The 458,999-nt window shown below is 39.5% G+C and overlaps 6 protein-coding genes and 1 long non-coding RNA gene across 15 annotated transcripts; 4 read left to right on the forward strand and 3 right to left on the reverse strand.

The window, feature by feature from the left end:
- The first annotated feature begins 31,406 nt into the window (after nt 1-31,406).
- Nucleotides 31,407-44,137, forward strand: azi2 (5-azacytidine induced 2). The gene is made up of 8 exons (XM_038711945.1): nt 31,407-31,562; nt 33,607-33,860; nt 34,816-34,932; nt 35,218-35,317; nt 36,141-36,274; nt 36,702-36,766; nt 38,532-38,656; nt 41,837-44,137. The coding sequence occupies exons 2-8, from the start codon at nt 33,642-33,644 to the stop codon at nt 42,280-42,282; spliced, it is 1,206 nt and encodes a 401-aa protein (XP_038567873.1). The 5' UTR covers nt 31,407-31,562; nt 33,607-33,641; the 3' UTR covers nt 42,283-44,137.
- A 584-nt stretch (nt 44,138-44,721) lies between these two features.
- Nucleotides 44,722-55,455, reverse strand: cmc1 (C-x(9)-C motif containing 1). Its single transcript, XM_038711947.1, has 4 exons — nt 55,347-55,455; nt 54,749-54,841; nt 45,603-45,693; nt 44,722-45,420 (listed from the first exon to the last, which is right to left on the reverse strand). Exons 1-4 carry the CDS (start codon nt 55,363-55,365, stop codon nt 45,300-45,302), a joined length of 324 nt encoding a protein of 107 aa, XP_038567875.1. The 5' UTR covers nt 55,366-55,455; the 3' UTR covers nt 44,722-45,299.
- A 464-nt stretch (nt 55,456-55,919) lies between these two features.
- LOC119896870 lies at nt 55,920-57,589 on the forward strand. The gene is made up of 2 exons (XR_005443301.1): nt 55,920-56,452; nt 56,888-57,589. It is a non-coding gene; the product is annotated as an uncharacterized LOC119896870 (long non-coding RNA).
- An 11,346-nt stretch (nt 57,590-68,935) lies between these two features.
- Nucleotides 68,936-74,554, forward strand: eomesb (eomesodermin homolog b). The gene is made up of 7 exons (XM_038711948.1): nt 68,936-69,125; nt 70,445-71,118; nt 71,284-71,438; nt 71,751-71,872; nt 72,473-72,631; nt 72,966-73,027; nt 73,266-74,554. The coding sequence occupies exons 2-7, from the start codon at nt 70,595-70,597 to the stop codon at nt 74,050-74,052; spliced, it is 1,809 nt and encodes a 602-aa protein (XP_038567876.1). The 5' UTR covers nt 68,936-69,125; nt 70,445-70,594; the 3' UTR covers nt 74,053-74,554.
- Nucleotides 74,555-75,508: 954 nt separating this feature from the next.
- Nucleotides 75,509-117,664, forward strand: LOC119897912 (ankyrin repeat and IBR domain-containing protein 1-like). Its single transcript, XM_038711949.1, has 20 exons — nt 75,509-75,690; nt 78,199-78,483; nt 79,541-79,841; nt 80,919-81,101; nt 81,891-82,008; nt 89,044-89,252; nt 93,332-93,420; nt 93,546-93,690; nt 94,244-94,410; nt 97,075-97,163; nt 97,944-98,074; nt 103,125-103,259; nt 104,800-104,886; nt 105,211-105,277; nt 107,536-107,681; nt 108,302-108,480; nt 108,646-108,697; nt 113,180-113,291; nt 113,813-113,856; nt 114,341-117,664. Exons 2-20 carry the CDS (start codon nt 78,296-78,298, stop codon nt 115,253-115,255), a joined length of 3,357 nt encoding a protein of 1,118 aa, XP_038567877.1. The 5' UTR covers nt 75,509-75,690; nt 78,199-78,295; the 3' UTR covers nt 115,256-117,664.
- An 87-nt stretch (nt 117,665-117,751) lies between these two features.
- On the reverse strand, nt 117,752-125,540 carry zgc:110410 (uncharacterized protein LOC553618 homolog). Of its 5 annotated transcripts, none has more exons than XM_038711954.1 (11): nt 125,441-125,540; nt 124,571-124,695; nt 124,157-124,316; nt 123,711-123,789; nt 123,198-123,251; nt 122,827-122,917; nt 122,646-122,683; nt 121,906-121,993; nt 119,647-119,736; nt 118,938-118,985; nt 117,752-118,382 (listed from the first exon to the last, which is right to left on the reverse strand). In XM_038711954.1, the coding sequence occupies exons 2-11, from the start codon at nt 124,673-124,675 to the stop codon at nt 118,230-118,232; spliced, it is 906 nt and encodes a 301-aa protein (XP_038567882.1). In that variant the 5' UTR covers nt 124,676-124,695; nt 125,441-125,540; the 3' UTR covers nt 117,752-118,229. The 5 variants fall into 5 exon arrangements, with proteins under 5 accessions (XP_038567882.1, XP_038567879.1, XP_038567880.1 ...); XM_038711951.1 differs by having other exon boundaries at nt 124,571-124,736; nt 125,441-125,521; XM_038711952.1 differs by having other exon boundaries at nt 124,571-124,733; nt 125,441-125,511.
- Nucleotides 125,541-138,603: 13,063 nt separating this feature from the next.
- Nucleotides 138,604-391,619, reverse strand: LOC119897915 (CUB and sushi domain-containing protein 3-like). 5 transcript variants are annotated; one of them, XM_038711956.1, is made up of 70 exons: nt 391,103-391,619; nt 374,935-375,157; nt 352,751-352,863; nt 335,732-335,926; nt 322,957-323,197; nt 315,808-315,920; nt 314,512-314,589; nt 312,876-312,963; nt 307,574-307,698; nt 306,987-307,108; nt 303,763-303,866; nt 303,324-303,436; nt 302,818-303,000; nt 301,800-302,126; nt 300,142-300,336; nt 299,182-299,320; nt 297,960-298,147; nt 294,585-294,773; nt 292,688-292,804; nt 289,435-289,650; nt 287,807-287,995; nt 286,831-287,000; nt 285,515-285,671; nt 283,338-283,529; nt 281,714-281,840; nt 280,411-280,613; nt 279,339-279,530; nt 276,748-276,886; nt 275,168-275,355; nt 274,689-274,883; nt 264,698-264,814; nt 239,266-239,379; nt 238,512-238,607; nt 237,924-238,127; nt 230,798-230,922; nt 230,518-230,614; nt 228,597-228,701; nt 223,890-224,002; nt 222,651-222,720; nt 220,872-220,988; nt 220,396-220,605; nt 219,516-219,704; nt 218,260-218,437; nt 214,383-214,528; nt 213,750-213,830; nt 212,701-212,814; nt 206,270-206,458; nt 205,688-205,846; nt 203,440-203,628; nt 198,864-199,049; nt 197,793-197,987; nt 196,867-197,040; nt 194,860-195,033; nt 194,031-194,204; nt 189,542-189,727; nt 186,950-187,123; nt 180,711-180,893; nt 177,357-177,533; nt 171,801-171,983; nt 165,471-165,644; nt 160,979-161,152; nt 160,068-160,141; nt 157,375-157,486; nt 146,768-146,947; nt 146,264-146,329; nt 144,381-144,539; nt 143,838-143,950; nt 142,947-143,034; nt 141,681-141,822; nt 138,604-141,021 (listed from the first exon to the last, which is right to left on the reverse strand). In XM_038711956.1, exons 1-70 carry the CDS (start codon nt 391,278-391,280, stop codon nt 140,862-140,864), a joined length of 10,860 nt encoding a protein of 3,619 aa, XP_038567884.1. In that variant the 5' UTR covers nt 391,281-391,619; the 3' UTR covers nt 138,604-140,861. The 5 variants fall into 5 exon arrangements, with proteins under 5 accessions (XP_038567884.1, XP_038567885.1, XP_038567883.1 ...); XM_038711957.1 differs by having other exon boundaries at nt 205,700-205,846; nt 223,890-224,008; XM_038711955.1 differs by having other exon boundaries at nt 223,890-224,008.
- Between the last annotated feature and the right edge of the window lie 67,380 nt (nt 391,620-458,999).

A 458,999-nucleotide genomic window follows, 5' to 3' on the forward strand; every position in this document is an offset into this window, starting at 1 on the left:
ACCTTAGCACTTAGCTAGACCAGTTTTCAGGCAACCAGAGGCAACTCATTTCTGTCTCAGTTATTAAGTTACTGGTCCTGACCAAGATATAGCCCGCAACGCCTACAAAAAAAGATATAAGTAAAGATATAATCTTAGTGAGCGTTAATGGTGCTGGTAGGCGGATACTGTAACCTTTCGATAGAGCCAGGCAAGCTGTTTGCCCCTGTTTCCAGTCCCTAAGCATGAAAGTGAATTCCCAAAATGTCAAACGATTCCTTTAAACTTTTGTTTTTCTTCTGTACCGATAACTGATTTTTAAATTTTACCGATTTTCAACTAAAAATGCTGTTGATTGGGCTGCTAACCTGTCCCCAAACACTCATTATGACTCAATAAAATACTCTTGTATGTCCAAGGTTAAATTTGCTGGAAATATTTCCTAAAGTATTCTCCATCCTAGATGTAATGTGTTAAGAAAACTGGCACCCAAAGACAATAGATACTCTTTGTTGGAGCATTAAATCCAGTTTTCCACTGAAGTGCTGAGAACTACGGTATGTCCAGGCTGGAGCACTTACAAAATACTTTCACCGTGAGAGGGAGGAAGAGAAAACCCTGCAAATGACGAGCCTTTGAGTAATTAGGTAGAAGCCTTATGTACTGGATCTACAGGTGTCCACCCTCAAGACAATCATGTCCTCGTCACTCATGTCAGCGTCTAACATTAAACCTGACCATTACAAGCCTCAATTTGAATGCTCACACTGGCCTGAGTAGAAGTCTCTTCTAAGATGACCACTTTAATGGCTTTTCTGTTATTGCACTTCAACCTACAATGTTTTAAACCCACAAACTTTAATAACAACATGCTTAGACAATCCAAACCAACAGCCCGTTTGCTCTCTTCAACCAGCCCCCTTTTTTCTGTAAAACTTAATTTAAGCCCCCTCTGCCCCCTCTCTGCTCTTCTCAATGCAACAGTCAATACTTCGTTGATACTGCAGCTCAAGCATTGTGTCGCCAGAACATCCATGGGGGCCTGTTGCGAATAAAATGTGTCTGTTTAGTGTTTCTCCAGCTGGGATGATCTGAAGCGACCGAAATTCAACCAACAGCCAGAGTGTCTCTCAAGAGACAAGAGGCTTCAGATGTCGGCAGCACTACCATCGCTGCAGCTGTTAAAATGATCTGGATGAGAATGGCGCTAATCTACTACCCTTCATGGGGACTTCACACAGAATTGGAGACATAAAAGGAAATAACATGCATTCTCCTTCTCACAGAGGGAGGAATGATGGAAGAGGACGACACAGAGAGGGAGGTGAAAAGGGTAAAAATTGAGGGAGTCAGACAAGGAAAGGGGACAAACATAATAGCATGATCTTGCCTGTCGTTCCCACAAAGCCAAGCTGATTTCCCCAATCACTGTATTGTTAGCGTTCCATGTGACGTGTGCATGCACAGGCTGGCAAATACAGTTATACAGACACACAGACACACCTCTCAGCGGTAAGTACAAGATGCAGAAGTTTTCAAACACTCTCTCCTGGGCAACCATGTCAACTAAATCATGTTTTCTCATCACCTAAAACTGATTTCTCAGGCTTGTGTGCAGGTTGACATGGCAGAATCTCCACTGGAACTAGGACACAAAGCTGAAGCCTGAACTCGATTCTTGTTGGTCTGTAACCTTGAAAATTACAGGGGTGTGCTCACATACACACAGTCGATCATATTTCATAATTATGCAGGAGATGCCTTATAAATCTTGTCATATTATTCACTGTGCGTCTTTACATTCCTTGGGCTAAACAGTATGGTTGTATAGCTGATAATAACAGCTCACTGTCATGGTTCATTGCTTTTGTCAAGGTTTCCTTACAAATAAAACACAAACTCAAACCGAGAATGATTTGGCAAATCTAGCAACAAACATCAATAAATGCCAGACATGACATATTTATGAATAATGTTTCATCTCACTAAACTCTGGAGCTATATGGTGTATTATTGCAAAATGTCATCTTGCTTTTCAATAGCTCATCAGACTGAATGGGGGAAGTGTGTCCTCGTTTATGCTTTCAATGGCTTTCTCCCGGCAGACTGTAGATCTCCCTCTCTCTGTCTCCCTCTCTCTCTCCCTCTCAGGCTGGCTGACATTTAGACTAGAGTGAAGGCAGAAGGAAGAGAGGAAGTCAAAGCAAGGATTCTCCCCTGAAAAGGGACAGAAAGAGTGTCCTCTACCCTCCACAGGCATGACCCGATCAACCCCATTTCAATTCAAAATGGCTGGAGCTGCTCTGTCATCCACATAACGGGGGCGGGAGTGAAAAATATATAAAAAAAGTGGTAGGTTTCAAAATGGCCTCCATAGCCATTGTATATCGCTGTGATTTATGCAAATGGTAAAAACAATAATGCTATCACCATTAAGTGCAGATCTATTGACTATTATTTGAAAACAGAAATGTTAAATAGACATCCTTTTCTCTCCTTTCAATAATCTCAGGAAGAGGCAGGAAGCTTGGAAGCTTTTCAAGGTTACATTTCATTTGCCATGATTTTCTGCCATTGTGTTCCTTTATTTGAGACCATGCTACAAGAAGTTTATGGGCCCAGGTTATGTAAAAACAGGCGGGAGGGACACCTGTGTGCTGACACTCAATCCATATTTACGCACTCAATTATATGATTTCTCTTCAGCAAAAGGAGACGCATAATACTTTGATTAACATACGCTCCACGTAAGGATACAAAACAACAATAAAGTTTTATGTGCTGAAGCCAAACAGACCAAACAGGTTCAGATGATGTCGAGTAAGAACAAAGTGAGCATTAGTAAAGCTGGGAGAAACACAGAGAAAGTCATGTTAGCTAATCCAACGAAGGTTGAGGTCAAAGGCAACTGGACTTTGTAAAAATTCCAGTTCCAAAACTGTTACTGTAACGTTGCAGTAGGGGTTTACCTGAGTTTCCAGTATATTGTGTGAAGCTGGCTCCCTGCCTGTCTATTAGTGATGGCAAGTTCGACTCTTTTGACAGACTCGAATCTTCAAATCTTGTTCATTGAAATGAACTAATCTTTTTTTGAATCATTTCGTTCATTTCGTTCATTTGATCTAGGCTGGTTATTGTGGCGCTGCAGCCCTCTAGTGGGCGATTAAAAAACAGCGCCATTCTCAAACACGGAAGGCTGCCTGGCTTGCTTTAATTGACGAAAGTATAATGCACAAATTCACCTCTTGATTACTCTCTATCATCATTATATGCACCCCCTTTGGCCCACAATCAAATTCAAACCATGTAATAACCACAGAAATATGTTGTCTTTTTGCAATCCACTACTCCGGCTACTCCGTATACAACCAGACCAGCCATATAAAGCTTATGTATATAATTACTATCACTATCTCTAAAGTGCTCATTCATACAGTAGCCTAACGTCCCTATCCATGAGTAAAATATTAATATCAGATTTGTGTATATAGAAGTAATAAGCTTGATACACTATATGAATAAACACACTCTTATTAAAATTCACCCAATTTAATAATAATCTGGATCAAGCCACCAAGTTCTTAAAAGAACTCCAACACAGAGAGAGGAACAAAGAAATCTTAACACATTATCTAAATGCAGCAGTTTGGCAGGTCTGGACGGAAAATTAGGTTATTCACTGTGAAACAACAGCACGGCTCTGTTGATAAATAAAAAGTAAAAGTTAAGTTGCGTTCTCTGGCGGACCTGGATCAGCTGTTAGCTGTAACACACCACAGGGCTAACATTAACGTTGCTATGTGGCTGTGTTTTATGTTTTAATGACCAGGTCGGTTTGTTTTGGAGAGGAGACGACCTCGGAGGTAATTCGGTAGAACCCTGCCAGTGCAATGAAGTGGAGCGGACCCAGAACAACTCTCATCAGCTTTTAGCTGTAAACACTAGCAGGACTAAAGTTACGGTATGGCTGTGTTAAAACTGTAACTTAGCACAACATCACTGCGCTGTAATAATGTTATGCTTTATTAAATGTCACATAATTAACAAAAGAGATATTTAATGTCAGTCCAGTGACTGTTACCTGACAGCTGACCTGCCTCTCAATCTCCGCCTGCCGAATGAACAAAAGACTGAGGAGGACCCATGTGAGCGGTGAACGAGTAGTTCATTCCTGCTCCACAGTAGGAGCTGTCACGTGAAAAATGAACGACTCAAACCTAGAGACCCACAGATGCTATGAGTCGTGAACTAATCAGTTCTGTTTCCTGTGCTGCCTGCTTACCACAGCCCTGTAGCTGAGCTGTCACATGACAAATGAACGACTCAAACAGACCCACAGTTGAGAGTCGTGAACGAATCAATTCTGTCTCCTGTGCTGACGGAGCCCATGCAGCTGCCGTGTGACAAGTGAACGTAAGAGTCCAAGACTTTTCACGCATTCGTAAAAATTAACGAATTACTCACTGAGACAACCCGTTCCTCCAGAGTCATACACACAATTAGGTCTTATGAACGAAACATTGAACGACACAACACTACTGTCTATAGCCACTGTCACTCTGCCTTTTTTCCAGGAGGATTGTGCCGATATGCGGCTGGCGGCGCTGAATGAAGTAACGTTACGGAGCCGGTGTTGATCTGCCTCATGACAAACTCCATAATGCCCCTTTAAATAAATCCTGAGATTTGCTTTTTAAATCTTTCTGATGTTTTTCAGAAAACCCACAATGGGTCAGAGTAAAAACAAGATACTTGCCTCCCACAGACATAAACAGGGAAAAGGCAGGAAAGACTAAGCAAGAAAAAGAGAGCCAGGGAGAAAGCTTAGGGGTCTGAACATACACAAATGTAATCACTATACAAGCAGATATTTATCAGATTGAGTAAGGGAATAAAAATACAGGCGCATGTATGCAGGCAGGCCTTGAGGGAGAGGCGACATAAACACCCGACTTGTACAACCGGAAGATAATTCATGTTAGCACTCCCTGAGGACAGTAAAACTGTAATGGTGGCCAGCAGGCATATACTGCAGTTCTGTTCTAGTTACACAACACCAGCCATCTCCCCTGATGATGATAAAAAAGTTTAGACTTCAGTAAGGTAATATTTTAATTTTCATTCAATTCACTTTTATGTTATTTAAATAACGCCAAATCACAACAGAGGTTATCTCAGGGTATTTTTCATATAGAGCAGATCTAGACCATACTCTTTGTAATATTACTTACCCAACAATTCCCACTATGAGCAAACACTTGGCGACAGTGGCAAGGAAAAACTCCCTTTAAACCTCAGAAACCTCGACTCAGGTTGGATGGCTGACTTCATCGACTGCTTAGGTTGCGCGCGTGAGAGAGAGAAAGAAAGCAGGGGGGAAAACAGCATACAGTAGCATAGTGTTTCTCAACGCGGGCTGTATCGCCCCCCACGGGGCGTTCCGAGGATGATGGGGGGTGCTGGAAGCAATATTTTGGAAGGGGTGGCACTGAGCTGCTTTTGGGGGGCGTTTGTTGGTTGGAAATTCTAAGGCAAGTTTACACTTAAGATTCACAACAATAAAGTTTAAACTTTAAACTACTTGCAAAAAACTGTGGTCTGCAACATTAAAACCTGCCAGTTTAGTCCATTGCGACTGGACGAGACTGTGTATTTTTTGTCCGTCAGCTACTTGTGGTGCAGCTTCGTGCTGCCTTCACGGGAACGGGAAGTCAGAGTATCATCTCAAAAATTTTACCCACATGGCGTTTACAGTTTAAACTCTGACGTTCTCTTTCTTGGTTGCAAAGTGTTTATTTCTCTGAGGAATACACCGTGAACGAGTTGTTATCGCAGTGGTTACACATATACAAGAGGGATATCAGCTGTCGGACTCACCCTGAAAGCCACTTCGCTGCGACGCCAGCGAGTGACGTGGACCCACCTCGCGCTGTGAGTGGCAGACAGTTTGTGCCAAAGCGGACATATACTGTAGTTTCAGTAGGCTATAAAAATGTCACATTAAAAACTGAACTGACTTGCTCTGTTGGGGATTGTAAGCGGCACTTTATCAGAGGTGCTTAAGTTAAAGTTTTCCCCCGGCATGAGCACCTCCTCGTCTCATTCAGTTTTGTCTGTTAGACGGCGAGGGGATACTTCCAGCAAATCAGTAACATAATGCAATATAGGCCATGTAGTAAAATATTATGAATTCTCTTTAAATAGGCCAATGACGTTAGTCTCCCATTACGACTTTTTTTCTTTACACGTCAGAGAACTCAGATATGTGGGAGAGATTGTGAATGTGCAAAAAGTTTTGAACATGAGCAGATAAGTTACAGTGTTTCCCATACCTCCATTTATTTGTGGCGGCCTGCCTCAATATTAATGCTGTCAATGTCGGAGACCCAGCTATTAAAAGTTATTAGCAAGCATGTAAGGAGCCTAGCTAATAAAGAGAGTACAGCTGGGTTTTCGAGGCTAGCATGCTGTATCTGTGCCACAGTTACACTATCATTCTGTGGGAAACACCCAGAAAGCAATAGCTGTCATTTCAACGTCTAGGTTTACTATAGACCTGATTTAGTCCAGCTATGCGTAACCCACTTCTAATAACTTGCAAGGTGTATGATATTCCATCATGTAAGCAATGATTACAAGGTTTTTTTGTTTCATTTCTTTCACATGTTTTATGTGCAGTCTGTGCATAGCCACGATTTAGCTCGTAGACAGACCGGCTATTTGTAGCCCACGTTTAGTCAAAATGGTCAAAAATGATTAATAGTGGTTTTTGCCCTGGCAGCACGTGAGATGGTTGATATCCCATTATTATCAAAATACAAGTAAACGTTTGAAACATTTAAATTGTCTTTATTTTCGCTGTAACGTTCCCTGCATTAAATTTCATTTTAATTTAAAACAAAATGCAATTTCTATTTTCAACCACTAGATAGCAGCTGTAGCTCTACTGAGACATGACTACTGGCAACACGAGACGTGAAAGTTAGTAGTCATCAGAGTTGCCAGATCTCATGATAACCATGTCCATGTACATTACGACTTCGGCCTTTCAGCGAGCAACGGGCAAGAGTTTACTGCAAACACTGGAAGCGAAAAGACATTAACTTTTGTCTTGTAAGTATCTGTATCTTTGTTTGACATGTCTTCATTATTTATCTACATTATTAACATGTGTAGGAACCCTGACATTTCAGCGGGTAACAGTATAGAATAAGGCACGTTGCGGTTAGCTTAACATGCTGCATGCAAGTGTAACTTAACGTTACTTCATGATACCCACGGGTTTCCTCGTGCCCTTAAAAAGTCTTACATTATATTATACATTATCTGAATTCAGAGGGGGTGAACATGAAACATGTGCAACCTTACCTATTATAATTTGTTATGAAAGCCACACATATATTTCTCACTAGATCATTATGATATATACTTTTGACACTAAATATTTATTGCAAATTATCCAGCATACAGTCGGCAAAGCACAATAAATATTCAGAACAGAACACTTACTTTCACAGCACATAGCTCTCTCTCTTATGTTTGAGTAAAAAAAATCCTTTAGCCACTATCCTGTTGTCTATTACAGGTAGATATATAGTCATTCAAATGCTGTGTATTTGGTCTATTCTTGGGCTATGGTTAGACATCTGTTCACTGACAGCCCAAATTCAACCTTGATTTAGTCTAGACCCATTTTCACCATCTAATACACGTCTATATGTAGCCGTTCAATGGTGGTCTAATTGATGACTAGACTATTTGTGGGCTATGGTTAGACGTCTACCAAACTTTCACTGACAGCCCAAATTCAGCCCTGTTTTAGCCTAGGTATCTGGGCTATGTTTGACGTCTATTAGACGTCTTTTAACCGTGAAATTGCTTGCTGGGCACTGAGTTATGACAAGTTATTAACAGATGAGCTAATAAAGTCCAGTTAATATCTGAATTAAAACAGATTAATTTATTACTGAGATGAAAAGGGGCCATAAACACATTTAAATAGGTTACTTCCCCACAAAAGAGGTGATAAGACTTAATCATGTGTGTTGACTCAGCAGGGATGATATTAAATAAGTTGATCTACAGGAGAAAAATATTTAAAAGCAATAAGAATGCCTGAGAGCCTCACTAGATTATATTCTCTTATAATTATATATTTTGAATTTGAACCAGCCACCTGAATTTTTAGACATTTCCACCATAAATTGGTGCAGAAAAGGCAGAAATTGGAGTAGAAATTTTCACCAGAATGCAGGAAATTAAGTGTTTAATGCTCAAAATCTTCTGGGGGAGGACCCCCATACCCCCCACTTGTTAAATGCCCCATCCAAGAAAACAGTATCTAGCTTCACACATAGTTTCTGGGAGGAAAATTTACTTATTAGTTAAATATAATTACTTTTCACATGGTTTTTTTATTACCTTTTCCATGTTTTTAATAACAATAGTAACAAATAAAAAAAAAATCAACTATATTCAGGGCAAATAGCAAACATCTTTTTTGATGGGGGGGGCGGTGAGGGATCTGGATAATGGATAGGGGGGCGCTCGTCTTATGTGCATGTGTTCACTCACACAGACTTCACTCAGTTAAAAACTTGGTAGCCTATGATGTTACATGTGACGGTGGATATTTTACAAGCACAGACCAGGTAAAGGTAAAGCAACATTGAACACACAGGGTGCGGATGTTGGTTTCGATTGTTTGATAGGCTGCATCATTAACAAGCCTACAAGAGGCTCACCTGCTGCCGTTGATAGGATCGTGGGTGGAGAAATACAGAAAAAAGACAAGCTCTGTTTCTTTTAGGCGACTTTATAAAACGTACTGCTGCCCCGAGCCAAATTACCCTTACCACAACCATCACTGAGTGTGTGCCTAAACCTAAGTTATTGATTATGTGCATGTCAAATCGACTGGTTAACACTGTCTACTAGCACGTCAGCACGTCACCACTCCACTAGATGGAGCTGTCACAAAAGAGCTAGGGTCCTAGAACTCCGGTCCCAGGATTGCGGGGGTCATGATACTGCAGCCAGATAATATTGGATGGATTTAAATTTTAATGAAAATGTTTGTGGTGATTAAAACCTGCTTTCACATGGTAGTATAATGTGAAACATTTTTAATTTTCTTGCCGGGGGGCAGGGTTTCACAATCTCGATGCCTGCTCAACGTGGTGATAGACGATGCCATCACCAAAGGACGATGGAATCGTCTATCGGCCCAACCCTAATTCCACATTGAGGCATCAAATCTCCTCCTATTGACAAGGCACATCACACTGTGTGTAGTGTACATGTTACAAGGCATTAATGGCGGCTGAGCAGGGTTCTGCAGTAACACGCTTTTGGCCTGCAGGGGCTTGAGGGTGTTGGGTCTCTCTTCCCATAACCTTTGTGCTTTCTTTTCTTCCATCCATCTTTCTGCCTCACTGCATGCCGTCTCCCCCTCCTTTCCTCTCCCCCATCTTCCTCTCATGCTTCACTTTTCACCCATCTCTGCTTCACTCCCATATTCTATCTCTCCATCTCCTCCCTCCATCTCTCTGTCGACAGCCAACAGCCATCCAGCTTCTCATAACTCTTCATTAGAGCCTTCCCAGGGACCCGCAGCTGCATCATGTAACAGAGCAAAGTCCGACTGCAACCAGAGAGAGAAAACTGAGCCCCTGAGACAATTAGCTCAGCCTGGAAAACAACATCATCCTCCAGTCCACAGTCTCCATGTGTGGGTGCCGGCAGGACGGCTGAAGCTGGCTTTGATTAAGACCCCGTATAGAAAATGTACTGAAACAGTGAGGCGCCTGTGGCCATTTAATGACATAAGAATATATGCACATAGTTCTGTGTTCACAATAGGAATGTTCAATTCAATTCATTTATATTGTTCTTAACACAATGTGCTGGAAAGCACATATGTAAACGAAAGGAGGGCTGAGGCTTCACCAAGACGTGGTATATAGGGGCATAGCCCAGTTTTGCGTTTTGCTTGTGTCTTGTCACTACTGGTAGCATGAGGTGGTAGGTGCAGCCCATTCAGGATGCACAGGTAGTTCAGCTACTCCAAGACGGGACATGATTATGTGCCATGGCAAGGTTTGCTGTGTCTCCCACCACAGTCTCAACAGCATGTAGGAGATGCCAGGAAATGGGCCGTTAAACTAGGAGAGCTGGACAGGGCTGTAGAAGTGTATAAACCCAGCAGCAGGACCGGTATCTGCCCCTTTATGCGAGGAAGAGGAAGGTCACTGCCAGAGCCCTACAAAATGACCTTCAGTGGGCGACTGTTGTGCATGTTTCTGTCCAAATAATAATAATAATAATAATAATCTTTATTTGAAGAGCACTTTTCATAAACAAGTTACAAAGTGCTTTAACAAGTGTAAAGAATAATACAAAAAAAAACAAGATAAGAGCATGAAAAATGAATATAAAATTAGTAAAATACAATAAAATAAAAGGGATAAAATAAAGTCAAATAAGATCGGGAAAGGCTCTCCTATAAAAGTATGTTTTAAGAAGAGACTTAAAAGAGACTGACTCAGCCGACCTGATTTCCTCAGGCAGGCTGTTCCAGAGCCTCGGGGCCCTGACAGCAAACGCTCTGTCCCCTTTAGTTTTCAGTCGAGACTCTGGAACAGACAACAGACCTCTGCCCGAGGATCTCAAGGTACGTGCTGGTGTGTATGGGACTAAAAGGTCAGAAATATAACAAGGCGAGAGGCCATGAAGAGCTTTAAAAGTGATCAATAGAATTTTAAAGTCAATTCTTAAACATACTGGGAGCCAGTGTAATGAAGCTAAAATAGGAGTAATGTGGTCATATTTCTTTGTTCTGGTTAAAAGCCTGGCAGCTGAGTTCTGGACAGTCTGGAGTCGATCAATAGATTTTGGGGTTAAACAGGTGAAAAGGCTGTTGCAATAATCCAGGCGTGATGAGATGAAGGCGTGTAAAGTGGTCTCGGTGTCCTTAAAAGTTAACATAGATCGAATTTTTGCTATATTTCTAAGTTGATAAAAACATGATTGAACAAGCTTTGTGGTGTGCTGCTCGAAATTTAAATTACTATCAAACCAAACGCCAAGGTTCTTTGCCACAGGCTTAATGTGATTTACTAGGGAACCAGCAGATGGCAGTATTTGATTTGCCATCTGCTGAGACCCGATGACCAGGATTTCTGTTTTGTCTGAGTTCAGCTGGAGGAAATTATTTGACATCCATTTTTTAACTTCACAAAGGCAGTTGTTAAGTGAACTCAGCATTCCAGGGTCTGTGGATCTGACGGGCAAGTATATTTGTGTGTCATCAGCATAAATATGAAAAGAAATGCCATGTTTATGGATAATATGTCCAAGGGGAAGCAGATACAAGGAAAACAAAATGGGTCCTAAGACCGACCCCTGAGGCACACCATATTTCACTGGACAGAATGAGGAGACATAGTTGTTTACAGACACACAAAACTTCCTATTTGACAGGTAGGATGAAAACCATTCTAGGGCAGTACCAGAGATCCCCACCCAGTGCCTCAGTCTGTCTAACATGATGTTGTGATCAATGGTGTCAAAAGCAGCGCTAAGGTCCAGGAGTACAAGGACTGAGCACATACCTTCATCAGCAGACATTAAAAGGTCATTGGTGACTTTAAGCAGGGCAGTCTCAGTGCTGTGGTACTTCCTAAAACCAGACTGAAACTTTTCAAATAATTTGTTATTTTCCAGTACAGTGAGCAGCTGTTTAGACACAATTCTTTCTAGAATCTTTGCAATAAAAGGCAGTTTTGAAATTGGTCTAAAATTATGTGGGAGGGAGGGATCTAAACCAGGTTTCTTTAAAAGTGGGTTCACGCAAGCCGTTTTAAAATAATCAAGGACACAACCAGTAGATAGGGAGCTGTTGAAAACAGATCAAATGGGGCCCAACAGAATCTATTACTTTCAGTAAAAATTTTGTAGGTATTACATCAAGTGGGCTGGAGGACACTCTCATTTGTGATACTGTTTTCAAAAGCTCAGACAAGTCGATGGGATAGAACTGGTTAAAACTCTCTTGTTGCTGGTGAGGGACCTCTGAGTAAGAGGCCGGGGGGGTAATAGAGGCTCTGATTGACACCACCTTATTGGTAAAATAAGATAAAAACAATTCACAGTCATCATTACTTCCAGCTGAGGCACAAGGAGGGGTTGGGTTTACCAGCTGATCCATAGTCTTAAACAGAAACCTGGGATTGTGTTTATGTGTAGTAATGAGTTCAGAAAAATAGTGTGTTCTCGCATCCTTAACCATGTTATTGTAGTTAATTAATAAATCCTTCAGACTGAGGTAATGGACTTGGAGACTGGATTTTTTCCATCTGCGCTCTGCTTTCCTGCATTCCCTTTTGAGGCTGCGAATGCTGTCATTTATCCAGGGTTGCTTACTAGCTTTAGACGTAGGCCTAACCTTTAGAGGAGTAGTAATATTTAGTGACGACAAGCAGATACGATTGAAGTGATCGACCAGATTGTTGGTGTTGGAATCAGACAGGTGTTGGCTTTGGCTCTGAAAGAATGCGCAAAACTTTGAAACACTTTGTTCATTAAAGATGCGAGAACACACGGAGCTTGGTGAGGCGGCATGAGTAACAGGCGAATCCCAGCTAAAAACAATACATCTGTGGTCAGATATGGTCATGTCCACCAATTCCACAGAGGAAATGCTGACACCCAGGGTAAAAACCAAGTCCAGTGTATGACCACGGTTATGTGTTTGCCCTGACATGTTGTTTGAAGTTAAAAGAAGTGGCCATATTTAAAAAGTTAGTTGCATTAACATTGTTGGGGTCATCAACATGAATATTAAAATCGCCACAAAGAACAATTCTGTCATAATTTAAAACCAGAGTAGATAAAAATTCAGGAAGTTCTGATAAAAATCCTCTAGGCGGTTTTGGGGGGCGATAAATTATAACAAATATGACAGGTTGCAGCCCTCCAACTTTAAGAGTGAGAACTTCAAAGTAGTTAAATTCATCACAGCGTACTTGATGACATTTAAAATTTTTCCTATACACGCTCACTAGCCCACCACCACGACCACTGACACTCGGTTGACTAAAACAATCATATTGAGGCGGACACAGTTCAGCTAGCTGGCTATAGTCATTCATCTGCAACCAGGATTCAGTTAAAAACATAAAATCTAGATTTGCAGACAAGATAAAATCATTTAAGATAAAAGTCTTACTTGAAAGTGATCTCACATTGAAGAGAGACATTTTAAATGAGTTTGTTCTGGGTGCTGGAGTTGGTGCAGTTGTCCTAATCCTTAAGAGATTACTATTATTTCTGTGTGGGATGTGCACATTTCGGTTTACTGGTCTATGCGTCATCTATGATGACAGGAATAGAAGTCTGTGGAACAGTGCTGGTAGCAGACGGCTTTACATGCCAGCAGGTGGAGACAGTTGTTTGTGGCAGTGAGCCAGAGATCTGTTCGGTGAGCGGTGGTGCGTCCAGGTGTGCTGCATGAATGATTAGTCATTCACGTAAATCATGTGTGGACCGCACCACATGCTGTATGTGAGCAGCTAACATTTCTGAGCCCCGTTTGTTTGGGTGAAGTCCGTCTGTCTTAAAAAGAGACATTCTTTGCCAGAAAATATTAAAATTATCCACATAACACACACGATGAGCCCTGCAGGCGGACTGGAGCCAGTCGTGGAGGCCAAGGAGTCTACTGAAGCGGCCAGCACCGCGACCAACTGTGGGAATGGGACCAGAGATAAAAACAGACTTTCCACACTGCTTTAAAAAGTTAAGAAGATGGTTAAAATCTAATTTTGTCAGCTCAGACTGCCGAAGAGCTGTGTCATTTGTTCCGACATGGACTATCACTCTTGTGATTAAGGACGGGAGCGACGGCATCAGGTCCTGGAGTTTTTTTAAAATGTCAGCCGTGGTGGCACCGCGGAAGCAGTGAGTGGTAGCGTTAAAGAAACGTAGGTTTCTGGTTATGGAGTCACCAATTATTAGTGTGGTTGGGGAGAAAAGGGGATGAGGAGATACCGGTTGTGGGGTTCCAGAGCAGGACTGAGCAGAATCTGCTTCAACACTGTGTGCGGATTGAGGATGGAGTGTGTGAGCTGCCGAGTGTTGTGTTGGAGTAGCAGTAACAGACCTGAGAGAAGGGCTACCCGACGGTGCAGGGTAGAGACAGCCTCCGGAGCGTCTGAGCACAGCCTCCTTCAGGATCCTACGTCGGGAAGCGGAGGTTTTTGACCGGGATGACGGCCGCCGATCATGCCCGGCGACAGACCGGTGGCCCAGTGCAGGAGATGTAGCCGGTGGAGGAGATGCAACAGTGTCGGCAGGCACTGTGCGCCGAAAGAGATCCGAATCAGGGAGACCCGAAGCCGCAGGTGCATCAGCTGGATGGACCGGAGTGTCGTTAGACAAGGCTGCATAGCGGTTGGAGAGGCCGATGTGCGGAGGAGAGGCAGCCCCATCCGAGCCTCTCTTGCAGCCACGGACCACCACTTCAGCCCAGGTTGACTGATGCTTCGGAGTCGAGCAGGATGAAAGCCTCGGAAGGGTGAAAACACGGTGTCCTGGACGTTAGTGGTTGCGATAAGAGAAACAATCTGTTTGGCTTATACTGAAGCCACATCTATAAAGCCAGTCAGCAGGGAATCTTTCTCTTTGAGTTCCTCTGAAAGTCGTCGGATGTCTTCCGTAAGGTCATCAATCTTCTTGTTCGCTTTCTTAAGGAGTGTGCAGTCCTCATGGGGCAGAGTTATTTCGGATAGTATAGTCACCAGAGCTTTGTTGTGATCAGTAGCGTTGATCGCGTTTTTACGGTCATCTAGCTTAAAATCCATGTCGAATGGCTAAAATCCTTAACCCACGTAAAACTTAAGTTAAAAACTTAAGTTAAATAAAAAGGATATAAAAAATGTAACGAAAAAAAGTGGATTAAAACTGGATAAGAGTTAGGTTTAAGACGGAGCTTCCGACAGGTGGCTACAGACGCCAACGCATGCGCAGAGTGCCACATGACCAAAGTGTCAGAAAGACTCCAGACTCCATGAGGGTGGCACAAGAGCCCAGTGGGATCTGTGCTCACAGCCCAGCACCATGCAGCTTGATTGGCATTCACCAGAGAACACCAGAATTGGCAAGTACGCCATTGGCACCCCACTCTCTTCACAGATAAGAGCAGGTTACCACTGAGCACATGTGACAGACGTAAAAGAGTCTGGAGATGCCATGGTGAATGGTACGTGCCTACAACATCATCCAGTATGACCGGTTTGGCAGTGGGTCAGTGATGGTCTGGGGAGGCATATCCTTGGAGGGTTGCACTGCAACCTATGTGTTGGCCATGTGTTAACAGTACCCTGACTGCTGTTACGTACCAGAAGAAATCCTCAGAGCCATTGTCAGACCTTACGCTGGTGCAGTGGGCTCTGGGTTTCTTTCTGGTGCAGGACAATGCCCGGCCATAGGTGTAGACAGTTCCTAGATTATGAAGTCGTTGATGCTATTGACTGCCCCTCCCCAGATCTGAATCCAATTGAGAACCTCTGGGACGTTATGCATCTAACACTGCCAAGTAGCACCACAGACTGTCCAGGAGCTCACTGATGCCCTGATCCAGGTCTGGGAGGAGATGCCCCAGGACACCAACCACCGTCTCATCAGAATCATGCCCAGAAGTTGTCAGGAGTGCATATAGGCTGTGATTTCGAATTCTTTTACTTCGATTTTCGTTGTGATTTTAAATCAAGCCCTCAATTGGTTGGTGATTTGGGTTTACATTGACCATCATTTTGTTCTCCAAAAATTATACAATATACAGTAAAGATTTTAAACTTTATTTCGTTCATCAAGATCTGATGTGTGATCAAGTGTTTCCTTAATTTTTTTGAGCAGTGTACAAAAGATGAAAGGTTTTTTTCTGCTCCTGCAGCATTTCCTAAACATGCACAAGGGGTACTCCAGAAGAGCTGTGGGAAACACTGATCGAAAACAAGAGACAAGAGTTGAAAGCATTTAGACTGACAGCAGTGTCCTCTTTTTATATTGCTTCATATTAGTGTTATATGTTATATGTGACAATTATCTTTGACAATACTTGGTGTGTGTGTGTGTGTGTGTGTGTGTGTGTGTGTGTGTGTGTGTGTTGTGTGAGACGTGCTATGAAGCATCAGGTGTCCGGAGGGGTAATTCCACTGAAAGAAATACAAGGATCAGGGAAATTCCACTGCACTTGAAAACACCTTCACACACAACCACACTCACATACAATCTGATTAGTGATTGCACATATCACCCTCATAGGGTTTTCCCTCCCTGTGGTAATAAGGGCCACTTTTGTCATCAAAGGTTATAAGTGATCAAGTCTGTCTGCCATTAATACTATTCCAAGGTCATGGTTTCACTCTCATTCTTATTTGTGTCCACACATCCTCTCATTCCACTGGTTTCATGTGCCCCAGCATGTCTCTCTGCCAGCAGCAGTTATTGTATAGGCACCACATGAACTGGTCTACCAAACCTGTCCAGGCGACATCTGAATTAAGAAGGCTATTATGTAGGAGAACAAAGTACAGCACTGTAGAAATATATCCAGAGTTCTGCACTGAAATTTTGTCATTTCTTTGCAAATATGTTCACTTAATAGCATTGCATTTACTCTGGCTTCACACTCTGGTTTCTGACTGGAGACTTTCTCCTGAAGACATTCCTCATGAAAGCTATATAAATGCCCGCCATTATTAGCAAAATTAATTTAGAAAGATATGACACAAACAGTGTTGCTTTGTTGCACTTTCTTACTGTTAAGCACTGCAGCCAATGGGCTAATTAAATAAAATAATATTAAATAATTTTTAAACCCATCTCCACTGTAGCCAGTAGTGGAATAGCTGAGCATAAACTATGTGTATTTAAGGTGCACTACTACTGCTACTACTCATAATAATAATAACCTTAATAAAAATCTGTCCAAGAAAAAGGGGAGGAAATGAACACTATTACTATGCTATTAGATTAAAACAGAACTCTACAAGCTCCTCTGCTTCTACAAAGATTCTCCTGTCACATCCTTCTTAAACAAACAGCTAAGACTGCGGCTGCTTTTGCTGCATCTTAATGGCAAGTCAGTCTGCTGTTGTGAATCCAGAAGCTGTAGGCTACTATGAAGGTCATAAGCCACATATTTGTGGTATACCTGTATATGGGAGCCAGTTGCATTGTTGAGAGGACATTTGCTGAGAGGTGAAATCTGGTGCCTCTAACTACAACAAAGCCAATTTAAAAAGGTAGCAGGGAAACCTTTCAAAAGGTCTGATGTCCTAAAGATCCAGGCTATGTCACTGAATCCACATGGGGCACAGACATATATAAGAAACAGAACAAGAAAAAAGAAAAATACTTATAATCTGTCTGACAGCTGAGAGGAGAACAAAACTGGAATTGCTTCTGTAAGCAGTAAAAAGTGATACTTTTACATCGGTATCAACAGACAAGACTGTAGTGTAGTTTATTTTGTCTTTTTACTATGCCTCTAGCCAGAGAAATACAATACAATACAATCCACAGCAATGTGATTTGAAAAAAACTGTCCAACCACACTACTTCACTTACGTCACTTAGTTCTACCAATGAATTCATATCAGTAATTTATATCTCCAAAGGTGAAAAGAAGGGTAAAAGCATTAAAGGAGGCAACTGAAAGAGTTAGCAGCTAGTATTATACAGTATTAAGGAATAAAAACCTGTGTTGAAATGCTCTCAAGTCAGGCATTTAGCTTAAATTGTTGTCCTTCTATACGCTTTTCTGTTCAGTGTTCAGCAAGCTAGTAAAATCCATAGACAATTTATATCAGATATGCATTATAAAGTATTTATGTATCTGGTGTTTACATATTCAACATATTCAATATCCATGTACAAAGAATCACATTCACACAAGCATGGACACACACCCACACACCGAACAATCAGTGGTGCCAAGACAGACATCTCACTGCTGCTGACATCCTCCTGCAAGACTGAAGACGTCTCTCTGTCACGCTGTCAAACCGTCAAGAAGAGACAGAGGAAGAAGGACAGGCAGGATTAGAGAAAATCAAGTGTGTTACAAAGAGTGGGAGAGAAATGCAAAGACTTCTTCCTGAGATAAAAATGACAGGCAACAACAGTCTGTGATGATGTTCTGATGCTTAACAGGGACACACTAAAACAACAGCTGGCCTCAGAAACCCAACACTAGCCGCACCAAATGGAAGAGTCCTGCTGCTTTAGGGTGAATCACCAACTTAGTATCTGTAGAAGAAGCCAAGTAGAATGCGAGACCACACTGATCAAGACCAGTAAGTTACAGCTCTGGCATTGTATGTTCAAATCTGTGTGAGCTGTCAAATTAGAAATCTGACATCTAGTTTAATAAGCTTACTGAAAGTTCCATCAGGAAGATTATCTCCCATGCTTACTAGCTGTGTCTGAAATCACTCCCTTGTTCAGCCATTCACAGTCATTAGTGAAATTTCAGAAATGTATGCATCGTTGAAATGTTGCATCGTAACAGACAGGTGTAGAGGTATCTCTATAAAAGATATCTTCATATAAATGCAGAATATGTAGGCAAGGGACAAGATTTTGGTATCTGAAGCGTTCTGGTTTCCATTTGTGGTCCATTAACCTACTGGCTATCATCTGACAACAACTTAGTTTATTATCAGTCTTGGAACCCTAGAGTTTAGCTTTTTATTAATTCATTTATCTGCATTAAAATCGTCATCAGAAAATAGGCAATGGGTTCTGAGATTAGACTTTAAACAATGACCAACTCACAGAAGAGGAAGTCTTGGCCCGGATATCTGTGGATATCCGCTGGCTATACCAGAAGTTCCGAAACATTGGTCGTTGCCCCCAGATAAATCAGCGTTAGACAATAGCCAGTGGGTTCTGAGGTTTGGAATAGAGCTGGAGTTTTCAAAGTGTGGGACAGTGGGACTCACCTCAGACAAAGCTTGGAAAATGGCGCCCCCTCACACCTTCTTAGTTTATATGCTTAGTTTCGCTCAGTTGCTGAAAAGCTACGGAATCATGATCATGTTATTTGATCCCATAGACAATTGAGCCAAGATACCTAATATTGCTGTTTCAGACTACACCAAATACATTAAAAAGGTCTGTCCTAAAGCATTTATTAGTTTCTGACTCTGGGAATGTGGGAAAAACAGTAAACCTCCCCCAAATTACTGTCTCTCTGAACAGTACCACATCATACACATTTAGGCTATTTAATATGATCTCCTTTTGATAACTAATTAATCTAATATTTTTTCACTTCCATCCACTAAGCCTCCCTTGAAACAGTTTGGAGGCCCCCCTAGGGAGGCCCACCTCCCACACTGAAAACCTCTGGTGTAGTGTAACAGGACTTGATTATGGCATTTATAACATCAGACATATTTCACTGTGGGACTGTTCGCAGAAAGTAGCATACGTGCCATAAAACAACTTATTTTTGTTCCATTGTGGGATTTTTTTAAGAGGACTATATAATCCACAAAATTCTAATTTGGACACTTACATAAAATGGCGGACGGTAAATATAGTGCACTCTAGAATAAATAAGGAGTGATTTTGTACACAATCTCTACAGTTCTGCCACTACCACCATGAGCCAATCATCTTGTTGCATTCAAAACACGAATCCATTTTTTGCTGCTTTCAGCTGTCAGATTGATACAACCCACCTCCAACCCTCCACCTCCTGTTTTCATTAGAACCAGCTGTCCAACGCTTCCATCCGATGAGCTCATCACAAGTACAGCTCCAGATCACATCCATCTATATCTTCAACTAGCCTTATGTTCTTCAATGCTTCACCAACAGCAATGTCTAGATTTCTTTGAGGTAGATATTCCTGCACGGCTCATGGCGTGATTATCCATAAAAATGATGATGTCATGATGGGGTCAAGTCACCAGATTGCTCACATATCTCTTCAATTTCTCCTATTGTGTGAAGTCTCTTGTGTTTGAAATGCTACATCCCAGAATCGTATCATGTGAAACAAGAATAGAAATTGCAGAAACAATTGTTCTACCTTCCACCAATGACAATAGTTTCTGCCACTCTAAATTCTTTGACTGGACAGTTTTAAATAGTTACCAGTAAGGAGGATGTCAGCAGATGGACGCTCAACAAGTAAACATTAGATCAATGCTGGATTTGAGCTCCCCACCTGTTTTGTCTGGTACATATTCATGAAGAAACACAAATGTACACTGTCAAAATTATGATAACTAACAAAGCAAGGAGACTGAAAGAAATTACTGTGCACTGCTCAAACAGTGCTACTAATTCCACTGCAGACTCCATACTACACACCACTGACCAAGGATTTCTGTTCTCTGGTTCAACTGGTAAAGACTTTGGGCTATCACTGCCTGTCCTATTTTACTTCTCTGTCTTTAAACAGGAGGCATATAATTACAATTTCTAACAAAATATACACACAGAGCATATTTGTAGTTGATGCAGGAAACCATCCAATGTCTAAAAAAGTACATTTTCTATTTATGTAACAAGAAAGGTTATGTTTTAGAAAAGCGTTTGATGTGTTCCTCTCAAAGGGAAAGTGGAAGCCATACCATTACAGACCAAAATATGTCTGTCATTCCATGTTTAGTAATCATTGTTAATCATTTATCTTCTTTTACTCTTGATACTTGATTCTTCCTGTTCAATTGCTTGTTAGCACAAATAGCTAATCAGCCAATTACATGGCAGCAACTCAATGCATTTAGGCATGTAGACGTGGTCAAGACAACTTTCTGAAGTTTAAACCGAGCATCAGAATGTGGAAGAAAGGGTGTTTAAGTGACTTTGAATGTGGCATGGTTGTGGGTGCGAGAGGGGCTGGTCTGAGTATTTCAGAAACTGCTGATCTACTGGGATTTTCATGCAGAACCATCTCTAGGGTTTACAGACAATGGTCCAAAAAAGAGAAAAAATGAGCAGCAGTTGTGTAGCCAAAAATGCCTTGTTCATGAAAATGAATTCGCACAGGATCACCAAAACTGGACAATAGATGATTGTAAAAACGTTGCCTGGTCTGATGAGTCTCGATTTCAACTGCGACATTCAGATGGTAGGATCAGAATTTGGTGTACACAATATTAAAACATGGCCTTGTATCAACGGTTCAGGCTGGTGATGGTGTAATGGTGTGGGGGATATTTTCTTGGCACATTTGTGGACCCAAATTTAACATTGTTTAAATGTGACAGCATACCTGATTATTGTTGCTGACCATGCCCATCCCTTTGACACAGTGTACCCATCTTCTGATGGCTACTTCCAGCAGGATAATGCACCATGTCACAAAGTTCAAATCATCTTAAACAGGTTTCTTGGACATGACAATGAGTTCACTGTACTCCAGTGCCTCCACAGTCACCAGATCTCAATCCAATAGAGCACCTTTGGGACGTGCTGGAACAGGAGATTCGCATCATGGATGTGCAGCTGACAAATCTGCAGCAACTGCGTGATGCTATCCTGTTAATATGGATCAAAGTCTCTGAGGAATGTTTCCAACACCTTGTTGAGAGTATGCCACAAAAAAATTTCAAGGGGGTTACTAGGAGGAGTACTAGCAAGTTGTACCTAATAAAGTGATTTATATATGTATGTATAAAACATGCCGGTGCCAAAGACTTTTGTTAATTAAAACATCGCCAAGCAAGATAAGAAGATGAGCTGAGATGTAATATTAAGTCTAATATGTGTAAATACATAGGCACATCTCCTTGTAAAAATGATGAACTCAAATTTTCTCCAAACAACTGCATTCAGTGAGGGCAGTCAAGTAATTGGTCAGATAATACTGATAAGCCGTTTGTTTAGTTACAAAAACATGTCACACAGTATGGGAGAATAGCACACTGTTTGAGACTGTCCACAGGCAATTGATCTTGGCACATTAAACTATTATATTTTTATTATGTATAATTGAATTTAAAATGCATTTTAATCAATGCTTTCCTCTGATACAAAATGGGGCCTCATACAGAGCAAAATAATATTTGGTTCATGGTGTTGTGCCACATATCATTTTGCAGCATTCACACCCAAAATTACAGTGGACTGCAGTCAGTCGTCCACAGCGTTTCTGAGGTGAGGTAGAGGCCCCCAGCAGTGCTTCTGCAGCCAGCAAGGGCAGTCTTAATGAATAGCGAGATAGATGATAAATGTGGCCATATGGTGGAGCCGGCTGGCCAAGCCAGGGGTGCTAGCTAGCTCTGCTAAACACCCACACACACATCCTCATACCTGTCTCTTTTCACTCCTTAGCTAGAAAAGAAGAGTCATCAAACTCTGCACAGCTCAAGACAGCAGCAGGTAGGGGTTAATGACCTCCAGGTCCTTTGGAGAGATGGAGTGTTATGGCCTACTGTGAAATCATCACCACACTTGTAAAAAAAAAAGTTTCACAGAAGTTGGAACGAGGACATAAACTAACTGTGCATGAGCCAGACTGTCACTCAATAGCAGTGACTTTTTTAATTACAAGCATTGTATGTGCCTCAGCGCATAAATGCAGGAAGTCTTTCTAATGTATATTTGCCTCTCTGGTGATTTGCTGTGTGTGTGTGTGTGTGTTTGTGTGGGGCTTAACTGATTCACAGCAGATGAAGCCATATGCTGTCTCTCATACTTTGTAGGCAGTCGTTTTCTTGTTTTCCCTCCTCTGCTGTATACAATACTCCTCTCTCTCTTATTACTATTCAACACACATACTCCACATGCTCATATACTGTAGCTACAGAAACACGCACACATGCATAACCACTAACTAGCCTACAGACATACACACACATACACTCAAACGCGCCGTGAACAAGCCATTGTTCCCCTTTCATAGCAGATGCTATCTCTCTCTAATTGGCTCAGCAAAAACAAAGGGAAGGGCCTTGGATGCCCTGCTGCAGCTATGCTTATTCAGTCTACAGGGATGCCCTCTGCTGTACCAACACATATACAGGGGCCTTGGATATGGCTGACCTCTGTGCTGTCTAAAGAATGCCAGTTCTTGATTACATGGCTCAGTTTCAGGGTCTGTACTGAATCAGTAAGCAGGCGAGAGCACTTCAGAATAGTTTTGATGCACAATGTGAAAATACTCTGTGGGTTGCCAAGAACGCTCAAACCAATGGAGGTCTCATAGAACTCTACATGCAAATAGTGCTCTGAGGCTCAGCATCTCGCGCAAGGCACAAAGTATGTGATACAGTGTGTTGGTCAAAATTCAGACTGAGCAACATCACTCCTCCATTCACAACGCCATTTCTCCTAGTGCAGTGTGATACACTAAATGATGGAGGATAAGTCTTCACGGCAAATCCACGGCTGTCAAACTTCCCTGGTGTTTTGAAACTGGGAGAGAGAGAGAGAGAGAGAGAGAGAGAGAGAGAGAGAGAGAGAGAGAGAGAGAGAGAGAGAGAGAGATACTGGAGTTATGGCTACTGTAGGTGTAACTTGTGTTGGTGCAGTTTAGTTCAACAGTGAGAAACAGCTCTGAGACAGCCGTGTGATATATGACCGTACTGCTGGCCTCACTGATCTTAACTTTAACTGCAGTAGTGCAGATGTAGTGGTTGAGGTGTTATGTTGCAGAGAAAGGTATCATCAAGGGTATACTGTGACCCCACCATCCATACATACGTCTCACTGGTGATTAATAAGAGGTGAATACGTTGTACTTTGCTAAGAGACAAAAGGTGAGTATATTCTATATGTCTGTGCTCTCTACTAATTCCATAATGTTCTAACTCAAGGATTTACAAGGTAGCAAAACACAACACAGTATAGGTCCAACCATCAGCCACTCTACTTCTTTAGGATGAGTTTCATGTTCCTTTGAATGTCTCATTGAGATCCATTATAATCACTTGAGTGCCTAATGCATGGGTGAAAGGATGGGTAAAATAACAAAGAAACAGCATCCTCTTCTGGTAAGAAATGATCATAACATGCATGTGCTGACGTTTCAAGTGTCTCGCTTCCATCAATGTAGATTTATGGGCAACAGATGTTTAAATCAAAAACGGGCACAAGATGATCACCCAAACAAACCACAACTGCAATCAGCATACACCAAAAGATACCACCCAATAGAGCACCATCAAGCTGCTGTGGACGCCGTAGCCGTCTCAGTTTGATGAGGTTCAAAGTCCTAAAATTGTCAAAAATGATTAAGAGACCAAGCGACTGATTAATCATTTTCAAAGAACAGCGAGCGCTTGTGTTTTCCTGGTCCAGTCTTTCTCCATCAGCATCTAATTACATGGGCTGTAACATAAATAATTCATGCAGCACTTTAGGACAAAAACATGACAATCAACACAACAAATTCACAACTTCTGTCATTACTAATTCAGCATCTGCTGAATGCTTTTCTACCACTTGGCCTGATTGCAGGATGCATGTGTTTGTGTGCAAAGTGTGCTTGTGTTTCTGCATATTATATGTCCAAACAATTTATTATTATACCCATCCTCCCATTTCTATAAATATAAAGGGATTTTTTTTCCATAGCTTTGAATGGTTACTAAATCTGATTCAAGCTGTCTCTGCGTTCAAGTGACTACTATAGCTTACAGCCAAATGTGAAACGAATTAGATTTTTCAAGTGACCATTATTTCTGTAATATGTTGTCATAGAGCTCATGCTTCCAAACACATCCGGAGTGCTCCAAACAAGCACTTAATTTGGGCATTGAACTAGTACATGCATAATAATGACCTTATTTGCATATATTATGTCAGTCTGTTTAGAATGTTAATGCTTGGTAAACTTCGGGGTTTTAATCATTCAGCAGACATCCTAATTGGGAGTTTGTTAATTGGTTACATTGATGCTCTGACACTTCCACTTCACAATCTACTGGCAGGTCGTGTTTGTTCATTTCAGACCCAAATAGCCTAATTTCCCTCTTTACACAGGGCGAGACAATACAGGAATGATTCATTTTTATGTCTTGGTTTCACCATCTAGGGAATTTATTTTACTAATTTGTTTACAGAAGGGGAGATTTTTACATTCAATTCTATATCAACAAACTAATGGTGTTAAAAATCAACACTACTTAAGTATGAGGTTAACAAAATGAAGCTGACTTGGTGATTACTTTACTGTCAAAAAGGTTACAGCAGCACAGACTTTCCCCATAACATACACTGTGGAGGCATTTAAAAGGTAACAAAGGGCTGACAAGTATATTGTTCTCACTGATACTGCATTTGGCTTCCCCTGACACAATCAACTCAAAGTTTATAAGTTGACTGATTTCTACAACTTAATTTCTTCTGCAGACTGCACTAGAAGTGAAATTTGAAAGAATATGTAGATAAAATTATGGTGAAAACACAGAAAGATGCCGTTAGTAATAAATTAGAAGACAAATCTAATAATTTATCTTTTATTCACCTTTAGAGGGGATACAACAGTATCACAAATATTTAGAACATGACATGTATCATCATGCTGTGAATGGGTGCTATGGTGAGATGCAAGTGGTATCACAAGTCATGTAAGATGTTTTCATTCCAGTTTCACAACCATGAGCAGAAGAGTAAAGACACAGTAAATAATGTATCTGCCCTCCCAGGAAAAATTCCTACATACTGGAATGAGGAAGAGCAACATATTTCAGATTAAGATACTGTACTGTCATAATGCAGTGAACTGTATTTATGAACTTTAAAGGTCTTGACTTCAGGGTTTATTTAAATAAGATTTGTGACAGATCTTCAGATACCCAAGTATTGCACCATAGCATCTTCATTCATTTTACTTTTTTTCCTTCAGGCTGACAGCACTACTAAGTATGGCGGGCTGTGAAACTTTCCTATAATCAGACCAGTGGAGGTGCTTTTAGGGAGCAAGATGATCACAATATCTCCAAGGAGATATTGGGAAGGACACTGTGTAATCAAAGAGAAAGCCCATCTAACCTATGCAGTTTGTTGTTATTCAGAAGGACACTGAAGGTTTGCCTGACCTGTCCATTTAAAGGCAACGACTCTAATAAAACAAGGCAGAACTGTATGGAGTGTCAGTGAGATACGGTTCCATTTAGATTATGCTACTGCAACTGCAAAATGTACTACATGGACAAGACTAAGTAACCGAAGTAAAATAAATTATGCAAATACGTCACCATCAGCCTAAACAAAGTCATTCCAACTTTACCTTAGAAAACCCCTTCCTTGAATATATTGTAGCACTATCATAAATACAGCAATCAAAGTCAACTTCATGTCCATATTCTGAAATGTTAAACTCAAACGCTGTACCAAATATGGCAAGTCAAAAATGTCAAAGTATGTTCTCAATAATCAAATATCTTACAACAACCAACAATGAACGACTAACTCTTTTCTTACATAAACATTTAGGAACAATTTGAACTTTTATCTAAAAACAATCTATATCCTCTGCGTAACATGGTGTCACACTGCTTTTTCTCTCTGTTGTAAGAAGCTACACATGTCAGTTCTTCTCCTTTCTGCAATCATTTTAAATCATGTCATTCGTCGGCTCGCTGTCTGCCATTGTTACCTCTGCCAGTCGTTTGACCTTGTTGACCTTGTGTGATGAATCCACTAAGGTACCAATCAGTCATGTGTCACGCTGGCGTCCCGTGAAGCACCAGCCTGTGAACTGAGCCTCCTCAGGTCCTCTCTGCTGGCCGCACTCTCAAACCTGAAGCCCTCTATGACCAAGGTCTCTCCATCCTCCTCGATGCTGGCCTGACACCACTCCTGCTGTATCTGTCACAACAACAACATGTATACTACACCACACTGTGCACTGTGTGCCTGAGCACATAAAATAATTACAAGGTCATTCAAGCTGCCCTGTACAGTATTTGCAATAGAGAGAAGGGTGTACACGAGGGTTTATGTGTCTACTAGTGAGTGTGTGTGTTTTGCTAGCCTGGTTCCAGACCTCTCTAATCTCTCAAATTGTGCTGAGAGATTCAAAGGTCTTAATGATAATAATAACAATAATAATAATAATCTTTATTTGTACAGCACTTTTCAAAATCAAGTTACAAAGTGCTTTAACAAGTGTAAAGACAATAATACCCAAAAGACAATAATTCAAAAACAATACAAGATAAAAGCAAAAAAACATTGAAAAGACTAAAATACGCATTTAAGATAAATATAAAATAAGTAAAATAGAATAAAATAATGATGAATAATGAACAGCTTTTTCTCCAGTTGGAGAAGCAACTGAGCCAACCACTCCCATTATACACTGAACAAAATTATAAACGCAACACTTGTTTTTGCCCCCATTCATCATGAGCTGAACTCAAATATCTAATACTTTCTCTATGTACACGAAAGGCCTATATCTCTCAAATATTGTTCCCAAATCTGTCAAAATCTGTTAGTGAGCACTTCTCCTTTGCCGAGATAATCCATCCACCTCACAGGTGTGGCATATCAAGATGCTGATCAGTAAAGCATGGGTACTGCACAGGTGTGCCTTAGGCTGGCCACAATAAAAGGCCACTCGAAAATGTGCAGTTCCATCACACAGCACAATGCCACAGATGTTGCAAGTTTTGAGGGAGCGTGCAATTGGCATGCTGACTGCAGGAATGTCCACCAGAGCTGTTGCCCGTGAATTGAATGTTCACAGGCAACAGCTACAGCAACAGCAAATGCTCACATTCGATGGCGTCTGGTACTTTGAAGAGGTGTTCTCCTCTTGGATGAATCTCAGTTCTCACTGTACAAGGCAGATGGAAGATAGCATGTATGGCATCACGTAGGTGAGCGGTTTGCTGAGGTCATCGTTGTCGATCAAGTGGCCCATGTTGGCGGTGGGGTTATAGTATGGGCAGGCATATGTTATGGACAACGAACACAGGTGCATTTTATTAATGGCATTTTGACTGCACAGAGATACCGTGACAAGATCCTGAGGCCCATTGTTGTGCCATTCATCCACGACCATCACCTCATGTTGCAGCATGACAACGCACGTCCCCATGTTGCAAGGATCTGTACACAATTCCTGGAAGCTGAAAACATCCCAGTTCTTGCATGGCCAGCATACTCACCGGACATGTCACCCATTGAACATGTTTGGGATGCTCTGGATCTGCGTATACGACAGCGTGTTCCAAGTCCTGCCAATATCCAGCAACTTCACACAGCCAAGAGGAGTGGACCAACATTCCACAGGTCACAATCAACAACCTGATCAACTATATGCAAAGGAGATGTGTTGCACTGCGTAAGGCAAATGGTGGTCACACCAGATACTGGCTGGTTTCCGGAACCCTGCCGGACCTCCCCCCAGTACAGTGAAACTGCACATTTTCGACTAGCCTTTTATTGTGGCCAGCCTAAGACACACCTGTGCAATACCCATGCTGTCTGACCAGCATCTTGATATGCCACACCTGTGAGATGGATGGATTATCTCAGCAAAGGAGAAGTTTGTGTTGTGCAGACGTATTGCAACAGAAGACAATATTTTGAACATAAATAAACTGACAATATAAAAATATAGAACAACAACAATTAACAATTGTGCTCTTTCTAAAATCCACGACCATCTCCACTGTCTTCTGAGCGTTCAGCTCCTTGAGTTCAGCTCATGATGAATGGGAGCAAAAACAAAAGTGTTGCGTTTGTAATTTTGTTCAGTGTAGGTGGGACTTAAGTTGGGAATGTCACCTAACTGGGTCACAGCCAGAATCCAAAGAAATATGGCACCAAGCGTGGATGAAATTGACGCAGATATTTAGGCTGTTGTAAATGAACAGACTGAAATAGAATCTCCTAAATCATAACATCATGCATTGACGGCATTAATTTAAAGAAAAGAGGTGTTCTCTTTTCTCAGCACAGTTTTATTTATTTGTTGACCCCATCTAATAGGTCAGAAGGATTTAAATCTCAAAGCCGTTTGTCCGTTTATCGCTTTCGTGCACAATTAAATTGAAAAAATGTAAACAGCCTGTGTCAACTGAAAACTACACCGACGGCAAATGAGTTTACATCCCGGGCTAGTATCGTGCAGCTGACAGTACAAATTAAGTGTGTAGCTATGCAACTGTAGGGACCTGACCACTCCTGACCTCAGTATTGAGTGAATGTAATCTGCTTCATTAAGTGCTTTAAAGACAGGATGAAATTAATTTTAAAAAATACAGCTCGCAGATTGATCTATAACAATAGAGTTGCAGTGTCAGTAGGTGAAAGAATGAAGAAAGAAGAAGAAAGAGGCAAACCTCATGGAATCACGTTACCAAATAAGCTCCCCGAAGGCAGTTTTGTTGACATTAGACAAATAAAAACTACTTGGTTAATTGTTAGGAAAATATTGTAGTCATGGTCACATGGATCCATGAGGTTTGTTTAGAGATTCCCACCAGTGCCTCTAAGCATACCGGTCTGCACCGTCTCTGGTTGGAGGCGCATTTTAATGTACACAACCCCAGCAGCTCCTCTATGTCTTTCATCAGCACCTGAGCCTTTGACAACACTGCAATGACAATAACACAAAAAATCCAGTAGTAATCCCCACCACTACCATCCACAATACATTTGTTATTTTTCCAAGCAAATCCTCATCTGAAAGTGTTGCAGCACCTCTGTGGGCATATGCACATCTCTCAGTTCCAGGGCGAGATGGAGGATTTGTTTTAAAAACTATTGCTAATCTAAAAGCAAAACTACAAACATTAAACAGCTGATGAAATGCCACTTGTATCACATGTTGCTTTATACTGCAAAGTTTAAAGTGAATACAATATATGTAGGCATCATCAAGAGTGGCAAATAAGGAAAGTATCTCTTACGGACAGAAAAACTTCTTCACAAAACAGGGGGAGGGCATACAGGACTCGAAAATTATGGTTTGGAATTTTTATGTATGCAGCCTGAAGACACCACTTCATTAAACTGGGCTCAAGAAAAGAAATTAAGATTTGTTATTAAAATGATACCAAGACTGACGTAACACGTAAAGAAAACATTACATATTCCTTTGGACTGTGCAGAATAAGGTGCATGCAAACGAAAATATGACTAGAAAAGAAAAACTTTATACTGTAATTAAAACACATTTTTCCTCTCTGAAAGACTAAGAACAAAAGTATGCAAGTGTTGTGCTTACACTCGCGAGTCTTAAAGATGCAGATCTCTGGATCTTCTTCAAGTGTCATGTCACTGATTTTTGCAGTTTCTTCCAAAGGCATAGCACACATTTTCACTCTGTGGCCTTTAAAGTGATTAATAGAGCACAATTAGGAAATGATTGGCAACATTTTTAGATAGCTGTGGATATAAGGGACCAACAGAAAGTAAGACCAACATTACAACTCACTTTGAAGCATGTCCTGTAGGAACTTGCAGTGACATTGGGGTTGATTATCATTTTTTTTAAACATGTGAAAGAATTTACATTTTAATAAACCTATTAACGTTACCCCAACATTATGTCCATGTCACATTTCATTGGGTTCAGAATATTGCACCATTTTACATTTACAATTTTTTTCCCTTTGCGTAGATTTAGCTAACGTTAGATAGTGTTAGCTAACGTTAACTACGTCAATATATCTCCCAGCAATAACTGTGACAGAATTATGACACAACACTACAGGTTTTAAATTAAGCTATTTTAAAATAATAATATTTTGTCAATGAGAAAGAAATGAACGGTTATATTTTGGCCGTGTAAGTGAAAGGAAACCTTAACGGTATCTTACCTTAGCAAGTGAGCAAACATTCACCATGTAACGTTTTGCTAGGTAAGTTAGAAGTCTTGTGCCACTAAAGTGAAAATATGGGCAGCTCCACTATAAACGTTAGCCAATCCTACATGAATTTGTTCAGGACAATGTATTAATTTAATTATTCGCTTAACGGTCGCTTCCTAGTTAGCTAGCCGTGGTTAATGTTTGAATGCAGTTGGTCTGCCCGGTCCCGGCGAAGATAACGTTAGATCTCACCAACTAATATGACATGTGGGGCCTAACAATCTATTTAATGATCCCTTGACGTTTACTCTGGCACCACCATCCAGAAAAATATTCCCATATTGCGGTATGGTTATAACTGTGGGTTATACACAGAAACATCAAACTTTAATAGACAAACTGCTTTAAAAAATGTAGTTAGGGCTTAAGCCGCCAACAAATACTAAAGAAGAAGGCACATCAACTCTGGAGGCAAATATCTCTGACCGAAATCTTTTTCTAAAAGACTTTTCAGTCAGAGTCAGTGTATAATTTGTTCTGAATAGTTTTTTTAATCGCGTACACTGCGATAAGTCAATGCTGTTCGGCCTGCGTTTATTTTGAAAGGATTTCAGCAGTCGAGTGACTCCCGGAAGTTTTTGTTTCCTCACCTGTCAGTTCTGACACGGTGCGAGTGTCCAGCCTCGTCTCTTTGTTTTTCTCTGTGAAACAGGCCTTCGTTTGTCAAGAATAGATGATAATCCTGTTTGGCCAACTGACACCTAATTGAGGACAGCATCTAACACGGTTAGTGAAAGTCGAGAGTGAAAAATAATCGACTGCTTTTGCTTCACCTAGCTAACTTACAAGTAGCCAGAAGACGTTAGCTAAGCGCTAGCTAACTGTTACCATCATAACAGATCGATCATTTTAATCTCCGTAGCTATTGACACATTTTTCAGGTTCCTCTAGGTCAATGTTTAGTAATTGTGTTATTTATTGTGAAACAGATTTTTCAGCGGCCAGTCAGTGTGTTTTGTCGGCTGTCAACAGAGCTCACGGAAGCTAACACCATAACCTTAGCATTGTATGCAAACGAGATTCATTGATTGTTTACATGCCTTTTTGGACAAAACAAGGTCTATTCGTTGCTGTCATTACCCTGTTAGCCGTAAACACTCTTGTTTTATCGCGGATAACTTAGTCTAACGAAATGACTTTGCTCTTCGTGCCTTGTTTTGGATTCACGTTGACTTTCGTTTTGAGTTCTCGCTGGGGTCACAATCGATTTCCTACCATTTTCTGAAGTCGTCCTTAAAGTCAGCGGTTGTGTTTTTCTTGCTTTGTATCCAAATCATGGATCTAGTAGCCTTCCCAGTTATTCTCCTGAAATTTTATTTATTTTTCTAAAAGCTTCGGCCTTCAGTGTTAAAAACTTGGCTCCTCAGTGTTTGCTGCATCATTGCATGCTGACATCATCATCTAACAGTAGCTGCACTGCTGCTCCTCTAAACAGAAAAGATCAAAAAAGGTGGAGTGTAGATTATTTTTAAGTAGTTTTGCTGGACTGCTTAAATTCTTGCTGAGAGTCAACTGGACTGTATCACATCCCTATAACCACAGGCCTGTACTCAGGTCAGTGTGAGACTCTTTAATCATCTGTATCTTATTGTATTTAACACTTGAGGGGGAAAAGGGGGCAATTGCTTAAATGGTGTTTTTATTTATGTACATAATTTCATGTACATAATTATGGGCAAGCAGCCATGGAAACCCTGCAAACCATCAGTGCACACAAATACGACAAATTGTAAAACCTGCCAGTTTCGCTCTACAGCAGCTAGAAATCACATAGACTATTATATATCGGACACATGTTTAGATTTTGAGGATTAGACTGCTGAAATAAGCCACACGACTAAAGTTTGGTGGAGTCAACTTTGCACTAGGAAGGTATCTGTTATTGTAAGTTTATCCTGATGATGGCGGCACTGAGCTCATCCATATGTGGCCTGATGCTGTTTGAGGTGTGTCTCTATCTTGTAGTTGCACCTAGAATCAACTCTAGACCTTTAGCTAAACCCTTATAGGAGGTAATGATGAAACAAAACAACACACTTGCCCAACAAATATTTGAGCAGCCAATAATACAATTACAATAGATCCTTTAAGATTAGGGAACAATGCTAAAAATGTTCCATTATTTGTAAACACCATACAATTTAAGCTGAAATGCAGCCTCACAGTCACTTTTCTTTCAAATTCAGACTAAGCAACATACATGAAGGGCTGTTGCTTTATGTATTGTGCTCGTCTTCATGTTTACATACCTTTACATTTAATTTAATGTGCGTGTCCCTGCCAAACAGGTTTAGTTTTTAAAATGCTGCTACAATAAACCACTTCCTTGCAACGGGTCATTAATTCACTTCACCTCTGGTTGCTCGGTCCTCGTGAAAATATCTCTTGCACACAGGAAGTGATGCATTGTACATTTCCTGCAGCAGTGGTTTGTATTGAGGAAATAGAAGACCGTCCCTTAGTAGGCAGACACTGAGTGCCACCTACAGAAATGACAAGTTTTATCAACCGAACAAAGTTAAAACCCTGGGACACTGGTTTATTGCAGAATGATCTTTGTGATATGTAGTACAAAGCAATAGCCAACTAGGTACAAAACTACTTAGCAAGACAGTGTATTGTAAACACAGGGCCATACAAATGCTTTATGATAGTAGGTGCTAACTTACATTGTCAAGCCAAACATTTTTCATTTTGTTGTCTTGGCATTTACAAAAAACCCACAACAGATCTATAACATTTAAAACGAAACTTTTCATGTAATCCTCAGGTCTTCCATCTGCTACAGAGAAGGCCTGTGCAGGCATGGAGCCCTTGGCAGTGGATGATGACATTTGCATCCTTAAACATGAGACTGCCTACACCACATCTGGCGAGAGTCCTGTATCGGTGTGTGCCGGCGATGAATCCGTTGCTTCCCACTTCGCCTTGGTCACAGCCTATGAGGACATCAAGAAGAGGCTGAGGGATACTGAGCGAGAGAACACCATGCTGAGGAAGAGGGTTAAGCAGCTGGAGGATAAGGTATAGAAGTAAACGAAGGGGTAATAGTGGGAGAGAGGCAAGGAGAAGATAGAAGAATGAGACAATGGCTTGAGGAGAATGAAGTAAAAGAACATACTGCTGATCCAGATGGCTGAACAGCCAGAGAGCAAAGTTTAGAAAGTGTGTGCATGAATTTAAACAGATTGTTTTCCATTTTCCATGGACATCCGAATAATGGAAAAACACAAAATGCTCAGAGGAAGTTTGGAAAAAATCAGCAAATTCAACATCATACTGCAAAATATTTGCCTCTGTGAGAGTCTGCATGTCAGCATCATTAATATTGTTGGCCTATAGCCAAAGCTATAAGACAATGAGAAATAAATCTACCCTGTCTGAAAACAGAGAACCGGTCTGGAAAAGTATGGCCTTGCCAAACAATGTGTTGGAGAACTACACTACTACACGGCTCCTGCAGTTGGATTGAAAAAAACCAAAGGATCGAATACAATACAGAGAGAACTATTTAAACTGGAAATACAGATAGTAATCTAAAGTGAGAATGTCACACAAAATGTGGGCAGGTTTGCTTCTCTTCAGCATTTGGCCCCTCAAGAATCAGAATCAGAAGGAGCTTTATTGCCAAGTAGTATTTTACACATACAAGGAATTTGCATTGGTGTTAAGGTGCTACACGCAGACAGACATACAGCTGAAATAAAAAGATGTAAAAATATATAAATATCTAATAAACAAATAGAGAAAAGTACAACTGACAATATAAAAAAATAAAAATAACAATGGAACAACAACAATTTACAATTAACAACAAATATGTGCAATGTGCCAGGTTCATGCATGATATGACATGATAGGATGTGGTGGGAGGAAAGTAACTTCCTACCACAAATATTTAAATGAAATGAAATTGATCTCTCTTCTCCTGTTTTCTCTCTCGTCTCTACTCTGTGTATTTTATCTATCACCACTGTAGCTCTTCCGGCCAGAGGCTCCTCCATCAGAGGGACCCCAGTATGTGAACAAGGCCTTCAGTGCTTACCGAGGTATCTATATAGAGAAGGAGGACCTTCAGATGGAGCTTAACAAACTGGTGCGTTCACTGAACTTTCCTCATACTGACTAGAGCCTGGGACAGAGAAGACTATGTTGCAAACCTGAAAACACTGCTTATTTTTTTCATTCTTCTGCTGTAATTTTGATTCAAAACTTAAGTAGAAACACAAAGCTTATGATGTTGTTGCACAAATACAGCACAGGTGTGCCAATCTTACCTTTGTCCGAGAGAGAGAGACAGCGCTTTATGCATTGGTACGAATGCTGACTTTCCCTTCGTCTTCCTCCCCCTCTACCTCACTCTCTCTTTTATCTCTGTCAGAAAAGGGATAAGAGTGAGAGTGAGAGGTTGCTGACGGAGCAGCTCCAGGCCAAAGAGTTGGAGCTGCTTCAGCTGAGGACAGAGATGGAGACCAGCCAAGGTACAGGGTATAGCACACAGGGTTTCCTTCTACTCTGTGTAACAGCTGAGAAGTACTTACAACACTGTATGAACAATGGGATTTCTTTTAATGCTGGGAAATTGTCTTACTAAAGTAAGATGATAATACATTTATATACAATATGTGTAAAATTTGGAGTATGACGCGTAAAATCAGGGGTACAAAGTAACAAATTACAGCTATAGTGTAATTACTAGTGGCAAGATTTTCAGAGTTTTCAACAACTTTGTGGAGTTGTCTGTTGTTTGTGTTGTGCTTTATACTTGTAAAAGTGAAAAAAAAAATTAGCTCCACCTCAACCAGCTGCAACACTAAAGTACTGTTTAAACATTTATGCATCCATAGAATCAATGCTGAAATATAATGTATGTAATGTTATAATGCCATGAAAGGGGCCGTTTCATAAGTAGCGCTTTTATTTCTGATACCTTTAATGCATTTCTTCTATAATGTTACTCAAGTAAAATTTGAATGCAGAACTTTTACTTAATGTCATGGACGTAATAGAATAGCTTTACACTGTATTTCTGCTTTTAATCACAGAGGATCTGTACACTTCTTCCGCCACTATTTAAAACCATTAATTTGCTTTACATATCAACATAACTAATTCATTGTAATTAATAAATATACAGCTAACGTCACTATCGTTGAAATGATAATCATAATGATCTGTCTTTTAAACTGAATGGGAAAACATCAACACTTAACGTTTTCACAAGTTCAGTAGTTCCACAAATTTAAATTGAACATTTATTGACAATAATAATGAAACATTTTTATTTTTATTTTTTGCGTGCAGTGATGAAGAGCCTGAACAGCCCTCAGGACTACTGGCAGGTGGACAGGCTCGGCACTGAGCTAAAGATCCACAAACTGCAGGAGGAGCTGGAGAGAGTGACACTGGAAAACAGTAGACTGCTGGAGAGAAGTGGGGTAAGTGAAGGTGGGAAGAAAGAGTTGAACAGCAATGAGAGGATCATGGAAAAAAATGGAGGACAGAGAAAAGAAGGGGGAGATAAGAGGGACTGCAGAGAGCCACGGAGACACAGCAGACTCTTAGCAGGATGTGGCCTAATTAGAAGAGAGGGAAACCATGGAGGAGAGGTGTCAGGGCAGCGCGAGACAGGGTGGCACTGAGAGTAATGGAGAGAAGTGGGACTGAGAAAGAAGAGCAGAGGTGGATATGCTCCAACCTAAATGGTAGAGAATGAATTGCTGATGGACGAGAGAGAAAGGGGGGTAAGGGTTGAAGGAGAGCGGAGGAGTCCAGGGTTATGTTATCATAAAATAACATGAACATATTTAAAAACAACTTCAGACACCTCCACTCTATATTTTACATAACTTGACTCTGTTTTAGGAGGAACCCCATGGCCTTAATGGACCAGACTTGGACCAGACCTGTGACACAAAGTATAATGTAAGGTAAAGTGTTTTATTTATATCATTGAAGGGTAGCTGCCAATTCAGTGCTCGACCCTCATTTCAGTGACCAAAAATGGACAAAGAAGTTGCAGTGGTAAATAATAACATCATGATCTTCAGTTGGTGATAGTCGTCATAAGCAACAATCAGTATAAACAATAAAGACATAAAGTGTTCGTTCTTGTTTTTCTTACTTAAAACACCTTTTCTTCTCACTCAGTTTTAATTTATTTACCCCAATTTAGACTCCAGAGACCTTTTTTAGAGCTTTTCTAATGCAAGAAGCTACAGAATTCACATATTTTTAATTTTTTTTAATTTAATTGTTTGATTATTATTACGTTTTCTGTGTTTTAAATTTTCTGTTAATGCTTTCCATGCGCACCTAAATGCAACACATGTAAGACATTAACCAATCTATGTGGAAAAAGGCAACAAATATCACGACTTTGACACATCTCAAGCACATTTTAAATCTTTGCCGTTTTTTTTAAACTCTAACATTTATTTAACCAGAGGAAAAGACCCATTGAGATAACATCTCTTTTTCAAAGGCGACCTGTCCAAGAAAGGGAGCAGGACAGCAAGTTCAACAGTTTTTACATATGCAACAGTAACAACCCACTATCAAAACCAGTACATTAAACTTCATTAAGCAATTAAAATACACTAATATAATGCCTGCTCATTTAATCATTTTTAAAAACATCTGAAATCAAGGATTTCAATCAAGGAAAGTCAGTGACTGGTCAGACAGGTGTATCGTCACCCTTGTTAAGTGAGTGACGTTACATTCTGTATGGCATCTGGTGGTGTTGTAATTGTCCCCTTTAGCCACTAGAGGAGGGTGCAGCCTTACACATTTAACTGCATAACAGCCTATAATATGCAGATCTGAAGAACCTGAACTATATACATGCTCAACACCAGCTAAACCTCCAACACTTGTGTATCCTTAAAAAAATAGTTTAAATTTGCACTCCAGTGTTTTACAAGGTCTGTAGCATATGGAATCACCCTCCACTTACTTTTTCAGTGAGGATAATCTCCTGTAAATTAGCATCTCCTCCCATTTCACGAAAGTAAATTCTATTTGTGGTGCATTATAATTGTTTCACGTGTCAGCAGTTTTCAGATGGTGTTAGTTTTTAGCAAAGCAAAAGACCTTTTTTTCTCAGTTTTTTTTTTTTTTTTTGTTTGTCTGTTTCAGGCAGGTGTTTTAAGGCAAAGTGTTGATGAGATTTAGCATCTTTACATAAGGTGTGGATAGGACAGTTTGTAGGTGTTGCCTCAAATACCACTTCTTTTTATTACCTTGTTTGTTTGGAATGCAGCTGATGCTACTGGTTTGCATTTAATACATCAATACAGTTTGTCCTTTTTGTGTCAATAATGGCATCATCATTAGTGTAGAGAATTGTTTTTCCTTTGCAAGGTGTCACAAACAAATCACTGTATTTACAAGCCTCTTCAGGAATTTCTGTATTTTGCTATATAGATTTGGTTTGTATGATTATATATCCTGCACATTTTGACCAAATTCATGTCTTAAACATTGCTTAAAATTAATAAAAAGATAATTGCCTGTTTAAGTAAGTACAATAACATTAAGGATATTTGAATGCTATTCCAGTAAAAGTATGATCAACACTGTGCCACACAGCTTATGGCAGTTGTTGATGTGTCAAGCAAACACAGGCTGTCTAGAAAAAGCAGAAATGCCTTTAAACATAATGTTTAAATGAAATGTTCTGTTGTTCTGTAGGGAGAGGAGCATGCAGCACACGTACGAGGCTTTGTGCTGCGAAGTCACTCGTCTCCATTCAGAGTTGAAGCACCAAACAGGCCTGATTAGGAAACTCAGGCCACTAATCAGTGAGACAAGACAAGGTGAGGCAAACACACACAACATTTATGCACGCTCAGTGTTGTGCCATCGTTGGTGTATATTATAATACAAATGATACAATTCCAATTTTACTTTAGGTTAGTGTCGGTATATGTGATAAACTACCAGCACTGCTCCCCTCCTGCTTTATCACACCTCCCCACCACCGGTATATACATCATGGGGAGTATCCTGTCTCACCTATATTCCCTTACACAGTTGCAATTTCTGACCACTTAGATGCAGTGAGTGCAAACTTGAAATCTTTTTTCAGACTTTGTATGTCTTCCAGACTAGTATAAAAACAAAACCTTTAACCCAGGTAGTTATTTTGTTTTAAACATTTTCATTTAGAATTTTTGTTTGTCCCATTTTATCCTTTTTTTTCAACCATGATATATTGTTTTTTATTTTTATATTTTTCTGGTGTAAAAATATGTTTAAACGTTGCACATATATGCGGGTCATATTCAGGTTTTCAGTTAGAAAGATAGTGACAAAAAGATTATAGGCGATACCTGTAGACTGCGAACTGAGTGAGGGGAAACACTAAAATGTGAAGTTGAAAACTAAAAGTGACACAAGACAAGTGTTAGCATGTTTAACCAATCTGACATTTGAAAATGTGTCTTTAACCTGAGTGTCAGGTAGTGTCAGATTTATGGTTTATGTGCTCTTCGCATAGAGTGGCTGGAATTCAAACCTTGTTAGGAACTAATGTGGTTAAAATCAAACAGAAAAGAGGGTTTCTACTGCCTCTCTTCAGTTAAAGGAAGGCTTTTTCTGAAGAATTACTACTTTCTGAGAAGATTTCTCCCGCTGCCCCTTGTTGCAATTTGTATAAGGGCGTGACAAGACTGTGGATATTATCAAAGCACTCAAACACTTTGATAAAGAACATCATGAAAAGGTCTGTCCCCGTCTCCCCTCCCTCTGTGATGATGTATTGTACCCTAGAAGAGATTACCTCTGTTGTCGATTCCCTCAGAGTGTCGGAAGAGGAGACTAGAAGGTGAAAATTAGAACGAAATATGGCAAGAAAATAAATCTTGCCCTATTTATTCCACTGAATAAGAGGGTAATCCTGTAACCAAAATGAGACAGATAAAGAGAAATGAGGGAGGCGGGAGTGGCAAAGAAGGGGGGGGCGGGGGGCTATGTATTTATTCAGTCATATTGTGCATCTGTATTCTTCTAATGTTCCGTCTTTGGAATCACTTTTATTCAAATCCTAGACTCAGGAGACCCTCTGATGGAAGAGTAGCAGGGATGGATGGATGGATAGATGATGTGTGGATGGAGAGAGGTAGGGAAAAAAGCAGGAGGAGATACTCATTTAAACTTTCTTATTTGCTCAAGATGATGATTTCATAGCAAAGTGTGTGTGTGTGTGTGTATGGGTGTGTGTGTGTGTGAGAGAGAGAGAGATTATGACATCTGATTTGTGTATGGATATGCTTTGTGTAGAAAGATAGCATGGGTTAGTTTACACTTTTATTCCATACAAAATGCAAACCTCTATGCTTGATTTATGCATAAATATTTGTTTAAATATTTAAAATAATATTATTATTTTGGATATTTACTGAGCTGATATTTAAATGGTACAGAGGTTTTATTGTGCAATATGTAGCCTGCTGCACGGTGTGAGACTTTACCTCACTTCTCTGTTTTGACACTATCAGGCATATTATCTAGTCAAGGATCAAAAGGCTTTGTTGAACACACCTTGGCATTTTTAAATCACTTTTGAAAGTTTAATCCATACAGAGGCGCAATCATGGTGCCAGATACAACAAGAGACCTCTATCGGTGGAAAGAGAAGATGGCTTAATTTTTGCTGCCAGCTGGATTTTACAGACAGCCGTGATGTAGTTAAAAGAATAAATCATTTTTCACACACACGTGTCGCTGAGAAGAAAATGTCAAGTGATACCCATTTCTGACATATAGCTGTTAATAATGCAGATATGTCTACTAAATTCAACAGTTAATTCCAATTATCAGCTTTTCAGACCTATTGAATAAATTGCATTAATTGCTTTGAATTATCCTTAATTATATCCTCACCCATAATATGTTGTGCTCTGTTAATGTGTCTACAATTGCAATGTAAATGCACTCAAATGGAACTGGATGCCAACTATAAATCTTACTTCACTGAGTACGGTATTGAAAAGCTTTTTTTGTCATTTTCTGAACTAGCTTCTCAGCCATACAAGAACTTTGTAAAATATAGTATAAAAGTAATTTTAAAATATATTTGAATTATGCAGTAGGTGATCAAAGAAGTAGTAAAAAGCATCCAAGAATCTGACTGAGCAACCGGTGTCAACTTTTAGCAATAGACAGATTTTGATAATCCACCTGGTGGATTGTGTGGTTTCTCCTTGCCCTCAGTTAAAGCTATGTCAAGTAGTGTCACTATGTCCCCATATCAGAACAAAGAAATTAGTGACTGAAATATTATCATTACCAATAGGAAGGATATAAACAAATAAATTTAATTTACGGAGCCGCGGGAGGAGGTTAATATTCCAAGATTCAAGTACATTGTACATTTACGAGAAAAAAACTCAAAAATTTACAAGAGGAAAACTTTTTTCTCTGAGATTATAAAGTCACAAATTGATGAGAAATAAAAAAACTTGGAAAATACTGTTTTTCAGATGTGCTTGTGTTATTAAAGGCTCTGTACTCTATTGAAAGCAGGGCGTGCAGATGTTAATAACAGGTGTCACATATAAGCTACTTCCACCAACCGGTTTTGAGATATTTCCTTCTGTTCAAAGACCAAAATTATAAAAAACTGCAGACATTTATAAATGACTTACATGTGACACATGCTTTCAAGTGGCTTTGTTGCAGTCCCCTATATCTGCCTAACTGTCTGAAAGCTCCACCTCTTCTCTTTTGTCTGCACTGTTGCTTGTCTTGTGTTATTGACTGAAAAAAACTTGAAAACACAATTTTTCCAAGATAGGTTTCCCCCGTAATTTACAACCTAAGTTTTTTTTTTCTGAATTTTAATCTTCAATGGCCCTAATATGCTGTCATACTCACCAGATAGAACAATTTTTGCAGCATTTTATTTAACTACATTGAACATTTTTTTGCCTTTTGCTTATCTTTCCTCCTTTTATCTTTCACTTTGTCCCTCCCGCTCCTCTCTCTTTCTTCAGCTGCCTCAACACTTCCAATCCAGTGTCTTGACGACGTGGAAAAGAACAACCACCACGCAGTTCTTCGGGCATCAGTGCCTCGCCCCCCTAGCGCCCCCCCACTCCCCTCGTGTTCCGGCCGCCCCTGTCCCCCTATCGGCGGGCCGTCAGGCACCTTGCTGCCAGACAGTCTGAGGGAGGACTGCTGGTACAACGGGCCCTGGCCCTCCCCGAGCTGCTCAGGAGAGGGCCTGGTTGGAAGTGACACCTGCTCCGTTGTCCTGCCCCCGCCTCCCCTGAACCAAGCCTCCCTAGATGACAGCTCGCGGTCCTTCCCCAGCCCCCCAAAACCCAGTGATGCCATGTTCTGGGAAGGACACTCCAACGTTGCATCCAACTCCTCATCCTCAATTGGAAACTGCAGTCCCAGGAGTCCTCCCAATGCCGAGTGGGCCAAACCCTACTGAGAGGAACTTCAATGGGAAAATAGATGATAGTTTATGTAGTTTATGATTGGATGAAAAATGGACGAATGAATGGACTCTCCAACCCTGCCACATAGCTACCACCTAACCTGCCTTAAGTTGATAAGACCACTCCTCTGGGCTGGACTGGACCTGCTACTTGTGGGAACTAATTGAGGCCAGAGGAGGCCTTTCGAGGTAAAGACTCTGTAAACTCTGCACACCGCATCGGTGAACATATGTGACTGCAGAGGAATAATTGATGAGAGACCCTCAGCAGAATAAATAGTTTGTCCATGTGTATGTGTCCTTGTATGCACATGCATAAGTGTGCGCAAGCATGCATACAAGCAGTTTTATTTCTGTGTGCATATACACACATAAAACAGTGTGCCTGTGTATGCAGATCAGTGTGTGGGCATCTTTCGCCTGCCTGTATCTGTATCTCATCATAATAAACATAATTGTGCTCAAAAGCCCTCTTTCTCTCTTCAGTGTGGCCCATGATCACTGGGGCCACAGTATAATACTAGTTTGTAAAACTGTACTCCCTCCAATGCAAGTCTCTTTACATTTGATCGCTGTAAAGTACACAAGGTATGTAGTCCCATGTATGTTTCATGATTGTGTGAAGGAGGTGTCTTGGTATGAGGACTTGATGCGATTGTTTTTGTACTGTGGTGGAGACAGACATACAGTAACTGTAGGGTAACCGCAGATTTATGTTCCAAAAAAACAGCTACCAAATCAAATCTTTGACATCTTTTCCTTCTTTGACAAGTTTTTATTTAAGTCCTCGTGGATCAATATCAGAGTAGGCTTTCAATCTACCTATGCTTACCAAATCATTTTTGTGCAGTTAGTGTATTTTTGAGGATATTACATAATAAGTAGAAAATAATGATTTTAATCTTAAAAATGTATCGCTTTCTGAAATAAAACACTGCATCCTCACTGGCACCACAAAAAAATTCAACTGTTTCAAAGAAACTTTAGCAAGCCTCCTTAAAGCTGCCTGTTAGCACATACTCAGTTCTCTCAGAACTACTGTCACAGTATCAGCTGTGTTCTTCTCTTTCCTCACTCAGAGAAATGTAGATGTAAGGCTGTTTGTTGTTGATGTTTTTCTATAGGACTTAAAATTTGAAGGACTCATGAAATAGGCATCACACTCTCCCCTGTATTTGAAACCCTGATTAAGTTGGAAAACTGATGAGGTTTGTGGAGATTTTGAATTACAGAAAATGTATCTAAACTGTTCTGTGCTGATGTTAATCTATGAAACATTTGTTTTGCAGTATGACATAAGTTGTTGTGTGAAGAGGGAAGTTTCTATTTGGTTTCTCTTATTAAGAGTCAGATAAGTATAAACAACTGACAGGTGTATAAAAGAAAACACACTGAAAAGAAAGAGATATATATATATATATATGAGGGAGGAATGTGCATATCTGTATAAATGTATATGGTGGGCTTCATCACTCTGCCAAACGCGGTTTTGCACTCCAAACCATAGGTTTTGTTTTTTTTCTCCCCCACAACAAGACTTCTGATGTGTATATGTGCGGTGTGGCAAGACAAGAAGTCTATTAACCTCAAGAAATGTGAGCTGTGACTTGAAATATAGGTGCAGAAAGCACAAAGTCCCATGGTTGTTAAATATGTTGTTTTTTCCATTTGTTTCATAACCGTGGTCTTATTGTTGATTTTTAAGAAATGTTATTTTACAGCAGTAGTTTCATACTTCTGTAAACGATTTGCAAACCAAAATGCAATGTACAGTAGATATGGATTATATTTTAGATTTACTGCACTTCAGACTGTTTGTAAATATGACCAATTAAACGAAGGAAAGGAAGTGACTGTGTAATGTTGTTGTTTGGCATATGGGCTAAATTTATTTTACATTTAATAGCTCTGCAACATCACAATGCTCGTCTCCATACTACTGCTGACACAATCAATTCATCAACGAGCTGCTAAAAAAACATTTTAACAATTAACTCATGGTCTGAGTCATGTATCTTTTCCAGTTTCCCAATGAGATGATTTGCTGCTTTTCTAAATTTTAATTTTGCTAAATTGTTAGAAATTGAATACCTTAGGGTTAAAAAATGTTACAGACAAGCGATGTAAAAACATTATTTAAAGCTCTAGAAACTCAAACTGGTGATTATAACTGACTGAAACTCAACTTACTTAAATTACTGACTTAAAAAAAAAAAACTTACATTAAGGGTACTGTACTTCCTTGTTCACAATTTAACAAGTGTCCCATACATGACATGTTTTCAATTATCTTAAATTCAAGGCAACCAACCTCAGTCACCTGCTTTGTCACAGATATTCATGGATTACAACCATCATCAATTGTGCTGAAAAGGAGAGAAAAACATATTCAAAGAACCAGAACTTTATATTACGTATGATAATGATACCCCATTACAGTATTTCAGAAGCTTTTAATCTGAACTGTAAATGAAAAATGCAATCATGAACATTTCAAGTCATGTCTAATTTACCACTGCTAAGCACTTTACTGCTACTGATATTTCTTTTATTTACATTGCAATTGTCATATTTAATTGCATCCTGTAGGGACTCTTCAATTTATGCACGCCTCCAAAGCTGAAGTGTTGTGCTCTAATGAAGATCTTCCAGGTTTAGGTACAGACGGTGATATGATCAGGGCTTTCTGTATATTCTATCAATACATAAGCTCATTCGTAAATGTTAAGTAAATGCTGCTGATTCAATCAAGTGAGGAAAATAATTCTGGCCATCTAATAGGGAACACTTTGCAAATATACAGAACATAAAAAATAGGTATTATTTTGATTATATACCACTCTTGCACACCACAGGAGTTTCAGTCATTAATTCCACACATTTAAATAAAACACACAGGCTTCAGATGAACATGTATCCTTAGTGTGCAGTGCTTGGTGCTGGTTCTAGCCAGAGCCTCACACTTCGCACCATTGCCTTTAAAGGAGGGAATCTGGGTGTCATGTTGTTCATTACATGCTAGTTGGGAGTTTTTGTTTCCTGTTCTTTGTTGGGATCCCTGTCCTCTCAAACTCCAGTTTCTCTTGGATGTACTCCTGCTTACACTGCTCGAAAAACGCAGGGTCCTTGTAGCTGGTGGAAGACAGAAGATATTTATTTCACAGAATGAATGAAGACTCGATAGGCAAAAGTTAAGGGTGCCAGCGAGGGTGGCTGAAAGATGTTGGTGGAATAACACGTGGTGCAATAACACATGAGGACACACCTTACTGTGTGAGTGCTGAGTGTTGCAGAACAAACTGCAAAATACTCACTGTATTGTCAGACATTCCTTCAGTGCTGCATTCTCCTCTCGACACTTAAACACCATGAAGAAACCGGATTCTTTACAGCAGTGGTTGAAGGCTGGAGAAAGAAGGTGGCAGAGAGAACGAGATTAGGAAGAAAAAGATTACCAGAAAAAGAGAAACAGGCTCAACATGTGCAATAGCTGCAAACATAAATTAAATTAAATAATTTAGAACTTGCTGAAATTCTATTAACATTCTACCTTTCACCTTATATTATTTGATCCTAGAAAACAAGCAGTCATGAAAAAACAAGCACCCACAGGCAAACCAAGATGGGCCTCATTCTCTGCACTCCACCACAAGAAGGAACCTAGTCATAGGGTCATGTTGCCAAGCCTTTCATCTAACAGCCCACACTTGAGCATCCTCCACCTTGTCGTCCCCAGCGGGTGCATAACGGCAGCCCTAACATCACTATGTCTAAGGAGAGTAAAGATTCCCCTTTACTTCGACAACTGGCTAATTTGTGTCTCCTCATTTTGGGAGGTAGACCAAAGAACATCCAGGGTCCTCATATCGAGGCACTTGGCGTGTCTTTCAGAAGAGCTTGTTTCATCCAACATAGCAGACTACCTCAATCAGCTTGTCTCTGGATTCATTCTCAATGCGGGTATGCCCAACTCTAGAAAGGTTTTAGTGCCTACTACAGTCTTTCCATCTTGGGGCAAGTTTGACTGTCCAGGCATGGCTCAGGCTGCGCAACAATCACACCCCTGAGGCTGCTGCATCTATGCCCCCTGCAGAGGTGGTATAACAGCCTCCACATAAACCCTTGTTTACACAGGTGTGTCAAGGTCAGAGTGATTCACAAGTGCCTTGTTCGTCTCTGCCAGTGAAGGGACAGCATGGTTTTGCTGCATGGTGTTCATCACATTTCAGTTCCAATGAAGCGAGAGGTGGAGACAACAGATGCAGTCCGGGGGGTATGGAGTATCAATGAACATTTCAAGCTGAAATACTATTCGATATTCACTGGGAACCAGTCTTTACTATTCGAACATATTTGTTTTTGTTGGTTTTCTACCAGTCCATGAGATCCATGTTGACGGGTGTGCACTTGTCCTGGCAGTACTGGTTAAGTTCAGTCATTGTCTGTTGTTTCCATGTTCCTCGCCAACAGCACAGTTTCATCTGATTCAACTGCAACTATCTCTTCCAAGCCCTCAGAACTGCTCAAGAGTAGATCACACACCTTTGCCTGCACAGCACGTTTACCTTCATCAGTTGTGAACCTCAGGCGTTTATGCCTTGGATCCACTAAGGATGAGATGTATGCAGCCTTGAGAGTGCTGCTGACATCTGCAGGTGCAAGCCACCAGTAAAAAAGACTGTGCTTGAATTGAGACAGTTTAGGTACCTCCCCATTATTGTTTTGACATTAGAATTGCTGTAATCAGGTAAACCATGCCATTAACCATTTAACTCCTCAATAACACCCCAATTATCAGTCAATTTGAGGGTTCGTGCATCTGATAGTTCAGTGAACATTCTGTCTGGCAAGACTGAAGATATTGCCGATCTTTGCTCAAGTAGTTGCTAGAACAAGCCACAAACTTGCTTTTGTTCAACACGTGTTCAACACTTGTGTTGCGACCCTTGCGTTGCAGTTATATTGTGATGGAAATGAGAAGCCAGACGACTGGCAGATGCAACCACATAGTTTATGTGTTGAAGCATGAATCTGTCATTTTAGCAAGTTGGAGTGAATGTGCAAAACAATGCTCAGAGTGCCATTCCGGGTGTTCAGTGTTGGCTAGCACCATGTTGCTAGCACTTACATGTACACGTGCTGTGACTTTTCTGTTTAGTCCCAGGTGTTCAGTAGCGGTGGAAAGCACAATTGCCAGGTATTCAGCAGTATGCCGCTCTGGCATTGCTTATTCTGCAGAACAGCACTCTGTATTTCCCAGTTGAGTGGGTAATGACAGGTGACATAGATACGATTCAGTTCTAAGTGCTGTCCGTGAATCTGTGGTCAGAGACAGTTTTTCCAATACTTGTCAACCCAGTGCGCAGCTCACTTGGATTATTGTATAGTTTCTCCAGTTTTTCAGTAATGAAAAATGCCACCAAACTTGGGTTATGTGGCTGTACATTGAGGCAACGTAGACCTTTAGGCACTCTCAGTTTTTTCCCTGCTATAGCAGAAAGAGTGGAACAGTATAAACAAAGGCTCCCTCACAGGGTTGTGAGACGCAGCAGGTAAACCTGACCCCTCAGATGTCATGTCATTCTACCAGGGGTGTGGCCAGATCCTGGGCAGCAATGAGGGTGTCACTATTGGACATCTGTACAGAGGCATCCTGGAGCCTGTACTAAGAAGCAGGATTTGAGGTTAGCAAGGTAACTTCAAGATTAACTGCGGGTTTTCAGTCCTACAACGGTGGTTCACTTCTTACCGGGCTGAACGGCTAAACTGCTCCGGAGCAAAATTACCATTTATAGAAGATCCAGCAGTGTTTTATAGGATACTTTTATCCTGTGGGTAATGTGAAGATGCTCTTGTATATCAATATCATCCTACAACAGACTAATTGAAGCAATAAAGTACCTAATGTACTTTTAAGATGAGCATTAGTAAAATAAGAAATTGCTAATTAATTGCTCAAAAGTCCACTTCATAGATCCTGTTGCAGCCTTTAAAAGAAATGGTTTACATTTTTTTTTATGTTGGACTAAATGTTATAAGTATATTTTGGTATTCAAATTAAATCTGACCCCAGTTACTGTCTCCTAAACCAGCTGCAATCTAATGCAAAAAATAAAAAATATATAACTGGAACATAAGTTGTAAAATGGGTTGAGCAGTAAATATGGTGATTGTTAATTGAAATACAAATTAAAAGCCCTTTCACAAGGTTGCATTAGTGACACTGTACCCTGGCTTGTGGTGTATTACAGATTAAAACGTGCAAGGTCCCCATAAACAGTCTTCACCTTGTTAGCAAGCTCTTTCTCAAGGATTTTATAAAAAACACTGCCCTCCAATGTCCCTTTTCAAACAACTGACATCATAATTACCTTTATCAGTGGCATCAGTATGGTTATCACACAGACACTTTCATGAGGATGCAGATGTGAAAAAACCAATGGCAAAACCAATTTAGAGAAGCAGAACAGTGCGACTAATCTAATCAGCAAATGCCTCATCCCTGTCCCATGGTACTAATAGAGGCTGCAGACGGTTGCCTTTCTGATCACAGCAACAGCAAAGGCAAATCTTTGAGACTAGCTTTATGACAGAAGAGGCACTCATAAAGAAAGGTATGCCGCCACCTTCACTTTAAGCTGTTTTGTTTACGTAAAAGATGCATAAAGATGCAGTGTGTAGTTTGACAGTTAGTAGAAAGCAGAAGCTAGGGGGTTGAATGTTTAGTGATACACATAACTGGGTCTAGTTATAACAGAAAATAAATGTCTGGATTTTGAGCAAGATTTATTTATTTCTGAATAATGAAATGAATGAATAATGAAACAGCAACTTAAAATATGTAATAGTCATTGGAAAAATTACTATTTCAATTGAGTTTTTTTCTTTCCGTGTTTTGGATGTGGTGACACAGACATAGACCTAATGATTTCAATTTACAAGTAGATTTCTGCAAATCAAAGTCTTGCAAAAGCTTAACAGCAGTCAATGTCAATGTGAAAGTGGTTGCTAATTGAGTATGTGGGTTGTTCAAATGGTGTGGTTCAGAAAGACATGTGAGTACAGACATGAATCATCAACGCAATAGGAAAAATCACGTCAGGTAAAATAAACCTGCAAAGATGTTGTTTACAGGTCAGTAGGAGTCGTATGCTTCAACAATAAAGCCTACAATATACGACAGGCATATATTATGAGACAGAAAACACAGGAAAAAACAAAGACCGTTTTTTGTTTTTTACTTTTCTTTGTAAAACACAATCATACACACACACACACACACACACATATGCGGGAGCCCAGTGCAGACACACAGAATGAAATGACAGAGGGCGGACGTGGAGGTGTGAAAAAGAGGAGGACGAGAAGCTAGTAATGTGAGGGGGGTTTCCACTACCCACACAGCCACTGTCTGCCCCATCACCTCTGGCTGCATGTGCAATGTCTCCCCACGTGAGCAATACACACTGGCTCATACAGGCTGTCATCATATTTCTAGAAACCACATTATCTGGCTGATGTGTTGCTGGAGTAGACAGGGCATACACGAGCAAAGCTGCAGCCACGGTTTCTGTGCCATGCCAATTGGCCTGCTCCTCAATTCAGAGAAATTACAAGGACTCAGGATGTGGGTTGTTACAGTGGCGGGACAGAGTTTAGCCATGAACAGTCAAAAGATTATGGGACAGGGAAAAACAAGGTTAGAAGAAAGTCCATAGAAAGAAGATATCAAATAAGCCTCCATGCCAAAGAATGCAGTGCTGCAGAGCTTGATCTACATTTACATTTATTCATTTAGCTGACGCTTTTATCCAAAGCGACTTACAATTGCTATACATGTCAGAGGTCGCACGCCTCTGGAGCAACTAGGGGTTAAGTGTCTTGCTCAAGGACACAATGGTGGATGGGTCACAGTGGGGGATTGAACCCGGGTCTCTCACAGTATAGTCTTATCCATTGCGCCATTGCCACCCCATCTACATGAGTCAAAATTAATTTCTAGGTATTTCTATGTTTTACGCTTTCTAAAGTCTACATAATTTCTCTGGAGGTAAAATGCAAACCATAAAACAAAATTAAACTGGTGGATGGCAATATCCTATTGTGAATCTTAACTGTAATCAGGACTAAATATTATTAGTTAAAATATCTAAAATAACCAGAATGGGGAAGAAAATAATCATCTTGTCATACTTCAGTGACCTGCAAATACACTGCTCACTCAAGCAGAGTATAATAAACACTTCAAGTTCCTAACCTTAAAATGAACAAACAGTATTTTATTTTAACTTTCATTTTCTAAAAAAAAACTCAAGGATTTATTTTCTAGAATATAGCAAATAAACCCCTTAAATTAAAAAGGATTTACATAGTCACTTCATAGTCTTGGATTTAAAAATGTAGAATGAATTTCCTGACCAATATGCATCCAATCCAATCCAATCCACCTTTATTTATACAGCACCTTTAAAAACAACACTGTTGACCAAAGTGCTGAACACAGTCTACAAATAAATAACAACATACAATAAAGGCACAAAGAAAATTAATAAACAATAAATCACAAAAATGAAATACAATAATACATAACTGAAAGGACAACCCTCAAACTGTATTAAAAACCAAAGAAAATAAATGAGTTTTAAGACATGATTTAAAAACAGAAAATGACTCAGTAAGTCTAATATGTAGAGGCAGCTCATTCCAAAATCTTAGAGGTGCTACAGCAAACGCACAGTCACCTCTAGATTTACGTTTAGATTTAGGGACTACCAGCAGTGCCTGATCAGCCGATAGGAGCGTACGAGATGGACTGTAGGGCACAAGCAGATCAGACAAATACTGGGGAGCCAAGCCATGCACACAATTAAAAACAAATAAAAGAATTTTAAAATCGGTACGAAAGTGCACTGGAAGCCAGTGTAAGGATTGGAGAATGGGTGAAATATGGGCAAATTTTCGAGTTCCAGTTAAAAGACAAGCAGCTGCATTTTGAACTAGTTGTAATTGTGCCATAAGTGATTTGCTATGACCACTACAGAGTGCATTACAATAATCTAAACGAGCGGTGATAAAAGCATGGATTAAAATCTCAAAATCATGTCGAGATAAAAACGGTTTTACTTTGGCAAGTTGCCTCAGCTGGAAAAAACTGGTTTTCACCACTGCACCAATTTGGGCATCAAGTTTTAAACGACAGTCCAACTTGACTCCCAGATTTGTGACCACAGAGCTAATATCTCGGGTTAGCCAACCCAGATCAACAGGACCCGCAGCAGCTGAGTCATTCAGAGTAAGTAACGTGAGCTCAGTTTTACTCTCATTTAAATACAAAAAAATTCATAGCCATCCATGCTTTCACTTCATTCAGACACTCTAAAAGGGTTTTTGACTGACTTAGCGGCACATAAATTTGTCATCAGCATAAAATCCTGCATTTATGAGGTGAACTGAGCTAAACAAGGGAAAGACAATGAAGAAGAATAGTGCTTTGTGAAATTTAATACTGCATTATACTGAGATGTGTTTCTAATATTCTGTCTACCCTAATTGATACAGTTGGCCTTTCCCACAGTAGATATTTTGTCATAGTAAAGCACAGATGTCACTAATAACATTAATGATGGCTCTGTTCTATTCCAGTGTCTCAGTATGGAATGACAGTGTGAGCCAGCATGCACAATACTAAGACCCTGAGAGTGAAGCAGCTAAAAGGAATTCAGCCATCCTTAAGTTTTATCATTTATATCCAGCTTTCCTACTGTAACAGGTCAAAATATCTTCCTTTAAAAAAGGCCTATAAAACATTATAAACCCCATTCGATACATTATGTCCATACAATCAATTTATTAGTTGACTAATAGTCGTAGGATTTTATTGATGATTAGGTGATGTAGTTCTAATCTAGTAAAAATCTAATTTTTTCTTTAGTTTTATGGCAGAGCCACAGATGAATTAAAGCATGTTGAAGGATCTCTGGGTCTTTAAAGACCAAATATATTTGTGAATGTAACTGATTCCAGTGGTGTGACCCTCATTGTTCAGTAAACATTAATAACTATTGACCTTTTTTTCACAGCAGAGATTTTAAATTGTCATCGCAGGAACAGGTGTTACTGATTTTGTTATTGATGGCTGACTTTTAATAAGCCGTTCCAGTGAACCAGTATGCACAATACCAAGGACCTGGAACTGGTTCTCCTAAATTGAATGCAGTTAGTATTCAGTATAGTATTAAATGCACCTGACATGTTACTAAAAAAGAAAAAAGGTCTAGCTCCGCATAAATTTAGACGAGACAAGTTTCAGTACAAATAAGTTATGAAACTGTCTTGTGGGCATGAATTTAACCAGGATATGTGAATCTAAGTTATTAACTTAATTTATAATTAATCAAAAAAGCATCATGTTTGTGATCTTATTTGTGGATGGAAAACAAACCAAATAAAGGCAAAACAATTTCAATCCAACTACAATATGTGTAAAGGAAATGCATGCTAATTTATTGAGTGTAAATGTTACCAGCAAAACCATAAGGAAACACAAGACAAGCACGGCTGTGGTCATAGGTGTCGCTAGACCCTTTTTAGTGGGGCAAATGTCCCTGTATCCATGTGCTGTACCCCGGTAAAATTGTCAAGACCCTTGGCGTCGTTTTTGGACGTGTAGAGCTCCGCAGTCAAGTTAGCAATAATATACATGCAACGTCCGGTTACACTTTCAAAATAAACTACTGGTTAATGTGAAAAGACACGTAGTTAATGATATGAAACGTCACAAAAAATTAGCCAATGTTGAAAGCGGGTGTGTATAACGGTGATGAGAGGAGAAACAGGGACTATCCTTCTGTGTACAAGAAGAGAATATAAGAGAAATAACTCAATGAGAGTTACTTTCAGGAACAGCAGTCACCTGACAATCCTCTTTTCTGAAAGTCTGATGTGAGCAGGTTCATGTGCCGCTGCAGTGAATCTCTCTCTGTTTTGCTAACCCAGCTGAGTAGCACAACTAGGTCTGTCTATGTCTTGGTAGCTTGCTAGACTGTGACTGATAAATGTGACATAAATGATAACCACATCGCGCGTGAACATGCGCTCATAAGCGCGTGCACAAAATGAAACTGGCTGAGCGGTGCTACAGTCTGCAGCTGGACTTTATTGCATTCCAGCAGCAACATTAGTGCGACCAGTCCAGATAGCACACACATGTGATGGCACTCTTCATAGGCACACATCATTTTAAAACGAGACAGTGATTATCTGTCTCTCAGTGAAGGTTTAGTTACAACTCTGAACTAATGCAAAATGGAAAGCATGGAATTTACATTGAATATTAAAATGTTGATTAGCAGCACAGACTGAGCAATATGGATGCACATCTCTCAGTAAATAATAAACATGACTTATTCAGTCAAGTTATAGTATAAATAAAACAATAACAATAATTATCACAGTATAATTTTCCTCAATAACAATATAACAAATGTTCAATAAATATTCAATAAATGTTTGATCTTATTCATTTGAATCTTGAACAAATTACCACTTACATTTTCTATTAAGATATTTATTTTATTGAGGAAAAAGGGACTAAAAAAGATTGAACTTAATTTTAATTTTTCATATTTGTTGAAAACAGATTTTATCATAATAGTTCTGAATGTTCTGCCTCTTTTGATTTGTGAAGTGATCCACTGTTTGGCATCAAGTGTTTTCACCCAGCCCTAGTATAAATAGTATTTTAGCTTTAAGAATGTTAAAGGAAACTGGGGGAGCCAGTTTGTATGGGCCTGATGCAGCTGATAAAAATTATATCTAGCAAGTATTGATACCTATTATTTACAGGGGCAATGCTTAAATTTGTCAGTAGATGCTGAGGCATAAGTCAGAACGAGCACAGTTGATCCAAATCCTGTAACAGCACAGACCCAAGTGAAACACAGGCAGCCTCAGCCAGTACAAGCACAGCCAGAGGTGTACAGCCAGCATCAGTCTTAACAGACTTTGAGGATTTTTCTAGAAGAGGTTTCCATTGAGGCATATTACATAGACAGACTGGAGAAGTGGTAGTGAGAGCAATGCAGTGTCAGGTGTGACTGTGCAGCAATGGCAAACTGTTTACATGGTTCACAAGTCAAGTACGAGGGCCATGACAGAATACTTCTTAGGTGGTGACATAGTGCTTATGCTCCAGTCAAAGCCCTTTCTGACCTGACAGAGCCAATATTAAAGAACTAAGCAAAGGAAGCTGGCGAGGTACATACTAACATTTCATTCACTTCAATCAAAAATAAATCAAAAATGTACATGGGGGGTGAGATGGCCTGTGCCCCAGTAGAGTTTTATGTATAGCAACGTCCCTGGCTTTGGTCCTACATTTCTAAGCTATAGATGTATTTGACTGTTGAGTTGAACTTTTGGGTAGGGAAAAAGAGGTCATCTGTTAGACGCACACACACACCTTCAACTTTCTCAGCACAGTGCTCCTTGGCTCTCTCCCTCATCAGCTTGGGGATTAGGACATCTTTCTCCACATGCCTCAGTTGGATCTCCTCTGAGGAAGCAGGGCAAAACGAAAGACAGAGAAGTTACACCGGTAAACCAACAGAACCACGGCCAGCATAAGTTAATCACTAGCCCCCGTTTGTTCCACTTATATGTTTAGAGAGACTTTTGCTTCAGCACTCACACTTGACAGACACATTGCGGGGCTACATCCTCACTGTTTTCATTAACTACATTCATGCCCACGACCAAAAAGTGTTCAATGCATGTAAAGTCAACTTATATAGATCACTGACGAAGGTGGTGGACATATAACTGAGTGGACACAGCAAGAGCCATTTACTGCATCATTGGCCTTTACGCAGAGATAGCCACTTGAGGTTACTTAAGGCTAGCTAACGTTAGCCACACGAGTCCGCATAACATTGAGTAGTTTTTTCGTGAAAGCACGGGGCTGAATAAAGCCGAATGAGGAGCGGTGTGTGAAGTAGGTTAGATACTTTACGTCATTGAAAGTTACGTCAAGCGTTTCAGACAGCAGAAATATTTAATACCTGCGTTGGCTGTCTCCATTGTGGTGATGTTTCTCAAAACATTGCAAAACTGAACCAATGTGACCTAGCTTACGTACGCTCAGAATACTTCCGCTGACGTACTTACGTGGCGTAAGAAACTACAAATCCCAGAGTCACATACATACACAGACAAAGTCCAACAGCCCTGAAATGAAACTTGTGGTGGTGAGTCGGTGATTTACCTCTATGGTAATAACCATAGTGGACTGTTAAAGATGCGCTTGTCCTTCCTATGTAATAATAATAAATAATAATAATCATAATAATACTTTAGAGGTCTTCACTGCAAATGCACTACAAATTATTTGTAAAGTACCTACGACACATATAAATCCCTTCTGGTTAAGTTACACACGTTACGGTACAGGCGGTAGACATAATTGCAGTATTTATTTTTATTTAAGCAGGTGAGTCTTGCAAAATCGCTTTTGCAAGAGAGAGACCGGCCAAGACGCAGCATAAAAATTACTCAAGAGTACTCAAAGAGTACTGCCTTTTGTAAAACCTCAAATTTAAGTCAAAGAGCTGTAAGAGCTGTTGATTCGGGAGATATTTTTTATTTGTTTTATTAATTTTATTTTTTTGGTGTGACATTATGTATTAGTGAGAGTCAAGAGTGAATTTAGTGAAGACCTTCTTCTATTAATATTATATGACTTTTTAATTTTAATGAACATTTTAATTGATTGTTATACATAATTGTACAAATCTATCTATGATATCTCTAGCATCCCTAACAAATTCAACAATATTCCAATTTACAGCTAAATTATTATAGCTTTAATATTGCAATATTAAATGAATGAATACTTTGGTTATATGTTCTTTCTTTTTTCTTTCACATGCAAAAAGTACACAAAACCCAAAATCTGTTGTTTGGTCCAACTGGCATGAGTGGAATAGAGCCATAAGAACGGTGAAAGAATACTCCGCTGAAAGTACATCGACATCCAGCCACAATGTATCTGAGCCTGCACTACAGACTGCATGTTGAGCGCATTGTGCCTAACCACAGTCAGTTGTGTGGCGGACTGGCTGTCTAGATCCCATGCAAAGAGGCCCCACCTGTTCAGTCAAAGCGACAGGTACACACTGACAGACACACATACACACACACACCTTGAAGAAAAAGACAAGCTTCACACATATAGTTAGACTATAGACTACAGTAAGAAGCAGGCGTAGGCTACCCACCTCCACATCCAAACCACACATACACACCCTGAGCGCCTTCACAACTCACACTCACCCACACACACCACCAGCAGAGGGGATATGAATCGCTTGCCTTTCCGCCTGAAGTTCTCACGGCTCTCTGACCTTACAACGTTAAAGCTGCCACTCTCCTCGGTGAAGGAGCACATTCTTTTCATCTACAAATCAAAGGACAGGAAGAAAAAAAAAAAACAATGATTTTTACAAGTAGAAAAAAGACACATTTAACAAACAGAGACCACAGGCCATCACCTGTATGCATTGCACATGTTTTTTAATGTCTTTGTTTTGTTTGTTTACCCTAGACATAAAGACAGATGGACACACACATCTCCAAGCCCAACCAAACACCTCCCAGACATCACACTCTCCTGACACCAGGTGGGCATCTGCAGATTTTAATATCAGCAGATCTTTCCAAATTAGCACTAGCCAAATTTCTACAACAGGGCCAAGTGGAGCTCATGCGAATGATCCACTGAACCAAATCTCATAAAACATTTTAAATCTCTTGAATACTTGACAACACATTGTGTAGCTTTGTTGTGTATATTTTCATTCTGAAAGTGTCCCAAAAATCCACAATAAATATCATACTGTATATTAACAGGTTTAAATCCGTATATAAGTTATTTTTTCTTAATAAAATAAAATTCACAAATTAAGAGCAGAGGCAAATTGTGATGCCTATGAAGAGAAGACAATGGAAGACCCTTATTATGGAAATAATAATGCATCATCTACCTTTTTGGGTTACAAAGAAAATCTGATTCTTTGATGATGACAAATATGTATTTTTTAAATTTCTCCACAAATATAAATCAAAATGCATACTAAATGGAAAATAGACTAATTTACTAATACACTAATTTGGACCTAGTAGCATGAGCAAAACGATTAGATTGGCGAAAGGGTTATAATGATTCTCATGCACAATGTATGTTTAACGTCCATGTTCAAACTGTTTGTATTTTTCAGAAACAAAAAAACTAAATCTTTGCTGGAAACAACTAAATCTTTGCAGTTGATCATTCTCAACTGGAAAACACAATATTATGTGTGTCTTTTTTATTGTATATGGTAATAATATTCAATGCTCCAGCCTGCATGCTTCTCTCACTGAGTCCTTATGAATTTCTCTGTCAGTGTTGCCTACTGAACTGCCATCATGTTCACCCTAAAAACAAAGCTTTCTCTTCTCTTAAATTCTTGTTTGTCAACAGTTTTCACAAAAACATTGGTGAATGGAGACAATAGAAACACCACATGCGCATTAATTGCAAGTGTGAACCCTCTACAGGTTTTATGATTATCATTTTGTGTCAAGAATAAATATATTACGTGAGGTGTCTTTAAAACAATACCATAATCTGTAAAATCATATACAAGATGAAAAAGGAACCACATCAGTTCTATGTCTGAGGAAGAGAGAAAGTGAGCAAGTCTCAAGCCCAGTTGGCTCCATAGTGGAAACTGCTCAGTATACCCCAGGTATCGTGCTGGCTGATATGGCAGGGGCACGGGCTCCCAACACTGATCCAATATTACCCAAGCAGCAGGGCCCCGTGAACCTGGCAGAAGGAGGTTAGCAAAGTTAAACCCTCTTACTACATGCCTCACTGCTCAGGGCCAACCACCAGCTCCTCCAACTGTCCACTGACAGTCACAAAACAAGGCCCCTGTTAGAGAATGTTAAAGGGTCATTGCCACTGACACATCTTGCACTCTCCATAAAACCAATTATTGATGTATGATTTATGTATGTTCATTACTTTAATCATGTAGAATCCACTAACAGCACTGTTAAAAGTAGAGGATGAAAAAGCCTTTAATGCAACAAGCACTAGGACAGATTATAAATTGTACCACAGCAGAAGGCATAAACATTTAGTAGTTAAAACTGATCCTTAAAGTTAAGTTTGATGACTATAATGCCTAAGCCGGACTGGGTGTTTTACTAAAGGCTCCTCTCTCTGTGCCGATCCCCTCGTCTGCTCCGCTGCCTCAGTCCCCACTCCTCCGTGTCTGTGATTTCCAAGACGTCGTACGGCCCGCAGATGGGGTGTGGAGATGAGATATTTGAGAGTGTTTAAGCCTGTGCCGCGGGGAGCCTCTTCAGGGTCGATGGAGAGCAGATAATCCAACGGCTCGGGTGAGGGGATTACAAACCTACAGGCAGACCTCTGCTGTCGAGTCCTGCTGTGGGGCACCTTCCGCAGGTCACCCCGGTGAAATTTGGCAGTGGTAATTATTGTCAAGGTCAGCTAAGTGTATCTTGATATTAGAACAGCTTGGTGGCTTCACCTTTTCTCCTTGCTAGCTTTTGGTAGTGATTCATTTCACGCAAGATTATAAATTCTTCTAAAATGACTCTGCCTTCTTGGTTTGCTCATATAGCTCAGCTCTTTAACCAGACCTGTCACAGTAGAAGGACATTTCCATCCATCCATCGTCAACCGCTTATCCTGCATACAGGGTCGCGGGGGGCTGGAGCCAATCCCAGCTGACATCGGGCGAAAGGCGGGGTACACCCTGGAGAGGTCGCCAGTTCTTCGCAGTAGAAGGACATTTAGATATTTTTATTTATTATTCTGATAACAATTTCGCTCATAGGTTAGTTAGTAAGTTTGAAGCATGTCACTGGTGTGTACCAAATGAAATCACCAGACACCTATAGATAAAAAGCGTGCAACTCAAATGTAACAATATAAGAAATAACACAAATATTTTTGGGCAGATCCCCCGCTTTCCTAGAATACCACTCTACCATGAGATTCAAATGGGCCAGAAAGCCTTTTTGCTTAACCTGGCTCTGGACATGTTGGCACCACCCAAGCAATGTCAGGATGAATTTCCTCTCAAGCAAGTGAAGGGGTCTGCCACTGTGCCACAATCTGCACCCGCTTCTCAGGCAGGGTAAACCCTTTGACACCACAGTTTTTAATTAAAATTACATTAGGAGTAATCAGCCAGAAGAGTTGGGGATGGAGGTCAGAGGGATCGAGGGAGGGGTGGGTGAGAGGAGGTACGGTGTGGATAGATGATAGAGGGGGAGAGTTTGATCCTAAACCAGTGATCTCTGCTGCCAGGTCAGAAAAGATGTTGCTATTGCCATGCTTGGTCAGTCTTGTTGTTGTTTTTCTGTTGCTGAGGATTTTCTCTGGCTCTATAAATTGTTTTAAAGGACTGTCACTGGCACATTCCACTCAGTCTTTAGTTTTGCATGACAGTGCCTCACATCTCACATACAAATATGATTAAACAATATAGCTGGCCAATTCACTAATAAATATAGAGTCAACAGTATACATGAGATGACAGTTTAATAACTTCCTCTACTTACTGCATTTTCCTCACGTCCTGGTCTGACACATTCAGCTATGATTCAGAAAATACGTTTATGAAATTAAGTTGTTAAAAGGGGTTTTTTTGAAAGAGGGGACACATCTGGCTTTCTCTCTGCATCTGTAAAAGGGGAAGACCAAATGTTAAAATGACTCCCTTCTTCCCAGAAACAGGAGAGGGCTGAAGAGAGACAGGTACAAAGACACCATTCGTTCTCACTTGAGGGGCTCTCGCCAAGATAATTATGAGCTTTATGAAAGTACAGTGCAAAAACTGGAAGAAACCCACCAAAAGAATGGATGGACAGGAGAAGAAAATTACTTTTCCCCTCTGCCTATGCTTTATGCCCCCTTTAACAAGAGAGGAGACGGCAATGGATGGAGGAGGTCTTCTTCAGGAGGCATCCCGGGGCTTTTGCGGCAAGGCATACAGGAACGAGGAAGAGCATTCTGCCCTTCGTCTGTTTCTCCCATTCATTAAGGCAGCAAACCTTTGACCATTCTACAATGACCAGAGTTTTGCCTCATTACATGGTCCATATTGATGAAAAGATGAAGAGGACAGGGACGAGGACAACAAGGAGAGCAGAAATGAAGACCACACCATTTGAATAGGAGTTAGACTCCACTAGCACTAAACAACACCAAAGAGTACATCTTGTCTTTTGATCAAGTTTTTTCTCCATCTCTCTTCCCTTTCTCTGTCCTTTTTTTCTAGAATATGATCCTCTCTAGGCTTCAGTACCTACATTGCCTACACTGTGCTGAGTGTCTGAATGCGGTTAATTATCTAAAAGGAAAAGTTTGTACCTGTTGAAAAGCTATCCTTGGTTGCTTGGCTTGTTAATGCCAACAAAAAGCAGCCATTGCGGATGGTCAGAGGACACCACATGCTGTGGGAGCCTTTCAGACATGTCCCTAATAAGAATGCAGTGGTGAGAGCTCCTCTGAATGCACGCAGGGGGAGAGGAAGATAGGTAGGAAGGAGAAAAGAAAAGAAAGGGGAAAAAACATCTTTTACCTCTCCATCTATAATTACTCCAAATGAAGAATAGGCTGAAGAAATGGCTTTCCATTATGACAGAAAAAAACCCATCAAGTAGAGAAGGCAAAGCACAAGATCGATAGTTTTTTAATGGATAAAAGAGAAGTTTTTATAACATCTCAGAAGTAACGATGTATGTGCATCAGCGTGTGTATGTGCGTGTGAGAGTGTGCTTATGTGTGTGCTCAAGTAAAATCACACATTTGTGACTTTTAAATGTACAAAAGCACTGTCCCGACACCATTACGACTTCATCAGTCCTTCAGTATAGTCATGCTACAGTTATCTGAATTTTTGCTTTTTTGCATGAAACGCTTGGAGATCTTCATCAATTGCTTTCACAGTATGCAGGCCCATTCTTCTCTCTTTTCTCCTCTTCACTTCATTTAATAAAATGAATCCAAAGCAAGAGGGCTGCATCCTCTTTCCTCTCTGTCAGCATTAGACAAAGATGTTGCTGTCTGTTGGGTTGTCTGTGTGTGTGTGTGGTGTGTGTGTGTGTGTGTGTGTGTGTGTGTGTGTGTGTGTGTGTGTGTGTGTGTGTGTGTGTGTGAGACCCGCTGACCTGGGAGTAGGTGTCATCTCATGTTACAAATGGCTGGTAAATGTTTTCAAACGATCACAGGGGCGCTCACATGAAATGTCCAAGGTGTTGCATAAACCAGAAATATGTATGTTTCTCATTACCAACAAATGTAAGGTCGTTGTACAAAACATTTTCAAATATTCGGCAAAACTTGCAAATTTATTTCCTTGACTGTCAAAAGTTATTAAGTTAAGCTGACTTATTTTTCTTACTCAAAATTGTTAAAAACTAAATGAATTCAATAAGGGATAAGATTCATTAAGCAAATTCAATTCTAAATTCCCACCGGATACAATACCATCCTACCCCAGTCTTTGCAGAAGACACATTAAATATACCTCCTCTCTAGTATCCCAATTTGCTGAGCTTCTATGCCACCAGCAGAATATGAATGGGCTATTGTCTGAATTTTATAAGGTGACTAGCACTGAATGTTTGTGAGCAATTGACAGTGCTTTTATAGGATCAGTAGGTGTTTGTATGTTTATAATAAATTACACTAAAAATGGTGAAAAATACACCTTGGAAAGGATGATGCAAATCAGGACCCTATCTAAAGGCAGAATGTTTATTCAGTATAGACTCCTTGATTCAAAGCTGTGTGCAACTGTGTGTGTGTGTGTGCGTGTGTTTGTGAGAGACAGCAACAAGAGTGGGGGTACGGAAGAACACAGGCTTCGCACAGGGGATAGGTGCTAAAATATACAGTGAGAAAAACTCAGTGAGAATGTGACAGCTGAGCAATAGGGAGGAATGGGGCGGGTACGGAGGAGTTGTGTATTGTAGACAATAATCTATTTTTTACTATGACTAGAGGTATATATATTTATATGTTGTTGTTTTTTTTCACCACAATAAAAATGTAGGGTCTGAAATAAAGAACATTGTTTTTTGAAATGTTTTCTTTGATGATTTTTTGGTTTGCTCTGAAAGTACTGTAGAGGGCACATTATTCATCTTCCAAATCAGTTTTTTCATGTTCATTTTTGTTCTACCAAGTGCAGACCTCCTATATAGTATAATCATAGGAAAAATGCAAAAAGCAAATGTTTCTTATGTACTGCATAAAATGTCACTGGTATTGCCAACTTTTAGGAAGATTTTCCTACTTTGTCTTGTCTTGCCAGTTTCTCCTGCGTATCTCCTAGCACTCCTAAAGTGTGCATACACATACACATTAGCCTACACTCCTACACACACATACACACACACACACACACACACACACACACACACACACACACACACACACACGAGGAACAAGGAGGCAGCCTCTCAATTATCAACCTCTCTCCACTCCTCTCAACACCTCATGTTTCTCTGTTAATGATTGGATTAAAGCTCTGATTAAGACTCACTTAACCCATAAACAGCGGCCCCCATTCACATACCATGGAAAAGCCAATTAAAACAAGCCGAGACCTCAATTAAGACTGACAGAGACCAGACAATATCAGAGGTTTTGTGGGTGGAGTGGAGCAGAGATGATTGTGTCATTTTAGCTTGGATTTAGGTCAGAACATAAAAGTAGCTTTGTCATATTCTGGGGTGTTAAAACTTCAGTTGAGTTTTTCGATTTTTAAATTTTTTTATTTAAAGGGCTAACACAAGAAAAAAAAAGCACAAAACGTGTAGGAGTGAGAGTACACTGTAGAAAAAGATTTTTGGTTGTAATTATTTGAAAATATTACAGAAGTTTAAATTCCCTTACAATCTTCACTGTATTTTCATTCATAATTAACACTGAGTTGGTATTAAAGTGTCTGTGTAGGGCTGGATTCTTTATTGTTTGGTGAACATTGGCTGTTTTTTTTAAATTGAATGATAACTTTTAATGCCGGATTTGTAGTTTTTACCAATATCCTGAAGACTGTGTCTTCTGAAACATGACAAAATCCTACAATTGCATTTGACAAGAAGGAAATTAACAAGGTAAAGATGAATGAAGGTAAATACAAAAAAGATCTAGAAATCATCCAGACATAATTATCTCTGTTTACCTGCTTAGTTCTATTTACGTGGTAAACAAGGGATAAGTCACTGTGACTGTTGCCTTTCTATTGGTTACCGATTCAGACGGGCATTTCTACTTCCAAACTTCTAAACAAAGCCGATTAATTAACTCTCAGGCTTATACCTCTGAACCATAAAGAGCTTACAAATTACCTTGGGGGAAGTGATTACAACCATGGAAAACAATAAATCAATCAATGGATCTAATGAAGCCTGCGTGCCGTCGCTGGCATTTCTCTCTTACTCTCAATCATCTGTGGAATAACAATGGGAAAGAAGGGGATCATAGTTAAATTGTTAATCATAATGTGATACCACAGTCAGCAGATTCCCCATATGAGAAAAACATGCTCAGGGTCCTGCCTATCGGCTCAAAGAGAGGACATAATGCAGAAAATATTCTTTCCACTCCACTGGAGAGAGGTACACTCTTCTAAACAATACAGAGAATGTTATTATACTGGTGCTTTGTTACTCCTGGGTCAACATATAGATCTATTAAATTTCTATGTATGCTCTGTGTGAGAGAAGGCATATTTAGAAGAAGAAAGTGTAATAAGAGATTTAGTACATTACAGTGATTGAGGCACAAACAATTTATTCTTATTAACTTTTGTCTTTAAATATATTTATTAAGATTATATTTATTATGACAAGGATGGGAGAGGGAGAAGAGTTGACCTTCTATACAATATTGTCTTTATAATATAATGTGATACTCAGTTGAAGTCTGTATGGATTTCTCCAAGTTATTACCCTCTTTCACATGGAGGTCAGAGGTCAGCAAGAGAAAATATAGCCCAGTAGTAGTAAGTCTGGACATTTGCCACTTTGATTTGTCTGGTTGAAATCTGGTCAATTTAACCAATTCTTCAATTTGTTTTGTATCTTAAACCCAGCACATGTTGAAAGCTTTGTAAGGGTGTGTTCACATCACTTGTAACTTGTTGTTTCATGTATCACTGTCTCTGAAGATCAGATTGGTTTCATCAAGGCAACAGCTCATTACTGTGACCTGAAATGGAATTGTTATTGTATTGGGGGTCTGCTGACACCGGCAGATTGGTGGGCAGGAATTCTTAACAGTACAGATTGGGTGATAACGAGGAGGAAGTGCTCTAATCTGGCCCTAATTGGCACTGGCCTGAGACTTCTAAAACTTCCCTTCAGATAAGTGATTTTGGGACTCATGAGTCTTGGCTGAGGATGCTAGGAGGATGAATCTCTTGTGTGAAGTTGTGATCAGGGTGAACTGGTGATGGCATGCTCAGACACTTGATCATCCATGAAATGGTAATGCTCCCTTGTAACAAAGACAGACAGTAAAAAGAAAAAAAGGGTTGTTGAAGCGTTTTGGTTTGAACAAATTTGTGGCAGAGACTGGACTAGATTAGGACCTTTTGATGGCATAAACATGCTCTTTGCCTTGGTTGAATGCCAGCATAAGAGTTTTTATAGTATCACTGTGAAGTTGTTGCTCCACCAGTGATGCACAATGGAGATGATACCTCAGAGTGGCAGTGTGGCATCTGTGTTACGTCAAATTATTCACTCACAAATACCTTCAGTTTTACTGTAACTAACATAAATTTTTGAATGTGTCACTATATTTGTGTACAACATTAAATTACCACAATGCTGCTCTCTTGGCCAGATCTCTCTTGAAAAAGATATCCATGATCTCAATGGGACAAATTGGTAAATAAAGGTTAAGTAAATAGGACATCACCCCCCCTACTATATTTGTAAAGAGATATTCAGAGAGATAGACCTCCTGTATAAAGTCATGCAAACAGGATCTCATTAGTAAATGCAAATGAGAAAACACTAAATCTTCACGGAGAGGCAGAAGTGTATCTCCATGGGATAGCTGGAACATGACAGCTCACCAACCGCCCCCACGCTGAGCACCAAATGTGATGGTCCGCTCCTGCTGCTACTCTTTACAGGATGTAGGACCAAACCATAAATGTAAGCATAGGGGGGGAGACAAGGAAGTGGGTCCCTAGAGGCCTTTGCCTTCTGCCATTTGAAGCCCTGCCCTACTGTAAAATAGTTTGTGGAATTTGTAATATCAGTTATTTATCAAGGTGGTATGATAGATAGATAGATAGATAGATAGATAGATAGATAGATAGATAGATAGATAGATAGATAGATAGATAGATAGATAGATAGATAGATAGATAGATAGATAGATAGATAGATACACGCTATCAATCAAGCTGATGTTTGTTGTTCATACCATTATTACCATATAGAGTGAGTTTTATAGTCTTCAAATGTTGAATTTTTTTTATGGGATCATGAAAATTTAGTTTTGATCTGACAAGAAAAACTTTCTTGTCTGTTCATTATGCACTGGAAACTAATTAACAAGGGAGCAAAAGATGAGCTGTAAAAATTGCAATTACAAATGTTCAAATTACATCACAACATATTTCTGGTTTCCTGCATGATCTGTGAAGGCGGCTGATCAGCTAGGAGGGCAGAGAGCTGAGCTCACATTCAATTAAAGTGATAATTAATTAGGTTTGTATGTCTATAAGTTGCTTAGAGCGCATTTCCCAGGAAGTGAGAAAGGCAAACCCTCCGGTCCAATCAGAACTCTCGTATAAGAGCGTGTCTGTCGTGACATCACAAGCTGCGGCGGGCAGAGTTCCTGGCATGGCTTCAGACCAACAGACCTTCTGCTGCCAGCAGGGTGGCAGTGGCCTAGGGCAGAGTAGCGATGGCCAGGTCACCAGCTTTTTCCTCCTGCCTGGCATGATCACTGCGGGAGCAGTGGCCGGCAGGATGGCAAGATGTCAGAAACAGCCCTTTAGACGTGTCAAAAAGCAGCCACAGCTAGGGGAAGCTGCTCATCGAGCGTGACAGAGAGAGGAGTGAAGCCATTACACAGACAGGCTGCCCAATAAACACATGATATTCCATTATGTGGTGTAGAGTATGCTTTTGGTAATGAGATAAGCTGATTTAAGACAGACATTGATAAAAATATGTATTTTTTTAAAAGTAATAAAACACAATTCGTTCATTTTCATGTCTGTTTCGCTACCTGTCGTGCTTGAAACTCATTACCACTGTCTTTGTTGTAGTGGTTGAAGACCATTGCAGATATACGATCAATATCAAAACCTTCCCCCCATTTCAGTGCTAATGGGGCTGAAGAGTGAAGAGGCCCAACTAGAGGAGTGGCCAAGGCATGGGAAGGGCTTGTCATGCAAGAACCCTCTCATGACAAGCCCTTCTATATTGCTACTTTGTGAATTTGACATAATTGCACTGATAAAAGCAAACCCAAGAAACAGATGTGTGTTCCTGTATTTATTGTCACCGACACTGACATACGGAAACAAAGTAGCCTACACTTTATTTTAAATACTGTATTAGTACATCAGCAAGTTAACACTGGTGGTTAACCCCAATAAAAGATCAGGCAATTCGCATGATTCAAGTTGCCCAGTTGTTCTCCACATATACATGTAAGATGGTCAGAAATTCACAGATCATTTTGGCTCTTAAAGGGACTCATAGCAGACTGTTTCTTCTTGATTCGTCCTACTTTTTCAGTTCAAAGGAAACCAAATTTCAATCATGCTGCATCATTGTGTTAATGGGGCACCTTTTAACAGCTTAAAGACGGCCTCTTCTCTCGAGACCAGACGATGCTCAGCTGCTGCTGCTTGCTCAAGAGAAACTTTACATGATAAAGACAGTGAGAAGATTAGGTCGCCACCTCTGAAATAAACACACTGCACATCAAACAAGACAAATCAACAATTTGGTTAAACTATTTGAACAGCAAACAATCTAAAGCAAATACACCTATGCTGATAAACTGATTGCATCGTTTGATTATTTCAGGAAGCCGTGAATATAGAGTACGAATTCACAGATCTCAGTGTGCACATTCAGTTTCAGTGGTCCTACAGTCACTTTCAACTAGAAGTATTTCCCCCGACTTACCAATTTCCCCTTTGAAGACAGAGATGGCAGACCTTTTTATATGTATCAGTAAGTCTGTTAATTATTATATGTATTTACATTGGTGAACTTAATAAAATTCTCTCAAGTATCAATTTGGGATTTGGGTTGGATTGAAATACAAACACTTTAAACTCTTTCTCTCTCTCCTTCTAGCATTCTCTTTCTTTATTTAGCAAACTACCCAACATCTGACACATAAACACATATGGTCACATGCTTTGATGATAAAACCAATGAGCAGAAGTGAGAATGTGTGGAGTCTCAAAAAGTTTATATTGCAGTGTAGGTGCTGGCACACTCCTTGACACATTAAGTGCTGTAAATAAAACACACTCAAAAAAGTCAAAAAGTTTTCACATTCATCTGCTGAACAGTGTTCAGTTTCTCTTTGCTCGCCTTAAATCTGAGTTTAACAATATACATGTATAGCCTACAAACAGGATATTGTGACATCATAAGCTCAGAGCCAAAGGTAGTCCAAAATACAACTTTACAGAATTGTGATGGTGAAACTTGAAGCTTCCAGTGAATTTTAAGAATGGATTTTTTTGTTGTCCACTTAACTTTTGTAAATTAACTGATTAAGATTTTGTCAATAAGGAAGACTGAGTATTATATAATTCAATTAGATTTTGTAACAAAGTAATTAAATTTTTTTGTGGGGACAAAACATATCAAACATATGTTATTATTCAAAGCATAGCATTTATGTGTCTTAAAAGTCTCTGGAGGGGGGCATTCTACCCCCGCTCTTCAGTTTAAACACAGGCATAGACCCTTCCTCATTTACTATAGCTCTCTGTGATGGCAAATACATACTTATTGTCAGTGAGGTAGAATACATGGCTCTTATTGCACACACTTTGCCACACTTTGAACAACATGTTATTGTAGGTAAAGCATCACAGTTATCTCTATTTGGTAAAAAATGAAATGTTAATCTTGTTGATTTTTTTTCCTTTGTATTTTTGAGGCTCATTTTGTCAGTGTGCTAAAAGTTTTAAAAAGGAGGACATCAGTTTTCTACAAAGTCTTTAAACAGGAATGACCTGGGTTATATACCAGTGTAAAGCACAGTATAAGGTCACCATAAACTCTGCACTATTGATCCCCTCAGACACACTCCAAGTCCTGGTGGGAATGTTATTCTGATGTCTTTGTGAGGATGATGAGATGGAAGCAATTCAGGGATGGATTGGGAAGCAGCCTCGCACTTATACACCTTCCCTGTGATGCTGAGGATCCCCTGCCACTCCCCTGGAGATCAGAGGAGAACCTGATAATAGGCTGCTATCGGTGCGTCATGGCCGCAAGGAGAGAGCTGCGGTGAAAGCGGGAGTGCGCCTCTACACTCTGATCAGTCCGCCTCCACATGCCTCAGGCTTTATTTCGTGCTCCCCCCTCCACCCCGAACACAACATGATGCCATGCACTGGTACGGGCTCAGCCTTGCAGTTTATATCGCGCGTTGATGTTGTCTAAGAAAGTTTTTTTTATTTGGTTCAAATGATTTTCTCGTGTGCTGAACTTGATTTGCAAACGGTAACAGGAGGGAGAATCGCTTGGTAAGTTTAGATTTTGTTAAATATATTTGTATGGGATATATTTCAATGTCTGCGTTGTTATTACACTGTCTGATGGGACATCTGTTTAATTTCACTTTAATAGATTAAATTAAAACATTAATCGCTCCAAAACAGGATACAACTAAGAATTTATTTCGCCTCTGGAATTATTTGCAGGGAATTGAGCAACGTGAAATTATTTTATTTGTAAAGCCTATACACACATTGGCCTATTTATTTGTCTAGACTATCTTAAATTTATTTTTTATTCACGCATAGGATCGTTTAGATTTGTTTGTCGTTCCTCACATCGGGCTGTCTAATCGAAGAAACATCACAGGTTTCTTCAAATGGAAAAAATAATTTCCCTTTTTACGTTGGGTATCCCGTTGGGACACAGCCGCAACAGAATTGAAAGAATGCAAATTCATTAACTCTGAATAATAATATAGGATTAACAACACCCCATCTATTAGAAAGTAAGCACATTTGGGATTTTTATTTCTCACAAAGAAATGGTTTTAAATCTAATTGCTCACCTTATTGCATTTTTGTAAAGACGCCGGGTGAAATTATTATAAAATATGAAAAGCAAGCACTATTTGTTTTTACCGAAAAATCTGCGGTTTAGCATACATTAGACTGAAAATATGCCATGAATTTCAAGAATCGTGGGCGAGCTTTCACTTTAGTTTTCTCCGACACAAAACTACCCCCCCAAAATATCTGTGTTTACTTAAAGTTTGTCATATGATTTACAAGAAACTGGTTCTTACCTCGAGGCCGTTCCCCTCCAAGTAAACCAAAGGTCACCAGTTCACCTGATTTTGATCGCTGACCGGCTACTGACCGATTCAGATCAGTTTCATTAGACACAAATTGGTCATGGTTATATCTGAAGTGCATCGCGTTTTTAGCCTCTCTTTGTGAATTTGTAATTCTAAATAAAACAAGCCATTATTGTAGCCCTATTGGGCTACACTTGAATTGAATAGAATAGCCCATTTCCCCTATACATGATTTTAAAACAGTAACAAGAATCATAAAAGAAAGAGTGGAACTCCTAGGCCTATGCCGAAGATGACTTGTTTCTAAGTTACTGTAAAGCCAGAGTAAAAAAGTTTAATAGACTTCTCAGCCACACCCTGTTACGTTGTCGGCTTTGATATGACCGCCACTTTCCACTACCATCTCACCGGATTTTCTTTGCCTGCTTAGCACTTGTTTTAGGCCTTTTAGGTGTTGGTGACTCAGGCAGTCCAATGACTGTATAGCCTATTCAAAGTCTGCTCTTAACCGCAATCTGTTCCTGTCCCAAGAATTCAGACTTCAGTGGATGCTGGCAGAAGAAGTTTTTATCAGAAGACATCTGCCATTAAACGGCTAGTGATTCCTGTGGGGGAGGAAGACTCCAGGAAAAGAACAGCCTCAAAGGAAGCAATCTGAGTATAAAGTCGAGAAACGCAGTAATGCTCGGGGGTGAAGGAGAGAGCAGCGCCTTCTCTTCAACGAAGGAAGCAGCGAATGAGAGGTGCAGGTCTCCAGCTGTGGATGGAGATGACCCGGCTGCTGGCAGCAGATACACAGAGCATGGGATGGCTGCTGACCGTTACTATATCCCTCCCGTAGTTTCTAAACAGAACCCAGAGACAGCGAGTCCCTGCTCTTTTATCCCATACACTCCCAGTGGGACGGTTTACACCCCGTCCAGCGCTACCAGGTACCCCTCCTCTCTCCACTTGAGCTCCGTGTTGCCTCCCGCGGGATTTCCCCCCTCCACCGCCAGCCGCAGTCACTTCAGCTCGGCTTACCAGCTCGGGCAGAGCCCCGGCTGCATCTACCCGCCCTACACTGGCTCAGGGTCCGCTCTCAGCAACATAAGTCTGCCCCCCGCCAGCCCGGGGATGAGGGCCCAGGTCTACCTCTGCAACCGGCCGCTGTGGCTCAAGTTCCACCGGCACCAGACCGAGATGATCATCACTAAGCAGGGCAGGTGAGATGTCTAACTTAACTTTCACACAAAAAACCTGGACCTATTGTTATTTTCATGGGGAATACGTGAATGTTTTTTTCATTTGATCTAGCCTATAATAAAACACTGTTTGCTTTCCAAAACGCCTATGAGGCTAATTATTGGATTTTGTTTTTGTGTTTGCAGACGGATGTTCCCGTTCCTCAGCTTTAACATAGCTGGTCTCAGTCTGACAGCGCACTACAACGTGTTTGTGGAGGTGGTGCTGGCAGATCCAAACCACTGGAGATTCCAAGGTGGCAAGTGGGTTACCTGTGGGAAGGCAGACAACAGTAGCCAAGGTACTGAAACAGGTCTATATTTAACTTTTTTTGGTCGATGTTTTAAATTGAATTAGCCTATTTACCCGTCAATCAAAGAAACTGTGGAACTGAAATGGGAAAATAGTAATAGCCTATTATCTAATTGGCAGTTTCTTTTTGCAAGAATTAAATTATTCGATAAACAATGTGTTTTAATTCTATGCGTTTACCTTTTGAACAGCTTTTACAGCTGTGCAATTTTAAACCCCTTTGTTTGATTAATAGCCCAAATGGCCTACATGGGGTTGGCTGCTGGAGTTTGATGTTGGAAAATGTATTTCTTTATTTCAGGGAACAAAGTCTACATCCATCCAGAGTCTCCAAACACCGGGGCCCACTGGATGAGACAAGAAATCTCCTTCAGCAAACTGAAACTCACCAACAACAAAGGAACCAGTCACAGTACTTCACAGGTATGCCAAACTTATAGCTTAAATAATAGGCTACTCCCTCTTAAAAAAAACTAAGGCATTAAACCCTCAGCGAAGATTTAAAGAAATTGTTTTGATCTCTCAACATCACGTTTGTTGCATTGAACTGATGAATTGGTTGTTTTCAATAGCCTACTACTATTTGTATTGTAGACTACAGTAAAATAGCTGACATTTTTGCTAATGGTTCACCCTGATAAATACTCTGTAACATCAGGCCTAATAGTTTTACATAAATCACCAGAACAATTGGGGGTAATTTTCTTTTTAAATTCATGAATGAAATTCATTTAATTGGATGGGTGTTACATGCAGCGCTCACATTTAGGCTTTTGCTGTCAACAGAAGTTGCGCAAACGAATACTTTAATCAAATAAAATTAAGTACACCATCCTAAATTCAAGACAGGATTGTGGAAGGCAAATGCGCAAATTTTTAGACCAAACCACTTCTACAAAAAATAAATAAAAAAATGTTATTGCATACATTCCGCATGTTTAGAAAAATCATAAAGTATGTTTTAATGGATAACGGATGATTTAATGGATTTTTTTTTTTGAAATGTCATATGTTCATATGCAGATGATTGTGCTGCAGTCGCTGCATAAGTACCAGCCTAGGCTGCACATCGTGGAGGTGACGGAGGATGGGGTGGAAGACATTAGCAGTGATGTAAAGGCTCAGAGCTTCACCTTTCCAGAGACCCAATATATAGCTGTCACTGCCTATCAGAACACTGATGTAAGCTACTTCCCTTCTATGCCATGATATGGGTTTTGTTCTATAGGCTGCTTTTATTACATACTCAGAGCAACACCCTACTTTATAAGTATAAATTGCATGTTACATCTTGTGTTGATCCATCATTACTATTTATTGAAACTCATTCAATGGACATGCATGCATAACATTTTTTAAGATTAATCAGTTATTTCCTATTGTACTAAACTATATTTCCTTGTATAGTTTCACATGCATGTTTTTAATAGACAAGTAACTGCATGATGGTTCTTTACATTTGTTCCCTCATCACATAACAATAATATTCTTATTCTTCTGTTTTGCTTTGTTTTAGATTACACAGCTGAAAATTGATCACAACCCTTTTGCCAAAGGATTCAGAGATAATTATGATTCGTGAGTATTTTACTTCATTGTCATGCATTGTTCACCAGTTATAAAATGACTACCTATAAATATCATATTGCATCAGCAGTCTAACTGTGTTGTCATTCTCTTTTTAAATGTACCAACACAAGATCTTTTCATATGGTGTGCCAACTCATTTTGAAATAAACGTTCACACCGTGATGTTTTTCACCCACACAATGCCTTTCCTTGACCTCGAGTTCATAAGTACATGTATTTTTTTTAGCATGTACACAGCTCCAGAGAATGACCGCCTCACGCCATCCCCAACCGACTCTTCTCGTGCCCACCAGATTGTCCCCGGCGCCCGCTACACCATGCAGCCTCTCTTCCAAGACCAGTTTGTCAACAACCTTCCCCAGAATCGCTTCTACAACAGCGAGAGAGCAGTGCCGCAGACTAACAGCCTCCTCTCACCTCAGACAGAAGACGTTGCTTCACAGAGGTGGTTTGTCGCCTCAATGCAGCAAGGGGGAAACGGCACAAGCACCAGCAACAAGCTAGATCTAACACCCTATGAGGGGGACTACACAAGTTCCCTGCTGCCTTATGGTATCAAATCTCTGTCCATGCAAACATCCCACGCTCTCAGCTACTACCCAGACTCTCCTTTCACCACCATGTCCGCAGGGTGGGGGTCCAGAGCTGCATACCAGAGAAAGGTAACTACCAGTCTGCCTTGGTCTCCTAGGCCCAGTCCCACTGCTGGTTTCCCAGAAGACTCAAACAAGGTGAAACCACAGATAGATGAGGAGGTGAACAGCAGTGGGGGCCTGATCTCCTCCTGGACAGAGACACAGCCATCAGCACTGTCCCTAGACAAGGCTGATTCTTATTCCATGGCCTGCAAACGAAGGCGCTTGTCTCTTAATGGTCCTAGCACAGAAGACTCACCCTCTGACATCAAGTGTGAGGACTTGGCCTCTGCTGCCACCAACAGTAGCTCCTATAGCAAAGAAGCCCCCTCATCCAAAGGCATGGCAGCTTACTATTCCTTTTACACAAACCCTTGAATGTTTTGGGTATTGTTTTGTCATTTTGACTGTTCTTCATCTGCCACCATGACTAAGAAATATTAATTTTCTTTTTTGTTATTTGCACACCCAGAATTTGTCTTGGTGGTGATATATGTTTTGTTTTTTCCTTTTGTGGTGACACAGGAAATATTAAGGACACATTAACCTGATGTGTAAAGGGGTGTGTGTGTGGCACAGCAAGCCTCAAATATGTTTGCTTATTCCATCTATTCTCCTGGATGATATACTTTTTGAGCACCCTATTTATGTAACTCTGTATATCAAATTTTGATAGTGCCAAAGCATTTGTTTTAGTTACCCCAATTTTTTTAACAGTGGTAAGTGTGTTTCATTGTGCACACTGAGGTTATATGTTTATAGATTATTTATTGAAGGCCTGTTAATATGAAATTTGTGCACTCATAAATGTGAGGATTATATGCTGTATATACCTTCTTTGCAATGTTCAGATATTTGATAATAAAAGGCATATGTGTTCTATTGAGAGTGGTTATTTCAAGTTAAGACACCATTATACCTGACTAAAGTCAGCGTATTTTACATATGATGGGCTAGTGTGGACATTTATTATACATATAAAGCCGACATATTTGACATATGAATGCACTAGTTGAGAGTGTGTGTTATTACTCACAATGTTATGTTTGATATAAATGTTATACTTTTACATTTTGATTGGTTAATTGCACATGTGAACCACAGCACACACAGGAGTGGGTCAGCTGTAAATTCAGCTGACCCACCATTTAAAATCACATTTTTCTTTATTGTACAAACAAATGCAATGTCAAAACCAATTCAAGTCATAGTAAGACTTCACTGTTCAAGGGATTAAAAAGCACAACTTCATGTACAGCCACAAGCATTATTTGTTTCTGTGGACTCTGTCGCACTCTAGTGGCATTTTGTTGTACCCACAGGGGGCAAAAACCAATCACTACAGTAGCCCGTTCAGAGATTGACACTAAGTGCATCTGATGAAATTGACTTTAATCTACATTTTATTCCATGGTTAGACCATACCAGCGTACAACTGAAATGTGGAGGGTTTGAAGTTTAAATAGTTTTATATCGATTTTGTAATGTATTTTCTGTCCGCAGGAAACTGAATAGCATAGGCTTAGAATGCACCACAATATACACAACGACGATGCTGAGCTTTTGTAATAACTAGTAGCCTAAAAACTCAGGATACACTGGGCCTCCAAAAAACACGTGCACTTAGTAGTTGACCATTGCATGTCATCAGTCCAAAATGTTGCAACGTTGTCATGTTAGGATGTAAAACTTAATCAAAGTAATTAGTGTGCATTTTAGCACTTGGTTAAATCTGTGTGGACACGCAAAATGTCATCATTTAGCCTTTGAAGCAACTAAGCCTTATCAGTCTCTGGCTGTTTTGGGGGATGTGTGCTGAAACCTGGCAACCCGTCCAGTAGCCAGCCAGCAGAGTCAACGGAGAGTTGACAGGAACAACACCGTCGCTCTGAGCGCACATTATTCATGGATTGTGTGAAGAAACGCCTCACTTAACAAGAAATTCCTCTTTGTTGCGCTAACAAGTGGCAGTTAATTCGCAAGATCAGGTGTACAATCACGAGGTGTGCCATCTGTGTAAGTCGGGATACTTGTTACTCATTGTTTACTGTGAGTTTATCAACTGTGCGAGCTAAGTTGGCTAGCAGCGCGGTTAGCTTGCTAGCTGACCCGCTAACGTATGCACTGACGTTAGCCAACGCAGTTGCTAGCGTCATGTTGTTTTTATGTTTTTGATTAACACATAAAGCTAGCAAGAAATATTGTGTTTTGTGGCTAACACTAGCCCTGCTATCTAACGCAATGGTTTGCAGCTAACGTTATCTAAGGTCAGTTGGCTGGTTTTCGTTAGCCAGAAATGTTACAAAGCGTCTTATCACGGACTGTTAATAAAACAACACACAGCCGTCGGTTTGGGCTAGCGAAAATGGTAAAAACCACACAACATGGGGAAAGGCCCGCATGAAGGAGTTTAGTGACAAGTGGCAAGTTGCGCGGACAAAATGTTAACGTTGCATTTTTGTGTCCGTAAGTTAGATGTTAAAGATAGCCATAGTATTAAGATGTTGGTTGGCGCTGTCAGGGAGGAGTGTCTCTGACGTTACCTATTGTCACATAGGTTATGTTAGGTTAATTAGTTATATATTTCGAGAATAACCTTATCGAGTGGTCTGTGTTAGCATCTATGAGGTTATATAACTCGGTTTAAAGATTAGGTGTTTAACAGTTAAATTGTTCACCAAGGTGGGACATTGTTTGGGTTGCCCTCGGACTTTGTGAGGTTTGTTTTGGTGTTTGCTATGGCGAATACGGTATACACATTTAAATACGTATACGGTATTTGATTGTTTAGGTTGGCTGAATAAAGAACAAACGATAAACCATGCATGTAAATGGACTTATTACAAGTCTGTTACAGAGACTGAGTCGAAGTCCTTTACAACTCCCGTCTAGGCTTTGTTCCACTTACCTCCACTCTGCATAAATACATTCATAGAGGATTTCTCTTAAAAAGTATTTTAAACTCAATGGATAGGTGCATCTGTACTTGATTAAGACATATACCCAGTTGCCAGTTTATTTGGTACACCTTGGACTGTTATATTAGACAATAATAATCATAATAGATTATGATTTTGCAAGTTGTAGTTTGTGGTGAAGTTGAATTGTATTGGGTTATTCTGCCAGGTGTTTCTATTGTTTTGTCAACCCCATTTATATCAATGAGGGTAGGCTAAATAACAGAAACACCTCTCTGCATAATGTCAAATCATAAATTAATCTACATTCTCCAGAATTATTAAAGTTGAAGCAACACCTCTGCTATACAGTTTGAACAAAAACTGAACATAATAACCTTCATGAAGGTAAGATTTATTTCAGTACTGTTGTATTGGACTGCATTAGTTTTAGCTGGGTGCACCTAATAAACTGGCAACTAATTGAATACCTGTTGCTTTGGTAGCGTTAAATAACTACGGGAGTCCCATTGTCCACACGGATGTATGCATGTTTATGTTTGTTTATGTTCTCTTTAACTTCTTACTCTATTTATGTTCCAAATTACAGTGAGTAGTACTTTTTCTTGGAAAAAGGTTACAAACATTACCTGGAATTCCCTCCTTTTCCTATCTGTGACTCACGTACAGTCCCTTGAATAGTTTTAGATGATATTGTGTTATTATATTAGACCAGTTAGTCAAATCCATCCACAGTCTTGAGTCTGTTTACATAAACAGTGGAAAATAGTAGATTTACCTGCAAATGGAATGTCGAAACTCACTTATCATTTTCATTGTCATACTTGCTAACCTATGGAGAGGTGGGCATTTGTGCACTTGAAAGGTTTTCAGGGAGCATTCATTCCTTCTATTGTATACACAACGTCTCTGGTACATAACGTTATTGTGCAGAAGGATCTGCATGTGGGTGAAAAATCTGTGAATGAATTGTAGTATCATAAAGAAGAATATAGTACTGAAGGAGATGATGATGTGTTCTGTTCATTTGAGCTGTAGCACACCAAAAATACATAAAAGCATCACATTCCCCCAACAGTCATGACCATATGGTGCTCTGGTGGAAGCGAAACGCTGACTCGCTGCATGTTGTTCTTGAGTTGAGGATCTATTGCTTCTCAATGAGTCCTGGCCTCAGTTGGATGGGCAGCATTGGCACGGAGAGGCGGAAGCTCCTGGTGATGCCAGAGGAAGTCTTGTCCTTCTCTCGGTGTGAGCTTTGTTGGCACTATGTTTAGTTATTTAAAACAAAAAATAAAAAGAGAAACACATGGGAGGTGGTTTACAGTGCAGTGGTGATGCTGACACAAGGGCTTGTGGCAGAGCAGCTTTAGCAGCCTTGGAGATGCAACTCTTGTCTTTGTGATTCATATGGAGTGGAAGTAATTTATAGTCTTAAGACGCAGGACCTGCTTTTCTCAGATGAGTGATGAAAATATGTTTGGCTTATTTGGAGAGTCGGCTTGAGACAAGCTTAGTCACCATTTCTTTTAGTTAGCAAGACCTTGTTGGACTTGGACACAGCAGCCATAAAGAAATGTAACTCCCGTTCTTCTTCTTTTCTTAGGACGTCCACTATGCTGGCCTATTGGACTTGAACAGGTTGAAGACGACTTAAGAGGCTGCTGTGTCAGTCAGAGCTTGAACCTACAGTAGGGGAAGAGATGGGGAATACAGCAACCAAGTTCCGTAAGGCTCTCATCAATGGGGACGAGGTACTGGCCTGCCAACTGTATGAAAGCAACCCGCAGTTCAAGGACGCTCTGGATCCCAATTCTACATATGGAGAGTCCTACCAGCACAACACTCCGCTGCACTATGCTGCCCGGCATGCCATGACACGCCTACTCAGGTCAGGATATGACCCAGATAAAATCTAACAAGCAATTAAGCAGACATAATGTACACATTCAGAGTCACATATTTTTGGAGTGGCTTCTGTCAGTGGGGTGTTAATGGATATCTGAGGGTTGATAGTTGACTAATTTGTTGTGCTCCAGTTTTTGGATATACTGCATTTATTAATTAATTTGATTATTATTGTGTTTATATATCAAGCAGCATATCCTTTGAGCATTTCTCTTATATTTTAGCACTCTGCTGCTGATCAGCTGGTCCCATCTAGCAGTGTAAGAGAAATGTTTTCATGTTTTGTCTCTATATGTCTCTGTCCCATCTGTCTCTCCATGTAGCCATCTGTTAGCAACTCTCAGGAATGCAACATGCTGGGATGGAATAGGATGGGGCTCCAAAAGCGTCCTCTCCCACAAAATACCAACCTTGTGTTTGTTTTGACTTTACTCCTCTCAGGCCCTATCGTTTCACCGCTAATAGGATGCTTGCTCAAGTTTACATTTCTACCTGGCTTTAAAAAATGCTAGGGGACCGGTGTCAGAAGGTAGCGGCAAGGTCAAGTGGAAGCAAAATATATGACTGGATAGGTGGGTGGATGGATGGATAGATATCATTCTGATGATTCCATATTCCACATGAAGCACTGAAATTCTGAGACTCAGACTGATTCATTTGGATAATGATTTACCTAAGATGCAGTGTGTATCTCTACTGTGTAAACATTTAATTTCAAACATTATGAATTACACTACTTAAAATGCTTCACAACATACAGTTCTTCAATCACTTGCATAACAGAATTAAGTGATATAGATTTTTTCCACCTTTTTTTGGTTTGTCAGAAGATACTGGTTTTCATGTTGTTACTGTGTGCTTTGGGCCCTGAAATAGAAAATCTTAAAAAAACAAAACAATACAGACTAACAACTGTAAACCCTGGTACGTTACTTTGTTGACCAAAGCTGAAATAATTCTAACTTAATGTGTTGGCTTCTGGGCCAATGAGCAAATGCTGGGAATCAACTGTTATCCCTGTCCTTTTCTTTTTCTTTTAGGTCTTTTCTCCTAAGCAAAGATGGGAATCCTAACAAGCGTAATGTGCACAATGAGACATCTCTGCACCTTCTCTGCATGGGGCCCCAGATCCTGACCTCAGAGGGGGCACTGCAACCCCGGATCTCACGGCCATATGAAGACAGACATCGTCGGGCGGAATGTCTCCAAGTCATCCTGACATGGACTGGAGCCAAGCTGGACCATGGAGAATATGAGAGTGCTGATGTCAATGCTGTGGACAACAAGAAAAACACATGTCTGCACTATGCTGCCGCCTCAGGCATGAAGACCTGTGTAGAGGTGAGATTCTAAAATCCTGTGCATATTTTTCAGTCCGGGCTGATGTGACTTTGTAGATGGAAACTGAAAAGAGTCACTAAAACAGGAAGCAGCTTGAGTGGATGCCTGATGTTAACACAAGTTATTACATATCTGCCAATTTGTACAATGAATATTTGTAGAATAGTGGCTTGTGTGTGGTGTTGCTTTAGATCCAGACTCGATCCTGAGTCGGGAACAGTAATTTCTGTGCTCACATCCATTATATTTAGTTTGATCAAACCCCCTCTGTTGTGAGTTTTGAGAAGATACCGTGCAACAAAGAACGTCTTTTATTATTCCCTGGGGCAGGATGCATCGCATACCAAAGTCACATCATAAGCCATCACTTTGTGTGTCAATATCTGCCAATGTAAAGACCTGAGTTTAGGTTTGAAACCGGTTTTTAGTATAACCTAGCTGTGTTAGTCATGTGATTTAGTGTGCTGTGATTTTTTTATTTTTTACTGTTTTGTATTTTTTTTTATTTAATTTCCCCCGAAAGCAATACAGTGGCATATATAGCACAATATTAGTTATACCAAGTGCGAAAACCAAATCTCAAAGTAAGGGTACAGGCAGGTCTGTTTTGATAGAAAGAGAGAAATCATACATACAACTTTGGAAAGTGGAAATTACATTTCCATATTTGAGAAAACAATTTATTAAATTTTCTTAAAGTGGCACAGCCATTGTAGAAAAACACTTATTTAAATTTTTCGTAGAAGCACCACAATAACAATCAACTGAGACTTTCTCTCTGCTGCTAATTTTAAGAAATCCTGCACTTTCTAAAAGTAAATATTCATGTTAAGATGCACAAGTGCAATCCACTTATGGGTCAGAAAAAAGAAAGTAATAATCATGTTCACAGTATATATCAAAATAATTAGGAATGGCATTTCTGCCATAATTTTGTAGCCTTTCATTTAACTACTACCAGAGTACCGTTACTGTACTGTTTTTGTGTTTCAAACTACATATGTCCCTGGATATACGTCCCTGTGTGTGTGTACCGTTATTCAAAGCCAAATGTTCCTCTTGTTTTCACTTGCTCAGTATTTGGTGCAAAGTGATGCCGACCTGTTTGCGGAGAATGAAAACCGCGAGACTCCGTGTGACTGTGCAGAGAAGCAGCACCACAAGGAGTTGGCCCTGTGCCTGGAGTCGCAGATGGTCTTCTCTCTTGCCCCCGAGGCAGAGGGTATAGAGGCAGAGTACGCAGCCCTCGACCGAAGAGAGGTACAGAACAACATACCGAGAGCCAGAGCGTATAAAGCTTTCAGTTTGTTACCCTCAACTGGTGTCATTTATATTACCAATACCAAACTTGTAAATACTCCCTACCAAACTGTGAAACAATTTAAGGAAGCCTGTATTTGTATTTCTCATTGTTGTTTGTGTTTCAGATAAAATTCTTTTGAGTAAGCTGCTCTAGATACCATAACCTAGCCAGAGGATGTATTGTAACACTTTGTCAGTGTTGTAATATTGGTATTGAATAAGACCTCCACTTATTCCTTGAGAGCAACATTTCAATGATAAACACTATGCTTTAGGGTACATAAATAATGAACAGAAGTTAGTTAGTTTCCTCTTTAACCAGGTAGTATTTGTAGTCCAGTGTTTACATTTTTGTTAGAATTCTGCTGGCCAGCCCCCCCGCTTCAAATTGCAGATGCTTTTGTTAGGCACAAACAAACACAAATGAGTCACACAGAATTGTTTGCCATAAGGCATGTGACATGTATCATCAGTCTGTCAGCTCATTGGGCCTGACTTATTCATGGGTCAGCAATAGTCTGTATTTGACTTGCTGTTAATACTTCTATTCTCTTCCTCCCCTTTGCCCCACCTTTCTTTTTACTCCCACACACATCCTATCCCTTCCGTTTGTCCTCTTCCTCTGGTCTCATCCTCTTTAATTACTTTTCTCTGCCAAACTGCCCAATTATTTTTTTTGCCCTCATTACCTTCCCTCCTTTCCTCGTCTCTTGTCTGTCCTTTCCTCTCCTCTGCCTTCCTCCCCAGCTGTACGAGGGCCTGCGGCTTCAGGACCTACGGAGACTAAAGGACATGCTGATAGTGGAGACAGCCGACATGCTGCAGGCCCCTCTCTTCACTGCAGAGGCACTGCTACGCGCCCATGGTACTATTAAACTCTTGCTCACACAGTCACACGCATGCAAAGTATCTCCTTGTCTTTAAAATGGCTGGCACTGGTAGTGTCCTGGTTAAAACTACTGCCATATATCTGCTACATACTAGGTTTGCTTCTGGCAAGCGACAAAGTCTTTTCTCTGTCTCGCCATTATTCCTGTGTGTATCTACACTGTCACTATCTAATTAAGGCAAAAATGCAAAAAATAAATAGGCACCTAATATTAAAATTCAAGGCTATACACAAATGTTGCTTTTTAAACAGAGAAATGCTTTCAGAAATGTTTTTTTTTCTTACTTTGTACCCCTTGTTTCCACAAAGAGCTTACCCTCATTAGGCAGACCATATTTTGCTGTTTACTTGTAAAGAAAACATTTGTTGTTAAAATTTGTCTTCTATTTTATTTTTATTGGGATTTGAGAGGCTGGCTCTCCATATAAAACTTCAGTGCTACACTCCAGTGATTTCCTTGCAATCAAAGAGGGAAGATGTGAACAGCCTTTGTTATCTAAAAGAATTGTATTGTATTGCTCTCAGTGGAGAGCAACATTGTCACATGCTCTAAATGCTACTTTAGTGGTCTTGTCCTTTCCATCAAGCATGTGAGGAAAAACATCCACAAAATAGGGTACTCATTTACACATTTGGTATTTACTGTAAACAACATAGTCCACACCACAGACTCTGCCTTTTCATACAAGTCCACAAACAAGCTCAACCAGGAATTAATGTTTGTATAGTAACACAAAGATTTTTTGCCAGTATTGTTTCTGCTAGGAACTAGAAACAATGGCGTGCAGTGGAATGCTGCTCCCTTGAGCTAAGTCGTACATCATTACTAAAAGTAAAAACATTAACATTACTTGTTAACTATTACTTGGTAACTTATGATTTTAAATAGACGCTAGTTGGCTTAATTTAGATCCATCACAAATAAGTAATGGCATTGAGGTTTTTAAAATTTTAACAAAGCATCATGTCTGAAATGTAAATCATTTGCTTTCATTGAATGCCAGAAGGAATATAAAGTATGAGATAAGAGTCTAGAGTGAGTAACATTTTAGTTGCCTTATTACATCTATTGGTGTGTGAAATAATGATAGCTATGAATTAAAAGCCAATTTACAAGACTTGTCCACAAACAAACATGTACACGTTCATAAGAAATGCAGTGCATACGATTCTGTCCAGTCAATTTCAAGTCATCGAAATGACCTTGTATACCTAATAACGCAAGCATCCAAGTGACGTTACCAAACGGTCTAAAGCAGTGAAAGCCTTTGAACCTGATGAGAGTGAAGGAATTACATTTTGCCACATTCCAGATGCCCACATACATCAGTCACAGTCCTCTGAATTACTCCACTGATGTTGGCCAAGTACTGAGTAACAGTCTGTTTTGATTAAAAAAGGTGTAAGGTTTGAAGCCTTACCCCTCTTTATTTAACTTGTCTTAGATTATGTTAGTAGAGGACTACAAAAATATGTGACAGTTTGGGGTTGATTTTCAGTCTTTAAAACCTCATTCTCTAATTCAGTGAGCTCGGTGGCTTGCTGGCTGGTGAGCTGTGTGTGCTACATATTAGACATACTTTTGGGAGCTTAGAGAGGAGAGAGTGACCCCAGATTCTTGCTATATTTATTCACCTCTATCATGGGAATGCTGTTTGTGTGTTTAATAGGGATGGAACATTTCAGGATTATTGTTAGTCTCCTGGAGAAGAGTTTTGGGATTTATTTTGAATGAATTTCTTGGGAAAACTTTAACAAATGTGCACACTTATACTAACTTTTATATTTCCATATAGCCTTTTCTCTTTTCTTATCACAATTCTTGGTGCTTTCCTGCTGAGCTGCACAGTCAATCTGCCCGAGCTTCTAACAGTTTGCATTTCCCAGCTAATTTTTGATATTTAAGTCTAAATGTTAAGACTTTTAATTTCAGACTCCTTTTTAGTGGCCAACAGCATGAAGATAGGGTCATATTCATTGATGAGTTTTAATTGAATGGAGATGGGGGAAATTGTTGCAATATTCATTATCTAAACGAGGCCATTTAGAGTCTGAGGCATTTGATTGGTGGTGAAACGTGTCTCGAGGCTGATAATGGCCTAATTGCACAGTTGACTGGGTCATGTTCCTTATTTTAGGAGGGGACTTTTTTGTCAGAGAAAATTTGGACTCAGGCTCAATCCACAAGTCATTTAATATTTATACTGAAAGGCTCTCAAACCTGTTCTTGTGCTAATGTGAGATTGAACCGCTATTCTAAAAAAGAAAACCAGATGGCAGCAGGTCTATGTTGTTGACTGTTTGAAATGTTGCCACTGGAGTGGGATTTTTAGTGGGCTTTGATGGATTCAGCATTGTGCTTACCAATTCTTTTTTGTGTGTGTGTGTGTGTGTGTGTGTTTGTGAGAATACATATTGTGTAGATAATATGAGAATTTAGTATTATCAGGCTGAATGGGAATTCTGTCAAATGTTGTCTTTGATGTTTATCCATGCCCGTTTAAGGCCTGCATTCATGAAGATTTCTAAAATGTTATCACAAAATACAGTAGGTTGTTTTTGTTTTTATGCTTTTTATGATCAATTTAGTAATATGAGATCAGAGCTACATTTTTAAGAAGCTTTGTGTGACTGGGCCTGCACTGTTTGCTTGTCACAAGGATTAAAAAAGTCTGGGTTGTGGTAAAAAAAAAAAAAAAGAAGTTTGTGAGGAGCGTTTGTTTTTTTGAAAGACCAACTAGGGCTGGGCGGGATATCGGTAATGTATACTGATATAATTTCAAAAGAGATATGAAATTAGACAATACAGTTTACACCGATATAGTTTGATGTTGAGTTAATTAATATGTTTCTGTAAAGTCCTGCCAGCGTTTGCTCCTCTCTTTCTCCCTCAGCGCACAGCTCCGCCCCTCCCTCTGCGTCTGCACGCAGCCGTCTGCTCACAAACTCTTAACAACATGGAGGGAGATACAGTGCTGGTCGACACTGTTAAAGACCTCAAGACTGTATGGCTCCAGCCTGGAGCCTCCCGTGTCATGCCCTCCTGCGTGGTGCCTTCCGCTAGCTACTAAAACTAACGTCTGGTTCGTTGTGTCTCCTCGTACTTTGGTGTTTTTGAACTAAATAGTTACGGCAATCATGCGAATGAATAAAATACTTTATAAAATATCTGCTGCTTCACTGGCGCAATGGATAAGACGCCTGCCTTTGGTGTGAGAAACCTGGATTCAATCCCCCACTGTGACCCATCCACCATTGTGTCCCTGAGCAAGACATTTAACCCCTAGATGCTCCAGAGGCGTGCGACCTCTGACATGTATAGCAATTGTAAGTCGCTTTGGATAAAAGCGTCAGCTAAATGAATAAATGTAATGTATATAAAACAATGCATGTTGGGTCTGGCGTATCGCATCTTCCTCTTCACAATACTCCATAGATTTTCTATAGGGTTACGGTCAGGCGAGTTTGCTGGCCAGTTAAGAATAGGGATACCATGGTCCTTAAACCAGGTACTGGTAGCTATGGAACTGTGTGCAGGTGCCAAGTCCTGTTGGAAAATGAAATCTGCATCTCCATAAAGTTGGTCAGCAGCAGGAAGCATGAAGTGCTCTAAAACTTCCTGGTAGACGGCTGCGTTGACCTTGGACCTCAGAAAACACCAACACCAGCAGATGACATGGCACCCCAAACCATCGCTGACTGTGTAAACTTTACACTGGAGTTCAAGCAACATGGATTCTGTGCCTCTCCTCTCTTCCTCCAGACTCTGGGACCTTGATTTCCAAAGAAAATGCAAAATTTACTTTCATCAGAGAACATAACTTTGGACCACTCCGCAGCAGTCCAGTCCTTTTTGTCTTTAGGCCAGGCGAGACGCTTCTGACACTGTGTCTGTGTCTTATTCAAGAGTGGCTTGACACAAGGAATGTGACAGCTGAAACCCATGTCTTGCATACGTCTGTGCGTGGTGGTTCTTGAAGCACTGACTCCAGCTGCAGTCCACTCTTTGTGAATCTCCCCCACATTTTAGAATGGGTTTTGTTTCACAATCCTCTCCAGGGTGCGGTTATCCCTATTGCTTGTACACTTTTTTTCTACCACATCTTTTCCTTCCCTTCGCCTCTCTATTAATGTGCTTGGACACAGAGCTCTGTGAACAGCCAGACTCTTTAGCAATGACCTTTTGTGTCTTGCCCTCCTTGTGCAAGGTGTCAATGGTCGTCTTTTGGACAGCTGTCAAGTCAGCAGTCTTCCCCATGATTGTGTAGCCTACAAAACTAGACTGAGAGACCATTTAAAGGCCTTTGCAGGTGTTCTGAGTTAATTAGCTGAGTAGAGTGTGGCACCAGGTGTCATATATTGAACCTTTTCACAATATTCTTCTTTTCTGAGATACTGATTTTGGGGTTTTCATTAGTTGTCAGTTATCATCAAAATTAAAAGGAATGAACACTTGAAATATATCTATCTGTGTGGAATGTATGTATACATTATACAAGTTTCACCTTTGGAATGGAATTACTGAAATAAATTGATAAATTTTTGATGATATTCTAATTATTTGACCAGCACCTGTATAGCAATTGTAAGTTGCTTTGGATAAAAGCGTCAGCTAAATGAGTAAATGTAAAATGTAATGTTATCCTGTATATGTGCCAACCCAAAGACACACTAGAATAAGCAATTATATTTGCAGCGATTTCCCAATTAAGTGTGGAAACAATATAGAATATATAAATAAAAATGAGACTTGGAGAGAGTATAACATGTTTATTATTTTGTTCTTCATTATCACTGTCATCCTGAGTTCGGTAAAGTTAGAAATATATTCACAGATTCGAACTTCTGGGATCAATAACTCGTAAGCAAAACGTGTATAAAACACAAACAACACCTCTTTACTATTGTAGTTAAGTAGACAACAAGCTACAAGTACATTTTCACCTAAATGAGTCGTCCAACAAGCGGCACAAATAACATTGGTCTTTACGTGCAGCCGGCTGTGGAGTGCGCAGGGACCATCTACAAATTGCAACGCCGAAAACACATACTGCAGAAATATTCAATAACTTCACACTTATACAATGTAGTGCCCCTAAAATCACCTTACACATTCATGGTATACTACTGGTTATACTACAACACTTAGTTTGGGGAAAAAATACTACTACCTAGTATTAGGTAAGCCTATTTTTAATATTCAATAACTACACTGTTATGAGCTGTAGCGTCTCCAAATCACCTCACACATAACTGATATCCTGCTGGTGATACTACAATACTTAGTTCATAGAAATATTGGTTTGCATATTTTTGGCGAATTTTAATCTTCAATAACTTCACTATTAGAGGCTGTAGTACCGTCAAATCAAAGTTCAACCACTAGGGGTCACCTTTGTTTTATAACACAACACTTACTGAGAGAGAAAAGCTTCTGCATAGTTTGGGAAAATTTGTCCTCAATAAAATTCAATAACTTTACGGTTAGAAGCTCTAGTGTCTCCAAAATCACCACAGGCATCAGTGATCTCCTGCTTGTGATACTACAATACTTAGTTCATAAAAATATAGTTTTGCATAATTTTGGGGAATTGAAATATAAACAATATTTCAGAACTGTAGCTTTATTGTTGGTATTTGTTGGTTCTTTTTGTTTTCACAGTGAAGTTATTGAGTGTTAAAATTCCCCATTTCCAAATTCCGCTTATCGGAAAATACCGATATATATTTTATACCGGAATTCTGCTTACAGTACCGGGATATGACTTTTTGGCCATATCGCCCAGCCCTAAGACCAACCGAAGCGGCCATTCAAACTTTATGTCCCAACTTTTATGCCTCCATGCTGGCGAGAATTGTGGCTGGAGGCATTATTTTTTTGAGTTTTCTGTTCATCCCATTCTCCTGAACATGATATCTCAGGAAAGCCTTGATGTGGAGGAGGTGCCATTCAGTTATGGCGAAAACTTCCGCTTGGACTCAAGTATGAACTGATTAGAATTTGGATGTTAATTAATATGTATAATAACAGAACATTTTTGTCCATAACTCAAGAATTGATTCAGTTATTATGAACTCATTTCATACGGATGTTTAATGGGACACAACGATGATGTGGTGACATTTTTTACCCAAAACATCAAAGGTCAACTTCACTGTGACGTCAAAATTTCCTGGAAAAACCTCAGGAACACAAAGGGAGAATGTGAGCACATTCCATTGTTGGTCAGACACTGAATAGCTGACACTACTACTACTGACACAGTAGGGACTTTCCTCCATCTCGTCCCTTCTGCCTTTCTCTTCCTGCCTCATTTTGAATTTTGAGCGTCACTGGGATCACAGATGGACTGCAATCAATGTATTGGAGCGCGCCTAGCCAATCGTGATCCACTGAGTGAGTGAGTTTGACCTACAGCTCATAGAGAGGTTTCAATTCTAAAAATGGAAGAATAGAAAACAAAAGCACCACATTTTGTGTAGCTATATCCTATAAAAATCCATCTTATCATAGTAATGAAGTACACGCGTACCGCCCAATACATCTATGATAATGCTTCATAAATCAGTTCGGTATAGTTGGAACAATTCGCCTTACACAAAAACAGCAAGGGAAAAGTACAATACGCAAAATATAAAAGTCAGATCTGATTCCTGCTGAGGCGACTACAGCCAGCGGCATAAAGGATAGTCCATATAACAGTCTGTAATTACACCACAGGCCTATGATGTAACAGTTTCTTTTTACATGTGACAAAAAAATAATACACACAAAGCATGTTCACCATCACGTTAAAAGCTGTAAATGAAGGTTGTATAGGTGACTATTACATAGTGATAACTTCCATTTAGCCAAAAATCAGCACTGGCCTTTAACTAAATTGTATAGCTCATAACAAAACTACTAGGTTTCTCATTCACTTCTTTATTATTCATCTCTGTTTGGTTTTATGTGGTAGCATTTCTTTCTCTCAATGTCTTTACTTATATCTTTACTTTTTTTTGCATCAGATTGGGACAGAGAGAAGCTCTTAGAGGCCTGGATGACCAATGCGGAGGAATGCTGCCAACGCTCAGGAGTACAAATGCACAACCCGCCTCCAAGTGGCTACAATGCCTGGGACACTTTGCCCTCCCCCCGGACGCCACGCACCACCCGTTCCTCCATCACCTCCCCAGATCAAATCAGCCTCATGCCTGCTGATGAGGAGTCTTCTCTGGTGAGAGATGTCTTCAGGTTCCCTTTTGCCAGTGTTTGCTAAATTAATGTGATGAAGAAGAGAATGAGCGAAAAACTGAGATGGCCACTGTTTACCAGCCAAATTGGCGCTAATCCCCCCAAGTTACACAGTTGTCGCCAGACTCTTTCTTTTAGTTTTTATAAATTGAATGTTAAGAAGTTCTACTTTAAATGGCAGTTGCAGTAGATGAGAACATCACATTCAATTCAAGTCTATCGTTTAACTGTACTTACCAGTGAAGAGCCATCAGAGGATGAGTAGCCCCAGGGAGCAGCGTGTTTTCCTGGCCAAGAAGCTGCTAGCAGAGGCAGAGGATAAAGCCAGTGTGGAAGCGCACAGACTAATAGTAACTGGCAGTGTACCCATAAAACTGTACACCAATGTTTATTTAAATCAAGTCCCTATGGTGCCACAGATATCCTGAAGTGTTTCTGCTTCTTTAAATTTTCACTGCCACACCTGTTTTTCTGCATTATGTGGCATTATTTCTCTGCATAATGTTGCTAGCATTCATTGTTATTCATTCCAGTGGTCTCCCCCACAAACATAAACACAACAACAGGACATCCTCCACTCCTGGGAAAATAAGTGTGCATTAATCTACACCGACAGTAATGGTGGAGTAGGCAAGCTCTGAACTTGAGAAAATATTTAAATACTTTTATTTAAAAAATCTAATATATAAAATTCAACTGTCCATAGGTCAATGAGTAGGACCAATCAAAATAAGTTGAAAGAACATTTCATTGCCACCTTTTGCCTCTGTGCCGAACATGAAGGAATTAGTAATAAAACCACAGAGACCTCCAGATTTGTTTGTTCAGTGTGGAATTGTCATGCTTATCATGCTGCTCCCTTAATGGGATGCTGAATTCACAGAGCATAGGGAAATACTGAACTGGCTAACTCACGTTCATGTTTATGCAAGGTTGCATACACAAGTGTCACCGTAGCTGTCTGCTAATTGTTTCCTCTCTACAGCTAAAGTCAAGTACTGTCTGCTAAGTAACATTTTAGCACCTTGTAATTTCAACAAATATTTCATTAGCTTCCAACAACTACAGCTCTCATGAATCATAGACATGCAAGTGTGCTGTCCAAACCTCATAGAAGGTGTATTTTCCACAGCTGTGCTTACTGAATATGCACGTCTACAATATCATTATGGGGCCCTGTTGACCTGCTGCTGAAAGAGGTTTGGCATAACCCCCCTGTTTAATTGCCCTCCCATTATCTTGACCATGTCTGGGGTTTCCCGCTAATTATCAAACATGCTTCACATTTTCAGCAGTCTTCTTTGTGAGTAGTTGTCAAGATGGAAATTAGTCCAGGTAACGTGAGATGTCCTTTTATACTGTTGTACAATTTGTCTTATTCGACCACTCACTATAGAAGACTGCCAATAAAGGTATCAAGTGTGTTTGATAACAATCAGGGTGTCCCAGAAGAGGTCAGGAGCAAAGTCTGCTGTCCTGTCTTCTAATTGGTGCATGGCCTAAGCAAATGTGCTTTTAAACATGCTAAATGTGACTCTTCTACACACTGCAGTGTTTGCAGTGAATACTGCAAATTGTACATACACATTGGAAAGTCACTAGAAGCATAAAAGTAGCATTTCCTCAGTCATTATGTGTATTTGAGAATGTATTTACACAGTAATGATTGAAAGCTTATCCTTTAAGTAAATTCATGATATGAAAAAAGTTATGCATTAGCAGTTTGTTTAATATTTTTGTCACTTGACATTGATGACCAGGGACCTGAAAGGTTTTGAAATTACATTGTTACCTTTGGGGAAAATCAGACCGTTTCAGTTTCTAAAAGGAGTAGTGTTAGAAGACAGAATCTTTTTGGATGAATGATGATTTTTCCTTCGGTGGATGTTTCAGTCCGGAGTATTTCGGTGTGTGAACTGTTGATAGATGATAGCTGAAGGTGACAAACTTGATTTATCAATTACTTTATGAGAAATGATAGGCCTCGTTTTTCTGACAGTATCTTTTGTCGTGGTTCTGAAAAGGCATGCCTTGAACTGTACTGTGCCAATCGACTGGGTCTAGTCAAGGGCCCGTTTAAAGGTTACAGTTGATTATATCACATTCAGGTCTTTGACAAATCAATACTTATATTGTTGAAGTACACTGCCTCCTTTATGTCTTTTGTTAGGGTCTGTCCTTCACTGTAACAAGGCCTGTGTGTGTGAGTGTGTATGTATATGTTTATCCGTGTTTGTATTAGAGTTGGGGTTTGGTCGATTAATCAGTGCCGACAGAACTTGACTCTGATAATGGCCGGTGGCTGTGCGGCGGACATACTGTAGAGATCAGTGCCTTTTAAGTACATACGCCTCTGCTTCACACACACACACACACACACACACACACACACACACAAATATGACATCAGATCATACACATGCCTGCCAAAAGTAAACAATTATATCAAACATGGAAGCAGAGAGAATAACTTTGTGGGATACTGTATCTGCCTCTCAGTCGCTTCAGCTGTCAGTGGTGACTTCTTTTACTTTTTGACCCTAAGCAGTTGTTAGAGTGGGGCTGCATTACCTAAATGATCCCCTGTGTTTTAGTCAATCAGGGGGTGGCAGACGACTTATAAATCTTACACCTCTTCCCTATCCATTGGGGTCAGACACATATTGCATATTCAGAACCTGCATGAAGACACCCACTCTTTTCTCCCATTCCCTGTTCCTTTTCAACTCAGGGAATCTATGATGGTGTTTTAAACCAAAAAAGGTGCATCTGCTCACAAGTGGAAGAGGCCTAGTCTATCGTGAGAGTGATAGTCGATTAGTTTGCCAACCCCTGAACCCTCAATTCATAGTTCACCGTTCTACAGAATCTAATTCTCCAACTCCATCCTCTACTCTGTCAACCCTCCATCAAACTGCCTGGCTCCCAGGCTGGCCGTTCCCTGGAGCCACAGCTGGCTGGACTACGGGCTGTTGTCTGAGAATCACTAGGCTTGTCTGTTAGATGCAAGAGGCGCCACTTGGGTTTATTTTTGTTAAACAACTGTTGTATTGAGTCTCAAACTGAGCATTTTTGTTTGTTATCCCGGGAGTTTTTTGTTGAGATAAGGACTCATTCAATGGTGGTTGAATTGTGGTTTTGTATTGAGCACTGACTATATAATACAGTGTGATGGACTTCACATGCTTGTATATTTTGTGTTTCTTGTCGACTGCAGGTGCCTTTTGAAATACCTGGTTGTAAGTGATTGTTAAGGGGCTATGTACTGAAGCAGGGTCTAAAGGCGGCCACTTAAGAAATGTATATGCCACTTTTGTGAATCAGTAAATGCTCAGTTTATTTACACAAAACATTACATGAATGTTTGCATGCTCTAAGGACCCTTGTCTTGTATTACATGACAATCATTAACAACCAGGTATTTAAAAGGTACCGGCAGACGACAAGAAACACAAAATACACAAGAACTTGAAATTACTTCTTATCTATACCATCTTCTTATCTATATATCAAAGTAAAAAATAATCATTATGAGTTTCAGTACAGAAGTTGGCCAACGAAAATAAAACCAAATGAGGTCTCTTATAATGGACAAGCTCAGTGATACTCCAACAACACCATAGCCCAGTCAGTGCTGCTGGCAAGCTAACTGGCTGTCAGTCAGGACAGACTATGCCTCTTCCACTGGGTGGGGGTGGGTGGATAATAGTAATTGGAGCAATTGCTCCAACTTCAGTGTTTTATATTTACTTTGATGTTCAGTTCCACACTGACATATCAACTCTTTTAGGCATTTTCCTGGCCTAGTCATCCCATTGAATATTAAAATTAGGCCACCCATCGCCACATTATGACTGAGATTGACTGATTGCTCAGTCAGCCTATTCTCAAGACTGTTTTATTTCAGGCAGAAAGGTGTCAGTTATTGTCTCTAAGGCCATGTGCGAAGGGTTATTACATTATCCTTTGATTGAAAAGGATGGTGTAATAATGCATGAATTGTACTGAAGGGTTTTTAGAATTGAAACTCAAAATAATGATCTCTCTTATTTTTCGTCACAGTGTGGTATCTGCATGTCTTCAATCTCCGTCTTTGAAGAACCTGTTGATATGTCCTGTGGCCACGAGTTCTGCCGAGCATGCTGGGAAGGGTAAGTCATATTTTGGTTTAGCCTGTGAATTCTGTGTATCTACACTAATTTCCTTACACTTATCTTCTTCAGCATTTTTCTGTGTATACCTTATTGCTGTCTACAATGTATGCATGCTTCCTCAGGTTTCTAAATCTAAAGATCCAAGAGGGTGAAGCCCACAACATCTTCTGCCCTGCCTTCGACTGCTACCAGCTAGTGCCTGTGGAAGTGATTGAGAGTGTGGTTTCTAGAGAGATGGACAGGCGCTACCTCCAGTTTGACATCAAGGTAATGAGATGAAGAAACAGATGTGCACAGATTTCGTTTAACTGTGTTAATATACACATACTATTGAAATGATATCTTCACCATCAGAGATTAACACATGTCCCCTGCAGTTCAGTTTCAACGAATATAGAGGTCAGTTGACTGACATGGAAGGGCACAAACATAAGGACCAATTTTTTACCTTTATTTCGCCTTAATTAATAAGTCTAAGAAGCATTAATCTTAAATAAATTACCAGCCTCTTTGTTTCAGTTGTCATGCGAACAAGACCATTTTCTCAGTTAAGTCATCATATTCAGGTTATGACTATTATACATTTTTTCATATTTAGGTCAAGATTGAATTGCTTACAAAATAGGGCAGCACTTAGGACCTGTTATAGTTGGCTGACTGATGGTCTGTTTTGACAAGCTTTATTCTTATTAAAGTCACCTGTATATGGACATTTGTAACCTCTAAAAAGTAAATTAAGACCAAGGGGGAAAGGATTAAGTAGCTGATCTCTTATGGTAGAGACTTTTGTATTTTCTTTGTTCCTCTCTTCTGTTGACAGGCATTTGTGGAGAACAATCCAGCAATCCGTTGGTGTCCTGTGGCAGGGTGTGAAAGGGCAGTGAGACTGAACACCCAGGGCCCTGGGACCTCCACCTCAGATGCTCTTAGTTTTCCCCTGCTTCGGTCCCCCGCTGTTGATTGCGGCAAAGGACACCTCTTCTGCTGGTGGGTATTCAGTGTTACACCTCATATTTGAAAATTCTAACATTTCTGTTGTTCAATTAGGACAACTTGCATCAAAGAAACTGATATTTCCTCGCGCTAAGTTATGTTTGGCACTATGGCTCTGTTCTGGGACCTCCCTGCCTTCCACGCGACTACGTGGAAAGCCCTGAGATGGAGAGAGCACACCTCCCTGCCCATCCATGTGCATACATGGAAAGCCTGAGGCAGAACAGCAAGTATCAATAACAACAGAATTGACATGAATTCAGACACCGCCTGAAAGGAGGAGCTAGGGTGGTGGCGGGTTAGAGGTGGCTTGCAGAGGAAGCAGCAAGAGTAGGCAGTTAAAGCAGCTTAAAAGGCACCTTGCATGGAATTTGCCAATGGATGCCAAGAGGGGAATCAGCTGGCATTGAGGTGGCTGCTATCAACTGATGTGCTAGGATTGTGTGCTGAGCTTGACTTTGTTGCCTGCCTTAACTAATCCTATGCTCAGTTTAAGTGTATTATAGTTTAAATTTGGAGTTTTGCTTTGCAAAATATTCTAATGTAGTAATAATAAATATTAATATAAATACATATATAAATAATAATAGATATTACTGAAAGCGAAACATTGTAAAGCAAAGATGGTCAATTTGATTAGAAGTTAGATAGGCTGGTTGTTACAATAGACATTTGTAATGTCATACAGAAAAGCATCTGTAACATAGTGTTAATAATATTTGTATATGTTTATGTGGATACAGCCACATTTTTGCTGCTAGTTTACATACACTACCCCAATGACAACTTCTGTAGAAATTTTAAAGAGGTCATTTTGGACTTTTCTCTTTCCTTTAGTGTTAAATATCTTTTTGTGCATGTAATAGCTTTACAAAGTGAAAGTCCACCCCAAAGGGAGTTACCATCTCACACAAAAAACACTGCTCCTGAACTGTTTGAAAACAGCTTGGTTGTAGTCCAGCCTTGACTTCTGTAAACTATCTGCATCACTTTGTAACACGTGTCCTAATGCTTGTCTAGCAGCTAGTGTGGCATGCCCTCAAAAACACTTGTGGAGAAACACACTGAGCTGCTGCACACACAGTGACAAGACATTCACCCGCTGCTTTCCCTCGCCCTCACCCTCCCAACCAAATGTTAGATACCAGTGCACAGTTAAAACTTAACCTATGAAAGATATTTGTTACAAATTGATAACTTACAACTCTAAAACGTCTTTCTCCTGTCTAGGTTGCGAAGCTGGCTTGGGAACATTGAACCAAAGCCTTGGTTACCGACTGAAGCGGCTTTGTTTCGGATCACACTAACTTGCTTGTCAGGAATCACCCTACTCTGCTTCTGATTGTCTAGTGCACCTTAACTAGGCACTACACATGTGCAACTTTCAACAAAGGATCAAATAGAAGTGAGGTGTCTGACTTGGTAGCTAAAATGGAGCTTTCAACACGTGGGGTGAAAAAGAGTTGCTGCAGCAATGTGCAGTATGAAAAATATATGGTGTTTTTTTTTAATTAAACCATTTTAACCTATTCTGGTACAACCCCTAAATAAATTTATGAACCTAAAAATGAGCATTAAATGACCTCTTTTAATGTTTAAATTATAGGAAGTTCTCAGGTGCTCTATTACTGTGAAATGGAAAAAGTTATTCAATGGAGAGTTGCTAGTAACTAGGAAAGAGGGGCTGTATTCAGGGAGCCAGCCAAGAATCAAATGGCCTCTCAACAGAGCTCTTAAGCTCTTTTGGGAGCCATCACTCCAAAACAGCACTCCATCGACCATTTCTTAATGACCGAGTGGCTAGATGGAAGCCACTTCAAAATAAAAAGTATATGACAGCCCGCCTGGTTTGCCAAACAGCATTTTAAGAAATTTGAGAGTATGAGGGAAAATACTTCCTGGTGAAAACCAGGTACCACTCATGATCTCGCCAATACCAATCTTTATGCTAAGCTATGGCTTAAGTCGTCCTAACCCATTGATTGATTGATTGATATTGATATTGTGCGTATAAAGTGCATTTTCCAGAATGTTGAAGGATTCATTTAACTTGTACATATATTTTTGTTAAAATGTTTAACCATTTTGTCATTATGGAAAATGTGTGCAGATTGGTGGACAAAAGAAAATCTGTTTAAAGTCTTTCACAACAAAATGGAAACTAGTAATGAATCGTTTTTATTACTGTAAATGCAGGATACTCAAGGGCAGAAGTGACCAGATGTTGTGTAGTCCTCCACCTTCTGTCCTCAGTATTCATATTTCCATAATGCCCTTACAGCTTCGCCACCATCATATCATGACACCCACCACACCCCAACTAATACTACATACCTCACCCCACCCCACCACACCACACTGTATGATTCCTGAAAGTGGCAGTTAGGGTCACTTGTCAGGTTTACTTAAGAGTTCAGTTGACATGAATGGAAAAAGATGTAACACGTGTCTGACTTTTATAGTTCCCTTTACATGAGTAAGGCATTTGGTGAAAGGCAGATATAGCCAATAGATGGTGGTTGACAGATTTGTCTGCATCTCTGACAGCACTGTGGGATTCAGCATTCATCTGTCATCATTTGTCCTAATTTTATTTATAGCCAAGGGACAAAATGGGAGCTTTGAATAGGTCATTCCAATTGTCTGCGTATATTCCAGGGAATGTCAAGGCGAGGCCCATGAACCCTGTGACTGCGAGACCTGGAAGTCGTGGCTACAGAAAGTCACTGAGATGAGACCTGAGGAACGTGAGTACTGACATTCATTTCCTTGTTTTAGTTTTTGGGTGGATTTAAGGGAATGATGTTACAGCTGAATTTATAAACTGTACAGTCTATGCATTTTTATTGATCTATTCGAACTTCACCTTACTTAGTCTTTATACCTGTAGAATTGTGTTAAGGTACTGCGTGGTAAATTGTTACAACGAAGTTTAGTTCATTAGCTAAACCCTTTACTTGCACAGATGATTTTTTGGGTTGGAGTCAAGTTATTTATTTGGAGCTAAATTGCATGGACCTCAAACACAGTAATTACAAACAGTTTAGTGCTAAGACAATTAAAATCCGCCATGTTGATGATAAATAATTAATTAAAATGAACAACCCACTTTAAAAGTACGCAATGTTTAGAAGCAGTAATTGGGCTGTGGGAAATCTAATAGATGGTTTAAGATGGCGCAAGTCACTCCAAAGTGCCACTCAGTTGATGTGACAGTCGAAGATAAAAGCAATTATTTTGTTTTGGAACTATCTTCCTCTTCGATTACCCCAGATTCTGTTTTATCTTGGTATTTCAAACGGCACATCAGAGGTGCTTTGATAAAAGCCAATTATTCTGTTTGTGTGTGTGTTGGGTAGGTGCATGAGCATCTTGAGAGATGTTAGAAAAATGTATAAGCAATACACATTAGTCAGGCAGGACAATTTCCCACTTGGTGCAGTGGTCTGTTTAGACACTGTGGTAATAGCCATTCTCATTCTGTCTCATTATGCCTTTATTTGTTCTTCCCCCACCCGCTATTGAAGTGGCTGGTGTGAGCGAAGCTTACGAGGATGCAGCCAACTGCTTATGGTTGCTATCTAACTCCAAACCTTGCGCCAATTGCAAGTCCCCAATACAGAAAAATGAGGGCTGCAACCACATGCAATGTGCTAAGGTAAGTTAGGCTGGGAGGGTTCACATGCCTGTCTTACTAATGCAGTGTGTAATGAGGTGACTCTTTTATCACAGAGGCTATTCTGGCCAGTATGTTTTCAGTTTGAGTAGTTTGTTTTTTGATTAGGAAAACTAAATAAATGAACACATATGTATTTGACAGTCTAATGTTTACATTTTAACTAAACATTTTAAAAAAAACAGCCATAGTCTCAGTTGAAAACATTGGGGCAGATTTCCGGGCACATTTCAGCCTTGGTGATTGGTTCATAGTTAGCTTAGAGCTCAGCAAAGGGATTTTGTTCAGTTAAATGTGGTAAATGATATTTGAGTGGACAAGCTCTGTAAGCAGCTTAAGAATAATGCGCATTTGTTGTTTTATTAAAACTGCAAAATGAAGTTTTTATTGTATGTCATATAAAAATAAATAGGCTGCGTTATTTGCAATTATATCATTTGCCAGATACTGTTTTCAGTAATGTGGGGATGTTTTGACACCTTTACAATTTTCTTTGGGTGCAACAGTGGCAGACTTGTGAATTGTTTTGTTAAATTTTGCTACTATATTTGTAGATGACATGGCTACATTTTATGTAGGAGTCTCTTAAAAAACATGCCCCCATTTTTAATGATTGCTTTATTATCCCAATTATTTGTTAGCTGTAGGGTGGGAATTGGTGTTTGCGTGTGTGTCTAAGAATAGTTTTTGTGTGTCAAATACTGTACATCCACTGTACACCCAGCACTTTCATATAGTGAGGTATAATAAATCAAATTTATGTTATTGTATTTACCTGTGATTCAGAATTTACACTGTTTTATTTTACAGCCAATATGACTGTTAATATTCCAGAATTCTGGCCGCACTGAACAACTACTAGACCTGTTTTTTAAATAGCCTACATTTAAACAGCAACAAAAAACAGAACACAAACACTATGATCCAACATGTATCTTACAGGTATTTTATTGAAAGTAGTCAGCAGAGTTAACTCTTATACCCTTACTATTGTTAAAGACGTGGTATTATGCTCATTTTCAGGTTCAAAATCTTAATTAGGGGTGGTACCAGAATAGGTTTATATGGTTTAATTTAAAAAAACACCATATTTTTCTCATACTGCATATTGCTGCAGCTCCTCTTTTCCCCCCCAATGTGTTATACGCTACTGCTAGCCAATCAGAAGCAGAAAAGGGCGGGTCGTAAGAAACAAGGTAGTGTGATCCAAATCAAAGCCGCTTCAGACTGCGACCATAACCTAGCAGATGGTACAAGTCCACAACCACACAACATAATTGTTCCACATCTTACCATAAACCACTACAAAAATCACCATTTTTCAACTAAAATTGGCCAAACAATTTGAACGTTTGCTCAGTAGCTTTCACATCGGGCGTAATGTTAGCATTATAGCTATAACTTTAGCTGTGTTAGCCAACGTTTACAACAACTCCGCACTTGAACAGTCTGTGTTACATTACATTGCCGTGTTTATTTTAAACATAATTCACAGCCAATAAAGCATACTTACAGGTTGTGATTGTGAATTTCCAGGCCCAAACAGAGTCGGAGTTGCATCGTCTTTTAGGACTTAACGTTGAACTGTTGCCGGTGTTCTGACGATCTATGCTGCCTTGCCGAAAAATGATATCATAGCGCAAATTGATAGACTGGACTCTACTCGGCCCAGCTCCGTTTTCCATTGCAGATAGTACCCAGAGATAGTACGTAACTTGTCGTCATAGCGACTCCGCACACAACTGCCGCGATGTAATGTTCGATGCGACACACACACAAGCGATCCACACAGCTTTCTCTTTTTTAAGGTAAAACGTTTCAACATTACTCAGAATGTAAAGACAGATAAGCGGTATGAAAACCTTACAGCTGTGTTTTCCTCTGCCGTTGTTGCTGCAGCGGTCTGTGTGACGGCGGGAGCAGAGGGCTCTGTGAGCAGGCGGCTGGCCGGCCTCACATGCTCTTCCCGCGGGTTGGCACAGGCTTCCCCCACAGCCACTTGCGGAGCTCCTCAACTCCGAAAATATTCAAGCACATTTTTGTTCTGCCATCACTTCTCGTAGATCTACACAGCTGATTTCTCACCTCAAAATTTCTCAGAAGTGGATTTAGTGATGAAATTCCATACAAAAACTGTAAAATATAAAACTTTCTGTTGCTGGCCCCTGTCTGGCGCACGCAATGATGATGTAGTGAATAGTGAATATTCTCTCAGACCAATCAGCAGTCTGTCCTGTTTTCACGTTACATTTTAGTATCCCTCAGCTCGCTTGGAACCTCAATGGAGGTGAGGTGATACGAAAAAAAGTACCTGGAAGCAGGTACAGGTACAACATTTCTACAATGGAAAACCAAACAAAGGCGAGTTGAGCCAAGTCAAGCTGGTAATGTGCAGTGGAAAAGGGGCTTAACTAAAATCAAAGGGCCTCCGCTCAGACTAGCTTGGTTAGAGGGCGTGCCTGACCCCCACTAGCCGCTTGGCAAGCTTTATGACGCCTTTTCCTTGAGACGTCACAGGGAAGGAAGGGAAACGGCTGGACTACAGACGAGCTGTTTTCAAGCGGTTCAGAGCAGAGCTTTCTGTGGGGGATGGGAACTCCCTTTGGGCTGGACTTTGGGCTTTTTCACTTTGCAAACCTATTACATGCACAAAAATGAGATATAACTCAATAAAGGAGAGGGGGATGGCCGAAAAGCATAATACCACCTCTTTAATTAAAAAAAGGCATTAGCCTACATACATCCAAGTCCATCAAAATAAAAAATTAAATAAATAAGTAACTTAAAAATAAGCTTCATTAAAGAGCAATTAGGTCTAAAATATTAAATAAGACTGGTTAGTCCAAATTATGCATTTTTCAAACCAGTGCCCTTTCAAAACGTGCGAAACAGAGGGATGATGGAAGAGATGGACAGCGAGAGAGGCTTTGTTTCTGACCCTGGCACCGGTGTTGCATTAAATGTACATGTGACCTACTGACGGAGGAGTGTGGGACTCACAACATTACTCCTGGGTCAGGACAAAAAGTTGCACAATTTGGAGCAAAGGTGGCTCAGTCGGTTGAATGCCCGCCCGTTGTGCACGGCTTAGTCCTTAAAGCTGTATCCTCGGGTTCGATTCCAGCCTGTGGGCATTTGCAGCATGTCTTCCCCTCGCTCTCATTTCCAAAAAATCTAAAAAGCCCCCCCCCCTTCTAAAACAAACAAAAAGTTGCACAATTTTACATTTTTAGGTATGACTTCACCATACTGGTTTAAAGTCCATGCCTTGCCATTATAATGTCCTCAGTGTAAACCTTCTTAAGGTTTCCCCAGGCTGAGAAAGCTGCTACCCTGAAACTTCAGAAGCTTTGTGGAAACAAAACAGCAAAAACAGTGGCTAATTAAATATTTTCCTGTAGGGTATGTTTTGTTATGTTGTAGCACTACTTTGGATTCTTGTGATGATCCTCCCTATTTAACTTTCAAATATTTACAACACTCTAGATGAAATTGCTCTTGGTTATTCACTTTTGGGCAATTCTTCCTCGCTCAATACTCAAGACTTTCCAGGGGAGGTGTGTTATTTTACAATAGTCTGTCGGGTTCTAATATACACCTTGAACTTACCTGATATTTAGGATTAAATAATTGATTATGAAACAGTTGTTAAATTGCTGATAACATTTGTCTCTAGATTTGAGCAAGATGCTCTCTTGTTCTGTTGAAGGTCTGGTGTAGTGATGTAGTGAGGTGGTGAAATGTAACTGTGGAGGTGAACATTCAGGCTGTTATCAGCCAAGCTTTACGATCATAAAATATGTTCACAAAACATTTTAAGAAGTTCCTTTTAATGCATGCTCATAAACAATCCACCAAACAGCTGGAAAACCAGAAAGTCCTGTAGGAAGCAGCTTCTGTCTACTGAGATGGACAAGAGAGTAATACAGAGAAAAAGACAGTCAGTAGTGGAGGAAGAGTGCAAGACTGATAATCACACAGAGTCATGTTGCCTGAATGTGTGTTACTACCACTGTCGCTGGATGGCAGGCCGTGAAAGGAGAACACAGTGCAGTCACACAACCAGGCTCTTTTTGTCACTGTGACAGCCTTCTTACTGTCTCCATCCTGGTTAAAGAGGCTGACTAGAGATGGAGATTAGTTTAGGAGGGATGGAGCAGCTTTCACAAGCTGAAAGGCCACGGAGAGCTAAGCCTCTTGACCTGTTATTACCTGCTAAGAAATGGCTTTACGCTTGTCGCTTGGATACACAGGATTTGGTGTTGCCAAGGAACATTTCTTTGTCTTTTCACTGCCATTTCCTTCCCTCTGGTCTGGCTTCACACTTTTTTCATCTTAAGTCCCTCCATTTCACATGCTGTCTTTTTGCATCTCTTCCATTCATCCCCGCTCCCTCTCTTTCATTTTGTATTGATTTTTCAGAAGTGTCATGTAGGAATGGTGTTTCCAGGACAACTGAGGTGTCAGCCTTTAGGGTTTTGTGTTGCTCTGGCTAACTTGTCAGCCACAGAAGTACTTACGGCATGGGGAGTGAAATCACTTGCACCCAAATAGGCTGCCGATTGGAGTGACTGAAGTGTTTTGTTGTTCTACAGTACCCAATGGGACTGATCTCAAATGTGGTCTGAGGCCTTCTGGTGGAAACAGAGTACGAGGATTCACCGCTAGGTTCAAACAACTGCCTGTTTCCTCTTTTAAACTCTTATTTGTAAACAAAAAACAATAAAATAGACGGAAACGAGACTAAGATAGAAAAGACACAGATAAAGTAGATCTTGAGTCCCAAGTTCAGGGACTCAGGACTTCTGTGGTTTGATTTTGAGAACAGAAAAGAGGATATACAAACAGATTTTCTAAAAACTTGCTGAAAAAAACATGACTTGTTTTCTCTGATGGTAATTCTAAAAGGTATGCAGTGATTCATTTTTTTAGCCCAATATAGCTGGACTTGCAATCATATTGGGTTATCTTTTTGATGTGAAGGCTGACCAGTGCAGATTTGATTCTTAACATTTCCATTCTCTCCCTCTAGTGTAAGTATGACTTCTGCTGGATCTGTCTGGAGGAGTGGAAAAAGCACAGCTCATCAACAGGAGGCTACTATCGTTGCACCCGCTACGAGGTCATCCAGCAGGTAGAGGAGCAGTCAAAGGAGATGACTGAAGAGGTATGCAGTGGGGCTGAACGATTTTGGAAAATAATCTACTTGCAAATTTTTTTATTATCAATATTCCGATTGCAATTTAATATGAAATTAATTTTTAAGCTCTTTACCTTCTGTATTATTCAAAATGGACAAGCAGTAAATCAGTGTGTATTATGTATGACCAACACAATATTAGATAGATATAACATACACTGTTCAAGCCTGTGTTATGATGACTTAGGTAGAATTATTATTATGAGCAATGGTGGAGAAGATATATCAAATATAAGATCATCAGGTTGGCCTACCTACAGACCACAAGAAAAACTGAGTTCACCACCATGTGTTATACAGTAAGCGTTCAATACAAAACCCACAATTCAACCACCTTATCTCCGTTCAAATCTCCTAGGAGTCCATCTTTCTGTATACCAGTAAGCAGTAAGCAAACAAAAAATACTCAGTTTGAGGTTCAATTCAAAAGTTGACCAACGAAAATAAAACAGAGTGACGCCTCTCATGTTTAATAGACAAGCTTTTGGAATCTCTTTTTGGAATTCTCCGACAACACCAGACTTCCCCCGCAGCCTGCGATGCTGGTAAGCAGCGCACTGACTGTAACCAGGCTGTAATTCGGGACAGACTGGACCTCTTTCGGACTTGTGAGTTTGGTTTGAAATGCCGTTTCACAGATATTTCCTGAGCTGACTGGTGGCTGTGTGTGTGTGACGCTGACCTCAGTAGAGATGAGGGTCACACTACCAAGGTCTGGTATGCCCACTTCTTTCTAACTCCACACCCCCAAACGTTTTCCATTTTCAAACCTGTAGTTTTTTAACCGCAGCCAACACTAACTCAAGTGACTTTTCAGCCACAAAAGGATTTATAAACTTTTTTCACAATGCAGTAATAATATCCAAGACCTGTAGACTGTTAGGTGTAAAATTGTGTGAAGTTCCCCTTTAAAGGCTTTTATTTCCACTTCAGGATTTTTATAAATTGTTTATACAATTGATAAATACATTCTGCCCCATCACTCAATAAATTAAATCTGGCAGGTGCATCAGCGGTAATCTCCCCAGCCGTCGATAATCACTTTCCTTGTCAATCAGCCCAACCCACAAACTCTCTCATTATCTTTCACATTTAAAGGTGCAAAAGTATGTTGATCCAAACTTAGACACAGACATTATGCAAACAGTCAAGACCTGTACTGTTTGTGTGCGTACACACTCTTTACAGGAAAGCACTTGAGTCTATAGAGCTTACATAAGTAAGATATAAAGCGCACAAATGTGCACACACAAATAAACTATATCTAGAGTAGACTCTTGACCATGGAGCCATCCATAATCAGTTCCGCCTACCTTTATCAAAGGTGAAAATAAGTTTTTTTTTTTCTGTCTTCACTTGCATTCGTCCCAATCACAAGTTCACCTGTGGCCCCTGCTCACTTACTTTGACTGCTCTCAACCAGAGTTCCTACACGTTGCTCTGTGAGGGGTAGCAACATGCTTAGGAGGTTCTTGACTGCGACTGGTGTTTCCTCACTGTTTTGCAGGCCGAGAAGAAGCACAAGAGCTTTCAGGAACTCGACCGTTTTATGCACTACTACACGCGCTTCAAGAACCATGAGCACAGCTATCAGGTAAACAGGCCGGGCTTCGCATGATTGCTTTGCGCAGTGTATATAGCCATCTAATGCTACATACTATACAATGATGAAAGTATGGAATTTCTGTATTCTGTACAGCTAAAATATTACTGGATACTATCCTGCTATTTTGGAGATTGGGGATTGTGGCGGCAGCAATAATCAGACATCACAATGCCTTCATTAAAGAAGTCAGCTTTCACCTTTTGTGAATTTATTTACCCTCATTCATACATAGATTCCTGTTGTTTGGTCGGGCAGTGTTCTCAAGATGTTTTTAACAATAAAACCTAACAGCGTCTGTCTTCTTCACAATAGCTTGAGCAGCGCCTGTTAAAAACAGCCAAAGAGAAGATGGAGCAGCTCAGCCGAGCCCTGAGTGGAAGTGAGTGTGCAGTCACAACACTGTCAATCTTTATTACACATTGAGACACATCTTAATGTAGTCCTCTGATGCGGAGCTTTTGGAAGTAGCCAGCAGGGATTTAAAAAAGCACAAAGGTGTTTTAATAATGTATTAACATTGGGTATAGTTATTCAGCAGGCATGTCTAAGTCATGCGAAAGCTGTGCTTTGTGAAAAAGCTTTGTCTAGAGCACTTCGGCTGCTTCTGCACAGGCAATTACAACCTGTTTGGCATAGCAAGTTTTGTTCTGATAGACAACACTGTGGTTGTGGATTTATTAGGGTTCCAAGCCCGAGTGGGCTGGGAACCCGCAAATGCAAGGCATCGCGGTTCCCAGTACCAGCGGAGCTGGGAACCCTATTGTAATCGTTAGGATTTTTATTTTTTTCTTCCGTACATAAAACTGATACTGCAGCCTAGACGGTAACTGCGAGGGACGTGAAACTCACAGGGTAGGTTCACAGCCCCAAGAGTACCTCAGCGGCAAAAAATCGCATACTTCTACCTCTAGGGGGCGCTATAAGCAAGGTGAACGCGTTTTCGCTTGGATCTCCCGCTCACGAAGGCGCATATCAAAAACCATACATCCACACGTTCGGGGGATCGAGCTGAATCTCGTGCCCATTTCCGCCTAAACTTTTTTTCGCTACATTGCGAAAACTGAAAAACCTATTTTAATTAACTCCTCCGAAGCCGCAAGTCCGATCGACATCAAACTTGGCACGGATAATCTCTGGACCAAGCTGATGAAAGTTTGTAGAGGAAATTTTGATCCGACAAAAAATGTCCCAATTATAGGCTAACAAATGTTTGCGAAAAACGCTAAAAACAGGAAATGATGTCATATCTTCAATAGACACCAAATTTGGAGCATTAATGTGGGACGCCCCCGTGAGAGCCTGTGCAAAATTTGGTGGAACTCGCCCCTAGGTGGCGCTATTTAATTCGAAAACAATTGTTCCTATATAACCACAAGTCACATTGACATGAAACCAGAGCCGAATTGTTCAGCATGGTCCCCTTACTACTGGCACCAAAGTTCACCCAAATATGCCCAGAGGTGGCGCTGTTATTGCAGATTAAAGACGTCAAATAAAGCCCATTGACTTCCATGTATTTTATATCCCCATAACCACAAGTCCGATTGACATCACATTTGGGGAAATTCTTCCACATGGACCCCTGATGACACCTGAAAATTTGGTGCAATTCGGCCAAAAGGTGGCGCTATAATCGAAGCTCAAATACCGTCGGACAATCCTGTTAATTTCAGTGGGATTTTCAACCAAATGACATTTTGCCTCATAACTACGGCCCACTACATCACACATTCATAAAGCAGATGTCTACATGTTTGGGGGATGCTGCCGATTCCTATGGTAAAGGACACGCCTCTGTGCGATGACATTTCATTTCGCTAAATCTGGAAAACTGGAAAACATATTTTAATTAACTCCTCCGAAGCCGCAAGTCTGATCGCCACGAAACTTGGCACAGACGATCTCTGGACCGAGCCAGTAAAAGTTTGTAGAGGGAATCTTGATCCGCCAAAAAATGTCCCAATTACAAGCTAACAAATGTTTATGCAAACGCTAAAACAGGATGTCATGGTAGATTTTACGTTTTCAACGGCCGATCTACACCAAACTCTGGGTCTTTATCTGGCACGAACTCCCGAATAGCTGTGTGAAATTTGGTGTCAATCGGCCTCTAGGTGGCGCCATTAATTGGAACTCAAATAACACTCCCATAGACATACATTAATTTCAGATCTCCATAAACGCAAGCCCCTTTCATTTATAACTATGGTTGTTTATTTTCCACGGGCCCGCCCGGCCCGACTTTCACGCCCTCCGTGGGGCCAGGCTTTGCGGCTTGCGCCGGGAGGCTTGGATCCTGCTTACAACTGCTGGCAGTTCTAGTTTATATTGTATTCAAAAGAGTGGATCACAATTTGAACATGATGCTCAACTTGGACCCAAATGTTAAAAGGAGATTTTAAGTTGAGAATTTACCAAAAGCCAGCCAAATCCCTTGCCGTCCCCCTACCTTTAAGCCATTAATTTAGAAGAACAGCATGTACAGTGCATTTAGTACAATCGAGCTGTTCTTTCTCATAATTTTGTGCTGATCCGCTTAGCTGTTTCAGTAATTTAAGCCGGAATAAGGGATGTATTCTACTAAAGTAAAGCAGATCCTCATTTTGTTATCTGACTCTCTCTCCTTCTCTTTCCCAGGGGAAGGAGGACCACCTGACACTACATTCATTGAAGATGCGGTCCTGGAACTACTAAAGACTCGCCGCATCCTCAAGTGCTCTTATCCTTATGGGTTTTTTTTGGAGCCCAAAAGCACAAAGAAAGAGATCTACGAGCTTATGCAGGTTTCAGTCATACTTATTGAGTAAAAAGAAAAATGTTCACAGGAGCTAGTCTTATATGGGCCATTATAGATGTGGGACTAAAGCTTTCTATCTCACAATCTTCATAATTTGCCCCTGTTGTACCTGCACATCTCAGCTTTTAGTCAAAGATCCATAGTTATATAATTAATGATTTAGCTGGTAAAGATAAGGAATGTTCTTACCTGCTTTCTTTTATGTTGTGGCCTTTTAAATAGTGTAAAATGAAGTTGCAAGGCTCCCATGAGTCTGACAATTTATTAAAGGCTTGAAAAATGTATATATTTTTCAAGTGAGGAAGAGACGGAGAGATTCTGTCAGTATAAGTTGTAGAGTATAATTGCTGAAATCTTTATATTCATCTCAAAATTTCTATATTTTTCAAGTAGATACGTACACAGTACCCCTACAAAAGGTTCGCTTGTCGGACTACTTCTAAAGTCACTTTGTCCTTGAACATCCCAGTTTGTGAACAGATTCTTTTAGGAGACAAAGTTAAAGCTGAAATTGTGTATTCATGCTTTAAATATCGCTCATAGTTTCCAAAAAAACAAAAAAAACAAAAAAACAACAACCTCCCAGCCAGTTTTTTCTGTCCTCAGACTGACTTGGAGATGGTGACTGAGGACCTAGCACAAAAGGTTAACCGGCCTTATCTGCGGACGCCACGCCACAAGATCATCCGTGCGGCGTGTCTGGTACAGCAGAAGAGGCAGGAGTTCCTGGCCTCTGTAGCCAGGGGAGTGGCCCCAAATGACTCTCCAGATGCCCCCCGGCGCAGGTAACATATAGACATGCAGCTCACTAAATGTGTCAATGTAATCTTTACAATGAAAAACGGTCCTTTTAATATAATAGAACTATAGTTTGAGATGAATATAAAAATTTCAGCAATTATACTCTCTACTATACTGACAGAATCTCTCCGTCTCTTCCTCACTTGCAGTTTTGCTGGCGGAACCTGGGACTGGGAATATTTAGGCTTTGCATCACCTGAGGTAACACCACAAGTTATTTTTCTGTGAAGGCTTGTTAGTTAAAATGTCAGCCGTGCTTTTGGAACTGCACATTTTTGACACTTTGTATTATTAGCCTGGCACACACAGATTTAGACTCAAATGCATATTTTTATATTTGGGATCTTACATTTCTGATCACTGAAAAGATTAGAGGTGCCCTGTTGTGCCTAAAATAATCACATTTGTATTACTAGATATTTAGATACATTCATTAATCATCATTCCATATGATTTTTCAGAAAACGAAAATGTTTCTGATTGTGATTTAATTGCACTTTGAATTGATGTTAAAGTGACAGAAAACCAATAGTATACTGTAAATAAACACCAATTGTAAAAATCTAATCAGTTTAAATCAAATGAAGACTTTCTCTGTAGAGATTTGTGCCTACATTAGATGCACTTTGATTACACTCTCACCAGCAGTCACCCACATTTGAGGCTGAAAGTGGTTAATCAGTGTGCTCGACACAGATACCTTTATCTGTAAGTAGGGAGCGCTTGATTTGATGCAGTAATGCACTTCCGTTAATATCACAGCTAATCAGGTTTAATTTATTGCAGAAACATAAATCATGATTATTGTATAATTAAATTATGCAGCCCTACATGATACCCTTTTTCTTTGTAAAGTTGGTATGTATCTAAATCTTTTTAATATTGCTGTAATTTGACTTAGATGTGTAACAGCACTGACAAACCATGATGACCCAGAGATCACCGTGTTATTCAACACGCTGGAGCAAGCCAGATGGTTCAGTGTTCCCCTGTGCACCCAGTTGGAATGATTAAAAGCACAGTACTCTGGCAAACACCTAAGCAGGTTGCTCCCGATCATTGCGCATTAGCAACAGGCGTTTGTAGTTAACTTCTGCACTCATAAAACTGTCGGCCACATAATCGTTTGATTATTGACCTGCCTCCTTTTTTTCTGCAGAGCTTGATGCATGCGCACAGTAGGTGCGGTGGTGAGCAAGTCGATATACTGTTGTATACTGTGCTGTCTATTATTGTTTAGTTTTTGTTTAGTTTCTAGACTGCGACAGATTTTAAACAAAGGCTTTTCCTCTGGAAACACATTCAATCAGCTCAACAACTCCCTCACTTTTTAGGCTCCTTTTGAAGTGTTAAAAACACAACAAAAAATGCAAGTCTTATAACAGACCTAAGCCTCAGATTATTGTGCACAGAACACACATAAACAAAGTGGGTACTTCCTATTGGCAGGAAAACAAATGACAGGATCAATCTTGTCTGCCAGTTTGATAAGTTAATTTTGCAAATCCTTATCCTCTGCCTGCTCAGCACCATGCAGTGAGGCATGGGCAAAGCTTTGTAAATCTTTTCTTTAGGTCTACCAAATATATTACATGTATACATATTTATTTTATCCAAACCTGGGCCCAGTGTGTTAATTTAGCTTTCTTTTTTTGCTTCCAGACTAAAAGCAGCATGCTACCAAGTTAGCAAACATAACTCATGCCAAGGATGTCAAAACGTAGTACATAAATTGTTGTTTTAAAACGCAGACCTTTTGCAATGTTTGCACATCTCATCCAGACTAAGGCGTAAAACGGAGAAATTTGAAAACGCGCACACATCTTGCCAAATCTTCTGCAGCTGCAGAGTGGACATTCTGCTTCCTTTTTACATCGGCATGCACATGCCCAGTGTACATGAATGGCAACTTGATGTGCATTTTTGTTTCGTTTCATTGTTTTAATTAAGATGGAGATCAATTTGGAGATGCAGCTAAAACGCAGGTGTGGACGGCGTTCGTTTTAAAACTTTTGTTTTGTGGATGTAGCCTGAGGATGAGTTCCTGTGTTTTTTTTTAATTTAGCATTCTGCTTATCATAAAATGTGAAATTATCTTGTATGAAGTACATGGTAAATCAGTTTTTTATATGATCCAGGCAGATTTGCTGTTTGTAGCCTCATGACATGATTATTAAAGATTATCTGCCTTTTTAAACAGGATTTTGACAGCACCCCTCTCTGCTGTTCCACATGAGAAATAAGTGGAAGTTTATTTTTGCCATACTGTTAATTAGAAGGAAGCCTTTGCTGACTATCATCTGTCAGACTTTAATGTGTATTTATTTGTTTACTGCACTGTGCTATAACGCTGTTGATCCTTCAAACAAATGTAGTATACAAGCCACAAGAAAAGATTTAATTAAGCTATGTGCATGCTACAAAGATGTGGCTTACCTTCAAAAGAACAAATTATCAATGTAAAACTCAGGCGAGACACTCGCCTCCACCTCCTTTTCTCCAACAGGATTTAAATAACAAACAAGCAAGCCTGTCGTTTTCAACCACGCATATCTGTGAGGAAGTTTACAGTAAAAGTTGCTACCAGATACTGAACACCAAGCCATTCTTATAAAAAAGGCTAATTAAGAGCCTCTTTCTCTCAGCGGCAGTAGGTAATGGGAACACCATAGTGATAATCAAAGCCTGATGACACTGCCCCACAGGCACAGCTACAGATGGTCCGTTCCATGGTTCTTACAATGCCTGCAGATTCCTTCATAGTGGGCTATTTTTAGAGCGCTTGAAACATGAAAGACAGAGTTTGGGTGACAGGATTTTTGATTATATGAATCAATGAATTATATGAATGACTTTTGCAAATATATGAAATTACTGAATGGAGAATGCAGTTGATTATTTCCCGAGGTCTTGATATGCAGAAATGCAAATTTGGTATGGGCGATGTCTCTGAAATTGCATGGGGGAGGGGAGTTCAGTATGTGTAACCTTTTCATGCTGGTCTACAACCAAATTATAGAGAAGCCATGCTAGCTTATGTACTGTAGGTTGGCAGTGGCATTGAAATTTACATTCAGTTTGCAATTGACCACTACAAGTACCATCTGATTGAAGCAGAACCCCAAGTTTAACAAAGATGACACAAGACTATATATGAAGCATATACTGGGTACAGTATATACCTCATTCAAAATTTAGTTTAATTGTAAACATTGGATGTCCGTAACTTGACATATCAGTCATTGTTATCAGCATCGTTGAATTTTTACAAGTAACCATCACACACACATGGGTCCTGTCATTAAAAACAACACTACACTGTGTAAATTAAATTTTTGTGAAAATAGTCTGTGTTAATTGATTTTACGTAATTTAAACTCCTGAGCAACAACGTGCCCAACGTGGGATGGGATAGGAATGAAAATACATTCCTTTGTCACCCTCTAGTCTCTCTAACTCCAATGCAGAGAACATACAGTATAGTATATATAGTATATATAATATATAGTAAGACTGCTTTCAGGCTAGTTAATTATTGGGTGTTACATTATTTTGTGCCCTTTTTCATAAACCTGGACCAAATATTGATTTTGACTAGTGTTTGTAAAACTTGTGAAGTAGTAAATACATATTTTATTTACATTACTTTTAATTATAATTATTAATTTCATGTTTGATACAGTATTCTGATTGCTTTTTTAGATTAGTCCACACGTGTAGTATTTTCAAACATCTAGGGCTCATATATAAAAATGTTCTTTGTCTTAAGATAATTTCTGACAGTGTGCTTATGTTCTATTCATAACCATCCTTGCATACGCAGGTTCTAAGAAGCCCATTCTTAACTTCTACAGATCTATAAATCTCAAATTATCATAAAATTGACAGCATCTGCGTTATAATCAGTGATTTACTCTTTTATAATGCTAGCACAAATGAGGGTTTTGTTAGAAATAGCCATAGGCCAAAAGAGAAAAGCTAACTTTTTGGAAGACAAGCTCACACCAGGCAACGCATATTATTCAGCGGATTAAATAGAGGGTCGACGCCTTTATATTATAATATTATTATATGATATTTCCTATCACATTGTTCATAAAGTTAATGCTTAAAGTTCACAACATCTTTGGACGCATACATGTCCCAAACTGTAACACCTGTCCATAAGCAGCAGGATCACTTACGTCAAGTCTAGACTTTGCTTAGAGATGAGATCATTTCCACGTGAAAGCAAGATTTTATTAATAACTACTTATACATGGTTTTCTGCGTAAGTCATGCTTAAGATCAAAATTGGTATTAACTCTGTTTTGTACATGAGGCTGAATTTCAAACTAATGATTGAAGGCTTGGTCTTGAGATGAAAGGGTTTGAATCAAGCGCTGATCTATCCAGGAACAGAAGACCCGGACCACATTGAAAGTCCACAAATTAAACAATTAAATGTTTCCTACAAAAAACTATTACATGAATCAAGGAAACTGAAAAACTGTACCTCCAGATCAGCCCTACATAGTAACTTTTTTTTTTCTGGCGAGAAAGCGATATGATGAAGTTGAGGACATTATGACTGGATACACTGCAGGATTTGAGCATTTGTTGAAATTAGGCAATAGAAAGGAATTTAAACTTGGTATTTATTGTTGATGTGGGTTTTTTGTGTGTGTGTGTGGTTGTTTTAAGGAGTACGCAGAGTTCCAGTACAGAAGGAGACATAGGCAGCGGAGGCGAGGCGACATGTCCAGCCTTCGTAGCAACACACCCGACCCTGATGACCTCAGCGACAGTATTTTAGGTACAGCAGTGGACGCACTGTATTCTCCCTCAACTGCATCAGTCAAGCTGTATACTATCTACAACAATGCATATACATTATACATTAATTTAAACTACATTGATCCAGTCATCCTCCCTAACTTTTTGACCCACTGATTTGTCATAAGGGTACTGGGCCAAACTTTGGAATATTGCAACTGCTCAAATTAAACATGCCAATATTTCTAATTCATCAGTCTTGTACATCACAGTGCTGCTTTGTTTTTGGCTGTGTGGATGAAAGATGGACAGATTCTGCAGGTTTGAAGCCAGCTAAAAGGTTCCCATGTGCCAAGAAGGAATAATTGATTTCAGAAGATACTGAATTAGTGAATATCCTGGGAAAACGCTGAAGGCATACACTGTCGTGCTATTACTTGATCATCATTTTGCAGTTTTCACTAAAATGAAGATGACTTTCCTAAAAGTAGTAATTATCAGCGTTTAATTGCAATCCAAGTGCTGCTCTAAAGATTCAGTCTAATGTCTTTTTCTCCAAAGACACACAGGACGGTGGAGGTGGACGTAGACAAGGTCATCTGATGGTGAGTAACCATTTTCAGCCTGTGAGACTTAATCTAAAAAGTACAACATTAATCTTGCTGAATTGATTTCTGTAGTTTTTTATTCTCTTATAGTCATTGTGGCTTGATAATGCTGCGATAAAAAGCTGGTTTTCTTAAAAGGTCTAATGCACTTCTACTTACTGTAAGTTTGTACACTGTTAAATTATACAAAAGATAAAAGATTGAACCCAGAGGGAAAATTTCGGGGGAATAAGACTAAACAATCCAACTGACTGATGTTTTCTAGTTGTAGTCTAAGTGTAAAAAAGGACTACAGGAAAAGATTTTGATGATTCTTACGGTCTTACCTTTGGTGTCATCTGCAGCTCGAACCTGCTACTTCTTTTACTTGTCTTGCCAATAGGTGGTGCAGGTTGGACTTGGAAACTGCTGGTGGTCTATCACTGGATGACACTTGTTTGGCCGTCATCACTAACACTGTATATCCTGTATTTTCTTGCAGGGTCTAGGTTCTTTGGATGACGATGACCCTAACATTCTACTGGCCATTCAGCTGTCACTCCAGGACTCAGGGATGTTAGGGAGCGGGTCCAATCATGACGTCCTTGCCAATGAAGCCTCACTAGGCGCAATCGGCACATCCCTGCCTTCTAGGCTTGAACAGAGTGCTCCTGGTGTAGGGGTCCTCCCCAGAGCTTCCCTAAGCAGCTCAGAACTGCTGGAGCTGGGCGATAACTTGGCCAGACTTGGCAACATCAACAGCCAGTACTCTGCCACTGCTGTTCCTGCCTCTGCACAGCATGGTGACAGTCTCCACCGGGCATACGGCTCTTCTGTGCCAATACCAGTGGCTCCAGGTGGCAGCAACTCTTCAACAGGCATCTTCTCTTCTTCCAGTGACACGATAGATTCAACCACTTGCGGCAGCCACGATCCATCCTCTTCCTCTACTTTAGCAGCAAATGCTAACCTGCTGGGCAACATCATGGCTTGGTTCCACGATATGAATCCTCAAGGTATCACCCTCGTCCCCTCAACCTCCTCCAACAACGACTCAAGCCTTGGTGCACTGCATGCAGGCGGAGGAGGGTGCCTGCATGATGATGAGAAAGGCGAGGCCGTCCTGCCTGAAACCAGGAAGCCTCAGGAGGGGATGGCAGATGTGGGTTTCACTCAGAGACTGAGTGAGAAGGAGGAGAAGGAGTGTGCTGTCGCAGAGAGGCCGACTGAGTTAGATCTAGTAGGGCTGGACACCATGCCGCTATCTTACGTGGCCACCCTTGACACAAGTGGAGACCGCGCCGAACGGGGAGGCTCAAAGGTCTGCCACGTCGACACGCCACAATGTGACTCTATATCCGACCAGCTGCCCAGCACCAGCTCCTCTGAATGGGAGGAGCAAGTGCACTTGGTATAAAGTGATTGGCTGAGATGGGAGGTGTTTTTTTTTTTTTTTTTTTTTTTTGGAAAGGCCAAAAACCATTATAGTGTGAAAATTACATAGAGTTAAGGAATATGTGTAGTGGCTATTAGGTGGAATGTATACAGAATGAAGAATGTGTCAGTTTGTACTGGGTTGGAAAGTGGGGGAAGAAGTTTTAGATTCTTAGCCTCAGTCTGGCATTGCAGTCAGATCAGTTTCCTGCGTTTACTGTATTGTCAGACCCCCCAAAAACAGCCCTCCTGAAAAGAAAGCACTAACTGAAGGAGATATTACATTTGTTAAAAAACTTTGAAAGATTTACTTCCTAAAATGATTCTGTGCTGATAGAAATATGAATATGTTGCCTTTTCTGAAATCATTTTTAGAGGATATAAGAGACTTTAGCCTAGTGCAAGTATTATCTTTTTTCCACTGGAGTAAAAGCCTACTGTATGTGTCTGAATCAGGTCTGAGGGGGGTTTTCAACTGTACATATGCACAGATCAATATTTTGTTCCAATATTCAATCTGTGGGATACAGGCTGGGAGGTATTTCTTGCTCTTGTCCAGATCAGCCTACTTTAAAGGTGCCAAACACTGACTAGCAAAAGCACAGTTTGCAGTCACCAAGTGGATTCTTCAAAGCAAATTGTGCCTACTTATTACAATCTCAACAATTCAGCTAAACTTAAAACGTGCAAGTCTCTCTAGCCATATATTTAGATTGCGGCTGAGTGATATTTTCAAAATCTCTCTTATCTCAAAGCTTTAGTGTGCTGTGTAAATCTGTAGTGTAAGACCATAATGGTTGTGTACTTTATTAAGTGAAACATTCACACAAAACTGTTTAGATTCATTATTCAAATGAAAAGTTGGTGGCCTGCTAGAAAACATTTCAAAATTGACTTGGTGATGGTTATTCTCTAAGCCTCAATCCTTACACATTTTCAATGTGAAATGTCTGCTGATCTTCAAAAACAACAAAACAGACGGGCCCAGAGGGGCTGCTCAGTTTCATTTCCAGCTGCATTGTAGCTTGTTTAAATGAATGTTTGAGTACTGCAGCTAAATGTGGCGCGTGACAGACTAAGTAGACAGCGAGTAGTCTTGTTTATACGCTGCGGGAAAGACCAGTGAAAGAGGTAATCAGGCAATCGCATTCAGACTTTGGTGAATTAATTAATCAAGCCCGAGTCACTGTAATTTATCTCTGGGTCCTATTTAAGTGTAATATAAGCAAAGCCTTCTCAGAGCTCTGCAGATGTCCCGGGCTGCAGGGTAATGCTTGGAGAATTCATGAATGTGTGTTGCATCTCAAAACACATGGGATATCCATGTCTTTGAAACGATTCTCTACGCCGTTAGAGGGACAGTGCCTTTATGTCAATCACCATTATTTAAATCTTTTTCACACGTTTTCCTGAGTGCTAATTACACAGTATATACAGTGTAAACAAAACAGACACCTGTGTCTAATGTGCAAACATGAGATCTTGATTTTTTTTTCAAAATATTTGTAGCATGAGGCTTTTTGTTGGTTCTAGTAGTTTTATGTTGATGGTTAACCCTGAATTTATATGATTTGGTATAATGGGCAACGGTTAATGTCATACTTGTTCCCAAATATTTTGAAAAAAAAAAAAGGTTTTATTTTTCATCTTTTTGTGTGGAAGGGCTTCCTGTCCCTTCATTTTGAAACAGTTGGGTTTTCTGTGGTTTAAAAACAAAAATCACTGTACTGACTTCGGAATGAGTTGACCTACTGTATGTGTATCATGTATCTTACCTGAAGACACTAAGATGGAGGAAAGTTGCAATATAAAAGTAGGTATTTATTTGAAAAACATTGGTCCATTAAAGAAAATGGATTGTGAATAACCAATATGAAATGAAACAAAACAAAACGATCAGTGATTTACCATTAAGACTTAATTATGTTGTTGTACAAACTAATGTCTGAAGTAAAGTACCTTCTTTTTCCAGCAGACCTGTATAGGCCACATTAAATCTAAAGATAGTGATTGCTTTGACAAGTGTCTTGAAGTTGTAAAACTGTGAGTGCCATATGGTAAGTGGAGCTAACTTTGTTGGACTTGCTTAATATAAGTGGGTTAAACAGAGAAGATAAGATACTGTATGTTGCCCTTTCTTTGTAACAGTATGCTGTGCATGAAATGGGTAGAAGTCTAAATGGAATTTGTACTTCCTCCATATTTCACCTCTAATGTCCAGGTGATTTATTTTAAAATGGCATATAACATTTTGTAACTCATTGAGATTTTCTATTGTAAAGCAACTAATCCTTGAAATGCTGTTTGCACTTTCATAGTCTATACTTGATACATTCCCTCTTTATATGAAAAATGTTTGTGTGATGCCAATAAACTATGTGTTGAGTTTTAATGTGTGTTTTCAGTGGTCGCTGAGATGCCTACATTCTGAGCAAACAACATATTTTGGAGAGAAAAAAACAACAGATCACCCGCCTGGTTTCATGGGAGTGTGAAGGCCGACAGGTTCTGTCTTTTAATGGAGTTAGTTTGGTTTCAGGAATCAGTTTTTTCAAAAGCATCTTTAAGCTTCAGGACAAATTGATCTTCTCAACAAGAGTATCATACTACTGTAAATTACTAGTTCAATGGCTGATTTTTTATGCCTCTTTCTGATTGCTTTAAAGTTTCCAAACAAATGCACATGAATTAAAAGTTCTAGGTAGAAATACTTGATAGGACAACTCCAGTAGCACACATTTTGCCCACAGCATAATAACATTAATCCTGACATTTAACAATAAAAACTATCTAAGACACATCACAGACCTCTATGTCTATATATAGACATGATAGAGAGTCTTTATAACTAACAGCGTGAATCTTCATTCCATATGAATCTAGATACATGATGCGCTTCAAAATTAGATGTATGTCAAAAGAGTTTCTTAAGGGAGGCCATTCATGGAGGTTCAGTTTTAGCGGCAGAGGCCGATGAGCTGCAGGAGGAAGAGGAACAGGGAGACAATGTCCAAATAGAGGTTGAGAGCAGCAAACACGTACTCCTCGGGAGAGACTTCATACCTCCTGTGTTTCCCACCCAGGATAAGCTGGGTATCAAACACCAAGTACTGCAGAGACACAGACAGAGATGAGATGCGTCAACACCATTGACGCGTGGATGCCGCGTGTTTGTGTGATGAAAGAGACAGAGAGCTGGTTACAAGAAACAGTCTGAAAGGAAACATGGACAGTACTTCTTATCTTTGAGAGAGGGGACTGTGCAGATAAATAGCCCATGTAAATAATCGTGTAGTCAGAGTTGAGCAGCTGAAAGTGAGTTGCGACTTGCTGCCTGTTCAGATCTGTGTGCAGTGGCAGTTTGTTCCACCAGCTGACGGAATGGGTCACAACATTTGCTGTTAATGCCAGAGGCACGCAGAGAGGTGGCTGTGAAAATGAAGCCTACTGCTGTTAAGCGGTGCATAATTGAAATTAAAGGGCACGAGGACATCACAGTCTCTCTTTACACTAACCACTGTGACACACAATGGAGGCAGACTACTCGGCCTCGAGATCAAATCTTAGATTCACTTGACATTAAGACTTTTTTGATGATGGTTTCTTTCATTTTAAAAGGTCATTTTCAGTCTGATTTCGAGTCGTTAAAGTTTGAATGTACTTACTAAGGAAAAGAGCAAGGTTCCAAGGCAGGCGTATACGATGTAAACATACTGTTGAAAGAATCAGAGACACAGGCATTCAGCAACATAATTGACTTCATTCTGATTTGTGATTATTTCCTCCATAAATGGGGGTAACATGTAGTTAAATAAACCTCCATCTTCAAATGAAATGAAATGAAATGCTTATTTTCGATCTTTGAAAATTGATACTGGGCACTTTCTGCAGACATAATAATTCAGTCTCGTCCTTTAAATCAGCTAAAAAAGTGAGCCTACTTTTATTCCTTTTTCCATTCTAGTTGTTCTGTACGGTAAATATGATGGTAAAGGCTGATAATGGGTGCACATGGGTTTGTTTTCCGTTCTAGTTCATTTGTCGTGTAAAAATGGCAGTTTAAAATCAATGAAAAGCTCATTTCTGTAAATTCCCTCCCTAAGGCTAAAACACTAATGGTACTAGCCGTCACAGTAAACAGCAGTGTACATTTAAATGCATCAGTCTGAGATCAGTGCAACTCCTGAGAGGATTGAGAGTGCACCGTCTCTTCTTTACAGTCAGCTCAGCACACAGGTCAGTGCCAGAACATCCTGGGGATAAAAGCTATGAGGCTGTATGCACTGTCTGCCTCTAACTGCGCACCGCTGTAATTCATTTTAAACCTGTTCTCAGTGCAAACACAGGTGTAAACACAGCAGCTCCTTGATCTACCTGTGATCGCAGGATTGCACAAAGCAATGCAAATGAAAAGAGGGTCCAGGCAAACACCCACAGGCTCCCATTTGCTGCGGTGAAGTCCCACTGGTGCCAGAAAGAGGGGGGAGAAGAGAGAGACACTGAATGTGATGAGCCTCTCAAACAGAAAACTGTAGACAGAACATCTCTCATTTACACTTATCATTGCAATGAAAGGCAGGGCGTTCAAGGTCATCTGCACTGCAGCTGTGCTGTGAAGCGCCGCAGATTACTAAATGATGAAGACATATTGCAGTAAAGCACACATGAAAATCCTAATGATTCTGGATATAATGATGCTGGATCATTAATCAACAAGGTGCAATGCAGGCACAGAGGAGGGGAGGAGAGGTGGCCTTTTGGCCTGTATGCCCTTTTCAGATAGGCAAAAGAAAGATGAGTTACTACAGGAGAATCACTAACATTGATCACCTGAGGAGCTATGAGCTAAACATGCAAGGCAGTCTATATGACTTTAATATCACAGTGAGAGAGACCAAAAAGCTCTGCGCACAGCGTGAGCTGCAGAGCAAGAGGTGCTGGAATCTACAAGATGAATGTGAAGTCATAAAAAAAATAAACCAAAAGTGTTTGTGGCAGTGACCGCTCACTCAGCCCATAAAACTACATCTTTTATAGGCTGAGGGTGCAGCCACTTTTTCTATTCATATAGTATTCCCCCTTTATATGCAGGCTTTTTAAACCCGATGCACATGCCTTCTTTCTACAGTTCAATAACGAGCAGAAAGCATTCATTTTCTCAGTATGATCAAGTCATATATTTCCAACAATGAATACCAAACGTTAAAAAGGTAGACAAAGTTCACTAATCTCAATTCCACCAGTTTATTCAGGCCATGTCAACAAACAAACATGCAAATGTTTCGGCCCAGTGGCCTTCATCAAAGCATGGAGGAAAATGGAAGTCATGTCATTTACATAAAGGAGTATATAAATGACACGACACAACACATGACCTGCTAGACTAAATGATGATTTCAGTTTTCAAATGCTTCCTCTGAACAGATTTCATAATGTGGAAACATAAGATTTATATCACAGACCCTGTAACCTCAGTTAGAACTGTTCAGTTGTATGGGAGTTACCTGTTTTAAGTCATTGTCATATTGTCAAGAAAAGATGTACATGGGACCATAGGAAGTTAATTACCGTGTGACCCTTCAAGCCAATCACTTGCTAGCTGCAGTAGAAATAGATGTCTGCAGCTCCTTCAGATGCAATAAGTGGCAAAAATGTGTGAAATGCCAAACAGGATTTAGAAGCAATTAAGAATGACTCCAGATGAAATTTGAACTTGGCCTACATACATACAGCATTTCACTTGTCTAATTTTTTGCCCCACTGACTGTATGATTACTTTTCCCCCGAAAATGAGCCATTTATTGAAGTTGCATATCAAATTATCAATGAAGGGATTCTCAAAAGGTCTCCTCACTTGTGCATATTGACAATGCAACTTTTAAATGTCACTTACACAAGAATAAGCTGTTTTATATGAACCAAGTGACATCAGGAAGAAATATTAACACTTTTGAAGCACTAAAGTAGCGCTATCTTGGTGGAGAAACTTCTTCATGGACCACTTTGACGTCTCATGGTGAGAGATCAAGAATGCAAATCTTTGCGTTTTCTTTTATTTAAGCATGTGTGCAAGCCATTGCACAAAAGGCACCAGTAATTACCTTTTAAATTTTAAAATGCTGGAGGAGAATCATGTCTCCCATTGCGCCCCCAAAAGGGCCCTTTTAAAGATTAATCTCAGAGTGTGTTAGCTTTGTTAGACAGTTCATGGTGAAAGGAGACAAACAAAAAAGGAAGACAAGGGATTTGACAAATAACCAAACTGAACTCAAGATTTATGGCAGTAGCCTCAGTCGGCTTGATGACAGCCCAGAGATTTAACTCTGTCCCACCACTGAACATAAGGAATTAACTTGATTGACAAATACACTGATCTTAGCAGTAATCATAGTTTTGCCTGGACAGCAAACCCATCAGCGTTTTAAGCCTTCACTGGTGACTGCACGTAGCAAACACTGCATGAGAAAAAACCTATCCAACAGCTCAGCTTATCACGTTCCCTCTGACTGCACAGGAAACACAGCTCAGTATATGGACATTTACCACTGAGGGTATAGAAAATGCTGTGCAGTTTATGAAATTTCACCTTTGGCTGCACTGCAAATTGAGTTCAGAGTGTGTGACAGATCTTACCTTTGACTGCATAGCAAACAGAGTCAAGGCGAAGGACACCAGCGCTGTTGCCCCCACAGCCCACAGAACTGCTTCGGCATCAAAGAACCTACAGACACAAATATCACACAGATATGCAGCGGGAAAGGCACCCCATGTTATCATGTCTAACTAGTCAGCAAGCAGAGCACATACACAAACAGCAGGGTTGTGTTCTATTCTAAAAGGGAAACATTACTTTTTTGAAAAAAAAAAAAAGTGCTATTTTTTCATTTAATAGTCTGTATTATGTGTCTCAACTAGCGTGGTGGCAGGGACCCCCTCTGGACTCGCATTGCATAATGCACCACCTATGTTCATTTCATATCAGTTACAGCTTCAGTTATGGCAATGCCCTATAAATATGATAATTTGAATGTTTTATTGATAGTCAGGCTTCAACTGATGCCTTTTCTGTAACAAGCTGTTGAAAAATAAATGTCTCACAGATGGAAAAGGTAACTTGTGTTTACACAGGCGCTGGTACAGAAAAAAAATGGTTTTGAACTATTTGTGATGCTTTGGTGTTTATCTCCAGCCATAAAAAAAAACAGATTCCATATGCTTTTTAATTTGGAAAACCAGCAGTGATAACATCTTATCAGGTGTGATGGCTTCATTGCTGGCATCCAACACGGTATCAGATGTGAATCAAATAGGGTTATTATTGTGTAAATGAGTCAGCATCAGGTGGGGATCCATCCTTGGAAACAAACACTCACACTGCCACAGATCCAAGCATCAGGCCCTCTGCCACAGTCTGAGACAGAGACAGAGAGAAGCAGAGAGGGAGAGAGAGAGAGAGAGACAAATGGAAAGTAAATACATGACAAAAAAACTGTGAAACAGAGCAGGTGTGGTGGGGGTTTAATTTGATGCCTGGCTGGTACTGCATCTACTCACAAACAGGCCCAGGGCAATGAAATTGAGGGGGACTTGACGACGGAGGTTGCCACAGCAGGACAAGGCCACGATGAGCACCATCACCGCCGCCCTATTTCACAGAGAATATAGTGTGTATCGTAAAACAGCAAATAAACAGGCTATAAACAAACAAAAAAAAAGCACTGTGTGTGTCAATATGTGAATTCACTGGGTGCGTGATTTATGCAAAGTGTAGCTGGCAGTTTCTTGGATTGGGATTCAGTTTGTGATTTACTTTTATCGATTACCATGAGCAACATTTTCATTTAGGTAACTCACCCACAGGAAATCTGTAGGTGCACAAACGTCTAGTGTCTAGACCACCTAACTGAACGTTTTTCATAGCTTACATCATGGTGTAGGAGAACCAGTAGTTGGCCCATGTCCATTTCCTGAGAGCGTCGCTGTTATTCGATAAGAAAAAAAAGGGAGAGAGGGAGGGGAGTGTTTAATAGAGAAGTCATTTATTTGGTAGAGGCAGTAGAATGATTTTATTAAATATTAACAGAGGACAGAGCATTGTGCACTGAATAGACTTTATGAAAATAAATTACAGTAGCAGTGTTCTACCACATCCATTATACAAAATATATAAAGCTTTCAGACTATTGCAAGCAAAAATATTATGTGGCAGGAATACCCTTTTACTCTCTACCATCTTGTGTCACCTCACACATTTGCCATGATTTCGGCAGTGCTGGGTTGCATGCTAGAGTTTATGTGGGGATAACTAGTAGTGTTTGTGCTCCTGTGTGATGTTGGGTGCGCCTACACAGTGACACTAAATGTGGATAGATGGATAGGTGCCCGACATGGTTTCATCTCTTTTTTGGAAGAAATTCCCTTGTGTAAAGGTGCCTCACCAATAAAGAAAAGCACAGATGATCCCGACTGTCACAAGCAGCTGAATCATCAGGGTCAAGTAGACTTTCCTTATGAAACCTGCAGAGAAAGAAAGACACAGACACATAGTGAGTGAAGAAAGATGGAAAGGTAGATGGGCAGGAGAAAGAAACAACAACTAAAATCTGCCAGAGTGAAGCAGACAGGCAGGTAGGGTGGTTTGTGTCAAAATTGTTCCGTTTTCACCAAACCCACATTTCATCCTCTAATTTAAAATTTGTTTTGTGTGGGAGGTGAAGAGCTGCAGAGATCAGGGAACAATTTTCCATTTCAAATCAATTTCAAGAAAACACTGCAAAGCAAATGAGGGAGTAAATATTGTTGCAGCTCTGACCATGCAAACAAAAACACATTTAGTTTCTCTCACTTTCTGTTCTGCCCATTTCTCCCTTCTTCTAGCCCTTACCTCTTCGCACAGCAGCATCACTGAAGCTGCTATCCTCTAAGCCATAAGAGTAGTCAGGTGGAGCTTCACCATCATGCAGGATGCCTCCAGCTCCGTCAGGTTGGACCATGTTGTCATAGGTGCCAGGAGGCGAGACCACTGCAACGTTGCCCTTCCCTACCTGGTTCATCCAAAGCAAAAGCAACAGGGGTAGTTCCAAACAACACTTCTACAAAATCCTACTTTTGAACAACATAAAAACCATGGGTAATCAAACGAAGGTTTAATGATGATTGCATGATCAATGGCAGGTAGTGTGTGATTTTTGCTCATGCTGTAGTAATAGTTAGACATTAAATCCAAAAAAGCTCACTATCTCAGACATCCCTTTTCTCCTATGAGGCTATTAAACATGTTTCTAATATTGCTACTAACCTGATAGCTCATCCCTGTGTAAGAACTCTGTCCATAATCCTGATGATTGTACGGAGGGGGACGGGGTCCATAACCACCACTGCTGCTGCCATTAGACTGGTCCATTCCACCAAAAGTTTGCTGATCTTTTCATCAATTAAGGCACAAAGCGGGCAGAGAAAAACTACTAGACATACAGATAAGGTGATCATGGCAGGGACACAAAAGGATCCGTTTGAACAGCAACAGCGCTTTCGTCAGTGATGGTAAATTGGCAAATAAGGCAATATCAGTGTAAATGGGCAATTACAAAATGACGCATCACACAAACCCATGACTAAGATCTGTGATTATGGCCTTAACCCTCCATTTTAAAAGAGCTGTGGCCAAATAGGTTGTGGTTAATTGATCTCACAGGAAATACAGTTCCCATCAAGAAGGACAGACAGACAGTTAATTCAGGGATTGTATTTTATATATAGTGAGGACATGAGAGTAATGGATTCCCTTTAAGGTCCCTGGTGCTGCAATAATCATTAGAGAAATTAAGTTATAATTAGCTACAATCAGCAGTTTCAAATAAACATCAGCACTGAATACAAACTATCTATGATGTGATCAACAATGTACACTTCCTGTAATATCATTAAATAGTAAAGCCTTTAAACTCAGTGATATACCATCTAAAGCCACATTGACTTCTGACTTCAGCTTCAAGTCAAGTCCCCAAACTAAAACCAGCGACAGACAGGATACAGTGGTGAATGAAACCCTTTCAAAAGTACCCCTCGTGTTTTTCAAGTCCTCAACAAGTGATCAATTGCTGTTTCACTTAGGTATGTTCACATAAATCAATTCATTGCAGCTCTAATCTATTACAAAGTGTCTTACCTGTGCTGTGACGGCCAGGAATCTGCCCTGCTGCATTTCCTGTAGTGTTGCTTTCCCTTCAGGGCAAAGTCTACCTGCTATCAGTTGGTGCCCACAGAGACAGGACTTTAGCTCCGGGGGGGAAAAGATGTATCCGTCATTAGGCTCAACGGGATATTCAGATGAAGTTCTTAAAATGTCATTAAACCAACCAGGCCAGCACTGTGTCAGAGCAAATCGTGTCTTTACCTTTTTTTCCCACCAATACGGATCCACACAGGACAAGTTAATACTGGTGCTTTTACACATTTCAAGAAAGTCATGTTTTAAATTTCAATTTCCAGTAATGATAGAGTATTAGAAAGCTTGGTGTGAAATGCCTGTAAAATTATACAAAAAAGGCAAATGTAGCACAATGGCAGCCTGTGAAATCCTGTGAGTCATGTGACTTCCCCGGCTCACCTTGTTTACACACTAATAGCATTCTGCCTACGGAAATCATCCAGCGACGGAGAGATGAATGAATGAAGCACGTCATCAATTCAACCTACAAAAAGGGATTATGGATGTTGAGTCACAGCAAATAAGAATAGTTAAAGACATACTTCATACTGAAAATACATGAAGTAATGTAGGTCAATATGGTCTTAGTGCTTCTCCATGGAGAATCGCCACTGAAAGGGACCCTGTGAAGACATCATTCATGAACGAGGAACTAGTGCAGGATGAATTAATTTTCTATGAAAAAAAACACAGCTCAAGGAAATTGTAATTTCCACATCTTAGCCTTGATTAAATGTGATTTCACTTAACATGACATGCCATATTATGCCTCAGATACATAATTAGATACAGACCTCTAGATGGCATTCTAGCCTATTTTCATGTCATGGATGAACAACAAAAAAGTCCAATAGACATCCTGCCTCATGTCAAAAAACTCTCAGCAGATCCTCCTGGGTTTTGATTTGTAAGACAATGAAGCTGCAGAAGACACATACAAATAATTTATGGATGACTATATCTGCAGTTAAACGTGAGGTTTCATGATAAAAGCCAATTCACTGGATCTGCGTACATTACAAAAAAAAGAGAATTTCTCCACAGTGAGAGTTTTTAATGTGCTCAGTTCACAGCAGCATACAGAAACTAATCACACTGTATTTCAAGCAAACACTGGGGGGCACTATTCTCCTGTGCTTCTAATTGCAGTGATTTGGTTGTGTCTCTCCTCCTTTCATTGCTGCCACCTCCCCACACAACCAGCAGCACCAAATCCTCCAGAGAGCTCCCTTAAACCGACTGCCTCTCCATTTTCTCTGCTGGATTAAATCCTTCATTTCTCTCACCTACGTGTGATCTTTTTGTTTCTTTCAAAAGGAAACCCTGTTTTTCCTGTTTTAGACGGCAATAAATAAAACAGAAGAACAAAATAAAGACGTGCCACATAGTAGCATGAGCATGATATTTGAAGGGACTGACAGCTTTTCTGGGAAAAATACACATTCTCACTCTGTTCTCTGCTGATGGTGCGTCAGTCAACACGGGCTGGATTTACACTGCCTGCTCAAATCTGATGAGCTGGCCCTCACCTATTCATGAGATCTCAGTCAGATTTGAATGGATGGCACAACAAACAAAGTCACATTTGAGCAGGCAGTTGAAATCCGGCCTGTGTTGACACACCAATCAGTGTGGGGCCCAGTGTGAGGCTGCGTTTAACACAGATCTGATTGTCTCTGCACTGTCTAAATAGGAGGAACACATGAGGCTGAAGCTACACTGAGCAGAATGTGTGCAGAGCAGAGATCTGTATCCAGACCATGATGCACAAGGTGGATGGAGGAATGGAAATAAGGCAGGAAGGTGGGAAAGATGGAAGAAAGGATTGAATGAAGGTTGATAGATGGATAGCTAGATAGACTGACAGTGAGACAGACAAAAAAAGAAGGAGGGATGAAAGAAAGAACGGAAGGACAGAAAATAAAAGGTAGGAAGGAAGGAAGGATTGAAGGAAGAAAGGAAAAGAGGACAGGGGAAAGGTAGACCAACAGATAGATAGAAAGGAAGGATGGAAGAACAGAGGGAAGGAAGGATGATGTGACTAAAGGAAAGACAGAAGGAAGAAACAAAGGATGAAAGAAAGGAAAGGATTAAAGGAAAGACGAACGACAGACAGTTAGATAGATCGATATATTGATTGAAATAATGAAGAAAGGAGGGATAAAGGAAGAAGAAATGTGGGGATAATGAAAAGATTGAAGGAAAAAGACCAAAGGGTGTAGAAAAGGAACACAGACATAAAATGGAAGGATGGAACAAAAGAGGGAAGGAAAGACAGTAGGGAAGAAACAAAGGAAGAAAGGAAAGATGTGAACAAAGATTGAACAGACAGACATACAAAAATAATGAAGGAAGGAGGGATAAAGGAAGAAAAAATGGAAGATACAAAGTAAGGATAGAATGAAGAAAGGAAAGAAGGACAGCCAGTCTGTTTTCTGTCTCCATGCAGACAGAGCGTGACAGCTCTGTTTTGTCAGACTGCTACGATGCTCTTTTGGGAATGAGGATCACAGAGGAGAGTGTTCCGGTGTCACAGGAGAAGGAGAGATGTAGCCATCATGCAAGTTTCTTTCTCCACTGCGCGCGGTTGTGAAATACGGCTTCCCGGCTGCAGCTCTGGCCGCAGAAGGATTTATTTGGAGAATTGAAATGGTGGTTTGTGTGGGGCCTCAGAGAGCCCCAGTGCAGGTCTGAAGGTCTGTGTCACAAGATGCCTTTTCATTTCTAATTTACAACCCTCCTGCCACTGCTAATGTAGAAATTCAGCAGGATGTATAGCTGATGGGAGAATTCTACAATGGCACGCACTACACAGCGGGACTGCATGTGTTACTGTAAATAATGAGACAGGCTGCACTGTGTTTCATTAAATAATATCAGCTATTCCAACTGTGTCAAGAAAGGAATATTATTTTGAGAAAATGAACAACCCTGACACAACATTTTGACTTACTGTGAGGGCAGAATCAGAGTTGCATTGGTTGCTTGCATTATCTTGTTTAGCAAATGAGTGCAATAAAAAAGCCACAGCTGCAGTCAGTCTAACTCAATGGACATAATTAAGTGAATAAATTATGTTACCCATAGTTGATTTAGTATATTAAACTACTGTAGCAGAGGACACACAACTGCAGATGAATTTATCCTTATTAGAGTCAGAGTTTACATTAGCTGTGTCTACAATGAGCACTCTATTACTGAATCATAAATAATCTCAAAGAAACTTTTGTCTAAATATATATTCAATGAGAACCTTGAATGAATAGATGCACACATATTGAAACAATATTTATTGAAATGGTCCAGGATAATATAGTTATTTTCATCTGTGTCGCTCTGTAACAGTTTGTCTTAAAAATAAGCATATTAAAGGGGAATTAAATAGCCAACTCTGACAATTCAATGAGTATAAAAAATAAACTCAGATCAGTTTTAAATAATGCCATTACAGTGTCTAACAGTACGTCTAAATACACAGATGTAAAGCGAAGAGACTCAAATAATCTTAAAATGTCACTATACACACACATATATATACATACACACACACACACACATATATATACATACACACACACACACACACACACACATATATATAATCTTCACCGGATCTCTCAAGTTAGCTAAATTGTCTTGAGAAAAGAGGGAATGCTTTTGCCAACAGGCGTTAGTTGCTAGGGATTCCAGTCTGACTGGGTGTTTTTTGTCCTGCTCTAGCCTGTCTACAAACAGTGGCGTATTTCGGCTTCCCTACTGGCCAGCATATGTTGGTTAAGCTACATCTAGCAAGCTAATGACACCGTTAGCCTGTGGCCATCTTACAGCCTACAATTATCACTCCAGGTCATTTGTCTGTTTTCTTTAGCACAGTAACAGACACAGCTGCAAAGCTAACTCCCACCCGGGATAAATAAGGTCCTAGGTCGTTCCAAAATGTCCAATAGTGATAGTTAGACACCAAGACAAGTGCAATGAAAGAGGACTTCAGTTAAGTAGAAAGTTGTTTGTGGGAGATCCTGAGGTTAAATACTATATAGTGTTTTTACCCAGTTGCTTTATAATCAATTAGGAACCTATTCTAGGACAGGTTAAAGGTGGTCAGGAGAAGACAATCCACACAACATAAGAATAGGCTACAATCTCTCCTACAGTGTACATATGATGTTGGCTTTTGGCAATCTTTTCTTTGTAACTCATCTCTGACTCATTTTTACTTTTAAAAGACTCCATTAAATGATTTTTTCTTGTGCTTGGAATTAATCTGTCACACCACTGTGGTAATTTTACCAAGAAAAACTGGAATATATAACATCAGCACAGATAATGAAAGGCATTACTGCATTATTCATCCACATTGCAAGCTTCTAAACTAGCGCTCCGCTAGTTTTTACACGTTTCAACAAATGAGTAAGAAATTTAATTTTCAAGTTGTTTCAAGTTCAGCCCAACACATACTGCTGACCAAGACTCAAACCTGTGCGACAGTTAAAGCGACGTCTAGTCTATAATAACTCTCTAATTATTTAAACTTAATCTGTTACTTGGATAGATTTGTAAATGCTTTGAGATCTTTTTCCCGATGATCAAACAGTTTTGCTTAAATAAGTGAAAGCAACATCAAAACAGCTGAATTGACTGACTGAATTTATATAAGACATCCTATTACGGTAATAACTTATGCTGTGCTGATTCAATTTAAATAGCATCTGATTTTATTACCCCTGTTTTGAGTTTCGATGTCCAAACATGAAAAAAGCCTGTTTTTTCACTGCAAAAGCTATGCCAGTTAATTAGAGCCTGCAGACTTTTGATCTGACCATCCCAGATGGATCTGAATGCATTCTGAGTGCTCACTTTACTGACGATGTTAGGATACTGGATGCTGGAGCAGATTCAGAGTGGAGTGCCATGGTCAAATATAGGCTGGCGCTCTATGAAATCCCTCAGGGTTGAAGACAAGTGTCATCATAGGAAAGTCTCCTCCTTCTTCCTAATGCAGAAATACCTCATAAAGCTGAAATTTTATACGGACTCCTAATTAACTTAACTTTGCCCAACATATGATAGTTGTTAATGTAGTTTCAGGATAGAAACCAAATTGCAAAATAACAAAACAAACAAACAGATCTCTCACTCATCAGGCCAAGCAAATATGCACTACTTATGTACTACTTCTGTCTGTGTGAGCAGAAATCTAACAAGCAAATAGACGATGCTTGCACTGTTAAAAGTGCATGGATGCCTGAGATCACACTGTGACGGTCTCCAGTCCAACCTGCCAGATGATCAAGGCAATGGGAGTAAAGCAATTGTAAACTAGTGTAAAGAAAAAGAAACCATAGTGAAAGACACTAGGCAGTCCGAGGACAGATGGATGTATCATCTGTGAGGAGGCCACGCAGCCATTTGCTGTCAGATGCTCCCTGTCAAAAACTGTGCAGAAAAGATTTGAGTTTAGGTCCTTTTTTCCCTGACAGAACGTATTCAAACAGAGAAAATGGATTTCACATAAGCCGTGACAACCACAGAACAATAACTGACATTTCACTTCTAGTATGGCTCCGACAGGAGGAACCACTGCTACCACAATCCTGTGGTCAAATGTCAGCCTGTTCCCTCTCTTGGCTTTATGACACCGTCTGCTTGGTTAACAGCCTCAATTATGGAAGTTTGAGCATTTCTTTGACCGGAAGAACATGGTTAGCTGAAGACTACAGAAAACCTTGCAATACAGATCCTCAATTAGTCAAAACTCACGCAAGAATTACATAAATGATATTACATGAATAAATTACTCTATGATTAAATTATAGATGATGTCATTATAGATTGTATTGTACATTATACATGCGTGGATGCAGGAATAGATCTTGGGGACACCAACAATTAGACCTTCCACACATTACCACCGGTAAACTGGTAACTGCTTTGCTCTGTTTGAACTATTGCTTTCTGATGGACAAAGTCATGACAGCAAACCTTGTAGCAGTTGATTTTAAACACCTGCAAATCTATTTTCTCAATCTGCTTCCTATTACAAGCAAAGTAGCCCAAGATAATAAAAGAAAATCAGTTAAAGTTAGATCAGTTTTGGTCAGATATTTTTCTATTTGCATTGATATCCTCAGTTTTCTCATTGGTTTGACAATGAGGGTTTCTTATTGTCATCCCACGATCAACTGAATGTGATCGAGCAACACCCAGTTTTATCATCTTGGAAATAATATATAATGCTTGTGCAACAATAAATATCCACAGTAAACCATGTTGTTGTAATATCTTGACTGCACTAAAGTGTTGGACACACGGACTAATGGACAGGTAGACAGACCAACATTAACCAAAGTGCCAGCACTATAATGGCAGAAGTAATTGCTCCTTCTTATTCTCCTTCTGATCCAAAATTTATATTATGACCTATTACTCCCTGAGGAAAATTATTGTTCACACTAAGCATTATGTTTTTGCTGCCTTAGATATTTTCCATACGATTGACAGACTACCCTACATTTCTTGTCAACCAGCTAGTGTGCTTTTCTTTGGACTGATTAGAAGGGCAGCATCAAGACAGCAAAGACAGTAAGGATAAATAAACTGATGACAAAGGACAGATGAGGATGAAAGGCACATGCAGTTACGGAGCAACTTCTGTCTGTACATATTCTTTTGCAACAACTACATGCCAACTGTGAGGGAAAAAAGCAGGACACCTGCAGTGCCCGAGTGAAAAATCCTGGACTGTATTTTAGGTTTCCACTCTTTGAATTGTCTTTTATTTCTGTATGTAAAATACACTACGTTCAGGGTGAGAATAAAACACGTGTTCGCCTACATGGTATCTTCTATTAGTCATAGTATAAGGACAGCCACAAAATACAACTTTTTAAATCAACACATTCTTGTCTGCATCTAAAAATGTTGAGAGTGTACAGTTTTCATAGCAAAGGCTAATGTTGCACATTCAGTACATACACCTATTTTTTTTATATTCACAAAGCCAATAACAATGGATCATTTTGTTTTTCATTTCTTTGTGATATGTAGTTGAAGGAAATTGTGTTTAGTACATAATCAATTTATGACCTGGATTATTTTTATCAAAGCAACTATATTACTTGCGTAACCTATGGATGTTAAGTTTAATCATAGGAAAATATAAAGCACAGATGATGAAAGCTGGTAGAGTTGAGTAATTAAATAGAGAGTTTCATCCTATTGTATTTCAGTGTTCGGTTCCTATGAACCTGATGGTGGTTATTTAAAGTTATTGAAGGAAGATCAAGGAAAGAAAAATCAACCATAACAATATCATAATTTTCAAACATCCTGCATTATGCAACTCTCATATAGTACAGTCCTTTTTTACAGTTATTTTGCAAATGATACTGGGAATATTTCACTAGAACAATGTGTTTCTTTGTGCTGGTTTTCATCCTGCAGAAAATCATTTAGAAACAGCTGTTTAAAGGTGTACAACAGTACAATTTAGGAGCAGAAAGAAACTGTGTGGATTCTGATTATGACACTGACTTGAAAATCATTTCCAAGTGACCTTTATTATATGGCTTCAATTGTGCAATTCAATAGTAAATTATGCAAAACCAGACAATGGCACACAGCTCAGGAATGACCACTCTTGGAAATTTTGTGGCCAGATGCCACATGCATCAGGAACGGGGAATGGAAAAAAAACAAGTACTAACGTTAGTCATAGCCAACCAAATCATTCTGTCCTTTATAAACCAGTGAGCACTGGTGAGGTGACTAAGTCTGGAGCAGAAGGTGACAAATTATAAGCCAAAATAAATCCACTGTCCTTGTGTTTGATTTAAAGGACTGCCATAAGACAATAGATGGCACCCTCATTTAAATTAGATGGGAGGAGATAACACGTGTTCTTACAATGTTGCTCTAGATCAAGAGATGGTCCAAAAAAATTTAGTAAAGGGACAAACAGAAGAGGCAGCAGACTGCAGGGACAGTGTGGGTCATCCATCAAACGGTCTCTGACATCTGAAGAGAACGTACCCGCCTCCACACTCCCCACTACATGCCTTATGTTGCATACGAGCACCATCATACACAGCCATTATGTACTGTAAACAGCTTGAAAGGAAAACGCTCAAAGTATGTTTTACCGCATGAGTGATTTCGATTTATTTATCTACTTTTAGATATAAATCTGCCAAATTATCCACAAAAAGATTGTAAGCGGATGTGTTCCTGAATCCCAGATGCGCCTTTGTGTTTGTGACCGGGTCTGAACATGAGGGCGTCCAAAACACACACATCACACACATCCAGCGATCCTTGACACCAAAATTGCCAGTCACCCCTTAATAGCTACTGACACACCATGTCTAGTGCCTCTCCTCCCACTTCTGAGGCATAGTTAGTCACCAAAACACAGAATGGTACTAAAGAACGAAAAAAACTTTTTTAATTTAACTAAATATGTAAATAATAAACCTGTGCCTAGACTTGCCAATTAGTCGACACATATCCCTGCCATGCACAACCACAAGTTTTCTCTGTGTGCTGTTAAACGGACAACTCAAGCCGCCCTCTTTCAGAAGGCGCTGCAGGCAGCACTGTGGTAAATTAACATCAGCAGAATACCATGTGATCATTCCTCGCAGGACAAATGTGCTCAATCATATACTTAGATTGCAACATATGTGGCACATGTTCTCCTCCCCTTCAGTTTTAAGCTGAAATGAGGTCCACTTCCAGCAGAGCACGCATGATAACAAATCCAAAATGTCAGTGTCCTATGATTTATAACAGTCTGTAACTGTGAGGTTGTATATCATGTCCAAACGTTTCATTGACAAGACGAAATGTCACATATTAATTATGTGACATTTCCCTGTCTCTCAAAATGTTTGGTGTGTTATTATTTGGTTGTTTTTTCCCCACAGGAGATTGAACCACTAGTTGAGTCTATCTGGTGAAAGTTTTTAAATAAATCTAAATCAAGTTTTTTTGTAAATGTAATTTGCTGTGGTGTTCTTGGTACATACTGTACAAATGTTGCACTTAACACGACAATGAAGAAGCCCCATTATATTTTACGTGGAATAATATTTTCAAAGTGCTTCTTGGTATGCCATTTGAACTGCCTTTCAACATTACTGTTGCACATAAAGCCAGTGAGATCTGTTCTTGGTTTGTTACTGTATTAACAAAAAACAAAAAGGGAGAGCAGAAATACTGTTCAGTTATCCTGGCCCCCTGAATAAAATATTTCACGTGCTATTTCAATTATGAAGCCCAATTACTCACTCACAAGCCAGAGTGATCAAAAGCATGCTCCTCTGTTCTATTGTGGGTTTCTTTTCTCTGGATTTTCCTGCGGGGGATTTTGGGGGAGCGTAGGAGTTTTTTATGACTGCTGTGATTGAGGCTTTGAGACCTGATGAAATTACAATAATGCGTTGTGCGTTTCTAAAACTGCACTCATGTCCTTCGTAGAGGCTCATCCTCCATACAGCGGAGTGCATTACCAGGCTCAATTTGACGTCTTAAGATTAAGGATTTACCTTGTGGGAGAAGTGATTTTCTGCGGTGAAGAATGTCGTAAGTGACAGATTTGATTGGCTGCATCTTTTTCTAAGAAAAAGAAAAAGGAAAAAATCGGTTGTGTGCAGCTGTGTATTTCACATCAAACTGAATCTGGTTCCTTCAGGAGCGTGTCACAAGGCATTAAAAGCTAATTTAGAAAATTTCCACAATTAATTGCCGAGGACAGGGGGGCTATTAAGTTGGACACCCTGTGAGCAATTAGATCAAAAGTTGTCATGTGTCAAGAAGCGCTTTAGTGTTCACACTGGGTTTGTACAGTATATCAAGGTCATGTGGATCAGGATGGGTTTTATAATTTACCTTCCAGGCATTCTCTGATGTGCATGTACAGGAAAGAAGGTGACATTTATAAATTTTTCTCCCAGTGTTTTTACATTGTATTCTACTACATAACTAAGCCATCATTTGAAAGCATTTACCCTAGAGCTGTCAACCTTCTAAATGTTGTGACATTATTTGTAGGATTTAATTATCTTTTTTTAAATATAACATACCGATTTAAGTTAAATCGATCTTCTCTAACTCTCAGCAAGAAAGCCAAGAAGGATATTTCCCAAAATGCCCTTTGCTTTTTGGTAAGGTTAGAAAGAAATCTGGTGACACATATGCATCTAAAATTTATTATTATTCTAATTAAATGTATGATATCCCAGTAATAGGGACATCGTGTTACATTAAGGATCATGTAGAAGCACAAAGTATTTTATGGCACAACTTCACCTACTTCCTAGGAGCATGAGAAGGTTAAAAAGTGTGAAGCAGTCAAAAATCCATCGACATTTGTAGCATACAAGTATTATCAGACCAAGCTCATGATTTATGAGAACTGCCTGATAAACACTCTGTGAGAATTATTCCTGTGCTCAGGATCACCAACAGTGCTTCTGACCCCCCACTCCAGAAAAAAATAACTTCTGCTCCCTCTGTTGCTTTCATGAGAGGTTGTGTTGATTGTACTCATTGACCTCAACTTAACATGCTTACAATTCATATCAACCAGGGACTTCTCGCTCTACTTTAGGCTATTTCACAATGCCCATGTGATTTAACTGTGGGTTAAACATTTATTTCGTTTTAATGGTTATGGAGGAATTTACATTATTCATCCACTTTAAGATTAAAAAGGGTATATTAAACTATATAAACCGTCTAGGTCCTGCTCCCGGAAACTGTTCCACAGAATATTAAATCCCACTCTATTTTCCAAGACATAACCTCTACATGAATTTCATTGTTATGAGCAGTGAAAATGCTGCTACTTTGTGCATGAATCATTAAGAATTTGTGCTCTTAAAAATCAGCCGGATGAAAATAGATTAAGCTCGGATTTCTTCAGTCTAAAATGTGTAGATGAAAATGCTGCGCAAATGTACAAATATGGATTCCGACATTCAGATAGCTTTACTTGCAAAGAAGTGTGACAGTAACTCATATTTCCTTGGAATTTTCCTTTCTCAACAGCTTTCCATCTGTATCAAGAACGGTCCACCACCCCAAGGACATCTGGCCAATGAGAGCAGTGTGGTTGAAAATGGCTCATTAGTGAGAAACTGAAATATGCAGCATGAGTGAAGCACATTAGCGCCAAAGCATCCACGAAAGCACACACAACTCATTATGCTTTGTCACGTGTGAGGGAAGAAAACCAACAACTTCACCGACTTCTGCTTCTCTCTTTAATCACAAGACATTCAAAGAAAACCTCTGCCTGTTAGAGGATTCTATCAACAATGAACCTTCAGATCAATAAGACTTCCTCTGGGTTTATGCTGGTGAGAACGAGCGTTAAGTACAAAACCGTGAGTGCTTCCATCTTTCATGCAATGTGTCAATATGACTGGCTGTCAAAGTTGATTTCACGGTACACATTCAGGCCCTTGATGAAAGTGGAGGAACGCTACGGGGTACCTGAACATCAGAGGCAGAGCCAGGAACAACCCTTCATTGTACCCGCGCATGCACCTCTGCAAATTGATTTTCTACAGCAGCCACATGCCCACGCCACAAGACCACAGCTGTCTTCATGAACAGGACAGTGAAATCAGCTTACTGCACTCACCAGAACTCAAGTGAGCATTTGTAGGATGACATGGTACAAACTGCAGCAGAAGCCCACTGCTGAACATCGGATACGTTCCTTGAGAGATTCTTCAAGACAGGAGACAGAGCTCTAATGAAGCCATATGCTGTTCTAAGAACAAAACAGGGGGTCGAATCAGTGTTTGGAAGGTGTTGCTATTAGTGTATTACACTGAGCATACATCCTTAGCCTGTGCACCAGCTTATGTTACATCATCACCCTTTGGGTAAAATCAGCTTGATGAAGCTTCGGAGTAACTTCAATGGAAAATCCTTCTGGCAAATATTTCTAATCCATACACAAATCCCAGGCTTAGACTTTAAAGTATATGCTTAACTGGAGTCTGAAATCAAACCAGTTCCTGCCAGTCAAATGCAAATGGTTTGATTTTTATGGGGCATCCTATCTTTGACTGTTCTGTGACACTCCCTTCCATTTTCTCTTCAGTGATTGCTGCAAAGCTCAATCTTATTACATAATGTCCTGACAAGGCGTCACCTCCTCATGTTGACATGTCTGTGACAGGAATCCACCTATTTCAATCCAGTCAGCCACGAAGTGATGTCAAGAGACCAAGGACATCATTTCGGGTACTTTCCTTTGTTGTAATTTGTTTGAACATTCAAATTTAATCAACAAACTCTCCTCAAACACACCAATTACAAAGAATTGCACAGATTTGGTTACAAATGCACATATTACAGATACTATGTCATGTTAATTCTGTTCTTTACACAACACCTCCCCTCCCCCCAAACAAATGTCATTTGATTTTGTGCCAAAGTTCTTCCTTTTTTACAGTACATGTCAGCCATTTGTAACCCCGGATAGCGAGTGGCGGCTAAATGAGACTCAGATGACAGCAGAGACGAGGAAAGCTCAAAGAAGCTAATGCTGCAGCGTGACTGCTCTCATATGTGTGGAAATGCGAATGATGGGAAGTCAAATGATACTACCATTTCACTTCTTCCAAACTGTGTTTCAAAGGTTGAGACTAAATTTCTGCTCACACCAGGTGTCCATGTTAACAAGGATTATTGGCCACAAAGCATTGCTACAGGCTGTCGTCAGATCTACAGTGTCCCTTGGACAGAGATTATATCAGTGCTAAGCTTATTTTGGCCAAACTAAGCATGGTCAGCAAGTGGAAAACTCATTAAAAACCTGTGAAGGGGCAACGGAAAAACGGAGAGCAGCAGCAGAGAATGATAACAGCTCTCTGCTTAGTACACAGCGACAACCTTTCTTACATTGCAAATACTGAAGCAGAGGGTTTAATAGCCAGGGCTAAACAAAGCCATGGCACCTCTATAAATAAAACAATAGGAACATGGATGTTCATTATTTTATATTTTATATATAAATTAAGGATTTATACATTGCTGATAAAGAAAAAATACAAAACATTTTTTGATCTTGCATGACATTTACATGTGAAATTTTACACAACATATTCAATAACTTACAAATGCTTTATTTGCATAAAAAATATATCTCTTTACAAAAGTTTTGTAATATGTACATATTCATATACACAGGTTTTTGAACAGGATAACAATTGTGTGGTACATTTAAAAGCATTCTATTCTACTCTGGAGTCGGGACGTCGTGGGACTGACTTGCCGTATGCTGTTTTTATCAGATGCATTTCTTTTCTCATCGATAAGAAATATTAACCTGCAAAATATATTACATATCAATAACACAAGACATCTTGCCAAAGAATGCCATCAAGTATCAAAACTGTATAAATGTACAAAATGTAACAGCAATGACAGGAATCAACATAGTGGTACAAAGTACTATAGCAGCAATTGCTATACTGGATCACTTTTTGCCAACATGCACAGGTATGAAACTATGAGCTGCACATCTCTCCATCACAGCTGACATCAGCCAGCTAAATCATTGCAAACTGTGCAGATAAATTACACTGATGTACAGCCTTACTAATGCAATATACGTTATGTCGTCCTTAAAAACATATGCCCATACAGTATTCAAGGCACTGCAATGCTGTAGAAATGTGATGACAGTGTCACAAATGCATTTTTCATTTCTGAAACATGGATGGACTTGGATGACAGTACAATACGGATGGTGGCTCATGTTTAAGTGTGCAAATTCTTTCATGTATACTGTACATTTGTTGGCAGAAGCTGATGGTTCAGTAAGACATTGAAATCACTATTTGTATCAGTGGTTGTCAATAAAAGAGGCCAAGGCCGTGTATTCATTAAGTGTCTCAGAGTAGGAGTTTGGATCAGGAATTTACTGACTCAGGTGCAGTTTCCCCAAAGAATTATACAACAACACTGTTCAGTTTATGAAAAACCAGCGACGAAGCTGCACTTGTTCCGTCTTGGAATGACTCGCACATCAAAACTTTTAACATGGAACACAATGTTTCATCTGACCTCCGACTGCCCACTGAGATTTTTTACCAACATCCAGGCTTTAATAAATTTCTGGGACACCTGGCCAGCTGTACGTACTGTGCCCTGAAGGTATTCTCAACTTTGTCAATCAATAAAACCTGATATAATTAAATAAAGAACTCCTACTTTGAAATTCTTCAAATATACATGCTCAAGGCTGGGGTTAATTCACTCTAATTTTGGTTTATTTGGGACACAAAAAGAAATTATAATAAAATCCATAAAAATAAATGGGTTTTCAGAACAGTTTCAATAACTTAAGAACAAGGTTAAATAGATGGATGAGATTTGAGTACAGCCCCACGTGACCAGTATACTGAAAGGGACAGTGTGTCCTGACTAGACTCTCAGACTAGTCAGCAATTTAAACTCTCATACTTAAAGAACATTTTTGTCATAAACCAATTCATTGCACACAACTTGATAATAAACCCTAATGTTGACTACATCTCTTGCGAAGAAAATGTACTCTATTGTTGTCAGAGAACCTGCACTGTAACAATAAAAGCCCTAGCATTCCCAGTGGCACTCAAAAAAATTGAATAATTTTACTGCACTTCAGTAATTACATCCCTGGCCATATATATTTTGTCAGTACGAGTTACCATCCAATTATTAAGAGGTATAAATTGACCATATAACTTTGAACAGTTTACAGCACTGACACTATTGAAAGAGAGGCAGTTTCTACTTTCTCCTACTTTCTCCTCTCATCTCACACACCCCACTGCTTGCGAAATAGCCTCTAAAAATTACATTGACCAACCCACAGTTGAGAGGCTCCTCTTCTCCGTAACAGAAAATAACTCATCAGGGTGAACGCAAAACTGAGACAAACAAAAAACAAAATTAAAAAAGGTTCTAGATTTGGGTTGTTTTCTAAAAAAGGAAAAGAAAAATCATTTGGCATTGTGAAGTTACCCCTCCATTTATACTACAGAGCATACAATACTCTATTTTATCTATAGGTCAGAGGCTCTTTAATTCATAAAGATAACACTCACAGAGTGTAAAGAACCACTTCTCTTCACCGAACTACGGGAAGATCTAGAAACATGTGTTACACCCCCACCCCACTCATTAATCTTTGAGATTCTGTATACGATCAGCAGTTAAGTGTTTCTGAAAGTGTGCTTTATGTTTCTGAGCAATTCTGTGTCTCTGTTGTATTTTATCAGAAACTGGGAAAATATAAATGTCTATATATATTCATGTTAAGCAAACAAGGCGAAGTTGTATTCTCCCTCTATGTTTCTCTCATATTCAGCAGACATCAAACCATGGTGCAGATGGTGTTGAGATTGGGGTCAAAGCGGACAACTTTCCCCTCAGCAGCTTTTGTGTTTGTGTTGTACATGGGATTCTCAAAAGTGGCCTGTCCATTGTTGTTCTCGTGGACGGAGCATCCTGTGTACTGCGCTTTATCCGTTTTCCTGGGGGGAAAAAATGAGGTTGCATATTAGTTGCGAGACAGAATCTCCCCTCCTTTAAAACCAATAAACACGATTCCATTATCTTGTTGTGGGCAGCTGTTGTATGTAAATAAGGCTGAATGGTAATTTCTGTTGAAAAGATCAGTCAGAGGAGCCCTATGCCAGTTCACTGGTAACTAACATAATCAGAGGCTCTCTGTGTATGTTCTATTCTGAGAGGTAAGCTGTTTAAATTAATACAAAATCTACACACAATACACAAACATTCATACATAGAACATTAGATATTTTAGTAAAGTTCTCATTAGAAATGACTGACGTGTGCTGGTGTGTAATGTGGTTTGGTAACACGTTGACTAATATTGCATTATGCTTTGAAGCCTCTCACATGTAAGCTACTGTATCCATTGATTAACCTTCCTGCAATATGGCAGGCTGTGGAAGTGGGCCACAGTGTACTATCTACCTTACATTGATGTGCATTTCCTTTGGCTGCAACTGTACAAACATCTCCATAAATCTGGGTTTCTAAAATTTTCTCAACATCAGATCTGTGGTAAATAACTTTAAAACTCAACATGGGACACAGACTCGTGAAAACAGACCACTTTCTTTCTGGGAACCAAACAGACTATAGCACACCAGGAAACACTACATACCGCTGTTTGTAAAGATAAAAACCCAGGCCTGCAAAGATGAGGGCAAAGAAAGGCACGAGGATAGCGACAGCAACAGAACTGCTGTTGGTGGAGCCGTTGGTTTCAGGGTCAGTGAGTGTAACGTTCTCTCTCACACTCAAACCTGGAAGAAAAACATTATATTTAGCAAATGAATATGGGAAAACAGTCAACATACAGAAATAGTCAATACACTGAATATGTGAATGAAGAGCATTTAAAATATTCAAATGAACAAAATCACAAACACTGGAGAAACAAAATGGAAAAATAGAAAGATACGTATCATCTGCTGTTGACGACGACTATGATGATAATGAAGAGGAAGATGATCACAATGATGACAAGTTGGAGACGAGGCAGCCAGTTGATAAAGACGACAGCCATAATGATCATACTGATAATGATCACTGTGACTGTGATAATCTTGTTGAAGACAATCATGAGATAATGACAACAGGAAGGTTGAGCACAGTGAAACGAAGGACAATGATGTGGAAGGGCATAATCTACTCTGTGTTATATGACTGTGGCTATAGGTGGTTGATAGCAGGGAGTCCACACTATAAATATATCTATGCTGTCAATACAGAGCAAATAGGCATTACTAGAAAGAAACATAAGAACCAATTTGGGTCTAAGATTGTATTTTAAAACATTTTCTGTGTTCTTATAAAATGCACCATGTCTTCATGTGGAGGGAGTGTATTGGATCTTACGACGACAAATCTATTTACACTGAAAGAGAAAATGGTATTTAAGTTTTCAACAAAATCTGATCATATTTCCACATTTGCAGCATTTTGTAAAATAATCTGAATATAATCTGGATTTGCTATGATGGCAGACACATGCAAGTTCTATTCTTTCCACAAAACAAAATGTCATCACCCTCACTGTTGACCACTTAAGGACACAAGTTGTCTACTGAAAAGTCTATTCTCACAGTATGTGTGCTTGATGTTTCAAGTTTCATCATCACTCTGCACACTGTACCACATTTGGCTTCCAGGCTAGCTGTGATGTCACAAATCATGACTACTATTTGAGGTGAACGCAGAGAAACTTTCCTCCTTCAGCAGATGAATGTGAAAATAGCCTTCTAATGTCAAACTCTGCTCATGCATCATTCATTCCCAATAAGCATTACACATTTTTGATTGGTGAGAGAGGTTTGAATAGCATCTCTTTCTTTACTTTTATGAAAATCAAAGATTGTGTGAGTGACCAATTGAAATAGACACATACCAACTCTCTGTAGTCCAAACTGTCCGTAGTCTTTACCCTGTATGAAGCCTTGGAACACGTAGCTGCCACCCTCAGGCTCAGCTGAAACCTGGTAGAAAAAACAGTAACACAAAGCTCGAGAAACCGTGCTATTGTTTCAACGAATGAATAAAATCAGACTTTTCTTGGTACCTAAGAGAGTGGCGCACCCATTACACACCACATCAAAAACGAGATATTGTATACTGCATTTAGTACGACAGTCAACGAATTCTGTCATGCTACATAAAAAAACTACATCTTTGTTTTTTTGCAACCCTGCTCTAAAAGCTGTGCAGTATGCTATCAATAGCTCAGCGGTGTGCAGTCACCTGTCACACATTGTTATTAAGTGGACCTTGAAGTTTATTTTAGATGAGGAACTTCAATTCCACCAACGAAAATTGTTCTGCAGTCGTTCCAGGTCCCTTAGATCTCAGATGTGTGTCTGAGCTTATTCAGTAAATTGTCAATATGGGAATGCTGAAATGATTCATATAGAGCACCTGGTGCATTTGATGTTCAGCCAATGTAAATATATGTAAACAAAAACAGACAGTAAGCCAGGAAATGACTATTCTGCTTGTTGTCACAGTTTCTTCTCATGTATTGTGATTTTTTCCCCTTTTGTTGGCGAGGCAAGTAGGATGAGGAAAAACAAATAATGAGCAAAAATTGGCTTGATGCGGTCCAAGGAAGGCTTATATTTGGCTTCCAAGTAGTTACAGCCCCATTGCCTATATTACTCTACTTGTCTGTCAGACTGAACAAAAATAAATAAATAACAAAATAAAAAATTAAAAGACAGTCACAGCTCTTGGTTATTTTCAAAAGATCACTGGCCAGCTGCTTCAAATTCCTGTGTATACTCACAAATCCGTCCATTGCCCAAGTCTCATCAGTAATCCTGCTCAAGGAGCTGTGGGCCAGTGCTCTCATCTGGTACAGCAAGAGCATTAACCGGGCCTCCTGGCGCTTGTACACTCCTACAAGGTAGAAGACAAGAGGCAATACGAGAAATTATGTCAATAAAGAGATGAGGCAATATGTGTGTGGGGAGATGATAAAAGAAGAAAACTAAAAAAAGAAGAGGAGAGAAGTAAGGAGAGAGAATAAAGAAAAGACCAGAAGAAGAGTAGAGACGCAGTAAGAAAAGATGAGAACGGATGCAAAAAACAGCTGAGGGAGGAGACGAGTGACTTTTGAGTGGGCAGTTAGTCAGTCAGGGCAGACTAATACATCCGTCTTTACAGCCAATAGTTAATTTCCACTCTCATGCATGAGATCATTTGGTGATTGACTGATTGACATGAGGCCCCCTCAAAATAAATGGAAGTGACACGCAGAAATAGTGAGAGGAGGAGAGGGGAGGCGTAGGGGAGGAAGTAGACGACAGATGATTTATAGATGACTCACCAGAGAGCAGAAACTCCATGCTACTGTCGGTTAAAGTTACATTGACTTTTCCCGTTGTGGCATTAAAGCTTGTGACTGTCAAAGTCATTGGCTGTTTCTGGCCTCTGTAATCATATGAACCCTTCCAGATGAAATCGGAGGCAAAGACGTTGTCAGGGACTTCAGGAAAAAAAAAGAAAGACAACTGGTTAAAAAATGCCATTAAAATTTCATAAAGGAACTGAAGAAATGCATAGTTATAACAATATGAAAGTTATCATTCCTATTAATCAGCAGTGCCTAAAATGTATATTTTTAAAGACACATCAGATCAATATGATGTTGTTAATGCAAGCTGAATACTTGCACCCACACAGCAAAATGGTAATTAGATATGCAGTGGAATCAACATATCAAACAGCTGATAACAGTCTTTTCATTCAATTTGAATAATATCATGTTCCTTATATCCTTGGACAATCTCAATTAATGATAATTAAACCCATTCTGAGAGATAACTAACTCACTCTGTCAACTCAGCAGATTTTACACTGATAAAACTTTTCATTATGTACTGGTAATTATTTACTAGGAAATTATGAGTCAATTATCCTAAAAAGGTGACTGCATGTAGTTAGCACCAGGAAGTCAGTCTAATAGTCAGGATAATTACCTAGTATTTACTCGATCATTTTCAGTAATCGTTGACAACAACAACAAGTGAAGGTTTAAGAGGTGGAAATGGGACTTAGATGTCATGTAACATTATTTTGCAATTGACTGACATTGCTAATAGCCTAATACTCAGTATTAAGCAAAATTAAGTCTACAGCCATGCTAGCGGCTCTGTGAGGCTGTTCTTTGGAGCTAAATACTAATGTCAGCATGCTAACCACAACAACAATGCTAAAATGTTGACGTTCAGGATGTGATGTTTAGTATTTTTCTCATCTTAGTAAACATTCTAACATTTGCTAATTAGAACCAAACACAAAGTATAGCTGAGGATGATGGGAATGTAATTAATTTTGCAGTTATTTAAAGTGAAAGATAATGGTATTGGAAAATTTTAAAATTTGACCTGATAGGATGTTATGAAAAGTCAGAGGATCACCAAAATGATAACAATTCATCCTGAAGGGGACTGACCAACTGACAGACCAACACTGTTGTCAATCGTGTGGCTAAAAACGGTACATGTCGGTATTAATGGCAAGATGAAATCCGCCCCTACAGATTTGTAGACAGTCATACACAAGCCATACAATTCTAACAAATTATTTGTTACTTTTTATTCTATAATCTTAATCTAATAATAATCATCTTAATTTGACATGTTTTCAGTATTTCTTTATTGCATTGCAATACTCACTGACAGTCAGGGCAGATGATTAAGAGCCTTGGACCATGCCATGAACCAGTTACATGCATGCATTATGGTATAACCTGCACATAATTACATTGGTGCACCATTATTTTCTAATTACAGACTAATAAATATTGCACCTATTATGACCGGTTAATGTTCCCTTTTGTACCAATTATTCACTCTTAATTATTTAGAAAGTACCTCATGCATAACTGCAAAAGGGGGTAACAGAAGATATGAGCATAATACAATCCTCAGAAATGCTGACTTTGAGGTATAGTACTAAGACTAAAGTGTGTATGAAGACAGTGATATTATGATTTTTACAAAGATATACACAGATTTAACCAATGTATAACAAAATACACTAAACCTACTGTACAGGTACAGAGCAGAGCAGAGTGTGTGCAATGACAGAATTTGTACTATTCAAAGAAAATTTCCCATAGCTGATGCTAATTCTGTCACAAGACAGATGCACGATTGTTGACTTCTGTGGCTACCAGTTGAACAGCATGTGCAATTCAAAACTCACCATTTATTTTAGGGCTTGGTGTCCCTGGCACAGGTTTGACAGTTTTCTCATGTGATTTGGAGCCGACTGCAAAAGAACATAAATATGTATGTCACAAAGACGTAGTGAAACACAGCAAGGCTTAACAGCTGGAGGATGGTCGACAAATAAACACTGCTCAACTGCCTGCATTTCACTTCTCCTCACTTTGGTAAGATCTCTGACGGCTGAGTTCTAACAAACATTTACAAACCAACACGCTGCTAAAACAAGTTTAAAAAAAGAATCTTACAAGGGATATTGCAATTAGTTGACAGAAAACATCAGAGAAACCACAATGTCTCATTAGATTTGCTTAGCATTTTATTTGACACAACTATCAGTGAGGAGTAGTGCAAATGTCTCATAGGACAGATTCTGAAATACTAAGCATTGACACTTCTAAACCCCCCTACGCTATCTATATGCACAATCCTCCCTTCTTCTCCAATATGTGCCCTTGTAGACCGCCGCCAACCCACATACCTCTGCAGACAGGCACCTTCCCAGTCCAGCTGCTGTCAGAGCGGCAGACACGGTGCTCTGAACCCCCGGAGAGGAAATAACCTGGCTGACAGGTGTACACCAGGGTGTAACCGTAGGAGGGCAGGTCTAGACCCACAACGTCAGCGTTGGCCGGGCTCCGCGGCTGCTTGCAGGAGTGAGCTGGAGATCAAGGAGAGGGCAGGCATTAGTACACACAGATGTACATCCACACGCAAATGGAGCAAGATGTACATCCGCGCACGCACGCACACACACACACGAAGATAATTAAGCACTCACTGGGGGGAGAGAGAGAGAGAGATAGTGGAGGATCAGAAAAGAAGAACAAAAAAGGAAGTGCACACATTTAAGAATTTAACTGAGTCCAGGGAGCTATTAGGGAGCATACTGATGCTTTAATATGTTGACTTTCTTTTCTGATATAAACATGGACATGGGAGATTGAAGTAGCCAGCAGAATGAATAGAGCCTAAATTAAGTCCAAAACAATTACTGTGTGAACCGTTACAAGTCATTTACCCATAGATTTGCATTGCAAAACCTGAGGTGGGTCATGTTAAAATGCTTTGCCAGTGCAACAGAAACGTCTAAACTCATTACCATTCAGCAATATTTGGAAAAAGCATTCAGAGTTTTTGTATTTCTTGAACTATTCAAAAACTTCAAGGGCAGGACCAAAAGACTAAGCTCACCAGTGTCCTTGCTGCTGAATTGAATCTTTTTTTATTACTTTTTTAAGTATGGAAGCATATAGGGGACTAAATTAAAATTATCATGCAAACTTGAAAATGAAAGTGTAATCCCACAATAACATTATCATTTTCCACATATGTATGTGTTTAGGTAAAAATTTAAATGAAAATGCAATCATTTTCACATACTTGTGTGAGCTTTCTAGGACCATATTAAAAAGAAAATGGAAACAGTATTTGATATTTCATTTTCGAAGACTTAGTCCGCTCTATAGCGGACTATATTCAAATGCAGTGAGTGAACCAGTGCCCCCAGTCTATTGCATTTACATGTCCATGTGCTCAGGGTCCATTTAAGTCAAAATTAAAATGCCATTTCCAAACTATGTGACAATGAAAATGAGAACAGCATTTGAAATTGCATTTTCATAGATTGACTCTGCTCTATATGCATTTACAAGCAGCTTTCCAAGGGACACAATGAAAATGAAATCTGTCAGTCCTCTCATCAAGGCAGATCCTCAGTTAAGACTTCACTTCCTCTTCAGTTGGAAGGCCACTTCAGGTTCTCATGGTTCAGTTCTGTATCTACCATTACACAACACTAGGCTGTAACTTCACAACCAAATGAAATCAATCGAACAGCTCAAGGATGGATCTATACCGACTTCAAACTTGGAACCTGTAAGTGCTGCCATTTCTATGTAGCTTTTCAGTTTTTTTGAACACTTGTCTGTTGAATTTGGCGTTAGCATATTCAGCAGCTAATGTAGCTAACTGTAACATCAAGCTGTTTCTGTTGTGTATTGTGACATTAAGCCCACACGCCGTCGCCTGTATGTGTGTCTGTTGCTGCAGTAGCCTATGTAAGTTTACCTGGTCGATGCATGGCACGTGTAAAAAACATTAACTCGAGAGTATCTGTGTCCTGCTGGGCAGTGTCAAGCCCAGGCTAATACAAACCCATTCTCATTCACAGATATACTTCACATTACTGCAGTACTAGTATTAGTGACAATACCGCAGCTCAGTCAAAGTTAATGTTATAGGAACTGTCTGTCTGTCTGTCTGATCAACTACATAGCTGTAATAGTTACAACTATGAACAGTGCAAAACCATTATAACTACACACTTGAGATAATATTGGACTAAGGTTAAACTGCAAGTGTTTCCTGCGGACAGGCCAGCAGAGGCGTTTCCTGCCAGGCTGACAGAAGACAACAGAGGACTCCTCCCTCCTCCTCAAGTACAGGTTTGTACTTAGCAGTATTAACATGAGTTCTACAGCTATTAACAATGTTTGTTTCCTTGTGTATTTTTCTGTAACATAAAGTAGACATTATTTCCCACTTTTACCACAAGAGGGAGTATACTGTTTAGCGAGTCATTTTAGGAGTAGTCGCAACACTGTAAGGTTAGTACTTTGCTGTAATGTGAGTCTGAACAAACCATGTGCTGGTAACAATCTACCGATCTGCTTGCGTATGTTGCAGGTAGTCCATTTCTTAACTAAAACATCCTCTTCTGAATTCCAGCAAGCAAACGAGAAATACTAAGTTTGAGTTTAAATAGAAACAATAGAAATAGCACTCCGGTTGGTGCTGCTGCAGCGCACTGGCTGTCATTCAGGATTGCCTGGGCCTCTTCCACTCAGGAGGTTGGTTTGAAAGTAACAGTGACTCTTTCATGTTTTACAGATCATCTGAGTGACCTGAAGAAACTCATGTCTGAGATGTTTCCGGACCCACCAGACTCACCTGCTGGACTCTGGACTCTGTCATGCTTCAGTCAAGCAAAGTCCTGAAGACAACACAGCGGCCAGCAGCATCAGAACAGGCTAAGCATCCCCAGGAAGACGCGTCATGACGACCACTGTGTCCCGGATGGGACATGATAATTTTCATTTCATTGGCCACGAATAAAGTCCTTTATTTTAGAGGTTTTGGTCTTTTTTAAATGTACTATTACGGGACCTGTGGTATTACAAGATATCGTGTTATCAAAAAGTGTTTATGAAAAACTTTTACTAATAGTAGTGAATGAGTCTGTAAGCAAGACAAGACATTTTCTTATTTCAAAAACGTTATAGTTTTGACAGCTCACAATATAAATTATATCAAATTATCTCAAACTGAATCTGCATTTGAACATTTTTAAAGAGGTGGTATTATGCTTTTTGGCTTTTCCCCTCTCCTTTATTGAGTTATATCTTTTTTGTGCATGTGACAGGTTTGCAAAGTGAAAAAGCCAAAGGGAGTTCCCATCTCCCACAGAAAGCTCTGCTCTGAACTGCTTGAAAACAGCTCGTTTGTAGTCCAGCCCTTCACTTCCTTTACTTATGACTTGTGAGCAGCTAGCGGGGTCAGGCACACCCTCAAACCAAGCTAGTCTGAGCGGAGGCCCTTTGGCTCCACTCGCCTTTGTTTGGTTTTCCATTGTAGAAATGTTGTACCTGTACCTGCTTCCAGGTACTTTTTTTTGTATCACCTCACCTCTGTCGAGGTTCCAAGCGAGCTGAGGGATACTAAAACGTAATGTGAAAACATGACAGACTGCTGATTAGTCAGAGAGAATCGTCACTATTCACTGCATCATCATTGCGTGCGCCAGACAGAGGCCAGCAACAGAAAGTTTTATATTTTACAGTTTTCATATGGAATTTCATCACGAAATCCACTTCTGAGGTGAGAAATCAGCTGTGTAGATTTCGAATATTGACAGTTTTATGAGAAGTGATGGCAGAACAAAAACGTGCTTGAAAATTTTCGGAGTTGAGGAGCTCCGCGAGTGGCTGCGGGGGAAGCCTGTGCCAACCCGCAGGAGGAGTGTGTGAGGCCGGCCAGCCGCCCGCTCACAGAGCCCTCTGCTCCCGCCGTCACACAGACCTCTGCAGCAACGACGACAGAGGCATTGCAGACACCATTTCTTACATGTATCATGTCTGCTTACCTGCAACATACGCAAGCAGATCAGCAGATTGTTACCAGCACATGGTCTGTTCTGACTCACATTACAGCAAAGTACTAACCTTACAGTGTTGCGACTGCTCCTAAAATGACTCACTAAACAGTATACTCTCGTGGTAAAAGTGGGCACTGTTTCACTCATTGCATTTGAATATATTCCACTATAGAGAAGACTAAGTCTTTGAAAATGAAATGTCAAATGCTGTTTCCATTTTCATTTTAATATGGTCCTAGAATGCTCACACAAGTATGTGAAAATGAATCCATTTTCATTTAAATTTTTACCTAAATAACACATAAATATGTGGAAAATGATAATGTTATTGTGGGATTACATGTTCAAGTTTGCATGATAATTTCAATTTAGTCCCCTTTATGCTTCCTTATTTAAGTGTGAAACATACAAAAAAAAACCTTTAGATCACTACCACCCCACCCCCGTCAAAATAAAATAAAGATACAATCAGTAAATACAATAAAATAAAAATTGCTGGTAACAACGGGATCAATAACACTGAAATAATAGAATTGGAGATCAAAACATAAAATACAGAGAGGAAAAAAAGGAGATTAACTTCAGAAGAGACTATCCTAATTCTCAGGGTCTATCAGAGCAGGATATTGAACCAATACTGTTATCCTATAATCACATTTGCACTAAGGATTCACATGTAGCTCCTCTTCTACATCTCTCAGAAAGGGTCCCCAAATCCTAAAGAATTTGCCAGATGAACTTCACACTGTGTGCTTAATTCTTTCTAACCCCATATAATAGGAGATATCCACGCAGTGGATCCTGATCCACTGCGTATGAGATGGAGGAACTGCATCTTTCCATTTCAGTATGGATTAGATGACTAGCAAGCAGCAATGCAGTACAGAATGCCAAGAAGTCACACTGCAACTTCAAGTTCAAAGAGTAGACATCAGAGGGTACTCAGAAAGGGCTGTAATAGGCCAACGTCCAATAAATTGCTAGCTTGGAGCAGTTCCAAAATGTATGTAGATGTGAAGATGGGATCATCGTACAACAGTTACAAGCTGAATCCATGTTTGGGAATCTCTCTTTAGCCCAATGTGCCTGATTTAGTATTTTACATTGTAGTAGCTCATGTTTTGCACAAATACAGGAAGTGTAGACTCCTTTTAATACAGCATCCCAAGTTCTGTCTGTAGGGAGGAGTTTTAGTATCATACAGCATTAGCATTATACAGGTTAGATATTATGATTTTAAATGATTGAACAGGTGCTAATCGTGAGTCAAGATCCGTAAATTCCTGGAAACTGAGCGTACTGTTTCCCAGCAAAATCAAGCACCTGCTGTATCAGAAAAAGTGTGCGAGTGGAGTGAGAAATTTAGTACACAATTTTTGAATAGAAGCAAAAAGTCAGTCTATAAAGAGGTCCTGCATTCCTGCAGAGAGGGATTGCCCCCTCTCTGTGGGATAGTGGTTTTGACCAGGATGTTATTACCTATGCCAAGGAGGCACGCTGTTTGTTTGTCTGTCAGCAGGATTATGGAAAAACTACAGGCCCAATTTTCACAAAACTCAGTGGCGTAGCACGGGCCTTGGCAGGGGTCTGCGTTCCCCAAGTGCCCTTCTAGTTGGTGTATGGGGCAGTGTCTGAGGACGTAGATGGAAGACTAATGCAGAGTGCTGAAGTGAATATTGTTGCGAATATTGCGGGTGTTTTCCATCATTAGGATGCACATATAGGTTGCAAGGTCACAAGCATTTATGGACACTGGAAGGAAGCAGGATGCCGACTGAAATAATTGGCCAACAGGAGGCTTATAAGTGCAGCCCATGTTCTGGAAGCCAGACCATGGTAACCTGAAAAGAGCGTGAACTCACTGGAAATACAAGTATAGATTTTTTTTAAGACTGATTCAGTTTTGACTTTCTTGACTTCGACTTTCTTAGCTTATTAAATTATTCTGCCTCAAAAAACAGGAAGCTAGTCACATGCTGATTGAGGATAGCGCTGAAAAGCTTACTTTACAAGCTTTTGCTGAATCAGAAACTAGGGACAGAAGCTTTTATTGCTGTGTTGCCAAAACACAGGCCTCTTTATAGACCATATTAAACATTTTCATTCTCTCATGAGTGGGTTGAGTATACTTAGTTTAATTTTTCACATCAACAAACTCTACAAAACAAAAATTTATGCAAATCACCCTGTACCACCAAAACACTGAGGGGTTGAACATTCAGGCTCTGAGGCGTCAACAATAATGTGAAAATAGCGAAATAATTTTGCAGCTTGTGAGCGAAATAATACGTTGCCAGCTGTCAAATGGGAGACAGCTGCAAGTGAGTCACAGTACCAAATCGGTCCTTCATGGCGTCTTAATGACATTAGTGGCAATTGGGTGTGGAAGGGATGCCAGGATGAAACCTAGTTTCTGGGCTTTATGAAAGACGAGGAGATTGTAGGAAATTCCTCTTGTTGGATATTACTTTTGCTCGTGTTTGATACGGTAATATTCTATGTGTGTATCCATGTCTGAAGGCATACATTTCTTAATGCTCTAGAAAGTAAAACGGTGCATCAAGGTAAATGTTGTGTGCTGAAATCCTGCAGGATGCTACTAATATTCATCGTATACTCACACAGTGGCTATAACAATTTGCTATACATAAAGGCAAGGACAACTGTATTGTCCTGTATGTGCCACCCAGAGATTTTTCAAGGAGTTGAGTTGCCTTGAGAAATTCTGGTGGTGTCTATTTACACTGTAAGAAACAAAATAAACTACCTCCTCATGTAAGTTGTAACTATAAAAGAAAGGGGGGGGAGGGAGAGAGAGAGAGAGAGAGAGAGAGAGAGAGAGAGAGAGAGAGAGAGAGAGAGAGAGAGAGATAATTGAATAAATAAACTCCCTTCTCGCTTCCTGAGCACAAGTCTGTTGCATTTAAATGTAACCCATTTAAATGACAAAATGTCAGCACATGTCCAGAGTGGTTGTAGAGTTAGAAGACCATGAATACTGAAGACACTTACAAGACAGGTGAATTGTTGTATCAAAGACATATAGTCATGTCCCACATCAACTTCTGTTGGAAAGACCATGCGGGCATTACTCCAGAGATTACAGGATGCCTCAAAGGACACTTTCAAGTTTTCTGTTGTTTTTTTTTAATAACACAACAGCATGTAATGTTCTTAGTTCAAAGTTGCAATTTCTGGTAGAGACAGAGTGCATTAGTTAGGGACACACACAGACTGAGACAGACTTAATTACAAATTCTTAAACATTCACAGTCGCTGGTCAGAGGCTGGAATGCATCTTGTTTGTCTGCTAAGTAAATTATTTCTGGTTTGCATTAATGGTATACTTCCTGTATGTGTAATGACGCTCATTGGTACCCTCAAATCTCAATGTGTCACTGTTGATGCTTTGGAGTTCAATACTACACATTGTTGAGTTTCAAAACATCAAAGTGAGCTGGAAAGATATTTGGGCTGTGCAACTATAAGCAAACATATTAATCTGATAGAAAAGTAAAGTCATTAAGATCAAGTGATATTAAAATCTGACGTGTCCATTGCATCAGTTTCATCTATTGTGTTGCTAATCCCTCAAAGTTTTAACTTTCGCTGGCAGATACATACAAGATTGATTGGCTTCACTTTTAAATCCATTTAAGTGGCTTCACAGTAACAGAAGACCATTTAATCATAGAGAAAGGTATTTTAGAGGATTTATGACTGCTTTGACCGAGGGTCAACACAGAGTGTCGGACCCATGCAAAAGCACTCATACTCAAAATACATAATCACAGTTTTTCCCCAATGTATCATGGACCAGACAGCCATCTGGCTCTGTATGTCCACCTTCAGGGCTGTGCAAGTGAAAAGTGAATAAAAATAATATTATCCATCAACAGACTGAAAATGAATTCATTGTCTTGTTTTAAAGCAGAAATGCACAGTGTTTTGGTTCATGTTTGATGTAATAACTATACTCAAATGTACCATTCTCTCTACTTAATTCATAGTAACCAAAGAAAGTTATATTGTTATGGTGAAACTTCACAAATGTAACAGTTATGCTGCCAATGCCTAATGCCAGAGTAACATAATGTTGCATAATTTATGTGCAGACCTGTAAAATACGAATGGTTTCTTCTTTGCACAAATAATGATATAATCATACAGTTTAAAGTGAGCATGGTCTTTTAATGACAAAATTCTGAACACAGAGCCTACACTACAATATGAATATAGAACATCTATTAGATGTTTCGACCACTTGTCTGTTTAAGAGCTTAGGTGCTGCAAAGTTACAAGGCAAGTTAACTTAATTTAAAGGATATCTGTATTATGAAAAATGAAATGTTAGTTTAACTATGCCAATGTTATGTAACTTTAAGGTATATGTTTACCTCATTCACTCATTTGATACATTTGAGAAGCTATTCATAAAAGTATAGGTTGGTAGAATCTGGTGACTGTCAGATACATTTTTCAATTTTAACTCCAGCTACAGTTACAATGACAGCATGGAGGAGAGGAAAATAAATAAATTTTTTAAAGCCACCACAAGCAATGGACCAGTGCCACAGAGCACTTCCTGAAATGCTGCAACCTCAGCAGAGACAGACAAACCTGGCTAAGAAACTGCACCTGCTGAACACAACGAGTCAGGAAAGTTACAAGCCTCAAAACGTAATGCCTCTGAAGGAAATACGGACTGGTTGTCAGGCTCCTGGGATGTTTTGTACACAAATCCAACAAGGCTGAAGAGAAAAACCTACCAGAGGCCATTCACCGGTTTTCAATATACTGCTTACAGTATAAGGAGGACACCAACAGTAACCAAAAGAAATCAAATGTAAAGTATGTACTGGCATCTCAAATGTTAGCCCTAAACATAGGTTGCAGTTTGATTTAGTGCACTTCTTCAGTTATAAATGTAAAAAGGTGGTTGACATAGTTTGTTCTGAAAAATAATCAACTAGATGTTGGGGTGTTATGTGTAGATTAATCCAATACGGTTTTCCCAAAGTTGCTTGATGTTTGTGTTCATGTTAATTTTATGTTAACATGCATCCTTTTTTATCAGTTCATGGACAATGTGGCATCAATTAACCCCAACTCTAATTACCATATTTAACCATGTAGCAAGTTTAATATCAACCATTGTCAATCAGGAGTACAGAATGAAATTGCCAAGCAACTGACTCCTGACCTCAGCTTGTGTCTGTGCATTGCTCAGCAGTAGCATACTAAAATGCTGCTGACAAAGTATTAAGAGCTTCCAGACAGCAATGGTAAAATATTCACATGTATTTCCATAATAATGAAAGTTACATTATAATTCAGAGGAGAATCTAATCAACTGGTTGTAGACAACTAGAAAGTGACTATAAGAAAATTTAATTTTAAAGCCCAGGAGTTTATCGACTAGTTTAGTGGTTATTTTTTTATTTCTGTTAAATTATGATGTGTATTTGTATTTTCCTGTTTCCTTAGAAGCTATAAGACAAAGTGTATCTCTCACAGGACCATGCCATCTCAGTGATTTTGACAGTGCATGCAGTTCTTGTGAGGGGGAGACTGCGTATGATCCACTTTGTGTCAGTCATTTGTCTGCATACAGATATTCCTCCTCATCTGACACAGCTGTCTAAACTTTTCCAGAGAGACAATGTCAATTCTCTGATTAGTGCAAGATTGAGGAGTTTGCTGAAGCTCTAAACTATAAATTTTGTTTATTTAAACTTACTCTGACTGTTCTTTTATTTTAAGGGACCTGTCACTGTGCTGGCAATAAATGCCATTAAGGAGCAAGGTGATTGCACAACCTCCTGAATCATTCCTTAGTGAATGGGATGATGGGGGTCAATCCTTTTAAAAGATAGAGGTGGAGCAAGAACGGCTGAGGAGCTGTCGGGTGACAGAAGTCTAGGCAGGAGTACTTGTTGGATTAACAAGATTTTTTTAACAAGATTTTGGAATAAATGTGTTTATTAAAAATGGGCTTGCACCCCATTTCTTTCAATGAAGAGAGACTAAACACTAAAAAACACCTCTCTATTTAGCAGTGCCACCAACAACAGCCTCCAAAATGGCCATCAAGTCAAATCAACACATTTCTAAAACTGTAATAATACAAATCTAACAACATTTTAAGCTAGGTGTACCTAGCAATTGAGCGTATTGCACAATAAAAAGACAGCATGCATATATTCAAGTATTCACAATCCCTTTAAAACATCTCCTACCACTAAAACATGCACACAGAGTAGATCAGGTATTGAATAAAATGTAGGTATGTTTCTGCTCCCTCAGCACAAATTTCTGGGAAATGGGAAATTCAAGTGGGTGTTACATCTTGTGGTACTTATGAAATCAAGATTACAAAACAGAATTTAAATCCCCTTATCACACAGCTCAAGTGTTGACACTGTAACTGCATAGTAAAATACAGACTATAGTAAGTTTAAAATTTGGAATATTTCCATGAAAAATGCTGTAGCTGAAAGGGATTCTGCTGAAATACTGGATTACATCACAACATTGAAAAGCACTTGGTGTGGCAAAGCGGCTGGGCTAAATTGCACAGCCCTAGTTTGGTACTGGTGGAAAGTTCATGTAGTTCAAACACAATGACAGTAATCACAGTCAACACCTCACTCTCAGAATGACTGGGATGGCAAGTTGATTGAGGTGCAAGCTGCAGTTCTCTGGGAGGTCAAAGGTTATGGTTGGACTGAACAAATGAGAGAAGTTGTACTGAAAGAAGGCATTGAAAGAAGGGGGGAGAAAGGGGGGGGTGAAGGAAAAGAAAAGTGTGTGTCTGAGTAACCAGCAATCGAGATTAACAGTGACAAAAATGCCAGAAGGGGAAGTGAAACACAAAAATAGGGAGAGTGATATAAAAATATAGCGAGGGAGCATGAGGAACAAGCACTCACGGATACAGATAGGCTGGATGCCGGTCCAGGTGAGATCTGGCAAACAGAGCCGTGTGGTGGAGCCCTGCAGTAGGTGTCCCTGTTGGCACTGGAAGTCTACTCTGCTGCCCACCTGGCCACAAACAGACAGCACACAAAGTGGAGAAAGTCAATACACTGATGCAAATGCCAATAGGCTCCCAGCATCAAATCTAAAGAGCTTGGAAAAAATGCTGCACACTTTAAGTTTTTTTCCTTTTTTAATGATTATCTGTAGTGTGTGGAGGCAGATGGTGACTATTCCTAGAGGCGATGGCCCATGTTTGTGTTCTCAACTGATGCACAGACATTAGAAAGTGAGTGAGGCTGACTTTCTCATAAAAATATAGAGCCAAACCATTTTCTGTTATCTAAATAAATTACTCTTATTTTCAGCCACCATCCCCGTCAAGTGTTTAAAAATGGCATTGACAGAAGTTTCTCATTTGGTGGTGTCAAGATATTGGTAAAGTTGTTCAGTAATGCAGAAAAACACAAGACTACAGTCATTACAAGCAGTGATCCAAATAATAAGCCGCTTCTGCTTTCATTTGGGACAAATTTCATATCAGATATTCTGCAGAATGTTAGAGAAATTGTTTGCACTTAACTTGTAAGTGACACTGCAAAAGCAACAGGGAGGAAATAAAATGAAATACACTAGTTGAAAGCATCTCAAGGGAGCTACTGAGAACACACCAATGGTCTTGATATCAATTTTTTTGACTATGATGCATTTTAGCACTGCTCATTTTGCACACAAGCTTAAACTGCATAGAGTGCACATTATTATACATCTAGACATGCACCATGTCTTTACAAATTCACAGTGGTAGAGAAATCCAGTTGGTTTTTGTCTGTGCAACCACCTGGGATGGATACATATATGCATCAGTGCTTCATCCTTGCACATAAAATCATCTAAGCTTATAAATAATGATTCTACCTGGAACATCCATTGGAAATTGCCGATTTGAAAGAGGACTAAGTACAGTTTACACAGACGAGCTGCAAGCTTTGAATGGTACTTTGTGAACCCTTTGGAATTACATGATCTGATCATCTAATTCACAACAATAGACAAACACAGTCTGCTTAAACTAATACCACATAAACAATTATATATTTTTGTTGTTTTTATTCAACACACAGAGTAAAAAGTCACAGGGCAGGGTGGAAAAGGTATGTGAACCCCTAGGCTAATGACTTCTCCAAAAGCTAATTGTAGTCAAGAGTCAGCCAACCTGGAGTCCAATCAATGAGATGAGATTGGAGGTGTTGGTTAGAGCTGCACTGCCTTATAAAATTTTTTAATTTTGCTATTCTCATGAAGCATTGCCTGATGTGAACCATGCCTAAAACATAAGAGCTCTCAGACGACCTAAGATTAGAATTGTTGACATGTATGGCGCTAGAAAGGGTTACAAAAGTATCTTTAAAAGCCTTGATGTTCATCAGTCTGTGGTATGACATATTGTTTTTAAATGGGGAAAGTTCAGCACTGTTGCTACTCTCCCTAGGAATGGCCGTTCTAGAAAGATGACTGCACGAGCACAGCAAAGAATGCTCAATGAGGTTATAAAGCATCCTAGACTGTCAGCTGAAGACTTACAGATATATCTGGAACCTGCTAACATCTCTTGACAACTCTACGATATGTAAAACACTAAACAAGAATGAATTCATGGGAGGACACCACGGAGGAAGCCAATGTTTTCCATAAAAAAAACTTTGCTGCACATCTGAAGTTTGTAAATAAGCACCTGGATGTTCCACAGCACTACTGGCAAAATATTCTGTGGACAGATGAAACCAAAGTTGAGTTGTTTGGAAGGAACACACAATCCTATGTGTGGAGACAAAAAGGCACAGCACACCAACATCAAAACCTTATCCCAGCTGTGAAGTATGGTGGAGGGGGAACCATGGTTTGGCTGCTTCACTGCCTCAGGGCCTGGAAGGATTGCCAGCATCAACGGAAAAATTAATTTCAGTTTATCAAGACATTTTGCAGGAGAATGTAAGGCCATTTGTCCGCCAATTGAAGCTCAACAGAAGAGGATGCAACAGGGCAATGACCCAAAACACAGAAGTAAATCAACAACAGAATGGCTTCAGCAGAAGAAAATACGCCTTCTGGAGTGGCCCAGTTAGAGTCGTGACCTCAGCCTGATTGAGATGATGAGGCATGACCTCAAGATAGCAAGTCATAGAAGACATCTTAAGAATATTGCTCAACTGAAACAGTTTTGTGAAGAGGAATGGTCAAAATTCCTCCTGACTGTTGTATAGGTCTGATCTGCAACTACAGGAAATGTTTGGTTGAGGTTATTGCTACCAAAGGAGGGTCATCCAGTAATTAAATCCAAGGGTTCACACACTTTTCCCACCCTGTACTGTGAATCTTTACGCGGTGTTCAATAAAACATATAATTGTTTGTGTAGTATTAGTTTAAGCAGACTGTGTGTGACTATTTTGTGACTTAGATGAAGATAATATCACATTTTGACCAATTTATGCAGAAATCCAGGTAATTCCAAAGGGTTCGCATACTTTTTCCTGCAACCGTTTATAACGTTTCTGGATCTGTTTCAAATACATTTGAATACATTTGAGTTAAAGAACATAACATCTGCATATAAAATGTATCCATTGCAGGTTCTGCTGATTTTACCTTAAAGCCTGTTGTGTAATTCATGAAGCCATGCTCAGGCATCCCTGGATTTTCACACGTGGTTCTCGTGGGCTCTGGAATAAGAAATCATTGTCATGATGAGTAGGGAAATTGCAGGAGAGTAAAAATGAAAATATGACAGGGGCAATCATTGATAATGATGAAGCAATTTCTCTCTGGTGTTCCATGTACCAAAAGACAATTACTGAAGTGGCATGGTAACATGAGCAGAATAGCCCTGCCATCTTTAAACTCTAAACTTTGACTATGAATTCCTTGGCTTTTAAAAGTCTCATGAATAGGTACGATTGAGACTTAGGTAAAACGTTTCTTCAGCACTTTTCCAGCAACATCAGGCTGCAAATATAAAACATTGCAGCTGAGGTAACAATATTAATAATCCATCCATCCATCCAACGTCAACCGCTTATCCTGTGTACAGGGCCGCGGGGCAATATTAATAATCTAATAAAAATATATATAAAATAAAAATGTCATTATTGTGATTTAGTTTAATATCAGTGCCAGATGGCAACACAATGATTCAAGTTCACCTTCAACTATGTTGTGTTACTTATGTTAGCCGCTTCAAGAGAATCAGTGGAGAATCAATAGATAATGATTATTTGGAAGACTAATAAAATCAAGTGCTCTGTATTTTTGTTTAATTTGTTATGGTACCTGGCAGACATCATGTATATTTAATTTCACTACCTTTGTTATTTTACTCTACAAATTAAAACGCTCATCTCTTGCATGTAGAAAAGTTAAATCCTGGGATAGGATACTAGTATTTAGTTATCAAGTGTGGCAAATCACATAATAATTGAACACAAGAATTACACTCTGGTCTAAAAGCCAATTATTTTTTTTGGATAAGCAGAATTAACATACAGACTTATATTCAGTACCTATACATCGAGGCTGAGAGCCACTCCAGGTGCCGTCCTCCTGGCACATGCGTGTTGTTGATCCCACCAGCACATAGGGGGCATTACAGCTAAATGTCACCTCAGACTTGAAGATGAAACTGCGTCCTTCCCTCCGTCCTTTGGCAGGCGTACTGGGGTCTCCACAGAACTTGGCTGCAGAGGCAGAAATGTGGAATATTGCTGATGAGATACGCTGAGGGCCAACAAATCCAACACAGATGTTATGCATTTTACAGCAAGTATTTATGCAACAGTGTACCACAGTTCACTCTTAAACCGTTCCTCCAGTTCATATCAATGTTTATGCCCTATTCTCCGCACTATTTTTGCAATTCAAACATTCATCTCTTTTTAACCCCATTAAAAAAATAGGGAATAATGCAGCAACTGGTTAATTGAATGTAGCAGTGAGTAGAGTATCCTGCATTTGATTCAGAAATAATAAGCTGTGTGGGCTGCTGCTGTACACATGCAAGATCAGCCCATGATGATGACTGTCCACAGTGGTTTCAACTGCTTCTGTGAGCTGCTGTTTTCAATGGGCTTTTTATATCAAATTTATTTGAGTACTTAACTGTAAAAATGATTGTCTTTCTATATGATTTGGAAAGTCTTCATGGACTAAATTACTGAAATTGCACTGACATTATGCTTGTGGCACAAATTCCTTTGGCCATTTTTTATTGTATGTGGGCAGATGCATTGACATCCTTGTCTCACGATGAATAGCTCTGTCTAAAGATTCTTTCTATATCCAACAATCAACCTTTGCTGGTGAGTGGTAAGGGTAGATATGTGAGTATTCATCTTGGCAGCAAAGAGGGAGTGACGGAGGTCATGGCACTCAATTTTAGATCAAAATAATTAGTAAGTGACATATGAATTTCTCTGACAGGGCTTGAGGTTAACACAACTGGAGCCATCTGCTACCGCTGTTGCTCTTCAAACCTCTTGTATGATATCGGCTTTTTAATGGGACTCCAGCTACAGTCTCAGCAGATGAAGCCTGTTGGATTATCACTGCGTCTCCTTCAATTTATCGCTTATAGTCGTCTAATGAAATTGCCTGGAATAATTTAGTCTGAGTGGGTTTGATGGGGAGAGAAGTGAGCCATTTTACATATTGCCCAAATATCTTTCTATCCATCTTTACTGTATATACACACACATCCATCAATCCAATATACCTACAATGATCAGTAAAAGTTACTTGCTAGCTGTGGGAGGTTCAGAAATGCGCAGTGTGTGTGAGAGTAGAGTACGAGAGTCACAGCAGTCAGTTGTGCAGCTCGAGCACTGTGGGATCAAGCCAACAATAAGGCAGGCTTCTCCAGACCTCCAGATGTGCTGCTGCGTGGAGGTCTGGAGACAGAGATAAGTTCTCGCCTGCTCTCTTCCTAGAAGTCAGGAACCAACAGGGGCTTCCAACAGCCAATTCCTGACATAACCGATATCTAGTAAGAGAGGAGATTAGAATCCAGTCCATGCAGGTATGGCTAAATAAAGCAATTACTGCAAAAACTTATCTCAGAAACAAATCTTTGTATTCAGAAACATATGTTCTCCTAGAAAATATGTTTGCCTATACTGTAGGTCCCGTCTGAAAGCGCATTGCATTGTGAGTTTCAACCCCCTAGCACAAACAGTTTGACAGTTTTTGATATGACAACAAATAAAGATGCAAATGTCTTGCTGGATCTGTAAACGATACTTGTCACTTTTCAAATGAAGACATAGTATTCAGGCATTTTTTGGAGGGTTTACAATACAGGCCAAGCAGGTGACGTGCACATCAGTCGTAAGTTTTAACCCGCAGGGAAATAATGTACTGTTTTATGGACATATAAGAGAAATGGCCCTGGGCCATAAGTATATATGTAGGTGGATGAGTGAGGCTCAGAGTGACAGAGAGCAGTCAAACTTTCTCTCTCACTCTCTTTGCCTCTCTCCTTCCTTGATGAATTATCAATGCTTTGAAGTAATCAGTATGCAGAGGCCAGATTAAAAATTGGGATCACAGTATCAATGCTGCAGATGCATGAACTAGCATTTTCAGAAACTGAATTTTGTTGCTTGCTCTCTGTTGGCCATGTGTTGTGATGGGGAACATGACTAGACACCTTAACCCTGTTTGGCTACAAAATGCTTACAAAAGTGCAGATTTTAAGAAATACACATATGGATTTGTAGGTGCATGGCATTCCTGAAATATTGCTAAGCTGTATTTCAACTAAAACTGCTGAGTATGTACTGCAATCATACTGTATTTCTAAAGTGCACAGCAGTACAAGCCTAATATATGTCTAAGACACAGCGAGACTCTGGCTTGAATGATCATGCACCAAACTAAAATTAATAAACTCATCAGGTTAAATTTGCAGCAGATGTGTACGATAGAGCCTCCTACTCAGCTCATAATGATGTTGGTAAATCTCAGCTCAGTCTACAAGGTGATGTAATGTTTTGACCAATGCTTAGACTATTTTTACAGTTGCATCATGTACATAGATTTACCTCTTAATGGTTTCACGATTTATAGGAACCAGCACCTAAGACTGCTGTAGATAGTGCTGTGCTGACATTTTAATGCATAGATAATAGCCTTTTCTACACCAAATATGATCAGCACTTTCTTTCCTGTTGTTCCCATTTTCTAGACTCATTTATTTGCCTTAGTAAACCTTGGTGATTTATCACAGACTTGCTTCCACTTCGAGTACTTTAGCAAGAGGCTAGCTATAACAACATTTCCAGGAGAGCCAGATTCTTTCTAGAAGTTGGTTATTGATCACAATGATTGATATTTATAGTGTATATTTTGCACTTTCATTGGATCCCGCATTCTAAGTTGCAAGTAACTGTGCTATTAAATGTAATTACTACATCAAAAACAATTCTCTGAGACATGCTGAGACACATTAAACACTAACTTTACATCATGGAACAAAAAGGTTACAGGCTCACATATCTGCAGAAACTTGTTTTGGGGGTGCTGCTGATGTGTAAAAATGATTCTAGTGTGTTGAGGGATGACACTGCTCATCATAATTGCAGTAGACCGAGAGTAGACATGGTACATTCACCAAGTGGAACCTTATCCATTATATGTCTAGATGAACAACCATCATAACAACTCAGGATCTGGACACAGATATACCAGTGTATTCATACGAGTATGAATTGGAGAGAAATTAAGATTGTAGTGTAGATTACAGTGTAGTTACTAAATGCATAATGAATGCATACAGCCTCTGATAACAGATTGCCTGCAAAAGAAGGCTGCAATAATGAATCAATAAGATGAAAACTGCTGCAGTTCAACAATTAAACGAAAGAACTGCCTTCATTCACCAGTTTAAGTGGAGATGCTTTTAGTGCATGCTTTTTAGAACAAAAACAACACATCTTACAGCACTTGAGTGATTTGCATGAATATTTTTAGTGGCATTTGATCTCATTCAACTTAGTGCTGACTAGCATTCGGGGAGAAACAAACACATGTAAGTAATTTACCCATATTGATATTTCATTTCAATCTGACTGATTGATTGCAAGAATGAGTCTGATGACAGTGTGACACTCTTGAGCTGTCATGCATCACAAAGGTTGTTATTATGCCTCCACAGATGATTTTGAGAAGGTCTTAATGTAGTAAAGAGCATCAGACACCCCACTTGTGGCTCCACTCAAATCATCCTATTCATTGTCAAGACTGTAGCTTTGACTGTAGTGCTAGAGGTCAGTTCCATTTCATGTACAAATGATTGGCAATGGCTTGGCATTTTTCAGTATATGATTTTTGGGGGGAAAATCCCTTTGTGGCCACAGGAGGTGGAACCTTGACGTTGAAACTATGTACGCCACTAATAATCCCTTTTCTGCATCTCTGCAAAACTTTCTTACTCTATTTGTATTGTAATTCAGCTTTAACACCAAGGCCCCGATTTTAAATTTGATGACTTATTCATGACTAATTATATTTCATTAACTTGAGGTAAGCTCTAAAGTGGCAAGCATAGATGGGTCTTGCCTTGGAGAAAAACTTTCAACTTGTGTGAGACAAGTTCTAAAATAACATACAGATTAATCTCTGTTAAGAGACCTATTTGAGAAAGTATCTGTTATTTCATGACTTCCCCAAATAGATTTGAACAATGTTATAACAAATTTCATGCACAGTGGGTACCGCAGTAATTCCACAGTCAAATACATGAGGCAAGGTAGATTATTTTATTATATACTTCCAAATAATTTAATATGAATTCTTGATTAATAGACGAGTAAGAAGAAAAGTCCATAACATTTCGCATGCTGATAATGTTTAAAAAGGGGCATCAAGAGAAATAACCCAATTTAGCTCACTGTGCAAATAACTATGTTTCAGAAAGAATGTTACCAACACCTACACATAAGGATACTTCCTCTATAATTATCATTAAAATTACTATAAAAGTACAAAATGGGGACTCACGCAAGCACTGAGGCAGGTCTCCGCTCCATGTCCCATTCCCTGTGCAGGTGAGCACAGCAGGGAAGGACAGCTCATAGCCAGGTAGACAGCTGTAGCTAACGCTGGTACCCCACTCCAGGACCGAGCCCTCCAGGAGGCCGTTGGGTATGGGTGGGGGTGTACGGCATGTCACCACTGCAGGAAGAGTGAGGACACAGTCACGGCCAAGACAAGCTTATAGAAGTACGATTAATACACAAAACAGGTCCGGTCAAGTTTGAATGAAGAAACAGAACAGAAATTCTTGATAGTTTTGGGGTATTTTAAAGCAAAAGCAAGAACACTTCATGAGATCAGTTCAGTGGTTTTTGGTTGTACAGCCCTGGACACAAGCATGAAGGATCATAAAAGATCCTTACGAAAACACCGTTGCTTTGTTTCATCTTGAAACAACTGTACCAAAACAGCTACTGGATGTAACTCAAGGTAACAGACAGTGTGAAAGCTAGGAGATAATTGCTATGATCTATGTGGATTTAAAGGGATATGACTATATCCTGGATCTTTTCTAATCAAATTTTTGATAAATGGAGGTGGTGGTGATTGAAGGAGGGATTAGTGGTATTAAAATGTATTAAACATAGTAATAAACCCACTTTTTCCTGGTTTTATCTTCCCATTTATATCCAGAATGATTAAAACTTCAATGTCCCAGAGTGCCTAAGCACTACAGACACAACAGGATTGAAGTTAGTTTTTTCATTTTAAACATGAACATGTTTTGTCAAATCTATTATTACAATGCAAAATATAGTGTTATTTTATCATTATCAAGAGACAATAGAGGTGACACCCTTTTACATGAGGAGGATTATAACTGACTGAAAACTAGGTCTTTAGCCCAGAGAAATAGTCTGTGTTTAGACTAAGACTGTGTTGGATTATTCTGCTGTTTCTGTTCAGAGTATACTGAATAATTTCTGTGAGAAATAAGGGGACATCTTGTGCCACAAACTTTCTGCTCAACAAATGTATTAAATGAATGCATAATAAAGCTAGGAGTTTGTTCTGACACACTTGGAGATGAACCCGTGGGGACGCAGATGGGATATGGGTTTTAGGGATGTGAATAAATTATGGCAGTTGTTTTATACCATTACTATCCTCCCTCAACACCCATCATTTCCCCAAGTCTCTCTTTCTTTTAGACATACTCAGGCATGCCAAAACACTTGAAGACAGGCTACATCTAAGGCTTGCAACTGTCTGCCAAGATCAGATGTTTAGTTTACAAATCCAGTTACTTAAACTGGCATGTTAACACCATGGCTCTCAAGTTAAGGTTTAGTGTTTTGGCAGTACAACAACATAGTCATTTTCGCTTTCCAAATACATGACAAAAATATACTGATGCAGTCATGTGAAGGCAGACTACGGACATCTTTGCTCTGGGCAGACCTAAGAATAGAGACACATGCACACACTGGTGTGATGCCCTACATTTGTGGGCATCACTAGAAAGACAAAGACTTAGCTAAGGCAGGTAGAGCTGGCTGATACCTGGGGCACATATTTGATATTACCTGACCAATGGACACCTTCAGGGCTGCCTTCTTCCCACCTGCCTCAGTCTGCTTCAGGCCTATTACCTTTTCATTTCCAGAGCGCCACTCCCCACCCACAAACCAGCAGTGTTCTTCCTGTACATACTAGGAGCACAGTAACTCACTACATCTAGTCAGTGCTACTTGGCATACTGTGTGCCAGACTGATTTTAATGCTGAACAAAGACTACAGTCGGCGATATCATTTATTAGTACCTGTAGGAGAAGTCAATTAAATCACCTGCTGTTGTCTTTGGTTGGATAGAACATTAGTGTATAATAAAACACTGAATAGCACTGTGTAGTTTTAAGTGACCATATGTTTTACTGTATCTTTAGTCAGTCTCTGGGGTGGAATGTTATTTGATTCATACAGCATGTCATTTAGTGGTAAAATGTCAAAGCTTGTATAATCCAAAAATTCAATCCAAACCAAATAGCTTTGTTGCATTTGAATATATAATTATACAAAGTTACTAAACTAAAACACCATTACATAACACTGATACATTGCTGCATAGTAGCTTCCTTTCTTACAAAGCAGATTAAAATTATATTTATTTAATTTATACAATTCAGAAAGCCTTCTGTCCGGCTGTTGAGAACTATTTTTTACACTACATCAGGGTTAAAATTTGAGTAGCTTTCAATTATGATTACAATACTGTTGTTATAAGGTAGGCACAGGATGACTAATATTCAAAAACAAGCCCTTAGTCTCTGGAATTATATTAAAACAACCGACCCACTCTCCTTTTCCCACAAAGCCCTATGCTGCCAGGAGCTGAACCCACAGGTGCGCCCTCTGCCCACTTGTCCTCAGGCTGGGCGAACCATCTATCACTTAGGTCATAACACCACGACCACCTCAGTTTCAGGTCACAAGCACTAATTAGACCCAACCAAATTATGATGAAAGAAAAAGCTTAACACAGACATTGCTAGACAGACAAACAAAATCCCAGAACAAAATGGAAACATATGTAGCACTTTAACAGAAAGTACACTGTGGCAATATACTTGACTACAGTGTCTGAGCAAAACCTGGCAGCATAGGTAGGCTAGCACAGAGGAGAGGTTGTGTTCTTACTGTGAAAATAAAAAAAAATCAACAGAGTTCCATTATCTAAGTGACTCGGAGGGACTTTGGGTTCTAAAGGGAGAGAGGGAGAACTGCTGTAGACTGGCAGCAAGATATGTAGCAGCCTGCCATGAGCTCCACGGCTCTGTGAGCCCCCTGTCACATTTGGCTAACAATGCATGTTTATTAATAAATAACTCATTTGTTTTATGTTTATATCTTAAATTACTCTTACCTACCTTCCATTGCCCCTCTTGTTCTCCATGCTTTTTTGTATTGTTTGTTTATGTATGCTTATTACGATTGTATACCGTTTGTGGTAGTATGCTTTGGCAACGTTGTATTCTATGCAGCATGCCAATAAAGCCACTTAAATTCAACTGAATTGATGGACAACTTTCATGCCTCGTAAAGTTTAGCTTTGTTAGAATGTCTGACTTCTCTACACAATGAGTTACAGTAAATGTGGAGCAAGCCACTGAGGAATATTCACACAGTCTCTCCAAGGTGGAACCATCTTTTGTTCTTGGTTGGCAGCAGATGCAAAAAGATTTCCATATGGACATGTTGCAGCAGTATATAGTATATATGCTTTAGACGTATGCTATATTTGGAAAGCTATTTAGGCCATGATGAACAGTGTTTAAAAAGTTAAAAGGAAAAACCATACTGATGCTGCAATCTGTTTCTTAATGTTTTGTTTGTTAATGTAATTTAGTTTCTCAAGTTCTCAAGGAGAAACAAGTTCACTTGAAATTGTTTCTCTTTGATGTTAATGAAATGGTAAAAAGTGCCTTCAATTGGGATTTCCATGTTGTTGCTCTAGAGCCCAAGAAAAAAAAAAAAGGCACTTCATTCAGAAATACCCCACTAAAATGCCCAGCTGGATGCTGTAAAGTAGAAAGTAAGTTTGGGTGTGTATGTGTGTCTCTCTAAAGTATGTCTGTGTGAGAGAAAGAAAGAGGGAGAAAAAAATACGGATGGATGGAGAGTGTACTTGTAGGCAAATTATGCTGATTAGAGGAGTAGGCCTACTAATCCCATAAGCACTGCATCAGAAATTACTTTAAATAAATGAAAAAAAAGGCACGGGTGGCAGGCAGAACTGAATGGGAAGCGGAGAGTGTCCCCATTTTCCTAAGTAGTTCTAAGCAGCATTAGTGCCTCTTAGCTGAACACACCAAACCTGGGATTCAGACTGAATCCTTGCCGGGCGAGGCTTAAGATGTGTCATCTGCAGTGTGTGTATACACACCCCACACAAACGGCAAGGCTAGCACTGACACGCACACATTAAGTGCAAAATTATGCTTAACCTCTTTGTCTCTTTTAGTCTCAAATTCTATCCCCCCGCCCCCTCTCTCTCCCCTTCTCTTGCTTTCTACTCTCTCTTTATCCCTCCCTCCCTAGCTCATATCCCTGTGGCACATCATCCAAATCTATGACAAGATGACAGATGCCCTGCATCATGACAAGCTCACCCCGCCTGAACCGCTGTACCTTCAACTTGAACCCAATCATGCGGAAGAAAAAGGCAACCAATCTTATTGGAATAGGCATTGTTTTCAATTTCAGAAGCAAGAAAATAGATATTTCTCGGCCCTTTTCTAAGACCGATTGCTGCGTCAGTGAGAGAGATGATAAAAAAGCGGTGCTTACCAGCAAGCTTTTCTATTGCTTGTCTTAGATAGTCTTAGAAAGAGACCAAAGAAGAGGGGAAAATAAAGCATGAAACATCTGTATTCCTTCCACACTGAGGAATTACAAAATTAATATAGAGCACCCACTTAATAATCAAACTCCTCTCTCTTGCCTTTCTTTTATTCATTATGCCCACGGGAGAAGCATTGGAAAAGTGAGAGCAGCAGCGAGTGAGGAGGCAGGAGGGACCCTGTCGCTTACTGAATAACGCATACAGGTCAGTACGAGCTGACAGCACTCAGGCGGCAGACGTGAAGGTGTTCAAGCATCTGTGTCTATGTATGCATGAGAGAGACAGTAGTGTAATTAAATGCCCCATGTGATTGTATGCATGCATGGTGGTGTGTGAGTGTGTGATGAGGAACGCTAAGCTCTAGGGTTGACTCCTCTCCACACCACCCCCCTCCTAGCATAGCTAGCAGAGTGTATGAGCTGTTGCAGTAGCTGTCAAGGATTACCTGCCTCGAGGTTAGGAGCTTCACACACATGCATGCACACATACACCCCGCGCTCTCTGTCTCTCTCCATTTAAACTGCCTTTGGTAATAGTGCGACCATCGATTCATCAGTCATCAACACCTTCAACAAGCCATAGGACGCAGTGCGTTAATAATGAAACACACCCATGAAATATTACAAATGAGCTGTCAGTTTGGATGTAAACTTCTTGCCAAGGTCCTACAGGGAACCTGAGGAAGGTAAGAGGTGTGTGGCTTAAAACCAGTTTCCTACGAGCTGAGCTAAAGAAAAGCGATGGCATGGCACAGACTACTTCTGAGTCAATAACAGCATTTCTAGAAACAAAAACAACTGTTAGATAAGAAAACAATCAACAGGTTTCATGTTTTTTCATTCCCTGATACACAACCCCTTTCAAAGAATTTGTCTGTGATTGATTTTCTATAACTCTTTGCATTTCTCTAACTTATAGGTGTCTATTTCTCCTACCTGATGTTTATCTGTGTGCATGGCTGTCAGTCTCTCACACTAATTTTTCTCTAACATTTCATTTGTCCTTTCCCATTTCTCAAGAGGCAAATGGCAGCTTGCTTCTCTGTAACTGAGACAGCAGCCTGAGAACAGTTCCTTAGCAACAATGAGCCACCATTTGCCTAGTGGGCTCTTTCCTTTCCTGGTGTACTTTTGAACTGTAAGCTGCACAAGTTAATCTTCCCTGCAATACTTAGTTTTGGGTGTTGATGGCAGACATGCTAATCTGTGCCTCCACTCAAGCGTCATAAATCACAGAGTGATGTAGTGCTGATGGGCGTACAACAACTAAGTCGTCTTGCTGGATTTTTTAACTTTGATGGTAATCAAGCCCACAGAGTGCGCACAAAGTTTTAGAGACAGGAAGGCAATGATTAACTGTTAGAGTACAATCCTTGTTGTGATGAAGAGGACTTGTTCTTCATCCATCATCAAGTGTCAGAGGAACTTTTAGCCTTGGCTCTGTGCCACCACAGGTGCAACTGTAGATGCAGGTGTGGGTGAAATCACTGTGTCCTAGATCAAGGGCTCTAAAATTGTATTCTATATTTGTTTCTTTTTTTCCCTCTGAAAGCCAGCTGAGCGATGCTGTCTCTTATCTGAGGATGTATTTAATATATTACTAATTTTACAATGTAGAAATGCATTAGACCTCATTTAGGGAAAAAAATGCAAATGTATGCGCCTGCATATTCATATGTGGGTGTGTTGGTGTCTGTGCAGTATCGTTGGCACTCCCGTTATCAGCACACTGAAGTGAACAATGTCACATTATCTGACCACATATAAGGTTCTGTGTCACCTTGCTTACTAATCTCATTAGATCTAAGGGTGTAAGCATGTACTTTATATTGTACGTGACAGCGTGCTCGCTTGCCAAGGTTGTTACAGCATGGTCTGAAGTTTATCAAGGTGGACTGTCTACTGCAGTACATGTACCATACAGTGTATGAGAGTGTGTCAATTTGTGCTTACCTTGGCATGCTGGCATGGTGCCACTCCAGGTGCCATTGTTGGTACAGGTCCTTGTGACAGTGTCGTCCCCTCCCGTCATCACATACCCAGGCTGGCACATGAACGTCACATTCTGGCCCACAGCAATGTCGTCACCGAATCTAAGTCCATTCGCTGGAATACCAGGGTCGCCACAGGTGATCACTGTCACAGGTGGTCAAACACAAGGAAGTGGTATCAGAAATCACCCCAGGGCGCCCCGATTTTCTATTTTTAGCTATCTCTTGTTGGGTTTTTAGTGGTTTCCTAATCTTGCTTTGTTCACTTGCTCCATTGGGCCATAAATGTGCACTTCTTATTTTTCACATGCTATAGGCCAAACGGGTGGGTGATGATTAATAATTATCCTCTAAGCCACATATTTTGTTCAAAAGTTCTAAACAGCTCTGCCAAATACAGTGCATGATGAAAATGGCTTATAAAATAGAGCATTAAAGAAACAGTGGGTGGTTCCCACAATCCTTCACTGGGAGTTCATACTTATTACAGTGATGAATTGCTGATCAGATGCACATTGTACAGCAGCGTGAAGTTAAAGCTACAAGAAAGTAAAAATGACTAAACAATGATTTTCAAGGCTTCTATCATGATGTTGAGTTTTGCGAAGATAAGAAATAGACAGAAGTTGATGGTATCGCCATATTAGACAGAGCACTCAAAGCCTCATCACATAGCATCTGTTGTGCTGTGCTACTGACTGAAGTGTGAGGGACGCCTGTATTGTTACAGTAATCCCAATAATAATAATAATAATAATAATAACAACAACAACTGCTATCTGCACTGTGGTATATCATTGAGATATGGTTCATTTTTTTCTAAATGAAGGGGAGAACACTGTGAAAATAATGATAATGTTTAGATTCTTCCACCCAGTAATTTTTGTTCAGTTGCTTTTTTCCTAGCTTATTCCTGGCTTCTTCTCATGGCACAATCTCTCCAAAGTAAACAGATGGCTGTGTGCTGGCCCACTACATTGTCAGGTCTTAACCTAGTGCTATCGCTGATGAAATTGTAAGTTGCCAGCCTCTACTTGATTGCTTTTTCATAGCCCTTGTTTCATCTTAAGCCCTAATTTGTGCCTCCTTATTACAGAAATCTTTCCTGACTTGTTCACCTTAATGTAAGCAGCCAGTTTGATGCATATGGCTGTCCCTGCTAACGCCTCCTCCCTTCAATTAATTTCTGTTTGTTTATTTTCAGTTGCTGCCAAGGACTTCAACACTTGGACATAGTTCATATATCATAGCAGGGTGAGTTTAACTTTGTATCCTAACAGGACACATCTGAGAGCACCTATTGTCAGCAAAGAGAAGTAGTGAGGTCTTCACTTTGCAGCCAGCTGAGGTTTTGAGGTGATGGCAGCATGATAGCTTTTCCCTAAGGAATCTAATCCAAGATGTATATTTTCAAAATGTGCACAAAACTACAACACAAGACATTACCATACAGAACATTCGGCGAAATGAAAGGCTTGGTGTTTGTCTGGTGGATGACACAGGTTATATGCCTATTTGCTCTATGTGTTTTCTGTAGATTCCATACTACATCCTCCTCCTCAGAAGTTCCTGCACCCGGTATTCCGTAATCTAAGTCAGATGATTGAAATGCACTGCAGTTGGGACTGTCACGTAGGACCCTATGATTTTTGTTTTCACCTTCCTATATGCACTGCTGCTTGCCTTTTATGGAAATTGTTTGTTTGATAAATGAACTAATCTGTCAGACTCATCCAATTCATTCGACTTTACAGACACTGTGGGTAGTGAAATCCTTTTTTGGGTCAGTTCAGTTTAGTTTGGGCCAGTTCATCCAAATCATACAAGAACTTATCTTCCCACTCTCACCTAAAGGGATATCTATCCATACAGATAGTGATTTGCTGAAAATCCCAACAGCACTCTCTGTATTAAGAAACAATGTCCTTTTTACTTGGTATAGTCCCGGACGACTTGCAAACCATCATTCGATGCTTAGCTCTCACCTAAGACTATAAGTAGCTATATGAAAACATAAGATGATTTCCTTCTTTGCTAATGAATGTTAATATAGAACATGTTAACTGTATAAACACATGACCAGTAATGTTGTGTTTGCATACAGCTGTTCAGCACGTCAACTGGTCAAATCTATTCACCAAAATTGGTTTTGAATATATTTCCAAAGACAAACAGGTGGTAAAGTAGAAGAATAATCCTTCCTTTTATTTCTAAACAATTTCACAAGACCAAGAGTCTCCAGCCATGCTAGTAGCTCTGTTAGGCTATACTTAGGCACAGCAATGCTTAGAGCTAGATGATAAGGTCAGCATGCCAACATGCTGATTTTCAGCAGGTTTAACTATCATGTTCACCTTTAGAGGGTTAGTTAAAAAAGTAGTAAGTACAACTGAGGTTGATTGAATGTCATTAGTTTTGCAAGTACTCGCTCATAAAACAAAGTATTGGACACATTTAAATTTTGACCTGACGATGGCGCTAGATGAAAAGTTAACGAGTCAATAAAGTGATTACAGTTAATCTTGAAGGAAACATGAAAGTGTGAACCGAATTTCATGGCAATCAATCAAACAGTTGTTGATACATTACAAAGTCAACCTCAAGATGGTGTTGAATCAGGGGATCACCAAAGTTATCATCTGGGAACTACAAATGTCAGTACAAAGTTTTGGCAATTGTACAAGCAGATATACATTTTGAGATATTTTACACAATATATTATGAGGAAAAGTCAGGTGATCACCAAAGTCAGTAAGATTGATGCTCTGGGCACCATGAATGGGTATAGTGGGTATAGTCTGCTGCTGTGGACTAAAATACTGCAAATGAAAATTAAAAATTGGGAAAGATCTCTGAAGTATTCAAAGAAAGAAAAAACATTCCCTTATTCAAATACAATCCTGAGTTAAACTGATTTTGAACACTGTATTGGGCATATACATATTTTACCAATGCCTCATGAAGGTGTTATCAAAAAGGGAATGGCAAAATCTGCATTAACAACAAACTAATAATTCATGGCGAGCCCAGGAACCAAAACCCAGGAGTTCGGTAGAACCACTGATATGTTTTTTGGTATTAGAAATAGGGTATCTTTAATTTGAGTGCTGATGGTAAACAGCAGCAGACCCTAATGCTGTAATATATATGTAAGAGTAGTTTTGGGTGAGTGTACATGAGATTTTGTGTTTGCTGCTTCAGTTCATTTTGAGCCACTAAAAAGAATGTCAAACACATTATCCTGAATTAAGCATGATATGTCTCTCTAAACATAAGTCGGAAGCAGCTGGCATAAATAAAAGACAGCTGATAAAAATTTCAATTGGTATAAACTAGAAACATCTTGTGAGAAAGTGGAAACGTGGTCTTACTAGGAGAAAGAAAGACAGAAAAACTGTGTGGGTACATAAATGTAAATATTTACATGTGCCTGTCTATCTGTAGGAGTTAAAAAACCCAGCTGGTCAGCGCAATGCAGAAAAGCTGCAGGCTGTTGACTTCAACAAACTCAACTTATCTTTTTTATTCAGTACATTCAGATGCTCCAAAGAAATCAGGTTAACGCAGGACATCAGAGGAATTGCATCTATACGGCAATAACCTGCTCCCAGTAAAGCTCACATTTACATGCTGTTGGTCAGTAATCACATCTATTTTTATCCCTTACTGTATCATATTTTTGAACCATGCCGACATATCTAAGATGTGTTAGTGACATAATGCTGCATCATGGAGAGTTTTTTGTTTTTTTCATAGCACTAGCACACTTACAGCTCAGCCAGAGGACATGATCTGTAGTGTGGAAACACACTTTGACTGATTTCAGTTTCCCTCAGACTTTGAATTTGGTTATTTTGTATGCAGATACTTACTGCAGAAATCTGACTGCAACCTGGTTGCTTTTAAGCGTTATGCTCTGATGTCTTCATTTAACCCTATCCAACCCCACATGCCCATAACCCCACATCTACAGGAGAATCCCACACCACTTTGTTACAGGGGAAATAGTCTTCCTGAATAATCAGTGTTTACTGTTGATTTTATAAAGTGCTTTATGGTTTTACTTCACAGTTCACTGAGCAAGTCTCTTTCCTAATGCACTTCTGCTAATTTGTTAATTCCTCAGCATGCTCTATAAATTTCATTTATCAACCATCAAAAGCGTTACGAAAAAAATAAAAGAAGATCTTTTCTCTCTCCCCTTGAGAATGTTTTGTGACTTTGATCTGGTAACTTACATGATCGATTAGCCATGAACCGTGAAAATGATTGCCACCTTAATGAAGGCACAGTGAGCCAATCTTGGTATCTTAAGTGTTGATGTCCCTGAACTGACCACTAAAATTTAAAGTGATAGTAAACAGGAGGATAACAATAATACGCTTGGTGATGAGCAGGCTTGAAATTGGGGGAAAGAGGCAAGAAAGCTTCTCTGACTTTCTGCATGTTTGATCATTATTATTCAATCCAATTTTCCATCTGTGTCTCCAACTCCCTCCCTTCCTGTATATCTCTCTCCAGAGACTCATTTCATTCCAAAATTGAAAATTATGCCCATACCATTTATCTTTTCTTGCGATTCAATAACACGCAAAAAGAATGAGGAAGAGAGAATACGGTGATTTTCAGAAAGAAGAACAATGTGTAATTTTGTTTGATAGTCATCCTGGTGCAAATTGAATATAGATTGGCATACTTCTTAATTACTGCAAGGCTCATTTGCAAAGATCCAGACAATAAAAAAAAAACACCTGACAGTTTTGACACTGCAGACAGAGAAGGCACAAAGAGATTTATGTGCTATTTGAAATCTTATAACCTATTTTAGCACCACTAATGATCAATCAGAGCACCTCCTTTTGACAGAGATTGGGAAAGAAATCATCTTCACTCCTGTCCGTTTTAATTCTTACCAGAGGGGTTTATCTGCTTTACAATATAAATCATGTGTTTAATTTGTTCATACAGCATCACACAGAACACAACAGAACAGTGGCTGATTCAGTCTACAGTACTAACAGTACAACATTTATTATGATATTGTGTGCCTTGCCATGTGTAATCGGTCAGCAGTGGCTCACTCTAGGATAACACTAGGTTCATTTTGGCTCTATCCATGACACCCACAGGAGTGCTCAATCTCCCTCGTCGTGTTTCTACTTATTTTTCTGTACTATTTCTCAAAGCAACGATAAATTCTGTAAATGACAATGAAGGTGTAAGTGTGACTGAGCTAAATGTGATCATCTAAGAAACATTGAATGGGGCTCTGTTGCTTTTCTTGTCTTTTCTTTTCTGTTCAAAGTACTGGTATAATTGGGACTATGCCTGACCATATATCATTAGTCAGACACTGATATTTCACACTTTTCTTAGACAATGAGTAGACAATTAATTACTCTTTTTCCATTTCACAACATGAAAGCTGTGCAGCAGAGTGGCCTCTTAAGTGTACTCCACAAGACCATACAACATGACTCCAATATCCCTTCATGTTTCTGTTTCATATAAAACTCACTTGTGCAATTTGGAGCCGTGCCGGACCACGTGCCATTTGCCAGACACTGGCGTGTTGGTGAGCCAGTGAGGAAATAGCCTTCAATACAAGAATACACAATGGAGTGGGAGAATGATGTGCCATCCACACGGGAAATACGGCCATGAACAGGTGTAGCTGGGTTCCCACACTGTACCGCTGCAATAGAGGGAGAGAAGAGAGGAGGTGAAGGTCAGAGGTGTAAAATAGTAATGGATTTTCTATTTTCCATATCAGTGATTCACAATCTGAGGGTTGGGAGCCCCCAAGGTGGCTGCATGATGACTTCTGAAGGTCTCAAGAGGATTAAAGGGCTTATACTCCTTCCATATTTTGTTAAGTTTAATTGAAAATTTATTTGTGAAATAATGGCAGTTTTGCTTTTGCCCTGACAAATAATTGTAGTTTCTTGACTCAGTCTGATTAGCACTCAGGTGGAACAGTCTTAAAAGGGTGGATAGAAATCGTTGGCTTGTGTCAGAGTTCCCCATTATGCCTGTGTGGCTCACATCAGGGGAAGCAAGGAAGCATTGTTTTATTTTAAACTTTATTAAGAGAGGCTAATGAGCAAAGCTGATGCAGTGGTACACAAATCCCCATCACACTATTGACGAGTCATCAGTAAATAAAGTGCAGGTTGTGTATTGTCAAGTCCCATAGTACATCCATTGTACTAACATTTAGTGCTGTCTAAAACAGAACTGTGGGAGTAATGTGCAGCTGTGGTCAAAGGACTCAGGGTTTTAAAGAACAACAACAGAACTTTGAGTTAATACATTATATTAAATAATGAATAGATGTAGAGCTATTTTACAATTTGGAATGACTTTCCAGGCCATATGATGAAATATCACTACTTAAGCAAAACCTGAACTCAGACAGGAGGGTCAACTCAAGTGTTACTTTAGATGTACAATCCCGGGGAGGAAAAAACATACTATCTGTAGTGGACTGAAGGGCTGGGCTTTTTACACCAAGGCATCCTTTATAGCACTTCAACAATACGCCAACCAAAATGCATCCCTGAAGAGGGGAAATGACAATGTTTGTTTCATGTGTTTTTTCTTCTGGTCCAAATCATGTCTAATTACGAAACTGATTTGCTCTCTCAATCACCTAATTGCCTGGAAAATCCGAAATAGTGATTCTTGTAGGAGACAGACAGTAGGTGCGGTGGTGATTTCTCAATTACCACATGTTCACACACACACACACACACACACACACTGAGCGAGGTGCAAATGCAAAACTCGGGCACATATCCAAACACACCAGGTGCCAGCATGCTCACATAACTGTACTGTAAATGCACACACGAGCATGTGCGCACGCATGCCAAAAATAAAGAATGGTTGCCTCTTTGGCTTTCTCTCTTACTAATTCAAGAGAGACATAATGACAGGCGTATAAAACAGACCTTGATGGTATTGTGAGATGGATATTAAGCTGAATATCCACAGTGGTGACCATTTTCCAGAGACTGTAAAATGTTGTGGATAACGGATGGATGGGCTTTAACAGTAGACGGGGCTTTAGATCACAGACAGACAGCACTGAAACTCATTCTGGCTCCAGTGAATTCCTGCCCCCTCCCTCCTGAGGTGGAGGGATGGCTAAAACAATCTTTAAATCAGGAGTTCAGCGGGGAGATGGAGAGATAAAGAAGTAGTGGAAGAGAGATGTGGGGTAAAATGAGTGGAAGGAGGGCAAGGCTGAGCGAGAGAGAGAAAGAGTGAGAGAGAGGGGGAAGGGACAGATGGAGCACTGGACATAGATGGAGAGACAGCCAGACAACAAGATTAAGACAGAGAAATCAGGGGAGAAGCGAGAGAAAAGGGCTGACATCAGGGGGAAGGAAGGATAGAGAGAGAGACAAAGAAAAAAGAAACGAGAGATGGAATGAAAGGCAGATATACAGAGAGTAGTTCAGAGGGCCTATGCACTGGCCTATCATATTAAAAATGAAACTGGCATTGTGCCAAGCTTGCGGACAGTACGTAGAGGAGAGCAGAAGGAGTCAAACATTTGCCTCAATATCCGGTTGACCCCTCGGGGTAATTTATGCAAGATGTAGAACTGGCGTTCTGTGAACTAATATCTTCAAAATCCACAATGATTCATTTATCCCAATCCAAAAAGAACTTGGCTTTAGGTGTCTAGAATTAATGAATTTTTTGGTTTGGCAATCTGGAAGCTAGTCACAGCACCATGTGCTCGCAGAAAATACCAGACTGCAGCAGAGAGATACTTATCCATCTGGTGCAGTACTGTATTTGTGAGCTTTTGCAACCATTTGTGTGTGTAGGTGTGGATGCACATGAGCACCTATCTGGACACTTTATGCACCTACATGCTTTCCTGCAGCCCATGTGGCGCATACAATGTTTGTGTGTTCACTAGGGCTGGTTACTGTTTTAATTCTTCGGATATCGTCCCAAAACAGTCCTTTTGTTGTCAATGTATTTTGGAGAATATACAAAACAAATGTAACATAACTATATTTAGCTAACTTATCAAATTCATAATTTTTCCATCAGAAATTTGGTATAGTACTTGATAAGCTTTTGTCCCAGAATCACCGATCTGATAGGATTTTAGCTTTTAGACATTCTTTTTACAGAAAGTGTATGAATCCCATGACCAGAATAGTCAAACTACATTCTGTCATTGTGTTACTTATGAACCCCCTCAAGGAACCCTGGGGGTCCCCAGACCCCCCTTTGAGAACCACTGAATCACAGGAGAGAGATTTTAAAAAGAAACCTAAAAACTGGATGAGATGCCTGGTCTTTAAGTCTCAAGTTTAGGTTAAGCCCCTGAAATAGTGGATATTAAACTTCCCATAATGCAACTCGATAGCATCCTTTGTTCCTTGTTTCCTGCCTGATAAATGTCAATGTCTTACATGCCTTCAGTTTGTAATACAGGCTTTCTCCTAAAATTGTGTAGTCTCCAAGCCCAAGCCAGACTTTAGAAAGCTAAGTCCAGAGCCACAAAGGAGATTATATAACTTTGTATTTCATAGGCTGGTTAGTGCACTCTGTGATGAGTAAACTGAACCCAATTTGTAATTTGATGTGATTTAATACATGAACTGTTTCTTTAATGCCAGCTTTTGTATTTAATATTTGGGTGTTATGGGCACTTTTGAGTCAGTACAAAAAAGTACTGAGGTCCAATACCCTGCCCTAGAGAAAACATTATTACTTTGGTTAACTGAATGCATTTTGTTTGTGAAGAAGTATGAGTCAGTTACCTCTCTGTATGCCTCCTATGCACCATTCTCTTCTTGTTTCACACAATTCATTACAGAGACATTTTAAAAAATTCCCTTACGTTTGCAGAATGGCTGTCTGCCTGACCAGGTCCCATTAGGGAAGCAGATCCTCTCCGCCGAGCCATACAGTGTATGTCCAACTGCACAGGTGAAGCGCACCTTGCTGCGCACCTTGAAGTTTCCTGCCTCCCTGTTGGCATGAGCTGGTGTGCCAGGATCCCCACACGTGTCTGCAGAGTCGCCTGCAATGGGTGATAACCAAACAAGGAACAATGAAAACAAGCAACTGAAGATGCCTTCCACTTTAACTGTTTGTGTGTGTTCACAGATGGGCCCTTTTAAGATGGTATGGCAGTGAATTACAAGACAGTACTCCTGTCTGTCAAGCAGAGGTACAATCCAGAAAGGACATAAACTGAAACAGTACATCTTTCGAGTCATACAGGAAGCAGCTATAAAATACAAAATGCACCAATGAGCAGTTGTCACCATGCCAAAATCCTGGAGGACCAATACCGTTCCCTGCTTTGACACCAGGAGTTTTCTGTCCATAAAAACAGCAAGGCCACTATTAAAAGGCAACCAGCTGTGGTTATGAGAAATCATGAATACAGTTTGACCTCTGAAGCTATATGCGTTTTCATCATCCTGAATTATCTCTCCTGTCTTTTGTTCTGTGGAGGAACACACAGTTCCTCTAGTGTCTTGAATCGCCTGTTACACCTATGAAGCACTTCAAATAAAAAGATGCTGTGTCTCTCTTTATTTCTCTTTTCATGTCCCCAACGGGGCTTTCTCTGTTGGGTAAAAAAAAAAAAAGAAAAAAAAAAGAAAAAAAGGGGACATGTTCTCTGTCTAAGCCATAAGAAATGAAAGAGAGATGAGGTATGGAGTCAGGGCGCTGACATGACCACTGAACATTTCATGTCATGATGAACATCAAGCAAAGCTGAGTGGTGGGGTGTGGGAGTCAGGATGGAGTCTAGATGGCGGGGTGCCTTTTGGTTTTGTATTACTAGGGACATCAGAGCAAAGGAAAAAACACCAACCACCACTTCCACTGCTGCTGCTTCCATTCTCTGACTGAAATGAAACCACTGGAGGATAGAAAAGAGCCAAACGTTTGGCATCCGAAGACATGATGCAGACAGAAAGAGAGATATAGATAAGCAAACAAAGCAGAAACACAGATATGCGGACTGATTGATAGTACCCTATCCATCCATCAGTCAGTCAGTCTATGTGTGCATTATCTGGCACTGTGGTTGTCTGTACAGTTCAGTACATGTTGTCTCTTTGTGAGACAACATTTCTGTGCTTTATTGGCTTTGAGAACCTGTTCCTTGAGCTGTGCACACACCCTCTGCATCATTCTCTGTGTGCTGTCTGCTGCTCTCTGAGAAGCAAACAGCTGCAGTAATACTGGACTTGTTGACAAAGCCTTACAGCACAAATACCAAGCTCATACCTTCTACACACATCCTACTGCCGACATGTGCACAAATGGATTTGTCAGGTCAAAGGCTCACAGCTGGAGATGATTAGTTTGTGTGTGTGGCTATGGATAGCAATGAGTGTGTGTGCATATATGTGTGTACTGTTGCATGCCTTTGCATGCGTATTTGTGTGACTCCAAGAGAGTGCTCTTGATGCATGCGTTTGTGTCTCCATGCCATAGGACCAAGGGAACTCCACAGATGAATTTGTTCATTTGTGTGATTGAAACTATGTGATATTAACTGAACATTTGTTATGAAACTGAGCCATTGAACTCTATTTCCCACAATCTTCAGGGAATTCACACCCAGGTGTGAATCCAGCTTTCAGTAACTATTAGTCAGTGACACATGCTGTCACCTGATCAATAAAACCCCCAGCGCAACTTCTGCACTCTCTTTCTCTGGACCACTGAAGTTGCAGACAGCCAAAGTTATCTCCCAGCATGGCCGGAGCATATGGCATCATATGGCAGCAACGCAAGTGCCCCTGCAAACCAGCTCAGTTAGCCAGCGGCTACGATACAAAGTCTTCACATACTAACAGAAGCAACAAAGTAGCTTAGCGCCGAATGGCTTGAGGTTTGAGACATACAGTCCGGCAAGGACCCATCAGGACAAAATATCCCAATGAACGCTCTGTCTAGTGGATGATAAAACTGCGAGTGGGGCAGTGCTTAGCAGTGGACTGTCCGTTTTCAAAATGGCAGTTGGGTGAGAAACGTTCTTATATAAGAGCTAAACAGTAAACTAAAATATGTTTCTAAAAACATTTGAGGCGAGAAACAGGCAATCCAGAAACATAAACTTGATTCATCTTTGATCAGGACTGCCTACTTTTACAGTTTGCTGAGAGTTTGTTGATGCTGGTGCATTGTGTTGGACAGGCTCATTTGCATAAAGTTGACAACGAGTCGTGCTATGCAAATTCAGATACGACGAATGGTCAGTCAACTCGCCGCGGCGAATCCATCATGCACCTCGTGGCCGGATATCCTGCTCTCCATAGAAAATTAATAGGATTGCAGATTTGACATCTATCAAGGGATCCAGTGTGTCTCCAGCTTGAGATGAACAGCATTGGATGCGATTGGAACACAGCATAGTAAAAGTCTGCAACAGGACCACAAATCTTCATCTCCTGTCTAAATCTACAATGAACCTGCCATCTAACAACTAGCATGCCAAAGAAACTTTCCTTTCCATTACCTTCCTGGTAATGTAACTGGGCATAACATAGTTTGACATTGTACTTGGCTAAGCACAGGACTGTTAGTTTTAGTAAATGTACTGATGTGTTTTGAGGTACTGTTGTGATCGTTCATGGTTAAGGTGACATTACAGTTTAACCTTAGTGGTAAGACAGAGTCTTTGCATACTAACTAACTCCTTTTAACTTGACACTGTTATCCAACACAGATCACACACACATGCACCTCTGATTTGGCCTCAACACAACCACACACACAGAGAAAACTTAAAGCTCCCGCTCCATTGTGCTATCTTTGTTCTGCAACACACACACACGCTCCCCTTATCACACACGTCTCAGTTTAGTACATCTTAGTTAGGATTCATCTGGAGTGTTTGTATTTATCATACACACACACACACACACACACACACACACATATAGTTCCATTAATGTTGCATAAGAGTGAATATATCACCAACCTCTTGTAGAACTCCAAATCCTTTGATTAATAATTAAATGAATAATTATAACCAAAATTACCAGAGTTCCAAATTGATAGTTTAGTGCATCTTATGAGACAAAATTAGGTAATTGGCTATCAGTTTTATCTTCTTCAAGAGTGTGACCCAAGATGAATTTAACTTGTTAAAATTCTATTATCATTAAATAATAGTAATAATAATAATAATAATAATTACTACAATATTTAATATAAATATAGATGCCATTTAAACCCTTATTACAACATTACATACACTTGTATTTCCAAGTGCATGTTCAGTGTGCATAATTATTTGTTGCCAGTCTGTGTGCATGTCCACTTGTGTGTGTATGTGTCTGTGTGCATGTCTCACAGCAGCTGTCGGTACTTCATTAGACTCCTTCGGTTAGGTGAGGCAGCCCGGCTGGCATGCACTGTGACAGCTATAATCTCACTAATTGGGATGGTGGTGGATTTGGTTTGAATCTGAGTTAATGTCCGTTCACTGTGCCCCCTTTGTGAAGAAATAATAAGGCCTTCAACTCAGCCATGCAACGCACAAGGACAAAAGGGGAATGGCTTTGCAAGCAGTTTTAAGCCCCCTCTTACTAATTAAGAAAGAGGGACAGATAGATGAGAGGAAGGATAGATGCATGGACGGATGCATTGATGAGAACTGTGGCTAACGGTCTCAAAATCTAAGGAATTATTTTGTTGCTATTGGTGATAAACACAATAATTCAAATGTGCCATTTTAATAACTTCTAGTCCTGCAGATAAAGCTGCCTACAGACTATGCAGCAATTTCTGCAAATAAACATTTAAATCATTGCAGCAGCATCAAAGAGAAGCTTAGACTAAGTGATGGTTACATGATATAGGGACAAAAACATTTAAACACCATTAACACTTTTCAGATAGCTCATTTATCTTGCTAACATTGCAGTGCTAATTTCATCACTTAAGTTTTTGCTAATGTGCCTGTGAAAACTAGGCGCTAAAATGTGCACTCACCAATTTAAAACTCTCCAGGCATTTGCTACATCCAAACTTTAGATCCTTTAAGCAGTTCCAGCTGTGTTGTAGTTCTAATTTCTGCTACAGCCGTGACATATGTTTAGTGCCACAGGTCTGTATTCATCAAGCCCATTAGTGATACAAAAAAAAAGTCTCTTCTTTCCATTATACGTTGCCGATTTCATAGTTAATTAGAAGTACTGGTGCAGAACAATCATATGTGACAACATGAGGACAATGCATTCACACTCTACCATAATCTATCACCAAAATCAACATCATCTCATCAAAATGAGATCTCTCCCTAATCACCTTTTAGTGTTTAAAAAAAATCCAATGCCAGATATATTTCTCGCAGCATCTGTTATATAAAAGGGTGCTGTTGTATCTCAACAAACTCAAGTTGCATTTTTTTGTAATCTGATTATGTGTAATCACAATTTATAATATCTGTTTTAGCTCACCTCAGCAAATCCTTTTTCTTTAGCTTGGTAAGTCACAGAGTCATTCATTATTTTTAAATCCTCTGGTCACTGACCCAGGACTCTTATTCTGCTGCACAAATTTCACCACAGGGGTTTACTCTCTAAACAGCAATTGCTCTTTGGCAATTTAAATACTTGGGAATAGATTCATGTTGGCTTTACTTATCTCACTTTTCAAGTGATGAGTTGATGCTGATTAGGTTTTGGACAAGGTAAATTAAATGCACTGAATCTGGCAGGGTATTAAATGTTTTAAAACAGAGTTTATTAGCTGGGTTTCTTCAGACAAACAAGAGGCAGTAGAGCTCATGTTGGTGATACACAGCTCAGAGTGAGTAATGAAATGAAATATAATACAAAATTGCTAATCATCACTTTCTAAGAGGCTTGTTTGTCATAACAGCAGGGTGCTGATCAAATCATCTCAATAATGGTTGCCAAATTGATTTTAAAGACTATGTGCTAAAGAAGGATAAAATACCTTGCAATACTCATTTTTCTGACCATACGTATTAAAATTACACACTTTATTAGGATCTAAAGCTATAATTTCAGGCCTAAAAACAGCTATTAGGCTGTACACTGCAGATAATTATGCAGGCGCAAACAAAGAGAAATACTCCACCACATATCCTTACTATCCTATGAGTCTAACTTCACTATTGCCTCGCTGCTTTCCAACTGACCGAGTAAATAGAAAATACTGAAGGTGAGTAGAGAGTTCGTACTCCCATTTAAAGAAGAAAAAAAAAATACTGTCATACAAGTCTGCTTACAAACATTACTTCTGGGTCAGTGAGTTGAACAAACCAAGTGAACATTCAGTAAAGAGAATCCACTTAAATGGTCAGGAATGCTTAAGTGTGATGGGAGGTAAGAGCACAGAGGGGATTAAGGGGGAAGTTTGTAGTTGGGCAGACACACACTATAAGAGAGACAATTTTTTACAGGTTTTCAGAAAAAGAGAAGAGTCTGCAACAAAATGTACTGAACACCGTACACAAAAAGTGCTGTTAAAAAAAAAATGAAATGATTAGCAACTTGACCACAATAATGGTCAAATATTTTGGCACTTAGGTACCGTTTGAAAAATCCTGTAAGAGTTCCACATGGCTGTAATTTGCTAAGTGGCTCAGTTAGCTGAACTATCCTGTGCAGTGTTTTCTTTGAACTTCACACAGGCTCTAATCAAATATTCCATTACTGCCAGTATTCCCAAGTACCACACTACTGTGGTGTGTATCTAGCCATGTAGATTGTTTTGGTTTAATTTGCCCAGGTTTTGAGATATACAGTATTCTTTTGTATTTTTGGCACTCTAAAACAATGGAGTGGAAATTAGTTTTGTTTGTGGTGCTTACTAGCAGTAATCTAAGACACATATTTTTCTAAGCTTGGACAAATAAAACTAAAACAATCTGTGTAGCTTGATACCCCCAGAGGTAAAGAAAATATGTTTTGTATGGGTAAACCGAACCTTTAAACAACTCTTTCCATTCATTCAGCAAACATCTGTGTAGGAAGCACAGGCTGAGTTAAAATGAGAAGACAAAATCAAACAACTACCAGTGATACTGATATCAGTGTCATTAATGCGTGACTATATCTGCATGTGTTGGTGTACCTGAACAGTGGGGCAGTGGAGCACTCCAATGTCCATTCAGTTGACAGGTGAGTGATGACTCTCCTATGAGCTGGTGGTCTCCAGAGCAGGAATAGCGCACAGTGGAGCCAAATGTAAACTTCTCCCCGCTCATCACTCCGTGAGGAGGAGTACCTGGGTGGCCACAGTCCACCTCTGCATGACATAGAGTGAGGATAGATGAGTGAATGGATAGATGGATTACTGTTGTATGCCTCAACACACTTGATAAAATTACCACTCACTGTTAATAAATGGCTTGATGAAAGAGTATCATTTCATTTATCTTGATTATAAGTAAGCAGTCATTTAACTTTTGCATCTTTTCTCTTCATATAATGTTCAGTTGGTTATGGCACACAGATTGTATTGGTGTTAAATACTTAGCTGGAATCTGCCCTGTGGCAACTGTCACATCATACCCCACCACTCTTTTCTGCCCCTCTACTCAAAACTATGAAATGAAATATTGCCTAACCAATATTTAGAATGCTTTGTGTTTAATCCACCCAGTCAAAACCAACAACCAGTCTAGTCGCATGTTGATCTAAGTAGTTCAAAGAAGTTTGTGTTGTAAAGAAAGAGCCTGAGATTACTTTGGCTTTATACATTTAACAGAAAATCAGTTTGCTTGCCCAGAACTATTTCATTGTAATAATCGTTTTTCCCTTAAAAAGGCAATTATATGTAATTATATTTACTGTATATTCACTTACTAAAATACTCACTGGATTGATTTCAGAACTAAAATCTAAATTGGTACATCACTTTCTTTGCTGCTTTAATATTCATTTGAGCTCTACGTATTTTTGTGGGAGCTGTCATTTAATCAGTTTAGTCTCATAATGCAAGCAAGTTTCTGTAATTTCACAAAGCTAATTTCTTAACAGAGTTGGTGACGCCTGAAGCTGTGAATAAACATTTGAGACAGACACTCCTATGTATCTCTTTAATTACTCTTCAGTTTGATAAAATAAATGCTATGCGTCACCTCTCTACCATGAAATGAAGTGCTTCCTGAACTGGTGTGCAAAATGTAGAGGTTTACTTTGGATAATTTCACTAGAAATAGGGCATTACTGTTAGTGGCCTCATACAAAAATAGAGTGTACGATGAGGCAGGTGTTTGAGACCAACCGCAGATAACCTCTAGAATTCATAGATGGTTGTTATAATTTGTGTTTGGTTTTAAGAGAATAGCTATAGCCTGAACAACTGGTCCTATGACAGTTTCCCCATTTCTCAATTAGGCACATTGCAACATAACCATAAGTCACTGCGGCACTGAACATTACACAGATGCTCTCAGTCAGCAGCATTTAGCAACTTGTACCATTTCAACTCTAGAAGCAAATTAAGTCAAAAAAAAGGTAGGGCTGCACGATTTGGAGAAAAAGTCATATTGCGATTATTGTGGACAATATTACAATTTTGATTTGATTATAATGGAACAAATGGTGTTATGAATCTACTTGCTTAATTATCCAGACAAAACAAAATACAGACATTTTGAAATGTATACTTCAACTTGAACAAAGTTAAACGATAAATATTTACAACAATAACTAGTAAAACAGATGTAAAACAGAACAAGGGGAGTGTGTTTCTCTATGGAGGAGGTGGTTAGCAGCAGCAAATACTGGCACACTGCCACCCTGGCTCTGGCTCAATGTACATCTGTCTAATGCAGAGTCTCTATCCACAACCTGGAGGAAGAACTGTACATTATTGTTATATATTATATTGTTATACTGTTAGTATAACAATATTAAATGCTACATGCATTATAATTTCATATAATAGTATACTTTTTTGCCACTAGTTGAATATTATATCCAGGCTCAACATCGGTCTCTAATTTATTAATGCCAAGTACTAACTTGTCAATAATCATATTGTTCAACATTTAATCATTTGCTGTACTAGCACGTCATTTTTCATGTCCCACCCAGGCTGTGATTTGTCAGTTGACAAAAAGTTACTGACAAGCATGTTGGCTTTATGAAAAGTTGAACATGTTGAATAACAAAAGGCACCGATACAGCTAATGTTAAATGACCAGCGAGCCAAACCCAAACCGTCTTTATATTCTCCCAGTTTTCTACTGTCTCACCGCTTTAGCGGTCGACGACGTCTCTCTGTCTGTCACAGAGCGACCGGCCCCACAGGCATTGCTCCGGTGAGGAGTCCAACTATGTTTTGAACAATTAGCGTGTAGGTTGTTGTCTTAAAAGTTACTCGCACAATGCTCATTTTTCACATCGCATGTAGGCTCGTCTGTTTTAGGGGCACATGCGAGATAATGAGCAGACACTCACAAAGAGAGTGTCACGCCCTAAAACAAGGTTGTGAACACTCGGTCGAGAGTGAAACTTTTCTCTCAGTTCTTTACTTGCATCTCTTGTTAAGTGTATTAATTCATTAACTTTTGCATAAAATGCACTAATTACATTTAAAGGTGGATATGCTAATACACTGAACAGGAGACAGAGATAAACACCTTTAATAATAACATGAATAATTGAATGATTTGCCAATTGATCGCCAAGGTAATATTAAAAGTGACCACTGTACCGATGCATTCTGGTAGAGGTTTGTCCCAGTGACCCACAGGCTGGCAGGTGAGCACTGATGAGCCGAACAGGTAATATCCTGGGTTACAGTCATAGAAGACCACGCTGCCGAATGTGAAGTTACCGTGCTCAATCTTACTCTCCCGGATAGAATTGGCAGGGATACCGGGATCTGTGCAGTTTACGACTGGATGAAAAAAAGAAAGAAAGAAAATACAGTTTAGGACAACTTTCATCAAAGAAACTGATTTGCTCCCCACCTAGTTGTGTTTGGCGGTATGGCTCTGTTCTGGGACCTCCCTGGGTGAGCACACCTCTCAGCCATTCCACGTGCCTGCATGGGAAGCCCTAGGCAGAGAGAGCAGTAGCGAAGATCCCCGAAATGACCACACCCGTCAAACCTCCCTGGCCTTTCATGCACTTACATGGCAGTGCCAGCAGGAGGAACTAGCTGAGCACTCAGAAAGCCGATTAGACTAAATAACATGCAGTGAGGCCACTTTAATTTATAATTTTTTTCTCTCCATTTAACACCAGATAGATGCCATTACGAAGATTGAAAAGGCATAGCTTTGAAAGAGTCTGTGATGTCTGCTTTGGCAAGCCACACACCTCTACATGCTTCCTTAATAAACTTAATGGCATCGTCGACAGAAGCATAAAACAGGGAGAATTGAGCCAAAGGAATGAGACTATTCATACTTTGAGCTTTGTCATTATGAGGAGCAGATAAATCAATGATTAGCGCTTCTTTCCAGAATATTTACGAGTTGTTATACCTATAGGATTATTGCAAGTCGTCGGAAAGGCGATTTATCAAATGGACCAATCACAAATCCGTCTTTATGCATCGACTACCTCAGGCTCCTTCAATGCAGACTGCAAATTATTGCAAACAAATGACACTTTTGGCAAACAAGTCAAACCAGCTATGAACCCCTGATCAGGTCCTGCAATCAAATATTAATGGCAAATGATTGACAAAACGGCAGTTAGGATGCTTTTCCAGGGGAGATTGCAGCAGCAGGAGGAAAAAAAAAAAAAAAAAAAGGAACCCCCGGTGGAGTCTGGGAGTGAACTTCCCAGTGATGGTGACGCCATTGATGCCCGCCGGAGTTACGTCATTGTTCAATGTCGCAAATGCAGGCCATCTATGCACTGACCCTACGGTCCAGGAGGAAAGTGGTCCAGTTGTGCCAGGAAAAACTTCACTCGTTGAGGGTGCCGAACCGGACTCCAGGACTTGGATTCCGGATGCTGGTGAGTGGTGACTGGATGCTGGACAAAGCTGTCAAGATGGGTTATCCTGCAGGTCTGCGGAGTTGGCTGCTGGGGCTGGGCCTCAAGCTCTTTTGGGCGACGGAGCAGAGACCAGACCTGGGACTGCAGCGGAGTTGCAGGAGCAGTTTTTAATTTTCCTCGAACAGCGCAAATTCTCTTCGTGAGAAGCTCTGAATGATGCCGTAATACAGTTTTGGAATAAGGCTTCCTGGAGGCTGGGTACTGGCCATTGGAACTCGACATGACAAGCAGCAGGGTAAGTTGAAGTGTGTACACAGACAGTCCAGTCGTTCTCATGTGGGGTGCTTGCAAAACACAAGCAAGGGAAGGCAGCTAAAGCAGCTCAATTAAGGCACCTTGTACGGAATTTGCCAATGGGCGCTAAGAAGAGAATCATCTGAGCCATCAGCAGATGTGTGCTGGCTCTGATATCGGCTGCTGTCAGCTGATGTGTTGAGCTTGACTTTGTTGCCTACCTGAACAAACGCTATGCTCGATTTAGGCCATCATGAATTATTCAGTTAGTTTAATTGTAATGGAAGAATTCTGAAAGCAGAATACTGACAGCAGGGAGTAGTAATTTTTATTGTTGTGTGGATAGTTCAGGCAAGACAGATGTTTTCAATCTAATTTCAGGCATTATTATAATTATTATTACTACTACTACTACTGCATAGTCACATGATTACTAGCTGAACTAAAGGTTAAAAAAGGCCTTTTACCCTGTCCCAGAATTTCTATTCCAATGAGTGCAAGATTCACTATCTATATTATCTTTATCATAGGCATGCTGTGATGTTGTTTTAATTAGCAGAATTGTTCCTGGTAACTTTTCATACACATCAATTTATTGTAGTTTGCTTGAACCAGAGTGAATACTCCCTTCTTGACAGCGTTTCCAAACCCATCTTATGAATACTGCATGTATTCATAAGATGGCATAAGGTCCCACCATCTCTGTCCATAAGGTTGCTATGGCACTAGATGTTCATAGTGCATGTCACACCACTGCATAGCAGGAGATGAAATACCAAGTGATTCTTAACTAAACTATGATACCAAGTATACTGTATAATTACTGCACTGTAAAGGTTTTGTTATAATATTTATTTAATTTTTTTTTAATGTTTGATGGGTATATCTGATGTCTATAATTACCTTTGCCTCAGTTATATCTACTGCATATATCAAGTTGACAGTATCCGGCCAAATTATATTCTGTCATGAATAATTACCTCAACAGGCATGTGACAATCTGCTGAATTAACTCCCCCCAGTATCATCGCTGGGGATATGATTTTTCTTTCCTGAAAGCTGTGTAGTTTCATCATTGGTCGGAGCATCATTTGCTTAAATGTCAGCATGTTCACTTGTGAGTTAATAATAGAACTGTTGATATGACCTGATCAGTGGCCTTTTCTGTTTATTCTACAAACAGGGAGACAAGTGAAACTAGGCTATATTTAAGCTTTGTTGATAATAATAACATCTAATGCTTGAAGGCACATCTATTTTCACAAATTTACAAGCATACATTTTAGAAGCAGTTAAAGTGTCCAAGAACACACCACTGACAAGGTGGTTTAGACAGCTGAAAGTAAATGAGAGTGAAATTAAGTTCAGAGCAACATCAAATGAAATCAATAATGCAAATGTCTGAAAATGCTAGCTTAAAGGGAACAAAGACATATTGTGACAAAAGGAGTAATGACAGTTTAATATGACTTACTCTTTTGATATTTCACCAGGTCTGTCTCTGTCTGTTCACAGTAGTGAAAACGGTGTTTCTTCCTATCTGACTGCCAATAAAAACTCAAAACTAAATGGGCAAAGTCTGGAAAATCTAGCTTGGGCCAACTGTATCCAGAGGTAGCAGACCAATTAAACCCTCGCTGGATATCGCTCAAACTCATGTCTTTAATTGAATGTTTTAATGGTTGCTTCCTGATCTGTTACCTTGTTTTATAGCATTTTAAAGCTAGTTAAGATCATATTTACCAACATTTACCACACCTTCACACTGCAATAAATATCTGTCTAAAGCTAGAAGCATTTCCAGAAGCAAATATGAAAACATTATTAAAATAAAGAGCTTCCATCACACTGCACAATACAGCCATTGTCCGTTTCCATTTTATTTGGGTATATGTAAATAAAGGAAATTATTTCCAGAAAGAATTGTCATACTGTCAACATTATTTTGGGAAAACAAGTAAACGTGTCTCTGGTGTGGTAACACACTAACATGTCTGGATTGCTGCTGATTGTTAACGCACCACTAATGAGCCTAACCTAGGCAAACTAAAATTGGACACAACTATAACACAGCCACCATCTGACACTCTCAATAAGATGGGTTCCACTAAATGTACTCTGCACTATCTTGCCTTCAAAGTAATCTCTCCCTGCAGCAAGCTTCTTGGTAAAATTGTAGAAACAATTCCCCATTTAGTCTCCCCTTTCCATACATTCTGCTGCAAGCTCGTTATTGCCATTTCCCTGCTTTTGCTCTGAGGCCAGGGCTCCAGATGTTGTTGCCTAATGCTCTACTCAGAGAAGTAGAACAGATAGTGACTCGTCTCATTCAAACCAATAGATGTGTGAGCACGACCTCTATCCACCCTGCCTGTGTGTCTATGGCTGTGCATGCTGGCGGTCACTGGCTGCTGATTCCTGAATGATCATGATACATCTGCTGGCTACTTGATTCTTGTGGTCACCCTAGCTTCTGATTCTTGAACCATCACAAAGCACCTGCAAAACTCATTTAATTCTGTTCCAACATTTTGGCTGGACCCTACTTCTGCTCGCTGGCAGCTACCTGCTCCACTGTTGGCTAGCCTGATTCACAGGAGCAGAATTAGATAGAAGTGGCTTCTTTAGTAGAAATGATACACTAAGAGGTATCACTTCTATTAAATACATCTGTAATGATTCATTTCTGAATCACTGCAGATGTTTGATGAGATTCATGTGAATAAGATTTATCTGCTGGTTCCAAATTCTTGTAGAAATTCTTGCCTTTCATCCCTGTCTGTCTTGCCTCCTGAGGCAATGTCTGTGGTCTGAAGCTTAGTTAAACATTCTGGCAGAGACAAGCAGCTTTTTAGTTCAACTGTCAAGATGCATCTGCATCCTTCTGATACTTTAAGTCAGTCCAGCTGCCAATCATTTATCCATTTTGCAGGAGCTCTGTAGCTGGACTATACCTCTGCATGTCGGTGGCTGCTGGCTCCACTGGCGGTTTGCCTGGCACTGAGCTGTGGAGGGTCCTTCCAGGGTGTAGCCTTTGTTGCAGGAGAAGCGCACCACGTCATTGTAGTTGAAGCCATCGCCTGTGGTGCGGCCATAGATAGGGCTACCGGGGTGGCCACATGTGACAGCTGAAGTTGACACACATCACCATGGGATGTGACAGAACGGCAGAGGAGGATGGAAGATGAATGGAAGAAGAAGGGATACAAAAAAAAAGGTAAAGGGGAGGAAGGCGAGAAAGATAGTGTGTGGGAAGAGAGAGAATAAGGGAGAGAGAGAAAATTCAATAACAATGATCAATAGGTGACATACAGTGACACATATCAATGGAATACCATTATCATATGATTAACCTCAGAAGATAAAAGAGGATAACAGAGGAATTAGGAATTATGACATGACCTCGGTGGGGAAAGGGTAAACAGCACATTGCAGTGCATCAATAGGTGAATAGGAGATTGAGAATCATATTATGAGGATATGTATTGACTACTGACTTCAGCACTTGTCAAACTAAAGAAGCAGGAAGTTTTAGGAAGTGCAGGAAGATTATCAGTGATAAATATAAAGTATTGATAAAAAAATGTTTTAGCAAATCATCAAATTTCAATCCAAAACTGTCTCCATCAGCTCTGTGCCATCTGAACAGTGTGTGGATGGCGAGAAATTCTAAAATAACCAAGTGGGTCTTCTTTGTCACATAAATGCACCTTCAAACTTAAACACACATGTATTGCGCATGTGTGTTTTGCAGTCAACCAGATAATGGGAATTGGTACTTACAGATACAAACTGGAAGCTGTCCAGACCAGTTGTGGTCCTGCTGGCAGATCCGTACAGAGGAGCCAATGAGCCTGAATCCGGGGTTGCACTGGTAAACCACTGTGTCTCTATAACCAAAGTTTTCCCCGATCACCTGCCCATTTACAATCTGCTCTGGAACGCCACAGTGACCGGCTGTAGAATGGTCGGGGGAAAAAAATCATGCAAACATATTTTACTATTTCCTTTTGCTTAATATTTCTCTTTCTCAACAAGATGTGAGTTAATAACAGAAACCTGACCATGACAAAGACAGCATCCTGTAATGCTTGAAGTGCATGATATTTATAACACACAGACTACTGTCAGACATAATATTCATTTGTAGCCAATGTGGAGGTCAAATTTCTGAGCTAGATGAAATGCACTTTGCATTGCAAATCACAATTAATTATCTCAGGGAGTCATTTATGTGGTAAAATACTTTAGTTCAACTTTCTACTGTTTGAGAAGAAAAGCCTGCAGTGGCGCCCACTGAACTAATGGACAGTAGTTGCAGGGTAGAAACACAATTTTGATTGTGTTATCACGTTTGAATAACTTTGCATTCTGACAACTGTATTATAAAATGAAATGAGGAAACTGGTGATTTAAAAGGTCTTGGAATTATAATGCTGGCAAACAAATTTAGTGTATTCATGAAACATATTGGATTTGGAAAGCATTTTTCAGCTCATTATCTCTGAATTATTATTTTTAAATTCATATTGGCTTCAGCTTCACTTGTGGTGATAACTCAGCTTCTCTCATCTACAGTAGACAGAGACACGCGTGTGAAACGCCTCAAAATACGTTCATGCACGTAATCGTATTACTTTCAGCTACAATAAATCCCTTTCAGAGAGGAGGAATCTAGCTGAGATTTCCACTGCCACTTAAAACCTGGGAAATTGCCACCGACTGTGAGTCTGATTTCCCTAATTCACTCCTGCACCCAGAAACTCAGCCGAGCATTTTATTATCACACTCCAGTTGAGAGCAGCCAGATTCTATGAAGATGGTGCTGAAGTACGAGACTACACCGAGAGGTCCCTGGCTATGTTAACCCTGACAGTCATTTTACTAAACAAGAGAGGTGCCCTTCTTTTAATGAACTGAAACAATCATGAGTGGAGCTTGGAGTGCTGGTGCCACAGGATTGATGAACGGACTAATGCAGCTGCCAAAGAAACCGTCAAATTCTGCTGCTGTGTGGGTTTAAATGCGGCTCAAGTCATTACGTATGTCTCATTTTCTTCCATAGTACAGAGCTGTAGTAAGCTAAGCTGTAGCATATTTTCTTGCTTATATATCTTAACAACAGCTCAAAATGTGCTGGTACAGCTTGGCAAGGCCAGCTTCGGCTCTACAGCTGCTCGCTCGCGAGAAACGCCAAATCACACTGAAGGAGGCTTTACTGTACAGCAACAACAGTAAAGCCTAAAGGTAGCGGCCAAGAGTGATAGCACATTTGCATTACATTTATTCATTTTGCTGACGCTTTTATCCAAAGCGACTTACAATTGCTTTTTATGTCAGAGGTCGTACGCCTCTGGAGCAACTAGGGGTTAAGTGTCTTGCTCAGTGAGACATTGGTGGATATGTCACAGTGGGGAGTTGAACCCGGGTCTCTACCACCAAAAGCATGCGTTGTTCAGCACAGAACAATTTTAACCTGATGATCTCTATGATGTCAGAAACCGTCTGATGTGCGCCAGCCCAAAGGAAAATATAACATGGCAGCGCTGAATACCAGCATGTCGTCAGAACCAGACGAAAAAAATAAAAAATAAACCGACACACACCCCTCCCTTTCTAAATGTTTACACACTTGGCAATAGTGCCAATTGAACCTTCTCCCTTCTATTCTGGGCATGTTGAATCCAACCAAAAAAGCTCATATGCTGTCTGAGCAGATCGCCAGCAGTGTTTGACCCAGGTCAAGGCTGTCCTTTATAAAGCTAAAGAGAACATGTAGACGCTGCTTACCCAGGCAGTGAGTCTCCGTCCCACTCCAAAGGCCGGACAGGAGACACTCTCTAACTGTAGATCCAGTTAAAACATAGCCAAGGTTACAGCTGAAAATGGCTGATGCTCCAAAGGTAGTTTGGGTCCCAATTTTCTTCCCATTTGGAGGAGTTGGCAGATCACTACAGGAAATGACTGCAAGAAAATGAAGAGGATAGTGAAAAGAAGAGGAAGGAGATGGAGGAGGCAGAGGGAAAGAACAAGACACCAGCAGAGTGAGAGAGAAAGAAAGAGGAGGCGGAAGTTGGCTTACATCTTCAGAGTTGATGGAGAGCACAGTCACTTACACCCATCTTACCGACCTTAATGCAATAAAAGGAGTGACCTGTACTATTTCATGGGGATGATAATGATGGTGTTTTCCTTTGTCCCAACATCTTTCATCATGCTGGCTGGCATCTCCTTTTGCCATTATAAAGGCTATTCAGCTCCTTTGCTTCTTAAAAGTAGTTCCCATGGCAGCATAGAAAAGCTTTTATTTCCAATTCCTACAATAAACAATATCTAACCTAGGCTGATACAGGAATAGTTGAATAGTAGAAATGTGAATGTGCTGCTGACTAAATGAGCTGTGAATAAGCTATTCATCAAGTCTTGTAATGGTACAATCTATGAATCTAGTGTTCCTGAGGCGAGGCACAGTATAGATTTGTCAGCTATTATCTTTTCTATGATACTAACATAAACAGCGTGTTTGTGAGATGGGGCTACATGTGTCCATCCAGATATTTTATTTTTCATGATAATGCAATTACAAAATGGAGTTAAAGAAGATTTAATTTCTTGGAACACTTTTTGTTAAGTAAAATTTTTCATAGATCTGCTTTATTAATTTTTGTGATCTACAAGTGTTGATTTTATGTGCTGCTGCAGAAAGAGGCACTCACTTCTACACCGAGGTCTCTCGTTTCTCCAGCTCCACACTCCATTGGCCAGGCACTGGATGTGGGCTGGGCCAACGCGGTAGTATCCAGGGTTACAGGTGAAGATTATTTTAGTTCCATACTCATAGTGCGAACCGTTGACGATCCTCCATTTCCCATGGTCCAGAGAGAAGGAGCTGAGACTAGGGCACATAATGACTGTGTCCCAAAAAAGAGGTGGGGAGTGGGCATTGTTAGTTTTAGATTATTCAAATGGATTTACTTCTGTTTCAATTTCTTGTCTTATCTCTTGTACACACACTGCTAAGTAAAAACCCATAAACATGTGTAACAACCCACCAGTGTAGAGGAAATACAAATAGTTGCAATGGGAATCGCCAGAATAAAACAACCCATGTAAAATGTAAATAGCAACTTTTCTGCAGTTACTGTATACAAATGTTCTTTCACAACAAAGTTGTTTATGAATTGTCATTCTCTGAAAACCAAATTAGTTTCAAAACAAACTGTTTCCCTTTTTGCTGTGAGACACATATACAGCAGGGAATAAACATTGGTCTCAATAGCAAACATTGTTGTCAATCACTCATTACACTGGCTTTCAAACTTGGACGAGTAGCACTGGTGTGTAAAACACTCACCCAGCGCCAGCTACAGAATTCCTCTCAACCATTATTCTCCCTTTCATCCACCCGTCTTATCATCACTACCCAACAAGTAAGTGTTTTTGTAATGAAACCACAGCTCGTGGTTCTGTTGGGACTGCAGTCCATATTTCATGACACTTTCCATTACAGTAGTATAGTGTTTTGTTAAAAAAACAAAACCCTATACTACTGATGTTGTTTTATATTCCACAACTTCTCCAGAGGGTCTTTCAAACTATAACAAGACACAGCGGTCAAAATTCCAAAATCAGTGTCTTCTCCATAACTCATCCCTATCCTCATCTCTCAACTTCTCCTTCCCACAGCTAAATCGTGCTACGGGTTCTTGCGGTTACCCTGTGTTTCTAAATCACTCTCCCTCCACCTCTACATCCCCCTGCCTCCTCCCCCAACATTCTCTACTCACCGATGCATCGGGGTATCTTGTTGTGGTTGCTCCAGGTGCCGTCTGGCTGGCAGACTGTGGTCGTCAGTTCTTTGGAGGAGAGCCGGTAGCCGCTGTTGCAGAAGTAGGTCACCCGTGTGCTGACAGAGTAATCAGCAGCGAGCACACCTCCGTTCACTGGTGCACTGGGCACACCACATGACACAGCTGCAGGCAGCAAGAGGACAATTGTAGGCATACATGTTTATGCATTCTAGAGATTCGTTGAGAAACGCCTGATAAACACAGGCATGGCAGCGACATACTCACTTATAGTCATGTTTTTGTTAGAGCCAAATACACATGTATGTACTTCCACCAGTGTTGCGAGTACAACCCCTTTATGCAAGCAATGTCAATTTACACAAGCAGCTATTTCTTATTTATTAGTTTCCTTTCAAATAGTTATGGTTAATGATTAAAACCCCAAAAAGAGATAATTGCTCAACATTGACAATGAACGAACCTTTAGCATTCTGACAACAGACCTTATACATAGCAGAAGCTCTGACATGTCACAACAGGCAAAGCACAGGTGAAATTAACATTAGTGACAACTGCATCCAATTTTCTTAAGCCACTGCCAGAGCCCAGGTATTCTCTTAGCTGACTGGAATAGCTTATTGGAGCACTTAATGCAACTGAACCATGATTAACGAAATGAGTTGCACCTGTGCATTTCCCACTGTGACAGGTCAAAAGGTCTGATACAGGGGCACTGCAAAGGTGCAACATTTCCTAAATTACCACCACAGTCAACATTTTAGCAGTATTTACACCCAGCTGATATATTTATAATAATGATGTGGGAATGCATTGTATCGTGTCCACACTTAACCAAGTCATTTACTTATATACATTTTAGGCCACTGACTCCAGAGAACTCCATTAACGTATTATATACAGGACTGGTCCCTCCGGGGGAAACGTATCCAGCCACCTCAGAGTGTAAATAGTCTAACACACCGCACAGAGGTTTGTTATCTAAATGGAAGTCCTTAAATATTACAAAAGGTTTTAGTATGTTTTCATGTAAAGAAAGTTACCCGGCTGACTGTATAAGTAGCAATTCAGCCAAGTCAATGAAACCTATACATTGTAGGGATTGTGTTTTATTATTTCTTTTAATGAAGACTACTCATTATAGTGACTAGTACAACAGGAACCTTTCCTAACATATAGAGGTCTGAAGCACTAACACATACAAAAACTCTCAAACCATGCTGTGTCCTTGCCCCTACACAGAGGGAATCTGGGTTACTATGGCCTCAGAGCTTAAACCAGACAAAGAGCTTAAGCTAGGAGGTTTCAAGGTGTTTATCATCAGAGGGAGTGAATAGAACGGGGAAACCAACATCTGCAGGGCCACACAAAATGGGAACAGTTACGCAAACACACACATCATAAAATGGAGCAGCAATGGTAGCTGCATACTGTGAAACATCAAAGGTAGCGATCTGCCAACATGGCCTAGAGCCACTGCATTGCCCCTCAGCACCCCATGAGAGAATCAATCAACATTCATTTGTGAGTATTGCTAAGTCACAATCTAACAGACACTAATCACAAGCACTCAACACTTCTATACTGCAGATGGACAGTTTCAGTGGAAGAGGGAAATTGTTTTTTCTCTGCATGAGCATGCATAAGCACCACTGATGGATTGATATACTGTACATTCTCAGCATATCATGCAACATGGATGGGAAAGAATGAAGGATCGAACATGTAATGTAATTTCCACCATCTAGCAGATCGTATGGACAGCATCTGTATGAATATATTAGTTAATTTGCAGCCACGCTTGAGTATATGTGTTTTGGAAAAGCTGTGCGCAATTACTAAACTGACAGAATTAATCACAGGTGTGAAGTGTTTTTAAATCATTTTCAAGTACATGAAATACATATTTTGATTTCGCTGCATCATGATAAAATGCAATTGAGCACCCCATCTGTTGCTGTTTGCTGCTATGTGAGTATGTCTATGCTTGTGCATGCTATCATGCACACACATTTCACATGTGCTCATCAAAGAACCCAATTAGTTGAGTGAGGCACAATAGCAGCAGACACTGCATGCTAATGGCGAGTTAGCCAAAGTAATTTGAAGGAGTGGAAATTGACAGAAGGGAGGATTGATTTCTGTTTCCTTTCCACCTGACAGGGTGCTGGCTCTCAATCAGGCTGGATTCAGTTCAGCTGTTAACAATACAAGAGAAGAGCTCGGGCTGAGACACTCAGGTGCCCTAAGAACCTGCCTGTTTGCCTGCTGGGTTCAGAGGCAGTGACCAGGGGCCTCGTGTTTAAAAGACTGCGCAGCTCTCACACTGAAAGATGGCGTACTCACAGAATTTGAGAAGTATGTACGCACAGAAATAACCAGTGTACACCAGGTACTGTGTCACCTTTCCGTTATACATCCCAATCAACGTGAAATTTAGTGCACATGCACGAGCCACATACCACGCCTTCGCTCCTCCCATAAATGACTACGCAAAATTACCACCTAAGTTCCAAATAATAACTACCAATCCTGCTGTACAACATGTGAAAAAGAGAAACTTAACTAAGTGCAAGATCGAGGTGCTTATCAGTGGAGGAGAGAAGAAATATTTAATTTGATGATTTGAACTCTTGAATCAGCAGCATGTGCAAAACAACGGAGTGGCAGAGTGGCACAATGGCACTCAATGCAGCTGGCTCAGAGACTCATAATAGCTGAAATAAAGAAAGCATGGTCTGACATGTCAAAAAAAGATAAGGAAAGAGTTTTTCTGATGGAAGTTAGAAAGCATATTGCTTGATGCAGCTTGTTCACAAACAAAAGAAAACTCAGAGAGTTTAATATAATTATATTATTCTAAACAAAGGCTTTAGGTAGAAAGGTAAACACTATATATTGTTGATCACATAAGACACACACCTTTCTGCTCCCGCTGCCAACTAGGGGTGCAACAACTAATTGACGTAGTCGACAAAAATCGACTATTAAATTCGTTGACAACAAATTTAATAATCGATTCGTTCATGACGTCATTGGGCCGTAGCAACACAGTCAGCTTAACAGGGTAAAGTGATGTGAACAGTAAAGTTACTAAAACAACATCAGAGCTGCAGTAACACCTTCACAACCTAAAACCTCCAGAGTATGGCAGCATTTCACTCTTCACTCAGCCAGAAAGGTCGTGAACTGCAGCAAAGCTGAGCTCTCCTGGAAACACTGGAGCATCTGGATGATGACGACTCATCTCGGTAAGCTAGTTAGTGAGCTAGCTTCACGTAAAACCCGTTACTTCACGTTATGAGCTGAAACGTTTTCTATACAGTTGGTCAATTTGATTGATTGTTACAGTAATGGTGATGTGAGTAGCACATAATTATGATACACAACAGCCGCGTTAACATTCCAGATGTGCCCTGACTTTACAATCATAAACGATGCATCGCTCATGGTGACGTTCCCAGCTGGGGAACGTGCTGCTGCCAAGTGTGCAAGATTAGACAACACTGGACAATTTCATACTTTCTAAAGAAGAGTGCTGTCTGTGCTGAGGTGGCGCCCCAAACTCCCTTAAAAACATCACGTGGTTTTGTGAGTTGTTGAGTTAGGGGACTATATAAATGTTGTGAAACGCTGTCTACTACAAAATCGTTATTATTGATCCCCTCATGCAAATTCGGCAAATGTAGTGCATGACGTTATTGTCCCGGGGTTTTGCAGTACTGGCGTGACAGCTGCTCCGTCACTAAACAGCAGAGCTGCTTATCAGGACGTGATTTCAGTGTAACTTTCTGTTGCTACAGCAGAAATATGTTCATTAAAAGATGCACTTTTGAAAGCAGTATTTATTTTATTGTCTTGACTGTTAATTAGCACAGGCCTAAAACAACCTCAGGTTTAATTTAATGGCTAATAGCTAAATGAGAGACATTGTGTCATAATCCGAATATTCGATTATTCGTTTCAATAATAGATAGATTAATCGACTATCAAAATAGTTGTTAGTTGCAGCCCGACTGCCAACAGCCGACTGCCATAAACGGCGGTTATAGCCTACTTGTATTTGTACCGGGATGGCACGGTTACACCAGGTTGGTCTGTCTCATGCTGGACCCAGTTCAGCACACAGATCCAAGAGTACGACTCTAAGGAATCTAAATCGATGTATTAGCTAGTCATAATTATGGGCCAGGAAATCTTCATGGACAGTCTCTAATTCTTCCACTCGCTCTGCTGCATGGCTGCAGTGCCATTGCGCAGCCATGCAGAATTACGCACGAGTGTCATGCAGTATTTATATGTTTACATCTGTCATACAGATTAGGCTTCAGACCTTGCCAAAATGATCGCTTCAGTGGTATCCCCCACCCTGGGAGATCGTCACGGCCCTCACATTCTCACGTCACATTCATTTTTATACATCACACGTGCGCGTGAAAACTAGCGTACGTAACTTTTTGTGCATAGGCAGTGTTTATACATGAGGCCCCAGAAGAGCAGGAAAAGAAACAGGCTGAGGTTGGAAATAACAGGCTGCCAGGGCAAATTTGCTCACCTTGACATGCGGGAACTGGCACGTCCCAGGCGTGGTAGCCGTAGGTGTTCTTCTTGCACACAGCTGTGCCCTTTCCGATCAGCTTGTACCCCCTGTCGCAGGCCCAGCGCACCATGCTGTTAAGATGACCCCCGGTCTGGCTCACTACAAAGCCATGTTGTGGGGAGTCTGGGGTACTGCAGTACATTGCTACAATAGATTGAGGTACAGAGATGAGGAGGAGAGATGAATGGCAATGCGAGGGAAAGGAGACAGAAATAGGAGAGGAGGTGAGAATAAAGTCAAGGAAAGGGAATAGAGAACAGCAGATATCAACAGGGAAAAAGAGAAATAAAGCAGAGAAAAGGACGAGAGGCATTAACAAAGCTCCTTTAGAGAAAGACTCAGGTGAACATTTAGTAGGGCTCAATTTTAAATGCAGAAAGATAATGAGGGAAAATGCCTGAGGAGTGTCACATCTCTTTAGCACTTGGGCTGTGTGCCACACAGCAAAGGAAGTCCTCAAAATCACATCACTGCTATTCCTTTCTGGCCTATAGGCATGCACATATTCAATTTGCTTTAACACATGCAATACTGGTGTGCATCCCCCAGTTAGCTGTTCCATAGCCTTCCCTTCTCTCATCTTACAGCCCATCGAACACTAAAAAGGTAAATTTGATTTCCAGTATGAGCACTGAATAGCCGATGGGACAGAAAATAAGAGGGAGGGGCGTCTGCTTTACCAACGCTGTCAACTATTACTTTAAATCAGCATGACTGGGAGATGGCAAGGATTTAAAGCTGGAGTGCGGGACTTTTCATATAAATGAACGTCCATTACATTCAAGCTCTTATTACATGAGTTCACACAATGCTGATTAGGCCCATCACCGCCAGGTAGATCTCCGTCTGTCTTTCGGAGGTTTTAACGACATGGTGACATTCCCGTGCTGGAGCACAAGTAGTGATTCATTTAACGCCAACCAGCAATAATTGGTTTTCCAGGGATTAGGGCAACCCAGAGCTATGTACAGTGCTCCACGAACCACCAGAATGTTTATTATTGGGAATTGTTTGCTTTCTTAGTTTATTTATGTTTATTATGATTGTATAGTGTGTTGTATAGTCTGTTAATATGCTTTGACAACATTGTATTGTATGCAGTCATGCCGATACAGCCATTTGTAATTGTAATTGAAACTCAACTTTCTACTCAGTGAGGAAGGATTACAGTAAATAAAGTAAAAAATAAAGCGACTGACGGCGAGGACAAACACAGATAACTTTTTCCTCAATCGGAAGCGCTAAGAGATGAAAAATATCTTAGAGCAGACATGAATGTTGGAACACAGAACCTGCTCTTGGTATTTGTAAACTATTTGAAGGAAGGTTTGTAGCTATTCCATTTACTCTACCTAAATAATGGATTATTCTATTATCTTGAAACTGTGGAAATTTTGTAACTATTTCAGAGCATGAGCTTGGATCAAACTCCCCTGTAGACATACATCATGAGCATGCATCAGTGTTTGTGCAATTAATCTCACTGCCAGAAGAGGAGACAAAAGTTCCGCACTGCAGGTTTAAGACGAACAGACACGCACTAGAGTTTAAGTCAGTTCCTGTTCAAGTCAATCAAGTCAAGGACGAGTTTTTTTTTTTACAAAATTCATCACACCGACTTGCTTTCACAGTAACACTCGTGTATTAAATATAATGGAGAGCCACAACATGAAAAATTAATGTCTATTGTGCTTTATTCATTTTTATTATGCATTTCAAATGTAGGAATATTCCCTACGCTGCTCTTGCTTAGTACCACTTGCTTTATTAAAGAGCCAATTAAGAATTTAAAACCCTTTTAAATTAAGGAGTGCAAAACAGCATGGAAGCCTTTCAGTGACTTTCCTCCTGCCCCTGTTTTTGTGTGTGAAAACATCTCCTGTTGTGAGCCATTATCATTTCTGTTGGAAGTATTTTTTTGTAAATTAACTGATATTAAAACCTCCCAGCACACTGTGATAAAAATCATGGGGTCACATTGTGTCCACAGTAACATACAGTAACTGCAGCACAGAAGGTTTAATGATGCCCTTATGATGTGTTATCACTTGTAGAAATTGAAGTGTCTCTACACGGTGCCTAAAATATAAATGTCTGAATTGTAAACCCATGACTTTTATCACTTTTCTCTAGTTTAGAGACAAAATATGTTCAAATAGCACTATTATTATAAAGAGAATATGATTTTAAGCTGGATACATACTTTGATACTCACCCACGTATCTAATGTGGAAACCACGTCGGTTGGTGCCGTGGTCAGAGGACCAGCGCAGCAGGAGCTGGTGGCCCGTGGTGGTCAGGCTGAAGGGTGTTTCAATGTCACCACTGAGTGATGCTAGGCTCTGGCTGTAGATGTTGGGACCTGAACACAGAGAAACACACAAACAGTTTCCCAGAAAAAAAAAAAGATCAAATAGACAGATATGGACATGCATCTTTGGAATAAATAGCATTTATTTCAGATATGCTAGTGAGAACAACAGACTACATGTCAGTAACATTTCTAGATGACATCAAGTCATGGCATCAAACATACAGTAAGATTTATTTTACTGAACACATGACTGGAATCCAAAATCAGACTTTGAGCTCTAAGAGACCACATTCAGAACATGAACATAGTGGTGTTCAACAAAAGAGTAAGAAAGCATGAATGTTTTACTGAGAAGCACTAACATTCTACATACACTACACAAGATGATCACATCAGTAATTACAAGTATTTTTTTGGTATCTTGCTTACTACATTTTTTCACAAACATCACAAAATTCCAGCAGAACCCACCATCAAATATTTCCAAGATGTCAAACTCCTTTTCTGTCTGGAAGATTTCAAAGTGCAAAGTGATGTTGTAACCCTTCTCCACATTGATCAGCCAGGAGCACATCTGCAGGTTGGGGTAGTTGTCAGGGTACCCTGGACTCAAGATCACCCCCATGGAGTCAAAACGCACCTCATGGGCAGGACATTGGACTGGGAGTAGAGAAACAGGGCAAGAGACAGAGGAGAAACAACAGAAACAGAGAAAGAGAGAAGGAGAGAGGAGGCAAGATAAGGTGAGGGAAGGGAAGACAGGAATGCTCCATTGTGACAGTAGAAATTACATTGCAAAAATAACTAGTCCTGAAACAATTACATTTCACCTAGACTGATATTGCAGCTAAGGGCTGAGCTGGTGAGTCTGCTGCTGTCACCAGGCTCCTCTCATATCAATCTATCAAATAATAATACTCAGTAGGTGAGACAGTAACTTTATATGGAAAAATCATGTGTGCGCACGTGTTTGTGTGTGTTTGAGAGACTGAGTTCATGTGTGTCTGCTCAGAGCAATCCCGACATTTTCTGCAGGCTGACTGGTCTGAAATAATGACGGCCCTGTTTCTTTCTTTTCCTTTTCTGCTGGTAAAACAGGTTTCTCTTCTCGGCCACTAGTGAAGAAACATGACGCATAAAAAAAAAAGTTAATGCAAACTGTTTCAGATAAAAAGGTCACTTGAAACAATTGGACATATATCAAAAAAAAAGGCTAGAAGAAAGATTTTTAACACAATGCAGCATGAATATTCCTACTGGCAAGTCACTGCAGAGGTTTCAACAAGAGCAGCCTTTGGCTCAAAGACAACAGGCCGAAATCAGTGATGTTCTAAATAACAATGCATTTCCTAAATCACAATATGCTGAATGCCCTCTGTAGGCAACAATGTCAAGAGGTCTCATTATGTTATCTCAACAACAAAGAAAATACTTAAATCAAATACAAATACATAAATGATACAACAATAGCATGACAGGATTTGTACATGGCAGAATCAATGTTTATAGAAACACTGCAAGGTAGTCATTAGAGAGGTAACAAATTTCAACTTGATCTATTCAGAAAATAAATTAGCATTAGCATTGCATGACAGTTTGTGAGAAACATGATCAATAGTTGTCTACGCATACTTGTATAAAGAAATTCCTGATATGATTTTTTTATTTTATTTATTTCACTGGGCTCTCTTATTATGTGCTCTGTAACGGGCATTATCTATAAAAAATGTTTTAAGAGCTGACCTGCTAACTACTGTAAATGACTCAGTGCTCAAGTTAACGAGCAATGAGCAGGCTGAATTTACACTTTCCATGGAAATGATAACAATACATATTTATATGTTTACAGGCCACACAAAGGAACACACACACACACACACACGGAAAAAGTAGGAGATTTGAGCCATGCCGTCTACAAACAGTTTTTTTTCCCATGGCGAACACTGATGTCAGAAGGGCATACTGCACAGTAGTGAGTCAGGTCAGTAGCCAATCAGATTTATTTTATTTTTTTTTTACAGATTTACAAATGGTTAGTTATTGTAAAACTTTGCTTTGAAGTCCCCACTTCCCCAAAAGAAATAGGGAGTCTGAGTACTTTGACGCTGTCGAAAGACTTGATTTTGCATTTGAGATGAAAAACTAGTTCTATAGTGCTCAATTTTAACAAGAGAGTTATGACCCTCACTGGCAATACGATGGAGTTCAGGACTGGGGTTTTCAGATGGTGGGCTTACATTAATTCCTCAGGTCCATCGTCAGCAAGAGCGTCTGCCTCTATTGATGCCGGTGGGAATACATGTCATAGAGCCAGTACAAATTCAACTTAAAGGAAATGTGTGGACTTTGTAATTACTAACAAGTTAATTTAAATTCTACATCATTTTCTTAATCATTACACTGCGACTATCAACCCAATATACATTTCTACACTGTACAGATTCCGATTCCCTTCAGCACTTAAGATATACATGAATTAACTCACTTGACAAGATCTAATGCACTGTACATACAGTGGTAAGAGTTTGTTATTGAAGAAATTTAGCCTCCAATACTATATAATAGCTAACGTTGCCAGGCAACAAACACAAGTCAGTCACAGTCAACATGTGTGGCTTAAACTGCTTTGCCACAAACTTAAAAAAAAGAATCATAAGAGGCTTAAAACTGTTTCAGACACCTTAATAGTGCTACTTTTTATGATAGTTTTTTAGAGGACCATGTTGAGCATAGGAAACTACTCAGCAGACTAAAGCTTACAATGTAATAATATTGTATTTCGGCTATAGAACAAATGTAGACCTCTGTAACCTTAACATATATACACCTTAATATAACAAAAATGAAAGGTAGCCAAAGTACAGTTATTACCATAATTATAATATTATAGTCAAAGTTAACAGCAGATAAATATAGATCATCAATAAAAAAAAACCATTTCAAATACAATTGTTTAAAAACTAATTCCAGTAAACATAACAAAATATAGTCTTCAGTATTTCTAATTTCATTTTAGCTTGTACATTGAATAAGCATCTCATCCCAAGGGAATCAAAATTAAATATTGTTATTTTATCCATCTTTAGCCAGTGAGATACATCCAGGTAACTATTTGAACTACACAATATAATATATTACATGATATTATACACAGATCCGTACATATAATATTAGCTGTTGCTGTGTCTTGTCAACCACGTGTCAACCACCAACTGAAGACAATCAGTTATATATAAATATATCATAACAACAACTCTTACGTATTGTAAAGGGCGTCACTTTGTGATGAAAAGTGGTGGGGACATAGGGGCTCAGATTAGGGGTGGGAAGAGACTCTTCGCTCAAGAGACATCACAATATGCGATATTAGCGTCACAAGAACGAGATGAGTGTTTTAAAGATATCCTCAATGCCGAGATATATAAGTGGGTGGTCTGGGGGGAATTCCCCCAGGAAATTTTGGCAAAAGTTTATGCACCAATTTATGCAGGAAATGTTTTTTATGTATGTAAAAGGAAACACAACATTCAGGTAGCATATGACATTTCAAAATATATAGATCTAACAGAAGATAAGTCAATGCAGGTCTCAGGTATTCTGTGTTGCTTTCAGATCTGTTTCTCCTGTAGATCAACTTTTCTCATGTTATATTGTCCCTGCTGAGGTGACACATATGTAGGCATGATTTAGACTTCCCTCCTCTTTTGTCATATTCACAGTTAAAGAATGGAAAACTTGGCCAAAACTAAACTGTGTCAAGAAGTTGTTAAAGTTAATGACTGGTGCTGCAAGTTTTTGGGTCATTTTAAAATCAGTAGCTTGTTTTTTGTTTGTTTTTTAGCTTAAGTTACTTTTTTTGGACAGTGCACATTTGCTTAGTCTATATTTTAATTGCATTGCATGTTTTCTTAATATGCAAAAAAACCTTTCTAAAGGCGTTTTCATTTATTATTTAACTGAAAGCTATATTTCAGAATGTTTCTTTAACAATTTATGCTTTAAAAAAGTGGTGGGGACAAAGTCAGCCATTTCAAAAAGTGGTGGGGACATGTCCCCAGCATCCCCAGTGTAAATGACACCTATGCGTATTGTTGGCTCCAGAGACTTCATACAATGAAGCTTACGTAAGTATAGTAAAGATGAAGTAAGAGTAGAAATTGTTTTTCATTAGATTTTCTGACACATGAAAATCATTGTGAATGTGAAGATCAATATGACAACATTTAATGGGTAAGACTCAACCTCACTATGGCAGATGGTTTATGAAGCACACACAGCAGTCAACTCAATTGTGATTCTATCCTTGATCAAACCTACTGCAAAACCTCCCTCATAGGCTTTCATAAAGACAGAGCCTGGGAAAATATCTTAAAAACCAGGGGTATTTGAGGGTAAAATTGCACTGCTATGCAAGGACATTTTTGTGTTATCTTATAAGCGTAAAATGACAATTAACAGAGGGGTTGACCGCAAACAAAAGCGGAAGTGTGGGAACACAGGAGAACTCCTTTTCCTGCCCTATCAGCAAGCTGCTGATAGGAAATGGCCCCTTTTACAAGCTTACTGTAGCAGTCTCTTGGATGTGAATAGCAGGTCAACTCAAATTAAGTTCAACTTTACATGTCCCAAGGAGAGCAATTAGTTTCATGCTAGAGGTGGCACAAGAACATTACATACCCAACAAGAGAAAATGTAATGAATTCCTAACTACAATAATGAGGTGATCCATGAAAATGTCAAACAACGAAATACTAACCCAGACATCCTAAAATAGTCCTAACAATGCCAATTTAATGCTCAAAGCAGGTTTTAAGGAGCAGTTTGATCAAGATATCCATGATGCCTAATCAAGTGACACATTTTGTTGCACACTTTATATATGCATTACATACAGTACTCATTTCACTATGCATTATACTGTATTTGCCTCAGAATGTGCTCACTTTTGGCATGGATTTTAAAAAAGTGCAACCTCTATTAGACTGATTATGTCTTTTGTTATAAGACCCATGTGTTTTTCATATACAATAATATACAGCAACACAATTTACTATGAGCTGTCTAAGCTGTCTAAATAGTTTAAAACATCTCAAATGCACATAATTGATTCCCTTGCACAAGAAATCCACAATGTTGTGTTCTACCAGAATAGTCCCAACCTGATTTGGCAGGTCAGTTTAGTCACTTTATGCCTGTGAAAACATGTTTGAAGTACAGTATGTGAGTTTTAGCTGATAGGCGCCATTTGGCAGCTCTGTGTCGTCAGTAACACATGAAAAGGTGAGCTGGCAACACCAACATAACAAGAGAGCTTCCAGTATCAGTATCTTCCATTGCTCTAATGTGAATGACTGCCCTCGATTGGCACAAAAGAAATTGATACAATTATTTCTAACTATTCCTATTATTGCAGATCTGCTAATTTGGTCACTTTCAAACAAACAATGACATAAAGCATTGGAAAGCATATTACTATAATTCCATTAATGGCAGGCTTGACATGATTGTACATCTGTATGCCAGACAGGTATGATGCAGTATGCAATTAAACTATTAGCACCCATTTCATCATACCACTTGTGCTTTTATAAATGATTAATTTAAAAAAAAATGTTGGTAGGCCAAATGCAGCATAAGAAAAAGGTAGGCCCTGTTGTTTTCAGGACTCCCACACATGGCACCTTTATCAATTTTATTTTCACAAAATTGTCACGCTTTTGGTCTCTTTCACCTTTGTGCATACACTAATAAAGCTATTCACTGGTGCTGGATTTAGCCTTTATGAATAAAGAATAAGAATATGAGTTCACGTGGTCAGGTCACTTGACTAACGCTTTGCTATTTGCTATTTGTGGCACTTTCCATATACTAAAATTAAATCAGCCAAATTCTCACTTCTAAGAGCAAAACGATATCAGCTGCAAAAGTCCTACAGGGGAAGAACCAAGATATCAAATAATAACAGCCAGGGATAAGCAAATAGGTTCCAAATCACTGGTCCTATTCTATATGCTTTATGAATGCAGGCTCTGGCTTTGTTGAGTATCTGTCATGCCTTGATTACATGTCCAATGCAATTACTCATAGTTTCTAGAAATAAAAAGACAGAAATGCTCATCAACTCAAGACTTTTAGACACAGGACTTCAGGGCACTTCAAAAGATGCCTATCCAAAGGGAATAGAAGGTTTCAGAGCGCTCTGTTGTCTTCGGCAGAGATGTATTGGCACGACAGGCAGGCTGATGGCATTTGTTTTTTGGTCTAAACTAAAATCTCTGATGAAAACAACACAGACATTTCTTTTCCTTTGGTTCTTGTTTAAAAAATCCATCTTCTGAAAAAACATGGATACAAACATCTATCAAACCCATGAGCAGGGATTAAGGGGTAAATATAAGCTCCAATCTCTTTCTATGGAAAACAACATCTATGACTGGCCTCCATCTACCTTGTTACATTGCAAAAAAAACACTTGTCGATGTAACCTGCTGATCTGTAATGTGTTTCACACTGATCCTTCAAAGTCAAGTGTTGGTTCCAGGTGAGCGCAGGTCTATGATCTTGGGTCAGTAGTATTCTGACTTTGTGAGTCTTGATAAATTACAATAGAGATGCTATTTGTCAGCAGGAGCCTGCTAGAAGGGGCCCTGCTGGCAGTCTGTCAAATGACGTATCAGAAGTCGCTGCTACTGACTACAACCACCTTGGCAGAGTGGCGTCAAGCACACACACACACAAAATCGCAAATGAATATACATATACATAAATGTGGGTGCATGTTCACACAGAAATATTTGCACACACATTGAGAGAAATACTTACACATGCAAACACAAGAACATTCATAAAGCTACATAAAAACATACCCATAAACTCAAAATCACACACTGAATAAAACCAACCTTGACAGACTGGTGGGGGCCCATCCATCTGCAGCCTCTCTCCAAGTCGACAGGTCAGAATCTCACTGCCCACCAAGGTGAAGCCTGGCAGGCACGAGTACCGAATAATGTCCCCTGTGAGGTCATTTATACCCACAATCAAACAGACACACACACAGGCCGGGAGTGGACATGAAAAACATATCCATCCATTAATCCACCCACCCAACCGCAAACAAACAAACACACACAGACACACACGCAATCATCCCCAAGAGCTATGTTAGTATGGCACTTGAAACAGTAATCAACAACACATTTTCTAATGAAGATTGACATCCCCTTAGCTAGCTGGAGAACTGAAGGCATTTCATTACATTACAGAGCTGCAAACTTGCGCACACACACACACACAAACACACACACAATCATCAAATAAAAATTACACTCAATTTCAAAGACACAAAGTTAGGCAGCCAGTAGCCACATGATTTCCACGTCTGAATGACTTCTGAACACTGAAAATACAAATAGCTTATATGGAGAGGTAATTAGCCCTGCCCTCGAACTAACATTCTATTGCACAAAGTACAGACAGATGGAAAAACTCAAAAGGGAGGAAAGAAATAAGAAGGAAGGAAACCAAGAAAATAAAAAGAGAGAGACAAAGAGTATATGGCAAGTGGAATGAGATGGTGAAGGTTGCAAAAAAATATCTGTCCAGCAGCAGCATTATAGAAAAATGCATATATTTAAATTAATATGTACTACAGAAAAAGCTGTTTCAAATTGTGAAATGGACAGAAAGATTAAAACATTCACAATAATTTAAGAAAATAAAGACTAACAGCAAATATATAACCATATGAACAACAGTTTCAGTGAACAAAAGGATTCAGCACACAGGAGAATGACTGAATTAATTAATGGCTAAAACCATTTGATGTCTATTCCATTTTTTTCCCCCTCTGTCCAGTGCTGTCCAAGCAAATTACCTTATGTCTGGCGCAAATTTATTTTATTACGCATTGTCCCTGGCCAGTAAACAAGCAAAATAAAATAAGACAAACCTATTTCAAACTCGTCATCATCGGTTAGGATAGTGGCGTTGGCAACAGGAGGGGGTGGCTGACATGTTCTCAGCTGGTATGCTGTTGGGAAGAGGACAAACGCTGAAATCTGCAACAGTGCATGTGTGCACTCAAGTAAGAGAAGGAGAGGGAGAGAGAGCGTGTGTATTTATCTTCTATTCAACTGCAGCACATTCTTTACTTTCCCATCACACTGAAACTTGATTAGACCGTAAATTGCCACCTATCACTGTTCATGATCATCAAAAACCAATCACTAATTTAGTTGAGATGGGGGACGTTTTATTATTAATCGGCTTCTTTTCAAAGGGGCGTTTTAATAGCGCATACAAAAAATAGGCATAGGGAGGCATTCATCATTTATCCTTACACAGAACAGGAAGCAATACCATGCGGCAAAATGAGAAAGGCCAAATGACGAGTCAAAAAAAAAAGGAAAATTAAAGGTGTTCCAATATAAAAATACAAGGACAATCTCCCTCTGTTCTATTGTGATCGTTATTACTATGGCAGGTTCCCAGCCATGTGGAGAGCTTTAGATCAAATGAAGAAGGGTCATTACAGCAGTGCGGAACAAGGTCTTTACTTAGCTGGCATCAAAGGGGAGGTTACCGTAATAATGCAGCACAAAGAAGCCGCTGGTGCTGAAGTCGCTGTGGAATTTGATGAGGATCTGATTGGCGGTGGTGGACACCCCCTCCTGAAAGGAATTGCCGCTGAACTGACCGATTTGAGGTGAGGCCTGGTCTGGTCCATCCCTGGTACAGTGGTACAGAGAGGTGGAGAGAGAGTGGGGGTTGTTGGGGGGTGGTAAATGATTTATGAATAAACACCAGTAATAACTTGCTGGGATCAAAGAGCAGGTCTAGATATCCTAGAACATTCTTGTGGACCCCGCAGTCATTCTAACGATCTGAGAAAAGTTTCACATTATCAACATATTATCAACATCAACAGTGTCAAAGTAGAAGCTAAGTATATGTTAACCGATGAGGCAGTATAGTACTGAAACTTTAGCCCCCTCCTGCCATGGTACATATTCATTCAAATTGGCCTCTAGCAAAACATTCCTTTAAATTTAGTTGGGACTGTTAATATTTTTGTATGTACGTAATTGAAATTGTATGGTAGGTTATCACAAAATCCCTTAACTGAATAACATGATGCATAAGGAACTGTGGCCTTGGGAATCAGTATTTAATTGAATCGTAATGACAGTTTTGATCCTCACATTTAATGGAGAGTAGGCTGTTATCTGTGAAGGGTGGATATGACCATGGGAGTGTGTACCCACATCTACATTACTTTAGCTAGAAGTACATGGTAGCTTATCTCCAGTTCAATGGCATGTCTACTCAAAAATCAAACTTGATATACCCAAAATGTCATAGCACAATAAAATGTGGCAAAGATGTGACAATAGTGATATGTTTCGAGTGATGGAAACAAATCTACCAACTCTTTCAGGTACCTATAACTTAGAAAAAGGATTTTTAGATAAGAGGCTAGGGCAGTAAAAGTCAGTGAAATAGTTACTGGCATGATGCCAATGGTGGATGAGATTCACCCTGAGAAGCTGACGGCCCAGAATGTTGTCAGCTTGTCGTGTCTGATGCATCTTTTGGACAGTATCCACATTTAGCAGTTGGGGCTACTCTGAAAGAGTTTAAGTATCTATAGGCCTTGTTCCTGAATGAGGGTACAATATAGAGTGAAACTGACGAGTGGCATAGTACTGAACTGCTGAAAATGGAGCTAAGCCTGAAGGTGACGTTCTCAATTTACAGATACAAAGAGCTGAAATGAGCTGCCTGTGCAGGTTGGGGTCATAGAGGGAGAAGGTGAATATTCGGAAGGAGCTCAGAGTAGACCTGCTGCTCTACTGCTCCTCCTGAAAAAAGCCAGTTGCGGCATTTCAGACATCTATTTAGAATTCCTGTGGAGCTACACAATATAAATTGTGTGAGATGATTTGGCAACCTGTAGATATTTTCTCTCCCGATCCTACTAGCTATGCCCATTAGTATATTGTTGTGTGATTGAGAACAATGTTGCAATTTAATGACCAGAACTAATTTAAGGCAGTATTTTATTTGTAGAATTTTTGTATCTAAAGTGCAGCTAGAATGTTTGTTAACCCTTCAGAATTTCTGTATTTCTTCATAAATGTGACCTGAAATTTGATCAGATCTTCGTGCACCAGTTAAACAAATAAATACAATACGTTTGTTTTCACATTTGTTCTTATTCATTTAGAAAAATGATCCAACATTGAATGTTTTTGCCTCTCCTGTATTGGCTAATGTCAATGTTCATGAAGCCACCATCAGACAAACCCTGTACAAGAATGCTTTGCATTGGGCTGCTGTCCTGCCTCAGGACCAGGATGGCTTGCAATCACTACGAACTATGGATTCTGGATTGTATTAGCAAATTCAGCAATGTCAGGGTATCCATTTGTAAACTGAAGCTGAACAAAGGGTGGGTCATGCAGCCAGACAATGACCTTAAACACACAAGTCAGTCTACCAAAGAATGGTTAAAGCAAGATAAAGTCCAGAAATAATTAATTTCTATAGAAATGTTGTAGAAAAACCTGAGGAGAGCAGTTCTTGCAATGAAGCTTGCCAACATCACTGAGCTGAAGCGGTTTTGTGGGGAGGAACGGGCCATAATTCCTCCAAGCCGAAGTAGGGGACTGATCAACAGTTACAGAAAACATTTGGTTGAAGTTATTGCTGCTTAAAAAAATGTTAAAAATGTTACTGAAAGCAACGGTTCACATTCTTTTTCCTACAAAGATAATTAATGTTGGATAATTCTGCGTAATGTTTGTCTGCGTTAACTGGGTCCTTCACATGTATTTTCAAATTCATAAATAAAGATCTGATGATATTTGATATCACAATTATGCAGAAATACAAAATATTTGAAAGGGTTTATGTGATGCAGCACTATATGTGATGATGTACCTTGATTTGTCAGGGATGTAATTCACTTGACTAGCCAAAAACGGGCATTCCTAGCTGGTAATCATATTGTATATATAAATTGTTTCTAAATTGACTTTCTGTGGAAATTATTACTATTTTGACATTTATTTGCAACATAAAACTACATTTACCATGAACATTTCTTCGTATCTCCCATCCCCAAGTTCAATACATGGATAGGTAGATGGCTGTGGTGTGATAATAGAACTTGACATTTGCAGTGAAGCCATTTACTATACATAACACAGCACCTCTGCTAATGACAGCATTAGCAGCAAACGTCTAAGAATATTGCCATGTCTGTATATGAAATAAGTATCCTAAATAAGTTGGATAACAATTTTTGGGTTTAGGACAAACCGCATGGTACTTTTTCTCAGTGGATAAAAAGAAAGATTAATGCGAGAAGACAGTACTTTTCTATTATATATAAATGCTATTTCTGTACAAGAGAAAAGTATTTCATTACTGGCACTTTCAGGTAGCTCCAGGCCTATTCACCTGTATGATGTACACTAAATACTTTTTTGTATGTGTATGTACATTTAATATCTTATATATTAAAAAAAGCCTTATTGCAGTTTCATTTCAGAATGATCAGCAAAATGGGAGATGGCAGTCAGGCAGGGAAATGAAATGTTACCATCAGGGGACTGATTGTTTATGCACCATTTCATTTGAAAACTGTAGTGCCAGTAGCTCCTTCCTCCTACAGTATGGATGGTAGCCCCAGATGCTGGAAGGCATTTCCCTCCTCTATAACCCATGAGGACAGCTCCATGACTGCCTGAGGCTTATTATACTACAAAGAGGCTATAGAAAGGTAGAGGGAGAAGGAAAGGCAGACGGCTGCTGAAGTGATAACAGGCACAAAGTAGTTTACTGTTGTACAATCATCTGTCAAGAGTTTCTACATACTAACAAACAACAAAGTTAACCCAGAGCATAACACATTTCTTTTCATGTAACATCACTGGAGAGCTAGAGTTAAACATCCACCATAAGTTTAGTGATTAGGGGAAGTGTTACACACAGTGACTCAGTTGCTTTTACACCGTCACATACCACAATCTGTTTTGTTTCAGCATGGGACTGTAAGAAAATGCGTTCTCAGGGAAAGGAAAATTAATCCACAAATGTCCAGACAAAGGTCAACATGTTTGGATGGCTGTTGGCACATCTAACACAGGTGTCAAAAACTTCTCCAATTGTCTTTTTGCCTTAACATTCTGTAAGCTGTTAAATCCATTGTGTGCAGCTTTTGAGTTTGAAATGCTCATCCCAATACAGAAGTGGCTCACTGCTTAGTATTATTTGGTAGAGTGATTTATACAGCTTCAAGAAACATTACTATTAACTGAGAAAGACTGCCCGCCAATAATTGTCATTAGAACTCTTAATCCAGGTCTGCATACAGAGAACCATGTGTGCTTGATATGTGCCATAAACCCATGACTGATCAATAATGTCATGCTGAGAGTAAAATAAGAACTTACCACACAGTGATGTAGTCATAGATTGGCTCTGTATTGATGACAGAGAAATTGATGTAAATGCCATACCCAGGAGGTACTCTGACAGTCCACATGCAGTCCTGGAAGTGTGGATACTCTGCTGGGTGTCCAGGAGAGTAAATTGTGCCATTCATGGATGTTATATTCCCACCACAGAGAGCTGGAGGCAGGGAAGAAAGTCAGAGAGGCTGGGTAAAAATAGAAAGCCAGTGTTTGGTTTACCTCAAGTCATAAAACTTGCTTTTATAGCTGCATCACCACTAACTGTTGATAAAACAAACCATAACTGTGTGTTATTGGGTTATCACTGAGATACGGGGGGTGGGAGGATGCACCTGTTAGACACAACTGCAGGGGATGGTTACTGGTTGCCGTGAACTTGATGACACCGAGTAGTTCAGACGCTACAACTCCCCCGTCATACTCCTTCAGAGGGAATGTGTTAAAATCTGACTTTGAACTGGGAGTCAAAGCCAAAGCACTGCCCTCAGGATAAAAAAAAGGAATATCAAAAAAGGACTGAACATGGACTACAGTGTCTATGGAGCAAAACAACACTATTTACTACTTTCTCAGAAAAATACCAAACTCTGTTGTGGACTTGAAACATATGTTATTGCTTCACTTAACTGACGAGAATTCTTCATACCTGCATGTCTGAGGAGTGTCCTTTAAATTTACAACAAAGACAGGCGTAATCAGCTTTGTAATAAAGACTTGCAAATGCTCCATATATCATTATAATGGGGTATATCAGTTTATAGTTCAGGAAAGTGGTGCTACATTAGTGGTAAAAGTGAGTCAGAGGCTTTAAAAAAAGGGCATGTTAGAGAAAAGCAAGCAGACTGAAGAACCTATATCCCTCTATTCAAAACAACTTCAAAGACTTTATTTTTAGTGGATAATAGCGAAGGAAAAGCATCTCCGTCTTCACTTTAGTCAGCTTCTCAGAAAATAGCATGCATGACTTTCTCAAGGATTTCTTGCCACATATTTATTTAAATACTTTCCCACTATGTTTGAGGAAACAGCGACAGAAAAATATCAAAGAAAAGGCATCTCGTGACTGATAAATATATTTTGTTGATGTTATAAATGCAAACTATTTGGAAGAAATATTTAGGTCTTGATAGTGTAATAGTAAGAGTGGTTCAGTAATGTTTTTTCAAATGTTTTCAGCATGAACAACACTGGCAGGAAAACACCTGTTGTTTTTATAGGAGGCACTAGCAAGTCACCTTCGCAGCGAGGTACAGGGTGATTCCAGTTCCTGCTGACTCCATGCAGACATGTGAGAGATGGCTCTCCAAGCAGAGTGTAACCCGGAAGGCACTCGAAAGAAATGGTCATCCCCACGCTGTAGTCCTGACCGATCACTATGCCGTTACGAAACGGCCGTGGGTCTGGACACCTCTGTAGCTCATATGCTGGGGGAAAACAAATCCATACACAGCAGAGGAGGTTTATGACACTGACTCCAAGAAGCAAATAATAAAATACTCCTCTATAGTCCCGCTATAATATCTATGATGACCTCAAATAATTAAAGCCTGTTTGTGAGCTGCTATACTTGCATCAGTGGTAAAATCTAATCATCAGATTGCCTATATTATTATATGCTATGTTATTGGTTGGAAATGTCCTTACTTTCTATGGTGGCTGAAACCCTTTCTAAACCTTGATAAACTGAAAAATGTAAGTCTACTTATTTTCTTTCTTCATGAAACATTAACATTTTAAAATACAAGATTTTGTTCATATTATTCTGATTCTCTTACTAAACCTTTTAACCACTTTGGCTTTAGCACATACAATACCCCACTGACATAACCAACCCTATTATTATTCAAGGAAATGTGCTATTGGATATCTCAGCGGAGGTCAGCATTAATTATTTTTCATTTTTTATTCTTTAACCCTCTGTGATCGTACAACCTCAGTGAAAGCGTCTGCCTTGCTAAAATAATCTTTGTCCCTGGTCTGTATCTAACTTGACTGGTGGTATTTTAAGTGTTCTTTTATTATTATTATTCTTATTCCACCTTCCACCTTTTCAGCTTCTGCTATGACAACACCCCATTTAAACTTTACCATAAGGACCAATCGTTTGAACCTCACCCTGGTAGACAATGTGGAAGCCAGGCTTGTTCTGGGAGTAGTCACTGTGGAAGAAGAGAGTGGTCTCGTGGGTGGTGCTAAAGAGAGAATTCGGCACCATGGGGCCACTGAACCGATCAATCACTGTTCCTGTGTCCAGGCTCCCGCTGCGCACCTCTAGGTAGTCATGAACAGGCTCTGTGGAGAAGTTGAGAAACTGCAGGTGGATCCCTAAAAAGAAGAAAGGGTTTTATTTTGGAGACAAACTCAAGACTATATGAAAAAAGTCAAAGTGAGTGAATATGTATGCTCCTTTTAAGTACTGTAGCAAGAAGTGACTTCAAATATAATGTTAAAAGCATGCATTAAACTAGCACAAACTCTTTTTAACACAATAAGATTAGCATAGGGGAGGGGGAGCAGCAGAGAAGACATCACAGCTAGCCAAAAAAAAAAAAGAAAAAAAAAGAGAGAGAAGACAGAGGGGGGTGACAGACCGAAGCCAATAGGGAGTTGAACTCTCCAGCTGCAGTCCAGGCTGCTCTGGTAATTCCCTGGGAAGCCTGGGCTGAGGATGACGCCGCTGAAGTCTGTCATAGAGCCGCCACACTGAGCTGAGGGAGACCAACCAAGGAGAAAGAACATGTCACTTCACCACACAACGGCTCAATGGGAAAACAAAGAAAAACAATGACTAAGGGTGTGAATATGGATAGAGGGCAACGAGCATTGTGTCTTTTTGTATGTGTGGGTTTCAGTACATGTGTAATTGTTGTGTACGTGTACATAAAGGACGGACAGTAGCGGTGCAGTTTGTGTGCGTTTGCTGTGTCTGCTCATACGCATGTGCTTTATATGCTCATGTGTTTGTATGCAGAATGTAAATGAGTAACAGTTTTGTAGGCGAGAGAGAAAATAAAGTGCTATGAGTGTGCTTTATAAGTTTAGGATTGAGGTAGGAGGAGGGGTGCTTATGTCTGTGTTTGAGCATGTCTGTGACTCGTGCATGCACATCTCTGCTTGACTGTTGGATTACGCTCCACAAAAGCATCTATGGAAAGATAAAAGACTCAGGCACATTCCTTGTTTGGTGGTGCTTTAAATTAAAATAAATGAAGCAGTCAATATTCAATACAGCACAGCACCAGTTTTGCTCAGCAGTGGCAGTGATTACTTCACCCTCCCCCTACTACACCCCACCTCTCTTCTTTGACTGTGTATTAGAGAACACTTCAGCTTGCTGTGAAGGTTACACTCATCCCCCTCACCTGTGACACAAACACCCAGGTGCAATTACAGCCACCAAAGGCATCAATGTAAACTTGTAGTTAAATCATCGCTCTTTTTTTCCCCCATCCCAACCTCAGCGGGCTTATGTTTGTGGCAAATGGTTGGAATCACAAGGGTTATTGCTGCCATTTCTTTAGGGACTAACAGTCAAGGCCAAAATGAGACAAAAGCTATCTCGGGTTTAATTGTACTGCTGGTGGTGGAAACCTACTTGACCTGTTTGTGTATGAAATGAAATACAAGAGGGTAGGAGAAGCACTTATGAGGATGTTATACTGTTGGAGCAGGCAGCTACTTTGATGTGAGTTTATCAGAAACAAAGTGAATACAGATCCTGGATATTGCTGTAAACGAGTGAGGAGTTGAGCTAACAAGCAACCACGCGCGTCCAGGAACAGGCCTGTCAACAGTAAAGCCGGGATTTATGTCTGCAGTGAACTGTGAAGACCACAGGGACAGAACATTTACATGAAGAGCGCACAGCAAGCGGGCTTGTGCATTTATATGCGAGGTAAGGGTGTGTTCACACTAACGCGTGTGTGTTTGTGTATATGTGTAATTGGGAGCAACAGCACAGTGAGGTGTCAAAAGAGAAAGTGGAGTGCTTCCTTGGTAATCTCTGGAATCTATCACTGTGGCAATGAACATCAGAGGAAGTGTTGAGGGACACTAGAGACTCATCAGGGGTATCAGAAATCAAACAACACACAGAGATGGTGCTAAGCCTTATTGATTTTCAACTGAAGGCGAAAGCAGAAAATTCATAACCCCCACCTCAAGCCCCCCACACCTAACCATCCTCCAGTCTTACAATGAAATTGTTGCTTTTCCTAATACAATAAAAGTAATCTGCGAGGCCATTGATCTATTGTGTGGCTGTGTATGAGTAAAGTATTGGTATGGGGAAAAAGGAAAAAAAAACAGTGAGAACCTCATTTGAAACACTGTATGCTGGCAATGTCAAACTGTATAAAATAATACATTACCTAAACACAGAGGTACAGGGTAATTCCACCTTCTGACGGGACCAGGCATGCAGGTAATATATGCATTACCCTGTTGAGGAAAACAGACAAAAACAATATATACACCCCCTCCAAAATACTGTGCAATAAAAAAACAAAGAGAAGGAACACCAAGAGATCCAACTGACAGGTGCTTGCAACAGATTTTATCTCTGCCCTGTGGATCTTTGGAATTAGTTAACAGTTAGATTTTTGGATTTCTCAAAATCCTTTTCTCAAGGTCTTGGTGTGTAAATATTTGATGGTATCAAGAGTAAGGGAGGGGCGCTCTTGCTGCTAGTTGGGCAGCAAGAGTATCACCTGGGGTCTGACTACATAGGGATGTGTTACAACCCGAGAGAACAAGAAAAGACAAACATCCTGCTTTCAGTTTCTGTAGGATACAAATATAATCTTAATGCAATGGATACTACAGGTTAATCCTCTGTCAAATATTTATGGCACTGTTGTTGTTTTATTTCATTCAAAACCCAATGTTTCCTGCAGCCAAAATGCTTGTAAAATGCATACATTACATGTACATACTGCAGCCAGCACTTACATCTACCAAAGCATGGGCATGATGCACAGTTTTACTAGACACATACACCTGAACTCAAGACTCAGCCATACTTGTACTTTTGTTTTTACAATGGCCTCAAGTCTATTTCTGGTGTTCAGACACTCAGCCTGAAGATGTGTGTAAGAAGTTGCTGGTTGGTCCGGAGAGAATGTGAAAAGAAGTGAATGCCAAAGCCAGAAAGAAATATCGGTGTGGGATTAGTGAGGCAACTGTTAACACAATCCACCGCCCATGGCGTTGGAGGGTTCTGCAGCTCAAAACGCCACAGTTACACAATATACTTGAGGAGGATTGGAGAAGTTAAAGCTGCTTTGTAACAGACATACACAAACACACACGAACCTCCAAGCAGAGGAGCACACAAATACACACACACGCGCAAATAAACATGCAGGCATAAATACTGGCACAGTTATTCACACTTGTACATTCACACATTTCTTTCCTGCATTCACTCTTCCGCTCTCTTGAACACACACACACAAAAAATGTCATATAAAAGTACTTAGTAACGCTGCCTTGACAGACTCTCATCCTCTGGGGTATTCCCTTGAAATTGTCACTCCAGGCAGGTAGATATGATTCACTTATCACAACCATAAGAGAGCTGGATACCAGCACTGTATGCTTTCACCTACCTGTAATGAGAAGCCTTGATCACACTGGAAGGACACCATATCACCCACAGTGTAGCGATCGCCCAACTTTTGGCCGTTACTGGGAGGCAGCGGCTCTGGGCACGAATCCAAACCTATTGCTTAGGACAGAGTCACAACACACAAGTGTGGACAGCGATCATTCTTCTGCACAACATGGGTAGAATCAAAACCCACAACTGGTCAACACATTTAATATTGTTTCATTGTTGATCATCCATTGTATATTCAATGGCAACATTTACATTAATCGCTCAATATAGAAAAAATGGGAATAATTAAATTAAAACCAAACGTTTTAACACATAATTACAGAGTGCCTCATTTTAATGTGCTTGTAATTGCATAATAGAGTATGTCTGGGTTTTTTTCCCCATTTTTCTCCCTCATCATAACATTTCCAAACTGGGACAAGTCACAGAGCTATTCTACCAGTGGCTGTAATCGCAAAATCCTTCTGACTTTGATCTGAAGCAATCACTGTGAAATTACAAAGCAATCCCTGAAGTATTACTTGACAGAAGCATTGAGCTCCATTGGAACAAAGTGATTACAGTACCACTTGCCAGGTACTGAGAGGCCTGATAGTGTGTTTTAATGGCTTAAAAGTAATGGTGATACTAGCTATGGACTATATTAATGTAGGGTATTTGAGGTAAATTCAAGCTACATTCACTTTTACAGAAAAGAAAGGACAGAAATGTAGTCAAGTTTCAGTTTCATTCGTTTTAAAGGCGACTAATTAAATACATAAAAATTCAGATCTGCAGGCAGAGAAGAACACATATTACTTTTATTTCATCATTGAAACACCCACTGTTAGTGAAAAGTAGCAATGGGAAAAATGTTCATTTTGTGTATGACCTGAAAGAAAGGAGACCATGTTTTTGAAAACCACATATACATTCATACAGGAGTTTTCAACATGACGCATAATTAGTAAGCAGGCCATCGGGTGAGTGGAAGAGGTAAGGAGGATATATAAAAAGGCCAGTATATCCCCAGCTATGTGTAGATACAGGTAACACACACACCACTCAAAAAAGAATAATACACACAAATGCACATTCACACACAAGCCCACTCAAAGAGTGTTACCAGGTCCACATAAGTAGGGTGGGTGGATGAATGTAAACATGGCAGCAGAAATGGCCACAAAAGATTCAAAACAATTTATAGGCAACTTTTAAGAGCGCTGAATGGCAGGAGTGGCCTTTCCCCTCAGATTCTACCATCTAGTGAAAGTTAGAGAGAATATTCAAGTGGGAGGAGACAGTATCCTCAGAGGTGCAGAGCAGGAAGCAAAATGTGAGCAGCCACAGATACAGCAACTAAAGAAGAGCTATGGTACAGGGGGAGTGGGTGGCGTCTTTGAAGCTGTGAAGTGTTGTCATATGTGGGTTTCAATAAAAGTATTACTTTGACAAATTCAAATGAGTTTGACATTTTAATTGATTTCAAGGAGATTTGATGATGCAATTCAGGAGAGCAGTGTTTGTTGCTATGGTGAAAGGCTGCCACGATGTAAGTTTGACAACAAAGCTCAATGCAGCTATAAATCATGTTTCCTAACTGCAGGGAACAATCAGCCTTCTCCTTGCAGTAGTCATCAGAATAATGAAAATGAATTAATATATGATTGGTGACAACTTCTTACACTATATACAGGAACAAAACTAAAAGTGTAAATTTGAAGTTATACATTGAAGGGCCACACAGCATACCAAATATACGCAGTCACAGGCAGTGTGTCTGACCTTAACTGGGGACAAATAGGCCCATAGTGCTCTGGTCAGGTTAAGAGTGGGTGCCCACTAACAGACGGCACTGATTCCTGTTACGCTCCAGATGGGTTCCACTCAAACTGTCAGAATACACATTTTGCCAAGGACTGTTATCGCCCTGCTGTGAGGATGCCTTGCCAATTGTTTCTAACCAATAAAATTGGAGCAGTGTGTGCGTCACCAATTACCATGTTAGAGTAGCTGAAAGTTTTATCCAGTCCTGTTTTCAATGCAATATGTGAATTTTCATAAATGTAATTATTAAATAATTCATTCATAAATAAAATAAAACAACAAGCCTAATTGGTTAGACAACCAGTTCATCTGCATCATTAACAGACAGTATCAAAAACAGGATCATAGTCATTTGCAAACATAATCAATATTCACGACTTTACCATCATGACTTTTATATATCAGGCATAAAAAAACTGAGACGGGCCTCAAATATCCTGAAACTGGACGGTAATGTTGCTAGGAAATCATTATAATGATCAGAGGTGTAAAGAAACATCTTGTTAGGGTGCAGCACAACATGACAAAAGATGCTAGAGCAGGATGAATACACTAATTGTAGGAATTACCATATCTGCAGGTGTAATCAGTGTGGTTTCAAAGTGTGGATTTAATAATCATCAATCACATCAGCTCCTTTCATCCTTTTAAAAGTAGTGGGTCAGGAAGAGATCTTTCTGGACGAAGTACGTATTGTGATGATGACTGCTGTGCGCCTAACTTACAGTCTGGTGCCTAATATGTTCAAAAACACAGGAGCTGCACATACTATTGAACCCATTCATAATTACATGCAACATATTCCATGAAACAGACACTGCACTTGAAGTACTTGAAGTATTTAATCAACTGAGTGGGAAGGACCTGATACATTAACAATCAGCTGTGGGTGACATTATTACTAGGAATGACTTATTAACCCAGTACAGACTGTCTTTAATACATTAAAATTATACTTTGGTTTGCATTTCCATCTGTACATCTGTCTACAACCGATTCATTTTGCTGTGATAGCCGCTCCATGTAGCACATGTGGAAATACTAAAGTCCTCTGTAGACGGTGGGAACTGAAGCACAGTGTGGGTCTTTATTTGAGATGCAAACCACCATATAGCCTGTGAGAACACGCCAATTTTGTTTTCAACTATAGCATAAGTCTGCCTTAGGAAAGCTGGTTAAAAGCTTGGCTCTTAAGAAGCTGTAATGGTTGGTGGTATACAGGATTTCTATAACTGGTCTCAATGGACTGCAACAATCACCCAAAGGAAACATTTTAAAACAGATGGTTGACTAGCTGGGTCTGTGCCAATCCCTCTTGCCCTTTTCTTCCCACTGTATTGAGTATTCAGATCATTAATTTGCAGCAGAAAACTGGAGCGTGTAAATAAATAAATGGATGGTTCAAGCCTACCACAGGCTGAAGATACAACCAACTATGGGACACAACAGAGGGTTGTGGTAATCTGACCAAATACATCTGAACTCTGCAATAAGCAGTAGATTAGAACTTCACAAATAGACCACACAAACAGAAATACATAATGAGTAGTTCCATAGAGAAGCAGCATGGCTTGATCACACATCTACAAATGTTTGCCAATAGGCAGACAGTAGAACCATATGGCAGGCAAGCTAACAAATATGAAAAGCAACAGGAAAAGTAGCAAGGAAGCCTGGTTTACACAAATCATCAGGGAATGCACTTTACCAGGGAAGCAGTGGCAAAGTGTAAGACAGACAAAGAGGAAAGACCTGACTGTGAGACATGGCACTAAAGTGATTCTCAGCAGTAGGTAGCAGTGGTGGTTGTGGTGGTGGGGTACTGCAGAAAGGAAAGCCCACAGAGAGACACGGTTACGGAGTGGTTTTAAGCAAGAGGAGGGTGGGAGCACTGACTGCGAGAGACATGACTGTGAAATCAGTCTCAACAGTGATATGATGCTCACAAACTGACACGACTGACAGCGAAGACAGATTCAGTGACAGCAATGTTTTTTATGCTTCTTTTGTTTTGCAACTCATACTGACTGTTAGATTGTGTGGGAACTGATTTCACCCAACATGTTACTCTGTAGCTGTGTTGTGTATGGGTTACTTGTCTTAAAATTATGGAGTTCATGTCGTCTCCACTTTACTTTCACAGTGGTCGCGCTTTTTCACTGCCCTTGATGCACTTCACTTAAAATGGATCTCCCGTAGCCATACATTAGTAAGGAAATTGCTTTAGTGTGTGGGTGAGTGGTAAGTAACAAACCAGCAGACAGACAAATGTAAAGAGGAGATAGAGAAAGTACCAACTTAAAATCCATCTAACATTAAGAGAGTCAAAAAAAAGAAAGATATTACCCTGACATTAAAAGAGACAGAAATGCCTGAAATGTAAGCAACAGTGGGGAAACTGGTCACAAAGGATTGTATTATTTAATATCCGAAGGAGAGCTCCATGCATCACCTGCAGATCAGCACCCCTATTTTCATTTTTTTTTTTTTATTTGAACAGGAGGATTTTGTAAATCAGTCGTTCCACTGGGTCCAACTACAATCCTTAAATTTTAGTGCAAGGAAAATGTTTAGTATGCTCCTTTGCAAATATGCTCCTAAGTGAATGGCCCACTGAGAGATGAGCAAATTTAGTCCCTAAATAAAAGAGGATGCGAGTCCAGTATCTTGAGGCAATCTGAGGACAAAAAAACGACACCATTGGGGAATACCATGCCAGAAAAGCAGATACAAAGAAGAGATACAGAAAAAGAACCCCCCCCCCCCCCCCCCCCTCTTATTTCTTATACCCCTGTGCAGCAGCTGGAAGCTGATGGCAGATGGACACATAGAAAACAAAGTGACAACAGGCAAAGTGACAGTCGGGCAGACGAGTCGTCTCTCCTCATACCTGTGTACTCCAAGTGGAAGCCAGCGGCAGATACACTGATGTCAGATTGGAAGGTCAAGTACAGGTTGTTGGATGTGCTGTTCAGCAGTTGGGGAATTGTTGTACCTGTATAAAACAATATACAGAAGATAGTTAAAACCCATGTCTAATCCGTATTCCAGATTTAAGCTCACCATAACGAATGTACATTAGATGAACATATATTGCACCTCGGTTTTATGCAGTATATATAATAATGTAGATACAGTAATTATTCTTATTTATTTTTGTTAAATCATTCTCCTGATTCCACATCTTTATTTCAACCAGAACCTAATTCTGATAAGAGCATGGAAACTGTGGCTTTCCGCAGTGGCCATTTCCCCTTCATAGCTTTGCTAAATGAGAGTCGCTGAGTATATAAGCAGGTACAAATGAAATTATGGTGCAAAAAGACCAACCAGTCAACCATTTGCAGTTTACATTCATGTCTGTCCAGAGTATGTAGTGAATACTTGGAAGGAATTCAATAAAAAATATAACAGATGTATTGTCTAAAGAGGTCCACATATACTTGATAATTATGATTATATAGAGTGTGACATACAGCTACCTGACCTTTGAGTCAAAAGTGTCACGTATTCAGTAGGACATTATGATGTCATGGTAAAGTTGACCATAATTACTGCATCAATTCTTGAGAAAACGTTTTTTGTCCAGGTTGTTTTGACATCACATTGATCAAAAATGTCACCAATTCAGACAGACGGACGGACAACCTGACACATAATGGTCTCACATAATACAATAAATCACAGACAATCGTAAGCATTAAACAGGAAATCAAGAGCAGAGTCTATTAAAAAATCAAAAAAGGCAATGGGTGTATTTCGTGCGGTCCTTGGTCAGAAAACATTTTGGGTAATCTAAAATTTATGTAAAGCTCTTTGGGTTGATATGCATTGATATAAAGATTATAATTTCAAGGCAGCATCCAGCATCCAAATTCTCAACAAAACTAACTACTGCTCATTTCAGTTTGCGGTAGATGATGTATACAAATTCAAAATGTTTTATTTTGTATGGCCTCATATGTGGATAGTTGTGTTTCAAATGTTAAAAGCACAATAAAAAAATGTTTACATAATGTTTAACACACTTCCTTTGGACCTTCAGTCAGAGAAGTCAGACCCAGAAAATCAAACCAATGAACATGAACATGGTCTATCATTCTAACTCTGAATTTGCACTGCAGAATATTCTGTCTGTGTGGCAACACTGAGGTCTGGGATCATTTTCTCTATTCCAGGCATATGCCTTCTGCAATTTGTATGAAGACTTTTATATATATTCATAATCACGTTCATCAGTTTAGCCCAAGATAAAATTGATTGCTAGCCATTTAAAATGCCTTAGCCTTTTAACACTGCACGCTGCCCTGCATGGTGACAGCTGTACTGTGGAGCTATTACAATATGTAAAGAGTTTTGTTCCAAAATGAGATATCCTCCACTTGAGAAATTTGAAACCTAGTCTCATAAAATCGATAGGCGATGTAGAGACAGAAGTCATTATGCTATACCAGGCCCTTTAATTTTAGGATTCAGCATCTAAAATAATGTGATGGCCTTTTCCTAGTAGGTTACCATGTGGCAAGAGCACCATTTTCATTAGCATAACCACCCGAGGAAACACTACATTTGTAAAATTCCAGACTGAAACAGGAGCTACATTATTAAGATCTCTAATGCAGAGACAGGAATATTGTGTAAAGGAGGAGGGATATTTTTTCGTCTTTGACTTATTTTTAGACAGCAATCTCAAAGGACATGCCAAATGTCATCAGCTCCATCACCGCATCTGTCTGCTGCTGCGGCCCTGTGATGTCTGATTGAAATTCAAGGGGGAGCTGACAACCAAAATTCAGTTGTATCAGTTTTACCTGAGTAGCTACCAAGCCTTGGAGCATTGCCATCAACCCCGTCAAAAAAATCCAGCGAGTCCCAGTTGTGTTCTGTGGCGAAGGTCACAACTTGAATCTGAAAAAGAAAGATACCTTAATACAAACGTAAAATAAAGCATGAAAGATATGCAAATACAAAAAATAGACAACAATTGTACTTAAGTAGAAAGATTGCTACCTGGATAATGTATAAAAAATAGAAGAGAAGAAAATCTTTTAATCTCTCAAACATTTTACTAGTAATATCTGCATCTCTCACTTGGATGCCGGCTCCCTCAGGAACAGAGATTTTCCAGGCACAGTTTAGGTAGTTGGCATATGGTTCTGGATATCCAGGAGAGAGGATAGTGCCTCTGCGGTCAGTTAACACCCCACCGCAGGGAACTAGACAAAAGATAAAAGATTGAGAAAGAAAGAGAAATAGAAAGAGAGAGAGAGAGTCAGTCACGACAAAGTTCAGGTTGAAAGATGTGAAGTCTGCACACACCTGCAGAGCCAGGAGTGAGCAGTGGCAATGGGGAAGTACCAAAAGTTTTTAAAAGCATCATTCCACCTACTATAAATGACCACTAATAAATGCATCTGTAAAACCACTTGATGGCATGTAATTAAAAAGGACCAAGGAATGATTAGAGTTCCATGATAAAGCCAGTCATGATAATGACCGGTTCTACTACTACAGTATATAATGTAAATGCTTTATTTTACAGTTTTGCAGTTTACATCACAGTTTACACCACTGTCAATTAAATGGAACTTTGCATGGCAGCACAAACTCGCCTCTTGCTCTACGCATATGTAAACAGACCGGATGTGAAATTTTATCTTTTGCAGACTATACAAATCACATCTTTGCTATTCCTCTCTAAGCTCGCCTTGATTCTACCAGTGCCACAAGTAACATATTTACCAAGCATCTCAACTCTCAGATGAATGTTGAATTGGAGTCACTGGCCAGGTTGTGCTGACATTGTCAGGCACTGTGATATATTTGAGCAAGAGTAAAAAGTGAAATGAAAAAGGGGCAATAACAGCTACAATTTCTTTATTGCTTTTCAGACGGGAGCCAATTGGCCTTGTATCCGGCCAGCAACGTTCTTCACAGTGTTTGGCTCCACTTTTTGTCCATTAAGGATTGTGGTAACCCAGCCTTGCAGAGCAGAATCCATTGGATTATTACGCACAACAAAACATGGAACAAAATGCATTTGCTTCCTACTGAAATGCAGTTCTGCTTGCAAATACAGAAACAAGCAATGACCTATTTTCAAGTAATGACCAATTTTGCTTTTCTTTTAAACTATAACAAGAAGAGAAGTCTAAAGTGCGTTTACTTTTTCATTGCTTTGTTCTGTTCAGATCCAGTGTTCTGCTGTCACCGGCACATCACATGTATTTCAATATCAATGACAGTTGCTGTATTTTAAAAAAAGAAGCGGTATAAAAGTGTGTCCAAGCCCAGTGACAAAAAAACACCATTTCCTTTTCTCCCTTCGCTCCTGATGCAGAAACAATGCTTAAATTGAACTGCAGGTTAGAGAAACAATGGACCTTACTGGAAGCAAGTAATTGGTTTATCAGTCATCTGATATTCAAGGTTAGCTAATATTTGTATGTAACAGTTTTCCTATACGACCACGAGGGGCGGACACATTTTCAGCGATCGGCTTGCCACAATTTCAAACCCATCAATATTTTACACTACTGACTACTCTGTTCCTTTCTCTCCAAGTGACACATTAGAGAAAATGATTTCTATTTAGATCGATTACACAGAAGTGCAATTGCACTTTCATATAATCGCGCAACAGTCATCTTCAGCTAAGGCACGTCACATGTCAAATATTACATATTGAAATCTTCTGAATCAAAACCTAGTTTTGAACAGTTTGTGTAATTCTGCACTGCAAATGAAAAATGAAGGTCATTGCCTATGGAATCTATAGTAGTAATTTCACTTTATTCAGAAGTTGTATCCTGCGGACACTGCTTAAAAACTCTAAGAAGGTATGTGCCCATTTATACTAAATAACATGCTGATTGACCAGACTATCATTGTCATATCATTGTCTTGTTTTAATCAGTTCCTGCTGGGTCTCCAAAATCTCAATTATACAAAATTAAGTGCAGAACATAGAAGTACACAGTATAAAATAATTAGAATTAGCAACCTTCAATGCTGAAACAAAGGTTGGAGAAATAATTAAAACCATTTAAAAAATAACAACAAAATATAAAACTGCTCTGTTTTGTTCCAGTTCTTCACAACAAGCAACAGACCCATTCCACGGAAAGACCCAGTATTTCAGTATAATTTAACAGCTCCTTCCAGTCCCCTGAGCTGTCAGCTAATGTAATTGGTTGAGCAGTATTAGAAATCATGACACTCATAAAAGCATGAATGCTTCACACCCATCTCAATCAGCGGCAGGCTCATATGTCAGAGTTACTGCAGGTAGACAAGCGTGCAGACTACACACATTATGAGACACCATTTAGCACCATCTGATAGAGGGAATTCATACCAACTTTTAATTAGAAGTGGTTTAATCAAGATATCAAAATGCACATAATGTGTGTAACACATTGGTGTTTCACATCATGTGCACTACTTAAATGTAACAGTTCTACTATAAATCCCTAATTGTTTTTAATACTTGTTTGTTTTTGTATACATACAACTTACAAATCCTTTATTTATACTACATTACATTCATATGTTAATTAGGCAGGTGTAGGGATCACAATACATTTCTCCCACGTTCACAGGGATACTGGAGCGTTGACGACTCTGTGAAATTCCATGAAATATAGCAAAGGAATATAGGTTTACTTTGTACTTAAGACATATTCTTTAAGTTTCTTTTGTGCTTTGTTTAAAGTCAGCACACAAGAGTTGTTTTTTACCACATAGTCTTGCGAGTTATAGCACGCTATTTCTGCTTTTTAGTTTATGTAGCCAATGGTATTAGAAGCCTAGCTGAAGAAATTAGTGTAGTCTGAGATATTTTATTCGACAAAGCCAAGTTGTCACCAAGGAGAATAGCTCGTAAACTGCAGCTGTCCTAGATGGCCTAGCATTATATTAGCATCTTACTGATGTGTATGAGATCACGTATTTCACTTCACTATTGCCAGTAAGATCAGCTTTATTTCATCACAATATCTGCTATTCATCTATTGTGTTTGTTAGATTTTGTCATAAATCTTTCATCAAATAATTTCTTTAAAATTTGAGCTTAATAAACTAGTGCACGCCCTGGGGAAATAAAAATAAGTGTTCATATGTTGATGGATGTGGATCAATATTGGGAGCATGTGAAACAGTCTCTTCACAGTTAATTTGCTGAAGATAAAAAATATATATACATTTGCGAAAGGGAGCCATGAACACGCAACCCTCCGATTGTAAAGGCCTGTACACTACTGACTGAGCTAACCGGTCTCTCAAACTAATCGACCCCTGACCTGCAGCATTGATAACACAGCATTAATAACACTGAAACAACATGACAGTGGTGGAGATGCTGCTAGATATTCAGCGCTTCGTTAACATAAAAAATTCAACTATTACAACTCAATTTCAACACATTTGTTTGTAACATATGTAAAAACCTGCGTAATGATGATAACTCCTCAACAATTCACTACCACATCGCAGCCTACTAGCCCTGTCCCCACAAGCATTACCTGCTCTCGCTGTTGCAGAGCTGAGCAGCAAGCTCGCCCACGCGAGCAAATATGCTGTGGCCCCACGATCGCTCCCCATTGACCCTACTGCAGAGCTCTGCTCAGCGCTGTTCCCTTGGGTGTCAAGCAACACATCCGCCATGTTTGAAGTCGATTACATGAACGGTTACTGACATAATCAAAATACACACACACACACACACCCGAGAAAATGTTGCAGCAAAATTGTATTTTTTGGGAGGCTAAAAGAAATTAGCCAGTTGGTCAAAGTCATAATGGATAATACTTTATAGTTAGCAAAACAGATTTGCCATTGCCACGGTATAATGACAAAAAACTATTTACAAAATATAAATTGCTTTTTGTATGTGGTCTTAATGTTTTGAAAGGGGTGGGTGGTGGGATTTTTCTTTTTTAATTTAAGTTCAATAGGTTGCTCTAGAATTTGTAATGCTTGAGTAGCTGCTTTAATACACTTTTTTTTAAAATTGGCAGTAATTTCCACTTTCATTACAGAAACCTAAGTAAACTAGCAGGACTTCAAGAGCAGCTCATCTTGCACCAGAGAGGAACTCTGGCCTGGCCTTACCACACATGCCCAGACTGAGACACTTTAATTGGTCTTGGGAGGCTATTTCAAAAGAAGAATCCACACAAAAACAAGCTCAGTGCGACACAGTTTACTTGTTGACACATTCGAAGAAGTGTTTAGGCCGACAGTGCATTCCATGGCGTGAGCACACTGAGTATGAATCAGGGCAATCTGTGAGCTTATGTAATATTGGGTTGGCTTGCAGTCATCTGTGCGAGGAACAAACCAAGAAAAAATGGCGCTCTTCTATCAATATTTGCCTTTACTTTAATTGTAACAGGTGAAAGACCCCTGTTCATTTCCACAGTCTAATGGTAACATAAGCATATGTCGAAAGAGATTATACCATTTACACATGGCAAAGAAAAATTGAGATCATCTGCATTACTTGTATTTTAAAAAGCTCACTATAAAGTACTTTAAGTCAAAAATCTATCTAGAAACAAAAACAACTATTTATTCAAGTCAACATTCTCCATATATTCAACAGAGGCCACCAAAACATTATGCATCCATTCAGGCGAGGCTAATTAAAATCACGATAAAACGGTGTGCTTGCGCAACTCAACAGCAAAGCAGCTTGTAATTGTGAAATCGAAAGCAATATAAGTGTTGAATGATGAGCCAGGTCAATCACAAGGAGCTGGAAATGTATCTCCTGAAAGACAGGTACCTCACAGGAGAGCGGTGTCTGATGCCGTCATATCCCATAAAGAGGACTTAAGTAATTGAACATAGTGTTTTTGTTGAAGCTTCCATGAAACTATATCCATTATTCTGGGCGAGTACACTGCCGCTGGGGAAGATGCTGCAGCCAGATTCAATCTCCAGATAAAAATCACTGTGTTTAAAATGGAACTGTGCATGCCACTGCTATTCCCTTACCACTTGGCAGTAAACTTGGATGAACCCTGGCTGGAAATCTCCCGCACTCACCGGCTGGGAATATTTGCTAGCTGGCACAATGCCTGACATCAATAGATTCCTCCCGACTTTATTTGTACTTCTTTATCTTCTTATGGTAGACATGTGGGTGTCTTTGTGAGACACAGGTTGTATGTCCTTTTCCATGTGTTGATGCTTCCGTGTGTAGCGTGTGCAGACAAGGCATGCTAATCTGTTCATGAGTATGAATGTAAGGTGTGTGTATGTCTATGAATATCTGCTAGCAAGTTTATTTGTGTGTGCATTGTTCTCTGTATGATAGCCAAAGAACCATGCAGAGAGATGTTGTTTTGACTTTTAAATATTTTAAGTGAAACAATGACAATGTGATATGACATGCCCACCACTCCGCCACCCGCCCCGCCGCTATCCGTTCAAAACATAGTCGGACTTGCCACTAGCAAGATTGCCCAGCAACATTGCTCAAAAAGTTTCCCTGTGTATCATCAGCTTAAGAGTTGCTGTCTTCATCCACCGGAAAATATAAACAAATAGGTGTTGTGCTATGTAGGGCTGACCATGAATAGTCGAAGATTTGATGCTTCGATGGGCGGAGCCTGATTCGACTGTCAATCTCACAGTCAAAGCTTCGCAGCAAAACAAGTATCATGCCATTTTGGCGATATGGGGGTGCTCAACGTCTGATTTTACATAGAACTACCAGTTTTCTCCTAAGTTAATATACAGCCTATTACAATATACATTTCAACATTTAATGCTGTAAATAAACATGTAAAAAGAAAAACACTACACAAGATTGTAACCCTAACCCTGGGTCATCAGTGCGCATGTGTAGGCGTAGTGTGTGTGTGCGCAGTGGCAGTGGAGGAACACTTGCTGAAGAGACAGAGCCCCAGCTTCACTGGTGTTGTGCCGAGTTGTCCGCACCTCGCAGGACTTTCAGATAATTTATCAACATTGATGAACCACATAAAGAATATTTTTAAATAGCCGGCTACTTGAAATAGACCCACAAGGAACCGCGACATGCATGCAGTTGTCGCAGCACGGCATGGACGCAACACTCTACACAAGACCGGTGGATGACAGGCGAGAGAGAGAGAGAGAGAGAGAGAGAGAGAAAAGGGTCTTATTTACACATTCAGCAGTTACAGAGTTGTGTTTCTGGCCACCTGATGAATGAATTTAAATCCAAAATTTACTTGTTTTGGCCTCTACCAACTCCTGAGGAAAAACAGCTGTCTCTTTAGCTGCTAAATGCTTCACTATGTTCACCAAAAACAACACAGTGAGAGTAAACCAAAACAGTAACGTTGTGGGTTAGACAGCTAAATAATGAGCTGAAACTTACTATATAGCTATGTAAAATTGAGGGAGCTGCAGATTCGGATGATAATTTTCTAAAGGTTCAAAACTTAATTTAATTACCAGCAACTCCTTTCCCAGTGTCATTTGATACTAGGGCTGGGCGATATGGCCAAAAATGTTATCACGATAAAAACATTTCATATCATTTGATATCGATAATTATCACGATAAATTTCAAATCTTTATTTATTTCATGTTTAAAGGCAGATTTTTGCTAGGCAGCTTCCAAACCTAGGTTTATTGCAGGGTTTTGTGCACATACATTTCAGGCTATTAACAGATTGTGCAGTGTCCATGATAAATTAGTAGGCCTATCTCAGTGTATAAATGCTTGATACACAGATTTCGATGCATAATGCATCATGAGAGAAAACCTTTATTATGCATTATAATGTCTTCTTTTGCAGGTTTGTTGTATTTAATTGCATTAGATCATAACAATTTAAATGCACTCTCTAAGAGCATTACAGATATGGGCTACATTGAAAATGTCAGTGGAAAAGTGGATGTTGCTGTTGGGCATATTCACTTTACACTGCTATTTATTTTCCCATTACTCTGACAAGGCAAAGGAACCAAAACCCCTCGTCTGGGTTGAAAATGTATGTGACAATTAGTTGTGTGTATGTCTGAACTATTAGGACCAGAGATAGGCAGATGTTTTGCAATGGATGACAGGCATTAGGATAAATAATGGCTAGGAAAGACAGACACCAACAGTTTCTGTGCACCTGCTCCATCTTTTAGGATGTGTGTGTGTGTGTGTGTGTGTGTGTGTGTGCAGGGGGTGCAGGGGGTGAAGTGAGGGTTGGAGGATGAGGACGCTTACCAACACATGTGGGCACAGTACCGTTCCACTGCGCCAGGGCATTGGGCACGGCCTCACACCTGATGGCGTTGGAGCCGTGCAGCGTGTAGCCTGGATTACATTCAAACAGTACCGCCATTCCGATGCCAAAGTCGTTCCCTATCCGCTTCCCAAAACGGGGCTCAGGGACTGAGCTACACTGAGAGGCGCTTGTCCGGGGTACAGCTAGGGATAAGAGAGGAGGAAGCGAGCATGAGATGAAGAAAGACAAAGACTCAGTGTGGTGGGTGGGTGTGGTAGTCAGAAAGACAACAGGGAGAAAGAGACATAGCAAGACAAAGGAGGCGGAGAGAAATAGTAGCCCTTGTGGATCTCTTTGCACATCATTAGTCACTCTCTTCTGCTGTGCCAGGATAGGCTGTTTGACTCCACATCATCCTGCTCTGCCCAGCCATGACCAGCCACAGCCATTGGTACTCTGCTGAACAGCCCTTTTATGTGATGAGTGCAAGGCTAAAGTATCTTTTTTTTTTTTCAGAACAACCAAATGGACTTAAATAGGTTTCCACATCAAAATTCTAAAAAACATATCAGAAAATGCAGTCTTACCTTGGTAAACAAAATGAAATCCTTTGGCTGTTTCTGTTCCATTTGTGGTAAACTTGAGTGTTATCTTGTTTCCTGAACTCAAAGGGAGTGTCTCGCCTAAATATCAAAATTAAAGGAGACATTATCAACTCTTTTCAAGTGACGCATGTCCACAGATAAAATTTTTGACAAATAAATGAAATGAATGAACAAGCTCTGCATGACCTTAACTGTAAATTAATCTGGACAAAAAAGGAAAACATTGATTCAGTTCTGTGTAACATTGTCTTATATGCAGTTTCCAATGTGATTTAAATTTGCAGTCTAATCTGATGTACAGTGTATCCTCAGTGTGGAAGTAGCAGATCTGATTGATTTGTGTGTTTTTACATTGTGCCACCGTCTAAGCAAGTAGAGTGTCACAACTTTTTACAACATCTGGTTTGCTTTTGTTACTTGAATTGGGATCTCAGAATTTTATTCAGTTGTAATCAATGTATTATGTATCATCATTGTGTTTCATTATATCATCATTACAGAAATGTAATAAGGGAACAAAAATCACTATCCTTGGCAGCGTAAAGCTGCTAGGATTTTAGATTTTTAATTTGTCTGGGAAAAAAGTTATTTGATTTGAATTGAACTGAGAAATGGATGTGCTGTCTTCCCTACAGTGCAAAATGCTGCTCCTTCAACAGAATTGCTCATACCAATGAGCCAGTAGCATGAATAAAATAAGACGCTACGCTTAATGGTTCCAGAATTGTGCTTTTACCTGAGTGTGATCCATATATGGAGGAGAGAAGTGCTGAATCTGTGGAGGATCCGTCATAGATCTCGACCACGTCACTGGTCAATGTCTGGAATACCACAAACTGACCAAATAGCACTGCGAAGAAGAGGTAGGGGACAAAGAACAGAGGAAAATACAGGTACATCAAAACACGTTGGATCAAAAATCATGTTAACATTCAGCCCTGCTGCTTTGACAAAGTTGACACCAGTAACACAGAGGTTAATGTTGTTTTGACTAGAACATTCCCTTTAGTTTGAAGAGTCATGTATCCAATCTAATTTGCATGTCTCTCCCCAGATGGGCACCACTGAAATAATTCTACCTAACCAATTTACATCACTAAATCTAACAGAAGACTAAATGTCTTTGGAGTAAGTGAATATATATATTCCCTTGATTTATTTATTTTTTTATTCACTCTTTGTTGTGCAATGGCATTTAACATATGTAGAATAATCTTTACACAACACAGAGCGTGATTTAAAGTCAAACTAAAATTGGATTTAGTCACCCCTTTTTGCAGTCAAAAATAACTAATAATAATAATTGTTATAGTTTTATTATTAAAAGGGGACAAAACTGTCTTTGAGGAAATATCACAAATAATAAATTATTTTCCTCTCAGCAGCTGGAGGGGCGTGTTGGTGTCTGTGTTTGATAGACAGCAGGACTCAGGCTGAAGCCCAGCAAAAGAATAAGAAGAAAAGTAAACAAACTTGCCCCGTAGCCGAAATGTCACGGGCAGACAACCTGTTATTAGTAGTACTGAAGAGTAAGGTAGTGATTTGTGATACCACTTAATTCCTATACGATCAATACCAAGTAAAACCCAGGCTGGTATTGCCGATACCAATACCAATACTTTTTACATATTTTATTTCTAGTTTAATGTGACCTCCCCCCTCCCGTTTCTGTATTTATGAGAGAAATAAGGAGTAGTCTGTAGCCTTACCAATTCAAAATAATAGCTGCATGATGACAAGACATTAAACTATCATATCTTTCAATTATAATAAAAATATCCTGCTCAGAACTGCCGCTTCATATCATCATCCTATTATTGTGACAGACTTGATCTCAGATGCTTAGCGAAGTTTGCAGTGTTGCCAAAGTATTTCACTGTCTTTGCACACACCTCACACAGAGCAACATTATTACCTTCACAGCTAAAATACAGCCAGAGTCACGGGCTGCAGCGGCTCACTTCAAAGAAGCTTCGTCACACAGCCGTAGCGCAAGCATGACTTTGACAGGCGGAAGGAAATATAGTTCGTATCAACCGAGTATAATTACACCATCCTGGTGACAGTAAGATACTTGTGATAAAACACACACTCACTCCAAATGACCGAGTTTAGATATCCTTTTATATGAGCATCGATCCTAGAGCAGGAAACGTTATCACAATTATCGATACTTTAGGATCAATCCACACGTCACTAGAGTAAGGCTCAAACCAGCCCAAATGGAATTTGCAGGTATTACATGCTGTTCAATGTGTTGCAGCTGAGCAGTAAATTGTTGTATTTGGAACCACCTGCTATATTCTATCAACTAACGCAGTAGCCTATGCAGTTAGGTACGACATTGTTTGCATAGTAGTATATATGAAATTGTTTTATCTGTTTAATTTGCAGTATTGTAGACCAGTGGCCTGTACTACGAAGGGAGTTCAACCTACTCAGTTAACTCGGGGTTTTCAGGCAAACTCTGACTTCCTACACTGGAGTTAAATGGCAGTGGATAAGATGTTGTTTTGTTGAGTCCGTGTTAACCTGTTGTTAACTTCATTGGAGTTGGTGCACGTTCGCATAAAAGGGGTGTGTTCGGCGGTGCAGGCAGAGTTTTTTCGCAACGGTGCAAGCTCCGTATTTTTCCAGAGGAATGCACGTCGGTAGTGTCAGGAAATTATGAATGTAAAGACAAGTTAACAGCTAAATCTAATATCGTGGCCGACGATTTGTAGCCTAATTATCTTCACAGTGTTCTTATTGTAGTTCATATCTCTATTATGTATTTTATGGGCTCTTCTTTTATGTGTAATATGATTAAGATGTAAAGGTACAACTACACATGAGGTCCATTGTAATAGAAGAAAAAGGAGCCAGCGAAGAGGGGTAATAATCTGAGACAGAATTTAATTTCCAAGATTAATCTACAAGTAAAAAACTTGAATATTATGAGAGAAACTTCACTTTGCAAGGATGCAACATCACACACATACGTCTGCCATGTAGGCCATTATGCATGCATTGGAAAGTTATATTAAACTATGCAATCGGATTAAGCAGTGAGGAAATTCTCCTGAGTTTAGCTCACAATCACCATCATGCACCTTAGAGACTTTGCCTTGGATTCGGCGTATTCAGAAGTAAATTTCACACTTTCATCTAGGATTTTTTTCCCCCTCGGTTATTAACACCCACCTGGCTCCCTATTTTTTGGACACATAAAATAGTCTATCTAAATATGTGAAAACACTTAGGATAATTCAATTATAGACTACAGATGGGCTTCATCCAAGAAACTATCCCGTTAATTAATTAAGATTTCTCTCTAAAATCCCAGAGGATGCAGGGCTCGCTGTCTGAATGTAATGCTGTTGCGTTCAGAACTTCATTGCAACCGCAGTGGAGCAAATCAGGATGAAATCTAAACATATTTTATGAAGTGGTGTGCAATAATTTCCTACTTCCCATCATTAACACTGAGTACAGATGTAGTGTGTAGTCCACATGCAGGGTAACCTCGAGATAACCACGAACAAAACCTGCTCGGAGCAGTTTAGAGATGCAGCGTAAATAGCCATGGCACAGACACCTATCCACCTTTCGTAGTACGGGTTAACCGGGAAGTTACTTCTGAAGTTACCTGGATAAGCCAGTTACCCCGCTTCATAGTACAGGCCACAGGCTTAGTTGGTTTCTTGGTTTAGATAGAAGTAAACAATAGGAGGAGTATAAATGTAAGGACCACTTACAACATTTTTTCTACTTTAATCTTGTGTAAGCAAAACTTAACACAATTGCAACTAGGCTAGAGCTTATAATGAATGTATAGCTACATTTGGCCTACTACCCATAACAAAGCCATAACATTTTAGTTAAACTTTGATATTATAAAGACATCAATGTAAACCCTAGCAAGCTGTCAATAAGAAAACAACACAGCATACATAACTTAAAACTAACGTTGAGATGTTTTTTTGTTGAGACAACAGTTATATTCCTCCTTGTCCAACACTGAGGGGAGTCTGTTGCTGCCATTTCAGTAATGACCGGTTGTTGTGATCGTGAGACACCATACAGAAGGTAGACTGGTCCGATGAAAACTGGAGATTTTCCGGGTATTTTTGGCATATTGCAGATTTGACAAGGGTTTGGGTTGTTCGTAGTCTAGTCTAGTAGTCTTTTGTTCATTCACATATTTAAGTTTACTTAGTATCTGTCTGCGTTCTTTGCTTGGGTAGATTTTGTCAGCAATGCACTTAAGTCATCTGTGTTATGTTTTATTTTGTATATCCATGCCTTGTGTATTTTGTGAGCTTTACTTCCTGTGTTAGTTTGTAGTTTTGTCTGCTTCATGTGTCACTGTCTGTCTTTGCTTCCTCTGTTGGCTGTCTGATTGCTTTAGTGGATTCACCTGTGTCTCATTAGTTGCTCCGTCACCTGTTGTACTTAAGTGGTTTGCACCTTCACTCTGTGCCAGTTCATTGGTGTTTTCACGTGTTCATGCCTATCGTTCTCCATATCAATATTGACTAGCAGCTATTTACATCTTGCTAACATCGACAACCCAGTTTTATTCTAATATTAAAATAGCTATCTTACTTATATGCTTGCTTAAAACGTATTTGAAGGTGGGTCTCCGACATTGACAGCGTTGTTTAAGAAAACTGAGAAAACAGAATGCATTAGTTTTGGACACATCTGTGAAGCGGTGTTCATCATACTGACCATTCAACTACGGATTGATTAAGGAATCGCGGAAAAGCCGGTGACAATATTTCCTCCAGTGCATGATCATGATCAGAACAGACAGAGGAGGGGCTATATACAGACAGCTCCATTTCAATGTGTTTGTGAGACAGCAAGCAGATCCATCCATCGTCAGGGTTGCAGGGGGGGGGGGCTGGAGCCAATCCCAGCTGACATCGGGTGCAAGGCACAATTTAGGGTAACCAATCAACCTAGCCTGCATGTCTTCGGATGGTGGGAGGAAGCCGGAGCACCCGGAGAGAACATGCAAACTCCACAAAGAAAGGGCAACCGGGGTTTGAACCCACAACCTTCTTGCTGGGAGGCGACAATGCTAACCACCACACCACCATGCCGCCCCAAGCAAGCAGATGTGTTGAGCAAATCTGTGTGCAGCTACGCAATGAATTATGATTTTACTCAAATAGTATGTGACAGTCAGCATTTGATATTGTGGCGTGTCATGTTGCCACAAATAAACTAAAACAGTGTTTTTAAAGTTATCAGCCAGCTATGTATTTCTTAGCTGTTTAGCAGCTAGCTAATTAGTAGTTAAGCTTGCTTGGATGATGTTAGCTGACCAACAGCTAGCCAGCTAGCATAACCTAGTGGAACACAGCCAGCAGACACTTAGACAGATGTATACGGTGTCGTAAATACATAGCTCTCTAGCCTGAGGAAATGTAAACTTGTTCTTAAAAAGTTAACAGGTTGAACCAACTCTGAGCCTGCACTAGCACCAGCCCGGAACTAGCATTACGTTCGTGTTTGTGGAAAGGGTACATGTGAACTGCATGGAGAGGGCATAAAAAAGCAGCGAGGGGAACTACTGAAAACATTTGCAAAACTGTGATAACTTGGATGAACATTTCCAATTAAGCATTCCTGATTATATCAATGTGTACACGCTCCTGAAAATAATCTGATCTTTCTCCAACCATAATATATAGACCAGATCACTACTTCTGTGATGTTTGTGAATGTGCGGTTGTGCATAAAAGTACTGTATGTGTCTAGATTACCAATGGTGAAATTACAGCCTCAATCTCACCTTCTGGTACACAAGCATCTAGTGGAATCTACATTTTCTTTTTGCAAAGGCTCTTTAATCCCTCCCTCTCTTTTCTGCTTCTCTCGCTACTCTTCATCCTGATGAAGATGTACGGCTACCGCATTACTGCAATGTGTATTTTTTGTGCGTACCGTGGGGCTGAGCTCATTAGCATCCTCAACCTGTTTTTCCCCAAACGCCAGCTAATATCTGTTAACAATCAGGCAACAACAGTCCCGATGTTGGTAGTGCACACGACAGGCATGATTTAGGGAGATCTCTACCAAATAACCAAGGTATGCTGTATCTTACTTACTTTTCCATTCCTGTTATTTGGAAGAGCATGTGCCTCCATTACAGGCTCAGAGCACTGAGTTGCTTGTGTTCAGCTAAAAGCCAGTTATCTCACAGTCATAATGAAATCTGATTTATAAGAGGAGCAGGTTATGAAAATAAATGAAAAACTACCAATATTTTACCTTCACAAGAAAATTATTTCCCAGCTGTCTCGCTCAGTTTAAATGATCAAGTGTGTGAAGTGATTTGAAAAGAGATTGTTTAAAATAAAAAACTTCAATTCACACAGTTCATAGCTTATAGCAGTACTATCCTGTTTTTGACTAGTGGGTTCGATCTATGAGAATACAAAATCTATGTACAGTAGTTTTCACGTTTTTGTGCATTAGCTGTCTCAGCTAAATACTAACCAATTACCTAACATTGTAGAAGTGTTAAACTAGTGAAAGAAGCTGCAATAACTGGCTAACTATAATTGGGCCACGTTTTGAAGAGCAGACTTCAATGCTAAAAAACAAATGTAAATGCATTTTCCAGCCAGTAATAGCTTCCATCAATGTGTTAGCTACATCCACATGCCTCAAGGCAAAATACACAAAACCTACCTCAAAATGTGTTTAAAAAACAGTTGTAACAGAAGCAATTGCTAAAGGTAAAACTGGCAGCATACATTTGTCCCTCTGGTTATGAATTGTGGAGCAGCTTCCTGTCGTCTTCACTTTAAAGCTATACGGATCTCCTCTGGCTTGTAGCCTCACAGTACAGCACTGTAAAACCGTTATACCCGTTACATAACTAAGAAGGATACAGCAAGAGAGAGAATGGGAGACAGAGTAAGAAATTGAGAGACTAAACGCCCCCTAACAGCCACTGGAGGCAATACTGCACCTTATGTCCCAAGACACGGTGGTTTCGACTCACCACCTAGCGACCAACCAAATGACAGTACACATACACACGTACACACACACACACACACACACACACACACACACACACACAGGCAGAAGTGGAGACAAATGACTAAACTATGAAAAAAAAACAAATGAAAAACCTATGACAAAGCTAAAAAAACAAATGCAAATGCACACACGTACTGGTGTACTCGCACAGAGCAGCACAGACAGACCTGTTTCTTTATCTGTTGAGTAGTAAGAATGCCTATGGCTGAACCACAGTCTGAATAAGAGATGATTTTACCCTTAGGGACAGCTCAACACTGTGATATTAGCATACAGACACCGCGCTATGTTGAATAGGCTGCACTCCCCTGCTTGTTTGTGTGTGTGCGTGTATGAACACACAAACTCAAACACAAGCTCATGTATACACACTCTCAGAAGTACAGTGTTGCCCATCTCTGCCTCTAATCCAAAACCAGCCACGCATGACGCCAATCTGCTCCTTTGCTGTAATCACGTCCAGATATTAAGTCAATAAATCATTGTAAACTTGTTTCCTAATTTATGCAGGACTATGATGAATCTTTTGTCCTCTGGGCCTAGTCATAGTAGTGTAACACAATGCACTTGGCATTTTCATGCCTGCATCTTCACCTTGAATTATCCAAAAGCAGTTAAGTCACTTTTATCGCATAGCTCTTTGGGTTTTAGATCATGATTTTGTGCATTCCTCTATGATGGACTCTGCTGGGCTTAAATAATGCAGAAAATGTACAAATACAGGATGTCACTATCCTGTGATGATTATCTAATTTTTCTTCCATTTGAAAGCAGTCATTTTGAAAAATGTGACAAAAGGCTGTGATTGTTTCTACTATCCTCAGTGGTTTCTGCCAGGTATTAATGGATTCCAGGAACTGTTTAAAAAATCATGTGATTAAAACAATCACATATAAATAGCAGTACATTAGAGTAATTTACAGAAGACTTTATACCCACTGTAGCTAACATTGCATAAGAGATTTCTGCTTCAATAACAGCCTAAATTCTTTGAGGCATGGATTCATGGTTCCAACTTCTTGGTTCAATTCTGACTCGATACACATAGTTCCTGCAGACATTTACCACAAATTCACACTGTGAAAATCCCTTGCTACTACATCTCAAAGGTGCTCTATAGAGAAAGTGTAGGGAAGGGAAGTGAATTAAAATCACTGTCATGTTCCTGGAACCATTTTGGGAAGATGACTGCTTTGTGACAATGCTTGTTTCAAGTAACCGTTTGAAAAAGTGTAGACTGTGACGATGAATGGATGCACCTGGTCAGTAACAATGTCTCAGTATGTTGTGGTGCTCAGATGGTATTAAGGGAAGTAATGTGTGCCAAGAAAACATCTCCACACCATTACACTATAACAAACCCTGCACCGTGTGTAGCTGGCAAGATAATTTCAACCCTGTCTTTTATTCTTCAATGCTTAATTTCACAGTAAAGACAGATCACTGGGAAATTATTATGCAAAACTGTGATAATATACATCATTCCTGTGCAATATCATACATAATCAGGTCAGGTAAAAATTGCTAAATATAATCCCTCCTTTTTGAAGGTGTATATTGTTAACTGCACAACACTGTTCTTTCTGTTGTCATTTCTGTCATTTCATTTTAACAGGGCATTGCTGCAAGAGATTATAAGCTGAGCCAACCTGTTATGTACAAACCAAGAACAAATACATATAGTGTCCCGCATTTACATAGAGATAGTAGTTTGAGTCTAGCATGTTTACAACAGCAAGTTTGGACTGACAGTATGGTTTTGCTGTTCTAATGTCTAATCTTTCCAAAAGATTCTTCACATGCTGCACATCAATGGGAATGCAGAAAATGAATGAAAAAGTAAATAATTTGGCCAGATGTATGTCACCACATAACTGAAAACAGGCTAGGCTGACATGTGGATTTTGAGAATGGATCTCAATTTGACCAATATCAGCACTCTTTAAAAGCTAAGAAATATATATGATATATAAAGGGTTGGGGCAATCACAGAGAAAACAAGAGCAGAACAGGCTGGAGAAAAGACAGCATATCTGATTGGCTTAATGCTACTGCCCCTCCACTATAAACTTTGGCTGCACTTCTCAGTTTTCATACGGTTTCTTTATCATCTTGGCTTTTGGGATAGACTCCTTTCCCTGTGAAAAACAAGGGCATGTGCTGCAGATAGGATCATTACAATACAGCAGAGAAGAGAAATGTCATAATCTCAGAAATGCTCTTTCATTCTCTCTCTCTCCTCCCTCTATATCATATTTTATTGCTTTTCTCTTTTTTTTTTTATGTTTCTTCACTTGTGTGTAGTTGATCGATTGTGCTAAAGCTCAAAGTAATGTTACTTCTAGTCATAGGTATTGGGACTTATACATTATCACTGCCACCTTATCGCAAGACATTAATGGGGTTTTTTCATGCAGTCAACAGACAAAACTCAGAATAACTTCTGACTATGTGGTAAAATTAGTTCATGTAGCTCATAGTATTAAAACAAGTGGATGGCCCAAGTGCCATGCTGTTAGGTATACAGTGGGTACGGAAAGTATTCAGACCCCTTTAAATTTTTCACTCTTTGTTTCATTGCAGCCATTTTCCAAAAATCAAAAAAGTTCATTTTATTTCTCAGTAATGTACACTCAGCACCCCATCTTGACAGAAAAAAACTGAAATGTAGAAATTTTTGCAAATTTATTAAAAAAGAAAAACTGAAATATCACACGGTCATAAGTATTCAGACCCTTTGTCGTGACACTCATATTTAACTCAGGTGCTGTCTATTTCTTCTGATCATCCTTGAGATGGTTCTACACCTTCATTTGAGTCCAGCTGTGTTTGATTATACTGATTGGACTTGATTAGGAAAGCCACACACCTGTCTATATAAGACCTTACAGTTCACAGTGCATGTCAGAGCAAATGAGAATCATGAGGTCAAAGGAACTGCCTGAAGAGCTCAGAGACAGAATTGTGGCAAGGCACAGATCTGGCCAAGGTTACAAAAAAATTTCTGCTGCACTTAAGGTTCCTAAGAGCACAGTGGCCTCCATAATCCTCAAATGGAAGACGTTTGGGACGACCAGAACCCTTCCTAGAGCTGGCCGTCCGGCCAAACTGAGCTATCGGGGGAGAAGAACCTTGGTGAGAGAGGTAAAGAAGAACCCAAAGGTCACTGTGGCTGAGCTCCAGAGATGCAGTCGGGAGATGGGAGAAAGTTGTAGTAAGTCAACCATCACTGCAGCAATCCACCAGTCGGGGCTTTATGGCAGAGCGGCCCGACGGAAGCCTCTCCTCAGTGCAAGACACATGAAAGCCCGCATGGAGTTTGCTAAAAAACACCTGAAAGACTCCAAGATGGTGATAAATAAGATCCTCTGGTCTGATGAGACCAAGATAGAACTTTTTGGCCTTAATTCTAAGCGGTATGTGTGGAGAAAACCAGGCACTGCTCATCACCTGTCCAATACAGTCTCAACAGTGAAGCATGGTGGTGGCAGCATCATGCTGTGGGGGTGTTTTTCAGCTGCAGGGACAGGACGACTGGTTGCAATCGAGGGAAAGATGAATGCGGCCAAGTACAGGGATATCCTGGACGAAAACCTTTTCCAGAGTGCTCTGGACCTCAGACTGGGCCGAAGGTTTACCTTCCAACAAGACAATGACCCTAAGCACACCGCTAAAATAACGAAGGAGTGGCTTCACAACAACTCCGTGGCTGTTCTTGAATGGCCAATGGCAAAAGGGTGCTTCTACTAAATACTGAGCAAAGGGTCTGAATACTTATGACCATGTGATATTTCAGTTTTTCTTTTTTAATAAATTTGCAAAAATTTCTACATTTCAGTTTTTTTCTGTCAAGATGGGGTGCTGAGAGTACATTACTGAGAAATAAAATGAACTTTTTTGATTTTTGGAAAATGGCTGCAATGAAACAAAGAGTGAAAAATTTAAAGGGGTCTGAATACTTTCCGTACCCACTGTATAACGAAGAAGCATGACCTTGACCCCTCGGTGCTGAGCAACTACAGGCCTATCTCAAATCTGGGTAAGATTCTGGAGAAGGTAGTGCATTAACAATTCAATGTTTCTACATGAGAATAAGATACACAATACATTTCAGGTTTCAAAAGGAGACATAGCATAGAAACAGCACTTGTGAAGATTGTCAATGACCTCAGGGTGAGCTCTGATTATAAAATTGTTTCCATCCTTGTACTCCTTGATCTGACAGCTGCCTTTGATACAGTGGACCACAATATTGTTTTAGATCGTCTTGAGAACTGGGTTGGTATCTCTGGCACTGCCCTATCATGGTTACATACCTATCTGACTGGCAGAAGTTATTTTGTTAGTCTTGCTGTCCATGTCTCAGATAGTCTCTCAGGTATTCCACAAGGTTCCATTCTTGGTCCTTTACTGTTTTGTCTGTACATGTTACCACTTGGAAAAATTAGTGATCATGGAGTGAATTTTTACTTTTATGCAGACGACACACAGCTTTATTTATCTGTTGCACCAGACACCTCCAAAGCTCTCGACCCCTTAGTGGAATGTCTGTCTTCCATTACATATTGAATGAGTCAAAATGTTCTAAAACTAAATGAGGACAAGACAAATTCTTCTGGTTGGCTCTAAGACATAGAAACAAATTATGTCTAATAGATTGCAATTTCTGGCTGTGCAGGAAAAGAGTGTTAAAAACCTGGGTGTACTTATTGACTCTGAGTTGGATTTCAAATTACATTTTAACAGTGTTACAAAGGTCGCATTTTTTCATTTAAGAAACATTGCCAAAGTCAGACCCCACCTTGCCTTGGAAGATGCCAAAAAGTTGTTATATGCTTTTGTTTTTTCATGATTAGATTATTGTAATGCTCTTTTTACTGGTATACCCAAAAAATATATTAATAGGCTTCAACTAATTCAAAATGCGACAGCAAGTGTTTAAACTAAAATCAGAAAGAGAGAACACATCACTCCAGTTTTAGCTCCTGTCAACTGGCTTTCTGTAGCATTTAGGATTGATTTTAAAGTTATTTTACTTGTTTTTAAAGCACTTCATGATTTAGCACCTTCTTATGTATCTAACTTTTATCTAATTATGTTCCAACTCGCTCTCTTAGGTCCCCTAATGCTGGTCCACTTAAAGGCAGGGTAGGCAAGTTGCTTCTGAAATATATCTAGCTGTAGGTGAGCTGTGCTAATATTAGGTAAGACAATGTAGGTGCAGACTGCGCCAGTTTAGTTATTCACCATCTAGGTTTATTATACTATGTTTACACCTATCTTTAAACCTTGTATCTAGTATGTTTGTGTGATTATCTTGTGTCTGCAGGCGTTATTTGACTGGATGTTTCTCTTTTACAAATGATGTAGCTGTGTGTTTGTAGTTATGAGAGACATTTCAACGCAGTTCTGAAGGCGTGTTCCTAATAATCCTTTAGGTGAGTGTACATAATGATGGGTAAAGGTCCCTAACTATCTGTGTTTCTGGTATATAAGCTACCTATAATATAGTTTGACATTGTTCATAGCTAAACCTACTGTGTGAAAACCTTTTACTGTAATTGGTGTGGTTATGCAATTACTTATTTTACCAGAAGTATAAAATCCTGTATGTTTTATTTCTACTGCGCCCTCAGGTCACCTGCAGTCTTCCAACACCCTGTGCTTCTCACCAGTACACTGATCGGACCATGCTGGCTGGCCTGGATTACAACCACCATGTCCACAGACCAGCCAGGAGACAAGCTGATGACACAGTTCAGTATGTTGCATTATGAGTACTCTTGTGCATTTTACTCAATACATTTATAAGTGATGAGTCAAAAAATATTAAACAGTATGAGGAATACAGATAGATGGTGCTGATTTATTGTTATTGATTGCATTTTATGTGGAAATAGTTTACTAATTACTCTATAAGAGAACAATGTCAGGTGTTAGAAACTTTTCACTAAGCTGATCCTCCTTTCTGTATTATCAGATACAGCAAGGTGTACAACAAAAAGTCCAGGAAGTGGATTTTGTACTCATTGAAGGTGGAGAAGGACTACAGTTATATCGCAGACCTCCAGACCGCCATCCTTCTCCTCCGACAATTGTCTACTACTGAGGAGATGCCTAGCAGCAGAACCAGGAGACCTGATGATCCCCGTCAGCATTGGGTTCAGTCAGGTGTCCCTGCCCCAACTGTGTTGCTACAGCAAAACGTAAAACAGAAAGTAATATGGTTGGTTTTGAAATGTGGTAATCATGTCAGAGAGATGACTGTGATATGTTAAATCATCTCCACAGGAGATGATGATGCTACGAGTAAAATCTGAACTGTCTTCATAATCAGTGAAGATACATCTGGACACACCTAGTCTTTCTTCCTGTATATACTTATTTTTATTGATGTTTTAAAAATGATCTATTTGTGATATAGGTTGTAGTTTTAGTAGTGTGTGTGTGTGTGTGTGTGTGTGTGTGTGTGCATGTGTGTGTGTGTGTGCGTGTGTGTATAGTAACAAACAAGTGTTATACCACATTTGGAGGTCATCATTTCAGACATAAGACATAAATGTAGTTGTTTGATTGTTTATGCTGGAAGCGCAAAAAAAAGGCATTCATCATTTCAATGTTTTATTTAAAAAAGAATGAAAATATTATCCAGAACAGAGAAAAATATACTTATACTGTATTTTCTCTACCCTCCTGGGAATAAAACTAACAATGTACGGGTATTTATCCACACAGTGGAGGGAATTATTTGTGTAGCAGTTGGTGACATTACATCTTACACCCTGCTAGGATTAAACCTCTGTATTGTCCTGGTGGATCAGGAGAACAGTTGCACATCTTCCAGAAACAGCAACTCAGTATCACGACTCTGTGACCAAGTGCTCCACACTGCCACACTACAAACTGTCTATTACTCTGTCCTGGGTCTGGAAGATCAGCCATGTGTGGTGCATGGAAACACTGTACTCTGGATGTTGTCCACAGTCCTCAGATTCTGGCCTGTAAAGGAATATATAGTTGTTAGAACCCCAAATGGGAAAGATCAGTGTAATTGGAAAGAACATTCATCATCATGATCAGATATTTTTATTGAACAGGGAGGGGCTTGTTGTTCTCTAACAGGACTTCTGTGTCCACATTACACACCAGGTCAATGTACATGACACAGATGAGCCGATGGCTGAAGCAGAGCTGTAGTTAGTTGTTGTAATCAGTAAACAATAAAAAGTAATAATAGTGATGGATTACATTTATATAGCACTTTATTTTTGACACCCAAATGGCTTAGGGTGAAACACCAGATAAACTTTGAGACAATTACACTGGGAGATAATAGACTAATATTAAAATATATATGTATAGATATACCTGTTCATATGCTGTTGTTGGAGTGTGAAGCTCGACGCAGGTCCTAGAAGATGTGCTCCTTGGCTTGCACCTCGTCCTCCCCATCCTCCCTCTTCTTCATCGGACCCAGGCAGCCCTCCCTCCTCTGCTTCGCCTCGACCCCGGGCCTGTCCCGGTCTGTGCTTGGCTCTGGAGTGCAGTCCTCATCAGAGACAATAATGCTGTCACCATGGAAGCTCTAACATGCAAAACGTACATGTTATGAGTCTAACACGAAATTCACGTTCGTGTAGTGTAACTGATGGAAACGGGAAAATGTGTATCAGCCTGTTTTTAGCTTTGCCCAATGTTACCGCAGCTGTTAGCACAGCTACCTGTTGCTAACAGTAGCTAGCCAGCTCGTTACTGATTAAAACTCGGTCTTTTTAAACCTATCCAATAATAACATGCTAGCTTGATAGTGAGTATGATAAAGTTAGATGTTTTCTTACCCCTGATTTGAGCGCTGCTCTCCGTTTGTCACACTGTCCTCGTCCTCCTGCGGTGTCGGCAACGTGCGTTCACGTATTTTGGGGGCGTGGCTTTGGAAGGAGCCCAGAAGGGAGGGGGAGGGAGTTTCTCTGTTAGATACTTTCAAAATCCAGCAGTTTCTGGCTAGTTTCTCAAACTTACCTACCCTGCCTTTAATGTCCCAAGAATGAACAGTAAAACTTTTGGTGAAACAGCTTTGTGTTGTTATGCACCAATGGCTTAGAACAAAACTCCCATTACAAATAAGAGAAGCAACCTCTCTTGATAGCTTTAAGAAGCAGCTCAAGACCTACTTTTATACTTTTGCTTTTAACTGATTATAGTTATGCTTTTGCTTTTCACTGATTACCCATATTGTATTTATTTTCTATTGTAGCCCTGGCTGCTACCCTTCCCAGTTTTAATACCTGTGTTTTTGTGCTTGTGGATTATGCATATGCTGCTGTATTGTATGTTTTATTTATTTATTTATGCATGTACTTCTTTCTTGTTTCTTCTTTCTTGTGATGTAAAGCATTTTGAGCTGCATTTTATGTATGAAAGTTGCTATACAAATAAAGATTATTATTATTATTATTATAAAATCTGTGACTATAATTTACCGTTACAATGTTACTACCAAAAAAAAGAAGTCATCACCTGGTAGAGCACATACCACAAGGTTGAGTCCTAACCATAGCGGCCTAAATTCAAATACGACCGGGCCCTTTGCTGCATGTCATCCCCTCTCTCTCTCTTTCTCTACTGTCTCTATAAAGAACAATAAAAGCAGAATGCCCAAAAAATAAAATTTTACATTTAGCAAAAGTAATGGCGATTAAGTCTGCTAAAACAAATCTGCTTAATACACAGTATTTTTGCCTCAGATGTAAATATAATTCCTCTACTGGTTTTGGTTAAGGCAACTCCTTCATGTGACGGCTACCTTGCTGAACTGCTGCTGCTGCTCGCACACAGGTGCGGGCCACACAGATGAAGCATGGCTACAGTCGTGCATGTGCCGCGGCTGTGTGGCTGCTCTAACCTGATAACATAAGTGCCGAAATGAAAAGGATGAGGTTCCATGATGCACATGGCCCAGCCGTAAGAAAGGAATGAACAGTTTATCTGAATAGATCCTCATGTGACAAGATTCGAGGAAAATCTTCATGTTATGTGGCAATGTCATGCTGGAATGCAGGAGTTACAAATTAATATTCAAGGTGTTAAATAAATGATCTAAAACTCAACAAAACCTTGCCAGCACATCACTTCTCTGTGGCAATGGATGGATTTGGTGGAGTATTTATCTAAAAAGGAGTATAAAAGTGAGATAACAGGCGCTGGTTCTCAGGTATCATGAGGAAGCTAATCAGTGAACATTGACTGACTCTGCAGGGCTTCTCTCTCCCTCTGCCTTTGCCTAATCTGAAAGGTCTTAAAGGGAGTGTGTCTGGCATTTTCAGCTCCTAATTTCCGTGTGTTATGTACATTTTCCACATACACAGGATTGGAAAGAAATCTTTAATTTTACTTTTAATTAAGTAATTTTTATCACAAGTATTGTACTTTGCTACATTTCAATTCACATCCGATGCAGAGTAACAACTAAAGTTACTTAAAATAGTCAGGAAAACAATGCGGTGCAGTAGAGAAGCTGCTTATGGTGCACTGGCAGCTGCAGAAGGGCAGAACTCCGTGAGAGGTGACACTTTGCACTAACCTGACACACCTGGAATAGAATGTTGTACCTTGATTAATACCTTGTTTAATGTGCATGCATGCTGGGTCTGGCTACATGAGATTGTGTTGTGAATTTCCAGTTTTATTTTAGTTGTATCCTTCCTCTTGTGTCAACTTCACTTCCTGTATTTGTGTTTTCCCACTCTGTGTATTAGGTTATGTTTTGTTGTCATTCTTTCATTTTGTGTTTCCTGTTTTACTTTGTTCACCTCTCCTCTTGCTTCAGACCATTTTACTTCCTACCTGTGTGTTTTACCACCTGTGTGATTGTCTGCCTTGATTCGTTTGACCAGTGTCTCGTTATCTCCTCCTAACTAGGGTACTTAGTTTGCCTGTTCCCCTCACTCTTTGCCCATTCATATACAGACCTTGTGGTCAAGCCTTTTTCCCCGTGTCCATGTGTTTGTCTGGATTTACTCCGTTTCATTTGGACTTTGCATTCAAGGTAATTTAGACCACTGACTGCATTCATTTCTAAATGTTTGAAAACTTTAAAGACTGCAGTGGGACAGAGTGGCTGAGTGGACCAGTTTTGTCGGAACAGAGAGGCTGAGTGGACTGGTTATATTAAGCTTAGAGAATGAACAAGCAGAGAAGTTAAACTTAGAGCAGAGTGTGGAGGACTTCGAAGTGCATAAGACTCACAGAAAGACGTTTAGACAGGTGAGTACAACAACATTTTCATTGATGGACGTAACACTCTCGCACGCAAACACACTAAACTGTGCAGCTCTCTTTTTGCTTCAATGTGTGTGTCTGTGGCTGCAGAGATGTACTTTTTATACATCTGAGATCTGTGTTGTCTGCCATGGTGATGTTTTATGCTACTGTTGATTCCATAAGTAGTATCAGATTACTTAATTTATGTATCTTAACAATGCTTGTTGGACCCTAGTCTTTTAAATTTATTGTCAGTCATTTTCTTTAATTGTCAGTTTTGTCCTCTTTTCTGGTAATTCTAGTTAGGCTATAAAGAGGAAGGTTGGTAATTGATGATCAGTTGCACAGGATTTTGCTTTGGACATTAGCCTTGGTGGCGTGATGTTGTTCCAGCAGTAAATAGAGTACAGTTAAATACAAATTATTTTGTAGCCTAAAGGTGTTAATTAACTTAACAGTGGTATCATCATCATCATCACCATAAAAATGTTTTTCTTTACACCACCCTTTTGTTTTAATGCAATGTCATTTATCTGTCCTACTTTTTTTCATTTTAACGGACCTACTTAACAGTACTTTTAAGTTTAATTATCAGCTGATTACTCTTGTGATCCGCTACCTGCCTGCACATTTGGTCCTCACTGACTCAAAGTATCTGTATAAAAAAGCATCTCTTTCCAAAATAACTTTTACAGCACATCTTAGTTGCCTTTGTGTTCAAGAAATTGTAGTTACCTTTCCTGTCATCGGACACTTAATGAAACAGAGACATTGTTAATGCTAGTATTTCACCTGAGCTTTTCCTGCTGTAAAAAAATACCTATGGGGTTCTGCCTTATTGCGCTTTAAACGTCTGTCATGTCTATTCAGATTGTTTAACTGCAAATTCAAAATTCACTGAGAACAAGTGGGATTAAACTTGTCAGAAGTAGCCAGTGATGGTCTGTTTCAGCTGCCACTTATACACTGATATGCTGGGTTTCATTTGATTACTGCTTTGTCAACTGCTTCTGGTTTGGTGACATTTGCTCTGCTATCACCACACTCTGTTTGCAATTGGAGTTCCATGTAACGAAAATACTTTTGGTTAGTCAAGCTACTGTGCAAGTCCATGATGGCAGGAAATGAAATAGGTAGGAAACAGAAGTTTTACTGGTACACAGCCACTCAGGTGAACTATCACTGGGTCATGCTGTGAAGGAGCAATTGCTCAGGACACCACAAATGCAGCTTAAATGTAATGCAAGCCCCATTTTTGTCCACAGCAACTGCATTAGCTACATGTGCCTTAAGGCAAAATATGCACAAAGTCCAGATAAGGTGTTAAAGACACTCACAACACAGGCAACTGCAAAAGGTAAGGAAAATGGCAGCATATGTTTGTCCTTCTGGCTATGAATTATGGAAGAGCTACCTGTCGTCTTTGCTTTGTGGCAGCACAGGCCTTCTGGGCTGTGACAGCATACACAAGCCTCATTTACAGAAACCAGAGGGATTGTATGACAGCACAGACACATATATTTTTAATGACCCATTATCACAGTGATATTGCATCAGCCCTTTTGGCAGGGAGTATGTGGCTGCACCTTGGCACAAGCTGAATCCAGTCCATTAGGCTTCTATCTTGGGTAAAAAGAATCTCCTCTGTGCATTGAAAGCTGTAAGTATTGGTCACTTTAAGAGACAGGAGGGAGAGAGAGGAGGAAGAGGACAAGGATTTGTAACTGGCTTCTTATACTTCCTGTTTTAGCTGTTTTTGAAACAGCATTCAGTACATTTCAGGGCCATCTCTGACAACTAGCACAAGCCATTGCACATACATAATGGGTACCCAGAATCTCATCAACTTGAAAACCACAGGTTGTCAAATCCAGTAAATGCAGTCATTCATGTGAGTGCTCGACACACTCAAATTTGATAGAGGCACACACTCTAATTACACATCCACAGACATTTGCACCTGTGGAGCCCCATTGCAAAAACAAATTCTGCATCAAGGTGGGGCCAGAGCAGAGGTCACAGTTCATATTTGGTTAATCACACTGAGGGTAGTGTATACACCGTAAGCTGAAGCAGACAGACAAGGTAATGTTTTTTGTGTGAGATGTAGCAAGTCATGTATTAAGGTGGCCCCAGGCATACTCATACTCTGCAGCGAACATCACTGATGAGTCAACAATCAGCCCCCGGGGTCAACGTTTTTATCATCGCTTTCAGCAGCACTTTTTTTCTCACTCCTTCTCTTCTCATTCCAGGTCTCGCTCATTATAACTCTCTCACTCATTATCACTGTCTCCATCTAACTCGTTCTCTCTGAGTCTTTCACATTCGACCAAGATCTATGTGCCTCTTTCTCGTAGTTAGACACTCCCATTACCTCTTGCAGTCTCCACAGGACTCTCTTTCTCTCACTCATTCTGTCCATCTTGTTACAGCCCAGATTTATTACTGCAATCTGTCAGTGCTCGTGTCTCGCCTCTTGACACATTCTGTGGCAACCAATATGCATATGTTGTTGTTACTATTATACACACACACACACACACACACACACGAGCTATAAAAAGCATTGGGCACATAAACAGAGGTGACTGTATGGTGTGTACAAAATTCACCAATGACTCATTATGGGCATCCTTCTGATGACAGACTAACTTAGGATGAAATGCAACTTTTGCATAGTTAACCACAATTAAAACTATGGTGGTCTGCTTATTTGATCTGCTACATAACCTTATTAAAACCAGGGCCAGGGTTTGAGGTATATATGGTGATGAAATTTCAGAGCATTAGGAGTTTAATTTTCAACTTCAGTCATGTAAATGGCTTCTGACAATCATCTCAATTTTAATGAGATTTGTATCCACAGTCGATTTCAAAGGTTATCTACACAGTTAATGATATTTGGAGTGAATGTTGCTACATCCCAGTGGGAACGATGCAGTTCAAAACAAAAAACACGAGAAAAAAAAAAACTACATACATACATACATACACACACACACACACAAAATACCATGGAGGCTCCTACTAATTGGAAGAAATTTGCTCACCTCTGAAGCTTCATAAATGAGGATGATGCACCGAACAAGCAAATCTTCTAAGCAAACTAAAAACAATACAAACTTAAGCTGGGGGGGAAAACACTTAACCTAGAAGCATGACGTGTCCATATGTTAAAAAAAAACAAAAAAAAGTATAGTAAGTATAGGACAAAACACATTATATAGTAGCCACTGAACATATAACAAAACAAAAATAATGAATTTGTGGGGCTGTATGTTTGCATGTTTACAAGCAGTGCCCAATGCAAAGGTTGAGTGCCATGAATAATTAATCTCTTTAAAACAGAAGCAGAGTTATTGTTTGAAATATGACTACAACCATTATTTCTGACAATTAAACATTATAAGGAAGATGCACATTGTACCTTAATCAACATCTGAATGGTGCAAAGTAAAATAAGCTATGCAGCGAGGATACATATGAGTGCTGAGCTACTAAGAAATGATGGTTTGGAAATGAATACATAGCCTTTTTACGGAATATACTCACAGTGTGCTTTAATCACTGGTGTTTAACACTCTTTCTTTGTTATAATTGTTAATGATCATCTGGAATACGCTGCATAAGTGCCTCTATGAACATGTGTGTAGAGGATATGAGTATGAGGGACCAGCAAGTCCTATGCAAAAAGACAGACATTTATTTATATGATTGAGTTGATGCTTCAGGCAGAATTGAACTAGATTACACTGTGGCGCATTATGATGTTATGGATGGATGTTTATTATGTGCATACATTATGTTGGTATATCAGGAGTAAAATGTGGTCCAAGGGAAAACACATACAGGGAGGTGCGCACCTACCCACAGGGTTTGTTCAATCAGTCAGACAGAAACTATGACAGCTTGAATAGAACACAATAAATCTATACCGCTGAACAAAATATCTACCAACATTCAAGACATATGCATATAAACATTTCCAAAATGTTTTAAGCTCTCGCAATCCTTTGCAATGAAAACCTGTCAGCGAATCTTAAAACACACAGTGTACACCTGTGCGTTTTCGCAATCTACTACAGATGACAAAACAAAAGGAAGGAAATGTAGCTGATTATGTCATCAGTATTAGTCCTGTATGTCTACATGCAAAAATCAGAGGGTGCTTCTCAAGTCTCTTAATTGCATCCACGTTTCCCTCACTTGCGTCTTTTCCTTGCGTCTTAGTCCCGCCCACCGGGGGATTCATGGAGAGACCCAAGGAAACCAAGCCAGGAGAGAAGGAACAAGGAAATATGTTTTTAGTCCTTTCCTCCGAAGCGTCACATGAAGCGATGCCCGTTTCTGATCACATCAGCAGCAGATCACAGCTGGATCAGCTGTCAGTCAGCTCTAACACCTGTAGAGACTTTTGATGGAGTTTGTGTCTGCACACATGTGCACGGTGTTGGTACTAATAAAGTCTCAGTTATCAGTGCAGAGCAGCATGATTCTCTGTTACCTGTTTAACACCTGCACATGAATAATTATAAGTTACTGTATGTCCTGCTCACAGGCACAGGATCTGTTTTCATCAGATGCAGTAGGTGAGATGGCTGGATGTGCAGGCAGTTTTCACATCAAACTGGAAGTATAATAAATAATAACTATTCAAATAATAAATTCTAAATTTAAGTAAACTAAATTAAAGTGCCTAATTTTTAGAAAAAATGTAATAAAAAGTGTAGCTTGAAGTGATGAAGTGTAGTCTGAACCAATTTTATAATAAACACTCAACACATCATAACAAATGAACAGCTGTAATGCCTCCTCTTCTCTTTCATTTCCTCTTACAGAGCTACCACTTTCCTACTTTCTGTTGTTCAGTGAGAAACGTGAGCTCCAGCTCGCATTGGAGATCTATGAGATATTCTGGTTTTGAACTGCCCGTGGGAGGAATGTACATGTAAAAATCTGTACATTCTTGATTAAAAGTCATGTGAAATCTCTTTTATCTTTCGTCTCCTCAATTCGGGTGTGTTTCCAAAACGTCTCTGGTGAATCTCGCGGACTCGACTCGCAAGCATCGGTATGCACAGATTTGATTGGCTGAGCAGCGTCACATGAGACGATTGGAGCACATGCGATTGGTCTGTGAGGAGTTTCCTGGTCCTTTAAACCAGTACAGTAAATGCTAGAAAAGCTGCGCGGGTTAAAATAGAAACGCTCCGTCACGAGGTAGTAAGTCTCATTAATAAATGGGCTGTAGGTCGGCGGTCCGGAGAGGACGGCGGCTGGGTCCGGATCCGGACCGCGGTCCGCCTATTAGTGACCTCTGGTCTACGTGTTTACTATGTTTTATTGTCGTCTATTTGGGCTAACAAAGGAATGATCAGTCTCACATGTGACTCAATAGAAATGACGGTAAATTGTGTAAAACATGTTTCTTGCTGACAGACTCCCTGACTCTGACTTTAATTAAATAAAATTTGATGAGAGAAATAAAAGAAAGAAAACTCTTTCTAAAAAAAAAAAAATGAAGAAAGCTGTGTGTGGGGCTTTTGTTTTTCAGAACTACAATGAACTCAGATTTTAACTAGACAGTGAATCATAAAACAAATCAAATATAGTGTATTGCAGTGATACACTGTAGTTTAATGTTAGGCCTATCTGTCGTGATACATCAGATCAGTCCGATCAGCTGCAGCGTCCAATCAATATAACGGCTACCCAATAAGGGGACGAGTCAGTCAGTAAAAGACATAAAGGGAAGGAAGCACTGGTGTTTCTGCTCATAGCTCCTCGGAGCACAAATAAGAGCTTTGGGACGGTCTGCAAGATGGCGGAGCAGAACAACTTCTGGTTCAAGCGAGGATCGAGGAAACGACAAATAACAGTCCCGTGAAGCACCCAAAGTCATACTTAATGACTTGTACTGAAAGGCTCAACAGTAGCAGCTGTCCATTTTCCCCAGGCAACAAGATCTGAACCTCTTTCAACCATTTAATTTGATGTGGTTGCCCCTGTTGGCAAGCAGTTTTTATTGCTATATAAAAATAAACAACAACAACCACAAATCAAGAATTCTAAATTCCTCGCCTTCGTGTAGAAAGAAAATTAGAGTGTTGCTGTCGTATTTATTTACTTTTGTAGACAGAGTGTACTGTCACTACTACTCACCAGGCAGCCAGCCAGGTGCACAAGCAACAAGACAGCCAAACGTGGAAAAAACATCCCTAAATGACTTACTCTGTCACAAACGGCAAAGCTGAAATTAAAGGATGACTTATTTTTTTTCATAACCTGCGAAACAGTAATATTATCATCTGTGAGAACTGCCAAGATCTGGGCAACATTGCACACTGTAATATAAATTCAGGTTATGCTTGAAAAACTTTTCAACTGTGTTTATTTTTAAATATGAAGAACACTTTCCAGGCCTGCCTTATTTGCTGCATATCCAGATCAAATATAGTTGTGAAATGACAGATCTGATAAGGCTTACAGGAAGGAAATTATTTTTCCTATTATAATTGTATGTATTAACTTGAGGCTACCTTGTAAATATGCAATTAAAAAACATCTATCACTGTTAATATTATTTTTTTCATTATTACTGACACTAAGCCACTTGTTTTAATTTTATGCATTCCATGTCCATTATTTGATGATCAACAATTAAAATATTGCTTTCATTCTGGCATCCAACAGCTGATGGCTGGTTGCCACCCTTGCACCATAACTCAAACATGATATCAGACACTGTTCTGCACTTACTTAATCATATAATGTAATAATAATCATTAAGAGCACATGGCTTAATTCATTTTATATGTACGCCTTCCAACTGTAAACCTGTTGTGTTTTCTGAGGAGGACTAACACAGTGTGTTTGCAACAGCAAGACATGCATCTACATAATACTGCAACACCCCCCAGGTGTAAAACCCTCAGGTCACTGGGCTGGAGTCGTGAGATGATATTTTCCACTGACCTTTTCCTGCTAGTTGACACAATGTATCAAAGGCTTATGCTACGCCATCCGTCATATGGGGGACAGACTAGGACACACGTTTGATACTCTACCCTAGGCGCCTACAAATTTCAATTACCTCTATAGTAGACACTGAAATGTGATTTCTGCTATCACACTGCCTATAGGCTAGACTCAGCTGCCATGCTGCTACAGAGAAAACAGAAATTATCTCCATACTGTTTTATCTGGAGGTTAAAAACACTAAAATACTGTTTCTCTACATGCATCACTTGGCTTTATTTTAATATAATTTAACTCACATGTTTAAGGAAAGTAACTAATTGAAGTTAATTGAAGAAAAAACCAACAATAAATACTGTTATGGTGGTACTGTGGTTATAATACTGTATAACAAGTGAATGGCTAGTTTTCTAAGAGCACTTAAATACTGCCCCGAAAATAGCGATATGATGCTGGTGCAAGGACATTATCAGTTCTGGCTTTAGCCTCTATATCAAAGATTCATATAGTGAAATCAGGGACACATGCTTTGGATCATTTAGGATTTCTTGTTACATCCTAGCTAGAGTCGTAGTCCCAACATTTTCAACTTGTTCTGCCCTAGCTGTGAATCCCAGTTGCTTTATACTGCTCAGAACACATTTCCCTCAAGCCACGCCACAGCAGTCTTGTTCATTGGGACTCCTCAGTAGCCTCCGTGTCTGCACTCCCTGGAATAAAATTTGCAGGCCCAGGTCGGAATGTTGCTTGGTGACTTCTACACTCCATTAAGCTTTTCCAGGAAGTTTAAGCAAAGGCTGCATTTGTATATAATATTTATAATAAATAAATAAAAAAAGTGGGTCCTGTGGGTTCCTGGACTCCATAAGCAGTGGGAGATGGCAACAGAGGATGTAAACTGTCGGGCTGGATCATCACACTGGGGATTAACCCGTGTTTCATAAGCACAGGGCTTTACAGGATAAAAGCCTCTGCCTACGATCCCAGCATCTCTTTATGACTTAACATGGAATATTGAGCAGAAACGCATAAAGGTTTTCTGGACATCTTTGCTGAATTATGTATATACAGGGGCACTTGGATAAACTGAGCACCCGTGCATTTGCTTACACCATCTGTTGCCCACAGTGCTCTGCTGCTTGACCTTCCTCTCCATTACCTTTGGTACAGAGCATCTTTCATGTCAACACAATCAATTTTTGTTTCCCCTGATCCTATTGTGCTTTCACGCCTCCTGCTAAAGCCCAAACACTGCCGCTATTCAGATTCTCATGTGAAACAGCCTGAAGAGGAGCAGCACCCCCCCTCTAACAGTGTGTTGATATGGAATTCAAACATGTATGTATTGATTAAATGTGATTTCATTAGACACACACCACTGTGAGAAATAGCAGTGGCCTTCAATGACCTTTTGTCAATTCATAGCGTAACCATCAGCTTGATTATTTGCCAATTCAGTTGTCAGATATGAAACATGTACACAGGGATTGAATATTAATCCAGAAGCAGACAAGCATTTAACCTGTGTGAGTGTCAACTGCTGTAACCATCAAACATACCAATCCAAACTTACAAAACACTGAAATGCATGAAATACAAATGAAGCGCTACAGGGAAATGAATTATGCAAGTCTGAACATTTTGTTTGGTAGTACTATTTCACCTATGACCAGCTTTGAGAATAAGCCTCCATTTCTTCACAGACTGTCCTCTATCCTCATCATTAACATAAAACACAAACAGTCTCTTTTAGCCTCCTCCTCTCACTTCAAGATTAAAGTAAAAATATTTCTGGAACCACATATGGGCTATAAGCAGAAGCTGAATAGACTACAGGTAACAATTTTCTGCAACGCGGTGAAAATAATTCTTGAAATGCTTACCAAAGTCCCCAGGGACAAAGATGTCATAGACACAGCTCTGGCCTCTGGTGTAATTATGTGGGTAGTTTGGGGACAGCACAGTTCCCTCTGAACCTGTGAAGTGACCTCCGCAGGGAGCTGTGGGGGAGAGGAAGGGAAGCAACAGAGAAGCACAGTTAACAAATGTCAAACAACCAGCTCATAATACCTGGGGAAATGAGGCAATAAAATGCAATCAGCAAATCCATTTTAACCAGCAGAAGTGCACAGGTAGGCAGTTAATATCACAAAATGAAATGAAAAGTCCCCTTTGAACTTTATAGCTGCTGACAAATATAATTTTGGCCAGCATACAACAATCATTTGACACTTGAAAGACACTTTGGGGACATTTTCAAAATAAAAGTGAGCTGTAAAAGGACAAAAAAGGAAGCCTGAGTTGTGTTTACAGGGTTAAACCCTAAAAGGGAAACAACCAGGGAGGAAAAGTACTGTTTGCCATCAAAATACATAAAAACACCATCAATCAACAAAACATACAATCACAAAAGTTCCACACGCCTGCGACTTTAATCAGCCCGTATCGCCCAGCAGCATGTTTTGACAAACTCAGATTCTGCTCTTCAGCTGAAACAGGCTTTCAGTCACCGCACTGTGCAAAGAAGAAGTCCAATCTAAACTGACTACAACATTACAAAAGACCATCCTTTCATGTTAGTATGCAGTAATGCAGTTGGTGCCACAGTAAGCTATGAAGACCTCATCCACAAGAGAGGGGCCAACACGTCTCGCCCCCAAACAAAACTGATACCTTTGAATGCTTGGAGCTTGTAAACTTGCACCATCATGATAGTGTTGGTAGATATTCCACTGGCTACTGGGTTAACTAATAAAAGCTGTGGTCTGTCCTGCACCTGCATCGCATCTCAGAGTCCTATCTTAAGCTGTTAATGATGTACCTAATTTGCCACGAGGCCCTCTAATGCAGTTGCCTCAGACCTCACGGACAGAGCCATCAGGTAGGGGAGCCTCAACTGTAAACAAACACACACTCATTTGTTGGAGGGAAGCTGTCACCAGCTGCTCTGAACCCCCTGTGGCCCACACAATGCACATGTCACTGCTGTTTCATCAAGCAGCACAGGAGAGGATGAACAAAAGTGAGCAGAGGCGCTAATGTAGAACGACGGATCAGCAGTTTATCCACGTTTGGTTGTTGGGGTAGCAAAATGCATGTAATCAAACATATGTGATGATGGCAAGTGGGACTCTAATTCAAGCTGACTTGTCATACAGACTGGGAGCCATATTGCTGTAGTGGGGGAGGAATATGAGAATGCTGCTGGCGGGAAAGAGGGCACACTGTACTGTCAATCAATATCAATATCATTACATTAAATTACATTTTTTCATTTAGCTGACGCTTTTATCCAAAGCGACTTACAATTGCTATATAGAGGTTGCATGCTGCCGGAGCAACTAGGGGTTAAGTCTCTTGCTCAGGGACACAATGGTGGATGTGCTATAGTGGGGAACTGAACCCGGGTCTCTCACACCAAAGAGAGACCTGGGTGTCTTATCCACTGCTCCATCACCACCCCCAATATCAACTTTATTTACAGTCTCCTCCAAAAGTATTGGAACGGTAAGGCAAATTCCTTTGTTTTTGTTTTTCACTGAAGACATTTGGGTTTAAGATCAAAAGATCAGTATGAGACAAGAGTTCAGAATTTCAGCTCATTTCCTGGTATTCACATCTAGATGTGTTAAACAACTTAGGACATATCACCATTTGTATTAGACCACAGCATTCTTAGGTGAGCAAAATTAAAGGAACAAATAATTTTAAAGTAAATAACATTTAATATTTGGTGTCATAAACCTTGCTTGCAATAACTGCCTCAAGCCTGCGACCCATCGACATCACCAAACATTTGTGATGCTATTCCAGGTTTTTACCACAGTTCAGTCCTTGTTTGTTTCGGGGTGTTTCTCCCTTCAGTCTCCTCTTAAGGAGGTGAAATGCATGCTCTATTGGGTTAGTAATTAGACATTAGATTCGATTTTTAAACAGTAATTAGAGTACACAGTATATCACAGAATATATGATATATAATGATAATATATTTGCCTTATTATTATTATTAACTTTCTTGACTCGAAGGAAAAGATTTAAAGCGTCCGAGAGTGGGGGCGGTTCTGATATGGAATGGCAGATTGTTCCACAGGTTAGGAGCAGCTACACCAAAAGCTTGTTTGACTCTGGTTTTGAGTCTGCTTTTAGACACATCCAGGAGGAGGAGATTGGCAGATCTCGGTACTCCAGCTGGAGTGTGAACGAAAGAAGCTCCACTCCGGGAGATAGGCCTTGACCTTGGCTATAGTTCTCAACTGGAAGAAGCATGATCTAACAGAAAAGGATATCTGCTTATTAAATTTAAATACAGTGTCCAAAAAGACACCAAGATTCCTCACAGTCTAGCGATTATTAGATGCTAAAGGGCCAAGGGCACCTACATCAAGCATTTCAGAGTTTCCAAACAATATGACCTCGGTCTTGTCTCCGTTTAAGTTAAAGAAGTTTAGGCTCATCCATGTTTTGATGACAGATAGTCAAGCGGGGACTGTAGCGAGCCCTTTGTTTTTAAATTCCATCAAGAGCAGGTGAGCACAGCAAGAAAGGAAGGGATTCTCAGGATATGCTTTGGTTCCATTTTGAGAGCTCAGTGTAGAGCTAAGGAGAAGTAGGCACACTGCAAATCATTGTGTTTTGTAAAAGACAGTAGGAATAACCTAAACCCAGAAAACAAAGCTAAGTTATTACTTAGATCTATATGATGATATTGAGAACCAGATTAGCCATTTCAGATGGTTATGTATTAGGTTTCATTTCAAGAGAGTGCAAATTATTTTCAAAGTCCAAACTTGAATCTGAATCTTGGGTGAGATGCTAAAACGGTGACAGACAGTGCTTAAATTGAAATTTCAAATATGACAGATGTAACTGATCACTGATCAGGGGCCGTATTACAGAAACTTCCTAACCGGCAGATCTTATCCTAACTGCTTGTTAGCCATGGTAATAAAGGGTTAGGAACTGATTTAGCAAAAACGCCATTACAGATTAACAGTTCCTAAATCAATATTCCTTTCCTAACTTTAGATAAGAAAAGTGTATTACTGAAGCATCCTAGCTTCGTAAAATCTTTAATAAACTTTAGGATAACTGTTAAGCTGTCCTAACTTTTACTTTTCCACCAGGTAGTGTTTGCCAACTCGTTTAACACTCTTAAATTGCCTTTACAAAATCAACAAAATGTCAACAGGTGCAACTTAATTGATTCTCCCGACAGTAGAAAGGCTGTAGGCGATGTAACGCTTGTAACGCTGTAATTATGTAACATAATGTGAAGGCTTGATGTAACAAAAGGATCCTAATGCAAGTCTTTGATAGGAGGAGATCGTTAAATTCAAGAAATAGGCCTACATGAAAAACATGATGACGTTAGCCCGCAGCCTTTATTATGATTATTAGTCTATTTTTTTTACCGTCATTATTAACTTTCCCGAGAAGAGTAGCCTAGGGGTTTCTGCCGGGGTCAGTGAGGGAGCACAGGAGGAGCCACCAGCGGTTTCATCTGCTCTTTGGACACAACAGTTGCCTGTGTCTTCATATCACTGTAAATGGACTTCTTTTCTTTTTGACAGCATCAGCGCTCCGCTTGATGCCAGATATGCGGCGGAGACTGTGTCCGCTATTTTAGCCCACTTTACTTACTCTTTAATCTCCCGAGTTAAGCGTTATGTGGATTTGGATTTCTCGACGGAGGTTACAGTAGAAGTTCAATGATAGTTGTTGTTTCTGCTCCACAGTTATTAAAAGCCGTTTAGCTCTGCGAGATGAGAAAAGTAGCATCGGTTGCTAGGTAACAGACATAAAAGTTGATAACCCATGTTGGATTGAGTATTTAGGATTTCCTAACCTGAGATAAGATAGGATGAAGTAAGATAAGATAGGATTCCTAAAGTTAGTTAGGATTTGCTTCAGTAATACCAAATTGAGAAAAATCCTATCTTAAGACTTAAAATAGGAAGTTTCTGTACTACGGCCCCAGGATTCTGATTAGAAATGTGACCAAGATACCTACGGAGCACTCAGACAAGTCTTTGGCATATCTGTACTCCAATTTCTTTTTACTTATCATTCGGCATTTATACCTATACAGATATACAGTATCTGTGATACTACATATATGAGTTATTCTGTTATGGTTATACCAAGATAGGTATAACAAAATGGCAGTAAATGCACTATAAGAAATTAGTGCAATTCTGCAGATACACTTTACACGTACACAGAAAAACACCAAATGTATGTAGAGCAAAATTAGGCAGATACGCACTGATTTTTAACATAAAAAAAAAAACACTCTATTTTCTTAAACACCTTAAATCTAGTGTCCTAGACACCCTAAAGTCCTCCAGGCCCAAGAGTTGAGCCCCTATGTCATTTTGTGCTGAGGCTAACTACCCTTTCATGCACACCCTGACCAGTCGCAGAACACTGCTTTCAAAATGCCAATCAGAATAAAACCAAATTATAACACAATGTAAAGCTATTTGGAACACTGGAAAGAAGAAACTAAAAGTCAAAGAAGATTAGAACCTCACCTGGCCTTAAAAATAGATTATGAATTGGCAGAACATCTAAATTGTCAGAGGAAGAAAGCAGAGGCAGATCTTAAAGTACAGGCTCAGTGACCACAATGGAAAAAGGAAGACTGACGGGTCACTGATGAGGTTGAGACTAGGGCTGAAACAATTCATCGATTAAAATCGATAAAATCGATCAATAAAATGCATCGACACAAATTCTTTGCATCGTTTGTTGTTCTCCTTTTTGGGCCGTGAGTTGTAACCTCATAGTCGAGAGTTAACTGGGTGTCGGGGAGCTGCACCTTTTTACTCACCTCCAGCTCTCTCTGTAGCTCAGACAATGCTCATCCCTGCTACCTGCGTGTGCTAATCCATCCTTTCACCCAGATTCTTTGTCTTTATAATTGCCATCTTTATAGTAACAAACAGCTGTTTCATGTGCAGGATCGCTCATTTCCTGTTTCACATTTCACATGTGTTTTCTTGACAAAACGTGGTTTGGAGACCTGCGTCAGGTGACACAGCCGCTGTCAGCTACTGCAGTGTGTGTATGTTCCTGTCATCGATCAGTCACGTAGTGTGAACGCCACAACGTCTGCAAGACTGCCGTCATATGACAGTAAGTTGTGTGAACAGCACGGCCATCGGCCGACGCTGAAAGTCGTGAAGTCTGCACGAGCCTTTTGTATAACTTATATAGCACTCGGTTGATGTTTGAGTTGTCTATTTGTTGGTCTGATGTTTGCTGTATGACAAACTATGAATTTCCGAAAGGACTAATAAATATCTATCATCTACAAACGTGCACAGCTGATCCCGTTACGGTTGGGGTGGGGGGTGCGGCCGCCGCCAAGCAAAAGTACTTCTTAAACGACACATCAATGAATCGTTGAAATAATCTATCAAAGCTTTGAATACTAAAATCATCGTTAGCTGCAGCCCTAGTTGAGACAGAGCTGCACTTCCTCCTAAAATGTAAAATCTGGAATGTCAGATTTCAAAGAGCTGAATGACCTCTCAAAATTAAAAATACTCCTAAGAGGAGACAGGGCATTTCTTGCTGCCCATGTATCAACATGCAACAACCCGAGGGACAGTGAGTGACCTAGACACACACAGCCCATGCATACATTCACTCACACACACACACACACATTTATATTCACTAAAAAAGATTGCATTTATATAGTTCTGCATTAAAAATGCATTAAAAAAACACCGAAAATCAAGTCTGATCCAACCTGATGACTTTCATTACAGCAACTCATAATGTGACTAAGTAGTGTTTATGGCCCCCACATGCCTGACTGAACTCCTGACAACGTCTAGGCATGCTCCAGATGAGACAGCCGATGGTGTCCTGGGGGATGAGCTCCCGGGCAGTCTGTGGCACAACTGCACCAGCATAAGGTCTGACAAAGGCTCTAGGGGTGGGGGGAAAAAATCGATACAGCATAGTATCATGATATTTGCCATGGCAATACTGTATCGATACACGGACACCAAGTATCGATATTTTATTATATGAATTGCAGATGGAAGTTTTAACTTTTTGGTACTAGAATAATAAAATCCATTGCTTTTTTAGACCACTAGAAAACTTAACAGGACCATATAGAGGACTGAAAAAGTGATATGAACAAACAGAGAAATGTATCTCTTTAGATAAACAGATGTTGACAAAGTTTGACTTTAGGGACCTAATTGGAAGTTGGAATAAGGTAATAAATTGCAATATATCTCAATATATTCAAAATCGCGATAAAATCGAATCGCAATATAAATATTGTGATAATATCGTATCGTGGGGCCTCTGGTGATTCCCACCCCTAAAAGGCTCGGAGGATTTCATCCCGGTACCTAACAGCAGTCAGGGTACTGTTGGCTAGCAACGGAAGGTCTGTGCGACCGTCCAAGGATATGCCTCCCCAGACAACCGATCATGTGTCCATTTACTTTTAATGGACACATGTAATATGTTTTATACTTCCTTTGAATATAATCCAATTAATCTTATTTCTATCCTGTATAGACACCTTGTTTTGAAAACTGGACCTTGTCATATGTGTATCCTCCTTGCACTAAATTCATCAAGTCCGACCCAATTTGATAAATTATGTTGTATCTGGTTCTCGTATCGCATAACATGAAGACTTCACAGCCTCTCTTCAGGTAGGACTCTCATACGTGTCTTTGTAAAGAGAGAAACTGACAGGATAAAGTTGCTAATCTGTGTGTCAGCTCGCACCGGGCCATTTCAATAAATTTACTATAAAAGGCTTTAATACGAGTGCACTCCAAATTTAGGTGCGGCTAGCTTAATCACCTTCTCCGAAACGAGTGACAGAAACACTCAAAGCAGGTCAGACAGTTTGTTGCCTTTTCTAAGAAGTCAGCCACAGATGGTGTGGATGTGCTAGGAGACAATTCAGCGGAACAGTGTAAACGGCGATTTTTGCGTCATTCTCTGACACTTTAAAATGCTTCCACACTGCCGACATGTCAACGTAGCATTAATTGTTCGGTAAAATTTCTTCGGTTTTTGACTTATTAGGCCGACCACCGAAAGTGCTTTTTTGCTATTTTTGGCCGATTAATTTCAGTGGCCGAACATTCGTTGCATCGTTGCATGTTCATTCCCTTTTTGGGAAGCAATGGAAAATTATTGCAGATTGAAATCAGTTTTTTCTTTAAAGAAAAAACGTATGTTTTGCTGCTTACTATCTAACTTACTAAGTTCCGGAACGGGAGCCCATATGTTGGGCCAGCTGAAGCCATTAGCTTTAGCCTTCAGACTGGTAAGTCATCAGTTCAAATTTGGTCTCAAAGTAAAAATACTAAATGGAGAGATGCTGATGGACCCTTTCGTAAAGCACATAACCCCAGGGCTGTCCAGTGAAGTTACACATGTGCCAATTGTAAAAGTAATGAATGGCTCTCTGGTGAGAGAGTTGGTGTCCCCCGTTCCCCACTGCTGAAAATGAGAGCTGAATTCTAATTCAACCTTGGCAGATCAAATACTTTGAGGAGTATTAAAAATGGTGTAATGTTAACAAAGGGAGGAGCGCTGGGTAGTTTCATCTTTTCTTACTTCTCTTCTTGACACTGATCAGTGTGATACTGAAAAGCGCTATGGAATGCCTATGCTGTAGATTTGTCCTTTAATAATAACAATTTATACTTGGTATATTACAATATGAAAACTGTAAATTTACTATTTTTCAACCAGTTTCTGTCAACACTTTATGCAGTTGCTTTAACTACTGTTTTTTAACAAACTAATTCTGCAGACAAGGTAAACTCTTTACACCAACCAAACATCATGGCTTTTATATTTCGATTAATTAGTTTCTTGTACCATACCCTATCACAGAGGTTGCCTAACTTCTTGTAAAGTCAAGGTCTTATAATGAATGTATTAATATGGCTTTTGTTCATCCACCATTTCTTTCAAGCTAATCTTACTCTGCCTAGATTTACTGGAACTGCAGGTTTCATGTTTAGGGTCAGTTTATTGGTAGATTTATGGGTTGATCAATTGAGAACCCCAAAATACTGCATAGGTAGATCTTGCTGCTTTCTGTGTTTATTGTGCTGAAAGGACAATGCTTTAGTCTGTTAAGACTGATAAGATTCAGCTGCTCTAAACCATATATGGCATTTCTGGGTGTATTGGAGAGAAGAGAGAATGCACATTTGAAAATAATATGTTTTGGTCTTCCCCCGTGACCCTGTACCCAAGCGGTTGACGATAGATGGATGGATGGATGTTTTGCTCTTTTAAAAAAAAAAAAAAAAAGGTAAAGTCTAATGTTTTAAAGTTTTAGTATCAGAACACGTGATATTCAGCTTCTCAAATGTGTATAATTTATGCGTAATTTACCTTTTGAGGGTGTCATCAAAAAATACACACACACACACACACTCCTGACATACACAAGTGTGTGTTTGTGGAAATGGCCACTCATTACAGACAGTTTTTCTATGTTTTGGGACACTGAGGTAGACTCCTTTCTGTTCATTTCTGTAATGACCCCACACGACACTACATTTCAACTCAATTCTACACAGCACAGTCCTGGTATCACACAGTGTCAAATACTGACCAAACAGCTGGAGTACAGTTCTCAGCTACTCAGGCCTTCTGTTAAAGGGGCTATATGTAGTCTTTCAATGAAATTAATCACTTTTTATTGCCTATTTGTGAACAGGTTGTAACCCTTACATAACAATGAACCATTCGCCAGCTTTCTCGGTTACCTCTAAAGGCTTGTATGGCGCTTCCTATGTGAAGAAATCACATCTGATCTGAAAAATTCATTGGTCTGTGAAGGCTGTGACGTTCATGTGTGCTCCTGAGCCTCTTGCCAAGTGATTCTTAACCATACACACAGCAACAACACCGCAGCTAACAAAATAGAGTCTGCTAACACCATAAAATAACAGTAACAAAGTTGGCTTTCATCCTATTGGACAGGTAAGCAAATATTAGTGCAAAGCATGTGACATACATTGTGATTTTGCATTTAGTTGGCTCAAGTTAGATAACGTTAGCTTGCCGGCTAACACCAACCAGTTGCTAATGTTATCCGTTGCAAAATTATATTGTTGTATGACTTGCTACATTACTTCACCAGCTAACATGATCTATATTACTATACAGTGTACCACCGATATTATGTCAAAGTGTTGATTTGTTCCTAAAACCAAAAGTGATGCAAAGCAGAGGCTGCCAGCTAGATTAGAGGATCTGGCGTTCAATTTAGATTTATTGTTGCTAAACCGATACTCAGGTATACAGCTTCTTCGCTAGTCTCAGTCGCTGTAACTTATACAATAATGCAACATAATGGTGCAGGACAACATCACAATGGAAGATCCATTCAGTACAGTAACCTAAAAACTGCAGCCTAACTGTTATACTAAAGCATGGCAACAATCTCATCTATAATATTCAGTCTAGCTCACTAACCACTTTCATTATCATCCAAAAAATTTAGCTATACTGACATTGCTTCTCTGGTTAAAAAGATACACAAGTAGATACTGAAAAGCAGGTATTGCCAATATATCATGTTGGCTAAATGTAATGTTACCATGCACTGAGCGTGGATTGGTTTGTCAAGCTGATAAAAATATTACTCTAATATTGCAGTGGGAGTTTACCTAAGTTTCCAGATTTTTGTATGACGCTGTTACCGGGGTGTGTCAGTCTCTGTTTTGGCTCGCTTATTAGTTCGAGCAGGCACACGAGCACACGCTTGGGATGGTAGCGGTTACAATCTGAAACCTCAACGCTAGACGCCATTGAAAACTACAAAGGGCCCCTTAATGTATGTCTAGTGTTGCCTCTCACCTTGACAGCTTGGTTTGGCTCTGTCCCACTCTGGTCTCTTGCTGTTGCCCATGACACATGTCAGAGTGGTGTAGCCCTGCAGCAGGTAGCCAGCCTCACAATGAAATGTCACCATAGAACCCAGCTTGTAGTCAGTACCCATTCTGGTGCCATTCATCATATTCCCTGGATCAAAACACGCCTCCCGCAGTTTTGCTGCCAATGAAAAGAACACACCTTTTAGAACAGTGACAACGGTCTGTGTTTGATTTAACAAAACTGTGTTATTAAAAAGTAACATGGTGGAAATGGATAATGGATATTGTGAAATAAAAGCTGTTCTCACAGCTGGCCTCAACACAAAAAGTTGTGTACAGTAGCATACTTCAATGACGTTATTTTCAAATTCATTTATATATGTATCAAACTAAATTCCCCGCTGTAATACATAAACATATTCTGTGAAAATGTATATAGACTCCGACTTGCATTGAGAGTACCTTTGTATTCCAAATGAAAGCCGGTGTAGCTTACAGAGCCATCGCTGCGAAATGCCAAGTACATGTAGTTGGAAGTGCTCTCAATCTTCTCAGGTAGTTTACTGTCTTGGAAACTGCCAATCAGATGAGAGCTGCTGTCTGGCCCATCGTAGATATACAAGAAATCATAGTTGGGCTCAATACTGAAGCTGTGAAAAGCAAAAGAAACAGACAATTGAGAGATAAAACAGTTATTATTTTACCAAGTCTTAACCACCAGATTGCACAGATTGTATGTGAGATTTAAAATGCATTAGGGTTTCAAAAGGAGAGTGTGCACCGCGGTGCTAGAAGTGAGTCACGCCAAGCGATTTGTTTTGCATCTCCAGACAAAGAGATAAAAAAAGATATCTCCCCCAAGAGGTGAGAAGAGATTAAATTGTTGTGACACTACACTGGCATAAACTCTTCCCAGACGGCAACGGCAATGCAGTGTGAAAAGATCGTTTCATATTGTAGCACTGTATATCAAATCACATGCTGCAGCAAGAGAGAGAGAGAGGAGCATTTGTTTTCAAAATAATGAGCGTGGTTTATGACAAAAATGTAAATAGCTTGGAGATAATTGCATTTGAGTTGGATCAAGGCAACTCCAATTTAAAATCATAACTCCATCCTTTCATTTGGCATTCCCAAGACAGAAAGCAGCATAGTGCTAACTCCATTAGATGTTTTTGAAGGACATATTTGAAAAAGAAAATTCTCTCCTTCACCTCAAAAATAGGGAAAGTGCATGGGAGTCTTCTTCAGCCCTTTATGACAGGACTATAAAATAATACTCAACAGTCAAAAGTAACGCTGTCCATGAAAGTGCCCTCAGGCCTATCCATGAGATGTCTCTGCAAGTATTGCTGCTACATGCTTAGATTGAAATTAATAATGTAAAGCTTATGGTCTGAGTATCACTGAACCTAGGAATGAGGTGCACTCATATCGCAGTTCTGCCTGCATTATACAGTATTCATCCAGAAATCTTGTTTCACCACATTTCAGCAAAGTAGCAGGAATAGGTGCCTTCTGTATGAGTGTAGAGGCACTACTGCTTTCCCCCTATCTCCCAACACACCTGGACTCAAATTCAGGTGCTCTGCTTAACACACATGGCCAACTTTGCTCAATACTATGATGTTATAGCTGGTCCCACTGCAGAAAACAAGCAATTCCATGGCACAACCTGAGCCGCCGTGCATCCACTGGGAACAGACTCCATTCTGTTTCAGGTGGGTAACAAAGGTTTAAGGAAAGCTTCATCTTGTAAGCTACTAGATGACAACATTTTTTTTCCACTGTTATCGGAGCCACAATTCATATCCTGCAGTAACCTTAAATTTCTGGATTTTCTTTTTAATAATATCATTGTCTCAAATAACTTAAATAACACATGTGAATAATGTATCAAACCCCTGTGTTTTAAAATGTAACTAATACATTATTAATTAAGCCTGTTTTTACATTTCTGGCTATTTAGAAATCCAGTGTTTTATTTTTTGACTTAAATCAGCTCAACAAAGTATAATTGGCAGGGTAGCAGCTCATATTACCTGATGAAAGCCAAGGAAATGACATAGTCAGAGTGGACAGCAATAAGCCAGTCACAGTCTTTGCTGTGAGGGTAGGGGTGTGGGTAGTTTGGAGAGAGGATGAATCCCGAAGATCCAGTCACATTGCCTCCACAAGGAGCTTGAGAGATAAAAAAAGAAGAGATGGATGAGCAAGTTGCACACAGTTATCACAAAGAAAGTCTTTGCCTGACCTGCTGCAAAGGTCTTTGGCTGAGCTGAGTTCAGTTTGAGAAAAGTAAGGAATGAGCACTTGTAGGTCATTAAATATAATGAGTCAAATTCTATGACCTTTGTCAACCTCTATCAGCAAGTACCAGGTACTGCAGTGACATCAGGCCAAACACAGGGCATTAGAAAGACTACACCATTATTTCCTTACATTATGATTAAAAGATCATTTTTGTAGGACACTTGTCCTACCAAGGCATTTAATTGTCCTGGTATATTTTCAATTACTTTGTGATGTAGCCTGTTTTTTTTCTTGTTTTTTTATTCAGTGTTCGACAGGTCTGCTACGTATCAGGTAAGCATAACATATGACAAATACAGAGAATAAACTTTACAACAATAATTTATTTAAAAGGTCAGCTTTTCTGACTTCTGTAACTCTTTCAACTTTGAACATTTTACTTTCTGCTCCATACTCATTATGTAGCTATCTTAATAATGTTTTCCACCATTTATTGATGCGGACTAAAAAGTAATGTAGACTATTCAATAATTAGTTAAAGCTGCAAGCAGCGATAAACAGGCCCTTGCACCTGCGGCAATACATTTGAATTTTCATGCGTTTAGACACTGCACAAAGGAGTTAAATGTCACTCCCTTTGTCCACTGTGTGGCCCTAGAAAACACCAATTATGTTAATTATGTTATTATGTTATGTTCCAGCATATCATGTGTAGACCAAACCTTGAACATTTCATGTAAATTTAATGATGATTGTCACACAGGGTTTACTTACTGTTCTACAACGACAGCTGATCCGATCATTTCTCTAGGAGGAGATCGTTAAAGTACAGCGCACTAAAACTGCATTTTAATTCAAAATGGTTGTATTCCTGTTGTATTTAGGCTATGGCATTTTTGCTTTTATTTTGACAAACACGACAGTGGACTGCTTTGTTGAAGGTAACTTCCTGTTGCAGGTCGGTGGCGCTTTGACTACGATATATCAGTATACTATACTACAACTATCAATATTGGCCTGTAAATGTGGTCTTATCAAAACGTAACGTTTGGGACAGATTTGACCATGTACACTCAAGTTACAACAATTTTCTGTGTCATGGCAAAACATCAAAAATCAATGCCACGCCATTCAATGAAAACTCACAAGCTTCAAAATATAGCATCATCCATGTCTTACGGCTATCCTGCCCAAGTTTGAGGTGGATCCTACTACATCAAAGTATAAAAAACATATAATTTCTTGTTGTACAATGACTATGATTCAATATTGGCGTGTAGACTGACACGGATACACACTTCAACAAAAACTCAAGCTTTTAATAACTTTTCATCACAAAGGTCTTTAGATTGCACTGCCCAAATATGGAGTCGATACAATTAATTCTCTAGAAGGAGTTCATTAAAGCACAGAGCCTGTAAATGGCTGTAATTTTTTTGGAGCCATTTTGTCACACCAATGCCCAAAAGCGAAATCACATGTACGTTTTCACCTTTTTTACGTGGGTAAAGTTTTCAAGCACCTTTAGTCCCTCACAAGTGCGATTCATAATAATCCTAGCAAAAGGATCCTTGCACCAGTCGTTGCTTGGACCCTAATTAATAAATATGGACATTGCTGCTCTAGGATTTAGCTGAATGGATTATGTTTGTGATTTTTAGCGCCTCTGCATGTCAGGGGATACTCTGTGCCTAAATCCTCACAAAAAGCTTTACTTGTCATTTGAGTTGAGTTTGATGAACGAACAGCTGTCATGTTTCACTATGAACAAGTGTCGGTAACACGTTGATGAGTGTTTTGGTCTTAAATTGTGTGGTAACACTTAGTTTGTAGAAGGACAGCTGACATTAACATCAAGTTTTCACACATACAGACTTGCCTCTGTCATTACATTACAAGACCTACAGATGTCGAGCTCTTCACAGGCCAGGAAAAAATCCCTCAGACCGGTTGGCAGCAACTCAAGAACATCTAGGTTTCTTTGGAACTACTTAGTGTAATTATTTCTAATTGCATTGTTAAGTAATTAGCAGTTAAGCTCTAATAAGACAGTATGTTGGGAGACCTTGGAGTGCTTATTCTTTGACTGGCTACAGAAGTGGATTTGTCCATATAAGAGTTGGCACAGACTCAAACATATCTGAAGAGTCTTGTTTATCCTACACATATTTTTAAGACACCATTGAGAGAGAATTATAGTCTTTGCTACAGGCAGTTAATAGAAAACCTCCTTTGCTCCCTCTTCCTCTCTCCATCCCTCTTTCACTCTGATCCCCTACACTTCCATGCTTCTCTCTTTCTCTCCATCAATCTATATACCTCTCTCTGTCTCCAGCACCCCCCATCTCTCTCTAACTCACACTATCGCCCTCTCTCTCACCGATGCAGCTTGGAGGGCTGGGTTGCCAGTAGTATCTATTTTCCACTTGAATGCAGGTGATTCTGCTCTCCCCCTGCAATTCATATCCAGGATCACAAGAGAAGGTCACAGAGTCACCAGGCTCCCGCCCTTCCCCGTTGCGACTGCCATTCATGGGAATACCTGGATCTCTGCAAGCTGTCGCAAGCGAACCTGAAGGACAGACACACGCGTGACACACACATGAACGTGCATGCATAGTACAGGGAATCAATACACAGTGCAGGAGTTTCATATCATACGGTAGACAGCTGTCAAGATGACACGGTAGCTCAAACAGAGTTAGAGAACAGAGCAGATTCCAGACTGATATCAGTCAAAATCCTGACATAACTTCCTAATCTGTTTTCTTAAACCGCAGCTGTGGAGCAGCCCAAAGATACCAGAATGATCTGGTAAAACGTGACGGATTCTTCAGATATTCCCATCTTGACAGACTTTATTAACAGACTTAACGCAGTTCAGTATATTGCAGTTTGGTGTTGGTGTTGCTGCTTTCCCCCCCCACAATACAAATACTTCTCGCAAAAATACATCAAGTAAAACGTGTTAAAAAGAATCGATTACAGCTTCCAACACGTGCAGTGAATACCATGTAATTGATTTTAGCACTATGCTGACATGCCTGCCTGCGTTCTATAGAAAATGAAAAGGTTTACAAACTCATTATGAAACCGCGTACTCGTGCTTGGTTTTCAAACTACTCATCAGCAGAACATGAAAGTACCTATTATATAAGCAAACGTTAGCTGCACCATAATTTGTGTACAACCTGGTCAAAAATATTAACCTTTAATTTATTACATGAGGAAACTGACATGTATGAAATGTTTAACAATTTTACTACAACATTTTTACTATGACACATTCTCAATTCAGACTGCCTACAATCTTGACATACCTGTATGTTTATGTACATATAAACTGAACAAAATCCTTGATGTTTTTCAACTCCTCAGAGTGACTCACTAAGAGCAAACAAATTACAGTATACATCTACAGTGGTTACAACTACTCAGAAGGATATACTCACTGGAGAAGTCAATGGCAAAGCCAGACTTAGTGATATAAAAGTCAGTCTCAAACTGAATGGTGACAACGTTGAGAGTGGAGTGGATCCCCTCAGGCAGCAGCGAGCCGCTAACCTCCTTCAGAGACATCTCGTTCTCAGGAGGCCCATCCCACACCTTCAGGATGTCGTGGGATGCCTCTGTGTCAAACGCTAGAAACTGGAGACTGGGAGATACAAGAGAAGGTTACTTTGGCTTAGTCTGGATTTAGTTCAGTTCAATCAGTTGTCAAGTCTTTGCATTTAACATATTATCAGACTGAGATGAACTCAGCTTGGTTTATTCGCTGATGTCAAGTTAAATTAATGATGGTTGTGCTCACTTGCACAATTTTACTTACTACTCAAACAAAAACATTTTTCCCCCAAAGAAGGCAAGCGAAATGGCTGCTGAACTTGGCACAAGTTCAAAGGAGAGATATACTGTATCTAGAGACAGTGCCCCCATGCTTTTGGGCATTTCACTTGAGATTTGGTATCATCAATCAATATCTGCCAAAGTTAGAAATATGAGAGTGCAGACTTATCTGCAATCTCATCAAGAGATGGCCTGAAGCAGCTCCTCTGACAAAGAATGTGTGGCTGACTTTATGAAATAATACCATGTTTACTTCGACCTCTAAGCCCAAATGGGTTTTATTTCACAGTAATACTAGGAGCTCTCAACCAAAAAAAAATGCTTCCATGTCCCGGGAAAATTCCCCAGGGTGCTGTCACAGTGTCTACAAAGTCCCTCTCCCAATCATTGTTAATGTAGCTGCTGCAGGCTGTTTCTCCTGATGACATCTACTGTAGCTTTAGAGGAGAATTTTTCATGTTTAAAATCTTAACTGAACTTTACAACACTTTTCGTCAGGTAAAGCTAGGGTGACCTTAGTTAATTTAAGATGCATTTAAATCAATTCCCATCAATTCAGTTCTAGGCAATTTCCTCATGTATAAACTGCAGTTTCATGATAACGTCATTCAAATCCACTGAGCGTCCTACTTTTGCCTTTATTGATTTAAACTATTAGTTTCTTTATAAGACTAATAGTTTATGGGTCAACTAAGTTTTTTTCCTCACCACCATGATGAGTAATGATGCTCACTACAATTTGCATATTTTGATAAATTATTGCACATCCTAATAAAATATTCTAAATTATAATGTTTTTCTAAAAATATTCAGTGACAACAGACAACCATTTTTCATTCATACTGGATATACAGAATATAGATAAATCTGCATGCACTATATGACCATGTTATTAGCAACTTGAGTTACCTGACAATGTTGCCAGAGTTGACCTCGATTGTCCAGGTGCACCTAAGGTTGTTGTCGTAGGGAAAGGGATATCCAGGAGAGAGGATACGCCCTGTAGACTCACCCTTGAAACTGCCACCACACTCCGCTGCATGCACACACACAAATAATTACAAAATACATGAAAACCTCCAAATGCAAACTCACACGAGAAGAAATGGAGACCGACAAGCAAACGCTCATACAGTGTGTCCGAACCAAACAGTCCATGCTCACTGAAACTCAGAGTCTACAATGAAGACTAATGAGCAACAGTTTAAGCTCTGCTGAAAATAACAGGTAATGGGACTTCAACAAGGACTCCCTGCCTGGGCAGAGATACTCTTAGATGCAAAACTTGTTTTGTCTCTAAGTATGTCCCCTAATGATGCCATTAATTAACTTTAAAAAGATTGTGTCCAGAGAATTTATAGGCTGGGAGGACACTGCTACAACCACTAATGGCTGAAGGAATATCTTATCATCCAATCTATGTTGTCTCTCCCCTGGTTATCGTCTTGCTATCTATATTACAGAACAAACGGCATTTAATTAATAGGAAAATTGCATTAGATTGCCACAGTGGTAGGCTATAATCAGTATCATAACACCGGGCAAATGTAAAAGTCCTTGACAGGAGCCAAGATGTGACCCTGGAGAAATGGCTGGAATTTTTGTTTCACATGCAGCTCACAGATACAAAGCTCACTATATAAGCTCAACATTGACCATTCAGTGATCCAGCACTATTAAACTGTTAATCAATAGGATTGATTTAGCTTTTTTTGTGATTGTACTGAATATGCTACACACACGTCAGACCGAGTCCTTTTAACGAAAAAGGAACAAATACATTATTCACTAAAAAAGGCAGTAGGACACGGTGGCATTTAAAGTGCAATTCTGTACACGTCTGGAATTTGTAAATCATTTTTTACCTTAATCCATCATTGCTAGACATCAAGAAACAGACACTGACTCACAACACCTTCCAGACTCTAGCAGCATGCAGGTAATAGCTTTATCATTTCTATGTCACTTTGTCTCAGCATGTTCTGAATATGAAAGTACAGCCAAGACTGTACATCATGTCCGTGACAAAATCTGTTATGAATACTCAGATAATTATGCCTTTAATTCTGGAAAAAATCCTGATCAATTGCTTGTGGATTAAAACGTCTAAGTAGCACAGCCTGTGAATGAAACAAAGTCAGAGCAACACAGTGAAAGCACAATAGCAATTGAGATGGCTTCACTATAGTGTTCGTAATGACTCTATACAACCATTTCTGCATCAAGAACACACAGACAGATCAATGATTCACAATAAAACATCAGATCTGTTTATATTCTCTAACAAAATGACAAGCAGCGTATTTTCTTTCAACTCAGTTCAATTAAGTAGAAATCACTTTGGGATAAATCCTAAGGATTAATACCTATCTGAGCAATGTTGAGGGTGTGCCTGGCCTGAATAATATAAGCTACTACAGAAGGAGAGAGAAAAAGAGAGTGATCGAAAAGACAGACAGAGACCAGGAGACAGAATGTCTAGGACCACAAATTGAGACAAAGACAGCATACAGACATAGGCAGAAAAGGTTACCTATACATGATGGCAGGTGGTTGTCCCATGCCCTTCTTTCCCCTGTCATGCACTTCAGTATGCCACTGCCGTGCAGAGTGTAACCTTGGTCACAGCCGAATGTGATGGCACTCCCAGCAAAGTGACCCTGGTCACTGACTTTAAAGCCGAACTGCGGTACACCGGGATCATCACAGTGGGATAGCTCAAAGCCTGGATAAGTAAGAGGCACAGGGGAAGGAGAGGAGGGTGGAGAAGAATGTGAGTTGAACATAGCATGAAGACCATGAACACATACAAACAAAGACCAGCTCATCAGTATTTAAAACCAAGTCCACTGGAGAGCAGCCATTCTGTAAAGGAGCGCCATTTATCTGTATTGTAAAGAGGTATTGATTAAGCTTTGAGAATGAATTTCCAGCTGAGCACAGATGAAGGCTGGGTTTACAGTTCATTTATATGCCTTGGCAGTAAAAGATTCATTTTGGACAGAGAGTACAATTAGATATTCACAATTAAATGTTCAATTGGGTGTGGACATTTACCACAACCGACTAACAGCCTATCCACTCATAACACTTAATACCGTAATACAAAATAAATAAAATAAACAAGCCACAAACAAGAAAATTTTAATGCAATAACTCTTTAGATTTTAACTCCCAAGCTTAACTTGACCATTCTATGTTTTCCTCTCTTTCAGGTACTAAATGTAAGTGTTGTGCTATGCAGCAACAGTGGCTGCACATAAACCCAGCAGTGCCGATTTATGGTCTCTTCTCTCAGCAAGGTCCATGCCCATGCCAGATGTTATGGTAGTATTACAAGTGTCATGCCCAGTATAAATCGCCAGCAGTTACTGCTCACATTTAGAAAATTACCTCAGCATTTTTGGTAAAAGAGTCATGAAATCATGATCAGATTTCGTGTTCAGACAAGATTTAAGCTGTCCATAGCCCACCTTCTCCTGCCCTTGCACTGTTCATACATCAGTCAGTCCTCTCCAAGTTGAAAAGGGCTATTCATTCTGGTTGAAGAGACCACGTAAAGGCTGCACTTTGAGATAGATAAAGGGTGCTAGCTTACATTCTGCTATTTACCTTGTGCACATCCCTGGAAAATCAGAAATTAAATCTAATTATGTGATACTTAATTATGGGCAATTCTGTAACTCAAAAGGCAGCTTGTAATTAAACCTTAATTTCTTCTGAACTAATTAGAGTTGCATGTAGATGCTGATGGCAATTTATTTTGTTATTGTAAGTCAGAACACATTCCTGATTAATGTTCATTTTATTTTTATTTTTGTAGGTCTGTCAGGATGGAAAACCAAAACCATGAGAAACTCTATCGCAAAACTATTATTTTATAAAAAGTATAGTCTAACATTTTGTACCCAGAACATTTGGCGCAATTATCCCAGACTGAAAATTGCCAGTGTGGTCCTAGTAACTGCAAGATAGCTAAAAACTTTGTTTGCTTTCATACTATTCAAGTCAAAACCGCACTTGGCCTGTTGCCATTTTCACTAACAACGTTGAATTCTACCTTAGAAAACCCACTGGTAGACAAAAAGAATTCAGAAGGCTCAATTGAAGGTGCGACACAAAAACACTTTAAATTGGACTGCAAAATGCAGTGTCACCAAAACATTCCCGCGTCACAGTAATAAATTAGAAACAGTTAGCAACAATACACAGTCAGCAAGCCAATTAGGGGGAGAAACAAAACCCATCTATTACTGGCCCACTTACAGAAATGACCCAAACTTTCAATACACACACATGCACTCACGCAAACTGTATGTAGAGGCACACACAATATACAGTGCATGCACATACAAATTGCTAACACACACATACTGATTTCAAACAAACCCAGCAATAATTCACCTGTTTTAACAAGGTACAGTTAGGCAGGCATGGACGCTAATTGCAAAGAGGGAAAAGGGATTCACATAGAGAGGGACAGAGGGAGAGAAAGGAAGGATTTTTTCCTCAGGAATGGTGCAGAAACAGCATGCGGTGTTTAATAGATACCCTGACAATGATAGACACAGTGAAGCAGGGTGAGGGTCAATTAAAATGTTCTTTTAAATTCCGCTAGTTGAAATGTCTGTCTCCTGAAGAGAGGCTAAATTCACTCATTTGGAAAAGCTTTAGGGCCCTCCTCCCCCAAGGAAATGAAATGTGACTTACTGTGGTATATGAGCCGGAACCCCGCTGCAGTCGCCTCCTGGTCAGTGTAAAATTCAAGCCACAGATAGTTGGAGGTGCTGGTAAATGACAGACCTTGCATCGATATGCCTGTATACGTGCTGAGGAGTGGGGCTGCGCCGTCTTTCCCATCATACACCTGATGAGAGACAGAGAAGAATATGATGGAGAGATTTGTTGCTAACGGAGCATTAAGCACCCACAATAAAATAGAATAATAATATTAAGAATTAAATATTAATGCTGACGAAAGAGAGCCACAATTAAAAAGAGCTATTAGTACTGTATATCCTCTGTTTTATATGGCACCTCTATTGTAAAACCAATGTCCTAAATGGGATGTGAAAATTAGATTGGAGTGACCATAATTCTTCCCATTGATTTGCTACTGTGCTTCTGTTGAGCTGAATTAACAAGGCAGTTGGTGGGATTCATGATGCCAAACAAGTAAAAGACTATTTAACAGCAGTTATCTACCAAATATTAGATGTTCTTCAATACTTAAGAGAAAAATTTTAAAAATCCAATGCAATGCATTCCCCAACTGCATTTTAAATTTGCATTTGTTATTCTTCATATTATCACATATTTTATGATCCACACACCAATGTAAATTATTATATGTTGAAAAAGCACCCTTTTTTCCAGCAGTATACCTAATTTTCCTGATCGACATCTGTGAAATAACAAGGAATGAAATACAAGGCTCTGGGCTTTTCCTTTGAAATACTACTGGGGCCCTCTGTTTTGTTTTGTTTTTCCCTTTCTTCAAGTCAATTTAGCTCTCAAAGCATGTCTTTCCATATTTCAGATGTTCACAAAATGACTTACTTAAAAAAGATTACTGTCTACACAACTCCATTACCAGAAACACAGATAGTAGGCTACAATGCTCTGTTGACTGGAGACAAGGCATCTGCATCCCAAAAAGATACATTCCAGCTGTGAAGTGGGGACTACATAGTCATCTGCATCATATCTGTGGTGCTTACTAAAACTGTTAAAATGCCCTTGAGCAAAGAAATGAATCCCTTCCTCCCCAAAGGGATGATGACGCTGTTGCTGTTTGACCTTTGCTCTGACTTCCAAGAGAAAACAATTCTGCATTCTGCCTGGTGCTTTCTACTAAATCCCTTTTCTAGTTTCCTTGTTGTACATAATAAAAAGCACCAGGACCTGCCTCATATACTTAAACAATAATGTCATAAATTGATTTGACTTAGTTCTTAACCGAAGCCCTGTGTTTATTTGTTGGTTTTTTCTGTCAACAAAGAAGAGCCGTTGCATTGGGTCTTTACCTTGAGGATGTCACCTTGGGCAAGTTGAAATGTGCTGGCACTGATGTTGATGCCTTTGCCTGTTTGGACTTGAATGCTGTATACACATTCGTGGCTGTTATCATAGTTCATTGGATAGTTTGGTGACAAAAGAATTCCCTCATTGTTGGAGACTGTCGATCCACACTCGGCTACACAAAAACAAACACAAACAATAGCTACAATCAGTTATACAACAAAAGGCACTGCAAAAGCAGAATACTAGATTTGGAATCAATACCCTAATATTGAACTGGTTCATTAGTATGTTACTAAAGAGATAAAAGTATAATTCAAATTTCTTATTTGGATAATCGTGACTATGGATTACGGAAGTGTCCGTCCCTTTTATTACTTTAGTATCTTAATAATCATCATCAACTGGCGCTGACACATTCTGAAACATTGAGTAGACTATTAAACGCTCAGCATAGAAAAATTACCCCATTGGCTTTCTTGCACCAAAAAGTAGCTACAGGATTACTTTTTTTAAATTAACTGTTCTCAACCAACAAGTTAAGAGCGAACTGTGTACTTTGAATGGGGGGGGGTCAATATGCTAGTTTAAATGACACAATGCCTCTGCTATGAAACAACTACATCTCTGGACTTGGCTCTCAAAATTCAGCTTCTCTGAGTTGAAAAAAAATCACCACATTGGTACTGTCCCTGAATTCCTCTCCATTGACCTGCCCTTGAATTACACTTCAGTAAAAAAGAAGAGATCTCCCAGGATAGTTTTAACCTAGCAGCTCAAATCAGTGTTAATCACAGTTCTGAGTTTTTAAATTGTAGTCAGCTTAAATTAATCTAATTCCCCAGAGTTCTTCAATGTCTAAAAAAAAGTTTATATCTCTGCCAAATACAATTAAAACTTGAGTCTGGCTAGCAGTGTAAATACTGCAATAAACACACACAAACAGGAAAGAAAACGGAATAAAAGCAGCTGACCACGTACCCACACACCTTGGCAGAGGGGCACTCCACATACGGCGGCCACCTCCCAAGCACACAATCTCCCTCGCCCCTTGTAGACGATAGCCCGTGTTGCAGTAGAACGCCAGTGAGTCCCCAATGCCAAACCTGGAGCCTGTATGCCAGCCGAAATGAGGCGTTCCAGGGTCCTGACAGGGTTCGAGATCGTACTCTAAAAACGAAAACATTTAAATTTTAAAATCAGTTGCAACAAATAAAAATGCTGTCTTACCCGCAATACTACCACCTACAAAGAATTATTATAATGAGTTGTTACTTATACTTGATATATTGATAAATCTGTCTGTCCTCATGAAAAAATAAATAAATAAATTTAAACTCTGGATGCACGTTCAGCAAAAGTAAGAAATATTGCAGCTTGTAGGGATTGAGTAGTTAGCTCAAGGACACTTCACCAGGTTGGGACACATGCCAAACGCTTGAACCCTGGATGTCTGGAAGATGGATGGGCTGTCTTAAAACTAGGCCACACTGCATGCAATATTACTATATGTGGCCTTATCAGCTGAGATATAGATGCAACTCAGGCTGCATAAGAAGAATAAGGTCTTACTCCCGGCAACATTCTTCTCACGGCCTGTATTTGGCAGTAAGCGGAACTACGTAGGCCTATCGATCTCAACACAACAAAACGCTACAGCAGCACCCTACAATAAGACATGGCCTGACAGCATTGACAAATTTTCATCAAAGGTCGTAAAAGGTTAAAAAGTGATTTCTTATGAGGAAATCTATAGATACTAATTATAGAGCAGGCAAGGACATACCCACACAACACTGACAAACTAAATTTCATGAATATTCATGAATGCCTAAGTTGTGCTTCACTTCAGCGAACAGCAGGCAAACATTTACGCTCATGAAGCAGACCCTCTCTCTATCTCTCTCCCTTTTTTCTACTTTCCTATCTCTCTCTTTCTCGCTCTCTCCCCCTTACACTCTCTCTCCGCCCTCTCCATAAACTCTGCTCACTCAGCATCACCATCTGTCTCATCTACTTTTCTCCCTCTCTCTCTCTCTCTGTCTCTATCTCACCTCCTCCCTAAGCTTCCTATCTCCACCCCTCTCTCTACTTCTCCATTCCTTGGTCTCTGCATGGGGGGCCCATAATTTCTGTACCACCCCCCACCCCCTTCCCCTCAGTCCTGAGGATACTGACCCACATGGCATGCTTTGATGATCATTCCCATCACGGTCAGACACTCTCTACCTGCGTGACCTCGTTGTCTCTTAATTATCCTCCTCTGATCAGCACAGCCTGAGGCATGGTCTACCTTAAGTCTATCTTAAGCCTGCTCCTATTCTGACCGACAAATCTCTCCTCACATGCTACTTTATGCATGCTTCAAAGGGGCTTAGCACTTTTGATCTCATCATTGAACAAACGGTCTTTCTCTTTATGTCAGTCACGGTGTCTTTTGCTTTCTAACCCTCCTACTTAACAACTCCACCCACCACATTTTCAGCATCATCACTCCTCCACACACTTTATTCCCCTTCCTCTTTACAAACCTTCTCTAACCATCCTGTCCAAACACCTATCCAATACTCCCTGCCTCCTACAAACAGAACTCTCACATGCCTTCATACCCGAGAAGGAGATGTTGAATCCCTGCAGCGATATGGAGAAGTCAGAGATGAAGCGTAGCTGGGCCTTGAAGTTCCCATACAGGCCTGCGTTAACTGGTGCAGGCCTCTCTGAGCCAGTGAGTCGAGCCAGTGGCTGGGCGAAGCTGCCGTTTTCTGTTATCAAAAGGTAGTCATGGTGATCCTCCAGGTGGAAGGAGTGAAAAGTGAATTGGACACCTTGGGAGGAGAAAATAAGTTCAGCGTTAAAGGTTTCCAGGAAAATACAAACACTCTAATAGAGATATAGAAAAAGCTTTGAATAGAATACAAAATGCATACACAACGTTTTCATGTCCATACTGAGCCAGAAAGGATTTGCTGTTTACACTGCAGGACACAGACTGATATTTAATGCAATGACCTCAAACTGAACGTGACCATTATTCAATTCAAAAAGTAAATATAATTTTAAATGTCATTATCATGATAAAAATCATATGTATTAAAGTGGGTTTAGTTTACTGAAACATCCATCTACACAACACATTTTTCATTGATTAAATAATAAATGCTTTAATCCTTACAGCAGCACTAGGAATGACACTAAAATCATACTAAAATGGAAAATGTTAAGTTTAAAAAGAGACTGAAAAAATGCAAAGTGAATAGAAAAGTTACAGAGAAAACCAAAAAAAAGACTGAAGCATGGCCTTTCCAACAATGCATTAGTCAGTATTTTTCATACTTTGGCATCGGCCCATCATGTACAACTTTAAAACTTGAGGACAACACATCCCTAACTGGCCTATCAGGCCAATGATACAAATTCCACTGAACAGCAAAAACATAATTCAATTTTCTTTCAGCAAATTATTATTTACGTTTTAGGTTGGAAAACGAAGTCTGGGCCTTTACATCATGCTTCTGTTTTCACACTGTAACTCAGACCCAATAACAACATCTTCATTCCTTCTGTGATGGCCAGTTGGCTGCCTTTCACTTCAATAAGCGCTGCCATTTTAATGCCATCTGTTGAATCTGTTTCAATATGACTCTATAATGTCCTCTGCAATGTTCGGCTCGCTTGATAAAGAAAGTCCCAAATGCCCCTAAAATAAATAACAAAATGAAATGATTGATTGTGCTCTGTAAAGCAGGAATTACATTACAAAGAGTAAAGGCAAATGATCAATTAATCAAGAGCCATCCCCATGAGGGGACATCCCAATATTTTAATTTAGTAGGTAGGGGTTGTTGGTAATTACTGAGTGGAATTAGTTACACAGCTACTATCCCTAAAGACAAATTTTTCCTCCAGTCAGTAGCCACTGGATAAAAATACACAAGGAAAATCAGTGCCATGATAAAAGATTCATAATCTGTTTTCAAATATAAAGCAAGAGCTTGATATATTTCATCATGCAGGGAGGAGTTCCCTGGATTGGAAGCATCATTTGTGTTTCAGGTAGTACCGATGAAAATCTATAAGATATATAAAATCTAAAGACTATAGTGCAAACTCAACCTGGGTACTGGTACAAGTATTACGAAGAAGTTTCCTTCAACTTTAAAACGATGGAAGTAAGTGTGCTTCTGGGAACTTCATTGCTATGAAGATTATTGCTGTACCCTTATTGCTGTACCCTTATACTGATGTACCTGTTTACAAAATTAAATTTCAAAGTCTAAATAATGATCTTTAGACTGGCTCGGCTCTGAATTATGAGACCATGTCTCTCTAAATCATATTCAACATGGCTGAATTTCCCACATGATCAATACAAATGTGATGTTTAATAGCTTACTTTTTATCACTTACCATTTATAATTAATGAAATTAGTTTATCATGCTGTGAGGTTTATACACGTATATGAGGTTGGATGCTAATTGGCCCACACTAAATTAATTTGGCATTTTGTATAAATTATTACGGCATATTACAGTGTATCAGATTTGACTATAATTTGTCAATTATTAGGAAGTTGTCATCATTTCGAGTTGTTATGGGTTTTCAGTTGTGGGTGCAATTGAGTTTTATGTCACCAGTTACTGCTGAATGTTAAAGACTCATGTAAGAAATAAAAAGCATAATACAGTTGATAAATTAACATGGGCCAAGTTATTTTTTTAACTGAAAAGAAATATGACAGGAAACACAACAACAACAATAATGTGGGTGTGAGTTATTTAGCAGAGGATTTTTTTATTACATGTCAGTCTCCTTTTAAAAGCTACATACAAAGATATAAATGTTAACTTTAGCCTTCATGGGCCTGGTGAGTTGGATATGTATGTGTATGGTGATTACATTAATCTTGTCTTACATTACACAAATTGGACACCTTTGAGGTAGAAATAATAAATAAAAAAATAAAAAAACTTATTTTGGGTCAAAGAACTCAGAGAGTGAAGGGATTGCTGATAGCTCTGTGAGACTTCAACCATCAATGGTGACTCTTTAGAGGAAGCAGAGGTGCTAGTTTTGACAATATCCTCAATTGGTAATGTGCAGAGAGTACAATTTGCCATTTCAATGGGCCTTTTGGACAAGGATAAAAAGAAGCACTACGGAAAAATATAGGGATAATACAGCTATGTGCTATGACTGCCCGTGTTGCAACGGAACTGAGACAAGCGCACAGTACTTTTCAAATAATAAAGAATAGGAGCGCCTTGCAGAACTGGTTACTGATCACATAACTGACAATGAGTGCTGTGATAGTGGAATTAAACTAATTAAATAAAGAATAATGTGTGAATAAAACTCTTAAAATCTTATCAGGTGAACCACTGAAATGTCAAAAGTTTGAAAAAAAAAATACAATATTCTAACAGTGTGAGGAACAACTGAGGAAAGAACTGCTGATAAACTGTGAGTTTAACTGAATTATTTGATCTGAATTATATTTACTTGAATACACTTTTTAAATGAACACCTCACATCTTATTATCCCTACACATATTCTGTCCAGTTCCCAAAAATTAATTTAAATGATCTTTGCTCAAGTAAAACATATTCTTCACGCATTTATAATGATAAATCCCTGTAATGTGCTTGTAATCAGTGGTGGGGGGTGTCGCTTTAATTTAGGGTTTCATCATATGGTCACTGTTAGGACTATTGAGTGTGTCACTGTGGTAAAGACTATAAAATGAAATGTGCTGTTAATGAGGTGTAGTATGTTAATGATACACAGGAAGTACAAAATAGATATATGTCTTTATGTGTTTTTTGTATATTTATATGTAGCATTATTAGTAGGGTTCTCTTACCTTTTCCATGGCTGACTTCTACAGTCCATGTACAGTTTAGAGAATTCGGGTACAGCTCCGGGTAGCCAGGTGATAAGATGATCCCTCCAGGTCCCCTGATATCCCCCCCACATGATGCTGAATAGAAAGGGAAGATAATGAATCTTAACTGGGGAAAAAAAGAAAATTGTAAATGAACCAATAAATCCTTCACCTGAAGACAGAAGAGCGATTTAAATGAATAATGCATTTGAGTCATATCACATCCTGTCCAGCTATTTTTATGAGTACCTGTAATTCTGCCAACACAATGTTTTTTTCTCCCTCTCTCCCCAAACCTGCCATGACAATAAATGATTCATTAATTCAGCTATCCCTCCATATTTTCGCCTCTCCTTTTGGCATCTTAAACTGAAAGCCGATGTCAGAAAACATGATAATCCATTAAATTTACTTACAATTCAAAAGAACTGACACATGCATATTCAGAGGATTAGTGCATCTGGCTTTATTTTGATTGTGACTTTAAAGTGATTTTGAATTGTAGAGTAGTCACAGTTGAGGTTATAGGGAGTGCTGACTAAAGGAGCAGCTAACCTGCAACTGTTTTCTTATGCTGTCATTGTGTTTCAATGTTTGGCCTGAAAGAGTGGCATTACAGCCAAATGCCCAGATGCTTTCCTTAAAAACAGCAATCGTTGACAAATATTAGAAGTAGAACTCTTGTGCATGTACATATTTTCAAAGTAATGAATGTCGGATGATGTTTTGGAGGATCACTGAGATGCCTGCGGCTCCACAGCTGCACACACCCACCCCCCTCTTATCCTCTCTCCTTCCACCCTTGGGCCCTCCAGCGAGCACAACACATCAAGGCCTGAATCCTTACCCACCAACAAAATTATATCAAATATTTTATTAATGAGCCAAAATTACATAAAGTCATTAAAAGTGGATGAGTACGATTGGCAAACTATCTACTTTAGAGGCTCCATAGGCAGAGAGCCAAAGCATTTGGCACCAGTCTGGCACAAACCTAGGGAAGACAATGCTCGGAGTTATAAAATGAGTTTTAAAAGGACATCTATTGGGCTGAAGCCATGCAAACACGCCACTACATCATATGCATGGTATACTGCTTCCCGCCTAGCGTGTATTTTATTCATTATATTCTTTCAAATGAGTGATCCGTGACTAAGAAAAATCATTTACGGTTTGTACGCTGCAACAATAATAGGCACAATTGTCCATCAGTGTCCTTCTGAGCACAAAGAGCAAAACTGTACTAACGCAGCTGAGGGAGAGATAATGTGAGATCTCAGAACTATCAGGAACATGCTGAACATCATGCTTTGAAGTAGAGCATAATCCGTCTTTAGTATTACATGATTCACAACACCCCAAGTAAGATGTTCACACAAGAACTGGGTCTATTTGTTGAATACAAGCATTTTGACAAGTGTCTGTGTGGTTAGTCAGACCTGCTGTGGGCTACCCATAGTCACTAATGCTTATGTCGTTACTGCTTGCCAACAAGGCTATGTATTGTCTTTTGTTTTTTGAGGTTTTAGAATAAATACAGCAATGGAAGCAGCTGCTGTAAGAACCCAGTTACCTTTTGAAAAATGAATTTAGAAACCTCTTGCCAGTTACTAGTGGCACCACATACGTATTCATGTTAGAATGCTCCAAGGCCGCAAAGCCTTTGTATTTTAGTATTTTAACTTTAAGGTGTTCAAAAGGTCCATATGATGTTATATGGCATCATCTGGAGTAATTTTAAGAACATATTAAACAAAAAAAGGATTTTCCAAGTAAGATTAGCATTCACTCAAATGTGGTGTCATGTAGTTCATGGATAAGACTGATGCCTCTGCTGGAACTGCAAAACAATTTATATGACATTTCGTATACGTACCATCACAAGTGGGCAGCGGGTGGCTCCAGAAGTGGTTCTTCTCACAAACCAGTGGTTCCTCGTGGCTCAGCCTGTATCCTGGGTCACACTGGAAGGACACCGTAGACCCAATGGACAGGTCATGGCTTAACCGTAGGCCATTCACTGGAATACCAGGATCCATACAGGAGTATGTGTCCAATGTGACGACTAGAGGAATCAAACCATTATTTCGTAGGTTAAATAGGTTCTGACAGAATTGTACATCTTTACCATGGCAATTGAAAGTATCTACTGTTGTATTCAATTAAATCCTAAATGTTAAACAGTACCTAGGTTTTGTTTTAATCAGTTAACCAGTATGGGTATGTTACTGATCATACCAAGTTATACCAAGTTATGCATCTTTATTATATTATGATATGATGACTATGTATTATGCACAGCAATACTGTTCAAGTGACTGCATGTTTTTCCATTCTGTCAAACAGTATGTCAGATTCTGTTCAACTATTTATACAGTAGAGGAGGGTCTGCTCTTGATTATGCAAATAAAATTACTGTCAGGCTACAGAGGTATACTGAAGTCATGAAACATGAAATGTCAATTCTATTTTAGCTATCAGTAAAATTTCTAGGCCACATTCAGACAAAAAAGTGCTGCTGACAGAACCTTTGATGTTATTACCATCATCACAACAAAGGTAGGTCTCGGGTCGCATACATAATAGAGAAGGCAAGTTTTTCAAAGTAAGAGATTTACTTTGACCTTAATTTTGACTTTTAACTTTAAAAACGAATGCTCACTCAAAAGTGGGGAAAATATATTACATGACAAACAAAAGACACTGCACAGAAGAAAGGCACTTTTCAGACAGTACCAAAGGCTGTTTTATAAGACGACGGAGTTGAGACTTGAGAGTTGCATTGACTGCTGAGATGTTTGACAGTTTCTTTCTAAATAATCTTAATAGAGTTGTCGCTTCAAGGTTTCATCTTCATGCTATCACTTTTCTGTTGTATTTAAGGAAGTCACCAACTGAGATAAAGCCAAAAGTACATGTTGTAGGTGGTGAGGATTTGTACGGGGCGGGAGTTTCCTGGTGAGAGAGAATTGGGGGTTTGACCTCGTTCAAACTGTACAAATATACTTCCTCCTGTCCTATGCATAGGGTTGGACCACTACTTCTGGTTTTCATAAAAAATACTTTTGTCTTCTGTCTTTGCTCCTAGAATGAGATGGTTGCATAGTAGTTCCAGCTCCCTCTTAATCTTCAGTGATGCAAGCTGCAAAGAGCTGCCCCCGTTTTTCCCTGTGATTTCCAGGACTGCCTTTTGGATGTCTTCCAAGTAGGGTTGCTTTTCATGCACTAAAAATATTCAGAATAGATATTAACGAAGCTGCAAGGTGCAACTAACTATTTGTTTTTATTCTCTCTCAGAGGTGTCCTGGTGTACTCTAATTTCTGGTGCTGCAGTAGTTTCAGGTGGTTGACCCCATCAGTGACTGAGACCAGCATGAAGTGCATTTAACAGGTACAGCACACATTGTGAAATGTATGAAAAATTGCACCCACAGCAAAATCAAACAGCACCGGCTGCATCCACTCAGCAAGTCAAACAAATATTGTCCATCTCAAAAGGTTCAATACCCCACTGTAATAAATTCTAGTGCATGACCAGCAGAAGTTACCTTTGCCCATGTGGCATGGCATTATCGACAAGTAATTACACAGTGTAACATAGCTATACTATATGGTTTGTGAGTTATAGATTATAGTAATCAACATTAATAACCTGTGTAACAGCCCAGGCAGACTGATTATTCATGTGTGAAAACAGGGATCTTCCCTGATACTGCTAAGCATCTTGCTTTGCTCTCGTTGAACAACAGTTAATCTTCTTAGTAAGGAAAGATGTGAATTTTGCCTAAACATGTTAGAGAAGTAGGGCATTCATTGATCAGTGCTAGCACTAACCTCTAGGGTGCAGGACATTGGTGGAAACACATATGCAAAAATAATAATTAAGAAATTCCAAATAATAAACAAACTGTCAGGAGTAAAAGTATAGAAAAAATACATAGAATATGTGGGCCTTAATATAATCCATCCATTCATCCATCGTCAACTGCTTATCCTGCGTACAGGGTCGCGGTGCCTAAATATAATATTTTACAGTATTTTTTGTAACTGAACAGATTCATCCATTACATACAAAGGAAATCATGCATCTGTGCCTTATTCACAGCATAATTCACAACAGACCTACTTTGTAAGACCAATTTTATAAATGAACTAGGCTGGGTTTCCCCAAAGCAGTTCAGCAATAAGATATGTCCTAAATTGCAATGGAAGAAGCTAATATGATCTTACTGTTATTGCTTTTCAATAGCCTCATCAACAAAAGAGAAATGCACTTGAGAGTGAAACATAATAAGACAAAGGCACTTGTGGTCTGCTTTCGGTCAATAATACAGATATAATAACAAACTCTGTCTTATGAATCACATCTGAGTGACAAGGGTAATTGTGCTAGTGCAAATAATCGTGAAAATAGATCACACTATGTCCAGACTATTTTTCTGTTTGATTTTTCAAAGACTACCACCCCATGCATAATGATATGGAAAGAAAAAACATTTACTGCACAAACTCCCCTGAGAGCAGAAGATTTTACCCAGACGGTAGTTATTCAGAGTATTCGATTATGTACCTCTGAGAGCTAATAGTTCTCCTCCTTCACCCAGATTTGCTTAGTCTCTGCACCTGAAGACAACCCTTCTCCACAAGTTTGCATCTTTAAACCTGGGGCTACTGTTGCACCTGACAAGGGGCAGTAAAGTGCCAGAACACATTTAGATAGCAAAACAGTGAACGTGGGGACTGAGATTAAGGGCATGTCCCTTTGAATCCATTGCTGACTGGGGGTTTTAAACTACTGCTCAACTCAAAATAATTGATTTATCCTTGAGAATTAACATCAGTGGTACCATAACACTTACAACAGCAGTGTTGACCTTGGTCTCCCTCTAAAATAAGCAAATTTTTATCCCTGTACCTAAACTGCATAAATTTGGTTTCATCCTGAGAACTGGAGCTCCTTGAGTCAGGTTGTTATGATAATACTGCTGCTCCTGTCATGTAATACGCCTGAAACACATCCTCAATACACTTTGGTCTTGACAAGTAGTTTAAGAAACCTTATAGAAGCGTTACAAGGAAGGCAGACCAATTCCTCTTTCCTTTATTTGACTTATGTAACTGATAATGTATTCAGTGTTTTTAAATCATATGAAAAGTAACAAGAATATTCATGTAGCGTCCCAAAAATATTTAGCATTCCTAGCAGGTTAATGTTTTGCAGTACATCCAGGTATGAATAGCATACTCTCACCTTCGTAGAATATCTTGAAGCCACTGTTTGATCGACTGTTATCAGTGGTGAAAAGCAGATACAGAAAGTTACTGCTGCTGAACAGGAACTGAGGCACCTGGGTTCCATTGAACGAGCCAATCAGAGGAGAGAGCAGGTTGGGACCATCATGCACTTCCAGGAAGTCATAACTGAGCTCAGTTTGAAACCTTAAAAGTAAAGACAGGAGAGAGAGGAGACAATTATTTGTATTCAAAGCAATACTTCTGCTTTGACAGATTAGACAGTTTAAAGCCATTTAGCCTTTTGTCCACAGAGAAAACAAGTCTAATTTTGAGGAGATAAATGAGAAGAAATGGCATGCAAAGCAAGTGTTCCAATTATTGCAATACTATAAGATTAATGAGTTTCATGAAACAAGTGACATCAGTGTCGGAGTTCCAATATCACTACCAATATTGTGGATAATGCAAAGAGATCTAAAAAAGCAGCATATTGTTCCAGTATAATGCCATTACCAACTGCACAAATTAGGCATAGGAAAACTTCATTCAAACTAAAAAAATCATAGGTAGCTCTTTGTTTCTTTCCAAAGGCGTGTATCAGCACTGAGAAAGCCTTGATCATAATATATGAACATTTCATGGTTTTGCTTCTTAATGGTAAGAAATAAGGATCTTAAAGCAAGACTATTTTTTTCCGTTGTATTGCAGTTCTCTGAAGTAGTGAGCGAGAGCAGTAAGCGAAATAAAGAATTACTTGAGGCTTTCAACATTTTTGGAAACTAGGTCCAGGGCTGCATTCCACCTCCTCAGACTTTCTATTTCTAACTCGGAGGCTTCCAGGGCTCAGGGAACGCCTTCTGTGTTTGTGCACATGTACAGTATGTACGTAAATGTACATGTGTTGTGTACGTGTATATACACAGGTCTGAGTCTGTGTTTTGTACAGTAGTATTCACATGCAGTGCAGTATGTGGATAGTATGTATATATTCTATTTATATTGTTTTTATTTCTATCCATTTCTTTACAGCTTTGGTATGTGAGCAACTGTAACAAAACAAATTTCCCCTCAGGGATCAATAAAGTCTTTCTGATTCTAATGCATAAGGGATTCAGTGCTGTTTCAGTTTTTGTCATTTTGTGTCATTGTGTGAGTGTGTGCGTGCATGAATGTGTGTGTGTGAGAGAGTGTGTATCTTTATTTCCATGGCCGGGTTGTTGCAGAACCGTCATACAAACCTGTCAAAGCTGATCTTGATGGAGCTTCCCGGCTCGGCCTCAATGACCCACTCACAACTCAGGGAGTCTTTGTAGTAGCCTGGCCACCCCGGGGAGAGGATAACACCAGACGGCCCTGAGTAGTGGCCCCCGCAAGGAGCTGAAGGAGTGGGGAGGTGGAAGAATGGTGGGAGGGATGGGCAGGATAAAGATAGGAAATTAAAGATTTAAATAGATTGAAGAGTAGAGGAGAGGAGTAAAGTAATCTTTTTGTAGACGCATGAAAAACATTTAAAGAAAATAAACAGAGGATGAGTCACTAAAGCCCCTTTTCCACTGCATAGTACCAGCTCGACTAGGCTCGACTCTACCCGCCTTTGTTTGGTTTTCCATTGTGGAAAAGTTGTACCTGTACCTGCTTCCAGGTACTTTTTTTCCTATCACCTCCATCAAGGTTCCAAGCGAGCTGAGGCAAGACTAAAATGTGACGTGAAAATAAGTAGACTACTGATTGGTCAGAGAGAATCATCACTATTCACTGCATCATCAATGCGCTGGGCAGACAGAGGCCAGCAACAGAAAGTTTTATATTTTACAGTTTTCGTATGTAATTTCATCATTAAAATAAAGTTTTGAGGTGATAAATCAACTGTGTATATTTCAAATATTGACAGTTTTACGAAAAGTGATGGCGGAACAAAAATGTGCTTGAAAGTTTTCGAAGTTGAGGAGCTCCGCAAGCTGCCCGCTCACAGAGCCCTCTGCTCCCGCCGTCACACAGACCGCTGCAGCAACAACGGCAGAGGAAAACACAGCTGCGAGGCGAGCTGGTACTGGTAATGGAAAAGCGCCATAAAGGGCTGGAGCTACACACAAATACCTGAAAATGATAAATGTAGCCCAGTTTGGGTGCATGTTCCACATAACCCACTCAATATCTGTCCACCAACCACACAACTATTAGCTATTCAATTTCAGTACCTTCGCATTTTGGAATGAGTCCGCTCCACATCACCTTGGCTTCCTCCAGGTGGCATGTGATGGTGTCAGCCCCCTGCGTCTTGATGAAGCCCTCCTCACAAACCACAGAGATGGAGCTCCCCAATTGGAAACTGTCCCCAAAGCGCCTGGCATTCAACGGTATGCCAGGGTCAGGGCACTCATTACGCCCGAAAGCTTGTTATGAAAAGAAAGGGAACAAGATCTAGTGACAAACACTCTTGTGTGAATGAGAAATGGGGTCTTTGAGGAGTCGGGAGATAAGGGAAATGGATGTAGCTGTCCGTAGGAGAGAAAAAAAGAAAACCTTACAGAGGTCTGCTCTCTACACCTGAGGGTGACAGTATGCTGTCTTCAGAACTTGTTGTGCGTTGTATTAGGCAATGAGGCACAAGAGAAAGGCACTGTATACACTGTCCTAAACTATGCTTTTTGTTTTGTTAAGGCAACTATAGTGCAATGTAGTATAATTTCCCCTTAAAGCTTTCATTTTAGACAGAACAAAAGGATAAGAGTATGTTTAAGAACAGAGAACATGCACATTCACACAAATTACAGGTACAATTATAAGATGTCATTTGTGTGCATTTTACTATATACACTCACCGGCCACTTTATTAGGTAAACTTGTTCAATTGCTTGTTAACACAAATAGTATGCAGAATACCATCTCTGAACTGCATGTCGAACCTTGAAGCAGGTGGGGTACAGCAGCAGAAGACCAGACCGGGTGCCACTCTTGTCAGCTAACAACAGGAAACAGAGGCTACAATTCGCACAGGCTCACCAAAATTGGACAACAGAAGATTGGAAAAATGTTGCCTGGTCTGATGAGTCTCGATTTCAGCTGCGACATTCAGATGGTAGGGTCAGAATTTGGTGTAAACAACATGAAAGCATGGATCCATCCTGCGTTGTATCAACAGTTCAGGCTGGTGGTGGTGGTGTAATGTGTTGGGGAAATTGTCTTGGCACATTTTGGGCCCCTTAGTACCAACTGAGCATTGTTTAAATGTGACAGCCTACCTGAGTTTTGCTGCTGACTATGCCCATCCCTTTATGACACAGTGTACACATCTTCTGATGGCTACTTCCAGCAGGATAATGCCACCATGTCACAAAGCTAAAATCATCTCTAACTGGTTTCTTGAACATGACATTCAGTGAGTTCACTGTACTCCAATGGCCTCCACAGTCACCCGATCTCAATCCAATAGGAGGACCTTTGGGATGTGATTGAATGGAGATTCTCATCATGGATGTGCAGCTGACAAATTTGAGGAACTGCGTGATGCTATCCTGTCAATATGGACCAAAGTCTCTGAGGAATGTTTCCAACACATTGTTAAAAGTATGCCACGAAGACTTAAGGCAGTTCTGAGAGCAAAAGGAGGTCCAACTCGGTACTAGCAAGGTGTACCTAATAAAGTGGGCGGTAAGTGTATAATTCTCATTTTGTTGGTTAATTTTTTAAAAAGTGTACAAATTTAAGAGCTCAGACAGTCAGTCCTTATGTTTGCTAAGATACATTCACACTAATCCCTAGTCATGAAAAGAAAATGGTACATGAAATTATTGGGTTATAAATGCTGTACTATGATATGATACATTTGAATTAACTATATCAAACAGTCCCTTACTGCTATAGGTGATGTTGAACCCCCGCCCAGACATAGAGTGATCAGCCTGAAACTCCAGCTGCAGCACGTTGCTGTTGGACGTCAGGTGGGAAGGAACTTCGGCCCCTGAGAAGCGACCTAGTATTGTGGCTCCTGACTGGTCCCCATCTTTGATAGTGAGGAAGTCATAGGGAGGCTCCAGGTCAAAGTCATTGAAGGCTAAGTGGATTCTGGTGCCAGGCTCAGAGATAATCAGCCACACGCAGTTGAGGTTGTTTCCATAGCCCTCTGGGTAGTCAGGAGACAACACTGTCCCCATGGGAGCGGTAAAGTTGGAGAAACAGGGGACTGGGTGACAGAGGGGGTGAAATATATAAGTAATGATTAAAAAACTTAAATATCCCAGGGGAGGCAATTTGTTTTACAGCAACTTTCACTGGTCACATGACAATCGCGGATTCTGCAATGACACGATCGGGTGCAAAGTTCAGTACAGAACAATGTCAGTACTGTATAATTAGCTCAGCATCAGGAGACAGCACTGCTCCCATGGGTGTTGAGCAGTCAGAGAAACATGAAACTGTAAGGATATGGATGGTGCAGTTTGGAGTTTGTGTACAAAAATACAGACATCCAGCAATATAGGCAGACTGGAATACTGCACACTGTCCCAGTGGACACAGAAACTAGAAGAAGACTAGATTTTTGTTATGGATATGGGTTGGGTATTGTGAAACTGGTGAAACTCACTAGAGGGGTTTAGGTCTTCCTCAGAAAGGACACTGCGTATTTATGTAGCATAACAGTATTTACCCTACTTTCTTCTCTTTCAAATCAACCCCAAATAACAAGTCAACCACATGCTATGAATTTCCCCATTATAGATTACGTATATTGCCGTTTACACACAATGCACTGCATGGTCATTTAAAAACACTGTAATTAATCCTCCAATAGCCTAGTGTCATTGTGAACTTTCCAAACGCATAAGTAATTGCTTCATTTGCTGTCATAAATAAAAAGCATGTATTGGACTCACATATGCAGATGGGGATATTAGCCGACCACTGATTGTTGTTCTGGCAGGTTATCATCCTCTCCCCAATGAGCTCGAATCCAAACTGGCATTCAAAGCGCAGAATATCTCCATTTAAAAAGCCACTACCTTCTTGGTAGCCATACAGCGGTGTACCAGGGTCACCACAACTCTCTTTGTCAATTTCTGTGGTTGAGGGGAGGAGAGGAGGAAAGAGGGATACAAAGAGGGGAATGGGGGGAAAGTAAAGAATTAAATCAAGCCATGTACTTTGAGGTACTTTTTTCCCCTGTAACATTATCTATAAAGGTCCAGGTGAAAACTCTGAGAGCCCGGTTAAGGAAGCATTTCTTTGAGGGAAAGACAGGACAGAGTGAGAGACAGGCAGATAGACAGATAGAAGGACAGAAAGGCGGGCAGGAAAATTGACTCATTGCTTTACTGAAGAAAACAGTCACAGACATGAATGCAGACAGTGAGAGATGATATCAGCTCTAATGTCTGTGTACCTTTATAGTTGATCTTAAAGCCGATCGAGCCCACACTCTCATCAGATTGGAGATGAAGCCACATCTGATGGGACATGCTGACAATCAGGTCTGGGACGAAGCTTCCAGTCAGGCTGCAGATAGGGCAACAAAAGAAAGCTACTATGGTAACCCACTTCTCAAACATCATCACTCAGTGTTATTTTAAAAATTTCCAAAGCTGAAACAAAAAGACTATGTACTATGTAAATTATATACTGTTGCATCACAGTAATTATAAGGCAGTACAAAGTTTGTTGCAACAAAGCAAGCCCTTATTATAATGGTGCTATCTCTGTATGTTGTAGCTTCACAACATTATCTAACAAAATGTAGATATAACCAACGTGCAACATATTTGACTGCATAAGCAATATTATAGTACAATATACATCCATGAAGTATTTTATGTAGTACTTACACTTGTATTATTGTTTTAGAATCACCTACTTCCCCTCCATCTCCGATTGTTAGCGAATCGTACCCAATTTCTAGGTCAAACTCTTCAAAGTTGATCTGAATAACCTGTAATAAAATATAAGTCACTTTTATAATCTGTCATTTGACAAGTGTCAACATGCAGCATGGCAGTGCTTATGCATGAGCAGTTGTAAGATTTAGAAACAATACCATGTCTGTCAAAGTAGACTGCTTATAGTTGGTGTACATATCATGTTGACAATTTGTCTTTCAGCAATATTTTATAGACTTTAATGAACTACAAAGCTCAAAGCCCCAACATCTGCCCTTGAATACCATTATCTTTCCACTCAACTGTGCCCAACTGGTTCAAATTTACTGTCTCCACCTTATTCATGGTATTAATTTATATAAGCCAAACCCTCTCAATGTGATGAGCAGTTATTCCAAATGAATCTCAAGTTTTATTACCAAATAACCCACCATCTCATTTATATGAAATTCATAAGATGGCTGCTCATTTCTGTGTTTCTGCAGACAGCTAAACTGAAAGAGGCAAGCCTATGTAGATAAAAGCCTACGTAATGTCTTATACATTTTTGCAAGCCGACAGCAACATGTTTGATCAAACAATGCTGTAAAAACCTAAGACTTCCTCCAGTCTTATAATTCAGATGGCTGCATAATATCGCCTTTTGGCTTGTACTTTTATGAATTATGCACTACCTCAAAAAATCAAATCAACAATGGCATCAAGATAAATTGGAAGGCAAACATAAAACTCAGCTCACATCAAATTTTTGACCGTTTATAGACATATAGCGCTTGTCCAGGCCATATACCCCCACAAACAAAGGACACCACAAACATCCTTCAAAGCAATATAGAAACTGACAGCAGCATCTCTTCACTTTACTTTAGAGCACAAATCAAATACTAACAACCAATCATGGCAAGGCAAATTTAAGAGTCCATAATTTTTAATTGCCTGTCTGCATTCACCCACGAGACATCTTTGTCAGCTGTCACTGGTGTATCTTTTTTTTCCCCCTTAACAAATGTACATATCATAAAAGATGACATATTAACTGATTGCACTAGCAAGAGCTGCTTACACTAATAATAATCATGTAAAATTGAGACTATTACAGAGACAGTATAAAATAAAGCCACATTATCTCAGCCTACACTTTGTCTACATGGATTAGTGATGGAAAGAAAGGATGTTGTAATGACATGAGTGTCACATCTGCTGATGACAAACATATGACAGCTGCTTGCTCATCCTAAGCATCCCTTTCTCTGGCCATGGGGAGGACAGTGCCTGCAAAATATCCATGCATAACAGCCTATTACAATGCACGCATAAGCATAATTACCATAATAACACTAATGGACCAAGTTTCAGTGCCAAGTCAGGAGCTTGTTTGCCTAACAGAGGGCACGGTGGCACAAAGCTATGGTACTTGCCAGTCCTAGTGAGTTCTGAATGAGTGCTAGTTGGTTAGTTATTGTTTATTAGCAGGATACCACTTAGTTGATGCCCCTGTATGTATGACTCACTGGAATACCAATAGAGAGCCAGATTTGATGTGGGAGTGCAGTAATGACCATTAGGAAAACAGCTTTGACCTCTTCACTGGGGAAGAGCTGGTCCCATTCAATCTTTATTTCTCTCCATTTCTGTTACTCCAAATGAATGAAGCAAATCGCTCAATTGCAGACAGCCACGGTCAAAATGGTGGTCTAGTGAGAACTGAAAAGCAATCCGTGACTTCTATGTACATTAATGAGGGACAGTTACAATGAACCTAAGTCAAAATACATGCATATTCTATATAACCTTTTAACACCTTGTCCTTGGATTGTAGATGCATACACAAATACGTATCCAGGAAGGGGATGCCTTGACAAATGCCCTACAGTGCAGGAAGGAGAGAGTTTTCTGATGTAGGGATTTATTTATTTTTTATATATAAAGAATATATAAATAAATATGACCACATTACTCCTATTTTAGCTTCATTACACTGGCTCCCAGTACGTTTTAGAATTGACTTTAAAATTCTATTGATCACTTTTATAGCTCTTCATGGCCTGTCGCCTTGTTATATTTCTAACCTTTTAGTCCCATACGCACCAGCACGTACCTTGAGATCCTCGGGCAGAGGTCTGTTGTCTGTTCCAGAGTCTTGACTGAAAACTAAAGGGGACAGAGCGTTTGCTGTCAGGGCCCCGAGGCTCTGGAACAGCCTGCCCGAGGAAATCAGGTCGGCTGAAACATACTTTTATAGGAGAGCCTTTCCCGATCTTATTTGACTTTATTTTATCCCTTTTATTTTATTCTATTTTACTAATTTAATATTTATCTTAAACGTGTATTTTAGTCTTTTCAATGTTTTCATGCTTTTATCTTGTATTGTTTTTGTATTATTGTCTTTACACTTGTTAAAGCACTTTGTAACTTGTTTTTGAAAAGTGCTCTACAAATAAAGATTATTATTATATTATGATAGATAGATAGATAGATAGATATAGAGCTGGCATAAATTGACTCTTTACACCAAAAAACTATGTTTGAATCGTTACAATACTGCATATAGCCACAACACTGAAAAAAAAAAGTTTGGTGCACTTAGTTGACATCAATACTCTTACACAAATCTTTTTCAAATATCGTGTTTCTACCATAAATTTCTAAGAGGCATAAATTGACTCTTTACGCCATTTTAAGCCACTTTATCTTTTATCTTTGTCGTTTTTAACTATATATTTTAACCAGCTGAAGGATTTTATTATTATATAAGTTATCAGAGAAACAAATGAGCAATGTTAGAAGCAGCTGCTAGGGCTCGCAGCATCCAGTGTCCGCCGAACGGCGTTGGAGAAACAGTGATTTCTAACATGAAACTGCTTTATTCAGTGCTTCTACCGGTTTGTTTTGGGGGATAATTCAGTGCGAAAAATCTCTGCGAAAAATCTCCTGAACAATAAACACTAAAGGAATCCTGGCTGCAATGAAGTCAGTTGTGGTGCGCAAAAGTTGTACTGTTGTACTAGTGACTGTGTGTTTTGTTAGTGAAGATGGGAATAATGATTAGGGATCCAAAGGCCTGTTATTGTTGGGTCCTCACACGACAACAGTTGTGGTAGGTTTTCATTAGACTTGGTCAAAGAGTAAGAATACTATGAACTCAAAGAAAACCCCCGACTCTATTGTACTACCTTGTTTGGATCGCTGGCCGTGATGATCCACACACACTGGGAGTTACTTTCATACTGAATAGGGAAGTTAGGAGATGTAAAAGTTCCAGAAGGTCCCTGTAGGTTTGACCCACATGTTTTCACTGCAATACAATAAAAAGAAATAAGCCTGAAGACGCAGACAATTCAAAATATCCCAGATCATTTAAAAAATATATATATACATATATACAGCACACATAGAATAATAATCATCACTACAAAACCTAAAAGTCAGTCCTATGAACGTTAAATTCACAATTAATATGCTCAGAAAGCAGAGCAATAACTCCTGCATTGTAATTTGACAGAAAGGTAATATATTGTTTGCACAAGTAGAGAGAAGGTCTATTAGCTGCTTTTCCATTAATCAAATTCTAAAAGGTGCTCCAGGTATTATGAAACAGAAAAACCGGCAGCGCATTTTGGAATGGCAAAGTAGAGTGCTGCAGCAGAGGCTTTCATACATAATTAACAAAAATGAACTTTCCTCTATCTGCATAGAGCCTATATCCAGAGGCACTGCCTTAATCAAACTGTTTTATTAGCTCTTCAGGAGCCTCGCTCACCCTTGCAGACGGGTCTGTGGTCGCTCCAAGCAGCGAAGACTTCGGCTACGCGCTGGCAGGTAATCGTTTTTGAACCCTGCAGCACATGGTCTTCATCACAGGTAAATTGAGCAGTTGCTCCAATGCTGAGAAGATAACATAACAATGACTTCTGATAAAATATCAAATTCATATTTTGGTAGCACTTTTTAATAACTACACACTATAAAGCATTAGTTAAGCATTAGTAAATAAGGAATTCATCATTTATAAAGCATTGTTCATACATTAATACACATTAGTAAGTCATTCATAAATACAGTTAAATGTTTTATTCTTTATTATCTACACACCATGAAGCAGTTGTTAAGTATTAGTACATTTTTAATTCATCATTTATAAACCATTGTTCTTACGTTAATACACATTAGTAAGTCATTTATAAACAGTTATACATTATTCTTTATTAAGCTCATCTATAATGTGCTTAATAATTGTATTTTCATACTTTATACATGATCGGTTCACTATTTATAAATGAAGTATTATTTTAATGACAAACCATTTATGTATGAGTTGTTAATGGTTCATAAGATCATTTGGAAAGTTTAAGAAAATCATTACATAACTGCCTGTTTTTTGATACTTTCCCACGAAAGAGTATAAAGAATCTCAGCATAACTCGTAAATCTACCAGTGGCAAAGCCCAAAGGATGCTAGACTACCGGAAAGATGCCCCAGCTAACTGTACTGGGTAAAAACCTCACCGTTTATCACAAGTATTTTCTCTCTAAAGTAAGGACTATCTAGGCCATACAAAACATTACAAATGAGACTGAAAAAAGTCTCAGTTAGGCTACTTAATCTCAGCTTTATTACGGCCTGGGTTAACACCTTAACACCTCTTTAGTGTAGTTTTTGGACGTCTCGGCGGTCAAGTTAGCAACAATAAATATGAAACGTCCAGTTATGCTTTCAAACTAAAACTAGTGAATAACGTTTTGAAACCGAACGTTACTTCTGTTCCATACGCAACCGAAGAAAAAAACTCAATATTGACTTTGTGGTTAACACAGGAAAAAAGTGAAAGTATGGTTTCTGGTCAAGCCGCCCTTCTCAACCATGTCTCCTCCTTACCATAGACTGTAGCCCACATAAAAAAAATACGGGCCTTAAAGCAGCGCTATTTTGACCCTTGGCGCATCCAGTAGTCTCTGCCGTGTGCGCTCACTTTAGGGTTTGGCTGCAGCCTGGAGCCTCCCGTCTACATTTCAAAATAAAAGCTCGCGTATTGTTCCCTATTTCTACCTCGTTCTTCGGTGTTTTGAACTGATCAATTAAGACTGTCGTGCTAATGATAATGCTATTCCAGCAATCTGGTAGAAAGATTGTTTTGTGTCAAAATGGAAAAAAAGTGTGAGAGTCAAGGGTGAGTTCATTCATGCAATCAATTAAAAACATATAAATATATAATATATATATTTGGCCATACATTTCTGGGTGTTATTGTTGTGTCCCTGATGTTAACCTATGTGATGAAACCTGCGATGAATTTAACACTTTAAACTGCTACAGCGTTTCAATTAGACATTTGTTAGCGAATATTAGCTCAACACTAACTTGTTACCTATAGCAATTTATGATAACAGACTTTAGTGGTTTCTTTCTTTGATTTTACCTAAGGAATACATCAGTGTCTTTTAAAAAAACAACTGTGCTGAGTATGCTTGTTGCTAACAAAAAAGACTGAAACAAAAACAAATCTAAACACTGTATGAGAGCAGATCAAGAGTATGATTTTGTTCTGTTTTTCTTATAAACACAGGGTACGTTGGAAGAGGTGACCCTGGATCCTGCAGCAATTTCTGCCAATGTGCGGGAGGACAGTGCTAATGAAGAACAAAATAATAAACATGTTGTACTATCTCCAAGACTCGTTTTTGTTTATATATTCTATATTGTTTCCACACTTAATAGGGAAATCGCTGGAAATACAATTGCTTATTCTATTCTATTCGTGTGTTGTTTAGTTGGCACATACACAGGATAAGCAGCAGATATTTTATTAAGTATTTTATCCATTCGCATGATTGCCGTAACTATTCAGTTCAAAAACACCAAAGTAGGACGTGAGTTTTTATTTTGCACCGTAGAAACTTGCGGAAGGCACCAGGCGAGAGGGCACGAGACTGGAGGCTCCAGGCTGCAGCCATACAGTCTTGCACTTTGGCGCCAGACCGCACCGAGGAAGAACAGAGAGAAGCAGGCTAAGACGCAGTTGGAAAAACGCGATCACACGGGCCCAGAAGCGGGTCTTAAGTGTGAAGACACCATCACTCGGGATTTTTGAATGCCGTCATTTGCCGAAGGAGTTTTTCCCCCCTGGAGACTCCGGTGAGTAAAGTTTGTAACCTTCAGCAGAGCTAAAAGTGCAGCGTGATGCAGCTTAAATGGGCGGGTTAAAACCATATTACTGTAAGTTAAAGCAGTTGGAGGATGTTGTGAACGCGATGTCGTGAACTGTTCAACAGTATTTTGTTGTGTCCTGGTTTCAAACTAATCTCTGGAGGTACTTTTGGATGTGTAAGCAAATGTAGTACCTACAGAGGTATTTTTATTTACAGTATTTATGATAATATGTGTTAAAGATAATTTCCTCGACTAAAATGTGTAACGGTTAAACTCTGTTCAGTATTTTTTGGTTGTAATTTAATGTAATGTAAGAGATGGAGAAATTAAATTAATTCATAGTAACGTTATCAATGTCTTGCTTAAATGTTACCTGGTAAAGTTATAAATCTTTGGTAACGTTATAACAATGTAAAACTTAAGAAGAGTCCCTAGACAAAAGGGTGATGATATTGAGTTTTGACAAACGGGATGAGATCTTATTTGAAAAACATCGACTGTGATGATTTATCTGATTTATTCTGCACTATAAGTGCAAACTGGTTTTTGAGACCCTGGATTGTAACTTAGAGGTCAACTCTTCGCTGGATGCAGATGGCAGCGAGTCCCAGAGATGATGCACCCTGTATGATGAGATCGGACCGCGATCTGACTGACACATCAGATTACAGGACACTGGCAGATAAGAAAGATCCCCCACACGTTCATTATCCTGCCCAGGTAGAGATACAAGTAACTGAAAGACACTGGACACTTTTTTAAATTGTATTTTTTATGAAAGAGTTCTTCTTATTCTGGGGATTGTTTCAAACATGGTTGATGCACTATGAGAGTATTAAAGGCTCTGTAATAAACCTCCCCACTGTTTTTTTTGTAATAAATAATATGTTCTGTATCCCTTTGTGTTGTGTCCATTTTCTTTTTCTGTTCAGAAGATAACTGATTCTTGTGTGTCACAATATCATCTGTAAATGCTTTGTAAGGCATAGATAGTCCTCACTTTAGATGAGCTCACACAATGTACTTACTAACAACTAGTAAATGCTTTGTAACTACCTGAATTAATCATGAAATACTTTATTAACAAATGTTTAGAGAATATCTATCTATTTTTATCTAATTGGTGTCTTTCAATAGACCATCCAAGCAACCTTTTGCTAGTCCAATCACAGCAGATCTCTGGAGTTTTCATGAGGAGTTCAGAGAAACAGTACCAGGCCTGTAACGGTGAGGCTTTTACCCAGTAAAGTTAGTAGCATCCTTTGGGCTTTGCCACTGGTAGATTTACGAGTTATGCTGAGGTTGTTTATACTCAGGCAGTTATGTAATGATTTTCTTAAACTTTCCAAATGATCTTATGAACCATTAACAACTCACACATAAATGGTTTGTCATTAAAATAATACTTCATTTATAAATAGTGAACCGATCATGTATAAAGTAAGAAAATACAATTATTAAGCACATTATAGATGAGCTTATTAATAAAGAATAATGTATAACTATGTTTATAAATGACTTGTGTATTAATGTAAGAACAATGGTTTATAAATGATGAATTAAAAATGTACTAATACTTAACTGCTTCATATTGTGTAGATAAAGAATAAAACATTATAACTGTGTTTATGAATTATTACTAATGTGTATTAACGTATGAATAATGCTTTATAAATGATGAATTTCTTATTTACTAATGCTTAACTAATGCTTTAAAGTGTGTAGTTATTATAAAGTGCTACCCATATTTTTTCCCCCCATCATTCATTGCAGCTTTGCATTGCTCAGTGCAGCAATATATCAAATTCAGTGGACCTAATAAGAAACAATGATGCATAATGCAGTGAGCATTTTTTGCAAATAAACCTCACTTGTGTTCATATGTAAATGCTAGACATAAAATATATTCCAAATTAGATCTAATAGAGTCAAGTGGAGAGTGATCTTAGACACAGGAGGGTATTTATTTACGTGAAAAAAGAAACATGCACTCAGTTGTGCAGGGACCTGAGCGCGGGCATAAAGGTACAAAATGTCTGCACTAAAATATCTAGACCTATGTTATATATGTTGACGAGTTGTGTACTTACATTATTCCAAATGTTTCCAAAAATGTTCAAACACAGAAATACGTAATTTTTTTCAAGGTAACGGTGCATTTTATTTGGTCGCCTGTCACAGATTTCATATGCCCATCACCCCTTTTAGTTGCAATAACCTCCATAGAAACATGAGATACGTCAGAGACTGAGGAAGGAAGTCTGTGAACGTGACTAAATGTAACGTGAATAAAACTTTAATACATTACCTTGTCTGTGAACATGATTTCTCCCTGATTCATGTCAAATAGATTTCCATTGGCAATGGCAGTTGTTCACAAATGAAGACTATAATTGCCTTAATTGCATACTGTGTGTTTAACTGTTGCAGTTGGCCAAATCTTAAGATCCAACTGGTTCATTTTTAGAACTAGAGAAGGTTTCTAAAGCTGTAAGAGTTCACTATGTAGCATTCTGTACACTGTATAAGAATAAATTGTAATCAAAGACTGCTACATGTTTAAGTAAATTGTCTGTAATGGGTCTGGTTCATGAAAAGAAAATAGACTGTATTGTACAATGTTCGCAAAAAGATTTCCATGACAAGTCCATGACTCTGGTAAATAGATCAAACACTACGTGATATGTGATTCTAATATAACAAAGTTCCAAAACTGATGCAGGTTGACATAACAAGATTAGAAACTGGGATGCACACACAGATTTTGTTGACTTAATAGAATGTGACAGTTACACTTGGAACATGCTGCATGTCATACTGCTGAAATTGGATGCAGAGCATGTTGTCCCGCTACTTAACTCCCCTCTGCACAAATCTGAGCTCCGCCGCTTCAGCTGCTGCAGCACCAACTCACCTGAAGTCGGAGCCGGTTCGTTTGCCATTCTCAGGCTCCCCTGGGTCAGGGCAGTAATTAGACACCTGTTTGATTCCTCCTTCATTCACTGAGTGAGAAAGAGAAGGACCAAGAACGTTGTGAGAGAGACACTTTAATTTTCAAAGCACCGTACGTTCTTAAAAAAAAAACAAAAAAAACACTGCAGTGAAAAGCACTTGAATAGTAGCTAACTCTGTCTGAATGTTCACTGGTTATGTTTGGCAACAGCATTTGGTTCCATGAATCACGTAGTTAGACAAATCGACCTCATCTCTCAATGTCAGAGACTTTCAACTGCCAGTTATTTGGCAGCACTGTTGTGAATACACACTCATGTTTTGTGATATCAGAGTGAGTGCCAAGGGTAAATGCACCTCTCTTACCTGAGCTAGACAAAAAAGAAGGAAATATATCTGTGCTCAACAGGGACTAAGAAGATTAAATAACCTTCAACTATCAATTGCCTAAAAAAAGCCTTTTAGATATGGTTTCATATAGAGTATGGCCTTTACTATGGTAGGAATGTAGAGAGGTGGCTTGGGAATAGGAAAATAGTTGAGTGTTTTTCTGTGTTCTAACTTTTAACAAGCTCATCTCCCCCTCACATTATGATCTGTAAATCAAAGACCGCATGCACTGGAAATGAAATTCATGAAATATGTAGTATAGTAATTATCGTTAAGGTTTGTTGTAATATTAGCAATAAGACATCACCCCACACACACAAAGACCCTTCCATTTTAATGTGAGACACTCTACCAGCATGTGTTTTCTTCGTTGACTTCTTTCAGGAAGTTCATTAGCTTTGAAGTTAATTGTTGAGGGTTATATTACAGTTATATTACGGTTCAATAATATGCAATGAATCCACACGCCATATGAAGCGTCTCTTCGTAGTCTTTTAAATGATATACAGTATTCTCTCGTAGAAAAGATTACAGCCCTCTGCATTAATTATCTCTCCATGCAATACCGAATCTATGACACATAAGGTAATAAAGATTACAACCTGTTATCATTTAAGTGTTTAGTGCACTGTGGAGTTAGAGGGAATTGTGTTCTAGATTTATGTTAATGACAGAGATCCGCAAGCAATTAGAATATATTTGCTTCAGTCTGAAGTGTACACAAATCATCTGACAAGTGAGTGGTCACTCAACCTTGACGGCTGTGTGTGTAGATCACACAGTGCATGAACATAAGTCAATCTGAGGTATTGCTTAAATAGTACAGAATGAAGGAGGGGATTTTGGCCGACTGAAAATGATCAAATTTAACATTTTGCTGCACTACATACATACATACATATATATATATATATATATATATATATATATATATATATATATATATATATAAAACTAGGCCTGATCTAACTGAGTTAATTTCTGTCAGGACAGAGAAGTCCAAGACAGCAGGGGAAATAGGTCATCAGAAAGAAAGAGACTGCACTTCTGCAAAATCTAGTACTGTAGCTTAATTCCTTCACCAAATGATGCAGCAAAATAAAAGAGACAAGAATGAAACAAAGACCCAGAACGCAAGCCCTACATAAACAAACAAACAAACAAAAAAAACAATGAAAACAGTTGCATAAGAAAAATAAAAGACTTACTCAAAGACAGTTTGTTAGTGTTGTCCTTTCCTGGTAATAATTTTACCCCTCTGGATTTAAGCTCTCCAGAGCTTTTCACTGGTCGAGAGCAATAGAAAGAGTTCATTAGATAAAAGAAGTTACAGTATTAGATGTGAGAAGATACAGTACAAGTGTTTCTTTCTCTGGATAATACTTGGTCCTACGAAGAACATCAAAATGTAATTGCTACTGGTGTGCTTTTACAAAAGAAATTAGTCCTAAGGCTCTGATGCATTCCTAAAGATAGCCCTGGCAATTTTATAAAACTTATATTGGTTTCTCATGTTTGTTTGTTCATATAACTCGGACATAATGAACAGTGGATGGAAATTGATTAGTCAGAGCAGATTTAATGGTTTTAGCTTATTGAGGGGAAATACCACGCAGAATCAAAGAGCAGCCCAAGGCCTGCACTGCTACATCTTAAGGCAGTCTAATTAAACACAGCAGGGGCCAGATTGCACACAAAAGCCAGGTGATGCAAGTGGCTCCCATCATTTTGAAGTTTAAACAGAATAACCAAAAGCAATGAATGTTGTTTTAAGCAAAAACAAGGCTATTTGAATTTGAAAACAAACTGAGACAAAGGCTCTCCTCTGAACGACACTGTAGGTCAACTTGTTAATTCAACCTGTGATGAACACAATTAGGATGTGAATCTATTTAGTGATAAGGATTGTTATTTGCTCAGGAGTGTACTGTGCAACAAAACCCTCTCAGTGCCTGTCTTTGCTTAAAAAAATATTTGCCCTTTACATCATAAATAACAAATACATTTTAAACATTGCTTTAACGCACAACAATGCACTGCAATAGATGAGATATGCAATGCAGTTGATTTCCAATAAGTTGCCTCGCATGCATGTTACTGAATATGTTTATAGAGATGTTTATGGTAAAGTTGCAGGGTTCATATCTGGCTTGGAGCCTTTACGGTATACCCTATTATATGCAGCACATATACATATGCCAAAGAACAATGTCAGGGTAATGGATTATTGAGCTGCCAGAGCTGAGTTTTTATAAGGGGCAAAGTATGTACAGTATTTATCTCTCAGATTTTTGATTAACAAGGTCCTTTGAAGTCAGTGGTTTGGAGCAGAAAAAGCCTTCATGCCCTCTACAGAGGGGGTATTAATCAAACTGTTTAATATTCAGTTAACAAAGATCAAAAACATGTTTTGTAATTACAGTGTGTTATTTCTATGATGATACCTTTTTATTCAAGTAGGGGGCCATCTATTTCGATGTGCAAATGAAGTAATCATGTCTTACCTTGATACTGAGCCCTGAAGCCTTTGTGGCGGTGGTTGCTCTCTGTCACAAAATGCAGCCGTAACCAGTTTTTGTTGCTGATGATGGGTGCTGGAATATTCATTCCAGTTAGCCTGGGAGTAAAGAAATAAAAATATTTAATTCAACTCTGTAGCTTTCTGGTCACTAGCATCCTTGTTTCGCCATAATCACCTAAAAAAGGAAAAACAGACAATTGAGTAAAATGACACCATGATTAAAAACCTTGGAGAAACGACTTCACAAGAATTAAAAGGTGAGAAAATAAACCAACTAAAGACATGGACTCTATCCATTTCCACAGTGTGTCAGGCATGGAAAGAAAATAGTGCCCTTAATAAAGACCAGGTTCTAAAACCTGGGGGGGGGGCACGTTACTTTGATCCAGCAGGTTTGCTTGTTTGCGTGTGTGGGATGGGAATGGGAAAACAAATAGTAACAGAAAGAAAAAGTGTGTTTTACCTATGTGCAGACATGTCTATGTATGTGCAGTTGCATTTGTCGAAACTTTTGTCTCACTGCCTGTGTATGTTATTTAGATCAGAACTTTTATTCAGTGTGTGGTCGCAGCATCAGGGACACTCTATAATCATAGAGATTTAAAGCTGCCAGGGGCCTTCTCATTTGTCTAACTGACCAGCTCTGGCTTTTTTCAATTTCCTTGCAATCCTTGCGCTGCATCCTGTCATACCTCAGTCGATTACGCACAGTGCCAGTCTAACTATTAAACAGAGGAGGGACAGGCTGAAAAAGAGCATGGTACAGTTGAGCGCCGTGTTCCCAAATTGGCTCAGTGGAAAAAAACAAAACAATGTGTAACTTATTCATTTGTCTGTGTGTATGTGCCCCCAATCTGTGCACCTCGTTATTGTGTGTGCAGTCCTATGGTGTAGTCATGTTTAAGGTTTGTTTTTCTGTGTAATTTCTTTGGCATTTACTGCAGAGCCACCTAAGGGGCAGACACAAAAAGCAAAATGAAAGCAATGAAAGCGGCAGTGAGAGAAAGAGAAAGAGACAGTGAGTGATGAGGAAAAACAAAGGAGGAGGTGACTTTTTCCTTGGGTGGCCATTGCAGATATAAGAAATACATTAGTAGGTCTACTTGGCACTTGATTCCTCCTTACACCACTGGTTGCTTAAATTTTAACTTGACTAGACTGTTGCCTGTTTTATTTTCAATTGATCAGCAAAATAAATGTGATGTTAAAATACTGATTTTTTTAATCCCAATGATCCATTACAAGGGGAGATGATGGCAGTTAAAAGGTAATTGATTTTCACACAAAGTCGACCTTTTCTCTCATTGCGTCATTGATAAAATGCTAATGACACCAATATACGAGCAGAATGGAAAAGAGCAGCCTTCAGGTAGCTGAACTATTTAGAGGAAACTACCTCCATGTTTCCTGTAGTGGAAGCTGCAAATTATCACAAGATTTCTGTTAAAAGTCTAAAAGAAAATGGATTGTGACAATAAAGCTGTACCCATCCAGAAGTTGCACAGATGCTTCGAGCAGCACAGGAGTGATGTTACAAATTTAAGACCAGTGGAGGTGAATATACTGTTGCCACAATGGCAAAGTATGGCAGGGGAAGTGAAACATGCTCTGCCATCAACAGTAAATAAAAGCTTAATGACACCTTACAGAGGACTTACTTCAATGAGCATATTTGTATATATCTGCAGTAAACCATTCTATTAATTTATACAATAACAGTCTGCATCAAAAATCTCACTGCTGTATAAAGCAATGCGAGTACAAAGTGAAAATATATATAATATATTGTGATACCATTTCAGGGACGCCTAGTTTGCACAGAGGAAATACACTCCCTCACCACTCCTCCAGCTGCTGTGCTCCCAGTAAGGGCAGATGCCCTAATGAACACAAATGTGCTCATAGGCTGGAAGCTGGCAGAGAAGGAAGACTTGTAGCACCTGATGTGACCTGAGAAAATGATGACTTCATGCCAAAATGTCCTCATGCTTCCTTTGATGAAGATATTTAATGTTGTATGTAACTGAGCACTGATACAGTATCATGTCAGGGAATATGTTCTATCACTCTTGTTTCTCAAGTTGTCCTTATTTGTCCAGATTGTGATATAATATTTAACAGCAGCCATTAATGGTTATGCAAAATAATTTAGGTCCACTTCCCAAAACCTCTACGCTCGTCAGTGGTACTCGTCCAATGTAACTGCCATGAAAACAAATAAATTACTTGAGGAAAGTGGGCTGCCCAGTCTCCTTAAAACAGATAAGAACAAGTGAGTGTGGTCTGCTGTTTACTTATTGCATCTCCTCCAGTGCATATTGAGTGACAAAAGATGAGAAAGTCCAATTGGAAAAATGGATTACTCACATAATGCACTGCCATTCTATCTCTGCAGACTCACTCAGGCTGTCTATTTGTTCCTTCATAGATATACAATATGGCTTTTTGGAGATTGCTTCTTGGCATGAGTGCAGTGTTTTTGTGTGCTTGGTTTTAGCATGCTTCATATCATCAATTTGGGGTGTCTAAAGGATTAATGGTAGATTCTGACATAGGTTTGCAAGGCACATTAGGGAGTTTTCATGACGTTCCCTGAGTAAAATAGGCTTTATTTGATTGGACGAGGGGTTCAAGGGAGCATGGCAATGTCATCAAAATACCAACATAACGAGTCCCAATGTGCACATACTGTGGCCAAATGTGGCCTTGAGGCCAGAGTGATAAGTTGAAATCTCTGGTGTCTCTACTTAGTTTCACAGAGAGGCAGGTTAGAAGTAGGTGCAGCCCAGATAATGAGGGATCAATTTACATTTGTCAAAAAAGATAGAGCCAGGTGATTTTGTCTTTTCCTCCCACACACATTCTATAAAATCTGACAAGAGGGAGTAATTGTAAGAATATTTAATGCGATAAAGAAGTCTATGCTTAGTTAGTCCCTCACCAGAGACGAACGTATACACCTTGGTGCCTGTCTGCCATGTAGACTGCCTTCTGAGAACAATGAGCCAGTCACTGCATAAGTAGCTCCTTACATTAATTGCCCTGGTGGAATACCTTGGTCAATTGTCAATTCAAATTCTTCAATTAACATTGCTTCCCAGTCTGACCACATCAGAGGATAGCTTTTGGAGACATTTTGATAGGTTATATTTTTCCTGGAAAGATCAATAACAAATCCAAGAAAGACGAAATTGAATCTAGTACACATGGTAATTTAACCAAAGTTTGTCATTTAGCTGCAGGGTACCTCTTACTCTCAACCCGTTTTGAATTTTGTAATCTTCCTCTGACAGCCATTTAGCCACTCTTTTGGAATAGGATTGTTCATATTCAGTGAACCGATTGGTCTGCGAAGTAGCAATCTTTTCCAAAGCCTAGGATTTCTTAGTATGTTTACAGAATGCTGAGTTAATGTTACAGTAGGTAAGCAAATAATCTGCAAAGACTCTGGATGGATAGGAAGGTAGAAAATATGGTAGACATGAAGAGAAAAGTATGAAAAATATAAAACAGAACAGTTCATACTATATAAGGAAAAAAGTATATCTAATATCCACAAAGCCTTTCAGGTTTAATGTTCTGTGTCCAGATTTGAAATAATGACTGACGTGTAATCTAGTGCTTGTTGTTTTTGCCCTTTGTGAACAGCGCTGTACAATCACATTAAAGGTCAGACGAATAACAAAGAATTGTTTTCCTTGGTCTAGCCAGAGTCCACTGTTGGCTTTTGTCAAAGGGAAACACAGATTATTTTTGTCTACTTTAACAGTGATTGATGTGTAGCATCACATCAACCTTCCCCAGCATGACAGCAATAGAATCAATAAACTCATTTAAGGGGTCTTCAATTGATAATAGGATAAAAGCCGCTAAGAGGTGTCAGCAAAACATATTTCTTGCCCTATTGCCTCATTTTGTGTACTTTTTGTACTATTAACTATCAGGAATTGGTTTTAAGTATTAGTCATCATATTTCATCCACTTTCAGCATATTGACTGGAAAGATTGAGCAGTTCAAAATGCTACTACATTTTCCATTTTATAACTATTTATGTTAAATATCCATATATTTTCAATAATTAAATGTGTGCAATTTATGTGTTAATTGCATTAATTATGTTAAGAATCAATTTCTGCAAATTGTTCCGTCTTGTGAATTTATTTTGCAATTTTTATTCTCTAGCATCGAAGTTAATTATTTTTTCAGGGATCAAGGTTTCTTAATTTGCAACTCATTTCTGGCATTCATATTTTTACTCATGTTTATCACTTCATAAGAATCTGCAATACCACAGGTTGAGAGAGGATAACAAGTTAAGTTGGGTCATGCTTTAAGCCTATTTGCCTGAATAAGGCTAAGAGGAGATGTTAAATCTGGCTGACTTTGAGGTTCCAGGCTGTCAATCATCGTTAAGCAGCTCTAAACCTCAAGGGTAAATTGACAGTTTGCTTGTCTCTGCCTGCAGCTGGTGCTATAAGTTAGGATGCTTAAAAGTTTAGCTGTCCAATGGCCTTGTATGCCGTCAGAGATACTCATAAAAAGAGAGCGAGTGAGAGCAATGAATTTTATGGGCATGTGAGAATTGCTCGCACTGAATTGCGTTTGTTTGCTTGTCTGTTTGTTTACCTGGCCAAGTTGAAGCCATCTCTCTAAAATTCTGGCCCCACAACACTCAAGTTCGCTGGGTCCCATTTGGATTGTAGGCCTTAAAACGAGAACTCTGCCTGACAGCCTCTGACATTTGGTGATATACAATAACATCATTTTGGGAGTTTTAAAGCGCTCAAGTGATGCATGCTGACCACTCACCACAAACATAAGCAAAAAGGTCCCATAAATAAAGGCACTGCTCGTTTAATTGTTTTACCTGATAAATAAACACAGTATGTGTCTTTATTAGGGAGCAGCATAAACCGTTTATGCTCATTACCAGGTGTCCCTGGTCAGACACAAGGTGTAGCGACAAGCGGGTATTAATAATAAAAAATGTGTTAACATGTGATAAAATAATTGTTGGCATTAATTAATTAAATGCGTTAACACGATAATAACGCTTTAACGTGCCCAGCCCTAGTCTTTATAGCCTCTCACTGGACAGCAGAATAAGTTGGCGGAGCTACCAGTCCTTGGAAGTGGCGCCCAATAGCAGACAATGTCTGAACAATTTGTCTGATATACTGATTTTTCTAAAAAATACAATTTCTCACTCCATGGCATGGTCTTAAAACATCAATACAAAAGTACAGCTTGCTTAAATTCATTAATGTGACCCGAAGATAAGGTAATGGATAGAATAGTATAAGAAACCCTGCTGTACAGGAGATGGAGTATTCGCTGAATGCATCCAATATGTATTGCATGTTTGATGCCATTGATTTTGAAAGATAAGAGGCATTTCTCCAAAAATGTTTGTTTGTCTATGTCATTACCTAGTTTAGAGTTTTTATTTAGAGATTTATTTTGGTTTAATACAACCCATTAAATCTGTAATTCATAAATGGTTTAAAATGTTATAAATGTGACATAAGAAGTGCTAAAAAATGCATTGTTTAATTTGAGTTACATTTATAGATGCTCGTAATTTGAAGTCAAGTATCCATTTTCTTTCCTCATCTGTAGGTCTACAGTTTCCGTCATTATTAGAAGACCGACAACAGTCTCTCCAACGTGTGAAGATATTTTGTGACCTGAGGAATAAATGAATAAAACTAAATAGAAGTAAAGTTTATGTAAATAATTAACCACTTAAAACCATTCCCGAAACAACAAATTCTGAAAAAGAGAGAGGCATTTGTCGGTGGGAGACTTGATTTTAGGTCAATGTTTTTTGAGGAAGGAGGATTACCTGATGGTCTGTCAAAACAAATCAGCGTCATCCCACATCAGCTCCCTGTCACACTCTCTTTAGCTACGTCAACATACAATACTTAGCAGTCATCACCACACTCAGAGCACCTCTCCTTTTGACTCTGTGTCTCTCACTGACACAGTGTCTGCCGCTCTCTCTCCCTCTGACTCCAGATGACAACTCTCAGGGACAACAAAGCACATAACTCAGTGATTGATTAGAGTTTCTTTCAGGCAATTATAACTAATGCCCAGCAGGATCACATAAACCTGGCGGATGCTTCCATTCACACACAGAAAATAGAAGAGATGGATAACCATAACCTCAAAGTTGGGGGTCAAACCTATTTCATTGTTTCAGTTGTGAGTGACTTCTATATCAAAGAGCCATGAAGTGTCGGATGGTTGCTTTTAAAACAAAACTCTGTCGAAGACCTGTAATTCATGTGCACTTTAATTTGAATTATGACACAGGCAATCATGTGCCCTCTCTGTGAATTGATTTAATTCAATCAGAACCACACAACTAAAATGTTTTCTGCACGCAGCTGTCCATGGAAATTCATTAAAAGGTACATTTGCATGCCACTCAGCTGGCTTTTCTTCTTAAGTTTCCAATACATGCATCTGACTTTAAAGTGCTGCTTCTATAAAATATTACATGGCCATCCTGACCATATACACCTCAGATAGGTAGATAAATTATATTACTGAACCAAATGTAATCTTATTTTTGTATTATAACCTCTTTGTTAGAGTTCATTATATTAACTACTACAACTTCCTGTTCATTTCTGTAATTTCCTCTTTTCAACCTACAGCTCTTTATTGCACCCCCAGCCATCTAAGCAATGTTTCGCCTATGCTAACATTTTCGAGGTCTGGGTTTGGAACTGCAACTGTGGGCATGTAAGGCCTATTGAAACATTTATGTATATTTATGTATAAAGTGATATTGGGCTACACAAATAAACATCACTTTACTAGTTAATTTACTGGAACCTTCCCTTGTCGATTAAAAAAAAACTGAGGCCTAGCAATCTGGATTGCAAAACTAACTTTCTGGCCTACATTCAGTTTGGCAGCCCTGTTTTCTAACAGAAAATAGGCCATGATTTAACAGTTCAACTATAGCACTCAAAACATTTTTCTTGAGAGATTGTCTCAGATTATTTTTCTCCAATCAATACATGAGTCAGAAATATTTAAGGAAACCAACCTTGCATCCTCAATTATACATTCTCATCTCTTCAAAACTTCACTCTACCTCACAGCTCAACTCACCAGATAGTTGATGGTTCAGATCCCTCTACTTCCAGATAGTCAGACTTCTCCTCCATCTGAAATTCAGTGAAAACCAGGGAGATGGTGTCCCCTGGGTCTGCCAGGATGGTCCACTTACACTCCCCGCTGCTGCCCAGGCCTCCAGCACCTCCACCAGCGCCAGGGGAGTCACCGCTGGGGAAATCGAAGCTGGAGATGAGCCCGCTGGTACCCCTAAGGGTGCCACCGCATGTGTCCTCCGCTGTCAGTCACCAAAAAGAAAGGCAGGGTAGGGGGATGAGGGGAGGACAGACACATGGTTTCTGGGTTATTTCAGAGCTAGTGCTCAAAGTTCAACATGGGAAAAAAAGTGGCCTCAGGCATAAAATATCTGTCCACTCAAATAAATGCAAACCAGAGAAAGACCACTGTGGAAGCTGATGCTAGAGCTGCGCAGGCCATTTAAACACATCATTACCAGCCATTGTCATTATTGTTTTTACAATTATTGTTTTGAAATATGTTTGTGTGTGTGTGTGTGTGTGTGTGTGTGTGTGTGTGTGTGTGTGTGTGTATCTGTATGTGTGTGCGCCCCATCAGGTCCGACGTCTAAAGCTGGAACTACCACAGAGGCGATCTGAGATCTTGACAGATTTTTTCAACACAATAGCATCACAACCATGCAAGATGCAGTCGCGTACCGAGCACTGATGACGACGGAGAACCCATAGGTCAAAACATCAACATGTTGACAGGCGTCGCGGCTGGTGTGATCTCATCACAAGATGGTCTATAGTTTTGTTTTACATACATTCACAGGTTGTCAAGTCCATTATCAACAGCTAATTCCAGCGCAACTGTGGGAATACTAACAATATGAAGTAAGACTAAAAAGGTTGCTTGAGCATTCAGTGACAACAGGCAGAACTTTTTACCAATAAATATTGTACTACTTCTGATACTGTTTCCTCCAGCGCAGTTTTTACAAGGCAGGAAAGGTCATCACTATGTATTTAGTGCTTTTCTTTCTTTCCTCCCATCTTGTTTGCTCCCTCCATTTAGGAGTCAGTAATTCCTCATTGTGTCCGCCAAGCCCCCTAATGTTTCAGGAAACAAACAAATGGTGATGAACAGGGCTTATAATGCTGTGAAATTGTATATTTTCTTAATGTGGGGAGCATGGCACGTCAGTTGAATGTTAATGCACTCTACCATAACAGTGGCTTGCTCTCTTTCACTCCACGTCCCTTTTCGCCCCTCTCACCCACCCTTTCTCATCTCTCCATCCATTCCTCTCCTTTGAGCCCTCTCAGATCTTTCTACTATTACTCACCACCCTCCCCTCTATCTCTGTATCCGTTTTTTCTCCCTAAAGAATTCTAATGATGGCAGGGCTTTCACAGTTTTCAGATCATTTAAGACTAATATGTGACACTCAGCTGTGCCAGCTGAAACCTTTGATGGCTCAGCGCTCCACTCAGGGCTGTCAGAGCTGCCAGCCTTAGAACATTCCTGTATGCTGCATTACACGATTGGTCAAGGAACAAGGAAGCGGGTGTATGAAATACAAAAGAAGATAAAGAAAAAAAGAGGAGAAGACGGTAGAGTACGGAGTGCTAGTTGGCTTGGTCCATGTCCTATGACACATTAACTGAAGCACAGCAATTGATCAAAGTCTTTCTAGGAAGGGCAGGGATAGCATTGATGTTGTGAGACATCAGTGATGTCCACACATATGATTCATATCAAGGACAGGCTCATTTGTAGACTACACCAAGGGCAGGATTTCATTTATTGAATGCATGCAGACCTTTAACAACAAAAGCATGTGGAGTAATGATTTGTTTCTAGTTTAAATCATCTTATTCACTACCATATAACACAAATCCTGAGTGACAAACTGTATGTCCCTTCAATGCATTTAAGATGACATTCCAAAGAGTGCCCAGCAGATTTGTAGAGCAATTGGCTATAGGCTGAAATTAAAATGATCTTTAAGTGCTGCGAGTCGGACCAAAGAAGCCATATCACTTTTTTTACCTTGTTGACAGACAGAAGGGCAGCATGAAGGATCCTCATGGCCATCAAGGCAAAGAACGCAAGAAAGAAGCGTTACATAATGAGAGGGAGTCAAGTGATGTAGAGGAGAGAGAAAAAATAATAGGGAGAAAGAAAAGAGACAAGTGAAGCGAATCAAGAGCAAAAGAAAAAAGACAAAGGAATACAGAAAAGACTGATGTCAGGAATGTCAATGGAGTTGCAGTTTGCAGATCAAATGGCTACAATAATCCATTATGTTGAGTGTCCTAATGAATTCAATATTAAATGGCATCAAATAAGTATAAAAATTTTGGTGAGAGTTGAAACTTGATCCAATGATTATGAGTACGTGCACCTGTCAAAACACAATTCAATCACAAATCAATTCTACCTTTTATAGCATCCTAAAGTAAAATAAATAAATAAATAAAATCATGTCAGCTCTTCATAAGACAACTGTTCAAAAGTCAAGTAATTATTTTCTTATGTTGATTCTTCAGAAACTATGGCCATGACCAGGGTGCGATTTGCAGGGGGATGCGGGGAATTCCCCCCTTTCTGGTTTATATATCCCTGCCTCTGCTGAATAATACTTATGGACTGGATACAGCAACACCCCGTGTTTTGTTTACAATGTCAGCAAAAGAGAGAACAGAATATTTCCCCTGTGATTTTGGTCCTAACAATAGAAATATTTTTAATAAATCTTCTTTTAAAGGTGCTAACATAAAAACCTGAATGAGTTGGAATTTGGCAGCCTAAGGCAGCAACCTTAATGGTGCATCTCTGTCGCCATCACACAACAAAAAAGAGTGACGTATTATAAATTTAAATATGTTAACAGTGTGGGGAGATGTTCACATTTCAGAAATTGAAATACTGTGTAAAAAGTTCCAGAAGTGTGTGACAAAAGGGACAATTACATTTTAACACATTCAGTTGATCAGTTACACCTAGGTCAGCTAAAACTAATAGAGTCTAAGTAAAGATCAGACAGATACAACAGCCCCTCAGTAAGTCCACACAGAAAGGCCAGAGAAACCATGGTTTGAACCCACAACTTTCTTGCTGTGAGGCAACAGCACTATCCACTGCACCACCACACCATCTGTGGGCAATATTGCGATTTGCAATTCGATTATAATGGAACAAATGGTCCTATGAATCTACTTGCTTGATTATCAAGGAAAATGCACAAAATACTGACATTTTGAAACATATATTTCTCAACTTAAACAAGGTTAAACAATATTTATAACAATAACTACCAAAACAGATGTAAAACGGAACAAGGGGAGTGTGTTGCTCTACAAAGGAGGTAGCTAGAATGAGCAAATATTGGCACACTGGCATCCTGGCTCTGACTAAGTCTCTCTGTCTCTGTCACAGAGCAACCAGAGCACTGGCATTTCTCTCGTTGCTCCGGTGAGGAGTCCGACTATGTTTTGAACGATTAGCGGCGGGGCTGGGAGGGGGGACAGTAGAATGTTGTCTTAAAAGTTAGGGGTACACTGCTCATGAATAATTTTTCTGACTGCACATAGGCCTTTCTGTTTTAAGAGGCACATGGGAGAGCCCAGTGTGGGTATGGACAATGAGCAGACTGCAGCGCACGAAGAGAAGAAAGTGTCACACACACACACACACTTTGTTTTATTAAATCACACCCGTTTTGTGGTTATATAATCGCACATGACGACATCGCATTTGCGATTGCGATTAGATTAATTGTGCAGCCCTAATGCTCTCTCACTAGATAATGACAAGTCAGCCACGTTTACCAAATAAAGACAAGGCAGTGAACTGTAATGCTAATATAAGTATTGTAAATTAAAATGTATACATAACAATATTTAAACATTAAAATACTTAATAATGAAGTGTTTATCACTCCTAACTCATGTTTTTGTCTCATTCCATCAAAACCCAATCACAAAACACAACATCTGATCATTTTTGTTTGCCTTGCTCACAGGCAACATTAAAACATCACCTGAAACTTGACTATCCTTCAGTTAGCTGGATTTGGTATTTGGCTTTTGTATTTGGATCACCACCAAAGATGATGGAAGTTAAGTGAAAAAACAGTGCCAGTACAAAGAACCTGTCTGAGTGACTGTCAACAATGTTTTATTAATAAATCCATCTGTGTCAGTCAGTGTTTTATTTGAACCAGCTAGAAAGGCTTCTGAAAGCTAATGTTGGGTCAGTAAATGCCAGGGCTGCTCAGGCTAGTGTAGCTGCAGCCATACTATTTTGTGAGAAAGAAGATGATCTTTCTCAAAAGACAAACTACTTTTTTTCCTTATTACTATTATTTTATAGCTGAATCATCATCCAAGTAAAATAGACAATGCACTCCATACTGGTTATGTATGATGATAGCTTTAACGTGGGCACTGTACATCAGTGGCGTTTTTTCCCCAGAAGCCGAGGGAAGCCAGGCTTCCCTTGTTTTTATCAGACTATCATTTCAATAACACAACACAATGTTTATAGTTTCAATAAATCTTATAAACTGTTGCAGAGTTTTTAGTTATAATAAATAGTTTTACTAAACTACCACTACAGCTGCAATTTAACATTAAATCTGACAGAAGACCAACGCCAAAACTGGAGCTGGCCTGGAGAGGAAAAAGGGGTTTTGGACATTCAATGAGGAAAACTATATTTGTACAGAGTGGCTATAGCTGGTAGCGCCAAACTTCAACTGACTGTTGTTGCGGAAGACGAAAAGCCAATGGGAAATTCTATAACTTGGTTATTGACCACATCGCTACCATGAAAGACAGGAGAATGCCCTTCCTTTTCAAATAGGGTGAGTGAAATGACACCTCCTCTCTCTGAACTTAACTGAACTGCAGCTATGTGTGCGATTTTTGATGTGGTTATATTGTTTGTTTTGCTTTGCTTGCCTGGATTTAGCTGCTGAATGAATAGTCAGTTGAAGTAACCTTATTGTTTTTACTGGGGTTGTGTACGTCTATGAGTACCACAGACAGCACCTGCCACAGGGCACTGGGCCAGGTTAAGCTACCTGAATAATTGTCTATACTCGGGTACTCGGTTGTTAGTCTTCAGTGATGTTATGTTATGAACATTTGGCCAAGCATTAGTATGCAGAAGTATGTAGGCCTATTTGATACATGCGTCTTCTGATTGAGCTTGTGAATGCTTCTTTTATTCCTAACCTGCACCATAAGCAGCAGGCTATGTATGCTATTTGGAGTGAGAGAGAGAGACTGAGTGATTGAGAGCGAGAGAGCGTACGTCCCGGTAAATGCAACTTTCAGCGTGCGTATTGATAGACAGTGCGCATCTTTAAAGTTTGATAAAATTTTGTGTAAAATTATACCCTGCATTGTAATAGTACAATGCATTAGATAATTGCCCTCCAAAAAAGGACATCCCCTCTCACTTGGCTTCCACAAAAAATTACCCCACGCCACTGCTGTACATAGGAATGTTTCTTCTGCTAAGTGAACGTCCAGCAGACCAAATAACGGTGGACTTGTTACTGATTTCAACAGTCAACAATACATTGAGTTTCTGGGGCTTCATCTGAAATCCTTCACCATTTACTAGATAGTTTAATATGTAGTGTAATGTCTGTTTGTTGTAGCAGTGTACTGTACCTGCCATATGGAACAGTAAATGAGTGAACAATTTTGGATACAGGTTATATGCAATAGAAAAACATGCCAGCCAATGTGACCGCAAGTAACCACATACATCAGCAAAACAAAACCTCTCATTAACACAAATTAAGTCTAACAGGGCAGATTCAAAACAGCAGCTATGATTTCTGTATGACTAATCCAACTTTATCGATAAATTGGTGGGCTGAAAATTATTAGCAGCCATGAAAAAAAGCATGAACGTCTGATGAGGTAATTTAATGACATTTTACAACTAAATTCATTGTAGTATTCAAACTCATGTTAACCATTAAAACTAGATGGACTAATCTTACTTGAAATACAGGGGTTGAGCTTTAGAGACTTATGAATATGTAGTAAGCATTTTTATAAACTCACTTAGAACACGGATATTGATTTGTATTACAGTGCCACATAAAAACAGTAATTGTAAAAGCCAAAAATATTGACTACATGTATTTATGATGTATAATGTCGCATACTACATCAACATGAGTATCCCATTTTAAGGATGAGCTTGAACTTCAATGATCCCTTTGTGGACACTGGGTAATTTCACTCAAACACACTGATGCACTCTACCTTTGTAATAGGTCCGGTCGCAGAGGCAAGCAGTAAATGGATTATAGTCTAAAGCAACAGATTTTTCAACAGCTGGCAAGAAATAATAGTAGAATAGCCATTAGAACCATACAGATGTATTATAGAAGCTCAATTTGCAATAATCAGGAGAAAAATACAGTCAAAAAAAAAAAAAAGATAATGTATAACCCCAGGTCTTTCAACTATAAACGCTTCTTCAAACTCTCCTTCAGTGCTCTGGATGCATTGGAAGCTGTAACTGAATTGCATGTACTTAGAGAATAAGATGTCCACTTTTTCATATTGTTAAATATTAAAGAAATATAACTAGCACAATTATCAAATAATCTGCAGGGCATTTGCTAGGGCCATCATGTGATGAAACTAATATATAAATCAATCAAATATTAACACAAAACAGCATGACTCAGTACTGTAGATGAGAGTAAATTAAGTTAGACCTTTAGGTGCATGCAGACAGTGAGCCGAAACTGCAGGCTGTCATCCTGTTTATGTTCTAGGTTTTAACTGGAAGGCACAGAGGACAAAACGCTGCCACCATGGCAAATAATACCCCTGACATTATCATAGGAAAAAAAGAGGCAATGAAAAGGCTCTCCCACAAACTGTAAACAAAAATGAAAGCCCTTTGTTATTCCTCAGATCTTTGTACACCAGAATAGGACGGAACAAATAAAAAATAGCTCCTCTGAAGTGGTTTTCATGATAACAGACATGCTCTCTGATCATTGCTGAACATCATTTAACTCAGGTGGTGGCAGCTGAAAGCCATGTGCAAAAGTGACGAGTACAAAAGGTATTGTGTATAGACTTAAAAAATAGCAGGCACGACAGTGGTAACTGCCCACTGTCCAAGCAACTTTCAAAAGACATTTTGGTAAACCTAAAAAAGCTCCAAGCCATTCTCTGGGTTGAGTGCTATGGATTAATCACCAATATCTCAGCACAGGGCTTACTCAAAGACATGAGATAGATTTCCACAACCACATTTAATGATAATAACCTCATTTATAACTCATTAATGTGTCTACAGTTGTAACCAATTAAATTGCAAGGAAAATTGGGTAGTTGCTTGGGAGCCATTCATTATTGTAGAGAAGTACTAAGACAGGTTTCTTAGCGGTTTCTTTAAGAAGCATCCATGCATGATACTGTAAATCATGAACCGGCGAACTGCTGTCTGAGGCTCAAAAGATGCTTCACAGCATAAGAATTTTAAATGGTTTCAACTGGATTATGCCTTACAGGTTCCATATATTCACAAGCAGTGTTTCGTAGGGAGGCATGGCAGCATTTGAGGTATAGTTTGCCAGTGAGGTTTAGCGACATAAAAGAGGCAGTGAATGCTGGGCAATGTGTTCCTTAGCAAATCATTAGAGCATGCTCTGGATTTGAAGATGAGGAAGGATCAGTCTCTTTTAAAAATGGTGGCAGTGTAAAAAAAAAAAGAAAAAAAGATGGTGGTGAGGATTAGAACTGCTTTAGCTGAGCTCATTTACATCCCCAGCATCAGCAATCTAATGCTACTTGAGGAGGGATTAAGCCTCTCTCTCCTTGACTTTGATCAGATATACAACACTTGTCTTTCTACTTAGAAATATTCACCCCCAAGGATAGAAGGGAAGGAACTCATGTATAATTTTCTATCCTACCTCAGGTTTTTTCTTTGTAATAATCCCTGTGTTAATGCAAAGGCAGTGACTATGGCTACAGTAAGTTCCTCATTTGCTCAGTTGCAAGTCATGTTAAACATCAATAGGGATGAGAAATAGATCTGTAATGGGTACAGGGACGCAATTCCCATTACATCATGCATATGGCTGGGGTCATTTAATTACATTTAATTACTATAATTTAAAATTTTTAATTAATTATGAGAAAAGAAGAGTGCGATTCAAAGAGCAATATGGCAATTGCAATGCTACATAAGAGTAAGGATCCATTTTATTTGATAAAATATGTACTGATCCTCACATCATATTAACATTCTTCTGGAATCAATGAATATTGAATATGGAGGTTAATGTTGGTAACCCAATTCTTAACCCAAATGCTATTAAATTGATTGCCTGTTATTTAATGTAAGGACTGCTGGCAGTAGCTTGCTGAGATATTTTTACACTATTTCTAGTTGTAGAGGACAACTTGGCACTCACATATGCAGAAAAATCTCGCCATGAGGAAGAGGGCAAGTCACATTTTCATATTTGAATTCTCAATTTGTGTAGCAGAGAGTTGAAAAGGCATTAAAGAGAGAACTATGTGTGTTTAGTCCAGTCACATTAGCAGATATGGGCACATTTTAAAGGAGCAATGTTTTTATGTGGCCTAATTCTCTTATTCTGTTGGACAGGGGCTGGCAGCAAGTGTATCAATAGACCATATTCTCATGTTACCATGCTGTCCCTGTCTGCTTTCTCGCTGCCTGGTTTAATGAATGTCCAGAGACAATTTAGATAGAAGGAATTGAAATGGGCTCCTGGGAGGGGCAGCAGCAACTCACAATTTGAATAGCCATTAATTCTCCATCTCACTGCCTTTCTGCTTGGAGTTGATTCTGTCTGTTTTTTTATGTCAGTCTTTTAGTCTCTTTGACTCTACACTTGCCATCCCTACACTTATATCAACCCTGTCTGTTTTTCAGACACGCTTTCAAGCTCTATTGTTGCCTTTCAAAAGAGACACATGGCATTACAATAGCTTCACAGTATATGGTTACTACATAATTATTATGAGAGTCCTGTAACCCAAGCAACTCCAAGCCATCTAAGCCATACATTTAGCTTTTCTGAATGATAGAGATGAATAAACATAGTGTTGTGTGGGTTGTTTCATAGAGAGACAAACTAAGGAAAAAAAATACTAAATGACATCAGGTTATACACACTCACTTCCATGTTGTGCGTCCAGAGTAAACACTTCAGTGACCACTTTTAATTAAATGAAAGTTAACACGTCTATCTATATCTGATAATTCCACAGTTTAGTAATGATGTTTAATATTGGTTAGATCTTGGGTCTGCAGCTTAATTATCCCGCTTTAAACAGCATTTGTTGTGGTATGGTCTATCTCCCTGCACTTTTCTCTTTTTCCACCTCTATCACTCAGTCTGTCTGTCAGCCGTACACACACACACACACACACACGTTTCATCGACACAGTGGACTCTGGAAGTCGGATGAGGCTGGAGAAGAGAACTGGGAGAAAGATAAAAGAGAAAGAGATAGTAAAAGGAGGTGACTGGTTGAAAGACTGAGGTGCTGGGAGACAGTGGGGGGTGGCCGGAGGATTGGGGAGAGATTTTGTGTTGCTGTGTGTTTAGTGTGAAACAATTGGTGATGAGCAGAAAAGGCAGGATCTCTGAGGAAATAAGATCAAAGGACCATCTGCCCACATACAGGAGCCGGGCCGGATTTAGGCGAGAGAGAGTGGCTCAAGCAGTGCCCAGGCCTGAAAAAGAGTGATGTTTCTGGCCTGTGGCAATAGAGGCTAACACCATCCTTAAATGGAAAGGAACCCTCCATCTGCAGCTTTTTGTTTCCTCCAAGCTTGTCATTTCTCAAACATATGCTGAACCATCTTCTTTTTGCTGTGCCTTGCACTGTAGAATGAGTTGGCGTGAGCAAATTTGCTTTGCTGGCTTTGGGATTGCTTAGGATTGTATATTAAGATGCAGATACAGTTATTCCCCGCTTTTAATCTCAATAAAGAAAACTATGAGATCAATCTGCTTAAAAATAAGACAATTGAAAATGCATGTTTGATTAAGTAAATCATGGCAGGTCAGTTCTTATGATAGGGCTTTTTCAATATACAGCAACAATAACAAAAAAAACAACTATTCTGTTAGATCGGAAGGAAGTGCTCTGTGTGCAGGGATGGCTTTCAATCCTTTGCTTCAGAGCTTTGCCTAATGTTAGTTTCTTTATCCTTGCAGTTAGTAAACTGTATGAAGTTGTGGCTGTCTCTAAAAATAGCTGTGAAGGATTTTCCAGCTCAAAATGAGAATACAGTTGCACTTCCTGTTGGTGGTGTGGGGTAAAGAGAGGCTGTTGCAGCAAAAGCAACAAAGGTGTTGCCTATCTGGAATAGCTAAACCCAAAATGGAATAAATACCTAAATTAACCTTTTTTGTGTTAAACAAATGCAGCAAAAAAAAAAGGTTTATTGAAATATCCAAATGGACATTTAGACAAGTTTGTAACATTGATTAAACTTATGCTATGCTAAACTGCTCCCAGGGATTGCAACTCAAACACTTTCAGGGTCTATGTCACAATAGCCTCAATAAATGAGTGCTCACAGTATCTAGACTTAATCCATAATGCCAAATGACCACACGCAGTCCTCTGTACAGACACTTATAAAATGACATACAATAATTATATTTCTTTGAGTCCCTTCGTACTGCGCATACATCACAAATTGCAACAGATCACACTTTTACCAGCACAACACCTTCTACATATGTAGTGGAAAATTTGTGTCAGGTCTCAGCACAACAAGGGATAAACAGCATGGTATGTCAAGCAATAGTTATTCATCAACCAGCTGTCAGAAGGAAACCATTGTTATACTATAGCTAAATTACCTATATACAGCATTTTTAAGGGTTCAAATCATGGGCAACACAGTATTTTTGAATACGCTAGGAAGTACTGAAATGAAGCAAAACCAAGACGAACCTTAACAAATGTCAGATAATGAAAATCTGTTACACCTCAAGCAGTGCAGACTGCTGAAACTTTGATATATCTAAATACTGTAAACTGATAGCGGAAGTTGCTGTACGCTTATGTTCATGTTATTTTTCAGTTTTTATTTTTTGGACTATTAAAGTCTGAACTGCCAAATGCATGCTAAGTGAAACAAACACTTCTTCATATTAATGTGGAAATGCTTGCTGGCTGAAGAGCTTTCTCACACGGGGTGTTAAGATTTGGTTATTAGCTGAGATGCCAGGATTTGCAACCTGAAGCATTTTAAATGGCTAGACCTGTAATATGCTCCATCTCATATCTTGTACTGAGAGTTTTCACCAGTGGATAATTGTAATATACACAAATGATTTATAATAATTATTTGTCTTGCACATTGTGTGTAAAAATGTTAAACTCTCGTAAACGTTACAATTTTCTTTGTAACGTAAATGACAACATATAAGTGTTTGCCATAACCATGTAACAGCAGTCTCAGCATATTCAATTTGCCAGGCAAGAGAAAATGCACACAGTCCGACTTAATAATGTGGCATTGTTTTTTTTTTCCAAATCCTGCAGACTGTTGCCTCAGAAAGGTCTTTTTTCACTTCTGTACTTGCTTCAACTTGCTGCTAGTCCATCTAATGGTCAGTAGTTCTGTAGTTGGTGGGTAACCACACAAACTAAAAGTGAGGTTGTTTTCATTTTTTTACTGTCCAATATTTTCAGATAAAAACTAGAAAGGCACTCAAAGGCAAAGGCATTTCCAGCCAACAGTCCAGTCTTCTATGGAGCGCAACCACAACATATGTTTGGATAGGTTTCCAAATCTATTAAAATTACAGTATGTCAAAATATGGTTGCGCCTAGCTAAAGCCTCATCTCAGTTGTACATTTATTATGTACGTTGGGGAGTTCGTAAAATTCTGTATTAATATGGAAAAATCACATCTCCTACTGCTTATTTCTTACTTACTACTTCTACAGTGGTGTTTGAGGTGGCTGTATTGTTATTTTGTATGTTCAGTCGTGGTACACCAGTCACTTTAATTAAGACACACATGTGCAACAAATTTAGTTAATTTTTCCATAGACACAATGTTACAATTGACCTATCTTGAAAAAATTACAGAAAGAGAAAAATAATGTGTGAACATGTAGCCTGGTGTTGCTACTCATGCAGTCTGAGAGGAGAGGTTACTGTGACCTCAGTAAAGCAGCAGGAGCAAACTGCTCACCAAATGTAAAAAGGCATCAAATAAGAAAAATCACTACACATTCTAAAAAGGTGTCAGTAAATCCCAAAATCAGTACATCCCAAATGCAGATGCAAAAATATTGCTAGTCGATCATCTATTTATGTATTTAAGCTCCTTGCTCTACAAGAATGAATCTCTAATTAACCTTATGAGCTACAGAAGCTCTAATCAACTTCTTCAACATGATTAAAATAATTTCATCCCATCAGATTGCAAATGAATGTATAGATCTAGGATAGACTTTTGCCAAAGTTTTCTACATCCGTTGCACAGAGCAGTCACCCAATCACACAGCCATCGAGCCATCCATCCAAAGGCTATTAACTTTATGCATGGAAATGAAAAGACAAGAGGTCAAAACAAACCAATCACATACTCATTTTAAATGTCGTATGGGAACCCAAAAATATGCAGATAACATCATGTATTCTCCAGGATACCCTACAATCACATTGTACAGCTGGGGAAAAGAAGCTGTCATCACATTCAGTTAGAATGATTAGTAAGTAATTTCCAGCGCTAAAACATCCTCACCTCTGCAGATTGGGACAGGGAAGTCCCACACTGACACACCGGCAGCATTGGTCACACAGGTGAGAAGTGAATGTCCGTCCAGGACATAGCCAGTGACGCACCGGTAGCGGATTTTATCACCTACGTTGAACTGAGTTCCATTCAGTATTCCTTTGGGTGGAATCCCTGGGTTTCCACATGAGCTGCTTCTCAGCTCTGAAAATAAAGACAGAAGACAGGATTGTTAAGTATAACAATGTGTTGCTGTATAAAGTAGTACCAGTTTTAATTAATTTTGTTTCTACTGATGATTCATAGTTTTGGTTACCTAAAAGATTTCCATTTAATATTTGACATTGTTAGTGACCTTGACTTTAGTGCTTGACTCTATGAGCTAGCAAATGTCTGCACAAGTCTGAATTTTATGCCATATGCTTAGTTATGTCTGAAGAGCTGAATGAATAGGGAAAGAACATAAAATTAATTTCCAAGGGAGTGCTGAAGTACCGCAATGGTGTCTTTCCCATCTCTTTACATTTAGAGCTCACTAAATAACATAAATCCATAGCTGGAGCGGCAGTGAGGGGCAGAGAAAAACAAGTACATTAGCACAATGCATAAGGAAAGAAAAAACAAGGTAGTTAAACAAAAGATGTCAGGAAGACATGAAATAAGAAGTTACAGCTGCAGAGTATAATCATTTTAATGTACACTCCTCAATGGCTGCTTTGCTTAATCGTAGGGGCAGAACTCTTATTTTATTTTTCATATATTCAAGGGTGAAAAAATCCACTTCACAAAAAAACAACAGCACTGAATGTGCACTAGACTACTATTATCTGATACCCAGTGCAGAGCCTAGTGATAGGCCAAAGCATCGTTTAACAAGAATAGTGGTCTCACCCAACTTTAGGCACATTTTACTGTGTATTGATAACCGTCACTTTCTGTTATACACATTTTCTTTAAATCTGTAAAATATTAACAATATAGTGGAATCTAAAATAAGCATGTATATTAACAGAATGAAAGGATTTTTTTTCCAAACTTAATGTCTGGCCATTCATTAGCTTCTATTTTCTACTTCCTTACTACTGTACCTGTTGTGTATCTATCATTTACTGCTTATCATGATACAAACTTAGATGTTAGAAGTAAAGAACTGCATGCGACAGAACAACCATAACAATGAAAAATAATATTACTTGGACAAAGTTGCATTAATATCATTTTAAATCCCTAGGCAGACACATTTTGGAAGAGAGCATATTGAAGTTATATTTCTTGCACAAGAAAGCAATTCCCAAGAAATTACAAGCTCTATCTTTATGCGCTGACAGAGCCAAAGTGCTTATGATCAATGTACTCCTTGGCAAACTATTGAAAGAGAATTTTGATAAAGATCTACTGTAAGTTGTGATAAACAAGCCTGGAGGGCTGTTCAAGCTTGTATTCTTTTGGTTGAACACAATCTTCCAGTACATTTCTCGCCCTCCATTAGACCACCATAACTCAATCTCTGTCAAAATCCCCCAGGACACGTCCAGCCAGCACAAAATGTATCAACAAGGTCTTTATTTCAAGCCACAGTACAGGACAATAACACATCCGCTTATTTTGCCTTAGCAGTTACATATTAGTTTTTAAATTGACTAAGTGTTGACTATTCAGCTTGAAGGCATGATTTGATCTGACCTGAGTTCATGTCACTGAACCTGTGCGAGTCAGGCTGCAGACTAATGATTTTGGGTCCTTTTGGCTGTAGGAACCTGCAGTTAAACTGAACAAGGAGGTCTTGTCTGTAACAGCAATTATTTATATAACAAAAAAAGTATTTCTAAAGATGTTAAATTGGAATTTAAAACATTATATGGTGTTCCATCTTTGTATATAATATTGTTTTAATGATGCTCTATACTTCTCTCTCTTGATTACAGTATAGATAAATGTCTAACTGTTAATGGGTTGGGTATATGGGTTCTGCATTGACATCTACCAGAATCAAACTTTAGGCCACAATTTAAAACAAACAATAACATACAAAGTGGTATAACAAAGTAGTATGGCTTTTCATTAGCTACTCTAATGAATATAGTATCCATTATATAATAAAGTGCACTTTCATTCTCATAGAAACCTATGCTTTCTCATCCATTCATAGGTAAATATTTAACATAAGCCAAATCTGTCAAAAAAAAAAGCTAATTTCAGTGAAAAGCATCCACTCTCACGAGTAATATAAATCAGCACAGACTTGGATTGGATCAGCTTTATGATAAAGAACAATGCATAACTGAATTTGTGGGTAATGATCAATACAACCCAACTAATCTGATCGGATCCAGAGTTGTCCTCTTGATAGAAATATAAAACTTCCGTCGGTCGTACAGCTTGTGACTGATCATGCAGTCACATTCAATTATTATTTTTGATATGTGCCATCTGTTTGTGGCTAATTATTCCAACTGGCAGCCCAAGAAAGAAAAAGCCATTTCTACACGTCCACAAACCGTGTGTTAGATTGAACTATAGGCAGATGGAAAGAGATGAGCATGACTACATTTGAGATCCTGATCCTGTAGTCGATTTCATTGATAGACGCAAGTGCGATTTCTAATGTTAATTACCAGGAATCATTTGTGAAATCCAATTACTAATCCACTTTAGACTGCAGAAGCTCACATTTACATCCCTCATATGTATGATCTCTAATGAATACAATATAAATCCTCAGCATCAACTGCCGGCTGTTTGTTTATGAGCTAAATTAAATACCAACAGACTGCGAGAATACAGCAGGTGGATATCAGAGCAATACTACAGTGACCATATTAGCTTGACATTCCAAAGCTTCACTGAGGGTATGTAAGATTTCTAACTACAAAAAACAAAACATAATGAATTCATTTTTTCTGCCCACCCCAGCTACAGGGATACAGTGTTGTAAAAATTATGAAATTGAAGATGAAAATTAGCAATACACAGTATCTTCCAAAATCCTACACGCACAGTTACTTTGTAAATTGATCACCTTTTCACTGAGAACTAACCATGAAAGGCTCTCATTCGCATTCTCATATTTTAATACCAGCTACATTTAGACATTTAATCTGTCTGAAATTGATGGGTTTATTATCTATTTATGTATGATTCATTCATGTTATTTTTAAGCACCTCCTTCCACAAGTAACTCACAAAGTGAAAAATATACAAATGGATAGTAATGACTCGCAGCCTATTTTATTGAGGCTTTTGTGAGACAGGTGCAAACTGAGGGATGATGGGAGCTTGAAGCATAAATAGTGCAGCATTCATGATACTTGACCGGTGTAGGGGTCAGAGAGTGAGAGGCAGAGAATCCATGTAGGATTGACATCTGACCAGTGCAGTCAGGGGTGAGGAGGAGCAACCCATTCCCCTTACTAACATTCATATGCAACTATTCTGCATTAGCAAATATGGAAACTATTGTTTACACAAAGTTATATAAAGTTTAAACACGGAATATTATTTTACATGACATGTCATAGGTTGACTGACTAGGTTAATCTCTCATAAATAATCCATGGTGTTGTTAACAAGTTCTAAGGTTATAATAGATTTAAATCGTAGAAGGTAAAGAAACTAAAATTTTAATAAGCATACACTGTGTTGACCAATCTTTATAGTGTTTATAAAATAAAAAAAATCCAATTTCCAAAAACCTGACGTTTTATGTTGTAGCCCTGCTTCACAATTCTCAAATGCAGCTGTGCACTGCATGCTGCAATGAATGTAAACACAGCACAGCCTGATCATGTCTCCATGGATGTTACAGAGAGCCTCTGAAATTTCAATTTATTTGTTTGAAATATCATATTTGTGGTTCAACAAAGTGTGGCTAAGCACATCAAAAGCATTCTAAATATCTTATACACATGCCAGAACAACCCTTTCCAGTTTGAAAAAAAAAATGTAAACAAGGCAGAAAATCAACTGCAGAGACTGGTACTGTGTGCAATGCTTTGCATCACACCAATACCATTTAACTTGACATTGACCATTCAAGATTGGTGATGGTCACTGGGGAATACCAAAGGCACACTGGGCTTCAGATATTCAACAATCAGAAGGCATGGGCTGGTTAACAGGGAAAACTTCAAGGTTTCAAAACCACTAAAATATTCCGTTATACCATTGCTACGGTATCAGATTTTCTTTTCTCTGTCAAAGACGGCAAGTGCATGAATCCCGCAGGTTGTGTATAGAGTAGAGAGTAACACAGCTACCGAGGCAGATAACATGGCTAATTAACTAGCTAACATCAACCAGTTTCATCCCTACTTCACAGAGCGGGGGAAGAGCAGAGGACTATATTTCTGCGATTTAGTACAATAATTAAATTTAGCTCGTATCACGTCTATACTTCCACCATCGTGCAGGCTACATCTGTTAAAAATCACAACATTAAAAAAAAGAAGAAAAAAAAACACCTGCTTGCTCTCGTCTCTTTTCCACTGTTTGTTCTGCAGAGAGAGATGGCACAACAGATGGGCGTGTGTGAGACACAGACTCTCTCTCCTTGTGTGTATATATGCATCAACACTGAAATAACAATAAATGATTTTATAGTGTTATTTGATGTTATTCTTAGGAGCAGTAGTATTTGTTGTTGCTTAAAAATAAAAAAGGTTGTGTTCAGTGGGAAAAAGTTTATATTTTTTACCCAGACATTATATAAAAAAAAAAAATCACAATACACCCATACGTTGAAAATAATATATATTTTTGTTTAAAGTTATCAAACCGTCAAAATCTCATACCTGACCAATCATAAAACTTGGCTGCTGAACCAGCCTTTTGGTGGAGAACGGGGCCAATGATGTAGGTATGAAAATAATGTTAGGTGCATGTGTATGCTTCACATACTATACTGTAAATGTCAGATATTGTGCTTACCAAGGTATGTGGGTCGAATGCTGCCAATGTACCACTTTCAGTTTTTATGTATTTGGTGAATCAATTTATTTTGGGCTGTAAAATTAATCAATGATAACTAATTCTAATGTTGGCCTGTAACATGGTGTACATCAAAGGCAGGGAAGGCAAGTTGCTTCTAAAACACTTTGTCATATTTGTTTAAACTGTCTATATACACCAATGCATATTAAAAAGTTAGGTGCTCTGAAATAGAGAGTATAAAATCGTCTGTCTGTAGTCCTCTCAGCGCTGCAGTAAACACGGCCACTCGTTCCATTCGGACCGAATGCAATGATTGGCTGTGACTCTCCCTCGCTGCCATGGCTACCAGCCGTGCTGCTACAGGAGCTGCCCCCGTGCGCGCACCCGGTCAGCTCTCTCAGACCTGAGGAGCGAAGCGGTCAGACAGGAGGTGATATCTGCGTGGCTTTTCAACGATAGTGACAACTGAGGAACACCGAGGGGCTGACACACCGTGGTGGCTTTATTTTGCTGGAAAGGTAATCTGGCTTTTATCATTTTGATAGTAATTTTGTTACTTTCATCGCTAGCAAACGTAGCTACCTACTTAGCATACAGCTAACTGTAGCTCCGAGTGCAGGCTGGTGTAGCCAGAGTAGAGACGATGAATTATATCTAGCTGTAGGTGAGCTGGAAAATAGCAGCGCGAGCTGTGTTTTTCGACGCTAACATTAGGTAAGACAATATAAGTGTAGACTGCGCCGGTTTAGTTATTCACCATATAGGTTTATTGTTATACTACGTTTACACCTAACTTTACATTATCTTTACCTTGTATCAGATCTGTTTGCGTAATTATCTTGTGCTTGCAAGTGTTGTTTGACTGTATGTTACTTTTACAAATGTGGTGATGTAGCTGTGTGTTTGTAGTTATGAGAGACATTTCAACGTTAGTATACATAAACAATGATGGCTGAAGGTCCCCAAGTATCTGTGTTTCTGGTATATAAGCTACCTATAATATAGTTTGACATTGTTCTTAGCTAAACCTACTGTGTGAAAACCTTTTACTGTAATTGGTGCGGTTATGCCATTACTTATTTTACCAGAAGTATAAAATCCTGTATGTTTTATTTCTACTGCGCCCTCAGGTCACCTGCAGTCTTCCAACACACTGTGCTTCTCACCAGTACACTGATCGGACCATGCTGGCTGGCCTGGATTACAACCACCATGTCCACAGACCAGCCAGGAGACAAGCTGATGACACAGTTCAGTATGTTGCATTATGAGTACTCTTGTGCATTTTACTCAATAAATGTGATGAGTCAAAAAATATTAAACAGTATGAGGAATACAGATAGATGGTGCTGATTTATTGTTATTGATTGCATTTTATGTGGAAATAGTTTACTAATTACTCTATAAGAGAACAATGTCAGGTGTTAGAAACTTTTCACTAAGCTGATCCTCCTTTCTGTATTATCAGGTACAGCAAGGTGTACAACAAAAAGTCCAGGAAGTGGAGCTTGTACTCATTGAAGGTGGAGAAGGACTACAGTTATATCGCAGACCTCCAGAGTGCCATCCTCCTCCTCCGACGGTTGTCTACTACTGAGGAGATGCCTAGAAGCAGAACCAGGAGACCTGATGATCCCCGTCAGCATGGGGTCAGGTGTCCCTGCCCCAACTGTGTTGCTAGATACAGCAAAATATAAATCAAAAAGTAATATGGTTGTTTTTGAAATGTGGTAATCATGTCAGAGAGGTGATTGTGACATATTTAATCATCTGCACAGCAGCGATATTATGCTACATGCAAAGTCTGAACTGTCTTCATAATCAGTCAGGACACCTCTGCAGCCTGTTGCACCAGCGATATGTAAGTTCTACCTTAAGTTAGGTAAGTCCACACTAAACAATAAGCTGTGTTGATGTTTGGTTGCACCACCGAGACGTAAGGTGCCTCTTAGCTACTCTGGCATAAAGTCCATACTCATCAAAACAGTGTCGCAGAAAATGACGTTTACACATCCCATGGCCAATCAGTGAACAGCACTATTCTTAACAGAGTTTATTATGGTTTTGTCATCTGTTTGTCTCTCTTTCAACGTTTTGCAATACTGAAGAGGCTAACGGCTAAAAATAACAACAAAACACCAACAAAAAGGTACGTATAGGCCTACAAGGACAAATAATTATGATTAGGTGATAACTATGAAACCTTAATCTACAGCTAGCCTCACAGTGACATCGAGTGGTAAAACTGTTAACTAGAACATAGATGTAAATTAACGGTGCCCGTAACGAACAGTAAAGTATAACGGGCAGATGAATTTGTAACATTATAAGTTATATACGTGTAGGAGCCATTATCCCCCTCATATTTCAAAATCTATGTTTTGCCCCCCCCCACTTTTCTCCAGCGATTTCGGAGTTGGCTAGGCGAGAAGGTTTACTATGAGTGGCTAGTCAATCAATCACTCCACATCAGACATAATTAAATGGTTGAAACGCGGACAAAAATCGTGTAAGTTAGGCCTATAGAAAACATCCGACACAATGCAAAGGAGATGCTGAGAAGTTACGGGAGAAAAAATACGAGTTTGCTGGAGGCAGGTTCAGCTAAGTGCCTCAATATTACAGACTTTTCTTCTGTGCTGCTGTTATTACAACCTACCTGAAGACAGCAGTGAGGGCGCCTGCAGCAGGGTGGGGAGTAACTTGTACAAGTAACGCAAATTTGCAAAATAAATAAATAAAAATAAGTCATTGCCTTTTCACGTTCCTTTATTATTTATATTTTTACTCTTTAATCCAAAATTTTCTTTGGACTAGTAATAGTAATCTACTCTTAATTTTGCTACATTTTCAATTCATAACTTAACCAGTCTGTGATCTGTATTTTGCTTCATTAACCCGAAATGAGCTGTCATCCAGGCTGTGTGCGCTCGGTTACGCAGAAGAGCCCTGTATAATTTGCTCCTCCTGATCCCAGTCCCCCCACCCCCTTTCAAAACGATGCGCCATGACAGGACTTGACCAGACTTTACACCTATTAAGGACTAGGTGTAAGATTTAAGTTATAACTTATGTCTACATTGGACATATTTGAGCTGGTGCAACCGTTAAAACGTTAGTAGCACGTAAACTCCGACTTAAGTTAGAAATTACGTTCAAACTAGGCTAAGTTTGAACTTACACATAGTTGGTGCAACCCAGTGCTGGACACACCTTGTCGAGTTCTGTATATACTTATTTTTTAATGATGTTTAAAAATGATCTATTTGTGATATAGGTTGTAGTTTTAGTAGCATTTAATATCAATAAACAAGTGTTATACCACATTTGGATGTCATTATTGGAGACATAAGACATACATGTAGTTGCTTGATTGTTTATGCTGCCAGTGCAAAGAAAAGGCATTTATCATTTTCAATGTCAATGTTTTATTTTAAAAAAAGAATGAAAATACTATCCAGAACAGGGGAAAATATCTTCGACGTAGTCTGTTAAGATCACAACCATGTTTGCTACTGTTCTTAATCACAGGGAACCACATAGAAAAATAAATAATATGTTAAATATAGACCCTGCAAATTATCAAGGTTACTGCCTTTTCATGCCACAACACATGGACGTCTGGCAAGACTCTTCAGTGTGGAACTGTTAAAAATGCAGAAGGGAATGTAACATTGTGTGTACCTACTACTTGACTTTGATGTTAACCGTTACCTGTACAATCTCTTCTTCAGTGAATATTTGCAATTATGTCTAAATGGTGATGGCCCCAATGCCTCTGCCAGGTATTGTGTTAGCTGTGTTGTGGTTGTTCTCTTTCAGTGTCCTGGTTCCTGGCGGGAGGCCATTAAGGCTTTGTCTCCTCTCGCACCACATCATGTTACTGTGATTTTCTGTATAGTTTATTTCGTATTGTCTTAGTTAACCTGGCATGTTTTTTCTCTTGCAGCTTAAATTGTTAAAATCTTATTTCTTAAATTAGATGAATTACTAATTTGTTAATGAAAATGATTCTTTGAATAAAATTCTTTTCTTTTGATTAATCTCTGACGTGTGTTTCCCTTATATGCTATGGTCTCAGAGCCGGGCCATAACAAAATACATTCTTGAAACTGTCTCTTCATATTAAATCTGCCAATTTATTCTTTGCATTTGTTTTTACTCGAGACGTGCTGTTGCTCACAAGTGTCTTGATTAACCTGCTGTGACTATAACTAAAATCAAAAACTCAAAAAGTTTGTAGACTGTTACAAGTAGTGTTACAAATCATAACCAAAAGCAGCCTGTACCCTGTGAACCCTGAACAGAGCTCTAATTTCAGCTGCCAGATGTTGCTGGGACATCGGACAGATTGCACTGTGAAAATGTGATAACAAATTATTTTACAGGATGATACTACATTTTCCAAGAAATTTAACTATCTTTAATAATATGCCATGGATTTTCTATTCAAGAGTATGATGCATTTATGCACCTACTACAATACTAATTGTGCAGCAGGTTGTACAGCTTTTTAGTGTATGCTCATGTGCATGATGTAATGTATCCAATTTATTTTTATTAGATTCACTGGTCACATTACATTCAAACTGACCTACGGTAACTATCAGACATTTATTGCTATAATCATTACTTTCTGGCAGCTGTTCTTGAGAGAACTACACAGGGAAACAAAAGACCCGCTCAAGCAAGTAAGTGTTTGGAGAAACTCACCCCAGGTCACTAATTAAAAAATAAGAGATGCATCCTAGCTGTAATTATACCAGCACTGACTCATTGGCCTTTGGTGTATGAAAAGTCATAACTAATGTTTCAGACAGACATGGCCCCTGAAATAATTCAAAGGATGTGTTGCAAATATTTGAAGCAGCTACTTTGGATGGAACGCTTCTCATTGAAGGCAAAATAAAATTCTATGCCTCTGTTGCAGTCACAGTGGCTGCATATCTGAATGTCCAACTGAAAAAATACTTAGAATAATAACTGCACTTAACACTGAATCAGGATTTTTACTTTTATGAGGGTTTAAAGAACCCCCTAAAGAAATCAAGTGTTTTAGATAAAGTGTTAGCCCCGAGCTAACAAGTGTTGTTGTCTGGAGGACCCTAAATAAACTGTTGATATAACTGAACTGTGGGAAAACAGCTGCTGCTAAACAACAGGGGCTGGTGCAGGTGCAAAACTATCATCTCATGAAGACCTGTACAAACTTTACTTCAAGGTGGGAAAATGAATGCACACCAGTGTTTCCCCTAGGATGGAGTTGTAGTAGCGGAGGTGAAGCGAAAAAAATTTGTTCACTTAGTGCACCTTGCTGTATGTCTGAATATAAAACCCCAATACAATTTGTGTCCATGAGCATGTGATACACATTAGAATAGCTTGCAATTTCAGTGTTTTCCCATAATTTTAGATTGACAAATATGGTGGTAATGTTGGTGGAGGTGGGCGGGTTTGTAGGTCCTCCCCCAAGAAAATTTGACTGTTTCTAATGACATATATGCAATTTCACATCATTTGAGACCATTATTATTATTATTTTTTTTACCATATCTGAACAAATAGTTGGAAAAGCTAGAGCAGATTGGACCACTATAAGAGAGAGAGAGACTATAACAATTAAATTTTGGAAAAGTTATTTATTTTTAGTGCTCTCTCCACAGTTATTTTACATTCATGGCTCGGCATCCAAGCTGTTTTGGGCTTCACCTCCTAAAGCAAGGATTATACTTTCCATGTCCGCGAGTATGCAGATATATATAAAAAAATTGTCAGAGGGGGTACGCCTAGGGTCTGTGCAGATGTCTGCCTGCCTCCTGTTTTTTATGACCAACTACGCCACCAGGGCACCAAGTGATCTACTGCGCATGTGTGGAACAAGTCCGCCAGGTGACTCCAGAAAGTGGTATAAAAAAAGTAGTCCATGTTCCTGGGGTCCGCAGTTGTCCCAGCCTTAAGCCTTGTAACGGCAGGGAAACCCTGTAATATGACCTATATGAATAATTATAGATAGGGGGAGGGCGGGGTATTTGCTAGCGCAAACCAGCTTCACTTTTCCAGCTGTTTGGGACACAACAGACGGACTTTTCTTGGTCTTGAGAAGATGACACAATGTAACCGACACATACATTTATTGGCAGAATATTTTCCTCCATTTGCATTTACAGTCACCGCCCACCTCCCGATTCCTTACAGGAGTACGCACCTTATAACAGCACCTGTCACGTAGATCTTTGAGGAACGAGGAGAGGAAGCTAGCCAAGCATTTAGTGTTACTGTGCTCATGCAGTGTGCGAGTGAAAACATTAGCGCACTGATTAATGATCAATGGAAATTTTGCTGACGTTTGCAAAAGAGCACATTGACACACCGCTGTATTGGCAAAATGTTTTGTGGACTGATGAAACTAAGATCGAACTATTTGGACGAACCAGCATCTGGAGTAGAAAGGGCATGGCATATCATCATGAAAACATCATCCCAACCATAAAGTATGGTGGAGGAAACATGATTTGGACCTACTTTGCTGCATCAGAGCCTGGCCAGCTTGCAGTCATTGAGGGGAAGATGAATTCCCAAGTATATCAGACAATTCTTCAGGATAATGTGAGAATGTCTGTGTTATGGCAGAAAATTGTGTCCTCTTACATTTAATCTTTTATGTATGATCTTTTAATATTATTATTACTACTATTCTCGTTATGTCTTATAGATATGTATGTATTGTGTTTTTATCCTTAACCTTTCCTCTTCTATACTCCTTATGTTAGTCTGTCCACATTTACTAGGGTTTAGGTCAGAGCTGTGAGATTGTTTTGGTGTTTTCCCCTCTTGTTGCTCCTCTCCTCTCCTGGAATGTTCATTCAAGGCCGAGAGAGGATCTCTGTTCCCCAAAACATAGAAACCTAGACTGTGTAAATGATGATGCATCCCTTTGCTCGGGGCCAGGCGCACGAAGCCGCCCTAGGCGGCAGGTCTCTGGACCAGCTGTATGTGTGTTTTAGTACTTCTCTGTTCTTTGCTCAATCCCTCACCAGGAATATAATAGCTGAAACTGTGTAAAAGTTGTGTTATGCAACAGGGGGGAGAGAGAGAGAGCGAGAGAGAGACACACTTCTTGAATTTATTTTTTTTTAAAACACACACACACACACACACACACAAGCCCGTAGGTCTCAGGCCAAATACAATACACGATTACAAAAACCACAACACGAATACAAAAAGCCACAATGGAAGTGAACCACAACGGAAGTTGACAACGAAAGAGACGTTTAGTAACAGTGGATTACTCTCTGTGAAACACAACTACACAACATACATCCATGTAGGCCTACATTTACTAATTTGGCAGACACTATAATGTGGAAAAAAGTCACATTAAGAAATATGCTCTTTCCATGATTCGAATGCAGGACGGCCACGCTGCCGCTGTACTAATGTATAGTTTGTTCCTCAGAGAACAGTTACTGTTAGAACTGTTACTAAACGTCTCTTTCATTGTCAACTTCCGTTGTGGCTTTTGTAATCGTGTTGTGGCTTTTGTATTTGGCCTGAGACCTATGGGCCACCGTACACACACAGTTTTATTTATTTATTTTAATTTTTCTAACACACACACACACACACACACACACACACACACACACACACACACACACACACACACACAGAGAGAATTCAGAAAGCCACAGTTTAACTAGAAATTTACAGTGCAAGTTGAATGAATAGAGACTGCAGCTCTGCAGCTTCTCAAGATTAAAGTGGAGCCACCATGACGTAACAGAGCAAGTGGTTTGGTTGGCTACATGTCCATAATAAAAAGATACAGGCAACATTAGCAGGCTGCGTGACTGAGTAAGCATAGGACTGAATGTACATCTTACGTTACTGATGTGTTTTTCACTGAGGTTTATTGTTGTGATTGTTTCCAATTTGAGATTATTGTGTAACATCTTCACAACTCTAAGTCACTGTTAGTTAACATTATGTTCCACAAAGACAGACTTTTCATGCAAGCGAACTAACTCTTTCTAATGTGACACTGTTACATAGATCACATACGTAGATTTGGCCTTAAACACAACCACACACGGCAGAGAGGAACATTACAGCTCCCACTTCACATGCTGTTTTTGTTCTGCACACTCACACACCTCTTCGTCTTTTAGTGCATTTTTTGTGAGATCATCTTGTGTTTTGCTTTTGTTTATCTTTTAAATATATTACAAAGAATATTTTACAAAGCAACAGTGACTACACCAGTGGAAATGTCATTCGTTAGCTACCACGTTGGTCTCATTTTGATAAGCTACGTCATTAACAAGCCTCCTCCACAAGTGGTGCACCTGCTGCTAAAAACCGCAACGCAGGTGGAAAAATCCAGAAGATGAGTTTGAGCTTCTAAAACCTATTGCTGATAGAGAAAGTCAGCAGAGCCGAGAGAGACAAGTTAGAGGAAGCAAGCAGGTGTGTTTGCAGCAGAGGTGTAGGTGTGTAGAGAACTGAAGGGAATAGCAAGGTGAGCAGATTCAATTAGTGAGTAAACATTAAAATAAGGTGGAGATTGAACAACAATTAAAATAGTGAAATAAGAAATAACCTAGTAGAAATAGAAAATATACCCTGTCAAGACCAGTCTGTCTGTCTGTGGGAAACATTCCCCATTAATTTAATCAGAAATCTAATTTTACAGTTTAGTACATTTTATGAGACTGAATAAATCAGTTTCCTCTTCTTTAAGAACGATGCCCTGAGGAGAATTTAAGTCATACTGTATTATTAATTATTAAATAAGTCATAATAATTATTATCCTATTTAATATAAATATTGATACCATTAAAACCCTATTTGCCAACACCAGTATTGCACAATAAAAGTGAAAAGACCACAATAATGACGTTTTGTCATCATAACAAACACAGCTCTCCAATTTTTACCTACAGTTGCATTCAAAGACAGTGGGAGTGAGAATGGCTTGCATTATCCCTCATCACAGAAGTAATGAGTGAGTTATGTGAACTAGTAAATGAGGTAGTTGGGTGCGAGATTTCTCTGGGGCTGAGCTATTTATTTCGCCTGTATATCTAATGACTCTGTAGCGCTTTGAAGAAGATGGAGGTTTGACGGAGTGGCAGTGTTTGTAAGCACACAAACAGCACACTTTCCCCACAGGAACTGTCTGTAGACTGCCTGTCTAGCTTGCTAGCTGGCTCGCTGCTTGAGTGGCTGCTGAGCTGGATTTTCATGCAGACGGGGAAAAGAGTATTGACTGAACACACAGGGCAAAGTAGCTGGTAAACAACACATGCTCATACATGCATGCACACTTTTCCAACTCAGTGGACAAGGTGCGTGCCACAGAGGGACAAATGAATTGATTTGGGGAGGAAAGATGAAATTATTTGATGGATCAGCTATCTTTCAAATGATTTTTCAAAAAAAAAAGGGGGGGGGGGCAGGTTGAAATGGCATCGAGGCAGGATTTAGATAGGCGCAGCGATGTTTTCGTTGTAAGTACACAACCTTCAACAAAGGGCAAGGAGACAGCATTACTCCCAGCTCAGTACATGCACGCTGTATGACTGCAGCCTATCTTTATCCCTTGGAAAATACAAGCACTAGTGGCCATTGTTTGGCTGTCTTGTAGAAAAGCCCCCATATCTCTACTGCTTAATAAATGCAGCTTGACCCTTTTAGGTAATGCCTAAATGTTGAGGTTGCAGCACTGCACTAACAGGGTGGTGATGAAAGTAAGCACTAATCAGTAATACAATTCACAGAAAGTTGGAGCCAGTTTTCATTCCAACATACTTGACAACGGACTGACAGGAAGACATGAGAAATTAGACTGATATGGCCGTGTCCTTCGCTGTGTCCTTTATATGCACGCAGATTCAAATCCACTTAATTGCAGTCATGATTCAATCATCTCTGAGCAAGCATCACCCATTTTCAGTCATAAGAATGAGCAGCACATACATATTCATTTGTAAGATGTAGCTAAACATATCAGCATAACAAGGAAGAACACAGCGCCGACAGTGAGTGACTATGGTTTGCAGATGAATACATTATGCATTGAATACATGTGTTTTATATGAGTCAGTCATATGGCTTTGACTATCATCATAAATTTCCATTCTTTTCATGAAAATAATGGAAATTTAGATGGTTATGATGATGGGACGGTGATGATTAAGTAACTTTCTTATTTACATTTCTAATTGAATTGCACCATTATGATCTACTGTAACACCATCATTTTACATCCACAATAGGGTGGGACAGTCACATTATTTCCGATTATTACATACAATAATATAACAATGTGTAGGTTATACGTTATATACGTTTTAAAATTGATAGCATAGCAAGTATCACCATACTACAAAAAACAACCAGGTGGCCACAAAACAAAGTGCGCTGATATATAATACCCTATTGTCATTATTGGAAAACTATTCAGTACTGAGTGGTGGGAAATATTTATGCTTTATGTGTAACAAAACATGATTAGCATCCAAATCAGCAATAAATTCGGTTGAAGATTACACAGGCAAAAGGTGGAGGCAGAAGAACGAGATCTAATTAACCTGGAAACAGACGGAGACATAAAAGGAGGCAGGAGAGGGAGAAAAACAGAGCAGGAGATGCAGAGCAGAAATGGGCAGATGGAGAGGGGAGAGGTCCTGGACTGGCCAGGTCTGGGGCAGGTGGGGAGAAGAGAAGGGGGTAAAGGGGGATGGAAAAGGACATCGCGGAAGGAAGAAGGAATGCGGCTAGAGAATGGAGTCAGCCTGTTTGTGCAGGAGAAGGTAACAGAAGAGACAGGTAGGAAATAGGGGTGTGTGTTGTGTATCATCAACAATAACATCTTAACCGTTGTTTTAACAATTTGTGAACAGACATTGTCGAGTAGGCTATGTCACTCACAAAAAACAAATCAAAAAACACCATGTCCACACATTCACTCCGTCATTATTCATGCATGGAGTACACGTGTGGTAGAATTAAGTATGCCGAAAATTGTTTACCATTGAAGACCGCAAACTAACCACCACAAAGAATATCAAGAATATAAAAAGCTTTGGGAGTCAGCTTTCCACGGCAGGTCTGAACTCCGGTTCAAACACTGCTACAGTGATGATGATAGACTCAAAGCCATTACGACAACAGGTAAGACAGAACTCACAGCTACAGATGCAATGGTTTACCTATACTTGCTTGTTTGATGTCAGTAATACTTGCACTGATGGTTTCAGTGTTTTTATATATTGTTTTTATTTGAATGCTTCAGTTTTAAGTAATTAAATAAGACCTGTTTCCATAAATGTCATTATTAATACAGTTACAATAAATATCCTATTAACAAGTACGAGCTAGTACAATATTAGTCTTTCACAAACATTTCTGAAGAATGCCAAATATTGCCTAATTCTCGTTCAATGAAATCCCAGTAAAATATCCATATGTAATTTTTTGTCAATATCGCACACCCATGTAGGAAAGGAGACAAGATGATGAAATGAGGAAAAGGAAAGCTTCAGACAAAATATCATAAAGAAGAAACGGAGAAAGAAAGAACTATAGGAGGATGAGCGATGGAGTTTACATGAAGGAATAGTAGGGGGAAAGTGCAGAGGTGAGAGAGGTGGTCACAGAATGATAGTTCATATTTAGACAGCTCCCCGCTGAGCTCAGGTCTGCTTCAACACAGATAACTCGGTACATCCATTAGTTCAACTAATTCCCATCACCATCTGCCATGCAATTTCAGATGTACCTCTGGAGTCGCAAAAAAGGTTCAGGACTTTGGGGGGAGGATGTTGATTTGGAAAATATGAGATTAATGCTTAATTGAGGCACCTAATGTTTCCATAACTCAACAGTGGAAGTCCAATAGGAAAACTGGTGGAGTAAGTGTGATCACACACTGTCTTAAGAATAAATGGTGTATATACTTCTCCTGGTTGATGGATTTTTCTGAAAACACAGTTTATGAAGAGCTGTCCTGATCGTATTCTCTAACACAAATTCTCTATAAATTTTGGTCAACATAGTAAAAGACAAAGAGCAGAAAACGATACTTTTCTTACCTTCATAAGCCACCTTAAATCCGTGAGCGCTTACTGCAAAGTCACTGGTAAGCCTCAGTGAAAAAATGGAGCCAGAACTGGTAAAAGGCGGAGGGATGGTAAATCCTGTTAACCTGCAGATGAGAGAAAGAGACCTCAGTACTGAATCTATTATTTCATTTATATCATTCACATTTATATGAAACATTACATTGTGCAGTTATAGTTTGAGCCTCATTAAATTTAAGACTAATGAAATATTTTAATGAAATCTGATGACAGTTAAACAAAACTATTGAACTAATTATAAAAATATTATTGTTATTTAAGCTTTCACATGCTAAAAACCACAAAGGTTGGTGAGCAATGGATGCCATTGTTCCCTCTGAGTGAAGTCTACTACACTAACACTTAAGCTTTTTTCACCCAAATTGGAATGATTCCAGACACACAACACTGCTGAAATGCTTTGAGGCAGAAACCAAAACATTACCTGGATTTGTTAAACATCCATAATTTTTGTATTTAAATTAGATAGGCCACCAGGTGACGTGGCTGACCATTCATTTATAAATTCCATTTGAGAGATGTGTGCACTAAAATGCAATTATGCACAAAAACTGTTCACCGCAATAACTATCACTAAAAAGAATGACTGTTCAAAGACAACAAACCTCACACCACCGGTGAGTTTGTGCGCCGTAGCATTTTGTGTCCAAACAGAACTGCTCTGACAATTGAGAAGCAATTTGTCCCACAATAATATACTGGTTACAATATAATCAAAACCCAAGCGAAAACCTTCCCTATTGTTGGATGGTGTTTGAGGGCTGGCAGTTGCATTGTAACAGACCGCTTCATTACTGCATTTCAAATTAGGTGCAGATCCAAACAAATCCATTTATTTTCACGACGTTGTAAATAAGATGTGTTGCTGACCATTCCTCAGCGGCAGTTGCTGATGTTCTATCAACCTTCCACTCTCATAAGCCAGGCCGTGGAGCATGAACAGAACTTGTGTATGAAACAAAATGTCTCCTTCTATATTGCCATCTTGTTTCCTTTTTTTAATTTCACTTTGCTAGTTTTGGGGCTGTCCATGTGACTGAGCCACCTACTTGAAAATAAGTCTGTAGTGGACCAAATGTGAAAAAACTGAAATCCCCCCAGTGACAGCAAAGAAGAGGGTGCTGTATTTACAGCTTCAATAGAGTTTCCAATTACAGCACTGTGAACTGTCCTGGTCCCTGCAGTAAATAATTACTTTGTGGCAGGTACAGCACACCGTGCCAAGATACTACTAAAAGTCAATTGCCACATGATGCAATTTTGAATACATTTATGAGGAAACAAAACCTAAAATGTGACCTTGTTATAAGCTTAATCACACACAAGAGCACTATACTGAATTTGCAAGCTGTCATGATTAAATTAAAATGTCGAGGCAAGCTTGTGCATCGCAAGAAAAGTCTTAGCTGGCATGCTCAAAGAAAAAGAGCTAGCACAGGAGAGAGGGGTAGCACATTGAAACAGACAGCACATTTTTCTTTTATGGTTTTACTTATTCATGTTACCCAATGACATTTGGTTTGGCAATATCCAAACTGGCCACAATCTAGATATTATTAGATACCTAACTGAGGGTACACATAGTGCAGACTGCAGAAACATAAAGGAAAAGAAGTCATTGCCAAAACTGTTGCTGCTCAGAAACACTGCTCTCTGCATTGGAACTGACAAAAGCAACAAAATATCTACAGATGAGAACAATGAAAATATTAAGGAATTCTCTCACACTCTGTGCCATTTATGTATCTCTCTGGATGATTTGAAACTTGTGCTGGAGACAAAGCTCCAGTCGCACAGTTCACATTAAAACAACACATGTAGACACATGCATTTGATCTAACTTTGGTTCCGTGCTTCTGTTCACAAAAGTCACGTTGAAAAGAGCGTGTAACCCAGGCCTTGCGCTCTGGTCCCAATGTTACCTGCTGTTGCACAGAAGGAATAAAGCCCTCAATCTTTTGTTTGCGACAACTCTCTCTCAGTGCCATTCCAACAGAGTGCACAGGGGATAGGAAAAAGATGAGCTGCTATGGCAACATGTGATACAGATAGACAAAGGCTGCAGAGAAAACAGTAAGAATAACAGTCATGACAGCAACAGCAACATATACAGGGTAATGTGAAGAATTAGGCCTGATGAGCTAAAGCCTAGATATTTTCTTTAGTGTCCTACAACCACGATCTGAAATAAAGAAAACACATTTTCTCATGACCACAAGTGAGGTGGATAAAATGCCACAGAGAAAGCTTAGCCCTGCCATAGTGAACCTCAGACCCACATTCCAAGTCTCAATAGACTAAATCCTTTCTGAGATTGCACTGTTGTCATCACGGAACAAAATGGCAAGGGAATGAGGATGTCATAGGGTTAGTGAACATGATGGAAAGACATATTTTCTAAGGCTGTCAGTGAGAAGGATTAGGAGGTGACAGTCAAGGCAGAGTTGGTCAGAATTCTGTACTCAGACTTACTTCTGATTCAGACAGGTCATGTCTTAAGTCGCATCTGTCTGGATGATGCATGCATAATTTTAACCTGAAAACAAAGCCTGAACAAGTGACATCTTAAAAAATAGGCATGAAAATGTGCCATTGCCTAAGGAACACTTAATCTGAATTTATCTTGTCAGAAGCATTTGGGAAGGACATGAAGATTGCTTCCATGTAAAAAAGTACAGCCTGACATTGGTTTGTTTAAAACCAAACAAGCACATTGTGACCCAAGTATCTCTCAAAAAAAGCAGACAACGATCTCCATCATCTAAATAAACAAATATATAAACACCATGGGGCCTGTTGTCCCCTCAGACAGACAAAGGCTTGTGACTTAGATATCAGACAATTCTGCAAACTAAATCACACTTCCATTTGAAATTCTACAAATAAGACATTTTAAATACAGGATTATGCCTTAATCTGACCTTGGGGGGTAGGCCAGATTCACCAGGGAACTTTCATTTTAACTTGAGACAGTCAAAGCACAGCAGTTTAGAGCCTTACAGTCAATATGAACATGCAACAAGAAGGGGGAAAAAAGGATAGGCACATGAAACATTATCATAGTCATAGCAACTTAATCACATTCTTAACCATCAACAAACAATCAGACAAACACTCTGTTAATTTACAGTTTATTCCAGCTCACTGCTAAAGCCCTTACTGGTTCACTGGAATAGAGTGTGAATGTGACAGGAAAGCTTTTTTAAAGGGTGTTATATAATTATAAATAATATTACAAATTCACGGTTAAACACCATAAAGATCTGCACATCTTACTGTATGTTACATCTTTGTTGGAGTGAAAAGGAATTACAAAGACAGGGTGGTGTCTGTCACAAAATGATTGTAAATTTTAATCCAAAGACATTCAGGTCATCCACTGTGCAGTAAATAATGCAGTCCCATTTGTAGCCAATCAGTAACATTATTGGTTTTGACCTTTGATGGCAATGGAAGTTGATGCATCAGAGGTCATACAAAGTCGGAACTAAATTATTTGCTTGAAATAGCTTTGATGGATTTGATCAAAGCTGTTCAAAAACAAAAACAACATTTGCGAAGTCTTCTCAGAGGCACAGTATGCAGTAATTATGACTTCCTTCAGGCACAAGTGAAATAGGAACTTTTATAAATCTGATCAAAGCTAATTTAGAAAAAAATGTCATACTAAATTCAACTTTGTGTAGAAATTGCAAAGTGCTACCAGTGTGAATCACACAGAAAAACCAGTTCTGCCACACCTGTATTGGACTCTACCAGGTCAACAAAAAATGTCACCATGGGTCTAGAGACGCCAGGTGTCTGAACAGCCCCCTTTTATGGATCAAAGCAGCACCAGTAACAGCAGAATGACTGTGTGCCTGGGAACAGTGTGCCAATAATTGCCTGGACAGATGCAGGCCTTCCTTCCACCTGAACACACTACATTAGCCCTGAAGGTAGCTGTCAGATATTCCCACCATCTGATTAGTGTGTCACTGTAGCGGCGTGCCAGAGAGAGTGAGAGAGAGAGAGAGAGTGAGAGATAGAAGAAAGATGTACCTCTATTTGTCTGACTCACTGTCTCTCTACCTCCATCTGTCTTTCCCTCTGTGTCACACTAGCTCTCTGACTTTCTGTGTTCCTCGTTGCATGAGGTCGCTCTTATTCACTGTTACTTTTCCTAGTCCTGTCTTATTGGTTCACAGCTTGTGTTGCTTTGCCTCTTTGTTTGTCTCTGCCCACCTCTCCTTGTTGCTACACTGCTCTTAACCTCTTTGTGTCTCCTTTGAAGGACAAAGAAAGAACGAAAACAGAGGTGGGAAGAGCCCTTTAGTGTTTGGATTGATCTACTGAGGAATAATTAGTGAACCACTTACATTTAGTTGACTGTTAGAAGTAAAACAAGGCCTGTTACTAACAAAGTAAATAATGGCCTTCCGGTTGGCTGTTCCGTGAAATAAAGAAAAAAACGGCGAGGATGATGAATAGACTTATTTTGCACTGACATGTCCAAACTCAATACAGCAGCCCCAGACACTGACATTTCGTTTTAATAACTGCAGTAATAAAAGGTCAAAATATCCTATCAATTAATTCATTCTTGGCTCTTCTACATCTAATAAGAATGAAGAAAATGTAATTTCTTGAATTGCATAAGGAAATGTAATACAGAGAAAGCCTGGTGAATGGTCAGAAAGTTAATATTCTTCTCTGTGTGTCTAGTGTGCTACTCTTCTTTTTTTGCACAGTATAACATTGCCATTTTCTACAGTATCACGCATCTGCAAGTAATTCTCCTGATGAGAATAGGTAGGGTGTCAAACGCAAAAACAAAACTGGAATAAATATGAGCTATCATCTCATTTAAAAAAAAATTTTAATTAGTGCACAGGTGTGCAGACAAAAAGCTAATTATTCCTCTACTTCACCATTTATGCCATCCACATTGTGGTTCTGGTATATTTGAGTGAGGAGAAGAAGACAGACTAAGCATTGACTTGATTTTGGTCATCCAGGTTGGAGGTGAAAGGTTGGGGCAGATAAACAAAGTAATGCATGTCAATAATCCCATTTTTACTTGACGAAAACCTCCTCCTACTTTCAGATATTTGAAAAGTGATTTTTATCAAGTACAAGAGTCAAAATGAGTCACAAGTTCACACTTGAAACTTGACCATTCATGACTAATGATTCATTCATGATTGATAATGAATGTATTGTTTATTTTTCATGCATGTCTTTCATCATTCTACTTGGATTGGTTGTGGCCATTTCGGTGCACTACATGGCAACAAACTTCTTTCTTTAGTATCCGATTTGACGTTAGCCAATAGCACAATTTTCCTGCACTGCACTTTCTGCATTGTGTGTTAGACTTTAGAACTAACCACTTGACACTAGTGGCACCACTTGTTCCATGACTAGTACTGTTAAGCCTCCAGGATTTTATCATGGAGCATATCAAGAGAGTAGCAATATGTAAAACAAACAGATTTAAGTTCTACCACCTGAAGTGACTCAGAGGGTTAACAGTGGTAAAGTATTTTAAGTAAATGTCAGGCTAAGGTGAGTTAAAGGGCCTATATTTAAGTTTTTCAATGAAATTAATTATCAATAAATCAGACACCGGGTCAGATTCAGCCCTGTGCGCACTCCCGAGCCTCTCTCAGACTACAGTTTTGAGTTTTGCTATGCCTGCCGAGTTTTGCTCTGCCTGCCGAGAATTGCATGCACCTCCAAATACTGCTTTTAAACGCTACAATATCCTTTGTGGGGTTAATCAATGGTGATAAATGATTCGAAGTATATTTTTTTGAACGTTTACAGTCGTTAATATTACACTTAAGTTAGTAGAAGTAGCATTAATTGAGATTTAGCTAAAAGATGTGGTGATAACCGTGTCTGATCAACGAGCACAGCCGAGTGTCTGAAGAGGAGCCTATGAAAGGAGCTTAAGAGGTGGATGCATATTTCGGCACAACATATGTTGTAGGCTACCTGCTGAGATTTGCATCCACCTAAATAATAATAATCTTTATTTGTAGAGCACTTTTCAAAAACAAGTTACGAAGTGCTTTAACAAGTGTAAAGACAATAATACCCAAAAGACAACAACAATAAGTAAAAATAAAAGGGATAAAATAAAGTCAAATAAGATCGGGAAAGGCTCTCCTATAAAAGTATGTTTTAAGAATGGACTTAAAAGAGTTCACTGACTCAACAGACCTGATTTCCTCGGGCAGGCTGTTCCAGAGCCTCGGGGCCCTGACAGCAAACGCTCTGTCCCCTTTAGTTGTCAGTCGAGACTCTGGAACAGACAACAGACCTCTGCCCGAGGATCTCAAGGTACGTGCTGGTGCGTATGGGACTAAAAGGTCAGAAATATAACAAGGCGGTATTTGTTTTGCCATCTGCTGGGACCCGATGATCAGGATTTCTTTTTTGTCTGAGGTCAGCTGGAGGAAATTATTTGACATCCATTTTTTAACTTCAAAGGCAGTCGGTAAGTGAACTCAGCATTCATCAGCATAAATATGAAAAGAAATACCATGTTTATGGATAATATGTCCAAGGGGACTGGCGACCTGTTCAGGGTGTACCCCGCCTTTCACCCAATGTCAGCTGGGATAGGGTCCAGCCCCCCCGCGACCCTGTACACAGGATAAGCGGTTGACGATGGATGGATGGATGGATGTCCAAGGGGAAGCAGATACAAGGAAAACAAAATGGGTCCTAAGACCGACCCCTGAGGCACACCATATTTAACTGGACAGAACGAAGAGACATAGTTGTTTACAGACACGCAAAACTTCCTATTTGACAGGTAGGATGAAAACCATTCTAGGGCAGTACCAGAGATCCCCACCCAGTGTCTCAGTCTGTCTAACATGATGTTGTGATCAATGGTGTCAAAAGCAGCGCTAAGGTCCAGGAGTACCAGGACTGAGCACATACCTTCATCAGCAGACATTAAAAGGTCATTGGTGACTTTAAGCAGGGCAGTCTCAGTGCTGTGGTACTTCCTGAAACCAGACTGAATCTTTTCAAATAATTTGTTATTTTCCAGTACAGTGAGCAGCTGTTTGGACACAATTCTTTCAAGAATCTTTGCAATAAAAGGCAGTTTTGAAATTGGTCTAAAATTTTGATGGAGGGAGGGATCTAAACCAGGTTTCTTTAAAAGTGGGTTCACGCAAGCCGTTTTAAAATAATCAGGGACAAAACCAATAGACAGGGAGCTGTTAAAAACAGAGATCAAATGGGACCCAACAGAATCCATTACTTTCAATAAAAACTTTGTAGGTATTACATCAAGTGGGCTGGAGGACACTCTCATTTGTGATACTGTTTTTAAAAGCTCAGACAAGTCGATGGGATGAAACTTGTTAAAACTCTCTTGTTGCTGGTGAGGGACCTCTGAGTAAGAGGCCACGGGGGTAATAGAGGCTCTGATTGACACCACCTTATTGGTAAAATAAGATAAAAACAATTCACAGTCATCATTACTTCCAGCTGAGGCACAAGGAGGGGTTGGGTTTACCAGCTGATCCACAGTCTTAAACAGAAACCTGGGATTGTGTTTATGTGTAGTAATGAGTTCAGAAAAATAGTGTGTTCTCGCATCCTTAACCATGTTATTGTAGTTAATTAATAAATCCTTCAGACTGAGGTAATGGACTTGGAGACTGGATTTTTTCCATCTGCGCTCTGCTTTCCTGGATTCCCTTTTTAGGCTGCGAATGCTGTCATTTATCCAGGGTTGCTTACTAGCTTTAGACGTAGGCCTAACCTTTAGAGGAGCAGTAATATTTAGTGACAACAAGCAGATATGATTGAAGTGATCGACCAGATTGTTGGTGTTGGAATCAGACAGGTGTTGGCTTTGGCTCTGAAAGAACGCGCAAAACTTTGAAACACTTTGTTCATTAAAGATGCGAGAACACACGGAGCTTGGTGAGGCGGCATGAGTAACAGGCGAATCACAGCTAAAAACAATACATCTGTGGTCAGATATGGTCATGTCCACTAATTCCACAGAGGAAATGCTGACACCCAGGGTAAAAACCAAGTCCAGTGTATGACCACAGTTATGTGTTTGCCCTTTGACATGTTGTTTGAAGTTTAAAGAAGTGGCCATGTTTAAAAAGTCATTTGCATTGTGCATTGTTGGGGTCATCAACATGAATATTAAATTCACCACAAAGAACAATTCTGTCATAATTTAAAACCAGAGTAGATAAAAATTCAGGAAGTTCTGATAAAAATCCTCCAGGCGGTTTTGGGGGCAATAAATTATAACAAATATGATACGTTGCAGCCCTCCAAGTTTAAGAGTGAGAACTTCAAAAGGAGTTAAATTCATCACTAAAACAATCATATTGAGGTGGACACAGTTCAGCTAGCTGGCTATAGTCATTCATTTGCAACCAGGAATCAGTTAAAAACATAAAATTTAGATTTGCAGACAAGATAAAGTCATTTAAGATAAAAGTCTTACTTGAAAGTGATCTCACATTGAAGAGAGCCATTTTAAATGAGTTTGTTCTGGCTGCTGGAGTTGGTACAGTTGTCCTAATCCTTATAAGGATATAATATTACTATGATTGCTGTGTGGGATGTGCAAATTTCGGTTTACTGGTCTATGCGTGATGATGACAGGAATAGAAGTCTTTGGAACAACGCTGGGAGCAGATGGCTTTACATGCCAGCAGGTGAAGACAGTTGTTAGTGGCAGTGAGGCAGAGATCTGTTCAGTGACCGGTAGTGTCCAGGTGTGCTGCATGAATGATTGGTCATTCACATAAGTCATGAGGGGAGGACCGCACCACATGCTGTATGTGAGCAGCTAACATATCGGAGCCCCGTTTGTTTGGGTGAAGTCCGTCTGTCTTAAAAAGAGACATTCTTTGCCAGAAAATATTAATGTTATCGACATAACACACACCGTGAGCCCTGCAGGCGGACTGGAGCCAGTCATGGAGGCCAAGGAGTCTACTGAAGCGGCCAGCGCCGCGAGCAACTGTGGGAATGGGACCAGAGATAAAAACGGACTTTCCACACTGCTTTAAAAAGTTAAAAAGACTGTTAAAATCTGATTTTGTCAGCTCAGACTGCTGAAGAGCTGTGTCATTTGTTCCCACATGGACTATCACTCTTGTGATGGAGGACGGGAGCGATGGCATTAGGTCCTGGAGTTTTTTTAAAATTGTCAGCCGTGGTGGCACCGGGGAAGCAGTGAGTGGTAGCGTTAAAGAAACGGATGTTTCTGGTTATGGAGTCACCAATTATTAGTGTGGTTGGGGAGAAAAGGGGACGAGGAGATGCCGGCTGTGTGGTTCCAGAGCAGGACTGAGCAGAATCTGCTTCAACACTGCGTGCGAACTGAGGATGGAGTGTGTGAGCTGCCGAGTGTTGTGTTGGAGTAGCAGTAACAGACCTGAGAGAAGGGCTACTCAACGGTGCAGGGTAGAGACGGCCTCCGGAGCGTCTGAGCACAGCCTCCTTCAGGATCCTACGTTGGGAAGCGGAGATTTTTGACCGCTGATCAGGCCCAGTGGCAGACCGGCGGCCCAGCCGATCACTGTTTGCCGCCATTGCAGGAGATGTAGCCGGTGGAGGAGATGCAACAGTGTCGGCAGGCATTATCCACCGAAAGGGATCCGTATCAGGGAGACTCGAAGCCGCAGGTGCATCAGCTGGATGGACCGGAGTGTCGTTAGACAAGGCTGCATAGCGGTTGGAGAGGCTGATGTGCAGAGGAGAGGCAGCCCCGTCCGAGCCTCTCTTGCAGCCACGGACCACCACTTCAGCCCAGGTTGACTGATGCTTCGGAGTAGAGCAGGAGGAAAGCCTCGGAAGGGTAAAGGGATCCCATAGCACGGTGTCCTGGACGTTAGCGGTTGCGCTAAGAGAAACAATCTGTTTGGCTTGTACTGAAGCCACATCCATAAAGCCAATCAACAGGGAATCTTTCTCTTTGAGTTCCTCTGAAAGTCGTTGGATGTCTTCCATAAGGTCAGCAATCTTTTTGTTCGCTTTCTTAAGGAGCGTCCTCATGAGTTATCTCGGTTAGCATAACGTTAGTCGGCGGAGCTTTGTTGTGATCAGTAGCGTTGATCGCGTTTTTACGGCCATCTAGCTTAAAATCCATGTCGGATAACTAAAATCCTTAACCCATGTAAAACTCAAGTTAAAAACTTAAGTTAAATAAAAAGGATATAAAAAATGTAACGAAAATATGTGTATTAAAACTGGATAAGAATCCGGTTTAAGCCGCGAGGTGCATGCAGTTCTCGGCAGGCAGGCAGAATTCGGCAAACACCGGCTCCCAGCAAAACACAGATTCCACGTAAGGATACAAAACAACAATAAAGGTTTATGTGCTGAAGCCCATCAGACCAAACAGATCAAATGTTGTTGAGTAAAGTGAACATTAGAAAAGCTGGAGAAACACAGCGAAAGTCATGTTAGCTCGCCGGCTAACACCGAGCAGTTCCAAACGTTATCCGGTGCAAAGTTGTATCACTTTCCACATTACTTCACCAACTAACGTGACCCATATAACTATCCTGTGTACCACTGGTATTATGTCAAATTGTTGATTTAGCCTGCAAGACATTATGTAAGGGTAAAAAGCAAATGTGGAGCGATTTGTTTACTAGCCTACAGTCAGCCAGCTAACGCTACATTAGCTCGGACCAGCTGCTGTTTGCTTTGTTACATTCAATTTAGATTTATTGTGGTTTTACCATACAGTCTATGGGTTTTACAGATACTCAGGTACACAGCTTCTCCACCTCTCGGTCGCTGTAACTAACGTGACCCACAAAATATACAATATTGCAACAAAATGGACACCACCACAGAGGAAGAGCCATCCACTACATTAAAGTTACTTACTGCGGTCTAACTGACACAATCTTGTTATAATATTAAATCCAGCTCACTAACCTAAATGTATATCATCATATACATTTAGCTGTGTTGACATTGCTGAGCCTCCGGTGAAAGATACACAGATAGTAAAGTTAGTTACTGAAAGCAGCAGGCGAACTAACGGCGATGTAGCATGTCGGCTAAATGCAGTAAATGTAACGTTATCATGTAACAAGCATGGTTTAGTTCAACCTCAAGCTGATAAAAACACCTGAGTTTCCAGCATGTTGTGTGAAGCTGTCACCCTGTCTGTATGTCTCTATAGCCTGTCGGTGTGAAAAGCCACAGCCTGCATGCCGGTGTTTCTGCGTTTATTGCAGGATTTCTGTATGAAAGTGGTTGTGTTTTGGATTATGCTCGCTCATGAGTTCAAGCGAGCACACGTACGAGCTCACACCTGGTTGCAATCTTTAAACCGCACCACTAGTGGCTGCTGAAAACTACATAATGCCCCTTTAACCCATACCTCTCTGTTATTTCTGGATAAATGTCAAAAACATTAGAAACCACTGCTATGATTCAGGCTTGTAATGTAATGCTGGCCACTCCACTTTGAAATAAGAGTGCTGTCATACTAAACACTAATTGCAAGACAATGTGTTCACAACTAAAATGTTAGCAACGTGCCTAATAAAAAAATTAACTTCACATTTCTTTTTTAACACCTTAAAAGAAACTTTGCAAAACTAGCAAAAAATCTTGTCTGTTTGGGATGGAGAGTTCTCAGTTGTTAAAACACTTAATAAAAATAAAAATTAAATAAAAATACACTTTCCAATCTGTGAAGTACACTATAATGGACTTGAACTGTACTTGAATATTGCTTATGACCAGAAATCACAGGCAAATTACATTTTATCCCATAATCTGGCTCTAAAACGTATAATGTGTACAGGAACCTGAATGTTTTAAATTTGAATTGATCAAGAATTAGGTTGAGGTTATACTTCTGTTTTAATAAGAAGTCTTCTGTGATTGAAAGCTAGTTGAAAACCAAGCTGTTTGTATGTGTATGTTCCTACATTTGACATTTGCATTCAAATTTTAAAACAGAAGCCTAGTTTATTGTCAGGTATTTTTCTATAACCTGTGAACGTCCCTGTCCCTAGACCAGCAATTACTAGATTTTAAGATACAAACTAATGATAGACAACTTTACAAAAAGTTCAGATTGAGTTGAGCAACACATTTGTCCATCTCCAGGTCACCAGACTCTCTGATGTCTTTGACTACACATTTATCTACACAATATTTTAGATGCAAACTTCACAGAGGGAGCACCACTATCAAGACTGAAAGGAAGGAGTTTCCTACTCTGACAATGCTCAGCCAACTTGAAGATATTAAACAACATACATCGCAAAACTTTTGTGGATTCAGGGTAGGGCTGAACGATTAATTGCATTTGCAATGTAATCGCAATGTAATAAAACGAGATTTTCTAATCGCAAAAACTGCGATTACACTCTGGTCACATGACACACGAGAGGAAAGCAGTGGGACGAAGTGGACGCTTCATCTGCATGTTACGCCGTAGCTTGCCTTCTTGTTGTACAATGGCCTTAAGCTTGACAGAAGCTGACACTACAGAAACTTTAATGTCACATAGGGAATGAAAGTAGCACCGCCACCCACGGGTAACGTGGTGGTGGAGGTGGGTGAAAACACATTGTTGGCGCATTGCTGTTGAGGCAGCAGAAAGCGATTGCACCATTGATCGACAGCAGCAGATGTGACCCACGACCGGTTATCATAGTTTATATTAATGCAGCGCAGCGAGAATCCAGACGTTTCATAGAGGAGACAGCGTCTGTCTGTTAACAGACTGGAGTTCCGACTCTTCACTGGTAAACTGCAGAGCAGCAGAGTAACACAGGCTTCATGATCAGAGATGGTTTTTATATCTCGTCCACACTTCTCTCCATACCCCCTCTCTGCTGTGAGTCTGCAGTTCAATCAGTCAATTGGTGTTTTTCATAATGCGCCATTCATACGCTATTATAATAGCAATGCACCGAAGTACAAGCGCACCTGGCTTTAAAAGGGAATGGGAAATGACACTGATTGGTGTATTGCATGTTATGCCCTACACACCAGGGCACCCACGACTAATTCAGACTAAGTGCGGCCCTTTTTAACCATATGCCCAGCACACAGACCATTTTTTTCTGCTGTCAAACTAGCAAAATTGGAATAAGATACATATAAATATTTGCCCCCTCGCCATTTTTAACTGCCCCCTCAGTCACTCCATCCTGGCGCAGGGCCTGGTCCGAAAGAGGCCCAGTCTGTCCTGAGTTACAGCCAGGTTACAGCTGGTGCGCTACTCACCAGCATCGAAGGCTGCGGGGGAACTCCGGTGTTGTCGGAAAATTACTAAGCTTGTCTATTAAACATGAGAGGCATCACTCTATTTTCATTGGCCAACTTTCGAATTGAACCTCAAACTGAGTATTTTTTGTTTGCTTACTGGGATATAGAAAGATGGAGTCCTAGGAGATTTGAACTGAGATAAGGACTCATTAATTGCTGGTTGAACTGTGGGTTTTGTATTGAGCCTGATGATATATTATTTAATGCCACGACTTGACTCAAATTATCTGTCTCTCATTGTTATAATTTGATATATCTTCTCCACCATTGCTCATAATAATAATTCTACCTAATTCATCATAGCACAGGCCTGACCCACAACAAGACAGAACAGTGTATGTATGTATCTATCTAATATTGTGATGGTCATACTATACACTGATTTACTGCTTGTAGATTTTGAATAATACAGAAGGTAAAGAGCTTAAAAATTAATCGCATATTAAATTGCAATCGCAAAAAAATAGATTATTTTCTAAAATCATTCAGCCCTAATTCAGGGTTTAGTTGAGGACCTTGATGGAGAGATTGCTTGTTCAAAAGCTGGAGCAAGACAAAAAGCCAAGTAACAAATCGAAAACTATGTCTTTATTAACATGGCATTCAATATACACTTGTCATAGTAATTGTATGATGACAGCAGCAAAACGATCACAGTAATGAGGTCATTATTTGTGCAGGGCAACACCGGAATAAAAGGCTTTATTACCCTAACTCACTTCTTTTACTCTACTGTCCTCAGCATATAATTTCGGCACAATAATGAGCTCGGCTTCAACCAGCCATTCTCAGGCACGAGGGATTGTACGTAATGTAAGTGCAGCATGGAGTCAGGGGGATGGGGGAGAAAACTTCACAGAGCAAAGAGAATACATAGATCAATGGGGAGACTCACTAATCAGGTCCATCACGGAGATGTCGATTCTTTTTCATGTTAAGAATTCATTGTCGCTTTTGTCGTGTTCCCTTCTGAATCTCTGCCTTAATTAATTAATCGCATTAATAAATTAAAGGCCTCTTTAATCTCTATCAAGGTTTCAATTTATAATTACCCTAGTAGAAAAAAAGAAAAGCTGGAAAAAGGGTTGCCTGTCATTATGTTCACCTTCCTATTTATTCCAGCTGAAGAAACACCTGAGCGAACAACACGTCAACATGCATTCACAGACAGGAAGGAAGAACACAAAAATGAAACTACTTCAGGTGTTGCAATATGGAAATGAGCATCTTTCAGAACTACTTGGTGGAGGAGAGGGTGGGAAAGTTTGTGCTGCATCTTTTTTAAAGTTAAACAAAGGGTAAGAAAACAGTGAGGTCGCTAGTTTTTTTTCCTTCTCAGTGATTTTTGTTTTGGAGAGAATTAATTGGGTAAGAGTAGGCCTTCTACTAGCGTACACTTTGGGCCCAAAAGGCAAATTAACTCTCATGGAATTATCCTTTTCTGGCGCCACACAACACAGTCCCACATTGTGAGGAAATCAACCACTTGGAAAAAAACTAACGTGTGACTAAAACACAAAGAACAACGTAGTTAGTTCGAGGATAGGGTCAGATCAGGAAAAACTTTGAGCCATTTGCTTTTGTCTCCTACCAAGAATTAGTTGTTCTTTCCCTCCTTTTCTGTGAATGGTGGGATAATTTCGATATGAAATTAAAAGTCTCAGTAAGATATCATCTCTGGTTTCTTGTTTTGCAAATTGTTAACCCTTTATTTGACACCGCTAATTAGCAATGGCTCTTAAAAGCTAATGACTTGACAAGACGCCTACACTCAGTATCCACTTTATTGGTACACTGGTGCAATCCAATGCAACTGTTATCCCATAAAGTCTATTTTTATAATGCCTATATTGTTAAATTTTCCTTGACACTGCTAATTAAATTGTTATGAAAATGTTTAAGCACTGAAGTAAGTTAGTGATGAATGCTGTAGTTGACTGCACAAAATTGAGGTGTTTATAATATGCTGCCCCCCTCATGTATGTAAATGAAAAGGATAAAAATAGAAACTCCTCTCAATAAAATGTTATTCCAGTACAGCATCACCTTTAACACCACCTCTATTAGCATTATGAGCTTCATAGAGATGGGTGTTATGGCAGGGCTGTTGTATTGGATTTGCATTCAGTTGTACAGGTTTACATAATAAAGTGTCCACTGAGTATATATATTCTTTAAAAAAAAAAATTAAAGGTGATCTAACACCATCCAATATCAATAAGGACAAAATTTCTCAAGAGCTATACACCTTCGAAAAGACATTTGAATCTTATTCTGCAGCACAGCATTAACAGAAACAATATTTATTTTACTATATACTGTACACCCACATATACCTAGGGCTGACGCGATAACCGCAAACACTTAAACTGCGCTATTGGTCAAGCCAACAACAGAGGATGGCAACAACTGCAATGTTCATCCTTTACACTTCAGTGCGTGTTAAATTAATCACTTTGGTAGTGCTTCAAAAATTCCACCAGCGTAACATGCTCTGTAACGGGTATGCGGTATGTAAATTGACTTTATAGACATGCCCTGAATGTAACTATATAGCTACGTGTGAAAAAGACACTGAAGCTGCTGTTAACGGCTCACTGTGCAGTAAGGTGAGATCCACAGACACACTCAACTATGCAATATGGTACCAAATTACTTCATTAATCAAAAATAGCAATAATACCGCATACCATGCTGTTGAGCCCCAACAAATTACCGCGGGGGAAATTACTTCACCATGACAGCCCTACATACACCATTCTGTAATATGTAGACATTACTCTAAAAAAAACAAACATCTAGACTCTTTCAAGATCCTATATCCCTAGTTTCTGTCATAAGAGTAACACGTGAATTCAACAAAAATAATAAAAAATAAAATAAAAAATAGCTGTGCATTCAATTGAGATGTGTTAAGTTAACTCATTTACTTTAAATTCACTTACATTTTGTATATCGGATATTTTTAAGTTTCAGTAGAGAGTGCCTTGGTGTAAGAATGTAATTGTGTAGTCTCCTGGTGGTTTATATGTACATGCCATTAAGCTTGAACTTGAACATTTACATATATTGATTTTTCTACTGACTCTAAAACATCAGCAGACAAACATACTGCACAGGACAATCATACATTCTTATCAAAGCATCGACTCCACACAGCTACCTCCCTGACATCGGCTTTGATGTGCTTTCTCTGGATGAATAACATTGCGGTCTCTATCGCAGGTGCCTGAACCACCATATCTGTAAACAAACACCTCAGTGTACTGGAAGTGGAAAGTTACAATGAATTGAAAACAAATGCATATTTCATGTATTTACAGTAAAATTTTAGCCAAACTTTTCATCACACTGTTTACTCCTGATCAAAACATTTTGGCTCACACAGCTGTGCACACTTCACTACCACAGGGTTTTTTCTAGCTTCACAGACCACCAGAATTATGGGGACAAAGCAGTGCTAAGATGCTAGAAAAACAAGTGAAACAGAAGATAAAGAGCAGTATGCTGTCAAAGTAAACATAACTTTCTATATTTGCTTTTTGCAGTAAACTTTCTGCTGAAAAGAATGTTTCACTTTTATTGTGAAATATCCACAGGATTTCTTAAGTGATAGTCATTAGCAGTAGCTTTGCGTAGATTAGATAGATTAGATGTAAACCAGGTTAAAAGTACAGCCTGCAATTAAAATCCCCATTAACATTGTTACTGAACAGCAAATTACACTGTTACATTAGGTCACATTACGAGCATGTTATCCCTACAGCTATACATAGACAGCAAATGGGATTACCTGATATGAATCATCTGATATCTGCTTTACTTATAAGAAATATATTATCTTCATTTCTCATTACAATTACACATAATATCCATAATCATTAGGCCAAAGTAAAAACTGTATCCCATCCTGTAACAAATAATTATACATAGATATGGGTTGGGCAATAATAATAATAGCATCTCCATAATGCGGTTTATCACCTTTGGCTGAACTCATATCGTGATGATTAAACCAACCATGTTATCATTTGACATACTTCAGTTGTCCAGATGAATGATACCACGCAAAAGTAATTAAAATGTGACAAAGTTTGTCACTTGAGTCTTTGTTTAATGTTTAGTCTTAGGTTATACTGAAACTATGGACAATATTGTTCAAGTTCATCACCAACTTTAGTCTCTTACATGATTTTGCTTCCTTTTGCAATATTGTGGTATGTCAGAAACATAATCCTATTATCATTGTGGTATAGATTTTAAACATCACCCCGCCCTGGTGTGTTACATTCCAATATTTTAAATAAATATGGTAACTTTAAATAGTGCTGGGCAATAAAACAATAATAATAATAATAATAATACAATTTTCCTCAATAACAATGTAATAAATGTTCAATATATACATCAATATATCATAAATATTTCATTAAATTAGTTGAATCACAGACAAATTGAAACTTTTGTTGTGGAAAAGGGACCGATAAAAGATTTACTAATCATATTTGTTGAAGATTTTATCATAATAGTTTTGAATGTTCTACCTCAGTGATCCACTGTTTGGCATCAAGTGTTTGTCACAATAAAGAAAGGTTTAACCACACAATTAACCATCTGGTTTCTTCAATTTTCACTCAGTAGCAAAAATCAGCCTTTAAACTTGAATAAAATAATGATTTGACATATATCATAATAATTACCGATATCTAATGAAATGAAATGTTTTTAATCTTGATATTTTTGGCCATATCGCCCAGCCCCAACTTTGAATCATTTTGGCTATTTTGCCCACCCTACATGCTTTGATAGTGGGTCAGTTTTGCATTGATAATGGGTTTGTTGAATAGCTGCAAATGCTTATTGAAGTTACATTTATTCATTTTAGGTGACGCTTTTATCCAAAGCGACTTACAATTGCTAATTATGTCAGATGTCGCACGCCTTGGAGCAACTAGGGGCTAAGTGTCTTGCTCAGGGACACAATGGTGGATGGATCACAGTGGGGAATTGAACCCAGGTCTCTCACACCAAAGGCATGTGTCCATTGCGCCATCACCACCCCATCAAACCCCCAACACACCAAGTCAATGTATGCGATGCAAAGCACTTTTCCCGCATCACTGCTAGAATTATAAAACAGACAGTGAGAATAGCAAAGTTAAAAACTGAGAAACACAAACATGACCAGGGAGTTGAAGGTAACACAAAGGCAGAGAGATTCGAGAGAAAATGCAAACTCTAATGCTGTAATGTCAGTTATTAAGGAACTGAAAAGAAATGGTACACTAGCAAGGACAGACTGGGGAGAAATTAAGTCATATCTCAAGACATATAGTTAAAAACCTTGTGACCTTACAACACATTCAAAATGGTTGTGGATAAGTAAACAACATTTTTTGTACAACCACAAAGCCAGTTTTCAAAAGGGTCCTGTGCATGTAACAGTCAACTCCACTTCTTGAACAGAAAATTGCAAAATTTACCTTCTAGTTTTAAGATACACTTACAGTCACAGTGAAAAGGAACAATACAAGAAGGTCTGACAGATTACAATAACGAAGAAGCAGGTCAACAGTCCTGGCTGCTTACCTTAGCCTTATCTAATCTAAGCCCCTGCCTAAACCCAAGCAGACAATCGCAGACTAACTGATGCACCTTACACTCCTGACAGCACGCCTGCCTATTTCTCACACAACAGTGCAGCTGCCCTTACTTTTATCTAGACCAGAAACTACTCTCACTTGGTAACAAATACAGGGCACAGACACAGTAATGAATGCCTTTGTAATTTCATGAAAAAACCTATAGATATTTCTGCAATGACTAGGCCTACATATGTGTATTGGTTTTATTATGAACTGCAATATATTGTAAGGTTTGTGTAGTTGGTCCCAACTTCACATAGAAATAACAAGAGTAACATTAACTTACAGTTTAAAGTATTGTTATTTGTTTGTTAGGTAAATTACACAACATTGAAAAAAAAAATCAATCAAGTGTAAGTCTAATCATCAAACAAAACAGAGCTTTTTCTCAGGAGATATTTTGACATGTAACATCAGGAAAAACACAGGAGCTCCTAATAACATTAATTATGGCTCTGGTCTATTTAGGCACCCCAGTAAGTCATGGCAGTTTGCCAGGGGAATGAAATAAATGGATATAGCTATTATTAATGTCAACTTAACGAACGCCTATGTAAAATTAAAGGTGTTTAGGAGTGAGTGGAGTTATTCCGCAATTCAATGAACATATAGCAAATTGCCCGTAGTTTGCAAATGCAGTGATAATGCTAATGTTTCTGCCATCTTGGTATTCATGTCATTAACCGTTATTGTGTCCAACAGTCATAGTAAGACTTGGCACTCAGCTTGCTACACTGAGCTATTATCTAGCCAGACCTAATAAACTTTACCTACCTGGTAGATAACATTCTTGTGAGCAAAAGCGCCGGGATAAAAAAAAAGTGAAAAAGTTACACACACAAGTCCAACTGAAGGTTTTTCCTCCACACAGGTGATGAAGTGTCACTGCTCTAATGACTTGAGGTTAAGTGTTTCTTCTAGTGTGGGATATTTGTGCTGCATTCATGAATAATGGGAAACCTGGGATTTATTCTTCGTTGTAACAGTGGACTTACAGAGAGGTTGTAATTCATTTTGAGGCTGACACTAATCGTGATTAAGAAACACCTGCTGTACTGTATAAATTCTTTTTCACGGATTGAAGATGAGCTGATTTGTCAAAACTGAGCTGAGGTTTGACAGTGTCACTGAATTTTAAAGTTATTAGCTATGGGACTGAAGTAAAAAAAAAAAAAGCTGGCACTGTGACAACACCAGTTATACTTAACGGCCAACAGATTTATCTCAGCATATGAAGCAACGTCAACAGCATGTGTTATCACATATGATGCCTGCCATAACTTGTTGATTTTCTGCCATTATACTGCCATTAAATTCAAATTACTGGCATTAAAATACCCTCTGTTTATAACACTGGTTTGAGCCAATGTGTTATTGTAATGCTGAATATTTTTGACTATTTTGGTACTTGTTCAATTATATTTTGAGGCTTTTTAAACCATATTAGTGGCAAGAGTTATGTATGTGAGATCATTAATTGATGTGTAATCAACCATTATGGTGATAAACCTCATAAGCCTAACCTTGAAATCAGCATTACACAACATAATTGTTTAAGTATCTAAAGTTATTCATCATTCAAGTATCAACAATGATTCAGCTCTTGAATTATTCCCCTTCACTGCCACTCTTTGCTATACATCCTCCACTGTAGTAGCATGTGACTTCGGTCCACTTCCACTGAAGTTGAGCCACGTAAACGGGCCAGGAGGAATCATTTTGGCACTGTCTTTTTGAGTGTTTCACAGAGAAATGCTGGACCCCACTTTCACCTCTGATGGAGTGTGCTTGTGAATACAAGTGGATAATCAGACACTAAGATGTCCTTTTAAAAAAAGCTTTTGACAGGTTTAAAAGCTGATGTGTGTATCAGCTCAGACAAGAGATAATCTTCTCATAGTACACAGCACACTTATCTCTAAAGAGTGGGTTTATTTTGAGCAATTTGGTTTGACAAGGAAAATGTGAAAACCTTTGTGACTCGTTCCTTTGAAATCCAAACACAAAACGAGTCTTTAAAGCAGGTTTCATTTGGGAAAGTAGGAAATAGAACATCCTAAGAATGCCGCAGTTCAGATACTTTCTGAATCAAACCTAAAATGTGTTCTGTTTTTATAGCCAAACAACAAAATATTTATATATTTATACAGGATTGTTTTTCCACTAGGCAAGTTTGATAATTGCCTTATAGCCTTCACAGTTAAGTCAATTTGCAAGGTATGAGGGTTTGATTGAGCTCATGTTGGTGATAGTGTGTTTAATAAAAAAGAATATTTATTAATCAAAATCCTTGAGCAGTATATATCCTACAAAAACTTTAATTATGTTAGAGACAGGGGAGAAGCAGTAAGTAAAAAGTTGTTTGCCTGTTCAGTGATTAAATTAAACAAAGAGAAATCTTTGTGTCTGATTTTCATGTTTTTCTCCACCTCTGACTCCACCGGTGAAGCATTTGAATAAATAATGATGGCTATTGAGCTGACCCATGCATTAAGCTACTGAAGCCAACACCGCATGCTCATTCAGAAATAAATGCTGGGGTCTCTGCTTAGTGCTTTCGGGTTGATGGGTTTATTTACTGTGGAATCCAAACACATTTACAACACTTAGTATGTTTGAGGAACAAAAGTTTTTGTACTGTACTTGGCAACATTTTTATATATATGACTGTATGGTCCAGAGTATCAAAATTGCACACAAACCTGTATGTATTATATAATATAATGTAGTAGTATTTTATTGTTATGATGATGATTCTAATAATAATAATAGTTATTATTATTAGGAGTAGTAGTAGTATTGTCATCATTATTATTAGGAATAAGAATAAATGTGTTACAGTTAAAGTCTGTTTTGGTTTGTACAAGAAGCATATTTGCATTTTGGTTCCTTTGAAACCAAAACACAAAATGAGCTTCTCACATGTTAAATCCAAATCAGAGCCTTCTTTTGTGAAGGTATTTAGGTATTTCACATCAGAATTATTGAGAAGAGTGGAGACTCTACAGTCTGCGCACACTATTGCTCACTTGCCTGACACCTCCCTGACAAGAATAAGCAGTCTTTGGCATGTGTACATTAAAGATAAAATTTTCATCAGAAGTGATCATTGAAGGCTTTCCTCCATTCTACTTCCCGTCCCTGCCTGCCAGCCTTCAAACACAGCCTTCAAGGTACATGGCTTCAGGGCCGCTTCCTTACCTCGTCCTGAAGTTAGCCGGGTGTGGATGCCCGTCATACAAAGATAAAAAGTCATATTCCTCCTCCACAGCGAAAGATTGAAAAACTATATGAATCCTGTTCCCCTCCTCGGCAACAATTACCCAGGTACAGTTCGCTCCATTTGGATATCCATATGGAAACCCAGGGCTTTCTATCGTCCCATTCCTTCCTTTTAAAGTGCCTCCGCAAGTATGGATAAAACCTGGAAAGAAAGAAAACACCCAGTCATTATCAAACACCCAGTGAGTGTGTAAGAAAAAATAAAATGCTGTTTAACACATGGGAGAAAAGAAGTAGCGATTGTAACAGAAAATGTACTTCATTTTGCCTGATGCGCACATCCAAGCAGCAATATAAAAACTGAATAGCTTTTCAATGTTTAAATAGGCCTGCACAGATGCTATTCCAACTAAGGGTTTTAGTGTAACAACTGTATGCACCCGGTAAAGTTCAGGTGCAGTATTTCTTCAACTGAGAACAAACTGTTTGGAAAATCCACATTGTTCTCTGCTGACAGAAACTGTGAGGGAAATGTGGCAACCAGCTGAATAAGAGCCAACTTTTGTGTTTGCATTTGTGTTCTCAGCTCCCCTTCAAATAAAAAAAATAATAGACTGCAACACCTACTGCTGTAATAATGGGTGAGAAACACATAATTGAGAACTGCAGTGATGATTTCAGTGTTATATTGAACAAAAAGCTTGTAATGTATCATTACTGCCCACTTCTTTCCAGGGGCTCAGAAAGCCCCAGAGACAAGCAGCAAGCAAGGTCTTCCAATTTGGTGCCACACGCCCTTAACGCTCTGTTTCACAACCCACACAAGATATATCTTTGCACCTTGTTGCACTGGTTTGCTGAAAATCAATACCCTTGACATATTAGTTTAAGCATTGAACAATGTTACTCATTGTGAAAGTACAATAATGTCATCACTTGGCTAACCTTTGTGGTGTTAATGTAAACGAGCAAATGTGCCACAGCCAAATAACTCTAACTCAAACACATATATAAACATAATCTGTGTCACTCATGCACAGACATTTACAATACCCATTTACAGTACAGTAATCTTCCACACTTCCACACCCGGTACACTCCCACACTTCCACAAACAATGTATGAACATGCTCTCATACACACTGTGTCAAGAGTGGCATTTTATTTGAGGCCATCTTGCATGTTGTCTAATGAACTGCAAACTTAATTAAGATGCATGGTTTCTCCCCCACAATTTACTCCCAGTGTAATTAGCTTTTCACACTTAGGTAGGTAAAGGATGTTTTGCATAGTGTTGGCACACACACACACACACACACACACACACACACACACACACAGCACTGCAGTATGGGGAAATTTTCTCCAATATTGTGTATGCTTCCTTGAAAAACGATGTGAACAAACAGTCAAAATGTTAAGCTCCAAGACAAACTCACAATTAATTTGGCACTTGTCAAGCTGTTTCATTATTTTTTTGAACAAAGCCTGGCAGCTGTTTATAATTCACAAAAAACAAGGATGTTTTCACAAAGATGATATTCCTATGGAACATTTTTTCTACAATCTTTACATCTTGAAACACTTTCAGGATATTATAGGAGTTCTGACCCAGAGTCCCTGACAGTACAGTACATCTCATTCACTCCTCCTGTATTCAGTGATCAAGTGGTCTGACCTATTTATGGATAAAGTTATAGATACAGTAGGCTATATATCATGCACATACAGGTTTATGATGTGTCTGGTGATGAGCTGCTGCTGTAAATGCAGCAGGAGGGAAATTCCTGCCAAGAATTGTTGCATGTCTAAGTTGTAATTATTTTCCGCCACCAATGAGCCAACAGGGTAATCATGGCAACACTTATGTGCCACCTACATGGTCAACTTGATCCAACCTGGGACAGGGTGCATTATGCTGCATTCAAAGTGCACTCAGGAATATCATAATTACCAAGACATCCCTCTTCACTGATCTAACAAAGCTGAGGGTATGACTGTAAAATTGTGGATTTTTGATGACAGAAGCAACGTGGCAGCATGTTTGACCAGAATCTACTGTGATATTTGTTATTGCTTGGTGGTCTGTACACAGAGCTCTGTTGCATGTTTCAATTTTCGCTGAGAATTTACTTTAAGTTGTCACACATCCTTGAATTTAACTGAAATCTGAAATAGGGTTCACCTGTAGATGTCTGATCCACATTACCCTCATTTTTTGCAAAGATGTCAGAGTCATGAACATGTTTTCCTAGCAGCCATATTTTGCTTGTGTGTCCAACTAAAAGCAATTAATGCTTTGACTTGGTGTATGTAGGACAAATTGAAAGAAAGGTCAGAGCTAATGCAGAGCACGTGAAGACAAGACTGAATGAGCCACATCCACACTGACTTTTTAAACTGGTTTTGAAAAAATTATTTTAAGGAAGACATTTCCGTAACTGAAGGTAAGCCCACCTGCAGCTGCTGTTGTAGTTACAGTTTAGACTTAATTAACTTCAGCAGGAGCATCAGATAATTATGAGGGCAGAAACGCATGACAACAGTATTTAAAAACTGTTCGGCTTCAGTCTATTACTTATCTTGGAAATTCACCTCTTCCATTTTTATGATGCTATATCAAAACCATTACATTTTACCAGGCCATGGCCATAGGAAGATGCAATTGCACTAAATGTCCAACAGTAACAGTGGGAGCAACAGCATTATATTCTGTTAGCTTCTACATTATTAACCTAAAGTAGATGATCATTTAAAGGGAAAGTGCAAAAAAAAACTTTTTACAAACATTTAAGCTTTTGGTAGCCTCACCACAACCCAAGTCTAGTTTGCTTGATGTGCACTCATGTAGCAGATATTAAAAGTGCATGTCTCTGGTTTCATATATTTCTTTACTTGGCTGTTCTATCAGTCTCACTCTAACAGACATCAACTCAAGGATAGTGTTAATAGAAATCATTATCTGTTGTAACATTTAAAAGGGCACTCCACCAATTTTACAAATGAAATTCAGTTTGTATAATGTCTACTGTGTCTCTGGAGTGAGCTTTCCAAGTATGAAAATAAAAACCTGACGATGTCACCAGGGTTATCTCGGTTTGGGCTTGAGCCTTAAACTTTTTAACAGTAAGTCTGTGTTGCTAACAGGAGATGGGGGGTTTGAAATAAGTGCTAATTTAGGCTGCAGGGAGAGTGTAATGAAAGAAGCTATTTAGTTGGGCATAATGGGAAATGTAGGATCCGTTGTTTTGGAACTAAAAGTCAGGAGAAATCCTTGCTCTGTTGCTTTGATTTTGATTTCTTATTTTATGAAAATAGCAATGCTATATTGCTGGAATACCCCTTTAAAACAGATAATGATTGCTATTAACACTATTCTTGACTTGATGTCTGTTAGAGTGAGACTGGTAGAGCAGCCAAGTAAAAAATATATGAAACCAGAGACATGCAGTTTTAATTTTTGCTAGAATTGAGTTGTGGTGACATTACCACACAATTTTGCAACTGTGAAACTGCGGCTATTCATTGTAGGATGAGCAATCCTTTTTGGGGATATCAACAGAGCACAGGGTGATGCCCCCAAACCTTGTGTTGGGGTCAGTAGCAATTAGACCCACACAACTTTAGAAGGCAAAAGACAAATCTTTTATTTGAGGCTCTCTTGTGACACCCAGAGTTTATAACTACATGGACTGATTGCGAACTAGTCAGAATAATGTTAGTGTGAATTGCTGAGCAGTGTTTGAGCGGCTGATTGTTCTGATGTCCTGAAGATGCCAGAGCTGATGCTCCTTGCTAAGAAATGTCCTATTTCCCACTTTCTGCCTCTCTCTCCCTCTCCCTCTTTCTCCTTCTCCTATGTGTCTTCCTTTCATCCTTGATTCTCCCTGCAACTCACTAACCCTCTCTCCTTCTCAGTTACCTTTTCCATTCACTGCCTCTTCAGCCAATTGTTCCCCCCCTTTCTTGAACCCTCTCTCCCTTCCTGCTCTGCAATTTGCCCCCCACCCCACCGCCATTATCTATTGCCCTCCTTGTTTTTCCATTTTTTCCCCCTCTAAGCTTATGAATTAGACTCTCCCCTTTCAATGGTGTGGATCATAGGAGCTTGTAATATGTTAAGCACTGTCATCCCCATAAAGCTCTATCTATAAAAAGAACATTGTACATATTCATCTTTTTCTTCAAAGGAAAATGCGACAACGACATGTACTCCCTTGTACAGGAGAAAGGACATGCATTAAATCCATTTACCACGTACACTACCAGTATGTCTTCTTTGAATTCCACTGACACTGTTGTTCCGACCTCCATCATCACTTCAATAGTAAAAATGCACTCCCCAGGTTTTTCTCTGACCCCACGTTAGTGACACGCTGCCGCACAGACCATAAATTGTGATGAGAAACCAAATTAACAACATGCTGTGATTGCACAGTGGGGAAAAATCGGTTCAGAAATATGAATCAGTATCATAACGCACGAGCCTGGCACAAACAGGGGCCTCAGTAGGCAGCAAGGCTGGCTGACAGACAGCTCAAGAACGGTCCCAGCTGTTCCTCAAATAGTTACATTTACCCGTGGCCCTTTGGTTATACACACAAACACCACCTTTTCACAGCGCCACACCATTGATGCATGTAACTGATTGTTTTACTTGCTGAGTGAAACACAGACAGGAAAATGGAAGTTGTCTCCTGCCCTGATAGGATTTCTGAAGGTGTTTGTGTCTTTGTCAGTCCTAATTGTGTGTCTGTGTGTGTGATTGTGTGTGAGTATATGCATATTTACATGTGCTGTTGGCCTTGCAGAGCCTCTCACTTATGCAAAGGGCAAAGCAAGACTAGATGTGATTCTCTCCTACTTGCTCAGTGAATACAGAGATGTTGGGCAGAATGAAGCAGTTAATTAAACACATTGGTGTACGGTGTAGATGGAAAATAAGATTTATTTTGTAGAGAAAATACATTATGCATCATTGCAGGTGTCCTATTATAGAATTTGTTGCAGGCTAAATAGGTTACTTACTTGATTCACTTTAAGCATGGAAGAAAATGAGAGTACATGCACTAGTGTATGAAGTGATACATACCCCCTAAACAAGTAAACAGCCAGTACATTCTCTTTCACCATTAATGAAGATTTGTAGTTGCGCCATAAAGAGAAATGATTATGTGCAGCAGGGAGAGGGGAGGAGGAGTCATTTACTGCCATCCAAATTATTATGAGTGACAAACAGACCATTGGGTAATGGATGATTGCTCATGGATATGAGAGATTACCCTTCCCAATCGGCTATTTTTTGAACAGACCATCATAAAACAGACTTGGAAAATAAACATTCACAGTGTGACCTGCTCCCTTCAGGTAGTTGTTTTGGGATCCCGCAGTACTGATTTAACTGCTATAGGAATTCTGATGAAAGCCTGTGGCACTTTTTTAATTTAATGTGTTCCATTTGCTATATAGTCCTCAAAGTGCATTGAATTTATCTGCCGTCTCTTGTGCTCTATTTGTCTTTTATCAACTGTCTATTGTTCCCAGTTTATGAGGCAGCATGTGAGTCCAAAACAATTTTTCCAGTGACACAATAAAGTTTATCATCTAACAAAATCCTGTGGCTTAGAGCAATCAGAGTAAAATTGACATGAAAGTTTTTGTGCCCTGATTAATGGCATGCAATGTGCTGGCAATGAAAGAAATGTTGTAGTGCCCCCCTTTGGAACTAGTCAGTGTAAACGTCATGCATTAATGGAGCAACAATGCATATTTTATTCAAAGTGTCAACAAAATTTTCAAAAATTCTTAGGACAGTAGTTCAGTTTCAGTGACCATCTGGAAAGCAACACCACTGATGCATTATATGTCAAAGAATTCTTCATGAGGGTTAGGGTAAAACAACATTTTGATGTGTGGACAAACACAACAGCAAGAGGACATTGGCTGCAGGGCTCAGGACATTTGGCAAGGTATATTGGACACAATAAACGGATGACAACTTGAAAAGTCTGCAGTGTCAGATGAAAGTATGCTACATCGAGAGTTTCTGACCGTATCATTACATTAGCCATTTGGCTGATGCCTCTGACTTTTTGTACCAAAGAAAGTAGAGGTGGTCTTGTTCTTTCAGTCTCTGACACACTGAGATGTTTATGTTTCAATGGAAAATTACACATCTTCTCTTTTTAAGAGTGTTTCACGAGTGCTTTCCTATTGCACAGTCGTGGAATTCATTAAGGTATTATGTTATTATGTATTATTGCTACTGTGTTCATTTAGGATTCTTTATGACTTTTTATCTTGCTTTTTAAATAGCATCTACACCTGGTGGGTATTTCTTTTGAAAGATTAGAGTGTATAATAATTCTTATTATGGTACTGGCTTCATGTTGTGTTGTGTTACGTTATACCGCAAATATTTATTAATGAATACAGAAACATAATATTTCAAAAACAGAAAGAAAATGGTGTTAAGTAGACACTTGAGCAGAGCCTCAGAGTCCCCAAAACATCTTGAGAGTTAACTTGTAATAAGTGACTTGTTGTCTCTGGCACAAACAGTGTGTGTGAGTTGATATAGATACACTTTTAACTCTGTGATACAGATATATTTACTGAAATACCCTATATATGAGAAAGGGTGAAAAGGAGAGAGGACCATATATATTATTCTATATAAGTATACAGTATCTTATTAATGGTGACTGTTATCAACAGTCAGCGCTTCAACTGTCAAAAATTTCCCAAATATTACCTAACTGACCTATGACTTAAATGTAAATACTCAAGCAGTGCATAAATATCCACAGCAATGTGGATATAATAAATACATGATTACATGAATAACTAAGTAACACTAAAATGTAAAAATTCAGACTTTCAGAAAGAAATGAGCCTTACTTTGAACACCACTTGGACCACCAGTCAGTCTATGCATGAAAGGTTTTTTGCCTTCACCCTTCGTACATCACAGTATCTTTCTTCAAACAAATCCTAAGCCCAGTATCCACAAGCCTACTGAGCTATGCGCTTTCAAGCTCCTCAACTTGACTTATTTTTGGCATGTATTATTTCCTCTATCTCTCTCCTTGATACTCCATTTCTATACGATTGACTGTAGTGTATGCTTAGTCAAGGACACCTCTTCTTCCATATGGCATTTAACCATTTTTCGTTATTATGGCCTATTCCAAAAGGGGGGCGAAAACAGCACTACTAGTAATCAAAGTTAAAATCCAAAATAACCCTGCATTGATTTGCTCCTGACCTTAAAGGTGATTCAGCCAATATAGAGATATCCATCATGAGGCCTGGTTACAGAGTACCGCCTGGAAAGATAGAGCCCTTACCTAGCAAAACAAAGGTCAACAAAAACCTCCCAGTAGGCATCATTCGTTGCAAAGTATCCACACCCCTTACAAAACACAACAAAGACGAACAGTAGTGTTATACATATACACCCCCTTGATTGCTGAGTATTGATTTTAAAAAAAATAGATTTTGAGATTGAACATAACCATTGATCAGAGGAAACGTGCAAGGTAGGGGGAAAATTACTCTTTTGTCGCTTGTCTGCTGTCATACCTTCAGATCATGCATCTTCCAGGTCTGCACTATATCAAATCAGAGCTGCTGCAGCACTTAGGAGTTATATTTAGAGGTAATTTGTTTTTAGAAATCCAAGCACTTTTCTCTTAGATCTATGACAAGCTGTACTCTGAGCCACAGACATAAAATGTGGAGGGAAGAGAAAATAATTTTTCATCAGCACAACCAGGAATACAACAATGACGACTGCAAAGACAGCACCCTTAGTAGACAGAAATCTTAAATTGATGTCCCCAAAGAGAATGATTTTATCTGCATGGCTGTGCTGCACCTTCACAATTCATACTGATAGAATGTGCATAATCGCAGCCCCTCACTATTCTTGTCTGCATGCTTGATGAAAGGGAAATCGGCTCTATACAACGGAAACCGAAAAGAGGCTTTCTAGAGAATGACTATTACCCCACGAATGTGTCACCGCAATTTAGAAAAGGGCTTTGAAATATTCCATTTGGTAGTTTTAAATTGCCAACCACTGAGGTGAAAAATACTAAAATCAAATACACTGCCACACTGAAACACATGCAAAAATACACACACCAAATGCAGACCATTGCACAAGGAAACAACATATGTGTGTGTCTGGGTAGCCAAGTATAATAAATGTTTCCCAAAGTCTGTGTGCTGCTGGTGTTTTACTTCCTTGCAGAAACAGTATTTTATGGCTAGATACCAATACCTCCACAAAGTGCTACTGAGCCATATTGCACCTGATGCCAGGCCACCACTGTGAGAGCTGCTGTACAACACAAAACTGTGAGCCAACAACACATCTAATAGGACGCCTGTCTCTCTAGCCTCCAATCTTCCAAACAAACAGTAACATCAACACTTCAGTTTCCCCAAAAAGGGAAAAAGGAAAGAAGCACTGAACAAGAATCTGTCTTTTTCTATATAAAGACAACGGCGGAGGCTGAAACAATACTGACTGTTTTTCACTTTCCAAGTAAACATCTTCTTCCAGTTATTGGGGACATGTTTTTTAGATGCAAACACCTCATGGAAAGCTGTGAAACTCAATCCTTAACTTTCAAATCACCTCATTAACATTTAGCTTTGGCTGCAGATTCTCCATAAAGTGTTAGACCAATTCTGTACATGCCAACCTGCTCCACCTGTAGGTTTAGACCTGCAGATGTGGACACGTCAATATCGTCACCTTAATCTGACTATTATTTCCTTGATTAATCATTTTTGTCTGTAAAATGCCTGTCATAGGCTCTCACAGCCCAAGATGATGTCTTCAAATGTCTTTTTTGTCTTTATTCAACCAACAGTCAAACAGTTTACTATAATCCATGGCAAAGCAAAGCTTCAAATCTGAGAAGCTGGAACCAGCAAATGTTTGTCATTTTGATTGTTCAGTTATCAAAATCTAAAATATATAAATATAATATAAAACATCCAATAAGTACACACACACACACACAGCAAGTATTAAAGGTTAAGTGTGTAAGATTTAGTGGCATCAATCAACTGTCTAGTCTACCACCCGCAGCCAGATTATGGTACTTTGATAGCGGTAAAAAAAAGAAGAAGAAAAAAATAGGCCTAAATACTTTGATAGCAGTGCTGACATAGATCTCAGACATGACAGCAACAGTTACTGACAAAATCACTTGCTCTTTAGTGGTTTTGCCTGCAATATAAAAGCGCAAGAACAATTTTTGCAGCAATGCTTTATTTCAAGTTGAATTAAGAGCTTTTGAATGACATTAAAAACAGTCTGTAGCCTGCTTGACACACCTCTGACCATCAGAAAATATGATCCCCCTGAATGTCCTCTGCCTGGAGATACTGGGGAAATGAAAATAAGTGTCCGTAGTTTGATGGAAGTGGATCAAATGGCAGAACACAAACACTGCAGCACATGCTTTATTGTAAGCCTGTGAAACAGTCACTTCATAATCAATTTGTTGAGGGGAAAAAATTCTCCCAATATGGGATCAAACCCAAAACTTATATGGGAGAGTCTTGCACTTTACCAGCTTAGCTAGCCAAACACTGCAACATTTAGGTGAAATATTATGTTATGTTCTCACCCCTATCTAATGGATAAAAAAAATTGCTCCGATGAAAAACATATTAGTCGACTGGGGCACAGACATCTCTCATGTAAATGTTTTATTTATTTTTGATTGAAGTGTATGAAATGTGTTAGTATGTGCCTTACCAGCTTCCCTAATATTCCCTTTATATTCCTAATATTGGTCATGTCACAAAGGGATTTGATCGGAGCATAAGCACACATACCTATTTTATGTATGCTATGTTACCTGTGAGCATGTAAAAAATTTGCCACTGCTGCACAGTCACACCAGGCACTGGATTGCTCTCACTACTACCTTTAAAACAGTCTGTCTCTGTTATAAGCCTGAAAGGAAACCTCTTCTAGAAAAATCCTCATAAAGTCTGTTAAGACTGCTGCTGGCTGTACATCTCTGGGTGTGCTTTTACTGGCTGAGGCTGCCTGTATTTCACCTGGGTCTGTGTGACCTGCTAAAGATGTCAGGACTGGGTCTGTGCTGTTACTGGATTTCGATCAACTGTGCTCAGGCTGGCTTATGATCCAGCATCTACTCTACTGACAAGTTTAAGCATAGACTCTGTAAATAATATGTATCAATACTTGCTAGATATTATTGTTATCAGCTGCATCAGGCCCATTCAAACTGGCTCCCCCAGTTTCCTTTACCATTTTCAAAGCTAAAATAGTATTTATATATGTATATATTAGGGTTGGGTGGTATGGCCAAAAATGTTCACGATAAAAAAATTCATACCATTCGATATTGATAATTATGAGGATAAATGTCTTCATGAGTTTAAAGGCTGATTTTTGCTCCTTAGTGAAAGCTGAAGAAAGTTAACAAGATAGTTAATTTGTGGTTTTAATTATTCTTTATGGTCAGAACATGAAAATCACTTACCAAATAGTGGATCACATGCCAAATCTGAGGTAGAACATTCAAAACAATTATGTTCAAATATTTTTTCAACAAACATGCATGAGTAAAATTAAGTTAAATCTTTTTTCAGTCCCTTTTCCTCAATGAAATAAATATATTAATAGAAAAAGTAAGTGTTCATTTGTTCATGATTCAAATTAAAACAACAAACAAACAAACAACAACAAACAATTATTCAATGCTGATTGAACATTTGTATGGAAGCCCTAAGCGGCCATCGATTCGTATCTTTATTTTACTCCGTTTTCCCGTGATAACGGGATAATTTCCTCGAACGTTTCTTAATGGTAATTTCAAGGCACTTTCAGTGTCACTGATTAACTCAGTTGGTAAGGTACAAGCCTCATAGTCTTAAGATTGTGAGTTTGATCCTTATGGAAGAAAGAAAGATAGTCCAATATTGTCCTCTCAACATTGTAAACACTCGCTTTCAACATTGACTCTTTTGCGACTATTCACATCATTAACAATGTGCCTTCTCACATTAACCGGTAGTTTTATTTTGAAAGTGTAACTGGATGTTGCAGATGTAGCCAATTATTGCTAACTTGACCGTGGAGCACTACACGTCCAAAAACAGCGCCAAGGGGTCTTGACAATCTAACTGGGGCACAGCACATGGATACAGGGGCATGTGCCCCAGTGAAAAGGGTCTAGCAACGTCCATGCTGTATATTATTGCTTCTTCTTCTTCTTCTTCGTACCTATGTATTCAACGTGATGATGAGCATCTACACTGCCAGAATTCTACAGGAAGAAGAATATAGTGACGAAACATGCTATGTAGAGCAGTTTTTCCATTTTGGGCTATTGTAGAAACATGGTGCCGCAACATGGTGATGTCCGTGTAAGAGGACCTGTGGTGTATGTAGATAGAAATGGCTCATTGTAAGGTTATAAAAACATAATGGTTCATTATGCGAGGTCTTTATACTCCAATGAAAACATAGTTATGGATCTTGTATTGCATTTCTCTCAACAGAACCTCAGAAATATTACACACTGCAACACCACAGTTGTAACATTCATTGCCTGTAGGTGGCACAATAAAGAAGCTATTACTTGCCTATTTCCCCCTCCTACTTGTTGCTTGTCACTTCTAACCTGCTACTACTCTCACTGCTTTTAGATTTCACAGATTGGACTGGAAGTGGAGGTCTAAAAACTTCTGCCCCTGCAGTGTGATGATATTGGCTTCATTTGGGTTCAGCTTCTTCATATCAGTGACCCTGTGTCCTTGATAATGCTCTCGTGACCAAAATTTGACCTGGTTTTAAATGGAGAATGGACAAAGATGGATGAATAAGTGCCTTAATAAATACACAGACCATGACCAAAGGCCAATGTGTACATCATGGAACCCTTAAATCAAATGATTAGTCAATCAGTTGCATTTTTCTGTATGCATAGCAGAAGCCTAAATGTTTTGGTTTTTTTAAACAATAAAAGTCAGTTGTTCATTTAATATCAATGGAGAATTTATGAAGAAATCAAAAATGTCTTAAACTGCTGATCTGAAAGCATCTCACAGGCAACTGAGATTGTATGGTTTGCCTGCCTAGGTCTATCCCAATCTATTCTCTAACTAAATGGAACATGCATTCCCCAGTGCTGCCTCCTTAACATTGATAGTTAAGTGGTGTAGTTGAGAGTCTAAACAGGTATCTATTAAACTATCCTCACATACCATTTTAATTGCTGTTGAAATATGTGGTGGGATCACAGCAACCTCCACTGAGCAGTCTATCTCCTCAATTACCTTCACATCACCCCACTTTGTTTCCCTGACCGTGCTTCTCCCCTGCCTGCTCTCCTGTCACATATCAAAATCCAGTCGACAGCCGCAGACATAAACAAGAGCAGCAGTAGTCACTACCAAGGAAGATTCATGAAGGTGCGTGGGCATACCATGGTCACAGGTTATAGAGTGAATAATACTGGAAATATAATATACTGTAGATACAATTCTCAACGAGATAAATAAACAAATATCCATTGGAATGATGTTATCGTGCTTTAGTGAACACATAGGAAATACATATAAGGGTTTATATGCGGCATTGTAGTTGTCACTAAAAAATCAATAAACACAGTTATTGCATTAACATATCTCAATGATAATGTGATTGCAGATTTCTGACTTGTCAGGTTTTCTAAATTTCAACCACTGCTTGGATAAGGCTAAATAAATGCACACATTTTTATCAGTGAATGTGCCTCCAGGCAGTTAACAGAGTTTAATCCCCTCTGAAAACGGCACCTGAGGTTCAGAAGACAGTCCACCTTGAATCTGTAGCCTTGACTCCGGAAAGCAGCCTCTCCTCAACCTATTACATTTAATCTCAACAAACGGTGAGCTATTTTTTTTCCTGAAGACAAGATATTGCCAATCTCTCTCCCCCAAGAGTACTGCTTATATTAAAAGTGATCCCTGAGAAGAACTGACTTAATCAGAACCAGCAAACTATATCCAACCTTCGCAGGGACCTGTCAGCAACATCTAAGAGCCTGGCCCAGGCCTAAAGCCATGGGCGTGAGGCCAGTGGGTGAGCTGAGTAGTACTTTGGTACACCACTAAGGCTATCCAGTGAGATGTCAGCACTAAAAGAGGCATCAAGGATCCAGGGAGTAAAATTGTTACTGTTCCAATTTCCTGTATCCTGGAAAATTGTATATTGTTCCTTCCAGTTCTAGGTGAACACGTGATTCTTTTGTAGACTGTCCACTTTGTTTCTCATACTTCTGCTCTTCTTCTTCTGCTACTGTTGTGAAGATCTAGAACCTGAGGGGCAGTGGGATAATGCCCCAAATTCCCTGTAGATAGTGTATAATTACACAGACAAATTGTAATCCTGATTAGCCCCAGCAGTCTTTCCAGCCTGTTTACATAATCACATTGAGAGAAAGTCTTCATCGAGGGCTCAGTGGCCAGATTACTGTCTGTGCAGAACCCACCTGATTACCAGCAATTAGTGAATGCCTGGTATAAAGTTTAAAAAAAGGAAGCTAGAGGAATATTTGTCATCACAAGAAACAGAAGTGGTGGGAAACAACAGATGGACAATTTTCAACAATCTGCTCACCATCGTTAATCGTTCATTGTCATTTGACGTGCTAATGTCAGTGTGGCAAAAAGGCCAGTGCCTGTATGATCTGTTTATTCTCTCCTGTGGCATCCCTCAGTTTCCCAGGACGAGCATGTCCCCTCCTGGTTTTTCCTTATCAGGTGTACTGAATATTTGAGGAGATTCTGATCCGCAAAGTACCATTTGAAATGGACATGGAGCTAAAAATGTAAAGTAACATACATCACTTTCAATAAGAAATATTATGAAATAATTATATATTATGAATAATATGAAATAACCATTAACAATAAGGGCAGATCCGGGAAGCTGTGGGCATGACTCCAATCAGGAGCTTTGCCACTTAAAGTTTGAGAAGATCTCTGCTCTCTCACATTATATTATCTAATACTTACACAAGCATGTGTCATGAGAATGGTCTGCTCTCACATCTGTGACTGTTTCATTATTGAGATTGTGAATGTGATTTTCATAAGTAAACAGCTGTTGTACTGAAGAGAAGATACAGTAAAGTGCTCAATGTCAGTATAAAAGAATTCGATAAATATTTGACCCCTTTGTTCTGTTATTGAAAAAAATTTTTTAGCTTCATAAGTGTGTGTCTGTGTCAAACAGTTCTATAAGTTCCCCAAAGATTAGATGACACAGTTGCAGCGGATGTCCTTGGTTATTTAGTAGTAGACTGCTTCAGTGAGAAAATGTATTTGTTTTTATTCTAAATCATTGTGCAGTTTAATTAATTCATTATTAGTTAACTCACTAAATTGCATTTTATGATATGTGTTGAGTGCCAAGAATCAGACAGGTGACTGAGATAAATTTGTGAAAAGCGCATCAGAACTGTGCACAACCCATGCACAGGATCCTCCTGGCTTAAAAATAATCTTTGTAATGTGAAAATCAACTCTACTGAGCCGGTGATGTACAAACTTTGCTAGATAGAGGGCTTTTTTTTTACAGCATCATTATCTTAGCAGGAGAAGTGAGCCACAGTCCAGATCTAGTAGATATCTTTTTACTTTTGCAAACATTGTGTCAGTTGTCAGAGCAGAGGAACAACAGCTGTTCCATGGCTCTTCCTCCTAGCCTTGCTCTGTGTCATTTCCTTCGTTCTTTTTCCAAAAGAAGACTCAGGCCTCCTCCTCCTCCTCCTCCTCCTCCTACTCCTTTCCTCCCTCCCCTCAACAATTCCTGGCTGGCTTGCTCCCTAATAAGTAACAGAACTAGGAGGATTGGCAGTGGCCTCGAGGTTTGACATTGCCACAATGTGGGTGGTGATGAAACAGCACTGTGCTCGACTCTGCTTAACGCGACTTGGCTCATTCTTGGTGGGCGCTGCTACTCTGCATGCTGCACATTTCATCCACCTCCAATAGACAGACATTAGAATTAGTCACAGGGTGAACAATCTGCATGTAAATTGAAATCTGTGAGTGCCCCATCCTCAAACACAAGTAGGTGCATTCAACAGATGAAAAGCCATGCAAACACACACACACACACACACAATGTCCCTGACTTACACACAAACACATTGAGAAGAAAAACACACAAACATACTCAGTGTTTATAATCAACATGTAATTGACATTACAATGAAGCAAGATATTCATTTGTATTTGTATTCTATACATGTTTAAATGGCAGTGCCCAATGAATGAGCACACATTAATTGCAGCAACAATTGCTTTGACTTGACTTTCATAAAAGATGTAGTATGTAAATAGCATGCATCAAATTACTGTGGCAGACAAGGGGAAGAAAAACAGAGGTGGTCAGAAAGTTAAGTACAAAGTCTATGAATTTTGAACTGCATCAGAAAAGTGACATTTCAGTAGTGCTGAATAAAATTAGCTGATGCATATAAGAAACAAAAATGGAACCAGCGGTTACCTCACCAGCTAGAGCAAGTATTCAAATGGACAGACCCTGAGAAGGAACCACTAGAATACTAACAAGCCCACCTTACACCTGCCTGCACTGGCAAGTCAGATAAACACCAGTCGACAAATTGGTCCCACGCTATTAATTTCCTCGGCCCCCTAAATGGTTCCAGTAATATTTCTGGTGAGAAATTGGCCTTGCTCGAATCCCACATAAATACTTGAAAACTCGACCCAGAAAAGAGAAAAGGCTCTAGCCTAAATAAATTAGAGTATCTTAACATCCTATAGGAAATCTGCAGAGCATGCACTTGCGCCTCAACAATTCACTAGTTACCCCACTAAGCAAAGCAGCTCACGTAGGCTATTAGAAGGAGCGTAGGCTACCGCAGGAATATCTATTGAGCGACTCAAAGCCTGCATTGAGCGCAAAACCGGTGAACTACGTCCCTTAAAACTCCTTCCAGTAAACCGTGGCAGCCCATTTGGCGCACGGTGTAACGTTTAAGCTTTTGATTTCTCGCACGCACGCACACACACACACACACAGGCACACCAAGCGCATCAGAAAACATGAGAGAATTACTGCAGTGGCTCGTACCTTTCACACAAGTGAACATCAGTGAAAAGATGAGATTCCAAAAAACAATTCCCGTCCTAATCCTCATCGTTTTGGCTTGAACAAAGTCCCCTCGGCCACATTTAACGCATCTCCTGTTGAAAATGTCCCGTAGTTCAATAGATCCGTCGTAGTATCCGTCTCTGTAAATCCCCTTCATGTTCGCAACTAATACATGTAACCGATAGCCTATTTTATTTTATTTTTTTGCTTTCTGTTGGGTAGGTGCCCTCTCCCTTCTCACAGGAGTAACCGGCAGAGCCGCCAAACGCGTTATGTCAGCTGATAGGAGAGAAGTGAGCAACACTGAATTTTAGGATAGGACCACAGCAACCTGGACGAGGGCTCAACCATCTCTGCTGAGAGGGGCATCAAGTGTGAGGATCTCTGGTGCTGCGCTCTTGCATTTGCTGTTCAACATCTTTCCTTTTTAATCTCTGTAGAAACCGGCCGAGGACAGACAGGAGTCCAGCCTACAGTTTGAATGCTTTTATCGATCTGCAATTGAACCACGTAGAGAGAGAGAGAGAGAGAGAGAGAGAGAGAGAGAGAGAGAGAGAGAGAGGAGGTGGTGTTTGTGGTGGTGGAGAGGGGAGGGGGTGTAGTGAAGAGAGTGCGTCCTGTGAAAGTATGATGTGGCTGATGTGCGGGTAACAAATCGTGAAGTGGTAACAGTGAGGTGTGGGTGGCAAAGGGAGGAGGAGGCACGTCTTTATAGGGAAGGACGTAAATTCTGAGAAAGAAATGAACTCTGTTAATGACAGCATCTGGTTCATGTGAGTGAGAAGGGGGGTGTTAGGTGAGACTCAGACAGGCAGCATCCCCTTCCGAAAGCTGATGAAAGAAATTCGCCTGGTAGGCAATCCCACCATAACTCTGATTTTCATTTTGGAGATCGAGCGGAGCCGTTATTGGGAGTGATGGGACTGGGCAATTTGCAATGCAAAGATGGGATGATGACGGCGCAAAGCGCAGCTCAGCTGCAGTGGGGCTCTTCTGCCATCTAGCTTTGGAAGAGTCACCGACCTCTGCTTGAAACGGGGAGGAAAAAGGCGAGGAGTGGAGTGAAAGGCTGTGATTGCAAATTGAACGATCATGCGGTGTACAACACATTCAGATAGGGTTTCTTCAAGAGCTGTTGATTCTAATGCGTATGTCCTTGCTTCTTTTTTCCATCATCAGTCTCTGGATTCTTATAGCTCAAAATAGCCCAACAAATTAAAGTTTCTACTGTCAAAACAGCAGCTTTGAAAGGAGCTTGGATATTATGTGAGGTTTCAGTCAATTATGTGCATAGTTTCGGGTTTGAATATGCTCACTTAATAATTGTACCTGCAATGACCTCCATAGAAATCAATATCCTGTCCAAAATCCTCCATATTGGCAAGATTTATTAGCGTGAAGTCATAAGGGTAAATACATAAGGAAACCTAATAAATTAACCCTGAGCCTGACTGTGTGTTAGAGGCGAAGCCAAAACGGACTCGTCTCAAAACTGTCTGCGAGCTGTCCATGGTGCTGAAATCTGAAAATAGTGTCTACTTGAAATTGCGGTCACTTCAGTAAGGAAACGAACTTGTGTTTTCATCATTACACATCAAATAATGTGCATCGGAATAATATACTATTAATTAATTCTTGTATTTAAAACTAGTTAATTGACTGTTAGTATAAGTAAACACTCTCAAAGAGCAAATCCACTTTCCAAATGAACATCTTTTTGCATGTTTCTGATCTTTGTCCAAGGTTAGTTGGCTAGACAGGGTAAACCTCCCACCCCTTCCCGTGCTCTCCCTTGGGAGAATGAATCGAGAAAACAGCTTGATCCTGCTCTAATCTCTGTCTAATTATAAGGCAGCAGAGGGCAATGGGATTGTTGTCCTTTGGCCAAATATTCAGAAAACATAATTCATAAAAAACAAAACAACAACTCTGGGGGCCAACTGGAGATAAATATCACATTCATAATTGTAATGCCTTGAGATTTATCTGGGATTGTTGTAGATAGCTGTAGCACTTTGTGGGCATTGGATTTTGTGAATTATATTTCAGTTCTTATTTGTTGTGTCTTTGCCAGCTCAATGAAATGCATTGTAGCATTTTGTGAAAATCTCATTTTACACGTTTCTGTGGACAGCTTGATACTAATCTATCTCGTTCTAACCTTACAAACTGAGCTGCTACAACATGAGCGATAGATTTGTACCCTTGCTCTATTTCTCTCTAGAGTTGTTTATCGCACTGGTTTATGCAGCAGAGGCAAACCACTGCATATCTGCCAGTGTGAAGTGGAAGGTCCCTTGTTCCCTCCTGGCATCAGAATTCTTCAGGTGTCTACAGGCCCAGTGGAGGCTGCTGGGAATAGATTGAGGCACCAGGCAGCTTGTCTTTACCACTGAAATCGACAGGTGGGCCCAGGAGAGTGGGCTTCAGTCGTATTGATGCCTCTCGCCAGCTCCCGCTTGCTGCTTGATGAGCAATCAGACTGCCTCTTGCCTTATCCTCCTGTTGTTTTTGTGTGCATCTCTCTCTCTCTCTCTCTCTCTCTCTCTCTCTCTCTCTCTCTCTCTGTCCATGCCTATGTGTTAACAGTTCGTCTGCCAAATTGAACATACAGTACTGTGTAGCTTTAGGCAGGTGTGGGAAAATGCTGTAAAGAAAGAATGCTTTCAAAAGTAGACAGGTACACTTACATAAAGTCAGTGGTTTTGTAGGCACATTTTCAGGTGCATGATTAATGAAGCACCAAACATGTGCTAAGGATCACCAATTCAATATATATGTTGAAACATAAGCATTAACTGAAACAGTGTCATGGACCATGGCAAAACTGAATACAACAACAAGAGACAAGGTAGTTATACTGCATCAGCAAGGTCTTTCCCAGGCAGACATTTCAAGGCAGACCGTGGTTTCCAGATGTGCGGTCTAAGTTCTTTTGAAGAAGCACATGAAACGGGCATTTTTGAGGCAAGTATACGCAGTTCTCAGTCAAGAAACCTTACTGCAGCATATGAATGAGGGTGGCGATGTGACACAGTGGATAAGACACATCCCTTTGGTGTGGGAGACCAGGGTAAGTCACGTCAGCTAAATAAGTAAAATGTAAAAAAATGAAACCCATCAACTGAGAACTGGCAGAAAACAGTGGGACCCTGGTAAACCCATCTACTGTCCGGAAAAGTCTGGTCTGAAGTAGCATTCATGTATTACTTGCGGCCAAAAGCTGGTTTCATTTCTGCAAATGAAGTTGGGGATTTGGTCAGCATTTCCTCAGTGCTGAGAAGTACGGGCAGATACTTATTCATTATGCAATACCATAAGAGAGGCATCTGACTGTCCCCAAATTCAGTTGGAGCATGACAAAGACCCCAAACATAGAGGGAAAGTCAAGTAAGAACTACCTTCAACAAACAGAAGAACAAGGAGTTCTGGAAGTGAAGGTATGGCCCCCACAGAGCCCTGATCTTCAACATCATCAAGTCTGTCTGGGATTACATGAAGAGAGTGGGTAGTTCTCCAAGATGTTTGGGCCAACCTACCTGCCGAGTTCCTTCAAAAACTATTATACAGAGTAGAGTTGATGCTGTTTTGAAGGAAAAGGGTGGTCACACCAAATATTGATTTGATTTAGAATTTTAGTCTGTTTGTTCACTTTTTATTTTGTTAATTTTTAAATATAATATATTCACAGGTCTATTTTGAAAGCATTCATACTTTTTCCACACCTGCCTAAAACGTACTACTGTATAAACTCTTTCACATGGCACTTTAGCATGCTGTAGCTCACGCTGCAAGGGAAATCCTGTACTTTAGTACTTTTATACTGTAATGTACTTTTCTGTGCTGGCCACTTCATCAAGAAGAACAGAGCCAGTCAGCTAGTCAGCCAACTGAACAGCCAATAAGACCCCTTCAGGGACTCACGCTGGTGTACTTGTGAATCTGGGCAGCATGTTCTGATTGGCAGTGGACTTGTATGAGGAATGATGCCTGGGAAGGTTTTCATGTCACACAGGGGTCAAAAATCTCCTGTCCTCCCAGAGGGGGTCTTGTGGGGGGTGAGGGTGGGATGGTGTTTAGACAGATAACTGTGAATGTGTTTCTGCATATTGTATATGTGTATGGTATGCACGAACACATGCACATGTATCAGACTATTTGTGTGTGTGTGTGTAACACGTGTGCCCTTCAGGAATCTAAACTAAAAATGTGTGTGGATGCCTGTTCGCACGTACATGTGCTGTGATGCCTATACAGCTTGGCATACATCTAAGTTGAAATCTTCACGCCTGGGTTATATTTTGTTTGTGTGTGTGTGTGTGCCTGTTTGTGTTTGGGGGCAAAGTGCAGCTGGTAGGGGGTTGATAGAGCAAGCACTGGGGTCGGATTAGCTGGCTTGACTTCCCCAGAGGAATGTGTCTGAATCTGGCTTCTCTCACACACTGCTGCTAATCCACTGCTGGGATCTGCCTGCTCCATTGCTCTGGGTCTGCTACCTACAGCACCCACTGGGCACTGGGAAGTTGTGTGCAGGTGAAAGGGGCAGAGGGGAGATATCTGTACACGTGAGTAAGATGGTAGAGGGGGAAGGATTAATGAGTGATGAAGGGCATTTGGGGCATAAAAGAGATCCTTCCAAGCTTATGGAATCCATTTTTTAAATATACTATAACAATTGTTTTGTCATTCTTGTGTGTACATCTGAGCACTATTGAGTGAAGTATTTTATGTAATACATTCAGCCACCATGCTAGTGTGAATAATTTTTGTCTGTTCCAGTGTTTGGGTTGATCAGTGAATAATGACTGAAACAGACAAAATCACAGAGGAGTTTAGAAATAGAGGTGGGCTTTTCCTTTATCCAGATGCAAGGTGTAATGTACGATGGATTTTAGAATTACACAAAAGTGCACCTTAACACCATATACTGTAACAAGTTACATGGTGGCGTACTGACAAAAATGTGCATTGACAGTTTCACTGGCATGCCTGGCAAGATCATCGTCAGCGTGAAGCTAGCACTTTAGCTCACAGCAACACTGTGAGCTATGAGTCATGGCAAATGGTTCAGTCTGAATAAATATGGATAAAAAAGTGATATCAAGAACCATATTTGATCCATTTTTAGTCTAAGCAATGCTTTATTAAATATGAATTACATAATACTTTGTCTTTCCCCGCCATCACCTTTTGCTTACATATGAATACAAACACCTTCTCTGTTTCAACTCATTCTCCTCTCTCCTAAATCTCACCAACTTTACCTTATTCCCCACACACTTCTGTCTTTTGCTATTAAGGTTATATATAGGTTATATAAAGGTGAGAGATAGAAATCAGATATGAGTTGAAGAGAGCAAGAGAAAGACAGGTAAGGACAAACAGGCCAAAGAAGGGCAGCGTGAGAATGAATCGAGGTTGTTGGCATGGGAGGAAAAAAGAAGAAAAGAGACAGAGGAGAGGAGCAAGGGTAAAGCATTATAATAAGCAGACGGAAAAATAGATTTGAGGGAGCACAGAAGCCAGAGCAGCAATGAAAATGTAATGAATAGTGAATCTAACTAGATACCAAATAAATGTGTTTATGAAAGAGATAACATATTTTGGGTGACACAAGCCATTGCTGAGATACTTCCAAGCTTGGAAGTTAGTCTGTATTCATTTATTTTTCACTTAAGATGGAAAATATTTCTGTGAATGCTCCGCAAACTGTTTGTGTTTGCTTACACTTAAGGTCAAACTATTTAAATGGGATAATTAACAAGATGGAAGGTGTTTCCATTCCAACAATAATTGTCGAAACACTACAGACAGTTAAAAAAGCTGCAAGCCAAAAGTGACTCCACTGCGGCATACCCAACTTCAAAGATGGCTTCATCATATATTGAAATGTTGAATGAACAGTCTGGTGATACACAGACTTAATCATATGAATAAAAGATCAAAGGGAAAATTGCTGATTGAGAGAGAGGAGGAGAGAATGAGCAAACGCTAGCCTTTTGATTCACTCCACGGGGGGGGGGGGGGGAGTTAAACACCTTTTTTTTGACAGGAAAAATGTTGTATTTAATTGTTAGTGTGGAGGAGAGACTTGTAAATGTGCTGGTTGGTATTAAAAATGTGCTGAGGTTATTGAGTGAGAGATTTTCTGACAGCCCACAACATAATCTGCTATTCATGACAGCCAAGGCTAATCACACTGTGAAATACCAAACTTACCTACATGGACTAAAGTGTTGCTGAGCTTAAATAGCAAGTCAATGCTACATGCACAACCTTTTGAGGCAGTAAAGATCGGCAATTTATGCATCTACTGTGAGCGTGTGGTTTTTGAAAGCGTTCGTTCCAAATTACCACATTTAATAGTGTCTGTGTTTGTTCATGACAACAGCTGCATCTGTTACATAGTACCCCTTTCAACATGACTAAAATAGCCACATTATTTTTACATTTTGTCAGTATCTCACTGCCAAGTCAAAAAACATGAATCACATGACGTGCTGTGTGCTTGAACATGCCGCATCGTGTGGATTTATTTTTTTCAGAGCATGCATTAATTCTTGCAGAACATAGTGCAAGGCTGAGGCAAATCAAGTATCCAGCTAAGCAGCTTATCAGCTACCAATTCCTATAAAACTGTGTTGTTCCCAAGGTAAAATGCAAGACTGTCAGAGCAGCTTGCTACACTCCCTGTACTTACCTGATGAACAGACTCCAAGCACTTCCTGTTTCAAGTGATGGTTCAAGGATATCCTGGCAGCACTGCAGCTTTGCATACCATCCATTCCTCACCTGTCATTGCTTTTGTCTTACCCATCTATACTGTGACCTGGTTACTGTGCATTCTCAAGCAGGAGCGAGAAGAATCAATAGCTCAGTTAAATTACACCATAAAAACGCTTCTTTGCCTTCAGCAAGAAACATGGTGTGATGTTGCATCAGCTTATTTTGAACTTTAATAACTCTGCTTTCCAGATTTTTTTCATTTGAGAAAATTAAAAGTGTACATATCCATGGGTAACAAATTTATGTACAACGAAATGACGGTGAAGTGGCCGAAAAGCAGGTTAAAATGGTAGTCAGGCAAGTTAGGATTTTTATGATAAAGGTCTCAAAGAACAAAACATTAATAATTTAACATTCTGTGCAAGAACACATGGTGCACAGCATGACTTTGAACCCTCTTACTCCAGGGCTACTGCACACAACTGACTATGGCAGTGCAAATGCTGCTCCTAACTATTAATGTCAATTTATATTGAAGTTTCATGTTTGAAAAGCTGGGTAAAAGAAATAAATGGAAACATAATACAAGAGAAAAGATTTCTGATACAAGAGAGCACAGAGAGAATGAGGGAAGAGAGACAGGTTACTGCAGGTCAGAACATTTTATTTTTGCTGTGTAAGATGTTGAAGATGAATATATCGCAATTATGCCTCGAAACTGAAAGAGATACATGTGAGACTTTAGTATTATATACAATATGAATTAATTAACTAATTCTTGGGCAGATTTGCTGTGCAAAGCAGTTTCTAATGTCATATAATAATATTTATATTCTAATGAATTTAACTCAATGTAACAAATGTTTGCTGAAGTGGGATTTTTTTTTAGATGTCATACAGCAGATGTATAATGCTTTGATCAGAGGGGAGGGATGAATCTCCCTGATCTAGCATCAGATACATACATATACATATTGTACAAAAACCTGTTGAGTCAAGCTGTGTCTTGTTTTCCAGGAGATTATGTTAGTGTAAGTTCGGTAAATTTAGAAACTAAAACTGGGACATTTTGCAACGATACAAATCATCTGTGCTTGAAATCCAACAGGTGGCCGCTGAACATGTTCTGGTGAAATGGCCAAAAGAGACCAAAAAAGATCTGACGCTCAGCAGCCTTGTTATGTGCATCAATTTGTTTCTGTGATATAAGAAAGTTATACATCTTACCTCCATAGGATTTATGTTGCCTCATACTTAGGGCAAGTTGTGCCAAAAATGGGTCATATATCTAAAACTCTGGATGCCCAGCAACCTTAATTATACACAGCAATTATTGTTGGAGGTGAATGCACAATTTATTTTGCTCTACTGGCATAAAATGTGAAAAGCGGATCCATTTACCTTGTTGTCCCCATATGGCTTTGAACATAAACATCTGTTCATTGCATGGGAAATTGCAATTCACAGACATGATTTGGGATCGGAAGCCTTACATTTGCATTTTACATGTTTGTTTATTTAGAACAGATTTGCACACAGGGTGACTTACAGTGAACATGACAGTGTAATAAGCTTCAATTCCCAGATCCACATAAGAACAAGCAAAGGTTGGGCCTTTTTGGTTCTAACAATACCCGTGTGACCCTAAAATTATTCCGTTGGCTTGAAATGGTAGAAAAAGAAATAGAATAAGTGCTGGGCAGAGAGACAAAGGGGATATTTTGAGAGAGCAATTAGATTCAGTAGAGGAGCGGGGATATGATTCAGGGAGGAAGGTGATGTGCGGCCCTTCTTGAGACAAGTTTTCAGCCTGCAGTGGGAGACATACTTAATCACTCTTTTCCCTTCTGATGCGAAATTTGTAGAATTGCTCAAGGACATTATTTGGACCCTCCTGAATCTAAGATTGAGCTCCCTGCACAGAATCCTAATCAATCGAAGGTATAACAGGTATGCAGCTGGGATTGTTTTTGGTTGTACTGAACTAAAGGGAACATTGATTGTGGAATGTGATTGAATTCCATTTTGATGCAATTTAACCAGGTGTTTTGTAATGTGTGCATTTTCAATTTGCCTTTGGTTAAATACCAAATAGCAGCAATCAAGACCTGATCTCCACGCTCCCACTGTGATTGCCCTTTAAAAGACCAATTAGACTTGTTGTGTTTGATGAATAAATACCTGTGTGGAGGTGCCTGATATATTTGTTTTGGATTTCATCATTGTCTGCATCAAAGAACCAAGAGTGGAAACTTCCCAGTATCACTGGAGAGAAGGGAAGTGCACAAAAGGTTGTTGGTGCTAGTCTTTTCATCCTCCCACAATTACAAAGACATAAATGAATAGCTGCTTTATCTGCAGGAACAAATCATCAAATAATTTGAAACTAACATTATGTACAGTAAAAGGAAGCAAAATGTCATATTTATGAGATCACACATAGTGTGACGTTTTAACAATAATAGTAAACATGGCTCCTGGAAAACATTTACCAAAATTATCTGAAAAGAAACTGATCTGAGCTTGGGTAAATGTGAGATTGTGAACCAATTATTCTCGCCTGATTGGGTGAGTGAAAGGCATGAAGCAGCATACACAGAAAAAGTTTCACAGGAGAGTTTTCTGAATTTGACAGTTTCAGGCTTGAATTCCACCCTGTGGTGCCGAGTCACTGGAGTTTGAAAAAAAAAAAATATATATATATATATATAGCCAGAAAAAATGAATCCTTTTGGCAGCTTAAGGAAATTCCCCACTCACATCTGGATCTCTTTCCCATTTGCACAACAATCATTGTCCTAATTGAGCTTATCTTCAGTTAACAATAACTCAGGGTTGCTTTTTTGCTCCGGTACAATATACACTCGCCGGCCACTTTATTAGATACACTTTTCTAGTACTGGGTTGGACCCACTTTTGCCTTCAGAACTGCCTTAATTCTTCATGGCATAATTTCAACAAGGTTTTGGAAACATTCCTCAGAGACTTTGGTCCATATTGACATGACAGCATCACAAAGTTGCTGCAGATTTTTTGGCTGCACATCCATGATGCAAATCTCCCATTCCAGCATGTCCCAAAGGTGCTCTATTGGATTGAGATCTGGTGACTGTGGAGGCCACTGGAGTTCAGTGAGCTCATTGTCATGTTCAAGAAACCAGTTTGAGATGATTTGAGCTTTGTGACATGGTGCATTATCCTGCCGGAAGTAGCCATCAGAAGATGGGTACACTGTGTCATAAAGGGATGGACATGGTCAGCAACAAAACTCAGGAAGGTTACTCAATTTGTACTAAGGGGCCCAAAATGTGCCAAAAAATATCCCCAACACCATTATACCACCACCAGCCTGAAGGCAGGAGGGATCCATGCTTTCATGTTTTTAACGCCCAATTCTGACCCTACCATCTGAATGTCGCAGCTGAAATTGAGATTCATCAGACCAGGCAACGTTTTTCCAATCTTCTACTGTCCAATTTCAGGGAGCCTGTGTGAACTGTAGCCTTGGTTTCCTGTTCTCAGCTGACAGAAGTGGCACCCGGTGTGGTCTTCTGCTGCTGTATCACATCTGCTTCAAGGTTTGACGTGTTGTGTGTTCAGAGATGGTATTCTGCATACCTTGGTTGTAACGAGTGGTTATTTGAGTAACTGTTGCCTTTTTGTCATCTCAAACCAGTCTGCTCATTCTCCTCTGATCTCTGACATCAACAAGGCATTTTCGTCCACACAACTGCTGCTCACTGGATATTTTCTCTTTTTCAGACCATTCTCTGAAACCCTAGAGATGGTTGTGCGTGAAAATCCTAGTAGATCAGCAGTTTCTGAAATACTCGGATAAGCCCGTCTGGCACCAACAACCATGCCATGTTCAAAGTCACTTTCTTCTCCATTCTGATGTTTGTTTTGAACTTCAGAAAGTTGTCTTGACCACGTCTACATGCCTAAATGCACTGAGTTGCTGCCATGTGATTGGCTGATTAGCTATTTGTGTTAATCAGAATCACAATTTTTGCCAGGTATCTGTACGTATTGCTCTCGATGTGCTTACTCATACAAAAATACAATATCACAATAATAAAATAAAATACAATCAGACACAGACTTCAGTGCAGACAACACAAATATACACACTATTAACAAAAACAATGTAGACATATTGACAAATATTATTAACAAGCAATTGAACAAGTGTGCCTAATAAACTGGTCGGTGAGTGTATGCTGCATATTTTGTCACATTGTTTATTGTCTTTAGATTGGACTGAGACCGACGTAAAAAAAAATATTTTACTCTCCACAGCTAGACAGAGGTTCTCTATATGATTGTCTCACAACACCTCTGTGAAAAATATGATATTGTGTGTTCCATTTTTCAGTTTTGTTCTCCAGCTTCACTTGAACTAATGCAACCAGTAAATCCTGTCAGTTATGAATGTATTTTAGTTGTAAATCCCTTTGCATTTGTACAATAAAATGTATCTGTGGAAAAACATCTGGGCATGTTTATAAAGGATTCTGTGTTTGTACAAAGAACAGTATGTGTGCATGTGAGATTTTTTTTTTCTCCTGGAACACACCTTAACACTTACACCTTACATTCATTACTACAGCCTCTCAAATCTACGTTACATCACACCCTCATATTTCTGCTGCGACTGCTGCAGTAAAAACATATTCACGTATAAATACTGCTACAAATAATACTTCAATGTCAGTGTATGTTGGAGAAAAATGAAAACCATTTCAGCATACTTTGACCGAGAAGAATATTGTAGTCTGTCATAAAAGAAATAGAGACTCCTATCTGAGCTGGCAGCCATTAATCAGTCATGGAAAAGCTTCATTCAAGACAATTTCTGTGCTTCTGTGAAACGATAGCAATTAAAATGTTTTGTCAAGTTAGGTTTTGGACAGATTTTTTGTGACTGAAGCAGCATGAAGTGGCAAACAGCAGGCTGGGGATGGGTCTGTGTAGTTTCAGCAAGAGCCTTGATAGAGGTTAGATTTCCCCAGGACTGAAGTCAGAGCTGCTATTTTAAAGATAGCGGGCACCTCTCCTGTTACCTGCAAAGATTTGTTGATGCACGTGGAGATGAACTGAGACAAGATTGGGGAACAGGATTTAAAGAGAGGTACTGAGCAGAGGGAGCAAATGGAGCAGTTAGAATTAGATATGATGGCTCGCAGAGCCAAGCTGTGACCTCACTGAACGGTCAAAGTGGTGGTAGATTCAGCAGCTGGGGCTGCCATTTATAGCTGGTACATTTCTGATTACTTGAATGTACATAATACATTATGCACGACTGGCAGTCTGAAATCTTCATTCAGCAGGGTTATTCAGGGTCTTACTGAGAGAAAGGGTTTGAGGTCACCTTTATCATCATCATTGAATATATTCTATTAAAGGTGCCCTCTAGAGTTTTATTTTAAATAAACAGAACTTATGTTTACATTCAGTTCTACTTACCAAAACTCCTTGATATTTAACAAATGTGAACCCACAATTTTGAACCCAGCATTGCCCTAGAATTATCAGAGAACATCCCTTTAAATAGCTGTTTCCTTTGCTTATAACACTATGAAAAACTGTTAATAAAATAACAGAAAAATCTCCTGAATGGCACTGAAAATGTTTTAGCCTCAAAATTCAACTCAAGTTATTTATTAATTGATTAAGCACAAAAACACTAGAATATCATTGGCGTATGTGTATGACTGTAGAGATCTGTGTGTTAATCTTTCTTTGATCATAATCAGTCATGCAGTGGAATGAGTGAACAGCATTCATGGCAGCAGAGTAGGCGGACTAATGCTCTATATGGAATAATGGGTTGGATACACACACTTTCTGCACACATACACACACACACGCATCCACATGGCCTTTTTTGTTCTGTCTTTCTTTTCGTTTCCCTTCTTCTCCTCCTGAGCTCCTCAACAGAAGGCATCTTATTGAACAGAGCTCTAGGGCGGGAACATATTCCATCATTTCAAAATGAAACAAGTCTCATTTTTCTCTTTCCTCTCTCTTGTCGCCTCTCTCTCTCTCTCTTCTTTTGGTCTCCATCCAACTCCAGTTCTTGAGCCTCTCTCTTTTCCTCTCTCTTTTTCTTCCTTCCTTTCATCTCCCCCACATTAATTTCACATTGTCTCTTTCCACTCTCTCTTCTTCCCTCCTCCTGTCTCCTCTGTCTGTGGACCAGGTAATTCCCTCTGCATTCTCCTCTGGGCAAAGAGAGATGACCCACTGCTTCCTAATTACCTCTGCACTCTCCTATTCTTCCACCATTATTCTATTAGTATCTACTACATAATAATCATCAGGGTGGAAATTGGATGTAATAGCTTAGAGCAGAATGTGGTATGAACAAGGATGCAGGAGACAATTAAATGGTCTAAGTTTCCAAACATTATTCAGTCATGTTCGTGTTAAATGGAAGAATTATTACATAATGTTATTCACAACAAGTGATTTTATATACTGTAGTTCTAAATCACCCCCTTCTTTGTGTGTATATAGTGGCTGGTGTGAAGGAGGATATCCCAAAATAAAGGGAAGGCGGGAAACGTCTAAGCGGAGCACCAGTTCAGCAGCATTGCAGAGAGCATGTGGACTGCCACGTAACATATTATAAAACAAACTCAAGTCGAAAAGCAATTATACTTAACAACAGGTAACATATCCGCTAGTAAGATGTAGCAAAGATTTTTAAGGAACAAAGAGTATAAGCTATCATTTATCTGGTCCTCCTGCGGGGGCTGACCTGCACTGCTGAAAATTTGTGTAACTATATGGTCTAAAAATATAGATGCAGGTTAAAGTCTGCCATGTTACTGGTCCCCACAGCCTATAGGTGCACATGCTTTTAGATCCTGATAAATCTCTCTATTGTTATTTGACAAAACAATCTCAGCACAAGATCCACTGATAGAAACATTTCTGTAGCGTTCAGGCTCATCTCTTGGCCTTCACAAAAAGATGGAATTTGATCAGTAATCATGAAGTTTGTTCAGTTCTGATAACAGGTGGTTGTATACAGTATGGGGGGAGATCATAACCTCTGTCTCTTTTCAAAGATGGTCTCTGTGGACTCCTTGATCTTTCTCTGGCTGTGCACTGACTTCACAGTCAGTGCTATAACAGGTTTTGTCCTGATGTTTATAGACAGCTTATATTGTTTGTTTCCGGTTCAATCAGTCTCTTATCCAAGAGAGTAAGTGGATCTTGTAATAAGAATCTTTTTGTTATTTGATGTGTTTATTTGATATCATGTCTTCTAGGAGTCATATGCCTTTATAATAGTTATGATGAGTCTTTTATGACTATATCAGTCTTGATATCGCTGTTGGCATACAGGTGTCATATGACAAAATAAGATGATCTCTAAGAACTTTTGATTTTGCTTTTCTAACTTTAATTTATCCTGAACTGGATGATGTTAGTGCCAGACATGGTTTTAGTGGATGATTTTCTTTACTGTAGGTTTTCTTGTTAAGGTTACTCTGTGTGCTTTTTTATGCTGCACATGTAATAAACACTTAATCTTTGTATACTCTCTGCTTACCTGTTCTCCCTAAAAGAAGGGGCCCCATTTTGTATTTTTTTTAAAGATTCCTACTTTTGTTCCTGATGAGGGTTTTCCTTATTTTCAGTGAGCACAGATTCAAACATTTATTGTTTTGCAATGAAAGTGCTGGTACTTTGAAAGATCAAACTATATAAATAAACTTGACAAACCCCTGACAAAATAATTCTAGGAAAGTGTTTGGTGACATTCATCACTACATAGAGCCATGGATCACTACATTCATTATTTGAAGGAGTATTTTATTCAAAGTGCCTTGCATTATGCCAAGCGTATGAATATTTAATTGTTGGACTTGAACCTATAACTCTTGCTGTGGCTACATTTACATGCATGGAGCAACACATTTATCTGCCATGTTCTAGTTAACATCTTGTTCAGGTTAAGCTGTGCACCTGGACCTTTGATAAACTGTCGCTCTTGTCATGAATAAACCAGTTTGGAGAATATTAGTGTCCACTTGTGGTGCCTGTCACACAGATAAACAGATCACCAGAAAACATCAAAAAGGGACGCGCCCTCATTATTTTTCTTAATTTTAATACAGGTGAAAGAAATTATATCCAAGTACTTAGAACAAAAGCTGGTAATTTTTTTGTTGATATAAACATGTCAACATATTGCTCAGAGTCATAGAGTTTGCACAGATGGCAAAATGCAAAAGCACAAGATTTCCATTTAGTATCGCTCTGTGCCAGGCATCTTAACTGTCTCTAAGTCTGAGCTTCAGCAGTTTAATCTGGTGTTTGCTGTGTTAAACCTACAGCAGGCAGTTCTGTGTGCATTTAAATATTATCATTGTTGTTACCATACTGTTTGCTTTGAGTTTACTCTTGCAGTATTATTCTAACTATAGCAATAGCGTCTTTACTATTAATAATTCATTAATAAAAACATATAATGAAAATTGTAATAGCAAAGTGGTGTTGCAGTATATGCTCTAATCAAACATACACAATCTAATAAACAAATACACAAAGCTTTTGTCTGGCATGTGAAGGTGAGTGCTGAAGGCTGCAGTGAGGTCCTCATCCACACATGTGGCTTCTCCCATATTTCCTTTTGTTTGAGCACACTGTATTTTCTTCACATGTTTGGCTGTAGGTGGCCTGAAGAGCAAGTCATAATTTTAATTAGCATTACAAAGGCACGCGTGCCTCCTCCAGTCGAACCTCCATCGTATAATTCATCTTACAGTTTACAGTTTAGGACATAGTTATTAGACAGGCTTTTGCATGAAGTGATGCAATAATACTAGTGTATAGGGAAAGGTTTTAAAGTATTAAGTAATTACAATGTCAATGTTTTTGTTGCTACTCTACTGTTTTGGTAGGGGGTGAGATCTGCTGAGACAATATGATTCCCCTTCTCGGGGAACCAGGGTTACATAAGTAACCCGAGACGATCTCCACACTTGTGACACCTGCAGATGATAAACAGAAGACATGGAAGATGAATTCAAACACGGTTCCCCATTTATTCCAATTAGAGCTGCTCAACGAGCACATACAGTGAAAAAGTTTTTTCCTTGAGTACCTACAATGCCACTTTCTCTGTGCAGACCATCTGTCTAGAGGCATGAAAATAATATCTTGATACAGCTTTAGGGTGTCTTTTAAATAAATATTGGATTGAGCTGTACAATTTCAATTGTATTTGAAATCTATACCATTAAACTAAATATAAAACTATAAATTCAGCTTCTTTAATAGTAACTGAGATTTGTTATACTTTATTAGGTGACGCAAAACGTAACAGGTGAACTAAATAACAGACACAACAGTATGTGGTAAAAATACACAAACCCCCTCCCTCATTTACCACCACTGAGGTGCCCTTGAGCAAGGCTCATAACCCCAACTGCTATAGCGGAGCTGCACAGTAGCCAGCAGACCAGGCTGCGGTTCTACTGGGCAGCTTCCAGGTGTGATTGTGATCAGGGCCTTCCTGCAAATGAGAGGTGGGTATCAGTGAATAAATTAATAAATAAAGGTTAAATAAAAATGAACAAAAACAGGTTTCACAACAAATATTTGATATTATACTGTAGGAAATGTTGAAATAAGTCCAAAAAGGACTGAAAGTAGAAAAATGGCACTCAAGTACTGGGCTGATAAATCTTTGCAATTCCAATGCAGTCAACATTCACAATAACGGTGAAATTATACTTCAGTATATAACAACTACTTTAAAAAATGATTACATTGTACATTTCAATACCTTTTGATTATAATATAATGTGTTTGACGCAACCGAAAATTATTTTTCTTTACCACAGCATTAGAAATTGACATCGACTCCCCTTAATTGTTTGTTACAGATCTCCTCCTAAGTAGCCACTTTTCAGGATGCCAGTAAAAAAGTTTGATGGGGACCTCAACAACACACTCACAGTATGTGTCTTTCACAAGGGATATATTTATTTCATTATTATTCATTATTATTTTCAATGTGTTTTTTGCGTTATTAATTATTTTCTGTTATCCCGATCGACAAGGTAAAACAGACTTCCTAATTATTAAGAATTAGTAAAACCGTCTTCACAAGCCCTGTTGTTCGTTTATGTGCATACAAGAGTACTTTGATATGAATTTCCAAGAACCATTCACCGCACTGAAAATATAGTTAAAAGAAGTGTTAAAAAGAAATGGGAGGCAGACAGAGTGAAGGAGAGATACGGGAAAGCGAGAGAAAGACAGGCAGAGACAAAGCAATAGAAAGTGGGGAAGTGAGAGAAAGGCTGTGGGAGAAGAAGAAGCCGAGCAGAATTTCAAGCTGTGCTTACAGCATTGCTCCCACACCTTGACCTCTACTGTTCCTGCTTGGGAATATCTCAAGGCCTGCCAGACACTGTTCAAGGCTGTTGCAATTCACTTTGTAGCAGGGAGATAAAAAAGCAAAGACAAATCCAATGGAAAATTCCACTCCTTGCTCTTTTATTTTATTTGTAGTCACAGTGGAGCAGATGAAAACACAGTTGTGTCCACTGCTGATAGATAATGGACAAATGTTTCCTCCTGTGGTATTTTTACTGCAGCACTGACAAGAAGGTAGGAGGGATATGCTCAGAAATGGACATTTTCCTCCCACTTCAGCTAGTTGAAAGGAGCATTACACACATCTACCAGCATACAGAGGACACTCCGTGGACTATTAATAGATTTTTTTCCATTGTTTTTGAGAAGAACTAGCACATATTCAGTGAGCCACTGTCTAAAACAGCCCGTCTCTACCTGAGCTGGCAGGAGCAGATGCTTCATTGTACACAGAGAATCAGTGAAATAAATCTCCTCTGTAAATAGCTCCCAGACTCCGAGAGACAGATTATTGCTCAGATCAAAAGAGGGCCGTCCTTCCGAATGAAACAACAGCACCTCAAATATGCTCGTTAGTCTCAGGCAGTTGAGCTGAACGTACCTTTTGCTCAGTATAGTTCAGTACAATAGATAAAGGCTTTGCATAGGTTCTGAACAAACATGGGACATTACTGCATTTTGATAAATGACAAACAAGAACGCTTTAAGCAATTTCCACCGTTGTTTGTCTTGTAAAGCTAAAAAAACATCACGGCAGCCTCTGTTGGGCTGACAAACATGTCACTATAACTCTGTAATAAATAAGAGCCGATTTAAAAAAAAATACAGTTAGGTTGTTGGAAGCATCTAGCACCTGTTGTGGTTTTCCATGGATCATTTAGATTTGAGTAGGCATAAACAAATGAAGTCTTTTCTGAAATAACTGCTGCAGTGATTTTGAGAGAGATCATTATGAGAGAGAACACGCTTTTGGCAATCTTTTATTGCATTTCCCTGCCAATGCTGACAAAACACATCCTGTCCGCTGTTTTTGTCACCTGCATGGCCAACACATTCTCACTTCCAACTTGTCAAATAATGGCACTAGCTGTGGGACTTTGATGTTCAAACTGTTGCAAGTGCACACACTAATAAGCTAATAAACACAATCAATCCACCCATACTGAGTCATATTCTACTAACAATATTGTAATGAGTCCCCCTCTCTCTCATTGCACCTATTTTTCTATTTTTTAAGTTCTGAATTAATGAAGCTCTGCACTGTCTGCCACCCAAGAGAAAAGGTAAACAACAGTGTTTTCACTGACTTGATGACATAGGCTAAAATACATTATGGAAATCAACTGACAATCTAATTACAAAAATGCAGCCAAATGTATTTTCATTGCTTTAATGGCTCTTATTTACATTGTAGAAAGATTCTGGATTCAGCCTCCGCAGACCAACCAAAGAAGCCTGGACGACTTTGTCAGTCAACCAAAGTGCTGCTTAATGACATAAAAGATGGAGATCTAATAACACTGTAATAGTTGCAGATTTACAGAAGTGAACACAATTTTCTAACAATATGGAAGAATGGGGCTTTGATTATTAGCAGGAGAGTCATTAATGTGATGTTTCACCAGACTCAGCATATGTGTAATGTTTTTTTTTTTACTTTACCAATGTCCTTTTCCTAGTTGCCATTATACACAGGCAGTAGTGAAATCTGACATAGACAAAATAGATTTCCATTCATAATTCACTGCACATTCTATTGTTGCAAGTTGTAGCATGTTGGTCTATTCTGGTCTGTCTGGTGATAACTGTGTGCTCCTTCTACCCGTGCCTACCATTTCCTGTCACCCGTGCCTACCATTTCCTGTGACCTATGCCCCTAAATATACAACCCTGTGCATGTAATGACTGTCACCAAGTATCCAAAATACTAATGCGAAATATATCTAAACAAAATAATATGACATGCCAACAATAAACATAAATGACTCCTACAATATGTAAATGTGAAGAAAAAGGAAAGACTAAGGTGCAGGAAAACAAAGCCACTGTCGCTCTTGAAATGAGAGTGGGTTTGGTAGGGTAGGGGTTTGTCATAATGGTGCCCTCTGAGTGAGCGCTTATTAAGAATAATTGGAGTGAAGTGGACAGAGAAGCATGGTGAAAACCTGGGTGCTATCTAATGAATCAGAGGCTGAATGAGAGGCTGCAGCAGAGCAGGTACCTTCACACTGATGTTAGAGCAACAATTCTCATTATTAACTTGTTGTTATTCAAAGAGTTATTAAAGGTGTTTCAGTGAATGTGAAACAGGCATAGTGTAATGATAGGATGTAAAAATAAAGCTTTTCTAAAGGAGATTCATGCTGTTTTCTGCTAGTGTTGTTAACTGAAAAAATAAGGTTTTAGAAATTTCAAAACACACACACTCTGACACCCAACCGAAGCTATTAAAATATTAACCCACTACATGAAATTGATTGCATTTACAGTTATTGGTGTTTCTGTCTTAAGAACTGGTGCATTGTGACCGGGTCACACCAAAAAGTGGCACAATGACAATCATTTGCACAACTCACGTGAAATATTTGGTTCTAGTAGCTTGGCCATGTAGAGACAACAATAAGCTAACCGCTGCCAGCTAGGAACATCCTAACACTAGTCAATGAATAGCTCCCCGAGCATAAGGTGACCAGATTTCTGAAATGAAAACGTTAAAGTATCACAAAGACATACCTTTGCTATTACCGCGGACATGAAGTGATGTTTATTTGCACATTATGTCTGTTTGATAAAGATAAAAGCAGCTGTAGACGTAAAGAGACTAAGCGTTACAGTTTTAATGAATGCATACACTCCCGCGGACGGCAATCAGTTTTCGGCGGACGATCACTTTTTGGCATGACGCCTGTATGCTTTGCATACAGTCTTTCTTTGGATACAGTCTTTCTGGCAACGTAAAATCTGATTTCAGGTCTGTTAACACCTTACACAGTTGATTAACACTAAGTTAAAAACGGGGACATTTACAGAGACATCTCCAGACGGGGACAGGCCACCAAAACAGGGGACTGTCCCCGGAAAACGGGGATGTCTAGTCGCCCTACCTGAGCATCCTTTTATTTTCTCATTATTGTGCCTTTTACTCTCCTTTGGTATTATGTTTTCTGGATAGTGCATCATTTTATTCAATAAAAAGTTTTGGTTAAGATGGAAAATCAACACACTAACAAGCTTGCTAATGTTATAGCTCAGTTGCTAATAGGACAGCTCACACAATAAATTCTCAAAAATAAAAAGATGTATTTTTATCATCAACTATGTCTCATCTTTTGTGGAGCAGTTTGTACTCTGACAGAGGAGGATAAAAATAAAAGTGGATTGTGTCACACAACTATTGAGCTATCATAGCTTCCTCCATTTTGGATTTGCTGGCTCCTCAAAGGTCAACACTGTCAATACCTGAAAATGTTTGTCGTTGTAAGTGCTGGTTTGACCAGGCTGTTACAGCTAGAGAAGATCAGCAATACACAGGAAAAAAGTAATACTACATTTAAGTAAGGCACTATTTATAATTGTTTATAAATTGTAACTAATTGTTTTCTCAATAGTTGATAAATCATTTACTAGGCCTAATGCTTTATAGATCAGTTATAACCATTAATATGAACACATTTTGGGTTGCCAGGAGAACATCCTTTTGATCAGTGTTTATACTTTCTATTAGAAAAGTTACAATTTTATAAATCATTTACAAAGGGTTCCTTTTTCAAAGGAGGTAAAATACCTTATTCGTACAGATCTTAACTGGTTGAGTTATTTCCATCTCCACTAAAGACACTAGTTGGTGCACTGCCTCTAATGGTTGCCTGTTTACAATTGCTATTCTATATCTGACCCAACAAGACATGCCCTGCTGGCAGGGTGTCAGGCCCTGACTTGAGCAAACATGGGACTACTGGTGCATATCTCCATCTGTGTGACAACACCATTCATGTGAGCCCGACTCCATCTTCCAATAAGGAGCAATCAGCCCCTATCTCAATCCTGCCCGACTGTCTGTGGAGTCTCATCATTGTGTCAATGGACTGTGCTGCTCCCACATGATTACAGGTGTGACCTTAGCCATCTCTGCCCAAGTATGAGGCAGTTATCGACTTTCCTCATCCAAACCATAATTGCATGATTCAGCAATGTCCTCAAGTGCAAACGCAGCGAGCTGTGTGGCAATGAATATTTTCGTGGTCTCCTCTGCGGGAGCATGATGGTCTCACAGCAGGGATAGTGTCATCACTGATCTAAAGCATTAGATTAAACCCAGAAAATGACCAATATGCTATTGACTCCTCTCAAAGCGCTTGAAATATTGACCTGCAAACAACGTCAGGGTGTCTGAGCGTCACATTATCCTGGCTGAGCGGTAGAGATGAGAAACATTGTGAAATATATTTGACACATGCACAAAAGCATAACTAGTGAGGGTGTGATGAAATCCTATGAAATCTATCACATAATCACAAGCTTTTTCAATCACATGTGTGAAAATGCCATCAGGTCAGTATTCTTCAAATGTTTAAGTCTACTACTCATGACTGATGTTGTTGACATTTTTATTTGCAAAGGAATTAGTAACTCTCAACTGCTGCTGTTTGTGTGACAAGTGATATGTGAAAGTATAGTTCATAACTCATTTTGATACCAAGTAATCTATTTGAAAAGCTAATTTCATTTTGAAGTTTGTTACAGTACTACAATATTCCATTTTCAGGACATTTCATTTACAATAGTTTGTTATATTAATGTTTATATTAGAATGTCTATTAAGTTTTGTCAGTTTAAGTCACTGTTTAAAAATATACATGCGTGCGTTGGCGTCTGTAGCCACCTGTCGGAAGCTCCGTCTTAAACCGAACTCTTATCCAGTTTTAATCCACCCTTTTTCGTTACATTTTTTATATCCTTTTTATTTAACTTAAGTTTTTAACTTAAGTATTAGGGGGGGTAAGGATTTTAGCCATCCGACATGGATTTTAAGACAGATGACCGTAAAAATGCGATCAACGCTACTGATCACAACAAAGCTCCGGTGACTATGCTAGCCGAAATAACTCTGCCCCATGAGGACTGCACACTCCTTAAGAAAGCGAACAAGAAGATTGCTGACCTTATGGAAGACATCCGACGACTTTCAGAGGAACTCAAAGAGAAAGATTCCCTGCTGACTGGCTTTATGGATGTGGCTTCAGTACAAGCCAAACAGATTGTTTCTCTTAGCGCAACCGCTAACATCCAGGACACCGTGTTTTGGGACCCCTCTAGCCTTCCCAGGCTTTCCTCCTGCTCGACTCCAAAGCATCAGTCAACCTGGGCTGAAGTGGTGGTCCGTGGCTGCAAGAGAGGCTGGGGCTGCCTCTCCTCCGCACATCGGCCTCTCCAACCGCTATGCAGCCTTGTCTAACGACACTCCGGTCCATCCAGCTGATGCACCTGCGGCTTCGAGTCTCCCTGATATGGATCTCTTTCGGCGCACAGTGCCTGCCGACACTGTTGCATCTCCTCCACCGGCTACATCTCCTCCACCAGCTACATCTCCTGCACTTTTTCATGCTATTATCTTGTTTTTTTTGTATTATTCTTTACACTTGTTAAAGCACTTTGTAACTTGTTTTTGAAAAGTGCTCTACAAATAAGGATTATTATTATTATAATACGAGTAATAAGATGAATGCAGATAATGCTGATCCTTTTTTGTGTGGTTTAATTGTTCGTTTATGTGTTGGTAATGCCTCGGGGCCCTAGTAGGGGATCACACTTCTCTTTCTCATTCAATACAGTGAAGGCGTGAGCTGCGTGTGTGTTTCTTCAACCTTCGCCCGTTACTATTCCCCTTTTTAAGGTAATTACCAATCACAAAGTACTGTAAACTTATGAACACATGTTGATAGTTCATTACATTATGTTAATGTGGTTTTATATGAGTGATAGAGACGTTTTTGCACGTGTTTGTTGTTCAAAGAGTTTCTAGCTAACTAAGACGATTTGTATGCTAGCAGCCGGAGACCTCATGGCTCCCTCATGTCCGCGTCCCGCCATGTCAAAGCGTTTACGTTGTCTTTGGTGTTTAAGCTAGCTACTGTTACGTCTACATATTTTTGCTTTAAGGGTTATGTGTATATTTATCACTATAAGGGCGTAGTTCATGTCATGGCTGAGACAATGAATAAGTGGACATGTTAAAATTACATTTAATTTAAGGTAATTTAGTTAAAAAGATCATTTAGAATGCATTAAGAAGATACTCATGGTGACTAAATCTGAGTGCATGAATATTGAAATGTATGTTTTTTTAAACATTGCTTAAAAAGTAATTCCGTACAGACGAGTGAAGGCGAGAGCTGCGTGTGTGTGTTTCTTCAACCTTATCCCGTTACTATTCCCCTTTTTAAAGGCACAACATTTGCTCCACCCACAACATAGGCACAACTCATAAATGCCCTAACACACCCTAACAAGACCAGACCTTATACAAAGCCTGAGGAATATTAAGTTAATGCCTGGTCATTGCATGCTGACCTAACATCTCTACGCTCAAAACAAAGCCAATCAAACTTGACATTGCCAAAGGCAGTGCATTCAGAGGAAGATTTTATGCTCCAAAATTCACATATTTATGAATATAAAATAATATTGGGATGGATTTTTTCATACATACAGCATGTGAAATATTGAGCATCACATATTTTGCCAATGTGGGTGCCCCATTCATCAATGCCAAGTAAGTGGATATAAGTTGAGGGCGGGTGCACTGTACCTTTCACAGCTTTAGTTTTATGAAAAGTAACAAATGGTCTGCCAAATGGCACAAGGTCTTTGTTATTATTTACTAAGCTCCTGCATGCCTAGTTATATCACAATAATGCTCTGATGACAGTAAGCTGTTACAGTATTAAGAACAACAACGCCATCTTTCATCCAACACTCAATATTTCCACACAACCACAGAAAAACAAACTTGTTTAGAGACATTATTAACCCAGAGCCATGTGATTGCAGGTGACAGCTCTCTTTAAAGCACAATATGCTATTGTGAGATAAATCCAAGCTAGTCACAGGCTAGGGTGGTTCCAGACTCAAATAATGGCATCTCTCAGAATGACACTACAGTATTTTTTTAATAGTACCTGAAGTGGACGGACATACTGAAATCATGCAGCCAATAAAAGTGTGTGAGTGTGAATAAGGGAAATAAAATTTGCTTCAAGTACAGAAATTCATACAAACCAGGGTTAGGGCACATTTTTGGAGAAGCAGCTGCAAGTGGCAGAATGTGTGTGATAGTAGCTGAAGCAGCAATTTGGATGAATTTGACCATTTCTACACATTTTTGTTATTCACTCTTGTCAGGCTGAAGTGGAAGGAAAAAAAGTGTGGCATTTGGTTTTATTCATTGTAAGAGCAGGTTAAAGACAGGTTGCAGAGTTTTGTAGAATAGTTGAGGTTTACAAAAGAAAAGGAAGTTAAAAGGATTTTTTTTGTAAATTAACCCAATGAGGAGTAGTGTACTGCACAAAGATTTTTGACATTTGATAACAAGCAACAAGTGGGAGTTATCTGTCATCATATATGAGTGATAACAGATTGGTTAAGAACATTTTATATTTCCAGGACAGCGTTTACACATCACAAAGGAAATCACTATTATACACCATTTTGAATATGATAATTCAGTGTTGGACTGCAGAAGGAAGTGAAAGGATTCATTGAGCATGTAGTGTGACAATTCCCAGCTTTGAACCATCAAAAGAAACTGCCAATCTTCTCAGTTATGTGTTTTTCCGTGTTTGTTCATGGAAATTATACTTATGACTCAAAGTTACTATGGTAATGTTCACAGTTAAAGTATTACACAGTACAAATCTGTGTCACCATGAAGGGTGCAAAATGAAAGCAAAAATTTCTAAAGCAAAAGGACCAAGGAGGTGTCAGTTATTGATTTGGAGGGGTAAAGAGACAGCAAAACATAATTACAAGTCATGGATTACACCTCCGTACCTTGGCCTTTATGTTGCTGCGGACTTGTCTTGAAATTGTGCTCATCCCAGAGTTCATGCTCTTATTTGCCAGTCCTATCTTGTATTGCAGTATCCCGAGTGGTGCAGTGCTACACAGTGCCAATTTGAAATGAAGAAGAAAGCAGAGTAACCAAACAGAGGCATGCTTCACCTGAGTTACCCCCTTTTCTGTGCGAATGCAAGCTAAGTGATTATTTCAGGAAAATCAGGCGAGTTGTGTTGTGATTCATTCAAAGCATTTGTTTGTCATTGGCATAGCAGTGATTTAGGGGATTTTACAATGACATTGTATGCCAGGACAAACATGCAGACACCAAATGCCAGATCGAGAGTGACACAGAATGCTGACATTCGCTCCACAGTCAGCAGCCTGAAAAAGCAGGTTGGGAGCACAGTAACCCAGATTTGCTGTCGTTTGGAATACACACACACAGACACTTACACATGCAGATGCATTGACACCTGCATGCAAACACACACACACACACATGAGCACAACACTAATCTAAGTGTCATTTCTAGTTAGACCTGGATTGTAACCTTTTATATTATGCAAAAATTTAATGAAATATTTAAAAAAGAAAGTGGAGGTTAATGTGCCCCAGTGAGTGTGTATCCAAGAGGGACAGAGAGACACCACTTCTGCTTTTTTCACTTGGCCCAGCTTCTGTTAAGACAGGCTTACCAATTTGCGCAGGAGCTAAGGTGGGAATGCAAAGAACACACAAATCTCACAGCGCACCCTCATGAGATCACGATGGATGTGTGAATAATAAAAAACATTCATGAAGAATGGCATACAAAGTATGTCCCATGACGCCACTTGTTGCCTCTGGTGTAACACTCTGAAAGGCTACTTTTCAACACCTGCTCAAAGTCAACAAAATCTATGTCATAAGCATTACGCAAAGTCCAAAAAAAAAATGATACAGACACAGAGATATAGTAGCAGAAGCTATAAAAAGATGAAGGAAGGGTTTGAGATCTTCCTGGAGTCGAACCGGTAGAAAGTAAGAAAGTAAACTGCTTCATCTCAAAATCAGACAGAGATTCAAGGAATAACAATTCTCAAGAGACGATAGAAAGACAGGAAGACAGCAAGCTAAGGGAACAGAGAGAGTGCTCTAAATTTCACAGTCAAACAATGTCAGCAGGTCTTAGTTTAAACCAGCTGTGTACGTTCTGAAAGTGCTGTACATGCAGAGAGATAGAGACACAGATAGTCAATTCTATTTTTAGTTGCACTACTTTGCACTCCCAAATGCATTAAATTAAATTAAATGCCTATTACTTATGAAAGTATGTGAGATTGCAGTGGTGAATGAATGCAAAATAATACCACCTTTTCTTAATAATTTGCCCTCTCAAAGGTCAAAGTCAGTGCGCAACAATGATCATTTGTGGTACAAACGCAGAACACATTATCTTAGTGCCAAAATTTAAATTGGTTGGTGGCGTATTAAAGCTTCAGGGTGCCGCACAAGCTTTGACTACACAAAGTAAAAGGTGTGGGCAGAGGGGATAATCACTAAGCTAACATTTTGAAAAAATGTTAAAACAAAACACAAACAAGGACAGGGCCTAATAAAAAACAATCCTATGCTTTAATTTCCCTGTAATGCTCAAACCTATTGCGGACTGCTGCTGTTTACAAAGAAAATGATTGTAATAATGTTTGGACTCAAATTGCTGTAATAACCCTCTGACTGAATGATAATTTTCCATACTGTTCTGTCTTCCATTGCATGATTTGATGTAATAGAGTGGAAAGCATTATTCTGACTGGGTATTACCTAGGGTGTTGCTGCCCTTTAGAATAACATAACATGCAGGGTGTGAGTGGTGACTTCTAATGGTGTTATTTGATGCTAGTCAGCAGACTCATTTTTATCAACAGTCAAAAACATGACCACTTAAACCTAATTTAACTCAACAAGAGTCTTGTGGTGCCTTCAAACTTGAATAAAGTCAGGGGCCAGACGATTTGTGTTCTTCAGTCAAAAGTTATCTAAACAGGTGCTTCAAGTTACCTTTAAAGGTCCCATATTATCCGAAATGCACTTTGTCATGTCTTTTCAACATAAATATGTGTCCCCTGGTGTGTCTAAAGACCACCAAGCTATGAAAAAAACCCATCCTCTCTGGCTCAGTCTTTCAGTAAAAGTGTGTGCAAACACGCCGTTTGAATTTGGCTTCCTTCAAGAAGTCATGGAGAGATCTGTATATCACCTCCAGCCCTTCAGTACAGTAGACGGCACCACCCACTGAACGCGTACTGAATACACTCGGCCATGCCCCCACCGTCTAACCTGTTTTATTAACACATCTTACTCACAAGTTGTCATGGACGCATGGTCAAGACCCGTTGGCGTCATAATTCAACTCACTGGGGAAAGCACTGAAGTGTCAGTTTTCAACGCTAAAGGCAGGTGTAGGATATTTAACAAAACAGTCAGAGTAAGGAATTGGTGGGGATTGATGGTGGACTTTCACCCAGGAGACCGGTTTTCAAACAAAAAGTCAACTTTGTATATTTTTATCTAGGTTGCGTAAGTTATAGAAGTTACAGAAGTTACAGAAGTTACGGAAGTAACGTTACTTAACTTACATAAGTTAACTGGCCTAAGTAATGTAGTTATTTTAACCTAAACCATGATCTTTTCCTAAACCTAACCAAGTACTTTTGGTACCTAAACCTAACCAAATTGCAAAAAACAATAGCTTTACTTGTTGCTAACACCACACTAACCGCTAACTACTGCTAACTGTAGCAGTAGCTGCTGTTATCAGATGACAGATAAAGATAGTATAACAAGAGATGGCACCACACATAATGCTTGAAACTCAGGTAAACTCCCCCTTCAACATTACAGTAATATTTTTATTATTTTGAACTTGAACTAATCCATGATCATATATGATAACACTACAATGACTGCATTTAGCCAACATGATACGTCAGCGTTGTGTATTTTTCATCAAAGAGGCTCGCTGTATATTATGGTGATTATGTGTTGCATGCATTGTAGTAATGTTAGCTTACCTGTCCAATAGGGTGAAAGCAAACTCTGGATCTGTTTTTATATCCAAAACAAAACGAAGGTGTCTTCATGACTCAAACACCTTTCCAAAGTAGACCCGTGAATGTTGACCTGATTCTCGTTAGGCCCGACAGACTTTAGTACATAAAACTTGTATGTATTTTTTATCCTTACATGGAGTTTGTGTTGTGCTGGGAGCCAGTTGTTTTTTGGTGTTAGTGGACTTTGTTAGCTGTGTTGGTGTTGTCGCTGTGTTGTCGCTGTGTGTACAGTTCAGAATCAGTAGGCAAGATGCTCGGGAGTGTATGTGAACATCACAGCTTAAGTAAACAAAGGATTTCTCAGAAAATCTGACCCGATTTCTTCACGTAGGAAGCGACATACAGGCTGTTAGAGGGAACCAACAAAGCCTGTGAATGGTTCATTTTTACATCAAGTTCACAGAAAGGCAATAACAAAATGATTGATTTCATTAAGAAAACTACATATAGCCCCTTTAAAGCATGTAAACATATTCTAGTAGACTCCCAAAATAAATAAATAATAATAAATAAAGTATGAACCTGAAAATATGCATAATATGGGCCTTTTAAAAAGTAAAATCTCTCCTACAGGCATGTTGCCCTCCAAGCTCTTTGGCATTTGGTTGGATTTGCTTTCGTCTTGAGAGTTTGACTTTGCTGAATGAACCTTCCATGAAAGATTCATAAAGAGAAAGAACGAAAAGACCACAAAAGTTTTGGACTGAAAACGAAGAGGAAAAAACATGTATACACAACCCTTCAAAACCACTCTGAAGTTTCATCATCTGTCTTAGAATTTTATTTTCTTTTTAAATTTTTTCCTTCGACGAACAAAACTTAAATGAACAGAAAGCGATGAATGATGGTAAGGAACAAGAATCAAAAGGGGTAGGGAGTGTTATTTCCTTACTATGTTGGATATGTGTTATATCTGTTACTGATATACCACAGTCATTAGTGTGACTTGCAAAGCAGACCTCATCAGTGCTTTTTTACCCAGCCAAAAGCCTCTCCACTGTCCAATATACCTGGACTCATAGGAACAGTGGATCTCTATTATCCTGAGTATCTATTTCCCTGAGGAGCTATTACAGTCGTTAGTCTTATCTTATCTTTAAATGGGGGGAACTAAACGGCGCTCCCTCCAGCCCTATTCAACCTGAGAGGAGGAAACTTCAGCACTGTGCTGAGGCGACTTCAGTCACCAGAGACAGGTCTGGTGTCAGTAAGCCTCAGGCACCTGGCTCATCTGGCCTGCTTTGGCTGGAGAAAAGCGATGACTTTCAGTATAGCAGATTGGGGCTGAGTCATAATAGGCAGCGCAGTGGAGGGATTACAGGGAAACACAGGACTTAGCCACATCTTTCTGTGGGCATAATGAAATGTACCACCTACTAATTACCACTGACTCACTGACTACAGTCACACTTCCTATAGCAGTCCACTATACAGTGTGGATCATGTCTATATTCTGTCCCAAAATATGTGTATATGTCATTTTGTACTATCTATTTTTTCAGCCTTGACTCTGATTGCACGTGAGGTGATGCATGTAATTAAAACAGTGCTCCAGCAACTTACAGTAGTATTGCACTTTTTTTTTTTAGAACATTTTTAACAAATGCTTTCAAAAAGTGATGGGGACAAAATGAGTCATTATAAATTGTGGTGGGGACATGTCCCCAGCGTCCCCAGTGTTAATGACATGTAAAGCCGTCTCCTACCAGCGTTGTTCCAAAGACTTCTATTCCTGTCATCATCACGCATAGACCAGTAAACCGAAATGTGCACATCCTACACAGAAATATTAGTAATCTCTTAAGGATTAGGACAACTGCACCAACTCCAGCACCCAAAACATACTCATTTAAAATGTCTCTCTTCAATGTGAGATCTCTGTCAAGTAAGACTTTTATCTTAAATGATTTTATCTTGTCTGCAAATCTAGATTTTATGTTTTTAACTGAATCATGGTTGCAAATGAATGACTATAGCCAGCTAGCTGAACTGTGTCCACCTCAATATGATTGTTTTAGTCAAACGAGGGTCAGTGGTCATGGTGGTGGGCTAGTGAGCGTGTATAGGGAAAATGTCATCAAGTACACTGTGATGAATTTAACTCCTTTGAAGTTCTCACTCTTAAACTTGGAGGGCTGAAACCTATCATACTTGTTATAATTTATCGCCCCCCAAAACCGCCTGGAGGATTTTTATCAGAACTTCCAGAATTTTTATCTACTCTGGTTTTAAATTATGACAGAATTGTTCTTTGTGGCGATTTCAATATTCATGTTGATGACCCCAACAATATTAATGCAACTGACTTTTTAAATATTGCCACTTCTTTAAACTTCAAACAACATGTCAAAGGGCAAACACATAACTGTGGTCATACACTGGACTTGGTTTTTACCCTGGGTGGACATGACCATATCTGACCACAGATGTATTGTTTTTAGCTGCGATTCGCCTGTTACTCATGCCGCCTCACCAAGCTCTGTGTGTTCTCGCATCTTTAATGAACAAAGTGTTTCAAAGTTTTGCACATTCTTTCAGAGCCAAAGCCAACACCTGTCTGATTCCAACACCAACAATCTGGTCGATCACTTCAATCATATCTGCTTGTTGTCACTAAATATTACTTTTTACTGAAAGTAATAGATTCTGTTGGGCTCCATTTGATCTCTGTTTTTAACAGCTCCCTATGTACTGGTTGTGTCCCTGATTATTTTAAAATGGCTTGCGTGAACCCACTTTTAAAGAAACCTGGTTTAGATCCCTCCCTCCATCAAAATTTTAGACCAATTTCAAAACTGCCTTTTATTGTAAAGATTCTAGAAAGAATTGAGTCCAAACAGCTGCTCACTGTACTGGAAAATAACAAATTATTTGAAAAGTTTCAGGAAGTACCACAGCACTGAGACTGCCCTGCTTAAAGTCCCCAATGACCTTTTAATGTCTGCTGATGAAGGTATGTGCTCAGTCCTGGTACTCTTGGACCTTAGCGCTGCCTTTGACACCATTGATCACAACATCATGTTAGACAGACTGAGGCACTGGGTGGGGATCTCTGGTACTGCCCTAGAATGGTTTTCATCCTACCTGTCAAATAGGAAGTTTTGTGTGTCTGTAAACAACTATGTCTCTTCGTTCTGTCCAGTTAAATATGGTGTGCCTCAGGGGTCGGTCTTAGGACCCATTTTGTTTTCCTTATATCTGCTTCCCCTTGGACATATTATCCATAAATATGGTATTTCTTTTCATATTTATGCTGATGACACACAAATGTACTTGGTTGTGAAGTTAAAAAATGGATGTCAAATAATTTCCTCCAGCTGAACTCAGACAAAATAGAAATCCTGGTCATCGGGTCCCAGCAGATGGCAAAACAAATACTGCCATCTGCTGGTTCCCTAGTAAATCACATTAAGCCTGTTGCAAAGAACCTTGGTGTCTGGTTTGATAGTAATTTAAATTTCCGCACCACAGTCCATTATAAAACATATAGATAATAATAATAATAAAAATAATAGATAATATTACACACTGGACCTTTAAGCTGCTAAATGCTCCACTGTGTTCACCTGCTAATTTATGCAGGTAGTGTACATTGGGTTTATCAGACCTTTATCGCTAAAAACTGCTGTAAAACAAAACAGTGCGCTGAAAGATGCTAAAAGCAGTTAATAGTAATTCCATGCAAGATCAACAATGCAGGTGCAGTGGGGAACACTAACTGAAGATGCAATGTTTCCCAGGAAGAAACAGTTTTTCAGGAAGTTCCGAATTAATTGGTTCTTCACAATAAGTTCAAGTTCATTAAAGTCATCAGTGACTTTAATCCGACTTTTTTCAAACCACACTTTGGCAGAATGAAATAAGTAAAGAAAAAGCAACATTCAAACTGTACTAATGACTCAGTCATTAAATGCAAAAGGAATCAAAAGGAATTAAAACACATTTACTCCAAACAAGAAGTTCATGGTCAATTTGAAATCCGGTTTGAAGCAGTTGCAGCCAGTTATACTCTCCTGTTCACTCATTCCTCTTTGTCCTTCAGTACCTTGGCATGGTAAGATAAGCACAGTGCCACAGGCAGGTTATGAATAAACCCTTAGGCCATCATCTGTAGCCCCCTCTGTGTTGTCAGAGGTGGCACTTGTGACTAGTTAATCCAAAGTATTGAGACGTCAGAGGCCTGAAATCTGGTGGGAAATGAATGTGTTTTGAAGGAGTTATAGTGTTTTCTCTTCTTACCAGCAGAAAGAGCGAAAGACGATTTCTTCATGGATTGTTACACCAGTATGAATGCAAAATACAGGCAGTAATCATGGCTTTGGTGGCACGCCAAAGAATTATATTCTCCTTTCAACATGTGCAGCAAGTGGGAAGTACATTTGAATAATCTTGATCAATACTGTCTCCAAAAAAATCAACGTCTTGTACTGCCTCTGACTCATCATATAGACCAGTGAATGCATTTTGTGTTGGTGTAGAAATGGCACACAACTATACATTTGGCAAAACACTCATCTTGTTAGGCTGCTTGTATGCCACTGTCTTCATCTTTGCTTTGAGCCAAGCATTTGCAACACCTCTAACTACTAATTGAATTCAATGATCTCAGCGGTATGTATAGCTAAATCACATCGGTACAATAAACTCCTGCACGCTGACACACGCTCATGCATTCGCACACATGCCCACATACAAGTGACAGCAGCTGATGTGATGGGCAAACATCAAAGAAGCAATGAGGCAATGGAAATGGCTAGGCAGCACCAGCTCGAGCTCAGCCACAAGGTGAGGGACAGAGTGAGACTAATGAAATGGGACGTGCTAAATGTGAGCTAAAGCACCAGCAGGACGTGGAGCAGGAGGGCTTCAAAGCAGGGGTGGGGGGTGTTGAGCAGTGGAGGCTTTAATCCAGACTGACATTGTGTGAACTACAGTAACTAAACCACACATCAATATGGAGCCCACTGACTCACTTCAGAAGATGATCTTATCCCTTAAGTCAGGCTGACATACAAAGAGACAGATAGGACCTGAGACTGAATATCTTCTTCCAATAATAACCATTAAATGCACAATTACATCAAATAAAAAAGGACCTGTAATGGTTTGCTAGAATTAAAAATTCACATTACGTGTTCCTGCTAAAAACAAAATTATATTTGGTCTCTCACAGCCAGCTTTATATAAGTTGTCCTTGGTAAACAAGGACATAATTTCGCTAACTGCTGGTTAGCAAGCTACACTACAGAAATTTCTTGTGAAGCTACATGACTGTCATAACTTCTAGGGATAGGGGATAACACCTTTTAAATTCGATATGAAACCAGTACTTTTTGTTATAACAATATTACAAAAGCAAATATGAGTACATATTAAATAAAAAATTTTGTGCTAATAAGTGTAAAAAAACTAGTTCAGTAATTCACAGAAATGCTGTGATTAATGAAATAATAAAATAAATGAATTATAAATATGAATAAAATAAACTAAAATAGCAACAACATAAAAACTTTTCTTCTGTCATCATCAGATCATGAATTTTCCAGAGCAGCTTCAACTATATATGGCACTAGCGACACCACGCTACTTTGCCTCGTCTCAGGTTTGCGCGCTCGCTTCTCATGTCACATAGGTTTCCACAGTTATGTGACACAGGCCAGCTTAATGTGTCAGCACTGTCGTTTGTTGGCACAAACATTATACAAAAGTACTGAAAACATTTGGAAATGATGCAGCCACCCATCGGAATCGGGAGCCAGAATGTGACAACACCAAATGAGTAGCTTGTGGGTATCGAAGTATCGATCCCACAGTATCGATCTGTCCATCCCGAATGACAACAAGCAAAGTCACCATTATCATGGGAAGCTCAACAATTGCTGGACAACAAACACACGCCAATTGCAGTGGTAATTATAAGCCTTTTTCATCACACAACATGGACTACATAAAACACATTTTTTCCAACAAAAATAATGAACCTTATTACAGATCCACCTCCCACAGATATGTTATTATTAACAATGATAAGATATAATAAAATTAAATATAGCTGTGACTAAAGATAAATGAAGTAAACTGCGTTAACTCTGGTACATGAGCATTTTGGATTAAGTGATGAAAAAAAGATCAAAAATCTTGGAGTAGGTAAGGTGGTAAAGACAACAACAACAACAAAAAAAAGCAGAAGTCACCTGTTAGCCTAGCTTCGTGGCAGTAGAGGCACCATGAATGAATGGAACATCAATTCTAAAATGTAGTTTAGCATAAGGCTACACGTGTTGCGTTTGAATTTGAACAAAATACAAGTTTTCCGTCATATAAAAATGGTCAAGTTATTATCTAACAACTGTATACGAGCTTTTAGCAAACATGTAATGGTAAGAGCAAACGGTACGGGAGCAGACATTTGTTGGGGACTATTTTGAGCCATGGATCACAATCAGAATCAGAATCAGCTTTATTGCTAGGCATGGGAACACATTCGAGGAATTTGACTCTGGATTGTACACTGCTCACGATGTGCTTACTTATACAAAAATACAAAATCACAATAATAAAAATAAGATAAAATCAGACACAGACTTCAGTGTAAACAACACAAATATACACACTATGAACAAAAACAATATAGACATATTGACAAATAGTACAGTGAGCAGAGTGCAAAGGATGCAGGAATAAAAAAGTATAAGTATTTTGTGCAGGAGTAATGACTTGAGGTAGGTGGATTTGGTATACAGTATCTACAATATGACAATATAAAAATATGAACAGCACTGAAATAGAGAATGGTGAATAAATAATAAGTGTTAGCCATTAAACAGGTGGCTGATTAGAGGCAGAGTTACTGGGTTATTGCATAAGAATTGTTCCTGACACTGTGAGTCAGAAATCAGCTGTTCATCAGAGTGATGGCTTGTGGGAAGAAACTGTTATTGAATCTGTTGGTTTTGGCGTACAGTGCTCTGTAGCGCCTATCAGAGGGGAGAAGCTGGAACAGGTTGTGTCCGGGGTGAGATGGATCTGCAGTGATGTTTCCTGCCCGATAAGTATAAGTCCTGAATGGATGGCAGGTTGGCACTGATGATCTTTTCTGCAGTCCTGACTGTCCGTTGTAGTCTGTCCTTGTCCTTTGTGGTGGCAGATCCAAACCAGACAGTGATGGACGTGCAGAGGACAGACTGGATGACAGACTGTGTAAAAGTGGATCAGCAGATCCTTAGGTAGGTTGAGCTTCCTGAGCTGGCGCAGGAAGTACATTCTCTGCTGGGCCTTCTTGATGATGGTGTCCGTGTTGGGCTCCCGCTTTCAGGTCCCCAGAAACCTGAAGGATTCCACAGCAGACACAGGGCTGTTGAGTATGGTGATGGGGGGCAGAGTGGGGGGGCTCCTCCTGAAGTCCACGGTCATCTCCACAGTTTTGAGCGTGTTAAGCTCCAGGTTGTTCTGACTGCACCAGAGAGCCAGCTGATCAACCTCCCATCTGTATTCGACTCATCACCGTCCCGGATGAGGCCGATGACCGTTGTGTCGTCAGCAAACTTCGGGAGTTTGGTCAGATGGGTCTCTTGAGGTGCAGTCGTTGGTGTAGAGGGAGAAGAGCAGTCAGGAGAGCACACACCCCTGGGGGGCGCCAGTGCTGATAGTCCGGGTGCTGGATGTGATGTTCCCCAGCCTCGCCTGCTGACTCCTGTCAGTCAGGAAATCTGTGATCCACTGACAGGTGGAGGCTGGCACAGTGAGCTGGGTGAGTTTGGTGCTGAGGATGTTCGGGATGATGGTGTTGAACGGCGAGCTGAAGTCCACGAAAAGGATCCTCGCATATGTCCCTGGAGAGTCGAGGTGTTGCAGGATGTGATGCAGACCCAAGTTGACAGCATCATCCACTGACCTGTTAGCCCTGTAGGCAAACTGCAGGGGTCCAGCAGGGGGCCTGTAATGTCCTTCAGGTGGACCAACACTAGTCTTTCAAAGGACTTCATGACTACAGTTGTCAGGGCGACAGGCCTGTAGTCATTTAGTCCAGAGATGGAGGGTTTTTTGGGGACCGGGATGATTGTGGAGCATTTGAAGCAGGAAATTCACAATTAATCTGAATACACATTTAATCTGATTATTTATGCCACCAAAACAGTTTATTGTTCATTGAAATGAAGGAACATGTCACTCAGAGAAATGAGCTATATCCAGCATTGGTATCACAGCTTATACAAAATGTGCTCATTCTTGGTTTTGGTCTTCTCAGGGGAAACTAAAAAAAATATAGACTACCCACAGCCTTTAAAACTAACCTGGTGAGCCTATAGATGTTGAGCACAACAGGCAGGCTTGGCTCTTGTTCAGTCCAGTTATTCAGGCCAGTGCTTACCTGACGTGTGGGAACACCCAAGGACCCAACCTGTTCATACACAATCTGCAGTGGCACAATCACATTACTCAGCCTGTTATTGGCCCCTTTCACACAGTGCAGCACAGCTCTGGATCAGTCAGCCACAGCCAGCCTTGCTGCCTCTCTGGGGAATAGACTGGCTGCTTGATTTTCTAAGGTGCTAGTCTCACTCTCTCTCCCTCCCTCACCATCCATTGTCCTCACTCCTGCTTGCTCACCTTCTATCTTCCCTTGGTCTGTTAGCCTCCCTACCCCCCAGTCTCTCTATATTTCTTGCTTATTCTCTCCCTCTCTCTGTTGCCTTTGCTCCCCCTCGGTATCCGATGTCCCTTCTCTCTCTCTCTCTCTCTCTCTCTCTCTCTCCCCTGGCCATGGTCACGGCTCTTTCTCTGGACAACAGAAAACCTTATTTAGCAGTCTGCTCAGCACAGCCATGGCAAAGCTGCCAATTCACCTGCTTAGATTGCTGTATTCTCTACCCTGTCTCCAAAACCCACTGCAATTACAATCCCTGCATAAGTAAATGCACCTGGTACACAGCCATGTCTGATCAGCACCCTGTATCATATGCACACCTTTCCCAAATGCTTTATTCTACACGGTGTCACAAACAACAAACACTGCTTTTTAAATGTAAAAGCAGCCATTACCCGACATTGGTTATTAAATCTCTGTGTGAAAAAAAGAGTGCACATCAGAAGAATGCAAGCTATTCTGAGCAAGACCTCCTGGTCAACATTTGAGTGCCTGTGTGTTTTTTTGATTTTATAGCCTTGTGTAATGCTGTGCTGTGATTGGTTTGAAACCATTCAAAGCAGATGTAGAACCATCTATGATTCCTTTTGGATTAAAATGCAAGCAAGGGTCACCTAATGTCACACATGTTTGCTGTACCAGGTACATTTGTGTTGCACTGAATCACAACGTTTCTTTATTGTAAAACATTTCATGCTAACAGAAGCTTTCAGGCCAAGAAGCTTTCAGTTTGTTTTTTGTGATAATCTATTGATTATGAAAGCAGTGAGAAGTGAGCCGATGCTGACTTTAAAACTATCCCATAAAAGAAAAGCAATGTTGTTAGAGAATTGCTGAAAAATATATTTAATTCATGTGTTGACTTATAGCCGCAGTTAGAAAAATCTTCAGAGCTGCTTGCACATGCCTGCAGTGAAGATGTTGTCCATTCTTCTGACTTCGACTGTACCTCCCGTTATGACCCTGGGGTCATATTTTGTCATTTGTTTCTCTCACCCTGCACTGTCAGCTGGTCTCCTCCCTTACAGTGTGGCTGCAGTCGAAAAGTATTTTTTGCTCGAATTATCTAAAAGCCAAGGAAAGGTGTTCAGTGCTCTCCTTTAGCATAGGGTACACCGGACCATCGTTTACGAAATTGAAAGGAGATAATGCTGTCCCACAATTCCTTGCTGCAGCAACATTTAAAGTGGTGCACATTCTCAAACTCAAAGGATAAAATCCATCGACCACATTTAGCAAAATCCTTGCAATACAGACACACATTATACTTATAATAAGACACACCCAATTTCCTTCTTTCTTTTGGTTTGTTTTCTTCTGGCTTTGCTGTAATCTGATGGTGTTTCATCACCATTTTATGTTTCGGATTGTTGAAATAAGCTATAAAGTGTTGTATTAGAATTTTCTACAATAAAAAAAAGAAATCACCGACCATGGCGGATAAAGGATGTTGATCAAGTTTCCATTACCTATTGAGCCTTTTCTCTCTTATGCCATAATTTGCTAATATGCATATGTCTTGAACTGTCAACAATAACCGTGACCCATGCTGTGTTTATAGTCTTGTAAAATGATCAAAGTGAGGATAATGTTGCAGGGTGGTTTGGTACCTGTTACATCAACAAATAGGGTTTGTCCCGTAGACCAGGGGTTTTCAAAGTGTGAGGCGGGCCTCCCTAGGGTGGCTCCAAACAGTTTCAGGGGAGGCTCAGTGAATGGAAATGAAACAATATTACATTACTTATTGCATTAGTGATCAAAAGGAGATCACATAGAATAGCCTAAATGTGTGAGAGTTTAGAGATAGAGTAGTTTTGGGGAACAGTCCCCCCCCCAATTATTTGCTCAACCCCTCAGCCTGTTTTTATTTTCCATTTAACTCTTTTAACCCTGATTGTACACTGCACTGTAACTTTTTAATGTGTATTTTTTCAATTTCTTTTAAACTTTTTTATATTTCCCTGTTGCTTTTATGTTTTATGTAAAGCACTTTGAATGACCTTGTTGTTGAAATGTGCTATACAAATAAACTTGCCTTGCCTTGCCTTGCCCCCCACCATCAGAGTCAGAAACTAATAAATAAATAATTTGGTTTAGTCAGAAGTTATGTCAGACAGCAATATTAGGGTATTTTGGCTCAAATGTTGAGTGTTTATGGGATAAGATAATATAATCATGATCTTATAGACATCCAGGAATTGAGCGAAATTTACCAAGTAAATTAAAGTTGGGGGGGGGGGTATTTCCCAAGCTTTGTATGAGGTCAGGAAAACACCTGCCATAGACTGTATATAAAAAGGTTAGTCCACAAAAATTAGAGGTTTGGCGGTTTGTGTGAACAAGGTGGCCTGGAGTCGATCGATATCATTAATTTTACTTCAGTCACAGATGTTGACACTCGCGCCTTAATAAAGGCAATAATCAAGCTGGATGACCTTTACAGTAAATATAATGTATTATTTCAGTGTCTCCCACATATTGATTTATTTGTGGTGACCTGCCACATTATCAACGCTGACCGCCACAGATTGATTTTTGATTATTGTTTTTTTTTACTAGGCTATAGGTTTTTTACTAGGCTATGGGTAAAATTATATTTGATTACATAGCTGCACCTAGCCCATAGCCTATACCATTCGCTCAGCACCTCCTCTGGCTCGGTCGCTCTCTCTCGCCAAAGTTACGTCTGTGGGAAACACTGTTTTACATGTTTTACATACAATAATCGGGATTCATGTTGATAAATATGGGGGCAGGAGGGTAAGTGTGAGCAAGCATTCTCAGTGTGACAACCCTTTCCATTATTTGGTGACTGGTACCCTACTGGCCTTTTTGTTATCTTGGTTATGAAGTAGCCTAATAATCGACGTGTTGTCCACTTTTAAATGGCCTGCATTAAAACAACACAGGGCGCAGAGTCAAAGATGTACTTTTTGTAGTCCATCTTCGGAACATTGTAGTTTCATCACAGCAGGTCACGACCGTAACATCCACCGTTGCATAATTACGTCGCCTAGAAAAGAGCAGTCAGATTCTGAGCCTTAAGTCCTTATGAATTCTCCTTCAGATCTTTCCTTGAGGTCAAGGAAAAGTGGTAAGGAAAGGAGATTTTTTTCACTTTTTGACGGCAGTCTGTGTGTGTGAGTGTATACAGGTAATGCAGAACGGGTGAGCTACCCATCTGACAGGAGCTCTGCCCTCTTCACTCTGCCATTCCCACCATGTGCCTGTGTATACCTATACGATTCAAGTTTTGAGTACCGTGATTTTGATTTGTGACCACCTTTGATTTGGTTGGCCTTTTTTTTTTTTTGCTTTATATAGATTTTCTTTGTTGTTATTGCATTTAGCATTTCCTGTAGAAGGCACTGTGAGAAGCCCTTTTATGTTTGTACCCTCTTTCTCCTGTTTTTTTGGTGTTGGAAGCTGAGGTTAGAGCTTTGTCTTTTCTTTATATTTTGTTTTGGTTTAGGGAAGTTTTAGGATTTAGTGTTTTGGGATGGTTGTTTTGGGCATTGCTCATCTCTGAGTAAAAAATGACAAACTGCTCATTTGTAATTCCCTTTGCTCTGGCTTTGCTTGGGAGTGGGAAGAGTGGGGAGCCACACCTTATGTTGCGTACAGGTTACCTCTAGACCTTAGGATGTAACAATCCTGACATACAATGCATGCTGTATTTCCTTTATTCTTGGCTCTATACAGCGTGCCTAGATTGATTCCCTAGGAAGTGCTTTTAAGTTCTATTTCTGTAAAACAGCATTCAAGGTTGGTGAGGAACTGCATCACAGCCATTAAATGTAAGACCATTTAGCAATAAAGACCAAGGTAAGAATGTTTTAACAGGTGTGATAAATCTCACAAAATGTTCTAAACAGTGGGTTTGGGTGCTGAGAAGAATTCTAATCTCACCAGTAGTCAGAAAAGGTGTTTAACATGAAAGGCAGTTCATTGTAGGATTCATCAAAATCTTTCACAACAAGCAGCTGCTAGTAATGTGTTTACAGGCCAAACAGAGGCTGCCCACAAAATGTATAAGAAGCTAGACCACGGCAAGCAACAGGCAGCGACTAGCAGAATGGATTTAGACTTCTGCATTTTAACTCACCTCGTAAAAAAGTTGTTGTCAATGTAAGAAATTCAAAGACAATAACCTGAACTGTCAGTTCTGCCACTGTTGCATCATTGCAACAAAAGATTTAAATTCAATGAAGACCAAGGCAAGGGTGTGTTATACTACGGTTAATTAAACTAGAAAATCATTATGGCTTTGGCCTCTGTGTTCTTAATTTGGTCTTTATGTTCTTAATCTAAAATAGCCTGCTTGAATATGAAACAATAGCATACAAGATTCATTTTTACCTGAGAACTATATATTAAAATCCAACATTGAGCCTCTAGCCATGTATAATGGCTGATTTTGATCACCTTGGCGATCATAACAGAGAAATGTCAGGAATTGCTTTCTAATCTATTTTTTCTAAAAAGATTAATAACGCAGCCTTGTTCTGAGGAGCATAGTCATCTCTTTCATTTTAAACAACCACAGATCCTTCTGTTTAACCATAAGGATGTGCGGTAGCGTGATTTATCTGTTACATCACTTTGACTGACTCTCCATATTCAGCGTGATAAAAGCCAATTTACAGCATCTCAACAATGCTGCTAACAGCCAGCAAGACAACAAATATGCTTCAAACTGTTAAAAGCGTGTTACCAATATGTCAGAGAAATATAAAGGACCCTTAAATACTATCTGATACAGAAAACACATTTCATTTGCCTGAGGAAAAAACATACTTGTGTGCTCCCTGTCAGTGTGATGAAAGGAGAGTAATATGGGAAAGATACTGCGTATACAATTTTTATGACAGACAGTGCGTGCAGTATGTGCGTGTCCCAAAGCAGCCACTTCATCTGTGCCTAAATATGCATGTGGGGCACGAATTCTGCCTACTTTTATGCACACGTGTGTGCATGTGTGTTTCATGTATATAAATCATGGTGGGAACTTTAACCTGAAACACTGGGAATTTGTGTCATAAATTGAGGATCCCACAGGTAGAGACTGCTTTTGGAGGGTTAAGACTTAATTTTAGAGTTCAGGCTATAGTTAGGTTAGGGGTAGGAGTAGGTTTAAGTTTAGGCATGTATTTGTGATGGTTATGATAAGGGTAGGGAGTTAGGGAATGCATTATGTCAATGAGATGTCCCCACGGGGATAGTTGAACAAATGTGTGTGTGTGTCAACTGTCAATTGTCCGAGCAATTGAGTCTGTCTTTAACGTCTGCTGTGATGCCATGCTGACCTTCACAGGGCTTGCTGGGAAACTGTGCAAATAGCTCAGGGCAACAGTCATTAGGATGCACACAAATTACAACAGCTGCAATGCCATTCGACTGTTTGTCTACAGGCTTTAGGAGGACAGGGATTCAAGATAAGGGAAGTTAAACTAAAACTAAGGAAATTTCAACTAAAACGCTGCACAAAGTTCATTTTAAAATGTATTGAAATGTCAGAAAACTTTCTTAAAGGGTAACATCTACATTTTTCAACCTGGACCTTTCTTCATGTTTTGCGTCTATGTGACTATGGGGATAAAACATTTTTGTCAAGGGAGTCTGGTGGCTTTGAACAGAGCAATATAGTGACTCTTTCGGGTTAAACAAAAAGTATCTCTGTAAAGCAGTGTTGGGAATAATGCGTTACAAAAGTAACGCAATTACAGTAATGTATTGCTTTTTGCTGTAACGCAGTAATATAAAGCATTACTAAATAAAATTTAGTAATATTATACCCATCAGAATCTCAGTAACGCATGTTACAACACATTTTAAGCCAAAATTAAGTGGTGTTTTGTTCATTTAATAATTCACTAATACCGCGAACCATTTCGGCAGCAGACAAACAAATCAGAGCTCGGCTCCTCTTAACAAGACGGTAGCTCCACTGATGGATCATGTCTAAATAGATTTCTGTAGGCTATGTGTTTTCTTTAATGATTTACTTTCCTAATCAGAGAGGCTGTTGTCGGCTCCTGTGGGAGTGTCGGGAGATTCAAATAATCAATGACGTAATGCTGCTGTACCTCACTCCTAAATGCGCACAGCATCTTTCTTAATGGTGAGACAATTAATCCTATTTCACCCCCACCCCAGCTATTAATCAGAAGATTTATTTTTATGACAAAGACCCACCCGATCTGCAGATAACTCTGCACATCACTAGAACCCACCAATGCAGGCAGATCTTACAGAGTAATCAGAATAATGCGCCCATTAAATAGCAGTGAAAGTGACTCAAAACAAGTAATGCAAAAGTAGTGTAAAGCATTACAATTCAGAGACAATCTATAACTAATTAAATGACAGTAACTAGTAATCTACAATGTACTGCATTTTGGAAGTAACTTGCCCAACACTGTCTGTAAGGATCCTTTCCATAATGTTGTCAGTTATAATAAGTCATAATACCAATATAAGCTTGTCAGTGGCAAAAACAAGCACTTTGGTAGATGTACTTTGAGGGTGCGCTATTGCCTGAAAGGATTACGTTGCAGCCCTGTCTCACTGCTACTGACAGCATTGCACTCACTCAATACTGGAAGAATTTCAAAAAATGTTGTCCCTATAGTTTTCGCCCGATGTCAGCTGGGATTGGCTCCAGCCCCCCACGACCCTGTGTGCAGGATAAGCAGTTGACGATGGATGGATGAATGGTTGTCCCTATAGTCTGGTTCATCTCTCACCAACATATACTCCTGTTGTGAAAAGAATGCCTCTCACCACCAGAATCTTACAATGCTGGCCCCAAGAATCAACAGAATCTTTGCAGGGTTGCCTGGAAATAACAGACTGGGACTTTTTCTCTACATCGTATGGGGACGATATCAATGGTCTTTCTGACTGTATCCAAGAATAGATCAAGTTCTGTGCAGATATCAACATACCTGGCAGAGAGATTTGTTGTTACCCTAATAATAAACCTTGGGTAACCAGCGACCTGAAAGCAGTGTTAAATCAGAAAAAGGCTTTCAGGTTGGGTGACAAGGCTAAAACAAAGGAGATACAGCGGGAGTTCAAGGTGAAAATTAAGGAGGGGAAGCAAACCTACAAGCATAAACTGGAACAGCATTGGAAGCAGAATGGAATGAAGCAGATCTGGTCTGGCATGAGAAAAATCACTGGTCTCAAGCAGAAGGGTGGATCACTGCTCATTGAAAACCAAGTTCTTGCTAATGACCTGAACATGTTTTTTTTTTACAGATTTGACTATCAACCCCTTAATTTTCTGGTCCCGATGGTCAACACTCCCTTTACCACCACCTCACCGGACTTTTAACATTCTCCTCATTCCAGGTTAAGAGGAACTGGACAGACAGGCAGGGGAAGGCGGTGGGGCCTGATGGGATCAACCCCAAACTTTTAAAATACTGCTCCAGTCAGCTGTGTGAAATATTTGCACACGTTTAATCTGAGCCCTAGGTCGCAGAGGATTCCTTCTCTGTGGAAAACATCATGCCTGGTTCCTGTTCCAGAAGGGAAACATCCAACGGAACCCAAAGACTATAGACCTATAATAGCCCTCACCTCACATATAATGAAGACACTCGAGAAACTGGTCCTCCTTCACATCAGGCCCAAAGTGCACACATTCATCGACCCTTTACAGTTTGCTTACCAGCCTAACATCAGTGTAAATTATGCTCTTGTCTACATGGTCCAGAGGGTCTACACACATCTTGACAACTCTGATGCAACTGTAAGAATTATGTTTTTCGACTTCTCCACCTGCATTCCTCCTCATTTTTTCACCCAGCAAATGCAGGTGGAGTCAGGGCTTGTTTCGTGGGTGACTATTTAACTGCCAGACCTTGGTACATGTGGCTCCAAAACTGTGTTTCTAAGACTGTTGGTGCAATACAGGTGCCCCACAGGGAACAGTTCTGTCACCTGTTTACTCTGTACTAATCCGACTTTAAATGCAACTCTGACACTTGTTTTCTTCAGAAATATTCTGAGGATTCAGCTGTTGTGGGCTGCATCCAGGGAGGATGTGAAAGTGAACATAGGAGCACAGTTTGGTTAGGTGACTTTGTGGACTGGTGTAACAATAACCACCTGAGGTGCAATATCTCATAGACCAAAGAAATGGTCATTGATTTCAGGAGAAAGAGGCCCAAACCACATCCAATCTTCATACAGGGAACAGATGTGTAGCTTGTATCCAACTATAAGTACCTAGGAGTACACCTGGACAATAAACATGACTGGTCCAGCCACATGGAGGTGTATATAAAAAGGGTCATAGCAGGCTATATTTTTTTAAGAAGGCTGCGATCTTTTAACAATCTTTTAACATCTGCAACAACTTTCCTGTGAACTTTCTATAGGACCACTGGTGTGGTGTGCTGGGAGGCGGGCGCTCACACATCTGACAGGAACACATTAAATAAACTGATTAAGAAGGCAAGCTCCATTATTGGCATCACCCAGGACTATGTTGAGCAGGTGGCAGAGGTGAGGATCCTGAGAAAAATTAACATTATCATGAACAATGACTGTTACGGAAGAGCACCTTCAGTGGTAGGGTGCTCTCAACAAAATGTAAGACTGAGCGGCATCGTAAGTCTTTCCTGCCTGCCGCCATTAGGCTCTTAAATAGGATAATGGGTCTGGATAATTCATTGTACCCTGATTTTTTTGAAATGTTGTCCTTGTAGTAAAATAACTTTTGCGACTGGGGTTCTTTTATTCCTATTTCTATGTTTTTAGGACTCCAGTATATTTGAGTGTGTTACAGTTCCATTACTTATGATAAAAAAAAGCAAGAGCAACAACACAAGACACAACAAACCAGCTAATACGTTATTACTTACTAGTCCAACAGAAGGAAGGCCAGCTCAGAGTCTGTCTTGCAGCCTTTTATTTCACAAAGCTCTCGCCAAGTTCTGCCATTAGCAAAATTTTTGTCTATAGAGGCTGCTGACCCCGGTTAGGAGCAGGATCAGTTCAGTTAAATAAATTAGATCTCCACACTAAATGTGGTCAACTTTGAAAGTGAAAACAGCTGGTGAGGGATAACTCTTCTCTTTCTGCAGGCCAGTGTACTAATTATATACGGAGAGATTGGAGGGGGCCACTCGCACTTGATAAACTGACAGGGATGAAAAGAGCCACCTGAGGACAGTTTGAATCAGACATTGCAATGGGAGACAGGGAGAAAGAGGAAAAAGGAGGATTATGGTGAGAAAGAGAAAGGAAGAACAAGAACAGGATGACATAACACACAGTGAGATGGCAGTGATGACCGAGCCAAAGAAAGAAAAACCCAGCATCCATAACAGTGTGATACTACTAATGAGGTGCCGCTGTGTTGTTCTGGTATTTCAGCCACTACATTTTGGTCACCTCTGACGCCACCGCTTGCTTCAGGCCAGCAGTCATAAAGCATGTTGAAATATACATAGCTCTGCACTCATGGTGAGGGTACAGCAGGTGTGGAAATTAGCCTTTCGATCCAAAGGGGGCCCATTCACTGTTACCTTGGAAACCAGCTCTGGTCTGTGGAGTTACTTGCTTCTGTGTTGCCTACCTGAAAGTTCCCTCTATGACGGTAGAGGAAGATATTGAGGTGAACTTGTGAACTACTCTTTCCATCAATTCTGGCTTTTCCTTTGTCATTATTCTAAAAAACTACTCAGTAGCACTGAATGTTCAAATAATCAGTCAATTAATCCTTAAACAATAATAATAATAAATAAAAGACCATGTTGCTGCTGTCTCTCGGTCATGCCGCTTTGCTCTATACAACAAAAGTTTGCACTTTTTTGTTTTGATTGCACTTTTTGTTAACTCTGACTCCCTTCCCTAGGTATTTACCCCATTGATGTGATATGTACTATGAGCTCTTACTAGTACTTATTGCTGCTCTTACTAGTATGTATTGTCAGTTGTAGATCTGTTTTGATGCTCTGTTGATGCTTGTATGTTGTCCCTCAAAGGTAAGTCGCTTTGGATAAAAGCGTCTGCCAAATGAGTAAATGTAATGTAAATGTAATAATCTTCACAGAATTTCAGAAGCTCCTCTACAGCTGTGGACAGAATTTCCCCACTGTTGAGTTGTTCCTCCACTTCTTTTTCCATTCCCCGCTATTGCTGAGGCTGAGGTTGAGGCAACATGTTCATTTTATTTTCTCAGTCTTCTCCCTTCACAAAAGTGGATCAGAAGTGGATGATGCTATTGTGTGTCTTCTTTTCCTCCCGGCTAAAGCCCCGCAGGAAGATTACTAGCCTTTATGTACTCTGTAGAGTTCAGGTAGAGTATGCTTTGTGCTTCATCTCGCAGGGAGCGTGAAGCCAGAGAGATAACTTTAACTATTTTTCCATTTTCCATTCTAGACATTTAGCAGAAACACTCATCCGACACAGCAGAGTGCAAGTCGGACAAACAAGAGTTCATGCCTGAATGGATACATTTATTCTTCCTTTTCCCATTAAAGGATTACATTCATTGTCCCGGTCTAAGGTTGTGACAAACATGATTTCTATGCATGAGGCTTAAGGGATTTCACAAAGGACGGCAGTCATAATAGGTCAAACCAATCCATCTGTCAGAAACTACACTCTTTATGGAAAGCTCTGATGTCAAGCTTCTAATGATAAAGGTAATTTGGAGCAGCAAAATGCCAAAGTTGATAACCTAATCTTTGGTTCAATCCAGCCAATGGATTGCTTCCCAAACAGATGGAAGACATACTTAATAAACTCAGCTTAAATAGAACATACACACCATTTTGATATGCTTTGAGTGGAGTTTCATTTCCCCATTGGTAATGGCTTTGGTCAGTTGTGTACTTTAGAAATTGTACCATCATAACTCCACTGGAGACACTTTTGGCATAGCCTAGCACACTTTTGATCTTAGAGGGGAAAAGTGCCTTTAATCTCGATGCAACTGTGCTCGGCGCGTCGCGTCCCGGGGGTTCCTGGTGAGAGTGGCGAATGACTGAGTGGCAGTAAAGCCAGTGTCATCAGTGCAGAGCCGGGCTCACTGATTCCTGGTCCTTTAATACTCCGCACTGCAAAGCCTCAGCTGTGCTTGTGTTCCCCTCTCATCTTGTCCATCTGTGTCTGGGACCGCAAGGGCACTCCAGTGCTCTACCTTGCACTCTCTGCATCGCTCTCTCTATCTCCATATCCTTACGCCTAAAATAAAGATGAGCCCAGTCTCTGAGTAGTTCATTAGGCAAGCATTTGAAGATTTTGAGACATGCGGGAGTGCAAAAGCTGAAATCTGATTTGTAATCACGGTATTATCGCATCTATCTGTCAACGTGTTGATGTGAACTAACTCCATAAGAGAAAAATAAAATCCCTTCTTTGGGTGTCACTAAAATTTCAAAGAATCATCAACGAGTATCATTGTGAACAAACCCATCCAGCTCTGCAGGACTTTGGTTGAGTCTATAACAGGTTATCATTGAAGATGTTGAGCCTTGGCTGACTCAGCAAGAGAAAAAGGGTCAGTACGGGAGGATTATGACACAGACACACTGCAGCCTGATATGTTGGCTGGCTTTCAACAACAAAAAGTAAAGACCCAGCTTTACTTATTTCACTTCACTGTTGTATGAGCTGTATAAGAAGGTATGCTTTATCATGAAATCAATTATGCTTTGTGCCATCTTTGTACTATGATTTTCAGTGACAGTGAATTGAAATGTTAAAAAAATGAAACAATAAATAGAAAAACAAATCTTGCCTGCCTTTCCACCCACACTTCACTCACTTCTACATCTACATATCAAATATTCATACGAGTACAGTAGTTCAAATATTTGATTAGCTTAAACATTGTGGTCTCTTAGCATCTATTCAAGTTTTAAATCTCCTCCTCCGTAACTGGAGCATGATTCAAGAACACACAGCTCTTTATTATTGAAATGAACTCCTACATCATTGGTATGTGAAGACATGATTCACATTTGAAGTGCTCACCTCTGCTCATTAAGCACACTCATTCACTAATTACTCACCGGCAAGGGTTGTTCGGAACGTGACCAACGTTAAGAATAGATACAGCAGTGTAATCATTTTGGGTGTATCTCTACATGGATACCTATCCATGCTGTGTGATAATTGAGCTCGTATTATGCCACTCAGTTTAATTACTCCATAACTTTTCAAGGGTCCATGGTAATTACATTCAATGAACCAAGCGTAGTAATAAGAAACTTCACGTCTCCCTAATATTTGCCTTAAAGGTGATCGATATGATACTTGGGGTGTTTGCAAAAAGTAAACTCCAATATTGAAGGGCAAAGGCAGCCAAAAGCAAATTATGGACTTGTACTTGGATTCCAGTGCTTTATGTAAATGAAGAAGTAATACTTTAGGAATAATTTTAAGGGGCTTATTGGGATTCAATCTTAACCTTTGGGATAAGGCTGATTGTGATTTATTGCTTGGACACGGAGGTCACTAAGTCTAGGACTGGTTGCACCAGCTATTCGGGAATCCATTACTAAGTATTTGCGTAAAGTCCTTTGTAAGTTCTTAGTAGCTACTAGCTAATTGCAAACTAGTGATGTACTAAATTTGGTTGTACCATTAAACTAACTTAAAGGACCAGTATGCAATATTTATGTTTTCAGTGGTGTATAAAGACCTTACATAATGAACTGTTAAGTTTTTATTACCTTACAATGAGCCATTTCTATCTGCATACACAGCAGGTCCACTTACATGGACATCTGCTTGTTGCGTCGCCATGTTTCTACAGTAGCCGAAGCAGACAAACTGCTTTACAGAGCGTGTTTTGTCACTACATAGAATACGTGCAAAGAAAAAGAAGAAGAAAGAGAAGTAGTAGTAGTAGTAGTAGTAGTGGCAGTAGTTGTCGTCTGGTTTATTAGAAGGAAGAAGAGAAGTGAAATTTGGACAAATAGAGGGCCACAAGTATTATTTAGCACAAGAGACAACAGAGCGTGTCGGCCACTGTAGTTTCTCCTACGCGATTGCAATTTGCAACCCTCACCACTAAATGCCACTAAAACTTACACACTGAACCTTTAAGAAATGTTTTAGCTAGTAAAGACTATAAAGTAACGTGTAAATCGGTTGCTACAGAAAACATATAGCGCATATAGCCAATCAAAAGCAATCAACTATGCCATTTTGAAGGGCGAAGAAGAGATACTCAGTGTTTTCACTCTGTTATTATTATGTTAGTATTTACACACAGGTCCGGAAGACACACACATGCACTAACAGGACCAGAGTGAGAGTGAGGGGGCTGCCACTCAGTCCTCTGGATTCGAACCCTCCGGTTCCCAGCCTAATCCTTACGGACTGAGCTACTGCCGCCGCGGGAGGGAGGGGGAAGGGGACATTAGTTCTCTGCATTTAACCCATCCTGCCATCGTACGGCGCCCGGGGAGCAGTTCGGGGTTCAGGGCCTGGCTCAGGGGGCACCTTCGGCATTGGTTCGTGCTGGATTCGATCCGGCGACCCACCGGTTTCCAAGCCAAGTTAAGCTCCAAGTTCCAAGGTAACGCCGCCCCCTGAAATAAATGATCTACCACTTCTTTGTATATGTAGCTTTAACTTTTTTATGCATTCTGTACATGGAGAAATTTGTGTTTTAGACTTTTTAGTTAGTACTTGTTAGATTATGCTAACGAAACTGATGCTATGTAGTCATTTGTTCTGGTGGTATTAGCATACATTTAAAATCTTCCCAATCATTAACAGACTTAATTTTGATCAAATGTCAGGTCAAATATGTGACATATGTGTGTATTCCATATTACCTCTTTTAATATTCCTAATGGTTCTTATATTAGCATGCTAAGCAGTTAATTTTATTATTAACAATCTCTATGTAAGAACTAGTATGTGCGATGCAACCCATTTCAGTTTAGCAATGCATAAATCTGCACTCAGTAAACACTTACGTCGGAACTTCAAGATGCAACCGGCTCGCGCAGTAAAAACTCCCAAAAGGAATAATTAACAACAATGGCATCTGAGCTCACTACTCTTCATGCCGCAGTTTCTGATCAGTGATGTATTTGAAGAAAATACTTTGCCACTAAACCACTGTAAATTATTTTTCTTGCTGGGTCGAATGGATGGAGTGTGGGTTGAGGAGGGGAGGGTCATTATACTCAAAGTAATGAAGGGATCTGTGTTAATGTTCTTTTGCTGAAGCGTTACATTTTACCTCTTCCTCCTCTGGGACTCTATTGAGGCCCATAAATGAGGTTGGTAATTTCTTTTTCACGTCCTAATTGTCTCTCTTTTTGTCTGCTTTTTATCAGAGGCATACAGTCACTGTTGTTTGAATGAATTTTTGCCAGTGGCATAAGGTTTATTACGTGTTGATCATGGCATTTTAATGCATCATTTGTGTGTAGAGTTATGCGCAGAATAATGCGTTCATAGGAGGTCATTTCAGTCTGTCTGCCATTAAAAGGTAGTTCTAAATGTTCTTTAGATAGCTGATACATCTTCTGAGTGAACTATCAACACAAGGACTAAATAATGGTTGTTTTGGATATGCTTGGTGTGATTCCATCGGGTGAGGGATTTCCCTCATTTATAGCACTGTAATGGCTGCTCTTTCTGGCGTTTGCTGCTCCTCTTTAGTGGACAAGGCCAATGTTTATCCCCACCACCATCATAATTCTGAATAATCACCCTGGTACTCCATTTTTTATGTTGGCCAGTAAAAGCTGAAATAGGATAGTATGTGGTTATTGAGGAGGGAGGATTGAGCAGTGCAAGCCATGTGTGAACACTGGCAATGTCATCCTACATAACATACTGGTCCTGACCTAACAGTCGATTGAGAAATAGAGCTCCAAACTTAACATAGCTCAGATATTTGTCACATTTGATTGTTGAAATCCCCCTCACAGCAGCAAAATGAGCACAATTTTAGACAAGTCTATACATAAATAAGTCTACGGCATCCATAAAACAATGCTTGCAGCACTAACATTTTAAATCTGACATGCAAATTTTGTTTGCATCTTTGACTGTTTGACTTTAATTGAATCTCTGATGCAAAACTTAACAATAATCATAAAGTAATACATTTTATTTGTTAAACTGTAAGTTAGAAAAACAAAATCTATGGAATCCTATTTTAATTGAGAAAAAAATAATGACTTTTGTACAGTAATACACCTTACACATTATTGATAGCATGTACAGGCATGATTTAATGGCTTCAGACCCTCGTCAAAGCCTCTTAATGTGTGAACGCTGATCATACTGATTAAATGCAGGGTGTATGTATGAATCAAATATCTCAGCTGCCATGGGAGACTAAATGAATGAACTGACAGCAGCATCAATTAGCAACAACCATGAAGCAGTCTCAGATAATGCTTAGCAATGCATTCTGAAAAGTCAGCCAAACTAATGGAACTCACCTGGGGTGTTTGTGTGTGAAGGTGTGTGTGTGAAAATGAAATAACAAAATGAAAACTGAATAGTCACATCTGACTGAATTCTGACTGAGCTTTGAATCTCAAAGCAGAACCGAAAATAATATTTTTCTATTGGTAAATGGGCCCGTAACGTGATGGATTTCCTGGCTCGTGATTCATGCCTAAAAAATAAATTCTTCAGGGAACTAACGGCAACTGTCATTGTTGTGTCAAAGGTAAGAAGCATGTAATGAAATTCATGGTGTGTCTGCAAGGTTGTGGCGATGAGGATAACAGATTAAAATCTTCCTACTGCTGACCCTCCAGGAGCCTTCAAGGTGAGCAACAGTGACTTCAGCACATTCTCTGTGGATGCTATAATTGCTCATTTTCTAAATGTTGCTACGCTGCATTGAACTACTCCTGCAAATCTTGACGAGTTAGACCAAAATGAAAAAATTGTTGTGATTACAGAATTCTGAGCTTCAAAGTTTGAAGTCTACTCTTTGAGTTCTGAATTCCAGACTCAGAATTCATTTTAAAATGGCACTCAATAAGTCATGACCTCTGAACGTCTTTCTGTCCTGCATGTTTGCTCTATTTGTTTCTTGACTTGAAAACATTAATCTAATGTGGAGAGCTTTTTACAAAACTGCTGAAATTCCAATAAATACAACGCACACAGCAGTAGACGATAAAAAAAAAAACATACCCCTGATTCTTGCTGCACTGCAGTATTTCCCACACACACACACACACACACACACACACACACATCTTACTGGGCTCAAGCAACGGTGAATTTTCAAGGCAGCAAATGTGTTAATGTTGGGACTTTCAGCTACATTTGCCCGTGAATTTCACGTTAAGGTGAATTTTTTTAAGGATTTGATGTTAAAGAGCTTCTAAAACACCAGTGAAATCGGATTAGAAACTATATCAGTGCAGTAAATCATCTTGTGAAAAGATGAAAACCCCATCTCTTTTTCCAATTTCAATCTTTTGTAGCGGACTATTTGAGACACAATAAACCTGCTCTTTGATGGGAGAATTACATCCATTTTATCTCCCAATGGTGCTGCTATTGCACTGACACCAACAAAAGTTATTTTCTCCTTTGGCTCTAAACTACTTCTGTTCAATATAATATCCAATTAACTAACTCTCGTCCTCATCTGCGTGGTCTCCTATCCCTCTGCAGTCAATGAAGAAAATCTGGCTACAGGCAAACTGCATTGTTACCTTTCTGGCTCTGATGTTGACTAAGATTAATCAGTGGATTTTCTTGCACCGGTGTGGCGACGCATTCAGCAAGGAGCAGTGGCAAAAAGCGATTTGCTTCACGGGGCGTCAGGCTTTGGAAGAAGCGGTGGTGTGGCAGGAAGGTGGGACAGTGACCTGGTGCTGCTCACTGTGAGCAGGCCGACAAGAAACAAACTACTAAGTGGCAGGGTAGGTTGGAGGTGTGTGTGTGGTTGAGCCTGACCCCTTTATCAGACAACAGCACTGAGCTGCCGACTGCAGAATGCCACAGCACTAATCACCCAGCTGTCTGGCAGTGGAAGAATAGACTAAAGCCCGGGCTGGATTCACTCAGCCAGCCAAATGACAGCCTTGTGGAGAGGAAATAACTGCTTTCAGATCAGTATCACTCATATCAATCGATAAACACTATGGGTTTTTACCTGCACCTATGCCATCAAATTTTCTACTGCACAACAAAGGGACCTTTAAGCTGCTTGGCTCAAGATGGGTTTTTTGTTGACTGTTGGAAAGAAGCTAACCTAAGGAAAAACAAATCATAACCTACCATGGTGCCAGATGACAGCTGAAGTTGAATCTCTCAGTCAGGTGTGAGATTCCATGATACTGTCAAAGCAGCAAAAAACAGCAAACAACCAAGAAAACAGGTTTACTAGAAACTGGGCAAAATGACCTATTAGCTGGTCGAATCCTGAATGGGCACCAGAACCGATGTGATTTACAGCTGCTCTGACCAGGACTCTGACTCCGGGGATGACAAAGACACAGTGTTAATTAGCAACTTTTAGAGGTGCTGAGAAGTGGATTGTGTTACCTTTGAGCCAGGCTAGCTTTTTACTGCTGTTTCAGAAAGCTAAGCTAACTGGTTGCAGGTGCAAGCTACATATTTAGTGCAGAGATTTGATCCATTCTCTTATCTAACTCTCGGCAACGTGGCAAATAAGCGTATTAAAATGTAATACTAGTCTAATTATTGCTAGAGCATTTTGACTGAGAGCTACTTGCCTCTAGGTATTTTTAGTATTTACTAATGTGTGCCAATCCATGTGCATTGAGATTCACACATGTTTTACTCATCTACCAAATTTGGATCCCCTGATGGGCTCAGTAGGAAATGCAGACAGAAACATTTAATGGTCAACTTGGATGTGTGGTCAGTCAATCTCACGTGTAAATTGTAGAAAATGCAGTGGTATTTATGCATTTTGATTATGACGGACGATCCAGACAGTCAATCTTCTCAGTCAATATTAAGACTAAGATGTCATCTTTTACCGTCTGATTCGTGTTAAGAGTGATTTAAAGTCAGAGATGGCTGGCCTTCATGTCCTGGCCTGTGTTGGTGCTGATCTAGCTACTGAAGGACACACGTCAAAATCTGATGAGAGCTGTCAACCCATAGAGCAAATCATTCTCAACCCTGTTCTTCACCCAGCCTGTTCTTCACCCATGACACTCTCCGTATAGCCTCTGTATAGATCACAATATGTCTCCCACATCAACAGACACTGCTGCATCTGCCGACCCTGTGGAATTCCCCTGGCCTCCAGATCTGCAAACACACTTCTCCAGTCTTAAATGTGTCAGTTTGTAGAGACAAGAGCTTCTCACCCCTGAGAAGATAATGTACATGGCTTGTCAAGATAATGAAGTACCATATACCTCTCTTTGATTGTTTTAGGGAAGAGACTGAACGTACACAATCCAGCTAATCTTTCTCAACACATGTTGTCTTGATGTTTTACTCAACTTTTATGTTGAGTAAAACATTTGTATGACAGAAAATAAGCAAATTATTAATTCACACAATTAACCTCTTGTTTATCAGGCCAGAGACCAATGGACAGAAACCATTTTGAATCTGTTAAAATGTTACTGTATTATATAGGGCAATATGTGCTAACACATATTAGTTGTGTATGTGACAGTTAAAGGTTCAGTGTGTATTATTTAGGAGGATCTATTGACAGAAATGCAATATAATATACATAACTATATTTTTAGTGGTGTATAAAGACTTTACATTATGAACCATTATGCTTTTATTACCTTAGAATGAGCCACTTCATACACAGCTGCTTGTTGCGTCGCCATGTTTCTACAGTAGCCAAAATGGACAAAAGGCTCTACAGTGTGCATTTCATCACTATGTTGAATACGTACGAAGAAGAAGAAGAAAAAAAAACAAGTAACAAGTAGCAGTAGTAGTAGTAGTCGAGTGGTTTATTAGAAGAAAGAAAAGACTAGAAATTTGGACAAATGGAAAGGGAGCAGGGGACTGATGTATTCAAGTGGTGTCGGAATAATCAGAATAATTTTTTCCCCCTCCTTAAATCTTTATTGCAAAAAGAGTGTATGGGACATGAAGAAGTATACAGAACTTTGATTCGTGCAAAATCACGTATTACATATACATATTTTGCAGAAATGTAATTTGTAATGTGGTTATAACGGTTAGTTTGCTGTCCATGTAGTGTGAAATAGATGTCTGCATGTTTTTAGATGCTCTGTTAATACTAATCCAACACATCTTTATAGTTGTGTCCATCCTCTGTATGAACAAGTCAAGAGACTGGTAAGCCAGACATCGGACAGTGAAGCCGACCAAAGCCTGTATGGAGGGATTCATGTAGGCCCAAAAATGATGTCAAAACCCTGTGACACTCCTCCGCACATGAGAGCTGTAACCATATTGCTTAGATCAGTGATTCTCAACCTGGGGGGCGCCAGAGATCACTGGGGGTGCCCAAAGCTTTCTCTGTTTTGAGGTTGTCAAAAAAAAAACTTTGGTTAGCACATTTTTAAAAAATCGTGATAACACACTAGATAATTTATACAAAAGTCAAGTTTTTTCCCAAGCTATTGAACTCTTAAGTTGTCACTTTGTGCATACCTCATACTTAAATATAGCATGTCTTGTATATTTCCATTTAGCTTGAAATTCTGTCAAATATACAGAACAAAGGACATCCTTTTTAATAAAAGATCTTTCACTCATTAATGTAGTGTTAATTCACTACTGGTGTATGTTGTTTCTAAGGAGTTTCTTTGACAGGTCATGTTCGATATAATAACTACATGCTTTTCACTACAGTTCGGTTACTGTACCAATTATCTTTTGTGTGGGTTTCTAAAAGGCCATAATCTGTCATTAAATGATCCCAAGTTATAAAATGATAAATGGGATGTGAACAATGTTACAGATGAACTAAGGCAAATTTCATATACAAAAAGTTATACAGGATGTAGACAGCATGTGGGATTTAACACTGACTTCCAGTGTACAGTTGTACCTGTTTACCTAAACTAGGTGTCCGGTTGCAGTGAGCCAGAACGCATCAAATATGCTCCCTTTTGTGCACAGACCATATAAAATCAGCCCTGTGCAGCATAACCAATTTCTTCTAAATTATGTGAAAGATGCAGAAATGTCACTTTACTGAGTATATGGATCAGGTGCCAACTCCAAATACAGTTAGACAAGCCTCCAAACAGCACCCACAGTAATTTTTTTGAGGTCCTGGAGTGAAAAGACACGCAAGGAATGACCAATTTCAGCTCTGAAAATTGTGTGAGAATTTATTCCAGCCAAGCCTAAGGTAAGCGATGTGGAAAATGCTGACACTTTGAGAAAATTTACAACTGCTTGGCCTTGGCTGTGATCTTTGGCAGAGGGTTTGGAGAGCATCAACCTGATTTTCTCTAAATCATTTACCTGCAGGCCATCATGCCCTTACAAAAGCATGTTATGGCTGCCATAAGCTTACTCTCTATCACAATCCCGCAATAACAAGTCAGCAGTTGCACCCAAGCGGTGAAGCATCAGCCTGCAGCTGGCTTAGGAGAAATTGAATTAAAATATTGTGGAAGGGGCTAAAACTGCATTCCTGGATGTCAGCCACTGGCTGCTTTGTTTATTGCCGTGCGTGTGATCATTTATGTTGCTGGTCAGGAAGTCACCATATGATTCAGTTAGGAATCCCCGTATATGTGTTCTGGTGGTTTGATTTACACAGAACTTGTCATGCACTGTGTTATATGTGGTTCAGGTCACAGGTGGAAGCTGCGAATCATTGTGCTAAAATAATGTGATTGAATGTCAGTGGGCCTGCTGCTTCCCTCAAAGGAAATAAATGGACCCCAATCTACAAGGTTCAGGGCCCAGGCATCAACATTTGTTATAGTCAAAAATAAAGCTGAAGGTGAAAACTGCAACAAATCTTTTAAAAAAATGGTTTTGCTTCTAATCATTTTTAAATTTGTTGTAATTTTTCTTCCCAGCTGGGAGATCATGTGGTTCATGCTAGCAAGCTTAGCATGGACTGCTTGGACGCATTTCAAATGATTTCAGGATATTGGGCAATCCCCAAAAGATTGTTACACTGATAGAGCAGTTTTATTACCACATTAGAAAATGGTGTACCGAATAGTATTAATTTTTAATTGGTGCAACTCTTCCGAACATCCGGTTACCGTAAGATATTTTCGTGCCCATCTATCAGCTTATAATTTAATCTTTCATCTGAGGAAACTTTGGCTATTTTGTCCAAACATTCCTTCACTGATCTTATATCTTACACATATCTCACTACCCTACATCCAGTAATAAATGCTGTTCTGCATTTTGACCACTTACTTTTGGCAAAGGATTAGTCCCTTCGCCAGCAATGAAGTCATCACTATATTGATGAAGGTGATAATCTCAGACCAATGAAGCTCTATCATGGGGCATGAATACAATCTGTGTAAGAGAGTGCAGCAAATAGTATCAAATCTCCAACACAAGTCCGAGCTTCTGAGTCCTAGTCTTGCCATTTTATTCGCGGTCTAACAAATTCCAATGATAATTTTATAATTAATCAGACGTGTCTGCATTTCCCTTGGTACTTTAAACCATGATCCAAAGACTTTCTCTCATGTTTCGCCAGTTAACTTTTCCCCTATGATGCTCTCCCAGCATCTCTTAATGCCTTCACATTTAGGTGGCTGAGACTCCCTCAAAAGCTAATAAAGGCATGATGTTTTCCTTTTAAAGTGCAGATCCTGCACTTGTTTTAAGGGTTGTTTGTCATAATGTTGTCCAGCCATGGAGTGAGCTTGATACCCAGATATGTTAGACTAGATGGCTGCAATATAAATTGCCATCCATGCCTAACACTAGATGGGCAGAGTCTTGATAGGGGCACTGCCCCAGACTTTGACCAGTTTATGTTGTTTCCTGATATACCTGACAAAGAAACGATAAGGGTGAGGACGTGAGGCACAGTTGTTGTGGGGCTTTTAGACAGTAGAAAAAATATCATCTGCGTACAGGAGCAATTTCTGTTTCTCACCTCGCGCCTTTATACCAACTATGTTGTCATTTTCCTTAATAGCAGTTGCTAATGGTTCAAGTGTTGTGTAAAGATTACAAGAGATAAAAGACGGGGAATGGGGGGGTGGGGGGGCTGCAATTTGTTACCACAGATGTCTTAGGATTATGATATAATAATTTGACCCATGTTGTAAAAAAGTGACCAAGGCCAAAGTTTTCCAGTGTTTGGAAAAGGTATGTCCAATCCACCACATCAAATACTTTCTCAGCATCAAGTGAGAAAGCTACAGTTGTGTCAGCATAATTTCCTGCTTGTCACGTATGATGCAGCAACCTGCAGAGTTTGTCAGATGATGCCCTATTTTTAATTAAACCTACCTGGTGTGGGTGGATAAGTTTAGGATTTTAAAAAAGCCTCCAGTCTAGAGACTAAAATCTTAGAAAATAGTTTGGCATCAACATCAATCAATGATCCAAGGAGGTAGCTACCACATTGGTGTGGGTCTCTACCTTCTTTATGAATCAAAGTGATGATAGCAGTTTGCATACTGTATGGAAGAGATCTCCTTTCTACCACATTATTAAAGACTCAGTTGTCTTGGGGCAAGTAGATCTGCAAGTAGCATTGTAAAATTCAGCAGGGAGGCCGTCCTCCCCAGGAGATTTCCCACTCAGTAAGTCCCCAGTGGCCTCCTCTAATGTAATGCTCGCTCCAATTTCATATTGTTCCTCGTCTGACAGGGTTGGGTATCTTAACTCACCATTAAAGGTGAAGCCCTGGTTTATATGGATTATGCATTTATGAATCAGTAAAGATGACAAAAAGGTCTAACTACAATCAGATACATAAGACACAACTGCAAAGTAAAATCAGTACTACTGTTCACCACAGACTGGATAGTCAATAGAAGACACATGGAAAAAAGACAGATGTCTTCATAGTGCCTGCCTTATAAAACTATTCTCTATCTTCTGTCTCCTATGAGGCCCAACGTTTCCCGAAAGACAAGCAATGGTCAAAGGCTTATGTCCGACTTTAACCAAGTAAGTTGTACATGTGAGGGTTGTTTTAGAGTCCAAAATATGATATTTGGGACAGAGCCAAGTTTACAAATAAGGAAGAAAGAATAAATAAATAATAAATAAAAAACAACAAGGAGGATGCAGGGAAAGAAAGAAAGAAAAACATTGCCCATGTGCTATATAATGGATGAATAATTCCTAAATAAAAGGATGTTTGGTACATTAGTCCTACAGGTACACAAAAATAAACACACTTTAATAAGGTGCTGGGTTTTCCTAAGAATGCCTGTGTGAAACAGACAGGCTACAATGAACCTAGAGTGAGGAGGAGTACATGAATAAGTGAACTGCATGTTAATGTTTACCTGCGAGAAAGAAATACTGATATGCACATCAGTCATTCTAAGGACACAAGCTGAGACCAAGGCGTGGAGAGCATGATTGAACATCAAAGGGGAGGGTGCAATCAGCATTTATATTTGAGAGTCACAGCTGGGAGGTTAGGCGTGCTTTAATTGTGAGTCTGTTTATTGTAGGTCACAAGCATCCCATCAATCACTGTACCCAGAGCAACTTGGCATCTCCTGACTTTAAGGAAGACAGGGAAGCTCGTCATGAATTATAATAAATTACTCCGCTTGACATGTTCTCATTTTCTTCATTAAGAGGAAAATATGATATGCCAGCAAAAAAAAGAAAGAAAAACAGGCAGATTTTGAAATTCAAGGTTTGAACAAAGGTGATATATAATAACACTTTTAGTACTGAGTCAAAAGAAAAAGACCCATAAAAAACAGCATTTGGAGGTCACAAACTGTCTGTGTGCTTTAGAAAATACAAATCTGCATAAAAAATATGCATAGATAGCTGTTTAAACCAATGTATTGTAGAATGTTTGAAAAACAACTGGGGGCTCTGTCTGCACTTTTAAAACCAGCAGGGTTTTTTTTACAAACCATGTGGGGGCTGCAGAAACAAGCTGTGAACATATTATTGACATATCACCTTTGAAGTTGACTAGCAACAAGCTAACTTCTTAGCAAACAGTTGCCAATTTATTTACACATCCTGCAGACAGGGAGCAACATTAGCATTCATTTGGAGTTGTGTTTCGGGCCACAGTCCAATATTCACTCGCCATTTAGCTGTTTTTGTTAGGACCACCACTTATCCCCTACTTACAATGCTGCCCTTTCATCACCTCCCAGGAAACTCAACAAACGTAACCTATTGGCCTCAGGTGAGGATGCCAACGATGGTCTTTCAGTCTTGGCCTCGGGTAGTCCTAACGACCATGACGACTGTCATTACAACAGCCAGGATCACTAACGAACCAGCGGTATCAAAGATCCTGGCAAACGACCCCACTTAGCTTAGTTTCCCTATCAGTCAGTCAGAACTGAAGAAGTCCCTTGGATGAGGCCCAAAACGTCTTCTAATATCTTCAACCAAGTCCAGTTGCCCTTGACTTTAACCTTCTTTGGATAACCATGACCTGGATGACTGAAAATCTTCACAGACAACCGCCTCAATTTTGTTCAGTATGAATGAGTAAATGCGGCATATTGGCGGACATTCTTTCCGCGTTTATTCTCTGTGTGAAGGCGGCTTCTGTCTCGTTTCACTGTGTCTGCGGTGCCTAATTAGTTCCTCATGTCATTTAGCCTGTGCACTCCCTCCCTGCTCGTTTGCCTGTGTGTGTATATATTGCCCTCAGTTATTAGCAGTCTTTGTCACGTTGTTGTCTTGGTTGAGTGTTCTCCCGTGCTCTGTTCTCCATGTTTTTGGATCTTCCCCTTTGGATTGTACGTTGTTCCTTGCTTTTGGATTTTGACTGTGGATGATGTTTCTGTTGGAGTTACCTTTGTTTGGACTCTAGCCTCAAGCTCCTGTGGAAGCCTGTTTCAGTTAAGTTTTGTGATAAGACATATTTTCTGAACTGCAACCTCCTCTCGTATTGTCAGCATTTGGGTCCACACCTCAGTCTGCAGTCAGCCTATCCCATGACAGTTTTTGCCTCCACCAACTCCTGGGGAAAATCTTTAGCTGCTGAATGCTCCGCTATGTTCAGCAGCTAGGTGCTAACTTTCTCTGTCTGCCATTTGGTGCTAGACAGGCAGCTTATGTTTGCATCTGGAAACAACACTGACGAGCGTGAACTAGAACAGTAAAGTTATAGCCCAGAAAATAAAACAATGAGGTGCTAAAGCTGTTTGTCCGTCACTAGAAACTCCTTTTTACATTGCAAGTAGTCAGTTAAGCCACTGTTAATATAAAAATATTGATTATAGCTTCATTAATGGATGTTGTTGACATTTTAGGAAATACACTTATTTGAATAGAGCCAGCAGCTGATTAACTTAGCTAAGCATGAAGACTGTTTATCAACAACGCCTACTAGTACCTCTAAGGCTTATAAATTATGTAAGTTGTTTCTTTAACCCATACACTAACAAAATAAAAAAATTACCAGTGGCCGGGCGCAGTGTCATTCTGAAGTCTTGACATAATGGCAACTGTATAAAAAAAACAGGTTTTTATCTTGTACCAGCAAATACCCTTGAATCAAAAGGCAGTTTTTTACAAATTGATCTTGACCTGCAAAATCAAGACAATCAGTAAAAACACAACAATTTATTATGGGTAACAGCCAGGGCCAAATCGGACTGTCAACAGCAGTGAGGCTAAGCCCATCAGAAGATTATGTGCAACATGTGAGTGATCTTCGGCAGGAGGACATCCTGTACATTTGTCTTGGTGGCTTGGAGATAAGACAAGACATAAGTGATGGAGTGGGATGACAACAATGTAGCTTTGCCTGAAGCCCACGGACGCATGTGACAGACAAGGTATCATGCTCTGAAACCTTTCTTGAAAGGCTGCTGTTGTGGGGATTAAACCAGCCTCATAATGGCCTGTGGGATTTCTGCCACTGCCGGGTGACAGCCGTCGAATTGGGTGGCAGGCAGAGACGAATTGCAACTAGAACACAGCGCTCAATCTACACAGTTGCCAATCAGAGTGCAGATCTGTTGACCATGGAGAAAAGATAGCGACGAGGCAAATATAGAGCCGCTTCAATGACTGGTTGAGTGTTGTTACTTGAAGAAATGTACACTGGTAGTGTTGGACTTTTGTGAATAATCCCATAACTGCTAAATTCCCTAACCTTACCCACAGAGCTTCCTACAACTGCATCTGTCTTCCTTTCTGCTCTTGTTTTGGGGATTTGCAAGATTATTTTTCCACGGGAACTACTTTACATCCTCAACAGCTACTCCGTACAAGATCTACAGTTGCCATGGCAATATCTGTGGCAGAAAAAGGAGAGTGGGGAGGGGGGCAAAAAAAAGTATCCAGAGTTGACAGGGAAATAACTGGTTTCATTATATTCAGCCAGCTGATTCTCTCTATCACCAATGACAGGGCGACGGCAGGCACGGTGAAAGAGCTTGTGTTTGTATTTGAGCGGTAATAAATTACTGCTGGGGTCAGGGCTGTGCAGGCCGCGCTCCCTGATTAAATGAGACCAAACTTATATCCCTCTGACATCTCCCAGCCTCCTTCTCGGGAATCTGAAGGTGCAGAGACAAATCCCATAATCCTAATTAAGTATTTCCTCCTATTGCAGTGTACAAAACGCCTGGCTGTTTACACAGTCAAAGCCCTCATTCGGTTCCCATGCTTAGTTCAAACACATAGTTTAGGAAAATCTCTGCAAATGCTAAAGAGAAAAGTGACAAAAGTGATATGATTGGGGGAGCAAATGTAATCACTTTGGAGGAAGAGGTGGAAAGTTTAATCTCAAGTATTGCGTCATCAGAGCACAGGCTCAGCTTCTGCATTGCTCGCATCGTGGGTGATTCAAAAATTTGTCTCGTGTTTGAGGATGTCATTCTCATTTTCACCGAGTCGCAGTGGTCTCACGGTTCAGACGGTTTAGAAGGGTAGAGTGGGAGAGAAAATCGCAAATGCAGCTGCTACTGTGGGTTTGCATGTGCTTCTTTTTATCCCCCACACAGTTTAACGTTTCTAAACAAGTAGCACAAGGAAGCAAAGGCACTCTAAACTAGACACTTCTATATCCACATCTGTAACTCGAGTGGTAACAAAAGGTTAAGTGTCTGGTCATATGGAGGGACATTTATTTGTTTCAGCAGTATCTCTTTGTTGCATTTATACAGCACGCACTCAAGATGGCATGACAAACATTCTCCAAAAAACAACTAATTCTCTCCTGTTCAATGGCAACAAGCATAAACAAAAAGTGCTTACAAAATAAGTTGGTAACAGTTGACTTTAATGCCCCTATTTAGCATTTATATTTTTATTATTCCCTTTTATCTGCCCTATAATGTGTTAAATAAATGCATTATTTATGTATTGTTAAAGTTGCAACATGCAAGAATTTAAAAGATTTAAAAGTTGAAAACATTCAAAAATAAAAAAACATTATCAACAGAATGTGTAGAAATAACAATCCATATACTGTATGACGTTTTGAGAGGCATTAACAATCGACCTAATGTGGTGTTTAGGTGTGCAGCAAATTCTTGCAAATTACACCTTTAAAGTGTTACCAAGAGGTGAAGATGAAAATGCCTCTTAATCTGATTTTTGCGCATTATGCAAATGAGAAATCCATGTCTGATCCTAGTATTTTGTCACCATATGCATGCCACATGCTACACCGCAGTCTGAAAGCTCAGCTCCGGCTCGGATCAGCTATGTAACTCATATCACTCACATCACTAAACTCACAGAGTTATTAGCCGGATATTAACAACAACAAACGCACCAATATCCAATTACAATTACAACCGCTGACTTACAATTGCCGTTTTTGCTGTTTTCACTCCAAAAACAGCTGTTTTCTTGCAGTCATCTTGGTATTGCGCAATCTGGAGCTGTAAGGTTTCCTTTCTCTCCTCAAAATGAAGGAGAGATGAAGTGCTGCTTTGGAACAGACGGTCTTTATCATGGTCTACTGGCCGACTCGTAGGAGCTACACTGACATCCAATATATCAAACAATTCGTCTGCTCAATACGAAGAGAAGAAGCCCAGTAGGATGTTTGTTCTGTTCTCAAGTTGTGGGCCTTTAAAGCAAGGGGGTGCTTTTGGTCATGAGAATGTTGATCAATATTCACTGTTTTTTTTATAAATTTTTCAGTATTTTGGAATTTATGTTATTTTTAATGTTGCTGTATGGATAGAAATAGTGTTTTGAAGACAACTCCCAATAACAGTGAACATATAAACAGTAAATATGGCCAAACATGGACATTCGCCTGGTATATTTTTGAAAAATTGTGTAATTACTTTTGTATTTTAATTTCTTTTCACCAAATTTAGAGTTGTATTCCAGGTGTATTAGAAGATATTCAGTTGCATTATAATCTACAGGTTGATGGTTTTGATGGTGATATTGCTATTAAAATATTTTATACCAGGCGAGGATTTCCTTTATTGCATCTCCATTTACATTAGAAAATAAATAGGTTCAGTTAATTCATATTCCTTAGCTTCTGACTTATCAAAGGAGATCTATGCATCTAGGCCTAATGGTTGAGAAGTTATTACTGATTCATTTTGGGTATGTTATTTTGGCCGTTTTTCCTGGAAATAGGTTTCTGTTTCCAAAAGGTTAATTTCACAAACCACATCATTTGGCATTTTATGTGAATGTGATTTCCTCATTAAACTTGTAGAAGGTAAATTATTTATCATTTTTGCTTAACAAGTCAGTCAACCTTTAATGATTTATATGACTGTGGAATAATGTGGAAGCAGAACACCAGTTTGACTTCTATGCACCTCCACTCCATTGCCCTTGAGGCCTGCCATGACTACATGATTCAGTCTAAACGGCTTTCCACACCAAACACAACACTGTCACTTTAAATACAAGCTGAACCTCTGTCACTGTGTTAGCACTCTGCAGGGGCGGGCAGTGCCTTGGAGGCCTCACACGATGCTTGAGGTTCTGTCGAGGGCATTTTAAGTTTTATAATTCCACACACATCTCAAGATTAGGGACAGGGGAGGCTGTGCCCCCAGTCAGCCCTCAAGGGTAACGTCACCCTAAAGTGCTGCTTTGGAATTACAAACAACACAGATTTAGCACAAGCAGACGCCACTGATCAAAAGCCAATCAATACATGCTAGGAAGAAAGGCCTCACATCATACAACACAAATCAGAAGCACAGGTGTGTGGCTGCCAAAGCAGCAGATAGCTTAATTAAAACATATCAACTGAGCCCTCTGTGGTGAATTAATATTTCCTATCCTGCCAGCATGTCAGGGAAACATGCTATGATTTAAGAAAGAAATCATTTCCGGCTCAAGTGTCACTGTTCCAATAAGCGTTTATCACGTTGGTTGACTTGTAATTATTGTTAATGACATTGAGCTGATGACAAGCACGAGCACTACAAGTTATTACTCGACTAGGCAATGCTGATGACAAGTAAAATAACACCATCCGCTGAATTAGATGATGCTGTTTAACTACAGGTCGAGGAGGAACGGAGCACACCGAATGATAGAGCCGCAGTGTAATTATTATACAATGGATCGCACACTGGCAGCTCCTTTATTAAATGGAGCAAGAAGAGCTATCATTCAGCTTCCAGTTGTTGGGTTGGAGTGGACACTGGTGACAAGCTCCACAAATGTGATGTGCTTTTTATGGTTAGAGGAGTGATTCTAAGATTCACTATGTGATACTCTGCGAGGATCCTCACCAGAACATCTTGTGTGAGGTACTTCAGGATTCAGAGCCGGTAGAGTTTCAGACTCTTGTTCAAGGACACTTCACAGGACTGGTTACGGATGGGGCACACGCCATGTCACCCTGCAAGTTATGCTAGGTGTCAACAAAAGTACAGGGCTACCAGAAAATCCCCTCTGGGTTTAATATGATGTTATTGTATCATGAAATGTGAAAAGGGTAGACTTTCTTGGTTTTGACATTGGTGCACCCCTTGGGATGAGTTGTAAATCACTTTGGTGAACACTTCACTTTCCATATGTCGCCATCAGGTCAAACATTATATTTGTCCTATACTTTATGATCAAATCAAATTACATTCCCCATTAGCCTCAGCTACACTTGGCGTTAATTTGAAAATCTACAAAAACATAGTTAACAATATAACTGCTAAAGATGTTAGCATCGTCACTGTATGCTAGCATTTAGGTAGCATGGCTGTACACTAAGGTCTTGTTAATATACACTGAACAAAATTATAAACCCAACACTTGTTTTTGCCCCCATTCATTGTGAGCTGAACTCAAAGATCTAAAACTTTCTCTATGTACATAAAAAGCCTATTTCTCTCAGATAATCCATCCACCTCAAAGGTGCGACATATCAAGATGCTGGCCACAATAAAAGGCCACTAGAAAATGTGCAGTTTCACTGTATTGGGGGGGGCCGGAAACCAGTCAGTATCTGGTGTGACCACCATTTGCCTGACGCAGCGCAACATATCTCCTTCGCATAGAGTTGATCACGTTGTTGATTGTGACCTGTGGAATGTTGGTCCACTCCTCTTCAATGGCTGTGCGAGGTTGCAGTCAGTACATTTCACCTCAACTGGTTGTCAAAACATTCTTGTAAGTGCTCTTATCATGTTTAATGCTCTCTGTGATGATTGCGTGGCTTTGATTTAGTCATCAATAAAACATGTGTGTTTTAAGTAAACTTTGTTCCCTTGTTGTTCATTTCTCTAAAATTATGTTACCAAATCATTTATGGGGTTTTGGCAATTACTAAGACTACACAACAACACTAAAGAAGGCATGCCACTTCCCCCCCTCAGCCCTGCAGTTCCTTCTTTGTTTCATGACAAATTTCACTATTGGGAGATTATTTTTGCATCCTAAAAATAAACAGGTACTGATTGCTAC

Source organism: Micropterus salmoides, unplaced genomic scaffold (assembly GCF_014851395.1).
Source record: "Micropterus salmoides isolate LMB-PRFRI ecotype aquatic unplaced genomic scaffold, ASM1485139v1 Ms_hic_scaffold_11, whole genome shotgun sequence".
Lineage (NCBI taxonomy): Eukaryota > Metazoa > Chordata > Actinopteri > Centrarchiformes > Centrarchidae > Micropterus > Micropterus salmoides.

What these genes read in the sequence shown, in the direction of transcription:
- azi2 (XM_038711945.1), top strand. Translation starts at nt 33,642, where the DNA reads ATGGAGCCCTTGGCAGTGGATGATGACATTTGCATCCTTAAACATGAG. An exon ending in GACACAAAGTATAATGTAAG is followed by an intron (nt 36,767 to 38,531) that starts GTAAAGTGTTTT and finishes GTTGTTCTGTAG; the next exon opens with GGAGAGGAGCATGCAGCACA. An exon ending in AATCAGTGAGACAAGACAAG is followed by an intron (nt 38,657 to 41,836) that starts GTGAGGCAAACA and finishes CTCTTTCTTCAG; the next exon opens with CTGCCTCAACACTTCCAATC.
- cmc1 (XM_038711947.1), bottom strand. An exon ending in CTGTGCTGAGAAAGTTGAAG is followed by an intron (nt 45,694 to 54,748) that starts GTGTGTGTGTGC and finishes TTCTTTCTCCAG; the next exon opens with CCTTCAACCACTGCTGTAAA. An exon ending in AAGGAATGTCTGACAATACA is followed by an intron (nt 45,421 to 45,602) that starts GTGAGTATTTTG and finishes GTCTTCCACCAG; the next exon opens with CTACAAGGACCCTGCGTTTT.
- eomesb (XM_038711948.1), top strand. Translation starts at nt 70,595, where the DNA reads ATGCTCGGGGGTGAAGGAGAGAGCAGCGCCTTCTCTTCAACGAAGGAA. An exon ending in ATCATCACTAAGCAGGGCAG is followed by an intron (nt 71,119 to 71,283) that starts GTGAGATGTCTA and finishes TTGTGTTTGCAG; the next exon opens with ACGGATGTTCCCGTTCCTCA. An exon ending in CTGCCTATCAGAACACTGAT is followed by an intron (nt 72,632 to 72,965) that starts GTAAGCTACTTC and finishes GCTTTGTTTTAG; the next exon opens with ATTACACAGCTGAAAATTGA.
- LOC119897912 (XM_038711949.1), top strand. Translation starts at nt 78,296, where the DNA reads ATGGGGAATACAGCAACCAAGTTCCGTAAGGCTCTCATCAATGGGGAC. An exon ending in GCATGAAGACCTGTGTAGAG is followed by an intron (nt 79,842 to 80,918) that starts GTGAGATTCTAA and finishes TCACTTGCTCAG; the next exon opens with TATTTGGTGCAAAGTGATGC. An exon ending in GTAGACAAGGTCATCTGATG is followed by an intron (nt 113,857 to 114,340) that starts GTGAGTAACCAT and finishes ATTTTCTTGCAG; the next exon opens with GGTCTAGGTTCTTTGGATGA.
- zgc:110410 (XM_038711954.1), bottom strand. Translation starts at nt 124,675, where the DNA reads ATGGACCAGTCTAATGGCAGCAGCAGTGGTGGTTATGGACCCCGTCCC. An exon ending in GTGCAATCCTGCGATCACAG is followed by an intron (nt 118,986 to 119,646) that starts GTAGATCAAGGA and finishes TTCTTTCAACAG; the next exon opens with TATGTTTACATCGTATACGC. An exon ending in GAACCTTGCTCTTTTCCTTA is followed by an intron (nt 118,383 to 118,937) that starts GTAAGTACATTC and finishes GTGTCTCTGCAG; the next exon opens with TACTTGGTGTTTGATACCCA.
- LOC119897915 (XM_038711955.1), bottom strand. Translation starts at nt 391,280, where the DNA reads ATGAAGGGGATTTACAGAGACGGATACTACGACGGATCTATTGAACTA. An exon ending in GATGTTCACTTGTGTGAAAG is followed by an intron (nt 375,158 to 391,102) that starts GTACGAGCCACT and finishes CTTTCTTTCCAG; the next exon opens with GTTTTATCCATACTTGCGGA. An exon ending in ATCAAGGCTTCTCATTACAG is followed by an intron (nt 222,721 to 223,889) that starts GTAGGTGAAAGC and finishes TTTCCTCAACAG; the next exon opens with GGTAATGCATATATTACCTG.